Source organism: Pogona vitticeps, chromosome 7 (assembly GCF_051106095.1).
Source record: "Pogona vitticeps strain Pit_001003342236 chromosome 7, PviZW2.1, whole genome shotgun sequence".
Classification (NCBI taxonomy): domain Eukaryota; kingdom Metazoa; phylum Chordata; class Lepidosauria; order Squamata; family Agamidae; genus Pogona; species Pogona vitticeps.
The window spans coordinates 32,631,442-33,147,200 of NC_135789.1; the positions used below are offsets into that span (position 1 = coordinate 32,631,442).

Consider the following 515,759-nt stretch of genomic DNA (forward strand, 5'->3'; position numbering starts at 1 on the left):
AGCCTCCCCACCGGGAAAAAAAGGTCAGACCTCGAGATAAGCCTAGCGGTTTCCCAGAGAGTAGCCCTCTTCGGCTGCTGGAAGGAAGGAGCAAAGAGCTCTGTGTCCCCTGAAAAGCTTTCACATTTATGGCAACGTCACTTTTTGGGGCTTGCGGCCCATTTCATGGATGTGTCTCATAGATTGGGTGATACGCGCCCCCCCCACCAAAAAGCTCACGGTAAAATTTTAGGCTTGCATCCAAAGAAGTTGACCACGTGCCACAGAACTTCCGGCCGTTCCCAAACGGGCATCTTTTAAGACGCCACCGGACTGTTCTCCTGCTTGAACTCCCAAGGCTAAACTTTGGGGTTGAGCAGGTCCGGGATTGAGGAGATGGTTTCTCACTTCTCCCATTCCTCCCGTGATGTGATTAGTGGCACTTCCTTTAATGGATCCGTTCCGAGATTCAGGGCCCCTTCAGCTTACTTCTAAGGGTAGTTTTAAGAGGAAGAAGGAAACAGGAGAGAGGCGGCAATGGCGAACGGAGGGAAGCAAAAGCAGGCGCCAGGGCGCAGCGGCCTGGCCCTTTCCCCCTTGCTCTGAAAAGGCCAGAGCTGGTCAGCCAAAGAAAGGGCCAGCGATAAATAAATATTGCTTAGTCATTCAGGCAGGCCGACAGATCAACCCCGCACGGGAGGTGAAATGAGGGCAGGCTCCTTCGGCTTCTTCTTCGCGAGGAGACCGGGGGTCCTGGCTGGGTCTGAACGGGGTGCGAGAACTGTCCAGCGACCATCAGAGAAGGGGCATTTGATCCTTGAATGGTGCCAGAAAGACAGGGCAGTGGAGTTCAACGGCTAGAGCACAGATGTGGCATTCTTGGGGCCACCGGACGGCAACCTCAGAACCGCTGGCTACTCTGGTTACAGCTGGGGACCTGATGATCGTTGCCATCCAAGAACGCCTGGGAGGCCACCCACACATGAAAACGTTGGATCAAGACCCCCCCACACACACACACACACTCAGCTTTGAAGGTCATCGGCTTACCCCAGACTCGTCCCTCTCTCGGTCCTACCCTGCAGAGTTGTTCGGAAGACAAAACGGAGAGGAGGGCCGAGTAACCGTGGGAAAGGTCAGTCCCCTCGTGGAGAACCGTGGATGAGATGGAGGCTTCGCCAACCGCAGAGCGGAGCCCGGCATGGTTTCTGCCCCGCTTGATTTCAAGCGGTCTAATCCAGAACATAGGCTTAGATGAGCCACAAACCACGAGAGACGGAGCGTTTGCGTGAAGATTCAAAACAAACTTTCCCGTTTATGGGTGTTTTCCAAAATATTTACACCCTGGAGAGCGTCGCAGAACTCCAGAGAAAGCCTGTTGAGAAACAGTGTCCTAGATAAAGATTGCAACGTCATATTCCAAATGGATAGGACATCATTAATCATCATCAGCAGAAAGCGGGGAAAGGATGGGACTGGGGTTGGGCTCGCTCCAGAATATTTGGAAGTTCATTTAAATCCATAGAGGAGGAGGAGGAGGAGGAGGAGGAGGAGGCCGGCTTGGCTAAGCAATCAAGCCAAAAAAGAGCAAGGCAGGGAAACTCCCCCCCCCCCCCCCCGCTAAGGGACACCCTTCTGGCAAAAGAGATGAAAACAGAAGGAGAAGCAAGCAATAAGGGAAAAAAGAATAGGAGGAATGAATGCCTTGTCAAAAACATGGAAGGCCATTAATTAACATTTATTTAAATGCGGCAGAAACAGGGAAACCTGGCAGGAAAGCCATTAGGCCCCTGAGGGTGATCAGAAGTTGATAAACGAGGATAAGGAGATCCAACAGATTCTCTGCATCTGATTCTGCAGCTGACGAGAAGTGACGTTCCAGGCCTTATCGACAAATGAACGAGCTGCAGTGTATCTGGTTGAGGTGCCGTCCACAGGAGAGTTCTTAAACCTCCAGGCGGGGAACCCGCAGTCTTCATCTAAGAAACGGGCGCCGTGTGTTTCTGGAGCTGGCAGTGGGAAGCAGACGGTCTCACGGCAAAACCAGTGGAAACGGGGCACTGGGTTTCTTCAGTCTGGCTGAGGGAGACCGTCTTTTGGGTGGCGAGGAGAGCTAAGGCTGCAGGCCCCAGAAACACACCCCAGGGGTGTGGGATGGGGAAAATTCTGGCAGGAAGGGGAGAGTCATTTTGGCTCCTTTGCACCAAACCGAGCCAATTTGACGGCACAGTAAAGACGAATCCACTGTACTCCTGTGGGGGGAGCAATTCCCAAGTTCAGCGGACTTTCTGTCTGGTAACCACGGGTATAGGGGGAAGCCATGGTCAGTAGATTTTTTGGGGGGGGTGCAAGTCTGGTTTCCTACCCCCTCCTCTTTCCTTGTCCTCTTGCAGGGCAGCTCTGTAAGAAGACTGGTGTCTGGGGACTCCCGTTTCAAGGGAGCGGTGAATCCATTCCAGGTTTCAGCCTGTGCTTTATAAGAACTATCCTGGGTATTGAGCTCTCTTTAAAACCTGGAGTGGATTCACAGCACCTCCCAAATGGGAGTGAGTCCACCACGGTCATTTCCTGAACATTTAGCTTGGAGCCAAAGCAAAGCAGAACCTTTCCAGTAAGGTTTCCACTCAATTCTCTCCTGGGGTGCAGCATGGGGGGGGGCTCATTATGGGCAGGGGCTTCCTGTCATCCCCCTCCTTCCCAATTCTATCTTCAGGCCTAGGTGGCTTCAGCCTTTTGTAGAGGAATGGGAGGAATGGAAGGAAGACCAAGCCGAAGTGCCTCTGGGCATACACAGAATACACCTTCTGCCCGCCTACCCCAGACCTCCAGAATCTTTCCTCCTTCCCCCCTCTCTTTCCCAAAGAGGAGCTTGGAATCCAAAAGGCGCGCTCTGTGTATGCTCAGAGGCTTTGCCCTGCCCCTGCCAGGGGAGAGCAGAGACTGAAAAACCTTCCCCTCCCCAGCGCCGGGAGCCCGTTCCGGTCCTCTGGCTACCCTTCCGTCTCTACCCAGAGACAACCCCCTCCAGTCTGGCCTGCGCCCGATCCATCCCAGGGCCCGGGATCTTTTCAGCGCCCGAGCCCTTCTTTGCCTGCGCAGTGGCGTTCCTCCCTGGGGGGGGGTGGGGATCCGCCCCCTCCCCTGGGAAAGGGACCCACCAGGCGTCCTGCAGCCTCCAGGGCTCCTCTCCAGAAGGGACCCAGGCGTCCTGGGTTCCTTTTTCCCCTCCCTCCCGCTTTTGCGCGCTGGCTCCTCCTCCTCCATCCCCGGCGGGCAGGCAGGAGGGCCGGCCTTGCGCACCGCTCGGCCCGCCTGGCTTCCTGCAGGAGGCGGAGGCTCTGCCGCTCCGTGGTCGCCGCCTCCGCCTCCTCCTCCTCCTCCTGGCTCAGCCCTGCGAGGCGGCGGCGGCGGCGGCGGCAGGAGCCGGAAGGCAGGCGGGCGGGCGGGCCGGCCAGGCAGGGCGCACGGCGAAGGCGCAGGGCGAGGGCGCACGGCCCCGGCGGGCCCTCCGCCGCTTTCCCGGCCCGCTGCAAGGATGGCGCGCAAAGTGCCGCGGGCGGAGGTCTGCGCCGACTGCAGCGCCCCAGGTGAGTCCCTCCGGCCGCGGGGCCGAGCGCGGAAGGCGGGGCCGGGAAGGCGGGCGGGCAAGCAGGCAGGTAGGGCCGAGGAGGAGGAGGAGGAGAGGGGGCGGCCAGGGAGGGAGCAGGGCCTCGCCTTCCTCCTCCTCCTCCTCCTCCTCCAGCTGCAATGGGGGTGGGGGCGACGCTCCCCCCTCCCCTCCCCTCCCCTCCCCTCCCCTCCCCGGCGTCCGGCGACCCCCTTGAACCGCGCCTGGGCGCCAGTCCCTGGTCTCCTTTCCCCCCCCCTCCCCGGTTCCTTCCTCCCTCTTCCCGCCCCCTCCGGGGGGGAAAAGGACCCAGGCGTCCGGATGCACCCCCACCCCCACCCCACCTGACCCCAGAAAAGAGGACCCAGGCGTCCGGCAGCTCCCTTTCACCTTCTGGTTGCGGTGCCCCCCCCTTTCCACCCTTGCCAGCCAAGCTTCCTGCCCCTGCCCCCCCCTCCAAAGAGGACCTAGGGCCCCTCCCCCCCCGGATTCCCAAGACTCCCCCTCGGCTCCCTTTTGAGAGAGGGGACCCAGGCGTCCTGGTATCTCCTACCCCCCCCCCCACGCACACCCCCCCCTCCTTCCTTCCCTGCGGTTTCTTCCCGCAGGCTTCCTGCCTGCCCATTTTTCACCTCCCCCTCAGTTCTTCTGCTTTGCTTCCGTTTGGCCTTCTCTCCCCCTCCACACACATACTTTCTTCCCAAACCAGGAATCGAACCCAGGACCTTGGAGTTCTCTCCCATTCCATGGGTTCAGTCTCTGCCTGTCTGGGTAGTTTGGGGGCGAAGGGGGGGGAACCCTCAAACCATCTTGGCCTATGGGCCCACCCCTCTCCCGTCCTTTCCTCTTCTCCGCCCCCCCCGCCCCCATTCAGGAATAGAACCCAGGCAGCGTCCAAGCCCCACTCCTGGGGGTGTCCTCTGCTGGAACACCCCCTCGCCCACCTTGTGCTCCCCCTTCCTTCCCCTTTTGCCCCAGCGCCTCCCCTCCTCTGCTCTGGCAATTAGAACCCGGGTCTCCGGGCCCCCTCCCCGCACATGGCCTATGACATCACATCCCCCCCCCACCCCGTACATATTGCCTGCAAAAAGGCCTGGTGGTTGTGGGGGGAGGGAGAGCGATGGTAGGGGCCTTGGGGCAGAGCACTGTGTCCTCTCTGCCTGTATACCCGCCCACCCCCTTGTCATTTTTAAAGGGCCGGCTCCCTTGTTATATAAAATCAGAGGGTTTATGCTTTTATGTATTGCTGGTTCAGCACGAATTTAGCTCCTACGATTTCTCTTCTCAAAAGCCCCCCCCCCCGTGTTCTCTGTCTGCCTCCTGGGAGCCTCACATTTCCCCGTGGGAGGGGGAGGCAAGGGCTGTACGTCCTTCCAAATTCTTCCCCCCCCCTCCGGGGACACGGATCCCTGACAACCACTGTCACTTTTTATTTGGGCAGGAGAGATTTGACCCAGGGCTGGGTTTGTAAGCCTGATGGGTTTTGCTTTGGCGTCTGGCTAGTTTGAGTAGGGCTCTTGTTCTAAAGAAATAAAAAATCTGGGTTGCCACTCACGTATTGTGGCCTCCATGAATGTAGATTCTCTTCCTGCACTTCTTGCTTGGGCTTTCCTCTTGAGAATGTGGTTTGGCTCGCTTTCTCGAGGCGTCTGCCTCTGGGAATCGCCGGACGTCTCCATGGTTAAAAAGCAAGAGTGGGTTCCTGATGCGTATGATAAAAATAACCGGGTCTGAGGCCTCTAAATCCATTGAGGGCCCTTTGCTTGCCGGCGTGGAGGGACAAACGTGTGGAGCTCTGCCGTCCAGCTGGCAGGAGACATTTTGGATTCGTTTTCCTGTCCTACTGTTGTGGGATTTAAGACCGAAACTTACCAGTGCCGATGGGCAAAACAGAACCTCCATAGTCAGGAGTAGTCTATCCTCAATTGCTCTGCTTGCCGGTTCTCATGGCTAGGAAAGAACGTGCTGGAATAAACAGATACTGTATTACATTTGAGGCATGAGCAGCTGGGTGGGTCAGCTCAGGTGGCCAGCAGATCCAAGGGGGGGGTCCCTTAGCATTATTTCTGGAAAACCTGGAGGTGGGGGGGATGATCTCTTTCAAGGGTGCTCTGAGAGGCTGCCGCTTTGGATTATAATCTGTTCACCTCCTTAAATCTTGTGGACTCTCCCCAGGATGTTGGATCTTTTTGCAGCTGGCCCTAGACAGAACCCCCCCCCCCCCGAAGTGTGGATCTCTATTTGGGTGTGACATATCCTCAATATTTTGGGTGTCGGGTTTGCTTTCCAGGGGAAAGGATTCTACAACGGGACCGCCGGGTTTTGGAATCTACATAAATCCATTTATCCCCAAGATTTATTATTGTTTGAACTAGCTGTTTAAGAGTTAGGCCCTAATTATTTCTGTAGGCTTTTAAAGGCCAGCCATATCTTCTAGTTTGTTTCTATTGATTGAGTTGATGGTTTATTCTTACCTATGTGTCTGTCTACCTGTCTGTCTGTTGGTCGTTATCTGTATATATAGGTAAGTGGGTTACCTATATATACCATGATTATTTTAATTGTTTTCTATAAACATGTTAGTTGTCTCTGGCTCTTTGGGAATCAGGGCAGGATTTAGGGAGATGATTTGATGAGGATGGGTGAGACCTGGGTTCAAATCCTGCCCATGGCTGTGAACATCTCCAGCAGACTGTGGCCCTGCAAGGTAGGCCAGTGTTGGGAGGACAAAGCAGGAGAAGAAAGGATAGAAACTCATTGAAGACATAGAGATCAAACAGATTTATAAATCTGGGGGCGTCTTAATTTGTGCTGGAACAGAGCGTCTTCTGTTCCAACAGAAACTGGCGAGTTTTGTGTCATAAGAAGTAAGGTCTGAAGAAGGTTTGGGCACCCTTTTGTGGAGGAGAATTTCTTTTTAAAAAAAGGGGGAGGGTTGTACTAATTTTGCATTTGGCTGATACGAATTTGGTTGAAAGCTGATGGGGAGGTGGACTTAATTCTGCAGCTCCAGAGAGATCTGTGGCTCTTTCCTTTGGGAACGTTTATTTACTGTCGTTCTACATAGTTCAAGGTAGATCTCCCCCTCACCCCCAACAAGCATCATCATTTTGATGTATGAGAAAGGTCCCCCCCCAAAAAAAAAACCCTCAAGCTGTACGATGACCGCCCCCTGTCTGGAAGGAAATGCACTCTGCCTGTGCTCAGAGGTGCCCTTGTTATCTATTCCTCACGGCTGCCTAAAAATTCCTGGTGCCAACTCTGCTGGTCCTTGTGAAAATGAATATTTCCCAAACCCCACAAATATATTCCTCCGGGTTGAGAAATGAATCGCTTTCAGGGGGAAATAGTCTCTCGCTCCGTTCTCTGCTGCCGAAGGGGACGTGGTTTCCAGCAGCCGTGGTGGGTGATGCTCCGGGCTTTTGTTTCAGAGGTGGGAGGTCATATCTCAGAGAGAGAGAGAGAGAGAGAGCGAGAGCTTTGTGATTTCGAGGGGAAAGGATCCGGGGTGGCGAGGGGGGGGGGGAGAAGAGACCCTGCCAGTCTTTCCTCTGTTCTTCCCACCCGGTTTTCCGGCAGAGAGGTGAGGGGGGGAAGAACATTGGTACGGAAGGGCTTCCCTGAATGTGGGCGGGCCCGGGCCCGTGGGAAGCCGTTCCGGCCTGCCAGCGGCTCCTGTGGGCACCGGCAGCGGGCGCGTGCCAAGCCGACTCTGCATCGCCATCTGGGCCGGAGGGGCCCGTGTTCAGGCGTCCAAATTGGGAAGCTCGGAGAGAAGGGCACCCTGGTTTTCTGAAACGGATGCCGTTCCGGGAGGTTCTGGGCCTGCGCTTGTAAAGAAGACGTTTCCATTCCAAGCCCTGCACCTTCTGCCTAGGGTTACCAAAGCAACCAGGCACCTTCTAGATGTTTGGGACTCCGGCTCCCATTGTCCCCGGCTGTGGGCCGTGCCGGCAGGGGCTGATCTGATCTGTAGTCTTAAACGCTGAAAGAGAAAGGCAGCTAAATGTGATGTTCTAGGTGCCAGGCTCAAATCGGAAGTGGGAGGGGAGGTTCATTCCTGTGGCCCTCACCCTTTTCTCTCTGGTTGGGCAAGGCACCCACGTCGTCTTCCCCAGCGGCAGGTTGTAATCCAACTGGGGGCGAGGAGGGCTTTTGCCTGGAGCCCCGGACGGCCGCCGTTTCTGGTCATTGTAGGCCGCACTGCTCCGGGGTGACAGCAGATCCTAGCTTCGTTTCTAAGTCAGCTGCTTGTTCAGTCCCATCTTGCTTTTGACTCTTGAGGACTAGATTCCTGCTTTGCTGTAGTTTCGTGGGAGGAGACCGGCTGATCCCCAGTGTACCCAAGTCGTGCCAGGAAAAGATCCTTGTCTTGAACACCTTGGAGACGTAACCTTAGGTTTCATGAGCCTGAAATTCAACTCAATGCAAGACAAATTTCTATGTCCCGTTACTCGCCCCCTGCTTTTTCCTCAAGGTGAGATGGCTGGCATGCAAACCCAATACTACGATATATTGCTCGCTCCTGGGCGCTCCAGGGGGATTTCCGCCATGTATGGAGCCTCTCTGTTCAGGAAGAGTTTATCCCTGGAATGCCACATGTGGGAAACGTGGACTTATAAAACTAGAAATTTATCTCTTGTAATTTTTAAAGGACACAGTGGACCCTCCAGGCAGACATCAGGTTTAAAATGTGTGGCACTCGGAGAAGGGTTTCGGCAGGTATTTTAACAACCTGTCACATACCGTGGGAGTTTTGAGGACGGTACACGGCTCCCTCCCGTGGGAAGCCCGGCTGGCCTCTTCCCGGTTGTTCATTTGCCCGCAGGTGGAAAACTGATTTACTCCAGTGGACTTTGAAAAGGGAACAGATCTGTCGCGTTGTTCGTTCATAAGTCTTTCTTCCTGTCGTTCATTTTTCTTTTATGAATCAAGGTTTTGCTTTTCACCAGACCTAAATCAGCGGAAGAAGCCGGCCTCTGAATAAAACGGGCTAGTCTTTAAGACTGAGAGTGAAGGTGACATCAGGAACTGTACGGAAGGGGAACAAGGTTTGAATCCCCACTCGGCCACTGGACTGATGGCCGTGGTAAAGCCATGATTTGAACATCTCACCTCCTTGAAAATCCTGTTAGGGTTGTCTGTAAGTCCCCGTTAAGTCAGAAACGACAGCAGGGAAGGAACTCAGAATTTCAGGGTGTTTTTGAACTGTGGTCTGACCCCAGAGCTGGGAGCTCTAATCACGAGGTCTAAGCTCCCCCTCCGAATCTAACACCAGACCCCGCAGCAACACCATACAGGATGCGAAGCCACTCCTGCAGATGGAATGGCCCCCACCCCTCATTTCCTGCTTATCCCTGCCTGGACGCAGCTTTCCTGGCTTTCGGGGTGTGGCGAGCGAGGTTCAGATTGCGAGCGATGGAAAGAATGGACAGCTTTTCCCGCAACGCATTACAGCCAGCCCGACGGATGTACAGAATGGAGGGGATGTGGGAGCAGGTGGGAACAGAAAAGGGGGCAGGATCCAAGAGTCAAGTTTTCTACACCAGCCCTTGTGGGAATCGTCATCCTGTCAATGGATGTATTTGCTTGTTCCATCGGTACTCTTGTCTATTTCTGCTAAAAATAGCGCTGAAGCGCTATAGTGCTCAGATCCTTGCTAGGAACGCATGAAAACAAGCATTAAAATCCGAGGGGGGGGGATCAGGAAACCTGAAACCCATTCTAAAGGAGTTTAAAGAGGCCCTTGCACATTCTCTAGAAGCATTCTGCAATTTGGGACGTATCCTGCAATTCTGCAATTATCCTGCAAGAAGCGGATCTCCGGGAATCATGGAAGTTGTCAAGAATCCATGTTGGCGGGAATGGGGAACCGACCCGGGAATCCTGGGGAGGTTTTACTACTGTGGGTCTGCATGCATGCCACTGTAGAAAGCCCTGTGTTATAATTTCCCCGGTTGATTGGATGGGGAGCTGCTACAATGGGCGATTATTTCCCCTTCTTGTGGGTTGGGGACTGGTGGTGTGGTATGTGGGTGGCCACAGTTGGCACAGGGCTGTGAGATGACTTAGAAGCTGTACCCTCTGCTTGGCACTGCTTGGCCACACCCTAGGATTTCTTGACGACCAGGGACCCTGACCCGTCACTCAGCTGACTCCTCTGTGCTCTCGGAGTAGAGCTGTGTTTCTCACAACAGTTGCGGGCAAAATGGATTTTCCCAGGTTGGAAGCTTTCTTGTGGAAGTATTTTGAGGATGATTTCCTTTTGTATGGGCATTAAGAGCTGTTATCTTTACAAAAGACCTGCTCTCCATTCATTCATTCATTCATTCATTCATTCATTCATTCATTCATTCATTCATATAGGCTGATCCAGCTGCCTGCCTTTCAGGGTGGGTAGAACAGGGTCTGGAGACTGTCACGATGACCCCTCTTCCAACTTTTCCAGTAAGCCACTGGTCACGGCCCTGTGCTTCTCCAGCAACAGGATATGGCAAGACATGGCAGGGCTCTCTGTTCAGGAGCTAGAAACCCAACCCAGCTTCCATTCAATTCTCCCGAGATGTGTCTTTTCCACTATGACGTTCTCAGAGGGATAAAATGGGAAGGAGCAATGTGGTCCAATGGATAGAGCATCAACTTTGCATACAGAAGGTTCCAGCTCGAACCCACATCATTTGCTATTCCCAAAGGGGAACTGGCCTTGTGAAAACTTGGTGACAGAGACCTTGAAATTTTGCTGGCTGCCGGGCCTCTGACTTGCTGCTGGTTCATTTTCTTCCTGCTATTGTCCTTTGAACCCTGTTAAGTTTTACTGCTGCCTTTTTTTTTCCCTTCCGAAAGTCTGTTTGTGTTTTGTTCTATTTTTAGATATATTTGCATCCTGGCGTTATATCGCTAACACACCTAAGTAGTTACACATCAGTGGGGAAGTGTTAGAACGAAACTTGAGAACACCCACGCCCCAAAATCCAGAATGATAGAACAGCCAAGATTTAAAAAGATCTGGTGTGCTGGATAGAGGGAAAGGCTGAGACTCAGGAAACCTGAGTTCGAATCCCCGCTTGGTCATGAAAACTCATAGTGGGGGATAGAACTGGTGAAACCATTTCTTAAATATCTCACTAACTTCGAAAGCTCTGTTAGGCTCCCCGTCAGTCAGTCCCCACTTAGTGACACATAAGTGGCTGAAACAAGATTTGAAGAACAAGAAGGGGCTCTCCCCAAATGGAACAGCCCATGTGAACAACCAAAGAGCGGGCCTTTTGCAGAAGTAATGGCTCTTAATTGTTGCTCAAAATCAAACAGTTCGATGTACGTAGGTATTACCAATTCCAGCCCTGGATTTGGTACTGTTGCTCATCATGTGCACACACCTGTCTGTCTGTCTGTCTGTCTGTCTTTTTCAGTGTGTGATGGAACTGGAGAGGGTGGTCTCTGACACACTTGCATTTTTTCTCTCTCTCCAGAACAGAGCAGGAGTTTCATCCCAAACGGGGGAATCCTTCCACAGTTCGAGTTACTTGTTTGAATTCCTGAGCTTGCTTTTGGCCTACTGGATATGCTGGGAGCGCAGAGCCAGAAGCAGGGTGGATTCTCTCCCCCCCCTCCTCGGCCACCCCCCTTTGTTGTGGTTGATTTAATTCCCAGTCACTAACAATGGCCGGCCAGCTACCTTTCCCTGTTCTTTCCTTCCGTTTCTTTGAATTCTGGCTTGGTTAAGACCTGGCCTCATCTCATTTTATTTTTCCATTCCTGGAGTACATATTCATAGCATTTCCGATCTTCTGTGCCCGAGGCCCAGCAAATGCCGCCCCCCCCTCTTTTTTTTTTTGCTGCTTCTCAAAATGGGTGAGGACGGTGATCCTCACACCTTCGAACCCCGGCCTTCAAGCGTGTTGATCAAAGCAGGCGCAGAGGGATCAGAGCAGGCGGGCATGCTGGCGGGGCCGTCCTTTTCGAAAGCTACCTGGACCTCAGGCTGTACTGTACGTGGCATCGATCGGTCGATCAGTACAGAACCTTCATCGTCCCCTGTCGGTTTCACGCGTCAGTTTCACTGGCTTTCCTTAAAGGCGGGTGGCTCTTGGGGGGGGGTGAGTTTTCATAGCTTCTGTGACAATATTAAAGATCCATGGATAGTTTTGCTCTTTTAAGTTTTAGTTTGTAAACCCGTCCTCAGTTTTACAAACACAAAAAGGTCTTTGTTTGGGCTGCCACAGAATTCTTGGGTGGTTTTGCTCCATCTCAACGAGCCATTGTGGGCGAGGCCAAGGAGGGCGGGAGGGCCAAGTGGGGCCCTCTGGACGTCTTTGGACTACAGAGCCCATCAGCCCTGGCTAGCGGAGCCAAGGAGGGGGTGAAGGCTCGAAGGAGAAGAACAGAGGACAGTGGTGGCAGCTCTCGGTGCGGAAAGGGGCGAAGCTGAGTAAGCCGGTGGAGGCTGGCGGCTGCGTGCTTTCTTTCTCTCCCTCCGTCTCCTGCCTTCCTGCATCGTTTCTCTCTTGACCTTTTGGCTGTGCTCGGCTGCAAAACAAAGTCCCGTTTCTTTCCTCCCTGGCCCTGCTTTCCTCCTCCTCCTCCACAACTCGCGCAAAGGCTGAGGTGGCGAAGCTGGGAAGGGTCACAATTCCAGGGTTGGGACCCTGAGGAAGTTTCCCCATTTCACTCCTGGCCAGACCAGTTGGAAAAGCCCCCCCCCCCCCCCAGGATCCTGTGAAATGCCATGTTTTCCTGATAAATAATAGAAAACGTTCTCGATCCATTAGGTGCTTGTAGTTATGTGCGGTGACATAATTTCTGACTCACAGAGACCCTGTCCATTACTGGCCTCCAGGAGGCCTCCTCCTCAAAAGCCCTGGTTAAATTTCGCAAACGAAAAGTTGTGGTTTCCTTTACTGGGTCTGTCCCTCTCATCTTGGGTCTTCCTCTTTTCCTACTGCCTCCAACTTTAACCTTAAACACGGACATTTTTATTAAACTCTGATGACTAACAGTGTCCCGTAGACTCTCCCCAGCCTTAGTTTTTTTCTCTCTAGGTTTTCCAAAAGCCATGGCAACCTAGGGGCTGTTGAGCTTCCTCTTTGTAGCCAGGAGTTCCGTAGGCCCACTATGTGCCACCCGTTGGCTGGCATAAAACAGATGTCTTTCTTGCTTGAGGCTGGTTGTCTCTCCAGCCACACACACCCTGCCTCCTGGCCTTGTTTTCCACTGAATTCATAGTTCGGTGGAAAACAAAATGACTCTTTGTTTTATCCCAGTGTTGCTAAGATGCAGGGAGGAGAGGTGGTGGGGACAGCTTGGCCCCGCAGCTCAGCATGGGTGGGGGTCAAAGGGCGTGTCTAAGGCCTCCCCAGCCGAGAATCTCCAGAAGTCACCCACAGGCATTCAAGAACCCCCTTCGGCCAAAGAGTGAGGGGTGGGTGGGTGGAAAGGGCCCACCTCCATCCCGAAAAGGGGCCGTGGGGGGGAGGGGCTTTGACCTTTCCAAAAGTGGCCGGAACTGCTTGGAAAGGCCAAGCAGGAACTCTGCACGCGTCCCTAGCGACTCTCGTCAAGCGGGCACGGAGGCTGGGGGAACCGACAAATCGGGTGACGATCCTGAATGGAAACGAGGATGCCGGAAGGAGCGCTATGAATTTCGGCATCTCCTCTCAGAAGCAAGGCTGAGGATTTGGGGCTCAGAATAGCTCCCGATGTGGGAGGCTCTTCCTTCTGCTCTTTAAAAAAACATTGGCACCAGCAGCAGGAGGTGTAAAAAAAATGACAAGGGGCTTTAAAAACGGCTCTGTTCTTGTTTGGGGGCCTTGTGCTTCATTGGCCATATATATGTAATTAAGACAACCCACACTTTTCCAAAAAAGATGGAACAGGTTTAGGAAACAGGTTCAAGAATTCATAAGAATGGGGCTCTGAATATGTGAATGTGCGTGTGCGTGTGTTTTAATATATATATATGGTCCATTTGAGTCAAAAGGAGAGGCGTTAACCTGGGTGACGATTTCTAAAATAAGAGCAAGGGTGTTCCAGGATTTTCACCCTTGTTACGATCCAAAAACCCTTGACCCTTTTCAGAAGGTTTGCCGGGAGGCTGTGTTGCTGTTAATTGCCATTTTTCACACCGTAAAATATCCCAGCACCGATATTGATAAATTCAAGATATATCCCTTGCTTGCAAGTGTACAATTTGAAACAGCAGTAAAGGAAACATGGAAGTGGAGGGCAGAGGAAAACACCTGCGCTCCAGCCCAAGAAAAGAGAAGGGAAATCATCTTGGTGACTTGCTTTATTCCCCATTGCATTCCCCCCGCCCCCTCTGGTGAAAAAGCATCCATGGAGCCAAGGAGAGATTCTTGCAAAGGACTGGCTGGACTTCAGTGATGTCATGGCAAGGTCACGGACTGTTCCATCCGTCCAAGAAAGGTGGGGGGGGTGGATGGTCACCCGCAGGCACATTCCTGCACATTGTGGCTTTGAAAACGGAGCGGGGGGGGGCAGATTTTCACCTGCAGGTGTTTTTGCAGGGCAAAGATCGGGTGGAGACTTGTCTTTCCTCCCTGCCTGCCCATGGCTAATGGGGAGGCTTTCCTTAGCTATGGGGAAGAAACCCCCTCCCCGTTGCCGGTTGCTAGGGAAACCTTCAGGGTTTCCTTAGCAACCAGACAGGGACCTGAGGCGTGGCTTCTCTTTTAAGCATCTGCAGAGATGGTTCATCCGCGTGCCCCCCCCCCAATTCACTCCACACCCGGATCTTTCCTGTATTTGGCACAATTAAGAAATTTGGCTTTCTTTCTGCCGAGTTCTTTTCAATGATTATTGTAATTTTATTATCCGTTTATGTTCTGATTTTGTGGGTCAGCTAAAAATCCAAATAAATAAAAAAATTGAGAGAAGAAATGAAAGGCTTGTGGTGGGGCGCCCCTCAGCCTCCCCAAACATCATCGGGGCTCCGGCAAGAATTGTGTTCCTTAATTGGCACGCAGACTTTGTGCAAAAAACGTAAGAGAGGAAATGAAAGAAGGTGCAAGGTTCAGATTAAGGTAAATGCAGAGCAGACTTTGAAGTGGAACCAGGAACACAGCAATGGGAATCCACACACAACCTTCCCTTCCCCCCCCCCCCCAGCCGCGTGAATTTTTACGGCGTTGGCACCTTTGTTATCTGGGCTTCCCACCAAGAAGCTCAAGGGGGTGGGTAGGATAAGGCCTTTATCCTTCGCCCATCGCGGCGGCCCTGTGAGGTAGGCCAGCCTGAGAAAGAGAGAAGGAGGGACTGACTCATGGCCGCCCCATTGAGCCTCGGGGGGACAAGGCGGCATTCGATCCCAGGACTTCCTGATCCCAAGGCCAGGCTTGAAACTAGGGGCGGATAAGAGCTGGGGAGGGAGGGGGGAACAGGTGTGTTTGGACTACATATCCCATAGCATCCTGGCTGGAGCTGAGGGGAGTTGTGGGTGGGAGGGCACAGGAATACCCACCCTCGCTCAAATTCAGAGATGGAGTGTTCCCTTCCGCTGAAGGCCTGGATCTCAGGGTGGGAGGGGCCCATGGGCATGGGGGTGGGGCCAGAGGCAGAAGGGGCGGGGCTTAGGGGGACAGGGCGTGCCCCTCCAGGTGGGCTGGGTTCGGCCCGAGGGCTGAGGTTCCCCACCTGCTCTGAATAATCCGCCTCTCCTTCCAGACCCCGGCTGGGCGTCCATCAACCGCGGGGTGCTGGTGTGCGACGAGTGTTGCAGCGTCCACCGCAGCCTCGGCCGGCACATTTCCATCGTCAAGCACCTGCGGCACAGCCCCTGGTCGGCCACCTTGTTGCAGGTGGGTGCGGCAACCCTTCGGGCGGGACGAGAGGGGGTGGGTGGAAGGGTGAACATTTCCGAGGTGGAGGGCTGCCCGTGGGGCCTCCTGGTTCCCCTTAGAGAGGCCTTTTCGGGCAGGACCGTCTCAAACCCCACATGGAACGAGGGGGGTCTGCGGAAATACTCCCCTCCCGTTCGCCACGGGTGAGCAGAATGTTTCCCCAGGCGAGTGCACCATCGGAGGGTTTTTTTGCCTGCCATGGCTAAAAGAAAAAGAATCAGGCAGTCTATGGAGGTGTGCTCGCTTTTATATGGGTTTCTGGAAGGGAAAGGACCAGCCTCTCCTCCCCTCTTTAGCACAGACCTGGCGAGGGGAGTACAAATCTCCCCACCCCTTTGCCATTTCATGCACCCCCCGATAGAGGGAAAGTAAATCGGAAATGTTAACTGTCGACCAGAAATGATTCAGATTCTTTTTGAAAAGCATAACTCTTTCCATTATAAAATAGGAAAACAAGGGATGGCTTTTAAGCAAAGCGAGTGTAATGTCACTGACGACCTTTTCCAGCCTTTTGGGGACTGTAACTATGAATGGAATGATGACTGGGAACTGTAACTTTTTAAAAAAAGTTACCTTCTGACTTGAAACTTTACTTTCTGTCTTTTTTTTCCAGTTAGTGTCCTGAAATCATAGAAACCTAGACATGCTGAGTAGGGAGGGCTCCCCAGAGATCATCTAGCAGCAGAACCTTCTCCCTGCTGTTTTCCTGCTGGTGTGTGTCTCTCTCCCCCCCCCCCCATTTACTGGTTACCTCCCTCCGTTTCTCTGCCTTCAGATGGTTCATACCCTTGCGAGCAACGGAGCCAATTCCATTTGGGAACACTCACTGCTGGATCCGGCCCAGGTTCAGAGCGGGAGGCGCAAAGCGAACCCACAAGACAAAGTCCAGTGAGTCCCAGGCGAAAAGGGGGTGGCTGGGACGCGGCACAGGTCGGGACCAGTCGGGACCAGGCAGGGTGGAAGGCTCTCCCTTCCGCACGGATGGTTATTTTAAAGAAGGATCTCGCCTTCCTCGTGTTCGAGGGAACGGTTCCAAAGCTTGAGGGGGGAGGCATTACAGGTGTGGCTGGGCCATTTGAGTGGATTCTGGGAATTGTAGTCCAAAACGACATTGCTGAACTCTGATCATTAAAAAAAAAAGATTTTAAAGATAAGTGGTTAATGGTTTTGCCTCCCCTGTTTTGAATTGGATGCTTAAGAAGCAGGCAGGCCCAGTTCTTGAAGTGGGGAAGGGTAAAGGGGTGCCTCTGGCCATGTGCCGAGATTCCTGCCACCTTCAGGAGCCCACGTCGCACAAATAGAGGCAGAAATGGCTTCCAGGCAATGTCGCAAAGCTTTGCCAACAAATGTATGTTTTCCAGCTGGATCCGTAGATTCGGGGTTTTTTTTCTTCTCTCCAACGGCTTCTTCTCTGTTACCCGTTCCTTTTTATTTTGCACGCAGCCCCACCAAGTCTGAATTCATCCGTGCCAAATACCAGATGCTGGCCTTCGTCCACAAACTTCCGTGTCGGGATGATGATGGCGTGACCGCCAAGGACCTCAGCAAGGTGAGGGCAGGCATGACCCGGAGGGCGCTTGGCTCGGAAAGGCTGCCAAGCGCCATCGGCGAGCCCGGTGGCTGGCTGGGGACCCCCCAGGATGGAGTTCAAAATAGATTTCCAGGGTTGATAACCTTGCACTACCTGTTTTTCCCCCCCTTGCACAGCAACTACATTCGAGCGTCCGGACAGGGAACCTCGAAACCTGTTTGCGCCTCCTCTCTCTGGGAGCACAGGCCAACTTTTTCCACCCGGTAAGACCTGCCCCGACGCCCCCCCCCCCAAGGGCCAGCCCTCCCTTGGGTCTGGGGAAGCGATCAAACTTGGGGGGGGGGCCTAAAACCCTGATTCAACCAATGGCCATGACGGCTGGGGTGGGAAGCGCCAGGCCAGAGGTAGCAGAACAGAAGAGCCTATCATGACAAAATAGGCAGCATACAGCCCCTGTGCCCGTGAGATTCGTATCTGTGGTTTCACTTCTCCGTAGGCTGAAAATATTGAAAACATTAAAAGAAAAAACTTAGAAATACAAATTTGCAGAATGTCATTACCAGAACTGGCCCCTAGATGGGGTCAGACCCCATGATATGGATAGGGTTCGGTATAACCCAGGTTTCGGCATCTGCGGGAGGGCCTTGCTGTGTCGCTGAATTTGTACCAACGAAACCCCACATTCTTCCAGGAGAAAGGAACCACGCCTTTACACGTCGCCGCCAAGGCGGGCCAGATCCTCCAGGCTGAGCTGCTGGTGGTTTATGGAGCCGACCCCGGAGCCCCAGATGTGAACGGCCGGACCCCGATCGACTATGCCCGGTGAGACGTAGTGTTTGCTTCCAGCTGTGGCCGGCGGGTCCTTAGGAGGATAACATGGAATGGAGACCAGTTGTGCTCTGCCTTGAATTCACGGCGGCCAGACTCTCCTCCCAGGAGTCATTCCACCAAATGTCATCATTTCCAGAGCTTTTGGTTGGAGGGCTCTCTGAAATTTCCCTTGCTCAGGGTGTTGGTGTTCTCCCCTTGGGGGGGGGCACACACCGCCTCTCACCGTCCACTCTCTCTGCGCCTTGCAGGCAGGCGTCCCAACATGAGCTGGCCGAGCGCCTGGTGGAGTGTCAGTATGAGCTGACGGACCGGTTGGCTTTTTACCTCTGTGGACGGAAGCCGGGTAAGGCCAGCGGAGGCGTGGATCAGGTGCCGAAGGAGGAGCAGGTTCCGGGGGGACGGTTGGGATGTCAGAACGATGGATTCAGAATGGACGCTCATGCCGCTCGCTTGCAATGCAGCCTACTGACATGCATTAATGAATTAATTAACTAGCGTGCATGCATTTAAGCCTCATCTGGCAAACCTTCGGGATCTCAAACCCACTGGGAAACTGTTTTTAAAATTCCTAGAAAGAAAACTCAGAAAAATATTTCCCCTCGATTTTTCTTTGCCTTTTTTCCTTCTGGGGGGGGGTGTCTTTGCTTCTTTAGGGGAGTTTTTGGAAGCTGGCTCGGAATTTAGAAATATGAATTATTTTGTACTGTGGGTTTTGTTTTGGTTTGTTTTTTTTTTTTTTAAAATCTTGCCTTCCTTTTCTAATCCGTTGGTGGCTGGCTTTTTGCTGCAGCCCTGGGCGCTGATGAGCACCTGTCTCAGCAAGCAGCCCACGATATTTTCCTAGCACCTATTTTGGAGACGAGCATGCAATCTGGGTAAGGCGGGTGGTGGGAGAACGGCTGGATCCTGAGGGACGGAAAGGCCGGCTGGATTGCCTACCCGGGTTTTGTTTTGGGTTTGGAGTTGGATTTTTTTTCTCCTTCTTCTTTTCAGATCACAAGAATGGGCATTACATCATCCCACAAATGGCCGACAGGTGAGCCTTCCCCTCCCCCCCGACCAAAAAAATTCAGCCCTATTTTTAATTTTAGGGGATGTCAGTGCTGCCGCCTTGTGGACATTGTCTGCATTGCATGTGGCCCATTTCCTGTAGAGAGATTTGAAAGCCCACTTATAGGGAATCCCCCCCCCTTAATCTATGCTTAGAGTTTTTAATTCCTCAAGAAGCAAAATGGGGGTCTATTTTACATAAAAGTGCTTCTCTCTTTTTTCGCTGCCCCTCTGGTCTGTCATCGTCGAAAGCAATGAAAATATATTAAAAAGGTCTTTGCTGCATATGGTACTTTTGGGGGGGGAATCAATATTTCAGTGGGAAAAGCTGATCTGTACAAATTACATCAGTGCAAAGCTTATCTGTTTATAAGTCTAGAGTTCTCCAGGTGGTAAATGTTAACGTTACACACACACACACACACACACAAACACACACACACACAGAGTGCCAAGAGTAAAAAGATCACAGCATATAAAAACAAGGAATCAGGGATAATAAGCACAGGAAAGAAAAGGCTGTTAACTTTTTTAAAAGAACGTGCTGGTTCATACCCCCAAGATATTCAGAAATCTTTCCGTTCTTCCAAAAGAAACGTTCTCCAAACGCCGCGCACCCTTTCCCGTGTTGCTCTCGGCGCCTTTTTTTTCCAGGCGTGCTTTTCTTAACATCCTCTTTTGTCCTCTTTCCTCTCCCGCTGCCTCTCCGGAGTTCAGAGTGCATCCCAAATGCATGTCTCAAAGGTACCGAGGGGTCGGTTTTCTGCATGCTTCCCTTCCCCTCCCCTCCCGTCTCGGAGGGTCTCTCGTGTGCCTTTGGCTTGCTTTTCTGGAAGGGGTGTGTGAGGGATGGCTGAGAAGGGAGAGGGCGAAGTACTTTTGCAACGGGGGGATAAGTCCTGTTTGCATCTCCAATCTCCTCAAATTTCCCAGGCTTGGTAGGTACCTCAGGGCTGAGAAGTTATCCCCAGGGTACACTGGGATCAGCATTTAATTTTCTCGTGGTCCAGCGGGGCCGTGCTCCCATTCAGGGCTGTAGCTGGGGTGGGGCACCTGGGACTTTGCACGCATGCCCTGGGGGCCAAGTGGAGAGGGTGCTGTTCGCCCCAGAGGCAAAATAAAATAAAAGAACTCGTCAGGCTTCCGGTCCCCTCCTGCCCATCATAACCGAGAGGAGGGTTCTCCCAGGTTGGGTGGGTGGTCGTCCTAGAAAAGTCATGCACGCAGTCAAGAAGTTTTTCTGAGGCTGCAGAATCCTGTCGTGTGAAAATTTAACAGCACGGAAATGATATTTTGGAGTACAAAGCCCAGCATCCCCCCCCAGGCTGTCTGGGGGGTGTAGTCCAGGGAAAGGCGTGCTGGCGGACCTCAGAAAAAGAAATCTTTTTGAAAATATTTATATAGTTATCGAATCTTATTTTCCTTCTTCAACTTTTAGTCTTCGGCGCTTCCACTTCCCCCCCCCCGATCGGTCGGCTGGTTTTCCTCGTTACTTCCCCTCCCGCACCCCAAATATTTGTGTGGGGGGAGGTGGCTGCTTTTTTCGAGTAAAATAACCTGCAAATCTGATCGGAGACTTGCATGGGAGGGAGGGGCCCGTGGGGTAAAGAGTGCCAGAAACCCCTTCTCACCCCCCCCCCCCCCGTGTGATTCATCCTGAAATGGCAAGAATGGGGATGATGATTATTTTTCCTTCCCAAGCCTGGATCTGTCAGAGCTGGCAAAAGCAGCCAAGAAGAAGCTGCAGGCGGTAAGTAGGCTTCGGAGATGGATAGATTTAGGTTTTCTTTTTGTTTGTTTCGGCCAAAGGGTCACCCTCAGCCCCCCCCCCCCACAGCTGAAATCCCATGGATCGGAGTAAAATGTGTCCCTGATTCCTCACCCTGTTTGAGTGACAGACCCCATGGTCCCTGGCTCCTTCTAATGGCCAGGTTTGGGCAATGTTCTTTTCAGAAATATATATATATATTTCTAGGGTTTTTCTTTTAATGGTTTTTAATATATTCAGACCGTGGATAAGTGAATCCGCGGATACCGATCCTGTGGATGAGGGGGTCCCTACTGTAGAACATCCTGTTGCTGAATCTATTTTTTCCCCTCTCTCTCCACCCTGCCCACCTCGTCACCCCTCGTAGCTCAGCAACCGCCTCTTTGAGGAACTGGCCATGGATGTTTACGACGAAGTGGACCGCCGGGAAAATGACGCAGGTGAAGGAAGGCTTTGTTGGCGGGCTGGTTTGGGGGCGCGAGTGGGTCTCTGAGGGGGAGGACGTAGAGAATCTTTGGGTGAGGGAACCTGTGGGGAAGTCTCTATTGGACCCACAAACTTTGCCTGGGCCACTCGCTTCCTTTCTTTCAGTCTACCTGGCAGGGTTGTTGTTATTATAAACGGGGGGGGGGAACCACCCTTCTTTGCCTGCAAAAAAAGGTGGCTGCGGCAAATGGCCTGCAAGGGTTTTTAGAAGCCACAACACTCGGGGGGGGGGTTGCCAGCTTTCGTGATTCACAGAAAGCGAATCTTATGTGCCCGTCGTGCTCCGGTGCATGGCTTGGCTCGCGTTGCCTGGCGTTGGCTGGCTGACGGGCCGCCTGGGCCGATGCCCGGGGAAGAAGAAGGGGAAAAAAGGAGGAGGAGGAAGAGGAGGAGGTGGCAGGGAAGGCCCCCGGCTGACTCATGCCGAGGCAGATCTGGACACGAACAGTGAGATGTTTGCCAGAAGGAGGCGGCCGGGCTCTGCCGTGAGCTGGCATTCGTGGCATGGCTGGCCTGTGCCCACGGGCAGAGCTTGGCCTCCCACGGGGGGGCAGTTCACGGTTTTTCTCCCCCTCCCCCTCAAAAAAAGAAAGAGGGGAAGGGAAGCCCCTGGGGGGGAATCTGTGGGAAGGCAGCCCCTTTCTCTCTCTCTTTGGCCTCGCGCCCGGCCTCCGTGCTTACTTCCCCACCCGAAATCGCCTGGCCTGCCCCCTGCCTTCCCCCTTCATTCTTGGCTAGCCTTGCATCCGTTTTTTTCCGGCCAAACACTCTCCCCCCCCCCCGAACACAAACGCCTGCCCACGGGAGTTGGAGGGGGGAAGAAAGCATCCCTCACTCCCCGCTTGGCTTCTCCCTGGAAGCTGGAAGCGAGCAGCTGGCTGCACCGTGTTTGGTAAGGGGGGGCAGTTAGATTTTTTTGGGGGGGTTGGCCGCGACCTATGTCTGTGTAAAGTAAAGCTATCGGTGGCTGGTTTTGGGTGGGGCTGCCGAGTCCTGCCTAAAAATCATTTTCTTTGGCTTTTTTGAAGGCTCGGTGGGTGGCAGCTGAGAAGTTGCACCGAAACTTCCCTGCAGAGGCTCACTCTTGTCTGGGGTGGGGTGGGGGGGACCGTTCTCGCTCCACGAGGCCCCACGTAGGGCGAGGGAGACCCCCCCTCTCACCCCCCAAAAGGGGAAGCTGCTCTCTGTTCTGTCCTTTGCCAGCTTCGTGCTTTGGATTTTCAGCTCCGGGAGGGGTTTGAAAGTTTGTAGGGACCAGTTTCGGAGGGGCACCGATGGCAAGATGGGCTCGGGGGGGGTGAGAGTCGAGATGGGCACTTGCCAGCTATTTGGGGGAGTCGGGGAAGATATACAGGGAGTTTTTCTTTCTGGCTGAGTGGATCTACGGTTGATTGCACCCCAAAATAGCTTTTTTAAGTAGGGGGGGGAGTAAGAAAGAATTTAAAAGATGCTCAGCCCCAAGCGATGCTTGGATGTCAGGCGTCTGCGTTTGGAACCCTTCCTGCTTCAGTTCGTGGCCCCGGTTGGCCCTTCGGGGCTGCGAATTTGAGTGGCGAGTTTTGTCTGCCGTGTGCGGTTCTTCGGTAACGACAGCCTTGCCAGGTAGCGCACAGAAAGGGGGCTGATAACAGTCTGGCAGCGCAAAGACGAACAGGGCGGAGGGCCCTACCTGTGTGGGTCTGCACCCCCTTTTTGAGGGCTTTGTAAACTCTCGCCTCTCCCTCGCTTCTGGTCTGGAGCGCGCAGGATTGGGAATACAGATTTTGCTAACTGGTGCTTTCTGGTTGTTTCCTTCTGTTTCCCCCCCCCCCCCAAAAAACACCCCCAGTTTGGCTCACAACCCAGAACCACAGCACTTTGGTGACCGAACGCAGCGCGGTGCCCTTCCTTCCCGTCAACCCCGAATATTCTGCGACTCGCAATCAGGTAAAGGGAGGACGGCCCCCATCCGTGTTTACTCCCGCACCGCAGAGGCCTACCCGGCCAATAATGTTTGTGGGTTTTTTTTCTCTCTCTCCGTCCCTCGCAGGGGCGGCAGAAACTGGCTCGCTTCAACGCCCGGGAGTTTGCCACCCTGATTATCGATATTTTAAGTGAGGCGAAGCGTCGGCAGCAAGGCAAGGGGCTCACAAGTCCGACAGGTTTGTTCAATAATGGGAGAAAAGAGAGGGGCCGTTTCTAGCCTCCCAGATTTCTTAGCTGAGAAGTTTCCTGTGGTTTGAGCTTTTTTCCTTTCCTTTTACTTAGAATGATCAGCTGTAACAACCTACGCATTCCGCTTTCTGTCCAAATGCCCAAATTATTCCAGCTGTTTTGCTTCTTATGAGTGCTACGATTAGTTAGTTCATTTACGATTAGTTAGTTCATTTGCCAGAGAGGGCTCTATAGGAGATGATTCTTTTTGGGAGGGGGGTGGATTTGGAGAGGTGTGACAACCCCCCCCCCCAAGTTCAGGAAGAGGGGAAGATGGCTTTTGGACTTCTTAGACTTTTCTCCTGCCCGGATTGGTGCCGTCCTTTTAATCTCTCCCCCCTCCCTCACCCTCTGAAAAGAGGTGGCCGACCCCTCCCTCCACGGCCGGAGTGACGTGGACGACCAGCACGATTACGACAGCGTGGCTTCGGACGAAGACACGGACCAGGAGCCCCTGCGGAACGCCAACGCCGCGCGGAATAACCGTGCCCGGGTGAGCCCGCGTTAAAAAGCACGGAGAGCCGCTCCGTCCGGGTGTGAAACGGGTCTGGCGCTTCTGGGAATTCCCCAGGGAGTAACTTTTGTGTCATGCCTTGCAAAAAAGGAACTTCTCACAAAAGTCACTTTTTAAAAAGCTGTGCTGAGGGATCCACGTCATCGTGTCACAAAGCGGTGCGGCATCTTTTTGGCGATTTGCCGTAAAACAATGGTAGCTTTCACCGCTGTCCCTGTTTGGGTCCTTCTCAAGGGTCTGTGACTTTTCATCTTCCCTGGCCACAGCTTCCCCCACCAGTCAAAATTTGGAGGATTCTTCTGTGGGAAGGTCCTCGCCTCGGCACCAAAAGGCGTCCCCATGGCTCATGTCTCCTCCGCATGGGAGGGGAGGGGGCAGTCCTTGGTTGACCCTCCCACCACCAGCCCCGTCTCACAGGCTCTCTTTCGGCTTCGACCCCCCCACCCCCAGAGCATGGATTCCTCCGACCTCTCGGACGGCCCCATCACCCTGCAGGAGTACCTGGAGGTGAAGAAGGCCCTGGCCACCTCCGAAGCCAAAGTGCAGCAGCTGATGAAGGTCAACAACAGCCTGAGTGAGGAACTGCGGCGGCTCCAGAGGGAGGTAGGTGGGCAGGTGGGCGGAGCAACAAACCTCAGGCCCTCCTAGAATCCAAAATAGGCCCACACCCACTTCCACATTCTGGTAGTTTCCGACTCATACTCATACGGTAGAACCCCACCCGCGAGGGATTGGTTCCAAGCCCCCCCCATGGTGGATGCTGAAATCCACAGATAATAACAAATGCTGTACATAAAATTGTTAAAAAATTCCAGAAATTTTTGGATTTTTATTGTATTACTAAATCTGGCCACTAGGTGGAGACAGAGACTATGCTATGTATTCTTCAACAAGAATAGCATGGCCTCTGACTCCCTCTAGTGGCCAGTTCTGCTAAATACATCATGAAAATATTCATTTCTAGTGTTTTTCTTTAAATATTTTTAAACTGCCCGTAGTCGTCTAGATGGGCGGTATAAAAGCCAAATAAAGAAATATTTTCAGACTTCAGGTTAATGAAACTGTGGATACCGATCCCGCAGATTCAGGGTCCTACTGTATTTTTTTTCTCTCCTGTTCTAAAAGGCTGCACTCCATTTACAGAGATGCTGGCAGGAAGGGGTGGAAACAGAAATGGGCAGATGTCGGTGTGTATCAAAATGCAGGATTGGACCGGCTTTGCGTGATTTTGGAAACTTTCTTTCTGTGCAACCCTCAGATTCACAAACTGCAGGCAGAGAATGTGCAGATCCGGCAGCAGACGGGGCCGGCCCACCCAGCGGCCCCACCACCCAACGAGCGCTCCGACCACAGCCACATTGCCACCGCCGCGGCCACCGCCGGCGTCCACCGGCGGGACCGCCACGCTTTCTCCATGTACGAGCCGGGGGCCAGTGGCCTCAAACCCTTCGGGCAGCAGCCGGTGGATGATTTGGTGAGCCGACTGCAACCGTTCCACCCGGGGGTGAGTGACAGCGAGCGCAGGAGCACCCCCTCCGCGCGAGGCTAATTTGGGCGGGCTTGAATCAAGTTGCAAGCCCCCCCCCCATAGTCACCCCTTGGAATCAGTGGGACTCCATTCCAGAGGTTATAGGTGGTGTTCCCCGCGCGGAGTCGAGTTGCCTGGCATTAAAGATGGGGCGCTTCCCGGAAAAATAAACAGGAGGTAGTGACTGTAATCCAGGGCTGATAGTGACGTGAGGATTCGAACCCAGGCTTTGATAAAAAGTGATGCTCTCAAAGCCCGGCGAGGCAAATCTGCCCGTTTTACTTTCTGCCAGGGCTTGGCTTTTGCTGATTCCAAGCTCCTTTTGGTCAGGCGGAGGACGAAACTTCCAGATTCCTTGTGCAACTCTTTACTCTTTTGTTTCCATGTCACCAGGAGGTGGATGATGACGCCTTGTACACCATGCACAGCCAACCCAGCATCTACCGGGTAATGGGGGTGGGGGGGTGCGTGCGTGCATGTGTCTTCCCCACCCCCCGTGTGGATTACCAAACCGACAGAGACGGGGTGGGGCTTAGTCCATCTCCCCTGCTGGTTTTGCTTGGCTGCCCATTTCATCCAGCGGCTTTTTGGGGAGCCGTTGGGGGGGGGCTCCGGTCTGTGTTGCGTCTTTAACCCCCTCGCCCTTCTCCCCCTCTCCTGGCATTTCAGATCCGGAAGGGCGGCTCTGTGTCGTCAGTACCTTTCCCCCCGTGTTCTCCGCTCGCCCCGTGCCCGTTGGATAGCGGACGTCATATGGTGAATTCCCGTGTCGTCGTGGGGCCGTCTGGGGCGGGGGGGCAGAGGCGTGTGGGCCTTGGGGGGGGAACGGAGAAGGAGAGAACAGGGCCGAAACACCTGCCTCCCTGTCCTGTTGTCTTTTGCCTGCATGGGGGGAGGCGGTCAGCTGAAGGTCTCCAAAGGGGGCTTTAAAACCATAGGTTCCTCCCAACGAATCGTGGCCTTGCTCTAACGAGGGTTCCTTCGGTCCGCCACCTCCTCGAGATTTTAATTCTCTCGTGCTGCTGAGGTTGCACACTCCGTACTCTCTGGGCCTCGCTGGGAGCTTCCTTTCCGAACGGGAAGTAAGGAAGAGCTGGGCCTAGCGAGGCCTCGAGGGCTTTCCTGTCTCCCAGGTGAGCAACATTTAGGCTCCTGCCAGGTGGAACTCCCAGAACGGAGAATTACAGGCTGTGTAGCCCAAGTAATCCAGAAATCCCGTCCTTACAAGCAAATGCTTATGCTAATTTCTTAATTTGCAGCTGTTTTCCACCAAGATTTTATGCCACTTCTCTTACACACTGGGAAAACCACATTAGGACTTTTGCATGTCCATTGATTTTTAGAAGGAACTTTCTAAGCCATTCTCTGTTACCCTCGCTCTCTGTCTGTCTGTCTCCCACCTGACTTTTCTGTTTTTTTGCTTCTCCTTCCTCAGACGGGAAAACTCGACCGGCACGGCAGCGGTACAGACAGCGACTACGACAACACACAAGGAGGGGATCTGCCACTCAGGTGCGCATGGGGGGGGATTGGAGGGGGGTTTGGGGAACCGGGAGGGCCCTCCTGCCAACAGGCATTAAAATTCTGCTCCCAGAAAACTGCATTCTGCACCAAGAGACATTGGCCCTGGGAGTGCATTAAATTAATTAACTTCAGGGCTTGGAATTAAAGCATTGGATTTAGTGTGTTAACATAAAAATGGGTGCTTTTATGTTCAAAACTCATGTTCCATGTAGTTGTGATTTCTCTCCAGTCCTGGGGTCTCTGTGAGGAGATCCGGAACTGTTCAGAAGACTATTTTCAGCCTCTGGAAGTCATCTGGGGCCATCCCGTTGGCTGCTGAGATTTAAATGGACCATTTCTCAGACTTTTTTTTAAAAAGCCAGTCTTGAGGACTAGAAACTTAGCTTTGCTTCTCAGCATGCTAATGCACCTTGAGAGGTGTATAAAGGAGGGAGGAGGGCAGCGCCTCCTACCACCTTGCAGCCCAACCCCATCTCTGCCTGTTTTCTCCTCTCTCGTAGCATGGATGGGAAGCGCTTCCTCGATCTAAGCAAGGATGAGGACTCGCACCTGGAACCGGAACCTTTGGAAGGGGATCTGGATCCGGGCCTGCCCAGCACAGAGGACGTCATCCTCAAGACGGAACAGGTCACCAAGAATATTCAGGAACTCCTCCGAGCCGCCCAGGAGTTCAAGCATGACAGGTCTGGATGCATCTCTGGTGGCTGGCTAGGGGATTCTGGGAATTGTAGTCCCCCCCAAAAAAGGAGAATGTGCACAAGCTGTCCTAGGTAGTAGGTGTTCTGTGTGCAAGGTATGAGTACCATAATAGCAGAGGGATCCTAACCCTCTAGGCTTCAGATTGGTAGCAGTGAAGGTCTTGGGGAGGGGGGTGTCATTGGCTAAGAAGGAGAAAGCGTGATACCCATGCTCCCCCCACTGCAAGAATTAAACATGTACCTGTTGCACCTGTGCAGGGCTTGCTCTTATGCAGCCTCACTGAGTAAAACATCTCTATTGAGCTTTACCTTGCTACAAGGGCAAACAACAGGCATCACGTGGTGATCTCATGCTTTGCTTTTCCTTCTCCCTCATCCTCACTTTCTCCTTTTGTGCCATGTCTTTTTAAAATATATACATACATAGGCTAGAGAGCAGGGACCTTTTTTTTTTTTTTTTGGTCATTCCTTTTCACTGATCCGTAAGGCCCATTCTGAGACTCTGCCCAGGGTCAGGTGAGATAAAAATGCTAGAAATAAAAGGCAACGAAGTAAGGGACAATTCTCATTCCGGCTCCAAGACTCTGTATCTGGCCTCAATTTCTCTCTTTCCCCAGCAGCTTCGTCCCCTGCTCAGAGAAGATCCATGCTGCTGTCACGGAAATGGCCTCCCTTTTCCCAAAGGTAGGGCAGAGGTTGACTGTAACTTCACAGTTAATGAGTTCCTTGTAACTAATTCCTTCTTCCAATAGGAAAATTATAACTGCCTTGCATGACAAGTGTAACCTGACAAGGAATAATTTCATTCTTTTTGCGGTGTAAAATAACTACAAGGCCGTTAAGTAATTAAACCATTTGTGTAAAGCAACTTAGTTACTTTATAGTGATGAGGGCTAGCTTCGTTCAGTGGTAGAAGAGGAACGTCACACAGTTACAGTGCTAGCTTGCTGAGTCTTTTGTGCTGAATGGAACTTTTTGTAAAAGTAACTAAAAGTAACTGATATTTTTTTGAAAAGTAACTTGAAAGTAACAGACCACCTTTGAATGCTGCAGCGTTAATGCTCTTTCGGTTGGGTAGTCATGTTTCTCTCCTACCACCTCCTACCCTGTCCTCCCCCCCAGAAACCGTCACTGGAGACAGTCCGCAGCTCCTTGCGCCTGCTGAACGCCAGCGCCTACCGCCTGCAGAGCGAGTGCCGCAAGACAGTCCCGCCCGACCCAGGCGCCTCGGTGGACTACCAGCTCCTGACGCAGCAGGTCATCCAGTGTGCCTACGACATCGCCAAGGCGGCCAAGCAGCTCGTCACCATCACCACGCGCGAGAAGAAGCCGTGAGCGAGGGATGCCCGGCCTCTTCCACGCACACAACCCCCCGTGCGCATGTGCGAGCGCTCTCTCTCCTTCCGCCTCCCCTTGAAGTGCCCTTCGCCTGCTCGGAGGGGGCTGTGCAGGGACTCCCCCCCCCTCTGCCCCCCTCCTCCTCGTGGCACCTCGTGATTGTAAATAAATGTGGGGGGGCAGGCTCGGGTCCCCTGCACAAGGCGTCGGACGCCCACACAGGCAAAGAAAATGTGGTTCTGTAAATACTTCCGTCTCTCCTCCATGGGAGGAAAATAGTCCCTTCTCGGGAGGGGGTGTGTAAATCCGAACCCCCCCAGCCCCCCCGTCTTCCTTCCCCACTCCTCATTATATAGTGTGTGGAACAGTATGTATGTGAACCCTCAAACCCCCCCCCATGCATTATATCTATCTATATGGATAGATAGACAGATATACCCACACACATAACACTAAGTGTATTTATCTCTCCCAACCTTGTCCTTCAACTAGTGTTAACACTGGAATAGCAACATGGTAGGTGCTGCGGAGACTGGTGTAGCCACATACTCCCCCCCCAAGTGGTGCCACTTCCCTCTTTGCCCCCCCCCCCGCTCCCCAACGCCTTTAGCCTTCTGTTGTGCTACGAGGCTCACACAAATCCTAGCAGACACTTTGGGTGGGGTGGGTGGGTGGGGGAGAAACTGCACCGCCGCTCCGTGTTTTAGCCCGAACTTTCTCGGAGCCCCACTCCACCCTGCCAGGCATCGAACCCTGTCCTCTCAGAAACAGGTTCTGCGCCGTAGGCTTTTAAGTCCAAACGGGGGTTCCCCCAACGGGATGGGGGGGGAGACGACACCCGTCGGCAAAATCAGAGCAGCCCGCTCCCACTGCAACCCATTCACCCCCCTCCACCCCAAAAACTTCTAAGAGGGACGGCTGGGATGGAGGTGGGGTGCAGGGGGGAGAATGGCCAGGAAATGGGGGGGCGGCCGGAGTGTCGGACTGGGCACCGTGCTGGAATCTCGTTTGTTGTAAATTTGTAACAAATAATTAAAAAATGTGAGCATCTGTATGTCTGTCCCTTTTTTTTTTTTAAGGGGAAGACAAGATGGGGGGAAAACTGGCTGCTTACCTAGGAAAATAGATTTTTATTGAGTAGGAAAAGCAGATCCTGAAGTGGTGAGGAGCCCGCTCCTCGGAAAGCGTGTGTGTTCCCCTTATACAGAGGCGCAGTGGGAGTCAATGGTGCATCCGCACACCGTTGGCAAAGCTGGATCAGGCACGAGTGGGTCTCTTGCTCGCTCGATTTCCGTCACAAGGGTCTGGAATTTATTCAGAGCTGTCGCTGGATGTTTCCGACCAGAGAGGCCTCTGCGGGAGGGGCCGTGGCCGCTTCTTGCGCCGGGCCTGGGCCGAGAGGAGGCGGCGTTTGAGGACAGCTGCAAAGGAGGAAGTGGGTGGCAGCGATAAGCATGGAACGGGTGCTTTCTGTACAGTAGGACCCCTGTATCCATGGGGGGATTGGTTACAAGCCTCCCGTGGATACTGAAAATGGTGGATAACAGCAAACGTTACCCCCAGCCCCATAGCATAGGCTCTGGCTCCCTCTGGTGGCCAGTTCTGTTAAACGTAACATGAAAATGCCTCATTCTGAAACGGCACCCCCACCTTTGCCAGAGACATCAGCCGCTCCAAGGTTTATGCCCCACATAGTGTCGTGGGGCCCCCGGCGGCTCCCCCCGCCCACTGGGCGACTCACCAGCCACAGTGTCTTGCCCTTCCTCGCCGGCGGTCGTCCAGTAGAGGCTTCGGCCCCTGCGGCACTTCCGGTGGAGCCGGGTGTACAGGACGGCCAGCGTCAGCACCGCCAGCAGGAAGGCGAGGGCGCTGGCTGCCCAGGCGGCCTCTTCGGTGCGGGGGGTGGGGACGCGGGGGGCCCCCCGGCCGGGCAGCCCCTTCACTGCCTTCCCCAGCAGGCCGTGGGCTTTCCGGAGGTCTCCACCTGGACACGGACACCCCGTCGCGGGGGCCACCCTGTCTGCTTCCGTGGACAGAGCGGCGGGGGAGACTTGGGGGCCTGGGTGGGGCGGCGCACTCAGGCGCCCTTCGCCCTCGGGCCCGGATGGCTCCGGAACGTCCTTTTTTCCAGTCGGCAAGCTGGTGGCCGAGGTACGGTGAACCGACGTCGTGGCTGCTAGATTCCTGTTGCCACTCTGGGCTTTAGGGAACCATGCCGTCCGTCCCGGCCACAGAAAAGCCCGCCGGCGCCGTGGCTGCGGCTTTGATGGTTTTTTCTCCGCCTGCTTCCGGAAGAACCTCTGAAAAGCCTGCGGGGGGGGGGCAGAGAGGTGAGGCAAGGTCTTCATATATTTTATTTAATATATGGATCTACTGAGTCTCCATTATAACCTCTCCGTGCGGCCGGCCCCATCCCACCGCCTTATTCATCACAACGGTCCTGCAAGGCCGGCGGAGCACGAGAAAGTTAACTCATTTAGATTCCCCCCCCACAACTGGGGATGCTGGGATATGTAATCTAAAAAGAGAGAGAGAGAGAGAGAGAGAGAGAGAGAGAGAGAGAGAGAGAGAGAGAGAGAGAGAGAGAGAGAGAGAGTGTGTGTGTGTGTGTGTGTGTGTGTGTGTGTGTGTGTGTGTGTGTGTGTGTGTGTGTGACCGGCTCAGGGTTGCAATAAGTTTCCACCCAATTCAAATACCAGACGGGATTGACCCCCATTTGGTGATTTAAGCCAAGACTTCATAGCAGTTTTTCTCAAAATTAATTTCCTTTTTTAACCCAACCGACCGATACCTCACCTGCGCCCGGTGACTCCTGCAGACGGCTCTGATCTTGGCGAGCAGGGGCGCCAGCTCCCACACCGGGCGACCCTTCCGGCCTCCCTCCTCCGACTCGTTGGCACCCGGTTGCCTCGTGAGCTGCCGTGATCCGTCTCGGGCCAGTTCCACTTTGGGCCTCCGTCGAGCGATGTCCCACGACGCCAAGGCCGGGGGCTTCAGAATCGAAAGAGAGGCCGGCGGTGACAGCAAGAAGGGAACCCCCTTTCCTTCCCCCGGATCGGAGTGAGAAGAGTCTTGTGCATTTAGCTTTGAAACTCCCCACCCCCCCCACACACAGCCTCTCCCTTGGACAAGAGACGTGAAACACACACACACACACACACACACACACACAAAACCTCTCATGTATAGCCAAAAACTTATTTTTAAAATCAAGCTATAAAAAAGGGCAACTGTAAGTAAACAGAAGGGTATCGATCAGATCCAAAAATAACGAGTGGAAGCTCGAGTTTAACAAATACAGGCAATCACAGATTAAGCGAATGTCCCAAGAACAGGGAGGTTGATAAAGAGATCGGAGCTTTAGAAACAGTAACATTTTGGACTACATCCCCCAGAATCCCCAGGTTGGCTGTGGGGATACTGGGGGTTGGAGTCCAGAAAAATAGATTATTGCATTGGAGTTTAGAAACGTTCTAACAGAGGCGCTTGGTAATTAAATGCCCGAATTAAAAAAAAAATCTCACACATACACAGTCGCCCGTCCTAAAGCTAAGTGCTCCCACGTAGGAGGAGCAGCTGGTGGTTCACCAAGACTCAAACAACCTATCCGGTGCTTCTACTTCCAACAACAGCTTAAAAGATTTCGCAGCTTTAAAAATTCACCCCCAAAAATAAATAATTGTGCACATTTTTTTGGAGAATGAAAAAAAAGGAGAATCGTATTTAAACTGGCTGAAAGAGGGGTGAGTTTGTAGCCCACCTCTCTGCACCCCCCTCACTCACCTGCTCCCAAGGGAGGCTCCTGTGTGGGGTGAGCTGGATGTGGGGCCCACAGGCTCGGGCCAGCCGAATCAGCTGTCGGCGGAGGGATGGGTGAAGGCAGGGGTGATAGAAAAGGGCGACATCTTTATGCTGGGAAGAGAAAACAGAAGTATTTCGTCACGTCTGTATTTTAAGTAGGGAGGTGGGATAAACAAGACTTTATTCCTTTCTCTCATCCACCCCCCCCCCCAGAGAGGGGTAAAAATGGCTGAGTATTGTTTTGCGAATTCCATTTAGGGAAAGAGCCTTAAATGTCATTACGGGAAGCTCCTAAAGGGGTCCGCGTGTTATTCCAACCGTACCTGCAGACCGCGGAGAAACTTTTGAGGGGGGTGGAATCCCTCCCTTCTGTACGCTTCCCAGATTAGGTGACGTGATCCGCTGTGAGGGAGGAAAGACAACGGGAATATTCAGCTGATATCAGACCATGTTCTGCCCTCCCTTCATATCTCCTCCAGTGTAGAGTTAGGGCTCACAGAGCAGCACATCTGAAGGATTTGGCCCCGTAAGGTAAGCCCTGAACCAGGTAAGAATAAGAGTGTGCCAGCTTCCAGGTCTCACTGGGTGCCACCACTGGGGAAAGGAATAACATTTCCTGGTGAAGCACAGGGTGTGTCCCCTAGGGGCATGGAGTTTTTGTGCAGGACCCAAAAAGACACATCTCCACGATCTGTAGGGGGAGACGAAAACTCCCACCAGCCTGAGTCAGGGAAGCCAAGAGCCGGGGACGATAGGAGTCACAGTCCAACCGCATTCAGAGGGCGCCCTCCCCCTGCCGTTGCCAGATGCTCACCCGCGGTCAGGAATGCTGCTCTGATTACAGATTCGCTTGGCATCTCCGAACACATCCCGGCTCTCCTGGCAAAAGGAAAGAAGACCCTCTGAGCAACACAGCGGCCACTTTTCCCTCCCTCCCAGAAGCTCCGGAAACTCCCTCGTTAAGGGGCTCATAGCGTCATCTCTGGCTGGCAGGAAGGGCTCTGCACCCTTTCAAGCAAGGCTTCCGTTCCCTAGCCCTCGCCCCAGACGCAGCTGGATTAAACCTGGAATCTTCTACCTGCAAATCAGGTGAGCAACGTAAGTCAACCTAAAATCGTAGTCCTCATGGCTGGATTCTGAATCCAACCTAGGAGACTTCTTTGGGTCGGACCCTAAGGGCAGACCCTAGTCTCGGGGGTTTCAGGTCCAATCCTTTCCTAGCCTTACCCGGAAACCCTCACTATTGCCTTGATGGTCTGAGGACTGGCCAGGCCCAATCCTGCTCAGCGTCTGAAATCGGAGGGTCTGGCCTGTTCAGGGGAGCCAGGAGAGCTGATCTCCTGTTCACCCCTCGAGGTTCTTATGCACGAGAGGGACGCTCAGAACAAGGACCATAAAAAAAGAAAAACCCTATGGCCTTCTAGACATTGAACTACAACTCCCATCAAGTTTGCACTGGCTAAGGCTGATGGAAATTGAAGTCCCATAACCCCTGGAGGGCCACGTGCTTCACCATCCTCTGTTACTCTAAGACAGAAAATGAATAATTGCCTCAGCTTTCTCTGGTCTCCTTTTCCTTCCGTGGCTCATGCCAGAGGAAACAAGGAGGTCCCCCCCCCTTTTGTATTTAATTAAATACTTCCAAGTTAATCAATTGTTTAATCAACAGGCGAAATGGTAGGACGGCCGCTGTTTAATCTGGGCGTCCCTTCTTTTTAACTGTGCTGCCTCCTTCACGCTTAGCCCGCACCTCCGATTTGCTTTTGACTTTGACCCCTCAATTATTTTCATCATTACCCCTTTTTAACCAAAGGCCCCCGCTTTTCCAGGGTAGACAAGCGTCTGCTCCAAGAATGTGCCTCCAGGAAACGGGATGGAATTCGGCCAGAAGGTGGCCCAGGACCGGCGGCAGGGGGGGGTGTCATTCTGGCGTGCTCGGTATCTCTCTTCGTTATTTCCAAATCCCCCTGGGGGGGTTTTCCCTTCTTAAAATGGCCCAGGTGAGGTGAACACGGCCCTGGGTAGCTTCCGTAGGTCCCATCCCTGCCCCAGACCTGGGCCAATGTGGGTTGTGGTTAGATAATCCAGGAAGGGAAGGGAAGGGAAGGGAAGGGAAGGGAAGGGAAGGGAAGGGGGGGTTGGATTGGAAGGGCAAAGTGCCCCGCACTGCCACCTGGGCAGTTTCGGATTGGCTGAGAGAGCCCGGAGGGAGGCGCTCCGAGTTGGAGCAGGAACCGCCCAGCGGAGTCCTTTTTTCCCTGCCTTTCCCCCTCCCGCCTGTTATTTTGGAAATCAAAAAAGAGGGAGGAGGGGATCTTGTCTCGGGGAGGTCCTAGAAGGACAGGAGGGAGGAACCAGGGCGGGGCTCAGATTTGGGGGTAGGGACGTGGGGTTGGGGGCGCACGCATGCGCGTGGTGACCCTTCTCTCCCAGGCAGGTGTCCAAAAATAAAAATGACCAAGTTACAAACAGATTCTTGCCTGCGTTGGTTTCCATCGATAAAGACAAAAGGGAAGGTTAAAAAAAAATACAGGACTGATCTGACAAGCTGGGTTTTTGAAACATGCACACAGTTTTGGAATGTATTTCTGAAAGAGGTCAGAAGCCACAAGAGGATTTCTGTCTCTTCAGAATCTGCTTCTTTTCAACTACAACTCCCAGAATCCCCATTTAGCTGCTGGTAGTGTAAGCATCTGAACTGCTCTGGATGCAACTTAAAAAAAACAACAACGCTTGAATGTACCAGATGAGAGCCAGCCGGGACGGCTGAAGGGCCAGCCTCGTACCTGGAGGGGAGTCGGCCCGTATCCTCCACGGCAACAGGGACGCTCTCCGGGCGGAAGATCTTGCTGGAAATAGATCTACCCAAAAGAAAGCAAAAGGACCAGCCGGTCACTCATCTTCCCAGAACGTGCTTTCCTGCCTACAGTCCATGATGTTCCCACTTTACAAATTCCAGAAGAATCCCACAAGGAGAACAAGACAAGACCCATGAGTGTCAACAACAACAACAACAAGGCCCAGGGTCGCCCAAGCGGGCTCTACTCACAAGGAGGCCCAGTGGGGAAATCAAACTCCCTACCTCTGACTCTGCAGCTCAGAGACCTCAACCACGGAGCTCTTGTGAAACTGGTCTTTCTAAACCATCAATTCAACCAAATTGTTCTGGGAGGGGGGTAAAATGGTGCCTCAGTTTTCCCAGGTCATAAAATGGGTTTTTGGTTAAATCTCATTTTTTGGGGGTGGGGTGGGGAGTGATCTTTAAAACTTTTCCCCCTTTGGAGAGGAGGATCAAGACGATCAATGTCTGGAAAGCTAAGCCCGTTGATTTGATACTATATTTTTAAAACATCAATGCAGAGAAGGCATTGCCATTAAAACCATCTTTTAAAGAAACTTACGTGGATTGGCGTGTGTATACACACTCACACCAGACTCGTGATCTTGCACTGTAGTTTACAGGAAAATATAAAGGTGGTCTGCCCCAACCAGCTTACAAGTTCAATTTGATGTAAGTCACCTTTGTATACTCATTGTTTTCAGTTTTAAATGTTCCTTTTCATTATGTAAACTACCTTGGGATCCCTTTTAAAGAGAAAGGCAGGGTAAAAATAATGTAAACAAACAAATTAATAAATTTGACCAAGGGAGGCAAAAGGCAGGCTAGCTTTCCTTAGCTTTCCCTTCCCAGCGCAAATGGTAAAAACGTACAGCGCTGGAACCTCGGTAGGGCTGGGGCGGTTCAGGAGGCAAAGAAGGCCCCGATCCTTTCCCGAGGCTCGGTGGGAGGAGCGCAGAAGGTTGGATCACGGCCAGGCCAGAACACAAAGACAGAAGGAGAAGCAGAGAGCTCCTTTTCCAAAACCCTGGGGGGGGCCCAAAGACGGAAAGGGGAGGAACGCGCTGGGTGGCGGTCGCCGGCCCTACCCATTCCCTGTGGGTCTCGCTGCCCCTTGACCTCTCTCTCCTGGAAGGTGGGAAAGGTTGGAAAAAAATGGGTGCCACGATGCCCAAGATTTCCTCCCCTCCCGCCTGCTTCCTTTTTTCCCCAAACTCCGGGCGCTTCAGGACTCCTGACAAGCTGCCAAGAGGCCAGAAGTTTTTAACTTGGCCCAGAAGGGCGTTCCTTCTTCCTTTCTTGGTTTTAAATATACATTAAATATATCCTCTTGGGGCTTCCAAGGTTTCCGAGCTCAATCCTTAGGATGATAGGAAGGTGCAAAAGGGACATTATGGAGGTTCCCTCCCCAAACCCCAGGGCCCGCGTGGGGAGGGGGATTCTGGGCGTTGTAGTCCAAAACGCAAGGCCTGGTTCAAAACTAACTCTTGGGAGAATCTCTCCGAGATACATTTGACGGAAGCCCAGCCGGGCTGTTTGGGTCTCCCTTTTCCTGCGAAGGGTCTGTTTTGGTAACATCGGTTGGAAACATTTCCAAGCCCCTTTCAAATGTATACATGTATTTTAAAGGAAGGTCGGGAAAACCAGATGGGGCTCCTCCGAAGGGAACCAAGCCCCTGAGTAACACCCCCCCAAACTTCTTGCCGCCTGCAAAGCCCCTGAGAACGTGCAGAGCGCCTCCCCCCCCCCGCCCTGCCCACGGAGGTGAAAACAGCCCTTTAAAAAGGCCGACGCCTCCCTTCCTCCGGCCAGGGCTGTAACCCTTAGCAATCACAGCCTTGGCTACGGAAATCTCGGGGGCGGGAGGGGAGGGTTCTCCCGGCCTCTCCTTCGAAAGCGGGCGAGGGACCCAGGCGTCCTGGCGGGCCCGGCCCGGCTCCCCGCCGCGCGCAAAGGGGATGCGCCCCCGGGGACCCTCGTTGCCCTCGCCGCCTCACCTGCCCTCCGCCTCCCGGCGCGCCGCTCCCGGCCAGGCTGAGCAGGGCCAGCAGGATCGGGGCCCCCGGAGGCAGCGGCGGCGGCGGCTCCGCCATCCGGCTCCGGGGCTTCGAAGGGCTGGCGCGGCCTCGGCGGCGGCACCGCCTCCCCGGCGCCCGGAGCGCCCAAGCGCCCCGCCTGGTGGCCGTCGGAACCGCCGGCCGCCCTCCCCTCCCCTCCCCTCCCCCCGGGGCAGAGCGGGCGGGGGGGGGGCGAGAGGCGTTGCCTCTTCCCGGCTTCTCCTACTACGCCCTCCCGGCAAGGTAGGCTCTCGGGGGTGGCTTTTTGGAGGGAGGGGAGCCTCCCAGCGAAAACGCACGAAGACGCCCGCCCTCCTGCCTCGGATCTTACCCACTCCTTCAGCCCCCAGGCTGGCCGCCTTCCCCTCTCTCCCCCCCCTCTTGGCCGGGGATGGGGTGGGGTGGCAGCTTTCTGTCTCCACGGAGGGGGGGCGGTTCGACCTGGCGGCGTGGATGGTTCAGGGGCGTCCAGGAAAGGGGGGGGGCAAAAGGCCAGAGGTCGGCTGCTGGCTTCGTAGCCAAGCCAGGCCACCTGGGGGCTCTCCAGAGGCGAAGGGGGAGGAAATTAGGAAATACAGTATTTAAAAAGCAGCTTTTGGAGCCGCACCTGGGGAGCCACGTTATCTGGGCGGTGCCCGTGCTTTTGCCCGAGCGCGCAGGTGGGTGATGCGCGCAACAGCCCTGGAGACGGAGTCTGGCAACCAGCTTATCCTCGGCGCACGTGTTCGTGTTAAAACAGCACTAAGTTTGAAAGCCTTCAAAACACACACCAGTAGAGATGAGCTGTTCCCAGTCCGGCCAGTGCTCACCACTCTCTGTGGACGCAACCTTTGGTTTTCTTGACCTGCGGAGAAAGGAAGGGTCACCCCGTCTCCTCCTCTAAGCCACCAGCGAGCTAAACCCTGCCTGAGGCCTGGAGTCCGAAACGGGAGCGGCTCTGGCTCTTAAAAACAACCAACCAAGAGCTGAGGGCAAAAGGAGCATCATCCACCCACTGACCCTCGGGCTCCTTTTACTGTGTTTTTGTGTTAAATTTCCAAACAGTGACAGGAGGCAGGATGTGTTCCAGCTGGTTGGTGGCTCTCCAAGAACAGAGATTCACCCAGAGATGCAGTGTGTTGGGGCGCACTCAATTTCCACAGGGGGAACCTTCGGTTCCAGAGAACACATCGTCTTGTTTAGTTGCCGCCCCAAACTAAATTATCTCTCTGGGAAATTGCGAATTGTGGAAAGGTAGTGAAGTCCGTATAGTCAAAGCTATGGTTTTTCCTGTCGTGATGTATGGAAGTGAGAGGTGGGCCATAAAGAAGGCTGAAGAATGGATGCTTTTGAATTGTGGTGCTGGAGGAGACTCTTGAGAGTCCCCTGGACTGCAAGGAGAACAAACCTATAAATTCTGAAGGAAACCAACCCTAAGTGCTCCCTGGAAGGACAGATCCTGAAGCTGAGGCTCCAATACTTTGGCCATCTCATGAGAAGAGAAGACTCCCTGGAAAAGACCCTGATGTTGGGAAAGTGTGAAGGCAAGAGGAGAAGGGGGCGACAGAGGATGAGATGGATGGACAGGGTCATCGAAGCGACCAACATGAATTTGACCCAACTCCGGGAGGCAGTGGAAAATAGGAGGGCCTGGTGTAATCTGGTCCATGGGGTCACGAAGAGTCGGACACGACTTAATGGCTAAACAACAACAACAAAGTCAAGTTTTATTTAATTTGATACTGGCTACTTAAAAAAAAACTGTTACGTGGTTGTGTTGCGCATGTTTGGGGATTTCTGGGGAACCTTCTTTTTTGGGGGGGGAGAATGCCTTTTGCTGCTCACCCCAGGCAGCAGAAAGGCTTGGATCAGCCCGGCAAGGAAGAACCCCCTCTGGACGGACACTCTTTGCTGGCTCCCAGGGCAGGGCGCCAAGGAGAGGGCACACAAAGGGTTGCCAGATTGCTTCATCCTGACTTCGTAGGCGCAGGACAAAGAATGCGCCGCCGGGGCCCCTGTGTGCCAAACCAGCTGCTTTTGTTCCCTTGGGGCACAGGCGTGCACACACACACACACACACACACACACACACACAAAGATAAAAAAAACAAACCCCGGACTCGCTGGCTCGGGTAGCGAAGAAAGGAAGCCAAAGTGAACTCTAGCCCAGCCGCTGAAGCCCCGGTCTGGGCCTCTGGCAGGAAGCGGAAGAGTTAAACCGCCGGCAAAACAACAACACCCATTCCCTCGAGGAAAGCCCCCACCCCTGGACCCAGCCCTCGGCACCCACCCCAGCAACCTTCCGACAAATGACTTATTTGCTGAGTAACCAAGCACCGTTGACGGCACGGGTGGAATAACCAGCAGGGAGATCTGGAGAAGGCGCTCCGTGCTCGAACAATTTCCGATGAGGATCCCCCGGGCTCAAGGCAGAAGCCATGGGTCTGTGGATGCTGGGGTTTGCCATCCTTGGCCTCCTTGTGGCATGGGGGCTCAGAAAATGCCCTTGGATTGCCAGCAGGCCCCCCGGTGACAGGCGAGGGACCCCCGAGGAGGGTGCAGGTGGCTCCGGCACAGGGTCAAGGGGCCCCACCGTGGGCAGCTGCCAGCTGGTCGGCAAGCCCTCGGCTCTGGCCCAGGCATTGCTCAAGAACTTCGGCCAGCTGGCCTGTCTGGAAGCCGGCGGTTGGTCCTGGAAAGCTTGGCCGAATTTACAGACTGCGGTGCAGTTCCTGTGGCCACCGGATCGGCCGCTGGAATTTGCCCGAGATCACCTCCAGCTCTCGGACAAAGGCCTCGTCGCTCTGGATTGGGTGGTTGGGCCTCTTTCCGGCAAGGCCAAGGCGGCAGCTCCCGGGCTGGACGCAGCGGTGCTGGTGGTGGTCCCCAACGCCACCGGCAAGATCACCAGGAACCTCTGCCAGCTCTGCCAGCTGGCCCTCCGAGAAGGCTGCTACCCCGTGATCTTCAATCGGCGCGGGCACAACGGATGCCCGCTCACCACCTCAAAGCTGCAGCCTTTTGGCGACCCCGCAGACTTGAAGGAGGCCGTGGCGTACCTCCGCTTCCGTCACCCGGCCGCCGTGCTTTTCGCCATCAGCGAGGGCTCCGGATCGGGCCTCCTGCTCTCCTACCTGGGCGAATGTGGCTCCTCCAGCTACTTGAGAGGGGCGGCCTGCCTCTCCCCTTTGCTGAAGGCCCAGGAGTGGTTCGAGAGGGAAACCTCTTGGTGGTACCGCTGGAGCTGCCTCCTCTCCCAGAAAAGAGGGATCAGCAGGTGGGTGTTTTCAAAAATCGGGCCTTTCGGGGGGGGGTGCCGTGCTGAGGAACCCCGGAAGGCACCCTTCCTTCTCAGTGGGAACCTGTGCAGTGGAATCCCCTTCTTTCCTCTTGCTCAAACCTTCCCCAGGCAGGCAATCTCCAGATGAGTTTAACTCCCGTCCCCATCATCCCCCCTAGCACCCAGTAGAGGATTCTGGGCTGAGGAAGACCTGTTGCGAGGTAGCAATTCCTTATATCTAGGTACTTTTCAGGAGTAAGGAGGATGTGACAAAGCAGTTCCCAAGCAACGTCACCCGTCCTTTCTAGATGAGTAACCATCTCTAGTTGCTTTCCAAAGTTCCTTTTCAATGTGCATTTCAAGCCATTTTTCGTAAGGTGTTGCCCCCCCCCAAAAAAAATTCATGGCATCTTCTCATTATCCCATCCCACCTCCCCACCCCACCCTCTATATAGAACCAGAATATAACAAACAAGAAAATGAACTTCGAGACAAGTAATAGTGGTGGTTTGTTTATCAAGCGTTAGGGCAGGGAACATGGAACAAGTTACTTTTAAAAAGTAGCTGCCCAAGTAGTTTGCATTTTCCCTGATAAACCACCCACTAGGCGCGTTCTGGACCAGCTAGAAATGACCTTTTGCCTTCTCTGCTGGTGTCACCAAGGCACCAAACTGGCGTCAGAATGCTAGAAATGTCGGAAAACCTAAAGAGATCGCCTCTCCCACCCCCACCCGGCTCATAGAGGCTCCTGTCTTGAATCCTCTGATGCTGCTGCTGCTGCCATGGGAACCGGAGCGGTGATGATGGTACTTCTTCCTCAGATTTCCCCCCAGGTGGCTAGGACCCAATGACCACAATAGGGAGGGTGTGGAAATGGGTAGGAACAATATCCTTCCCTGCTTGGGGTTTTGGACCCTGGATCGGAAAACAGCAGGCCGGATTTCCCCAGATCGGACAATAAAAGAACCCCGAATCATATGGGGAAATCGGTTTCAGCTGTTCTTTCTTGGAGAGTCTAAGCCAGTGGTTCCCAATTTTAGGTCCCCAAATATTTGTGGACTACAATTCCCAGAAGCCTTCCCCGCTAGTTCTGCGAGTCAGGAACCCCTGATCTAACCCATGACCTTCTGGGCTTCTTTTATTTGGGGGGGGGGGTTCTATCTTGTTTCTTTTTTTTCCCCCTCCTTAGCTTTTGAAGCCCACCAGCCCCTTTCGGCTCTCCCCCCCCCCCCGCCGTCCTCTCGTCCGGTCTGGGGTAGGACCATCTTTGTTAAACTCCACCGCTTGGCCATCGTGTGTTAAAAGCTTAACCAGTTCCTCTTCCGGAGTTAGGCTTTTAGGCCACAAATACAAAATCCGTTGTTTTCACAGCGAGATGTCAAGAGCGTTCAGTTTTTTTTTTCAGTAAGGGTGGCAACTGCATGTGATTTTAACTGGTGGCCCGTCGGTGGGGGTAATTTTTGGTGTGGTTCTTCATTGGTTGGAAAGCTCAGTGGTTTAGGTCTCTGGCAGTGGAGCCAGAAGTTTGCAGTTTGATCCCCCCCCCAGTGTGTTTCCCCTGCCCCCCCCCAGGGAGAAGTGGCCCTGGGCAAGCGGCACAGTAGTCCCAGGGCACCCCCAGAAGAAAGGAAGGGTCAGCCACCTCCGAGGATTCTCTACCTGGAAAAAGGCGCCATAAGTCAGAATTGACTTGACGGCACATTATGATTTTTTTAAAAAAATAATTGTTAGCCCTTTCTGGTCATTTTAAGAGGTTTCCTAAACTAATGAGGAGCAAAGGCACAGATTAATTTTGTGTATCTTTCTTCACCTCCTGATATTGATATACCCCCCCCCCCCGCCGGAGAACCATCTAACCATTTTCGTGCCGACTCTTTGGCTTGCTGATATTTTAGACTCCCGAGCGCTCTTCATATGCCTGTTCTTCTAGGTACGTCAATGTTCTGAAAGAGGTCACAGAGGTCGACCAGGCCCTCCGTAGCCGTTCGCTCCGGGCCTTCGAGGAAGCCCTGTTCTGTCACGGAAAGGGCCGGAACATGACTTGGGAAGCCTACTGGGACCGCAACGACCCCCTGAGAGACGTGGACGAGGTGGCCGTGCCGGTCCTGTGCCTCTGCAGCGCGGACGACCCGATCCGGGGGCCTCCCGAGGACACCATCCCCTGGGAGCTCTTCCAGAGCAATCCGTATTTCTTCTTGCTGCTGAGTCCGTACGGGGGCCACTGCGGGTTTTTCGGGGAGGACGCCGGGACCTCCTGGGGCCACTCGGCCACCCTGGAGTACTTTCGCACCGTGGCGGAGTTTTTCCACACCGAAGAGAGGGTGCACCGGAGGAGTTTGTGTTTGCACCATCGGCGGCCACACCCGGAGGCCTCACCCCCGGCTCGCCTCCCTCTCCGGGAGACCTTCAGCTGGCAAAGATCCTACACTCGCTAAGACGCTTCTTGGTGCCCAAGCGAGCCGGGAATCCTGAAAACAGCAGGGCGGGACGAAGATGGGGAGAAATTCTTCTCTGTTAAAAGTGGTTAGATAGGAGTGCTTATTTTAGCCGGCTTTTCTGACCCTCGAATGAACGCAAGGTCATCGAGCCAAGCCAATGAGAGGCGTACAAAAGAAAAAGCGGAGTTTTCACACAGCGTAGAGCAAACCATTATCTCTGAAAGATGTCAGAATTAATCCTTCCGATAGCTGTTAAAGAGGGGGTTGTGAGCATTTCCGGAGGAACCATTAGTCGCCATGGTGAGATGTTGCCTCTCCTGCAATACCTCTACGCTGCCAGGCCTAGCCGTTTCAGTTTGCTGGGGGCCATGCGGATCTGGTCCTACTCTCTGGGCAGGCTTCCCAGCAGGGCTTCGGATCAGTCTCTGAGGACATCCGTCTCCTGTGGCCTTTGCTTCGACACAGAAGGGCATGTTCGATGCCTCCAGAACCATATTTTATTTTGAAAAGCCATATTCTTGCATTCAGCACATCAGAGCTTTGTTGACAAGAGTACAGAGGTCTGGAGAGGCAGTTGGGTCTCTCGTCAACGCCATGCTTCTTTTCCAGCGCAGAGATATTTTGCCAATCTGCCAAGTGCAGGAGAGGTTGGGAAGCAGGCTGTTTGCCGTAAGGTACGCAGATTTAGGAACACACGGCCCCTCACTTTTAACCACTGCCCATTTTGACGGCCTCAGATTGATGCTCGCTGGGGTGCTGGAGGCCCCGTGCTGCTCTGCAAAGATGCTGGATTTGATGCCAATGGAGGAACTTTCTGTTTAGGTGGTGCCTGCGTTTGCAAATCTGTAGTTTTGGAAAAGGTAGCCGTGCCAGTCTGTGCAAGCGTATCAGGCAAAATCCAAACAAGACAAGACAAGACAAAAACATGGGGTACCTTAAAGGCTATTATATTTTAATGTGAGCTTTTGTGGACACGTCCATGAAAGCTGACATTAAAATGCAGTAGTTAAGTCTTTAAGGGCCCCCATGTTTTTGTCTTGTTTCTTTGGATTTTGCCTGATGAGTTTGCAAATGCGCAAAAAGTCCGTGTTTGAAGGTGGACAGTCAGATGTGTCAGGCATCAACCACCGTGTCCATCAGGATAAAGATGCGGGGGACTTCAAATGAGAGTCTTCACATTTACTGTCTTCCCCAAATGTCCTAGACATGATGCTTTAGGGCTTGGGGGTGACAAGTCCCCCCCACACACACACACCGGTCCAGTGGGCTCATTTCCTGTCCAAACAATGCAACTTAAAGAGGTGGAGTTTTACATTTGGCACACCATCCTGGGATAAAAGTACAGTGGGGCCCCTGTATGAAAACAGGAGACACGGCATTAAGGGGTGCCCGGGGCAGGCAGAAGCCACTCATGGGTTCTGGGGAATGGCAGCTGCCCACAGTGGGTGACGTCCAACCCTTTGTGCCCTTGTAACAAATGAATGCCAACACGCCATCTACTAAAATTACTTTATTACAGCTCATTTTTTTAAACATTTCCTTTGCTATGATACAAAGGATACTTACAAACAAAATATTACATATGACCTCTTTTTTCTCTTTTTAATTCCCCACCCCACCCCGACAACTCGGTGACAGCTTTAAATGCACAATCTATACAATTAATACAAGTTATATATGAGAGCTAGTTATGTAGGTCTGCACCAGAAGGAATACCGGAATACTGACAATTTTTATCGTACAAAGAGGTGCCCGTACTGTGAGCACTGGCGCAGCCCGGGAGGGAGGGGGGGGAACGCAGAAATGTAGTGGTGGTCGGCAGGGGGGCTCATGTCCATGCTTAGCCCTGTCAAGCTGGCGTCTGGGAGAAAACTCTGTCCTGGCAGCCGAGAGCCTCCTGTTTTTTTCCTTCAAAATCTCTGCCCAAAACAGATCCGAGCATTTCTGGACCTGGTGAGATATAATCACACCTCCCTACCAACCAAGATGCATCATGTTTCCAAACCCTGGAGTGCACCGCTCGAGACTCGAAAACATTCCCGCCAGCTCTCTCTTGCAAAACCGAAAGCTCCTTTCCCGTTTCTTGGCCACAGCCGCGCACAGAGCGATCACCTCTCCCATCCCCAGTGCTTCGGGTGCTCGGCCCTTTACTTTCGGTCCACAGACACGTCTGGAGTGTAAAGTGGGTTCTTCCCAAAGGAGAAAAGGAAAACCCCTTACAACTTTGCGTAGCAAGCTGTAAACAGGGAACAAAACTAAAATGGCTTACAGAATTGTAGAATTACACTAAAATGCTATGGCATCCTTTTTGAATTTGTGCAAAATGGAAAAGCGTGGCTAGAGAGAAAGGTGGCAGCCGGATGCTAGAAAGCCAGGGGAGGGAGGGAGGTTAGTGTGACCAAAAAAAGAGTAATAAATAGAAGTTCCACCTGGCTGGTAAAATTAGCCAGCTAGGCTGATGGGACAGAACAAAAATAGATTATACATTCAAGATGCTTTTTTCTCTCTCTCTACCCCAAACAGGATAACCTTACATTGAAGCCTTGTTAATAGTTTGTTAGAAATCAAGTCTCGTCTTTAGTTCTTTTAAAATAATCTTCACGATAACAAGCAAGCTTTCAATTTACTTTTTTTCTTTAAAGTCAAATGTACACTATTCACATCTCCCGTTTGAGTCAGAGGGCTTTTGTTTAAAAAGAGGCTTGCCATGATGCCCCTCACATGGGGCTGGTTGGGAGGGTTCCCCTTTCTCTCTTCCCCCCCCAACCTGATGCCAAGACCAGGGAGAGCTGGGGGCCCTTCTTTGGGAAGAACAGGCCAAAGACTTTCAGCCACCGCCTGTTCGTTTTTTTTTCTCTCCCCAGAAGTGGAGGGAAGTTTTAGCCTTTTTTTTTTTTTAAACGCCTTCAATTTCATAAAGGTTACTTTTTTTTTCTGGAAGAAACCTCCCACCCCTAAGACTGTTGGAGATTCTTGGCTGCTCCTATGGGCCTCCCCACTGATCTGGAGGCCCTCCATATGTACAAGGAGGCTGCACACATCCTGACAGACCTTCCTGGGAGAGGATGATGGGAACTGTTCTCCACCCCATCTGGAAGGTCCACCAGGTTGGAGAGCATCTTACACCACCCTGGTCCTGCCCGCCAATTACGGTGGCCACTGCCACAGGGGCGATTTGGGCAGCGAAGGCCTTGGGCCAGGCTAAGAAAGCAGGCGTGGATGGAAATGCAAGCAAAGGGAGGGGGGGGGGTCTCTTGTTCGCTCGCTGGCTGTACCTGCTGCTAGGACCACACCGACCCACAAGTCTTAAAGACAGCCATGGGGGTGGGGGGAGACCTCCCGCCCTGTTTTCACATGGAGGTCTCTCAGAGAATCCCCACGGGGGCCTCTATCGCGACCCCTTGAAAATGGGAAAAGGGACGGGTGGGAGGAGGCTGCATTGGCCAAACGATGGTCCCTTTCCACGAAGGGAGTCGGGCCCCAGGAGGAACGAGGGCTACGGAAACCTTCCTCAGCCCCTGGATGCCAATGCTGGCCTGCATTTGGGCTCCTGGCACACACGGTACATTTTAATTAAAATTCTCAGAAAACAGGGAGTGGCAAGTTTCCAGATGCCACAGGCGCCCATCTTGGGCCCATTTGCTTGCTCGGCGCTGTTTTAAAAACCCAGCAGCCTGTTTACAGAGCACAGCAAATCTGCATTTCCCGACCAAGGGTCTCCAGGAATTAGGAAACGCAATTGGCTACGTTTTCCATAATTTTTGAAGGTGGCTGGGTGTAAAGGAAAAGGATCATTTTAAAAAGGCCGCTTCGAGCAGAGCCCTCAGACCGGAGGGAAGGGGGAGACGGACAGCTATGCCGCCGTCACCAAGAGGCCTCCGCGACGCGCCTTTGTTTGCTCGATCGGCACCTTTTCTGCCTTTGCTTTTTCCGTATATGCTGACGCGGCCTTTTCAACCTCCGAAGCGTGTGTTTACCCAGGGTTTAAGTAAAGGGCTCTCGAGGGTAGTTGGGCAGAGTGAACACACTAGGTTTGAGGAGGAGGACTTGGGGTTGCGAGCAAAGAGGCAGGAAAGAGGAGGGCTGGATTTTGTGCCCCCCCCCCGCTGCTGCACTGGACCGAATCACCCTTCCTGAAGACATCCACGTCCTTCACAAAGTTCGGACAGACAGCAAAAGCTGGGAAGATGACCCCTAGCTCAGGTGTTCCCGAATTCAAGTCACATGCCTGTTCTCCCCGCTCCTTGCTCTCCTGTAGACACGCAACATCAACGCAGACCTAAGCCTGCACTGCACCAAGCACGGCGGCTCTGCCATCCACCCAGGTCCTCTCGTTCCACTCAGATCAAAATGACTGGCACGCGTGTATCCGTGGCAAGGCTTCACGCACACAGAGACGCCCCCCCCCCCCGGTCTGAGCTAGCCTCCAACCTGCCTGCCTCGGACATGCCCCCACCGCCCTGCGACCCAGACCACCCACATACACACGGAGATCAAACATGTGAGCGGCTGAGCTGGGTGAAGCCTTGCAAGCCATTTCAGGGCCTGGCATGCCCTTGCTGGGCAAGGGGGAGTAGAGGCCCCTTGGAGATCAAGAAAGCCAGGACTGAAACTGGTGTCATGGGGAAGGGGAAGGTGATAGCCTCCCCCCCCCCCAAATCCTGGTGCAACTTCACTTCCCCCTGCTGTCCCTCTGTTCCAGGATGGTCTGAGGAGGAAACAGGGAAACAGCACTGCTTCCATCCCAGGGGTGGGGTGGGGTGGGTTGTGTGTAGGTAGGTACATCTATGGGAGCAGGGTGGAGAAAATGAGATTTTTCGGACGCTAGGTCCCACCTCTTCTCCAGCCGCTGCGAAAATCAGCGGGCAATTCAGAGACCTGTCAGGCACCTGGGGGGGGGGGCTTTCCTCCCAGGTCTTTGGGAGAAGCAGGAAAAGAGGCACACCCTCTCCCCACCGCCATTCCCAAAGCCCGGGTTTCTCGTCCCCCTCCACTCCCTCACTGTAAAAATAAATGGACGCAGCTAGTTCCAATTTCATGTCCATGGGACGGTGAGGCCGGACGGCGATGGCGTGGTATTCCAGGATGTCAAGCCAACGGAAGGTTCCCTTCGGACGCCTCTCCTCACACACACACCCCTTGGGGCACCAGAACCACCACGCCAAGCGAGGACGAGGACGGCCATGCCACAACAAGAACATCGTCCTCCTGAAATCTCCGTTTGGAGGAAGGCTGGCAAGCCTCTTTTGCTCCATGAGGTCTGACTGGCCAAAGAGCCGAAGGTCTGAGGGGGGAGTTCCTGGAAGTGATTTTTAAGTCTACCTAATTTTTTTTTCTTCTTCAAAAAAGGGCCACACTGAATTAAAAATGAAAACTTCAGCAGCAGTGTGACCCGTATCAAGAGTATCTGCTTATGTACACACACGCACACACACATATATATTACGTCTCATGGACTTAAGCGCATTTCGGGGGGGGGGGGGAAGACCCTGGCATTTTAGAGCCCTATAGATGTGTCTTAGAAGGCAAATCCTAGAAGTTAGTAGCTAGTGTCGGTTTCTTTTCCACTGTGCGAAGAAGTTTGCTGACAAAGAGCGCCCGGGGGAGCAGCCTGTAGGGAAAGTCACCTCTCTTGCTCCTTCTGAAGCACGGGCCAAACTGCGCTGAGCCCCCGACGGAGGCTGGCTGCTTTGGCAAAATCAAGGTTTCAAAGAACCTGAACCTCCACGGAAGCGGCAAGCTCCCTGTGGATCACGGCTCTTGATCGACCCCCTGGAATCCGGGCTGTTTGACACAACGCCCGTGGAAGCCAAGCCTGCTGGCTGGGTCATGTGCAAAGAAAAAAAGGCTTTCCGCCACAACGGCTGTGGTGCTGTGAGGAATCCACAGCCAACGGGATGGAGAGGAGAGGGGACCTTGTGCAAAGGGCAGAGATGCACCCGTGGCAACTTAAAACCCTCCGCACGGTTGGCGATGGCTTCACATGTAAACAAGGGAGGGGGTGGGAAAGGGTGCAGAGCCCGAGGAGGTAACGGACAAAACAAGCGGATCCTGGCAAATGTAGTGTTGAAAGGTGGGGGGGGGGGGAAACTAAAACAAAACAAAACTCCTTGTCTACTCATGGCATATTGTTTTTAACTTCATGGCATCTTATCCCCCCCCCCCCGCCCATGCCGACAATACTTTGTAAAGCTTGGGGGGGGGGCGGAGGGGAGCTGGCTGGCTGCAAGCTTTGAGCCTTTCCGAAGAATGGTGGGTGGGGGACAGGAGGGGGGAGCCGGGGAGGGTGTTCTGACACTTATCTAGAATGAGATGTCACAGTATCAAGCCAAAAAAGGGCACGTCTCTCTTCCCGCCCCTCGGCCCCCTCGCCTCTTCCCCTTCCACAACCACAGACACACACACACATACTCGGGCTCACCCATGCACCCCATAGCCGGTTGGGGCTGAACAGCCAACAGGGTCTGAGGGCAGGTGGCGCTTCACTAGTGCAGTTTCGTCCGAGTGACCGCGTGCACCCTAAACTCCGGAGGCGTCACCTCTTAGTGCAATAGAGAACGTAGGGGTGGGCCAGGGCGGGGGGGGGGCTGTGCAGAGCGGCGGCCGAGAGGAGCCTGCTTTCCCCCAAACACCCACCCACGGGCGGCCCTTTCTCTTCGGCGCTCCAGCAGAGAGACAGAGGGCAAGCGAGCTGGACAAAACAGCTGAAGAAAGGAAGGCCCCGATTCTTACCGCCGTCGCCACTCAAAGAGCTGCCTTCTAAAAATGCACCAGTAACTTTGCCGTGCCCCAAGCCCAACTAAATACTATGACATCTCAATTAGAAAAAAACCCAAACGGAACGCTTTCCCAAACAAACGCACACCAGCCGGTCGGTCGGTCGGTCAGTCGGGCGCCCAGAGTCCGTGCTGGGAGGGGCTGTCTGTCTGTCGGCCGTTCCTGTTGGCAGGCTGCTCCAGGGGAGACGCAACCCTCCACCACCACCACCACCACCACCCTTGGCGGTGGGGGGGGGCGGGCGGGCAGGCAGGCGGGGGCATTAGAGGCTTGGCTGCACGATTATGTGTAAGACATATGCGACCCATTGGAGATCTGCGAGGTGACGCTGGTGCTTCGGCTCATGCCCGGCTCCGTCCGCCCCCCTGAAGCCGTCCGCCTTAACGCCTGGGGGCTGTTGCGGACCCCGAGAGAGCCCCCCCGGGGCACCCCCTGCATGGGCGCCGAGGGGTGGCCCCACGGCTGGGGGCCGCCTTGCATCGGGTGGCCCCAGGCTTGGGGCGGGCCGCTCACGGGGTGACTCCCCCAGTGTGGCCCGGCCGCCCCGGAGGGATGATGGGACCAGCTGGAGGCACCCGGGTAGCTGTGGCTGAAGGCCTCCGGGGAGAGGTTCGAGAGGACCATGTTGCTGAAGCCCAGCCGCATGCTCTCCGAGTCGAAGGCCTCGATCTCCCGCGCCTGGCGCTCCAGCAGGCTCCGGATCCGCTCGGTGCGCTCGTTCTGCAAGGCGAGCATCTCTTCCTCGATCTGGCCAGGAAAGAAACAGGGGGAGGGCTTTAGAACCGGGGGGGGGGCAGAAAGGATGCGCGCTCGATTCCTGATCCTTCCTGATTCAAGACAGGAAGGAGCCAGTGAGGGTGTCAAAGTGGGGCCCACTGAGGTAGGGTTGCTTTTGCACAAACTCACAAGACCTACTCGTGACCCCCACCCACCCAAATTTTTTCCCCCTGGGGTGGGTGGGAAGGGAGTGTTATTCCGCTGCTCCCAGAAGCCTTCCAGAGCAGGGACTCGGCTTTCAAATAACCTGCAGGCCCCGCTCTACCATTTGATTCCCAAACCCACCAAGATTTTGAAACCAGAAGCAGATTGTAGGCCACTTCCAGTTTAATTGTTTTCCCTTGGGGGCATTTTTGACGGCCTGTGTGGGTCCCGGAGGATCCCAAGCCAGATAAACACTTCCTGCTCCAATTTAACCTACTTTGGCTCGACAAGAAACACACGAAGCCAAACTTTGAAATCCCCGCCAGCCCCCTCCTCCCCCGATTTAACAATTAAAAACGAAGGCCAACGTCTGGCCGGATGAGCAGAAAGCCGTTTCCGTCCTGCTGAGAAGAGGCGGCACCAGCTCTGCTCCCACCCTTGGCGAAGCAGAGGCCTCGGTCCGATGGGTCATTCTACCCACCCAGTGAGCGTTGGGGGTCATGGCACAAACCCCTCTGCTGCAGGATTTGCCCTTGGTCTTAGCACAAGGGCCCGCCTGGGCTGTCCATCTCAGAATGATGAACATTTTTTTTGAGGGGGGGGGGAAATGTTGGATCTCGGAATGGCCCCTCTTTATTTTCCCACTTGTCTTGCCAGGTGCAGGACAAGACAGGCCACTTTCTGCTCAACACCACACTTGGTTCCTCCGGAGGGCCGTTCACCCAAGTGGGACTGAGCGGGTGTTGTTATGGCCAGCTGCGCCAGGAGAGGCCAGCAGGGGGCAGCAGAGACTGCGCAGAGGCCGGGGAAGGAGAAACGACCCCCCCCCCAGGACTTTCGAGCTTTTGCTGCCTCAGCACAGAGGCAGCGACCAGGGGCTCCCGCTCTGGGGACAGGGGGCCCAGGGTGGCTCTGAAGGGTCAGGGGCGTGGGGTGCTGGGAGACGGGCACGGAACCTTTGCTGCAGGGGGTTTCCTCCCTAAATGCTGGCGCCTGCAGGGAGGGCGTTGGCAGGCTGGAGATCCAGGCAGATCGCAGCCCGGAAGACCCCAAGAGGACCCCTCTTTCAACGGACCCGGCAGAGCTTGGGGACATCACCACTTTTTCAGTGTGTGTGTGTGTGTGGAACCACCCCCCACTAAGGTCCCCCAGGCCACCTAGCTTTCTCAACCTCCAAGGAACCACCAGAGGGGGACCCCCAGGCCCTCATTCCTCACAGGGCTTGCTTGCCGCCAGCGGCCCTCTTTACACCTCCTTCCACCTGCCTTGCTGTTCGGCAAACCCAGAACTCTGCACAGCCGGCGCTTGTGAACAACACTGTGCGAAAAGGAGGGAGACCCCACACGAGGCAGGACCGAGGCCCATTTTGGAACCCTAACCCTAACCCTTCCCTCCCCTTCTTTCTTTCCTGTCCCGCTGCCCCTCCGCACCTTCTGCTCCAGGAGGGCCCTGCGCAGGGAGACGCGCTGCTCCAGTTCCCGCAGCTCCCGGTCGTGCTGGGCCTCCGCCTGCATCTTGATCTTGCTCTGGTAGGCATTCAGAAGCTCCAGTTCCTGCTGCAGCTGCATCTTCAGGACCTGGCACTCCGCTTCCTGCGCCTCGTCCAGCCGGAGCTGGATTGAAAACAAAATTAAAGAGGTCTCTCATCTCTGGCATAAGCGCCCCTCCTCCCCATGTTCCCCTCATGACGGCCCTGTGGGGTAAGACAGGGGGGGGGAGACAGAGATCGTCTGACCCTCGGGACGTGGCCGGGAGTGGGGTGGGGGACGAGGACCCGCCCAAGCAGGAGGTCTCATTCCAACCCCTGCCCCACACTGGTCCAGGGAGGCCCCCGGACGCTTGCCCTGGGCTTGCCCTTCACCCCAAGGGGAGGAGCGGTTTCCTAAAGCTGATCCCACCCCCTTAGAAGAAGAAAAAGCAGCCTAGAGGGTGCGAAGGGTGGGGGGTCTCTCTCTCTCTCTCGCTCTCACTGCTTGGGTGGAGAGCATCTCGTTGATGCTGTGGTCGTACTGCTCCGCCAAGATGGCCAGCTTGCGCGTCTGCTCCTCCTTGAGCCGCTTGAGGACCGCCTTGTGCTCGCTCTTGGGCGTGGTCTCCAGCAGGTGGTTCCGCAGCGCCTTGTACTGCCGGGTCTGGATCTTGCAGGTGTCCTGGAACTGCTTCTTGATCTGCAGCTCTTTGGACTAAGGAGGGAGAGCCGCCCCCCCAAGCCAACCGCGAAAGGACAAGGAGGTTAACATGGAGGGAGGGTGGGCGGGCTCCCCTTCTGCACCACCTCGGAAGCAAGCCCTCCCCGGGCGCAGACCTCAGCCTGTGGGCTGGCTCGGGTCGGCCACGGCTGCTGCCCTCCTTGTGTTTCAGAGAGAAAGGGACCGGGGTGTGTGTGTCTAACCATACACACCTCTGCCTCCCCCCAAAGGAGGATTTCTTTTAAAAATTCTCCCTCTTTTCCACTTCAGCCCTCTCTCCTTCCCTCGGCGTCTCTCCTGCTTCTCGCTGAGGAAGCTCCTCCCGCATGTTTCTGAAGGCTGCGTGAGGAAGGCCGAGACGCCACAGGTGTCCCCCCCTCCCTCCTCCGGGGGCCCTTCTGCGCAGCCCTCTGGCCCCTCCTCCCCCCCCCCGAAGGCTTAGAGGCGGGTGCCGGTCCTACCTTGAGGCTCTTGGGCTGCTGCCGGACCTCCATGACGTGCTTGCGCCTCAGCTCCCGCTCGCGCCGCTTGTTGTACTCCAGCTGGTTGGTGAGCTCCGTCTGGTGCTGGAGGCGGATCAGCTCGCAGCGCATCTTCTGGATGGTGCCCAGGTGCCGGAACTCCAGCTCCTGCATGGACTCGTGCTGGCGCAGCAGCATGGCGTGCTCCAGGTCCTTCTGCGTCTGGCGCTTGTTCAGCTCCTGCACCCAGGAGACACATGAGGGTAAGCAGTGGGGTGACGAGAAGAGCCTGCCGCCAGGGAGCAGGCTGCCCTGGAACACGCCGGGCCGGACTGGGCCTGCCGCCGGAGTGGGAAATGCATGGGGTGGGGTGGGGAGCCGCCTGGGTCCCTTCAGAGCACAACCAGAGTCCGCAGAGGGAGCTTTTCTGCTCTGGCAAACGCTTGCCTGTTCTTTGGAGGCAAACCGGACGCACCAGGGACAGGGAGACTTCAGGGCCCGCCCCAACCACGTCCAACCCTTGCTTCACAGAAGGCGAGGGAGGGCTCGGTGGCTGGAAACCCCTCCCTCTCCTCCTCCTTGCGCACCTCCCGGACCAGGTCCTGCTCCAAGTTGTGGCGGGCCAGCAGCATCCTCCTCTTGAAGCGCCGGCACTCCAGCTCCAGGTACTGCCGCTGGCGCCGGAGAAGGTTGGCCTCCTCCTCGGCCTGGAAGTGCTGGATGTTCTCCTTCTGCTTGGACAGCCACTCCTGCTTCTCCTTCTTGGGGGTGCTCTGGTTCTCGTTCAGCTCCTGGAAGGAGCAGAGGGAGACGGGTTTACAGCTGCCCCCACCACCACCGAGGGGGGGGGCTCCAGGGAACAAACCAGCCGGCTTGCTTGGCAGGCGGAGAGGGAGCAGAGGAGAGCCCCTCATGCACAGCACAAAGAGCCTCCCAACCTCCACAGGCTGCAGCAGATCCCAGCTCTACCCAGGAGGAAGCCACTTTGAGAACACAGCGTAGCAGGCACGAGCAGCACCGTTGTTTTGACGAAGAGAGGTAAAAAGGAGGAATGTAATAATTGAGTCTCAAAGGAGCAGAGCACCTTTGCTTACAGCCCCGAAGCCTTACCGGTCCTCCGGACATTCCAGACTTCAGACCCTGTCGTCCGCCCCAGACAACACGGCTGGTGGCCCATTGAAGACTGCAGGAGCTGCAGCTCAAGACACCTAAACCCGGGAGGCCCCTCACCCTCTTGCGCTGAGGAGACGGGCTTCTGGAGAGGCGCCCACGGGCCCTGAACTGAGCTCTCCCCCGCCCCCCCCCCCCCGCTTGGACCAGGAATGACCTCTTTGAGCTGCTCTTTCCGGAGCTTGTACTCGCGCTTCTGCGACTCCAGGAAGCTGTTCAGCTCTTTCTTCTGCTGGCCTTGAATGTGCTGCTGGAACTTCTTCTCCTCGTTGGCCATGACTTTTGCCTGCAATGCCAAGCCCGGGAGAGAAGAGCAAACATCAACATCATCATCTGCCTCATCCACACAGGCCTACCTCAAAGAATCCCCGCAGAGGCTGCAGGGACGCTCGTCCTTTTCGGCTTCCGCCGCAAAACCAGGACAAGAACAAGGACAGAAGCGATGCGGCACGTTGGAGACCGACTGGCTTTTCCTCGGCGAAACGGAAACGCGCCTGTTGGCTTTAACGATGTCACAAAGCTTTTGCCTTTGTTCCTGCGCTGGGATGTGGTGTTCTTTCCAATCCCATGCAGGAGGCCCAGTTGGGTTCTGGAGGGAGCGGATCAGAGACATCCCAGCACCCTCTCCTCACAGGCCAGCCCGCCCTGGGTGGCTCCCCAGCCGGCTGGGAGGAAGCGGCTCCCTCTTACCTCCTTCTCCGCGGCCGCCTGGTGCTTCTTGAGGAGCTTCTCCCTCTCGGCGGCAAAGCTGCTGCGCTGCGTCTCGAGGTCCTTGTCCAGCCGCAGACGGTGCTCGTCCATCTCGGCCTTGAGCTTGTTCTCCAGGGCCATGAGCTGCTTCTGGTGCTGCCGCCGCATGCGCTTGTAGCCGGACATCTGCTCGCGGAGCTCTGAGTCTTGCTCGTGTTCCTGCATCTGCCTCGTCACCTGCACGGAAAAGGAACGGGTTGGGTGGGCTCCGAAAAGACACCGTCTTTAAAGGGGGGGGCTCTCCCACCAAACTATGCCAGCGGGGAAGACGTTGTTCTGGAGATAGCGGGACGGGGCTCGCTTTCGCCTGGGACTTGCCTTCGTCACCCTTTGTGAAAGAAAATTCTGTCTGGCAACCCACCACCAGCTCAGATGGCGATTGCACTTACGACCCTTACACCTTTCGGAGGGGTTGACCTCTAACCTGTCCTGGAAGTAGCCAACCACAGAGCACCTACAGTTTTTTTGTTCTCCTGTTCATAACTGAGCAAGGACAACTAAAAGGGGGGGGGCTCGTTCCTGACATCTGGGCCCGAAGGACATCTCTGCACCTACAGAACCTGATCCATTTCCTTCGGGCCTCCTGGAGGCCTGGCTCAGACTTCCAGATGCCCAACCCGGCCTTGGACGACTCTGCGAAAGGGCAGGGGAGGGGAGGGCAGGGGAGGGAGGGGGAGGAAGAGGAAGACAAGAAGGGGGGGAGGGGGACCCACCAAGGACGCTGTGCGTATGGTAGCAAAGTGCTCCCGGTTACGGTAATGGGACCTGTGGCGAGACACTTGAGGTGGGCTCTGAGGCTCCGAAGCTCTCGACCGTGGGTCGGAATCCTCTCTGTAGTTTTCTTCCTCCTGGGGAGCAGAGGAAAGAGAAAGTTTCAAAGAAAGGAATCCTCTCTGCCTTTTTGCCTCCAAAGCCAGGTGGTGGTGGTGGTGGTGGTGGTGGCGCCACCGCCAGCTGGCCACCTGAGTTTACAGAGACTGCAAGGAAGGAGGAGCCTCCCACTAGAAGCAAGGTTGTTTCACATGCATTTCTCTGTTTCCAAGAAGGTCCATCTCTCGCAAGAGACCCGCTGCACCCAGCCCCTCTCCCCCGGGCTTCCCCAGTTGGATTACCGGCTTCAGGTGGATCACCGAGCTGTTTGACATCACCGTGTGGTCCCCTTCCATCATATCCAGCTCACTCTTGTCATCCGAGGCATCCGGAAGACTGTTCACGCTACTGCTTTGGCTGCTGGCACTGATGGACATGCTCGGGATGGACTGGCTGCTCCCGACGCTGTTCACTGTTCCCGTCCGGCCCACGCCGTGGTCTTGCTCCTAGGAGGAGGAGGAGGGGAGGCCACGAGGCTTAATCGTGGGAACCGCCGGCTGTTCGGATGTTAAAAGGGTCAGCTCCCTAGGCGGAGCGGGCCGCATTTGGGTCGGGGAGGGATCCAAATGGAGGGATCCTTTTCAGTGGGGGCAGCCCCCTCCCGCTCCTGGGCCATTACCTCGTCTTCTTCCTGGGCCTCCACAGCAGGGCCGTTGTGTGCCTCTTGGAACAGAAGCTTCTTCATTTTGCGGTACTGAAGATTGTCCAGTTCTCGGACCGCATCCTTGGTTCTCTGGATCAGCTCTATCAACACCGTCTCGGGCCGGTCCCGGATAACAAACACGTGCTAAAGCAGGAGACATGAGGCAACGTTGGGGTTGGGGCCCTGGGGGAGGCTCCAGAAAGCAGGGCAACCCCCTCCAAGCCTCTCACAGCTGCAAGCAAAGTAGGGGGCCCCCCACCTCGTATCTTTCTGTGGGAAGGAGGTGGGTGACCACCCCTAACGCTTCAGCAAAGCCTTCCATGAGGCCTGACCCAAGGAAACGCTTTGGCCGTTGAAAGCGCATGAAAGGAGGTGTGGGCAGAACGATGGAAGCTGTTGGCCTCGAAAGGCCTGCAGGCAGAGAGTTGCCCTTTGAAAACTGGAATGGGCCTTCTTTCAATCTCTAGGGCATCCAGACTTTGTGGCTGGCATGCTCTTAAAAGGCCTGAGGGGGAAGAAGCGTCAACCTGCTGCAAATTAGAACTCTACATCACACTGGAAAATGCACTGTGCCGCAGGATACTGTGAAGGTTTTTCAGGAAAACAAACAGAATGAACCCTTTCCAAAAGAAAGAATGAAGAGGTAAGGAGAGAAAGGAAAGAACAAAGGTCAGGGAGGCGGCATCGCTGGGCACCGCAACACACAAACGTGGCAAGATTTAGTTCACCCTGCAAACTGATTAGCAGGACCCTTGTTCGGGAGGAACGTTTCTTCTGAAGAAGAAAACCTCCTGCTGGATGACGAAATGGAAAACGAGCACTGCGACACAAGGTGGACAACAGCCACGAGACAGGCAGGTGGCCTAACAACCTCTGTGGACGACGGAAAGGAACACGGAGGTTTCTGAGGGAGGTGAAGGGGGGAGGAAAAGGCAGGAGGAGGAAAAGGCAACCATGTTCAAGCTGACCTTCAGGAGTTCCTCTGACGTTGGCCTATCTTGGGGGATTTTCTGGAGACAAGAATCTACAAAGTTCCGAAAATAGTCAGACCTATAAAGGGCAAGGGAGAAAAAGTCATTTCAGGACCGCACAGCCATAAACACCTTCTCAGAGGCCCGAGTTGAACATGGTGGCTGCAGTCACAGTCTGGAAAAATGTATTTTTATTTTAAATTTTTGGGGTTGGTTCACAAGACATTAGATGTGGAGGGAGGGAGGCAGCTCACTCTGGAACGCAGCGTCGCCCAAGGAATCATTCCCAAGCCTTATTCTTTAAGCACTCCTTTAAGGGGCTCCTAAGCCCACCAATTCAAAAGCTGCCCTGACGGAACCCAAACCGCCCCTGACGCGGCTACTCACTCACCATTCATTGGACTGGAGTGCAGGGGATTCATTCTGCGCGATGTGATATAAGGCACTCATTGCGTTCATATTAAACAACGGAGGCTTCCTCTCGGCTGCAGAGAAAGAGAAGGGGGCTGGCTTAACCGGGTGGAAGCTGAGGCCCTCTTCACCCATCATGCTCACCTCTGCAGGCGAGCATGATGGCAACTGACCTGGCCCATCTGGCCACCCGATTTACCAAAAAGATCCAAAACTCGGAAACGTTCCCTGGTTTTTTTTGTTTGTTTGTTTTTAGGGGGAAGGGGGTTTGCCATTCACAGGATCCTGGCAGAACTCTCCTGCGGCCTCTATAAATCAGCAGCTAGGCTACCAGGTGAGATCACTCCAGTGTAACCCCTGGAAGTACTCAAGAGGTCAAACAGCCGCCAGAGAGATCCTCAACCAAGAGGAGGCTCTGTAGGCATTCTCTTTAGCTCCCCGATCCTAGTTGTTGTTCTGGACTACCAAGCTGCTTCTGACTTACAGGGCCCCTAAGGTTGTCTCCGAGTTAGGGGTGGTGGTCCAGGGGAATGTTTTACTCTTGCCCCTTCTCGTTGTGCTCTTTTTAAAAAAAAAAGATAATTCAGCACAACTTTCCAGATGAGGAACAGATTTTCCAGGAATCAAATTACAGGAATCTTTTTCCTTCCGGCAGACAAAGGATATTGGCCTGGGGGTGGGGGGAGGAAGCATGCACTAACTAAACCATGCACACAAAACACATTTCCTCTGATGCAAAATCACTTGTTTGGATCGGGACCGGAAAGAGAAGACAAGTGGAATGTGGCAGACGGACAGACAGAGCTTACCTAATTCAATACATGTTATTCCAAGAGACCACACGTCCACCTTTCCATCGTACTGCCCTTCATCCATGGCTAAAATCACTTCTGGGGCCATCCTGGAAAGGAAAGCAAAGATGCTCAGCGGATCCGCCCGTAACTCTTTCTCCCAAAGGTCAGACTAGCCACGGAGAACGGAGGGGCGGTGGAGGTGGGATAACATGGGGAACGCATGCCCAGGAGCCGGGTTCCGAAGACGGCGACAAGGTGATGGGAGAGACCGTCGACAGTGCCGCAGGGGGACGGGATGTCCCACCCCACCCCGAAATCTCCTGAAAGGGCAAGGAGGGGCTGTTTGGGGGAGGCCAGCGTGGGGCGGCTGCTTTCTGATCCTTGGACCAGCTTGGAATCGCCCACGTGGGGCTGCTCTTCCGTCTCCCTGCTCATCACATTAAGGGACATCCGCTGACAACGCAGACAGACAACCAAACATCTGCCAAGCACTCTTCCGTGATCCCTGCGCGCAGAGGCAGCGCCTTACCAATATGGCGTCCCCACGAACGAATTGGCCGGCGACGCTATGGAGGCCGATCCAAAGTCCGCCAGCTTCACCTGGCCGGGCTCTGTCAACAGGATGTTTCCTGCCTTGATATCTCTGAGGGGTGAGAAGAAAAGTTGAAAGGCCCTAACCAGAAGCCAACGGGGCCTCTGATCCCTGGCCCTCTCCGGGGAGGAAACCCCCCTCAAGAGGGTCACCTCTCCCACCCGAGAGCTGCCTGCGTCAGGTTCAGTTCATCCAGCTTTGGCGGTGGAGAGGCCTCCCCTCTCCGGGCTCTGTTTATTCGTTACCGTTAATGAATGAATGAATCAATCAATCAATCCAATTTCTGCTCCAACTCAACCCCCTCGCAGACGCCCTCCTGCACCCAAAATACTATATATAGAACCCAAGGCAAGCGCTCTGGTGCAGGACCTCAACCCCCTTGTGCACGGAAAGGGACGTCTACCTGTGGATCATGTTGTGGGAATGCAAGTACGCCAAACCTTGGAGAGCACCGTGGGTGATTGCAGCAATTTCCACCTCTTGCAACGGCTTTTTATGGACTAGAGGAAAGAGAGAAAGCCTGAGGAATGGAACAGGCAGGGCCCGCGCACGCGCGCGCATGCACAGGGAAGGCTGCACAAAGGGGAGACGTGGTTTGGGTAGACAGTGTTTGGGGTCACTCAGAAATGACACGGTGGCCACGTTCTAAAAATCTCAGGGACACACCAAGGCCAGGATTGGAAGTTGCAGGATGCCAAGTCGGGCTCAACTCCCGGCTGCTGAAGGCCACAAGACAGCCCACTGAATGGTGGCTGGAGACACGTCAGTCCCATCATCCCCAGCCGGCACAGGCCAAGCATCCCCAGAGAGCAAATGACAAAACCTTTGGAGGGAGGCAGCCGGGGGTGGGGGTGGGGAGGCTGCTCCCTAAAGGAATTCTCTTTACCTCTTTCAGACTACAGTATCTGAGAATTTCTTTCCAGTCAAAGGCCCTTATTTGGGGGGCGGGGGTGGGCAGGAGGAGCACATACCTTCTAACAGATCCGATGCCGATCCTAAGCAGTATTCCATAACAAGCTGAAAAGGAAAGTTTTTTTTAAAAAAGGCAATGGTGACAGGAAGAACTAAAATAGGGACACCCTGCAAACTTATTCTTCAAAAGGAGGACAAAACCACACAGATCTCTTCGTGCATCTTGCTTTAAAAAAGCAAGATGCAGCGATGGACCTTAACCTGGCCAGCACCCAAATGGGGACATTCATGGCTATTGGTGGCAACTGGCCCTGATGTTTATACATGCCAGCCAGCCAGCCAACGAGGCAGCATGTTTCTTATTTCTCAGGAGCTGGGAAATGTGGAGTGCCTGGTAGGCCCCGGAGGAATAGGATGCTGAACTAGGCAGGGCCTTTGCTGGGAGCTCTCATTGGGCTCCTTGGCTATTCCTAAAGAAGGACAACTTGTCTTTGATTCCCAGTCTTGACAAAAATTGGAGCAAAGAGAACGCCTTCTCAAACATGTTGGGGGCTTAAGATTCCAGAGGAATCGGTGAATCTTGTGCTGAGCAGGGGAAAGGGGAGTGAGAACAAGAATCACGGCCAATTAGGACAAAGCGAACTTCAGCCACAGCTCTTTGGCTGATGAGGTCAAGGAAAAGCTGGGAGTTTGCTGGCCTTATTGATGTCACGGGGGATTTAGCCAACCACCTGGAAGGCTCACTGTGGGGCAGCCCCTTCCTACGCAGGTTAAGGTACAGCCAAATCCCACCGGCTTCAGCAGGATTTGCTTCCACGAGAGCAAGCTAAGGGACTACAGCCTGGAGGGGAGGGGAGGCTTGAAAGCCACTTCAGGGTTTGCTTTTTCACTTCTTTGTTTTTGCTTCTTGGGACGAAAGGAACTGAACAATCATTTTGGGCCAGATGCACTTGCATCTCAGGGAGCTACCAGGCCAGGCATGGCAGGGTCAGAACATGAAACAAGGGACCCCTGTTTCCATATCATGCCAAAATTTAGAAAATGAGAATTGGGAAAATGCAGGTCCATTATGGACTCAATGGGCTTTTTTCCCCCCATGATCTCCCTCCCAATTTACTTTTGCACCAAAAACATACAGAGAGAGAGAGAGAGAGAGAGAGAGAGAATGTTTTTACCCATGCTGTATGTTCCCGCAAATAGCAGCCCTTGTATTCTATACTGTTCGGATGTTTAATTCTCTGTAGGAACTTGACTTCTTTAACAATATCTTGCCATTTCTATGGGGGGAAAAAGAAGAAGGATGAATTTTACAAAGGAAGGGGAAGAATTAGGGAAGACGGGCAAGTGACCTCATGTAGACAAACACGGAAGCAAAAGGCTAAGGAGTGGCTACTCTGTTATCTGCTCGAATGCCTCTAACACTAAGAACAGAGGAAGTGGCCTCATTCTGAGTCACACCGCAGCAGACCCGCCACCTCGCTCAGCCTTATCCACCCTGAGCAGGAGCAGCACCCATTCCAGGCAGGATTCGTCCCTGCTTCAGAAACTCCAGGTTTTCCCTGGAGGTTTGCCATCCGAGTGGGGGGAGAAAGCTGTTTAAAAGGGAAGGAGGGTCCTTGTGAACACAAAATTCAAGAATAGAGGGAGTCGTTGCAACCCTAAAGCCTGCCCACCACGTCCTGGCCGTTCTGTCCCGGTTCCCACTCCCGCTTCTGAACTGTTTGGGTCGCTGGGTGAGCTTCCAGGAGCAAAAGAGTCACTTTTCTGACAGACGTTCCTCTGGGGTGGGGTGGAGGTTTTTTTTATTTTTTGGAGGAGGGGTCGGCGGCGGAAGGGACGTGCGGCCCCTAAGCTGGACCTCCCTCCCCTTGGCCTGGAGGGGTTAGGGTAACAGGAACAGAAGGGAGAGGAGCTGCTCAGGCCCCTTCCAGCCACCGGCCTCTTCGGCAGGGCCACGGAACAAACAAATAAGGAGGAGGCGTCGTTCTGCACGCCGGGTGATGCAGATGGAATGATTAATCATCACTGCAACATGAGCTGCCTCCTTTCTTGGTAATGGAACAGGAATGCAGAGTTTCTCACTGTATTTTTCTAAAACACACAGACACACACACACACGCATGCCACTGGAGAGAACCACACCCTCTTTCAGATGTGGGCACCATGTGCTTCCTTCGTAGGGACGAAGTATTTATAACTCAACAGTAATTAAATCAGCAAGATGAGGAGCAGGTAGAAATTAGACCTTCCTCACCCAACGGTTAAGCAAGATAACATTGGGCTCTGACAACAGAATAAAAGGCCGACGCGAGACAACAAGATCGGAGGTTTAATGAGGGGCTGCGGAGAAGCGAGACCTGCTCGCAGCTACCCAGACCTTGTGGCCGACCAAATCTTCTTGGAAAGGGCTTCGCCAGTGTTCCACCGACAAGATTTGGACTCCCTGCCACTGACACAACAGCTTTTAACTAACCCCACCCACCCACCTCGAATATATAAAACACACTGGCTGACACAGTCTTACAAACACCTCTTCTTGTTTCTCCAGCTCTCGCTAAACCTCAGAACAATCTCCCATTGTTGAGTGAACCATAAGTTAGAGGCACAAGGCCACAAAGTGGCTGCAGGGGGGCCCCCGTCTGCCTGGCCTGCTGCCCTCCTTAAGCCTCTCAAAGCAAACTGATGTCTAGCTTTCCACCCTTTCTTTTTCCATCCTGACAATATGTCTCATCCTTTGAGGAAGAGGAAATGTTCTAGCAGCAGTAACTGATCTTTGATATGTGTTCTTCGCCTCTTTGAGTCACGACTCCACCTTTACACTTATGTTGACACGGATATTGTCTGGTTTTCGAAGCTAAATAGCACTGGGCTTGTTCAGTATCTGGATGGGGGACCCTCAAAGAATCTCAGGGATCCTCAAGTAGATCTAGGAGAGAATCCTGCTCAAAACCCTGAAAAAAGGCTGCTGGTCAGAGTTGACAACACTGGGGTAGATGGATGCCAAACAGCTGATTCAGTTTAAGGCAGCTTTCCATGTTCCTCCTACACCATTGAATAAGACCCACTGGACTTTTCATGTAGAGAACTTTGGAATGGGAAGGAGGGAAGGAAGGAAGCCATGTTCTGCACTTGCTCGGCATCAAAAGAGCAGAGCGATTCTGGAAACACCCTGTCCGTCCCAGAAGTAAGAGCCTTCGGTTAGCTCTCTAGAGTCTGGGTGGATCTGGGGTTGCCAGGAGAAGGCATGACATTCCTAACCTCCGTGCCTCGCTCTTGCTGGTGGTGTTCAAAGCCGACCTTAATCTGCTAGGCCCCTGGAATGTTCCCACGCTCACACACCGCTACTGTTTCCCTGTATCCTTGTGAAGGTCCCCAGTATGATTTTGTTCAAGGGGAGGGGGGGGAAGGAGGGGGGGTTGAAAAAGGGGGCCATGCCTGATCTGCCTTTTATTAAATTTTGCAAGCCAGCCTTTTGTCTGATCCGACATCCTTGCCAGGCTCGTGTCTGTCATTCCTGGTAAGCTTTCTTTGGTTAGGCAGTGGCGAGGTGGTGTGTGTGTGTGTGTGTGTGTGTGTGTGTGTGTGTGTGTGTTTTAGAAAAAAGGGTTTAGAAAGGAATGCTGAAAGCTGAAGAGGAAAGCTAGCTTGCATTTAAGTCTGAATGCCAGGGCACTAAGTTTGTTTTACCCTCACCCTCCATCGCAGGCCTTTCCCTCTTTGTCTTCAAAGCAGTGAATCCGGCCTCAGCCTATAACACAGAACCTCCAACACCTCTCCTGGGATCTCTCTTTCTGGCGCCCTTGGTGGGGCCACCATTCAAGTGGGCAAGCGCTGTCGTCGTAAAAAGGATAATGCCTCGAAGCGGAGAAGATGGCCAAGATTTTATCGGTTTTCGATTTAAAGGCAAGCTCTCCTGGTCCCAAGGACTGAACTCATCTTTTAAACTCAAAGTTCTATTGCAGAACTTCTCCCCCACCGCCCGCAGGTCAGCAAACCAACGATCCTTGATAAAAGTCTTTTTTCCCTCTTGCCCAAAACCCTCAAACACCTCGTGGCACCTTAGATGTTTCTCCAGCAAGGGCTCGCACAGATTACAGGTGAGAGAGTGGGCCACCTACCTCGTTAGACTGCTTCCCACTATAAGACATTTTCTTGATGGCCACCACTTCATTGGTGCGCACGTCGCGCGCCTGCGAGACAAAAAACAAGCACACAGGGAGCAAAGAAGTTATGCCTTCCTTTTCCTAGCAAGAATGAATCTTCTTAAGTAAAAGAAACAAGTCACACAACAAAGCAAAGGAATTATGGCGCTTTTCAAAATACCACAAAGAGTCACAATGACAGATTACATTTTAAAGGACGCAAGGAGGGATGGGCACAAATTACTCTGGCCAGTTGACTTTGCTGGTCTACGCCACTCACTCTCGCATGGAGCTTGGGAAATACCTTCTTCTGGACTACATATCCCAGAAATTCCCATCTTCTGGGAGCTATTTCCAAAAAAGAATATGGGCTGGAATCCAGGTCGGACATACAGCTGCGGGGGGGGGGGAGCCCTCTCTGGAGCATAGGGGTGTTGATCAAAGGGCTCTCCTTCCTCCCAAATGGGGTGAGGAAGGTTCCTTGCAAGTCATCGGAGCCCCCGCAGGCTCGGCCAATGCCACGGAGGACACATTGCTGGAGCCGAGGAGGTGAGCCTTGCTTGGCTAGCCAGGCACCAAAAGGGAAGCCAGAGGGAAGGGGCTGGGCGCCCAGCACTGCACGATGGGAAGGGTTTCACGCAGCCTTACAGACAGCACTCGCACGAGGCCATTGCTCAACCAGACCACGTCTATAAGGAGACAGAGAACCAGAAGGGAAGAAAGGCAGGCAGTCAGGCAGAGGCCGGGTTTCTACCTTGGCAGGAGAAGAAAACTAGGCCAGCAAGAACTTGAATCGGGCACCAAAGAGCCCTCCCATCAAAATCTGAATGTGTCTGACTCCTCCTTGGGTCCCTCCCCCTCTCCCGTAATACCTGCAACACGGATACAGCCTGCTGAAAAGGAAAGCACCCACCTCCACTGGCACCCTCAACTGAGACCCGAATCTAGTTTGGAAGGGCTGTTTCTGCCCCAATACTACGGCTTTGGCATACAGTTCTCAGAGTTCCCGCAGAGAGTGTGGCCGCTGGTCTCGCTGGCTTCAGAGTTTCTAGGAGGGGTGAGCAAAACCCAGCCATGTCCCCCCCACCACCACCTCTGGGTCCAAACTGAGTCCACCTTTTGAAACCCTTCGCCACCTGGAAAGGGCCTCCCCAGCCCTGCTCCTTCACAGAGACCGTTTCGGGGGGCCCGTTCTCTCTCATTTCAAGGAAAGGGATCTAACAGTTCCTCCTCCACGCCCCAGACCTCGGAGGACAGTCCCAATGAGTAGGAAAGTAAACATTTAGAAGACAAAGGGAACATATTGTCATCACCTCTGAACTGCTCCCCTGCCCAGGGAAGAGTCAAAAGCTCAGGTTCTCTCCCCCCACGAATGCAAACCCCTGCACTCTCATCTTTGGCAGGTGCAAGTCGCTTGCAAGAAGGGATGCACACTCACCAGCCCCCAGCTGTGCCACACAACGTCAGGCAGACAATAGAGGCCAGTATGCAAAGTCTTTGTGAGCCTCTGCGTTTTCAACACAATAACTTGCTGTTGTCGAGCCTGCTATTGTTTCCGGCAGATTCTCCTCGTTCCTGACGAGGACACTGGAGCCAAGTACCAAGAGCCCCCGTGACCAAACCCCATGTCAGGGGCAACCAGCAGGAGAGAGAAAAGCCCTTTGCCCTCTCTCTCCCCAGGAAGCCTTGTTTTACACGGATCACCAGGAAGGCAGCCGCAACGGCTAAGGGCCTGGCAACTCAGCCCAGGAAGAAACGACGGAGGGAGCAGGCAGGCAGGCAGGCAGGCAGGCGGGCAGGAGGTCTGGCCTAGAGAAGCGCAGACTGAGGGGCTGGTAGGGAGGCAACCTTCAACTCCTCGCACAGGGAAGAGAAAGGAAGCTTGTTTCCTGTGGCTCCAGAGGGCAGGACCCAAAGGAAAGGATTGAAGTTATACAAAGAGAGAATCTGACTAAACGGAGAAAGGGCGTCTTTATGGGAAGAGCCGGTTGACCTCGGAGGAACACGGCTTGCCTCAGAAAGGGCTGGACCCTCCCTCCCTCCTTCCCTGGGGACTTTCAAGCAGAGCCCAGGCAGTCACCTGCCTGGGAGGCGCTGGCGATGATTTCCGGCTGCCTGGGTCAGGCTGGGCCAGAGAGGGCCCTCGGGGCCTCCTTGAGCTCAACCACCCTGGGATATTCTGGCTTTCGTCCTTCACCACAAAGGAGGCAAAGCATCCTTTTACTTCCCAACATCCACCTGCCGGGGGGAGGCCTTCTGGAGGTTCTGGGCAAAAAACAGTGGTTCTTAACCAGTGGTACAGGGTTGCCATAGCAACCACTCAGAATCCATTGCCTCTCCACCCTCAAGTCCTCCTACCTCCGTCCGCCAATCCTACCTGCAGTGTAATGTTTTTTGCGTGCCAGCAGGAATTCTGGACGCTCTGTGTTTCTTCTAATCCCTTCTTTCCATGACCACCACCACCACCACCCCAAATTTGTTGTAAATTACCAATTAAAAAAAAAAAGAAAGGAAGAAGAAGAATATTTCTAAAAACATAAATGAATTTCTGGAAAAACAGAGGACTTTTAGATTCTATCATGGTGGGGCTCAGGTTCTTCTGACCGAGTGACTGGCGGGACGTAAGGTGCCAACATCTGAGGATCATTAGGCTTCGCACCATCAGTACACTGGACACAAACAGTTCCACCTCCTGTTTCCACCTGCCACTTCGAGGGAGGAGGCTCAACCCAGTGGACCCTTGATCCAGACACCTTGGCAGGAAGGGAGGAAGTAACTGCTCTGCCTTCCTACTGGGGCCTGAGGGACAAAGCGGTCCCTTCAGGTGGACAAAAGGCCCTTGACCGACCTCAAGAGCATCTCCCCCTCCCCTTCAGCCCTGCCCCCTTACAAAGTAAACAGCTCCGAAGCTCCCATGGCCGATCTCTCGGAGGTCCGTGAAGAGCTTCTCTGGGTCCTCTTTGAAAAAGAGCTCGGCAATTTCTGGATCCTTCAGGCTGCCCGCTCGGCTCGTGGATGGCATCCTGCTTGGGCAGTGCGCCGACCGACTATCTGGGTTCGAAGGGTCACCTTGGCTCTAGGCTCATCTGCGAGAACGGAGCCTGGTCCGCATGGATCACTGCAGCAGTGGGAAAGACAAAGAGAGAGTGTGTTACGCCCAAAGGAAAGGCACAAGGCCAGTGACAGCAGACAGGGTCAAGACCCATCGTTCCCACCTCGGCCGGACTCTGTTCCCCCATTTACCAGCTAGCCTACACAATCCTGTGCATTTACAGTTGGTCCCTACAAAGCTTCTGTCCACCTAAGGATTTTGGAGCCTGTTTCTATCCTAGAAAGAAGATGCCTGATATTGAGGTGGAAAAGACTTTGACCCTAGGGAGAGGGGAAAGAGCTGAGCTATGGGAGTACAGACCAGGCTGGGCAAAGCAGACAGACCTCCTGAAACCATGAAAGAGAGGATGGTGGGTTCAGCTTCCATCAGACGGCTGTCTCCCGCCATGTTCGGCACCGGCACGATAAAATGATACCTCCTAAGAGCAGGTAGGCTTGGTTATGCAATTCCCCTTGTAGAGTCATGCCAGACCACCAGCCTTCCAATGGCATCCCCAACATCACACTGGAGAAGGGAGCAACTCCCGGTTTCTATAGCAATGAAGCTGGAACAGAAGAGATACTGCAGTCAAATCTGACAGAATGCCGAGGCCTCCAGTTCCTCTGAACCTTCCACCAAATGCAGATCCGCATCCCTTGATAAGAATCGAGTCAGAGTCAGAATCCATTTCAACAGAGGAAAGAACGCACAACACTGTTGGAAGAAGATGCCTGGCATAGAGCTGGGCTTTTGATCCATTTATCCCAAGGAGGGCCAGCAAAAGCTCTCCAAGGTTTTGGGCACAGTGGTTCCCCCCCCCGCCAAATCCTGAGCTGGAGATGCTGCTGAGAGGGATCCTGAGACTTCCAGCGTGGGAAGCCTACGCTCAGCTGCTGAACTGCAACCCCCTCTTCTGTACTTTCACGTACATTTCTTTTTCCTCCCCATCGCTCTACAGAGAGAAGAGATGCAGAATTAAAAGAAAGCCCCTGCATAAAGTATGCCTCCCGTCACTTCTAAGGGGTCCTCTTCCTACACAGCATTTGTGCTGGTTCCCCTGGAAAGCCCAAGCCTTTCTTTCAGCCAGAGGCCCACAAGTTGACACTCCGTCTCAATGAGAACAAACAATTTGGGAGTAATTCTTCACTAAGGGGATCCTTTTATTTTATTTAGTACATATCCCAGGTAAGTCTACGGCAGATACAGAATGAAAGGAAGGAAAGAGAGCTGAAAATTGCTGTTCTCTCAGTAAATATTAAACAATTAGAAATGTTTAATATTTACTGTGACAAATTTAAATATCATGTTTACCAACTAAGCTGATCTTAATGGTTTTACAGTTGATTTTTTTAATTTAAAAAATTCTTATGTTTGTAAGCTACTTATAACGCTGCTATGCAGTGAAAAGGTGGAGCCGAAGTGCAATTAATAAACAAAATAAAATATGCAATTTTTGAGATCACCTCTCCCTAACACTAGAGCAGCCCTGGCAGATTGGACCAAAGGCCTAGCTTAGACCCTCAGATAGATTTCACAAGTTTCATTTTGTGACATAATTTTAAGCAGCTTCCCAACAATTTCACCCTCAAAGGTTCTTCACTACTCTGATGAGCAAAAACCAAATCTAATTGGGGCTGGAGCACTGTGGTCAATCTCAACTTAATGCAGCACATTTTCTCGCTACCTTTTGTCATTAATTACGGAGCACTTGACCTACGGGTAGTTTTCCCTTTCACTTGACTTGGCTTTAAAAACAAGTACCTGCCCTGCTAAATTCTTACGAGGGCAGGAGGAGACACAGGGTGGGGCGTGGAATCTGAAAATCTGCACTGTGCAGAGAGGAAAGCCACGTTCCTCAAGCTGTCACCTGCTCACGTCTGCTGAAGTAGAGATCTCATAAGCCCCAGCTATCCAGGGCACTGGGCATGCTGGCTAGGGAGGCTAGGTGACAGGGTTGGGGGAAGTGGCCAAAAAGAGGACCTCGTTTCGGGCCTGATGCTACCTTTCGTTTTAGTAAACCTGCACATGTCAAGGAAAACATAGCAAGAACGTATTCTGATCAACTGTTTTCAATGATGAACCTAATTCTTAATTGCTTTTCGAAACACCCCAGTCCACTTCTGAAATGTTAATGACTGCCTGCCAAGCAGGGCCCAAGACTACCCTGTAATTATTTCCAAAACTGACACTTGTACACAACACTGTTCACCAATGCTGTTTTGCAAACTGGTTTGGAGTTTCTTCCCACAAGTACATCCTGTCCAAAGTAGTTTTACACACCCTTCGACAATCCTGAAATGAACAAAAGCTATGGTTCGTGACTTGTAATACACCGAGTTACATTTGGAAGGGCCCAAAATGTATGAGTTTGTTTGATGTCAAGGATATACAGCATGAGTGCGCCGTTCAACTCAACACCCTAAAAATTCAAATTTTCTCAAGACTGCAGCCTCTTAAATGGCCATAAACATGAAGGCACAAGATAAGCCAATTTAGGATATAGGAACGTTTCCCATGTATTTTGCTTCAGCAAGGCAAAAAAGGACCCTCCCAGACATTTTCAACATGGAAAAAGAAACCAGCTTTACTGAAATTGGGATGCTGCCTGTGCACATAAATCCTCACAAACCAACCCTCACCGGACGATTCAACTCAGCTCAGCAAGTTCTGTGCAAATTGGGACAGACGCTTATAGCTGCCTCGCTTGTTAATCTCATCACTGGGAACCCAAGCGCAACAACCTCACATGATTCAAAAAACATACGACGAGAGCATCAATGTGTCCAGAAAGGATGTGTGGACATCCTCAGAGCAAGCCTTCTGCCCCACAGTGGCTTGTCACTGCAACTCCCGTCCTTCCAAACTAGCTTGGCCGGGGCTTCTAGAAGGCACATGTGGATAGAGGTAGCGCGAGTGCCCTCCTGACCGCACTAGCTCTTTGTTTACAAAACAAAATGGCTCAAACGGGGGTTGCATAAAATTGTATTGTTTCCATTGGTTTAGTTTCTTAGGGTCACTCAACCCTAGGGAGTTTTAGACAACTTCCAGAAAGGGCCTGAATAACCACCCTCACCCTCTCGAATTGGCTACCATTTGGGGAAGTAGAATCTCAATCATCATCATCAACATGAGAATAAATATCTTGCTTGTGGATGAATACCACTTCAGTGATCCCTATCGTCATCAGGGCTTTGGGAACAATATAAAGAAATTTCACGCAGTATTATAAGCAGTTTCAGAAATGATACTATCAGACCTACAAAAAAAGCATTAGGAACAGCATACATACTGCACCGATATTTAACAGATACTTAGGTTTCTGGTTAAAACTTGTGTCTGTTATATAGAACCAGTCAATGCTTTTATAATTTTGATTGACAACAATAATAATAATAATAATTCACTACACAACATGGGCGTGAGATATGCTCTCCCCTCCCATCAACATGAATCCCATCCCCAGTGACTTCCCATCAAGTGTTCAGAAGGGTCTGCACGTACTGAGTCGAGTGTCTCCTCCTCCTCCTCCTCCTCGCCAGCCCTTCCCCCAATCCACCGCTCATCCCAAACTCCCAAGCCAGAGAGGGCTGTTTCCTATCTTGCTATTTGGGGAACCACAGGACCAGAGGCCCAGCTGAGCCACTCCTCAGAGTATGGGCTGGCCTGGAGGACAAAGAGCCTATTCTTGCAGGCAGGGATGGGCCACAAGGTCAAAGACGCTCTTGGCTGAATGGGGGGGGGACGGGGGCTGGATCCTGCCTTTGCAGGGTAGCCCCTGAGCCCCCCTCACACCCACATTCAAAACCTCCTGTTGTTCGTCCATGGGAGGAGGTCTCCTTCCTGGCAGGAGAGGCTGTTTCCCCCCCCCCCCCAAACCAGGGCAAGGGGGTAATGAGGTCAGATGGCATCCTCCATCCCAATTACAGAAGCCCCTTCCGTTGTCTTCCAGGCTCTGGTCAGAACACACCAATTTGTACCCGCTTTCAGAGGGAGAAGCCAGTGCCCCATCTGTCTTTAACCGCCAGTCGTTTGTGGTGGTGTTCTTCTAATTTAACAGGCATTTGTAATTTATGATTTTAGGTAACAACAATATTAAGAGTTAGCAAGAATAGGAGCAGCTGCTGCTTCCTGCTTTTGTGTACAGGCAGATAAACTGAGGGCCTCACTAGGCAGGCCATATTTGAAACCATGGTGCTTGAAAGCTCGGCGACAGCTGAAGGCAGGACCTCTTGCGCTGGACTCAGTTGATCCTCCAAGTCTGGATCTCCTGTCTGGAGTGAGAAGGATCTGGTCTGCCACAGCACCACCCCTAGGTATTCCAGGAAGTGGGTGTCGTCTTCTTTCAAAGGTACCTGTGGCCTCACCCAGTCACCACTCATTGAGGTTCGACCCCAAACGCCAGGAGATGGGACTCTTCCTAGTTGTTCAGGCTTTTAGCCCCAGAGAAAGCAAGGCAGGGAAGCCGTCTGAGGGCCAAAGCTATAGGAAGAGACCACACTTGGCCGGTCACTGTCTCTACATACATTATCAATGATCAAATAGACTGGTTTGGGGAAAAAGAGGAAGGAAAGCACAACCTCGCCCTTCCAAAATATCTCGAGGTGGGTTAGCCTCACCTGCACTGCCTGTCACCAGTGGCAAGGACCTGCGGCTTGCTGAAAGGAAATCTCGTGAGAAGTTGGTGGAGGTCAGCATCCACATAAGCATGACAGAGGTTCTAGGTCATTGGGTTGTCTTGAAAAATCTTGTCTGTTTTCTCATCCTCAGTGAAAAGGTGTTTCTCGACAGAGAGAAAATGGTGAGGTTTTTAATTCCTGCATGAGAGACTGAAGGACCACAGAACCTCCTGTCAGCCAGGTTAGCAAAAACGTTGCCTTTTTACAGGTTCAGCCCCCCAGTCCAAGGTTCCTCCCCCTCTCTACCTGAGACGCTCCTCCTCTGTGCGAGAGGGTGGCAGTGAGCGGCACACAGGGCCATTCCGTTACAGCACGATGTGACCGGAGGGCTCCTCAAAGGTGAGTTATAGTGCACCTAAAAGGTTTCTGGCTGTCAGGAGCCACGGCCTTTTAAAATGCTGCCTGGAGTTTACATCCAACAAAGATTAAGAAAGGGGGAGACGAGCAAAGACATAGGCGTTGTCACTGCACAAAGATGTGACATAAGACAGCAATTTGTTCTTGTTGTTGTTTAGTTGTTTAGTCGTGTCCGGCTCTTTGTGACCCCATGGACCAGAGCATGCCAGGCCCTCCTGTCTTCCACTGCCTCCAGGAGTTTGGTCAGATTCATGTTGGTCGCTTCGATGACACCGTCCAACCATCTCGTCCCCTGTTGCCTCCTTCTCCTCTTGCCTTCACACTTTCCTAACATCAGGGTTATTAGTTAAACTTCCCTTTAAAGCTGCTTGAGGTGAATGTTTGACTCTTCACAGTATCAAATCTCATTTTATTCTACCCCATCTTTCACACGAGTCATACTGCTTGTTGCATTTTGGAAAAAAATTCATTCATGATTTAAAAACAGAAGAGTCCAAGCTACATACAACCGAAGTGCTTTCAACAAAGCCGAACTTGGGAGGTCACACACCGTCTGAGCCATCAAGAGCAAACACTGAGTGAGTGACTTTTAATTCTACAGAGTCTGGCGTAAACAGTAGGAATGAATTTCACTCTCCTTTGCCTATCTTAACAGGCTGAGGAGGAAAAGGGTTTTCTGTTATGTTCCATGAGGTTACTTGGAATTCCAGGAAGCACAAGACGCACGGATTAGAAATCCTCTCAAACACACCATTAAATTCTTCCTGAATGGCTTTCGGCTGACAGCAAGAATTACTCGCTCTTTTATGAATTGGGAGGTAAATTGAGAGTCTAACCAAGTTCTTTCCTTGACTGTTCCTAAAATAATTATGCCTGAAAGCAGATTTAAATGGAAAATATGCTTGAGATACTGAACGGGCATACAGTTGCCTCTATCCATGTTAAGTGACAAATTGCGACTTTAGATTCAGCATACTAAGGCTACAGGGCACAAGCTACTCCAAGCTTGGCTGGCTGCCTGCTTCGGTAGCTCTTGTTCTTTTCAGTGGGACTCAGAGCATGACTTTTCTATCAACTGCACCATAACAATGATTTATTCAATCCTTTGTAAGGGACGTGTTACCGAAAACCCCTATCCAGGCTGCATAAAAGTGAGGATACCTGGAACATGGAGATTTACTTACACGCTGTAAATAACTGTTCTAATCATAGGGGGACCCAGTGAGCCTTTCACCTCTCTCCAAAGGCCTTCATACCTTCTTGACTTTATTTCAAGGGTCCAAAGCAGTCTTATGGTGACATCCTAGGCATCTTACTGGACTCAAATGAACCTACTTCAGCAACAATCCTAAACGGACTGTAGAATGGTAATGGCTGAGATTTAGGTAAGGTGAAAGCAGTGTTGTTTTCATAAAGTTCTTATTAGTCTCTCAAAGTTAGTCTGAGGGCTTATCTCTGGCTTTCAGGCAGGCCTCAGGACAGGCCTCTCTCCCTTCTGCAAACACCAAGGATGCCATTCATCTTCATGACAGTCGCAAGGACACCGTTCTCATGGATTTTGAAAGAACAAGATCAGATTCTCAGTTTCTCTCCCATACCCACAGAGACTGGGACCTACTTTAAAAGCTTTGCCTAGCAGCTGTAGCAGGGACAGCAGTATCCATTGGGTAGAAGGTTTGAGGCTTCTTATAGGACAAGGCAGTCCCACCCTTCTGTTTACCTCTCAAAAGCAGCATGCTGCCCCAGAATGCCAAATTAAATCCTTTCCATTCCTGACTTACATAGCTTATTCTGACTCACAAGTCTGAATTTGCTTTGGACACTACGCAACAGCCATCCATACCTTCAATGAATCAGAGAGAGAGAGAGAGAGAGAGAGAGAGAAATGAATGTAACATACAAGCACAGAGATACGTAGATAGATTCATTGAATGCATGGCTCTTACATTCTGTCAAAAGCACATTTGGAGTTTAGGTGCACTTTCAGATGCACTGCATGTACACAGTTGCAAACACTGCTGTACTTCAATTACACTTTCCACCCAAAACCCTACAGGCACTTTAGGGCTGCTGCCAAGGGTTTGCAAGGAGCAACTGCCTGACCCAAGGCCAGCTGTTGATATGAAAAACCGACAGCTAATGGCAAGAAAACAAAACAAAGCAGCAGTGTTACCCCTGCAATACTTCTCCCAAATGTTCAACTCTCCCCTGGAACACATGTGCTTCGCAACCATGCCACTCACTCTGTTATATGTTCCCAGTCCTTAGTCCAAGCAGGGCATGGGGAAGGTGGACCAACAGGGCAACCTTCTAGCAACTGAGTAAACGCAAGGCAAGTAAAAAAAAAAATCTGACCTGGGGATTTCCTGGCAGCTCACAACCCCTGGCTAGGTTGGGTGCGGCCTGATGGGAGCTGTGGTTACACTGTCCCCCCTGAAATAAACAAAGTTATAATGTCTAGCAAGAGAAGATTTACAGTAACGAAGCCATCTGCTTTGAGCTTTATCGCTAAAGTTCTGAAGAGTTCCAGGGGGCTTCTCTTCCTTCTCTTCTAATAAAGGGATGTTCACAGCATTGAGCTCTTTCTATTATTAGAAAAGAGCCACTCTCTGCCCAACGTGGAAGTCTCAGACTACCTGCCCCTGAGGTCATGTGACTCCAGCTGCAGAACCTCCAAGAGGACTTTAAAGAGCAGCAAATGTAAGATCCGCTGAAATCGGCAGTGAAGCCTCACAACTTGTGTCCTCTTAAGCTGACACACAGAAACAACATGGAGCAAGCCAGGGCTCCTTGAGGGTCTCGAACGGCAGAAAATGGCCACAGGGGCATTCCACCTCAGCTGGGGAGACAGAGAGAAACGTTGGTTCCTTTGAGCGTCTGTTCAGAAAAACCAATGACACTGCAATGGCTTTTAGCTAATGCAAAGACTACTGAAAAATGATTTCCACATCCCGACGGACACTTTCCAAAGTGAGCAGAGGAGTGGCGCAGGCATATGAGCTAAGCCACCACCACAACTGATGGAGCTCCAGCAGAAAACATCCAACCCCTTTGAAAACTAGGTGGTTTCACTCCACAGTATAACTAAATTGGACACTGTGGGTGTACAATCTAAGCAACAGCCGGTATGGGCAAAGGCTGAGGTGCAGATTTATGCTCGCCAGCAAAGCCATGATGGTGGGAGAGGACAGAACTGGAGGGCCACCCATTCTCCATTCCTCTTCTGCATTGGCAATTCTTGAAAGCTGAGGACCGCCACCCTGGCTTTAAATGACTCTTCAACCCCACCCCACTCTGCTCTCTCTCTGCGTTGCACACGGCTACCGCATTCATAATCCCCGGCCTAGCTGGTCTCCTGCTTGGTTCTTGCCCTAGACCTCCCGCTGGATGACACTCACTTCTTGGCCTCAGCCTTCCAACCCTAGTGGAGAAATCCTTGTCTGCATCAACCCCTGCTCAGAGCTTGCTGGTACAACCTCAACATTTTGGCAGGACTGTCCACAACTTAACTTGTCAGAGTTTAAATCTATGAAAGGCTGCCATGTCACTGAACAAGACCGCTGAGATTATAAGGCTACAAGGAGAGATTTTACACAGCAACAACACCCAAAAAGTCATTTATGGCAAATTCCCTTCAGGAAACAGACTGAACTAGTCAAGAGGAGCACCAGGGAAAAGAAGCTAGAACTTTTTCCAAAGACCAAGTATACTGCATCTTAAAAATAAAACTGGATTGCTAAATTAGCATTCTGTGTTACCTGGAAGCTGAAAGAGGACCCTGGAAGGGGTGAGACAAATGAGCATGTTTTGTTTGCCATTTGGGAAAGGCATGGTAATCTTTTTAAGGGTGGATTCACAAACACACAAGCACATACAAGCCCTATGTCATCCAAACTGTTATGTCCACAGAATCTCCATTTACTTCTAAGAGCCAAGACTGGGGGTTCCTCTCCTTCATCCCCCCCTACCCCACATCAAGTCTTTGATGAAAGGGGCAATGGTTAGACCCACAAATTAAGGGAAGAATATCATCATGAGGGGAATCTGTCCTGCACTGCCAGGATAGTTTCCTCTTTTTTTCATGACACATTGCAAGCCTCCAAACAGAACAAGCCCCAAACATTGCGATTTTATGCATTATTGACAAGAAGCACTCTATTCCAGCCATGGCTCCAGGGGAAAAAGCAACTGGTCCAGTTTCACCAAGCCAGCTAAAATCCAGTATTTATTCCTTTGTCCCTCACATGACTCAACAGAACAACTTGTTAAGGACTACTGGGGAGAGGGAGAGTCAAAAACACAAGCCCGGCCTTTGTTCTTTCTGTCTGCTGGGAGAGCGGTATCCCTAGTAAAGCCTGCGAACCAACCTTCCCCTATATCTTCCCATAAGGTAAAGGTTCCCTTTGATATTTAGTCCAGTCATGTTCGACTCTAGAGCGCAGTGCCCATTACCGTCTCCAAGCCGTAGAGGCAGGGTTTGTCTGTAGACAGTTTCCGTGGTCACGTGGCCTACACAACTAGACATGGAACACCATTACCTTCCCACCGTGGTGGTAGCTATTTATCTACTCGCATTTACATGCTTACATGCCAACTGCTAGGTTGGCAGGAGCTGGGACAAGTGACGGGAGCTGACTCTGTTGCGTGGATTCGATCTTACGATGGCTGGTCTTCTGACCTTGCAGCACAGAGGCTTCTGCAGTTTAACCCACAGCACCACCACATCCCTCTCTTCTCATAACCCTCCCACTAAACCCAGGATCACCCTTAGGGGCTGCTTAATATTTTTAAGATGACAACACCAGAAGTATCCTGCTAGACACCAGCTACAGTTTGAAGAAGTCAGCGCACAAAGGGCAAAACTCTTTTAAAAGCATGCACTCTGACCCTGCTACTTGTGTTTAGGCTGACGTTCACATGGGATGCTTGCGCCTTTTCTCTCTTGAACAAGAGGAAATGTGCATCCCGGCCATTAGATCTGTCTCAGCAATGAAGGCACAGCGATTAATCACCAGCATATCAAAAGAAAGGAAGGGAGAGGTGAAATCAGTGGCAACAGGAAAGTGAAGTTCCTAGAAAGACATGTGTCTGAACCGGATTATAAATACTCAGTGACAATGCCAGTTATCTAAGTAGGATGTGCCGTTTAGCTTCACAGGGCTACCCCTAGAGCGACTGACCAGGGCAGGGAGAAAAGAGCTTGGCCACAGGTGTCTGGTTGGAAAATAAGATGCTGGACTAGACAGGCAAGTCTTCTCATCCAGCCCATAGTTCCTCTTAGGTGGAACAACAAAAGAAAGAAAATGTTAAAAAAAGTTATTGGATGTAAAGATTAAAAACCACCTGCTTTCAGAACAGGTTTTGTTAAATGCTCTTTACTGACAATTACTAGCCTCAGCATGGGATATGCAGGTTCATTACTCAGTGACTGAGGCAGTTCTGCATCCAGTTTAAACCTGACCAGGGACCCAAGCAAGAAGTCAACAGGTAAAAGTTCTGAGTCCTGAAATGCTACTTTGGTGTAACTGCTTCACCCAGAGCAATGGTGAAGGGAGAACTTTCCTTCCAATCGCAACTCTCCAATAATTCTTCTGGATGCTGAACAAGTGGCAAGGAAGCTGCAGGCCAGGAAATTCTGACCTTAGCAATGGTTTGACTCTGAAACCACTCAAATCTGCCTTGTGGGTTGGTGTGATAGAAAGAGTGGCAAGGTCTGCTAACTTCGATGCCTCTATACGTGAGGTCGGCCCCTAGACACATGTGCCTCCCACCTCTGGTGACGCAGGCACAGGCAACTAAGTTATTCATTGGCTACAAGCTCAGACTATTACACAGTCAGTCCCCTTTCCTGGGATGGCTTTGTAGCCCTGAGACACTGCCAGTCATTTGCCAGGTTCACTTTGCCTTTCGTTCTCCATAAATCCAACCTCTCTAACAGATGGCAGACCGCTTGAAAGGGCATGATTCTCTTTCCCAGCTGCCAAGCACAACAGCCATCAGGATGGCCTTCATGGGAAGTAGGAAAAGGAGCAGCTCTGCTCCTCTCCTGTGACCCAAAAGCCAATTCTGCACTGAAGAAAACATTTTGCACAGAGGTTCTGATGGGAAACTACATCTGATCCCTGAGTGGTGCGAAAAAAATTTGGAGGCTCATTTTGATTGGGGCCGGGGGGGGGGCGAGAGAACAGGATGAAAATATAAATCAACAGAACTGTAATCTAATTCTGAGGCAAGACTGTTGTAAATTAATCCTTCATGCAGCAAATGAATCAAACCCCTGTGATCCGCTTAAGCACCACACTCCAAAACTCTGCAGAGTCTCGCAGATACGCTGCAGATTTGTTTTCTACTCTTTCTCTCATGATTCACCACGTTTCCCTTGCTGCACTTTCTCCTCACCTCACAAGCCCTCTTCTGCAGACTCGGGCAGCTACTCAGCAGGGGAACACGGAGCCTCGAATGGCACCTTGAGCACATCGGAGAAAAGGTGGTATATTCATGCGGTTCTCTTAAGTCATGGAGGCGCGATCACAGCTAGGCATTCCCCTGCCCTCTACGTATACATGGATTTGGGATCAGAATCGAGAACAGAAGCAGCCCTGGTCAGAAAGAGAGCATGCCCTCCGTGTCTTCCTCCTCAAGGGGAGAAGAAGCCTTTTTTGTGTGGTTCTGGCCTGCCACAACACCTTCGCACACAGTTTCTGAGATTCTACTCTGCTTCCATAGGTCACAGGCCATACATGCTACACCTTTGGCATCCCACTATACAAAAGTGAAAATGCATCCCGGGGCACGCCTGAGTGCGTGGTACAGCAGTAAGAGCGACCGGGCCTAGGACTCAGGAGACGTAGTCTAACCCCCCACTCGGCCATGAAACTCATACCGTGACCTTGAGCCTGTCACTGAGTTTCGGTTTAACCCCTTCACAGGGAGGAAGAGAAGCATGTACTGTATGCTGTACAGAGCTAACTGGAGAGAAAGAAAACTATAACTGCAATAAACACTCCCCTGTGGATGTATGCTGCAGAAGAAAATGAGGAGTGGAGGAGTCCATCAAGAAATCTCAGTAATGGCAGACAATCCAAAACAGAGTTCGACAACCACTGCTCTAGCGTATTTTCTCCAAAATCTAGACCACATTCTAGATCAAGTGTAATGCGCTTTAAAGAGAAAACAGGTGTGGTCCCTAGGCCATTTGGTCTTTGGGCAGAACAAAAGAAAACAAACAAAGCCTACGGGCAGCCTCTTTTCTGCCCAACATCAGGAAATTAACTGATCCAAAAACCCTACGTCAAAGCAATTCATACCATACCTCATCAGACAAAGCAACACGGTAAGCAGGCAGGATTCACACGCTGCATCAAATTTCAGTGCATCCAGACCGTTTTGGGACTGGGAGGCCTCTACCACATGCCAAAAAGAATAAGGCTGGATCATGTGGCTCAGAATTCCTCAGGCTGGAAAGCAAGTAGGGTCAAAAGAGCAGCCAAATCCTGTGAGAAAGGGGGAAGCCCTCTAGGGAAGGTCCTAGCTTGAGTGGGAGCAGAATCCACAGTCCAAGGAGCCAGAGAACTAGTGGCACCACAGCAATCTGGGGGCAGCAAAGTATAGGAGATCCAAGCCACCACAACCTTTTGGGGAGCCGGGCAAAGCAGCCGCCGCTGGAAAGGGCTTTACCAGAAGCGTTCATGGGGACAGGAAGACAGCTTAAGGAATGCCAGGTATTTCTAAATGAAAGCAAACAGTATTCTAACCCCCCCCCCAACTGCAAAATCACCTTCCTTTGAAAACAGATCATACTTCCTGGTTTCACTTCAAATATGAACATTCCAGATATGTGCAGAGAAACTGCAAAGAAGTCATGGCATGATGAGACTCCAACGAACCATGAAGCAAGAGACAAAAATATAAGCACGGTGGCACCTTTCAAACTAACAAACGTAGCTCTGGGTAAGCTTATGTAGAGTGCTATCCATCCCTTAAGATAAACCAAGAAGTGGATCAAAATCCACGAAACCTCACACTGAATTTAGTGTGATAGTCTGAAAAATGCCACAATATTTCTGTTGATGTTGCAGAAACAGACCAATTCAGCTACTTCTCGGGAGTGGGGAGAGGAATGAGGCAATAAAAATAATACTACTAATAATGTACCACCTCAAATTCCAAATGATCTTGGTCCCTGTCTTTCCACCACAATCCTTCCTGAACACCTCTCCTCTGCATTTTGAATTCCTACTCAGAATTATTAGAAAGGCGGTTTATTGCAGCAATCAAGTGTTTCCAAGAGAAAGGGATATTATTATTATTATTATTATTATTATTATTATTATTATTATTATTATTATTAGTAGTAGTAGTAGTAGTAGTAGTAGTAGTAGTAGTAGTAGTACAGTATTAGTATTAGTATTAGTATTAGTATTAGTATTAGTATTAGTATTAGTATTAGTAGTATTAGTATTAGTATTAGTAGTATTAGTATTAGTATTATTATTATTATTATTATTATTATTATTATTATTATTATTATTATTATTAGTAGTAGTAGTAGTAGTAGTAGTAGTAGTAGTAGTAGTAGTAGTAGTAGTAGTAGTAGTACAGTATTAGTAGTATTAGTAGTATTAGTAGTATTAGTAGTAGCAGCAGCTTGATTTACATGCTGCATTTTTCCCAACAAGGGACCCAAAGCAGCTCATAACAGAGTAGCTGTACATAACTTCCAGCACGTCACAGAGCTAACCCAATGCATGGATGACAGCCCACTCTGGTGGATGAAAGAAGAGGTTATCAGGGCTGCCAATCCACATGCGTACACAGGAGTGTACCAAGGAGGCATCTGCATATGAGATGGCCCAAGGGCCACAAAACCCAAGGCATTAACATAAAGTGGGTGGCACCTTAATCTGGATAAAATGGTGGAAGAAGATAAATGGCAGCAGGATGGCAGCATTTGCCCACTTTGAAGGGTGTGACCCAAGGAAGCAGAGCAAGGTCAGAAAGAGACAAGACAAAAATTCTGTCTATCCAAAAAACAAACCAACAAACAAAAACTTCTAAGCTAAGCCCAAGACAAATTCCACATGAGCATTCAAAAAAAAAAAAACCTGAGTATTTCGCATCAGAAAACTACTGAGAGCAAACGGTCAAGTCCAAGATCCTTTGCCAGCATCCTCACCAGGCTAGCCAGTGGCCTTAAGCAAAAATAGCAACAGCAGCATAAGCTGAATGGATTGTGCAAAACCTTCAAGCAAAACAATGGAGAAATTGAACCAAGGGCCTCATTCTGTACTCCGTATATTAAAAAAACATGGAACACCTGCCCAACCATGAGAGTTATAAAGCAAGGGCCAGCTGAAAACTAGAGATGATAAAAACTGCAGACCCCCCCCCACTTCAGAGCCTAAGGGTTTCCTTTCCTCCTCCCCCCCCATTTCCTTCTACAGAATAATTATTCTCTAAAAGGAGATGGCTTCCTCTAGTTCTAACAGGGTTTTTAACTCCTTGGTTTCTCAAGAATGCCTGCCATACATCGCAGTGGACAATATGACTAGTGTTTCCATACATTGGTGTGCAAACAGATACAAAGCGAAGAATCCAGCAGAATGTCCCAACCATGAGCCTGCATCACTCTTATGTCCCCTCCAACTTCATGTTTCTTATGCAGGAGTTACAAATGGCAAAATATTAACTCAAACAGGGTTGGGGTGATTCAAAAAGGATGGAGGAATACTGACACACTGTTTCATAGAAAAAGCGATACAAACGTCCCCTTTTGAAGTCAGTCTAGATGTCATGAATGTAACAGACTATTTGGCCCGTGGTTTGCAGTCTGTAAGGAAACAATGTATTTCAAATCAAATAGTAAACATTTTCTTTCACAGAAAATTAAAGCTATGAGAGAGCACCCGGTCTCTGAATAGGACAGAATAAAACGGAGATCAGAGGTAATGGCCCTGTCGATCGGGAAGACAGGAGAAACACCAGGGAGAGCCAGTAGCACAACGCTGCAAAGAATTCAACCTGGAAGGTCATCTTGACTGCCAGCCCTACTTGTCCTTGGACAGAAGTAGCAAAGCGAGTTTGCAGGGCAGATTACGAACACGAAGGAGTCCCAAGCGCCAGTTTTATTACAAGACAAAGTACATTTCTAGCAGCAAACACTGCTCAAGAAACCAGAAAACATCCATTCCAACTCCTACATAGGACCACGATGGCTTTACTCTCTGCACGTGGAAAGGGCAGACTTACAGAAGGGTGTGCAGGTACGAACACACAAGAGGAGTTTTGCTGATGCACAACTAGCTCACCCGCTTATGGAAGAAGCCATGAGGGGCCAAAACAAAAAGACAGAGGCTTGAGGGGCTTTCCTTAAAGCCTCTTCAGAGGACGTAAGGAATAAATGGGTGGACGCTCCCGAGGGCGAACTACAGGGGCTTGGTGAGAGTTTCTGTTATCCTTACTTTCCAGAACTCTGCAATGTTTCTCCTCAAACACCTTCAAAGGTGATCAACCTTGATGCAAAGGCTCACTCCCAGAAGCAAGAGTGCACACATCTGATGAACAGCATGAATGCATAAGAGCACAATGCGCACACCCACACATGGAGCCATGAGTGAAAGGTACAGCTTGCTCAATTTAAGAACAGCTATTTAATGAACTTAACCCCTAAAAATACCACATAATCAAAGATGATCTGTCATGATAAATGGAACAGAAAGGCTGAGTGCTTTCCTCTTGGCTATAGAAACAACCATATTTAAAAACAACAACTCTAAAGATTAGTCATGGTATTTGTCAATAGAGCCAAGTAATGAACATATCACACATGACAAAGTGATGTTAAATTTCATCCAGTTCCTTGTACCACTACCCCCACCCCCACAAAGATACCCAAGTCCTTGTGTGCATCTGGAGATAACTGTGAATATTTACAGTCAATGTTCTGAACAGCAATGAAAAAAAGTACTCAAACAATCAGGTCTCGCATGGCAAAAAACCCTGAAGTTCTGATGTGTAGATTCGGATGAACACCTTGATTTGGGTGCCTTATATTTTGCAGTCACCCACAGTCAGTTCTGAAGGGAATTGGCACAAGATATTTTTTATACAGATCACTTTTATCCATTAGCAGTGGGAGCACGACAGGGAAAAGAGGCTTCGTACAAAAACACTCCTCATGCCCCTCTGAAAGTGAGCTTCCTACACAAGAGGAGACTGGATAAAAATGAAAATCTGGAAAAGGCATAGCATGTATTTAAAGCAAATGAATAAACAGCCAATACCAAAAACAACCCACCCATGAGAAGAAAATATTACGGCTTTTATTAAACCTTTCGCTGAAACACAAACCCATGACAGCCTACTGATGCCTCCCTTGCCCCCACCCTGCCTGCGCCATGGCAGGTGTATTTGGGAAACAAGACATCAGATAGGGGCCTTGGGCCAGTAAATAAACTCCCAGGCCAAAGGCCATTACAGCTCTCCATGCTCCCTCCCTCCCTCCCTCTGGCTGAATCTGTGAATCCTGCAGAAAGCAGGAGCCGGGGAGGACAGGGGTATGATGTCTGGTTGTCCCCCCTCCTCTCGACTCCGACTCCCTCCCAAGAGGCACTGTTGCCTGTCACCATAAAATCAGGCCTTTGTTAGCATACAATCACCCCTGGCCACTGTGGACGACTGACTGACCATGGCTTGCCCTGCCTTGGGGAGGAGGCCTCCAGTCCTCAGAAGGAAAAAGCTTCTCCCCCAACCCAGTTCTGTAGCCACTCTCAGCAGGAGACCCCTCTCAATCCCTGGCCAAAGGAGAAATCTGTTCCCAGCAGGCCAGAGCATCCTTTTGTCCTGCCAACTCTTATAGCCCAAGGAAACCCTAACCTGTAACAGAAGGGGTGGGGTGGGGCCTGAACATCCGGCCTTTACAGCAAGGACCTTCCCCCCCCCCGGCTCCCGGCCAGGCTGGGCCATCCTATGACAGATGCTTGTGGCTGTCTTGCCAAGGTTTACTCTTATCAGACCCAGGCCTGCTACAATCTCCTTTTCTCGTCTGTCAAGAGATGGGATGCAGTTCAAAACAGACCCACAGAACACATCATATGCCACTGCCCCCCACACACGTTATTGCTGCTGCTGTTTTCTATTCACATCAGAAACAGCAAGTATAACTGTTTAACGTATTGCCAACTATTAGACCACACTTACTTTAAAAAGAAGAGACCCCACAGTTTACCCACCCACCCTGATCCCTTCTCCACCTCCACACGCACATCCCTCACCAGCTCCAACCAATGCCTCCCAGCTTAAGAATGATACAAAAGACATTAGCAGTCCAGGGTGCCACACCACCACCTCCCATTAAGGTGGGGGTGGAAGAGGGAAAGAAAAACAGCTAATATAACATCCTAGCCTCCAACTTTATCCTTTTCTTTTGTAAGCCAAGGCTGAGCTGTTGGCATTCATGGAAAGGCAGGAGAGAAATGAAAGACAAATCACAGGCCAGCCCTCCCTCAAAAGCATCCTGCGATTGGCTAGGAGTGTCCTGACCTCCTCTTGATCCCCAGTAAGGATGTGTTCCTCTTCCCACCCCTATGAAACCTCTCCTGCCAATAGCACCCCCTCCTGCGTTAAAGGTGAAAGGATCCAACCTTACACAAGAGCTGCCAGCTTCCCCCGTCTTAAACCAGGTCCTTCATAAGACAGAATCCCACTCCCACACTATTTGAAAGAAAGATGACCCCTCTCGCGTTCCCTAACAAAACCTGATTTCTTCCCATAAGTGGGACGATGAGAGAGGAGAGTGTTGCAGCTGCTTAGTCACTACTCCCCCCCCACTTTCCTTCCCCCAATATATTTCTCTGGCAAGAAACCACCACCCTGTATTATTTCTGAAGAGTGATGAGGAAAACAAAAGCCCACACTCCCCATAACAGACCCTTGCATGACACCCAATTGGGACAGTGACCTGGGGGGGGGGGGAGAGAGAAGAAAGTCACCTTGTGATCGCTACTGCTTCCCCTCCATACATACACTGGTGCCACCCCATAAGAAACCCATACCCACCCCGTGTTATTTTTGAAAGGGGGAGGGGCATAATAAGCCCCTCCCATCAAGGGATTCCATCTCCCCCCCCCACCATTTAAGGCGCACGTTGTGTAGGTGAGTTTGTCCGATGAGGGACGGAAGGGGGCATTTCACTGCTTCTTTACCCCAAGGACTCCCCTCTCCATACCTGAAGGGGGGGGAGAGCCCCCTCCCCACGGGATGCCCAAGCCACGCCCCCCCGTGTGGTTCCCCAAAGGGGCGGCCAGGAGGGGGGGAAGGAGAGGGGCCCCTCCCTCCGATACATCCTCCCCTCCGTCCCTCCCTCTTTTCCCAGTTGGGCGTGTGGAAGCATGGGCGTTGTTGTCACCCTCCACACACCCCCCCCAAAAAAACACAACCCGGTCAAAAGGCTTCACGAAGGTGGGGGGTGGAAAGCCTCTTAACCCTTTCCCCGCCAGGGCCCAAAGCAGCGCCTGCCTTCCTCTCCTTGTCCTCTTCCTCCCTCCATCCCTTCTTCACTCACCCACCTCCTCCTCCTCTTCTTCCTCCTCCTCCTCCTTCTCCCCCGGTGCCGTTTCTCCTGCCGGGGCGGCTCCCCCAGGCCTCCTCCTCCTTCTCCTCCTCCCAGAGCCTCAGCCAAGCGCCGGGCCTTGCCCTGCCCGCCCGCCCGTCGGCTGGGAAGGCTGCGGTGGGGCGGGAGCGGCGGCTCTGAGGGAAAGTCGGGGGCGGGCGGGCAGGCCGAGGGCCGCGGCGGCGGGCGGGGTCGTCCCTCAGTCGACGACACCCCCTTCTCCCGGGCTCCTTCTTCTTCTTCTTCCTCCTCCTCCTCCGGGGGCTTTCTTTCCCCTCAGCGTCGGCCGCTCCGCCGGCCTTCCGCCTCCCCCTTCTTCGCCGCCGCCGCCTCAGATTCTCGTCAGCCGCCTCCGCCCGCCCTTCCTCCTCCTCCTCCTCCCCCCCCCGCCGCCCACCGCGCGCCCCTTCTCGCGAGACTCCGCGCGCCGCGAGACTAGAGGGAGCCCGAGGAGCCTCGCTCGCGCTTGACTGACGGGAGGGAGGGGCGGGGCCTAGGGGAGCGCCTGAGAGAATAACACACAGCGCCCCGCCCTCTTCGCGCGGCGGCGGCGGCGGCGGCGGCGGCCGCCCTTGCGTCGCGCCTGCGCCCGGAGGCGAGGTCGTCTCGGGTGCGGAGGAGGAGCCTACGGGAAGGGTCCGCCTTTAAGCCCCGCCCCTTGGTCGCCTCGCGCGGCCTTCTTCCATTCTGCGCAGGCGCTTTACAGAGTGGGAGCGTGTGAGGGGGGAAATCGGCGCTCGCCAGGGGGCGCATGCGCGTCTGAAACGCTGAGGGAGGGTAATTTGGGGAGAGTGGGATGTGCCAAAGGAAGGGAAGAAGCGGGGGAGAGACAAGTGGAGTGTACCAAAAAAGGGAAAGGGAGGAGAAGGGAAGCGTACAAAGTGGGAAAAGGAAAGTGAAGTAGACCAAGGGGAGCCTATCATGGGGGAGGAGGAGTGTACTAAAGTTTGATACTGGGGGGGGGAAAGAGAGTGGAATGTACCAAGGAAAGGAAGTCACAGGTAACAGAGAAGGGACCGTGGGGTGGACCAAAGGCGCAGTTGGGGGGGCGTAAGCGTGGGTTGTACCAAGGAGACTAGATAATAGGGGGGAAAGGAAAGTTTACAAATAGGGCAAAGGAGGATACCAATCAGGGGACCACGGGGGGGGGTGCACAAGACTGGAGTGCACCAAGGTGATAGGAAGGGATAGTGCGGGAGAGGGGTTCCCCCTTCACGGGTGGAGGGCGGGGTTTTTCTTTTCCACCTCCCCCCTCAGACCAAACCAGAAGGTCACCCACCCCAGAAAGTCACTGAGAGTTTGCCAAAAAAACAAAAACAAAGGAATTTAAGAGCTTGTTGGGGGATTCTGGGAATTGTCGTCCAAATTTGGACTCTAAATTGCATTTTATTTTATTGCAAAATATATATAAGATTGGTTGTTGTAAGTTTTTCGGGCTGTCTGGCCATATTGTTGATATAAATAAGATTCCCAAGCTCTGGTGGTGAGCTCTTTGAGTTAAGCCCCCCCCCAGGAGTTTATTTTTGCCCTCGGATTGGACTCCAGGCTCCCCTGAGATTCTAGTCCTCATTATTTCCCCCTCAAAGTCTGCCTTTGAACCCGGTGTCTCCCAGCCCTATAAGGCTTTCGGGAAGGAAAGAGTCTCTAGGTTTCCTTAAAAGAAGGAAAAATGCACCATGGCCACCCCCACCCCCCAGTTGTTATTCTGGTGCTTGCTAATCTTCAGGAAAGCCCTGAGTTAAATGTTAATTATGCAACAGAGAAGCCTGGATTAGCCCGGGCTCTCTGGAAACCCGTGACTTGCTTCAATCCGGGGAGAATGAGCAGGCAGGGCGCTGCGGTCGGCCCTTGAGAACCACAGGCTTCATGTGGTGCCTGTTGGGGATCACTGCCTTTAGAACGAAGAATGCGGGTGCCCGTTCTGAGTTGATTGCTTGATGGCTCCGTCTATCTATCTGTTTACTCTGAGAGATGATTGAGAGAGAAGTGCCACCCTCCGGGCACTGACTTTGGACTCCAGTTCCCCATGTTCTTCTCTCCTGGCCACGCTGGCTGGAAATGGATGGGAGTTGTTGTCCAACAGCCTCTGAAACAGTCCATTTTGCCCATGGAGAAAAGCACTCAGTGTAACTTATGAATCAGTGAGAAAGATGTGACACGATCACTGCTTCTGACACAACACAAGAGGAAAGAGGGAGGAGGAGGGCAGAGGAAAACGAAAACATCTGATACATGAGTACTTTGTGCAACAAGACTCCTCAGTAGATCTGTGAAGATTCTCACTCCTCCGGGTGAGGTTATCCGGAAGCTGAGTCGTGGCCACTAGACTTCTTTCTTGTTTGGTTGAAGCATGTCACCTCTCATCCAAGCCCCTTCTTCGGCCTTTGCCCGTGTCTGAGAGTCAGCTTAGTGAGGATAGTGCCATATTAAATGTTAGGAGATCAGGGTCCAAGCACCTCCCTTGACCCGAAGCCATGATACTCACTGGTTATCTCCCCTTCTCTCCTGTCCTGGGTTTCTCCAGAAGCTCCGTAAGCAGCAGCTTGGAGCCTCCAAAAGCCCATTAAAAAATCAAGCCACTGTATATTTAAAAACAAAACATTGTCAAAATAAAAACATGTTTATTGGATGGAGTGGTGTTTGGGGGGGGGGGTCTTACAGAGCTGACCATCGCTTGTGGCCCTTAAGGGCTTATATGAGAGATGAAGTTCAAGGAGGGGCTGGAACAAGACCAAAAGGCCGGTGCTCGGGGTCAAAGCCAGCCTAAATGCTCCCTAGAGGCTAAAGGGATGCAATTGGGGCTATAAAAAGGCAAGCCTCGCTAGAAAAGAAAAGACCAAGGCAGGGAGACATTGGAAGGTAGTAGAAGAGGAAGGCTGAATATGAGACGGACGGATTCAGTAAAGGAAGCCCCAGCCTTGCGTTTGCAAGAGCCCGGTGGGGATTTTAACAACAGGGTCATCATGGGGACGGTCATTCGCTCATCACGTCGATGTTAGTCGGAATGGGCTTCATCTCAAGCCGGCCTACCTCGAAGGGCAAAATTAGGTGGGGAGGACAGCGATGGACGAGAACCAGAGCTGATTAGAGGAAGGGGAGGATGGAGGTAGAAGAGAACAAAGCCTCTTCCCAGGTGGGGGCTTATAGGGAGCTTCCTTTGGAAAGCAGGGGGCCCCCCTGCAGTGTTCTCTGTGGGGCAGCACAGCGCCAGCCTCAAGCGCTTCCTTTCCCCCCCCATGCATTTTCCCCGGTCCCCCCCAGGTTTGTGGGGGCTGTGCTTCCCTCCCTCCCGCTGTTCAGCCCTGCATGTGTTGGGGAGCATCTCTCCTGGAAGGAAGGAGAGCCAGCTTTTCAAACCCGCCAGCTGCATCCTGGAACGCTCTTTCGCTCCTGCTGCTGCTGCTGCAGCAAAATGACTCACCCGGGGAGGGTGCTGATCCTGGCGCTGCTGTAGTTCTCCGCTGGGCTGACCTTACAGAAATTGCAGCAGCCCAGTTTCTCTCTCTCATTTTTTTTTCTTTTTTGGGGAGGGTGGAGAACATGGCAAGGGCCTGGCGCTGAAAGCCCAGCAGGCCTTGCTCGTCCGATCCTCGTGACCCTTGCATCTTTTGAAACAAACCCGCCTGCCTTCTGGAAAGCTTGGACTCTGCAACCCATGCTCAGAAAAAGAGATTTCTGGTTCCCTTGAGAGTTGTATGTTTTTAAAAAATATCCCCCCCCCCAAATGCAAGGGGGGGGGAATGGGCATTTTTTTTGCCCCAGATGCTGGAAAGGGTTCTTGGTCTGGATTTTAAAGCCGCCCCCCCCCCCACGCTGTGCCATGCATTGGAGAAGACACTCTGTCTCTTCCTCTCTCTCCCCCCCCCCTTGATGTTGTGAGAACTGGCTGGCTTCAGAGGAGGAGAGGATGATGCATGCGAATCGCAAGCCCACAGGATTGGGCCCCAAAGGGAGCCCCACCTGAGAAACAAAGAGAGAGGAGGAAACAGGGGTCCCTCCTTGAGCTGGGGGCCTGGTGGGGGGGGAGAGAAGGACGAGATCGGCACGAAATGGACCGAGAGACTTTAGGTCCGGATGGGCTTTTCTCGGTCGGTCCTACCTCAAAGGGTAGGCAGTCCATACATTGCACTTTGGAGGCACCTCGGCGCTTAAAGCGGGAAATAAATATCCAATAAAGCAAAGAGGGAGGAACGTGATCGTCCAAGATTGGGGAGAGTTGCCGATGGTTAGAAATAATCCCAGGCGTGGGTAAAAGCCGCACAGTAAACACACCCACCGACACCCCTCTAAATTATCCGGGTTGGTGTGCAGACATACCCCCCTGACGTCAACCACCACCTTGGGACACTTAGATCAGGATGGAGGACACCTCCCATCGTCCACAGACATGCAGACGAAAGGATTTGGATGGCAGCCAGATGTGTGTGTGTATCTAATGTGTGTGTGTCTGGGGGGAGCGTTCTTTACCTTGGGTTCCCCTCTCCACTGCCCCGCCCAGCCAGCCAAGGGTTCATTCCCCCCCCCACTTCCACTCCATCTCTCCCTGGGTGGGGGGCGCTACCTGGTTTCCTATTGGCTCGGAGCTCCTGCGCCCACCAGCCAGGCCGGTCCCTCGTTTCCTAGAGAACAGGAAGCCGGAGGAAACCAAGAGAGCGGCAGGTGGGCATAGAAAGGGGAAGGGGAGGCTAAGAAACCTCTTGCTTGGTTAGTTGGTTGGTTGGTGGGAGGGAATTCCACAGGCTGCAAGAACAGGGGGAGGCCTAAGGTGGCCCACAGCTGCAACAAAGCACTGGAACAGCCAGCATCGCATCTTGGCTTTTCCAATAATAATAATAATAATAATAATAATAATAATAATAATAATAATAATAATAATAATAATGATAATGATAATGATAATGATAATGATAGTGACTAAGACAGGTACTGCAAAGTGCAGGGACTGCCCTTGAAGACTCTGCAAGAAAGGGGATGGAGGGCAGCCTTGTGTGGCCCAGGGGACCGAGACGGATTCTGCCTCGCCTGGCCCAACCATCCAACGGGCCACAGAAGCCCTGACCTGCTTCCCACCGGATGTATTATGGGATGTCCAGATCTGCTCCAGCCCCTGAAAAGCTTCCCCTGCTGATTCTCACATCTCAAGCCCCCCTCCCCTTTCAAGCACAACCCAAGCTCTAAAGTGGAGCCACCCATCATCTACCCCCTCCTTCGAAGCAGGGAGGACACTTAAGGCTTCTTAAGGCTTGACATATTAGTTGAAGACGTTTCCATCTAAAGGTGGTCCTGAAGCATGGTCAGCAAAGAGGAACTTCCACATCTAGGAGAAGTCTACCTCAACATTTTTGCCGGCCAGAAGCTTTTGACTTTCTCAGTGCTCAGCTGCTGTCATTAGGGTGATGGAGGTGGTGATGTTCTTGGTGGATTAATTAAGGATTCATTACCACACTTCTCTCCCTCCCCCGCATCCCTTCCACCCATGAATGCATGGGATACTGCAACAGGCTAGAGCAAAGCTTGGAAAAGCTGATGTCCTGGAAATAACTCCCAGAATCCCCCAGCCAGTATTGCCACTGGCCCTGCTGGCTTCTGGGGAATTCTGGGAGTTGTAGTCCAAGTCAGGGGAAGGAGAGTTTCCCTATGAAGACCCGACCAAAGTTTGCTGGGGCTCAGGATGGATGCGGACCACTGTGCGACTGTGCCCTCCAGTGGTCAAATGTAGGAACTGCGCATCTTCACTGCTGGGGTATGGGTGTTTTGCTGCTGCCCTTTGGCTGTGGGAAGAACTCAAAAAAGTTACTTTTTTTCAACTACAAAACATCTGTGCTTTAAAAAAATGGGGGGAGGGAGTGAACAGACCTGGGATAACATTAGCAGACTAAGAGCAAAGCTTGGGGGAAAACTACAAGACCCCCAAATCCCCAGACAACATCCTGGGAATTGTTTAACATTACTTTTACAGTAAAAGCTGCCAGTTAGATCATTCGCAGGTGTGAACCTGGGGTGTGCGAGGCTATGATGTGCCAACAGTGGATGTGGCCGATGCAAGCTGTGGGTGGAGTTTACACCCCCACCCCTATTTCTGCTTCTCTCCCCCTCTCTGATTGCTGGAGGGCATGGGGGAGGGGGTTCTGATACCTCAAGCACCAAAATGTTTTGCACTAGCCATACATTTAAGATTTAGAGCCATGGGTTCTGGGAAAGCGGTTTGTTCAAATGTTGAATGAAATCTTCCAGAAGCCCCAACCATTGACTTGGGATTTTGGGAGTTGCAGTCCTTCCCAGCCTGACCAAGCTTCCTTGCAGGGTTGTGGTGAAGGGGAAAAGGCACGTATTCTGCCTGGACTAGGTCAGAGCATATGGCAAATGAATGAATACATACACGGAGGTGACGTAACTGAGTCAAGAAATGGAGAGTTCTGGGATTCGGAGTCTAGAAAACCTGAAGGGCACATCCCAGTCTCTCTCGGTTTGATCTACTTTGCAGGGTTGTTGTGTAGATCATGCGGGGGGGGGAGAAGAGAGACCTTGAGCTCACCAGACAGACAGCGGGAGGCAAATGTCACTGTGTCAACCAGCTCAATTATACATCAGAAAGAACAACTGCAATGAACCTCCAGGGCAGTCCTATTGTGCTTCCTCCAGGGAAACGTGCGCCGGATCGCAGCCACCTGGGGCCTCCCAGTGTGACAAGGTCGCTGTCGAGAGCGTGAAAAAACCGTCTGCATGCTTTTGCAAACGTGGCTAAGGAGAGCTTGCAGGTCAAGCGGGGTCATAAGGTGAGAACCGCCTGAAAACATCCTCCTTCTGCAGATCTGCTACATTTCTTGGTTGTTGTTTTCCTTCCTTCCGATTTATGTATCTCTCTCGGCCTCTTTCATCCTTCCCCTGAAAATGCATTGGCCTCTAGAATCTAGATAATAATTCCAGAGGTTTTTTTTTGGGGGGGGGGTGGCCTGAGAAAAGTTACTACAGTATTTCAGTCCGGAGCCACTCCCCAAATTCTGGAGGTGATAGCTCTCCTCTCCTGAAAAAAAAAAGTTACTTTTCCGAGTTGACTTCCTAATACTGTATTTCCGGGAAACAATGTATACTATGGGTGAGGCTGGGAGAGGGCGGAGGGGCGGTGGCCGGGTGCTTGGCCATTTCCACTTGGTGGACTACATATCCCAGTATTCCCTGGCGTGGCTGTCCTAAGGATTCTGGGAATTTCAGAAGTCTCTCTCTCTCTCTCTCTCTCCCCGTCCCCCAATGGGCAATAAAGAGACCCATTTCTCCAAGCCCTGGTGGCGCCTCCGGCGAGGAAAACGCCGCCAGCCAGGGGCGCGGGGTCAGCCTAGATAACCTCGGGGGACCGTCTCCCATCCCCGCGCCTCCTTCCCCAAAGGTCCCGGGGCGGGCGCGGAGGAGGCGGGCCACGTGTCTTCCCGGAAACCGCCTCCCTCATCCTCCTCCCCGGTAGTGAAGTCACGCCTTGGATTTAGGCAGCAATCCCAGAGAGCCGCCCCTTCCTTGGGCGGGGGGGGGGCGGGCACGACACCAGTGGATCGCTCCCCTCCCCCCGCCCGGGAGAAATCTTGTGTCCGACGTTGGGTAGATTTTTTTTTGAGGGGTGGAATTCCCATTTCCTCCTCCCCTCTTTTTTTTGGACTATTAAAAAAACCCAACCACCATCGCCAAGGTTTGAAACTGGGGTGGGAGGTCTGCGCTTTCTCCTCCGCGCAAAAGGCGCGCGGCTTGATCCTGTCTCTGCCCCCTCCGCGGCAGAGGGTGAAGCGAAAGCAAAGGAAGGGGGGAAATAATTAATGATGATGCTATGACTCTCCCGCCACTCCAAAGACACCCTCTTCCTTCTCTCTCTCAATCCCTGGCTGGCTGGCTGGCCCTGCTGTTTGTTATATTCTTCAGGATCATCACAGCCGGATAAAGCAGCAAAACCACGTGGAACGGCGCCTTGCGATCCACGGAAGCGCGCACGTGGGAATAATTCGGGGAATCTCAAGGACGCGACGCCGCTGTCGCTTCCCCTCCTCCCCGCCCCCCGAAAGTCATACAACAACAACAATAATAATAAAAGGAATAATCAGAACAGCCACGTTAATATACATTCAGCAGGAAAAAATCCTCCCTCCCGGCAGGCCCCCCCTCCCCAATTTTGCTGGGGGATTCTGGGAAGCGTCGTCCAAACGGCGTGACGGGTACGGGAGCCTGGGCTTTGTAGTCCGCGTCCGCTTCCTCGGGAGTCAAGGCTTGCGCGGGAGAGCTCGCCGTCCCGGGCACTTCCTTGCGCCAGATCCACGGCGCGCGCGCGAGTCAGCAAGGAGGGAGGCCGGCAGGGAGGGAGGGATCGGGGCCCGCGGCGCCGCGCCTGGGGACGACAACCCCCATCATCCTCGGCCACGGCGGTCCCGGGGAAGATTGGGAGCGGCAGTCCGGCCCCGCGGGCAGCGCCGGGAGGGACCCGTCTCCTCGAGCCCCCTTAGGATGGCGGGGCGCCGGGAGGCCCTTCCTCGGGATGGATGGCGGGGCGCGCCCGGCGAAGCCCCGAAGGTTCCCGAACGGCCGCTGCGGGTGGAGGGAGGGCAGGCTCGGCCCGACCCGGCCCCGTCCGCTCCCAGCTTTCCACGTCTTCTCTCTCGGGTGGAGGGGAAGGGGGACGGGGAGGCGCGCCCTCGCCTGCCTGCGCGGGAGCGCGCCCGGCCCTCCTCGCTTTTCTTTTGAATTGGTTGGCCAAGCCCGGAGGAGGGAGGGAGGGGGGGAGGGCTCCCCGGCCCCCTTCCAGCCCCGGGCCGGCGGGGGGGGGAGGACAGCGGGGCCGGCCGGCCGGCGCCCGATCGGGGGGGGTGTGTGTGAGCAGCCAGGAAGGAAGGCGGGCAGCCCGGAGAGGGGGCGGCGGCGGCGGCCGGGGACTCGCGCGCGCGCACGGGGGGGGCAAGGCCAGGAGGCGAGCAGGCGGCGAACGGGGGGGAGGAGGAGGAGGGGAGCGCGCGCGCGCGCCCGGTGCGGAGGCGGAGCGCCAGCCGCTGGGAAGCGTCGTGATTGCAGGAGGCGAGCTGTCCGTCTTGCCGGGCTCGCCCTGCCGCCGCCGCCGCCGCCGCCTCCTCCTCCGCTACCCCACCCCACCCCACCGCACCCCCCCCCCACCCCCGGTCTCCAGGCGGGTTGGCTGGCTGGCTGGCTGGCTGGTGCGCGCCCCGTCCCCCGCCGGGTCCTTCCCTGGACGGAGAGCGTGCGCGCCCGGGAGAAGCCAGGCAGGCAGGCAGGCAGGCAGGCAGGAGCCGGGGAGGGAGCCACCGCAAGGCAGACGCGCAAACACACACACAGGGAAGAAGGAGGAGGAGGAGGGGGAGAGAGATCGCCGCCTCCTCCTTCTTTCCTTTCCTTTCCTTCCCCCCCCTTTGGTGCACCGAGGAAGGGCCGGAGGACGAGGAGCAGCCGGAGGAGGAGGCCAGCGGGCGTTGGAGAGGGAAGGATCCGGGGCCCCGGAAGGAGGAGGACGGGGAGGACGAAGGGGCCGCCGCCGCCGCCGGCGCTGTCTCCAAGGGCCGTGGCTTTTCAATGGAGGAGCACCCCGGGCAGCAGCAGCAGCAGCAGCAGCAACAGCCGCCCCACCACCACCAGCACCACCAGCAGCAACCGGCGCCGGCGCCGCCTTCCTCTTCCTCGTCTCCTGGCCAGCCGCCCCAGCACCATCATCATCACCACCACCACCATCACTACTACTACTACAACCACAACCGCCACCAGCACCACCAGCAGTACCTGGGCGAAGGCGGCGGCGGCAAGGCCCAGCACCCGCACAGCCCGGCGCCCCAGCAGCCGCCCACCAAAGGGCCCCTCCAAGCCCTGAAACATGAGCCCCCCAAGCACGGAGGGGGAGGAGGAGGAGGAGGGGGCCTCCCGCCGCAACAGGAAGCGCCCAGGAAGAAAACAGGTCGGGGCTCGGGATGGGGGGGGCGCAAAACGCGCGCGCAAAAACGCCCCGGGGCGCACGGCGGGGGGGGAGGGGAGGGTGGCCTTTAGGGTTCTTGGATCGGGACCGGGCCGAAGGGGGAGGGCTGGGCAAGAAGGGATCGGGCCCCAGGGCTGGGCCACCCTCCCTCCCTCGCTCTCCCCCCCCCCGAAGCCCAGGGCGATCCAGAAGTGGGGGGGGGAAGGAGAGGATGTTGGGCGCAGGCAAGGGCGCGCCGGGGGAGATCCGGGAGGTACCCTAGGTGGCAGGAGGGGAGGGCGGCTGAAAAAAGTGGGGGGGGGCGCCCGACGAGTGGGGAAGAGGAAGGATCTCGCTTGGGGTCCCCCACCCCCGGGCCTGGACCCAGGAAGGCGAGATATTGGGGGGGGGGGAAGAGACTGGCCTTTCCGTGCGTGGGGCTTGGAAGGGGGCGACCCTTTTCCCCTCCGGGGTGCGGGAAAGGAGGGGGAAGAGTTGGCAAAAAGGGCCCATGGTGGGGGGGGGGGAAGAAGTGGAATTAGGCAAGTGGGGGGGGAACCCTGGGGCCGCGGGGCGGGTGCTGGGGACTCCCAAGGCGCAAGGTCTTTATATTTTTGTGTGTGGGGGGGGGTTTCCTGGGGACTCCCCACCTGTTTGCACGGAGTCCGGCAGGCTCATGATTTTTGGGCTTGGGGGCCCCCCCGCGAATTAATAGGGGACACAGGCTTTTCTTTCCCGGGCGGGGAGGATCCAGAACAAAACCAGGGCTGGATGGAGGGGGCCCCGCTTGTCGCCGCCGCCTTCCCCCCCCCTTTTGGGGAATTGGAGGGGGTGTCCGGGGGTCCCCAAGGCTTGGGCTCCAGAGCCAACCCAGGACACGTGTCTATAGGGGATAGGGAGGAGGAAGAGAGAGACAGGGTTACTTCCCCCCCCCGCCCGTTCCGCCACCCCACCCTGCCCCAATCGACGGGGGCCCAGCCGCCGTGACCTTCCCGGCTTCCACGGAGGCTCGGGCGGGGCTCCTCCCTACGCGAGGCCGGGGCTTGAGGTCTACCGGGCGGCCGGGCCTCCGTCGCCGCCGCCTTCCTTCCTGCCTTCCTTCCTCCCTCCCTCCTCCGGCCTCGGCTGGAAGCTTCTCCCGGGCAGCCGCCATGTTGGGCGGGAGGCGAAGCAGGGCCGCCGCCGGGGCCTACCTCGGCCCGCCAACGCCCCGGCCTGGCCTGGCCCGGCCTCCCCCACCCGGGGGCGGCTTCCCTTCCAGGCCTGGCGGGGGTTGGGAATTTCTCCCCTTTGGGAGTCAGGCCTGATGTTTGGGGGGAGGAGGGAAGAGAGGCTCTTATTTTGGGGGTGGGTGGGAAATGGGGCATCTTGGGGGGGGTTCCCCTCTTTGGCTTCTCTGCCTGACCCCCAGTAGGGTAAAATTGGGGTGCAGGTTTGGTCGGGGGGAGGAAGGGGCTGAACGTGGGGCTTGAAGGGGAGAGGGTTCTCTCTAGGTATATTTGGGGTCTCTTGCAGGCTTTAAGGTTCTTTTTTTGACCCCCCCACCTCCACGGGGTAAAAATTGGGCTTTTTCTCTCTCCCCCCCAATGGGTTTGCTTCCCCCCACACACACCCACTTCTGTAGAGTTGGCTTCCCCAGTGAGTTATGGGGGGCTTCTTTCCTTTCTGTGGGGCTGTTTGTCCCTCCTCTCCGTCCCCACAAAGGCTGATGATGCAGGCGTCTTTCCCCTCCTGCTCTCCATCTGCCTGGGGACTTTTAGGTCCCCTTCAGGCTGCTTTGAGGTTCTTTCCTCTCCTTTTTCACTTGAGATGGTTCTTTTCCTCTGGGCGGGGGGGGGGGGTGTCGGTTAAGGTTTATTCTGCCATTTCCTCCACCTATGGGGTAGCTCCCTTTGTCCATAGGCTCCCACCCTCCTCCTGTGTAGGAGCCCTGAGCAACCCTTTGGGGGTTTTTTAAGAGTCAGAGCTGAGTAACAGATAGAAGCCATTACTTCAGCTACTTACCTGCATGCATTGTATTTATATCCCACTTTTCTTTTGTTGGGGTCAAAGTGACAAATAAAGTTGTTCTTCCCTGTCTCCCCCACTTTTGCCCTTGCAACCACACCCCTGCGAGGTAGTCTAGGCCAAGAGAAAGGCTGCCCATTCCAAACTGATCCAGAGCACGCCAAGACCGTGTGTGTGTGTGTGTGTGTGTGTGTTCTTTGAACCCAGGTCTCCCTTGCCGTACACCGCGGGTCTTCACTCAGTTGTAACTATTAGTTGCTCTTCTTATTTTTGTCTAGTCCATTCTCAGTTGTGTGTGTGTGCATCTCTACAAAATTTTGTGAGTAGGTAGATTGAGAGGAAACAGCCGCCCCAGAATCACATCTTCATTTATTATTTATTTATTTATTTATTTATTTATTTATTTATTTATTTATTTATTTATTTGATTTATATCCCGCCCGTCTAGTATAATTATACCACTCTGAGCGGTCTTCATGGTTGAGATGTTGGAGAGATTCACACTCTGTACTTCCCAGGATTTCCGCCATTATTTAGTGCGTCCCACCCCCACCCTCCAGCTTTATTCAAGGTGCTATAAACGTACACATTCTGGTTTTATCCTCAAAACCCTTTGAAGCAGGGGTCGTGCGTGTCAGGAGAACCATGATAATCTTGAGCAACTGCAGGACAAGGGATTTGAACCCCGATCTTCCCAGTTCTAACCCTACATGCGAACTCCAATAGTCTCTTTAACCCATAGAAGACGGAGATGGGGAGAAGCTCTGAGGGGTGTTGTTAGGGAGGAAAGGGTTTAAGCTTTCTTAAGGAGTTAAACTTGGGGGGGGGGGTTTGCAAGGGCCTAGGGACTGGTGGGGGTATCCTTTTGAGTCTCTCCCCCGCCCCTCAAATGGGGCATCCAGGTCTGACGGTCTGAGGCACAGAACGAAGACAGTCTGGGCCACAATGTTTGGCAAGATGCATTGAATTACTTTGGGTCCCTGGCTGAGCAATAAGGTTCCTGGGATTAGTATTGTGTCTGTTTTAAGGTGCAGTTGTTCACTGGTGTTAGGTTTTGGGGGGGGACCCTTAAAACAGAAGGTGGGAGCGAGCAATGGATTTGAAACAAAGCAAAAGGAAAGAAGGGGTGTGCCTCTAAAACCTTGGCCAGTTTTTGTTGACCAGATGTGTGTGGCCAGGAGTGCTGAGGTACAAGAAAATGTGTGTGTGGGGGGGGGGTGCGTGGCTGTGCTTGAATGGGATGCCTCCCAGCAAATTCCACTGCAGCTACTGTACGTTTGAGAAGCCACACGCTTGGGAATGATGGGCATTGCAATACCCTGAGCCGTGGGCTCCCCCCCCAGCTCTCCCTTCCTGTTTTTCACCCACTCCCCAGTTTAGCTGGACTCAATTTGAGGGTATGTTTAGGACCCTTTTAAAAAATCTTGGTTTCGATCAGGGGGATCCCAGCTAGAAGTGGGCGATGAGTGTGGTCTAATGTGTGGGTCTGTTTTCCTCGCACCCTTTCTCTGACCTGGTGCTTTTGAGGCTGTTAGATTACGATTCCCATCGCCCCCGGTGGACATGACCTTGGATGCCAGTGGGGTGAGATGGGAACTGGAGCACAGAGCCTCTGGAGGATGCCGGGCTGGGAAAGTCTATTTTGGAGAGAGCCCTGATACTCTGTTGATTTGGTAACAGGCGTGTGTGTGTGCGTGCGCGCGCATGTGTGGAGACCACCTTGAAGCGCTAATTGCCTTAATGAGCAGAAACGCAAGACTAGATGAAGCCAGGTTTTGACCCGGTTAGAGCAAATAACTTCCTCTGATCACCCCAAAACGTGTTGTTTCTGCCTTTTCTGAGGATGGAGCCTCTTCTCCGAAGGATTTCTGTATAATTTGCAGAGAATGCTCTAAAACCATCCCCATTGTGATGTGGCTCCTTTTTCCTCAGATTTAAAAATGCAGGTTGCGAGCGTGGATCATTTCTTATTAAAGATGAAGTGGGCGGCTGGGTCATGGGTGACCTACTTGTTTGCCCCATAAATTAGTGGGAAAAAGAAAGAGAGAGAGAAATAAAGAGAGCATGGGAAAATAAAAGCACAAATCTCTCCTTCCTCAGCTTGTTCTTTACGCAGGGGAAACACATTTTTGAGGAGGGTGGAAATGGCCATCTATCAAAACTCAAGCAGGGTTTCCAAGCCAGAGATGGCCCCCGGTTGGCTGAGCTCCGATTTGACCTTGCAGATTTGCAGAGGGGGAAATCCCCACGTTTCTCCCACAACCACCCCCATTTGGTTTGCATGCGCAAGGCTCCAGAAGTGGCCCCAGCGGAGCGACACGTGCGGCTTGGCTTTGGACCCTCTTGTGTTGGTGTTTTACCCGAGGGGCTCCAAGGTTGGATGTGCAATCTCTCACTCCGTTCTCAGTGGTTACCCTTAGCGGTTTGCTTTTCTTGGCACGGAGAGGCCAGGAGGTGACTCTGCACGGAGCGCGTTTAGTGTGCCTGTCTGTCCGAACTTCCTTGGCCTCAGTTTCCCACACAGAAAAGATGCTCCGCTTCGCACTGCATCCGAGTGGGGAAGTTCCCCTTTGTCACTCTTTTAATTCACCTTCTCGAATATTCTGCAGGGATTAGAGAGATGTCTCCAGGTAGGAGACAGGAAGGTGCCCCATCTTCCAATTGCCGCAAGCCGCACACACCTTAGCTTTGGATGTGACCCGCTTGTGGTCCTTTTCATGCTTACAGGGTTGAGTGGGCAACCCTTATCCGTCGTGTCAAAAGACAGGTGTTGGGAGTGATCTCCTTTGCCTTCTCCAGCTTTTGTGATATGAGCCCCTGTGCTTCCCCGGATCCTTGGGAATTGGCCCCCGGGACTGGCTCTTGGAGGTGAGGGGCGGAGGGGGAGAGGACACCGATCCTAGCGTGTGGACCACCTTTTTTGTGAGCCATGGCTGCCTCACAAAGCCTTGAGTCAAAACCGGGTCCGTCCAGAGCCTGCAACGGTGTCCCACCTGTACTGTTCTGGCTGGCCACCTCTTGCAGGTGGACTTCACGGAGATTAAACGTGGCATTTTCTGTTTGCCGGGGGGGGGGGGAGAGAAAAGCGTTTTCTGTGGCTGAGCCAAAAACCCTGACCCAGGAAGGTCACCGTTGCAATCCTGTGATGTCAAGCTCTAAAGAAACTTGGCCAATACATAGAAAGCAAGCATCCTTTCTGGGCTGACCTCGATGCTTTGGCTGTTCTGACTTATTTGACTTAATGCGTGTCAAACAGAACTTTGTAAATTCCTCACAGCCTGTTCAGATTTGAATTACGTTGAGTGGGAGTCTTGAGCGCAGCTAAAGCCTGATTTTCAGACAAATGTGAAGCTGTAGGGTGAAGATACTTGGGTTAAAAGTTGTTGTCTCTTAAAGTTTTTTTTTCTACCTGTCTCCTTCTGGGAGAATCTTTGGTTTCTTCCACTTCCGCGATGGGGTGTGGAGAGGCTTCCGTTTTTTGCCCCCACCTGTATCTTTGATTGCTCAGGTCAGATCTGAGCTACCGTATGTCGGGCACCGATTCTTTCTCATTTGTAACCCTGAAAAATCAAGGGTTGGTTCCAATATCAGGAGCTCTGTTGAAAATCATGGTATGTCTGTGAGTTTTGATGTATCCTCCGTGATTTAATAGTGGCCCCGCTCTGACGGACATAGAATTAGGGCCACAAAGTTTTGGGCAAATTTCTTTGGAGAAATGGGAAATTTTAATCAGAAGCATTAGAAAAAGTTTCGGAAATGTGATGGTTGTTGTGGATTTTTTGGGCTCCTTGGCCGTGTTCTGAAGGTGGTTCTTCCTTACGTTTCGCCAATCTCTGTGGCCGGCAAGGTGGTGGGGAGGGGAGAAATAAACCATGACCGTTTCTCTCAGGTGGGGTTAGGGATTAGCTCCCTGCTAGCATGTGTGAAACCATTTCTGTTCTTAATGGGGTGGGAAAGATACGTATCTCTGGGCAGCTCCTTATGTGGAATCCAGAGGGATCTGAGAATGGATTGGGGCTTAATGGATTGGCCCTTCTTTGAATAAATGATTGGCTCTTGACCCTTCGCAATGTCCAGTCTTGACGCTGTTGTATTTCTTTCGCAGGCTACGGCGAACTCAATGGCAACGTGGTAGACCGGGACTCCTCTTCGCTGAGAGTTTTGGGTGCTGGCGAGATGTCCAGCCTCCTTTCCAGAGTTCCCAACGGCAGCCAGGCCCCTGGAGAGGCTAACTTGACCATCAAGCCGAGTGTGAAGGGCGGCCCGTTTGGGAAACTGGGACCGAAGCCGAAGAGCTTCGTACCGAAAGGCGGAACGGACAAAAAAGCCGACAAAGGTTACGAAAGCAAAAGAGAGTCTTTGGACAAGCCCGAGGGGCTCTTTATCCCCAACGGCGTAGTCGCCCACAGCTCCGGCTACATCACCAACGGTTATGTCGGCAAAGGGGCGGACAACGATGGGAGCGGGTCTGAGAGCGGCTACACGACCCCCAAGAAGCGCAAGGGCCGCCGGAACAGCGCCAAGGGCTGCGAGAACTTGAACTTGGTACAGGAGAAGATCGCGGCGCATGAGCCTCCCCTCGCCCCTGCTGCCCCGGCCTTAAAACAGGAGCCAGAAGGTTTCAGTCCCGAGTGCGGGGAGGGGAAGGTGGCAGGAGTTGGCCGAGCGGACAGCCTGAAGCCGGCGTGGAAGTGTGAGCCGGGGGGCTTGGGAGCGGCCCGGGGGAAGCCGGGTGTCGCGGGAGAGGTGCTGCGGAAGAACTCGGATGCCAAGGTTGGGGTGGCCGGCAAGACGTTCGAGGAGCGGCCCAAGGGGAAGCCTGTGGCCTCCGCCTCGAAAGAGGACTCGTGGACCCTCTTCAAGCCGCCCCCGGTCTTCCCAGTGGACAACAGCAGTGCGAAAATAGTGCCGAAGATCAGCTACGCGAGCAAAGTGAAGGAGAACTTGAACAAGGCGGCTCAGAGCCCCACCCTGTCCCTCTCCTCCTCCTCAGCCTCATCCTCCTCCTCCTCCTCTTCCTCCTCCTCCTCCTCCTCCTCCTCTTTATGTTTGTCATCGGCCACAGACGCCCACGCCCAGCCCTCCACCCGCCTCTCCCAGGTCCCCATGTCTGCCATGAAATCGGTCACCTCCGCAAACTTTGTGAACGGCCCGGTCCTGGCGGTGGGCGACCGCGGGGCCTGCCCGGCGGGGACTCAGTCTCTGCTCGTGCCAGCGGCTGGCAGCGTGCTTTTAGCGCCTTCTGACTTGGCTTCCCAGGACGGAAACCCGACCTCGGCAGCGGCGGAGCTGCCGAAGTCCAGCCTTTTTATTTACCCGACCCATATGCAAGCGCTTCTCAACGCTGACGCCAACGCCGCCCCAGCCGAACCGGCCTTCCAGGCCAGCCAGCAGAGCCTGGGGGACATTTTTCAGAACCAGTGGGGATTATCGTTTATCAACGAGCCCAGCGCCGGACCCGAGACGGGCGGGGGAAAGCCCGCGGACGCTCAAACCGCGGAGGAGGCGCCGCTCGAGGGGGACTGCCCGGCTGCTTCGGCCTCCCGGCGGGCCGAGACGGTTCCTCCGGCAGGGCCTGAGCACCCGGCGTTCCCTAAGGCTTACGAGCTGGACAAGCGGACTAGCCCGCAGCTGCTGTGTGGCATCCTAAAGCTGGGGGGCGCCAGCGAGGGGGGGCGGCGGCGGCGGCTTTATGCTGGATCCGCAGCCGCCCTTGCCGGGTGGGCCCCGGCAGGCTTCTGAGCCGAGCGGCGGCCCGGGGGCCTTTGTGTTCCTCGCCAAGGACTCTCACGGAGCCGAGAGCCACCTGGCTTCCCCTACGAACAGTCTCTTAGCCCCCGCCAAAGAACAGAGGTCCCCGGGAGGCCTAGAAAGGAAGGAAAGCTGGGGTGGCTTTGACCTGCAGGCTGCCGTTCTGTATCACACTCAAGGTAAAGCCTGAACCCTTTTGCGGGGGGGGGTGGCAGGGTGGAGGACTGTTCCGGGGACCCTTCCCTTCCTGTATGTGATGTTGCCCTATGTTGGTAGCTGGCGTTTGACTTCCCCAAAGCACTAGGGAGTTGTGCAGATATGCTTGGGGGGGGGGAGGAAATGTTTTTAAAAGCCTCTCTAGGTTCGAGCAACAGCTTACGGCCTCCTTGTTTGAGTTGGTCCCGGTGGGGATGACTGTGCTTTTCTACCCCACCCCACCCCCTGGGAGGGTCTAGAAAGAAAAGGACTTCCTAGGCTGATGGTGGCTGGCAGAGGATCAGAAAGGAGGCGGCTTGCCAGAGAAGCATCAGACGTTTTAATGTATGTGCCTGGAGAGAGAGAGAGAGAGAGAGAGAGAGAGAGAGAGAGAGAGAGAGAGAGAGAGAGAGAGAGAGAAATATGTGTATATATAGTTATGGGGTGGGCTTTCGGGATTGGTTTCCAAGAAATAACTTCTCCGGGCCCTGTGCTGGGCCAGAGCGTGCCTTGGTGTACGCAGCCAACTGCTGGGAACTGTAGTTGGATCTTGGCCGGGATGGGGGGGGCAGCGAAAGTCATAAGATTGTTGTTCGGGGGGCGGGGGCTTGGAGAGCAGAGGCGCCGGGCTCGGAAGAGACAATATGCTCCTTTCTGGCCATCCGCTTCCTCGAGTCGTGTTGTGCCTTCTCAGGTGGGCCACAGCACTTCCTTCCCTTGTTACCCGTCCACTTCTGCTCCCAGGCGCAAGGGTGCTGGGTTTAGGAGCGCTGGGGGGCAGAGCTGGGGAAAGGTTTGGTTTGAGGGGAGCCGGCTATGCAAAGTTGCTGCCGCTCCTACCTCTGATGCCTAGTTTCTCTCCAAAGAAGCAGACCTTTCCCTGAGAATCCCCCAATAAATCTCCAGCAGCATCTCAGATTGCTGTCGGGGGAAACGGGTGCTTCTTTCTGGGGGGGGGGGCACTCTTCAGCCAGGATCAGGAGGCTCTGTGAGTTGGCATGGGGCTGGACTAGATGACACTTCGGGTCCCTTCCTCTCCTGCTGTTCTGTGACCCGAAGCCCTGCGGTCTTCAGGCCGATGGCATCCTTCAGAGAAGAGGATCTGGGTGAGGTTTTCCTGGCCACCGGGAATGGTTCCCCGTGCCTTTAGGTTGTCTCTCGGGAAGGGAGAGCGGAGACGTTTCTGTCTCCACCGAGAAGTTCTGGAAGCGCCTGGCGGCCTCTCCAGCCGAGCGAGGCTGACGGGTTTTCCCTCCGGGCTGTTCTGGCGAAGTGGGTTCCTCCTCCTGCCTTGGTTCTCTCCTCCTTCCCGTCTCTGCTGGTGCTTCTCGTGAGCCCCCCCCAGCTCAGCGCCGTCCACAAACGTCAGCTGTGCTTCAGTAGCCAACTGGGTCAGAAGGAAGAGACAAGTTGTGAATTCAGCGCTTTTGGGCATGTGTGTGTTGTGTGTGTGTGTAGGAGCAGCTGCAGGTGGGTGCCTTTGCCCACCCTTCGCCCTCTGTGTGAATTTTCCGGCCCCTCCCAGCCTTTGGCTGCAGGGCACGACTTGTGAGTCCAACTACGAGCCTCCTACGCCTTTTTTTTTTGTCTGGGGCGTGGGTCGCTTGTGGAATGACCTAGTTCCGTTTAGCGGGCGGAGGTGGGATACCCTCCACATCTATGGCATGGAGGTTGCTGGTGGCGCAAGTGGGAAGCCTTGCGTCCCGGGTCTGGATCTGGCCCTCTTCCTGGGATCCCGTCTGGCCCCTTCTCTATGGAACCTTCCTCGGATGGCTTTTCCACCTTGCATAAGGGGTTCCTCCCAGTTCTCAAAGGCCAAAGGATGTCCTGAAGCCTTAATTCCTGTCAGAAAGATTGTCATCTTCAAATATAGCTGGGGTTTTTTTGGGGGGGGGTACCCCCTTTTCCCATATAGGTGCTCCTGAAAGCTTCATCGAAATTTTATTTTTGCAGGAATGCTTTGAATGTGGGCTCAGAAATTCGGGAAACTGATCCCCATCGTTTTCAGAGCAGAAAACCAGTATTTGATATTTAAGGGTTTGTACAGTGTGATGTAAATATTTACTCCTCTCTCTCTCTCTTTTTCCCCACAGAAATGGAATCTATTTGTAATTTACAAAAGCAAGGTAAGGATTTGGCATCTTCACCGCGTTGTTTCCTGGCAAGAAATTCAGGCCTTGGTGGGTGTAAAAGTGGAGCCTATCAATTTTTTAATCTTTACGGTGTAGATAAGATGAGGCAGGGACTGCCCCCCCCCGGGTGAGTTTCATGGCTGGGACTGGATTGGACCCAAGCCTTCCTCAGTCCCTGGCAATCACGGCTTTGCAGTTCGTGTGGTGGCCGTGGAGAGGAGGCTGAGACGTTGAGCGTAGGAGCCCTCCCTCGCCTGGGTGTCTTGAAGGCCCCTGCACGTCGTCTGCGGGGCTTTGTCTGCGGTCCCGGGTTGCCTGGGCCCCCCAAGACCAGGACGTGTAAAAGCGTGGGAGAGGGAGCGGCGCCTCCCGAGCCCGATCGGGGTCCCAGGCCCCCCGCTGGAGAGCTTCGGGGAACAGTGGAGGCCCATGAAGAAGGGGTTCCCTTGTTCGGGGTTCCCGGCAGCTCCTGAAATTGCCCCATATTTCCTGTGCAGGAGAGTATCAAAAAGTTCCTTTATCCGATTTACAGTTTCCAAAACCGGAATCTGGAGAATCAAAGCCTCCCAAAATAACAGGAAGAGTCAAGTCGTCTTCCAAACCTGGGGAAAAACCATAGCATCGTAGAGATTTTGCGTGGGTTTGGGCTTCTGCGCTCTGCTACGCTAGCTCCAACCCCGCAAGGGTAACTAAAAGCCGTTTTGTACAAGGGGAAAAAGGGGCCATCCCCGCCGTTCTGGGTCTCCTTTGCAAGGGAGGTCCCAAAAGTTGCTTCAAGAGGCTGTTGTCTATCCAACTCTTTACGAAAGCATGGTTCAGGAGGTAGATGGGGACTCAAACTAGAGTCCCCACAAGGCTTTATTATTCATTTCAACTGGGCAGGAGGTTTACTCACCCATTGGCTCAACCCCTCCCCGCATAGTGTGAATGTCCAAATGGGGGGGGGGGGGACTCAAGTCTCTGTTGCTTTCTTCTTTTCCAGATCCCAAAAGGATAATCACTTACGATGAAGCCATGGATCGCCTGAACCAATGAGAGAAAAGCCGGCGGTTCCGCCTGGCAGCGCCTGAGGGTAACAGCGACCCCACGCCCCCTCCCTGGAAGGTGTGGTGTTCTGTCGGCAGTGGCAGCAGATCTGGTGTTCCCGGCATAATCTGAGCTACAACTGCAAGATGGCATATATATATATATATATGCATATATAGAGAGAGAGATATACACACATACACATGGATCCATGTGAATGTATATATATATATATATGTATATTATTTTATATATATGAATGAGTTATTTTAGAAATGGAAAAGGCCCCCGAGCGCGCTGATGAGACTTTACAAAAGAATGGGCAGAGACATTACGCGATTATTTAAACTTCAGTTCTGAATTTTTACTTTCCACCTTCACCCCCGTTGCTTGCCTGCTGGTGCTTTCTTTGTTTTTGGGGTATACTATATATACGATATCTATGTAATTATATATATATCTATATCTATAGGTATATATATGTAATTACATATATATAATTTGTTCCGTGCTCCATACAACCAGCTGAGGCTACAGACTCTGCCGGCCGCCCTAGTGTTCTGGACATCAATAGGAGGTGGAGTTTAAAGGGGGTCCAGCTGCCAACCCCCCACCCAACAGGACTGCGCAGCCGTCGGTAACACACACTAACTTGAGGAAAACGGACATCGTCCTCCTATCTCTTGCACCCCCCCGCAACCCCCCCCCCCCCCAGTTCTCTTCTCTTCCCACACTTTCCTGCGTCCCTTTGGGCTTTGCTGGAACCTTGCACCCAGGAAGAGCCGAGCCCAGTGGGTCAGGGCCCTTGTCTTTCCTCCTGACCCCCCCTCCACTTCTTCCTTCCTCCCCTCCCCTCCCTCTTCTCCCCCCCCCCCACAAGCAGGGAGCGAAGGCGGTGATGGGGGACATGTGTCTTAAAACATAACTCTGTGTGTGCATGTGTGTGTCTCTGTGTGTGAATGTATTGTCTTCTCCCCCCCCCCCACATCCCCCATGGGAAACCACCACGACGCTCCCTGCCCTCCGTGGGGGGGGGGGGGAGTCCACATTGTCGCAGCAGCAGTGTTTGGGTTCTGCTTTTGGGGAAGAATGGGGTGCTTCTGAGTACTGTTGTCGAAAACGACAGGAAAATCTTTGGGTCTAGAGCACCCCTTCCCAACCTTTGGGCCCCTGGATGGTTCTGGACAACAACTCCCAGAAATCCCAGCCAGCAAAGCAAGAGATGAAGGTTTCTGGGAACTGCAGTCCAAGGACGCCTGGGTCACTGGAAAGCACTGGTCTAGGCGCTTGATAATTGTGTGTGTGTGTGTGTGTGTTGGTTTTACAGAGATTTTTGGTGTGTGTCTGTGCGTGCGGGCATGTGCCTCGGGGCCCGCACGGAACGAAGAAGAAAAATCCCATTTCTTGCACTTCATTTTGTATCTCTGGGAGGAGGAGAAGGAGGCCTTGGAACATCACCGAGGAGAGAAACGGGGAACTTGTGCTTTTGCTGACTTTATATGTAGTGTGGGTCTTAACAAGCCCGTCCTGCAACTTTTATTTTGTATGGGAATTTGATTTTTAAAACCGGGGGGGGGGGAGGGGGAATATGTCTGCCTTATTTTTCTTCTGATTCCTCCTCTCTTTCCCCTACCCAAAATTTCCTTTTTTATGCTTTTAATGAGTCCTTTTCTGGTCTTGCCACTTAAAAAAAGAAGAAAAAAAAACAAGCTCTCCCAGGGCTATGGGATAGTTCTCATCTATGCATTTGTTTTGTGCATACGACAATTCAGTAGCACCACCGGAGCAAAAAAACCGAGTGGGGCGCTAGGGTTTTAACAAGGGAAAATGGTTTGCCTCTCTCTCTCTTCCCCCCCCCCCGGCTCCCCTTCCGTTTGCAGCCCTGAAACCTGGGGGCTCGGCTGGAGAGGCGACCGGCCTTCCGTCAAGCATCCTAAAGCCGAAGGCTCTCCAGGGAGTTAAAAAATAAACTCCTGCAGGGCTTTTTCAAGGCGGCCCCCTGATTTCTTCTCCGCTGTGGTGTCTTTTCCGTTGCCTGTGCCAGGCTTGATCCCCCCCACCCCCCAAAATCTGGTGCCCCTTTCTCCTTGTCTGCCTGGGCCCCCAGATCTCTGAGCCCGATTAATTTGCTGCCTGGTGGAGTGGGGGGGGGCATCTCTTCTTCATGGGTGCGTTCTTGTTTTGAGCCACCAACCCCATGACTTCTGTGGGTCGAGACCCTCTCTTCTCAAAGTTATTTTGCAGTCCCTTCTTGCGCCCTTTGGAAACATAAATTATTTCTCCCCTGTGTTTCTGCGCGTGCATGTGTGTGTGTGTGTAAATTTCTCAAGGGGCAGGAGTTTAGCGGATCAGTGACTGATGGAGCACATGGGAATACTGCTCAAGTTTAGAACTGGGATGAGCATTAAAAAAAACTTTGGCCTTTGGAGGTGATCTGGGGCTGCTGACCCCACAGCCCCTCCCCATCATTGGCCGTGCTTGTCAGGGCACTAAATAAATTGTTTGGCAGGTTGTGTCAAGTTTTGGTCGGATGCCCCTTGGCCAGCTTGTCCTATTTATTATTGTTTGCCTTTTCTCTTAGGAGCTAGTTATCTTGGGGCCTCTGACACCCCTTCGGATGTGAATCTGTCATCCCTCCACACAAATGAGTGTGAGGAGGGCTTTCCCCCCACCTATAAAATACAGATTTGGAGATTCTGTATCCCCCGCGTTGTTTCAGGAGTGGGAACTAATCCCCACCCTTTTGCTACGGGAGAGCAAACAAGAAGCTGAGGCTCAAAAGATTTACTACCCAGAGATTTTCTCCATGGATGCTTGTGACCCTAGTCTAAGAGGCAGTTTCCTTGAATTCCTGAGATTTTTAGTATGGCTCTAAGACAAAGCCAGTTTTTTGCCTGGGGCATTGCACCTTTTCCCCCCAGCTACAGCCTGCCCGTTTAAGGTAATTCGGTCTTTCTCTTGCATTATGGTGGGTCATCTGCCCATCCCTCAAGTTTGTGTCCAGGGGGGGTGGCGGGAGCTAGTTGGGCTTTTAATAGAACTTTGCCCAAGAGGCTAAAGTAGGCCCAAGAAATTAAGCTTAGCTGGCCTTGTTTCATGTATTCTGGATTGTCGCTTTTTTCCCCTCCCTCTTTCTCAGTTGGGTTTCGGCCAAAGAGCTGCTGGGCCATCTCCTAATTTGTTTAGACTCCCCAAAGCTGGTGAAACTCTGTGGCGGACATTTGCAGCTTTTTGGGGGTGGAAGTCCGTCTATGTTTTGGCTCCAAAGGGGGAGAGGAGTGTCAGGACCGAGAAAGATGCACAGCACTTTAGAATTCCCGACTCATTCAAGGGTGTTGAGCCTTCTCCTGCTCGCGAATGGGCCTCCCCATCCCGGTCGAGGGTTGTCCCTTTATGCATTTTTAAATTGTAGCCCTAGTTGGTTTCTAGTTTGCTCGCCTGTCTTGGCTGCTTTGGTTTTTTTGAGAGGGGTGGCCTCTGTCCTCCTCCATGTATGCCTGTAGATCACTGCGTGGAGCCTTCCCGTGTCGTTCTAGGAGACACTGTCTCCGTTACGGTGAGATGCCAGTTTGGAAATGATGGAAAAGCCACACCGTTTAGCTTGCCACAGAGGGCTGCCTCCAAGTTGAAATGCGGAGTATAACGTCCGGGCATGTTTGTGTTAATTTATTTGGTCAGGGATTCTCCCTTTCAACTTTTCTGAAGTTGTCAGCAGGACTCTTGTATTGAAAATGAAGTCTGGAGGGATTCTGGTGCCAGCACCCCCCCTTCCCCACCCCTGAACTCATGGAATTAAATAAATAAGGGATTCACAACCGTACAACTTTGGGATTCTGTGGCTTCCCAGTGTGTGTGTGTGTGTGTGTGAGCGAGCATCTGTGCTCCTGCCACTTTGTGTCTGTGCGCGTGTGCCCTTTGTGTGCTTTTATTTTTCTAGAAGCCTTTTTGCGCCCTGGGGTGTCTCCAAAGTTACCTTGAGTGAGTGGGGAAACGCTCAGCTCTTAAAACAGACCGAGGGGGTGGTCTGTTGGTGTTGCATTCCTTGAAGTGACCTTAAGTCAAATCCAGTGTTCATTTACTTGAAGAGATCAACCCTATGAGCTCAAGGGGGCTCCCTCCCTAGCAAATGTCTTTGCCTGTGGTTAGGCTCTGAAGCTTCTGTGTATTACTTCGGAGAAGTGCGTGCCTGTGTGTCTGGGTAAGAGAGAAGATAAAATCTTGGATCCTTCTCTGTGCTGAGGTTTGCTCACCACCCACCCTATCCCTGATCAGAGTCTTTTTTTGGAGTTTTTGTTGTTGTTGTTATTATTATTATTATTATTTGTAATGTCATAAGGTCAGCTTCCTTAAGAAAAGAAAGGCTTGGAGGCTGATTTTGTCACAAGGTGCTCGCTCTGATGTTTCCTTTCCTTCTCCTCCTCCTCCATCACAACTGGATTCTTGCATCCTAAATTCAGCCCTGGAGATGGTTTTCCAGGTCCACCTGGGACGTACTGTACCGGGAGGAGGTGAGCGACGGACATTCTGTGTGTCCCATCTTACAGATCTAAAATGCGCCCCTGGACGTGCAAACACTCATTGCTCCCCTTCGAGCGACCATATGCTCCTGAAGGCTTGAATTCTAGAAAGCCCTAGGTCTTAGAACTCTGGTTTGGCATCTTCCTTTTCTGCTAGCGTTTCCTGGGCTGTCGAATTTTCTGCCTCTTTGCCTCAGACAGCCTAGTCCAAAACTTGAAGGAGAGATCCAAGTTGATTGGGGGGGGGAGAGACACGGTGGGAGCTGGGCATCTGCTCCGTTTCCCTCCTGGGATCTCTTCCAAAAGCTGTCTTAATGCCCGCGAGGCTTGTGGATGGGTGGATAAAACGATCTCGGGTGGCTCCCCTGTCATATTCTATCCTAACCAAGATATGTGTTTCAGTTCCAGGGTGTCCCCTCTTTGCTCCCTTCCGTACATACGGAGGGAGGGGGAGTCTTTTTCTTCTCCCATGTCGAATGTGGCTCCTTGTGCTTGGGAAATCTAGGGACACTCAACCTGATCCTTTAAGAGAGAAGGCCAGGTGGGGACTTCTCTACTCCTTTCTCTGGTTTAAACCTTCCTCTGTGAGCCTGAAACCTCGCTCAAGCTTGCCAGCGTGCCCCACGTAGGTTCGCTTTGCTGGTTTGGCTTTGATTCTCTGACTTCGTTTCTTGTGCTGCCATCCTGCCTTCTCCCTCCCACCCCTGGCAATCAGCCCCTGGGTGACACATGGTTCCCCTGTTCCACCAGGGCGTGTTCAGACAGACAGACACACTGCTGGGGGTCGTTTCAGAGGGCCTTGGATGGCTAGAGGGGGGGCCTGGAGCCTAGGGGCTGCTCCGTCCCACACTTAACGGTCTAAAACTTAACTCTAAACCTCTCGATCCAGGGTGAGATGGTTTGGCTTCACACTCAAAACAGGGGAGCCGAAGAATCCTTCATGGCTGGATGAGCAGCTTGGCCATTTTGCTTTTCAGTCTGCAGGATTCTCCACCTGACATCTTGCAGGAGATGTGAATAGGCTCAAATGGGTGGTTGTTTTCTGGTCCTGGAGAAATTGTCTGTGTGTGTGTGTGTGCATGCGTGCGCGCATGGGAGTGTGTATGTAGAGGGAGAGTCCGATGAAAGCATCGGAGACCGTCCAACCGTTCAGCTCTGTCAAAGTGTTTGGGCTGAGTTGGGGGTTAGTTTTGTCAACTACGGAAGCCAAATCTCACCTTTGTAGTTAATTACTTTCATGTTGAATTCTGTACCACCACAGTTCTTAAATATTTTAAGTTCCCCATCCCATCCAAAATCTATTTTATATTTTAATGAAGAAGATGATGATGAAAAAGAAAATAAAAAAAACTAAAAATGGAGAGATGTGTGTAGAACAAAATAAATTAAAGATGCTACATGATGTAAATTGTTAAATAAACATTTAAGTTTCCATGTGTCTGCCTGGTGGTGTGTGTGTGTGTGTGTTATATATATGTATATATACCTAATAGTGTCGCTTTTTCCTGATGATTTCTGGTGGGCTTAGGCTAGTAAATAAATGATAAGTGTGGAATATAGAATTCTTACGCACCTTGTCATGAAAGCACCCCCTGTGCTGCCTAATTTGAGGGCCCAAATTGGTCTTCCTGACCTCTTCCTGAATAGCTGCTGCTTGGCTGCCTTCCATCCATGCTTCCTCCTGCTCTGTTCTTGCTCCTGAAAAGATCAGGCTCCCCACCCAAGGGTGTCCTTAGTTCTGTGCAGCTGGAATAATTGCTCATTTTTGCCAGTCAGGCATAGATCTCGGTAGCTTTGTGTGTGTGTTTTCCTGTGGGAATAAAACAATGCAGTCTGAAGGGAATGATGGCAGAGTTGGCCTTTCCACTTTTTTCTTTTTGACCCTTTCAAGTTTCTATCCCTCAACAGCCAGTGCGTTTTGCAGCCGCAGTGGGGAGCTCAGTTCTGGGGGCTCAGAGGCACATTTTGGTATCCCTTGGCGGGAGCATATGAAGAACAAAAACCCACCGTACTGTATGGTGCTTGGTTTGCTTTCCCTGCCCAGAAAGTTGAAGCAGTACCTCTGCAGGCAAATTTGGGATCAGAGGTTTTAAGAGGGGAAGCTTCCCTGTCCTCTTTGATGCCTGAAGCGGTTTGCATCTCTCTAGTGTAGCTGGGTGTTTTGCGAACGTGCTGGCCGTTAAAAAAAAGCCCGTACAAATGGCTGCCTGAGACACATGTTTCCTTCCAAGATGTTTTATTCATTTCTGTGGCAGCCAGGAGGGGATCCTGGCGAGAAGAACTTTCAACCAGCCCAGGATCCCCGAGGACTTTCAGGGCCTGCGCATCACGGAGCAGGAAGAACGGAGAGGAAATCTTTCAGCTTCGGCCACCGGCAGCGGACTTTCCGTCCTCGAGCCGGCCTACTGCTGGACACGCCGGATGGACTGGACCTGGAAAGTCTGGGCGTGGGAGCCCCACTCTCGCCAGTGCTTGTAGTCTCCGCCGTGGTGGTCAGCCTCCAGGATGTACTGGTAGCCACGGTAGCCTGGATACTGGTAGCAAACCCACCTGCAACAGAGCAGCAGGGAGAGGAGAGACTGAGTCGGCAGGCTCTTAATTGACTCTCTAGTTAGTTAGATATCTATCTACCCTTGGCATTACCTGGTGTGAAAAGGGCCAGACACACACACACACCAGCAACCTCCCAATTTGTGTTTTCTTGGGGCGCAGAATGGGACATCTAGTCTGACCTCGCAGTAAGTGGTTTCCTTGTGTTCTACCAAGTGGACTGTGGGGGGCGCTTTAGGCTTTCATTTCCTCTGCTGGGAAGAGTGTTTTGGTTCAAGGAGGCAGCAGAGGCAGCCTAACGAAAGCCCTTGATCAGGGGCTGCTTGGACTGAGGTGCTTTTGTGCTACAAAGCCATCATACTTTTTATTTTATTTTTAAATTTAAAATAGCTTTATGCCACCTTCCTCTTTAAAATCCCACAGCCAGCACCACCCGGACCAACTCCATTACTGAGTTTATATTACAGTACCTCTTTGCAGGAGGTGGGTGGGAGAGATACTAAAGCGTAACTAAGTCACATTTCAGCAATAATGTAACAGATTATCTTATTTAAGGAACATTTTCTATTTACTTTCTGGTTATTTTTCCAAAGGATGTTTTGAAAGCCGCCTGACACAGTTTCCACACACACACTCACACAAAAAAAACTTTCTGCCATTATTTTGTCTCTCCTGAGTTGTTTCTGTTGTTGCACAAACGGCAACAACAACAAAACAGCCCGGAAGGTACCAGCTGGCTCCTCGGGAGGCGCCGTTCTGTGTCCAAAAAGTTTGCCGGGAGACAGCTTTAAAAGAAGGGGATGTCTCTGGCCGGGACTTACGCTCCGCTGTGGACCTTCATGGAGCCCACCTCGTTGTTCCCCCAGCCCATGGCCTGCAGGGAAGGGTAGTCATCGTGAACCTCCCACTGCTGGCCCATGAAGTTCTCTTTCTCGAAAAGGGTGACCTTGGATTCCTTGTGGTTCTGCAGGTGGGGAGAAGGAGGCAAAAGGAGAGGGTCAGGACGAGGCTTCACGAGCTGGCTCAGCTGCGGAAGCAGCCAAGCGCTTAGACAGCCGGCAAAAACCCGGACCCCTTGCCCACGAGACTGAGGACAAGCTGGACACGATCGAGGGGGGGAGGACTGCCAAACCTGGCTGAGGGCACCCGGCTGGCTTAGGCTCTGACCCCCCACCCCACCCCATGTCTGACCCCCCGAGGCCTGCCCTCCTTTTCCAAATGGCACCCACCCACTTTAAATTTCCCCCAGAGTTGTCACGTTTAATTACACTTTCCCCTCAAGCTCTGGAGATGAACTATTTCCTAGGGGGGAAAAACACAACTAGGGATATATTTTTCTGCCTCCAAAGTATCCGTTGCAGAGCCCTTTTTAAACATGGTGTCTTAAGGAATTGCTCTAAGAAATTTGTCCGTTTCAAGAGGCAAGCTTTCAGAGTTCACAGAAATTTTTTTTTCTGGACGGGCTTATCCTAACAATGGCCGAAAAACAAACAAACAAACAACAACCAAACCAGGTACTTAAAGAAGAAACTAGAATTAAAATATGGGTTCCATTTAAAAATACTGTATCGGAATACTGTGAAAGAACCGAAATCCCATTGTGGTAGAAATGATAAGCCAGTTTATCTTTTTTTTTCTGAAAAGGGCTTCTAGATGTTTACATTAATATGATTATTGTATTTCTCGATTACAGTACATTTTAAGGACGTTAAATGTTGGTATTATTGTTGAGAGAAAGCCCAAATAAACAAAACTATTGCCAAGATAACAACGTGCCTTGTCACGCCTTAAACACTAATAGATTTTCTTCAGCGTAAGCTTTTTGTGGACTAAAGCCCGCTTTTTAAAAAGATGTATGCGAAGAAGTTAAGCCCAACAAATCTGGTTCGTCTTTAATGTTCCAGAAGAAAGAAAGAAAAACTGGAAAATCTCTTAATAGTTGAAGACAGGAAGAATTTGGTCACTAATAACTGGCAGTTTGCTGCGAAAACCCTGCGATCCTGAGGAGGTGACCTTCTGCGTCCCTCCGGTGGAAGGTGCTCAGCGGGACCAGAACTCGCTGCAGCCACCACGGAAAGACTCACCGCCGAGCAGATGGGACGGAAGGACATCAGGCGCTCAACGTGGTAAGCGTTGCTGCCGCTCCAAGCCTCCCACCGGGGGTATTCGCCACGCTCCAGAATGAACTGCTGGCCACAAAAATTGGTGTGCTCGTAGCCGAACCAGCTGTAAGAAAGAGGAGTCGGCAGGAGTCAGCCATGGAGGGGGGGAAGGGGGGGTCTTCTGGAGGGCCCGTGCCCTCATGAAGGTGAGGAGGGTCAAGTTCACCCCCTGCCCAGGCCAAGCCTCAGTGGCCTTACTGGTCTGCCGGGCCGAGGGATGGAGGAGGCCGTGAGCTCCTGACGACATCCCCCCCCCCCTCGAGGAGGTAGTAATCCTGTTCTCGTGATGGAATCTAGACATAACCTCGTGGCTCCTGGGCGAGTCCTGGAACAAAGTCCTCGGCCTGCCCTGTTTGGCCAAGAGCTGCTGGCTGAATGTTTCTGGAACACCTCCCTGGTGCCACGGGGGGGGGACACGTTTCAGCTGCCCTCTCGAGGCGTGGCGTCCTGCCTTTTTCACTCTTCCTGCAGTACCGATATTCTTCTCAGTTCCCTGAGAGACCCAGTTGTGACCTACCGGCTAGCTCAGCCTTGGAGACCTGAGAGGGGAGAGAAAGGAGGCCTTTCCCTCATTCTTCCTACTGGGAGTCAGGTTGGGTGAGAACGCGCCAGGGCTGGCCTTTCTCTGGGGGGGGGGAGTTGCCCCCAGCCTTCTGAGCTCCTTGCTCAGGGAAGCCAGGCTGGCTCCTTCTGCAATGGTTTCCTGAACATGGCAGGCTAAACCCTTTCTGTTCAGGGAGGCCTTGGGCAAGCGGCTGCCTGATAACAAAAGGGGATTTATCGGATACTGCTTAATTTCTAATTATCATTCTTATTACTAGAACTGAGGTACTTTAAACATTGTTTAGCTTCATAGTACTTAAAGATTATAATTGGGTTAATCATGTCTTTGTGGCTTATTGTGTTTTCCTTGGCAATGGTGCTTAATAAAACTGCAGGCTGCTTTGCGCAGGTCCCCGTTTCTGTGAGAGAAGCGGGTTATCCATCAAACACATCTAATCATTATAAAGCTATTCTGTTTTTTTCCTCTAGTCAAAACGGCTCCCAGATCTGCTTGCAAAGATAAGGAGGGTGGGCAGGCCCTGTCCTTAAAAGTTGGGATGCCATCTTACAGAAGCAGCAAACAAAGAAGAAGGATGAAGAAGGGAGGGAAAGATGGAAAGACAGTTTTCATAATAATAAGGCCAGTCAGGTGGAATACCTCTCCTCCCCCCCCCCCCCCGTCACACACACACTTGTTTGCTTGCTTAAAATGTCAGAAGCTTCTACTGCCCTGACTGGGTTTCAAGAGGCCTTGAAGGGCATGCTGAGGTACTCACGCGCCACTTTCCACTTTGAAGGAGCGGACGTTGTCAAAGCTGCACTCCATGATGTTGGGGCAGGAGGCAGTGAATTCCATCCGTTTGCCCTGGTAGTTTTCTTGGTCATAGATGGTGACCTGGAAGGGTGCAAGGCCGTCAAGTGTGGAACTCTCCTCCGACAAGGCAGTGACCATGCCGCGGAGTGTGTGTGTGTGTGTGTGTGCACGTATGGTGGGTGGGTGGGTGGGGGAGCATCTGTTAAGCCTCCAGCAACTGATCTGGCTGCCTTTAAAACAGGTGTAGGAAAGATGTGGATAGTGGAGGAACACAACCCCCTCCCCACTCTAGCCAGCTGTGATGGCCCTCCAGCAACATCTGGTGTGCTCTGAGTTGCTCGCTCCTGCTTTACGGTCATCCTAATTCTGCCCACCTGGAGTGCAGGTCTGGAGTGCAGACCTCAATTCTGCCACACTATCGGTCATGCCAGGAGGCAGCACTCATGACCGATGGTGTGGGTTGAGGTCTGCCCTTCTCTCTACCCTTCCTGCTCTTCCTATCTGGGGGCTCAGAGTCATTCAGTCCTAAAAGCAAGGTGTATTTAAAACCATGTTCAGTCTGGCTCCTCCCAACCTGGTCCCCTCCAGGTGACTACAATGGCAACCATTCCCAGTTCTTATGGCCACTAAAAAGTTGGGAGCGGTTGACTCACGGTCCAGCCCATCTAGAAGGTTCTGAAAGACTGCCGTATTCTATGAAGCTTCCTAGCCATCCCTCTGCCCCACTCAAAACACACACACAAAAATCCCCTGAACTGCCAGCTATCATTTAAATGTCCTATTATACAAACCTCACATGCCAGCGCACTAGAGATATTGATTGACTACAAACCCCATCAGCCCCAGCCAGCACAGACATGAGGAGGGATGATGGGAATCATGGTGCAATCATATTTTCCAGGGGAAGAAGGAGCACATGTGGTCTGTGAGAAGTGGGATAGTGCTCCATGGCCTCTATGTTGACCTGCCTTTTCGACCCTTCAGGATCTTACCTTCCATGGTCCAAGCTGTCCTGGCTGGGGGTTGGTTTGAGCCATCTTGGCGGCAGGGATGAATTCTACAGAGGGAGAGAGAGAGAGCAAGAGAGGACGACAATCCACCACACTTCCTAAAGCCTGACCCCCACCGGCGCGGCTGTGGAACCTGGCGTGGTCCTTTGGGGACACTAGTTGCCCTTTGGGGACACAGGCCTCTGGCTGCCAAGAGAATCCTGCCTGCTACTCAGAAACCATGGGCTGACTCCTTGGAGATAAAGGAGGAGACGTGGTTTTTTTCCCTTACAGGCTTGAGATACTCTGACTTCTCCATGGCTTCCTCCACTTTTCTGACAGGTCAGATTTGTGAACCAAAAATGGCTCATCGTCCTCACACACAAAATCTTGACACTTGTTCCAGAGTATACCTCTCTGTGACTTTTTGACAGTTATAATTCCGTCAAAAAGTCACAGAGACTTCTGTTAGAATTAGGAAGATCCCAGCATAGTTAGTGCAGGTTGGAGGATTCTGGCACATTTTCCCCATCTCGTGTCTACTACACCTGAACAGACATGCGAAAGGGAAGGGCACAGTTGACTGACCAAAGCCACCGGTTAACATCCGGATCCAAACATGGATCTCTAATTCGAAATTACAAGATTGTGGAAATATCCTGGATCTCAGGTTTCAGCTCTTCTCCATCTGCAGCCCAAGGAAAAAGGAATCGTTTGCCATGCAAACATGCCAAGGCACAAATGCGAAGCTGGAGAAGTTTCTCTGGGGCTTTTCAGAATGTAGTTCAGAGATGGAGGCAGGGGCTGGAGTTCTAAAGGTCCAACCCAGTTCCCGATAACAAACGCAAAGGTAGGCAGTGCATCCCCAGAAGGCTGCCTACGTTTGGTTTGTAGGCTTTTTGTTTTTGTTTTTGTTTTTTGGCAAGGAAAAGCCCACCACCTGAAAAACCACTAGGGCCATCTCACCCTTTCAGTCAAAATCTGCCCCCTTGTTACCTAAACCCACCTACTCTCAGCTTGCCCCCTCTGGGATGCCCCCCCCTCTTCTTGGTGGCTGCTCTTGCAGCAGGGCAGGGGACCCCTCCACCCTCTGGCCCTTTTCCGGCCACTGGCCTGTAATCCGGGGGGGGGGGGAGGCAGGGCAACCTGTAGCCCTCCCACCCTCTTTGCTGTCTTGGGACTTCCAGTCAATTTTTTTCCGCCCTTGTTGTGAGCTTTCTAGGGTGGCCACCCTCTGTATTTGGTAGCATGTGGATGATGATTCTGACCTACTTTGCAGGGGTGTTGTTAAAAAAAAATGGAAGGTCTAAATGGGTTTCTGTGTGTGAGAGAGGAGCTCTTGGTTTACGAAGGAAACAAAATACATAAAAACAAATATTTCATTTTGGCTTACAGAAAAGGGGATGAAGCCTGAAGTAAAATCTGGTACGACCCTACCCCCCCTCCAATTGGCTGTACAAGTTTGCAATTCTCTGTCCTGGAGCGTTACTTTTAACCCCAGATCCTGTTCAATCTTTGGACGAAACGCAGCTCCTGTGCAGCCTCTAGTCCAGGGGTTGTTGGCCTTTCCTGATTCTGCCCTCACCTTAAGCTCTGCAAAGCCCATCCAAAGGAAGAGCCCTTATCAGGACCAAAAGCTTGCCGCAGAGTTATATTTTTATATCTTTTTTATCCACCCCCGATTTTCCATACGGACTTTAAGTACACATGTGTACAGATGTGCGTTTATAGTCCATAGGCAAAACCAGATCCTCAAACGCTGCAAGTCCTAGCCAGATAAACCCTATCCGAGAAGAGCCGTACGACCGTAAGGTGTGCCTCTTTCTGTCCAGGGATGCTTTCCGAAGGATGTAGTCATTTGTTTAATCAAGGTAGGAACTGGGTCAGTCTACAGAATAAATCTACAACGAAAACTAAACGCAAGATCTTCTACATCACGAGGAAAAACAAACACCCTTGGAGGAATTAAAAACATTCAATGCAATAAAATCAGAGAAATATAAAGCACCCTTTTAAAAAGCAAGCAAGCAAGGAAGCAAGCAAGTCCGTGGAAGAAGGAGCCTGCCTGCCTGAGAGAGGCCAGAGAGGGAGAGCTAGTCTGTCCTTGACGCCCAGGGGGGCCAGGGGTACTCCACGCATCCCTATCTGGCAGGCCCACCCGCTGAGACCCAGGCAGCGGGGCTGAGTAAAAGGGGAACCCGTGAAGGCAGTGACATTTTGGCCATCTTCTTTCTGCACAAGCAGCTCAGCTCTCACCTCGCTCGCTGAATGCTGACAGTTCCTCCATGGGCCGCTGGCTCCCAGGACTGGCTCCCTGGGCTTATATAGTGCCCCTGTCCAGACAAGCCCTGGGCAGCGTTTGAGCTGGAGTCAGCACGATGCATTCTCTGCCATTGTGTCCCTCTTGATCCCAGGAGATTTCAGTTCCTCGCCTCTACGGTCCAAGTCACATTCTTGGCTGAGAATGAATCCAAATCGCCCCTCTCAGCCCCCCCGCCCGCTGTGGGTGGGGGTGGGCCTGCAGGCAGGAATGTGGGGTGGCTCCCCTACCGCCCGACAGTCTAGGGACGAGGGGAAAGGGAGGACTGCTTCTGCACACACACAGACACAGACACAGACACACACACACACACACACACACGCCTCCGACGTACATCACCCCTGCCCTTTGCAAATCCTGGGGATGGTGGTGAAGTGTCCAGTTTGATATAGCTCAAATAGGACTGCTGGGAAACTAGTGGGATCCCCAGAAAGTCCAACCAGATGCCAAAACGGGAAGACCCCGGGGAGATGATGAGAGCCACCACACCTTCCTGGTCATGTTCCCCAGTAACTGATACTCAGAGACCCACTGCCACCAGGAACATTTTGACAAAACCACCCCTTCTTCCATGAACTTGCCTAAACTCCTGTTCAGGTCCGAGGGGTCTTGCCCCTTCCGGTGGGTGGGTTGGGTTGAGTGATGGAGCCTCTGACGGAGGACTTCCTCTGACCTGGAGGTGCTGAAAGGTCCTCCTTCAAACAACCGAGGGGACCTGCGGACCTTTCGCGGCTAACATGCTTTATGGCACACAAACCTGCACGGGCTGTCACCCCACGTCTTCAGAGACAGCATCTGCAGACAGATGTTTCTGCATACATGGCAGGAGGAGGGGAAGAAAAGTGAGAAAAGTCACAGGAATGTGAAGGGTTCAGTGGAGAGTCACTCTGTGGCTGGTGAGGGTAATTCACAGGCCTTTGGGGGGTGAAGTAACTGATAGGGATCTTAAGCTTTGAACCATCCACTCAAAGGTCAGGAACATAACTGGTTGGCAAACTCCTTCACCTCAGAGGATGACCACGCAGGTCAATATTAAAAGGGGAAAAAAACTTCCATCTTCTGCCCCATGACCTTGGATCACGTCTCTCTCTCTCTCTCTCTCTCTCTCACACTCACACACACACACAAACGCATTGCAACACCTGGTTGTTTTTACAGCTTCTCCTCACCCCATCCACAAAGCCCTATTCTGCCCCATCACCCTGGTGTGACCATTTCCCTGGACTCCAAAAGGCCAGGCCAGCAGTGACCGATGCAGCCTAGCTGGTAAAGCTTCCCCCCAATGCCCCAGAGGGTGGGCTGCAATTTGTCCCTTTGAGGCCCAACTTAGCCCAGTATAGAATCCCTCCTCATAAGGAAGATGATTGTCAGGTGACTTATTGCTCGAAATGACTATGAACACGCCAGCAACAGCAGCAGTGAGAGCACAGCAGCCATCTCTGTCGGGAGGAAGGGTGGATACCTGCCCAAATGGACCTTCAAAGTGTTCAAGGCAGAAACTGCCCTGAAGTTTGTAACTGTGTGTGTGTGTGGGGGGGCTTCTCCAGGTTGTGGCAGTCCTTAACTCTCTGGGCCTGGGGAATCATTCCTGTTTGTGTTCGGCTGGGGGGGAGATGGTGTGAAGGGATCTTGCTGCTTCTACAACTGCTTTCTGGGATGCAACTTCTGCTGGATGGTGGAGGGCCTGTTGGCGTAACTCTGCCCAGGGAAGTTGGGGGGAGGAAGAACAGTTCCCCTGAAATAGGGGTAGTTCGATAGGTCCACGGAGGTCCAGGCCGCACTTCCTGCTCTGCTGTTAATGGGATGGCAACGACAGGGTCGGTGGTGACACGGCCTGCCGGCTGCCGGCTCAGCACTTTCCCCGGTGGTCTGAGTGACTCTTTTGTTTTTTGCAAATGAGCAATGGGAAATTCAGCAAAGCGGCCCAACTGTTTCTGTCACCTCGGCCTGGACCCAACTGGAGTGTGTGTGTGTGTGTGTGTGTGTCACTCAGGGCCGGCTCGTCTATGAGATAACGTGAGGCAATGGCCCCCAACAGCAGGCGCCAGGGCCAAGGGGCAGATCTCTGGCTGCTGCTCTCTCTTGGAGGGCAGAACGGTGCACAAGACACTTCCCACCCCGTGTCCTCTAAACCAGTGGTTCTTAACCTTTGTTACTCAGGTGTTTTTGAACTGCAGCTCCCAGAAACCCCAGCCAGCAGAGCTGATGGTGAAGGCTTCTGGGAGTTGCAGTCCAAAAAACATCTGAGTAACAAAGGTTAAGAACCAGTGCTCTAAACCATGCTCTAGTATGGTAGAGGATGCTCTCGTGTCAGCAGCCAGATTCCAGACCCTCACATAGAACCTTTCAGACAAACAGACCAACTACAGCACAATATTCTGTGGATACACAGAGCATCTCCTCAGACGCACAGAGTGCATTTTGGGGGCTTCAGACGACATACCTCTCCTCAGCGCGTACGGTGTGGGATGGTGGGATGGCGGGCAGTGGAGTGGGAGCCCTTTATTATTATAGAAGGATTTGCATTTACGTTTACTCTCACTCCACTGCCTATATCTCACCCCCAAGCACATGGACTGTCTAAATACAAGTTAGCCATTTGACTCCTAGACAGAAAGGCCTGTTTAAACTGGGACTCTGCCTGGGCAAAACAGTTTTTCTTAGCTCCAATGTGTTTTGATATGTTCTTTAGTGTTCCCAGTGGCTCTGGGCTTTGTTCCATGGGGCTGGCTCCTGATTTGGTCACGCAGTTCTGCTCTTGCAGAGGGCTTAGAAAATATATATTTTGGAGGGACAATTATCATCTAGAATATATCCTAGTCTGGGTGGGGGTGATTCTGTTTTTTTTTTTATTTAAAGAAAACAGTAAAACAAAAATATACAAACCTAAAAACATCTAGCAGCACAAAAGAATGAAAGCAATTATACAAATCATGTGCCCCCACCAATGCCTAGGACCATTTATAGATATAATCTTTTCCTCCCTCTATGGAACACCATTCATTCCCTTTCCAAAATTGGATAGACTCTCACAAAGGTACACATCCCTTCCTATTTTATTAATACAAAAATCAGTACATTCTCCTCAAGTATCTATAAACATTTTCTTACTTATCAGCCCCTTCTCTACTCTAATGTCACATGTTGACTTGTCATAAACAGCTATATCCCCAACAATGTGTCTGTCTTCCTTTGGGTGGGACATGGGCTACTACAGTGATTATGGGATGGTGACCTGGGTGCTGAGAGGCCTGGAAAACAAGGAATGGCTGAACGAGCAGTGTGTGTTCAAGCTGGGAGTTGCGATAGCAGTCCTACATACCTGAAGAGCTGCCATGCAGAAGGCGGGGGTGGGCTGCTCTCTTGTTTTTCTCAAGGACAGAACTGGAACCACTGAGTGGAAATTTCAGGGGAAAGGACTTCTGGCACAAGATGGGGAGGAACCTCCTGCAAGGGAAGCCGCTCTGCAGTGGGACAGCCTCGCCTTGGCGTGGCCGTGGGCTCTCTTTGGCAGGAGGCGCTGAAGCAGAACACGGGGCAGTTTGGAAAATGCTTTGGGTCACAGAAGCTCAGAAATTGGAATCAGACTCCCGAGTGGTTGTGTGGAAAGGCTCTCTCCGACTTCTACTCACCTGTCCACTTTTCCCACCCCACTTCTGGATGACCGCATGGCTGCAAGAGCTGGTGGGGAAAGTGTCGGGGAAATTAAGGGGGGAGACACCGCAGAGGCTCCCGCTTTTGACTCCATCACAGGCCACAACGTCTCGTATAAATAAGATCACACAACTAGACTGTGGTGTCTGGAACACAACAACACAAAGTGTAAGGAAGACAAAAAAGAAAGAAAGAAAAAGAATCAAGGCACCCGCCATGGAGTGTCACCAGGCAATGAAATTAGCAAAAAAAATTGGCACATGAAAGACAAGCAGAGGAGCAGAAGTACATGGCAGCCTTTTGAAATCTACAAGCCTCTAGACGTTCTGGACTATAATTCCTCTACTAATGCAAACAGTGATGAGGAATGCTGGGAGATGTCCTCCGGAAATCTGGGAAGGCATCCTGCTCAGAAAGCCTGGTCCATGTGATCAGCCAAAGCAGAAGTAATCAGTAAAATGAAATTCTTCTTTATATGCACCAATCATAAGCAAAATTCTGGGGGAAAAAGAAGAAAAACTCAGTGATTTTGGAATATCAGATCCAAAGAGACTCGATAAAAGTAAAGTGTCCAATTTCAAAACTAATGCTGTTTTTGTGCCCCCCCCAGTAGATTCCCCTGCCAAAACAATATGGTTTCCATAGTGTATTAAAAAAGACAAATTGCGAAAAAAGTAAAGTCTTCAGGAGTGCTAATTCACCTTTTAAAAAGGCTGCAGTCCCTCTTTCCTGCAGTGTTTAACAGAAAAAATAAATTTTTTCAAAAACATAATTAAACTTCCATCCACTTTCAGTTCTGCATTCCCCCCACCCCCTTTTTTAATGTAGAGGGATTTTATTTTCTTTAGAGTTTTTGGTGGTCTCCCTTGGAGAATGTCAGGGACAGAGAATTGTACCCAGATCCTCCAAACAGATCTGTATCTCTGTCTCTGGATGTGTTTATTGCCTGGCCAAAATAAAGGCTGATGTGGCTTTTGAACCAGAGGCCGCAAGAGGGCAGAAATGCTCTTTAAATGAGTGGTTCTTACATCCAGCCGTCCATAGATCGCAAAAGGGGTCCAAGCTAAGATACAACATTTTCTTTATAATTACTGGTTAAATATTGACAACAACAAGATTGCAGTTTCCATCAACCATCATGGACGTTCTGTTCTTTATTTGTGATAATTTTGCAGGTTTTGTGTCGTTAAAACTTACTGCAAAAAACAAACAAACAAAAAACACCCTAAAACCTTCCAATAAATACAGTAACAGAATGCATCTAAGTCTTTTTAGTACACTTGTTTCTAGAGGGGCAGGGTATAAATTTAATAAATAAATTAATAAAATATTTTTTTTTGTTTCTGGCAGGACCCGGATTCTTTGATGGAAGGATGGAGTCCACCTTTGGTGGAACAGTGATTTAAATAACTATTTTAAGGAGCTTCTCCTTTGTCTTAGATGAATAAAAGCAAGCACATCAGCCCCCTTACTCTTCTTCAGCATTTAGAACAAAAGAGAAACAAAAGGGTTTTGTGAGCCTCCTAAATCCTAATTGGAGTGGGAACAAAAGCGAGGATGATCCTGCTAGGACAGAAAAAAAAACCCGATTGCAATTTTACACTAAGCATATACCTTTATTATTATTTTGTGCCCAAACAGCACAAAAGGTATACAAAAGCGCGCACAATGGTGCCAGTTTTCCAGAGAACACCCTCTTCATCGGGGAGCCTCACTAGAGTCATTTATACAAAGCGCATAAATGGTCACAATTCAACCAGCTGCTTTTGACCTTTTTAAGGCCAAAACACACACAAAACAGACACATACAAGTTGGCAAGCGTTGCCCTGTCTGCTGGAATGCCACCCCCATCATCCCTCACTGCTGGCAAGGGTGGCTATGGCTCATGGGACTTGTAGTCTTTCAACCCCTCGAGAGGATTGTAAGTCACATTTTCTCCCCAAAATAAAGGAAATGCCAAGACAGGTTGGCTTTGCTGGTGGGCTGGGCCCAGGGGCGGTTTGGCCCTTTCCTCAGAGGCTGTTCACCTGGCTGCCACCTTTATTTAGCTTTATAAAAAAATGGCAACCTCCAGTTCTTGCCTGCTTGTGGTCCTCTTCCCTCCCTGTCCTTTGCCCTCCTGTTTGCAGGTCCTGTGTTGCTTAAAAAGAAGAAGCACCTTTGTATCATGTGAGGGGTAATCCTAATAATGATAATGAGTAAGGAAAAGAAGGCTCTTAGGCCAGGCTACCTGAAAGACTGCTTAGTGGTGGACTTCCTGTACTGACTGGTCAGCGGGGGGTGGACTAGATGACCCTTGGGCACCCCTTCCAGCTCCCTCAGGCAAGGCTTCTTCGACACTGTTTCCTAACCCCTGAGGCCTCCTCTTGTCCAAAATCCTGCTCGAAAGCAAAAATGAAAAAAGAAAGTTGGCCAGAGGTATCCTCTTTTGCAGAGTCGCTTAGGAACGGAGCCGTGCTTCCGGCTGAGGCCGAAAAGGGCCACGAATGGTGGAGGAGCAGGGAAACCCTGCTCACCAAATCATGATATAAACATGCAATATAAAGCAGAGACATGAACACCACCACCCCCAACTTTTGCTAGTACTAACTCCAGATTGCAGAAGCGGTGCCAAATAAAATCAGAAACGTATTTAAAGGAAAGGCTAACTAGGGCACTCGGAATATGAGTTCCAAGGAGCACTGTGGGCTTTCCTTGAGAAGAGCCGGCATGTCTATTTTATTTATTTACTTATTTATTATTTATTAGATTTTTATCCCGCCCATCTAGACCAAAGGTCTATTCTGGGAGGTCTAGAAGAGATAAGAGGAGGTTACTTTTGGCAGGTAACATCAACAGCAGCACCTGTAAGCTTGTGTGTGTGTGTGTGTGTGTGTGTGTGTGTGTGTGTGTGTGTGTGTGTGTGTGTGTGTGTGTGTGTGTGTGTGTGTGTGTGTGTGTGTGTGTGTGTGTGTGTGTGTGTGTGTAAATACTAGAGCTTGGAAATGTTAGTTTTTGGAGTAACGTCTGGAGGGTTCTGGGATTTGTAGTCCAAAACCAGTATCATTTCTGAGCTCTGGAGAATAGGAACTAACTTTTTCCTTCAAAGAAAGATATGGGGACGTTTTCCCTGAGGACAAAATCAGTTGGGGAATCTAATAGTGCTTAAAATCTCACTACATGGTAGCAACAAGCAGTACTCTTAGCAATACAGTACATACTAAGAGAAATCTCTGAAGATGAGAGTAATTACAACTTTTTATATACATAGGAGAAAGAGTCATGGTGTCCAATGGAGTGTATTTCAACAAGAAGCACAAAATAAAACAAAAGTAAGATGAGGTGTTGTTTCAGGCACTTCGGAGCTGTGGGGTTTATAGTACTATACTCCTAGTAACAGCAATAACAGCATGAGTCTTCTCTGAAGGTCAGAACAATGAGCTTTTTTTTAAAAAGGGAAAGTGAGTCAAAGTGTCTAATAGGGCTTGCTTTTCAATACATGGTGTCGGTTGTAGTACTGTTATTAGTAACAGTACTAATATTGATCTCTGAGGTTCACGACAATGGCAGTGTTTTCTGACAGGAAAGTGAGTTGGGTCATTTCATGGTACTCCTGAGGTCTATGGTGGCAGCAGTAGCAGCAGCATTAATTACTACCAGCAGTAGTGGTAAGAGTAACCGTCTCTGAAGGTCCGAGTACTCCCATATTTTCAGAAGGGAGTGAGTGAAGGCGTGACTTCAGAGAGTACAGTACCTGGTGACTGGGGTGGACGGTACCTCTTACTAGAAGTGGCAACACAGTAATAATAACCCTTTGAAGGTCAGAACAGTACCAAAATATTTTCTGAGGGAAAAGCAACTCAGGGCTTCTACTAGGGCTCGCTTCCAAGTATGTACAGTACTAGCGACAATAACAGTACAGTATTACTGAATAACAACAGTACTCTTTGAGGGCCAGAACAACAACTTGTTTCCTGAGGGGAAAGCCAGTCACAGCATCTATGTGGTGGTAATAGTATTAATACTACCAGGCCCATGGCTTATCTCTGAAGGTTGCCCAAGGACTCATCTTTTCTGAGGGGAAAAATGAGTCAGGGCTTTTACTAGCCCGAGCTTCCAAGTGCCGTATGGACCAGCAGCCCCGCAACAGTTTTACTTATGATGATCCTTATTGGAAAATCAGAATAATGCGTTTTCTGAGGGGAAAGCCAGTCAGGGCCTGTATTAGGACCCACGGCCAAGTCTGTGGTGGTCAAGCTAGGGCGGCCATAACCACGACTAATCTCTGAAGGCAGCACCACCACCACCACGTTTTCTGAGGGAAAAGTAAGCCGGGGCTTTTACTACAGCGGAACTCCCAAGTGGGTGGCGATGGTAGTAATATTACTCCCCCTAATTACTCTGTGGAGGGGCGGCAGGGCGGAGGAGCAAGAAGACCCCCCCCCGCGCTCAGCCTCTCCGACGGACTCCCCCCCTCAGGAGCCGCTCCCGCCAAAAAACCTCCCTCCTCGTTCCCTGAGGAGGAGAGGCGGCGGAGAGGGCGCCCCTCTCTGGATTCTGGGATTTGTAGTCCCTCCCTCTTTTTTTTTTTTTAAAGGAGAACCAGCGAGAGCGACGTTGGCCCAGAGTCGAGGCCAACTCTTTTGACTCCTGAAGGGATGGAAGAGATTCGTGTCCGGCACGAAGGGCGGCGCCCCCTCCCCTCCACAGGTCATTTCGTATCGTGAGAAGCGCGGCCCTGTGAGAGACGCGTGTTTGTTTGTTTTTTTGGGAGGGGTTCGTGGGTTCGTCTTTTCCCTCACGGTTCGTTTCCGTGAGGGGAGTTGGAGGGGTGGAGAGCCTGGGACGGCCGCCCCTTTACACTACACGCTGGGAGGCCCATGGGCAGAAGGAAGGCGGGAGGGAAAGAGGGAGGGAAGAGAAGCCCGGCCTCCTCCCCTCCGCCGCGGCCTCGGCCCGAGCGAGGCTCCGCTTTCCCCGCCCTGTTGCCCGCCTCCGGGCCCGCCTCCCTCCCTCGCCCGCTTCCCTCGCCCGATGCCGGCCCGGGAGCGGCCGAAGAGGCGCAGGAGCCGCGGCGGCCCCGGAGGGAGCAAGGCCGGGCCTCCCCGGAGCCCAAAGTGAGGAGAAGGAGCGAAGGGAACGAGGGAGGGAATGACGGAGGGAGGCAGGCGGGAAAGGAAAGGCCGAGGGCGAGAGCCCGTCGCCACCGCCATCCTCCTCCTCCTCCTCCTCCTCCTCCTCGGGAGCCGGGCCCGAGGAAGAGGAGGAAGAAGGCCTTTGGGGGTAACGGGGAGGGAGGGAAGGTGGGAGGCTGGGCCAGGGGTGAGGGGAGGAGAGGCGGAAGCCCCAGTTTGTTTGTGTGTGTGTGTGTGTGTGTGTGTGTGTGTGTGTGTGTGTTGTGGGGGTGTATCGTCTGAACGCAGCCCCGTGTCAGCAGGGCGTGTCACGAGGACGTGCCCGCGGGGAAAGAGGGATGGTGTGTGTGTGCAATTTTGGGGGGTTTTTTTGGAGGGGAAGGTGGGAGGACGCGTGTCCCTTTGCTCCTGTTTTCTGTCATTCACACGTACGCGGAGGCGGAGGCCTCTTGTTTGTGGGTGGCAGACCTCGCGTGTCTTTCTTTCATCTTTTTTTTTTTTTACACGGGTTCCGCTCTCCCTCCGTCCCGGTCGGGCTTTTGCACGGGTGCAGAAGCGGGGTGTGTGTGTCCGTGTCCCAGGTCGTGTGCACACAACATTCGGTGTTGGGTTGGGCAAAAGAGGCGGGAGGGCGAGGTGGGAAGGCTGGTGTGAAAAGGGCCAAATCTTTGATTCTCCTGATGCAGGATGCCTTTATTTATTATTGATTTAATAATGCATCCTCTCTTGAAAACAGGCCAGGTTGTGAGGGAGAGGGGAGGAAGATTCCAGGTGGATCCTGAGGTGCTTTTGTGCAAAAGGGAGGATTGGGGTGTGAGCCAGGGTGAGAGAGGGCAGGGAGGCTGGCACTGCCTTCCTTGCACATGGGATGCACGCATGCATGCTGAGCCCAGACCACCTGCATGTCTGTCTTCCCAGACAGGTACAGTACTTCCTGGGTGTGAGCAAAAAGGGAGATTTTGGATGCAGAGGACTTACTGTGTGGCACAATGCAGGGGGAGGGAGGCATGATAAGTACATCCTGTGTGCATGTTCAGAGCCCCTCAGCACGTATGTGTGTGCAAGTGTGCCCTTAGTGCAATAGCAGGTCCTCAAACCCACATGCCTACCCGCCTGCAGGAATGCAGTACAGTACACTTCAGTATGTTTTGTGGGAAGGTCCTGTGTTTAAGGTTGCATTAGTCTCTGCTGTGATGGATGGGGTGTGTGGGGGACCAAGGTTCGTTTCATTCAGGGAGTCATTCATTAAACATCTCTTTCATGTGCTTTTGCTCCAATTTCATTCCCAGTCTCTCTAGAGCAGACTCGGCTATGTTGGGCGCCTCAAGAGGTGTATTTATACATGTTGTCCCCCAGGTGGCGTCCTCTGGACATTTTGGATCACAACTCCCATCATTCCCAGCCGGCTGGTTGAGAACAGAAGCATTGTCCAGTATATTTGTAGAGCACCAGGGTAGAGGAAACTGTTGCATAGAGAGATGGAACCTTGTGCTGGATGTTCTCTTTTTCATTCTTTAAATATTCATCTATCTGAAGGGTGTGGCTGAGTAGCAAGTCCTGGGATGAAAGGTGTGTTCTTGTGTGTAAATATGTTCAGCAAAGGACTTGGTTCACCCTTTCTGCTGTGTGTGTCCATGGGTCAGCTACACCCAGAAGCTGAGGGGTGATTTCTGTGTAAGTCTGGCATGCTTGTACTCTTTATGTGATGATCGGCATAATATAGGTTTTGGAAGGGTGTGGCAGGTATGTGTAGCTATTTGTTGAGACAATATGGGAGAAATAGTGCTTACTTTATGTACAAATTATTTTAAATTGTTTTTATCTTCTATGTTGTGAGCCGCCCAGAGTAGACTATGCCTAGATGGGCGGCATATAAATGCAATAAATAAATAAAATAAATAAATACAAATGGTAAGGAATAAAGTATATTTCTCTTCCTCCTGCCTTGCTCCACCCTAGGGTGGTTTGGCATTATGGTAATTTTCAGGATTGTATTTCTTTTTCCTGATCTGGCATCTATTCTTTTAACGCTACATGCCAAGGAGCAATGGAAACGCCCAAACCCTTTTTTTATAGGCAGATGGCAGCAAGAAGGAACAACTTCACCTGTTGAATGCACAGCCTGGAATTGTGCTTTTTCCTGGGGATTCTGTGCCTCCTATAAAAACCAGCCTGGTGGACCATGTTCTGCTGCTACCTCTTAATCTGCTGTTTGTTGGCCCTTTGCTACCTAGTTTTTGTTTCAGGGAATTAGTAGCTGGCTGGTACTTGGCAAGCACTTGGCATTTTGTGGGCACAATGATTATGCTCTGAGTGGTGTTTTGGTGAGTGGGGTGGGAGAAGAAGATTGTAAACCTACAATTGAAGAGAAATCAAAGTAGTAGAGTGTCTTTCCTCAGCGTCTTGGACCTTTCAGCTCTCCTTCTGCTGTAGTTTGCCTGTATTCAGGAGTGGGTGTATTAAATGGCTTTTCCTATGCATTTCCAGCATCTTAAACATTACTCTTAGAGCCATAAGTGATACCTTTGCAAATACTGGGCTGTGTGATGCTAGTTATTTTGTTTTGTTTTGATTTCTGTTTTACTGGTGGACATTGTCAACATCTTAAGAGCCGCTTGGTATGTTATACTTCCAAATTGTGAATGCTGAAAATGTAATTTATCAGGAAAAGCAGGAGTGTGCCTTTTTTCAGTGGGACACACAGGTAGAGGGGCAGTGTCCATGAAACAGACGGGGCTTAATTGGCTGCGTTTCCTGTTGAGTGCACCCACCTTTCAGCAGGTTCTTGTCCATGAAATATAAAGTGGCACCACCCTCATGCTTTTTGTTTGGCTGAGACTTAGAAACACTTTGATGATGAATGCCTCTTGTGGCAGCCACGAACTCTGTAACATTCACTTCATTTTTGTGGATCCATCCTTCGAAATATGAGAAGTCTGTGGGAAAAGCTGTAATGTGGGAGGAACTATTTATAAAGCATCTTGGAGCCATATATGACATTAGATGCTTGCTTGCCTTCTGTTACAGAGAATTCACACAAGCAAAGCGGAGTGGATGTTATGTTATCCTCTAATAATAATTTGGGAAGGTGTGTTTTCCCTTCTCTGCTATTTGTATAAGATTTGCAAAAAGGTGTGTATAGGGTAGCACAGGAAAGCTTCAATTCAGCAAAAACAGGTATGGTCAGTTTCATTTATCTGGTTTTGTCATAGGAGGGTATGAGGTAGCTTCCCTTCATAAAATATAAAACCTCTCAGTTTTAAAAGGATTAGATAGCAGGCGGTACAAGAATCCTTTCTCTGCCTGCCACCCTGGAGAGCTGCTGGAGAGCTCAGGGGTTTAGGTCTCTGGCTGCAGAGTCAGAGGTTGCCAATTCCCAACTGGGTCTGGACTTGATGATCCATAGGGTCCCTTCCAGTTCTGCAGTTCTAAGAGGATGAGGATGAGGATGATGGACATCTCAGGGGTGTTAGGTCTCTAGCTGCAGAGACAAAGGTTGGAGTTTGATTCCCCACTGGGCCATCTTGACGGGCTGGACATGATGATCCATAGGGTCCCTTCCAGCATTGCGGTTCTAAGATGCTGAGGTGGATGATGACTAGGGAAGACAGTTGTATACTGATCTGTGGTATAAGGCAGTATTTTAGGATACCTGTGGCTTCTGTACCACTTTTTACTAGCAGCTGCTCCAGTCTCGAATTGCGTTGTTTAGCTGAATAATTATATTTCTGGTGGGAGGCAGAGAAGCTATATGAAGGAGAACATGCAGCATCCTTCTTTAATGCAGAGATAGCAGTATGGAGCAGAGTTTGTATTTCTGCTCTTCCTTTCTGTGTCAGACTCCTCTGTTCTCACGAACACGATGGCTGCTAATGAGCATTGATGGCTGTTAAAAGTATGACAATGAAACAGAAGTAACTGTGTGAAGGAGGTCTCGCTTTGGCTGTCTAATGAGTCATCTCATCTGCGAAACAGCATCTGCCCCTTCCCAAATGAAATTCCACCCATTTATGGAAGGGTGCCCTTGCCAGTCAGCAAACCCTCACGTATGGAATTGCGTCAGGCTCATTCTAGAAGGCTTCACGAACACCCACAAATTGTGCTCAGGGAGCAGGTAGAGTTGACAGGCTGACCAGCTGCCTTCTGTTCTGTCACAAGACACAGGTGTGCCTTTGCTGACGTGGTCCGGTTACTATATCATTACCACTGTTTCTCCCGTCTGCTCCTCCTCCTTAAGCCTTGACCTCCGAAGCGCTGTGATTTAGTCCGTGTCAGGTGGGAAGTAAGCAGGTTCTTCCTATCTTTCCTCGTCTGTTTGCTTCTGCTGGACGGGCCTCCCTTTCTTGCTCCTGCTGAGTCATAACATACTTGGTGTGTTTGTTCATCAGGTGGGCAGGGGCGTGACCCAGGTCCTTGAATGAAGGAAAGCCAGTTCTGGGCGCTCGCTGTGAGGTGGTGAAAGTGGCTCTTGCAACCTGCCCTTGCCATTTCTTTCCCTCCTCCCCTGCAGCTTCTCTTTTGGGTGGCTTCAGCAAAGCAGGAAGGCAGTGCCCTTGCTGAACCAGTACAGGTATTGCAGGCTAAGCTCAGGGAGAGTAGCAGCCAGTCAGGGTGCAGCCTTGTCTGGGCCTCCTCGGAGAGGGTGGCGCCCCGGTGTGCAAACTGTCTGTCAGTCCCCTAGAATTGTTCCCCTGGCTCAGAGAGTGGAGGACGTTTCCCCCCCTCCCTGAGTGGGTTGCCTTTGCTTTTTTTATCCTCTGTAGCCAGGGGTTTATTGGGAACATGGTATCAAATCCCATCCCAGTTTGGTTGGTGAGGCCTTTTATGGGAACCAAGGCTTAAGATGGTGGATGAAATCTGGATTAGAATTTCATAGCTTTAGGATTCTCTCTGAACCTCTCCTAATTACACACTGTTCTCATGAGGCAGCATCTGACCTTGCTCTGGTTCTGGGCAAGACAGGGTGCTTGTCCGTGTCAACATGTATGCATGCCAGTTGCTCTGTGTGCTTTACTGAGGGGGCTCCATGTGCTGGAAGGAGGCCTTGAACTGTTACGTTGCTGAACAAAGAATCTGGGGGGGGGGAGAAGAAGAACTCGTAAGTAAAGCCCACAGTAAACATTAATGCAGTCCTGCTGGGTTAGCTCAAAGGTCTGTGGCCCCCAGCTAAAGAGAGACAATATTCATCCATGATCACAACAGCTATCTTGCCCCCCCCCCATTTTTTTACTTCTATCTCTGTTGCTTAGGGGCTTTGTGTTAGTGATCTACCAGAACTTGGTGAATTTATTGAATGTACATCTGTACCATCAGCTATTAGCCTTGACAGTTATGGAACCTCCATATCTAGTGGCAGTGTATCTCTCAGTACCAGATGCTGGTAACAGATGGCAGGGGAGGTTGTTACCCTTTACCATGGCCTGCCTATAATCTCTCAAGAGAGACCTGCTAAATTTGCTCTGACTGGATTTTTTTTTTTGAAGTAGAAGGAAGGAGCCTTTCCTTTGTCCTGGAAGCCTTCAGATTCAACCTGACATCTGTGTTGCACCTAGCAAGCTAATCTAATTAAGTCTGCCTAACACCTCTTGTACTACATCTTAAGCCTGTTTGGGAGGTATGGACTTAAGGACTGGATTCCCTACTTTTTACTCTGAAGGGGAATTCTAGAGAACCTGAAGCCATGGGCACAATCAGTTATGCTTTCAGTTGGCCATAATCAAGTCGTACGGATTATTCCTGACATTTTGGGGGTTCTTCAAGGCATGTATGCAGGCATTAACCTTAAAGATAAATTAGATTACAAGCAATTCATGTTTGATTTATAATGATATCATCACTGAGAGGAAAAGACCAAGATCTTGGTCCCTCATGGAACTGATAGGATGTGTAAAGTGAGTTAGTAACTCAGTTGGAGGCCTTGGGGGGGTGTAGCTGGAACTAAAGTGAGCTGCTAACTTATGCTAGGGTGTGTATGTGTGGAGCAGATGTGGCTCCTTTGTCTGTCCTGGACCTCCAGCTACCTTCTGCCTTGACTGGCGGGAGGCTGATGGTGGACAGAGTTCAGAAACAGCCAGTGCGTTGTTGTGTAGCAGTTAAGAGAGTTCTGCTGCACTCTGGCCCAGAAAACACACTGGGTGACCTTGAACCACTCATTCTCACTCAGCCTGACCTGCCTCACAGGGTTGTGGATTGTGAGGATAAAGTTGGAGGTGAAGGAGAGACATAGAGAGGGGAGAGACACACAATTGAAAGGCAGGATGTAGCTAAGAAACAAACACACAAATAACAGGTGGAAAGCTAGAGGTTCATCACCTTTGGTTTAAACAAAGGGCCCTAGTCGCAGTTCTCAGGCTGCCCACCCTGTTGTCGAGGGTCTCTGGGTTTCTAGGTGCAAATGGTTTCAAGGCAGAATCTTAACAGGATTGCTGGATGTTGGTCCTGCCTGCTTCCCCCCCCCCCCCCGCCTCCTAGCACACGAGGTTCTCAGTTCTTACTGTTGCAAAAATACAAGCATTTGACAGAGCCTCTGTTTCTCTTATCATGGGATGTGCCTCCTCATCTGCCCCAACAAATCTGCTTATGGTATAACTAAAACAACAAACAAGCAGACTCTTCCTGACCTGGCCTACACTTCCGTAGCTCCAGTAGCTCCGATCCCCCTCCCTTTAGCACGGCAAGCCAAGGCACTCCCAGGCGCAAAAGAGAGGGAGAGTTTATTCTAGCTAACAAACCCAGGAGGAGTAAGGTTTCCCCTGTGTTCTCAGAGGAGCTTCTGTTTTTCCAACAAGCCCCGTTGTCAGCAAGCAAGAGGTAGAGTTCTACGAATAGCTCGCTTTGAGGAAGGCCCTTTGACTTGAAAGTTTGCCATGTTTGTAAATTTATGTGCCTTCAAGTCCCAACTGACTTTTAGTGACCTCAGAGGGCTTTCAAGGTAAGTGAGATATTTAAGGAGTGGTTTTACCAGTTCCAATCCCCCCCCCCCAGTGAGTTTCCATGGCTGAACGGGGATTTGAACCCACGTCTCCTAAATCCTAGTCTGTTACTGTATTCACTACACTAGGGTATCCTGGGTATCCTGTAAATTTATAGTGATATATCTTTCAGTTTGTCTGTTAAAAAAAAAGTCAGTGTTACAAATACCCACCAACCTGGTTCCCTGTGGTAAGTTTAAAAAAAGAAGAAGCCTCCAAGTGACTAGGCAGAAGACCTTTGCTGTTAACATTAAAATACATTAGGTTTTTCTTTTTTTTCTTCTGATGTCACGAATGGCTGATATGGTTGTGTGCGGGCAAGTGTGCTGTACATACACGTATGTGTGTGAGAGTAGCTTTGTGGGCTTGTTTTCAGTGCTCCAGATTTGCTCAAAATTATCTGTCTCTTTGTGTGCTTGCCTTTTGATTGCAGGGAGGCAGACGAGATCGAGAGCTTGGCACTGCTGTTGGCCCAGAGCTAGCCACTGTTGATCCTGAGTGTCCTCCCCACCTCCCCAGGACTGTCTTCCACCATGTTCCACTTGATGAAAAAGGACAGAGATGGCTCCAGAAGGGAGAAGAAAGAGAAAAAGGAGAAAAAAGAGCGAATGTCAGCTGCTGAGCTGAAAAGTCTGGAGGAGATGAGCCTGCGCCGGGGTTTTTTCAACCTCAACCGGTCTTCCAAGAAGGACTCGAAGAGCCGCTTGGAGATCTCCAACCCCATCCCCATTAAGGTGGCCAGCGGCTCTGACCTCCACCTGACCGATATCGACTCAGACAGCAACCGGGGGAGCATGATCCTGGATTCCGGGCACCTCAGCACAGCCAGCTCCAGCGATGACCTCAAGGTGGACGATACCAACTTCAAAGGGTCTGTCCTTCAGCGGGCAGCGAAGTTTGGCTCGCTGGCCAAACAGAACTCCCAGATGATTGTTAAGAGGTTTTCCTTCTCGCAGAAAAGCCGGGATGAAAGTACCTCGGAGACCTCCACGCCCTCTGAGCACTCGGCCGCCCCATCACCGCAGGTGGAAACCCGGACGCTGGAAATACAGCTAACTAGGCAAGGTGTGATGCCCGGAGCCCCCTTGTCCTCACGAATCAGACTTCCTGAGGTGGTTAGCAAGAGGTTCCCTGCGGACCTGAAGCTCCCTATGGTGGTGCCCCCTCAGCCTCCCGTCCCCAGGCAGCTGGAACTGCAGCGGCGCAATACAGGCGACTTCGGCTTTTCCCTGCGCCGCACCACCATGCTGGACAGGGGTGCCGATGGGCAGGTGTACAGGCGGGTGGTGCATTTTGCTGAGCCTGGCGCTGGGACCAAAGACTTGGCTCTTGGCTTGGTGCCGGGCGACCGCTTGGTGGAGATCAACGGGCGCAATGTGGAAAATAAATCCCGGGATGAGATTGTAGAGATGATCCGGCAATCGGGGGACACGGTGCGCCTCAAAGTGCAGCCCATCTTGGAGCTGAGCGAGCTGAGCCGCTGCTGGTTGAGGAGTGGAGACGGCCTTCATCAAGCAGCCTTTGACGTAAGTCCTTCCTCAGCTTGGGAATGTCAGTGGTTGGGTGGGTGGGTGGGTGAAGGAACCTTTCCTTATAGGCATCTATTTCAGCCACCAGATCTGAAAGCTTCTGGCGTTCTGGATGCTGAAGGCAACTGGAGCTGTTCTGAAAGGGTGTCAAGAGTCTGGGATGATCCAGCCATCCCGCCTAGAGTGATCTTTTAGACGAGATGGGTGGGGTATAAATCAAATAAATAAATAAATAAATTCAGAATTTGGGAAAGTGACTCTTTGAAGTCTGGTTCCCATAATCCCCCAGTCCTCATGGTCCTTGGTAGGTTTGATTCTTGGATCTCTTTTCCAAGCTCTGATCATGGTCCGGGTCAGCTTTGGAGGTCAATCCCATCTTGTTTATTATGCACGGATGAAGAAAGGGCAGCGAGAGCTTTAAGTGCTGCAGGTCTGCAGAGAAACAGTCATTCCCCACCCCACCCCACCCACTGTGGTTGAGCCATGAGCAGGATGGATTCAGGACTGAATTGAGAGATGATTATGAAAGGAAGAACAACTTCATCAGGCATTAGAAAAGATAGGGCCAGAAGTGAAAGAGGTCCTTGCATAACTGGTTCTTTCTTACATTCCTAAAAATGCTGCATTTGTTCCTGGAAACTTCATTTTGGATTTGAAATGGGTATTAAAACTATATTTCAGCTTTGAATACATTGCTGATGATTTTAAAAGACCAGCGTTGTGAGAACTTAAATCTCAAAGTGACTTGTCTACAAGCAGCAGGTAGCTAAAATTGTCAGTTTTGTTCTTTGATATTTCTAGTTGGTGGAGAGAGCTGTGAGGAAGACAAAGAAAAATCTCTCTGTGTATGGGCTGTGGGTTTGGACAGGAAATGCTGGGGTGAAAATTAGCCCTGAAGGAACTCTTCTGAAATCCCAGCACTCAGATCCATCTTATTTGGCCTGGGTTAGCAAGTGAGGTTTGAGAAAAAGGAATAGGAGCAAGCTCTTGATGCTTGGAGCACTCCACATCTGCTCTGTCGTTGCGACTGGTAAAAAAAAAGCTTAGTGTTCAGTTCAAACAGGTTTGCATATAATAGTTCTTAAAGCCCCTGTTTTATTCACAAGAGTGGCTGATTGCACATGGACTAATCTGTGGCTCCTGAAGTACGCCTGAAGCCAGGGACATCCTTGCAAGTGGTGGTGCATTGTTTACATTGTTGTTTTATATATCTTCTCCGCAGCCCAAATAGTTTAAAGAACATTGGTTTTGCCAAACATTTCTTTTCCCCTTCCAGGGAACTGTTTTGGGAAGAAGGGAGACTGGAACTTAATTCTGTTCAAAACAGATGAAATTTTTATGTCTCAAATTGATCAGGACTTCTAATGCTGGGGCTAGAGACCAAGTTGTAGGGTGACAGTTTTCATGAGACTGTGGTGCTTGTACATTCTCTGTCACCCTTAACTTGTTTGCCTTTTTGCTGGGGTGGGGGCTGGGTGGGCTTGAAGAATGTGATGCTGTACCTTCATTTTCATTTGGAATTTCTATTCTGTAGAGCATGTAATGCATGGTTAGTACCAGACAGGGGTTAAGCAATGTACAGTTCGTATACTCTCCCTTTTGTTCAGACCAGACTCTGCTTTTTCCCCCCTTGTGAAAGTGTTCTTCAGGGTAGAGATTTTTCTGCCTGAGCCTGTCTGTTCCCAGGGCATTAGGTTCTGTCTTCCTGCTATAGGTTTCAGTTATCCTTTCCAAAATGGAAAGCAGCGGTCTGGCCATACCTAGATTGTTGATCCTTCCTGTGAAATGATGTGCTTGAAAGGAGCTTTATCCCACAATCATATGGCTGGGGCAAGCCATAAAGACTTTAAGAGTACCTGCAAAGAGGTATAAAAGTAGCAGCATAATAGGCAGGTGACCCATATTCTCCTGGCTGGCACAGCACCTTCTATTAGCGATAATTGGAGCGTGCTTGAGTGCGTGTTTCGTACCATTGGGATCATTTTAAATCTCGTCAACATTCTCAGAGATTCCTGAGAAAGTTGCCTCTACCTCGTGGCATGGAGAAAGCCTCCACCCAGCTACCTCTAGCGCGGGAATGAATGTGCCCTGTTTTTAAGTGGAAAGGAAACACACGTGTTTACAGCTCTTGAGTCAAGCATGCAGACAGGGCTGTTAAAAATCAGATGCCAGCTAAGCTGACAGCAGGACTTGTGGTGCAGGTGTTGTGGAAGGAAGCAGTATGGAAGTGTGAGGCGCAAGTGGAAACTGGCAGAACCTTAGACGGTTTCTTAAGTGGAGAGGAAGGCTTCCTTGAAATTGCTGAGAGTAGATGCCAAATGCGCCAGGAACATAGCTACAGCCAGGGCAGCAGGCATAGTATGGGTAGCTAGCCTTCAGGTGTCCTGTTCTCCTACTTTGGTGGGTTCTGGGTGGTCCTTTCAGTCTGCCCTGCGCTAGGACTTTGTGTGTGTGTGTGTGTGTGTGTGTGTGTGTGTGTGTGTGTGTGTCTGCACGAGTGTGGGTTTTCAGCATGGAATTTAGCATCCTGTGAATGTCTTGGCTTTTTTTAAATCCTCAGTGGAAATTCCTGAAATGCCACTTCTGCCTTTTTGCTCACAGGAAACTGTCAAGCTTTATGGCCTGTGGAAGTGTTCTCTAAGATGTTTCCTGGGAGTATACTGTTTATTTATCAGATTTATATCCTGATTTCCTCCCCATACTGAGATTCAAGGCAGCTCCCAGAAAGATTAAAAGTGGGCACAAATAAGAACAACAGGAGCAACAAAATTGTTGAAACACTTTTAAATGTGATTCAAGATCTCTAGACTTGCAGGCTGTCACCTCGTTTCAAGCTGGATCCATCAGTGTGTTGCTATCTATTTCTCAGTTACCCTGTGAAAGGAGTTAAAAGATAATTAGGGTTCTAAATGGAGTAGTTTGAGAACCCTAGGCCCAAATTTCCATCTCTTTCCCTTTCATGAAATGTAGATGTCAGTGTCACCCAGACTGGCATTCAAGCCCCTGAAAGAGCATTGAAGGCACCTGGTGGGGGTGGGGTAGGGGGTGGGGAGTGGGCCAAGGCACATGTGAAAGCAAACCTTGGGAGGGTCAGTGCAAAATTCAAAACACAACTGTAGATTCTTGGAAAAGGAGTTTGGTTTGTGTTTGTAGCAACTTCTCCCCATCTTGCTGGGGTGGTTTTGTTAGCTTCCTACCATTCTCTGGTGGAGCACCTCTGACTACAGGAGCTTTCAAAACAGTGGCTGCTCCTCCGAAGTTACAGACAGCCACTTTCCTGTTCCTCTGTGGTGAGCGGAAATGACTTCCAAGCAGCCACACCAGAAAACGTCCCTAAAGGGTCTATCTTTCCAGCTCTGCCTACAGGCAGGCAGGAGATGAATTAAAAAGAAGTAGACATTCATATGTGGATCAGTGGCTTTTGCAGATTTATTTGTAGGGCAGTTTAAATCTCTTCTTTAGCAGGAGGTTTACAAGCCTTTCCTCAAACACCTTGCTTTTCCCGCCCAATGAAACCCGTGCACTTTTTTTTAAAATAAGCTTTGTGTTCCCACTTACCATGGCTAGATTTTTTACCCATTATGTAAGCCTTGTGCTTTTGCTGTGCTGTAAGGGCATACTAGTCTGTCAAGAGCTTATTAAACTAAATGGTTTGTGTGAACGTGTCCTTTTCAGACAAGCAGTGGCTCTGATTCCCATGGGCTCCTTACTTATCCTGTCTTCAGAGAAAAACAGCTGCTAGCCCCCTGCTTTTTTTTTTTCATGGTTTCCACACACTCATTCTTCTTTCCTTCTCCCTGGCCTTTCCCTACAAGCTGTCATCTGCTCTATGCTTCAGAGCTTCCATCACAAGAAAAGTATATTCCTGAGTTTGTCAAACAGGAAAATTCCACCAGTCACCCCCCCCCCCAGGCAGGAAGAGCTGAGACCTCCCAGCTGTATTTGTTTGCTAATACCCAGGTTTGCAGAAGCAGCTCAAGACATTATAATCTAATCTTTATGATCTTCTGTAGAACATTTGAAGCTGGGCCCCTGTTATAAGTATGCAGCTTCTGGGCAGTTCAGAAGGCTTGCAAAATTGCTCTAAGATGGTTCAGTGTGCTCCTTCCTTAAACAGAGTCTTAAGGGATTGTTTTCCTTTTAATTGTTTTTTAATATGTAACTTTTGCAACCCAACAAGCTATACATTTAAGAGGTCAGTGGGCAAACACTTAAGATATACACATCTGATTTTACTAAGCTTCTCTTGGCCATCCCAGTTGTTGCTCCAAGGCTGGGGTGAAATTTCCTTTCTGCTCCTTTCTTTTTTCTTTTCCTTTTCCATGCCATTCCATGCCACAGGCTATGTGGGTTAGGCATGATGCATTTTTCGTCTAGTGTTTGGAGGGCTGCACTAGGATGTTTGATCCAGGTTCAAAGCACTCAGTGAAATGCAAAAGTAATCCTTGACTCAGTTGCTCTTGTCTCCCCCGACCTACCTCACTGGGTTATTGTGCGAACCAAGTGGAATTGAGGAGAAGCACGCCTATCCTCCCAACAAAGCACCTGGCCCTGGCCATCATGGGAGAAAAGGCAGGACAGATCTCTAACTAGCTAGTGCACAAATAAGTGATGGGAAACATGATCCATATTTGGGGAACAGTGTGTTGAGGATGGCTGATGTGAGGAATGCAATAGATCTTCTACATGATTACTTTGGTTTGGGTAGAATATCGGCCAGCTCGGTTACAGGACGTAGGCTGCATGGGAGCTGCTGCTAAGGTCGATGCACAGACTGAACAAACTGCCTTTGGGACAAGAGGGTAGGGGTGAGGCTTCGCTGGCTTGCTTGAGTCATCGGGAGAGAGTTATCCTGCCAAGCATCTTTTTACCATGTTGGGCTAATGAGCCACTACCTGCTCTTTGCCCTCTTTAAGCGGGATTTGTGATGTTGCAACTCTACTGTTGGATTATCACAATAGGGTGTACACATAGCTGACCTTGAAGACTGTTCCAAAGCTCCAAATGGTGCAGAACCCAGCAGCCCACTTTGGGGTATTTTTACAGCCTAAAGAAAGATTATATCACTAATTGGTTTTTCTAACTGGGTGGGTCAGAATCTTTTCAGCGCAGCATTAGCCGCGTGGAACTTGGTTACACAAGATCCATTAGCACTGTCTGGTTCCATCTTGTTACTTCATCTTTTACTGCTGCTGCTGCTGTGTCCTTTGCTTTCCCCCCTCTTTTTGGCGTCTGCTTCTTTATCAACCTGCTTAGGCTTCAAAATTTATTATTACAGAGACAGTGCTTTCTGTACCATTACTGTATGACAAAAGGCAGGATCTTCCCTGTGGTGGCTTCATCTGTAGCTGCTATATGTATTCTTTGTAGAGATCCACTTGATTTGCTCCTTGTTGCTTTGCAAAAATGAATTTATTCAAGCAGGTTTCTGATGGTTGAACTGCCCTTTTCCTTTTGGGTGAGGATACTCGTTTCTGTTAAATAATAATTACAATAATATTGAACACAGAGGAAAGTTTTCCGTCATTCTCCTTTGTCGCCTCTGCTTGCGCCTTGTAATGGGTTGCCTCATAAAACCTGGACCCAAAGTTTTTGTGGTTATTGGTTCTCACTTGTTTAGGAATCTCAAGACTTGAAGGCTTTGGGAGAAAGATAAGGATTTGCCTCTTTCTGGGTGTTGCTCCATCTGCAGCACTCATAAAATTTCATGCAGGCCTTGTATTAAATTTATACCCTGCCTCTCTAGACCATGTCTCCTCGGGGCAGCTTAAAACATAAAATATATCAATATAAAATATATATAATCATAAAAAATACAATTACTATATTAGTTAAAAGAATTAATTTAAGAAAGGTTTACCAAGATGGGGTAGGATAAGGAAAGAAGAAATAATAATATTTTATAGTTGCAGCTGATCTGGGACGTGTGTATACGGTTGTGGGAGGTAGTTGTGATGGGCTTTATTTTTTTAGGTCCTGTCTGTTTTTCTTTTCTAGAGGGTGGCAGCTGGCAATTGACAGCAGCTACCTTTACAGAGAGCCTGATGAGGTCAGCTGCCATTGAACAATGCCCTGCACTTGTGAGCGTGAGCACAGGAGCACCCTGGCTAACAAAGCTATTCTAGTGTGGAGGACACAGGCCCTCGTTGTGCTGAGTGACGGAGGAGGAGGAGGAGGAGTTGCAGAGAAGCACCCCATGCCAGACTGGGAGACAGCCTTGTGGGGGAGGGCACGCCAGCCCCTCCTTCCCCATTACCTTCCAGCTGACTGAGGCGTGGCATAACCAGAGGCAACAGGCGTCCCTTTGTCCTGGCCAAGGGCAGGCTCTCCGAAAGGAGACGCTGGTAGTTTTTCCATCTCGTCATTGTATTGACCTCATTGACAGTTCAGCTAGGCTGATTTTGTCGTGTGGCAAACCATCACAGGATGTAGCACATGCTGCCTTTTAACAAGTGGGCATTAAACAAACAAACAAACAAGCAAACAAAAAAACAAAAACCTTGCCAAATAGAATAATAAGTATGCTCAGAGGCAAGTTGTGCTAATGCAACAAAGGGTCCCATGGCACCTTTTATGGCTACTAATACATTTATAAATGAGCTCATCTTTCATGTACCATGGGATTCTTCATTGGTTTTTCTGCAGCAGGCAAACCTAGCCGCTCTTTCAGGCACAATTGCCTCTGCTTGAAATCTGGCTGTAAGAATAATCTGTCTGTACAGAGTTGGGTGGTGGAGGATGAATTACTCTTGAGAACAATTGAGAACGATGCTGGCTGCCGTTGGGCGAGGTGGGGAGGGGATCCCAGGAGCTGGAGCAAAAAAGAATATGGCTTCCAAGGTTGCCAGGCTTTGGACTTGAGAACAGTCCCTCTTGACCACTGAAAACCCCTGCTGGTTGCCTCCCAAGCCTTAGAGTAATTTTGGACTCCAGCCTCTGCCAACTCCTCCCTTTTGTCAAATGTCAAGGAATGGCAAGTCAGAAGCACCTCTGAGTTCTTGAGTGACTTACTCACCATTGCGGGGGGGGGGGGCTGGTTTCTAATCAGGGAAACCCACAGTGGCTTCCTGGCTTCTGCCCAGCTCTTCTCTTATTGAATTTGTGGCTGTGCCTAATGATCGGAAATGAGTCCCCCTTCCTGGGGGGCAGATTAGGAAGCCAACTTCAGCCAGAGGGTTAACTGGCAGGTGTTAAATGTGCAAATGTGTTCAAGAGTCCCCACTAATCCCTGGAGCATTGAGATACGGGAAATGAGCAATTTTTTGTCAGTCTCTCAATTGCTTACAAGTCGGGCAGTACTGATTATGAGAGCACATCTTCATTTTGTGCATGCATTTATTATCCAAGTCAGATTTCACTTTTTTCTCAAGAGTGAGGATCTAGATGGGTTCACAACAAAATTAAGGCTGAAATAAAAAACAGAGATGTTGTTCTCTGCCATCAAGTCACTTCTGAAAGCCTAATACAATTTTCAAATGACGTGAGAGGTTGAAGGAGTGGTTCATCATTGCCATCCTCAGTATGTTTCCATGACTGAGTGGGAGTTTAAACCCAAGTCTTCTGAGGCCTGGTCTGAACTAGAGCACATTGACAAAAAGAAAAGAAAAGAAAAAGAAAAAGAAAAATGGAAGAAAGGAAAAAAAAAATAAGAAGAAAAATTATTCTAAACCACAGTTGAATGATTTAGTGGTTTAAACACTATTGAGTTAGAAAGCCATTGGAAAATACATTTTAAAAAATTGTAGCAGCAACACCATAAAAAGTCTCTTTTTTAGCTGCTGGTCCGTTGATGAAAGTCCACTAGAATAATAAATATCTTCCACCAGAAGGGCTCTAGGGAGTGGGGGTGGCGGGAGTACATCTTCCATTGGCAGGGAGTTCCACAGTTTGGGAATGGCTACTGAGAAGGGTCTGGGTCTGTCCTAAAATGCCTAGAAGCCACACCTACCCAGCATGGGTAATGGCAAGGGATTGTGGGAATTGTAGTCTGAAATATCTGGAGTACCAAAGTCTCTCCGGCCCTCAACTACAAATTGAACAGTACCATCCATGCTTTACCAGACACTGCTGTTCTGCTTTAAATTTACAAGTGGAGCTAAAATCTTTGAACAAGAGTTTACCAGCTTAGCTCTGAGTAAACATGTTTAGGTTGTTGCCCTGTCCTTCTGTGGATGTCCTGCCTCTTGTCTAATCCCTTTCACAGTAGATCTCCTAAGTCAACTCAGTCTAGTCATTTCACAACCAACTAGAAAACCTTTGACTCCCTGCCTTGCTTGCTTGTAGTATTCTGCCAGGGCACAATTGTGAAAGGCTAATTTTTGAAAAGGCGTTCCCCGGTCTGGAGGACTGTCTCCAGAACCCATACAGATTTTTCTCAGAGATAAGCCATACTGGCCTGGAGGATTGCAACCTTTACGGTATTATAGCCAGAAACTTCCGTATCTGTACTGGGAAGTGAGCACTGCTGCTTTCAGTATAAACTACTAATTAAATAGCTAATTGAAGCTTGTGGGTTGAGGAAACCTCATTCCAGGAAGTAATTAATTAGCTGATAGTTCAGTGGGAAAGGCTTGTGGTGCAGGGTGAGCTCTAAAGGTGGAAAAGCAGCAGAGAAATAAGGGGGCAGTTGCATCGTTTTATTTATCTCCCCTAAGAGACAACTTCCCGTGTGGTTCGGACTCAGATGTGCATTTTTCTGTCCCCATCTGCAAAAGGCTGTGCCATTCAAAGGAATTTGCTTTTCCTACCTCAACCCACAGGGGCCCCTAAAGCAATTCATAGCTCTGTGCTTGGTTGAGCCAGGAAAGAGTTGGTAGGGACTTCTCTTCAGCCTGCTATCCAATAAAGGGATCAAGTGACTGCAGTTGCCAGGGTCAACTGAAAGGGTTGCCCTCCCTCTCTCCCTGCCGTGTCCACCTGGCAGCAGGTCATCGCCTGTCCTCTGCTCGGCATAATGGGCTCTGGCTTGTATTTTTATTCTGCACCTCCCCACCTTTCAGGCAGTCTTTTTCATTCTTCTTGAGAGAGGATTTTAAGCATAAGAGCTTTGAGGTGGCAGGGCTGTTGGTCATCTGTACCTTCCTGGGAGGACTCTTCTTGTTGGATTTGCCTGCTACTCCTTCTTTTGCTCAAACAGGAATTATGACCTTTTAGGTCAGAAGTTCTTATTTCCAACCTTTCAGCTCCACCGTTTTCTCCGGAGGAGCAAATCTTGTACGTAAACTGGCCTGGCTGCGGGTAGAATCGGACGCAGCAGCGGTTCGCTCTTGGTCCGTTGTATTGCTTGTCTTTCTGGAGCAGGAAGCGGCTATGGCAGGCTCTCTGGAGAGAGCGGTTTCCACTTTTGCTGCTGGAGAAGCTGAGAAGGTACCTGGGACTCCTCCTGGAAGTCGAACTGCTTTCTGCCACAGCACTAGCCATTTGGCGGCCGGGTCCTTGGATGGCCGGCTGCAACGCCTCGCTGTGAACGTGGAACGGCTCACCAAAGAGTTTGCGGCTCAGGGGGTGCGCCTTTCTGTCCTCGAGGGGCAAATGACCTCCCTGGAAGACACATCAGAGAAGCTTTTGAGTACAGAGAGAGAAGTCTCTTGGCAGATACGTGATCTGCGGACTTGATAGCTGGTGGGAAGGGCATTACCATGAAGAATCCTTGCTGTGGTTAGGAATCATTTTCCATCATTGAAAGATTTTTGATAAATCCTCCTGGCTCAGGTACTGCTTCAAAAGCTATGGTTTGCTCAGGTAGGAGGGTTTGGAGACGCTCATCTTCTTTTCTGTGTCGGAAGACTCCCCTGCATAGACCTGGTTGCTTTTTCTTCTAAGGAAGACGACCGTTGGAAACATTTAAAGGAAGCAGATTTTATCCTGAACAATCAAGCAGTAGTAATGCAGTGATGGAGAGAACAAGCCTTGTTTGGAGAAAAACCCTTGCTTGCTAAGCAGGAATGCTTCACTAGAAAGAAAGTCCCCCCCCTTTTCTGTATTTTGAGGGTGATACTCCTTGTCTTCAGGCTTGCAGTGGCTGACAATGAAAGTAACTTTTCATAGATGAAAGCCCAGCTCTAAGAAGCAGAATAAGGATGCAAAGAATCGTGCAAACAGATGCAGTTTGTTCTGAGCACAGTGTTTTCAGTGGTGTTTGTGCCTTTTATCTTTAAAAGGAAAATATCTTTGTCAGAAAAATCAGAACACTGGGAAAGTGGTAGTATTGTCTGCATAGGAGCAGCCTGGGCTCTCCAGTCTGACATTAGAGTCCAGAAACAGAGAGAGTTGCTGAGAAGAAAGGTGGCACACCTCTATGTTTGTCTGTTTGTCCTTGTCAAGCTGAAATCAGAGACCAAGGAGGCAAATATTGGGGACAAAAATAATAAATTAAAAAAATCTCTCCAGAGCAGGGAAACGCAGGTTAGAACAAATAACCAAATATTAATGTTAGCTGTGCAGAGGGTCTGATCCACTTTGGAAGATGTCATGTGATCTTTTGGTTCGTAGTTCCCAGCTGGTCAGGGCCTGGGAAATAATTTCAGACTGGACAATTTTGTTTTGGATATGGATGGGCCTGTTTTCTCCCAGGGCTAGAAGAATTTTGCCTCATTGGTGGGATCGAGCAGAGCAGGCTGCATCTTCCTCCTATGACTGGGGGGTGAACCTCGCCTTGGAGGCAGGGGCCTTTCTTTTGCTCCTGGGCTTGAGCAAAGCACAATGTCTTGGGAAATCAGGAGGCAGGTGAAGGTGAATATTGCTGACAGGTAATAAATCAGTCTAGACAAAGTTCTCATGTGTCAGCATGGATTCTCTGGGGAGGGGTTGATGAGGAAGGAGGGCAGGTGTCACTGTAATTCCTTTGAGGGGAGGAGGCACCTTCCAAGAGTGCATGGAAGCACCGCCTGCTCTTAACTGTTGAAGGGCAGGCACATTGTCTTTCTTCCCATGTTCCCATTCTGCAGCTCTGGAATGCCTTGAATGCTGATTTAAATTAAAAATGCCCCCCTTGCTTTTTTAAAAAAAAACAGGAAATGATCTACATATTTTGGAACATGGCTTGGAATCATGTCCTTTTCTCGAATGTGGGAAAAGCATGCCTGTGAACATGGAGGTTAATGCATCCGGTTTCCCAGCCCCTTGATTTAAGACATAGGTGAGGGAACAACAGTGGAATGAAGGCATTTCATCTTAACTATAATGGGTTGGTGCAGGCTGGGGAGGGGGTCAGGGATCCGAAGTCCTCAACATGTCCTTTCTGCTGGGTGGTGAAAAATAAAGGTTTACTCAAGCACTGCTACTTTCCTTGTTGCTGTTCTTGTCAGAGAGAAAGGTCCTAATTACTGTAGTTTGTTGCAGATATACTTGTAAAGCGTAACAGGAAAGAGATGCTGGTTAAAATTATTACTGTAACTGCCAAGTAGGTAAAGGTGAGTGCCTGGGAAAATTACTTAACCTGTGATTTGTGTGTGTGCGTATGTGTATGTTTGTTTGTGTGTGTGTGTTTGTCATGCTGGCAGTGGAATTCTGATATTTGCCATACCAAAAAGGTAACTTCCCAGGCGCCATTGAAGGAAAGACGTCTCGCCCCTAGTTTCCTGAAAGGAGTAGAAGCGAAGTTGTGCAGGTAAAAGAATCTGGGCTTTAGGATCCTTGTGAGATGTAGGAAAGACTCTTGGCAGTGATCGCCCAAGAGTTAGTTCCCTAGAAGGTTTCCTTTTGTCTGAAAGCTTTGGCAGAACAGAAGTCTTTGTGTTCCTCTCATTCTGTGTCTAATCACAGCATGGCATTAATAGCAACAGTTATGTCAGTCCCCCCCCCCCAGTGGCTGCTGCAAAAATTGAATCAACAATTAAATACTCATGAAATCTGAAATTAAAAAAGGAGAAAATGAATTTGTAACATTAAAACATGCAAACAAAAGACATGGAAATAACAACCTTGACCATTGTCACCATGTTGACAATCTTTAAGAATGCTTTCAGGTAGACTGGCCAAATGGAGCCTTTAAACTCTGGACAGAGAGTTTCAGATATGAAATTATGACTGTCTCAGAGTTGCTTAATGTGCATCTCAGTTCAAAACAGAGATGTTAACTTTTTTTGAACTGTAGCTCCCAACGTGGCCCCTGGGAATTGCAGTCCAGAAAAACCATGTTTCCAAAGTCTGGTTTAAACCTGATAGGGCAATTTGTTGCAAAACCTTCGTCTTGTTCCAGTAAACGGTGTGAGGTTAATGTATTGGCAAGCGAACAAATCACAGAGAAGATCTCTCACAGAGTCTGTTCTGCATGAAGTTAATGGTAGTTCTCCAAGCGTATGATTTCCAATTCCCACGGTATGCCAGCTGCGCAGTCACTTCTAGATTCTGCATGGCAATACCAGAGGCACAACCAGGTAGCAAAAGGGAATGATTGGTTACCCTGGTGCTGTGTATATTGTGTTGGATCCAGATTAAATGGGGTTTAATGCGGTTCAGAAAATGTTTTAAGTCGACAGAGAAAGGGGTATTCCATTATTTCAATCTCATGTGGTTTTCTTAACATACAAGAGAAAGTTGAACACCCTATAGTGTCTTAACCATGTATACAATATTTAAAATGTGTTCATTGAGCATGGGGTGCTAGCAGCTGTTTACCTTTCCCCAGAGGTGTGTAGGCCACACAAGTCCAGAGGTTTGTCCATGGTCTTCGATGGTGTAGTGGTCCTGGGACATAGCTGATGCCCAGAGCTGTTGAATTTTGTGACAAGGAGGAGTTTGCAAAGGCAGGAAAAAGTCTCTGGGCTCAGACCGCAAATCCTCCTTCTGGTAGAGTTTTGGAGTAGGAATGAGTGGAATCTGGTGGCAGAGCACAAACACACTCCAGCTGCCAGTAAGCCAGATGTTTGTGGGGGAGCTGTGTAGAAGGAACCGGATTCCTGAGGCTCAGCAGGGCAGCTGAGGGGAGCTGTGATTCCTTGACATGCAGCCACCTTCCAGCAACCAGGCCTCTCCTGCCCCCATCCGTCCCCACACCAGACATGTTATAAGCAATGTTTGCAATGTACAGACCTAGCTGGAGGCAGGGCTGTGTGTCAGGCTATCTGCGCCCTGGGATTTGAAGGGGATTGTCCGTCTCTGGGGAGCCGTCCAGGCTCGTGGCTTAGTGGCAGCAGACATACTCTGCATGCAGATGATCTCAGGGTGGTGGGGTTGGCAAGACGCTCCTCTGAAACCTCAGAGCAGAACTGCTCAGAACAGGCAGCGCTGGGATAAACAATGAGCGGACTTCTGCCTCTCTGCTTCCTTGCCCCCACCTGCCCTCTTGATACCATTGGCTGGTTTTCAGTCTCTCCACGACCATCTGATTACACAAATGTGTGGTATTTACAGGAATGACTGCCAGCTTTCTGCTGTGGATCATTACAGAGATCTTCTTGCTTGGCTTGGCCAGCCGTTCTTTTTCAGTAACTCCTTTGAGGAGAGAGATGTTGAGTGCACTGCCTGGTTGTTGTTTTTTTGCACACTGCAAATGGATCAGAGCTGAGGGCAAAGCAGGAGAGGGCAGTCAGAATACCTGGGGTGGCAGAGGTTGGGAAGCTGCACTTTTCCCTGAGAAAAAGCTGGAACATGTACGTTTTTTTTGGGGGGGGGGAGTAATTAAGGCGGGGGCTTAATGATAAATCTTTATAAAATATGCTCTGTGTTGACAAGGTGAAAGATAGGAAACAGAGTTTTGGAAGGTTACTCTCCATGCAAGCTCATGGGTTCTAGACATTGTAGTCCAAAATGTTTATTTTCCAGTTTCCAAAAGACAGCCAGTCTTTCTCCTCCATTCCTCCTCTGCTAAAATTGATGTGGGTGTTGAGTGCTGTGGCAGGAGGACTGAATGACCCAACAAGTGGACCCACCACCAGTGCTAGAGAAGGGCTTTATCCCAGTCTCGGGCAGATGCTGTCCTCAAAAATCACCTTGTGGAGAATTAGTTGTCTGTGGCTCTTCATATCCCATATGGGGCAGGCAAGAACCATCTGCCCGACTGACGTGTTCCCCGATGCGAGGACTGCGTATCTCTCTCTCTTTCATTCCTGTTTGGTGACTTTGTCCAGAAGGGCACAGTGGGGTGTGTGTTTCGGGGTGAGAAATTGATTGTTCCTCAGCTGATTGGGCCTGTCCCTCCGGCTCAGATCAGCCAGGCTGATCCATAGCAGCTCTGGCTGTCACCGGAAGGCTGCCTTCTGTTGTAAACATTGCTGCCAGGAGTGCAGAGATCCCAGCATGCAGTGCAACCTGGGAGGCACAAGTCATGCTGGGAGATGTAGGCCACCTAATTTCCCAGCTTCTTGTAACAGCCACCCTTGAAAAGGGTGTTCTTGAAAAGGATGAGGTGAGACAGGAAGCACGCCTGCCAGCTACGTCTGCATGCTGCGTGTGTGCAGCCCTGCTCTCATAATATGCTGATGGATAGGGGAAGACCTGGGGAAAATGGTGTTTTTTGGGGGTGGGTGAGTGGAAGGACAGCTCCCAGAATCCTCTAGCTGATTTGGGGTTTATTTCTGGAGTCACTGTCCCAGATCTAAACTTTGTTGTTGGGCTTGGGTTCATATAGGGGGTTTCTAGGAATGCCTAGGGATTCAGGCTCAGCAGTTGCCTTGTGGAGGGGAAGAGATGTGGAAAAATCTGTACCTGGAGCATCTTGTAAAAATCCCACGGGGTTGGGGCTGTCCTGAAGGGAAGACGAAAACTTAAGGGCAGCTTCTGATCCTTGATGGTTGTCAGTAAGGCAGAACAGGGTGACTCTTCCTGTTACACAAGGCCAAGACGGCTTACCTATACTGTACTGCCACATGCCCAATGCATCCCATCTTGTCTGATTTTGGAAGCTAAGCAGGATCAAGCTCAGAGATGTAAGGCTTTTGGAAATTTTGAAGTCATGAAGACAAGCTCGGCCAGGGAAATACCATTTGGGGAGAAATCGGAATAAGTGTGAAATTTACTTTTTTATCAAACATAAAACCATTTTTGCTCTACTGCCAACATTATTATTGTTCTCTGGTTGCATAGACTGTCCAACATAGACCTGTTCCTACTGTGCAGCTTTTGGCCTTTTGAGCGAGAAGAAACTTGCCTTTTAAAAAAATACACTCATTTCAAAAGGGAATATATTTCATCAGACTCTTCTAGTTTTCCAAAGTTTCCGTTCTCCTTTTTTACATTAGGAAACCTGAAAATTTGTCCTGGGGATGGGGGGGGGGGCGGAACTTTTTTCCCCCTAGGCTGTCAAACCTCTCCTCAGTTGAATGAGAGACCACCAGGGGTCTCCAGGTAGAGACCTGAAGCACAGGGCAGCCAGTGCTGCCAGCCAGAGCTAACCACACTGAGCTAGATGGATCAAAGATCTGACTCACTGTGAGTCTGCTTTCTGTGTTCTTCTTTATGGGAATGCTGAAATCTTTCCCCGTACCTGGTATCTGACTTTAGTGAGCTTTCTTGCCTGGTAGAGTTGCCTGCCTTGCACTGCTCTGAGGCGCAACACCCAGTTCTCCTTCATTGGCTCATGACAGGAAACATCACCAGCCCTATTTAGCAGAGGCTGGTTTATATGGCTTGGGAGGCTTGTGGGCAGAAAAGTGGCTAGTAAGCCCATCTGAATATGCTGCCGGTGGACTTGCAGTGTGAGAGAATCCTTGTGCGTACGATCTGCCTGCCTGGTAAGTGAATGTGGGCCTCGCTTGTCGAAAACATATCCGGGTCAAAAGGAGGTAGCTGGAACATGAAACATCCTCTGTCTGCTTCTCATTAGCTATGGATAACAAATTCCTTGTTCATAGCAGCTGTCGCCAAATCCCTGAACAACACAGGCCAGTTTTCACTCATGCTATAGAAAACCTGTTCAGTCATACAGATGCCACGTACCTCTTTTATTATTTTGCAGTTTTTACACACTCTTCCGTCTGGGATATTTCTGCTTCTCTGGTGGCTATGGCTGGTTTTGACTTATCCTTTTAACCTGATGGGCCTAAACTCCCAAGGCTACTCTTTCCCAGCCCTTGTCTCTTCTTCACTGCTTTCATTCTGACATTGCACGTTTAACTGAGAAGGTCAGGAGCAGTACAAGGGGTTTTTTGTTTGTTTATCTGAAAGCACCACTTGTTCTGCTTTGAAAGAGCCAATTGAAAGTGCCGTTTCTCCTCGCCCCTCAAATCTGGCTCTCCAGAAGTCCAGCGATCATTTCCAGGGAGAGCTTCTCATTCATTTGCCATATGGGAGACACTTGCTTTGGGTAGTTAGTTATGACTTTGTTTATACCCAGCATCTCTCTTAAAACAGTTAAGTGCCTTATGGTAAAAAGTGAAAAAAAATATAACACCACACATTAAACCAATGAAATGCTACATCTGTTTAAACAAATCAACAACTGAAGTTAAAACATCAGAAGGCAATCACACTTAAAGGTCCAACAAAAACATAGTAAAAGACGCCATTTTTTAAATGAAATCTTAGCTTTGAGTGTAAAAAAAAAGTACTCATCATGTATTGCAAGGCAGGAAGAGAGGGAAGCTAGCAGTTCGCTACTTGGATGGGATTCCGAGTATTGGTAAATCAGAGAGTCGCCACTCTGTCTACACGTGTCCGACTCCTGGCTTAGAACAGCCCTGCCAGTTCTCTGTGTGCGTGTGCAGCTAAGAAGGTAAACCCAAGTGGGCCTTTCTCTCTCTTTCTCTCTCTTTCGTCTTCTCCTCGGACTCCATTCTTTCCCCAGAGGCCCCTCAGAGAGCATGTTTGCGACATAAATCCACGCCAGGGACAGGAAACCGGAGACTGCTTGGGGCTCAGATCCTGCTATGCCAAGTTTCCTCTGCAGAGCAATCTCTGTGTGCTGGTATGCAAGATAAACAGGAAAGCTGGATGTGATGCTGAGTCGCCTCTGGGAGATGCTCTGGAGCCGGGCCTGTCCTTCTTAGGACCTGTCTCTTCTCCACCGCCCCAGACCTTTTTTCCAGGAAACATCCTTACAGGTTTATTCTTCTAGAACTCTGGAGCTTGCAGGGTATCCAAAGCTGAGTGGAAACAAGAAGCTAAAAAAAATAGGGAAGGGATACCTTGGGGGCAACAGAGTGAATGATTTTTAGTGGCATTCAGTCGCCCTGTTGTTATGCTCTATGAAAATGCCAGTACTACCCCCTTTTTGACCTTTCCCCCCTCTTCCTCCTTGGAGCACATGTCACAGTATCGCAGGGGCATCTTGTTTTGTCCATACAGCAGCCCGTTGTTTGAGGGAGAGGTTCAGCCGAGGAACTCTGCTAGTTAGGCTTCACTATGGCAGAGCCGAGATTTGAACTCCTAGTCTGAGCTGCCCACGTTCTGTCCTCTGCAACCACACAGGCCGACCTGCAAAAACAACTACTGTATGTGAAAATTATTTTCCTGGCTGCACATGCCTATCCTTTCTTGTGGGAGCCTATCAAAGCAACGGCTCTCCGGTGCTTATTCATACAATCTCTTATGTGGTTCTCAAGTGATCTGTTTTTTGTAGCTGGGACCCTGAAAAGCACCCTTATGCCATGTGGTGGAAAACTGGACTTGGATGGCTTTGTGTTCTGCAGTCATCTCTGGTCATTCCATGGAAAGTGGAGCTCATGGCCTCTACGCTCAATTTCCTGAGCTCTAAGCCATGGGATAGTATAAACTTTTAAACCTGTTCTCTGCTGAGAAATGCATGAATATTTCTGTTCAGTTTCTCTGCTCCCATGACTGTCCGGGAGGTGGCGCCAGTAGATCGCCGCTTTTCTGGTTTTAAGTCCCTCAAAGTGGGATAATGTTCTTGACACTCCTGTCATCCAGCATTCTGTCCCACTGGCGTGACCAAGGAGGATCACTCTGGGTGGGATATGCCTTTAGGGAGAAGAATTGATTCATAATAGCTGTTGTGAATAGGGCAATGACAGAAGACAGGGGGAGCCAGAAGGGGAGCATGTTTTCCTAACCCATAGGAAACACAGAGATTGTAGAAGAAGAGTAGGACTGGAAGGGACCACTGGGGTCTTCAAGGCCATCCCAAGGCTAAAGCCTCTCTGACAGGTGGTCACCTGATGTATGTTTAGCCCCTCCAGTGTTGGGAAAAAAACAACAACAACCTACTACCCGAGGAGGCAGTCCATTCCCTTATCAGAACAGCTCTTACAGCTAGGAGGGCTGTAGACAGCTCACTGTGAGTGTGAAATGGCCTCACTCATACCTAGTCAGAGGTTTAATTATGGAAACACTGACTGGGAGTTTTCCCCCTCTACATAATTGTGTAATGGAGATACGCTCTGCTTTGTGTGCTCTGTGCCATCAAGTCAGGACCAACTAATGGAGCTTTCAAGGGAAGTGAGATATTTTTAAGGAGAAGTTTTGCCAGTTCCACACTCCCATTGAATTTTCATGGCTGAGCAGGGATTCAAACCCTGTTCTCCAGAGTCCTATCCACTACACCACACCGGGAATCCCACACTCAACTTTCAACCCCACTTTTTCTCATTGTCTATGGAGTAGAGAGATCTTTCAGAGCTCACTTGACTGAAAGATCTGAATTGTAGCTGATCTCTTCGGGGCTCCTGAGGAAAAGGGAGAGGCAGGGAAAGATCACTCTAACATTGTCGCAGGTGATGTATTTATTATGCCCTCAGCAAATGTGCACGAGCCTCTTCTTTAGATACTGAGGCTCAGCTGAGTTGGGGAAGAGAGGGAAGGCTCTGCTTGGCTAGGAGAAGACGCTATTCTGACTGCTCCCACCGAGCTCTTGAGTGGCTTTCTTCTCCCTACAGCCCTTTCTGGATTCCCTGTGCCTATTTATAGCAGTTTCTGTCAGCGTGTGGGGCGTATGGGAGCAGAGGCATTCCCTTTTGCCAAGGGAAATATGACTTTATACAGGCCCCTTGCAGAGACACGTGGGCGGAGTGGGAAGAGCATGCACGGGGCAGTTTGTCAGATTGCCTTCTCAGAGAAGAGAGAGAACTAGCAAAAGGTCTCCAATTTGAGAAATGTAGGCTTCACTTTCCAGGACTGCATCTGATTCAGGGATCGTCCCTGGAAAACCCAGAAGCCTTCCTGTCTCTGATACTCCTTGGTATCTATCCTCCCTGAGCTCTTGGCTGCTAAAACGGGGTTCACAACGTGACCCCCTTCCACCTGCAAGCTTTCCACCTTTACAGGCATCATGACCCTCCCCTGCCAGTTCCCCACCAGTTCCTTACAGGTCATTCCTGTTGGGGTTACTGAGAGTCCTTCGGTCTCTGCCTCATGTGTGTACCTTCCTCTTCTGCCCAGAGGGTGGTTCATCTGCCATTGTCCCCCAGACCGGCGTTCCTAGGGGTGTTGCACCCTAAGGACACAGGAGGTCCAGCTTAGCATGTGCTGTGTGTTTTCAGTTCACCCTCTTCCCCAGTGAAGGGGGTGGAAGCCCTCAATAGAAACATCTTTTTGTCTATTCTTGGTGTAACGTGTGTGGGTTGCCATGGAAATGGTGGCACATTTGCCATGTGGCTCAGTAGCAGGGAGCAGGGTTCTATCAAAGTGAGTCCTGGAACGGAGCCAGTCAGCCATCTCGACCAACATCCCCCAGCTCAAAGGCTGGATGCCACTCAATTAAATCATCGCTGAAGATTTCTTCCCTAGATTTCCGCCTTTGACAGTGCCGGGAGGACTCAAAAACTGCCACCAGGGGACATGTGACGTGATTGTTCCCTCTGTAGGAGCTGTTATAGGTTTTGTTTTCTTTGTTACAGCCATATCTTGCATTTCTAGCGAGGAGCTCAAGGTGGTATACGTGGCATACATGGTTTTGTTCCCTACTTTTGTCCTCTTTAATAACTTTGTGAGGTAGTCTGTGTGTTTATGTGTGTGTGTCTGAGAATGTTTGTGTGTCTGAGAATGAGTAAGAGAGACTGAGAGAGGGAGAAAGAGGTCGAATGCCACTCACAGCGGTTTGTAGCCAAGTGGGGATTTGAACCTAGGTCTCCCCAGCCTATGTTCAGCATTCAAACCATTGGTTCTCATAAAAACGCTTTGCTTCAGCTGTCAGGGTGAAACAAAGCACCGTCTTTCCCTGGTGCCTCAGCAGGGTGAAAGCTAATTTGGCAATCCTGAGCTCCTCACAGTGCAAGCCAAACAGCAACAACCATCAAGGGAAACTGAAGACATAACCACAAAATGTTGAGAATTGTATTGAAGTAGCTGAGCAGTGAAGAAGGAAAGATTTCCCTGCTGAAGTTTAGTCTGGAAAGCAAATTGTGAGTAATATTTATACCATTAGTGTGTCTGGTTATTGCCAGTCTGTCTTGTGTTGGAGGTTGGCCAGTCTGCTGCAAGTTAACACACACTCAACGCAAGCAAGCGACAGCCTTGAGCTCTTGCTCTCTGGCTGCCCCCTTGCTCTTTAGCTTTGCATCCAGAGCCCCCAGATTGAGGTTGCGGGCAAGATGCCGGCCAGATTGAGGTGACTCGGAGAGCAAAAGCTTCCTGCTGTGTTTGCAGGAGCGCTAACGGTTTGGCTGCCAGGCCATCACATCACTTCCTCTCCTCTGGCAAGACTTTCTAGTGTCTTCTTCCTTCTCGCACCACCCCCACCAAATGTGGCCTTCTCCGTGAGGGGATCGTAGAAGCTCTGCTTGTTTGTGGCGGCTGAGACCAGGAGGGGCAGCTGGGCAGCAGCAGCAGCAGCAGCAGCAGTACAAAAGCCCCCTCTCAACCTCCCCCCACCCGCCCGCCTTCTCCAGCCTTACATTCTTGGTCTATTTTTAGGCAGACCCTATCAGCTCAGCTGTTCCTCTGCCCCTGCCTCGGCCGCTGCCACCGCCTGCGTAGCGAAGGGACACTTGGATTACCTATCGCGTTTCGCTCCCTCACTCTTTTTTCCAACGGAAGCCCTGCCGGGGCTGCCTGCCTCCTCTGATTCTCTCGTGGCCGCTCTGGCCTCTCCCAGCGCTCGGTAAGATTGCTCGCCCCCACTGTGCGTACTCTGGTAATGCTAATCTGGCTCTTGTGGTGATGGGGGGGGGGGGTTCACGCAGTTTGGGAGAGGGAAGGTGGCATGGTGAGGGGCACATTGCCACTTAGGAATATCCAGAGTGGGCAGGCACAAGCCGGCCACCATTGTTACCCCCGTCCTATTTATAGTTCCTTCGGTCCGAGCGGAGAGTTGGCTAAGCCTCCTCAGCGGAGGTTTCCCGGTGGTTTAATTTCAGTTTCTATGTCCTGTCCATGAAGGCTGATGAATCCCTGGGAGGTACTGAATGTGACAGGTGTGGGGGGGGGGCAGGAGGGGGCCTTTCCCCCCATTGCTCTGAATGCTGTGTGGAGAGTGTGGTTTCCTCATGGTCTGGGCGTGGGGGTGGTGGAGAACCTAACCAGCCCCAGAACGTCTAACCTCAACTTGCTTATAACCTCTAGTAGAGCCTCTAAAAACTCATTTGTTTTCCCCCGCCCTCCCGGCTAGTCTCTTGCAAAGGCTTGGAGTGACTATTTGGAAACCTCCTCCCTCCAAGAGTCCGATGGGGAAGGGGGGCTGCCTAGCACCGAGTGTCAGACCCCTTTTGGGGTGGAGGAAAGGCAGAGTGGAGCAGCTGGCCATGACAGGGCGTGTGCGCTCTTCTTTGTAGGACCACCAGTTTCCCCTTTGGGACCAACAGGGATGAACTCTTGCAGCCAAGCTCGAGGAACGCTTTTCTAAGAGCGATAGAGCTGGGCATCCTCTTCGTACGCAGTCAAAACACTCGGTGGCCTTGTAGGGCCCGAGAAACACAAACTGAGCTTCCTTTCTTTCATTCTTTCTTGACAAAGCCAGGGAGGTAGTTGGGAAAATAGGTGGGCAGAAACTATAGATGAAATCAGGGCTTTTCAGTGTTCTGAACGGGAGGATTAAGATCAACCCCCCCCCCGAGCTTCGGGTTCTCCCGTGCCCCATCCCAGAGTTAGCAGGTCAGTAGCTGTTTGACGCTTGGAACCCAAAGTTCATCTATTCTGCATGATGAGTCAGGAGGCTAGGGCGGGACTCTGGGCTTGGAAAATCTACTCATTCCAGCTGTAGCTCCCAGAATCCATCTCTCTCCCCCCCCACCCCAAACCTGTATGGGTGCTAGCCAGGCGGGATGAGGCCTCCTGTGACTTTCAACCCAGAAGAGAGCAAGCAGAAAGAAAAACAAAGGCACACTCTGCTCAGCTGTGGGGAGACAGCTGTATTTTATCTCTTGGGGTGGCTTGTCTCCCAGCTTCTGTCTGAAGCCCAAAGGCTGTGAGAGTGAGGGAAGTGGGGGCTGAGTCAGCCGCCCCCCTCGTCTCCCCATTAAGGCTGCCTAGGCGAGGCCGGCAGGGCCCTTCGGCCAGGCCAACCCTGGGCACCTGATATGGAATCAGCCCCTCAGAATAACTGCTGACTAAAAGAAGGCTCTGCCTGCGCGGAGTGAGGTGTGAAGGAAGGAATGTGCTGTTTCCAAACGAGGCTCCCCTGGTGTTTGGGATTCATGGCCCAAGAATGGTCCCCCGAGAGTCCTATTGTTGCCACCATGCTTTCTGCCACACTTTCTCACTCTCCTGGGGAGCAGGAAGGCTACTTTTACTTTCAGAGTCACCTCGGCCTTTGTGCCTGAGGATCGTGGCGGCAGTGGCAGAGTCTTCGTTGACAGAGACGTTAACTGTGGCAAAGCCCATTAGCTGATGGTGAGGAAAGAGGTCCGTGAAATGAGCTTTAGCATGGGGATTTGGGTGTAGCCCACAGCACCCCAGAGATGGAAAGAAGCCAAGCCTCCCCTCTTCCTGTGTTCCTGGGGGGTGGAAGGTGCTCTTTACAAGTGCTTGGCTGCTCTGCGTGGTGGTGAGGGGCTCAGCCAGACCCTAGCGGGCTGTTGGGCGGCTTGCCGTTAACCTTGAGCAGCCCTGAGGCTGTTGGCTTGTGGGCCACGTGGAGACTCAGTCAGTGAGGGCAATCACCGGAGAGCCGGGAATTGTGCCACGTTGCCTCTCGTCAAATGTCATCCCAAACGTCCTGGGTGTCTCTGTCCCCATCTGCAAAACCTTTGGGGCAATCACGAAGGTTTGGCATGTTATTCAGTCCCTTTCTCTTTCCCTGGGAAAGGAGGCCTGAGGCTGCTGGAGTCGTCCTCTGAGCAGCTTCCAAGAGGCACACCTGGCGCAGAGGGCTGAGGTGGCTTGTTTCCTCGTGGCTGTCTTCCTCCCACCCCCGCCCCCCAGGTTTTACAAGTTTCTGCCACAGCAAGTGTCATATAATGGGCAGATCTACCCAAGACACCCTCTGTGGTCTCTGCCGGTCACTCGCCTTTTAGAGTTTTTTCTCCCGTTCACTCAAAGCCACAGGCAAAGAGGGGCCGATGTGTTCTCCCGCTTCTTGCTTAGCTTTTTCCACTGCAAAGGTGGCGATGGCTGCCTTTGAGGACCCCAGTTGTTCTCATGATCAGTTCAGGACCACCTGTGCCTTTATGGCTCAAACCGTCTTTCAACTTTAAGTAGGACTGAGTGGCTTACTCTTCTTTAACTGGAAAGAGGAGAATTAAACAAATAGAAAGAAATAACTTTGCCACACATTTCAGTGCCCTTTTAATGTTGTTCCTTTAACATTAAAAAAAGAATTCTGCCAGGGAGGATACTGGGTGATGTGTTAACTGGAGCTGACACAAGAGTCTTAATTAAAAGCTGAGGCAACTGGAATTACAAAGAGCCAAGTTAATTTTGTCATAACTAGAACGAGTGTTTCGACACTGCAGGAAGGTGGGTCGCATTGGCCTCAAAGGGGCCTCTTAGAGTTGCTGTCGCAAGGCTGCTGGTAAACACGGCCTCACGCTGCCTGTAAAACCAGTGCTGCAGAGGCATGTTTAATGGGGGAGAAACTGCCTGCAAAATTAGAGGGTGAGTACTTTTAGTATCTTGAGGTTCAAAGCATTAAGTCTATATCTGACTGGAATTTGGTGACGGATGACCTGTGAATTTCTGGGCTCTGCTTCCTTCCAGGGTTGTGGTTCCCGGCTGGGCTCATCTCGCCTGAGATTGTGAGCCTGGGACCCAGAGCCTTTGCCCCCGCAGGCTCTTTGATCTCTGCCGCTGCCATCTTACTGTTGCCTTTCTCTCTCTTTTCTGTCCCCTTTTCGCTCTCAGTCAGGGCTTGAGGCTTCCAGCTCAGTGGTGCAGTTGCAGTCATGGCCTTTTCATCACGGTTTGCATTCTGGGAGCAAAAGGGAAGTCTCTTTGCTGTTGTGGTTGTTAGTCTCCCCACCCCCCCACCCCCACCTCCACAGCTTCTTCTTTGCCTCCTCAACTGGGCACTTTGCTTATGAGACACAACAGCATGTTCATGAGAAACTGGCCCTGGGTTTTTGCCCAGCCCTTGCCGAGGAGGGAGTTGGCTCCAGAATGCCCCCTGCCATGCTGGAGATCTGTCGTGTTTCTGTCCTGAGCCAGACAGAGTGCCACTGGTCAGCCTTGGGCCTCTCCTGGGCTAGAGCAAAGAGCAGACAGAGGTCACTGGGAGAAAAGAACGTCCCCTCTCCCCAGACGACTGAGCAAACTGGCAGCCACTTCCTCCCAGTCCTTTGCATAGTCAGCGCTTGGGAAATTTACTTTTATTGGACTTTGAGCCCCAGAACACTCAAGCCAGTGAAAAAGTAACTTCTCCCAAGCTCTGTGCATTGAACTTTTTCACTATAACTTGCCTGAAAAGTAACTTGATTACTAACCTCCCGTTTATTCAAATTCTGGGTGTTGCAGATACTGTCAGCCTGGGTTTTCCATCAGGATGGCGCTTAGTGATGCAGTGTTTTGGGGCTATCCAGTGCCTGGTTTCCATGCGCCCACTCGGCTCCTCTTCCAAGTAGATGCTGTTTGAGGGCAAGACCTTGGACTTAACGGTTGACCTTTAAAAGCCATTTTTAGGGTTTGATGGGAATTTTTTTCAAATTCTATGCCATGGTCACCCTCATCCTGTAATTCCCTCTCCCCAAATAACCAACAGAAATGAACAGCACAACCAGAAATGCAAGTTGTTTTTCATAATAGCCCAACAAGTAGCACCCAAGAATTACTTTCAATATTTAAACTGTTCAAGCGTCAATTTTAAGGATCTTCAGGACTCTCACAAGAAGCCATGGTTGTGTTTTCCGAGGAGTCCGGTTGTCACCTCGAGGAACAGCAAAGGGCTTGAGGAGCCAAGCGTCCAGAAACCCAGGTTTACAGTCTCTTTGTGTGTGATTTTGGGACTAGTTTTTGCTACTACACTCCCCACCCTCACTTGGTCTCACTGCATGTCTGGCGTGACCTGGGAACTAATGGATCCAGTTCCTCCCCTTACATAGCAAGCACCTCCCGTGTCCTTCCGAATGGCCAATTGCAACAATGTCTTTGCCGTGTCTGTTCCCAGTCCAGGTCTGGGGCGCTAGCTGCGGTGCCACGGACCTGCCCTGGAACATGGTGCCCTCTCCTTTCGCATCCTATCCTGTCGCGGCTCTGCCTCAAACCTTAAAGGTTTTATTTCCAAAGTTGCGGTTGCAGCCCATCTCCTTCCCTCACTGAGCTTGATGCTCGCTCACAAGTCTCTGGCTAGATTAGGAAACAACCATGCGAAAGAGGCTAAGGAGCAAAGGATGAGATTAGGATTTCCCTCCAGCCCGGTGGTTCTCAACTGGGTGCTGTTGCTGCTCCCTTTCCCCAGAATAACGCCTTTGGAAAAAGTGGCAATTCTTTCTTTGGTGCCTTTGGAATGACTTTTCCCTTCCCTTCCCTTCCCTCCCTGGTGTGTTCTGCACAGAAAGGATGCATCCTCATTGCACTGCCTTGTTGGGGTTCTCTCCAGGGGCCTGCAGGCAGCCTCCTGACCTCGGTCAGTGCTGGTGACAACCTCTGTGCTCCTGGAGGTGGACAAGGGCCTGGCATGGCCTCACCCAAAAGTGTTTGTGTGGTGTGTGCCTAATCTTGTGTGAATGAAAAATGTCCTTTCTCTACTTGCCTTCCTCAGGTTAAGGACGAAGACAAACCTCTGGGGGTGAAAAAGAATGACAAGGAGGAAGGGGCTGTAAGTGCCCTTTGAATCTGAGTGTGCCGTGCTCTTCTTTGCTTGCGCTAACCACAAGGCCAGGACAAGTCTCTGTGTGTTTCTGGCGGGGAGGGGGCAGGTCTGGCTGGGAGCCAGATTGCACAGGGCCTTGCTCTTCCCTCTGACGGGGTGGATTTTGTTAAAAAGTGGAGCAAGTCTTAAGAATTCAGCGGCCCTTCCTGCCATGAGATGGCAGGTGGAGGCAGCCCGCTGGGTCAGGGCTGGATCTGGGCCAGGTGGACTTTCTTTTCTTACAGTCCCTGCTCCACCTTGTGGTCAGGATGGAGACATGACTCTTAGGGCACCCATGGGGGACCTACAAGGGTTGCTGGTGAGGTTTTGCTGCCTCACGAGGTTGCGGTTAGAAGAAGGCATCGTAGTTGGACAGGAAAGGACAGGGCAGGGCTTGGAAAAGCACCGTTTTTGGACTGCCGTTCCGAGAATCCCCAGCCCACGCCACCCGCGGCTATGCTAGCTAGAGGGAATGCTGTGAGCCCTATTCCCCAAGTGGACTGTTTCCAGTCCATCGTGCAGAGGAAGGCAAGGCCCGTCCTCTTGACAGGGAACAGATGTGCTCTTTCTCTTCAAGTGAGCCAGGGGCTTCTGTCTCGTGCCTTGGGCATGCTGCCTGGGCATCAGCTTGTCCTGGTCTTCTTGCATGTCTAGAACCAAAACTAACGCTCTTGAGACAGGGTTGTTCTTAATGTGGGTAGGTCAGCCTGGAAAGACTTCAGTCCTCTTGTTGTCTGAAGGCAAGTTCCAGACTGGGTGGGGGTGGTTGGGGGGCAGGGAGGAGAATTGGCCTGGTGTTCCAGGCAGGTAGGGCTGGTGACCAAGTCCCTCGAACCTGCCTCAATTGTGGGATGGGCAACGTTGGCAGGGCTGCTGACCAGGTTTCTGCCCAGAGCAACCTCTGAAGGTGGTGCCAGCCCAGGAATGCTGAAAAATGGCGAATGCAATATAGGAAATAACCAGGTGCTTTGTGGGAGGGTGGGTGGGTGGGTGAGTGTGGGTGGGTAGGGAGGCTTGGGAAGGTTGCACTAGGCCTGGAAATGCTGAGAAATAACTGGAACTGAGGGTCATTATGTGCTCCCCAGAATTCAAACTACCCTTCCTGGAAATCTCTGGGAAAAGAAGCCACTTTTTATGGTTAAAAGAAAAAGGCGCTTGGAGGCTTTGGGGCATATTTGGCCCCTGGGCTGTGGTTTGCCAATCCCTGTCTTAATTTTGGAGTGGGGACCTCCTTTTGTTTTTGGTGAAACCTTGGTAGATGCTTGAATATATACATTTGTGACTATAGTCAGATGCTGTGAGTGCGGGAAAGGAAGAGCCCCGGAACCTTCAGAGCCCAGAGCCCCCCGAGCGCCCTGGAAGGGTGAAGAGCCCGGAGCCGCCACTGCTCAACGGGGACGCCCAGCATTCCGGCCAAGCCATGAATGGCCAGGAGGGAGGGGCTCCAGGGCCTCAGTCCGAGTCTGTCGGCGAGGATGCCCAGGGCCTCTCACGTAAAAGGGTGGTCAGGGTGGTGCGGAAAGTGGTGCGGAAAGTCCTTCCCGGGGAGGAGACGCCGAGAGACCTCAAATCCCCAGAGCCGAGCAAAAAGGAGGAGAAGCCTCCCACCAAGGCGCCCTCGCCACCCACACGCATGCTGTCTCCATCCCCTCGGCCGCCCTCTTTGGTCTCCTCCAAGCCTGAGCCCAAGCAGTCGGCTCCCAAGGATGACCTCTCGACGGGGCTGAAGAACCTGATGTCCAGAGGCAGAAGCAAAGAGCACAGGCCCCGATCCCGGCTGTCGGAGAGGAAGGAGGAGGCAAAACCCCTCGAAAAGACAAAGAGTCCCCCGCCTGCTGCAGAAGGGGTCACAGTGAACAAAGGAACCACCCGGGAGCCCAAGGGGCCGCCGTCGGCAGAGCTAGCCAAGCTGTCAACAGCCAAAGCAGGCACAGACGAAGACAAGGTAGTCTTAGGGCATCGAGGCCATGGCCATTTGGCGCATGAGGCTGAAGTGCACAGGGGGCTGTGTTGTTCACCTTGGAAGGGATGCCTAGCTGGTTGCAGTTGGTGAAGGCCTGATGCTCAGTGCATGGAGTGTCTGTGTGTGTCTGTGTGCGCGTGTGTGCATGCGCGCTGTGGATTTTATCACACCAAGGTGCTTCTCCTCACAAGGGTCTCTCCCTCAGCTTGGTGCATGTGTTGTCCATTTTATTCTCCTCCTGGGGCGGTCCATATGCTTCTGCAATCACAGAAAATAGCTGTGACCGTCCTCCACTTTCTTAACAAAACAGCAGTGCAACGCTGCTAGTTGTGATGGCTGCATTGAGCAGGCCAGTCCAGGTGAAATTGGAGAATCTGCCAGACCAGGGGAGTTGGATCTGTAGCTTGGTTTGGGAAGTCTGGCCCAGGAAACGGGGTTCCCCCAAGCAGAGCAGCGAGGACTGACTGCCACAAACCCGCGTGCGGAAGGGCCGTTACTAAAGTAGGCCAAGCTGTATTGGCACGTGGGATGAGAAACCACACAAAAATGCCTCCCCTTCGGTGGTCATCGTGGTCGATGAGCTTTAATACTAACTTGGCTCTCTTGCCCAAGGCAGGTGTCTCACTCTGTCCCATGGTAGAGCCAGCCCTGTTGTTCAGAGGCAGCCTGAGTGGGCCTTGAATACTACTTTTTCCTCTTTGCTGGGGGGAACTAGAATGGATTGGACGAAAGATAATCTGCTGTTTGTTCAGGCTGAGTTCAGAATTAGAGATGGGAAGTTTTTGTTTTTCAGTCCTGTAAGCTGTGGAGTGTTCCCTCTTTACCGTGCATGCCTGACTGGGCGGGAGTATAGCCCTGCTTTCTGGCTTGAGAACTGATACTAACTTCCTGGTTTGGAGGTGGAGGTTGGAGCATGGCCTTCTCTCATTTCCTGCCATCATACAATGCAACTGACTCGGCTCATCTGCCCCTCTAATTTTTCCACTTTGCCTTGAAGCTTATCTCACTTAACTAGAAAATGCTAACATTGTCTGGTGTGAAATGCTTGATTAAGCATGGGCATCGTGGGCATAATGTCTTGAGAGAAGACGAGACTTCAGAGCAGGGGGGTGGGGAAGTCCCGTTTTTAGGCTAAAACCCCCAGAACGAGCCAAACTGGCTGGTGGATTCTGGGAATTCTGGTCTAAAAAAGGAACTTTGGGTCTCTGCTAAGCTGAAGTAAGGGGCACCTGTCCCAGCTAACTGAATGCGGCCTTGTCTTTAGCCATCCTTTTTTCCAGTCTCTTAGATGGATTGCCTGTCTTTGTTAATTTTTAAAAGTGCTGTACAGATTGTTATACATTTCCAAAGTAATTAATTGTGGAGGTCAAGGGGGTTTCTTGGTGACATCACTTGGAGCCCAGCTGGTATCTGCTTGAGATTTATGGAATGATTTCTACCCAAAGTTCATCTCTGGAGAAGAAGAGAGACATTTGGCCGGGACGTAGTGTGGGCTCGTCTACAATATCACGATGACTCAAAACATGTCTTTTCCCCCACCCTAACCTTCATGCCATTCCCACGTGGGACAAGCCTAGTGTGCAGCCTGGGGCTTTGGGTGCATTTTTGAAGGGAGGGAACATGCGTTGTTGCATTTCTGAAACATCTTCTGACCGTGTCTTCTTGCGTCTGTCATCCTGGCTCCTTCGAAGGAGAAGTGCCAGCTGACTGAGGCTCCTGAGAAGCCGCGGCCTTTCTTGACCCCTGGAAAGGAACCCACCCATCAGGTGTGTCTTGAGCTGGAGGCGGACAAAAGTGTGCTTTTGTGCAGAGTGGTGGAGAGGGTTACCAAAACTTTGCAGAAACTTCTAGCTTTGTGAGAAGTAGCTGGGGGTTCTCTCTGTCTATGTGTGACTAATGCACAGCTGTGGAGCAGCCATGGGTGTCTTGTAAGCTGCCCTGGAAGGAAGGGCAGCAGAACATCTGCCTCCTTGTTCTCTATAAACTCTTTCCTTGAGCAAGCAACAGCCTAAGCAGAGTGCTGAGCTGTGAGGCAACGGGTATGCCATTGTTTCCTTCCTGTCTCTTCTACCCAATCTAGCTGGTGTATAGGGTACCCCTGTACCTCCCTGAAAATGCTTGAGCCTCTCCTGATTTTGGATGCTAAATTGGGTTGCAGTGGGTTTGCCCTTGAATGGAAGACCACCAGGAAGGCTTGGTTAAAAAAAAAAAAGACCTTGCCTGGAATACAGGAGAGCCACGGCTGCCAGTCAGAGTTGGCCGTATTGGGGTGGATGGACCAATGTCCTGACCCATTCTTAAGCAGCTTCTTATCTTCCCAACACACAGGGCAGCACTGGCAAGAACTGCAAATCCTTGTAGTTTCCAGAGAGAAAATTTATCTCTTAAAATCCTGCCCACCTTCCTCACCAAAGGTTCCTCTCCAGTGTCTCTGGGAAGAAAGCCCATTTGGCGTTCTTCGAAATGGAAAAATCTGACTGCCTCGATTTGTGTAGTCAAAGACAATATGCATGATGCTCTCCTTTTGTTTATAGTTCTGATTTCCTACTCCCAAAGGTCTTTTCACGTCATGGCTCTGGTACAGTTACAGGGTTTCAGCTCTAATGACAGCTGACCTGTAACTTATCGTTTGGCCTTTCGAGGAGCTGGACGCAGGAATGGACATTAGGCTGATGCTGAGAAGCTTGCACTTTTGTGGTATCCCCTGGACCCCGGTGTGTGTCTGTGTGTGCCACAGTATTTGGCCACAGCTGTTGTCTGTCTTTTTCTCAATATCATGTTGCCAAATATTAATTTAAAAAATGTAATAATTCCTGTCCTGGATGTTGGCGGAAGATCTCGTTGGGTCAGGAATTGAGGGTCATTAGCCCTTTTGAAACGAAGGAACCAATCAAGAAACAGTTTCATTAAGTTGGTTTGAAAGCTTTGTGGTTGTGCAGGTTTTCCTGGTGTTACAGACTCCAGTGTCGGCTCCCTTTTACTGAGCCTTCTATATTGGTCAGGCTAGCAAACTGATGAGCGTTTGACTGGACAACTCTGCCTGTATGCCCCAGTCTTTCAGAGCCAGTAGTTCTTTTCTGTCACCACATTTCAAGACATTTGGGTGGGCCTGGAGTGCGGGAAGTCCGGGTGTGGGTGTCCCTGCAGCCGCTAGGGAACAGGACACTTGGGAGAAATTTACTCTCTGATTTTTCCCCCCTCTTCCTACTGGTTTCTTAAAAATTTTGTGGATGCATGCTACCCTTTCCTTTTGCTGCCTGTTCTTCTGACTCACTACAGTACTTACTGGTACCTCTCTTTTTTCTTTTTCTTTTTCTTTTCTGTTCCTTCCCTTTTTCTCTTCTTCCTCTTCTCTTTCCTTCCTCTTCTCTTCTCTCTCACCTTGCTGCATTAGCCGGAGCCTGTGACCGCCACGGCTGCCCCAAGCCAGGTACTGTACCCCAGTGCGCCAGACCTCCCTCCACCTCCCGTCTGCCTTTGGGTTGATGTCTGTGCTCGCGCCACATGTTGGAGTGTAAGGCTTTTTTCACCTTTTGTGTCCAGCCCAATCCCCCCCCCCCCCAATCCCACTTTGGAGTCTGCTGGAGGGCCGGTAGGGGCCTTGGGGGAGGGAGAGAGGGAGAGGACAGTGAATGCCTTCATTTCATGCTCCTGATTCATTGCTGGCCGTACTGAGAACGTGCAGCTTGCTGTGTAGGGGGAGAAAATGGATCTGCCTTTTATTCCCCCACCCCTCTGAACACACCCTTCCACTGAAATCAGAATACCGGGCCCCAGTGATTGCATGTGTGGGTTGGGGTGGGGTGTGAGACCCCTGCTCATAAGAACCAAGAGTCTTTCCTTTACTTTAAAGATCCAGCACCATTTATTTGGCCTAAGCTTTCTTGTCTTCTGAAGGCAAAGGGAAACAAATCCCCAAGATCAATATTCAGTCAGACGGAGACAAGGGGATTCATTCCCAGCTGATGATTATTCAGCCCCTGAGAGTGCTTTTTGAAAGCAGCATTTCTGTGCAGCATTTAAACGTTGTAATTAATTTTTGTGTACAGCAGCTCGAGAATAATTTGCAGATTAAAAGTGGACCTGGATCATGCTGTGGTAGTGGTGGATGATTCTGACGACAGGACCTACAGGCAGTGGGTTTGGTTAGGCTCAAGGTTACAGATGATCTGCCTCAGCTCACAACAGTGAGCCGGGAGAGGGAGCAGTTTCTCTTTTTATGTTGAAGTGCTCCTCCGCTGTCTTACTGAGATGCATGTGCTCAGCAGAGCTCAAGAGATTTACCTTTTTTTTTTTTCATTTTCTTGGAAGTGGCTGACAGGTGTGTGCGTGTGTTGAGGGTGTGTGTGGGTAGCCCAAAGAAGAAACTTTTCCCAGGCCTGGTGTTGGGAAGTGGTCAGAACCCTCCTTCAGAGTGGCACTGTTCATGTGGGGGACTGTAGCAGTGATGTGCTTTCTCTTATTCCACCCCCTCTGACACCTCCCCCCCCCCGGGATTTGCATGGCAGGCCAAAACGGAGGAACAGGTTGCAGCTGAAGAGGCCTGGTATGAGACAGATAAAGTCTGGCTGGTCCACAAGGATGGCTTCTCCTTAGGTAAGTGAGCGGCCGCCGTGTGTAGCGTGGCCTGTGCAGTGTGGGGCTTCCTTTTAACATCTTTGCTTAGGGCCATGGGGAGGCTCTCGCCCCTCCGGGTTGCTTCTTGAAGAGGGGTCAGCGCAGGGGTAGGCCAGAGGGCAGCATCCATGATCTCTGGGTCCCTGGAGGCTGACCCTCCCTGGTTTCCTGCTCTGCGGGAGTGGGCTGGGTTGGATATAATGACAGTGTGTGGTTGAATGCCATAATAGATAGTGTGGAAGGACTTTGGAAAACCTGGCAGCTGTGAATGGCCACTTAGAGAAAGTATCCCAGGTATTTGCGGGGGGGGGGGCCTCAGTAGTTCCCCCCCCCCGCGCCATCTTGCAGAGCTTGGAAAGGTTACTTCTTCTGGATTGCAAGTCTCTGAATCTCCATGGAGATTTGGCCATGCTGGCTGAGGGCTGTAGCCCAGATAGGAGAAGTCCCAAGTTCTGTGATGAGGAAGAATGAATGCTTAGCTTTCCAAAGGCTGTCGGCATCAGTTTGCTTGTTTGTCTCACTTAGAGTAGGCCCAGTGAATCCGTGGAACTTAATGCATCAAGTTCTGAAGATTTCAGTGAGCCTGCTCTCGTTGGAACGGATAGTGGGATTTAGATCTGGGGCTTCTCTTGGTGGGCTCGCTGGTGTTGGGTTTGGTGGGGCCACTAGGTGGCAGTGTCACTCTGGCTCTGGAGGTAGAGGGATCCTTGGGTCTCTGTGTGTGTCTGGAGGTCTTTTGTCCTGCCAACGTTTGAACCTCGGTCTGACCTTTCCCCACAGCCAGCCAGCTGAAGACGGATGCAGTGGCCGGGCTGCTACCCGAGGGGAAGGTCAAGGTGAAGCTGGACTACGATGGAGCCCTACTGGAGGTCGATGAAGATGATGTGGAGAAGGTCAGGAGCCAGGCAGGGATGGTTGGATCCTGCCTGGAGTGGGGAATGGGCTTCTCCTAGTTTTACTGTGCATTTCGTCTTGCCTTGATATCCTGGCAAGGCAGGGCTGTCTTCCTTTCCCCTTTATTCTCTAAACAACCTTGTGAGGTAGGCCTGGCCTAGAGAGTGCGACCAGCCTGAGTTGACGGCATTTCTCCCTCAAATCCTCCCCCCCCCCGCAACTTCTCCCTCTCTCTTTCTTCCCCAGGCCAATCCGCCGTCCTGTGACCGCGCAGAGGACCTGGCCAGCCTCGTCTATCTCAACGAGTCCAGCGTCCTGCACACGCTGCGCCAGCGCTACGGGGGGAACCTCATCCACACCTACGCTGGGCCCAACCTGGTCGTCATTAATCCTCTCAGCTCGCCCTCGATGTACTCGGAGAAGGTGAGCGGTGCCACTGAGGGCAGGCGGGCGCGTGGGTCTGGGGAGTGGCCCATTCCTTGAAATTGGCCCCCAGAGGGATCCTGGGGAAGGCAGCTTTCCCAAGCCCTGGGGGAGCCTCCTTCCCTGCTCACCGTGCTGCTGCTCCCTCCCCTCGCACCAGGTGATGCACATGTTCAAGGGGTGCCGCAAGGAGGACACCTCCCCCCACATCTACGCCGTGGCCCAGGCCGCCTACCGGAACATGCTGATGAGCCGCCAGGACCAGTCCATCGTGCTCCTGGGTGGCAGCGGCAGCGGCAAGACCACCAACTGCCAGCATCTGGTGCAGTACCTGGCCACCGTGGCTGGCAGCTCTGGGAAGGTCTTCTCAGGTGGGTGGGGACCTCGCGGGTTTCTTCCAGAGTTCATGTCGGTTGGGCTGAGTGGTGGCGGACGGAATAAAAAGAAAATGCTGGCCCTGCTAGCTCTCCGTCTGCTGACGTCTGTGCACGGTTTCAGCCTTCTTCCTGCTCCCTCCCACCACTCCCAGGTGCCAGCTTTCCTCCTTCCCTTCCTAGGCAAGAGGCTTGTCTGGGTTTCGCCGCACGCCTTCCCAATATTCTGCCCCTTTGACCTCCCTGGCACAACCTTCACAGGGTTTGCTGCCTGCCTCTAGCTGTTTTGCACCCTTCACAGCCCACTCTTAGAGTTCAGGCCTTTGCATGTCGCAGAACCACAATCCAACCTGTAGCTCTGTGTGTGTGTGTGTGTGTGTTTGAGAGAGAGAACCCACAGGCTCTATGGCCAGAGGGGGGCATGGTCCGTGTGGGCATGGGGTGCCACCGGTTCCATCCTTGCACGCGTCTCCTTGCTTGTGCCTTGGCAGTGGAAAAGTGGCAGGCGCTCTATACAGTCCTGGAGGCCTTTGGCAACAGCGGCACAAGCTTGAACAGCAACGCCACCCGCTTCTCCCAGATCATCTCCCTGGACTTCGACCAGGCCGGGCAGGTGGCCTCTGCCTCTGTACAGGTGAGGTCAAGAGAGGGGTGAGGGGCAAAGGTGTTCCTTGTTGCCCTTCCGTATCTCATCGCAAATGCTCGTCTGTCTCTCTGTTGGTCGAGGCCTCAGAGGGTTCCCTCCAGCCCTGCCTGTAAATGCCTTTTCATGCCACTCTCCCTTGTCGTCCTCCTCAGACGATGCTGCTTGAGAAGCTCAGGGTTGCCAAGCGCCCCGTGAACGAGGCAACGTTCAACGTATTCTACTACCTGCTGGCGTGTCCGGACAGCACCCTCCGGTAAGGATGCCTGTGTGCCGTCGGCATGAGCCGGAGGCGGTCCTGCCATCTGGGTAGGGGGAGCCACTGCCGACCGAACACCTAGCCAGCAAGGGGATGCCCACTGAGAGGGTGCGGAAGGAGGTGTGACAAGGGCTGCCTCTGGCGCTCCTCACCGTCAGCCCTCATGTGGGCCTTTTGGTCGGTGATCTCGGAAAGGTTTCCAGGATCTCCTAGCCAGACAGAGCTTTAATCCCCCAAAGGAACTTTCCTCCGCTCTGGATTTGGTTTGAGCAGAAACCACCAGCGGCCTTTCTGGAGCAGGGGAGAGCAAAGGAGGACGTCCGGCACCCACCGGGCAGGGCCCTCTGACATCTCCTTCCGCTGCTCCTCCTTTTCTCCTTCCCAGGACGGAGCTCCATTTCAACCACTTGGCCGAAAACAACGTCTTTGGGACCATCCCTCTCTCAAAGGTAACCTCTCAGCATTGAAGGGTGGGGTTTTAATTTTTGCCCCCCTTTTGTCCAATTGCTGTTCCTGCTGCAGGTTCTTTTTTTTGGGGGGTGGGGGTTGCCAGCAAACCCTGGCAAGGCCTTGAGGGGTGTCTAGAAGTCTTGGTGAAAGCCCCCTCCCTTCCATATAATTGGGGAGGGGAGAGAAGCAGTTGTTTTCAGCCTGGCCTGTCTGGACAGAATGTTCGTTCCACGATGGGATACGGTGCAGAACCATCGAACTTTGCGGAACAGAGATGAAGGGAGGGAGATTAGAAAAACTTTCCTTCGTTGTGGGGGAGGGAGAGATGTCAGCTAGCAGGGTCTTCCAGTCAAACGTGGCCTCTAGTTCATCCTCCCAAAGGGAACCTCTGTGAAGCATCCCAGGTGTGTGTGTGTGTGTGGGGGGGGGCAGGCAAAGAGACGATGAGGCCGCAGGGCGCCCTCTTGGGCAGCAGGGTTGGGTGGGTGAGGCCTCACAAGGGCCTGGCAGTCTGGCTCTCAGCCCTCTTTAAAGGCTAGCAGGAAAGGGCAGAACTGCCACATCCCTCTTGACCCGGCTGCTGACAGACGGCATTTATGGAGTGGCGATAAAAAAGGCGTTCTGTTTTTTTAGCACCGGCCAATTGGTCGTATTCTTTATTTCCTCCCCTTTTTGGCTGCAGCCGGAGGAGAAGCAGAAGGCAGCCCAGCAGTTCAGCAAGCTCCAGGCAGCCATGAAAGTGATGGGCCTTTCCAGCGATGAGCAGAAGGCCTGCTGGCTCATCCTGGGCGCCATTTATCACTTGGGGGCAGCAGGAGCCACCAAAGGTAACGAGCGGAGTTGATTTAGCACCCTGCCGGAGAGAGAGCGGAGAGTGTCTCTGGAGCAGCTTCTGTCTCTGTCCATGTGCGTGCGGGTGTGTCTGGGTGTTTGTGTGTCTGTGTCTGTGTGCCTTGGGCTCTTTAAGAGGGTAGGGTAACCATTCTTCCTACAGTTCAGGGAGCATGGATCCCTCTGCCCCCCCTTCACAAATTCCAGACCTTGCCCTGAGCCTGGTTCTTGGAGCAGGCGGATGGAGAGGGACTTTTCCTCAGCCCCCCTCCCTTTTGTACCTTTTCTAAGAGTCAGATCTGACCACTTCCAGAGCAAGCTGGAGGGTCCAGTGTCTCTCCAGCTGCTGTTGTGCTCCAGCTGCCATTAGCCCTGACCGTTCCAGAGATGGGGAAAGGGTTTGCTTCGGTGATCCGCAACTCCCATGCTTCCTGAGCCCACATGGCCCCTGGCCGTACTGCCTATTCAGTGGTGGGGCTTACAGGGTCCGACCCCCTCTCAGAGGTTCTCCATTTCTGAATCCTTCCTCACCCTGGTTGAAGGTGTGACAGGTCTTGTCCAACAAAGCCTGTTACACCTTCTCCACCCCTGCAGAACTCCAGGCTTTGTTTTTTTTGTGTGTGTGTGTGGGGGGGGAAGGGGTGTGTGTACGTGACAAAAAGAAGAATAATGAATGAAAGGAAGCTCTTAAAGATGGATAATTTCATCATGGCGGGTTGCCCCTTTAGCACCTGTTCCAGGTGTAGTTATTGGCTGCAGCAAATTCAGCACCAGGTGGTCGTTCTGGTGGAGAAGCATCTTGCAGCCAGCTGGGCTGAGGGTTGGACGACATGGCACACAACACCCCTTTAGGGCTGTATTCCAAGCTCTCAGCGGCAGAACCTGCCAGGGTCGGCCTTCCACCGATAGATCCTTGGAGAGGCCGGGCGGCTTGGTGGCATCGCAGGCCTTCAGCTGGTCACGGCGTGCCATCTGGAGTGGGCTGCTGCTCCATATGGGCAGAAATGACACTCCGCCGGTACGGATGCCACCAAGATGTTGACTCCGAAGAGGGGGAAAGGGTTGGTTTGTTTTCATTCCTCTGCCCCAGCCTCATGAACTAAAAAATGGTCCACCTGTCTGTGCCTGGAGCCTGCAGCCTGCAGACGGCAGCCCTTGTTCAGACGCTACCGAAAGGGGGCAACCTGGCAGCCGTGTTCAGCACATGCGCAGGGGCTGCCATGTAGAGCAAATTGTGTCAGCGGGCTTGTGGTGATCCTTGGTATGTGTTGATGTTGCGTGGCCTGCAGCAACTTGCAGCAACATGTTGCTGGCCCATGTTTTTTTCAGGAGAAGGGTGTGTGCATGATCTAATACTCTGTGTAGGAGTGGTGTGTGTGTTTGTGTGCGAGGGAGAAAGAAGGAGAGAGGGAAAGAGTGTGTTTTGTCCTTGTGGTGGCCCTTCCTCTGTGGGTCGGGGAGAATGTGACCCTCTCTTGCAAAGCAGGGGCTACATTAAACCACACCTTTGGCCCTTGACCTTTGAGACTTCTGCTCCCAACCAGCAAGCCTAGCCGAATGGTTGGGTTGTGGGAGTGGAAGCCCAGCACAGAACTGGAGAGCCAAAGGTTAAGTGTCATGGCGTAGATCACTTAACGACTCATCTTTATCAGCACCCAGGTTATAAACGCTTTTAAGAAACAGCAACGTTAAGACTCTGTTAGAGGCGAGTGAAGGTTCCTTCCCTTCCCACACACAGGAAAGTCTGGAGGAACACCCCTCAAGCCATTGAGGCCAAAGGCTGCAGTGCACTCTGGTCTCCTTTCCCCTGAGGTGCCCCTTTATGCTCCTGCCACCCCAACTTGGAATGTGTCAGTTTAGTATATGTGTATATGCGTGTGTGTGGATTGTGCACCTCTGTCTCACCCAGAGTCTCTGCAAGAAGCTTGGCCATCACGGCTGTGTTCTAACTCCCTCTTTTTGTGTTTGCATGGTGCATGCTGTTTCCCTTTGCAATCCAGACGGCGATGAAGGTAAACCTCCTGCTCCCCCTCTCCCGAAATGCCTTTCTCTCTGACTTTGCCTGCCTCCTGGGCCTGGCCTCTTCCACTTCTTCACACTTCTGTCTGTTGCATTTTGTGGCATGCCTATGGTTAGCTCATCCTCGTCCCATTTGTGGGGTTCCCATGATCAGCTCCTTACCTCCCTGACCCCAAAAGCTGACTCCCATTGGGCAGGGAGTCCCACAGGATCGTGATCTTGGGCTCACTCTTTTTGCCTGGATCTTTGGCCCCACAAACTGAGGATTGTTTCCAGGGCTTCCTCTTGGGGTCACTCCTTGGAGTGATTCCCAGCAAGGGCTTGCCAGGGGGTGTGGACAGCCACAGCCGCCGCCGTGTGGATGGTTCCCAGCAGGGGAAAGGTTGGTGTTCTCGGGCGTCCTGCAAAGCAGCTGCCCAGAAATGGCTGAAAGAGCAGCTCTCCAGCTGTCGTCTTCCCCTCTTGTGTTGCTAATCTTGGAAGGTTAGGAACAGAGAACTGAGTATTCCGTTCATCTTGCAGCCTGTCAGGGTCGAAGGGAAAGTGGCGCTCTGCTCTAAGGGGAAAAAAATCATTGCGCCTCCTTGCCACCCTCTGGAATCCTCTTCTGCTTTGTCTTTTTGCTGTCTCGCATCTCCCACCTCTCCCCTCACGCCCCATTTCTAGTCTCTTTTCCTGCAAAGGAGGAGAGGGTTTCCTTTCTCCCATTCACCTCAGACTCTCCCCACCTCCCACCATAGCTCACTGCCACCATTAGCCCAGCTGAAGTATGAGACTGTTGACCTCCAATCTCCCCTTATCAAATTCCTAAATACATTTTCATTATGTCTCTCGCTCAGCCACCTCTCAGCCTCCCTCCCTCCCTCCTTCCTTTTCTTCCTTCTGGCTGTTTAGTTCCACACTGTGTGAAAAATGACAAGGCCAGGCGGCAGGGTCTCGTGGAGCCCCCCCCCCCCAAAGCGCAGCCCCTCGCCTAATGAAATTTTCTTTCCTGCCTCCGCTTCCATGGGCCAGAAATTGGACACTTCCCCTGTCCCTGGGAGGTGGGGCGAGGGAGGCTTCTTCGTTAATCAGGAGGACAGGAAGATGGACTTGCTGATGATGCTGTGCCTCCCTCTGTGGGAAGAACCGTCAGGGTCTCCTCTGGCAATGACTTCCTGTCCTCACTGGGCCGGCCACAGGGGTGTGGGTGGTGGTGGGGCAGCAGCAGGGGGAGAGTCTCCCCTCCGGTATCAGGTGAGACACCCTCTTTCTCTCCTCTTTGCAGCCGGGAGGAAGCAGTTTGCCCGCCACGAGTGGGCTCAGAAGGCGGCCTACTTGCTGGGCTGCACCCTGGAGGAGCTCTCCTCTGCCATCTTCAAGCATCAGCCCAAAGGGACGGCGCTGCAGAGGTCCACCTCCTTCCGCCAGGGACCAGAGGATGCGGCGCTGGCGGATGGCTCAGGTGTGTAGGGCATGGTGGTTCTTCCTCTTCTGCTCTTTTCTTAAGAACATTTGCCCTTTTGGACGATGCAGAACCGTGGGAAGTCTCGTAATGAGCCAAAGGGACGTTTTACACACACACCTCTCCCACAAGTGACCTCAAGCAAATCTAACAGGGGGAAAATGTGAGGAGATTTGAGAGTGCTGAAGCAACCGTCTAAATGGGCTTCTAAGGAAAGGGGAGCCCAGGGTAGATCCAAACAGAAGCAAAGCATCAGAGAAGATTTGTTTGGCTGTTGGTGTTTCCACTCTTTTAGATTTTTTCCTTTTAAAAGAAGTGTTCCCTTCAAGTGGGGAGTTAGATTCAAAGGGCTGGATGTTTCTTCTGTTCTCCCTGACGACGTCTTTTACTTTGTCTCCCTGCCTGGCGCTTCTCCGGCTTCGCTATGGCAACCTGATAGCGAAGGTGGATTCTCGCTTTTCCCTCTGAACCCGAACGGGGCTGAAGTGGGAGAAAACAGCCTACTTTGCGGAGGGCTCTTTTGAGGCAGATGCTCCCCCCCTCTAATGCCGCTCTAAAGAAGAAGCCAGGCATGAGTGCAAAGGGGGGTTGGTTCTGGTGGGGGAAGGGACGCCCACCTACCTCTTTACTTCTGCTTTCTCTTTCTCCCTCTCCTCCTCCCCCCCCCCCAATGGCTCCCCAGGTCCGAAAGCGTCTGCTCTGGAGTGTTTGGAGGCCTTCACCTCAAGCTTGTACTCTGAACTCTTCACGCTCCTCATCTCCCTCCTCAACAGGTACAAGGAGCGCCTGCATGGTGCATTATTGCCCCCATGCGTTAACCCATCCGTGGCTTCATCCATTCCGAGTCTCTGTTGTTCCAACATGAAAAGATCTGAGGAGAATGGAAGCCCTTTCATCTGTTCCATAACGATTTTCAAGGGGGCAGAAGCAGAGCAGGCGCCTGGCTTCTCCCTCCCCTAGAGGCTCTCCCTCCCCCCTGCCTCAACTGCTCTGGCGAAGGGGCTCTGAGACCGGGGGCTCCTTTTGAGCAGGCCATGGCTCCCTGGATCAGAATCGGTGGGAAAGCTGGAGGCTTGCAGGTTTTAAACTCCCCTCTCTCCTCCCAGAAGTCTGAAACAGAGCAGAGCGTATTGCGGAAGAGAGGGGGAGCAGCACGTGAGGTCTGCAGACTTTCCCAGTTGAAATGGGATTTTTTTTTCTTCCCCAAACTGCACTAGGCAAAAACGTCGCTCCATTATTGCAGATGGTGCTAAAAGACAATGCTGTAACCCAGGTTCAGTTTTTCTTTCTGTCAGCTCCTGCTGATTGCCACTTTCTCGCTTGCAAAAGCCTTCTCCTCTTCCTGCTCCCGGGTTCTGACGACCTTGTTGCATATTCATGCGTTTGGCGCAAGTGCCTTGTCGATGAACCTTCTCAGACCCCGGAGTCCATTAGCTGAGCTAATGGCGGGGAAAGGCTTTCTGCACCCAGGAGAACTTGCCCATTAGATCCACGTTGCAGAGTTGGGAGCAAGAAAGCCCTCCCCCACCCCCACTTTGGGCCACCAAGCCAGCAGGGCATAGCCTCGGAGTGGGCGCCTTTCCCTTCCCTCCAGATGGCAGCCCTCTTCAGTAGGATGGAGTGGACTGGCCAGCCCGTGAAAGAGGTGTGGGGGCTCGGCTCTTTTGTGCTTTGAGCAGCGGGGGAGAAGGAGCCGCACAGGACCCCACAATTCCTTCTGCCCCGCTGGCCGGGCCAAGTTGTTTCTGCTTGCAGAGTATAATTTGGGGGCAAAGACTGCCCCTCGGCAGTTGATCCCCTCGCTTTGCATGCCCCGTCTGTGTTTTTTTGTTTTTTTTAATTTTTTTAATTAAAGGTCTCTTTCAGTATTAGAAACCAGCAAGGTCAGTTACTAAAGCGGGATAATGGAAGGTTCACAGTTTAACTTTCTGTGCTGCAGAAAGCTAAACTGTGGAACTCGCTGCCATAGGATGTCATGACAGCTTCCAGCTCGGATTGAGAGAGATTTGTGGGGGTGGAGGCTGCAGGGGCTGTCGGTCATGAAGGTTACATGTTCCTACTGGTTGGTGATTGTCTACCAGTTCTTGGGGGGGGGGGAAATGAGAGGAAGTGGGTGATCTTGAGGAAGCCCAGGAGGGGGTTGGTTGGTCCGTGGCTGAGTGGGATATGAAGACACTAGCCTTTGATGTGATTGTTTTTCAAGGTCCTTTTAATATTCCTCTGTTCGTAAGAGAGGAGGAAGGTCCCTCCATGCCTGAGATCGTGGGGAGCCCTTGCCGCGTAGAGTAGAAAAGAATGTGTGAGAAGAGCCAGCATCGTCTTCTTGACTCAGGAAAACTAGGCACAAATCCCCAGGTGATCTGGGCTCAGTGGCAGACTCCCAGCCTGGCCCACCCCACTGTCTTGTTGAAAGGGTAAAAACGGGAGGAAAAAAGCCGCCTATGTTGCTTTGGTTTCCCTGGAGGAGAGGAAAGAGAGAGGTGTAGCTAACAAGTAAAATAAATAAATTTGGTGTTTGGCATAGAAATGAGTCCATCTTGTTACAAGGCAGTTTCCTTTGTTCAGCCAACCACGTGATGGATGAAATAGAGAGAGAAAGAGAGGGGGGGGGGGCTTCCTGCCTCAAAGTGCCAGGACCCTGGGACCCCCCCCCCTTCTCCCCCCTCAGCCTTTCCACCTTCCTTCCTTTCTCCTTCCGCACAGGGCTCTCAAATCCAGCCAGCGTTCTCTGTGCTCCATGATGATCGTGGACACCCCAGGCTTCCAGAACCCTGAGATGGGCGGCCAGAGCCGAGGGGCCACCTTTGAGGAGCTGTGCCACAACTACGCCCAGGAGCGCCTGCAGACCCTCTTCCACGAGCGGACTTTTGTGCAGGAGCTGGAGCGGTACAAGGAGGTAACCGTGTCTTGGTTTGACGGTCGCAGGGAGAGAGTTGTGTGACTCCCACCGGGCAAAAGCAACAACCTCGTCTTTGGTCCACAGCAGTGCCGGCGTCCGTTGTCTGCTGCAGCCGTGAGGAACCAGAGGGGTGGGTGGGGGGTTATGTGGAGCGCCCAGGTAGTGCACAGGGACCCCTTTCTCTCCTCCAGCTAATCCTTTTTCTGCGCTGCCGTTCTAATGAAGACCCTGTAGACTAGAGCTGATTTGAAGCCAAAGAGGGAGAGAAGCTTTGTTTTAGATGCCCTTATTAACCCTAATCAGTTGCTTTCTGATCTGCCACCTCCCTAGAAAGCAAGGTATTGTTGGTTATTTTTTTTAATGGGGATGGGGTTCTCAATCATTCCTCTGCACCTCTTCTTAAAATTGGGCTGGAGGTATCTCAGCAAAACTCGACTGACACAGAGGCCCATCAGAAGACTTTCTCCCCCTCTCCAGTAAATGCAGAGCTCAGAAGCTACCTTTTTTTGGTCTCTCTCCCATACATGGGGGGGGGGCGGAGTTGCCATTACATGACCTGGGTGAAGACGGACTTTCCCCAATTAATCTGGAACGCCCCCCTGCCCCCGACCCCCACTTTTTCAAATAACTCTGGATGATATCCGTGTTGGTTTATTTCAAATATTTTGTGCAGATGACCCAGGCAGAGTGGGATGACTAAAGCTAGCAAGAACGGAGAGAGATCATGGTTGATATTTTCCAAGTTTTTCCCACTTACCCCTGAGAACCAGGAACTTGCTTCCTTTAAACAGAGAGATCGGATTTTTTGCAGGAGGCCCAGTTCTCAAACTCTTTGGCAGATCCCTAGGGCCTGCGTGGAGAGGGAGACAGCTTACTGCCCCAGAGCTGTGAGGTGGCCAACCCTGCCTTTCCCCAGGGGTGAACCGTTTCCTCACTGGTGGCCCCCTGAGTCTGCATCCCCTCCACACACACCCCTATTGGTATTCGTAGCAGGAAAAGTTCCTTTCCTCCAGGGAGGTGTGCATTTTTCTCATCTGGAGCTATGGACGCAGCACAAGGGGGTTCTCCAGGGAAGCCCCTGCTGTGGGTGTGATTCTGGCCTGTAGATTTTCGTCTGACTAATGCAACTGACCCCCATCTCTCTTTCTCTCTCTCTCTGAGTGCCTTTTAACGGTAATCTGTAGCCCCTTGGGCCACTAATCACGCCTCCTCTGTCCATCCTCTCTAGGAAAACATAGAGCTTTCCTTAGATGCCTTAGAACCCAATACCTCTGGTTCTGTAGCCACAGTGGACCAAGCGTCCCACCAGGCACTGGTAAGCTGCATGAAAGGGCTCCTCGGGGGAAAGGTGGCCGCTCTCGTCCCTCCCTTCCCTGCCTGTGCCGCCAAAGCATGCTGCCCCTGCTGCTTGGTTGTGGGTTCTGCGTCTCGTGCAGTACTGCTGAGGCTGAAGTGTTGTGAGTGTGGGTGTGTGAAAGAAAGAGAGAGCGACCGAGAGCAAGATCTGGTTCAGTCCTTCTCTCTCGCTCTCGCTCTCGCTCTCTTTCTCTCAATCTTCCTTTTTTTCCTTTGCTCCCCGAGGAGTAAGACCATTTGGTCACAAGCAGGCCTCTCGGCTCCTCGAGGCTCAAAAGGCAAAGGGTTTTGGATCTGCTGCTGCAAGGAAGTCAGGAGCCAAAAAGCATGCGAGGGTCTGGAAGTGTTGCAGGGTTGGGAGGCCAGAGGGGGGTTCTGAAGGGAATCAAGGGTGGGTGTGTCCAGGGGGATCCCCCTGCTTGGCCTGCAGAAGAGCCCAGATTCCACCTCTGGCCTCTCCAGGTCGGGCAATCGGAGCTGGCCATGTAGGGATAGATGGAGACGTGCTTAGGGTCTGGCCCCTCCCTGTGCACCTAACTTGCTCTGGATGAGCGGGCAGTGCCCACAGGAGTCTGTTGGTTTGGTTTTGGCAGAGGGAGTCTGCTTTGAGCTCCTTTCCTTGCAGAATGCGTGGCCAAAACCCGCAAGCCTTGCCTCGCTGCATTGCACTTCGTCCTGGGTTCAGTTTGCAACATCAGCCCCCTGGGTTCCTCTAAGAAGCCCAGATGGGCCGCAGAGAAACCTTGCCATGGCGGCTTGGCCTCTGAGGTCAGCAGCCCCTTGGCTGAAGCTGGGATGTGTGTGTGTGTGGGGGGGGGGGAGCCTCACCCTGCCGAGGAGGCCTGACTGGCCCTCCACCACCTTCCCCGGCCCTGGCCGCCTGTGCCATTTGGAGGCTCTCTTTGGCTGTTTCAGCTGTCAGGATCTCCACTGCTCTTCCATTCGCTTGAGTCACCCTGAGTGTTTCTCGCGAGGTGCATATTATGGTCTGGAGCGCAGAGTTTAAACACCGGGGCCGGTGGAGGCAGGAAAGAGTGCGTGTGGACATGCCGTAACCCTACAGGAATGGACCAGGGGGCCCTTTGTTGGTCCGGGCTCAGGACCGGAGTCTCCTGGCGTGTCTCCTGTCAGCTTGAGCAGCCTGCTTGCACTCCTCAGGTTTGCCCACCTGTGCTGAGGGGTCTGCGTGGGGGCGGGGTGTGTGTGTGCCGCTCTCGGGCTGGTAGGGGAGGAAGGGAGAAAAGGATGGGCCTCTCTTTGGACACCTCGCCGCCCATACGGACGGACGGGGCAGACCTTCCTTGCGCGGGAGCCCTGCTCTGGCAGAGTGTTTATCCTTCCAATTAGCTTCCACTTCAGCTGGGGAGACAGCTGTCAGGGTTAGTTAAGGCTTTGCTCAGGTCTGGGCAGGTCTGGTGAACGAACCGAGGTGCAGTGCAGGGCGGCATGCCTCTCTCTCTCTCTCTCTCTCTCTAAGGCCAGGCTGGAGCCACATTTGGGGGCCGTACTAATCAGGAGGGTGACAGTTTTGAGGTGTCCAGAATGCGAAACTGGTGCACTGGGTAGAAAGGATGTGTGCGCATGTGCATGAGCCCGTGGGGGTGAGAAAGCTGAGGGGAGGAGACGTGTGTAGCAAAAGGCAGAGCAAGGCCCAAACGTGTTGTTCCCTGAGAGGCCAACGTGAGCTCGGCACCCGCCTTGCCCTACATGCAAGCACCCACTAGACAGAGAGTCGCATACTTACGCCCGTGGCTTTAAAAAAGTATTTCTGCCATTTGCAGGTTTGGAACAGTTTCAGGATACTGGTGGATTTAAAATGAGTTTTTTAAACCTGCCCCTTCCTCTGATGGTTGCTGTTTTGGCCTGGAAGAGAATTCCCCTCTCCTTCTCCTCCCTCTCGTTTGCCTTCAATAACTAAAATGGTAGAGGACAGGTCAGGAGGCAGGAAAACAGCCTCGTGTATGCTCGTTGTTTGAAATAGTTTGCCCTGCCGTTCAGGTGAGGCTGGGAGCTGGAATTCTGCTGGCTGGCTCTTTCACGTGCCCGGCCACCCAGTCAGGCGTGCGCACACAGGCGCCCCCTTGCCACTGTGCCCATAGCCTTGTTACCTTCCTTGAAGCTCACCCACAGGGCCCATCTGTTCTTGGCACCGGGGGAGTTGCCCCTTGCGGGAGCTCTTGCTAGGCCTCCAGAAATCCGTTGGGCAGAACGGGAGGCGGCTGCCACCGCCGCTGTTTGACTGTCGCCCCTGGAGCCCATCATTTCCTTTTTCCATTAGGGTTCAGACCAATAAAGAAGCAGGGAGGGGGCCTGGCTGGAAAGGCCCGGCTGTCACTTGTCATCCTAATGGAGGAGACCTGCCAGCTTGCTGAGGTTCCTCCCCCCTCTACGAATTCCAGCAGTCTGTGTGCCGTGTGAAGAGGAGGCGGCGGAGAGGAGCCATTGTGCATCCCCCTTGGCTTATGCTCTTGGCCACTGACTGCTCGGGAAGGAAGGAGGTTTTCCCGAACATTGGGAAGCAGCGGCCTGCTCTAACACCCTCCCTCCCTAGGAGCCTTCTTTTGCAGACAGAGGATGCTGTCTCCCAAGTGGGGGGGGGCAAGGGCAAGGTCCTGGGCCAGTTATGACTTAGCCGCTTGGCCTGTGTAGAAGGCCCAGCGTTTATTCCTCCTCCGCAGCGTCTTTGCAGAGGGCTGGGAAGGGATCCAGCCTGAACCTCTCAGGGAAGGGAAGGGAGAGCTGACAGTGCTGGGCGAAATGGACCCAGAGCCGTTTCCTGAGCACCCCACAACCTCGAGGCTTTATTCAAGGTGCTTCATTTTTAAAAAGAAAAGAAAATCTCCCGAGATGGAGACAGGCACACGCTTCCTAGTTCCGAATCACCAGACACCAAAGTGATGGAGAACAGCCACGATAGGTATTGATGGTGGAAACACATCAAAGCCAAGCCCGTTCGGAAAGGAGGTAGCGATGATGCCGAGGGTAAAGAGTGGGACGATGCTGGATTTACGCAGAGGCTGAAGAAGTTGTAGCTCAAGAGTCTCCACTCATGGCAAGCCTCTGAATACAAAATATGCAGGTTTAATGGTCAGAATGGCCTAAATGAGAAGCATTGACTTATGTTCAAGTATTTTCTTTCAGAATGCAAGAAAACACCAAAAGACAGTGATAACAAGTCAACACACAGGAGTTTTTAAATCAGATGCGGGGCATTTTCATCTGTATACTTCAGTCTCAAGAAAGTCAACTTCTACAGAGTCTGGCAGGGAAATGATGGAGGGAGACCTTTTTCTGGCTCCTCTTGAGAGGCCACCAGACTCAGCAGCTAAAGAGACTGCCGGAGCCTGGAGGGGGAAAGGAGGTTTTACTCCAGGGAACTGAACAAGGTGGTGGTGGTGGTGGTGGGGTTTCCAGAGAGCCAGCGATGGGAAGAATCACCTCTCAGAACCTTCCCGGCCTCATCTGTGAAGCATTGCTTGTCTGAGTGCAGGTGAGCCGGGGCCGGTCCAGAAGAGGCAGGCGCTGGATCCACAGGAAGGGTCTCCTTCTCCTGAGCTGTCTGCAGTTACTCTCTCAGACTCTGGCAAGAAAAGACCTTCCACACCTTTTGCTGTCTGGTCCTCTCTCTCTCTCTCTCTGTGTGTGTGTGCAGCAAGTGCTTCCCTCCCCCCCATCAGGATTTGCAAATGGAGAAATCTTGGGGTGCTCACATGCCCCCTAAGGAGGAGAAGCCCCTTGGGAGAGGGCCTCCAGCACCACAACACTTGGGATTTGCTTTCGTTTTGCTTGCTCTGGTTAGCTTGCAAGGACCGGGGCCCTCGCCCTCTGCCGTGAGGGCAGCAGTAGCAGCAGTAGCAGCAAAGGCAGTGTGAAAGTTAGGGGTGTGTGTGTGTGTGTGTGTTTTGAGAGCAGCGGCTGCTCCAATGGTTCCCCACTGAGTTGCAAAGAGTAATTTGGGCTGCTTAAACCTCCAGATTGAATTTCTACCGAGTAAACGTCTCGTGTTGGAACATTTTACTAGACAATGTGTGTTTCTCCCTGTTGCTGGTATTAAGTATTGATTCTGCCCTGGTAGAAGCCTCGTCTCTTTAAGTCGGAGAAGCAGGGAGCGAGGCTGGCCCTGCGCTGCCGGTGAGGGCTCTCCACTTTTTACTGCTCCTGGGGCTGGGCTGTCCGTGGCCGGTTTGTGGCTTGCGCGTGGCTGCATGGAGAAAAGGAGGAAGGGAACCCCAAGTGGGCCACAGGGCCTTCCTTGAGCGTCGCCGTACGTCTTGGGTGAGATGCATGCCTTCCCCTCGTCCTTTCTCCTCTCCTTCCCCCGCTGGGCATCTTGGCTTTTCAAAAGGGCGTTTAGGAGTTTTAATAACGCCAGGACTGTGGGGCACCCTCCCTCCCTCCCTCCTTCCAGGTACGCTCTCTTTCCCGGACAGATGAGGCTCGTGGCCTTCTGTGGCTTTTGGAAGAGGAGTCGCTTCAGCCCGGAGGAAATGAGGAGACCCTTCTGGAAAGACTGTTCACCTACTACGGCCCACAGGATGGAGACAAAAAAGGTCAGCGGGGGAAAAGAAGGCCCTTTGGTGTGAGCCCCGGAAGGCCAGGCTGGGCTCAGGGAGCGGCATTCCACTTCATGTCTCATGCGCCACTTTTTCTGCCAGTTTCCGGGATTGCTATGGGCAATCTTATGGCTTCTTAAGGTTTTATCCACACACAGCACACACACACCCCTTGGTTTCTTCCCCCCCCCTTGCAGGCCAGAATCCACTGCTCCGCAGCAATAAGCCGAAGCACTTCTACCTGGGCCACAGCTACGGCACCAACTGGGTGGAGTATGACACCACAGGCTGGCTGAGCTACGTCAGGCAGAACCCAGCCTCCCAGAACGCCCTGCCTCGCTTGCAGGAGTCCCAGAAGTAAGTGGTGTCCCAAAGTGTGTGTGTGCGTGTGCGTGTGTGTGTGCGTGTGCGCGCGCGCGCAGGTGGAAGCCCTCTGCCCATGGGAGTCTCCGACTGCAGCAGGGATATGCCCACTCACTGTCTGGGGTTTAAAACTCAGCATTTCACCCTTTCATGCCTTGGAAGTCCAGTGGCTGCGGCTTGACTCTGGATTTTTTAAAAAGTGTGTTGCCCTGTTTTCAGTTGTTTTATAATTCATGTCACTTTTGGGTCAGCGTCTCTCCCGCCACCTTTAAATAAGAGGCCAGGAAGTAAAGAGGTCAGGAAGGCACAACAACGGTTGTATTTTCTAAGGATTCTTAGAAAGCAACAATTGACTGAGAGTTTGTTAATCACCTTCTATCGGAGTTCGATTGAGAGCATATTATCCTACTGTCTCTGTGTATGGTTCACGAGCTGCACAGTGGCAGAGAAAAAGGCAATTCAAGGGGTGATCAAGACGGCCCAAAACATCATTGGCTGTTCACTCCCCTCTTTGGAAGAATTGTATAAGAACAGATGTAAGAGGAAGATATCTAACATACTGAAAGACTCCTCTCATCCGGGATATCAGCTCTTTAAACTATTACCATCAGGAAGGAGATTCAGGGTATTGAAAGCAAGGACGAGCAGATTCAAGAACAGTTTTTACCCAAGTGCAGTATTGAGTTTAAATGCGGGGCCATAAGTTTTTGGTGGACTTTTTAATTGCTGAGAGAAAACGGGGTATCTATATTTGGATGGTGAAAGTTGTGTATATTTTAACTTTTTTTTTTGTAGTGTTGTCCAGTTTTACCTTGGGGAAGAGCACCTCATTTCGTTGCACCCACTTGTGAGCGCAATGACAAATAAATTTCTTATGTCTTATGTCTTATGTCTTATGTCTTAAATCTTCAACGCCACCAAATAAAACGTGGAATCGTTGGCCAATGCCTGGAGAGGGAGACCAATGGCAATAATTCTTTCTCTCTCTCTCTTTCTGTCCCTGTGCCTCTTCTTCTCTTTCCTGCTGCCGGCCTTTCTCAGGAAAATCATCAGCAACCTCTTTGCGGGTCGGGCCGGGACCGCCGTGGTGTTGTCTGGCTCAGTAGCTGGGCTGGAGGGGGGCTCTCAGCTGGCCTTGCGCAGGGCCACCAGCATGCGGAAGACCTTCACCACCGGGGTGGGGGCTGTGAAAAAGAAGTCCCTCTGCGTCCAGATCAAGCTCCAGGTGGTGAGTCTCCTGGCGTCTCCGGGGCGGAGCGGCGGGAGAGGAGATGCGCTCCCGATGTGCCCAGAGGAAGCGGGGGGGAGCCTCCCGTTTTGCTTTTGGGGGTTCGCCGTGGACGCGACCCTGAAAAGTTGCCTTTGCACCACCAAAGGCGTCCGTAAGGACAGGGAAGGGGGATCCACAGGGTGCGTGGGCGTCTCTACACCACAGACGGTCGAGTCTGATGGTTTGTGATAACTTTGGAAAAGGAACTTAGCGATTGGGTCTTAACGCTAATGGTAACTAGTTACTTTGGGGTCTTGATAAGAACAGCCAATAATTTTCTAAAAGGCACTTTCCAAACCCTGCTTCAACTCCATCCGCCAGTAACGACTCTCTTGCAGCAGGAGAGCCCCTATTTAGAAGCACCCGACCGAGCCTTGCCCCAGCCGTGCTGGCAGCGAATTAATTGTTTTGGAGATATAACTGCAACCTCTTCCTTCCTAAAAGCGACCTGCCAAACTCTGGGCCCTTGGTCCTGGGACGAAGGGGGTCTGAGGCCGGTGCCTCCCTCTTTCCCTTGGCTGAGCCCTCTTTCCCTTGCCTCCCCCCCCACCCCCCAGGATGCCCTCATCGACACCCTGAAGAAGTCCAAGCTCCACTTTGTCCACTGCTTCCTGCCCAAAGTGGACGGCTGGAGTGGAGACCTCCGGGGGCCTGGCGGCCGGCGGGTGAGCACTAGCGAGCTGGACCTGCACGGGGAGCACTGTGAGGCCGGTCTCATGCAGCTGGACGTCCCTCTGCTGAGGGCCCAGATCCGGGGCTCTCGCCTCCTGGACGCTCTCCGGATGTACCGCCAAGGTGAGCGCCTTTCCTGGCTGGAGACCGCGCCGTTTCCCTCACCTCCCAGGATGATTGTGCCCCCATCTTCGGTCCTCCTTCAGCCTTCTGTTCCTTCCTTCTTGGCAGGAAATGGATGGGGAGGCAGAATGGGATGGCAGAGTTTAGGAGAAACACGGGGGGGGGGTGTTCCAAGAGATCTCCAGGCCGAGGAGGCCCAGGGGGATGGCCGGAGACGGCGTGTGCCGCTTGCAGGAGACCCGGCTGGCGAAGGAGGGAGAGCGAGTTCTGAGCCTTGGGTTCAGATCGCTCACGTGCCACCTCAACTCCCTTCTCTGTGTCACCAGCAGCTTGAGAACCACGGCTCTCAATGAGAGACTCCCAATACATTGCTTGTCATTCTGGCGGAGGGGAAAGGCTTCCCAGAAACACCAGAACAATCATCGCCTCTTCCCACTTGATTGGCACTGTCCTGCCTTGTCGCTTTGGCGGCATCATCTCCCCACCCCACCCCCGTTGCTCCTTCCAGCTTCTCCTATCAAATGGGTGTGAGATTCCACCTCCTCTGGGATCCCATAGCAAAGAGGGTAATTCTGCATTCGGTGTTTGTGACACCCTCAGCTGCAGCAGTGGGAGTAAATAAGTTTTTTTCACAGGGGGTGGGGGTATGTGTATGAAAACAGTCCTGCAGAAACTGGGTTCATGAAAAGTCAGTCAGTTTAGCCCTTAATGTGTGGGTCTGCCTTCCTTCCTCCCCGTCTCCTCTCTCTCTCTTCCTCCAACAGCGATGACAGTTTGCGTTAGTAATTCCCCCTCTGCCTCTCGGCTCCCTCGCCCCACTTTGCGAGCGAGCTCCCTCCTGCCTCCGTCCTTCCGAAAGATGCATGGTGGAATTGGGTGTTTATTATTTCCAAACCAGGTTGTTAGTGCTCTGAAGCACGATCAATGCGGCGCGCAGAACCCCGGATCGATGGTCCAGCAGGAGAGGGGAGAAAGGGGGGGCTGGTTTGAAACGCAGTACCCGGTCGATGGTGCTGATGATTAATTAAGACCTGAAGAATCAACACCGCTATCTTTCCCCATAAATTTAATTGCAATCCGTATATACAGTCAATAGCAGAATATGTCTCCTGTTTCTTCTGCCTGCGGGCTGCAGGGACACAGGGTTGCCGTGCTTTGCCTCCAGAGTGTGCCTTTGTATCCCCCTCCCTGCTTTTTTTCACGAGGAAGGCAGACCCCCCCCCTTCGAAGGATCCTGTGCTGTCCCTCCTGCTTCCCCAGCTGTTCCATAACACCTCAAAAACAACAACAAAAATGCCAGAAAGTGGGACAAAACTACGGGCCGTTTGTTTGACACCATCTCTTTTCTGTAAGGGGGAATTAAGAAACCCCCTTAATTTTTTTCGGTCCAAGGATTTGAAGGCCATTTGGAAACAAAGAAAAAAAGGGTGGGTAGAGATCTTTGTAGACTCTTTCATCTCTAGTCAACAAAGGCAGCTTCAAAAGCCCACCGAAAAAGCGTTCTATTAACCGTCACGGCAGTGAGGAAAAAGGCACATGTGTGAACTCGGTGGGAAGCGAAACCTCTTCCAAACCGCTTTTTAGCCATCTCAGAAAGGCTATTCAGCCACCAGCTGTTTCCCCCATTGGCTTTTGGCCAGGCGGAGGGGGAAAGCTGCCCAGAAGCGTCCGGCGTGGGTCCATCTTTCTGGAGAGGCTGGTGGGATGAAGGGTGACTTCCGGGCTGTTGTGGATCTCGGTGGTGGTGGTGGTGGTGGGAGTTAAGGAGCTCAGTGCAGGGAAGTCCTAGAATAATCAGGGCCCGAAGAGCAGGAAAGAGAGCCCGCCTATTTATTTGCTTCCTGGTGTTTATAAAGGGCCCAGATGTCGTCATGGCCCACCAGCTGTTCGGGGCTCTTCTGCAGCATTTAAGGCGTGATTTTTAGAACAAGGCATTTGTGGAGATGTTTCCCGTTCGATGCGTCCTCGGGCGCTTGTCCTCTCCTGCCCTCTGCCTGTTTGCCTCCTTCCACGCCGGCCTCACCGTTTTTCAAAGGTCAGCTCATCCCCTGGGCCAAGCCTTCCTCCTCCTGAGCGCAGAATTGCCTCGCTCAGGCTCTGCCTGGGCGACCAAAGATGGCACAGAAGTGCGGAAACACCCCCCCCCCTTTGTGTGGCGAGGCCTTCGGGGAGGTTGTTTGTCTGCTCCGCATCTCCCCCCCCCCGCGCACTCTCGTTGCTGCAGCCAAGTTTTGCGCGGAGGAGGAGGAGGTCTCGCCTCTTCTCCCTCCGTTTGGCCATATTTGGAATTCAGGCCTCAGAGGGGTGGGGGAGACCCAGCTCTGGGGGGGCAGCAGGCGAGGGAAGATCAGGCAGTTCCATCTTGGTATCTGTGTTTGTGTTTTAATGGCTCCAGCATTTCTTACTGTGGTAGAACATTTCTTTAAATGGACAGGGGGCCTTTCTCCCCTGCATCCAAAGCAAGTTTCCCCTGGCATCATGAGCTACTGGGAATGTACCCATCTTTAAAAAAAAAGAAGAAAGGAAAAAAAAAGCAGGACGTTCCTCTTGCCCTTATCTTGACAATTCTCCTCTCAAAACCCTTTTCCTTCCCTCCCGTCATTTTTGTCCTCTTTCCAACAAAAGAACAAAGACCCTCTTTAAACCAGGCTTCAAGGGAATAAGCTGGCAGGAGAGCTCAGTGGTTTGGGCCTCTGGCTGGGGAGCCAGAGGTTGGGAGCGCGGTTCCCCCACGGTGCGTGTCCTGGGAGAAGAGCCAGCCTGGGTGGCCCTGGGGCCAAAGCGGCTCGGTGGTCGCAGGGCGCCCCCAGAAGAAGGGAAGCCCCCCCCCCCCACTACTGAGTCCTCTCTCCCTGGAAAACCCTGAAGAGTCAGAGCCTGGGGTTCTGCCTCACGCCATATTTGACTTGACGGCACACTGTTTGTTTAATGGAAGGAAGCTTGCGGAAGTTACTAACCTCAGCTTGCTTTGCCAAGAGCATTCCAGCGCAGGCTGGTCAGCAGCTGGTTAGGAAAGTGATGGAAAGCAGGGATGGACTTGATGCTCTCTGGAGTTCCCTTCTCCCTGCGATCTTGCGCTGTCCAGAGGGTGCCTCAGGCAGTGTGGGCATCATAATTTGCAAGGACGCCAGGATCATCGCTCCTGGCACGCCATCTTCCTGGAAACGCCAGGCGTTGCTCCCCTCTTCTGCCCCGACTGCCTCCCTCCTTCCCTCCCATCCCATTGCTGTTCCCCCCCCCCCTTCCCAGGTTCTCCTCTGTTCACACTCCTCTCTTCCTGTGTGTGATGCTCCAGGTTACCCCGATCACATGGTCTTTGCGGAGTTCCGGCGGCGCTTCGATGTCCTGGCCCCTCACCTCACCAAGAAGCACGGACGCAACTATATCGTCACCGATGAGAAGCGGGTGCGCCGAGGGCTCCAGAGGGGGAGAAGTGCTGCCCCTCTTGCCCTCCCCTCCCCACCTGTGTGATGATGGCCAGAGAGGCAGAGGGGAAAGGGGAGTCTGGGGAGGGGGAGCCCCAAAGGTGGTCTCCCAGGAACATCAGCGTGGCTTTCTAGGGGAGCCCCAGAAGGCTGGTTGGAGCCCCGAGCCTGAAGACTTCCCCCCCTCACACTTCCCTGCCACAGCCCTTCCCCTTTGGCCAGCGGAGGGGTCACCCGTGCAGCCCCCACCCCCATTTCCTGACCTCCCTTCAGCGGACATGCCCACCAGCCCCTAACGCTCTTCCCTCCCTGCTCTCCTTCCAGGCGGTGGAGGAACTGCTGGAATCCCTGGAGCTCGAGAAGAGCAGCTTCCACATGGGCCTCAGCCGGGTAAGGCCGGCCTGCCTGCCTGCCTGCGTGTGTGCGTGTGTGTGTGTGTGTGTTGCACAACAGCAGACGCTTCACACTAACCTCTTCACATGCAACAACTTGCCAATGAGGTTTATGTGAACTGTGTGACGCCAGCAGGTGTAACCAACATGACTTTGGTCAGGATCTTTTATCAATGGAAACACGGACCCCCTTGCATAGCAGGATCCCACAGCCGGCCCTTGTCTTCTGTCCCTCCCTCCCCACCCATCCCTGCCATTCCTGCAGGGTCAGCAGCCCTGCTTTCGGCTGACCTCCCTTTAGGATCGGGGCTGGTGCGTTTGGGCGCCTCGCTGGGTGGGAGCCTCCGACTGCCATGTGTCGGAGGGTGCAGCTGCTCCTTTGGGCAGCCAGGAGAAGGCCTCTCTGCTTCCTCTCTCCTCTTCCGCTGGAGCCACGTTGCCAGGGGCTAATGCGAGGGGACATCTTCACTCCTAGCAGAAAGGGAGGAGGCAGGGAAGGGCTGTCACAACCATTCTGCACACTCCAGGAGTCTGTGGATTCAGAGTGGACAGGGGACCGGCTCAGCTGAGCTCTGTGTGTGTGTGTGTGTGCATGTGCGTGTGCGTACACACACACGCACAGACACACTTTCTCTCTCCTCCTCACCCATCCCTCTGCAAGTCCTCCCGTATTAAATGGGGCTGGTGGCACACGTGGGACCCAGATCTCGACCGGGAGTGGTGTCAGTGGCCCTGAGGCCCTGGCAGACACTGTAGGGTGGGTGTCCGCTGCCTTGTTCTGAGAGGCCTCTGAGAAATTTCCATCCACGGAAGCCATCACACGTCTCAGGCTTGCTGATGGGAGGAAGCCTCTCCAGCCATAAGCAGCCTGGCTCCCCTCTTCGGCACCCGGCCTCTCAAACCTGTAGCGCCTTTGCCTCCCACAGCAGCCTCAGCGGTTGGGTTTTTCTTTTCCGTGTGGGCTGCCACGCGGTCGGTTCGAGGAGAAGCAGCTGCTTTTGGCTCTGCCGCACCTTCCCCCTTTTTCCACGCTGGGAGCCCTGTGGTACAGGGGGTCACAAAAGCAGCTAGTGTTCTCCTGGGCCAGCTCCTCCAGCAAGCAGAGGATGGGGCGAGCACGGAGGACCTGATTTGCCCACCTGGCGGTGGATGATGGTAAAGATAGCGTTCTCCTTTGGCGCTGCAAAAGTTTCACTGGCACCTTTCATGGATCTCTGCTTGCCTTCCCCCCTTTCGGAGCCTACTCCAGGCTGTATCGGGAGAGCAGGGAAGAGATCCCTTTCTTCACCCCCTTCCTCCTCTGCTCTCTCCTCCCCGAAGGTGTTTTTCCGGGCAGGAACGTTGGCCAAACTCGAGGAGCAGCGAGATAAACAGATGAGCAGAAACATCACCCTGTTCCAGGCGGCCTGCCGAGGATTCCTTGCCCGACAGCAGTTCAAGAAAAGGAAGGTAGGCTGGGACGGAGGGGAGGGGGAGGGAGGGAGGCGTGCGTCACCCTTCTCCCAATTCTTCCCCCCCCCGCAAGATTCCCTCCCCTCCGCCCTTCTTAGGTTTACATCTCCCATGACATTTAGCCTAAAATGGGCAGCTCTCCCTCCCACAAAGGCTGGGCAGAGGCCCAGGATTGCCGGCTGCACAGGGAGAGCGGCAGCCAGGACTCCCTTGAACCAGGGAGACAGCTCTTCCCCTTCCCCACAGGTATGGAGGGGTGTGTGCTTGTGTGTGGACAGGAGGCCAGGGAAGGGGTTGGGGGGGTCAAAGGTGTCTCCTTCATCTCTGTGAACAGGTGGGGGTGGAGGGACACTTGAAGTGTGCGCGTGGTCGGTCGGGGGGGCATGCATGGCAAGGCACCGGGAGCCTTGAGAGGAAGGTAGGGCGGGGCTCTGAAGCCGCCCCCCCCCGGTGGGTTTCTGTGCCTCCTGCGGAGCTTTGCTGGCGGGTGCACATGGGCCACAGGTGGGAGACGTGTCATGCCCTCCAGCTGTGGATGGAAGGCCGTTCCCATCGTCCCTCCCTCTTGGCCGAACGGGTGGGGGACTTGATGGGAGTTGTAGTCCAGCACCCTCTGAAGGGCTGTATGCGCTCCCTGTGGGGACGTCTTCACCTCCTCTCCCGACCCTGTGCTTTTGAGAGGGGTTGATCACCTCCCCTGCCTTCATGTGGCCACCTATGAAGCGTGATGATGGGAAATGTCATGCCACTCACCTGAAGGGACACCAGGGAGTGGGGGTTGGGTCTTCTCTAAACCACAGAGATGCTCCCCTCTCTTTGGGCTTTCTGGAAGGCCGCCTTGAGAGCCGCCTATCCTCCATCTGCCTCTCTTCCTCCCTTCTCCAAGGCCATTCCCCCCCCCCCGAGCTTCCTTGGCTTCTACTGTTCTGTTTTGTTCTCATGGCCCGGCTCGGTGTGTGCTTTGTCCCATATTCTGGCTCCATATTTATTATGTTCACCTGGCCCATGGCTGCTGCAGAATAAGAAATAAATAATCGTTGTCCCCAGGAAGCAGGTGGAGAAGGCCAAGCCTTTTACTTCCTACTTGGGGAAGGAGCAAAGGCATTGCAGGGCCCCGTTTCCTACCAGGCACCCTTAGGCTTGGTCGGAGAAGGGGCACACGAGCGAGGGTTCACCCCTCGGCCCACTTTGGAGGTTGGATGGCCTACGTAGACCTGCCATGCCCCTAGAAAAAGGTGCTCAATCAACTCTGTGGGTTTTTGGTTCTTTGTTTCCTTCCCCTGCCCCCTTTCCAAACCAAAGAGTCGATGGCATAACCCCAGGGTGGATGGGCAGGCGGGGGGCAGGAGCAGCTGGTATTGCAGACAGACCAGGCCTGACCCCAGACTTTCCAGGGAGATTGGTTCGAGGGGCCTCCCCCTGAGCATCTGGCCCACAGAGAGAGAAAGAGAGAGGCCGTGGATTCCTGTCCTCCTGGCTGGCTTTCTCTCCCTGCTCGGTCTCTTTCACGCTGCGCTGGGGTTTATGGGGTGGGAGCCGGGCTGGGGCTGCTCTCTGCAGCAGGGCGGGTGGAGACTGTTACGCGAAGATTAAAGAGCTGTGTCAGCTACTCCGTTTATGATGGAGAGCATAAACCAGAGAAGTGAGGAGGGAGGCCCCCCCTGTTTTCGGCAAGATTAGGCTTTACGGTTGGGTTCTGGAGAAGGTGTTTTGCAAATGGCAAATGATAATAAAATTTAAAAACAGCCAAAATGTTGGAGGCCTCCTCGACCTTTGCATTTTGGAGCCTTCCCACCGTCCCGCCTGGTCCTGTCATGTTTCAGGAGAGTAGAAGACCACCCTCAGGCCCTGTCCGTGTTGACTCCAGGGCTCTCACTGCCCCGCACAAACCTGGAGGGTGCTCTTAATGGGATTCTCTTCCCTCCTCTCTCTCTCCCCCCCCCCGTCTTCTTTCCCCTCCCTCCAAATTGCACAGATTCAGGACCTGGCCATCCGTTGCGTCCAGAAGAACATCAAGAAGAACAAAGGGGTGAAGGACTGGCCCTGGTGGAAGCTCTTCACTACCGTCCGGCCTCTCATTGAGGTCCAGCTCACGGAAGACCAGATCCGGGGGAAAGATGTACGTAGGGTCCCCGGGTGGAAGGGGGAAGGATGGTGAACCTTGATCCCTGGGGGCGGAGTGGGCCTTTCTACAGCTGCAAGCGGGTTGTCTGTCCTTGTGTTCCTCATGGAACGGTCGCGGGGGTGGCTTCCTCGCTTGAGTGGCTTTGCTCCTGAAGACTTTTCTTGCAAAGCTGCACCAGTGCTGGGTAACATCGTCACCAGGAAGAAACCTTTCCATGCGCTGGTGCAGGTTGTCTGGAAACGTTGCAGCTCCTCCCGCTGAGCCAGGTCTTCACTGAGATTCTGGACAACCACTGTTGCCTGGAGGTTTCCCTTCCCATTCTTTGCTCCTCGGAAGTCCTCCTTTTAAGAGAGAATCCACCGCCCAAGCTCGGACGCCACCTTCTCTCCCTGGAGAGTCACCCCTCCGGCTCCCAGTTCTGAGGTAGAATTACTAGGTGGATCCCTCGTGGGAGACCTTCGACCTGACCTTGGCCTTTCCCTCCTGGACAGGAAGAGATCCAGCAGCTGAAGAGCCGGCTTGAGAAGGTGGAGAAAGAGCGGAACGAGCTGCGGCTGAACAGCGACCGCTTGGAAAGCAAGGTGGGTTTCTACAGCTGCCAGCATCCCTTTTGGGGTGGGGTGGAGGTGGGGGTGGGGAGGATCATTCTGGTTGTCCTTGTCGTGAAAAAGGAAGTGTCCCCAAGCTCTGTCTGTGGGTCATCCCTGCTCCTGCTTCTTTGGCTGACTTTTGCTCCTCTCCGTCGCCTTCCTGTCCCCCAGATTACAGAGCTGACCTCCGAGCTGACCGACGAGAGGAACACGGGCGAGTCGGCCTCCCAACTCCTGGACGCAGAGACGGCCGAGCGGCTGAGAGCGGAGAAAGAGATGAAGGACCTTCAGGTCAGCCCAGTGGGCCAGAAGCAGTGAGGAGGCAGGGGAAATAGGCAGAGGGGCGGCAGAGCGCAGAGAGTTTCAAAGAACTGCCCCCCACCCCCCCACCTGCCCGGTTCTAGGCCAGTGTGCCCCCACGAGGCTGTTCCGTGGGGGCACATTGGTTTCCGCCGGCCGTCGGGAACGGAGCCTCCATCAGTTCGGTTTACAAGTAGCACTAAAGGACGCTGAGCCGGCATCCTAACCCCCCTCCCTTCAAAGCTTGCTTTATAATCTCCAAAAGCTGGTGGGTGCCTGATAGACCAGGGGCCCCTCCCGTGCCCTGCTGACCGTTCATGGGGTGCCCAGTCCAAGAGCTGCAGTCCGATCGAAGGCCTTTTCTGAGTCTGTGGCCCCTAAACCCCTCCCCTCTTTCTCCAGGCCAAGTACGACGCGCTCAAGAAGCAGATGGAATCCATGGAGATGGAGGTGATGGAGGCCCGCCTCATCCGGGCTGCCGAGCTCAACGGCGAGATGGATGATGATGACTCGGGTTGGTCTTCCCTGGCCTCTCTTTCTTTCCCCGTCTGAAACTCCAGGGCTGGCCGAATGCTGGAAAAGACAAATGGGTGGTTCACGGGGGGGGGGGAGGGGGACTGTGGCTCGAGGCTTTCAGCCCTGGCTCTCGTTCACTAACGACTGTTTTCCTCAGCCATGGGATGCGGACCTGGGAGTGGAGCCTTTAGGAACCCCAGCCTGCCTTCTCCCTGGGTCACCTCTGAGTTGCTGCTCTCTGACTGCGCAGGTCCTCCTTTCTGTCTCTCTCTCCTTGCCCCCCCGACCTTGTCCCGCAGGTGGCGAGTGGCGGCTCAAGTACGAGCGGGCGGTGCGCGAGATCGACTTCACCCAGAAGCGCTTGCGGCAGGAGTTCGAAGACAAGCTGGAGGTGGAGCAGCAAGGCAAGAGGCAGCTGGAGAGAAAGGTAGCGGCTCCTTCCCTCTGGAAGTGTCAACTCAGTCTCTTCGTGTCACACACAAACACACCACCTCACACAAACACGCAACTCCCGTTCTCGAGCTGAAGCTTATCCTCTGCCGGGCCTCTCTGGTTCCCAGCAGACCCTTCTGTTCCTCGGAGCTCAGAGATGTTATTTTTCTGCAGGACGGGGCCGGCCGCCCGACTGGCCGGAGGGTTCAGTCGCAGAGGAAAAGCCCGACTCCCAGCCTCTTCCTTGGTGCCAGCCTGCCTCTGGCCCTGCGCAGCCCTTTGTCCGGCTCTTTGGGTGGACCTGCCCAGTCCTGTGACCTGTAGCAGGGCAACTCCTCTGTGTTTGCCCTGGTGCTGTTTTCTCTCTTCCTCAACGGCTTCTGTTTTACTTTCCCATCCTACTTAAAAGGCAGCCTTTCACGATGCCTTGGTGATACATTCCTGGCCTGTTTGGCTGGCTTTTATCAGTGCCTGCTTTCCCATGTGGACACCTGAGACTCACAGGTTGCTTGGTGGTGGCATGCTTTCAGTCAGGGACGGGACATCTCAGGCCCTGACCCCGTCCGGGTCTTCCTGCAGCCCTAGCCTGGCCCTCTGGGTTTTCTCTTTCCCTGTGACACCATCCTTGAGCTGTTTCTCAGCTTGTGAATGGCTGTATTCACCCCTCTTCCTGATTTTAGATAACTGATCTGCCCTCTTATTGCTTCAGTAGTGGCATTAAGAATTTTAAGCTCACAGGTGGAGCGTTTTCCTTTTGGCCCTTCCTGGCATCAGAAGGTGACTCTTGGAGACTTCTCTGACATCCAGTTTGGTCCTTGGAATGAACAAGATTCTTTGCCTTAACGCTTGCTTGAGAGTGAAGTTTCATGGGTGGGTTTGGGGTTTCTCTCGTGTGTGTGTGTGTGTGTGTGTGTGAGAGAGAGAGAGAGAGAGAGAGGGAGAGAGAGAGAGAGAGAGAGAGAGAGGCGAAAGGTAGATAGCCTGACGTGCCTGCCCTCTCAGAGGCCATGGCCCACAGATTCCCTTCTCCCCTTCCCAGCTGGCTGACTTGCAGGTGGACACCGAGGAGAACCAGCGAGCCCTGCAGACGCTGAAGAAGAAGTGCCAGCGCCTGACGGCTGAGCTGCAGGACACCAAGCGGCACCTGGAGGGCCAGCAGGGCCGCAACCACGAACTGGAGAAGAAGCAGCGCAGGTGAGGGGGTGGGGGGTGGGAAAGATGGGGACAGGTGGGAACCCTCTGGACCATGGAAGCAGGCCGAGGCCGGTCCTGGTGATTTGGGGGCTGTCGCTTCTAGCTGGGCGGGCTGAGGGGCTGGGGGGAAGAATTATGGGTGTGGCTGTTCAGAAAATAACTTGGCCAGTCCCTGTGTGGAATCTTCTCTCTTCTTTTTAAACCAAAATGTTTTGAGACCACCGTCCTCCCTGGACGGCTTGCTTGAAAGGCTGGGAACAAGAAGCATAACTCACTTTCGGAGGCTGGCCAGCAAAGAAGGCCCCTGTCCCCAACCTGAAAGTGGAGGCGGGCTGGTAGAGAGGAAGAGGCGGGCTGGCCCTTCAGCCGACTCAGGGTTTGAAAGACGAACGCCCCCTCTTCAGAAAAGATGGGCAGTGATATCCGCCCACCCACCCCCAACCTCCGGTCAGCTACAGGGATCAGCAGGGAATGAGCGGCACTGAAGATGTTTGGCCTTCCGTTCAAAGCTGTCCTTGTGAGCCCCTCGGAATCGCTGAAGCGCCCTGGCCGGTACCTTCACCGGAAGCCTTAAATGCCTCCACCGGGCGGGAGACCCCCCTCAACCCCTCTAAGTGTAGATTAAGCCGGCATGCGCTCTCCGGTTTCCACCCTGGCCTGGCGGCAAACAGCCGTATCGTTGGCCCGTTTATTTAGTGACCCGTGCTAAGCGTCCAGCCGACTAATCCCCCTTCTTCTTTGCAGTGGGTAATAAATAGCGGCATTAACATGGGCTCTGCTCTTCGGAAATTGAAATTAATTAGGTTGATTCTCTCACTTGCTGGGTCTCTCTCGTTTTCCCCCATCCCCCCCCCCTTTTCCCCTTCCTTTTTCGCCTTGTGATCATTACCATAATGAGATGAAAGCATTTCCACTGCTTAATAACATTTTTTAAAAAGCAAGGAGAGTCTCGTAATGGAAGAGGAGACTCCGAAGCAGCAAGCGGAGGGTGGAGGAGCGGAGGGCGCCACCCGCCCGGGGCCCGGCTTTAATGCTAACGGTTCTCTGGACAACTCCTCAGTTCCTTAATTGCTCATCATTAGATGGAAACGAGCACAGTCAGAAAGGCAGCCTTTTTGGTGCTGAGTCCTTCCCCATCCACCCAGAGAGGAATTACCAGGATGGGACGCAGATGAACGGAGCCACTGAATGTGATGGGGTGGATGGTCACAGGCCCGAAGCGCTTCCCTGGTGTTTCTTTCTTTCTTTCTTTCTTTTTTTTTTAAGAAACAGAGTCCCAAATGAGGGAAGAGGGCAGCCCAGGGCAGAGGAAGAGCACAGAGGCTCAGGGCAGGCAGTGAAAGCCCCAATCATGTCAGCTTCGCCGGCAACTCCTCTTCCTGGGGAAAAGGTCCCTGGGCCAGTCCTTGCACACCCAGTCATCGCTGGATGGGAGAGGGGGGGGCGAAACGGCTTGGGCTGAGGAGCACCTGACGTTGGGCCAAGCCTCCCCCAGTGGCCAGGGCTAGTGGCTGGGGTGTCCTGGGAGTCTGTGTCTCCAAAAACCGACGGTTTGAGGCTCTAGTTGGGGTGGTGGCAGCCCTTGTCCAAGGCCAGGAGGGGGAGAGAAAGAGGGAACTGTTGCAGGGAGCGATGGTCCTTCTGGCCTTTGCTCCCAGCCTCTCCTCAACATCCTTCTCTTCTCTTCTTCCACTCTGGCTTCTTCATGGAGGGCTGTGCTGCCTTGCCTCGGCCGGTCTCTCCCCTCCTTCCTGCCGTATATTCCAGCCATCGTGCCTCCCTCCTCCTCCTCCTCCTCCTCCTCCTCCTGGTGTCCTTCATGCCTCTCTTCCCTCTCCCCTCCTCCCCAGGCATGCAGGCAGGATTCTCTCTCCCTCTCTCTTAGCAATTCAGGAAAAGGCGCCTGGAAGATGCTCGGCAATTTGCTCTCTGCTTGGGCTCTTCTGGTGGAAATTAAAGGCTTGTAAACAGTGGTGTTCTGAGAGGCCCCCAGCTGAGAGCCGGTTAAAGATAAAGGGGTTGGGTGGGAGGAGTATGGGGGGGGGCTAAGCTCTTGGCAAGCGACCAGGCTTCCTGGGTGGCAGTGGAGATTTCAAGAGGCAAACTTGGAGGGAAGAGGAGGAGGAGGAGGTGAAAGGCCTCTCTTACAGTTCACAGCCGGGGGAGGGGGAAGGGGCTGTTGCTTCTCTTCCTTGCCAGGTGCCCCTTGATGAAAATTGGGGGGGGGGGAGAGAGAAGAGCTTCCTCTTCACCCAGAGCAGGACGAACGCTCTGCTTTCTCCACTGCCCCTTGCCCACTTCGGCATGGGGAGTGAGTAGAGGCTTCAAGATTGGTCAGATAACCCCCTGCAGCAGCAGCAGCAGCAACCTCCCTGTGAGGGAGGTCAGGCTGGTTGAGAGAGAGAGTGTGTGTCCATGGTGGCCCAGGGAGCTTCATGGTTTGAAGCGGACACTAACTGGGCTGCCCCATTCCCCCCCCATGGGTGACATCACATGCCTGGCGCTTTGCACTGCACGGGCCGGATTTCTCATCCCAGAGCCTGAGGTGGGCTTCAGGATGAGACCAACCAGGAAGGTCTTGGGCCTCAGCTTTCTCTTCAGCAAGCCCCTCTTTGAGCAAGGGCCCTGTCCTGCTGGGGGTTGGGTGCCCCGGTGATGAGGTCTTTCCTTCTGCCTGTCCCTGCCTCTCCGGTGCTCATCATGCTCAGGGAGAGGGACCCTGTTTGATCTTGCAAGAGAGCAGGAAGAGTTTCTTCCCTCCTGTTCACGCGAGCCATGGTGGGGAGGATGAGGGACAGGGCCTCCCTCCTGTTGGCACCCGGGGACTCTCTCGGGCCCCGTTCTCTCCCAGCCATCAGCCAGAGGGTCAAGACGGTAGGCTTTCAACACGCAGTCCGTGTCGGACTGTCTCCAGAGTTGGGTTGATGGTGCTATTGTTTTGTTAACTCGGTTGTTTGTTTTTAATTTGATTTTCTCCTCGGTGTTTTTATTGAGTTTGCAATCTGTTTTGTGGGTGTCCCGTGCGGACCCAAACAGCAGGGTATAAATATTCATATTAAACCAGACGCACAGCAGATGGGGTTTGTCTCGGGAGCGGGAGGCAGCTGGCTACTCGTGGTGCCTTCCGCGTGGGTGACGGCGTGGCAGGGGGTGGGCACGCTGTTCCTCCTCAGCCAGCAGAGCCAAGCCTGGTCCCTCTTTGCCCGGTCGCAGGTTTGACAGTGAGCTCTCCCAGGCCCACGAGGAAGCCCAGCGGGAGAAGTTGGCACGGGAGAAGCTGAGCCGGGAGAAGGACATGCTCATCTCCGAGGTCTTCAGCCTCAAGCAGCAGCTCGAGGTGGGTGGTGAGGCGCTCTCGGTCCACGGGGATGGATCTGGCCCCGTGGGATTCCCCCCCCGGCTGCCACGGCCCCTTTTATTTTATTTATTTATTTTATTTATTTCATTTATATCCCGCCTATCTGGTCGTGTCAGGACCACTCTAGGCGGCTAACAACAATTAAAAGATAATACAATAAATATACGTATAAACAATTTTACATAACAGAAATACTTAACAGAATGGGAGAGCTGAAGGAAAGGGAGAGGAGAAAAAAAACAACAACACCGTTGTCAAGGGGCCTCCCGACTGTGGAACGCAGGATCTGACCCGTTCTGAAAGAGTAAAAATGAGTCTTCTAAAAGAAATTCTAAAAGAAGAGCTTGGGGCTAAAATCCACGACCGTTTTGTCTTTGCTTTAGCCTTGGGAACTGCCTGCCACTTGGAGAACTTCTCTGAGGTTGAGCTCCCTCCTGGGGCTAAAAGAATTGTCCATGGTCACCTTCCTCGACCTTAATGCCCTCCAGATTCTGCATCCCCCAGAATCTCCCAGGCAAGGGAGGGGAGCTGAAAGGGTGCTGTAGCGTCTACACCCAAGCCTCCCTCCTCCTCCTCCTCCTCCTCCTCCTCCTCCTCCCAGTGAGGTCCCGTCTGTGGAGTTCTCTCCAAGCTGTGGCGGGGCTTCTGGCGGCACCCGCCTCTCCTGCTTGGTCGTGTCAAGGAAGGCACCTTCTTCTCTCCTTCAGTAATTAGCAGCCTCAGCGAATGCAGTACATGCCGTTTATATACCGCCCACCCACTAAAATGCTGTGGGTGTCATACAGCCTGTTAAAAATATATATTAAAAAGTGTTACAATAAAACAATGCCAAAAGAAGCCGACTGCAGAATAAACAGAGTGGCTCCATGAAATGGGAGGGGTCTGGCTGAGGCGGTTTCGGCAGGTGTGCCTGCCCTGACCAGATCTACCTGCTGAAATTTCCCCTCTTCTGCACCCGTATTAAAGGGACGGGAGCCCTCCGTTCGGCGCTTCCTGTAGCCTCCCTGAGAGGCGGAACCAGCGTCAGGGAGCCCAAAGGGTTCCAGTCCGTAAAGCAGAATGAGAACGGTTGTTGGCGGGCGAAAAGGGCAGAGGTGTTAAAAGCTTCGGGGCCTGGCTCTGAATGGAGGGGAGAGCCGTTCCGGTCTGCTGATTCCTTTGGCCCCCATCCTCCTCCTCTGCTTCTTCTTCTTCTTTGGCAGGAGAAGGATTCGAACCTGGCCGCCCTGACGCAGAAGGCGGAGGCCCTGGAGGCCGAGCTGCAGGACCTCTCTTCCCAGGAGTCCAAAGACGAGGCTTCCCTCGCCAAAGTCAGGAAGCAGCTCCGGGACCTGGAGGCCAAGGCCAAGGACCAGGAGGAGGAGCTGGACGAGCAGGCGGGCACTATCCAGATGTTGGAGCAGGTAAGACGGGGGCGGAGCCTGCCACTCCCTCTCTCCCTCCCTCTCTCTCTGGCTCCCTGGCTCTCTCTCTCTGGCTCTGCCGGTTTTCTGGGCGTGCCGGTATCATGGGGGCGTGCGCCTTCTCATCCTCTGGCTTTATGTACCCGGGTTGCCGCTGTGACTTCTCCCAGAGGAAGGAAGCGACAGCTCTCGTTCGGCAGGTTCGAACCCAGGCCAGCGCCGGCCCCGGGTGCGGGCGAGGCAGGCTCCTGTCGCGTTTCTCCAGAGGCGCCGGCTGGAAAACGCAGGCATGCGGGCGTCGGAAATGGCCGCGGCCAGGCGAGTAAGTAACCACCTTTTGGAGCCTGTGGATCCAGACACCGGCCCTCGGGTGAGGAGCCCCCGGACCGTCCTCACTCTGGGCGTTGGTCTGCTGGTGGTTTAGAATATTGCTTGGCCCTGCCTGAGCCAGGGGGCAGAAAGCTGGCCCCCTCTCCACCTGCCTGCCTGTCTGCCTGCTTGCCTACCTGCCTCCTTGCTTCTTGGGTGGGGGCGTTTTTGAATCCAGCTCCAGGACCCCCTGGTTGGAACATAGGTCCCAGCTTCCTCCCTCTGGCCAGGCTGGCTGGGAGGTCCTTGGGGTTGTCGTTCAAAAGGAGGAGCTGTTGCCCGTTCTGGGAAGGTTTCGAGGGATGGGCCTGGATGTGTCTCCACAGCCGGGGAGCCACAGGGCTCAGTGGGTGAAGTGTCAGAGTGCAGGTGGGCAAGAAGGACTAGAAAGAGCAGAGCCAGACCACGAGGTCGTCCGATTAGTCAGAAGGCTCCGGAAGGAGCTGTGCTCTGGACCAAAGTCACAAAGACCAAAGTCAGCCTCAGAAAGTGGAGCTTCTGCTTTCCTGGAGGACCAAGTCGAGAAAGAGAGAGAGAGAGAGAGAGAGAGAGAGAGAGAGAGGAAGGACCCCTGTGGCTGGCCAGTCCTCTTGCCACAGAGTTGTTTTTTCTCTCCTCCACCTTGGCCTCTTCATTTATTCTGGGAGAGAGGCAGCCTGTAAATAAAACCAATTAATCAATGGCTGTTACCATCCGTGGTGCTGGCCGCCATCTCTTTCCCAGACCTCTCATTTGTCCCCAGAGCTGGCTGACGTTCGGTTGCCAGCCAGTCAATTTATAAGTCAGTGAGCCGCACGATTAAGGAGCAATGGGACGGCGACACAGATGGAGGGGAGGGAGATTGCGAGGTGTCGGAAGGGAGCCTTGGCGGGCGAGGCAGGTGGTCAGAGAGGTCAGTCTGCGAGCAGAGCCCTCCTGTCTGGACAGCCTTTCTCCATTGTGAGCCCCCGGAGTGAGCACCGAGTCAGGGATTCCCTAGGATAGATTCCTCTTCTTTCTCTTGAAAAGCTATACCCTGCCTCCTTCAAGGAACTGAAGGCAGAGGACTTGGTCCTCTCTCTCTCTCTGTCTCACACACACACACACACACACAGACGCACGGACACAGGCACACACTCCATTGTAATCTCCAACACAGCCTTGTGAGGTTTCTCAGGCTGTGAAGGAGAGAGGGGCGTGTGTACCTGGGCTGCTCTGAAGCTCAGAACCAAGCAGATCTCATGGGAGAAGGGAACAGGCAAAGCCTGCCAGAGCTCTCTGGGTGTGAAAGGTCAGGCTGCTGGAAGCCGGGGAGAAGAGAGAGCAGGTGTCCGGAGGAGAGCCCAGAGCTGAGCTGAAGGCCCCGGGCGCCGTCCCACCCGAGGGCCTCCGGGGAGTTGGAGAAGGCGAGAGTCCTGCCGGAAGCTGCTGGAGAGCCACGAGTGCCGCTGCCCTGCAGATGCAGGTGGCACCAGGCTGAGTGGGTTGAGGGTCTGATGGGGCAGGAGGCGCCTTCCTGGGTTCCCAGCGGAAGCCCCGCCGGGCGTGACCTCACAGCTCCTTCTCTCCCATTTAGGCCAAGCTCCGGCTGGAGATGGAGATGGAGCGGCTGCGTCAGACACACTCCAAAGAAGTGGAGAGCCGGGATGAAGAGGTGGAAGAGACTCGGCAGTCCTGCCAGAAGAAGGTGAGGAAGGAAACACAACCCCTCGGGAAGCGGGCCGTTCCAAGCCAACAAACACTGGGCCTGGGTCAAGGCCTGGCTCGCACCTTGGGTTCTCCTGATTCCCCTTCCTCTGCTGCCGGGAAGCCCTTCCCACCTCCTCCTGCTCCTCCTTCCCAAGAAAGCCTTCTCCTTCCTTGCATCCTGTGAGCTGAGGGATCAGGTGGTTCCAGACGCCCACGTGCTATGTCTTAATTAGCAGGACGGGAGCCTGGCCCTGGGCTGGCTGGGAGCAGGAAAAGTGATGTGTTTCCTTCCTTCCTTTGTCATGCCACTTAATCTCTGCCCTTCCTCATAGAACAACACACGAGTCACACACCGGGGAAAACAATAACACGTACAGTCACCGTCCTTGGCATCTGTCTGTGTGGCACTTCCTGTGGGTGTCGTCGTCGCTCAGAAGGTCCCAAGGGCCACCGTTGCCCTGAATGGCTTTGCCTTCAGACGACGCTCCTGCAAGCAGGGAACGAGGGCGAAGGGAGGCAGAGCTGGAGAGCCTCCTTGCCTGGAGGAAGGAGCTTGGCTGGGGACTCCCGGGTGTCGCTTCTCCTCAGATTAATAAATAATAAGCGTGACATTTCACAATCAATTAAGAAGTCAATACTGGCTAATGCTCACCTCCCGGGTGAAGCAGAAAGCTCTCCTGGAAGAAACACAAACCCTGCCTGGCTGGAAACCTCGAGGGCAATCTGTAACGAGGCTCGGCAAGGGAAGGCCGCTCTCAAGCGGCTGGGGGGCCCGGATCCGGGCCGTCCCGGTGCCCTGAATGGGACTGGGCTGCAGCAGAGCACGGGAGCCTGGGCAGGGATGTCAGAGCAGCGGGAGGGCCGCCGGGTTGGACAGAGAGGCTGGCCACCCCAGAGGCTTGGCGGGGCAGCCCCTGTGCACGCGGACTCGGAAGGAAGCCCCATGCGGGCCCCGGAGGGGGGGCTTCCTCCCCAAGGAGGGAGGGTGTGTACAGGGTGGCTGCGGTAACTGCACCCGGGTTCCAAAGCCTGGTTGAGGACGGGACTTCTTGGAGATTGCTCCTTCCTGGGGTCAGCGTGAGTGGGAGGCCATGTGGCGGCACGTGGGCAACGTGTGCGTTTTTCTGAACCCTGACCATTCCCGCCTGCTCAACGGTAAAGGGATGTCATGCTTCCTTTGGTAACTCTAAAAGGCAAATGTATTTAATTTTAATAGATGAATTAATCAGCTGAAATGCATGTGATTAGCCACCTAAAAAGTTCCCTAATCAGCCGGCAGCTGGAATAGAATGGCTTTATTATTTATCTGCACCGTTCATTCAATTAATATAAAAATTATTTTGAAAAATCTGGGTCCTCTCTTTATCAAAAATCTTGTAGGGCTCTTATATGAAGCCCTTTTGCTCCCTCGGAGGAACCTTTTGAGCCCCAAAAACGGAATCTCCCTTAAAATGTGATAAAATAAATCGGAGCAGGATTTCTGAAACAGCCCCCTCTGGGAACTAGAAGGGGCTCATCTCTTGGGATCGGGAAGCCTGGTTGGGGCTGCGGGGGGGGGCGGGCTTGGCAGAGAGCAAAACCTGAACCCAGAACAGGTCCTCGGGCAAATTCCATTCGATCCACATGCCGAGGAACACGCCAAGTCCTGAATGGAGCAGGTGTCTTGGTCCACATGCAGTCTTCCGGTCCGGAGTCCCAAGACCCAAGCCTGAGTCCCTGTTATAACCAAGGGAAAAAAAGCGAGGGAGTTGGGTGGGTTTTGAGTCTGAGTCATGTGGGGGGGGGAACCCAAGTGGATCCGAGTCGAGTTCCTAGTGGGACTTAAGTTCGATTTGACAGCAAGTCTTGTGACTCAAGTCCCCATCCTTGGCAGGGTGCGGTGCCATGACAAGGGGCTTGAGGACACCCTCTGCTTCCGTATGCCCAACGCTCCTTCTCATCCCCCCCTGCCCACAGCTGAGGTCTTGGTAGACCAGGTAGAAGCAGGGCTTTGGGGTCCCTGGGCCATCCCCCGGCTTCCCTACAGCCTTGGTAGCCCCCCCCCCGGGCGTGTTGGTCTCGGAGCTGTGAAAGAATTAGATGTTCAAGGGGCGTATTCTTTGTGAACCGGACGCGGTCCCCCAGCTGGGAGCGGGTATCCCCTCTTCCCCAGGGCTGACGTGTCCTTTGCTGACCCCCTTTGCTTGCCGGTGGCTCCCAACAGCTGAAGCAGATGGAGATGCAGCTGGAGGAGGAGTATGAGGAGAAGCAGAAGGTGCTGCGAGAGAAGAGGGACCTGGAGGCGAGGCTGGCGGCTGTCAGCGACCAGGTAGGGGAGAGAGAGCTCTCCTGAGGGCTGGCGGGGGTGGGGGTGGGAGGCTACTGCAGGGAGACTCCGCCGATGGAGGAGGAGCAGATCCCTGCTCTCACCCAGCTTTCCTCCTCAGGTCAACCAGCGGGACTTTGAGACGGAGAAGCGACTCCGGAAGGACCTGAAGCGCACCAAGGCCCTCCTGGCCGACGCACAGGTCATGCTGGACCACCTGAAGAACAACGCGCCCAGCAAGCGGGAGATCGCACAGCTCAAGAACCAGGTGTGCTGCCCGTTGGAGCCCCTCCCTCTGGCGGCCCAGGGGTGCCTCCGAAGGGAGGGGTGGGGTCGTGCTGGTTGAGCCGCCTGCCACGTGGAGGGCCCACCCAGGTGGGCCTGGTTGGCAGGAGGCCCTCCGGGGGGGGGAGGTTGTGGACCACGTGTCCCAGAGGGGCAAGAGGGCCTTTGGTGCTCAAGCTTTCTTGGGCAAGGCCTTGGCGGCGCTTTGCCTGAGGCAGAAGCCAGACTGGGTTCCTGGACAAAGGGAAGCAGCAAGGTTTGGTGGTAGGGAGGGGTCGGAGCGTCTGCAAGAGAAGTCGGCCCTCCTAACTCTTGCTTGTCCCCCGGGATGGGGCGTGGGCTCTCTCAACAGCTGGAAGAGTCAGAGTTCACCTGTGCAGCTGCAGTCAAAGCTCGCAAGTCCATGGAGGTGGAGATTGAGGACCTTCACCTGCAGATTGATGATCTCTCCAAGGCCAAGGCAGGGGTAGGTCCCTCCGTCCTCCCTGCTTTCGCCCCCACCGATCTCCGATCTCCCCCCCCATGAAAGATGTGGGGGACCCTCCACGGAGTGGCAGCCCTCACAAGGTCTGGCCCCCTGGGCGCTCTTTCCATGTTGATGCTTTCATGTATACTACCCTGTCCACTCAACTGGAGACGGAGGTTCCCCAAGACGTCCCAGGCGCTAGCCAATGGGTGTGGTTGACTCGCAGCTGCCCTTTTTGGAGCTTGGCTGGTCCACAGCGCCTGTAGCCAGGCTGTGTGTCTGGGTCGAGTGGCAGCGGGGGCCTTGGGCCTTGGACAGGAAGAGGACTCTCCCGTCCTGTCCGGCGAGGTCTTTGAAAGAACTGGGTTTAACCCACCTTCCCTCCTCGAGCAGCTGGAAGAGCAGTTGAGCCGCCTGCAGCGGGAGAAGAACGAGGTGCAGAGCCGGCTGGAGGAAGACCAAGAGGACATGAACGAGCTCATGAAGAAGCACAAGGCGGCCGTCGCTCAAGTGAGCGAGCCCCTCCTCCCCGGCCTGTCCCGGCCTCTCTCGCTTGGCCCAAGTCCCGTCCTGGGGGAGGCTCCCTTTGGGGCAGGGGGTGGGATGGCAGAGTCTCTCTCCTCACACCGAGGGCAGCCCGATCCATCCGGAGGGTGGGTGGGCGGGCGGCTGCAGAGCAGGGTCTGGCAGGCGTCTCCCGTCCTTGGCTCGCCAAAGGCTCTGCCCGGCTGCGCCTCCGCCTGCGCTCCCCCCAAATCCCACTTCCTCTCCTCCAGGCCTCCCGAGACTTGGCCCAGATCAACGATCTCCAGTCGCAGCTGGAAGAGGCCAGCAAGGAGAAGCAGGAGCTGCAGGAGAAGGTCGGTGGAGGGGAGTTGTGTGTCTGTGTGTGTGTTGGGGGTTGGGGAGGCACCCTGCTGCTTTTCTGCCTGCGGGGGGGGGAGGGCTGCTCCACCCATCCCATGAGTGACAGCGGACCCCCTTCCTGCCCCCTGTCTCCTCAGCTGCAAGGCCTCCAGAGCCAGCTGGAGTTTGTGGAGCAGTCCATGGTGGACAAATCGTTGGTCAGCCGGCAGGAGGCCAAGATCCGTGAGCTGGAGACGCGGCTGGAATTTGAGAGGACTCAGGTCAAGCGCCTGGAGGTGAGGGGCCGTGCGCCGTTTCAGGGTCTGCAGGTGGAAACCTTGCCCCTTTTCTTTCAGACTCCTGCTCTTGGTGATGCTGGGTGGGTGCGTCTGGAAGAAGCTCCTGAAACTTCTCCGGGGGGGGGGGCAGGCGCCTGGGGAGCTCTGGGGCTGCGTGGGGTGGGAGCCCATCTGGGGGGGGACCCCAGCAGCTTGGCTTCCCTGGTGCCATGGCCCGGCCCTGCCCCCTTTTCTCCGCTGCCTTCTTCTCCCACCCGGGTCCTTGGTCGGCCAAAGCAGAGCCGAAGGGGCTCCACCTCAGAGCTGTGGAGGAACAACAGAAGGCGGTGGTGTTCCTCGCCATTCCTTCGAAAGCTGGAATAATGTTTCTCAGGTCCCCAAAGCTGAAAAAGAAAAGAACCAGCCTCGGGCAAATTCTGAGAGATGTCACAGAACACTTTTCAAGGACTAGGAGCTCCCCCCCGCCCCCCAGTTGTGTTGGGCTGCGACTCCCCTTATCCCTTAACCAGGCCGCTGCCTGCGTGAGCCTGTCTTTTCCCTCGCGGATCAGTGCCTGTGACGCCACAGGACGTGCCTTGGTATTTGAACACCTGGGCTGCAGGATTCCACCTTTTTTCCAAATCCTGATGGGAAAACCATGCAGGAGGACAAAGCAAAGTCACCTTCAGCAGCCGTGGGCTTAATTTCAAGCAGCCCCCAGCCTCTTCCGAAAAGCCCTCTGCAAGCCGTTAAGGGATCTTCCCAGAAGTCTGGATTATTCCCACCCTCAGTCACTGGCAGCCTGTTGGATAAGGAGGAAGGGAAGGAAAGAGAGAGAGGAAAGAGGGTGTCAGAATAAGAAAGAAAGAAAGAAAGAAAGAAAGAAAGAGCGGACTCTCCCCCCCCGGGGGGGGTTGTTTCTCCATAAATTGCATAGGCTCTCTTACCAAAATAGGTCTCTAGTCCTCATGATCCTATTGAAAAAGGCTCAATGCGAATAGCAACAGAGGGAGTAGAGGTATAAAAAGAGGGATGGCTTCACTCATAGCCAGCAGGCACCTCGTGACAGGCTACCTCCCAAGAGAACATGAAAAGAAAAGCTCATTCGGGGTGCTTTTTCATGTGGGGCCAGGGAACAAGAGGGGCCACACAGGAAGTGCATATGGGATGCGTGCGTGCATGCATAGATTCTGAACGTTTGCGGTATGTGGCAGGTGGGCGAGCGAAAGACAAGAAAGGGGCTTGTGTGGTTCTGTCAATTACAAATAAATAGCTTCCCCACACACACACACACAACCGCCCTTTGCTCTTCTGTCTCCGTACTGCTCTGCCTGGTGTAAGAACCCCAGTCCAGCCCGGCACGTTGTGGAAACGAGGGCCCTTCCCCGTCTCCCGCAGCTGCACCTGTCAAATGCCCGGCCTGCTTGATATTCTGCTGTCGCTGCTCCTCCTTCCGCCGAGGGAACCGAGAAGCTTTAGAGCTCCCTCTTAATATTTCCGTGCCATTATTCGCTTCCCCCCCCTTCTTGCCCCACCAGCACCATAAATATGCAGGGGACGGCGCTCAGCTGCCGCGAAAGGATGGAATCTATTTTTCTCCCTACATTACATGCTGTAATTACTTCACACAAAGTTAAATCTATTTTTCCAATTCACCAAAGCCCCCCTGATTATTCTGCCCACCACCCGGCGGGCGGGGAGTGGGCTGAGGGCGCAGGCAAAGGAGGGAAAAGTTCCTTTTCCCCGAGGCTCAACTCGGCAGCCACCCTCCCCACTCCCCCCCCCTCGAGCTCCCTCCGCTGCCTGCCACCCCCTCATGTAAATTCATAGCGCTGGGTTCGTTTGTTCCATTAACGCTCGGCGGGGAACGATTGGACCACGCTCATTCCCGGGCTCTGTCCCCTGTAATTGCCGTTGTCTGCTACCATTATGTGCAGGAGATGAATATTGATGCTCCGGTCCCTGTGCTCTCCTGCCATCTCCTCTTCACCTGCTGTGGCTCGGGGCCAGGGGGTGGGCGGAGGTGGAGGGGAGGGCTGGCTGAGCACACACACCCCCGGTCAGAGGCGGTGAAACCCGGTGCTGTCCGGATCTTGCCACCTAAAAGCCAAGGCCAACCTCTTTCTTATTTATTTATTTATTTAGTTAGTTGATTAGCTAGTTAGTATTTCTTGGTTCTCTCTCATGTCCGGGGTCCCTTCTGATGGGTGAAGGGAGCATGTCCCTTTGCGAGGGTGAATGTTTCTCGATTTCATTTTCTGCTGTATTCTAGATTTTTTTTAACAGTCTCTGTCTCCCCCCCCCCCAACAAGCCCCCAGTGTCTAGAGTATAATGCTGATGTGCTGGATAGAATTAGATTTTACTAACCTCTTACCCAATATGACCTGAAAGGAAATTCTCTCCTGCTGGCCTTGGTCAAACTGAACTGTTGTGGAAGAGAGAGGACCCCGTGGCATCTCTCTGCTGTGGAGAGGTTAAGGAGGGGGGAAACGTCAGAAGAAACAAGAGGGGTCGGGAAGCACTCAAAAGCCCAAAGCCCGGGGGGGGGCGGGAAGGGGGGAAAGAACCTGTAGCTTTTACTTCCTCCCACATTCTGGTTTCCAAAATGTGGTGGAATTGGAAGGGGGGTTAAATTCAATTCTTGCTTGCAAATTCCAGGATGCTTTCTTTCCGGGTGGGTTCTGTTAAAGTTGCCCCTCATTTGTTCAGATCCAGAGCTAAACTTAAAGGGGGGTCAATGCTTTTATGGGGCGCTCTATGGTTGTGTTGGGTCCAGATTTAGGTCCCTTTCCTCAAGTCTGGGCTCAGGGAGAGGGTGTCAGCTTCAGGGCACCTGGAGCCACGTGTGGGACCCGGGAGGGTTCCTGGCTTCACCCACCCGCTGCTGCCTCTTGTGGGTCTCTTCAGGGCTTGGGATCCTCACTTTTTGGCTGACGGGGTCTCCTAGAATCCCCTAGCTGGCCTGGCCCCACAGGAAGGTTTCCAAGCTCTGGGCCTCTGCCCCACCTCGAAAGCTACTTGCTGGAGCAAGGCCCCTCCGGCAGCCACCTGCCAAGGCCGACCTGGTTCTCCATATTGTCTGTGTGAGGTGCAGGGGGCGCTTTCGGCAAAAGGCGACCGCCTTCCGGGTTTGGCCCCTTGGGCGAGTGACCGAATTCAAAGGCCAGATTGCCAAGCGGCAAACGAAACAGCCATTTTGCAAATTGTGCTCGGCTTGTGAAATCAGGAAGCCAAGATTCCCTCTACCCCAGGAGTGGCCAGCCAGCGGCTGCCTGGGTGCCCATCAGCCCCACCCAGCAGAGCCATGGGCAAGGAGCCGTAGGGGGCTGTCACTCGAAATATCCAGGGAGCCACTCAGTGCCCACCCCCGGGGATCTAGGACTTCAGAAGGGAGCCTTTCCAGCTGCAGAGACGCCCCTGACCATGGCTGAGGGTAGCCTCTCACACCCACCCCTCCGTCTCTCCTCCCTTTTGCCCTTCTCCGCTTAGAGCTTGGCCACCCGACTGAAGGAGAACATGGAGAAACTGACCGAAGAGCGGGACCAGCGCACGGCGGCCGAGAACCGGGAGAAAGAGCAGAACAAGCGCCTCCAGCGCCAGCTGCGGGACTCCAAGGAGGAGATGGCCGAGCTGGCCAAGAAGGAAGCCGAGGCCAGCCGGAAGAAGCACGAACTGGTACGGAGGGGAGCAAGCAGCGGCCCCTTCCCGGTCCCTCCTCCTCTTCCCCTCCCGCCTGCCCCCTCTGCACATTAGTAGGGGTTGGGGGGGGTGTGGAATCCCAAATCTTGCAAAGTCAGGAAACCTTGTACATCTGCAGAATACCCAGAGGGTCTTCCTGCTCCCTCCCTCCCTTTCACTCGCAACCCCCCCCCCCAATATTAAGGCACACCTCGCCCACGGTCAGCTATCCGTTTGGGGAGCTGCGTTTTTTGCAGCAGCAACAGGGGGAGCTCAGCGTGGCGGGTGCGGGTGCGGGGCATGGCGCATCCGTCGGTGAGGGTCCGGAGGTCCCGTTGCCCGGACAAAACTGTTTCCTTCTCTTTTTCTCAACCCCCTCCCCTGCCCCCCAGGAGATGGATCTGGAGAGCCTGGAAGCCGCCAACCAGAGCTTGCAGTCGGACCTGAAGCTGGCCTTCAAGCGGATCGGGGACCTGCAGGCGGCCATCGAGGACGAGATGGAGAGCGACGACAACGAGGACCTCATCAACAGGTGTGGGTGGAGGGGTGGGTGGATGCTGGTGGGGGGGGGAGACTCGCACTGAGGGAGCAGCATTGCCCTGTTCCATCATCCCACTCTCTGTGGCTCATTCCTCGACTTGCTGAAGGACACACCGGCCACCCACCGGGGCCCCCCACCCCTCCAGACCCTCACAGGCAAGACAGGGCGGCAGCGACCAGCACCCTCTTCCTGCAGACGGGGCCTGCCTTTGGAGACAGAGTCTCCATTAACCTCCCCCCCCCCAAACCTTGGGGCCTTCTAGACCCTGCTGGAGGTCAGCTCCTGGGAGGCCCAGCTAGCACAGCAAGCGAAGGGCCAGGGCCGAATGATCTGGAAGGCTGATGCTTCCTTCCATTGGACTCTCAAGGCTAGTGGCCGTGGAGGTAACGCCTCCTCCTCCTCAAAGCCTTGGCCGCCCGCTCCTTGGCCTTCCCTTCAGCCTGCTGGAGCTCCAGACCCTGACCCCGACCTCCTGGCGCCCCTCCTCCTCCTGCTCCCCCTTCCGCCCTCCCTGCCTCGTCTTCACCAAGGCCATCCCGGGCAGCCTCCCCTTCCATCTTTAGCTTTCAGTTGCCCCTTTGCCCCCTCCCCCCTTCTCATCTCAGATTTATTTCCTCCCCTGCCACTTTTTGTATGTTTTATATTATTTTGCTTGGTCTCCCGGCCCCCCCTCCCTTGTCTCTCCCCCCCCCCCTTCCCCGTACTCCAGTTTGCAGGACATGGTGGCAAAGTACCAGAGGCGCAGAAATAAGCTGTGAGGATAAGTGTCTCTCCTTGGTTGCTAGTAACATCTGGTTACTCCTAACCTCAAGCATGCCCTGGAGAGGGGAGGAGAGCCCCCCGCGGTGTCCCCTCTCCCCAGTATTAGTTGCATGCTGCCCCCCCCCGCATGTGCACTGATCTTGAAGCTCTAACCAGTGACTCCAAGCTCTTTGTGGCACAACCCCTGTGGGATGTGAAACTGACCACCGAATTCGGGGAAGGGACAGAGGTGTGGATGCCAGGCCATTAGACTGAGGGAGGGCGCCGGAGGGGAAGGAGAGAAAAAAGCGGGTAATGCTTTGGGATGGAGAAGCCACTAGACCTTGCCCTTCCTCGCTGACCCTTTGGAATAACAACCCCTGCATCGTGCACCCCACTCCGTCTGCATGACAGGCAGGTTGGCTGAAACTCACGTTGAGCCTCCGTCCTGCCTCTTTCCAGGTCTCTGCCTCTGTGTGTGTGCGTGCGTGCGTGCGCTACCTAAATTGGAGTGGAGCCTGCTGTGGTGCCTTGTAAGGACGCAGGGGCTCCCAGAGCAGCCCGTTTGTGGCATGCGAGGGCCCTGGATTTCTCCTCTTGGCCCGCGAAGGAGTGCCGGGCGTGTGAGGTTCTCTTGGCCTCCAACTGAAAACACCTTGTGTGAATGCCACGGAGTGTTTCCAAACCCGAGTCCCACAAGGGGAGTCCTCGGCAATGTGTACTGGTTTCTCGGGAGATCCATGCAATAGGAATAAGTTCAGTCAAGGAACTCTCTGGCCCCTCGCTGAGGGTTCCTTCAGGGGAGCCTCCCTGTAATGTGTGAAATCCTGAGCATGGAATGACAAGCCTGCCGCCGGGGCTGCCTGGAAGCAGCTAGAAACGAGCCTTAGCGAGGAAGGCTGATTCAGCGCTCTGGGTACGCTGGGAGCAGGGAGAGCTAGGCTAGCCTGTTCACCAAATTCAGTTTCAGCATTTTGCAGGAGAGGCAAAGAGTAACGCCCTGCCCCCAAGGGTGGGGTGGTGGTGGTGGTGGAGGGAAAGGGACCAGCTGGGGAGCCTTTGGAGGGCCAACTTCGGACCCCGGGAAGAACCAGATCTGGCTCTGGCGCTTGGGCTCCCTCGCGCCTGTTTTAATGAATCCCCTCACAATGTAGCCCCTTCTTTAACAGACCCTGCACGAGGTGCGTGTGTGTGCGTTGTGTTGTGTGTGTGACCAACACCAGAATAGCAAACCAGACCCAAACCCAACCATGCATAGGGAGGGGAAAAGCAGCCCCCCCCCCCGTCCCCATTCTCCGGAGCCCAGCATCTGCCCTCCAAACCCGGAAACCCAGCTTGCTTGCGGATGATGATGCTGAGAGCGGCAGGTGCCGCTCTCCTCCCTCCCTCCCTCCTGCCAAGCCCGGGCTGGCAATGGGCCTGGCTGGGGCCTGGCAAGTTCTGCAGGGGCTAATGATAAATGTAATTGTGTGCAGCAGTGATAGAAGGCCGAGGGAGCCTCGTTGTCACACACAATTAATGTCCCCCATCGTCCTGTCTGCGTCGCTCGGTTCCCCCCCCCCCCGGGATTTGGGTCCCAGTTAACTAATGGCACGTGAGCCTGGACATAAATTGCCTTTGACAGGAGGTTTAATTCTGACCATTTGAAATCTCAGCGGCCCCCAGAGTTTGTTTACGGGGCTCGCTTCAGCCTCTTTTTTCCCCCCTCCTCAAGCAGGAGAGGAAAAAATAAAATTAACAAACTGCCTCCTGGCATTTATTCACAGAGAGGGGGATGTGTGGGTTGATCAAGGGAGCTTGGGTGTTTTGAATTTAACAAGAGCCATTTGGATTCAGAGGAGAGGCTGTCCACCGTGTGCGGCTCCGCGACGAGAGAATAAGCCCGCGGTGAGATGGAGTGAGCGAGAGTGCTCCTTTAACATTGCGTTAAACGTATTTGTTAAGGGGTCTGTGGAGGAGGGGTGTGTGTGTGCGTGCGTGCGTGTGTGGGGGGGGTTTCCATTGCCCCTCTTTCCACTTAGCACCGTAGGAAGCTGAGCAGAGAGTTATTTAGCCTGTCGAGGCAGGAAGAGAAATAATGCTCCGATTTGCTCGTAGATACCGTTCTTACTGCCATAATCCTAATGAAAGTGGTAAACAGCCTGGTATTAGCGGGGGCAGATTTATACGAGAGCCCCCTTCCACGTACAAGGATAGGTTGTTCTGCTCTCCCCCCCCCTTCCTGGCTCCACTCCCGTGCATAACGGTGTTTGCGTGCTCCAGGCAATCAATACCGTTATGAATGCCGCTTATAAATTTGGAGGCGTTAAGCCGGATGGGGCCGCCTTTGCACATACATATAAATCAGGCCGCCCGTTACCGGCTGCGCAAAGAGGTTCGCTCGCTCGGGGCTGTAAATCCTGGTGCCACCGGGCTGCTCCCGCGCGTGGCCTGCTCAAGCGCCGCTTTGCCGAGGGACGGGGGATCGCTCTCCCCTGCTGTTGCCTTAACAGGGCACTCTGTAAAATGGAGCCCCTTTCCCTTTTATTCCCTTGACCCCCCCCGCCCGTCTTTGGGAGCTGCTCCAGACCCCTTTTCTTCCCGCACCTGCTTCATCGTCGCTCCACCATCCGTCCGTCCGTTCTGTATTCAGGTCCACAACTATGGAGAGAAGTCTTAGCTTCTGTTTACAACAAAGGGAAAAAAGAGAGGGATTGATGGGTGTGTGTGTGTGTGTGTGTGTGTATATATATATATATATATATATATATATATATATATATATATATATATATATATATATATATATATATATATATATATATATATATATATATATATATAAATATATATATATAAATGAGCTGAGCCCATCACATCGGAAGCCGGAAGGTTAGCTTTTAATTCCAAAGAGCACAGCTGGTCCCTGGAGGGTTTGAGAGTTTAATGGGGTTTTCCACTCACTGTTGTGTATCTCAGCAGTCTTTCATCTTGAGGGATCTCTCCCTCTCTCTACTTCATCCTTTTCTTTTTAAATATATATTTATCTCTTTCTCTCCTCTCTGCATTGTTCCCCCCTTTGCCCCCGTGTCTCTGAGGTCTGCCCCTCCTTGGAAGAGAAACTTGCCTTGTGCTTATTATACCAATTTAATGATTTGACTTTTTCCCCTCTGAAGGACTGGAATTTAGTACAGCTGTTGAGAATTTTCTGCCGCCGACATCCAGCCCTGTAGAGATCTGAAGATGTGCTTTTTTCTTTCAGGAGTTTAAAAAAAAAGAGAGAAAAAGAGAGAGAGAGAAAAAAAATTCTTGCCACCCTCGCCAAATGGCAAGAAGTCTTTATTTACTCAGGGGGTAGTGGAGGACCTCCAAGTTAAATGACTGTGAAATAAATACAAATAATTGCCTTGGAGTTCACTTGGCTAGCTCAGTAGAAAAGTTTGTGCTTTGCCTGCACAAGTTGTCTGTTGTGTGGGTTACGAGAAAGCTTGTGGCCTGAAACCTTACAAAGCCATTGCTGCCGGCCAGTGCAGGCAGTATGAAGCTAGATGGATAAAAACAGGCTAACTGAGCAATTGACTGCAGCTTCCAGTGTTTTCCCTTTGATTTAGTCCTTTTTTCAGGACCCGGAGGACCAGAGTTCTACTCTCTTGTTCAGGGGAGGATTTTTTTTTGGCGGGTTTCGCAGATGCCCTGCGGTGCCTTTAAGGCACACAACAGTAAATGGAGCCTCAAGGACAGGAGCCCCTTGTGGGCACTGGGAGCCTCGTGGTGGTGGTGACGATGAGCGATGGCTTACAAAATTAGGCTGGGGCCGATGGTTCGGGCAGCTCGAGAGAGCCTTCTGGAAGGCAGCTCGGCCATCCCGCACCGCAGGGCTGGCGGAGGCAGGCGGGGCCAGCTTCCCTCTTTGGGGCAGAGAGACCGGTCCCCATAAGTTCTTGGTGCTCAGGGAGCAAACGGCGAGGTGACCCCTAGCAGGTTTTGCTTCCTCTTTGGGGAGCAAAGGATGTGTGTGCCCTTGTCCCTTCACTCCCCTCTCTTTCCTCTCTTGGTTTTTTTTTCTTCTTGCTTAAAAAAATATCATTTCGACCAGAGTGGCGGCACTGGCTAACTAAGAGACACGTGAGCTACACCGTAGAGCAGATCTGTTTCCCCGACTCCTCCGTTTGTTCTGTGGCCTGGAAGAATGATTTGCGTTGTGGGTCAAGGCGGTTCAGACCGTTTCACCCCTTTGTTACAGGGGTGGGGAAATGGGTGGTCCTCCAGAGGTGGTTGGACGGCAGTTCCCATCATCCCATGGAAGTGGTGGTGGACGAGGAGGATGGGAGCCGTAGTCCAGCAGCCTCCGAAGGGTTCTGCCGCTTCAGGCCGAGCTCTAGCAGCAGGACGGGGGTGGGGGGTTCTTTCTTGAGCCCTCGAGCGCTGGCTGGCTCTTCCCTCGTCGGACCTTCTCTAAGCACTGCTGCATGCGCTCCTGGCCTGATGCTTGCCCACTCCTCTCTCTTCCCCCCCCCACTCCTGGCCTCAAGGAGGCCTCTCTCTGGTGGTCCCTCCGTGGCGCTCCCCCCTCACAAACACCCCCTTCTGCTCCTTCCAGCGATGGAGACTCAGATGCCGACTCGGAGCTCGAGGACCGGGTGGACGGCGTGAAGTCGTGGCTGTCCAAGAACAAGACTCCCTCCAAGACGGTCTCGGAAGACGGCAGCTTGAAGAGCAGCAGGTCGGTCGGTCGGCTGGGCCAGGCTGGGTGTGGGCTTCCCGGGAAGGGCCGGGGTGGTGGTGGTGGTGGTGGGGGTTCGGTGGGTCCTTGCTTCTCAGTTCCACATAGGCCCCGCCATCTTGGAGGATGCAACGGGGCGCGAAACAGCAGACCGGGTGCTGCCGTTCGGAGGCCTCTCTTTCCTGACCCTGCCGAGGCTCCCGCCAACCCCCTGGGGGGCTTGGGCATTAAATGGGTGCCCGCTGCCCACCCCCAGCTCCTCTCTTGGGGCTGAGCTTGCCCGAGAGATGGGCTTCGGTTTCTCAGCTCCGGCTGAGCTGTTGCATCCAGTCCAGAGACAGGGCGGTTTTCTCTTTGAGGTGGCAGCTTCCTGAATGGCAAGGCAATGGCGGGATTCTGGGAACGATGGTTTCCTCCTCCTGGGTGCCGATGGGTCCCTGTGCAGGAAAGGGGTCCCCTTGCTCCTGAAGATGTCGGGGCTGCCGGGTCTGGTTGTTTCCAGGAAGGGGCAAGAGAGGCTGTTGGGTTGAAGACTCCGGGGGGGGGGGACGTGGGGCATTTCTCCGCCAGGTGCCCAAGAGGCTTTGTGTCTGCCCATCACCCCACCTGCCTTTTTCATTGACACCTGTGCAGGCTCTCTGGGGAAGGAAAGCGAGCAGGTACGGACGAACCAGGGTCTGGGAAGAGCAAAAGGCTGGAGGTCATGCCCTCCCTGCCACCTTGGCTCTTGAGGAGGCCCGGCTGGAGATTCAAGCGAGACGATGCAAACAAGGCTGGACCAAAATCTTTCGCTGCCTGAGTGAGGATGGGGGAAGAGGCGCCCCTTGACTCAGCCGCTCAAGCCCAGGGTCACGATGCTCAAAGCCAGCCAGGCTTCCTTCCTTCCTTCCAAGTCCCAATCCTTGAGAGCACAACGGGAAGGTCCGCTGCCCCGGCTGCCTGTTCTGCGCATCCCCTCCGTCTGTTTTCTGGCAGGGGGTCCAAGGGAAGAAGGGGCCGGAGAAGGGATCCCACAGAGGGACCCGTCACCCAGTGGCCGACCCTTGCCTCCTCCTTCTCCTCCCTCTCTTCCTCCCCGGTCTTTGGAAGTGACCAGGAACCAGCCGGGTCTATTTATAGGACACCTGTTGCCATGGCAACCAGTGGTACGGCAGCGGCGCGTGGCAAGGCTGATGCCGATGGCGCTGAGCCAGCCCGCCCGCCTGCCCGCTCCTTGCAAGCGCCTTTCCTGCTCCTCCTCTTGGAGGTGGCAGAGGCCGAGGGGGGGGGGCTGCTTGGTGTGTCTTGAAATGGTACCCGCCCGGCCCTGCCACCTTGACCAAGCTGGTGCCTGAAGGGGCCAAGGGAACCGAGCCGGCTGGCCTCCTTCCCCCTTTCTCCCTTCTCCCCGGCCTGGCTCCCTCCGGCTGGCCCCTTGACCTCCTCAGTGAGGAGAGGTTTGGTTCCGTATCCAGCCCCATTTCCCGCTTGGAGGGCGGCTTAGGAGCCTTCCTTTCTTTCTGCCTCTCTTCTCGCCTCCTGCCGCTTCCCCAGAGCCACCACTGTTCACACAACTGCTAAGCGGGGGGGGAAGATCTGAGGCACACTCTTAATTGGTTTAATTTATTCTTTGGCATGGATGTAAAACATTTTGTTATGGAAGATAACACTTCCCCCTCAGCCCCTTTCTTCTCTGCCCCTCCCCATTTCCCTTTCCTTTTTCGGTGCCAATGCTGAGAATCAGTCGTTTATGCGCTGCCCGTGTTTTCTAGGTAGTTGATAACAAAATAAATTGGAATCAATGGCAGCTTCTCTCCCCCCCCCCCCTTTTTTGGTGGAAAAGGGGAAGAGAAGCAGCGATGTAGAACAATAGCTTAAATTGCAGCGGGCTTCCTGAGTCATTCTGCCTTTACGCACACCATCCCTGTTTCTTTGGGCCTTCTCTGGCTCTCATGCTTGCCCCCGGGGAGGCTCCCAGGCTCTTCCCTAGAATTCACCCTCCCTCTTTCTCTCTCTCTCTCTCTCTCCCCGCTGCCCCCTCGTCCTGTCATGTCCCTGTCAGGCCCAAAGAGGCCAAGGAGGCGGACGAGAGGCCCGTGTCCGTCATGAGTTCTCTGAGCTACAGGAAGCGGGCTAACCTCAAGGACTCCATCGGGGGCCAAGGGGACGAGGAGACCCTCTTCTCCACCCTGAGCGAGCGCCCGGCCTCTCCAGACCGCTCCTTCCGCAAGGCCAAGCGCAACTCGGCAGCAGCAGCAGCAGCGGGAGGTCTGGAGGAAGGCAGCGGCTCCGTCGCCTCGTGGAAGAAGGCCACCGGAGGTGGGGCGGATGAGCTGGACGGGAGGAGCTCCGTCCTCTCTCAGCCCTTCTCCGAGAGCAGCACCGCCGGCACTGGCACCAGCCACCTTCGGAAGGAGCTGGAGAAACGCTGGCCGGCCTCCGCGGCCGAGTTGGACAAGGCCTCCCTCCTTTCCACCCCGGTCAGTCGCGGGGGAGCGTCTTGGTGTGGTGGCCTGGAGAGCCGGGAGGACGACGCAAGGTCCTCGCTCAGTTTTGCCCTCTCCAGCCCGGGCAGCTTGCGGCGGAGCACCTCCCGCCTGGACAACCTCGGCTCTTCCGGCAGCCGGCCGAGCTCGCGCCTCTCCTTGGGCCGCGCTCCGGCCGACGAGGCCGCCGGCGTGGACCCGAGCGACACCTTCTCCCTCTACAGCCACCCCTCGCTCCCCCGCAGCCTCTCGGTGCCCCCACGGCCCCGAGCCTCGGCTTCAGAGGAGCTGCGGGCGGAGGACCTGGATCTCCGGCCCGTCGGCCACCGCAGCTACCTCGACCCCGACCTGGAGGCTGCCATCCACGAGGTGCTGAACTACAAGCCCGTCCAGTTCAAGCGCTCCAGCCTGGATCCCGACTCCGAAGACGATGACCGGAAGAGCGTCCGGAGCTCCAGGAGCCTCGCTTTGCAGGAGAGGACGGAGTGCCCGGCCGGCAGCAGCCTGCGCCGGTCGGCCTCGGCCTTGGATTTCTCCCGGCCTCCCGGCATCAAGGCCAAGGGCCGAAAGAGGAGCGACAGTTCGCCCAGCGACTCTTCCTCCTCCTCCTCCTCGCCTTCTCCCGAGCGACAACGGAGGAGCTCCCGGAAGCATGCCAGGAAGTCCAAGAAGAAATCCAAGAAGAAGCAGAAGTCGCGTTCGCGCTCTGGGTCTTCCTCGGAGTCCTCCTCCTCCTCCTCGGGCTCCACCGTCTCGTACCGCAGCAACTCCAGCGTGAAAAAGGGGCCCCGGCGGGAAGAGGGCGACTCGGGGGCGGCCAAGGAGGGGCAGGAGGCCGGCAAGTCGAACAAGCAGCTCAAGAAGGAGGAGAAGCAGCGCAAGAAGCAGGTGGACAGCCTGATGATGAAGTACCTCTACCGGCCGGAGAGCGACTAAGGCAGGTGGCGGCAGTGGTGGCATGGAGTGTGTGAGCACGAGCTTCCCGACTAACTTCTAACCGGGGATGGGGAAAGAGGGAAGGGGAGGGAGGGGCGGCCGGGTGGTCTTTTTGTCTGCTGGACTGATGGCACGTCCACTAATCAAACTGGAAAAAGTGTGTTTTCCCGCATGATGGTAAACGGAAGGACGATGACTCCTGTCGCCCCGTGGTTTTGCAGACCGCCCGGAAGTGTGGCCTTGTGTGTCTTAATCTTCCTGGGCTCTTCGTTGTGGCTCCTTTTTTCCACACTGGTGTCAAGGATTTCCAGCGACATAGAAGCTGGAGTGGTGGTTCCTGGGAAGGAGAGAGTCAGGTTTTGAACCCGGGCCCTTCTCGTTTGATTGGAGCTGAGCTGCCTGAGCTTAGAGGCCCTTCCTGTGCTAGAAAGCTTGTGGCTTCCTCGTGGCAGGCGAGGAGAGGATGGAAGGCACGAAGGATCCACCCAGGGCATGTGGCGGATGTGGAGAGCTCATGGTTTTGAACCTTGCCCGCTTCCTTTTCCCTGCGAGCATCTTCTGCCCGAGAGCCGTGTCTGCTCCAACCGAAGGGCCCTCTCTAGTCCCCCGTCTTCTCTCCGCTGGCTCCCCCAAGGATTAGCTACAGAAGGAAACGGGATGCCAGGAAGCATTAATCCTCTCTCTGCCCTTTCAGGAATTGGCAGTATTTATTTCTCATGCAATTAACGAGCTTGGGAGTCATTCTATCCCCCTCCCACGTGCCGCTGGGAAGATTAGTCGCTGTGTTGCAGAGAAATGGCTGTTTACATTCCTGTTCTCCCCCCCCCTCTTCAAAATAATAATGTGGTGTGGCAGGAGAAGCATTGCAAATCCGTGAAGGTGCCTGCTTCATTCTCAGATACTTTCCCCCTCTCCTTTGATCTTCTTTGGAAGCAGCTCTCAAGGCGGGAGGCAATCTCTCCGGTGACCCTCTTTAGCTGCGTCAAGGAGCAGGGGGCCCTGTGGCCGAGGCCCTTGCCTTCCCTCGGGTTCTTTGTCGGACATCAGAGGCCGGCCGGCCGGCCAGCCAGCAAGGTGCCGGGGTTGTGTGCAGGGCGGCTCTTGCTTGCCCACACCTTGCCATCCTCGGACCAGAACATGAGACGGCTGCAGAACTGTCCACTTTCGCTGAGAATCTCCCTCTTCTCCCCCTCTTGGCCCCATCTCGGGGGCGGCGATGGCTTGAAAAATGCGTTTATTGTGTCTGGGAGGCCTCAGAAGCCAGCCAAGAGAGGCGGCAGCAGCGGTGCCATTAAAGGAGATTTTCCTTAGGCTACCAAAATGCGAGAAAAGGGAACGTGAGGGCTTTTGCGTTTTCCCAAACTGCTCCATCAGGCCTGTATCGGTTTGAGACGTGGACGGTAAGAGGAAGCACAAGCATTCAGATCCTCTAGCCCTGGTGTGTTGCCGTGTCTCTCCGCCGCTGGAAGACACCCAAGGCCGGCGTGTCGGTTTCGCCGCTTGTCTGGATGCCCAGTTAGCGTTTTCTCTCCGAGGACGCCTCTCTGAGGACGTTCCACTGCCCAGTGTCTTGGTTTTTGGGGGAGACACCCAGGGCTTCCGCCTCACCTCCAAGCAGAATCACATCTAGCGGGGATCAGACTCCGGTCAGTCCCCGTGAATGCCCTTCCCGCAGCCGGTCTCGTCTGAGCGGTCCCCGGTTCCAACCTGTCATTTGATTGAAGGCGTGACTCTGCGGCCTCTCAGGGCCCCCCCCCCCAGATCGGATAATACTCCTGTGCTGTGGGTTTCCCAAAGCGACGCTCTGCCTCCGTGAACGACTAGTTTGGAGGGTCACGGTCTCGCAGGTGGGAACAAAGGGGGGGGGACCCATTGGGGCAGGAGGAAAGATGCCCCCCCTCCACCCGGTGGCACCCCGGCTCCTCTCGGCTGCGTTCTTTCCCTTCTCTCCCTTGATCTGCCCACGGCGGGTTGTTCAGATCAACGTTACACACCACAGGGAAACACCAGGAAAGTATCGGCCTGGCTGGGTTTGAGAAGCCCAGAAAGAAGAGGCCGGTGGGGTGGGGTGGGGGTGGGGACATAGCTGCCTCCCCATCCCTTTCTTCCTCTCACGGGGTACCCTCCCCGGTGAGGCACGTTTGTGTTTGTTCGTTCGTTCCTTTGTTCATTCGGCTACTGTTCACGCCTGCGGCCAGGATCCTTTTGTTTGCCTGCCTGGGAGATGTGACAAGAGAGAGTCGGGTGACGGGAGCATTTCGGAGGGGTGGGCCTGGTGGCAGGCACAAGACAAGCGAGCGCTGCCAAAGCAAGAAGGGTGCGGGCGCGTTGACTTCGCCTCTCCCCTCCCCACCCCACCCCCACCCTGCAACAAATTATTTGTGTAATAAATTGTTTCCAACAGCTTTGAATGGGAGAATTATCTGGAAAGGACAGAGCGGGGTTGCTGACGGCTGTTGCTTCTTGTTTTCTGTGTTGTGGTGGTGTGCGCGCCCGCTTTTTATTTTTTTTTAAAAGCAATTTATTTTTAAACCATTCAATTGCCATCGCCTTCTCCTGCAGCTGGGAGAGCGTTGCGCTTTGGATTTCTTAATGCACTTAATGCTCCTGCTGACATAACAGAAATGGAGCTGTGAGGGGTGGCCTTGGGTTAGGGCGCACGCAGAGGGGGAGGTGGCGGCAGCAACCCAGTCCGGGGTGCAGGGCAGTGGGGGGGCCGGGGAGCCGGGAGCCCCTTTCCACTGTGCAGCAGGGGGGCAGAATTGCATACAGCGAGAAGGAGCCCCCACCCGGAGAGAGGTGGTTTCGTGAGCCTTGGCGCGCCTCTTCTCCTCCCCCCCCCGTGTGCGCGCGCACGTATGTAAAGGAGGGAGAGGGGCTCAGAAAATATGGCTGAAAGAGGATGCATTCTGAGAGCAGAATTTTAAAAATCTGGATGATTTCCCTGAGAGGAGGAGAGGTTGCTTGCACTCCAGGGTGGCCTTGGTGACGGAGCTTGGAAGGAAAGGATTTTTTTTATTCTGGCTGCTGCCATCCAATCGACCGATTCTGGGTGTCCCAAGAAGCAAGCCAGTGGGACCCAAAGAAAGGGCACAATCAGGAGGAGCTTTGGCCCCGTTTTGGGTCTGGAGCCAGAGTGGAGGCCTGGTTGGAGGGTGTCCGAGGAATGATGCGCCTCCCGGAGCTGATCAAAGACAGGAGGAGACGGCCTGGCTCATTCATCCCCAGCCTTTATGTGAGCCTGAAGTCCCTGAGGGGAGGAGGTCCCGTTGGTGTCCCCTAGTTGAGGAGGACAGTTCCTCCTTCCAGCCCAGGATGGACCCTGGGACTGGCAGCAGCGTCTGTCAAGAGTCTTTGACTCGGCCAAGGACACCATCCTTTTAAATTAGGGATGGAGATGAAAGAATTTGAACCAGGGCTCCAAGGGCTCTGCCGCAATTAGGATCCTTCTCCAAAACTGTCAAGGTTCTAGTCCTCAGGAGGTTAAGCAAAAGGCTAAACAGAAAATGCTTTGCTCTGCTGGACCGGTGCGTCCACAGACGTGGGAAGGAGAAGAACATGAAATGTTAAAGGCAGACAGTCCAGCTGGGGGGGTGGGAGGGTTAATCAGCAGTCGTTAATGGACCTTAACGGTCTTTAGGGGTTGGAGACGGTCCTTAGGGGTGGGAGACTGAGATCTTCCTGGGCCTCCACCTTTCATGAGTCAATCCGATTCTCTGCCCATGGACGATGCTGCCACCACACCCGCCCATAATAACCGAAAAGCGTCTTCACAGCCTCCCCGCCACCCTCCCCGGGGGCCGCCCAACTTTGCTGTCCTTCCCTGTCTCCGGCCTGGAGAGGCTTCGGGTTGGGCTGCCCCTTCCTGGCAGGGGAACCCGGATGGTCTACCCACCCCTAAGCGATCTGGCCCCTCCGCTGGAGGCCTGCCAGAGTCCCAGCCGTGCGTGCATTTCACAGTTTATAAAGGGTCTGCCTTTGCATAAGATGTGCGGAGTGCCTTGTTGTGATGCTGCAACAAGGTATGTAAGTGACTAAGGAAAGGGCTCTCTCTCTCTCTCTCTCTCTCTCTCTCTCTCTCTCTCTCTCTCTCTCTCTCTCTCTCTCTCTCTCTGTGTGTGTGTGTGTGTGTGTGTGTGTGTGTGTGTGTGTGTGTGTGTGTGTGTGTGTGTGTGTGTGTGTGTGTGTGTGTGTGTGTTTTGCTCAGTTGCAAAGGGTTCCGGTAATGAATCCCTCCTCTCTAGCAGATTCTTCTTGCCGGAAGGGGAATTTGCAAACAGGCTCCACATAATGAGCCTGTTTGCGAGGTTTCTCCTTTTCTTCCCTTTCCCTCTTTTCTCCGAGAGCATGGCTTGTGACAGATAGGGGTGAAATTTCCAACAAATGCCTGATTTGCCACAGATTATTTGCTTAGCTCTGCTAACGACGGGGGAGGCTCAGTCACCACGGAAATGCCCTGGAAATGTCTGGGGGGCGGTGCGGGGGGGGGCTGTGTGGAGAGAAGGGAAAAAATCCGAAATAATAAAGATGAATAATGGGTTTTCCTTGAAAGCGAGCTGGCGGCGGCGGAAGGGTTTGCTGAGGTGGGTTGGGAATCGGGAGAGAAGGCAGGGCCCCCTCTAAGAGCCGGCCAGAACCAGGGGTACTGCCACCCCCCTTTCAAAAGCAACACAGCCCCACCGTCCGTGCCTTCTTACACAAGTGGTGGCTTCAGATTCTGGCGCTCCAGATACTCTTAGTCACTATGGCCATGTAAGCTTAGAAATGGATAACAGGCCTAGAACTCAGCAGCCAGAAATTCCTTCCTTCCTTCCTTCCTTCCTTCCTTCCCTCCCTTAAGCTTTGGGTGTGCTGTGCGCGGGAGTGGCAGTAAAATTTCAAACCAGAGGGCCCTCAGAGTCTAGGTGTCTGTTGGGGGTTGTCACTCCAGGCCCTTAAATAGCCTCTTTCTGTCAGCCAGAGGGAGCAGCATAAATTATGTAAAACCAGCAGATTTATATGGGTGTCCCTGCATAATTGATGCACCCTGCAGAAGCCAGGGTGTAAGCATGTATTTCTGGCAACTGGGCGTATGTCACTCTGACTCAGAGGTTCTCCCCTTCTCCAAATGCCCGACCCTCTTCCCTTCCCCTTCCTTGGCCAGGTGGGCAGGCCCGTGAGCGGGTGGGACTACAAGCCCCATAATCTTATTTTGGCTTTGGGATGGCGGGAGTTTCAGCCCCACACATTTTGAGTGGAACCGGGTGGCCATGAATTGCTCTCTGACTTTGTCCCTCGTCCGGATTGGGACTGGCTTCTCAAGTAACACGGGCAGCTCAGGGGTTTCCCATCTTACGCCCTCCACCCCCGTTTTTGCACTCTTGGGGGCCTCAGGTCAGCTTTCAGAACCGGCTGCTGCAGATCTTTTTTTAAAGGGTGGTTGCAGGGCCAGGCTAACGAGCAAAGCCCTGCCCTCCCCTGCCAAAAGAAGCTCGCTTCTTCCTGTCCGCCCCTGCATGTAGTTTGTGGTGCCGCGATGCGGGTGCTGTGAAGGTAGGATAAAGGTGGTGAACAAAGGCTGGTCTCAATGCATCGAGAAATGCTCCTCCTGCCCAGGGCTGGTGGAGGCTTGACCGGGAGAGAACCGCTAGCGGGCTTGCAAAGAGGCCTGCCTGCCTGCCTCCCCTTGCGAGCCGCCCCTTGTAAGTGACTCTCGGTCCTCTTTGTTTCCCTCCTGCAGCCCTCCAGGCTATCGGAAGTCCTTTACCTACGACAGATCGGACGAGGAGAGAGACCTCTTTGAAGGCGGCGCGCCCAGGCCCAAGCACTCTTCCCGGAGCTACCTGAGCGACAGTGACTCGGAGAGCAAGCCTGCGGAAACCACCGCATAGCCCAAGGCTGGAGGCAGCGGCAGGGGACACCGTTGTTCATCCGGGCCTCCTCCCCTCTTGCTCCGTGGACAGATGTGCCAGGCGCCGGGCAGGTGTGATTTCCCTTGGATCCGGGCCTTGGCTGAAGGACACCGCTGGGGGCTCTCTCTCTCTCTGCCTCAGTCTCTCTTCCTCGATCTCTCTGTCCCCCCCCCATCTCTCTGTCTCCTTCCCTCCCTCTGTCTGGGTGGGAGTGCTGTGTGACTGCCCTCCTTTTCTGTAGCGGAGGGAGGTATGGAGGACCCAGAGGGATGCTTTGGCACTCTTGGGGGTGGGGGAGAGGAGAGTGGGGAGGGAAAGCCTGTCCCCCCCAGCCCCCCACCCCAAACCAGCTGGGGTGACCTGTAGGTGCCGGCAGAGGTGTGCACTCCTGCCAAGGCTGCCTCTTCCTGGCTCTGTTTGTGGTCGCACGCCTGTTTGGTGGATCGCAGGAGGAAGCCGGCCTCCTCGTGGGATTGTCCGTGTGGATGTGTGTCTGCATGTGTTGGAGGGTGTCTTTCTTTTAGCAGTGCCTGTCCCCCCCCACCCATCCCCCACTCCTGAGTAGCATAACTTATGTCCCTTCAGACCTGGGCGAGGGGCCTGCCCAGTTGTCTCCCCTCTCAAAGCATCTTTTTTTGTCGCTCCCTATAGAGCGCCTGCCTGTGCGCAGAAGAAAACTCTCTGCACCTACTTGCACACACACACACAAACACACACGGCTCGCTCTCACCTCCGTTCATCTTCCCGGTGGGGGAGAAGGGCTGATGCGGGTGGATCCGTGAGCCCCCCCCCTCAAGCCCATGCACCCTTGGCCTTCTGAGTCGCTGAGCACGGCCTGTGCATCGGACGCTTGCGCACGATGCCCCCCCACACACACTTCTCTTCCCTTTCCACCTTTTTCTTGCCCTGTGAGGCGCCACACGTCCACATCCACAATTTATCCCCTCCCCCCCCGTCATCTTTTAAAAGAGCCTGGGAGCAAAATACACAACCTCCTGCCTTCTGCCAACACCACGCGCACGCTGCCACCACGCTTTTGCTCGGCGGAGGGTGGGGTGGGGGTTGGAGGTTGGAGATCCAATAAGGGTCCCAATCCGTCTCCTTTCCTGTTGCTCCCGGGATGGTCCAGCAACTGGAACAGCTGAATCGGTTCAGGCCCAGTTGCTTTATTTTAACGTTTCTTTTTCCTTTGCAAGCTCTCCCTTTGCTGCTTGTTCCCAAAGGAGTCCAGGCGCCATTCCTCACCCGACGACGCCCCACCCACTCACCCCAGGAAAAAATCCACTTCCCGAAACCCGTTCTAAGTTATATGTCGCTGGACTCGGCAAGCAGGGCAGAAGGGGAAGTGGGGGGGGGAACTGGAGGCTTTCCCTACTGCCCTGCTCCCCTTTGGTCTGAGTTTGGTTTATACTTCTATACATATACGTATACATATATATATATATATTTTGCACTACTTCAGTTGTGCGTTTGATTTTTATTTGATTCCCTCCCCCCTCCCAACTTTACATAAGAAAATAAATGTCATTTACAGCTGCCGAAAGGCCCCGGTCGTCCTTGTACTCTTCTCTGGGAGCAAGTTGGTTTCTTTTTACGTGTCCTACATCTGTGAGAGAAGGGTAATGGCCTTTCGCTTTTAGGCAGGATGGTCAGCGACCAGGAACGTGTTTACGTAGAGCAGGGCAGGCAGGATGGCCGAAAGGGCCTGGAAACCGAGCCCCGTGAGGAGCTGCTGAGGACACCGAGGGGGGTTCGTTTGGAGAAGAGAAGAGGGCAAAGTATTATGTGAGAACTGTCCTCGAGGATCTTCAGGATGGTCACGAGGAAAATGGGGCAGACTCGGTTTTTGCCACTCGAGAGGGTAGGTCTCCAACCGACAGATCCAGATGGAGGACATGAAGATTCTTGACTATAAATGCGAAGAAGAATTGATGTCAAGAGTGGTGGGATTGTGGAACATGGGTTACGCTGAAAGGCGGTGCGCTCGCTTGTTGGAGAAAAGAGGCAGGGCGGCCGGCTGTCGGGGAGGCTTTCCTGCGCTGGCTGCAAGTCGGACTACATGGCCCCTGAGTCCCTTGCCTGCTCTACCACGCCGCGATTCTTTCCTCCCCCCCCCCCCGTCTGCAAGTAGGAGCCCACCTCGTTCATGCCCTCCAGAAGGTTGGTTTCTAAAGTGTGAACAAGTACAGATGGCTTGCTTGCCTTCAGAGCTGCCCGGCGTGTTGCGTTCCTACAGGAGCCAGGCTCTCAGAAAACAGGGGTCGTCGTCTGGAGAGGCTCCACCAAGCCTGGAGGAATTCCGTCTACGGGCCTCCCTGCCGGGGCCACAGCCATTGGCTGGCTGGAGGAAGGAACCCAAGGAGCCACGGGCCTTAAAAACCTTGCATTGTTCCAAATCGTGCTTCTGATGGCAAGACAGTTCTATCGCCTGTCCCTTTGAGGAGAGGTGGGGCCATCTCGTTGCATCCCATGCCAGACGGGCTTAAGGATCCCTGTCATTTTGGCAGAAATGTGAAGTTGCAGAAAACCTGCGGGGGTGGCATGCTGCAGAGAGCAGAGCGTCTCCCCACCCTGCCCGATTTCATCGCCTCACCCACCGCCTCTCAAAAGTTGTGGAGTGGGAATATGATTTGCAGGCAGGGGGCCAGTACTTTTCCTTCTGCACTGCTCGCTCGCTCAGTGGACAACCCTCTGTCCCCACCCGGTAATATCGCCCCATTCCAAAGAGTGGAGCAAGGGAGAGGCAGAAGGTCGCCGAGGCAGAAGGTTGCCATCTGCACGAGGGGCGGTTCTCTTAAAGTTTCAGCCATGGAGGCTCACACCCCCCCCCGTCCCCACCTGTGCAAAACAGGAGAGGCTGCCCCCCCCTCCAATCCTGCAGCACTTCTGAAAACATAACCCAGCCTTAAGTGGGTGCTTGGAGATCACAGGAGCCGTTAATTGCGGTTAATTGATTTCTGATGGCATGCTCTTGGGTCTCAGCAGGCAAACGTGCAGCATAGGAAGGGAATGTCAACACAGTTATTCAGTCGTGTGTGATCTCCACCTGCCCCCTCCCAATCTTTTTCGACTACACCTCCCAGTATCCCCAAAGTGGGGAGGCAACTGAGCTTGAGTGAAGAGCCGCTTTGCGAAGATGAAGGGGAGATTGGGTGTGGAGAATCGCCTCTGCCATTCCAGATGTTGAAGACCTTATATCAGCTCAACTCATGGGCCAGACTGGCCGGGCCTGTTGGATGGGACTCGGAGTGGAAGGAACCAAGGAAGGACACCTTCTTCCTGAGCCTTGCCATCTAGCCAACTGCAAGGCGGAGCATGAGATGGGTCCCTCTTCTACAAACTCACGCAGAAACGGGGCCTCTCTGGCAGCCAGCTTTGCTGCTGAGACAAAGTCCACCTCTTCTTGCCTTCTGTGCTGTGGCAAGAGCCCAGCTTTTTTGGAAACCCCGGCTCCTTCCCTCGCCCGCTGGGGCCATCAGACCGCCTCTCGCTTTGGGCTTGTCTGGCAGTGGCTGAAATGGCAGGCCTGGCAGCCCCCGTGCAGCGAGCGAATTGCACTAAGTCGGCATGGCGGGTTCCCGCCTCCAGCGGCTTCCTGTTTTCAGCTTGTGAATGGTTTTGACTTAAGCGACCTGGAATACATCCTGATTTTAAAAAAAATATAAAATCATCAGCTGCTTTCTGGTTGTCACGCTAACCAATTGGACCTTTGGACGCTGTTAAGCTGCTGCCCTCGGGGATTCTGGCCTCCAGGAACCTCTCGGGGAAGTTTCCCTGGGAGCTCAACTCCCCCACTGGTGCATACTTGAGCCGAAGTACAGCAGCCTCCTTTGCCCATGGCGGCCTGATCCACCCACGCTCGTGTGTGCAGCGAGAGACTTTGCATGCCGACCGAGGGCTGTCCCTGGGTGTTTCGCTCTGAGCCCCCAGACTCTGCAGCTGGGAATAACCGACTGCTTTTTGTGCCAACAGCCTCCTTGATGAGGTGAACAAGAAGCCATGTTGGCTCCTCAAACAAGCAAAGAGACAGAGACAGACCAACAGCGTTTCATGAGAAGCAGCAGGCACCCAGCCTTCATCCCAATGCACATTCCCAGCCCTCTGGAACAGAGAGACAACGGTGCCTCTGAGACTGTGCAGAATATATATAAAAAAGGGAAGGTCCAGAGTGTGTGCGCAGGAGAGCAGTCTTATATTTCTCTTCCATCCTGGTTTTATCTTCAGCCAGCTAACCAGTTCTAGGCCTCACACCAGGTGTTCTCAGCTCCTCCAGGTATGGCCGGACTACAGCTCTCATGATCCTTCACCATGCCCTTTGGCAATGCTAGGAATCACAGCCCAACAGCATCCAGAGGGCCACATCCCGCCAGCCTTGGCTCTGAGCCCCCCCCAACTGATTCCGTTCCAGGGATGCGCCCAAAAATCCTGTGCCAATTTTTTTATCAGCACCGGTGGGCCTTGGCGTCGCTCTGATGGTTATGGAATAGAAGGATCCCAGCGGTGGCTTCCGCAGACCATCCTTTTAAAGAAGGCTGCTTTTTGAAATCTGATTTTAATACAGAAAGATCCTTTCTGTTGTTGTTTTTTTCTTCCTTCCCTAGGAATGAACATCAGAATAGTTGCCCTCCACAGGCCTGGAAATTCCTTTCCCGAGCAGAGCTCATTCCGGAGGCAGCTTGCTGCCTTTCAGTGCCTCTTAACCTTTGATCCACCAGATGCTTAACCCTTGAATTTCCAGAACACCTAACCGGTCATCCCTGCCGGGTGGCCAGCCAGCCGGGATTTCCCGGAATGGAAGGAGGGAGCTTGAGAATCACAGGCCTGGAGAACCCTCTGGATCCGGCTGGGGCAAGGCGGCCCACAGCTCTCCTCCACCAAGGTGAAGGCACAACCCTCCAGGAGTTCTTGGACTGCGAGTCCCCACAAGAGGCAGGAACGATGAGAGTTGTAGTCCACAAAATAAACCGCCAAACTCTAAAGGGCTATCCATTCCCCAGTTTGATTTTTCCTCGTCCATTCTCTCTTCCACCTAACCTGCAGTCCTCCTGCCAGAGCAGGCCACCTCTGCCTTTTCGTTTCCCTCCACGGGAGTCTCTCTCACTTTGGCCATGGAGGCAGACAGGACTGGCTTGCGTTGGGAGTGGGGTGGGGTGGGGTGGGTGGAATGAAGGAGCCCAATGTAGGCCACAAATCCTGGCTTGTTTGGAACAGATGGTACAGACGGGAGAGCTCGGGTGCCGTCGGCTCTCCCACCTGCTTTTGCTGTGCGGCGTAATCCTCTCCAGAGCCAGGGCGAGCTGTAAACAACGTATTTACAAAGAGAGCTGCCTGCCCCGGGAAGCTGCTGCTTGCGGGGGGGGGGGGGGGCTGGGTGAAGGCGGAGGGATGGGGTTGCTCAACACGGCAGGTGCAGAGAGAGAACATCTTGAGAGCACCTGAGGGGCCCCTTTCAGGAGCCCAGAAAGCAGCAACACGCCTGCAGTGTCTCTGAACATGTGGAGAGCGTTGCTATGCCGAGCCAGCCTAACAGCTCCACCCACTGAGCCCTTTCCATCACCGGTGAGAGGCTGGTTTCTCACAGAGGTGAGGTAGATGAAGTAGAGATTGTCATTTACGACTGTCCTTCCTCAAATCGGCCAGACTTCCTGGCACCCCGCTGGATTCTGGGAATTGTAGTGCAAAAGTGTGGCTTCATGCTGAGTCGAAGGAACTGGCAGCCCTTCCACCTGAGAAGAACCGCTTTGTGAGGGACAGCTTTTGTGCAACGTACTAGCCGTTGATTTTTTAATCTATATATTTTAGGCATGGGAAAATACGTTTTCGTTCTCTCCTGCATCTACATGTTTGAGACCTCTGCTTTTCCCCATTGCAAACGTGACCAAATGGCCTGTACAGTGGTGCCCCGCAAGACGATGTTAATTTGTTCCATTGAAATTGCTGTCTTGTGAAAACATCGTCTTGCGAAAAGCGTTTCCCCATTGGAATGCATTGAAATGTGTTTAATGCATTCCAATGGGGAAAAAAGTCGTCATTCTGCGAAAATCACCCATACGGAAGCCATTTTGCGAAGCACCAATCAGCTGTTAAAACCGTTGTCTTGCTAAGCATTGGTCCCGAAAACACCCATTTTGCAAAGCGCTGATCAGCTTAAAATCGTCGTCTTGCGAAAAATGGTCTGTGAAACACGAACCCAAACATCGTCCAGTGAAAATTGCCCATAGGAAACACTGTTTTGCGAAGCACTATAGTGATCGCAAAAACTCATCGTCATGCGGATTCATCATTTTGCGAGGTCTTCGTCTAGCGGGGCACCACTGTATTGGGTTAATTCTTCAAAGATGAACAGTCCCCCTTTTGCCTTGGAGAAGGCCATGTTGTTCCGGCTGCCGTACGAACATTAAAGATGAACACATTTAAGAGGGGGGAAAAGACTTGGCCTCTCTAACTGGACATAGACGTGTTGGAAAATGCAGGAATTCAAGACTTGAAACAGTGCCAGACCCCAGCATGGATGGCTCATACCATATTTGGTTTCTTTCACAATTTCCAACCTCGTATGAAGAAATGTAAAGGTTTGGGCAGCAAATCTTAAACGAAAGTGAACCCAACAGGATCTGAAATTCCCACTTGGCCATTTGACCAGCTTGGAGCAGATCAAAGAGTTCAGAGTCGCCTTAATGCAAGAGCAGGCAACGGAAGCCCCTCCAGAGGTGGCTGGATTCCAGCTCCCATGATCCCTTACTGTTTCCCATCGGGGCTGGTGGGCCAACAGCGGCCCACGCCTGCTGGAATATTAAACAGCCACGCAACGTGGACTTCACACATGGCCTGGGAGCAAACTGGAGCTTGGCCACAGAGCGGGCAGCTGGAAGAGTGAAGAGGAGCCAACCCCGGCCTCTGGAGTTGCCTGCCTTCGCCTTTTGAAAAGCTCCTCTTTCTGGCTTTCACATTTCCCAGTTCTGGTGTCTCTTTCAGTAGATCTGAAGCCACGCTCCAGCGTTTACCCCTCTAAGGGGCAGGAAAAAAATAAATAAATCTACAATGGTGTGAAAAGGTCTTGAGAAAACTGTAAGACTGGCTTTTAAGAAACCCCTGTTCTCACTTTACGTTTATAGCATCTCCTGGAATTAACTAATTTCGGCTGTCAGCTATGGGCAAAAATAGCAGCTGCTGCTTTGTAGACCTTCGCACTGTTATTTGCTAATTGAAAAAATGCAGCGTTTTGAGACCAGGATTTTCGGTGGGAAAGGAAAAGACAAGAAAAACCCATTTTGGAATTTCTGTTGGCTCACAACCCACCTGTTTTATTTCACCCGCCTTTACCCCACTGGGGAAAAAACTCAGAGAAGTTAAAAAGCCAAAGCCGCCTCACGTAAGGGCTGGCCCTCCCGTGAGGTTAACGCAGGAGTCGGGAACAGGTGGCGGTTCAGATGTTGCTATACCTCAACTCCCATCCTCCCTGGCATGGCCACAGGCGAGGCATGATGGGAGTTGTAGTCCAGCCCTGCTTGCAGGGCCTCGTGTACCCTGTACTCGGAGGAAGGGGAGCAGCTGCCCCAGGCGTTGCCTTCAGGGTGTGCAGCAGGCGGTCCTCCAGCAGCTGTGGGACTTCCAACGCCCATCCGCCCCAGCCAGCATGGCCACTGAGGAGAAAGTACAGTAACTGGGCGTTTTGACCCAAAACAGGCGGAAGGTCCAAGCTTCCCCCTCGACCGTCCTGCCCTCATGGTTTGGAGCGAACGGGGTGGTTCCAACCACAATGGGCAACGAGTGGCCCTCTGGATGTTATTGATGAGGGTGAGGCATGATGGGAGTTGTAGTGCAAGCCCATCAGAAGGATCATATGTCCCTTGTCCCTCTTCTGGAAGTACTATTGGGTTTACCATAGCCACTGGTCCCGTCTTGTCTTGGGAGAGGCAGAGGAGCTGCCAGTTGTGTGTGTGTGTCTTTGTGTGTGTTTGTGTTTTGGGAAAGGAGGGAGAGAGCTGCCTTCTTCCCCCCCCCCATGACTCGGTGATAACAAGATGTGGGTTATGCAAATGAACAGCCTCCTTGCCATTACCATAACTTTCAATAATTAATGAGAACGGCTCGAGGGCTCCCGATTCCCTGCTCTTCATCTGCATATTTATTAAGGCCTATAAATGATTCAGAGCCCCCTCCCCTCCGGAAAGGGCCTCGGACACACGTCCCACCCTCCCCTCCCAAGTCACCAGATGGCGCGCGGAAGTGGCGGAGGGCGATGGCGGCTTGGGGGGGGGCAGCGCCCAGTCTTTGGCCCATGGCTTTTGCTTCAAGGGGCCGGGGTGGAGAAGAGAGGGCCAGAGCAAAGGAAAGGGGGTCCCTGGCGAAGGAGAGCCCTCTCCCCCTTCGCTCCGCCGGATCACGCAGGTTTGTGCGCTGCGTCTGTGTATTTTTCCTCTGCGCCCACAATTGGCCTCTAATGTTGCTTTAATTGACACTCGGAGGCGAAAGGGGAGGGCGCAAAACTCAGCAATCAGGCTCGTCTTCGTTAATGGCTTTTGTCGTCCTCTCCCTCAAAATAAATCAGTTTGTTAAAGAAAGGGACGCGAGGCTGGGTGTGTTTTTGGGTCAGAAAGGGAGAGAGTGCGGGCGAGTTTGCACGCAATAAGCGTGAATGCCAGCCTTGGTGCGCAGTGGTACGGTTTCTTTGTGAGTGAGTCGTGTGAGGATGGCACAAGCTTGTGTGCACCTAGTTGTGTGAGAAAGTGCAGAATGTTTGGGAGTGTCTGTGGGGTGTGAGGGGGCCCTTCAATGCGGGATTGGCTGATATTCACGTGGTCCGTCGCCTGCAGGTGCTGCACTTGTGCACAATTGCACAAACAGAGGTGCAAAGGTGCCTCCGATTGTGTTGCTCCCACAGGCCGTGGCGGCCGCCCCGATGTTTCACAAGCATTGCTCACCTCCTCACCCCTTTGGCGAGGGGCTCCGGTCTCATCGCCTCCCCCCCCCCTCCGCCACCATCACTGCTTCGGCCCAGAGCCATAAAGCCGCATGACGGTAATGCGCCTCTATTAAGCTAAGCTATCTAATGATAATAAAATGGCACATTTAACTTTAAAACATTTCGCTTGACTCCGTGAAGTGTGCATTGGAGGGGTGGGGTGGCCGAGGGGGGCATCCAGCCGCCTCTTTCCCTCTCTGCTTAATGAATCCTAAGGTTTAAATGACTTTTTGGGAAGTTTATTACGTACATGCTTTCAGCGGAAGTAATTGGCTGGAGGGGAGCGTTCAGAGGAGGAGGAGGGAAAGGCCCCGACTCCCCCGGTGCGATCAGACAAACAACTCTCAGCACCTAGGTTGCGAAGAACCCTAAGCGGCTTGCCCATTGTCGTCTTTCCCCCTCCTCCAATTTCACAAGAGAAAGATGAGAGAACAACCCAGAACCTTTCAAAGAGAAGACCCCTTCGGGTGAAGTTCCACAAATCCAGGGTCATGGCGGGATAAAGGTCTCATCCAGACACCCCGTGGGGTTCTGCCTGTTAGGAGCGTTGGTATGGTTGGCCTGGGCTGTGTCACAGGGGCTAGGGCCTTTAAAGAAGGGGAAATTTGGAGGGATGGTGGGATGTCTTTTCAGAGAACTTGGAAAGCGGCTTTATAAAAAGAGATTGGGGCCCAGCCGAGGTCGGCAGCTGACAGCCCACAAGGGCGCCTTGGACTACAATGTACATCATGCTCACCCTCGGCACTTTTGGCCAAGGGCAGAGGGAGGTCACAGTCCTCCCACCCTAAAGGATCCGTGACCCTTCTAGTGCTTGTAATGCTTTAAAAGAAGGGATGGTTTGTTGTTTCTGCCAAATCTTTATTTTGGTTGCTGTGGGTTTTTCGGGCTCTTTGTCCGTGTTCTGAAGGTGGTTCTTCCTAACGTTTCGCCAGTCTCTGTAGCCGGCATCTTCAGAGGATAGCACTCTGTGCTCTCAGTGCTGTCCTCTGAAGATGCCCATGGCTACAGAGACTGGCGAAACGTTAGGAAGAACCACCTCCAGAACACGTCCAAAGAGCCCGAAAAACCCACAACAACCATTAGATCCTGGCCGTGAAAGCCTTTGCAAATACATTGAATCTTTATTTTGTTACTCATACTGTAGCTTTTAATAAAAACAGCAACAGACTTTTACAAGCTGTGGGTGTCGCTAGTCAAGACAACAATGCTGTCGGTCAGGGCTAAAGAGTGTGGCTGCGCTTGGCCCTTCTCGCGGCCGGGGTGGTGGTGGTGATGATGGTGAGCTCAAGGCGCTGAGCCAGTTCGCAAGGTCACCAATTTGTATTTGTTTGTTTTTTAAGGCAAGGCGCGGCCTCCGCGCCTCTTTCTTGGCCGGTCGTAGTCAGCTTGAGAGAGGTTCACAGAGAGGCTTTCGTCAGGCCTGGGAAACGGCTTATCCGGAACGGCGCCAGGTTGTAAGAGGGCTCCTGGCCCAGGCACAGCTGGCCAAGGACCTTCCCGATGACGGGGGCAAACTTGAACCCGTGGCCTGTGAAATAGAAAGAGAGAAGAAAAGCGAGAGGATCCCAGTCCAGCTCTCCTTCTGCCTCCTGCTGTGGAGGAAAGAGCCCAAAAAGAACCAGCCAGGTAAAGGTGGAGCGTCTGTATCCCTGGGGCTGGATCCAGCCCTCCTGTGTTCCCAGTAGAAGAGACTTCCGGGGTCTCTCCAAAGCCCGCGTCCCCTTCCCTGTTGGGGATGAAGAGACCTGTTTGCATTATGGAGCTGCCCAGGGTCTTGCGAAAATATGACACATTGGGGGTGGGTGGGGTGGGATTGTTGTAACGCTGTTGCAGGGAAATGAAATAATTCCTAAAGACCGAAAAGAAATTCTGCTGGGTTGAACATAAGGCCTGACTGGTCTAAAGTCCTGGATCCCTCGGTGGACAACCCGATGCCTCTGGGAAAGCCTGCCGGCCGGCCATGAGAGTTGCCATCATCACCAGCTCAGAGGTCAGTTTCTCCTGGGTCTGGAAATCCCCTCCCTCTGCCCCCCCCCGAGAGAGAATTGTGGCTCCTGTCCATCCATGGAGGTCTCACACATTAATGGCCAGTCCTTTCTTACTCTGAGAAATCCTCCCTTTTCTAAGAAGTGGGAGTTCAGCCAACACAAGGATGGGCGTCATCGGAGAGCCTCGAAAGACCCAACCAAGGACTCGTGGGTTGTCCTGGAGTGTGGGAGGATGGGCGCTGCCCCCTAAAAAAACCCAGAGAACCTTACCTGAAAACCCAGCTGCGATGACAATATTCCTAAAACGCGGGTGCCGATCTATCACAAAATCCTTGTCTGGGGTGTTCTGAGGCATTGGGGGGGGGGGGGAGAGAAAACAAGATGTGCAGTTCAGGCAGGCTTGTTTCCAGCTCTCGCTGGGTTGGTGCTGAGCATCAGCCTTGGAACCTTTAGGTGCCCTAAAAAGCTGTCTGTGAGTTGCCCCCCCACCCTTCCCAGTAAGAAAAGCAAGACAGGGCAGCTTTCAGCCAGGTGGGACAGCCCTCCTCCCAGACCCCTTTGGGATTTGGGGGCTAGAACACCCATCGCCCCCCTTTCCAGCACAACTTGTTCACCCACACTGTCAGCTCCTCAAAGATAGACCTCTTTCTGAATAGGGAGGTCCTGTTTCAGCTAGTGGAGAGGATCACAGCAGCCGATCCCCATCTTTTCTCCTCTCTCTTTCCACTTGTATCGAAAGAAATTATCCCCTGTTCCTGGGAGCACACTTGGATCGTGGCAATCACTCCGTCCTGTGGACACAAGGCCTGTCAGTTTATCAGGCCTCCTTTGGAGAAGGGCTTCTGTCACCAGCCCAGCCACGGCTAAAATTGCACCTCAGCCGACATTCCTTGTTCCGACCCCTCAAAAGCAGCGCAGGGATTCACTCCTAATGCCTGGCCTGTCTGCTTGTCCCCAGGCATCCTGACGGCTTCTTACCGTGTATAGACAGCGTTCTTGTACAGCGGGTTCAGGATCAAGGCTTGGCAGGTACTTGCTCACAAAATCTTGTAGGATCTGAACATCAGGAACGGGGTTTGGAGAGGCCTGGCTCAGCTGGTCGGGGGTGTCTGGATCCACCGGTGTACCATGATGATAGCAAATCTGGAGAAGGCCTAGTAGTTAGAGCCCCCCCCCCCATTGGCCCCTTGTACCCCCATGTACAGCTGTGAAGGACCTTTCTCTCAAAAATCTTTCCAGATCCAAGGTTTTATTTCCTCCCCCCACCTGTTGTGCAGGCTGCCCCAGGGCCCCGTCTCCCAGCATCTGCCCCTGGGCCACCCCTCTTGTTCCGGCTCCTGGTAGGGCTGGCCCGACTGTTTCTATGAAGATGGCAGCCACTCCGGTGTTTTTTTAAATAGGCCATCAGCCCCCACCCACACCCTCTCCACGGCTAACCAGCCGGGCTCCCTGCCCCTCTCTCACCTTGACTAGACCCGGGTACTCGTTGGCTGGCAAGCCGTAAATGTGGTGCTGGCTCCCGTTGAGGCAAATGCCAAGGAAACAAGGCATGGCTTCCAGGGTGGCCGGCGGTTTTGCCCGCCAATAGCAGACGCTGATCCGGAGGGGCTGGTGGGAGGAAAACGGAGGAAGGAAGGGGCTAAGCCGGTGGGCACGCCCAGGCGGAACGAAGTGTCACTGATGGATTTGCCCACTGCTTTCCCCCAGAGAAGTGTGCCCAAAACGGTTCACAATGTCGTGGATGCATAGGGCTAAACGTTGCCCTTTAGAAACAGTCGGAGGAAGAGTGGTAAACAACTCTTCCGTCAGTCAGGAAACATGGGAAGAAAACATCCGTCTGTACACAAAGAAAAGGACCTAAACCCATTCGCTTAAAAATAAACAGGGAAAGAGAGAACGGATTAAGAATATATGGCTCTCCAAGAACCTCTGCTCAACCAAGGCAACCTGGGAGTTCTCCACCAGTTAACCTTTGGATCTTGGCCGGCCAAGTCATCTGATCCTCCACAGTCCCGACTAGCTCGTGCACTGGCATCGCTCCTTGACGGTGAGTGGGAAGCCAAATCGAAAAAAGCCTTGCACACTTATCACTCAATACTCTACATCTGTTGGATTTCTGCCTGTTCTCTCCGAAGGTGGAGAGCAGGAAATGCTGGATCATGCACTTTTTGGGGCCATCCTTATAGCTCCCACCTCCCCGCCAGGCAGTCCAAAAAACACTGAAGCCAAGGTGGACGCCTTGAGAAACGCATGCCGACTGTTCCTGGCTCTGTCAGGAGCAGGCCTTTTGCAAGGATAACAGCTCTTGGGGGCTCATTCGAGACCTAAGTGGCAGTAGGCAAAATCCAGCTGGTCAGAAGGCTGGTTCCTCAGCTTGAGGGAATAAGAAAGCCCAGGTGGTGGTAAGCAGGTAGCGTCACCGTCTGACAATCAGCATCCCACCTCCAACGCCAGTCTTTCTGGCCCCTGTGCCACCTTGCTTGCCCCTTACCTGGAGAGGCAGGTGCAGGCCTAGGGAGGCCAACAGTGGACCCGTCCACGCTCCGGCAGTGACCACTAGGCTTCTAGCCCGGTGCTCCCCTAGGCTGGTTATTACGGTGACCACGGCCCCTGGGATGATGCTGAGCACTTTCTCACCATCACGCACGGTCCCTCCATCACGTCGGAATTGATCCTAAGAGAGAGGGAGGAGGGCAGAGAAGAGTGATCAGCCGGTGCGGTTCCAGGCTCTGCCGGGAGATTTCTTATTTAAAGCCAAATCTGTATTTAGAACTCTTGAGGACTAGAAATTTGGTTTGACCTGGCTTCGTGACAACGTACTGACCTCATGCACAGACGTTTCTAGACACAATCTCACCAGGTGTGTGAGATACAGTATCTATCGCCATCTTCAGTGACTTTCGAGGGCTGATTCGAACCCGGGTCTCCCTAATCACACTCTCTCCACAACACTTCGCTGACTGCTCCAAGGAGTTGCATAGCAATGATTTTTGGCTTTTTGTGGCCTTGGGATGAGGTGTTAAAAGTCATTTCTCAAGCTCTGAGCAATTTCTCCGAGCCAGGGGAAAAAAAGGGGGGAAATTCAGCCTTGCTTCCCTTAAAGGCTGCGGAAATCCTTTTTAAGGGCTTTCCATCAAGCCGTAAATGTGGTTTATTTCTCCGAGACCCTTTGGTCTCCAGCGATGTCTGCTCTTCGGTTTATATTGCTGCATTTTGTTTGAGGAAATGTTTTCTTGCTCCGCTTTTCATTTTTGAAAAACACAAGCCAACATCTTTGTTGTTTTATGGCAGTGTTTTGGAGTTGCCTTGTTTTTATGCCATCGGTAGCTTTTGATGGCCTTCAAGCAAGAGGAAGGGGGAAAAAACACTCAGCGTATAAAGCAGAAATAGAATAAAATGGGAGGTCTGCAGCCGTTCCCCGTGGCAAAGAGAGCCAGAAGTTGGGGGGGGGGTGCAAGACAGGGGGAAAGGGGCTCCCCAGGCATGAAAAAATGGCCTCCAAAGGTGCTTCGTTCATTATTGCCAGCCGACCGGGAAGTCTCTTCCTGCCTGTGTGGTGGTTGGTTGGCTTTGCTTGAATCCATTTTATGGCGTGTCAGGGAGTTTGACAGGATGACGAGATTGCAATACGATTGTGATGGAGCAGGATCATACCTGCTTTTCGTGTTGCAAATGTATCTGTGTTTTAGTTGCAGGAATAGCTGCACTCAAGCGACTCAGAAGTACGGTACGTAACTGGGAAGGAGAAGGCAAGAATCCCCAGGGCCCGGCCTGTCTCGGCCACCCTTTCCCCTTCCTCTCTTGGCCAGCCCTTTGGCTTCTCTCTGCCCCTTCCTGCCACCCCACCCTTCTCAAGCAGCCACCCTCTCTCTGCATGTCTCCCTTCTCCTTTTTACAGCTCCCCATCCCACCCCACCCCATTGCTGCCTCTTTCTCTCTCTCTCTGGCTCCTCTTTTCTCTCTGGGAGGGGGTCCCATTTATCTCTCTCTCTCTGCTACCCCCTCATTCTCTTTTTTTTAAATCTCAGCCACCCTTCCTCTCTCTCTTTCGGCACTCTCTTTTTTCTCTGTGTTAAACCCCTCCCCTCTTCCCAGCTACCATTTCCTTCCTTCCCTCCCTCCCTCTCTCTCCCCCCCTCTCTCTGTGTGCTGTCTTTCCTCCCCCGTGCCAGCCAATGAGAGCGAGGGACAGAGGTCGGGAATGAGATCAGAGGCGAGAGTAACAGAAATGAAGAAAGGAGAGCTGCAGAGATTTAGGAGTAAACCTCCATTTCTCTCTCTCTCCCTCCCCCCCCCAATTAAGCCTACCCTCCTTACCTGGACAGCTTTAAGTGCCTTGTCGGCGTACAAGACCCCAGCTGTGTGGTCGGATATGGCCATCTCTCCGCCACGCAGGTGGATCTCCGGGAACCTTTGGGCCAAAGCTTCGGGAGTTAAAGTTTCTCTCGGGATACGGTGGTGTTCCATGGCCTGACAGTAGCTTTGGAACTCAGGATCCTCCTGGCGCCCCAAAATCAGTGCCGTAGTTGGTCTGTGGAAGAAGGTATGAGTTTTGGGGTGCAACAGACCTGGGGAAAGGTTGACCTTTTTGACCTTGAGCAAGTCAAATGATCAGCCTCTAGAAAAGTTCCTTGGGGAGTCATAGTTCAGTGGGAGGGTCTTGCTTTGCTCACACAATGCTCCAGGTTGGACCCCCAGGCGAGGCTGACAGCCCTGGAAAACTCTGGCAGCCGTTCAGGGTTGGAAATAGGAAGCTACAGTAGTTGACAAAGGCTCCTTCCTTCCTTCCTTCCTTCCTTCCTTCCTTCCTTCCTTCCTTCCTTCCTTCCTTCCTTCCTTTTTAAATTAAACTTTTCTCCAACAGCATGAGAACTAGAAACTTATTTTGCCTTAGCTTGATTGTAGAGCATCTGTCTAGCCTTCAGAAAAGGTGCTGGGTTCCGATCCCAACATCTCCACTTACAAAAGGCTCCTGTGGCTGGTAAGGGAGAAGCAGGCAAAGCTTGAGGGTTGGGGGGGGGGATTAAAGTTCAAGCCTGATCTAAAGCAGCTCTCTAATTTTCCCCCCAAAAAGGCCGCCCGCCAGCAGGCTCAAAGAGGGTGTCGGCGCCGCACTGGACTGAGCGACAGGCCTCCCCTGAGCTCCTTGTCGCTAATAAGACGGATGGGTCTATTACAGCTGACCCTGGCGAGATGAAAAATCATTTAGATGTGCATTTCCTTAATGGCGCTTCTTTTATAGAGTCCCATAAATTATAGGGCGAATCTGTCTCGGCTGGCTGGCAGTGGGGCAGGGAGCGTGTCCATGGGGGCGGGTGGGGAAGTAGGAGAGCCAGATGGAAGGAGGGGGCGGGTGGGCAGGCCCTGAAACACAGGGAAGGCCTCCTGGAAGGAGAAGCAAGGTCCTCCTTTGAGAAGGGGCCGCAGGGCTCAATGGGTAGAGCAGCTGCCCTACGGAGAGCATTAACCTTTTGGCACCTCCAGGGGAAAATGGGCCCCCGAGTCAGTGGTGGGGAAGGTCTCTGCCTTCAGTGGATTGCTCAGAGTGGCGTTGCAGGGCAGAGGAGAGGAGCTGGATCGAGATGGACAGAGTCTGGCTTGCAAGGGGAAAGGTGCCCGGGTTTTCTTACCAGGCCAGGCATTTTTTTCCCTTTGATGAGGTCCCCAGGGCTTGTGTTCCAGTGGCAAGCAGGTCCAGAGGCACAAAGGGGGCTGGGCCAGAAATTCCAGGCTGTTTCATGGCTAAAAGGCTCCTTCCGCCTTTCAGGACATGGGGTGGAAGACGGCGTGGAAAACCTGGGAGAGCAGCCGAACCGCCTCCGGGTGCCTCAAGGAGGTGGCCGTCTGGGTAGCCTCAGAGCATCAGATCCAGGCCTTGTTGGATTGTGGGTATTCTTGGCCAAAACAACCTAACTTTCTGGGACCCGTATTGCCAAAAAAATACCCCACACTTTTTTCTGACCTCAAGCTTTAACGCTCCAGATGTAATGATTGAAAGGGGCTTTAGACCAGATCTCCCCCCTCCTTCCACCAAGGACTGTCCAAGACACGCAGGGTGTGACTTGCGATGTTCTGTGAGGGTGCTTTGCCGTACCACCCCCACCCCATCGTCCATTGGGCCAGCTCTCCCCCCCCCCCAGCCACCTCCAGCCCAGCAGCCTCTCTCTCACCTGTAGAGCTTGGTGCCAGTTTCGGTCTCCAGCTCCGCCCAGAGGCGGTGGGCCTCTGGCATCATAGCCACATAATGGGCCTCCGGGTAGGCGCTGCGGATGATCCGGCTCTGTCCGTGGGAGCTCCCTCGGGTGTGAGGGAGAGGGAACTAGAGGGAGGGGAGAGGAAGAGGAAGGAAAGGGTCACCCTAGCACCCGGAATGAGGTCGCCTCTGATTTGGAAGCAAAGCAGGGTTAGGCCTGCTTGGTCCTCCTGCAATGGGGAATTTATTCGGTTCACCGATGGGTCTCCAGGGGGGCTAGGAGAACCAGCCTTGTTCGGGAGGCAGGGCCCAGATTTTAGCCCATTGGCAAGGGAACAGAAAAGGTGGGGAGGCTGAGGCCCTGCCGATACCTGCTCCAGTAACAGGGTCTTCTGCCCTCTCTTGGCCAGGTGGTAAGCCGCCCAGGCGCCCTGGATGCCCGCACCCACAACAAGGGCATCGTAGAGGGTGCCGGTTTTCCCTCGGGTGGCCATGGCTGTCCCTTCCCAGTCGTGCCTTTCCTCTTTCGTGGTCTGCCTCTGCAGGCTCCGGCGAGGGGACTTTGGAACGTGGACTTTGCTTCCCGATCCCACCCCTCGAGGAGAAGAGGGACACCTTGTGCCAGGTCCTGCTTTTGCTGGCATCCGAGAAAGAGCTTTGGACTGGGTGCCCGCTCCAGGCTCTGAGAAGCCTCTGCGCCTCTCCTCTGGGCTGGCCTTCTGCCTTCTCTCTTCGCTTTCCCCCAAACTCTGGATTCTCTTGAGAGTTTCTCTTGAATCGAGACCACAGTCCAGCCTCGCTTCCCCAGCAAGGGAAGAGAGGCAAGCCAAGCTTTCCAGAAGAAATATCTCAGACAAGGACCTTCTAAGGCTTAACCATCCTCCCAGTGTGGGAGGGAGGTCAGTTGAGGAGTGTGTGCAACCACGTTGCTATCCTTCTTCCTTTCTCTCCCTGCCTCATTTTCATTCTTAAGAGGCACAGGGACACTTTCCTCACTCTTGTTGGCAAAGCACAGCCCTGTTGATGCAAAAAAACGCCTCAATCTTCAGAGGCCTTGCTGGCTCATTGTTTTGGACCTTTCCTGGCATCCCAAAACCTTCACAGAGTTGCTTTGTTTCTCATTTAGTTAAAAACAGAGAGGGAGGGAGAGGCTAGTCCCTGCTTTCAGCCTGGCCATCTAAAAGAGGGTGAACGGAAGACATGGCATGAAAAGAAAAAAGGAAGGGGAGGGTAGAAGAAAACAAAAGCGATTCAGGCCACGAGTTCAGAAGGTCTTCAGCCTCTCAACTCTGGGGGAACGGCTGCCAGGTGGCTGTTGGAAAAAAGACAAGACTTAATGGAGCTGGCTCTCGAGGAGGGCGGATAGGGGCCCCTGCTTTCCTCCTCTCCGCCTTCTACTCCAACCTGGAATCTGGAACCGAGAAGCCTCCCCCAGATTTATGTCTGGTTGTAGCACCGAAATCACGTGAGCCTCGTTGGTCCTGAAGAGGTGCTCAGAGGAGATGATGGATGAGAGCTGCTGCACGTTTCTCCTCCCCCCCCAGCCCCCATTCCCCCTCCTCCTGTGCCCCGTCAGCTCTCCTCCCCCTGCCCCCCTCCACCCCAGCTCAGCAGCTCCATCTGTTAATACCTCCTTGTTCCAGCTCCAGGGACTGCATTTCCCTCCCGAGCCAGGGAAATGCTTTGCCAAACAATAGCTGCTTGGGAGAGACGCCAAGGCAAAGTAGGGCAAGCAGAAGCTTTTAAAAAAGAAAGAAAGAAAAAGCCCCAAATTCAGCTCTGGGCAAGAGATGGAGACCCAGATGCGCCGCTGCCAGAGGGCCCTGGACGGCTGGTGGCCGCTGGAGGGGAGGGCCTGGCCCTCCTCGTTGCCCTCCCTGTCTTCTAGTCCCAGAATGGGTGGAGCTTATGGATACCAGGAGAGGGTGGCACCACGCAAGCCGCTGTTCCACGCGCTTTGGGAAGCCCTGGTTAACTCACTGGTTTCGGAATCAACAACCAAGTCTCAAAATCGGCCACAAGGCTTCATGTCTGCCCCGGACCTTCTCTGACGCATCAGGGTCAGGCCCCCTGACTCATTTGATGGGAATGGTCATTATGTGCCTGTCACGTTGGTTCCAATTTTATGGACTGACCACCTTCGAAAGTCTCGTCCTTAAGGACAAGAAAGTGGAGCCCAACAAAATGTTGCCGGGGGGGGGGGACACCCGGATGGTGGGTGCTAACAGCAAATCTGTTCCGTCCAGGGGTTAGATTTGATGAGCTTTGAGATGCTTTCCAACTCCACACATCTGTGATTTTATAAGTGTACTTCAGTGATCAGGAACTCCAGTTTTCATTTGGATAATTGAAAAGCAATGTGACACCAGGGAAGGAGTTTTGAAATATGTAGAGATGAATGAAAGGGAAAAAAAACCCAGCCTGGGTGGGATTCAAATTTGAGATAACGATTTGTTATCCGTGAAAATAGATTGTCGCCGAACACTCAACGAGATGCATGGATTAAAAATATAAAAATAAATTGATGCCCTGGATGTCAAAGTGGAAGTGTTAGAGGCCGATTTGCATAACGAGAAAGCGACAAATAACTAACGAAGCGCCAGAGACGGAAAATGGAAATAGAAGGGCGTCCATTTCAATGACTTAGAGAATGTTAAATCTGAGAGAAATGATGTAAGGGCACCACAATATGCCACTCATTTGGGCTGCTGGAGGAACGGGAAAATAAAGTGCGAATTTCAGCTGTGAATTTTCAGTAGCTCAAAGTAGCTTTAAAAGGAATGGAAAATTTCCAGTTCTTGAAGGAGAAATGAGGATGTTCCTCTCTTCCAAGAGATTTCTTCTCTAATCTGTGTTATTTGAAAAAAATATATAGATCTAAGGAAGATGTTCATTTCTGGGGCCAGACCAGGCAGCGTCAGTTCCACTTCTTGATTTTGGAGAAGGGCGAACAGTATAGGTTGATTAAGGTTGATTAAGTTTCTGTGATTTTTGTCCTTGTGTGGCCTTAATTACAGTTGAGATCCATTGTACGATTCTTTTTTAAAAAAATTTAAAAACCCCATTCTGATGAATTTCGAGATGATTATAGGAGATGATTTCAATGGAATAATGGGGGGAAACATTTTTTTTAAAGAAAGGATAGCTGAGCAGCTTGATTAGAGATCACACCAAAGTTCAGAAGCAGGGGCACTTGTAAAGGTTTCCCCGTGAAATTCAACTTTCTCCCAGTCTCATTTCCAACAGAGCTGAAATCCCATCAAAGTCCAATCCTAGCGGATAATGAGTTCACCTTTTCTGGTCACCCCTTTTCTCACCCATACCGAAATACTCAACAGCGCTGACCCCGAAGGCTGCCTTGCAAGGTCTCCTTAGCTGCAGGGAGGCAAAAACAGCACCATCTTGGCTGCAGGGGGCGGGGGGGAGTGTCCTTTCTTAGGGGTCCTGAGGGTTTAGGTCACTGCAGAAGCTCCCTGTGTGCAAGAGGTCCAAGACCTGAGTTAGAAAAAGTTACTTCTGGTGGTTCTAGTACCAAAATAAACGAATAATCTAGACTTGGTTTGGGACATGTAGTTTGAGCGGCATCTAGTATCCTTTCTAACTATTCCCACACCCTGATTAATTTAAATTTAGGGTTGAGGAAGCCAGTGTTTCTCGGCAGAGACCTTGGAACTGAATCTGTCCTTTGGCGCACTTTGTGGGGCTGGCTGATACCAATTTCTTTGACCACCTGTGCCTCTCCTCCTGCACAGGATCCCCTGCGTTTTGGCACCTCACACAGCTGCCTATGCAGGCAGGAGCCCATAGAAAGCGGCTCTAGGGGTTCCAGTCAATAAGCTTAGGGATCTTTTCGTCCTGCACAATCCGTAAACAGATTTCCTGACCAGATAAAGTGGTAGGTTTCCTTCCTTTTTTTTAACCGAACACTCCTCTCCGGATGGATTCTTCCGATGCAGGAGTGAGAACCACCGCACTCGGTCCCTCCATTCTGCCTATAAAATTATTTAATTAACTTTGATGGCCTTGTCTTCTCTCTTGGAACGAAGTGGTCCTCATCTCATTTTTACTGGAAACATTAATGGTGTGGGGGAAAATAGACCAACACACTTACTTGTTATGCTGGTGGTGGTGGTGGTGGTCGGGGAGGCCCGCCGTGGTGCCAAGAAGAAAGGTAAGGTAAAGGTAAAGGTTCCCCTTGACAATTTTTGTCCAGTCGTGTTCGACTCTAGGGGGCGGTGCTCATCCCCGTTTCCAAGCCATAGAGCCAGCGTTTTTGTCCGAAGACAATCTCCCGTGGTCACATGGCCAGTGCGACTTAGACACGGAACGCTGTTACCTTCCCACCGAAGTGGTCCCTATTTATCTACTTGCATTTGCATGCTTTCGAACCGCTAGGTTGGCGGGAGCTGGGACAAGCGACAGGCACTCACTCCGTCGCGTGGATTCAATCTTACGACTGCTTGGTCTTCTGACCCTGCAGCACAGGCTTCTGCGGTTTAGCCCGCAGCGCCACCACGTCCCTTTAGCACAGGGTAAGAAGAAAGACAAGCCTGGAATTACTCCACGGGCCAAATCCTTATCTGCCCACCATTTTTTGAGTTTCTCTCATGTTTGGTTTGTGGCCACGACAGAAAACAGTCCTTTTCCTCGTGTGGCTCTAATTTCTCCTCTCGCTTTTACATCCTTTGGACCTGGCTTTCAATCAGAATAATAAGAATAATGGGGATAATGATGAGGGGGGAGCCGACAGCTGCACCTTGTCTTGTGGGCAATTTGTCTGCCTGTAGCCGGAGGCAGAGAACTGGGGCAGGAGAAAAGCGGGTGGAGGCAGGGATGCAAGGAATTTGGGGGGGGGGATTTGGAAGAAAAGAGAGGGGCGATCAGGTCTCTCTGGTCCCTGGGAAGTAATAAAAATAAAACCAGTGAAATCTCTGAATTTCACAGGACGGCACACATGCCGAAAGTTCTTCCATAGAGCTAATGAGGATGGATGGATCTCGGGGGCTGCAGCGGAGGGGGCGCCTGTGTCGAAAGAGGAAGGAGGCATCCGTGCTGGGTTTGGGTACGGGAGGAGCGTTTTGTTCATTTCCAAGCAGCGTCAGAAGGACAGAAAAGGCATCTGTCGCTGGCAGCCTTGAGCTCCTTCCCAGCAATTCCATGGGGAGGCCAGAGAAGAGTCGGGGGTGGTTGGCTGCCGTTGTGTTTTATGGCTGTAGGCAGAACAGGAATGTGGAAATCTGTCAGTCTTGTTGCCGTTTGCGGTCTTCAGACTCTCTTTCCAGGCTGTGATTCTCCATTTCCCTCGTGGCTCCTACTGTGTTTACGTACGTTTTCCAAACATTTGTACATTTCTGGCCATGCACTTTTTTTGCATCCCAATGCAGGCCTGGTTCTGTGCTGCTTCCCCACCCCACCCCCCACTTTCCCCAAGCTGAAATCATGTTAAAGACAACGTCCCCGCAGACCCTCAGGGTGGAGGATTCAGACTGACTAGCGAAGCCCATGGGGACCTCCAGGGCACCAGTCCGAAAGCAGAGCAAACTGCAAGCATGTGCAGGGTTCCTCTGTGAGAATTAGATGTCTTTCCAGACTTAAAGAATCTCTGCCTCTAGTGACGTGCTCTCTATAATGCCTCCTAAATTCAGTCCCAGGGGTCAGAAGCCAAGAAATGAGCAGATGACGATTCTGGGAATTACCGTCTCAAAAGCCCACATTTTCCACATCCTCTTGCCGCTGGAGTGAAGGGTTAAGCCAAAGGCTTTGGCGTGAAATTGGCTTTTTGAGGAAGAATTTCGGCTGGAGAAAGACAGGTACAGATCTGTTTGCAAAGGAACAATGGCCCTCGAATGCCAACATGTATCTTTACAAATGTTATCCTTTCCATTAGCTGCATATATGCCAGGCAGAAATTCAACAGATGGGGTCTCTTTGCCTGTCAGTGCTTGGAAGAAAGAGGAGGGGGGGAGTAAAAAATTAAAATTCAAGCCAAACTTGTTGAATTCCTGCCACTTGCACAGCTGTGTAAGGCACGCGCGACATCTGTGGGAGGCGAAGGAGCGATGTCTTCGTTAGGCACAGAACACAGAAATATTGCAGCGTGACATTCTTGGTGTATCTTTATGCATCGCCTTGGGTGTTGACGTCTTTTTTCCTCTCTCTCTCTCTCTCTCCCCCACTTTGTTTTCCTCCCCCCTAGAACGCTGGCCAATAAATCCTAACTGTAATTTTACAGAAACGTGGGATCATGATAAATATGCTTTGTAGCGATAGGTAAGGCGGCTTTCGGATGAGTTATTTTTGCAGTGTGTGCCTGTCTCTCTCTCTCTCTCTCTCTCTCTTTCTGTGAATGCACAGTTCTCTCCCCAATAGTTCCACATGCATTTGGCAACAATGACAGGGGCAGCCTGGGAAGTGCTCGTTTTTGGACCCTGAGCCTGTCAAATCTCGCAGCCTCATGGGGGGGGGGAGCCTCATTCCTTCCCCCAATTTTAAGACCTCCTGGTTCGCTCTCTCTCTCTCTCTCCCAACAGAGCCAAGAGGAAAGGATGAAGGGCATTGTAGGCTGAGAACATCTGGGGATGGCCCTATTCTTAGCAGTGACCTACAGCCAGATGATGCTGCCCATCTAGAAATAGGGGGGCACACAGAATCTTCTAGGCCATTGGTTCCCAGCCTGAGGTTCCCAGATGTTTTTGGACTACAACTCCCAAAAATCCTGGCCGGCAAAGCGAGTGGTGAAGGCTTCTGGGCGTTTTAGTCCAAGAACATCTGGGGACCCCCAGGTTGTTGCCCAGCAATGCTCTGTGGTCTCAGGTAGGAGAATCTTCTTCGCTCCCAGGTCCTTTTAAAACTGGTGGTTGTGTTTTTTTCCACAACAAAAGGATAGTAATCTGCAACAAGATGTCTAGAAAACAGATGAAGATTTTTTCAGTAAATGTAAATGGCCTAAACTCTCCCCAGAAGCGGAAAAAGATCTTTCTACAATTGCAGAAACAGAAATCTGATATTATATGCATCCAAGAAACTCATATGAGAAGAAAAGACTTGAAACTGTTAGAATGGCCAAGGTTAGAAAAATTATTTGCAGCCTCTGACGTGGGTAAAAAGATGAAAGGTGTCGCCATCTATATTAAGAAAGAATTGGAATAAAACTGGCGATTGTGGGAAAGAAACCTGGGAGTTGTAGTCCAGAGAAAATCCATTTTGGCACCAACACATTCCTTGCTGGCCTCCTCCTCCTGTGTCCTACCAGGTCTGCTTCTCTCTCTTTCTCTCCCCCCCCCCCCAAAGCCAGGCCATCCCTCCCCTGCCTCCCGGCCTCCTCCACAAGGGCAGGACCTGGGCGTCCAGCAAAGGGGGGGGGGGCTGGCCTGGCCTCTTCAGCACCATGGACAGCAGCCCAATTATTTCTGTGGGCAGATGTCACCGCATGGCAGGGAGGTTGGTCCCTGGCAGACTTAAGAGGCTCAGCAAATTTCTCTACTCCTCTCTCTCCCCCTTTTCTTTTTTATCGTTAAGAAATGTAACCGACCATGTCAGCAAAATAAAGTACAATAAATCCCGGCTTCGCCAGGGATGCCAAGAAAGGGTACGTGCGACCGCCTAGGGCACCCCAGTCCCTGTTTTTTTGTTATCCCCTGGCTGCATTCCCTGCCAGGGAGGGCGGCAGAAGGGAAGCGGCTTCTCGGTCTGTGGCCAGCGCTGGCGGCTTCGGCTGCTGTCAGCCGGGCAGCAGGAACCAGGCCCACGTCTCCTGATCCTCGGCATCTCCTCCGACTTTTTAAAATTTTCATCAAAGAGAGTGCCGAGTGCGGGCGAGAAGGGGATCAAAGCCAAGCAGGGGGCCAGATGAAACGGTGGTGGCTGAGCTTTTCTGGAGCCCCTTGGGTTCATCTGGTGAGAAAGCACACACGCACAGAGAGAGAGAGAAAGAGAGAGAGAGAGGAGATGTTCCGGTTTGACAACCAGAACCCACATCTTTTAGACATGGCTGCGCCAAGATGGGGAATGTAGTAGAATGAAGTGATTTTCCAGATTTGGGGAGGGGGTTGCTGAGGAGCAAGACCACCGTTTCGCATGCAGAGCATGGCAGGGTCCCCCAGGCTTCCTGGTTACGGCTGGGGAGTGTTCGGGAAACCCAGGCCGGCACCCTCTGCCCAGGGCCTCATGCGCTGACAGGTCTCTCCAGCACCTGGCCCTTGATTGTTTTTCTAACTACAGATGCCTCAGTTTGAAGATGTGACTTCCCGCAAGCAAGGCAGCGGCTGTTCCCCACAGAGTTAGCACAGAACCAGTTAAGTTTCTAGTCCTCATGGGTTGAAAAGAAGCTTTGGTTTCATTAGGAACAAAAAGGTGTGCCTTTGATCCCGAATCACAGGGTGGTTGTCTATTTAAACCTCTGATTGCCCACACTGACCACCCGTCGGGGCTATGTAATATTTCAGACAGGGGGGTCTTGCCCAGCCCTTCATGGACAGGCTGAATGAATGAATTAATGAATGAATGTGCTTTATTACAGTCACTGACGAGCAGATACTGTATATCTAAATGTAACTATAACACAAAAATACCATGAAAAGTAGCGTAAGTTAGCAATAATAATATCACGTGGACAGGCTTGGTGGTTTGAACCCAGACCCTTTTGAATGCAAAGTAAGGTCTGCACCATAAAGAAGCATTAATGATTAAATGTGTATCCAAAGGATACCAGGATTACCAACGGCACAATTCCTAAACATGGTATACATGTAAGACTCGGGTGTGGAAAAGTGAGTGCATGTATGCCTTTTGGAGGCATATACTGTATTCAGATGCATCTGCAGCGGTGGATTCTGGGATCTGTAGTCTTGGAGGTGGAGGGGAAAAGGAACTTTGCTGAGCTCTCAGCTGGATTTCTGAACCGAGGATTTTAATAGCAGGCTTGTTCAGGAGCTGAGGCAGAGAATAGCAAGGAGTTATGAGGAACCTCTGCCCTGCTTCAGCAAAACAATGTGATTTATTTAGATTCCCCCGATACTCCCTGCCATATTTATAAAAACCGACGCAGAAAATTAAACAGCCCAGTCTCTCACTCTTGGCCACCAAGATGCCCCCGACCCACGAGAGCTGATAAAAGTTCTTTTTCCTACTCCTTCTTCTCCTTTTTGATTTATAAACCGCTGATAAGATCAAGTGCAGAGAAATCTCTCTCTCTCTTGCTGCAGGAAGGGTGGGGGGGGGAAAGGAAAAATTAAAACCAGCCCTTCTGGATCTCCCACTGATATGGGAGGGGAGAGATTTATGGGGGGAAAGCCGGGGTTGCTACATGCAGAAGCACACTTCCCTGACCCAGGAAACACTGAGTGGTGGAGACGGGAGTGGGTGGGTGGGTTCTAAATTAAGGCGGACACGGCGCGTGCTAAGAGCCCTGAGGGTTATGCATCTCTAGAGAACGGGGTGTGTTTCTGTCACACCCGCTGTCCTTGGGTTTAGGGAGACGGAGCAGCCCTGCGGCTCTGGCTGGCAGCTGTCATGTCGACCGAACAGGGGATCCGACCTGGGTTTTACTTTGAACTTTTAAAAGGAGCTATTCGATGTGCTGGGCGTCTTCTGGCAATAGGGTTCAGCTCCTTGGATGGCTCATGCCAATCTTGGCCAGAATCCGGAGCGGATTGACTCTGCCACCAACTTGTGGCGACCCCTACGAGTGAGTGACTGCCAACAGCCCTGCTCAGCTCTTGCAAACCCAACCTTGTGGCTTCCTTCACGGAGTCAGCCCATTGCATGTTCAGGCCTCCTCTTCTCCTGCTGCCTCCTGCTTTTCCCAGCAATACCATTTTTCCCAACGAGTCTGCCTTCTTGTGATATAGCAATGCTCCTCTAGATTCCTGAGTGGTTGATTCAGCCTTTTCCTTTCTTCCCAAACTTTGCACACCTATCTTCACCTCCATAAGGACTAGGAGCTTGAGTCCATTTGTTTGTTTCTTTTAAAGCTGGGATTCTCAGGAATCCTGTCCCTCCCTGTGGCCATGCTCGGTCTTGGAGAGAGAGAGAGAGAGGGAGGGAGCACAGGGCCCGCCAGGCCTCCACACTTGGCAATAACGCCACTCAGCGTTGTTACTGGCCCCTGAGCCTTGATGTTGCCACTGGCAGAAGGGCTGGGACGGCTTTTATTAGGAAACTTAATGAGAAGCAGAGAGAAAGCGAAGGAGGCAGACAAAAAACCTTTTTGAACCTGCTCCCTCGCTTCCCCCTTCCTCTCGTTTCCCCGGAAAGGCGAGTAATAAGGCTTTGTGCAAAGTGTTACAGGCAAGAGAGAGAGAGAGAGAGAGAGAGAGAGAAGGTGTATTAGCAGGAAGGAATGATAATCAGATAAATGAGAGACCTGGAGGTGAGACCGGGCTGCCAGGACTCATGCGGCGCCGCCGTTGTGAGGTGTTAATTTGCCTCCGTTCTGGCTGCAGTGGCTTCTTCTTCTCCCGCCTGCCCTCCAGTCCAGGGTCGTGAAGGGAGAGGAGGCCGCGGCTGTGCAGGGAAAGGACGTTTTCCTCTCTGGCCTTTCTCTGGAGCCTCGAAAGCAGGGAGGGCCCCTTGCAACCCCTCCCTGGGATGGTGGGACTGGAGTTCCCCTCCGAGCCTCCCTGGGGATTTTTTCCTTGACTGCGGGCGGTTGAGGAACTGTCTTCACAGCCCACCTTCCAGGGAGCTCGCAGGGGGCTCAAGTGGCTCTCCTCCTCCCTTTCTCCTCACAACAGTCCTACGAGGTAGGGATATTGTTATTGCATGGCTGTCCCAAGCTCCCTCGGGGGCCTTTGTGTCTCTTTTGGGACTCGAACCCAGATTACTCAAGTCCCAGCACTCTCACGATGACAGCATGCTGCCAGAGGGCGACATTGCTGCCTGCCTGTGATGTAAAAGAGCCTGGAGTCGGTCTCTTACCCGTTCCTACAACCGCTTGCACCTCTGGGGGATGCGGCGCTGAAGGCCACCCCCTTCCGGCTATCACTCGGCCAGAAGTGTTCGTGGTCCGTGGCAGAGGTTGTCCTGATTGCGCTTGCACCGAGGAGCTCTCTTTGGTGTTCTGAGGAAGTGGGCGCAGCCCTCCGGGGAAGGATGGGATGTTTGTGGAGATCTGAACTCCAGAGGGATCATCTTTGGGCCCCAGGCCCTGTGGTCCCCCCCCCACACACACACCCTTCCATGGATGATAGAAATAAGGGGAAGCAGTCAACGGAGTTGACATGAACTGCAATACGTAAATACATTATTCTTTATGGAATTTTAAAGAGCACGTTGGTTCTTGGAATGAAGGACTGGATCCCAGGAATGTGAGAAGCCAGAGAAGCAGAGAAGAACGTTTCAAGGGATGCTTCCTCGGCCGGCCGCCACCCCTGGTTAAACAGGTCTGGTAGGTTGTTTGTTTGTTTAGTCGTTTAGTCGTGTCCGACTCTTCGTGACCCCATGGACCAGAGCACGCCAGGCCCTCCTGTCTTCTACTGCCTCCCGGAGTTGTGTCAGGTTCATGTTGGTTGCTTCGCAGACACTGTCCAGCCATCTGGTAGGTTATTATCGGCATAAACTGTTTCAAACCTCTCTCTCTCTCTCTCTCTCTCTCTCTCTCTCTCTCTCTCTCTCTCTCTCTCTGTGTGTGTGTGTGTGTGTGTGTGTGTGTGTGTGTGTGTGTGTGTGTGTGTGTGACAATATTCACCAGTTGTTGCAAAATGTACAATGCCCCCTGTCCTAGAAAATGAGATGACGCCAAACCGACTAATATCGAAGCAATGGCCACTCTCCAGTCCTGTATTAAGATTCCCTCCCTCGTCTCTCTTCCACACAGACTGCAGAAAATGGTGTTTTATTCCTCTCTTTATTTAGATGTACAACGTACCTCACTCACAAATATTTTAAATTACAAGCACAAATAAAAGAAGGAAAAAGGGGAGTATTAGAACACAGTGAAACAAACGACTATATTGAAATACGATGGAAGTAAAATTCGTTCAGAAGCGCCCCCCGTTTAAAAAACAACAACGCATAATAAAAGAGCTGTGGCTGAGGGCATCGTGCTTGGGAGACGCTAAGAACCACTTTACAATCATTCATTAAAATTTAAACATCACAATAAAAAAAGATTTTTGTAAAACACAAGAGCTGACTTAAGGGAGAGAAAAAACAAGGTTTTTAAACACAGAGTGATCTTGCTCCCACTTCTCATCCCGACGAGGCAGGTCAAAGAAGCCTGCTGGAATGAGAAGCTTTTCCCTGTGTGGCGGGGCCGGCCCTGCCGCCGAACAGATGGAGACGGCGGCCTCGGTGCCAGGGGGGGGGCAGAGTGACACGTGATGAGCTGCCTGTTCTCCGGTGCAGCAAGAGCCAGTCGGCCTGACCCATTTCATCGTTGGCACCACAATCACACCGGTGTGGTTTTTATCACTGGCCTCAGGCAGTGAACCCTCTGGAGTGGGCCTTGTGAGAGGAAGGACAGTTCCAGCCGAAGGACAAAGACAAGATTCCTCTTGATCATCAGGGTGGAACATTTGAATCCTCTTCTCCGGACTTGGATTTATTGGCCAAACCACGGAAGAGATCTGCAAGGCAGGCCTTCCAAGGACTTTGTCACCGGAATGAGTTGCAAACGGTGGCCCACCTGTCAGACACGAGGCCCAAACAAAAAAATGTAAAAATGGGCCCAATCGGCCTCTTCTTTGTTGCTCTTGCTTCTCCCCCCCCCCCCGGGATCCTAGAACTCAGCTCCATGAAAGCGAGGGACAGAATGAAGGCTGAGATGGTGTCCTTCCTGTACGTCAGTGGGTTGGTTCCATCCAGCCTAACACTGCTGGCTCTGACCGGCAGCCCCCTTCTGGTCCTTCACATAGAGGAACGCTGTAGCCTGAAGCGGGGATGCTGGGATTTGAGGGGTTTTGTGGCCCAGTTATGCTCTGCGGTGAGACTGAGGACGGAGTCCTTTGTGGTCACCGTGAGGCGTGCTGTCGGGGCGGCTTCTATGGGCACAGAAACAGGGATTGGGTTTTTCCCCCCTTCCCTGCTTCCTGTCCTCCTTTGAGTCCTTTGGGCTGGTTTGAAGAATTTCTCGTGGAATGGGGCAGGAAAAGCCCATTGGGTGGCTTGCCCTGCTCTGCCCCGGCAGGGAAAAGGAGACAGACAGACGGGACCGACTCAAGCCCCCTGCCCTGCTTGTTTCGGAGCAAGGCCCAGCTTTCCCCATCTCTGCTTCCCCATCACCTCTGCAGATCCAGAGGCCCTGGAGGGAAAGGCGGAAATCTGCTCTCTCTCTCTCTCCACTCCTCTCCCTCCTGTGGCAACCCTTCCCCATCATGTGCTGTCGCCTTCAATGTCTCGCTGGCTTCCTCTCCCCCATGGCACCACCATGCTGGCTTCCCAGTTGGCAGGCAGCTGTGTATATTTTTAGCACCCCTGAGGTGCTCCCTGCGCTTGGGGACGATGGGGCATACGTGCCGAGTGGCGCCCCGCCTGACTCAGTGGGGCTCTGGGAAGTCCGAAGGATCCGGGACCGTCTCGGCTCAGCACCGATTCCCTGAGGACATGCATGGAGGGTGGAGAAGGGAACCTCCTCGGGAGGCTGCTTTTAGGAACTGCAAAACTCCGGCTGTAAGGAGGAGAACCACCCGCATTTGAGCCTCTCGGCTCAGGGCCATCCAAGGGTCCCTGCTTTGAGCTCTTTGGGGTTTTGAGACATTTAATGGGGCTACACTGTTCTCTTAGTTGTCGGCTGTGTCCTGTGGAACTCGCTGCCTAAGGAAGAGTGTGGGAATAATCTCAGTCTTTCGCTCTTTCTCACTATGTTGTTTGAAGTGAGACCCACTTTCCTGTGTGCGTGTTTTTTTCTTTAAACCTTTACGGCTGTGCCCCAGTTTCTCAGTACATTACTCGGCTGATGTTTACTCCTTTTTCTGATCTGTTAACGGATCATGCCGGCTGTAATGGCATGCGCTAATTGGGTGGTTTTAATTGCTCCATTTTAATGGAATGCTTTTAATGGGCAGAGCTGCTTAATCGTATTTGTGTCAGCTCCTTTGGGGATGTGACCAGGCCGAAAAAGAGGGCTGGGAATTAAAGCCAGGAAACCAAGCACTCTGCACATGCTTTTTAAACCTCTCCCCCCCACACACACACATTTTAAGACTATGCTGTGCTATATCTGTATACAGAATCTACTCTGCTGTTAAGATATGGCACATGTGAATCCCTGTGCATCAACTTCTCAAAAGGAAAGGTGATCTAGTCTAACTCCCTGGGATTTTGGACGCTTCTTTCGAAGCCCCACCAGAAATTGAACCCAGCGCCTCTTGTGTGCAAAACAGGCACTCTGCAACGGAGTGTTGCTCCTTCCCGTAAAAAGAAGGTCAAGGTTCCAGTGCTCATGGTGAGCGATAAGAGAGGCAAGTGACCTTTTGCCCTGTCAGACCAGACTTGTCGCTAGCCAACAAGGCAGGCCGATTTCTCCTCTTCAGATGCCAAGCCAAGGTGCTGGGTTGTGGCAGTTGTTGTTCAAAAGGCACCCGGGTGTCGGAACCTTCTTTGTTTTATGGACAGCGTGTCCGAGCCCTTTCTGGAGACACTGTGGGTCCGGCTGGGGACTGTCCACGGGCACCACCTCCTGCGCCACCTTTCTAACTTCAAAATTTCTCCTCCTCCTCCTCCCGATCATGATCACAAGAGTCTTCCTTTCTCCTCGCTTGGAAGATAATACCCCTCCCGCCACACACACACTTACCCGTCTTCCTTGTCCTTCCTCGAGACCTTCTCGTTTTTCTCTCCCTCTGGAGCATTTGCCTTTCTGGAGGAGGATGGTGCAAAATACTAATGGATAGAAACACTGCCATTACGAATGCGTGGATCTCGTCGCTAACCCCCCACCCCCACCCCCGTCTTTGCCTCCTTGAGGCCTGGTATCCTAGCCTTCAGGCTTGGCTCTCCTGTCCAGGCCCAGGAGGGGCGGAAAAGGGTTTTCCGAACTTTGAAACCTGGGTCAGATGGTGAGAAGAATCGGTGGTGGGAGGGGGGGAGGGAGGGTGGATGAGCCAGGAACCGGTGGCCCACATGGGCCATGCAAGTGACCCCAGTCCATTGGCTCCTTGCCCCTCCTCACTCGCCGCCACGTCGTCTTGTCCACTGACTCGTTAGGCGCCTTCGGAGAGGCCGCTTGTAATGCTCCCATTTTTATCTCCAGAAGCACATTTGTCTGGAGGAGATTGGGAAGCTGGTGCCATTTGTTTTAAAGAAAGGGGGGGACCCACGCTCTCACAACATTCCTCATCTGCCACCACTCCCCAGGGCCTCCCCCCGAAAGATTCCCCATCCCCATCTTTTCATAGCAATTTACTATGTCCACAAAGGATTTCGCAGCCGGTTCTCTCTTCTCCCGCCCCCAGCATCCCAGCTGCCCCCAGTACCCCTCCAGCCCTCAGCCAGCACCAGGCAGCAGCCGGATGACTGGAAGCTTGCTTTCGAGATCTGAAGCAAACCCTGTGTGTTTGTAGACGACTTCCAAGGCTCTCTCTCTCACACACACACACAAACACATCCCTGCCTCAGCTCCCTTCATCCGTGCAAACGAAGAAAAAAGGATGAAACCCCTAACTCGATTTAATTTTGTAGACATGTTAATCCCCGGGAGATGCTCTGTGCGTTTGTCTCTGTTGTGTGTTTTTTGTTGTCTTTTTGATTTCTTAAAATTATTATACTTCCACCACTGCTGTCTTTCCACCCCCCAAAAAAGAAGTTCTCCCCATAGATTGCATCTCATTGGTGGAATGAATAATACATTTAAACATTTCACAAACTGTGTTTGATCCCAACTCAGCTTCAGCTGCTGGCAAAGGGATTTTTCTCCCTTTTTTCCCCCTCCACTTTGAGCTGTCAACCATCTTCTTTTGGGAGAGGTTTGATTGATTAGCCCCCGTTTCTTTTCATATACAAATAGGATTTTTTTTTAAAAAAAAATTTGCCAAACAGGATAATTCAAGCTTGATTGCACTTTGCTGGGCCGAAAAGAAAAGTAAAGAAAAGGTTCTGGTCTCCTTCGAGCAGAGGAGCCACCAGCGACAGACTGTGCCGTGGTCTGTACTGCATTTTGGAGTTGTGTCCCTCGAGGTTGTGCGAATTAGCTTTGAGGAGAAATTGCCCCTGGGGGTGTTTGGATCTGTTGCACTCTCTTCTGCATTCAGATGTTTCTCATCTAAAGCTTTCTGTGGCTGAGGATGGTGTGTTATCTGTGCCTTTCCTATAGGAGATGAGGAGCCGTCTAGGAAAAAAATATATGGCAACACTAAATTAGCATCCCAAACCTGGCTGAAATCACTGTGATTTTAAAGCCAGGCTTTTCAGCACTAAGCAGTCTAAGCCTTTCTCAGAAAGAAGTCGATCTGTCCATTTTGCTTCCTCCACAATTCCTAGTTGTTGAGGTTTTTAAATTTCAAATGCATTCATTTGGATTAGCACAGAAACTCTGGAAAGCTCTGATGGGCAAAAGCAAAGCGAAGCAAATCCTCCCCATTCTGTCCTGGAGACAGATTCCAACAGAGAGTTACGGTATGGCCAGCGCGGAGAAGCCCACGCTCTGCCTGCTTGCCACAGAGCGGTTAAAAGACAAGGAGCATGTCAGAAAAATAAGGTTGATGATGATCCTAAATCGGCACCGCAGGCCTGGCTGAAAAAAATGCCCAAAGCCCGGCTTTGAAGGACAAGCCCTTCTTTGCAATGAGGGGCCAAATTCGCTGTTTGATTTTTCTCCGACATGGCAATGGTTAAGATGCTCCACAGGAAGGCAGCCACTGATTCGGCTCCACATCCCTTTCTGTGCGTTCGTCGGGCGCCTTCCTGGCCTGTTTCCTCAGGTTTATTTCATTATCACTCTCGTTATAGCCCTCGTGAATCTCTCAGTCCGTCTCCAAAGGCCACCCGTGTCAAATGAGTGACTTGTAAGACATGGACCTTTTGACCACCATTAAGGGCCTTGATTGAATTTCTTCATTTAAAAAGGAGGAGGAGGAGGAGAATAATTGGACTTTCATTAGCCCCTCCATTTGGTTCTGAATGGCTTTCCCATTGCCAGTGGAGTCTGCTTCTCTTCTGGCGGTGCTTCTGCCTTCTAAAACACCTCTGTAGCCTTCGATGTGGTGCCGGGACGCAAGGTCACAGATCTAGTCATTTCCCCGCAAGGCCCCAATCTGTTTTTAATTTCACTCTTGTTTCAGGGTAACTCTGAGCCCAGAGTCCAATGATCAAGTCTCTTCAGGGCCAAACCAAATGCATATTTCTGGCTCTTGAAACATTTCCCTCCCTGATACATGATGCCCTCAAAACTCCATTCCTAAGCCATCAAATGTGCAAATAAAGTCCTTATATTTCACCTCCCTGGGAATAGTTAAGGTAACCGAGGCTCTGGCTGGATCGCTATTTGGTCGTCTAACCTTCCCCATTATCCCATTTTCCTCCCCTCCCCTCACATACAACCCCCCCCCCCGATTCTCCTATCCATCTGTCTAGATCACCTGACCAGCTGCATTTAATTTAGGACTGGTGAGCCCTTTCACTGGATCCCTAAAAAGAGACCACTTTCCAATGCTCTTCTTGGGGCATAGATGCAATAAAATTTCTGTAAATTTGGACAAAAAGTCAACAAAAACTTGGGGGAAAAACATTTTAAACTGGGAAAATCAGTGGCCCTCTAGCCGTGGGGCTGATAGGAGTTGAATTCTGTGTCCCTGGTTTAAATATTTGCAATATAATACATGAATCAGGGTTCCCCCTTCTCCAGGGAGGCTTAAAAGCGTAACCAAAGAGGAGTCTTAAAACGAAGAAAGGGGAGCTCATCAGCAAACTTGGAGGTCAAATAATTTCCCCAAACGAAGGTGCGTTTCTTCCACTTCCCGGCGTTTCCCCCATCTTTGTGCAGGCAGCGTTTGGGGCTCAGCCCTGCTGACTCTGCGCAGCCGCTGCCTGCCACCATAATTCTTGGGTGACTTAAACGGTGGCTGGATTTAAGACATTTCATTACTCACCAGGGATAAGCCCCATCGCAGCTTCGCCTCGCACTGTCAGATATTTATGCCTCTTGCCTGAGCTGTTCCATTAAAGCAGGGCGGTGTGTCTGTGTGAGCCAGCATTGCTATGGGACAAACACCATCTCTCTGCTCCCATCGCTGTTTTTCTTGCTAAGCCCAGGCACCGCCTGTGGGTTCATATGCCAATTCTGGCCGGTCTGCGCCGTTTTGCACTTAAAGGACCCCCAGAGAACGCTCCTGGCCTCTTGTCTCGGCTGCCAGCAGGCGCAACGGGGATGCCCGACCCTTGGGCCGTGTCGGCTGGCACTGCCACAGCTTGTAAGAGGCGTTTCTCCGTGCTTAGGAGCCAAGCCACAGAAGACACACCCTTCCTTCCCTGAGTTTCCACCGTGCCCAGAACTTCTTTCTTCTCCATCTCAGTAGATGTCCCTGTTCTTTTGCTCGGGTGCGAGGAGGGAGAAAACCAAAGCTTTGGAGGAAAAGAAGATGCAGAGAAGATTTTAACTTGATTCTGCAATATTTTGAATTGCTTGGAGGCAGAAGGTCCAGATAAACCCACGAGTGAGAGGAAACCCATGAAAACCCATAGAAGTTTTGTTGAAAATCAAAATGAAGAAAGGAGCAAAAGGGAAGGGGAGGATTTAAAGGTGAAAGGATGTGATGATTCTCTTAGTCATGGACATCCTCTGTTGCTGTCGCAAGGCCTAAAGATTGCAGAGTTAGGCCTAACACAGATGGATGAAACATGGCGGTGGTGAGCTCTCACAAGCCTCAAGAGAGACACAGAGAATCCCAGATAAATTCCAACCAGGGTGGAAATACCAAAGTAAAAGGAAGTGAAGAATTATGTTAGATAAAACACATTTCTCTCTGTTCTGTCCTTTTCCAAACCTGAGCATTCAGGAAAAGCAGGAGGAAACAAACATCTGCCTGTCCTTTTTGGGAGCGCCTCTTCCCGTGCCAACAGCAGCGCTGTAGGGAAGCCTCTCCTGACCTCGCCGACCTCAGCTGCATTTGCCGCCATCAGCGCTCAGAAAGGCCTGTGCCATGCCCCCCCCAGAGGCGCATCCGCCCTGCGTCGAGTGCATCCCTCCTCCGTTGTCGGGCGATGAGCAATGTGCTTGTCAGAGAGGCCTCTGAAAGCTAAATTTTGGGGGGAGCGTGTGTGTGTCTTTGTGTGTGTCTGTGGTTTTTTCCCCCCCCAGGAGGGAGAAGGTGGTGGGGAGAACCTTCCAAGCGATCAAACCTTGAAGCTTGCTGAGCTGTAATTAAAAGCTTTAGAGGGAAGGTAAAGGAGCGATGGCTGTAGGTTGCCAAAGAATTAATTTATGAACTGAACCTGTCATGGGTTATATCAGGATGGGCTCTTTCCAGCTGCTGGGTCTATGTATTTCATGAAATGGAGCTGCTTGGTTTCTCTCCTCCGCTCTCTCTCTCTCTCTCTCTCTCTCTCTCTCTCTCTCTCCTTCCTCCTTTCCCTTTGTGTTAAAGTCCATCGGCTCAACGGTAAACCCAGCAAAGCCTCTGAGCCAGGAAGACCGCTAGGGAGGCCACACGAAATCCCATACAAGGGACCACCACCACAGGGATGCCCTCAGCGGTCTCGCCATAAGGACCCCCTTGCCTGAACTGGGACAAAACTGGGTGTCCCCCCCTCGAAAAACCTTCCACATTCAAATCACCCCATCCCTTGGACGACACCTTGTCCCGGAAGCCCCCATTCTGAAAGACCCCCTAGATCCATCATCCCCAGCCCCAGGCAGAGAAGCAAGAAAGCCATGCACACAGACCCCATCAGAGACGTGGGGGTTGTTAGACTTTCTGCACATGAGAAGGAGGAGACGCATGGATGCCTCGGCTGCCGTTTGGGGCTCAACCGAATGGCCCCCTGAAGGAAAACCCGGCCAGTCTGTTGTGACCTTTCTTTTATTAATAATATTTTTTTCCTCCCATGATCCCGTGTCAGTTCTCATGCCAGCTGATGGGAGTCGTAGTCCAAAAACAGCATAATCTCTTTTGTTCCATAGACAGAAAACCTTGGGTGTTAAAACATTTTAGATTTTTTAAATGCAGTGCCACGTTCCAGCGAAGGAATCAACTTTTGAATCAATGGGATTTCTCATAAGTGCGGACTTTCTTTTGAGCAGACCTTACGAGAAATCTGCTGTGCCCGGGGCTGGCAACTGGATGTAGACCTACCACATAACCTGTTTTTAGGCCTGCTCCACTGATTGCTGAGATGAGTTCTGAGGGTTGCATGGACATTTCTTGAAGCACGACCCAACCCTCCCAACCTGCATTTGTGAACATTTCCATGGGGGTCCACACCTCCCTCCTTTTTTTCTCGCTTTGATGCTTGACAGCTAATTAGGACGACTAATTTACTTTTGCCTTTTGTGTTACGGGGAAAAAATAACCCTAGAAGACGACATTATTTAGCAACTAATTGTTGTTATTACAAAATGTTAAATATCATAATTTATTTCTCTGCCCTTGAACGGCTAATCTGCTGGTAATTTATTAAGTAGTGAGATGAGCCTTAATCACATCTTCTTCTTTTCCCTTTTCTCTCGCTGTTTCTCCCTCCCCTTTTCTGCCAGTACCCCCCCCCCCCAAAAAAAATCCAGTGGAAAAGTTGAGCATCATGAAGGGGAAAGTATCAGTGATTTAAAAAGAAAAAGGGGGAGAGAGAAAAAATAACTCAGATGGGTTGCAAGAGAGGGCGGACGGGTGTGGAGCTGGAGGGGAAAGTCTAATTTGTACGAGATGCTGGAGGGTGGGAGCGTGCGATGGAGATAAGATAAAATTAAAAAGAGAACAAGATGGGGGAAAATGTGGAAGTAATTAGAGACAGTGTCTGGCTCCAGATTACAGCTGGTTGCTGCGTTGGGGCCGCCCCTACCCTTGGGCGGCTTGTTTGTTGACATGCATCCGGTGGAGCTTCAGCGACAGTAGCTGGTGCTGCCAGTTAGCTTTCTAAGACGCGACCCGCCGTTGTTGTCTTTGTGTCTGTGTGTGCGGAGGGCGACAGGGTGAGGGCAGGTGGGCTGGCTACCACCACACACACGCACCCTCCCCCAAACACACCCAGATTGCCTGATTCCTAAGGTCAAGCAAGGTCATGTTGGGTGAGGCGTCGGAAGGGAGATGATGAGACCACCAGCTTCCGGTTGGCCCCTAAATGGGAGAGTCGGTTGCAGTCAAGCCAAGAATGTCTGAGCTGATCCCTTCGAGCTTCTCATGGCCATGTCCTCTCCTGGAGGAGAGGGTTGAGGTCCACAAAAATGGGTGCCACCCTCCTACACCTGAGCTTTGATGTTTCCACATTAACTCTTGGCTGGATGTGATGCTTATGCCAGTCCTCTGTCCAAGGCTGTTTGCCGCCATGGCTAAACTGAGCCTCTGCTCTTAGGAGCAGTCTACCACTGAATCCGACATCCTGCGAACCGAGCAACCAAAAGAGCTTGAGGCCCGTCGTTTGGGTTTAAAATTTTGCATCAAAAATGCCATTTTTAGTGGTATCCTCCCTTCTCTGCTGCCATGCACAGAATATTCTGAAGGCCCGCTGAAGCAGGAGGAAGGGGAGGAAATCCATCCACTGCTTAAGTGGCAACTTAATTAAAGCCACTGGTGGGCCTTCGCCTTGGGAGCGCCTCATCACCAAAGAAATTAAACTGAAGGAATTAAATAGCATCTCAGAGGCTAGGAGAATGCCGGCTTTGATGGCGATCGGAGATATGATAATACCCCCAACACAGATTTGGGAAAAGGAGGATTGCTAGAAAATCTGGGGTGAGCGCTCCGTGGCTCCCCCAAAGGATCTGGGGCAGGCTGATGATCTCCTCTTCCCCCTAGGTTGGCAACGGCCTCCCGGGGGATTTCCTTGTCGGGGACGGAGGAAGCCTCAGTCTTTGGCGCCGGCTTTAAAACAGGCCTTGCAAATCCCCAAGGCAAATGCCCTCGGAAGCGCTTTGGCGGTAAAGCGGCTCCTGCCCCGTCTGGCGTCAAGCTCGGTAAGTAGAGCCAAACCGAAACGCACGCCAGCAGCCTCTGTTTTGAAAGAAGGTGGTTATTACGAGCATTTTTGCTGCTGCTGCTGCTTTTATGGTGCTTGGAGGGTCACAAAAGCAATACATGGATAGTTTTGTAAACAGATACAAATAAAGAGGTTCTTGTATCAATATTTATGCAAGAGTGAGAAGCGAGGAAATGCTCCTTCCTTCCATTAGGCCAAGCAGACAGAAATGTCTGCTGGTTCCCCTTGGGCAGATTTTGGGGTACAATTAAATTGGGGTCTGGGTTCCATTTTTCATTAGTCAGTCCTGCTCTTTCTATCCTGTTTTTCCTCCTGTAAGCTCAAGGCGGCAGGCATGGCTTGGCCCTCCTAACTTTATCCTTCACTACAACCTTGTAAAGTAGGCCTGCCCAAGACAATGTGAATGCCCAAGTGTGAATGCCGTGATCCCACAGCTATAAATATCAACTATCCAAAGAAACTGCACCAGAGCACAGACAGAGTTCTGACTCCTGTCCTCTGAAGATACCAGAGACTGGTAAAATGTTAGGAAGAACAACCTTCAGAACACGGCCAAAGAGCCCGAAAAACACACAATAGCCATCAGATCCTGGCCGTGAAAGCCTTCGAGAATACATTGATGTTTGTTATTGCTCCCTGGAAGTAACTGGTTACAGATAACTATCTTACTTGTGCCTCCCTAATTCCAAGCTCTTGAGTCCTATCCTTAGGAATGATTACTTAGCAGGTCACTAATTAGACTTCTTTCACAAAATGCTTGTTCTGTTGTATGTCGTGTTTCCTGCCAGTCACCTCAGATAAAAGGGAGAAGGTTCTACGTATTCTAAATTTCTGTGAGGAGTCAAAACAGCCCTGTAAGGTAGGCTCCTTGTTATTATCTCCCCAGACCAGGAAGAAGGTCCAGCGCCCATGACCGTCTTCGTTGAACATGTAAGGCATCTCTTAAATCTGGTGAGTACATAGAGAGCTAGTACATATCATAGATATACTGTATACATATTTAAATGTGCATGTTGGTTATGCAGAACTTCAATTGCAGTAGGAGGGGATTTGTGAAATTTGAGGGGGTGGGCAGCCTCTGTCCAACAGGCAGGTGTAGCTGTCGGGCAGGTGTTTGGGCCAGGAAGCAACATTTTGCAAATCCAGGCTCCCCCCCCCTTCCCCTTCTGTCAGATTTCTGGCAAAGCAAGGAAATTAACTAGGATGCTGTCAGGCAGGCCTGCTCCTGACACCTGTAAGGGGGTCATCTGCGTCATCTTCTCCTTCCCTCCCCCCCCGGCTCCATTTTTTAATTTTCTGAGCGCCGTGCCCTTCGACAGTTGCGTCCCGAGAGCCTTCTCAAAGGCATGATTTGGCTGGTGTGCCAGAAGAACCGGTGGTGGCTGCAGCCGGGTGGTGCCGGGGAAGAGAGAGTGTTTTCAATTACTGGCCAGGGTTCTCATGTCTGCACAATCTCAGTCTGTGCTGACAGTGCCATTACGCTGCACCGCTGATGCGACACCTTTTTTTCATTCCCTTTGTGCGATTATATGTAAGGGCACCGCAACACAGTCCTGGAGAAGGGGGAGAAAGAAGGAGAGAGGAGGGTTGGCGCATGCGGTTGAGCAGCTCCTCTGGAGCCCCTGGTTTCAGGAGTGGGCGATTTATTTATTTTTTTCACAGCCCAGAAGGGGTCGCTTAGTTTTGCAGGAGAAGGTGAATAAATGTGTGGGATCGGAGGGCTGACTCAGGCAGATGGGGTCAAGAAAGCAGCATGTGTGAATGTGCTGCAAACAGGTTGAGCCGCAACAGAGTGGAGTTTGAGATTCATTCCCCGTAATGTCATGGAGAAGGTTGATCCATGTGCCAAGAGGGAGAACCAGCCACAAGGAGCTAAATCATGCTTGTGTGTGTTGTGAAAGCAAATTCACAGTCTCCAATCTTTTTTTTCCCCAATGATTCATTTACGGTTTGCAAGACTACAAGGGAACCAGGCTTATTTTTGAATTACATGCAGATAAATCTGCAGTATGAAATACTAGTCGTCTTTGAAGGAGACGGCCTTTTGTGGAGCTAACAGCCCTTGATGGCCTAGCCATCAAAAACACACCTCAGACGCTTGCAGCCGATCCCAGAGGGAACCAGTAAGCCGGGGAAAAGTGGCGGTGCCTTTAGGAAGCTTCTCACTTTCTCCGCCAGCAGTTTGTGCTACTCAAGGCACACTGCTTTTGAATCTGGACGTTCTGCCACCTTGTTTCAGGCACGAAACTGGCTGGGAAACCATGGGCCAGTCGTAGGCGCTTAGGCTGGCCTGCTGTGCAGGATTGTTGTGACCGCGAAGTCAGAGGAGGGAAGCCGTCTGTGCCAGCTGGCGCTTATCGAAGGAAAAGCAGGACATAAATGCCCCTGAACAAATAAATAAGCCAGGGGATGGATAATTCTGCTGCCTCCTTAGATGGGTTGAAGGCCGACACTTTTGGTTTCCTGGCTGAGTTACATATGAAGCTCCTCGGGGCACGCACGCGCACACACATTCTGCCACCCCAGGGATTAGGGATTGCAGTAAACCTTCATGAGATTAACTTTGCATTTTGCTGTTCGATCCCCTCCCCAATTGGCCATTATGTCGCGCGCGCTGATGCCTCCCCCGGGCCCACTTTAATTTCCTTGTAGTGTCTAACTGGGGTAATGTATCGGCACACGTTTCCTCCACCGGATCTGTTCATTTTTAATTTCCTGGCGGGCGTGTTGCATAGGAACCGCAGGCAGGGGGTCTCCTCCGTGCTTTACCTCACTCCAGACCCACCGACCGGCCGCCCCAGAGACCCAGCCAGACAGACTGGTGTAAGGAGTGACCCCCCCCTCGGGGTTCAACATCCGTCCTTTTCTTCTCAGCCACTCCTAGCTTTGCCGCTTCGGGTGGGATCTCCCAAGAGAGGAGCTTGGAAAAAGTGCGTGCAGCATGAACTTGATTTCCACAACTGACTAGGGATCGTCCATGACAGGATGGTCTGCGGGAGATTTGCTTCCCCCCCCCCCCAAGCTCTTTCACAGCGCCTGGATCTACTCCAGTTCCCAAACACTGGAGATATTTATCAGAAAAAAAAAAGCTTAAAAAAAAAAGAAACGGTTTTCAGAACCCTCTGACCAACACGTCTAGCAGACCCGCTGACTGTGGTTTTTGTGGAGTCTGAAAAACAACCTTTCTGAACTCGGATTAGAATATACAAATGCAGATGGGACCCCACTACCCAAACTATATACCCATCAGCCAATTTTTTTTAAAACAGGGTTGTTGTTTTTTTTAGCATGCACTTCCCACTCCTGTCATGGCTTTGAAGAGCTGGCCCCTACCTTGGCTTTTAACTGCAAGACGAGGAGGAAGAATTAATTATCCATGAAACTTTAAATGGCCAAATGAACTTAGCTGCCACTCAACGCAGCATCACAGAGGCAACGGGGGGGGGGGGGAGCGACTCTGTGAGAAGGTGCCAGTGAGGTGAGGTGGAGACTTTCCTGGCCAGCAGAACTCCTGACATGCACAGGAACTGCTTTTTCTCCCCCGAGATGTCCGGTGAGGGAAATCCTGGAGAGGAGTCCTCCTCCTAAGTCTCTCTGTTTCTGTCTGTCTCTCGCTCTCTCCCCCTTCTCTGAGTGCTCCGTCTGTTGCCTCGCTTCTTGTGGGTCTGAAGGTTGGAGGCTTTTGGACCGTGCGGAGGGGGGGGGCTTCCAGCACCTCCTGCCTTCAGGAGTAAGTAATGCAGGAGCAGACGGCGAGCAGCTGCCTTTGCAGAGACGGCTCATTTGTTCCTGTCATCCTCCTCCCGACAGGTGAGGGCTGCTCCACAGGCCACGTTTCCCTCCCTTGGAGGGACGTGGCTGGTGAGGACGTGTGCAGGACTCCGCTCTTGGACTCCTGAAGGTGTGGATTCAAGAGTATCTCCTCCTCCTCTGCCTCCCCCCCCCAAGCAGTGAAAGCCACGCGTGGTTTCAGCGAGAGGCCCCCTCGCCTCCCCAACCCTGTGGCCTCCCCCTCCTCGTTTTGTTCTCCTTCCCTTGCTGGAGAGACGGGTCTCCTCGGGCGTCCTGTTTGCAGAGACAGAAAACCGCACTGATTCTCCATCCCTCGAAGGTCTCCCCTGATCCCGTCGCATCTCACGCTGGCATTTCCTGCCTGCCCTCTTCATTTTAGGATTGAGTTCGTTGGGAAAGCTGGCAACCACAACATCTGGTGAGACTTATTTCATTTCATTTCATGTCTTGACCTCTTCCTTTATTTCTAACGGGGTTGAAGAAGCGTTCTGAAGATCCCTGAAGCTTTCACGCTTTCGTGGCAAGACTCTGGGCTCTGTGGCCTTTCTCCTTGATCAATGTTGCTTTTATTTGAATCTCAAGAGGTCAGTGGAGAGTTTGTAGAGGTGATGACCTGGGATCTCCCCGCCGCTCATTACAGGCATGGCTGCCACCCACACCCTCTCCCTCAAGCTTCCTTCTTCCCTTGGAGGGTCGTCTCAGCAGCTGACTTGACCGAGGAAAGCATTGCTAACAGCAACCGTCTATCCTAGTCAGCTCTCTCCCTATTGTCGCTTGGACAGTCGTTTGGGTAGCTTTGAATCAAAGGGAGCAATCAAGATCCATTCGGTTTACAAAAGACCCCCCCCCCCCCGCAGCGCAAGGGCGATAGAAAGGGCTAGAATGGGTTTGTTGATACAGGTCTGGATTTTTTGAAGGTGTGTGCGCTGCCTATGTGGACTGCTGTGATGATTGTGTGAATATCAAAATCACTGCCTTCGACGCCTGGAGTTGCCAAGGGATTCACGTGGGGTGTTGGGGTGCTTCCAAAGGGGGGGAGGGGGGCTGTGAAATGTTCTCTCCCCCCCCCCCCGGCAACCAAAGCACAGTCGGAGGTCTGTCTTCAGCAAACGAATTCCACGTTCCCTGGAAAGGCTTCAGGAGAGCCATAAAAACGTATTATGCAAAAGTCAGTTAAATGTATGCAAATGAGGATAAATTACTCTCCGCGCCAAATTGGGTTTTCCTCGGAGCTGATGAATCACGACTTCACGGTGCTTTGTTTCGTTTCTAATTCGCCGGGAGGGTGGCTGGGGCGGCCCAAGGTATTGCACCACCTGAGGCGGAGAAAACGAGAGCCTCCCCCCCCTTCATTCCCACCCCCTGCTCCGGGAACGGGTTAGACTGGGAAGCCAGCCTGGCCTCTGGCTCTGAGACGCAGGCAGGGCCACCCTATCTGGAGGACGGCCCCCTCTCCTGCCAGGGGACAGAAAGGGCAAGCTGCTGCCGACGCCGTCCCCCAAGCATTTGCCGCCTGAGGCATCAGCCTCACTCTGCCTCCTGGCCTGACCGGCCCTTTTGGGCCGAGTGCTGGAAATGGAAATCGAAGGCCGCTGAGTTTCTCTCTCCTCTTTTCCTCGTTCTCTCTTTCTCCCCAGAACACGTTCCCCAACTAGCGGGCTGTTTCCACGTCTGCCACATTTTGATGCCAGACTCCTGGGTGTCACGGCTGGCAGACAGGATTTACGGCCGGGCGATGAGGCGGCCTGCGCTGGCAGGCTCCCTCCCTATTGATCCGTCCCTCTGCAGCCCCAGTGGATGGTGGGGTGGGGTGGGGTGGGTTGGGGGGAGAAATGTCAGCAGTACCCGGCTGTCATAATTGTGTCTCTGCTGGGGAGCCGAAAGACAAAGACAGCGATCTGGATAATTAATCCCTCGGCCCAGAAGGAGTCAGATGCCTGTCTGGATGGCGCCTGCCTCTCTGCCTGTCATTGTCGCCCCTCCCGCTCGCTGGTTCCTTTTCTCTCGGGTCCCCCAAAGACGAGCTCAAGAAACGAACAGACGTGACCACGAAAGGAAGAACCGACACGGAGATCCCCTCCTCCGCCCCCCCCCCAGGCCACCCAGACCCTGATAACTGAAAGGGTTGCCAGTAAGGTTTCTCTCCAGCAGGATTTGGTCCCAACAGAAGTAGGATCAACACTTCAACAGAAGGAGTGATAATGGCAGGCAGGCAGGCAGGAGCTGATGGAAGGAAGGGAGGGAGGGAGGGAGGGAGGGAGGGAGGGAGGAAGGAAGGAAGGAAGGAAGGAAGGAAGGAAGGAAGGAAGGAAGGAAGGAAGGAGCTGATGCTGGATGCAAAGAAGGAAGGAAGGAAAATGGGGAGGAGACTCTGTGCCCAATAAATAGTTCTAATTTGCATCCTGAGGAAAGAAAAGAGGAGAAAAGCTCTACATGGGATGGTTCATAGATTGAGCAAGGGGCTGCCTCACCCCAACATTTCTAGGATCAAGCTTCCCAGTTCTAGTTGTGAACAGCCTATGCCCCCCCATTGACCTTCCCAAATTGGGTCCCTCAAGGACTTCTCTCTCCCTCTCCCCGGAAAAGGCCAGCCGCTGCCCCTCGCGGTCTGAGCTGGTGCCTGAATGTCTTTGCTTTCCTCTGCCCTCCTCATCTTTTCCTTTTGTGTCAAATCTTTCCTCTCTCTCTCTCTCTCTTTCTCTCTCTCTCTTAGGTTCCAGACTTAAGGGCGAGGATGGTGTGGTGTTGCATTTGATGGTTCTGGCATCTGCCTCTTTCCAGCTGTGCTACCTTTCCAAGGTATCAATTCTGGAATAAATGAATAATCCTGTTGCTGGTCATTGTGGAACATACCAGGCTAGAACTACGTAAAAATTAGGCTCAAGAAAGGGCAGATTCCAGGCGTCCCTATTTTCTCAATGAGGGGGGCTAGGATAAAAGTATAGAGAGGAGTTGACCCCATTAACTCCTTTTTTTGAACTGCCAAATCCCACAGCAACCTGGATCTGTCTCGGAACTGAAATAAGGTGTGTCAGTTCCCTGTATGATGAAGAGCAGAAGTAAAGAAAAATGTGAAGGTTGTTGGTTATTATTAGCCATGCTTGGCAATGATTTTTGGTGGTGCTGCCCACAGAAGCTTAAGCAGGGCGGTCTAACCTGGTGGTGGGCGGGCCTCTTCAAAGAGTGACATCCTTCCCTCTTGTGGGGTTAGTCCTGCCATCTCAGGGACCATCGGAACCGCCTGCCACCAGGCAGGAGAGTTCTAGCGAGGAGGGAATAGGAAGCCGGTTCTGGGTATTCTCTGCCTGAGAAACCCTGCAAGGAGTCGCCGAGAAGTTGGAATTGAAATCAACTTGGTGGCAGGCGATGCTGGTTCTGTGTGTGCTGCATTCTGGCATAAATACACAGAGACGCACAGACGCTCAGCGTCCTACACACCACGGAGCTTGGAAGTTCCCAAAACAACCACCACCACCCATGTTGAGAGTGAGAAAGAGGGAGGCCCTGAAGTTCCTTGGGCCCCCAGGTCACTTCCCCCCCCCCTCCAGGCTGGCACGGGGCAAAAAAAGGGCCTTTTGTTTGAAATCCTGACTGCCTTTCGTCTTCCTCTTTTTCTTTCTTTTCCTGGCAGAAAAAGGGAGGAGGGGGGGGAAAAACACATTTATTTCACACACACACACACTCACTCCCCGCACACACGTACGTACGTGCCAGTCTCCCTCCCTTTTCAAGATCAAGGCATTTTTGCAAAGAGCTCCCCCCTGGCAGAGGAGGCGAGGAAACAAACAAACGAGGGAGCCGGCCGAGTCCCAGCTCTGGAAGAAAGAGGACCCCAAGGGCCGCCTGTTGGTTTTGGAGAGCCTCTGAAGAAGCCATTGAAGAGGCGAGGGGGAAGAGCTCGGAGCGCCTCTGCCCCCCCTCCTGTTTGAGCCACACACATCCAGACATTTCCAAGCTGGGGGGCCCTTAGGGAAGCCCACCACCCGCCTCCTTGTCAGTCCTTGCCCTAATGTTAAGAGGTAGGCTTTCCTGCTTATTTATTTCTTTAAAACCTTTCTACCCTGCCTTTCTCCTTAAGAAGGATCCAAGGCAGCTTACATCATCCAAGAACAGCATTTAAAGCTAAAGCCAATAGCTATGCAAATACTAAAAAGAAACAAACAAATGCCACAGTAAAAGATGATCAAAACACATTCAAGGCACATTTGAGAACCCCACTTGGGCAGCCAGTCATTATGGGAAAACTCATTTGAAGAGAAAGGTGTGTCTGCAGGAGGACAACCAAGAGGGGACCAGCCTGGCCTCCAGTAGCAGGGAGTTCCAAAGTCTGGGAGTAGCCACAGGGGAGGCCCCCTCCTGTGCCCCCACCAAAGACCCCTGTGAGGGTGGTGGGACTGAGAAAAAGGCTTCTCCTGTTCATGTGAACGCCCGAGTAGGCTCAGAAAGGGAGAGGCGGTCCTTGAGATAACTTGAACCCAAGCCGTTTAGGGCTTTACCAGTTAGAACCATGATGGGTTTGAATTGTGCTGGAAACGGATCAGCAGCCCGTGGGGTTCTGTGATCCCTGCAGCAAAGCGAGGTTCTGTTTAGTTCATGCTTGCACCGGTCCTGACCGTCTGGGGACCTGTCCATGCAGCAGGGCGCTCTTCTGATTGCAAAAATGTTTCCTCTCCATCCAGAATGGGCCAAAATGGACTCGCAGGGCTCAGAGGAGGTTTTGGGGTGATGGAAGGTCAGCAGCACGGGCCCAGCCCTGAAAACGATCCCCTCCCGGTGCCATCGGTCTGGTGGTGAGCTCGAAAACAAAGCGATGCCTTTTTCACCACCCCCTGCTCAGCAATTTGTTCCAGCCTTCTGGAACCCACATCTTCCCGCATGCAGAGCAGGTACTCTAGCACTGAGGTTTTGCGAATTCAAGTTTCTAGTCCTCGTGGTTCTAATTAAAGGTTTTGTTTTAAACAGGAACTTAGAAAGTTGGCCTATACCAAGTCAGAGCTTTGGTCTAGCTAGGTTAAGGTTGTCAGTAATGTTTTGAAGGAACTTGGGATTTATTTCATGTCTATCTTCTTCCTTTCCCCAGTTCCTCCTTCCCTCCCTCCCTCCCTCTTTCTCTCTTTTCCTGCCTTTCTTACTTCCTCCTCTCTCTTTTCCTTCTTTCCTTCGTTCCTTCCTAGGCGCGCTTCACTTCCTAGCCACCCCTCGCTCCATAAATCCAGGCGCAAAGAGAGCTGAAGGAGATGGCAGACAAATTCCATAGCCCCCCCCCCTCGTGTCACCCCTGCCGTGTTATCCTCGACCCAGGTTTAAATTAATGCCCGGGGGCCTCTGTGGCAGTCAGAAATCAGTTTCTGAAGGAAGCTAGTGAGGGTCGGGGGATCCTGCCACGGCAGCCTGGTAAAAATGAAATACAGCCCGTCTCGGTGTCGGCAAGATTGATGTGGCTACAGCTGGCCAAGGCAGGCAGGGTCAGGCTAGTCATGGGGAGAGAGCTGGGGGACGGGGGGGGGTTGATTTGTGTCGTGTGTGCGGCTCACCTTTTGAGAGTCAAAAATTGGACCGTTAAATCAGCAGGTTAATTGGTTAAATTGCTTGTTGATAGATCACGCTGGGCCTCTTTGGAAAGGGCAGAATAATCGATGCTCCTTGATTCTTTCGGCTTATGTCTTCCTTTTGCTTGTTCTTCCTCCAAGGAGCTCAAGGGCCCTGATTGCGGGGGGGGGGGTTCTCTTCTCCCCCTCCGCAGTACTGTATTTTAACCTCATAAAAACTGCTCTGCAAGGTAGGCCTGGTGGTGAGGGAACAATCAGGCCAGTGCCTGCGAATTTACAGGGCTGTCCTTCCAATGTTCCGTGTTGCTTTTTTTTACTGCCAAGTCAGGGCATCCTGAAAAACATCCATTACCCATGATTTAATCATGGATGAAAACCCCATATAAGAGAAGCAGGGGTGGCTACAGGAAATCTCTCCTGTTTCTCTCTACTGGGGTACACAACGCAGCGCGAACACTTAAGAGGACAGGACCAAGCTGTTGATCGGCAAGAGGTGGCCAACAATATTGTGTAATATTTGTATGGAGGAAGGAGGGATTCCTGTAAGCCTTCCTCCGCCGAGCCCATGCAGGGAGCAAAGGCGGCCTGTTTGGAGTGCTGAGATGGTTTCGTGCCAAGAAACCGCTTTTCCTCGCCTGCACAAAGAAAGGATGTCGAGTTTTAAAGCAAAGAGGAAGACGGTGATCTTTGACAGCCCGGATAATTGCCCACCAGCCTGGCTGCCCCAAGAGATGGGTTTTCTCCATCGCTCGAAATCCAAGCCTGCTCCGCTCGGGGCAAAGGGCTTCCTACGCACAATTGACAGAGAATCAGCGCCAGGAGGAACGGTGTGTATGCACGCCTCCAGTTTCTAGTAAAGGGTTCACCTCTCTAGGGCTTATATCCTGCTCAGAGTGCAAGGAAAATGGCCTGTGTTTTCTCCCTGTTCCTCCTCCCCTCCCTTCCACCTTGCGCCCGGTCACACAACTGGCTGGGCCGACAGGCTCACAAGCAGTCCCAAACCAAGCCCACAAAGGGAGCCTGCAAGAGGCAACGGAGATGGTTGCCCTTCTCGAGTCACACGTCATCCAGCAGGAGTGTGGCCCAGGTCCCCACCCACCCCCACCCCAGCTGTTGTGAAGCTTGGAGTCTTTGAAGTGCTTTTGTTTCAGGTGCCAGGGCAAAGGGTGGGCACGTGGCACCCGTCCACGGTCCCACCCCCACGGGTGTGAGTGGGCGAGCTTGCCCGGCCTTTGTCCATCCCTCTGTGCTTTCTGGTTTGTTACATCGCTTTCGGACTTGCTTCAGGATGCGCTTGTGCGGCTGACGGAGCTCATTCCTGCCCCTTTCTCTGTCCGGGCGCGCTCTGCGGCTCGACACCAAAAATCAGATCCTCCTTGTTCCCGGAAGGCTTGCTTCATTTCCGTCAGCAGTTTGCGAAAGGGCTCGCTCAAGAGGATGCTGGGGGTTACTTGCGCTGGGCTTTGGCTAAGGAAGGTGCTGTCAAAATGGCTTCCCTTTGCAGTTTGGGGTTCCCCCCCCCAAATTTATTTTTAAGAGGCGCAAAACTCAAGGTGAACAACCAAAATCTCTTTGCCTTCCTCAGGAGGAAACACACGTCTAGTGCAGCAAGAGGTTAACACAGAAAGATCCAGGTGGTGGAGGGCAGGGTTGAAGCAAAGTGCTTATCTAACTAGGTCATCAATGCGCAGAAAAGGGAAGGGGGGGGAAGAGATTCTGTGCAGGTGGGTGTTGCTAATTCTAGGCACACTGGGGCCGGGCTACGTGCCTAGAATTATAAACACCCCCCTTACCCGAGAGTGAGGCACTCTTTGACTGCGTGGGAGTGCTTTATCGCACAACAAAAGTACTTGAATGCCTGGGTTTGCTGTGTTTTCCTCTGCCATCCTCACCTCTGTTTTCCTTTCGTGCTGTCTCCTTGAGGTCTTGTTTTCAACCTGTGTGCCATGCTGGGTACAACTGAATTGAAAAGGTATAGCATCAGCAATCATGACAATCAAGCAAGATCAGGGCCTCTCCCCCCCCCCATCTGATTTCAGCCACAGCAGTTGTCCCAGAATCCTTGGTTCATGCGGGAACGGGCGTTCCCAACATGGAGCTGATCCTGTTGCTTCTGCTTGGTGTGTATCTGTTGAAAATGACGGGCTTGTCACGTGAGAAGGAAGTTGCTATCCTAAATCCTCACTAGCAGCCACGCTGAAGGGCTCCAGGCAGCTCTGGCCCTCCCAGTAGAATTTGCCGGCTCCAGTTCCATGGGGGCAATGAACCCGCTCCAGGTTTTGGGGACAGCGGTGAATGCCTCCCCAGGACCATCTCACAACAACCCCATTGGGAAAATCAGGCCAGTTGATTTCTTGATAGCAGACTGTCTCTTTCCACCAAGCTGGGCAATTTCCTGTCTGTTTCCCCCCCCCTCCCCAAGCTGTTTACCAACCTAGCTGTACAGTAAGCCCAGGTTAATCATCCTCCCTCCCTCCCCGCTTCCTTCCCCCACCAGGCCCACACTCCCTTCCAATCAAAGCCAACTCATCCCCTCGTTTCCGAAATTAAAAGCAGACTGCTGCCCTTTGTGCCCGGGTGTCGCTCTAAATAAGACGGATCTCTCACCGCCCGCTGGAGTGTCAGGGCGCCGCTGCCGATTTAAATGGATCGGTCTGGATGGCGAGGAGCTCCCGTCTGTCTTGGAAGTGGGGCTTGTCTTTCTTTTTCTCCTTCTCCCGATCGATCCGGCGAAGACTTTAATTCACCGGGGGGCCTATTGATGTCTCTTCCCCCCTGCCGTGGAAGATCATTGGGCTCAATATTAATTATAATAATGAACCAAGGATAAACAGAAGGTGCTCGGCTTCCAGCCTGGGGTTGCTTTGGGTCCTGCAATGGAGGCAGGCAAGGAGGAAAGGAAAGGAGGTTGTGTGGCTTTGAAATAAAGGGGGGACTTCCTGGCCCCCTTGAGGCAAGGCACGCGCCTGGTTTGTACCTGAGCCCACGTAAGGCCAGGCAGGGTGCCACGCCGGCGTTTACAGAGGCACCCCTAGGAAGACCGCACCATCAGCGCAAAGCCCTCTGGCCGTTGGCCGCCAGCGGAAAAGCCCAGCACGTTGGCATTTATTGTCATGTGTTGCGTCGCAAACATGGCGCATGGCAGTGCACCCCTAGGCTGACCCCTTGACTCAACAGCGGTTCACAATGGAGGATTCCCTCTGTTGCATTACCTGCTGGCGTCCAGATGCAGTTGGATTAGGGCCACTTTTGATTTTATTCTTTCAACTTCGCGCCTTTAACCAAGCTGGAAAGAGAATGCTTTGTAGCTAACAGGAGGAAGACCGTGTTCAGAGTTCGTTCCCAAACCACCTGCCAAGCTGCTGGTGATAGTGGCGGGTGAGCGAGAGGGACCCTTGGTCATCATCCCCAAACAGGACGTGGGAGACCCTGAGAGGTCCGGGCAGAACCTCTTTCGGCTGAGTTTAGTGCCCATCCCACCAGCTCCTCCATGGCTGGGGTGGCTTTTCCAGGACTTTGAAGAGGAAATGTTTCCCCTAACCCTGATCTACAGCTGTGTTTGAACATCTGCAGGCCCATTTGGGACTGTACGGCCAAGCTTTGGCAAAGCCGGTTTTCAGTCCTCGTGACTGTGGAAGAAACCTGGATTCAGACCCATAACCAAGGCACACCAGGCGGCTTTAAACTCTTCTGCTTCCCTAAAGTCAGCACGGACCAACTTCCCAGCGTTTCTGCTGAGGATTTTCTCCCAGGCTTACCTGTAGATATCAGTGGATCGAACTCCAGAACGTTTCAGGTGAAAACCAGATGCTTGGCTCCTGAGCAGGCAGGAATCCACCTGGTGGAGTCTTCCCCCTTGCCTTGATTTGAGATGCTTCTCTGTTGAATTTCTGCCGGTTTTATGATCAGAGCAGCATCTTTGGCTGTGACCGGCCATGGATAGAGCAGAGGAGACGTCAAAGGCTCTTTGTCTGAAGTAATGGCCTAGTTTGAGATCCCGTAAAATGGGTGGTAAACTCACCAAGGTCTGTGGAGGTGGCACCAGGTAGTGGACAAATCAATTAGGATTGGGAATCCGTCCCCCTGTCCCCCCCCCCATCTCCCGTGCCGTTGTGGCCGTTTTTCTTGTTGCTGCTGCTTCTGTTTATAAGTGCCTTTAGATGTTTATCCTTCTGGTGGATGGGAGAGTTGATTGGGGATGACATGAAGTCTGGCTCGCAGGCAGGCAGGCAGGCAGCATTGCCAAAATAGAGATATATCCAGGCGCAGACCTGCCCCGTAAAAAGCGAGGAGAAAGAGCGTGCACATTGTCAGCTGGAGTGCCAGCGCCAGGTCTGGATGGCTCTCGATTATCCAGCCTCCCGGATCAGAAGGGAAGAGGCGCAGCTGGCAGAACGACACAGCGCTGGCCTTGTCAACACCATTGGAGCACCAGGCTGCTGCCGGTTAAAACTGGAGTCAGGAGCCTCCGGCCTTCGGGCCGAATCCAGCCCTCCTGGAATTGCTGTCTTGCCCTCTGCGGTCTCGTGACTGGTCTCCCAGTTTTGTATGGTTCTCCCTCTGAGCCCCCATCCTGAAAGGCTCAAAGCCTCTCCTTAAACCTAAAACAGGGATTCCTTGGCCCCACCTCTTTTGCCTTTGGCTCTTCTCACAACCAGAGTGTGGCCCTCAAGAGCCTCTCTGAAATTCCAAGGGGGCCCTTTTAGTTGAATGACCTTTATCTTAGGCCCAGGGATTTATGCACTTAACTCTTAAAACTTTGCGCTTAAATAGGAAACTTATAAGAACTATTTGGGATGCTTTCAAGACTGAAGGCAGAGAACTGAATGGGACTGCAACCGTTTTCCTCCTTTTGTATTTTCTAGATCTACATGTAGAATGGTACTCTTAAGCCCCCGGTCTTCCTCTTTGGAGACCATTCCCTTTTCTGCTCAGACAAGCTCTGTCTGTTTTGATTTAAAAGAGAATTCTCACATTTCTTCCCGTTTGGAATAGAAAGGAATCTGTCAGTTGGAATATATTATAATCAAAAAAATGAACTCAAATGAGAAATTTCACACGTCCCTCGGCCCGATAGCTTGCGGAAGCAAATCCCAACCTGTCAGCCCCCGGAAGGCGGCTGCACCCGATGTTCAGATGTCAAACGAGAAGAGGCGCGATGGTTGCCAAATGAGAGGAGAAAGAAAAGCTGTCAAGATGCGTCGTGACGTCGGCAGGGAGGCATTCGGAAAAAGACATGGTCCGTGGCTCCATCTTGTAATTACCTCGGAGAGGGCCCAGATTCTAAAAAGCCTGTCAGGACGGCTTTTGGGCAGGTACTTATTATCGCTGCAAGACACAACGCCGTGGCTGTATTTTTGAGGCAGCCGGCAAACCAGACAGTCGCGCTTCCTCCTGCCACGTCCCTGCGGGCTTTAAAAGCAGCTGCCCCGATATTTTCCCCGAAGGAGGCCTGCAAATCTTTTTGGTCCCACACTGTTCCACGTTGGGGTCCTTTGAGAGGTGGTGATTTCCTTTCCCGACGCACAAAAGGACCGGCAAAGAGGTGCCCCACTGGGCTGCGCTTGCAGTATGGGACGATTAGAGTTGGCCCCAGCCGCCACCACGACAATCACAACGGCAACGACAAAGCCCAGAAGCAGGAAGGCACCCTTTTGACCCATGGAGGGTTGCAGAAAGTGGCCAAAAAAAGAAAAAAAGAAAGAAAAAGTCTGGGGTTGTTTCGCTAAAATGAATGCCTAGAGCTGGATGTTGGGTTTGAGGCAGTGGAGGCTTCTGGGTGTTGTAGTCCAAGAAAAAAAAACTCTTTGAAGCTCTGGGCAGGCTTCGTTCTCTTTCCAGAGTCAGCCATTGGTCCCTGGTACCGTAGCAAGACGCTGGAGAGCAGAAAGGAGCAGAACCAGGAACACGGGCTCGGTTCCCGGTTTTTCTGTAGCATCCTGTGCTCCACTTTCCCGGCGGCCTGACGTTCTTTGCTGCCCAAGTGCGGCAGAAGGAATTCCTGTGGGGGCTCATTAACGGGCCTCCCCAGACAGGCTTTTGGACGCTTGCAAGGAGCTTCTAGCAAACTGCCTCCAGAAAAGATGCCGTCCCCCGCCCTCCTTGCTGAGGTGGGATGCCGGATGCCCGCCTGTGGGGCAGAGAATGTGGCCTTCCTATGCGGCCCAGGGAAGAAAGGGGAGAGGCAGGTCCAAGATCTGTGGCCAGTTTTGGGGGCTGAGAGGTGGAGTTCCTGTTTGCTCAAGGAGAGAGGGCTCTGGACGTTATGGCGGATGGTGCAGAAAAGGCCCGGAGTGTATTGGATACATGTCAAGCAACGCGTCCTTGGCTTCAGGAGAAGGAACAAAGAGCAGATACTGCAAACAAAGCTAGGAGATCTTTCTATGAGCCACAAACCTTCGTAAGAGAGAAGGAAGGAGCGATAACTGCAAATCTCATTGCACGTAGCAGGTCGGGTCTTGGTGAAGCTTAGAATCTGGGTTTGATTTAGATTTTTTGAGGATTCTTAACTGTCTCACACAAGCAAGCAAAAACTTTCCAGGGCCACCTTTGCTTTGCTAGCTCTGGGTCCGAGGGTGCGATCGGATGCCGGCGAAGACGCATGCCTGACCCCACCAGAAAGGGTGGCTTTAATGGTAGCGATCTCCCTTCCATCTGCCATGAATCGCTCCAGCCCAGCCCTCAAAAGTAGAAACCCTGCAGCTGGACCAAAAAGATCCTGTGTGGGCACGGATCGGAGTCCGGCTGGGAGACATGTCCCCGCACGCCATGTGGCCGCTGGGAAAGAGATGGCACCGAACCGCCCCAACAGGCCCAAATGGCGATCTGTTTCTCCGTGTGATCACTCCCTCAGTGCGGGAGCAGATGTGGCGATCACTTCTGAGCCTATCCGGAGCATCTTGTCCACACCTGCCTCCTCTCTGGGCCCACCTGTTCATTGGGATGGAGGTCCTTTTAAGCAGTATTTTGTCCTACTTCTCGAGGAGAAACATAACCCCCCAGAGAATAGCACTCTTGGGTTCTGCCTAATAACAGAAGTGCTGAAGTCTTCCATTTCCCCTCTGTCTTTAATCTTATTTCCACGCCTTCCTCCTTTCCCCCACATCTCGAGGTGCAGAAGGCTGGCCTGGATAAGCATTCGGGACAAGGAGAGGATTAAGTCTCCCGGGCTAATGAAACCCAGGTCTCCCGATGAGCCTTCAAAGGGGTGTTTGGGCTGCCGTCGTGTTTTAACCCCGTTATCTCTGTGGCACCATCCGTGTCGGTAACGGGAATGAGACCCGATTGCTTTGGCGGATGAGGCCGGGATTGAGGTCAGGGAGCTCAGCAGTGCCGGCCGCATCCTTCCTAGTCTGAGCTGTACAAAAAGATGAGAGAGGGAGAGAGGCTTGGGAAAGGCTGGTGAGGCTTTTGCGGGGCGTGTGTGTGTACGTGGAGGTGGGAAGACAAGCGACAGCCGCACCTTTTCTGGTGTGTAAGGGAAATGTCAGGAGAAGGGAAGGCACCAGGATCATCCAATTACCTGTTGGAGAGACTTCCAGTCATGAAGGTGCTTCTAATGATGACCCGAAGGGGGAAGGAAGGGGCTCGGGATGAGACGCAGAGACTGGCTTTCCTACCCTTCTTCACAAAAAGCCACTTGGAAGGAACGGCCGCGTCTCTCTGAACCATTCTGTGGACTTTGTGCTCCGAGTTTTGGCCCGACCCTGTGCGTGCCGGCGGGGGCCACGAACCAGGCCTCCGTGTGGGGCTTGCTTGCAGCCCGACGGAGGAGTGGGGAAAGTTCCAGAGCCACGTCTTTCCAGCCACCCTTTTGATGATCCTTTTAGGGGCCCTGAAGCCTTGGGCTGGTGGCGTGTTCTGGCACTAATTCCTTCCCACATGATCCCTGAACCACAACCCTGCAAGGTAGCAGCACCTCACCAACCCTGAGATGGCCACCCGGCCGGCTCTTGGAAGGCAGCAGGGTCTCCAGCCTGTGTCGTACTTGTGTGCAGGGGAAGCGGGAAATTCGGGTGGCGTGCGAAGGAAGGACCGTAGGGCCCCAGCTCCCGTCGCTGGCCAGGCAGGGCTGGAAAAGAACCCCTGTCTGAAGCCCCCCCCCCAGCTGCTGCTGCCCGTCAGAGTTGGGCCTATTGAGGTGGATGGGGGCCAACTGAGGTCTGACTCGGGCGCTTTCTCAGCGACCCCGTGAGTCAGGCATGGAGAGAGAGAGAAGAGGGACCTGCCTGGCAAACGTTGTGGCTGAACGCGCCACCCTGACTCTTGTGAAAAGACACCAAAGAGCATGAGGAAACCAGCCCTGCCAGGTAGACTGGCCTAAGCAAGAGTCGGTGCCCGGCCCGCGAACCCCCAGGGCGCTTTACCCCTGAACCGCTTATGACTTGACAGGAAACAGCTTTGCCCGCCTCAACGATTTTCCGCCGCTCCTCAGCAAGAGGGAAGCCCGGGACCTTTCCCTTTTTGCTGGTTCTTCCGGCGCCTGGATCTCTTTGTGCCCGGGAAATTTAGCCTGACACGAAATCTATAGCCTCTTCCTTTCAGCTCGGCCTCCCCGCTCCCCCCCCCAGCTCCTAACCCTGCTTCTCGTCTCGGGGATGACAGGCGGGCATTGATTAGCATGCCGTTTATCGCGGCCGTTTGCATATATCCGAGAGCGGTAAGCAGGCTGCATCCCGGCGATGATCTTTCCTGACAGTCCTTTAATGCAGAAATCTTTATCATCTTTAGCTTCTCTCCGCACGGGGGATTTGCAGGGTGGGGGGGACCCAGAAGCGGCCGTTCGATGGGTCTTGATCAGGGTGATGCTGTTTTATGAGTTTGCTGCCGCCGTCGCAGATTCATGTGACAGGGGAAAGGGACCCCGAGACGGTGGCCCTGATCCTGGCCCACACGGAGGAGGCTCCCCCTTCCCAGAGGCCTCAGGAGAATTCCGGGGCTTGGGAGAGAAGGGGGTCAAGATGGGGCCTCCGCACCTGGGAGCGGGGCCTCTTCCTCACGGAGCTTCTTAGGGCCAGTTGAAGGGCAGTGGGATAGAGTGGTCAGCGCATTGTGCTGGGCCTGGGAATGTTGAGGGCTCATCCCCACACAGCCAGTTTAGGGGGCTGGCCATCCTCAGCCTGACCTCCTTGTCATGAAGTGGAAAGCCAGCCAGGCCACCCTTTGCTCAGTGAAGGAAGAGCAAGGGATAGATATGGTGAACTGATTGATTGATTGATTGGTTGATTGATTGATTGATTGATTGAGATGGTGTTGTCCTGTCCCCGCTCTTTCCCACCTGCCTCTTGTTTTTCCTTCCCATCCCACGCATGGATTCAAACCCTCCACCTGCCTTCCTCTCTGTCAGATTCGTTTCAGATCCTCTCCCACCCAAACAAATCCCTTTTCTATTAGGATTCTGTTTTGTTTCCTTTTCTAGTTGTTCCCAACACACAGCACACTCTGCTTGCTGTGCCAAATCTGCTGAGCTCGTTGGCTGGCCTTTGTGAGGCCAGTCCAGTTCGGTTCCACAAGGAAGCCCCTCGCCCCCCCTTCTTCGCCCCCTTCGCCTTGTCAGAGAGGCCACGTTCGTTCTTGTCTCGCCCAGTCTGGGTGCTCTGTTTTGGCAGTGGTGGTTCTGGCTGCAGCCTGCCACAGGCGCCCTCCTCTCCCGTTGAGGGGCATGCCGCCTTGTGGTGCTGATATTGACGGGAGCGTTCAAGGGCAAGCGGCCGCGTGACGTGGCAGGAGGGCCCGCCTCCTTCCCAGCTGGGCATTGGGAACAAAGCGTTAATTAATTCAGGGCAGCCTTTACCAGATTACCACCGACTGAAGACCTTTCGGAAAGATCTGGGACAGGATGTGGGAAAAGTTCAAGGCATCCTCAGCGGGCCAGGCAGCCCAGGGGATCCTGGCAGCAGTCGTTGAAGAAAAAAGGAACTTCTCCAAGTTCTTAGCCAGGGTAGCTTGGGGAGGGGGATCTGGGGCTTGTGCTGTAAAAAGTAACTTCGCCAGGCTGAGGGAGCCGTGAGGGGAAAGGCAGGAGAAAAACACTTGCCCCCTTGGGGAGACTCATCTGTCTTCGTTGATGCTTCTGCTGATGATGGGCCGAGGGAGAACGAGACGCGCTTCCCAATTAAGCCTTCTTGTCAGGCGGCTGCACACATCCGATCCCCTCCGATGCACCAGGGCGCTAAAGCGCAGAAGCGCTAAAGCGCAAGCAGGCTCACGTCCGCCTGGAAGGGGAACGCATGGCCGCCCAGAAACCTCACTGTTTCCTTCCTCCTTCGGATGTGTTTGGCCTCTTTTGTTTGCCTAACATGGTTCAGCTGCATCCCGCCCCCACGTCTTTAATTTTTCCTCCCCAACCCCCCACCCCAACCCTGCCTGGCGCCTTTGGAGGAGCCCGCCCTACCTTGCCAATCCTTGGTTGCTTTTTTCAAAATAAATCAAATCAAAATCTGTTTAAAGAGAGGCTCCCTCGTTGGTGCCTCCCTCCTGCTTTTGTCTCGCCCTGCTTCATTAGGAATCTGCCAACACGCTCCCCGACGTGCCAGCGCGATTAAAGCCCATTTGAATAGCATGATATTAGAAAGTTCAATTTTACCGACAAAATGCACCGCTTCTGCTCCTTCCTCCGCTCACAGTCCCCCCTCCCTTTCCCCTCCTTCCTTCCTACGTTGCTTTATTGCATTAAACATTTATGGAGCAGTGAAGGATTAAAGAAGCCAAATTTAGCCAGGGAAGGGTCTTGCGGTTATGTGGCCGTCAAGGGAAGGTCTCACCTCAAAGAAAGGAACTGGGAAGGGGATGGAAGGCTCTTCAGAGAATCCACACACACACGCACACACCTCCAGCAAAAGAAAACGAGGGCCACCCCATTTCTGACCTTGTATTTTTGCCTCCTCATAGGTGTCCTTCATCTGCGTGATTTCTTTGTTCATTTGGGTTGGCAACATGCAGCCTGCGGGCTGTTTTTTGGCCCACCCAGTGCTGATTCCCTTCTAAAGACTTAGAAAGCTGTTTTTAAAAGCAGTTTGTTCCTGTTTGAGTACCAAGGCCCTACACAGAGTGAATTAATCACTATCATTTCAGTTGCTCAACAGCCACTAAAGCAACTAAAAGCACCTTAGTACTACAAGCCTGTATGGGGTGGATTCCTCTTCAGTGACGGGGAAAGCTCCTATCATCAGCCATTACGGTTTGGACTATCCAATATTCCTCTTCCGCCGTTGATGGAGGCTACCGCTCTTCAGTATAAAACTAACATACAGAAAAAGTTACTTTTCCATCACAAGAGGAGTCCCAGTCATAAAAGAACACATGGCTTGCCGAGATGGGCAAAAGACTTTTCCCACTTCATCAACATTTGGCAGAAATGAAAGCAGGATTTAGCCATGTTTCCAGTCCAGGCTGAACTGCTGGAAAGGACATCTTTAAAGCCACTTGTCCTTAAGAAATCTTTGGAAATTATTGGGGAGGAAAATAGTTAAACGTGTACTTCCCTGCTTCAATTTGACTTCTGCAGTGAATGTGTTTTATTATTGTTATTTTAATATTTATTTATTTATTACAAATATTTAAAATGTTTGCAACCTGACTAAAAGAATCCGGCAGGATGTTTCTATGCGAGAAATAAACTTCCTATCGGAAGGACCCCAGCGTTAAAACTCTTGCCCGGTGTCAAAGCCAGGAACAATCTCCGCCAGTGCACAAACGCCATCATGGAAAAGCCAGGAAAAAGACACGGATCCTGGCAGGATTAGTTTTACGTCACAGGGTAGAGTTGGAAGAGGGGGAAAAGATTACCAGTGTTTGGCAGCACGGGGGCAAAATCTGTGGGAGCCAGTCCCCTCGCATTATATTGTAATATTTTGGAAGCTTGGGCTGTGAAAAAACATTCCCCTAGATAAAAACTGGTCTCTGGTTTGTTGAATTTGCAGTCACAGAATGTGGGATGGTTACCCCTGCAGAGAGATTTCAGGAGGGAACGAATCTGGGACACAAAAACACCCTTTCTCAGGTGGTGCTCACTTGCCAGAGGAAAAGGTCTCTTTGGAGCTGGAGAATCAAGGGGGCTGGGCAGGTGAGATTTTTGGATAAAGGCAGTCCCACAGACTGGGATTTGTGGATTTGGGTTGTGGACTGGATGCAAAGTGTTTGCTGCTGGGCCCTCAGCATCTTCTGTTCTTTATCCTTGCTGTTTTGCTGTCCGCTGATACACTGCTCCTGAAACCGGAGGTTTTACCATCTCAAGGAATTTTAGAAAACAAAATCTATCTTTCCTGCCTCCCCTGCTCCCACCTGTTTGCTTCTTGAAAGCCATATCTTCTCAAATTCTGGGTGGCAGAGAGGGTGGAAGAGAGACTGAGGAAGGGCAGGCGGGGGGAATAATCCAACAGGCAAGCAGGCTGACAAGGACTTCCTACTAAAAATAACAACAGCAGCCCCAGTCTGGTTGGACTGTTTCAGCGTGCTTTGTAGTTGTAAGAGCCCTGTGATGTTGCTTTTTCTCCCTGCTCTCTCTCTCTCTCTCCATCTCTCCCTCTCTTTTTTGCTTGCTTCACACCCAGAACTGGGATTGTGTTATCAAAGAACGGAGCGGCCCGTCCAGCCCCCCCCCACAGCCTGACACTAAGCGCTTCTGGCGCTGTGGCCTGATGGTTTCCGCCTCGGGCCAGCCCTGCGAGGGAGCTGTTCAGTGACAGAAGAGCCCCTCGGAGCGGCCTTAGAAGTGCGGACTGTTTCCGAGGCCTTGACGGTGGTCGGTCGCCCGACGGCTGTGGCCGGGTCCCTCCTCCCTGCCCGGCCTGGCTGGCGCGGCCTCTTGATCCTGGAGCAGAGCCGGAGGGCGGAGGGCTTTCCCAGGCTGGAGAGGGGAGGGGAAAGCAGAGTCTTGACTCTAGTAAGGATGAGGGTGACAAAAAAAGGAGGATTCGATTAAAATTAGGTGGAAGGAAATTCTGGGTAAACACAGGAAGAAACCGGTAAGAGTGGTTTAGTGATAGAATGGAAGAAGGTCGGTGCCCCTTTTTGTAGAGGTGTTTAAACCGAGTGTGAGTGCTCTGTTCCTCTGTGCTCCCTGGGGGACAGACTAGATGACCCTTTGAGGTCCCTTCCGGCTCTGCAGTCCTATGATTCTGACAAGACTCCGACAGAAGTGATCTGGACTCATTCCTTTCCATTACTATGGTCACTAGTTTTTTACGGCGTATGCTCTTGTCCATGCGCAGAGTGCCTTGGGGAGAACCAAAGGAGAGATTCCTGTCCTGGTGGGCTGGACGGAGGTCCAAGGTTAGCTTCTCGTAAAGCCATGGAGCTCCCTGGGTGATCAGTGCTTTCTCTCTTTCTCTCTTTCTCTCTCTCTCTCTCTCTCTCTCAGCCTGACCCACCTCACAGGGCTGCCATAGGACCCGGTGAAGAGTCGGAGGAGGATGGTGTAAACTGCCTTGATCTCACTGGAAGGAAAGGTAGGATACAAGGAGCCATAGCTAATAAATGAATAAATAGCCATTGTTTCTTCCGGGATGTAACATCAGCCGCAGTTCTGTATCCTTTGAAAGCTGTCCTCTTCTGCGGAGGTCGATCTCTCCATTAAATTTAGCACTCTTTGGGGAAATTGGAACAAATCCACCTTCTTTAAGGTCACGTGAATGACGCCTACAGAGACCCGGTGGGTCTGCTTCCTTCCTGCTGCCTGCCATACATCCCGAAAGCCCACCTGGATTTTTTCCTAATATCATACAGAACATTTCAAAATAAGCAGCCTGTTTCTTCTAAACTTCCAGTTCTCCCAGCAAATGCCCAGAGATCTGCTTGGATTATTCTTACATTTCCCCAAATGCCATCTGCTTGCTCCGAGGAGAAACTCTGCATTCTCTCCGTCTCAGTAGGAGGCTAAAATTCAATTTAAAGTAATTTTTTGTTGTGTTCTCTGGTTTTTCTTTCTTTCTTTTTTTTTTTAAAGTTTTAAAAAATGAGTCAGGGCACAAGAGCAGACTTCTGGAAGCTGCTTCAATCCATTAGCGGTATTAAATGAAAAAGATTGGTGCTTGGATTTAATTGTGCGTGATATCCGCCCCAGAAGGATGCCAGGCCGAGATATACGGCATGGTTTGGAAGAGTCAATAAGGTTCTCTCACGTTGGGAAATTATAATAATTCTTAAAAGCTGGCGGATGCGTCGGGGTCTGTTGACGCACGCTGCTCGGTGGCAGAGACAGGCACCGAAAAGCAGCAGGAATTCTGTGTCTCCAGGCTAATCGGAGAAATTGCAAAAAGAATTATGACCGCAGGACTGATTCAGCAAATGCAGGGCGGTCGGTTTGGAGTAGCGCTTCCCAGTCCTGGGTCCCCAGCATCTGTGGAACAACCGTTTCCAGAATCCTCGGCTTTTGGTTGAGGCTTCCCAGAGCTGGAGTCCACCGACATTTTCAGACCCAATCCAAGGGGAGCCTTGGAAGCCGGAGAGAAAAGGACAAAGTGAGTTCAGAGTAGTGGCTTATCTGCTCCACACTTCACCACCACAGCCCTGTGAGGTAGCTCTGCCTGAGAAAGAGAGCAAGAAAGGGACTGGCCTAAATCCACCCACTGAGTTTCGTGGCTCAGTGGGACTAATGATGTCCCAAGCCCGACCTCCCCCCCCCACTGCTACCCTACTTAAGCAGTTTAAGGGCAGAACTGCCCACCCCAGGTGGAGCCAAAGAGTCCTGTTGAGGTCCCAAGCTGGCACTGATGGCTGCTGAGTCAACCGTTTAAACCTGAGGTTTTAACTTGAGCCTCCGGCCTCGAAGAGCTCTCCAAGGTGCTGGATGGAATTGGGTCTTTGCCTTCCAAAAACCAGCCCTTCTGGCCTGCTCGGTTGGGGCCTCCACCTGGATTGAGGCCCCGACCCCAAGGACAGTCTCCACGGGGGACCATGCGACCCTAGACCGGAAGGCAACGGTGTGCCTCCCCCACCCATCCTGTTCCCCCTCCCGCGCCAGAAGACGCAGGAAGGAGAGGAGGAAAAATGTCTAATTTTCACCTAGAGAGGTGGTATCACTTCAGCCTGGAGACACAGATATAGGGTGGGTGGAAGTTTTGTGCGTGTGCGCAGGCAGGCGGGAGGAAGGAAGGAAGGGACGGTGTTTCTCATCTCCTGCCAGGTTCATCAAGTCGTTGGAAGCCAAGGGAATGTAAAACCGTAACCCTGGGGGCCTCATCCTTCCCGGCCAGCCTTCACGCTTGATGGGACTTATCTCGATGCTCACACCGGCAATGCTCCCTGCCTTTTTTTCCACCAAGGCCTTGAGGTCTTTCAGGTGCCCCCAGCTTTTTCCAGTGACATAATGATAATTAAGCCCTATCGCTCCCTCCTTCCCCTCCCTCCCTCCCTCACCCCACTTCTCCTGGAAGCCTGGGGGCGGGGGGGCTGGCTTTTTTCTTTTTTCTTTTTTTCTGGCTCCGGCTGCTGATGCAGGCTCCCTTGCAGCCTCGGCACTTATTGAACACAGAGTCATAATTTATTGTCCTTTGTACGCTCAAAAGCCATCTTCATTATCTTGTGAATTTGAGATGCCGAAGGAATAGATGGGGAATCTTTGGATCAGCGTTTTGGGTTGGGTTTTTTTTTTTCCTTTCCCAAAGAGTGATGAGAGATTGGCTGGGAGGTGGAGCAGGTAGGGCCGAGAGGGAGAGAGAAAATGGGCAACCCACTTCCAGAAAGGCTTTCTCTCCAGACCCCTCCTTGGCCAGGAGATATCTGGCATTCTGATCCCATCCTGCATTTCCTCACCATATAATCTTGTTTCCTTATTATTTTTCCCCTCACTTGTAAGGGAGCAAACAGAAGCCCTTTAGAAGCCGATCCAAGCCCGGCAGGGTGTGTGTGTGTGGGGGGGGGGAGAGATGGCTGTAGAAGACTTTATTTTCCTGGGTTGACTTTTCCTTTTAAGAACATGGGATATTGCTGGCTTAGAGACCCCTAATTACGGGGGGGGGGGGGAGAGAAGAGAGAGAGAAATTAGCAGAAGTAGGTGAATGGCATGGAAGGGGAGGTTTGCCTTCCAAAATCTGGGATGGTGGCATCGGGAGAGGAGAGGAAGACATCGGTGGGGCATCTCTCCTTGCTGATCCTCTTCCTTGCACAGCATGGGATGAGGAAGCCCCGGGGTGGGGGAGGGTGGCTTTGAGGGTGGCTATTCATTTTATTTTTATTAGTTTATGTATTGGATTTCTATCCCGCCCATCTAGACCAAAGGTCTACTCTAGAGATCTCTCCTCCCCCCCAAAAAAGAGACACAGGAGGATACTTGGGGAGGGGGGGGAAAGGGGTCGTCTTCCTTGTGTTCGGAAGGGGCCAGGCGGGGAGGGCTCGGCCTGCCAGGGACCCCAAACATAAAGGAAGAGGAAGAGGGAAGGCCAGCGGCAAGGGGGTCGACTCGAAAGGCCGGTCCTGGGTGCCCTCCTTGCTTTCTGAACTTGGGAAGGGGCGATGCGGGCGGCTGTTGCCTTCGAGGGATCCCAGAGAGATTGAGAGAGGGAGAGAGAGAGAGGGAGGGGGGGCTTTTCTCTGCCTGCCACGCAGCGGAGGCTCCACCTCGCCCCCTCCCCAAAAGCGGACCCTCCTCGAGGCCCCGCCGCCCACGCCGTGGCAGGGGGGCGGGGGGGGCTTGGCCGCTGCCGCGGGCGGGAGATCGCCGCCCCTCTCCCTCCCCCGGGGGGGGGGAATTGGCCGGGGCGGCTCTACTCGGAGGCTTACGGTAGCGGCGGCGGCGGCGGCGCTGCTGTCCTTTCAGCACCGAGCGGGGGGCGCCGCGGCGGCGGCGGCAACAAGGCGGGCGAGGCGCTGTCCGTGGTGCTGAAGGCGGGCGGGCGGTGCGCGGCTCCTCCTCCTCCTCCTGCTCTCCGCGGGAGGATCGTGGCCAGACCGGGCTGGGAAAGCCAGCGTGAGAGAGACCCTCCCTCTCTCCCCCCCCCAACCCATCCCCGGAGGGCTTGGCTGCCAGGCGAGGAGGAGGAGGAGGAGGCTGCGATCCCCCCCCCTGCCGCCGCCGCCGCCGCCGCCGCCGCACCTGCGCCGGGTCTCCTCGCCCAGGGAAGCAGCGGCGATGAAGGCTTCGTCCGCGCTCGGGCTCCGGCTCCTCCGGCTCTGGCTCGCAGCAGCGCTCCTGGTCGGGAGCCCCGCGGAAGGTAAGTCCTGGAGGGGGCCACGCAAGACCCTCTTTTCCTTCTTCCTGAAGGGGGGGGGGAACAGTCGGGGTGCCCTGCTGCCCTGGGCGAAGAGGAGCCGAGAAGCCAGTTTCCTGGGTCCTCCCCCTTCCAATGAATTAAATTAATTTTTTAAATATAAAAAAGTGGTTTTCCTAGTCTTCTGCTTGTTGCTTAAATTGCTTTTTAAACACCCCTCCTCTTCTCCCCCCCCCCCCAATGCCTCTTCCTTCCCCGCTTCCCACCCACTCCTAGCTTTCCCACAGCCCAGGAGATCCGGAGCCCATAACCCTGGATTGGGGGGGGGTCCCTTTGCAAGCCCCTCCCCCAGTGTCTTGATAATGATGTTATTTTTTCTTCTAATGACTATTTTTTTTTTGTTATTCTATAAGCAACACTTTCTTTCTTTGGCTTGCACGAGGGCTCTCCCACAGCCCTGGATGGGGTTCAGCCCCTTTGAAAAGCATGGATCCAGCTCTCCTCCTTTAAAAAAAATCAAAATAGCACAGACAGGCGAAGGGAAGGAACTCGCAGCTGGGTTAATTCGGCAGCGGGAGGCGGCGGGTGTGCAGCTGTAAATGTCGGGTGGGGGCCTCTTTTCACAAGCCTTCAGCCCAAAGCCCACCATCTCTCCCCCCCTCCAGGTTCTTGGAGCTTCTTTCCCAAACGCTTGCAGCTTTATCCTGGTCTCCTGGTCTCTTTAAAACCTTGAGAGTGTTGCTCCTCCTTGGATCAAACTTCTCCAAGTTTTTCTCCCAAAGACTTTCTCTCCCTTTTTTGAGGGGGGGGGGAATCTGGTTTGGGGTCGAGCAGGAAGGAATCCACCCCTGGTTCTCTGGAGATCTCTGACCCAGAAAGTTCCACCTTCCCTCCTTTTCTTGGATTTCCTCCCTCCCCACCTCTTCCTTTTCTTTCTTACTCTCTGTTTACTTTGGGCGCCTTGACCTTCCCCGGCCAACTTCTGAACTGGTTTAATCCCAGAGGAGCTGGCCTGGACAGGCATGGCTTCGTCGTCTCCGGATCAAATGTAGTTCGCTGATGAACAAAGCACGGGGGGGGGGTCTTTTGTGTGGAGGTGGGTGAGCGGGTTGAGGGGGGGTCTCCCACGGCTTTGCAGGCTGTTCCATGGGTTTTGAAACGATAACAGCCTTTTGGCAAAGATCGATATCAGATTCGTCATAATATTTCCGTTTATTATTGTTCTTGTTATTATTACTATTATCGTTGTTGTTATTTAATCCTGCTTTCTCAACATTGCTGAGAAAGCAGGATTCCGTATCAAGCCTCAAAAATCAAAAGTACTCACAATTATTTTTGTTGTCGTTAGCATCATGGTTGTCATCATCAATTTTCCCCATGAAGGAAAATATTCACTCGTTGTGGTTGGTAGCTTATGAATTTTGACGCTCAGGATGGCTCGGAGTTTTTACAAGGCACTTCCAGTATTTGTTTATTTAATCTCTCTCGCTAAATCGCTATCAATCTGGCATGCCGTCAGGAAGCTCAAAGTGTGTGTGTGTGTGTGTGTGTGTGTGTGTGTGTGTGTGTGTGTGTGTGTGTGTGTGTGTGTGTGTGTGTTCCTAGCAGCAAACATAGATCTTTCGAAAGTCTAGTTAAAGCAGCTTTTGAGAAGTACCCCAAAATGTGTGATTTAAGGAAAATATGTTATTTCCTTCAGTTTATGTGGATGATTTAGAAAGCAGAAGGTGTGTGATAGACACCTAACCTGCTTACCTGCTTCTTCCACTTTTTTCAAGGGATCGTGGCCCAGTCTGGCTCCAGTTCAGCTCCTGGAGGCTTGGGGGTTCAAGCCCTCTCTGAGCACAGCAAGAGTTACTTTGGGGTGAATAGCATGGCCCTTGTGAGGCTCTCTGTTGCACGGGACACCATTTGTATAGACCAGAAACCGCCTGTGGGATTCTTAGGGTGGCTTTTGGGAAGAGGAATGATGTAGAAAGAGAAAGAGAGGAACAGTTATGCATTGAACCCAGTGTGTGTGTGTGTGTCTGTGTCTGTGTGTCTGTGTGTATCTGTGTGCGCTCGTGTGGCGCTCGCTCTAAGCATCCATATTTTTATAAAATATCCGTCTGAAGCCGGGTTGACGTTTTGAAAATGACAGCCGACATAACCTCCGTAGGCTGTGGGTTATTCTATAAATAAATATGCAGATTCCCCCCCCCCAAGATCTTTCTTTTTTTGGTCCCTCAAGTAATTATTTCTCTCTTGTTCACTCCCTCCCTTTTATTCCTCTCCTTCCATCCCTCTCTCTCACACACTCACCCACCCACTGCATGCTGTGGTTAGAAATACTGTACAAGCGCAATACTTTCCATAAAGATAATTCAGCCAACCCCGATGTTCTGGATTTATTGGCTCCAGCACACTTTGAAATGGCATCTTCCCCAAGAGAAACTGGGGTCTTGTACGTTTTGCTGGTTGGTTGCAGCAGCGTGTACATTTCAAAAGCCTGTTCCCAGGTATAGGTCACAATTACGTTTTTCTGGAAGCGCATGGCAGAAGCTTTGGTGTCCTTCCTTCCTTCCTTCCTTCCTTCCTTCCTTCCTTCCTTCAGCAACTTATGGTAGCCGGCAGCATCAGTCCAAAACCCTTTGCCCCCCCCCGCCCCGAGGCTGAGCTGAAAGTGCCTCCCCCAGCCAATTTATGGCGAAAATCATATCTAAAGCCAAGCCATTAATTTTGGCACAAGGACTATAAAATGTAAAAGTGTTTTTCCCCATCGCTGGCAGTACAAATGCAAGAATTAAAATTGAATAACTAACCCTTGGCTGTGTAGGGTGGCCATTCCAGCCTCCCTGATGCTAAGGCCGGCTCTAGTCACCAGAGATAAGTAGAAAGCGGGATGAAGCAATTATTGCTCCTTCTTTAAGAGGAGGCCCTGTCTGATCACGAGCCACTTTGGTACAGAATCTATCTGGCATTCACCAACTGCCCTAAACAGGAAATCACAAATTGCATAATTTCTTAATGGATTTTAAAGCTGTGGGTTTCCCTCCCCTCCCCCTTCCTTTCTTAAAATAGAAATAACAAAGAGTAAATGGAAGCTTTTCTTTCAAGGAGCCAACCTAGCTTTGGGGCCGAGCAAGCTTCGAAAGCCCACGGAGGTTCTAAAAATACTTGCATTGCTCCCTGGCGCACGGGCATTAATTGCTCCAGAAAGTAATCCTCGTTTTGTGCTGGGCAGGCAGAAAAGCTGATTAGAATCCCACCCTTCCTTTCCCGTCTGGATCTGCAAAGGTTTTTAAAAAACAAACAAACCCACAAGGTGTCACCTGGGCAGCCAATGGGGGTCGTTCAGAGAGCTGGTGCCAGAGCATGAGAACCGGTCTTGAGTCCTTGAGCACGGCAGGCCGTGTCTTTCTCGAATCCAAGGCCGCCATACTGGGGAGGTGGACGTTTCTGTGTGCTTCACAAAGATCTGTTGCAGGGGGCATCGTCCGGGCCGGTCCTACCATAAGGCCGAGGGGGCAGATGATGCCGGGCACAGAATGAGTTGAGCAAGACACCCCTGATGGTTTGCTAGAAACCTTTCCTTTTCCCTCTGGGCCTTCTTACAGTTGTTGTGATAAGATTTGACTGGCTCCCCCCACATCCCTAGGCTTGTTTTTTTCTATAGGGAGAAATCAGGTATATGTGTGTGTGTCCTTTGTCTCAGGCGGCAGCAGGTTTGGGGACAGCTTTGCCCATGGGATCTCCTCTTGTGTGGAGAAGTCCCAAAAGATGGAGAGGCGCGTTTGGGGTGGGGTCGGTGGAAGGCTTCCCTCTTTATGCTCAGGAAAGAGGAGCTGAGCCACCCCTGGTCCCAACCAGAGGCCCAGTTTCGTGGCACATGGGCTTAGTCAAGAGCCATTTTGGTGGCAGTGGGGGCTTTCTCTCGTGTAGCCTTATGTGGATGTGTTTAATGGTAGCACATTACCTGCTTCCCCGAGAAGAGGGTGGAAAGGTGCATGAAGTGGAAAGCCAGCCAGACGACAGCCGGCCGGCCAGCCTGGAATCCTGTGTGTGGCTCTTCCACCAGCCTCGCTATCGCTCTGTCACGGTGGCTTACAGCAAATCCCTTCCTGTGGATACCCTAAAGACAGATCCCTCTTGGCTGGCATCGGCCCAAGGCTCAGTGTCCCCTTTGGGCCTGTTCTCTAGAGCCACACACGCGCCCCCACCCCAATCAACGGGGGCATATCACGAGAGAGACCCTCGCCCACCGAAGAGGAAGAAGGGTCCCATGGGGCAAAGCTCTCCAACTCTCCGGCTTGCTTCTAATTTGGAAAGCTTCCTGGATTAACCGGCTCTCCTCTCTTCATCGCAGCCGCTTAGGCCGTGATCCTCCTTCTTGGTCATTAATTGAGGGTGGCCGGACAGCTCAGTGGTCGGAAAGGGCAAACAAGCGGGAGAATCAGACTTCGAGATTTGTTTCAAATCCGTTATTTGATCCCACGAATCGCTCGGATATTAAGCTCCCATGCTGGGGACGGTCGCGCCAGATTGCCTGATTGACTCGGAGGCTGCGGGAGTTAATCATGTGCGGAAAGACAAGGATGGTGAAGAGAAGGTGTTAATTCTTCCGGGGAGTTACTCAGATAGGCTTCGCATCTCTTTCTCTTCTAAGAGCAGTCGGGGAGGGAAAGGGGGAAAAAAAGATGATAGTTGCTGTGGGGAGGCCTGACAGGCACATCTTTTGTTCTTGAAAACAGGCGATGTGAGCCAGGAGTTCAAGGATTCAGCATTCAGCCACCAGGACAAAAGGATCCCACCTTTGACGTAGCACAGAAGGCACTTTGAGGGGTGGTAGAATTCTTCTAGCCATTTTCCATGAGAGCCGAGTAGGAAGCCGACAGCAGGCAGGGTGGGATGGGGAGCAGGCCTGGGTCTGAAACAGCCTAGAACGTCCTCCATGGATCTGTACCTCCGCAACCCAGAGAGCTTTGCTCCTGAAGGTAACCACACCGGCCAGGTTTCTGACAAATGTCATCCCTCGGCAAAGTGGCCGTTGGGTTGACTCGGAAGAGCATTGCTCGAGGCAGTAAAAAAAAATGTTTGCCTGGTGTAGATTTCTTCTTCGTTGTCTTTGTCGTCTTCTTCATCATCATCTTCTTGTTACTACTACTATATTATTTGCCCAGGAGAGAAAAATCAACAAGGTGGCCAAGAGAGGGTGAATTAATCTCTCCTTAAAACCCTTCAAATTTTGCCCAACAGGGTTGAACTGCAGGAGATTGGGGGGTTGAGTCACATGTTAAGGGAAATGCATATTCCCCACTCCTTCAGTCTTTTCCCTTCAGGCACACAGTTCCTTCAGATTTCCATGTCATAGCCATGAGGCTTGCAAACGAAGCTGGTGTTTCCCCTCTGATGATGAGTCACAAAAGGAAAGCAACCTGATTTTTCAGCCTGCAGATTATGGGATGCCCAAGCTGAGATAAACGGATGGATTTTACTGCTCTGTGAGATGGTGATGCCTAACTTGATGTTGGGTGAGGCTGTACACGTGCGGGATGGGTATCTGGATGCTGTAATGGGCTGGATAGGAGCAACAGTTGTTTTCCCAGCCCCTGCCTCTGCCATGCCCCACAGAACTCACCACCACCTCTGTGGCTCCTGTATATCCAGACTTGAGAATGTCCCTAGGAAATGTTCTAAGGTGGAAAGGGGCACAGTGGCATCACAACAGCCAGGTCTGCCTCTGTTAAAAGAATACCTTTAGGATTCTGTGCAGCCCAGTTCAGCGCCTCGAAGACAACCTTGTCTGCACCCGAGGATTTCAAGAGCAGCTTCTTCAAGATCCAGGAGTGGGTTGCACTTGACATTCAGAGTTTCTCACTCTAGCTGCTTCGATACGTGCAAGTCTTGTGCATGCACACATGCGTTAGTGACACAGAAGCCTGACTCACTCCTTCACCCACTCCTTGTTTCCCTGCCAGCCGCCTTCCATGTGGTTTTCTTGTTTTCCCTCCTTCCTTTCTTGCTCTTAGGTGAAATTAGTCAGCTACTATACCGAGGCATGTGTAGGAAGGTGCCCTTGGCTTCGTGCTGGCGGTCGTGTTCTGTGCTGGGGTGTGGGTGTCAAGATGCGAAATCTTATCCGTACGAGTGTTAAAATAATTGAGAGAGGTGTACAAAAAGCAGCCCTGAAAATGAAAGTGCTTTTAGAATTCAGGCTTGAACAATAGTTTACTATAGTGGTTGCAAAACAGTTAGCTGGCTCTCCAGCTGAGCAAGGTCACCGTTCCATAATGTTCATGACAACTGAATGTTTATGTGGAAATGTTTAAATATGGAGGTGGAATTTGCAGATCCTATAGCTATGATATTCTGGTATTCCAGGATCTTGGTGTTCCTGTATCCTGGTGCATCAAATGCTTTATGCTAAGGAGCGTTATTACTCTAGGATTTTCCAAATTTTAGTCAAGACAGTAACATTTTTGTCATAGGGGCACCTTGACCAATTTTCAGTTGCAAAGCTGTGGAGTAAAAACAAGAACAATAGAGTTTCCCTTTAAAAATGTTTTTCTTGAATCTCCAGATCCCTGGAGAAAGGACTGTTTATAGCTGGAAGGGAAAGAAACACAACTCCGCCTAGAGTGGTCCTCACCCGACCAGATAGGCGGGATATAAATAAAATAAATTATAAATACAGGGAGATAACACATCACATCATTGCAACGCCACACCACTCTGGGCATCACAGACCAACAATCATGTAGCCACACAGCAGCAACAATAATCACCATGGATTTTCCTCCAAATTGACACAAGGCTTGCTTGGCTAGACCAGAACATTATTTCATAATGTTACTTGGCCTGCGGTGTAGATGTTTGTATTTTTAGTGGGGGACTTTTAGTGGGTGGGGAGTGTTTGGGAATTTTATGTGTGTGCATGTGTCTGGTCTCTGGGTGTCTGTGAATTTCATTGTATGTGTATATACTTACAATGACAATAAATTATTATTATTATTATGTGTCTATATTAAAGGCCAAGAAAGTAATTTTCTTTAACCTCCTTTGATTCTTAAGGACGTGGGGTGTTTTAGAGATGTATTCTCTGCCTTTGGGTGTTTCAATGTGCCTCTTTTAGGCTATAAACCCCTTTATGTTTCGACTCAAAGATGGTTTAAGGTCCTGTCCATGGCTTTTACAGCTAAAAGCTGACAATTGAAATGCATTTTTCTGATTTAGTTTTTGCCTACAATTTTGTTTTTGAATGTACCTTGTTTCTTAAGCATTTTTGGATGGCAAACACAGCTGCAGCTTTCCACAAGTAGCAAGGAATGAGCTTTGTTTCAGCGTTTTCGCTTACATTTGCCCCCATAGCTGCAAGACTTCTGGGTGTTTTCAAATATTTGAAGTATTTGTGTGTGTGTGTGTGTTTATGGAACCTAGAAGCAATGTAGATAAGTAAGATAAACAAGGTAAAGCTTGTAGAATTGCCTGGAATCATTGCAACAATGAAAAGACTTACACCTTGACACTGGAAGGAGTTTTGATAGAATTGGAAATGATTTTTATATGATTTAATGTAGTGCTTTCTTCTTTTAGAATTGTCTATTTTCGTTGTCTTATATTATTTTTATGGTTGTTAGCCGCCTAGAGTGGTCCTTTCGGACCAGATAGGTGGGGTATAAATCAAATAAATAAATAAATAAATGAATGAATGAATGAATGAATGAATGAATGAATGAATGAATGAATGAATGAATGAATAAATAAATAAATAAATAAATAAATAAATAAGATTGTCTGGTTTCATTCTGGAAATAACCCTACATGGGATAAATGCCAGCTGCGACAAACACAGGGTTCTGATTTTCTCTCTCTCTCCCCCCCCCCCCCGAGGTCTATAAAATTCTGTAGGGCTCTTGGAGGGAGGTTCAGGCACCAGAATCTTAGGTGAGGTTAGTCGGCTGCTTTACAGGAACACGAATAAGAAGGCGCTGGTGGTGGCTTCCCCCTCCCTTCTGTGTCAGGGTGTGGTTTCTAGGTGTCTTCCCTCCAGCAGCAGAGAAGCCCTCAGGTTTCCCTGTGCCCTCACTTGCACACACACACACACACACACTCACACAAACACACTCCGAGGGCAGGTAGTTCTCCCAGAGGGTGCCTCAGGGCAGCAGAAAGGGGGGGGGGTGTCTTGGGGGCAGGGCTCACATTGCCATCACATCTGGTCAGCTGGGAGGGAGAGCCCCCAGGGGACCCGAGAGGCATCCCGCATCTCCTGAGGCCATGGGGCGGGACGAACATAAGCTTTTAAGCGTCAAAGCAAGTAGCGTTCTCTCTCTCTTCCTCTCTCTCTCTCTCTCTCTCTCTGTGTTTTTGTGTTTATTTTTTAACCAGATCACTGGTGCATGTCTGGAGCTCCTGAATAAGAGATGTCTTGAAATTAAGATCCTTGAGTTTCACAGAGACAGGCAGAGAAAAAGAATTCATTGAAGTCTGGCTGTTTGCGTCCAACAGGCGCTGGCAATTCCAGTTTAGCTCTAGGCTTCTTAGCACAGGAGGTCTCCAGGGGCTTGACATTTACCCATAAAATAAGTTCTGCACCTTGGGCACCTTGTTTAAAGTTCAGAGTAAAACACAGTGTGGATTTGCTGCTCTCAGAACTGGAGTCACCAGGCTCCGCGCGGTGCTTTCCCTCTGCGTTCCGTTGGCTATTTGCAACGTTTTCCCTCCGGGCACTCAAATCCTTCACTGTTCCATGCTGGAGCTGTCAGACTTGCTAACGAAGCCCGGTTTTTGCATCCCAGGGATCAACCACCAAACAAACAAACAAAAAAGGGAAGCTAAATGACAACAGGCAGTGTGAGGCAAGCGTGTGTTGAGATAAAGGGACATCTTCTGCTTTTAAGCATAGCCTGATACTGATGATATACTCCCTGCATGGTCTAGGATTGCTCTCAGACTTCTGTCCTACCTCACAAGGCTGTGCGGTGAGGATTAGCCTTGAGCGAATCATCTTAGAAGTAGAAGGCCTTTTCCGTGCCTATTACAGCTGTCTCCATTTATGAGATGAAAGGTTTTAGATCACTTATCATTCTTAATGTTACTTCCCTAGCGTCTTCTGCTGGATAGCCACTGCCCCTGCCTCTCTGCTTCCCCAACCAGGTTTGGCTATCATGACCCGTTTCTATCGGATAGCTCTGTCGGGCAAGGAGAAGCATGAGGATCCACCTGAAACTGAGCCAGGCCAACACTCCCAGCTCCATCGGGCAGCAACAGCTCTTCAAGGACCTCGGCCGAGGCAGCCCTTCCCAGCCCTTGGTGTAGATCCCACAGATGGGAAGGGGCCCCTTCTTTGTACACAGCATCTAATCTATAAGAGAATGCAGGCCTTTAAAACTAAAGTTTCTAGTCCTCCCTGTTCAGCCTAAGGGGCTGTCTTAAATAGAAAAGCAAGATGCTGCCTCAAACAGAGGGTTGGTCCCCCCAAGCCCGAGGGCCCAGTCCAGCCCACCATTGTGTACACGCAGCAGGGTCAGACACCTGAGGCCATGTTGCCAAATCTGGCCCTCTGCTTTCTTCTCTGCAAAGCTACACTCCCTGCCGCCCCCAGCGCCCCATCCTTCAGTAGTCATTTCCCAGGTTTCATCCAAGTCCCCCCCCCCATTCCGAAAATGTTTCTTAAGGCTTGGTTATTACCTGTCGGAGCTGTGAGATGATTTATGCCAGGGCTTTCTGTCTTGCTCTGTCACCTTTAGTGGCAAGGAGTTCGCCAGAGGAGAACTTCTCTGCAATGAAGATTGCCCCCCCCCATGTTCTGGATGGGCTCCCCCACCTCTCTTTCGATCAACCTTGACCAGCAGAAGGGTGCCCTTTTGGGCTCTGGAGATGCTGGGGCGTGGAATGGGGGAGGGCTTTGGACGTGCACAAACCCACTTGGTTGAGTCCCTTCCTTGTGAGCTGGACCCTTGATGGGAGGGACGCAGCTTCCGAGGTGCCAGCCTCATGTGTGAATGCATACACGCAGGCAGAGGAAATCCAGCTGCCTGCCACACGCACACACACACACACACACACACACCGGCTTCCCTTCCCTCGGTAGCCGCCTCTGTCCAGAGGAAACACAGCTCACCCTGTTTTTTGCAATAAGCGCAAAGGGGTCCCTTGTGAAACGAAACGTTCATTTTAGAAGCTGGGAAGCCAATTTTAAAAAGGAAAGGGAGGCGTGAGGTCTCTCTGAATCCCTTGCTTTGAAAGCAAGGGGAAGACAGTCAGTCGATCCCCACTCAAGACTTCATATTACCGGGCCGGGGGGAGGGGGGGAGTCATACTGGGAATATCCAAGATCCTTACCCAGTGACTGGGAGGGTTGCAGCCGAGCTTGGAGTGGCTTGGGAAGTCTGGAGGGAGGGTGGTGGCACATGGTGTCTGTTGTTCCCTCTGACTGAGAGACCCTAGTGCCCAGGCCCTAGGATCTGCACCCCCGCTAGACGGATATCCACCATAAGTTTTTAGTCCGCTGCTAAACATCCCACCGCACCTCATTCGAAGAGCGGTGGGTGGCGGTGGCGCCAGGGGAGTGCTCAGCACCAAGTGGGCAAGGCTCCTCGTTCACTCCAAGTGCCTGAAAACTGCAGCTTTCCAGAGATATCTGTATTTTTAGCTTGGGCTGTGCGTGAGTCATAATTAAGCTTGGTACGGGGATCAGGGAGGGTGCGTTTCTCCTTTCTCCCTAAGAGCGCTTAAGAGTGTTTTGCTTTTCTGACACAGCTCCTTAGGGAGAGAGGTAGATGGGAAAGTGGATAGATGGAATGATGGATAGATGGGATGATGGATGGATAGACAGACAGACAGACGGACAGACAGAGATAGACAGACAAGAGAGCTCTATCAGGGACACCTCCAGACAAAGGGGTACGTTTTGGGTGCCTTTGAAAAAGAGGGAATGGTTGCTTGCTGGATTTTTAATCACTGTACTTTTCCGGCTAGCCATGTTGGGAGGTGGGACAGGCCCTGGAATACTTAGCGCTGTGGTTGATCTGGGTTGGGCCGGGCGCTGTCTAGTTTTGGTACCACTCTACCTCTGTAGTGAAGCTTTCTCTGCACTCTCTACTTCCTTAGGGGAGATATATCAACACACCTCAACCGAGGTGGGATTTCGGTTCATAGAGACAGAATGATGGATGGTGTTTTCTAGAGGCCTGCAAATCTGTGTTTTTAGAGGCTTGTTGGAATTATTCTGGGAGAGAAATGCTGCACATGCTCAGGAATACACTTGACTTTATTGTTCCTTCTTGTTTTTATCATGGTCAAATTCTGGCATTTGGAAGGAATGGAGTCTCTCTTCGGTTCTGCGAGCGCTCAGCAGTGGTGTCCTGTGGGACTCCAACCCCCAGCATCCACCACACAGCCCAGCCATTAGCTTTTGTCCTAGAAACAGAAAGGACACGGTTTGATCTTTGCTTAGGCGGCAGAGGCTCGATGGTCAGCCCATCTAGGGAGGTTGTTCAACAAATGTCCATCAGAGCTTTTAAAAGTCCCTCTCTTTTTTTGCTCTCCAAGTCCTGGAACCCCTTCAAGGGAGAGGGTGGCAGGCCCTCCTGGTGGTGATACCCGGCCGCTGGACTTTAAACATCTGCAGAAACACACACACTCTGTTTATTTAGATCTTCTCCAGCTGAGGATGATCATTCTGTGTTTGGAATCGTGCTTGGGGTGTTCTGATGCCTTTTATTCTTGCCAGGCTGTGGGAAACCGCTCGGCGTTATCTTTTGATTGCCTTAGACGTGCACCTTAGAGATTTTATGAGGTCAAGCATCAGAGAAGTTCTGTAAATACGCATGTGAAACATTAAAGGGAAGGAGTGGGTGGGATTCGCCAGCTTATTCCACCATGAAAGCGGGGCTTGGAGAGACGTCGCAAGGCGCCAAATTCCCTCTCACGCCCGCCGCCCTTTGCGTCGAGCAGGCCTCTCTGGAGAACCACTCGGTCTCCTCTGGCTGAAGGGTTCTGTGTCTAGTCGCGTGAGGTTCGGCCGCCGGTCTTTGTTCTTTCCTCCACGTTTCTGGGGAGGGCAAGGAAGGACATGGGGCGCTGCTTGCTCACTCGGGCTCTCTCCTCCCAGGAGTGGCAGGCAGCTGAAGCAAAGCGGGTTATGGTTAATAGAGGTCAGGCGACATGAAATCCGGGGGGGGGGGGCAGGCGGAGGAGGACGGAGCTGGTTTCCGTCCTTCCTTGAAGGTGCTTTCGTTCGCCTCCACTGGTGCTGAAGGAGGCAGCTTTCTCTGCTCTTTTTTACCTTGAATGCATTTTCTGAAATGAGAGAGAGAGAGAGAGAGAGAGAGAGAAGCCCAGGTTCTCTCCAGGATATGGGGAGTTTGATGAGAGGGGGGCGTAATTCTGCCCTGTTGGCTCTTCGTGTGTGTGTGTGTGTGTGTGTGTGTGTGTGTGTGTGTGTGTGTGTGTGTGTGTGTGTGTGTGTGTGTGTGTGTGTGTGTGTGTGTGTGTGTGTGTGTGTGTGTGTGTCGGGCAGGTTTAAAACAGGTCCAAAGCTTTGCCACACTTCAGGGTCTCAGTGGAGGGACATCCAAATGTTCATTTGGCTAAAGCACTTCAGTTGTAATTTTGGAGGGGTCGTTTCTCTTTCTGGGGATTGGAGGAGGTCAGCGACTCCAGGGTTGGTGGGGCAGTGGATCCGCTCCAGGTTTTACTTGGAATGTCCCAAGAGCCATCCACGGGTGCCAATTCCCTTCTCTGAAAATGGGTTCAGCATCTTGGAGAGTTCTTCTAGCAAAACCAAACACTGCGTTTGGGCACGGCCCCACAGACATGGTCCACTGCTAAAAACTCCACTGTTCCTTAAATTGCTGGGCCATAAATCCCACATTCTGTATGTGTTTGTAACTAAGAGAGAGAGAAGGGGGTAGCCATTGTTTCTTGAGCCTTCATCGCTTCATGTCTGTCTGCGCACGGTGTGCCTCTCCGTTTCCCTTTGGCTAGCCTGTCCTTAAGCTTGGATTCATCGTCCTCTGGCTGGGGATGACGGGTGTTGTGGTCTGCTTCTTTGGAGCCCAGGCTCGAGACGGCTGCTTTCTGGAAGGGCTTCTTCTTCGGGAGGCCCGTGGCGAGCTCATGACATGAGCCTGCTTGAGGTTGTGCGGCGATGGCGCCCGAGAGGCTGTTACATAAAACGCCATATGTCGCCGGCAGGGATAATCCCAGTGTTGTAAGCAATGCGAAAGACGTCAAGGCAGGCTGGTGGGGTCTGGAAGAGATGCAACAACACCTGGGCGTCTGTGTTTGTCCTCCCTTTGCCATAGGATTAGGTGGTGTGGCTTTCTGCCAAGGGCCGTAGAGGCCACTGGAGTGAATTTAAACAGAAGGTCACTCCGTTTTCTCTAGAATAGTCAGCTAGTTGCTGGGAAAACAAAGACCCTAAAACAGGCCACGTCTTGAATGGATGAAACTACTCAATTTTGCATGAGACCTTTTCAGCCAACCAAGTCCCCGTCCGATTCCTCTCCAGGATCTAACCAAACAGGTCACTGGAATTCAGACTTGTAGACATTCTGTCTATTCCAAAAATGATGGAAAGAGAAAGGCCTGGGTTCTCTGGGTGATTCCCACCTCAAGTTAGACCCCTTGAATCAAGGGGATGTATGTAAATGTTCAGCAATTGATTTAATGGGTCAACGGGTTGAAAAAAAATACCAGTTGGGTTTGGGCTGAAGAACAACCAGGAAGGGAGCTCAAAGGCCTTGAAGACCGTTCTTCTTTCTTAGTAGCACAGGTCACCTGGCCACTGTCTGCTACTCAGGTGAGACATACTGAAATTATTTTTAAGGCCAGAAACAGACATTATAGACAACCCACTATTAGCAAAGAAAAATGCTTAACTAATGAAAACATCTGAGTGCTAGAACCAGCACTTCTGTCATCTCTAGGAATATTCATGGTTTTATTTTGAAGTCTGTTACTTCGCAAACTCAAGAGTCTGCCTCAGTCCATTGTTTCCAATACTAAAGTGCACATTTCATCCACTTTTCACTCTGAAGGCCTAGGTTCAAATCCTGACACATGAGTGAAACTGCCTTGATCACCCTCAGGCCACCCCCCAATGCCTCAGCCTGCCCCTACCTCACAGGGTTGATGTTGTGAGGATAAAATGGTGGAGGAGGCAAGCCAGGTACTCCAACCTGAATGCATGTGGAGGGAAAATCAGGCAAAGTGCAAGAAACAAGTATTTTATCAGAACACCAATGGCTTGTGTATTCATCACAAAAGGACAACGCGGCTAGACAAAGTGTGTCTCCTGTGTCCAGTTTGAGTCACATCGCAACTCCAAGGAATTGCGGAGAGCCCCTACCCTCCCCCAGCTGCTTGAAAGATAATAAAAATAAGGTTTTTCTAATTGGAGAGCGAGAACAGAGGGTGAAACCCCCCCACCTTTGGGATCTGCGCCTCCCTCTTCCTGGGTATGGTCGAGACCTGATAAGGCGGAACGGGGAACGCGGCTGTATTAGCTTAATCTGGAGATTAATTTCTGAAACGAGGCAACCGGGGTAGAGTATGTTCCATTTCAATTTGGGCCGTATCAGGTGTAGCCTGCCGGGAATGACGCCGGCCTCTCCTTGGCTGAGCGCCTTGTGTCTCCAATGATAGAAGAGGTTTTCCCCCCATATCTCTTCCTCAACATCTCCTTTTTTTAGCTGCTTCCTCCACTCCAAACCTCCCTCCTGCCCAGATCTCCTGGGTGCTTAATTCACTGCTTCATTTACCCCGTTCTTCCTGCCACGGCTACTCTCAAGTTCCTAGACGTGAGTGAGGCTTTCACCTTTCTTCTTCCTTTTTTCAGACCATGATCTATCTTAGCCTTTTCTTCTTTCCCTTGCTTCCAGCCATGGCCACCAAGTTCCCTGACAGAGTGTCAAACTAGACATTACAGAGAGCATGTCATTAGAAGAGGGAATTCCTTAACTGTTGGTGGCATCTGAGTGCCATAGGAAGAACTCTGCACCCCTCCCTTGGTTCGTCAGCAAGGTCACTTTGTCTGATTGGCCTCTGGGATGTAAACATGGGCTTCATTTGTAAATCTAATTCTTTGGGCATGAAAGGCGGCTGGAATCATGTCTCTTAAACACTGTTGTGATGTCAGTCAGAATGATGGGTTGTCTGTCATGCACCATTCAGCTGCTGAGCCCCACAACAGACTAGTTGGCGCTGTCACCAGTACCTAAGGGTGAGCAAAGTCACTGTGCTCATGCTCAGAGGTTACAATTCCAAAGGACTGAGGATTTGAAATGAATCATGGGAGTTGTAGTCCAGGCTTTTAACACCCATAGCCCAAATATAGCGGGAAGGCTTCGGAAGCCAACGTCTTAGCAAGCTGGCTGGGGAGGTTGGCACAAATAAACATAGCTACAGCCTTTATAAAAGCTGAACAGGCCTGGAGAGCCCTCCCACAGGGCCCTGCTCCTGGGCTTAGCAGCATGCAAATGCAGGCTATTTGCATAATTTATGCAGCTTGCAGAATCTGGGCTTTCTGGAGCGGAATTTAGAGGAACTCTGTGTGGAGTCATCAAAGACCCCAAAATAACAGTCCAACCTAATGCCTTTCCTCCTGTGCATTCTTCAGTTTCTCCCAAGAAGGGGACATTTCCTCACATGCTCCCCCCTCTCTTTCCTCCTTCCCCGCCCCCACCACCATAAAAGCAGTCAGAGTACATGAATCTGCTTGTCAGTCTCCAGGTGGTGCGAATGCCGTGACAAGCAAGCCGCCCCTGTTCCAGCTGCCTAGCCAGCCGTGGTGGCGCTTGTCCCGCTCTCTCTCCCTTGGCGGGCGAGCGCCGTCCGCGCACTCACAGCACATGGCGCCTCCTACCTGAGAGTTGTGTCGGCAACCAGCTTCAGGTGGGGTAAATCCGGCCGGCATCCCCCCCCCCCCGACCAAGCCGAGGACATTTGCATTCCTTGGAAAAGCGGGGAGGTAGGCCCGTTTGAAGCCTGCTGCGCCCGTTTAATGATTTTTAATGAGCAATTACCTTTAGTCATTCCCCTAATTTCTGAATATCAATAAAGTTAATTAAACTCGGCATGCGTCATTCCTCGGGTGCAGGCAGTGGATTAAAAGGCGGGGAGACTCTCCAGCGAGAGATGCCAGCAGGCGCAAGGTGGGGGAACTGGCTGAGGTTTGTTCTACAAAGGCTGGCAGAGAAAAAGATGTGAACATGATTGTAAGGGAGCAAAATTGAATGCCCCACCCGTCTCGCTGAAGTCCTTGGGAATACAGATCTGTTTCCAAAATAATTCACCATGTCGGAGGGGATCAGGCGACGAGGGTTTCCGTGTGGCAGGCAACCTGCTCATCTGTCCTGTTCAGTTGCTGGTGTTTCTGAGAATGGGAAAGGCAAGACGGAAACTGCCCCACGGATGCAGGAGTCTCACCTCCAGATGGCTAGGAAGGCCCAGGCGATGTATCAACCACTTGATATAAAGTGAGTTGTGACATTTCCCTTTAAACTGCACTTTTATGTAGAAGCATGAGGACTAGAATCTTTATTTTAAAGGATGGTTGCAGCCAAGTGGGGGAGCCCTTGCTTTGAACACAGAAGGTCCTTGTTTTAATCAGCTTAGAAAGGTCAGATAGTAAATGATGGGAGGGTCCCTCTTCTCTGCCTGGAAAGCAGCTGCCAGTCAGAGCAGGAGAAGCTAAACTCTGTGGCCCAACTTTGCCTTCTCAATGTGAGGTGTTGTTGTTGTTGTTTCCCATTAGAAGCACTGCAGAGCTTTTTTCTTTTTGACAACAACTCCCATAATCAGTTCAGGACAATATCTAATTTATCTGTTATTTTCAATTGTATTAATGTTTTTGTTTTATTTTTATTTATTTATTCTTGTGTGTTGTTAGCTGCCCAGAGTAGACTTTGGTCTAGATGGGTGGGATATAAATTAAATAAATAAATAGATAGATAATATGTGGGGGATGATGGGAGTTGTAATTCAAGAAATGACATTGCCAAGCTCTGGAGCGGAAGCCGAACGAAGGCGCTGTTTGCGGCAAGGGTGAGTGAGGCGGAAGATGCCAGCCACCGGAAAGAGTTTGGGTGTCAACCCCGGTTGCCTCCTCTCCTCCTGGGTGGATGATAGCATCACCTTCACCAGTGCAGCTATGCATTCCCCCCCCCCGCTTGAAGCTGAAGCCCCTGCATCTCTATTTTTACTCCACCCACCCACCCAGGACTGCACACTGCCCGATCCCGGTGGATCTCAAGAGGCAGAGGCTGATGCAAGATGCTGGCTAGGATGCCTTCAAACCCTTCTCTTTTACTGTTCCCGCAGCCATTATCTGAGGACGTAGCACTTTGAAAGCACGGTGCTGTTTTATTTTAAAGAGCTGGTGTTAAGTGCATTTAATTTCCTGAAATGAACCACAGAGAGAGAGAGAGAGAGAGAAAAGGGGAGAGAGGGGGAGAGAGAGAGAGATGGAGAAAGAGAGGAAAATTAACCCCAGAGAGCCATATCCTCGTCAGCTGGCAGTAAATCTGTGGGCTGTTGATAGACTATTCAGATTGGAAGGCATCCTGGAGAGGCCGGCTCTACCAGATCCTCCTCTCCCGGGGAATTTTTCCCATTAGCAGCTTTGTTCATTGTGGCTACCTTTTTGCCGGTTTTAAAGCCAAGCGATTGAGAGTCTCCCAGGGAATGGAGTCTGCGTGGAAAGAGGGCCGAGAGAATGTGTTCAAGCAGCAGGGAGGGCAGCCGGCTCCAGGCTGGAGAGGAGGGGGGCCCCATCTCAGCCAAGCCAGCAGTTGGACCCGTTCGGTTTCTCTCTCCACGAAGTTTGCCATCCTGGTGGCTCACCGCCCTGAACCGAGAGCTGCCAGAACGGAAATTGCTCCAGCCCTGACAAAGGCAGCGAGCGTCCAAGGTAAACCTGGAAGGGTTCAGGACCACGGAGAGCTCCCAGTGGCAGACGGTGCCTGGCAAAGGAATGACCCCCTCCCTCCCTCCCGCAAGAGCCTGGCAGGGCAGCCTCAGGGCTCCTAAAGCAGGCCAGGGTTGACGGGTTGGTTGAAAAAGCACCGGCTAACCCGTCCAGAGGGTCTGGTTTCTACGGATCCCCGCCACAAAGCGGCAGCAATCGTGGTTTAGCGCAAGCGATTCCTGCGCGGCCTGCTTTTGGCAAAGACCCAACCTCAGCCTGGAGAGCCAGGAAAAAGAATCTCGGACAGGGAAGCGCAAATGTTCCTTGTTTTGCTACACATGGAAGCAAGTGACAATTTACGAAGCTGGGCTCGTCAGGCCGAGAGGAACCTCTGGGTGGGCTGGGCCCTGCACGACTGCCGCGGGGGGGTTAGCCCTCCAGTCTAGACCGGGTCTGCCCTGAGTCAGGCCGGCTGGGAGTCCCGTCCCCCCACCCGCCCGGCAGGAGTCTGGCCAGCCCCCGGCAGCTGGGAAGGACCTCTAAATGCCCGAGCGGATGTGCTGTCTCTCCTCGCGCGAAGAAAGGGTAATTTGGCCTCCAATCAATTCTTTAAACACGCCCGATTGAAAGATTGCCGTTTGAAACGCTGCCCATAAACAGCCCCGTAATAGGTTCAGCTCGAGAAATAACAGGCGGCTGAATAAACCCATCTAACGAGGCTCCCGCGTGGCTTTGGTGGGTGGAATGGGGGAAGATACGTGTTGTGTGTGTGTGTGTGTGTATATGGCAGGGGGTAGCAACCTTTTTTGTTCTTGCTCTGAATCTTCCTCTGTGGCCCTTCTCGGCATCCTCTCTTGAGGATATCTGGCTGCTGCTCCCATCATCTCAAGCCCAACAGGGCTGATAGGCCTCTGAGTCCAAGAGCCTCCACGAAACCAGATTTGGGGGAGGCTGCTTTACGGCAGCAGAGCCTTTCAGCGCCTGGTTGGTCCCTAAAGCTGCCTCTGCAGAACCAAACCGAGAAGAACCGTTCTTAAAAGGATGTAGCTGTTGGACGTGGTGGATTCGTCTTGGCAAAACTGGCACCTCCTTAGGAGCTGAGCCTCCAGGTTGAGGAGCAGTCCACCTTGGGAGTGCTGATGGCTGGGGAAAACAGCAGGAAGACTTTCTTTCTTTTATTATTTGGCGGGTGTCTGTGTTTGCATTTGACGACGGAAATTACATAAGCCTCCCGGATAAACTCTGTTTGAAGGGTATTGGTTATAAATAAACCTCGCTTTCCACGCTGCTGGGAACAGGAGGCCAGGCAGCGCAGAGAGACCTTTGATCTGAGCTGATGCGACTTATATTTGATTTGCATCGGCAAAGGATGCAAAAATCTGTCACAGAACGGCACAGAGCCCGCCAACGTACATACAGCCCCTGGCTGCTGGGGGGGTGTGGAGAAAGCAAAAGGCTGACCCCCTTCCTACCTGCAAATCATCCCCAGACCCCTGGGCCCCACACCCCGCCACGGGAACCCAGAACCCGCTGTTCCCTCTTTGCTGCCTCTGCTCAGCACGGCAGAGCGATCCAAAAGGCGGCGCGGCATCTCCTGAATTTGCTGCAGAGCCACAGCGGAGAGGTTTACACGCTCCGAATCCCACCGGGCACCGTGGCATATATAATTCAAATCCGGTAACAAGATGTGCCAGGGGGTTAAAATATTAATCAGCTCAGAGGACTCCAACTCCGACCCAGGGAGATATTTAAAAAATAGAAGAAGGTGCTTGAAAAATTCAAGATCGGCTGTTGCTCAGGTGACCGCTTGCACCACGGCAGGTGGCTCCTCGCCCGCTTGCCCCTCCGTCACAGTGTCCATTTCCGGCATCTGGCCTCTTGATCCCGGTCGTGGTGAGGAAGGTGTCTCTGAAGTGCTTGATTTAGCTTGAAGAGAGGTCCACGAGTCTAACTTCATGACTGGACTACAGTAATGCGCTCTGCGTGGGGCAGTCCTTGCAGCCAGTCCTGGAGAGCAGAGCATGTTTACTTGCTGTATACAGTTGCAGGGGATAAATCATCTGCTGATGGTTGTTCTGTGCCTTCAGGCCTTCTCCAACTTATGATGACCCCATGAATGAGCCATCTCCACCATGCCCGGTCCTTAACCGCTCAGCTCTGACAAACCGGGGCCTGTGGTTTCCTTGGGGGAGTCTGCCAGTCTCATATTTGGTCTTCCTCTTCTCCTGCTGCCTTCCACTTTTCCTAGCATTATTGTCTTTTCTACAGAGCCTTTGTCTTCTCATCAGTGCCGAACAGCTTGAGTGTTGTCATTTTTGCTTCTCAAGGAAGTTCCAGCTTAAGGCCACGAAAAAGACTGCAGTTCCAGAATGGGGAATCTTTAGTCTCTTCAGATGCTGTGGACTTCCAGAAGCCCCAGACGACGCAAGAGTTGAAGTTCTTCAAAGATCTGGAGGACTCACATTCTCTCCGCTCTGCCGAAAAGAAAAGGGCCCCATGAGTTTTACTGGCACTTGTTTGCAGAGGAGTTTTCCTGTCGCTCCCCAGTCTGACTTCCAGTTCTGGACGTAGCTCCTTGCCCACCAGGAGTAAATGTTGAGATATTCCCTGAGGCTGCTTCTGAGTAGATGTATTCTGGATCGATCTGTAAGGATCCTGAGGCTGGATCCAAGCTTCACCGCTCTTCCAGGCCTCCATGGAAGCAGAGGGAAAGAGGAAAACACCCATCCACCCACATGCAGAGGCAGCGGATCCATTGGAAAGAAATAGACCTTTATATATTTTTAAAATATTCATCACACCGTAATCAAGATTGCGGCTACACGATTGTGAGGTCAGAGTTATTCCGAGACCTCATTTGTTGTCGCTTTCTAAAAGACTTTAAACGGCACGGCATTTGTTATATATATTGTTGCAGATCATTAATGCAAAGAGGGCTTTTGGTGATTAACGGGAAGCACTTTGGATGCAAAAGGGGCCAAACAAACATCGATCCATCTAACAACAGGTCCAGATGAAATCGTGGCGCTCGCACGAGGCCGGGCATCCACCTGTATCGACACTTGAAGCAGAAATGGGCCTGAGAAATGAGAGCAGAGACCAGACCAGAGCGTGACTCGGTCAGACCCTCCTTTCCCCAGGGAAACCGTCTGTCTGCGTGACGGACGTTCCCGAGCAAATAAGCAGGGTGCAGAGAAGCGTCATTTAAGGGGATGTTCAAGGGGAAGCACGTCTGGCCTTGGGTCAACGGAAAGCGTATGGAGAAAGTGGTAGGCTCCATCCTTCTCAAAACATGATCTGGTTCTTAAAAATACAGATATTTTGGGGTGCGACCAAAGGTCAGGGATTATGGGGGCCGGGGGTCTGAAACCCTGTCATGCCATCAGTAGAGGCCTCCTTGAGTGGGGATGAGGCATGTCCCCCCAAACCCAAAACGAGGCAAGGATTTCTGGATCCAGTGGGTCTTGGAGCCTTCAAAATCTGGGAGGCCAGATCCCCAGATGATGGTGGATTCGGGGGGGGGGGGGGGAGAGGCTGGAGCCTTGATTTGATGGTGATTCTGTAGCTCTGTCGGACATGGCCAGACCCCTTCCCGGCCCATAGGCTGCAAACAGGAGCCTCGAGATAAAACACACAAGACAACGTGCTGGAAAAGTCTTAGGTTTTCTCAGAAGTCAGGGTCTGCCTCCAGGTCCCTTATACCTGCTTTTCTCTTACACTCTGGGAAGCCCTACCGTTTGCAGGCCCCGGAGACTCACTTCACCTCACCTCCAGAGGAGGTCAAACAACTGGAGACCCAGAGTTTTCTCCAGCCCTGAATTAGATTATTTTTGCTTATCCTGTTTTTCTCTCACTTTTTGGATAAAAACGGCACCGACTATGTCTCCGAACATCAATAAAAACGGTTGGAAACAACAGACCATTTAAAATCATTATGACAGATTGCATTTAGAGCACGTGGTTAGAAACCTGGGTTCTCAGAAGATGGTAAAGAGGAGAGGTGATCCACTAAGGCACGCCGGGTGATCAGAAAAACAGCTGGGGGCTGGCCAGCAAAACCCGGGTTCGAGGTTTGCTTTAAGACAGGGGTTGTGGGCAGGGGGGGGAGGGAACCCTCTTGCTGTGAACCCAATCTTTTGGGTCTCCCTTGCGTTTGTTCCTCCCACGGTGCACGCTTTCAATTTTAAAACATTTGAAGAGTCACACCAATCAAAGGGACGTGGCAGATCTGTGGCAGCTGGCGTGGGGGGATTTCTTCCCCCCTTCCTCTCTCTTGTTTCGCCCGTCTGTGCAACTGACAGACAGACCAGCTGCCAGCGTGGAGACAAGCCAAGCCGAAGCGCGACGAGAAAGGTGACCGGTTAGGGAAGGCGTGATAGCGCTGTGCCGCGCTTTCCCGCCTCCTTCGCATCCAGTAGGTGGCTGTTCTCAAACCAGCTTGCTGAAGAGAATCGCGGGCCAGGAATATGGGGCCTTAACGAACAATCGTGCTTTATCTGGGTGGCAAAAACAACCACCCAGTATTTTCAGTGAAGTGGAACTCAGTGGCTTTCATTGAGTGATGACACAGAAATCATTACCTTGTTGATTGTTTTTATAGCCAACGGAGCTTCCAGGTTCAGGAATAGTCAATCTTGGAATAACAGACAGTTGGAGAATTAGTAGCAAGGGAGGACATCTCTCTTCTTTTTCCCATCCAGGAGGGTTGCCAGGATGAGCTTCATGCTCCGAGCTGGCACTAACCGCCCCCGTGGGAACGCATGGAAAGGCAGGTGTGTGGGATGTCAGGTTGCGGAATTTGGGTTGCAGAATTTTGATTCCTTTCTGGGATTCCGCCACCTGAAACCCTGGGACCCGACCGAGAGAAATAGTGCAGGAGTCTTTCAGTCCTCTTCTCCTTCAGGCTTTTCCTCACATAGCTTGCAAGGTCAAACGGGCTTGGTTTCCATCTTTCTCTCTTTCTCTCTCTCTTCCCCCCCCCCCTCTTCTGCCACCCCCTCTCTGAATAGCTCGCTTATCTCAAGCGCACACAACTGCACAGGGACCAACGTCTGCTCTCGGAGAGCTGGCGAAGAACAAAACCGCGCAGGCCAATGCAAAAACGCTCTCCCCCCCCCATCTTCCCCACGACGCGCAGGCTGAGAGGCCATCGGCTTCCGCAACTCAAGAATGGAGCTGCTGTGGGGTGCAGGCCACGTGCGGGGGCGGGCGAAGGGGAGCAAACTCTGTTTTCCGGCCCCACAGGGGACAAACACAATCTCTCAGCAGCTTGCGATAAACCTCGAAGGGGGGGAGGAAGGAAGAAACTGGGGAGGGCACCTTGTTTTCTGATTCCACTCCGAGCAGCAGGGAAGCTGTTTTCATGGAGATGCGGATATGAAGTGTAACCGAGGGTCCCGGGGGAGATAGAATCCAGACCAGCATCCCGTGAGCTCTTGAAGAGTTGGACTACAACACCCACTGCCTCCAGGATAATGGGAGTTGTAGCCAGGCCACGGGGTCAGTTTCCAGGTGGCAAGTAAAGGCATTTGCGGGGGGGGGGGGGCGGACACTGCGTAATGTTGGAGGACGACTGCCTGCCACACTAAAGGGTGGGGAAACCAAGCTCCAGCAGGAGTGGTGGAGGACGCTGGGGTCTCTTTCTTCTGCCTGGAGAGACGGAAGCTGCCTTTCCAATGACTGAAGGGCTGCCACCTTTCCTGCGGCTCTAAGTCATGGGTTCCAATTTACAAGACAGGAGATGGTGACTCAACCTGAGGAAGAATTTTATGTGGCTAAAAGCTGCTCCACTGTTGAAGGGGCTCCTTCGAGAGGGGGTGGGCTTTCCTTTGTTGGAGGTTTTTAAACAGAGGTTGGATAGGTGTCTGTCTGGGATGCCAGACTGTGGATTTCCTCTGTGGGTCAGGCTAGATGACCTCTGGCATTTCCATCTAACTCGATAGCCAGAGTCCTCTGGGTGAGTTGCTCTGGCCTAAGGGCAGTGGTGTAAATCGCAGCACCCAAGTGCCTCCGTTAATCCTGTGTTGCTTGTTGTGTCCCTTGCGGTGTGCCGTCTTGTACAAAGTCACAAGGAACAGGGCTGGAAGAGACACACACACACACACACCCAAAAGATCATCTCGTCCAGCCAGAACTGGGTTGTGAGGAGGGATAAAAACTGCCATTCCCCAGCCCTACCTGTGTTCTGGGTTGTCATGTCTGGCTGCTGCCAAGCCACAGTGACTTGTGCGTGCGGATAGGTGTGTTTTTGAGTGCCAACACACACACCCAAGCCCGGCGAGGGCTTTGTTCTCCTCATCCCCTCCGCCCTTCGCTCCGATTGTCTGGCTGTCCTTCCTCTTTGCTTTTCTTGTGTGGTTTGAATGAGCCCCTTTCAGGCAGGCCAGGGAATTTAGACTCCTGAGTAATTTCGCTTCAAAAGGATCCTGTCGTTTCAGGAGCGGGATGTAATTATTATTTCCCCTTCCCTCCCCTTATCTCTGGCTCTTTCTCCCCTCGTTCTTTCTTTCTTTCTTTCTCACCAGCAGAGGCGAACAAAAAAAAAGAGAGAGAGAGAGAGAGAGCTTAAAGCTGTGGCTGCTGTGGTGGAGGAGAGGGATTGCTTTCAAGGTGGCGAGGGGGCCCTTCACCTCCCCGGAAGAGCAGGAGAAAATAATCCCTGAAAGGAACCTGAATCAGGATCCAGGCAGAAGAATCGGGTGCCTCACCCCCCCTTTAGAGTTTATCAGGGTTGTATCCTATTTCTTCCCGTTACGGGCTGTCAAATCGTGTGTGGCTTATGCCAATCCCACAAAGGGATGAATCTCCTTTATGGAGCCCGTCCATCTCACACTCAGCCTTCCTCTCTTCCTGTTCCCTTCCAAAGATTTTTCCCCAGCATAAACGTTTGTGTTCTAGTCTTCTCAGGATGTGCCCAAACTATGAGTGCCTCGATTTACTTATCTCAGGCTTGATTTACCTTTGTTTCTCTTTCTGGCCATCTGTGGTATCCATCAAGCTCTCCCCCCCCCCGCCTCTTCCAAATCAATAATTTTATCTCCCCTCCGCTTTTGTCTTTCTCCAGCGCTACATCTACATCTCACGATTAGGAGGATCCTAATTGTCTTGGTCTCCCACCGACAACCTCCTTCCTGCAACCTCAATTTCCATCCCGTTTGTTAGTTTGTCTTCCTTTCTGTCTTAGTTGTCGTTCTGGTGACGTGTTTGAGTTCTCTCCTCTTTCTTTCTCTTTAACTGCATCCGTGCATTTCTGAAGATGACCCTCCTTATTCAGTGGAGAAAGCTCTTTCCCTTATGGCACTCGGAAAGCGTAAACCTTGGGGGGGGGCAAAGGCCAGGTCGAGAGGGAAAAAAATCTGGCTCTCTGAGGAAGAGCCTCACCCTGATCCTAGAGCAGTAAAAATAAAATAAAAGTCTCCGTCTTGAGTCTGCAGCATTTCTGCCTTTGTTTCCCTTCTGTCTTTTGTAACAGGCTGTGAGATTTTGGGAGTTTTCCCCCTCCTTCCTATGTTGAGATTTCTGCCCAATTGTGAGCATTTTCTCGATTCACACATTCTACCGAAATTATTTCTCTCTTCCTGTAGCCGCAAACTCCACAAAACTGGAAACGATCTTTACAACCCTACGTATTTTAGCCATTCATATTTTAAAACCAGGGTGGATCTTTGCTGGGTGTCCCTTGTTTTATGCCCGCTTCGTTTCGCTTCTTTTGCAAAATCATTCGAATGCGACCGAACGTTGTTTCCATCTTTAAATTGTTCCCTCTTCCTCCTTTTTCCGCTTCCTCTTCCTTTTCCCACCTCCCCGCAACATGCCAGCAACACCCACCCACCCCAAACCTTTTTGCTGGCCTTCGTGGTCTGGAACGTGAGCGGTTTCCCCAGAGAGCCTTTAGGCCCCACTTCTCAGATTCCAGGCATCAAGTAGGATTGGCAGCCGGCTAGCTTGGGCGACGCTGGACAATTAAGAAGTGATCCCCCCGGGCTTACGGGTGAATGGCGAAGGAGCCGGCTTTATCCTGATAGGAGATCCGGCTGATAATGCTTGCTGCATGAGAGGTGGCCATTAGTGGTTCCCCCTGGGGATGAGGGTGGCCGGGGAGGGGAAATGTTCTTCCCCTGCGCTCAGAAGAGGCCTGGGAAGAAGTCTCATCTTGGTGTGGGTGGTGGAAGGTCTACGAGCGAAGGGTGCATCGGAAGGGGGAAATGGGAAGATCCGATCCCGGGTGGGCGACCCCGAGAGGACCCATCCCATGCCTCGGCGTTGATGTCTCACCGATTATTTGACTGGGGAGCCCAGCCCCACTGCGACCGGAACAAAAAGCCAGCTTTCCTCCTCCTCCCTTCCAGCCATTCTGTTGTGATGATGGGGATGATCCACCTTCACAGATCTCCTAGCTGCTGAACTCCCTCTTCCCAGGTGAAGCCCTGCAGCGTCAAGAACTGCTGGGGGGCAGGGTTTGAGGTCTCTGGCTGCAGAGCCAGAGGTTGGGAGCTCGATTCCCACCCCCACCCCCACTGGGCCTTCCTGACCAGGGCTGGACTGGATGATCTCAGAGGGTCCCTTCCAGCCTTGCAGTTCTAAGATGAGGATGATAATGAATTTCTGGAGGCCGTTGGTGGCCCACCTCGCGTACTAACGGCGCAGCCCACCTGGAGCCAGGAAGAGGGCCCAAGGGGAGCCATGCCTGCCCCTCTTCCTGCTATCCAAGCCGTGGGGCAGGAATCAGTGGGGCTGGAAGCAGCCTGAGCAGCTGAACGCCTGGGCTGTCGTTTCCGCTGTTCCGTGGAAATGGCTGTACAAATGCCTCTGCTCGGCAGGGGAGGGAAAGCCGTTGAATTGGAATTACGCGGCTGGCTGGGAAAGAGGAGGAGGAGGAGGCCGAGGGGGGGGGGGAAGGAGACCCTCTGAAGCTGCCAGTACCTGGGTGAGGGGAGGGCTCGGCTGCTGCTCTTTGCTCAGCCTCCCTTGTCATGGGGGGGCAAGGGGGGGTGAGAGAGAGGGAGAGACTCTGTTTCCCCCAGATACCTGTCCCGTCCTTCCCCCACCCCCAAAGAAATGCAATGTGGTCACCCCAGGGGCACATGGGATCTCTCAGACCAAAAGGGAGGCCGGGTGTGGTGTTGACGGTTTTGCATTTTCTTGGTTTGGTCATTAACAGTAAGACAAATCCGTCAAAGAAAATGAGAGACCCCGCTCACTTGACAGATCCAGACCACAAGACTTTTCTGCTTGCTTTCCTCTCGATCTGCTTCGCTCAGGAATGACCGAGGCATCTCACAATAAGGTTCTGTGAGCAAGTGGCCTTCCTGGCCATAACCCCACACCTGGCTATTACGCACCCATCGTACAGGTTTAGGAGGAAGACTTGAGCGATGGCACCCCTTAACCGAACGGGGGCTTCTCCTGCTCCTTCCTGCCCCCCCCCCGGAGTCATAACCAGGCTCATTGTTTCTGTGCTGAGTTCGAAAACTCTCCACTCCCACCCCAGATCGTTTTTCATGCTTAGCAACGGCTGAACAGCAGAGAAATGAAATTTAGCCGGTGTGGCTTTTCCAAGCAGAAGGAGAGGAAGTGAACCAGTCCCTGTGGATAGGTTTCACAAGAGGAGGGTCAGGGAGGTGGTTGATCAGTTCAAGAAGAGCAGAAGGGGGGGGGTAAGCAATGCTTCCCCCCCCCTTTTCAAATCCAGGTTTTCTACCAAACTAACAGAGGTTGCATTTTCCAGACTAATATTCTGAATTATTTTGGGTGGCTGCTGTTATCTTTGGGATACAGAGAGGTGCAGTGCAGCTTTTAGGCCCCGGAGCGACATGCCAAAATGTCTAAATTCAAGAACAGTGCGTACAAAGAGGTTTATATCAAGGGAGAGATGACTTACAAAAATGTGTGTTTTAGATGAAGAGGGATATGCAGAAAAATATGGGTGTTAAGAGAAAGATGCCTGCCAAAATGCATGCAAAAAGGGAAAATATGCACCAAAATGTCCATTATGGGGGGGGGGGGATGCATGGAAAATGAATATCCTTGGGACATTCATGCATCAAAACAAAAGCAAGATGTTCTGCAGGTTTTTTAAAAAGGTCCAAGACGAGGCAGAAATCGGAGAGGAAAAAATGTATGGTTCCATGGGTGCAAAACCTGGCTTGGGTGGCCTGCCAACTGATCTCTGTCGCCTGGCCTCGTGGCACCCTCCCCTCCGGGTCTCGCACGCTGGATCTGTGCATGCCCGGTTGTTAACTGTACTAATGTCAGGAGTCCCACAAAGCCCATAAACAAGATTCAATGGGTTGTAAAAAAAAAAACACCAGTGTCTAATTAATGCGAAAGCAAGGAGGCCATGCCGTAGCCACCTGGCTAAAATTATGGACATCTGGCAGTGAGAGGAACCCGGCTGGTTGCTTTACGGGGGGGGGGGGGAAGCATTTGGGGAGGGGGCTAGCAAGGAGTAAGGGGGCCAAATCTTCTGGGTTCAGTGCCTTCGACTGTCAGGGCAAATGGTATCGCTCGGTCGTCTAGGGCGATGCTCTTTTAACCCCTATATCGCTCTCCAGCTGCTGCTGCTGCTGCTGCACAAGGAGAGCTTAGACCCGCCCCAGGCAGGGGGCAGAGCTGTGAAATGGGTGCAACTTGGATGGCTTCGGCAAAGTTTGGAGGAAAATCCAGAACGGATTCACTGCCCCCTCCCTCCCTCCCACGAGGCTGCAGCCACAGGTCACCTGGTTCCCCGAAAGGGCTCTGTTTCATTCGAACCTCTTCTAGAGATCGGACATCAGTATCGCAGCTTTCCCCCAACCAGCATCCTCCCTCGGGGATCAGATCACAGCCCCCATCATCTCCGCCGACCCTGGCAGAAACTCGGCCGACAAAGAACAGAGAGTTATAATCTCCTTTTCTGGTGGCTTGAAATAAAAGGCAGGAGGGATGTTTGCCCAGCCACCGTTCTGTGAACCTGCTGGTGGGTTTTTCCTTCCCTCTTGCCTGGGGACCCCAAGCATGGGAGGTCACCCAATTAAATTGATTGACAGGCGGCCGGTTTTTGGGACAGTCAGAAAAAGGCAGCCCTTTGCACAAGAGGCCACGGACATAATGGCGTTTGGCACGGAGAGGTGAGGCTGGCTGCTTTTAAAAGAAAGATTTCATATGTTCACAAGAGGTAGGTGGTTTTTGCGGAAGCAATCAGTTGTGCCAGCTGAGGAGAACCTCCATGGACAAGGGAAGCCTATCTGTCATTGCATGTAGAAGGAAATAAGGAGGCAACCGGGCCTCTCACCTCCTTGCCCTGTTTTTCAGCCATGAAAGGTGAGCTCCTTGCCATTTGGAGCGCCCGTGGCTGTCCTGGATGCTGGGGGATGCTGGGGAATGTAGTCCCCGAAAAAGAGCTGTTTTTCCAAGGGTCTCCCTGTTCTTATGTTTTCTCTGCCAGAAATCTGGGGAAGGGATGTGATCCTGGAGCCGCCTGCCATTTGGGTAGCTTCTCATAGCAGCCTTCTCCACACCTCAGCACCGCCCCCTGCAGGAGGAGTCAGACTACCAACCCCATCATCCCCCACGTGACTGACCATTGATGGGTATTGTAGTTCGGCGCTTGGCATTTTAGAGCTTTCTGTTTTTATTACTGGGTTTTCAAATGAGTTATATTTTCCCCCCTGAAACAACAGTTTTTTAGTCTTTTTTTAAAAAGGAGAATGATTTTGGTTCTGGGGGTTATTGCTTCAGAGGGCCCATTTTGCTTGCTTGAAACATTTATAGCCCCCCCCCCGCAATATTGCAGGATCTCAGGACGGTCGACTATGCTGTATAAAATGACTTTAAAAAATGAGAGGTTTAAAACAATGTGAAATCAAACACAGAATTTAGACATTAAAACATTAAAGCCAGGGAACGAGGAAAGCCCCCCCTTCTTTCTGCTTTTCTTAGCCCCCACCCCACCCCGTTATGGTTATCGGAGACCCCACAGCCCTGCCGATGGCCGGCTATGGCCCGCCAGGCTCCCCGTGTGAGGGCTTCCATTACAAGGACATGCCTGTGATTTCAAAAGGCTGTGTTTAATTTGCACCCCCCCCCCTTGACGGTCCTTTGTCATTTCTGCCTACATGCGCGCGCACACACACACATACACACACTGATGGTCGAGGGAGCTAATGGAGGCTCATGTGACAAGTGTCGGCGGGCGCCTGGTGGTTCGATTCAAGGAGAGGCGCGCGGCCCCCAAGGTCAAAACGCTTCCTGGAGCACCGGCGCATGAATATTAATCCGTCCTGGGCTGGGGAGGGCTGCCGTTTTGGAAGGGGGGGGGCGGTTCGGAGCTTCGCAAAGCTGGGAAGACAAGAAGCCTGGGGGGGGAAGCTGGCACGAATGTCTGATCCAAGAGGGTGCCCCCCCCCCGCTGCAAACAGGCTGCGGAGGTGATTTGGCATCCGTCTTGGGAACCCGGCTCGTTTGGGGACTGGGATCTGGTTATTTTTTCTCCCCACAATGGGATGATCTCGACCTTTTCCCCCTGGATCTGTTTTTAGAGTGATGTGTCTGTCTGTCTAAAACCCTGGAGAGCGGCGGCTGCCGGTCGGTGTTGGCAACAGTGAGCATGGTGGGCCACAAGTTGGTATAAGGCTGCTTTTAAAGTTCCTAATTAAGTCAGACCTGTATCTGGATCCATGAGGATCCTAGAGTCTTATTTGGCTAGAGTGGTCCAGAAGCAGGGGGTCTGTTTTGCCTACGTTATGTCCCGGGTTCAAATCCTGCCATCTCTGGTTGCAAAAAGGCCCGTTCGTCCAGCATATAATTGTGTGTGTGTGTGTGTGTGAATCCCTTTTTTTTGTCTCCAATTACACAAGTGCGACTCCATGGTTGAATTGAATTGGGGGTTGGTGTGCGTCCCCAGGGAGCAACTTTTAGTTAGCCACAATGGAGACGATCATCCTTTGGACGTAGAGGTAATGAGAGGCTACCACAGAGATAATCCACCTTAGGGTGTAGACTGCTTCTGAATGAAGAGGCTCTATCCTCAGCTCTTCTTGCCATTGGCTCTAGAGAGACGGTCCTCCACCCAGCATGAATTTAGGCTCTGCTTTCTTTTCTGAAAAGTGGCGTTTTCTGAGCGCTCCGGGTAATGCCTCTCCACTCGGCAAGGGCTAACAAGCCGGCTTGTTTAGATTCATGGTCGAAAAACCCCACTTGATGGAGCGAACGAGGGCAGGCCGCTGTCAGCTTCGGTTGTCTCGGAATCGCAGGCTTAACTCATAAAACCACTTCCCGGCGTGTGAGGAGAATGGCAAAGGCCCCCCAGTCGGGCTCTCTAGAGCCGCCGGCGAGTTTCCCTCGGCAGGTCCTGCGACGCCCCTGCTGGCTTGCACCCGGCGAGGAGATGGTCAGGTGCCCGAGGCTGATAGAGCCAGGACTGTACCACTCCCAGCTAGGGCTGCGCAGAACCTCCTCCTTTGTCTCCATCTCCCTCTTGATGATCAGGGACTGCAAAATCAGCAGGAGGGTCCTTGTCCCCCAGGCGGGGTGAGGTATTCTGTGGTCCTCTCCGCTGCAGAAATCAAGGGATGAACATGGAGAGAGAGAGAGAGAGAGTTGTGCATGCCTGCTGAGCAAAATGTATCCCAGATTGAGCAAAAGGGTGATGCCTGTTGCTTGGTTGTGTACTTAGTAGCACTGGATGGGGTGCTCGTGTCTTTTCAAACCATCAGCCTGCCCGTCTGGGCTTTTTCCTCCCTCTGTGTGTGATTTGCAGGCTGCCGGCATGATCCAGAATGATACTGGCTTTGCACAGAGATTGCATGTGCAAATGACAGAGACCTTGATTTGGCCCGGCAGGGGGGGGGGGGGAACCAGTGAGCAAACAATCTCTCTGGAAAATTCCTTGATTGAAGTCTCTCGTCAGGCCAAGACATCTTCTTTATGGCTGTGTTTCAGACAGTGGTTCCTGGAAAAGGGTGGCCTGTCCTTTCTCCTCACTGCCACCGCCATGTCATCCGTTCTGCCTGCCACCATCCAAGCGCAGTTATTGCCAAGCCCATGTGTCTGGGTCTCCAGGCATACACGTGGCAGGGGGAGGCAGACGTGTGTGGAGAGTGGCAGAATGAATGCTCAGCTCCTGCCAGTTCCATCCGTCTGCGAACTGGGTTCTCTCCCCGGCTGGGCAGGCACAGACGGAGAGCGATCATTTGCAGAAACTTTAATTAGGGATTAACCAGGGAGTGGGTTTTCATGGTCTTTCGATGTGTTTCAGGGAGATAAGGCGGCAATTTGCAGTCGGCCGATGTGGGGTGGGGGAAACCTGCACAGCGGAAACTCTGCCTCTGATTTTGGGCCGGTGGGGCACGGGTGGAAAGGGCTGACCTTTTCCGGGGGGGCGGGTGATATTTAAGGGGGTGAGTCCAGCACTTCAGAAAGGCCATGGAAAGCTCGGAGTAAAACCCAGAGCGGGCTTGAACGGTTTCCAACACCCTGTTTCTAGCAGGGAAAAATATATCTATGACTTTGCTTTCTGTCCCGGCCCATCCTACCTTGCAAGGTTCTTGTTCTGAGAATAAAGTGAAGCAGAGAGCTGAGTAAGGAACTTGGAAAAAATTTATTTTTCCGGCAAACAGTCCCCTAAAGCTGGTACATGCCTGTGATTTTGCAGGATTATGAGAGCTGTCAAAACTCTCTGCCCCCCCCACCAAAAAAAAACCAAAAAACTTTTCTATGTTATACAGAAGCAGCGCCCCCTGGCCTTCAATGGAGGGAGTTCAGAATACCGAAGTAATTAATACATTGCAAATTAAAGGTAACATTGATGGGGGGGTGGATGGGGTCCTCCCATGACCCCCGTCTCTCCCCTTTCCCAGCTCAGAACCCCACTTTCTCCTTCCTTGCGCATCCTTGCGCACGTATCGGCTCAACGCAGCCCACCTGCTCTGTCGTCCGAGCTGCCGTTTGGCAGCCGAAGTGACATTTAATCTCCTCCATTGCCTCAGCAAAGCACGACTTTCTCTCCTTTTTTTAAAAAAAGCACATCCTTTTGATACCTGGAAGCTGCCAACAACGGGCTGTGATTTCAACGGTTTAAAGGTGCGGCGTAAATGTCAGCCTGCAGCTCCGTCGTCCAGGGTTGAGGGGCTGGTGGTGAGAGAAAGAGAGGCCGGCTGGGAAGAGGATCAGGGGTGCAGGAAAAGGAGCCCCCAAGGAAGAGATCGGCGGGCGTCTGGCAAAGAGGGCCGGCCCGACGGTCAAGTGTAGCCCCGGGGGAGGGCCTCAGGCGGCAACGAGCCGTCGGAAGGAAGAGGTGCCCGTCGAGCCGCTTGCCAGGACATCCCGGAGGCTCCCCTGCTGCCCTCGGAGGGATTACTCCAAGGGGGGATGCTGTCCCACAGCTAGTGTGAAGGACGCCTCCCTGAACGTGCCTGATTCCATCCCCTGCTGGAAACTGAGCGGGCGGCTTCTCCCGTTAGGGCTAGGAAAGGAAAATCCTGCCTCAGGCCCTTGTGAACGGTGGCTGCCAGCCAGAGCCAGCAACACTGGCCTCCATGGACGAAGGGGCCGATTCGGTTACAAAGCAGCTTCTCGAGTTTGTTGAAAAGATTTGCTGGCCTGCCTGGGATAGGGAATGGCAGGTCATGTTCTTTTGCCCCTGGGCCTCAGGCGGAAGACGGTTGTGAGTCAGCCCTGCCTCCCTGGGCTCTCTCAACGAACCCACGCCAGCCGTTCAGCAGCCTGAGGGGCCCCAGGGCCAGACAGAGGAATCCTCTGGTGCAAAGGCAGCTCAGCAGGCACCTCCTCCTGTTTGTAATTCGAAGAGGTCGCGACTCGCGCAGAGACACAACGGTGAGCCTCTCGTTCTGCTTAGGGCCAGAAGCAGGGCGGAATTTATCCCGCGCAATCCCAACTGCGCCCTCTCAGCAGCCCCGCGGAGGGGCCGGGTCTGTTTGCATCCCAATTTAAAACCTAATCGTGTTTTGCTAGAGCCGAGCTGGGCCGGCGAACATGAGTAATGACCCCGTCAAGGAGCCTTGTCTCTTTCCATTAACCTCCCGGCAGCGCCCGGGCTCTCTGCAAACCGCCGTGGCCGGCCCGCCTCTGCGCTCTGCGCCTCCTGAGCGGCTTTGGGCAGGTTTCCTTCGGAGAGCCTTGGCTTCAAAACAAGGAAACAAATCCCCAGACCTGGAAGCACGCTGATCACGCAAGCGAACCGGGCCAGAGCCGGGGGGGGGGATTCGGGGGATCATGGGACCCCATCCCTCTTTTCCTGCTCCCCAAAGTGTCGGAAGCCGGGAACAGGACAGGGTTTTGCTTGGTTGTCAGCAAGAGGGTCCAATTCTGCCTCTTTTGGGATTCGGCGCCTTGTCCCCCAAAATCCCACAGGGCATATTTTGCCGAATCCAGAATTCAGGAGACCTCATGCTTGCCTTGAAAAGATAGGAAGGACGAGAAAACTGTCAGATTTTTTATTTTTAAGGCTCTACCTTCCTTTGTTTTAAACCGTAGCTTAAAATGAATACTGTGCAAAAGAATGCATCTATTTAAACACACACACAGAGACAACTCTGCACAGATTCTGTCGTGAGAAGGAAATACAACATCTCTCACAACCAGATGTGAATTGAGAATGGCCACCAGCAAGCTCTAATGGGGCAGAGAACAGAGAGATCCCTGCCCCTAGATCTGAAGATAAAATTGGTAAATGTTCCCCTCTTTGCAGGCAAACTCTTAAACTTGCTGGCGGAGTTGATTCTGGATTCCTTTATCACCCCCAAAACTTGTTTTCCTCTAATACCCGAATCTTGTAACGCTCTCGCCTAACACAGAAAAGTGAAAGCCAAGAATGTAATCTTCCTTGAACCCCATTTTGTAGAAAAATAAACCCCAACCCCATCGTATCCGTGGCCTTTCAAAAGACACCGCCTTCGAGTACGTCTGCCCTTTTCCTTCTCTCTGTGTTTTTTTCCTGGCCTGGGTTGCACGATCAATGTCTTGTCCATATTTCTTTAATCCATTCCTTTCTTATCCCTCTGGTCGCTATCGATTTTTGCAAGGGAGGCCTTCCCCCCCCCGTGTTTTCACACATGCACACAGACTCTCCCCACCCACAAAAAATGCACCGTCTCACGGCTACAGACAAAAGACAAGGATTATTCCTGCCGGCGAGAAGACGCGCCTGTTTCCTTAACAGACCCCAGGATCGGTAACCGTGCGGCCTTCCCTAGCCATTTTTCTTTATTCCAACTGATACGATTTTTATTCAGTAGTGTGGTGGCTTCTTTGCTTTTTTAAATATTGGCCACCCACTCAATTGCATTTTCCCTTTGGGGGCCATAATAAATAAATAAATAAATATCAAAATTAAGAAATTCACCATCCGAAAAGGAACAGTACTGCTTCTTATAAGTTTGTTGGGAAAGCTTTCCGTAATTTTCAAATGCTGGACAGCTCTGACCGTTTTGCTTTCTCCTAACTCTGAAATTTCATGGATATATATATATATATTTGCTCAAATGTATGACCTGTATTTGAAACTTAACACTGAGTTGAATCGAGCTGCTTGGCTGGGGACATGAGGGATTTGGCAGTTTAAAAAAAATATGAAATCTGTTTCACTTTTTACCGCATTTAAATTTTGCTGCTCTAAAGTTCTTTCTACTGATCATACTTACACACATGAGGAAATCCTCCAAAGAGCACACCAGAAAGATGGTCAAATCTCTGCCGTGGCCAAATTTGGTATTCTCTCCTGAAGAAGGCCTCTGGTTTGTTTTTGTTTTTTTTAAAAAAGCCCTCAAAGCATTAAGTTAAATCAGCCGAGCCTCCATGTTTCAGAGGAGACTATCTCAAGTCTGTCAGCTGTCAACAGAGCAAAGCATCAGGATGGCGGGAGTGAATCCTTTCATTGAAGTTTTCAAACAGAGGCTGGCTGACTGGTGGATCCACTCTTACCGGGGGGGGGGGCTGGACTAGATAACCTCCAAGATCCCATCCAACTCTACAATTCTGCAATCTTTCATCGCGAGCTCTTCCCAGGGGAGCGGCCAGCGAGCCAGAACCCTTCGGCCACCATGTTTTAAAGAACACGGAGGGGGCCTCCTATTTTCAGGCCGACTCAGGCGGACCATCTTCGCATCCACCTTGGGCTTCCTGCAGATCGCAGGGCGGGTGTCGTTCACTCCCCACACACACACACCTTCCGTTTCAAAGCCGCTGTTTTGGCTGCCGCTGTCTTCGCTCATCCGGGTCACGGCACCGCGTTCTCTTGATGGGGCCGTTATTATTATTTCAATCTATTTACTCATTTTGCTGGGAGGTAAGTGCCCATTCGGTAGTTCTGTCTCATTATCGGCGTCATCAAGGGAACAGCAGGAAAAGAGTTATAGCGGCCAGATATGACCGGGGAAGAGACAACGGGAGAAGGGGATTCGTGAAGGAAAGGATGCGTTGAATGCAGAAGCTTGGCGGAAGCTGGAAAAGTTACTTCTTTTAACTGCAAGACCCATAACCCCCCCCTCCCAGCTGTCATGTTCATTGTTAAGGAAGAGAAGAAACCCGAACCCTCCGGAAAATTATTCAGCCTTATAGACCTGACCGGACAGCTCATGCGCCTTCCTTTGTGAAGCAAAGAGAGCACAGATGCCCGTCTGCACCCTTGGAGCAAGCGTGGAAAGACTGGCCGAAGGGCCAAAACGATGCAGAGATGCGCCCAGCGGGTGCTTTGGGTGCTTTTACAAGCCCCTGACAGCAGCTGGCAACCTTTTGCGTGGAGGGGGCCTTTGGTGTGTGGCTTTCCTTATTTCAGGCTTTTGGGGCCGACCGCTGCACCTCTGTGGGGGCCGTGGTCCGAAGAAAACCCCCAAACCTGTAAAGGATTTCAAAGCCCTGATTTGTGCCCTGCACGGGGCATGCGGAAGACTGGGCCAAGATCCTTTTCACAGACACAGGAAGGCTGGTTTTCCTTTCTCCGGACTGGAAACAAAATTAGCAAGGATTTATGCTCCTACTCCTGGGTACAGGATTATGGGAGTTGTAGTTGTCAACCTCTGGAGCCTCAAAAGGGCCTCCAGCTCTGGATTGGGCCTTCTGGCGAGTTTCTTAGGAGCAGTGAGTGGGTGAGGATGATGCGCTAGGGAAGGGAAAGAAGGCATAAGGGAGCAAACACACAGGGAGGCGGGACACACACACACACACACACACACACACACACACACACACACACACACACACACACACACACACACACACACACACACACACACGGACATTGCAGCAACGGAATTGGCTCCGGAGTCTGGGACGCCGCGCTAATCCCCTATTAAAACCTAAAAGGAACCCTGGCGCCTTTCCGTATAAACTCATTAACTTTTATGGCGTAATAAATGGATTCTATTAAAACATAATTCCCTCCATGCTGGGGGCAAGTTAACCTCTTTAAGCAGCAGCAGCAGCAGATTCGATTCCGCCACGCTCCGCGTCAAAGGAGCGTGCACCCTCCCCACCCCCCGACGTGGGCACCTTCCCGGGATGCCAAAGCAAGGGAGGGAGCAGCCTCTGCCAACCGGAAGCCGCCCGCCTGGCACCCACATAGCCACGGTCTTTCCCAACCACCCTTTTTCTTTCTTTCTTTCTCCACCATCATCATCCTGGCTTTGCTTTGGGGTCTCAGGCCGGCCAATGGGGGGCGCCCTGGAATCGGTACCCAGGAGGCGGTCTGGTCTGAGATGGAGAGCCGTCCCGGGGGGACTGGGCTGCCCGAGGCCAATCAGGGTTCCAGATTTGTGCCAAACCAATCAGGGCTACAACCCCGGGCTCATTTTACGCCTAGGCCAGAAGGTGAGCTATTTCGGATGCCGTGAAGAGCCAGAAGGGAGAGAAATCAGGTTTGGATCTGTAGACCCCTCGGGGCAGGGAACTGCCTTTCCAAGACACCACCCAGCAGGCCTTGTGATGCTGCCCTGGATGCTGGCGAAGCCCGTGTCTGGGGTTGGAAGGAGCAGAGGGGGAAGAAGCTCATCTCTTTTTGAAGTACATGGCCCAGGATCCCCCAGCCAGCATGAGCGATGGGACTTGTAGTGCTTTTAAAAAATTTATCTGTTTCCAAGAGAGAAGGGGGGGAAGAGAGAGAAAGCGCACCACGTGGCCCCTCTGGATGCCCCCCCTCCCCGGAAGCAGGCCGGCCCACCAGGGAGGCATTTCCGATGGCTCATTACAGGCTAATGAAAGCATTGTACCATTAAGCCTAACAGCCTCTAAATGGCTCCGGGTGCACACAGCTTATTTAGAAGATAATGCGCGGGGATGACGGCAAGCCAGCCACACGGGGGAATGCCTCCTTAAACCAGTCTGTGCCTGGAGCGTGTCAAATTGAACTCTGGGTCTTAGCTGTACCGCTGAGCCCCATCCTCTTGGGAGGGGGGTCTCTCTCTCTCTCCCCCCCTTTTAAAAAAAAGTCTTAAAAATATATTTATAAATAGGTTTTGGAGGCATGGGCAGAGCGATTTCTCCTTCCCCCCCCCAATCTCTCTCATTTTAGAGGCAAGCCTAAACCCACCCACTCTTTTCTCCAGTAGCATCTCGAAAGAAGTCGGCCCGCCTCGCAGGGTTGTCTGCTGAGGCTCCTCCTTTATTTGGTATCATCGTCTCTTGCCTCCATTTAAATCCCACCTAATCCTTCCAGAAAGTCAAGGCTGTGTACCTCATTGACTCCTCGCATCCTGCTTTAACCTGACAAGAGCTCGGTGATAATATTAGTAATTATTTCCTGGGAATGTGTTGATTTCCCCCCCCCCCCCATCCTGCCTTAAAGCAAGCAAACAAACAAAAAACAAGATTTTCCTCCCAGTGCCGTTCGTTTCTTGTAGGCTGGCTTGTTTGCTTTTTCATGGCTATGCTCGTTTCCGTTCACGCTGCAGACGGACGGACGGACAAAACCCGTCGTCGAGCGGGCTGCTCTTGGTGCAGGGCGGATTGGCTCCGGGTTTCAGTCCGACCGTTACGGGAGCTTCCTGGCAGGTGGGGGGGGGGGGCTGGGTGTAGATTTCAGCACCTCCACAGTGGGAACTAATTGGATTTTCTCTCATGCCCCACCTCAGGGGCCCCCAAGAGAAGAGCCTGGGCTTTTTCTATCTGATTGTAAATATTGAGCTGCGGAAGTTTAAAAAAAGGAGAAATAGCAGTGGAATTATTTATTGACTCTCCGCGTTGACTGGCTAGTTACGTGCAAAACTTGCCACTGGTGCATTTTATCAGGGGACGGTTCCCATCTGCCTTTTGGCACGCAACCCTCTCTCTTTCGTGTGGTTTCTGGACCAGTTGCAAATTTCCCCCTCCAATCCGCTGGTCTCGAGTTGTCCCAAGCAGAAGACAGTCTGCTTAAAAAGACTTTAAGCCAAGTTTTTTTAAAGGATCCCTGCAGCGTAGCTGGGTCCCTTCGTTGAGCTGAGTTTGTCTTCAGAGCATAGGTCCAGTGGCGGGGGGGTCCAAAGGCCGACAAGACCAAGAGAGGAAAGATGGGCTTTAACCCCAGGTTTTTAAAAATTTAACTAAGATAAATAGTTATAGGATGATTACTGGGGAAAAATACTCAAATACAGAAAAATTGTTTATGATTTAGGAACTGCTGTTATTATTTGTATGTGTAGTTACTTTCTGGGTCTACAAGTTCATGGAGAGGCCTTGGCTGAAACCAAAAGCTGACGTGCTGTAGCCATGAAGCCGGAGGGCAGCCAGCCTCCCTTTCTCTCAACGGGGGTTTCCTCTTAATATTTAGGGCCAAAATGACTTATCACACAGTTTGTTAAGCACAGAGCCTGGGAAGAGTTCCATTTTGGGGAGGGGAGACTACGAGTCCCAAAATCCCCCATCCAGCTGCAGAATTCTGGGACACGTAGTCCGCCAACAAGGGAATTTCCCCCAAATCTGCTTTAGCGCGAGGCTCCTGCCCCACTGACCTCTCAGTCTCTCTCGTTTTTCCTGTCCTTCGCTTCCAGGCCTCACCTCCCGGGATCCAGAGAGACCGGGCGGCTCGGAGGGGACCCCCACGGTGCCCCCCACGCCTGAACAGCTCGAGCACGACACCCGCTTTGTCACCACGGCGCCCACCCTGAAACTCCTCAACCACCACCCTCTCCTGGAAGATTTCCTCCACGAAACGCTGCTGAAAAAAGACTACCTGCGCCAGATTCCCTTCCTGGCTGCCGGCTTGGTTGGCCCGGGCCCAGTACTGCCCGGCGCTGACCTCGGCCCGGTGACCACGAACCGCCCACCCGAGCCAGGCCGGCGGCCGACTCTCCCCGAGGCCACCACCCCACCCATGACACCGACGCCGGTCCCCACGTTCCCCAGGGACGACAAAATGGACGAGGCGGATTCGGCGAGGGCCCCCGAAATGGCCAAACCAGCTTTCACCGCCAACCTGCTGACCACAGCCGTGGGGCGCCTGGTGCCGTGGTCCAAGCCGGGCCAGGACGCTCCAAAGAGCCGTCTCGTCTCCGGTCAGATGCAGATGCCGATCACCCCCGTCCCGGGGAGCCTTCCCAAATCAGATCGCGCTGCCTCCGTCTCGTTATCCGGAGATACCCCGACTGCCCCCACGGGACAGCCGGAGGTGGCCACCATCCACACCATCTCTGGGGAGGAGGATGAGACTACCACGACCACCATCACCACCACCACGGTTGTGACCACGTCACCGGCAGCAGGTACGGGACAGCTTTCGGGGGGGGGTGTTTGGGCGCAGAACCCCTTCTGCTCCTTCCTTCCTTCCTTCCTTCCTTCCTTCCTCCTTCCATAAGTCCTTTTTTCCCCCTTTAGGTCCGTGCAGCTGGAACCTCACCGGCCCCCAAGGGTCCCTGGCTTCTCCCCTGCCATCGACCATCCCTTACGAGGGAGGGGTCCTCGACTGCTCCTACAGCATCTCCGTCTACCCTGGTTATGGAGTTGAGATCCGGGTAAGTGATCGGCAGAAACGGGGCGCCGTGAAAGGGAAAAGGGGTTTGGGGGGGGCATGGCACTGAGCACAACAGATACCATCTCGTCATCGGAGTGAAAATCAAAGTCAATGTTGAGAGACGTAATTCAGGCAGGCTTTCAGGATGGAGGAAAGTGATGCACAGATGCCGCTGCCTGCGGAAGTGGAAGGAAGCGTTTGCCCGCCAACAAAGATGGAACGGAGAGGGTGGTGGTTGAGGAGTTTCAGCGTGGGCGCCGTGGTGAGAAACCCCGGTCACGGGGTGGGAGAGTGTGGTAAAGGGCTGGTTACGTCCCCCATTGCTTGCCAGATTCGGAGCACAGAGCAGGTGGAGATTTATCGTATTGTAGACATGCCCTGCTTTCTCCCTGCCTGCCCAGAAGAGATACAGGAGGGAGAAAAGGCGAACAAGGCGGTTGCGCAGAAGCCTCAAGGCTGCCTGAGCTCATCATCGGAAGCCGTAATATGTAATTACATCTAAGAGCAATCAGAAAGAGTTGAGGGTGTCAGGCACGTGTTTCGGGGGGGGGAGGCTGTGGGTGTAATGAGAGCTCAAGAGAATAAGCAAACTTATTTGGAAACAGAGCCCCCAAAGCTGCGATCCGAGGCATCCTCACCTTGCGCAGGCTTCTGCTGCCTGGGAGGTAGATTTGCTCTGAGGAAGACCCGGGTGGCAGTGGTATATTTTTCACACAGGGGCTCCTCACAACACCCTCCCCAGGCAGGCCACTCACCCTTCCCTAGAAAGTCCAAATAATAAGAATTTTATTATTTTTATTATAAGATGCTTTCACCTTACCAGGAGTGGGTCTTTTGTAAAGATAATAGCTCTTAATGGCCCGTTTGAGTCCAAGCCCATCCTTCCAAATAATTTTCTTTGCAACAGAGAGAAGTCACGACTGTGTCTCCTTGCCGGGGAAGTGAATGCGCGCACAACGGTTAAGGCTCTGTGCTAACAAATTTCTTCTGGATGCAGAATACGTTGAGGAAAAAGGAGCTACAGCGAATTTCCTCCTTTATGGGGTCCAAGGGATCATCTGCTGGATATTTTTAACGAATGGACAGCCTCAAAATAATTGTCCCCCCCAAAATTATTAAATATAGCTTGGAAACCTCTCTGGAGTCAGGGTTGTGGCTCTTGAGTTTCCAGACCAGAGTCCAAAACCATTTCGTGCAGATGCTATAACCGCTGGAGTGCGGCCTCAGGAGGTTGTAGCCGGAGAAAAATAATCCAGGGATTCTGGGTCTTGTAGTCCGAAAAGAGTGGACGGATGCTGTGATTGCTAGTCACCAACAGCTAAAGCTGCCAAGCCATAAGCAAAGATATCTGAGTTGAGGGTGGGGAGAGGAGCCTTCACGCACCCCAAATGCCGCCAACCCCCCCCCCCCCGGTCTATTCGATCCAAAGCGAGCGGGCTGCATTTTAATAAAAAGCTGGAGATACAGACATCTCCTTTTCAGGGAGGCAGCCAGCCAGCCTTACAGGATCTGAGAGACACGGAAGCAAATGTCAAATCAATATTCGTGGCATTTGGCCGACATTTCAACAGCGCCTCTCTCTCCCCCCCCCGCCCCGATCTCCTCTGCCCCCCCCTCCATCACGCTGTCCACCCCAAGGGTGTTCATTAGGCCGCGTGGAAAAAGGCCGGCGCTCACCAGCCGCGAGAGGTGGGCCTTGGGAGAGAGGGCAGGCCTGCCGGGGTGCCGCCTCTGGGCCTGGGGGGGCCCCCCACCAGCGAGGCTCCCTCCCCGGAGTCACATTAGCGGAGGACATTGCTGGCAGATCTGGCTGCACCCTGGGAGTGATCTGTTGTGTCCAAAAAAGGAAACGTATTCCCGAGAGACTGTGTTTGAAATTCAGCCTTTGCGGGAGAAAGAAAGAGATGTTTTATATCTCTGTCTCCGGTTGGCTGCTCGTCCTTCTCCATTTCATCCTCTGAAGCGGCTCAGGGGAATAAAACGTTCCTGTGATGCAGGACAGGGACTGTACGGCTGTTTGTAACATTTGCCACTTCCTGGGAGGCAGCTACAGACTAACGCTGCAGCTCCGACTCTGGGAAAGAGAACAATCCTGCTCTGGCGACGGGTATTTAGGCCAGAAAAAGAGAGGGACACTTACTATTTCTACTCTAAAGAGAGGGAAACGATGCATGGATAGGGCAGGAGGAAAGATAGCTAAGCTTATTTATGGAATCCCCTAGAGCGAGCTTCTGTGTGTTGCATGCCTACCCGGCAGCAGTTTTATAGACCCTAGGTGCTGCCTGCTTTTCTCTAACTCGAAAAAACCAAAAATCTGGATCTTGGAGGAAGAAGGAGGAAGGAAGTCAGGCTGGGAGTACCAATCCGAACATAGTTCTAAAACAGACTGGGGGGGGGAAGAGGCGGCCGGGCCCATCTCACTGTCTGCTGGTCTGTGGTTCAGATAACACAGCAAGGCGTCGATGCGCTAAAACCGAATGGGACTGATCCTGCTTGGAACAAAGGAAAATATTGTTCAGGGCCTGCCCTGTCCTTGGGGAGAGTGAAGCAGTCCCCTCGGGTGGCGGAGATTCGGAGAATAGCCTCAGCGCTTTGGAGGGGAAAGGCTTGGGTGCCCCACCACCAGCAATCCAAAGCTTCCCAGCAGTTTCCTACAAATAGCAAACTATTTTTTGCAGCTGTTAAAAACTAATTTTCATAGTTCCAGAAAGCCCAAGTCCAGGGGCTTGAAGCAGTCAGATTTTGCTTTTTCATTCATTTTTAAAAGCCACCGTTTTAATTACTCTTGAATAACAAGGAGGAGAAGTGTTGCCTTTTTAAAACATGGTCACTGCAAGAGTAATGAGTTCAATCTGGGGGGCCTTTGGACTGCAACTGTAACTAATTACTTTCTAGATGTAACTTTCCCAACTCTGGAAGGGAAGGTCTCCTAGTGACCTTTCTGTGTTTCACAAGCAAGCTCGGGCGGCCATGCGTGGCTTCCTCCCCTTGTTCGGCTCTGCCATCCCATAAATCATTACCGAATCCCAGCAGGCCCACGGAGCGAGATCTCCCCACCGGGTTGGCCGTCACCCTTCCTCCCCCCCCCAAACATTTCCTCCCCCCCCCAAACATCTCTGGTACCTTTTGGTGTCATTAGTGCAGAAGCTGGCGACTGCTTTTCGCCATTCATCACTGAACAGCGCCATTTAATTACTGTAATTAATATACAATCACCGCTTTAATGAGAGATGGCAAGAGGGGCTCGTTTATCACTGTGAGTTATGCGGCCGGTGCTGCAAGAGGACAGGGCGGGTTGCTGGCTCCGAGGAAGCAGAACTGGTGGAGATCCTTTGTTCCCAGAACCTGCAGATCTGTAACCAGTGCCTCTGAGCATGTGCAGAATAACAGAAGACAAAGAGAGGGAATTGTGGAGCCAGAAAGGCTGCTTTTCCGGGATTCTCTGGGCACGTTTCAAAGTGCAATGGGAACCTGGAGGGGCACCTCCTTACAATGCGTCTTGACAGCGCCTTTTCTCTGCCCCGAATCTCTCCTCCATGCAGGTCCAAAACATCAGCCTGAGAGAAGGCGAGACCGTCACTGTGGAGACGCTGGGCGGCCTGGAGCCGGTCGCCCTGGCCAACGAATCCTTCCTCATGAGGGGCCAAGTGATCCGTGGGCCGACGAATCAGGTGGTGGTGCGCTTCCAGAGCCCTGCGCCCGCCAACCCGGGAAGCTTCCACTTCCACTTTGAAGGTAAAGCTTCCCATGGTGGTCTTTTCATATACATGTAATCCCTTTTGCCACCACTTGGGGGGGACATTCAGCTCTGTTTGGTGGCTGTGCGTCAAGGCGAAAAGCCTCTTTAAAGCAGTTTCGTATGAGTGGCCCAGTGAGCCGGGGGAGGCCGCGGGGGCGGTTGGCTGCGTACCGGAGCCATTGCTGCATCATCTCGGGCGATTTCCGTTTTTGGTCTTGAAAGCCCAGAATCCCCTGGCCAGAAAACATGGAGGCGATGCCCCAAACACCCCAACCTCCAGCTACACACATAGACACCCCCGTCGCAGCCTGTGCAGGCGGCAAGCTTCCCTCCACCCCCTGTGCAGCTGCAGCGCAATTAGCTAATTGGGAGCTCCACTAATCGCTGCCGGAGCTAATCGCCGACGTCGCCAGGTTCAGGCGGGCACCCACCGAAGAGAGCTTAATGGGGAGATAATTGGTCCCAGCAATTAACGGAATTTGCACAGAGCACGGGCCGGCTGTCTCTCTCTCCCCCCACCCCCATCCTCGTCTCTGCCAAGGAGATGCCCTGCCTAAAAACAGCCATGCCCGCTTCCGCCCCACACCCCGATGACATTGCTCCACGTGGCTGCTGCTCGGTGCAGACAGAACGGAATGAACACACTTATTATTCATAAATGAACTGATAGCGAACTTATGAATAATGAACTTCAGCATCGCCAAGGCGGTGGAGGGTGCTGCGCTGCCCATATATAACAGTCGGACCACCTTGACTCTCTCCTCCAGATTCCTAGCGGTGTGTGTGGGGGATTTTGGTTTTGCCAGATCCAGGGGATCCGCTGCGGGATTTAGTCCGAGCTTTAGATGAGCAATTTGAGGCATTGCATGTGGTTTATTTCAGCCCATGTGCCCCTTCCCTGAACAACAGCACAGAGTTCTCATTTCCTCCCCACACTACAAAGCCCAGCATTCCTTAGGGTGGCGGAGCTGTGACAGTTAACCCAGCTCTGAAAGGGAGGGAATTGCCTGTTACATACAGCACTGATGTTACCTGTCTGTCATGGGTTTGGAGGGAAAGTTCCATCCTATGGGGAGTGGAAGGCGGGACATCAGGAGGAGGGGCTGTACTGTATAAATATGTGATGCCTGTGTGGTGGAACACACACTGAGAGAGATGCTGTGAGAAGCTAAGCAGACGAAGCAGCAGCTGGGAAGAAGGAGCTGTTGTGGGAGTCTGTGTGTCAGACAGGGTACTACTGTGTGTCAGAGTACCAACCTGATAGGTTCAGGTGTCTGTTGGTTAGCCAGAACTGATAGGTTCAGGGTCTGTGCTTTAAGTTAAGGTTCTGGGTGAACCAAACTGTATGTATGTCTGAGTGAATCTAAGCCACGTTACTTTATCTGATTCACCTGATTGTTTTATTTACCCTGTTTGTATTTAAATAAACCTTATTCTTTTTATTGTTTGAAAATCCATCCCTGGTCTGTGTGACTTCTTAAAGGGAATGGTTGGTGGCAGCTTAGTGTAACTGTGTGACATATCCCGGTAGGTCTGGGTTTGTCACATTGATTGGTGTCCAGCGTGTGGGATACGACTGGTCCAGTTGTCCAGTGGTCCAGCAAAGCCTTGGCAAGTGTGCCCAGAGCAAGGGGGGTCTAGTCAGGGACAGTCTGAGGCGCGTAGGTAATCTTCTAGGTGTACCTCACGGGGAGGTGCGCTAGTAGAAGAACGTGCCAACTGGGGAGACTTAGATTAAGGTGCTCTGAGGCAGCCTAGTTTTGGCGGGAAAAAGCTGAGGCAAAACTGCGTAGCAACAGTGATCTAGCTTGCCAGCTGAGAGGCCCAGCAGAGGGGGGTAGGCTCTGACTCGATACTGTTGCAAGTTTAGTGCTGAAGAACAGCAGCAATCTCTAGGGAGAGCTGGTTCTGAGGCAAGAAGGAAAAAAGTGGTCGTTTTATTTTGAGGCTTGACTTTTTAAAGCAGCCTGTTCTGAGGGGGGGATTATGCCCTTGACTCGAAGCCAAGTAGCAGACATGAGTGAAGTGAAAGACCCCCAGATTGACCAAGGTTCTGAGGAGGAATTTGGCTCAGTGCAAGGTGACAGCACAGGAGAGCAAGACCCAGAACTTAGAAAATTGCTCATAGCCCAACAGCATGAACTGAGGATGAGGCAATTTGAAGTGGAGGAAAGGGAAAGGGAAAGGCAGAGGCAATTTGAAATAGAGAGAGAGAGAATGGAAATGGAGAGGGAGAGAGAGAAAATTGCTCTGGAAAAAGAAAGGATGGCGTATGAATTAAGAAAACTGGAAATGATGAACCAGAATAATAATAACAATAGGGATTCTGAGGGAGGCCAACTGTCTAAAGCTGACCTGAAGAAATTCCCTGTGTACCACAAGGGAGATTGTCCTGAGGTGTTCTTTTCCTTAGTGGAAAGAGCGTTTGTGGACTTCTCAGTGAGGGAAACTGAGAAGATGACCATCATGCGATCTTTAATCAGTGGTAGCCTGGCTGAGGTTTATGCCGAGATGCCTGAGGAACTGATGAAAGATTTTGCAGAGTTTAAAAAACTGGTGTTTGCCAGACATGGGATAAATGCAGAGCAGCTGAGACAAAGATTCAGGTCCCTAACCAAGAAGCCAGAACAGACTTTTACCCAAGTGGGGGCCCAATTGGTGAGGCTGCTTGAGAAATGGCTGTCGCAGGAGGGGACAGAGACCTATGAGCAGCTTAAAGACTTGATAGCCCTGGAACAGTTCTATTCAGTCCTGCATGGGGAATTGAAATTCCAGGTGAGGGAAAGGAAACCGAAATCTGTGGCAGCAGCCGCAGAGATCGCAGATTTTATCTCCCAAATAAGAAAGCCCTTGGGTGAGGGGAAATCTGTAGGTAAACCCAAAGAAACCTACAGCAAGTACTCTCAGGGACCAGGGAAAAGCCAGCAAGGGGGAGGGGCCCATGGTGAAGGGAAGCCCTCAGACATGAAACCAAGACCTCAGATTTTGGAGGGAAAACCAAAACAAGATGAGAGAGAATCAAAATACACCAGAAAATGTTATTTCTGTCAGGGAAAGGGTCATCTAATCTCAGAGTGTGAGAAATTAAAGCAGCTAAAAGGAATGGTGCCTCAGAATTCTAGTGGGACCAAGCCAAAAGCTGTGTTCTGTGTCCAGAAAGAGCAAGGCTCAGTGTCACAGAGGGAGCCTGTTGCCATGACTACTCAGTCTGGAACAGCTACCTCTGCTGATCAGGCTGAGGAAAATGGTCCTCTTATAGAGGTAAAGCGCTGCTTGCTGGTGAAAACAGATTCTCAGTTGTTTGAGACAGCTGGGGTGGACGTAGGAATACTTGACCGTCAGTATAGGGGGCTGCGGGACACTTGTTCCCAGGTAACCCTGTGCCATCCAGATATTATTCCTCGGGAGTATATAATCCCAAATGAGACCATGAAGGTGGCAGGGATTGAGGGGCAGGTAATCTCTCTGCCAGTAGCAGAGGTACCTGTCAACTTTCAAGGCTGGAGGGGAGTTTGGAGGCTAGCGATTTCATCGACTCTGCCAGCAGCCGTGCTCGTGGGAAATGACCTGGCTGAACATGTGAAGCGGGTGCTAGTGATTACACGCTCACAAGCCACCACGGGGACAGTTCAGGGGGGTAATGATGAGCCAGAGACGGAAGCAGAGGGGAGTTCAGAAGCTGTGGTGGAAACCTTAACCACAGACAGCAGATTTGGACAGGAGCAAAAGGCAGACGCCACTCTCCAAAAGTGTTTTGAACAGGTGACTGACGCCCAGCTAACACCTGAAACCCCAGTGAGATTTCTGGAGAAAAAGGGGATTTTATATAGAGAAACCCTGAGGAATATCTCAAAAGGGGGAGATGGGATCAGAAGTCAGCTGGTGGTACCTGAAAAGTATCGCCCCATGATCTTAAAAAGGGGGCACTCTGACATGTTTGCTGCACACTTAGGAGTGAACAAGACACAGCAGAGAATCACACAGAATTTCTACTGGCCTGACATAGGGAAGCAGATCAGGGAGTTCTGTAAACAATGTGATGTGTGTCAAAGGCAGGGGAATAACCGCGACAGGACCAAAGCAAAGTTGTGCCCTTTGCCTGTGATTGACACTCCGTTCAAATGCATAGGGGTGGATATTGTGGGACCTTTGCCCAAGGCCACAAAGAGGGGGAACAGGTTCATTCTAACAATTGTGGACCATGCCACAAGGTATCCTGAAGCCATACCCTTGACTAACATTGAAACTAACACAGTGGCCGATGCTTTGGTGGGGTATATGTCCAGGATGGGATTTGCCTCAGAGATAATCACAGATTTGGGAGCATCGTTCACATCAAAGCTCATGAAACGCTTATGGCAAATCTGTGGAATTAAGCACAAGGAAACCACTGCCTATCATCCGGAAAGTAATGGGTTAACTGAGAAGTTCAATGGGACTCTAATGCGCATGATTAGGGCTTACTTGGCAGAGAATCCAAACAATTGGGACCAGAAGCTGCAATCCCTTTTGTTTGCTTATCGATCAGTGCCACAAGCCAGTACCGGGTTCAGTCCATTTGAACTTTTATTCGGGAGAAGGGTGAAAGGGCCCCTTGATTTGATCAAACAAAATTGGGAGCAGATCACCCAGGATGACCCACAAGACGTTGTGACATACATAGACACCTTGATGAATGACCTAAAGAGAAATCTAGAGCTGGCAGCAGAAAACCTGCAAGCTCAGAAGGTCAGACAGAAAACATGGTATGACCACAAAGCTAGAGAGAGGCACTTTGACCCGGGGGAGGAAGTGCTGTGGCTTAGGCCCTGCAGAGAGAATAAACTGCAGCTCAAATGGGCAGGACCATATAGGGTCATTTCCAAGATGTCAGACCTGAACTACCTAATAGAGCAGGAGGAGAACCAAGCAAGGAGGGTGGTTCATGTGAATGCCCTAAAACCCTACTACCGAGGGGAACAGAGGGTTTTATTCGCAATAAAAGCAGCTGAGAGTGAGGAAGCTGAATTACCCTTCTGGGAGGGTAGAGGGGAAGTAAAATACAACCCAGAGGAGGTAAAGATTAGTCCTGCACTCACCCAAGACCAGCAGCAAGAACTAAAAATGCTGCTTAGTAAATATCAACAGGTGTTTTCCAACAAGCCGGGGATAGTGAAGGGAGTGATGCATCGGATCCACACAGGGGATGCACCCCCGCAGGCAGTATCCCCATACCGAGTAACGGGACCCTATAGGGACAAGGTGCGGAAGGAGCTGGACGAGATGCTGAGGGAGAACATAATCGTCCCCTCTTCTAGCCCTTGGTCCTCTCCGATAGTCCTTGTGGACAAGCCTGATGGGAGCATTAGGTTTTGTGTCGATTACAGGAAATTAAACCGTGTAACCACTCCTGATGCCTACCCAATGCCCAGGCTAGACAACCTGATTGAAACCATAGGGGGTTGTCGGTTCATCTCATCATTGGACCTGGTAAAGGGATATTGGCAATTAAGAATTGATCCCAGGGATCAAGAAAAGACTGCCTTTTGCAGCCCTTTTGGTCTCTATGAGTTTCGAGTCCTGAGCTTTGGTCTCAGAAATGCACCAGCCACATTCCAAAGGCTGATGGACCAGACCTTGGCAGGGCTCAGTGACTTTACAGTGGCCTACATTGACGACATAGGGATCTTCAGTAATACCTGGGAAGATCACCTGATACACCTGGAGTTAGTGCTGCAGAGGTTAAGTGCAGCAGGGCTAACAGTAAAGGCCAGCAAGTGTCAGCTGGGTAGCCCAGAGATAAAATACTTGGGTCACATGGTAGGGGGAGGAATGATAAAACCCCTGGAGGCCAAAATAGAAGCAGTTCGTGATTGGCCTAGACCCAACACCAAGAAAAAGGTCAAATCATTTCTTGGGTTGGTGGGCTACTACAGAAAGTTCATCCCGAGGTTTAGCGAGATTGCGGCTCCGCTGACCGATCTGACGAGGAAGAAGGCTGATGACCGCATCCCGTGGACCAGCGACTGTGAGGCGGCGTTCCAGAGGTTGAAGGAGGCGTTAATCAACTATCCTGTCCTGCGTGCTCCAGACTTCGACCGGGAGTTCATCATCTACACCGATGCGTCTAACAGCGGGGTAGGAGCAGTTCTGTGCCAGGAGGATGAGAATGGTGACCAGCATCCAGTGTCCTACCTGAGTAGGAAACTTCAAAAAGGTGAGAGACATTTGGCAACCGTGGAGAAGGAGTGTTTGGCCATAGTCTACGCGATCCAGAAGGCCAAGCCTTACATCTGGGGAAGACATTTTATTCTGTGTACTGACCATTCACCATTGCAATGGTTAAAGACAATGAAAACCCACAATAGCAAACTTATGAGGTGGGCTTTAAACCTACAGGACTATGACTTTGAAGTGAAGGTGGTCAGAGGGTCAGTGAACTGTGTTGCTGACGCCTTATCAAGAAGACCTGAAGAATGAAGACGGCGAAAGAACATGGACTATGTGTATATAATGCTGATAAAAAGTAAAATGTACCTGGTTTTGAATTTGGTTTGTATTAATAAAGGTAAATTGATGTACTGTATATGGTAAAATGTTTAAATGCATATTTGCTATGGTTTAACTTAGAGTGTAAGGATAAGTAAGTATTATATGGTATGTATAACTGTTTTTGTATGTATTTTATTCAGGTTGTTTTTTGGTGAAAAGCACTTTTAGCTTTCCCCCTACAAAACAACTTTTAAAGAGGGGAGGTGTTACATACAGCACTGATGTTACCTGTCTGTCATGGGTTTGGAGGGAAAGTTCCATCCTATGGGGAGTGGAAGGCGGGACATCAGGAGGAGGGGCTGTACTGTATAAATATGTGATGCCTGTGTGGTGGAACACACACTGAGAGAGATGCTGTGAGAAGCTAAGCAGACGAAGCAGCAGCTGGGAAGAAGGAGCTGTTGTGGGAGTCTGTGTGTCAGACAGGGTACTACTGTGTGTCAGAGTACCAACCTGATAGGTTCAGGTGTCTGTTGGTTAGCCAGAACTGATAGGTTCAGGGTCTGTGCTTTAAGTTAAGGTTCTGGGTGAACCAAACTGTATGTATGTCTGAGTGAATCTAAGCCACGTTACTTTATCTGATTCACCTGATTGTTTTATTTACCCTGTTTGTATTTAAATAAACCTTATTCTTTTTATTGTTTGAAAATCCATCCCTGGTCTGTGTGACTTCTTAAAGGGAATGGTTGGTGGCAGCTTAGTGTAACTGTGTGACATATCCCGGTAGGTCTGGGTTTGTCACATTGCCCGAGACAGAGGACCTCTGCTTTGAATGTGAATGGATGACAAGTCGAACTTTTCCCAGCTAAGCGATCAACTCTCTCTACCTGGATGGGCAGATCCGTTCTTTTCCCTTCCTCGGATTCCAGCTTCTTAAAATCTCGAGCTCAAACTGATGGATTTAATAATGAATTATTTCAAAATAAACTGGTGGGTTTCCTCGCCATTCCTAACGCCTGCCCCTTTCCCCTTTTCCTAGCGTACCTGCTGAGCTGCGTCTTCCCGGCGCGGCCCGCCTACGGAGACCTCTCCGTCACCAGCGTGCACCCAGGTGGCCATGCCTGCTTCTCCTGTGCCACCGGCTACCAGCTGGTGGGCCAGCACTGCCTCGCCTGCCTCAACGGCACCCACCCCTTCTGGAGCGCCCGGGAGCCCACGTGCGCAGGTGAGTGGGGCCGAGGGCGGCGGCGGTTTCATCCGGGGAGGGAAGGCTAGCCCCTCCGTTCTGGGTTTTGATCCAAACTGTAGAAGCACCCGCAGAGGCTGCCGAGCCCTCTCCAAGAAGAGGATTCAGCACCTCGGAGAGTTCCCTTAAAGCTGGGTCATCCTCGGTGTTGGGTGAGTTTCCAAAGAGCGCTTTTGGCCCCGCCTGGATTGACACACACTCACGCGCACACACACACGCTCACACACACACTGATCCCGTTGAATCCTTCTTGTGACAGCGGCCTGTGGCGGGGTGATCCGCAATGCCACCACCGGGCGCCTCGTGTCCCCGGGCTTTCCTGCCAACTACAGCAACAACCTGACCTGCCACTGGCTTCTGGAAGCCCCACCTGGGCAGCGCCTCCACCTCCATTTCGAGAAGGTCTCGCTAGCCGAGGATGATGACAGGTGGGCCTTTTTTTTCTGGTGGGGGGGCGGCCGATGGGAATGGAGGGGGCGCAGTCCTTGGAGAAAGTGGGCTGAGCTTTCCCTGAATGACTTGGTCCCCCCCCGCGAGGTGGGCCTGCCTAGACATGATTTCGATCATGGCTCTGCCACTTCTTGCCTCCCCCCCCCCCGGTCTTGTTTTTGGCTTCTTTATGCCTCTGTGTCCCTGAAATCTTTTGTACTGGACTCCCATCCTCCACAGCTAGCAGGCCAGTGATGGGATTTGTAGTTCTACACACCCACGAGGCTGTTTGGGAATATCTTCCTTCCCCCAATATTGCTTCGGATGTTCTCGATATCCCTCCCCCCCCCCAATTCCTGCACCCTCAGCCCCATCCTAGATCTCGGCCACTTATCCACCCCTTCTGCTCTGGAGTGAGAAGGGGAGGCGGCCTTTCCCGCTCCAAAGGTGGAAATCCAGACCGTCCTTCTAGATTAGGAGCTGAAAACTTTTCCAGACCTCAGCGCTGGGAATCTGGACGGTGTCTTTCCCTACCCCAAACCTGAAACTCGAAATGGGCCCTTCTTGCTCTGACGCTCCTTCCGGCCCCACCCGTCCAGCCCCCTTGCTTCGGACCCCCAGGGGCTGAGCCTCTGGCTAGTTTTTCCAGCCCCGATCAGGATACGCGTCCCGTCCTCTGCGCAGGCTCATCATCCGGAACGGGAACCACATCGAGGCCCCCCCGGTGTACGACTCCTACGAAGTAGAATACCTCCCCATCGAGGGGCTGGTCAGCACGGCACGAGGCTTCTTCGTCGAGCTGACCACGGACAGCAGCGGCGTGGCGGCCGGCGTGGCTCTGCGCTACGAGGGTGAGTAGTCCCACCGGGGTGGCGCTTGGGGAAGAACACGCGCCCAGCCACCTGGAGCCTGGGAGAGGAGGGAGGCTGGCCTGGTCGGATCCGGTCTCGCCCTGGGGACAGGACTTTCGGTCCTGAGTCCCAGCTACAGTAGACCCGTTGGGACAGAAGTGCTGGCACTCCATCGAGCCATTTCTAGTTCTGAAGACCAATGAGATTTAGGCTCCCGTTGTCTGTTCTGTAATTTTGACGCATTTTCCCAAGACGTCATATGCATGGTGCAGAACTGGCAGTAAAACCAGGGTTTGGAAATGTTCCATTTTTGGACTCAAGTCCCATCATTCCCCAGCTTGCATGGCCAGTAGACTACATCTCCCATCATGCTTTTGAACCTACTTTTTTTCATGCTAACTCTGAATCCACCTGATGCACGCCCACTTTCCCCCAACTACCACCCCGCTGTGCACACTGGTGGATTCTTGGTTTTGTATTCCGATAAAAGGAACTTTTCTTAAGTTTCTTCCCCTCCTCCTCCTCCTCCTCCCCCCCCCCCGGGCAGCCTTCGAACCCGGGCACTGCTACGAACCCTTCGTCAAGTATGGGAACTTTACCACCAGCGACGCCACCTACGCCGTGGGCACCACCGTGGAGTTCGCCTGCGAGGCTGGCTACACTCTGGAGCAAGGGTCGGTCATCATCGAGTGCGTTGACCCTGACAATCCCCAGTGGAATGAGACAGAGCCAGCCTGCCGAGGTGAGCGATGGGTGGTGTGATCCCAAGAGGAGACTCTTGTTCTGTGTTAGGGGAGGAGGGGGCAAGGGGAAAGAAACCAGCCTGTCCAAGTTGAGCACTAAAGAGGCATTGGGGGAGGAGCACGGCTTTGAACATTTCACTCTCTTTCCTTGGACTACAAGTCCTAGAATCTTGAATTGTGGGAGTTGTAGTCCAAAAAAAGCCATGCATTCCTGGGTCTGGGTTAGGGTTTGCTGGAAAAAGGAATGCAAAGGGACACCCCGTATGAATCCAGAGGATTGAGTGTCAAGCTGGTAAACCCTCTCTGTCTTCTTGGGTTCCAGTGGAACTCCCTGCTACTAGCCTGCCTTCTCTTCCTGCTTTCTTGTTCCTCCCACATCGTTCTTTTTCTCTGTCATGTGGGATCCCCCCCCACAACAAGCGGCGCCCAACCTGGCTACCCACCAGCCGTGTGCCCCCCATGAAATCTCTGTTTTCCCCTCTTTCTCACCCCACCCACCGCTCCCTCCCCACAGCGGTCTGCAGCGGGGAGATCACCGACTCGGCAGGTGTGGTTTTGTCCCCCAACTGGCCGGAGCCCTACGGAAAAGGTCAGGACTGCATCTGGGGCCTGCACGTTGAAGAAGACAAGCGGATCATGCTGGACATTCACGTGTGAGTGTGTGTGTGCGTGCGTGTGGGGGGTCTCACCCCCTTTATAACAACCAAGGCCTTTTGTCCTCCCCACATCCTAGGACAGAAAAAGAGAAGGGGGCAGAAACCCGTAATTGCTTACTAATTAATAGCATCGATTTGGTGGCATGCATTTTTGCCAGTAATCGGTTTATTTCAAACCCCCTTTTCTTTCACCAACCGATGAAAGGGTCGGTCCATTTCTTAAAAGCCAGTTCTCCATTTAAAACAAAGTATGTCTTCCCCTCTGAATCAAGGTACATCCTTTATTTTGTTTTGGGGCTTTGCGTGCCTCTGCGCGGCTCTGTCATACCCAGAGGCATACTTCAGAGGAGACGGACTACAAGGGCCATCATGCCATGAGCAGCCAAGAGCGGATGAGCACTGTAGTCAAGGGTGACCGGAAGGCCCTCTCTCTCCCCCCCCCCATCCTGCCCCATCTTGTTCCAGATTACGCCTTGGCCAGGGAGACATGCTCACTTTCTATGATGGGGACGACTTGACGGCCCGCATCCTGGGTCAGTACTCGGGCCCTCACCGGCGATTCAAGCTGTACACCTCCATGGCGGACGTCACCATCCAGTTCCAGTCCGATCCTGGGAGCAGCGCCCTCGGTTATCAGCAGGGTTTTATCATCCACTTTGCTGGTAAGGACACGAGCCTCCTGCGTTCCCGGGGTCAAACTGTACCGTGCAGTTTGCACATTGTTAGAAGCCGGAGTTCCTTCAATGCTAAAAAGCATTCAATTGGCACGCTGGGAGACTTTCGGGCCTCCTGCAGCTTGCAAATGAGCCTTTTAAACAATGTTCAGGGGTGGGTCTTGAGAGAGAAAAGCAGACTTTGCTTGCAAGTATCGCTGCCCAGATGGGAATGGGATTCTATCAGAATTAGAAGGTCATCAACTCTTCCTCTTATAAAAACATCTTGTCTGTAATGTATACATTGACCCCCAATGTTTTAAAGACAACCTTGGCGTGAAAAAAATTCCTCCTCTTCCCTCATTCTTTCTCCACTCCCACCACCACTCCTGAAGGGAAGAAAGTTGTGGGAGAAATTTTAAAACAAATGTATTTACTCGGCATAGAGAAATTGCACCATTGAGGGGGGGAAAGACAAGTCGCTAGTCCTCATTTTGCTGCAGTTAGCAAATTTATTTGCTGTATAGCAAACGTAGGATCAGTTTGTTCCAGATCTGGGGGGCATGTCACTGGGCTGGTGCAAATGGGATTTGCAAACGCCACTCCCCTAGCTGCCCCCCCCCCAGGACCAAGAGAAATGGGACACGGAGGGACCTGTTGAGTGGGGTCATCCGTGCAGCGGGGAGGGCCAGACGATACCGCGGCAGTTTGTATGTTTTTTATTTTGCTGTGGCCCAAGAGCAAACTTGTGCCAAAAAAAAACCTGCACGGGTTTCCACTCTCCCCTGCTAGAATGGAGCCAGGGAGGGGTTCAGTTTCCCACCCCCTCTGTCCTTGCGGCCTTTCTCTTTCTCTCCTCCACAGAGGTGCCCCGGAACGACACCTGTCCGGAACTCCCGGAAATCCCCAACGGCTGGAAAACCACATCCCACCCGGAGCTGATCCACGGCACGGTGGTGACCTACCACTGCTACCCCGGCTACGAGCTGGTGGGCACCGAGCTGCTGATGTGCCACTGGGACCTGATGTGGAGCGGAGACCTGCCGTCCTGCCAGAGAAGTGAGCACGGAAAGCTCCAGAGAGGAGCCGGATCCGCTGGGAAAGCTTTCCTCGGGGTCTTCAGGGGAGAAAACAGGCTCCCCTCCAAGGAGGAGGGAAAGGAGGGGAGGGCATCCAGTTAGAACTCTGGCCACTGGAGGGAGATTGTCCCCTTTTGACTGGGCGAAGGCTGCCCCCTGCTGGCCACTCCAGGACAGTTCTTGCAGGCAAATTGGATGCGTTAAGGGGATGATCCGGGCTGGACCCATGGACTCAAAAGCCAGCCCCGCCAAATTCAGTGGGACTGACTCCTAGGAAAGTGCGCATTGGATTTCAGGCACAGACAGGGAATTCATCACTGCTGGTGGTGTGTGTGTGTGTGTGAGAGAGAGTGTGGAAAGCGCGCACAGTGGTGGGAGGCCCACTTCCCAGTCCCTTTGCTTGCTCTGACATTTGCTTGCAATCATATGCTTTGTTTGTTTTCTGTATTTACAAAATGTGCCTTCACGCAACCGATCTGGAGGCTTAGGAAGAGCAAACACAGGCTGCGAATTATTTAAACACCGAAGCAGGACAGGAAAACCGTAACATGCACCATGTCGTGGGTTTTACACAGCTTTAAAAGTCTTTTTTTAAAAAGTCATTTTTGACTCCTTTCTATGGTTGTAAGGTTGGTAAACTCACCCTGAGATCTTTCGAGATAAAGTGAAGTACAAACGATTTAACAAATAAAGGATATGTAAACATGGAACAGAAAGAGGAAACTAACCATGCAAGCCAGCCAGCCAGCCAGCCAGAGGCTTCCCCACACAGCGGGAAAGGACAGGACATAAGTATATATAGTTGTATATTTACGTTCGTGGAAGGCATATCTGTGTGCCTGAGAAACTAAAAGCCTCTTAATCTGACCAAGAAGTTTCCTGCTCGAGGTTTTTTTGTTTTGTCTTTTGAATTTTCTGTGCAAAAGCGAATCTCCTGCTAAATTGTGTTCTGAGTATTAAAGAGACAGTCTATACATTAGATGCAGGCTATCCCTAAAAACTATCCTAAGGGATGTGGTGGCACTTACGGGTTAAACCGCAGAAGCCTCTGTGCTGCAGGGTCAGAAGACCAGCAGTCATAAGATCGAATCCACGCGACGGAGTGAGCGCCTGTCGCTTGTCCCAGCTCCCGCCAACCTAGCGGTTCGAAAGCATACAAATGCGAGTAGATAAATAGGGACCACCTCGGTGGGAAGGTAACAGCGTTCCGTGTCTAAGTCGCACTGGCCATGTGACCACGGAAGATTGTCTTCGGACAAAACGCTGGCTCTATGGCTTGGAAACGGGGATGAGCACCGCCCCCTAGAGTCGAACACGACTGGACAAAAATTGTCAAGGGGAACCTTTATCTTTACCTTTATCCCTAAAAACTGAAATGCGCGGCATGTTCCAGAGGTGAGCCAGGGTGGGGCTGGTGGCTCCAGCTTCAGCAGGGCAGTGAATATACCCTGGATTTTACCCTGAACTTAACAAGAACTGTTGAAGAATAGCTTTAAAGTTTGGACAGGATCCCCACTAAATGCCCCCCCACTGATGTTTTCCCTGCCAGCCTGCCCCCTAAGGTGTGATTTATGGGTTTCATAAATAAGCAACCATCCTTGAAAATTAAGCCTCTGTTTATCTCCCAAAGATCAATTGCAAACCCAACAAGTTAGGATGCAGACTTCACAAAGTACAACAAATATATGTGGTAACAATCAGATGTCTCTCAGCAGCTGATGAATTTTGTCTTCTAATGACGGGTCATCTGTAATGTGTAGTTTGGAGAACCAAGAACAGGCCACATCTCAGAGGGATGAGCTGCTATGTGCTCTTCTCTTATCAGTCCACTTTGTTTATTCTCTTCCCCTCGCCTGCCTCAGTGACCACATGTCAGGACCCGGGCAACGTGGAACACAGCCGGCGCATAGTCTCTGCCAGCAACTTCCCCGTCGGCTCTACAGTCCAGTTTATATGTGACAAAGGATACGCCCTGGCAGGGAGCACTGAGATGGTCTGCCATGACCGGCAAGCCGGGGGCCCCAAATGGAGCGACCGCCTCCCCAAATGCATACGTAAGCTGAAAGTGGATGGCAGAAAACGCAGAGCGGGGAGAGACGTGGGGTTTCTTCTTCTCCGTCACAGCCTTGTGGGTGGGGGCCAGCTGCCGGAGGAGAGGGGATCCCGGTTCCCTGGACATCCCTAAACACAGCTGTTGTTTTGTCACGGAAATGAGCGAGACGTGGCCGTTTGAAGTTTTGGCCTTCTCCTTCTTTCAGCCGAGGTCTATGAACCCTGTCGCAATCCAGGCGTCCCCGATCATGGCGCGCAGAACCCCGAAAGGCGGGTGTACCAGGCAGGGGCCACGCTGCGTTTCTCTTGCCTGGCCGGCTACGTCCTCCTGGGCGACGCCGTCCTGCGCTGTGTGCCAGGGCACCCTTCACAGTGGAGTGGCCCCCCGCCGATCTGCAAGGCCGGTGAGTCCTCCTCTCGACTCGATTTAGGGAGGCCCTGCCGCATCGGGGCCACCCTTTCCTCAGTCACAGATGGGGGCACCCGGGGGCCTGGCAGGCCTGCAGGGATGAGAAACCTAGGGGCCTCCAGAGAGGGTCAGACGGCAGCCTCCAGCCCCCTTCACTAGGGGCCGACCTCGCAGGGCTCCTGGGAGGAGGACGGATGCAAAGGTACAAAACGGAGGGAGTCAAGGAAGCAGGGGAGTCCAGGACCAGACCTGAGTGCCACCCCTGCCCCCCTCAGCAGCAGCCTGCGATCCAGACCCATGACCTGCCTTCTCTTCTCTTCCCCTCCCGGACCCCCTTGCCCCGTTTCCAGCTTCCCGTGATGAGTTTTACACCAACCGCAACCTGGACGGTAAGGCCAAGGAACGTGTCTCAGGTCACTGGTGGCAGGAAGAAGAAAGGGGGGGCATCCCTCCTCTCGCCCCTGCCACTGACTCCTCTGGCAGGGGGGGGTGTCCTTTGTGGGAGGTGGGCTCTGCAACCCCCCCCCCCCTGCTCTGTGGATCCCTCCTTTCCCTGAGCCCCTTTTCAGAGCCTTCACCTTCCTTTCCTCCTCCCTCAAGCAGTGGCCAAAGTGGCACAGGCGAAAAACCCTCTGCAAGGCACCAACGTGGCATTTGCCATCTTCCTACCCGTGGCTGCCGTGGCACTCCTGTTAGGGGTGGTCTACCTCTTCATCTCACGGTAAGTCCCTGCGAACAGGGGTTACCCGCGGAAGGAACCCAGAGGGGGCCAGAGATGGAGGGGGGCTTTTCAGCGTGCAGTCAGAGACTCCAAAAGGGCAGGACCTCGACCTCAACGCCAGCTCCTCAGCTGCCCAGAGAGAGAACCTTGACTGGCATCTTGATGCCAAAACACGGAGCAGAAGGAAAATCTCATAAGCATCCACTGGCTCCCTGTTGTATGATCAGCATTTTCTGTTTCTAGAACTACAAGCCCCATAATTCTCTACTCTGAGAGATCTACCTAACAGGCTGACACCGTACAGACCCCTCAGTGTGGCTCACCTGGGAGAAAGGCCTTAACAGGAAGTCTTAGAGGCCTAGCTTGGCCTAGTCCTGCCCAAGCTTCCTGTTCCTGCCCCAGTGCAAGCTGGGAGCCTTTCTTTTTAAACGGGAACCTAGAGGTAGCTCTCTGCCTAGCTAAGCTGCTAAGCCTTCCTCTGGAGGCCCTGCCTCCCAGGCGAGCCACGTTTAGGCATCTGTAAGGTGTCTGTCTATCTGTCTAGCATTACCTGAAAGGAGAATGATAATATTTGTAGCCCAAGATATTCAAAACTCCCATCTCTGGTGACTAGTCTGACAGCCACACAGCGCTGGGAAAAGATCCGAAGTCTCCTATCGGACCTGCTTCCTTTAAGAGACGGATGTGGGCCTGGGGCGCCTCCTCACCCCCTTCCGGCACCTGTCACCCCTTGTGTCTTCTCCCTAGGCATCAAGCCAAGCCGTCGCTCCAGCTGCCCCTCTCCAGCTCACCCCCCTACAACCACATCACGGTCGATTCGGCGTTTGATAACCCCACCTATGAGACCGGAGTAAGTCCCGACTCTCTCTTCTCTTGGGGGGGGGGGTTGCATAGCTGGCCTTTGGGGTATTTATTAAAGGTGGCCAAGGGTCCCCCAGGCTGGCAAACCTCGGAGCCGGGGAGTCTAACAGGGCTGGGGGTCTCCAGGCGGGTGGCGCTGGGAGGTTGCACGGGTGGGTTCAGTGGTTGTCGCCCCCACACGTCCAAGCAACCAACCCTCTGCAGGCTTTTTTCTCTTCAGGAGATGCGGGAGTATGAAGTTTCCATCTAGGGCGGGTGCCGCCCTCCGGCGGGGGTGATTGGAGGGGGAGCCCCCCCGCTTCCGAAAACTGTCACCAGCCTCCGACGGATCCCCTTTCCTCCCGGTGAACAACCAAGTGACTCTCTCTCTCTCTCGGCTGGCTGACCCCCTCCGTCCACCTCCACAGCAGAGAAGGACCTGTAAATACGATTGCTCCTCCCCTCAAGATGGACTTTGGGGTGTGTTTTTGGGGGGGGGAAAGAGAATTATCAGAACAATTAGCCATGGGCGGCTTGCACGCGTCTGCTCTCTCTTTCTCTCCTCCCTTCCTTCTTGAAGGTTTCCCTTATCCTCTGTCTGGGCCTCTCCCTGGAAGCTCTGCTCTGCCTGGCATGGAGTAGCACTCCCCCTCTTGAATCCCCCCCCCATCTCATGCTATCATCTTCCCTGTTGTGGCCTTCCCATGACACCTTCTGGAAAGATCGGGATCCGGCCCATCTCTCGATTCCTGCTCACAGCGAGTAGAAGCATAGTTTCCTTGAGGCCTCTTGGCAGCCTTTCTGAGCTGAACACCCTGCCGAGAAACCTCCGAGCCTGGGGTGAGGGGTGGGGTGGGGAGGGGGGGTTCCAGAAGGCACTCTCTCTGCCCCGCTTCCACCTCCTGCCCCCCCCCCCATAAAAACATTCTTCGAATCAGTGTCTTCATCCCCCGGAAGAGAAAGAAGAGGAGCGTTAGAAGGGAGCTGTCCAGGCAGAAGTGCTGAAGCAGAGAGAGAGACGTTGCTCTAGCCATCGGACGGACCGAGCTGCTTTATACAGGATGCTCCAAACCACCCATCACCCTCTTTTACTTGGTCTTAAGGCCCTGATCCAGAGCATGCTTGTCCCTCAAGAGTAGAAACTCCTGTCTCTTGGTCTTTCTCATGAGTAGACAAACTCGGTCTCTGGGCTTCTGCATAGACGCAACTGCCACTTTCCTTCTGCCGGGTGGTGTGTGTGTGTGTGGTTTTTTGGGGGGGGAAGAGGTGGGGCAGTTCCTCAGGTGCAGGTGTTCTTGGGGGTGGGGTGGGGTGTTGCTTCTAGTGATGGCTGCAGTTTCCCATCCGGCCCACCCCAGGCAATGGCAGGAGCCCTTTTTCCTTCTCTGTGGTTTTCTCCAGTTTTGAGGTTGTCCTGCTGGGGAGCGTAGTGGGGTCAGCTGTGCTTCTTTGGAGCCACCCATGGCTATTCCATGGGCAACATCGGCCCCTTTTCATCTGAAACACAGGGCAGGTTGGATTCCCTGGTCACGTCACAGAGGAATCTCCAGGGAAGCTGGTTGGGGGGGGGGGAGGGTAGTCTTGGGCCAGGGAGGATTTCCGTAGGGTTGGGGTCAAACCCTCCACATCCCGCATGCGATGCCTTCTTTTCTGCCTCGTTGTGAGTCATCCTTTGCTCCTAAGCACTCCCCCCCCTCGCCCCCATGGGTGGAAAATATCAAGGGAAGGAAACAGGATCCGTGTCACCCTTTGGAGGAGCTGCTAAGAAAAAGGGGCAAATCCTGCATTCCAGGACCAGCGACTGGTATGCCGGAGGGTCCCACACCAGTACTCCTCAAGCCGATGCCCTCCGGATGTCCTGGACTCTGTAGCCCATCATCCCCCAAATGACAGAGATGAAATCCACAACACCGGGAGCACGATCGCGTGGGAAAATGTGGTCTTGACCTCGGCGTGTTTTAAGGACCGCCAGCGGAAAAGGGGGAATGCTGTTTTTATTTTATGTATTTATTTAGTTAGAATGAGAAGTCCCAGGATTGGGGTGGGGGGTGTTAGCATAAGAGTCGTGATCTGTGGGGGCGGAGGGGGGAAGTAACTTACCTTTGAAACAAAAAGGCTTTGTTTCTGATGTTGCTTCTTTAAATAAGTGTCTTTTATGTTATGCCATGATTCTCCTGCTTGCTTAAATAGCACATTTCTTGATTTCCTGGGCACATTGGGGCAGGGAGGGGGCTGAGCCTGTGACCACACACAAAATGGGTGGCTAAAATCAGTTGTGTGTGTGTGTGGGGGGGGGAAACAGGTGTTCTCAAAGCTGTGTGGGGAAGAGAGGAGAGTGACCTGGGGACATGCCGTGGCCCTGATCCTGATCCCTCCCTGTCACCGGCCGCATCCATGGCACCTTTGGCAGGTGCAGCCGCCCTTCCCTCGGGGCCACTTTTCAACCTTGGGGTGAGTGCAGGCGGCTGATTGCATCTCTTAAAAGTGGCGCCTCCAGGCTCGGGCCGGCCGTGGCAGACTCCCTCCCTCAGCCCACAAGTGTGGTCTGCAAAACAGACCTTTTTACAAAAAGGTGGTTCAAACCACCCCTTGGCTGCTTGGCCACCATCAAGCACGCACCCCTCCTGGGGTGGTGGTGAGAAGAGCATAAAGCGGGTGTGTGGCTCGGCCCAGAACCCTCCCCCTGTGGGTTTCCTCCATTGGCACCGGGGGGTCAGTCTAGATGACCTCGGAGGCCCTATTGAGCTCAGCAAGCCTACCGTTCTAGGATCGCCTTCCTGAAGGCTTCCAGGGCTGGTAGTTTTTCAGGGGTGTATGTGTGTGCCACAAGGCCCTCCTGAAGCCATTGCCCCCCCCCCAAACTAGCAATCATAATTCACCTGGATTTTGCCCCTTACTCTGTTTTTAACCCTTTCCTGGCATGTTGTGACCTGCAGGGGAGGCCAGGGCAAAAAACGCTGCCCCGCCTGTGCTTTGAAAGGGGGGGGGGAAAGAAAATCTTCCCCCTGTGCTCTCTCTCTCCCCCCCCCCCAGTCTAGAGGATTGGCGCAGCCCCTTCTTTCCTCCTTCCCTTCCATATGTGTGTCTGTTGGGGGGGGCTGTCTCTTGGCCACCCACATCGTACCGCTGGGCTCTCTTCTCTGTGAGAAGCTGCAGCCCCAGCCAAGCTGTCGGGGTTGGGTGGGGGGCTGTGTTTAGGGGGGGAGGAAGCAAGTCTGTTGCACCCCCCCCGAGAACCCCAAGAATTCTGGGAGGGCTTTTTATTTGTAGAGAGTGCAGTTAAAAGGCGAGAGAGAGAGAGAGCGCGCATAGAGCCCTTATAGCCCTTATACCAGGGGTGGGGGGTGAAGGGGGGGCCGGGGAGCAGGAATGTGAGCCGACCTTTTGGATTGTTTCATGAATAAAACCAGTGTTTTAGAAGAACTTGCTAGCCGGAGTTTTCATTCATTGCACTCTTTCTAAGTCCTGCCAAAGGGGGAAAGGCAGGAGGTCTGGCCGGCACAAAGCCCGAAGGAGTAGCCCCACAAAGGAGCAGCCCCCCCCCCGAGAGACCGAAGGATTCTCCGGGGGGGGTGGGAACCTCCGGGGTCCGGTGCTACCGGCAGCCACATCTGGAGCACCGAATGGATCCCCGTTGGTGGAGATGAAGGCAGGTTATGGTGTGGGGGGGGGGGACGGACTTCCCTACATGGCAGGCGGGCTGCTGCCAAGCCCTGTCCCTGGGGCCGCCCTGGAAGAGGACCCGGAAAGCCATCCGTGAGCGTCTGAGGGGGCCCAAAGGTCGGGGGGGGGGAGAGAGGAGGAGGAGAGGGGGGGCGCCCTTCCCAAGGCAAAAAGGGGGGGGTCTCGCGCTCCCAGCCCCCCCCCGAAGTAAAGCCCAGGGGGCCGGTCTGGATTAATTCAGCACACACCCCGCCCCGGGGGCGGCTCACGTTCAGGATGCCCCCGGGGAGGGTGGGGGCTGAAATCGATGACCGGCAAGGCGGGGGGCGCCGCCCTCTTCCTCCCCGCCGAGGGGGGGCCTGCCTCGCAAGGCGGTTGTGAAGAGGAGGTCGGGGGGGGGAAAGAGGGAAGCTGTGGGTGCCTTTCCTGGGACCTCCGGGGGCGTTGCCTGCACGGCAAGGCGGGCGTTCAGATCACCGCCTCGCCTCCGGGGCAGCTCTCGGAGCCTGCCTCTGTTTGGATCACAACGCCCAGAATCCCCTCCTGGGCCTTGTAGTCCAAATAAAGGAAAATTTCATACATCCACACTGGATTCTTTTTTTTTTTTAAGGCAGGAGGACAGAATAAAAAACACAGGATTAATAACGACAATTCCGACATGTTCGAACTACAGCCGGAAATGCTCCCTCGCGAACAAAAGAACTGCTCCACCAGAATCACTCCGCTCCAGTGCGCATGTGCGAGGCCTCGTCTTTTTTTAAAAAAATCTCCTCCCCCCTCTCCCCCCTCCCGGATGCCTTATGCGCACGCGCAAGAGGCGGGCCGCCCAGTTCAGGAGAGAACGTCGGCCGCTCTCTCTCCAGCTCGTCGGCGTCTCCGACAAATAACGCTGCGCGCGCGCAATAGGGCCGCGCCAGGGTGGAACGCGCCTGCGCAGAAGCGTTCTTGACGGGTGATAGGGAGAAAGGAAGAGGGGGAAAAAGAGGGAACAGTGTGATTACGCATAATGGAGGAAGAAACATCAGATTGTGATTTTAACAAGAATTAATATGTATACTGTAATTGGTTTATTAGTACCGAACCTGCTATTTTAGGCTTTCATGAAATGGTGAATAGCGGGAAAGAGTATGGAGCGGGCGCTGCGCTTGCGCACAAGACTAGAGAGTACCATCTAAAAAAAATTGGAGTCCCTATTGCGCATGCGTGAAGGAAGAGACGGAGAACTAGCAGAGACCGAGCATGGGCAGAAACGGGAGAGTGGGGCTTGCGCATGCGTATCAAAGGGAGGGAAAAGAACGGGGCGGGGCGGCGAGGAGAAGGAAAGACAGGGCGAAGGGAAGGGGGGGAAATATGGGAATGCGCCTGCGCAGGAAGGCAGACGTGAGACGTGCGCAAGCGCAGAAAAAGGGAGGAGGAAGGTTGCGCATGCGCACGGGGAAAGAAAGCGGGAGGGGCTCGGAGCCCCCCCAAGCCACTGATTTCGGAGGCCCTTCCCCCCCGCGTCTCCTAGCCCCCCTTCCTCCCGCGCCTGCGCCTCAGCCTCTCGCCTGGCCGCGCATGCTCCCGGGGCGACGGGGAGGGCGCCGAGTGCGCCTGCGCGGCGGAGGCTGTGGCGGGGCCCTTTCTGCGCGTCTCTGGCCGTGAGGCGGCCGCTCTCCCCCTTCCCCTCACGCGCGGCGGCGGCGGCGGCGGCGGCAGCGGGAGGAGGCGGGGCTTCAGCCAGGGCCCCGCCCCCTGTCATGGCAGCCGGCCCCCCCTCCTCCGCCGCCGTCGTCTCCCGGAGGCCGCCTCCCCTCTTCCCCCTCCTCCGCCTCCTCCTGCTGCTGCCCCGGGCGGCGGCGGTGGCACCGGCGGCGGTAGCGGTAGCAGCGGTAGCCCCGGCCAGGCCCGTCGGGTAGGCCCAGAAGGCGGAGGAAGAGGAGGAGGAGGAAGGCCCCCCCCTCTCTCTCTCCCCTCCCTCTCGCGCCCCCCCTCGTTTCGGCCTCGAGGGCCCGGAGGGGGCCCCCCCTCGTCCCCCCCTCGTCCCTCCCGCCCCCGCCGAGCCCTTGGCCAGACCGGCCGCCCCGCCGTGGATGTGGGAGAGGATGGAAGCCAAGACGGTGGTCTACGACCTCGACACCTCGGGGGGCCTCATGGAGGTGAGGGGGAGGGGAGAAGGGAGGAGGGGGGCGGGGAGGGGTCGCCTCTGCTCCCCCATCATCCTCATCATCCACACACACACAAACACACCCACCCCTCTCTCTCTCTCTCTCTCTCTCTCTTTTTAATTTCCTTCCCCCCCTTTTTTTTTCCCTCTCTGGCAGCAAATCCAGGCCCTGCTGGCGCCCCCCCGGAGCGACGACGCCGGAGGAGGAGGAGGAGGAGGAACCGGAGGCCCGGCGACGGAGAAGCGGAGCCGCCGGACGGACCGCGGAGGAGGAGGAGGAGGAGGGGGAGGAGACCACCACCAGCAGCATCACCACCAGCATCATCATCACCACCACCACCACCCGCCGCCCCCGCCGCACCACCACCACCACCCCGGGCACCCCCAGCACCACCACCCCGGCGGCGGCGGCGGCGGCGGCCACCCTCCGCACCCCCCTCCTGGCTGCGGGGGCAGTGGGGGCGCGCACCCCCCGGGAGGGTCCCCGGGTTCGGTCCCCTCTCGGCGGAGCGGGCGCGCCACCAACCACGACAGCTGCGACAGCTGCAAGGAAGGCGGAGACCTCCTCTGCTGCGACCACTGCCCGGCCGCCTTCCACCTCCAGTGCTGGTGAGTCTCCGTTCCCCTCCGGCCGGAGTCCCTCGCTCGGGGGGTGGGGGGGGGTGGAGGGGGGGTCGGTTTCCCTGCCTCCTCTTCCGCCGACCCCGGCTTCTCCCAGACCTCCTCCGCCTCCTCCTTCTTCTTTTCTCTCCCCCCCCTCCATACAACACATTCCCTTTTGATTCCGGCCCCTCCGGAGCGAGTCCGGATTCAGGTTCCAATCCTCCCCCTCCTCCTCCTCCTCTTTATGGGGCTTTCTTCTTCTCCTTCTTCTTCTTCTTCTTTGCCGCCGACTTGCCCTCCTCGTCTCTCTTCTTCCCCCCTCCCTTCCTCTTGCACTGAATTCGGAGCCGCTCCGGATCGCAGCGCTTCCCGCTTCCCCGCCGCCGCCGGCGCCGAGGTCCCGTTATTCTCCGCCCTGGGGAGCCGCCGCTCCTCCCGGGCCGGTGGCGGGCGCCTCCCCTTCCAGCCTCCTCCCCGGGCGCTCCGGATCCGCTCCTGCCCGCGACGCCCGGAGGAGGAGGAGGAAGAGGCGGCTTTGCCCTCGGGAAGGAAGGGAAGGAAGGGAAGGGAAGGGAGGGAAGCGGCGGCGGGGGGGGGGGGTCTGCTCCGGCTGTGGCTCCAGCTGACAACATGGCGACCTGCCTGGAGGGATGCTCCATTTCCCTCCCTCCCCCCCCCCACTCTGCCACCGCCGCTGCCGCCTGCCCAGCGCCATTTTGCCCCTCGGGCCTGCTGGGGACCGCCTTCCCCCCCCCCAACACACGGGAGACTATCTTTTGGGGGTGTTCCTTGCGGGCTGTCTCCAACCCCCCCTCCCCCGGGAAGGGGGCCAGGCTGGGGAAGGCCTGCCGAGGAGATGGGGCCTCTGGGCAGCTCCTCCTCCTCCTCCTGCTGTCACTTGGGGGGGCAGCCTGCTTGCCCACCTCCCCTCGGCGTGGGGGTCCCTCCCCTCCCCTCCCCTGCTTCCCCCCTCTTTTGTTTCTCTGTATTTGTTTGTTTCCGGCTCCTTCGCCTCCTCTTCCTTCAGGTTTCCGGGAGCCCTGGCCCCAGCCCTCCTTCGGGGAGCCTTTCCCCTCCCCTCCCCTCCTCCCTCTCTTGCTGACCCCGGGGGTTAGTGGGGGTGGGGGGGTCCCTTGCAGTCACCCAGGAGAACCCCAACTGTCCTGCTGGCTTTGGGGAGGGAGGGAGGGAGGTGGGCTTCTGTGCAGGCAGGCTGGGCTGCCCCAGAGGAGGCCCACAAGCAAGCTAATCTCTCTCGCTTTCTCTCTCTGTGTGTGTGTGTGTGTGTATGCGTGCGTGCGTGCATACGCTTGTGTTTATAAGGCATCAGGAAAGGGAAGTGGGTGTCTATCAAAGGAAGGCCCTTGGATTGGATAGGCTCCCGTTGCTCTGCCAAAAACCTAGATGCTGTGTGGGCAGGACCTGGAGGGTTTTGGAGACCCCCAAGCATTGGGGTCACAAGGTGGGGGGGGAGTTTATCCCCTTGTTCTGTTGGATTTTTTTTTAATGTCACTTGGTTCAAGTTGCTTCCTCGGTCAGAGGTCACCGGCTGGGTTCAGAACGGAATGACGTGCCCATAAACATCTCTGTTTTAGTCATGGAACAACCCACTGGTTTCATGAGTTGGACGTGGCAGATTTGTGTGTGTGTGTGTGTGTGTGTTTTGCCTCAAGTTCCTTAAATGAGAGGGAAGCTGTGACCTTATCCAGGACGGGGATTACTGAGAAGAGAGAGTGTGGTTTTGCTTCCATTTGTCTTCAGTTGCGTTGCCTGTGTGTAATAAACACCACACACTCTGACCTATAATTGGGGGGTGTGTGTGTGGAAGGGGAGGAGGTGGTAGCGCTGGCAGAAGGTGGGGAAGCGGGCTTGTCCGTGTAGCCGGGAGCCACCTGGGCTGCTCCTTAGGAGATGCTCCTCGTGGACCAGCCACAAGTCTCCACATGTCGTTGGACTACAGCTCCCATGATCCCTCGCCATGTGAATTCTTCCCCCCCCCCATCTTGGAATGCGTCCATGATCACAAGGAAATGTCTGTTTACATATATATAAATGCACATTTGTCCACTCGTAGACTTCAGGCAGCCTTCATCGTTGGTGGAGGTTCTGCCAGATTTTTGCAGACCTGTGAAATCGGCCGTTTTGCCTCCCAGCGAGTGGAGGTTCTCCGGGGGAATCTGTGCTCGTATCGGCTTGCATGTCGCGGCCACCCCTCCGGGTGCCAGTGTTGAAAGAAGGCAGGGAGTGTTTGCGGCTGCTGGCGTGTGGCTCTTTCCTTGGCGGTGGTTTATGAATATACGTATACATTTATTAAGTTTGGTCTTTAGTATCTGTGGCTTTAGTTTAAATTTCGGGCGACGAGGTGTACTTACATCACGGAGAGGAATTCTTGGCCTTCTGACGATGCTCGTTTTCCCCTTTGCTGAGCCCAAAGAGGGAAAAGGGTTGGTTTGTTTTTTTCTCTTACATTTTCTAACGGCAGATTCAAGCAAAGGCTTTGCCTTGAAAGCACACATGCACACACACACAAAATTAAACCACAGTAATTAATGCCTGTGGTTCCTTTCGGCACCCTCCTATGAAAGCTGAGTGGAGAGAGCCGGGAGCAAGCAGATTCCAGGCCTGTAGGATCTGTTTTGTGTTTTCTGTTTTGGGATCTGATACAAAAAGCATACCCTTGGAATGAAAGACTTTACGGGCCCACAGATTTGCTTTCAGGAGGAGCCGTGAAGAGCGCCTTTGGTCCTTCTGCTGAAAGATCTGCTCCTGGGGGGCCCAACCTTTCTTTCTTCCAGCAGTACCGTTTAGGGTAGCGCGAGATGGGGGGGAGGCGATGCGTTTATCTTGTGAAACAACTGGGCGTTGAGAAATAAATCCCCATGGGTCTGCTCCGGATCCCCCAGTAGCTTCAGCTGCTGTCCCTCCCGGGTGGTGGGTAGCTGGACTCAGGATCGAGCCCACGTTTGGGGAGGGTGATGAGGCAATGCCAGCTCGGAGTCGGTCTGCCTGTTGTCCTCGTATGGATCCTTCCCTCCACTTCCTGTCTCCGAAGGAAGTCGGGTGCCGGATGACACTTTTCCAGGCAGGAGGAGGCCAGACGTAGGGAAAGCTTTTGCAGCAGAGAGGGTGTTGGCTTCAAAAAGGCGAGCATGTGGTTCCCCCCCCCCCCCCGTTTGGCCTGAGAGCCCGCCTGGTCCCTACCCAAGGTCTATGCAGCACGGCAGGCCGTTGGCCTCTGCTCCTGTTGGCTGCCTCTGGCCCAAATTCGCCTCCCTTCGGCCCTTGCGACTTCATGCCACCGGGATGAGCCGTCTGGTTTGCCCGCTGTGGGATAATTCACAATTAATTAGGAAGTCACCCCTTTAGTTGCTCCAACTGAAGACGGCGTGTTTTGTTTGTTTTGCTGGAAAAGTTTACATGCTGTTGAGCTGGCAGGACCGTCAAGAGCGGTTTAAAAATATGAAACAACACAGCCAGTTAAAAAGTTACATATGTTAAAGTGACTATAAGCTAGTCAAAGAGAGCGTTGCAATATTTGAGGTTGAAAAGGCATCGCGCACACAGACAAGTGTAAGAACGGAGACGGCAATACCTATCAGGGCCGAACGCTCTCTGGCCGAGGAGCCCGGCCCTCTAAATGTTATCAGGGAAGGCGCCAGGCAGGTCTCTCCTGGGAGAGCTTCTGGAGTTTGTGACTTCTTTTAAAAATAAATCCAAACCTCAGTTTATTGCTTCTTTTCCCTTGCTCACCAGGTAGGAAGAGTGGGGGCTTAATTTGTGACATAATTGAGGCTTTCGAGAGAGAGCTGGCTTGCCTTCATTTTTGAACCCGTGACTCTCACCTGACTGTGGGCTGTTCGGGTGCCTTCTGCCCTTAGCAGGGATGGGCCAGAGCCCTTCCGTCCTTTGAGAGGCTTGAACGATTGACGTATAAGCTTTCTGGGCCCGAATGAGCCCCCCGGGCTTTCCGTGGCAAAATAGTTCCATCATTGGGAAGCCTTGTTCTTTCCAGTCCCCCCCCCCTCCGTGCTTATGCCTCTCTCGCTTGGACCGTCTCCTTTCTACAGAGAGAGAGAGAGTTCCCCGCCCCGGCAGGCAGGCAGGCAGGCAGCCACTCACTCTCTGCCTGTCCTCCTCTGTTCGCAAGGTGAACTTATAATCTTGTGGGTGAGCTCAGCCCACCGGAGGAGGGAGGCCCTGTCCCTCTCGTCAGAGGGAGGCCATGAGAGCCACTTCACCCAGGAATTGGAAGAATGTGACTGGGGGGGGGGGGGAAGAGGCGTACGCGGTGCAGAAGCAGGTAACTTGCAGAATAAATAAATCAGTGGTCAGGGCTGGATGCAGAGCAGGTGAACTGGCTCTTTTCCAGGCTGCAAAAGTCTTCTCTGAACTTAGCCAACCGTTCCATCTATCTAGGTCAAATCCCATTTATAGCTTCCTGTTTGGCTATCAGAGTTTGGGTCACTCCAGCAACAGGCGGCATAAGAGGAGGAGCAAAGGTAACTTTATGAGGAGGAAGGAAGAGAGCGCGTCGGTGTCCGCACCCACGTTTCCCCCACCCACCCGGTGGTTTTCTGTGACTTTTCCTGGGGCCTGGCCTCCCCTTGGTCTGGGTTTTTTCTTCTTCTTTCCCCCTATTGTTCTGTCGTTCAAAGGGCTGTTTCAGCGCTTCGGGCAAAAGATGGTGTGTTTCTCCCCGAGGCTGCCTCCGTTTGAAATGTCACCCCCTTCCCATCCGCTGGGAACTCGATTTGCTGCTTGTGCTGCCGTTCTTTATGGGCATCTCATGCTCTCTGTCCCAAAGCTGGCCTTTGCCCCGGCGTTCCAGAAGTCTGGCAATTGGCTCTGGTTCCTGGCCCAGGGGCGGTGGACGTCGCCTTTATTCTCTCGGCCCATTCCGCAGACTCACGACGTGGCTGCCTTAGCGGCAGGCGGATCTCTCAGAGGGCGTGTTGGCTTGGTGGCCAGTCCAGGTTTGCATTGGGTCCCAGGCTCGTTCCGGTGGGTCTCTCTCAAGCGGATTTCAAGGGTGGGCGTATGAGCTGCGTTGCCTGCATGAGACCTGGGAAGGCGGCCGGCTCTCCCGAGTCCTTATTCCAGGAGCGAATGGACCCACGGTCTGTGAGGCTGAAAGGCAGGCCTGCCTCTGAAGGTGTTCTCTCTGCCGCCTGCTTATCCAGGCACCTTTCATGCGGCAGCTGGGCAGCCGTGGGCAGGGATGGGGGGGGAGCTCCTTGACATTGCCGCGCTTGCAGTGGGGGCCCGGTGGGATCCCTTCCCAAGGGGTTAGGAGGGGCCCGAGTTCCCCAGGTAGGAGGACGGCAGGCCGGGACCTTCCCTTTATGGCTGGAAAGCGTGAGTCCACCTTGATCACCCCGTGCAAAAGTTCTCTGGAACTCCAACCGGGTAACACCTGGACACCTTAATCAGAGTGATGCCCCGTATCCTGAACTTGTCATGAGTTAACAGAGGAGCCCTGTGTGAATGGTGCCCTTGTTTATTTTTGCATGCTGTAGGCCTGTTTCCTGTGTTTCCCTCCTTCCTCCCCCCCCCCCCCCGCGCTCATTTTCAAGACTTTGAGGCCCTCGAAGTTCTGGCTGATTAAGCAGGTCCAGGGCGGGTAACATCCAAATGGGTTCTGAAGCCTCATTTTATTTTTGTTCTGTTCTGTTCTGTTTTTGTTTTTTTAAAGAGGAAAAAGGGGTTCCCTCCACCCGTCTCACGGCCAGGTCAGTGCAAGAGAGAGAAACTGGACTGTCTTTTAGAGTTGCATCGTTTTGAACGATTAAAAAGAGGAATGTGTCACTTCAGAAATCCTTTACAGGGTTTTCCAGAAGCCAAACTCTGCACAAAAAACGCCTTGTCTAAAAACTGGGCATTTGTTTGTTTGTTTTTTAAAAAACACACACACACACCAAACCCAAAAACGCCCCCCCCAGCCTATTTTTTTTCTTCCTTTGATGGTGCTGATGTGCACCTTGGACCTCTGGAAACGAGTGGTTGTAATTAAAAATCCAGGCTGACTGTAACTTGAGCCCGGCTTTCTCTGTGCGGGGCTGCCTTTGTTGCCAGAGAGGGCAGGATTCCAACAGGCCTGGTGTGCAGCTAGCATGGTGGGGTTCAAGCTTTCCACTGGAAGCTCTCGGGGGAGTTCGAAGGCCTCTCTTTGCCGGCTGTGCTCCCTCAAAATGAGTCCAAAGCAGGTACGGGAGGGCATTTATTTTTTTGGGGGGGGGAGAAGGGCTCTGAGATCAGGTGAGACAGGATGTAGGGTCAGGGCCTAAGCTTTTGGCTTCCGTCTGGGCAGTGAAAAGATACCGAGGATTGCTAAGGGCCCAGCCTGGGTGGCTAAATCAGGTTTGCGCCATTTCCAGGGGTCAGAAAGGGGCCTGGCGTCTCCGGAGCCCGCCAGAGCGTCGTGTCCTCTCCGTCAGACTGTGGCCGGTTCAGCTGCAGCTCTCCGTGGTGGCCCCAAAGGCCACTCTCAGAGATGCCGGAGGAAGAGGAGAGTGGCCTCCTGCACCAGAGAGTCCAGAGCAAGGCAGGGCATTTCCAGAAAGGGAAGAACGGAAGGGTTTTGGTCTGGTTGCTTGGCCTTCCGCCTGCAGAGATGGCTTGATTTCTGTCCACGTTTGCTGAGGGTCCCTGTAACCTGAAGATCGTTCACCACCTGGAGGCTGATGGCCACCAATGGCTTCCAGAGGGCCCGGGCCCATCTCCCAAGGGCCGCCCTGGTGAGCAGTCCCGCGGAACCGCGGCCGTTGGGAGCTCGCCCGGCGCCGGCTGGACGTGGCCGAGTCTCCTCTCTGACTTTGCAGGCCTTGGCTGCCGGCCTGCAGCACCTCCCGTGCAAGGAAGCGGAGAGGTGGTGGGACGCAGGTGGAGGGAACCTCATCTGGAATCCAGTCAAGCGTGAGTTCGAGCTCGTTCCTGAGATGGCTCCATCGGGGAGGCGGAGGGAAGGGAGCCGGGTTTTTTCTCCTTCATGGCTCTGCCCTTGGTCACCCGAGCTTCTCTCTCGGCAACTTGTGCGGCCTTTAACGTTCTGGCCCCATGTGAAGCCTCACAGAGCCCACATTCTGAGGGTTACTCTGAGAGCAGCGTTGCTCACACACACACACACACACCGGCTCAACAGCCCCCCCTCGGTCCTCCTCGGTCTTGCGCTCTGTCCCTTATTATATTTAGCAGAGATATCGTGTCCCCTTTATGATTTGGAAATCCATTTTATATGTGAGTATTTGTGGGTTATAATTATCCACTTCTTCAGACCCCCCCACACACACACACACCCTTAAGAAAAGAGACAAATCGGCCCGAGAGCTCTTCCCACGCCCAGAGCACGTGAGGGTTTTCTGCTCAGCCCTCTGGGGTTTGTGGCTTCCTTCCTTCCGTGGCTCTCTGGCGGCCTTTCTTTCCTAGCCCTGCCTGGAGATCCCAGGCCTGACCCGGATCCCAGCTTCTGGGATGGGAACAGACCGGGATCCTTTCAGGGTGGTACGGCCACGTAGCCGTCCAGAGACGGGAGTGCCGTGTCCTCGGCGTGCCGGCGATGGGTGTCGCTCAGGCCTCTTCCTTTCCATCGCGCCCAGGTGAGGCAGGAAATGCGCTTCCGGATTTGGGGTCGGATCCGGTCCTTAATCCGTAGCCCTTTGGCGGTAAGACGGAGGTGCTAAAGCAGAGCCCTTCGCAGAAGCGTTGCTCAGCCTGCTTGAGATCAGCGATCAGGTGTGGGGGTCCCTTGGAGGAAGACAGGTCAGCCTCCGTTTGTAGGAAACGTGGCGGCCCAGATACTGGCAGGCGCGAGGCCCTTCCTGCTTGCAGGGTTGGTGGGGCTGGTGGGTGGCTCTCTTCCTATCTGGTGGTGGAATCCCGTTCTCCCAGGAGACCTGCCTGCTTGGATCAGGTCCTTTTTGACTTTCTCCCTGGCTTTCCAACGTGCTGGATGTATTTCACAGCCTGGCTTGTTTTAAGTGGGTTTGAAACTCTGTGGAATTCTTTCTTTTTTTTCCTTTTTTAACAGTGCCTGTAGTATTTGTCACCTGCTATATTTTGGTTTCTGTTGGCTTTAACTTCTTTGTTCCATTTTGCTGTCTGTCTTCCCTTTTTGGGACCGGGCGGGCATGGCTCAGAGAGTCTTCTAGGAGGGCTAACAAATTGAAGAAGGCAGTCCTTGCCCTGAGGCTTTTGCAGTTTAAAAAGCATGAGGAGGGGGGGAGGGAAAGAGGAAAAAGAGGGCTGGGAGGAGGGGGGGGGAAGCAAAACCCCGGCTGTATTTGCAAAGTTCTGGAGCTGGAAGTCAGTGCAGTTTAAGGAGACAGGACACCGCAAGATCGAGTCTCCTCTCTCCTGCTCGTCCGATGATGCCGTCCTGCTTCGCCTTTGTGGCCCCTGAGGAAACGTCCCTGGCAGAACGAGGGTGGAGAGGAAGGAGGAATCCGATGGCAGAGCCCGTGCGGAGGGACCCCTTCCGCCAGACAGAGAGAGCAAGAGCGGGACAAGTTCAGTCCTGTGCGGAAGGAGCAGGGCCTTGTGGGGGAGAAGGCATGGGGAAGGCAGGCCGTGGCTCTGAATGGCTGGCTGGGCTTGGCCTTCTCTCTCTCTCCCCTTTCCGTCAAACCCATGACACATAGGAAAGCCAGGATCAGGCCTGCCCAAAGGCGGGGGCCCCATTCAGAGCAGAACCCCAGAACGATCTTCCTCTCTAGATGAACGTCTTGCCACGTTGCGCGCCAGAATGGGGGCTTGCCAGCTCCTCCCGGCTCTTGCTCTTTCTGCCTGCCGATCCCTCGGTGCCATTTGTGCCCTTTCCTCTGTTGTTCTCCCCGACGCGCCCCCCCCCCCACTTCCGCCTCCTGTAACCAGCAGAGGCAGCCGCTTAGCAGACTGGGAGGCAGAAGGAAAGATCTGCTCAGGAGAGGTGGCCTTTATTTATTTTAATTTTTTTTCTTTAGCAGCCGAGTGATCAGTGTGCGGTGTGTGTGTGTGTGTGTGTGTGTGCGCGCCTTTCTTTCCCACAACTGTGCAAACAAGGCTGTGTGTAAAGAGTTTGTCCAAGGTGGAGGAAGAGAAAACCGAGGGCCTCCCTGGGAAGTGTTCCGTGTGCTAAGTCTCGAGCAGGCCATTAAAGAAAGGAGAAGGAAAAGCCGATCCTTCCGCAGCAGGCAGGCTGGGAGGAAGCCTTGGATCCTGCCCTGACTCAGATCCGCTTCCCCTACTTGGAAAGGTTTCACTGCAAGGGTTGGATTCAGCCGTGGCCCGAGGGCACCACGGCACAGGCCGCACCTGTCCCGCCGCCACCCTCGCCCCTCCCTGGATGGTCCCGGCAAGCAGTGTCCTGCTCTTCTTCGGGAGAGCGGCAGAACGGGGCGCTTTGATCTCGACCGTGGGGTGGTGTCGAGCGGAGGAATTCATCATCCGGCAGGCTCCTCGTAGCTGGAGGGGAGGAGCACCGGGTTGAAGGAAAAACTCCCTGCCCGACTTGAGGAGATTTAGAGGAGGCAGGAAAAAAAGCCCGGATGTTGTGCTTTCAGGAAGGCCGTCTTCGTCTTCGCTCCCTCCCTCCCTCTCCCTTCCCGCCTCTCACCGCTGGGCACCGAAGCAGGAAAAGGCCAGGGAGCTCTTGATGGGCTCTGCGAGAGCCGGAGAGCCTCGCCCAGCCGCCCTCCCGGTTTCTGCAAGCGTGCCTGCAAGGTTTGTGGTTTTGTCCCGGCTGTGGTGCCCAGCGTTGCCTCGGAGTATCGCCTTTCCTCCCCAAAGGATTTTGGATCTGCTCGCAGCCTATATATAGCCGTTGGAGCGTGGCCATATCGAGGGGCGAAGCGCAGCCTCGCCGGGCTCCCAGGAACGCCCCCGCCGAGGCCCAGGTCACCCGAGTCCCACCTTGAGTCCAGCAAGTGCCCAGAAGGCGCCCGGACGTTCCCTGAAACGAGGCGGGGAGGCTCGGTTGGCCCTCCTGCCTTCCCCATGCCAGCCAGTGCTTGGTTCCGGCGGTCTCTCTCTCTCTCTCTCTCTCTCTCTCTCTCTCTTTTCCTTCTTCTGCTCTTGCGTCTCCGTCCAGGAAAAGCAAGCCAGCAAGCCTGTGTGCCTTGATTTCGGGAGGCTCCCTCCTCTTGGGCCTTGCTTCAAAAGGGCAGGTGGCCTTTTCCGTGCTCGCTGGCGGGGCCTCCCCCGACCGCCTGGGCTCTGACAAAGGGCACCCCTGTGCCCAGAGGAAGGAAGGCCGTTTCCCAGTCATCCCTCTGCGTCTCGGGGAAGATGCTCCAGTTCCGTGGCTCTGGTTCCTGCCAGCAGCAGCAGTGAGCAGCGGGTGGGAAAAGTCTTGGCCAGGAGTAGCCATCGACCGATGGGGCTTCTTCATGGCCGCGTTGTGGCAGCTCTCCTGGAGGGACCCGCGGAGGCTGCCTGCCTCTTTTGTGGACGCAGCAGGGAGCGAGCTGCCACGGGGGAGGGCTTGCTCTCCTCCTCCTCCTCCTGCGTGGGTCCCGGCTCTACGAGAGGCCCCGGGAGCCACACTCAGAGGACCGGCATGGCTTTGCAGGGTCAAGAAGGCCGATGGCCAGTGTCTCCAGGGGCAGGTCTGGCATCCTTCAGTGGGGCGGCCGGCCAGGGCCCGGCTAGCGCCAGAGAGCAACCCTGCCTGCAAAACTGGGCCCCCGTGAGCAGGGACCCCAAAGCATGGGGGGCCTCCGGGCTCTCCGCGCGCCGCCTTTGGAGGGTGAGCTTGCCTGCCTCGTGACCGACAGCTTAGAGGTCAGGATAGTAGCCGCGTGCGTAGGCCTGCGCCGCGTGTCTCATGTGTCGTGTGTCATGTGTGTGTGTCTGTAGCAGCGGGGCCAGGTGTGTGTTGACGTGGGCGCCTCCTTGCTTCCTCCTGCAAGTCGGGTCCTGTTCCCCCCTTGGCCGCGCTCGGGTTCCTTGTGCTCCAGAGTGCCAGGGCCCCGGCTTCCTAGAGGGGACCCGTCCGTCCCGCAACCCCTTCCCTTCCCCTTCTTGGGTTCCTGCCAGTTTGCCTGAAGCGGCTTGAGGGTGTGTGATAAAGGAGCAAATAGGTTGCCAACTGAGATCATTCCAGCCACCCTGGTGGGGTTTTTTAAGAGAGAAAGAGAGGAAAAAAGAAAACCTGGCTCCCCCCCCACACACACACAGTGTTTCAAAACTCCTGCAGCTTTCAGGTGTGTGTGCGTGCGGGGGGGGGGTTCCATTGTGCCTTCCCCACCACCACCACCACCGCCACCACCTGAAGCCTCGCCCCTGAGAAGGGAGGTGGCCGGCCTGAGTGGCTTCTCCCTCCGTCTGCCGGCTCTGCAGCCTCTCCGCAGATGGTGACCCAGGGAGGCCAGAGATCCTGCCTGGCGCACCCGGGGAGGGGAGGGATGGGCTTGGGTCCTGGGGGGGGGGTTCAGGAGCCCAAGGGCCCTCAGCCTGCCCCACACGGATGTCTCAACGTGGCTTGGTGCTCTCCAGGAAGAGCAGAAGGCTCCTTGTTTGTCCTGCAGCTGCAGACGCCTCCCGTGTCAGGGAGCAGAGTAAGGGAAAGGGAATGATCCGGAATACTTGCAAGGCGCTGCGCAGGGTCCTCTGGGCACTGATCACAAGCGGTGAAACATGGCAAGCTTGCCTCAAGTTTTGGAGAAACTGGCTGAGCCTCTTATGGATCAAGGGCCACAGGCAGAGTGGGTGGCCTCACTCGTGGGGCAGCCCACGGGTGGCCCGTTCACCGTCCTCAGGTGTGGCTGGGTGGCCTCTGTCGCTTGGCATCCCCTTTAGGCCTTCCAGCCACTGCTGCCCCGTCTGCCAGGCAGCAAATCTGCCACCTTCAGGCCATTCTGGAGCGCTTGGCCACGTCCCGCCCTTCCAAGCAGGGGACCACGTCCTTGGAGGACACGTCGTCGGTGGGGTTGGGCTGCCTCTCGGAGCTCAGGGTGCGCTCGCCCTCCTCCGAGGGTGTCTCTCCCGGCCGTTCGGGATCTTTGCAGGAAACTCCTGAATTCCTGTGACGTGAACGTCTCTTTCCACAGCAACCCTCCGCTGAGCGAGGAGATGCTGCCTCCGGGGGAGTGGATGTGCCACCGCTGCACCGTTCGCCGAAAGGTAAGGAAAGAGAGAAGTGTGCCGCGACCCCCCCCCCGTGCCGTTTCTGGATGAGGCCGCCTGGGAAGGAATCCCTCGCCTGCCTTTCTCTCTGCAAACCCTGGAACGGGATCCAAACGGCTGTGTGTGTGTGGGGGGGAGGAATGCATAGGGGTGGGAAGCACAGCTGGCAGGCCGGCTCTGGCATTCCTTCATTCCCCCCCCCCCCACGACCATTGCTTTGAAGGCCCCGGTTTCTCAAGGAGGGTGGGAAGGCGTTGCAAATGGAAGGAACGGCTCCCTGGATGAATTTCTTCCTGAGAGGAGCTGCCAGCACGGCCGGTCCCATGCGAAGAACACGCCCCGTGTGGGCTGCCAGGCTCGGCTGAGCCGGTCTCCTTTCCTCCCGAGGGCAAAGCCGCGGAGAAGGGCCAGACCCTCTCCCTCTTTCGGGCTGGACGCCCGACCTCGCCAAGCCTCCCAGTTCCTTCCGGCTCGCGCGCGCACAAAGAATGGAATGAGCTCACCCCCCTCGCGGTTGGCCGTTGCCATAGCAGCCGGGACCGTGGCAGGATTGGGGGGGGCGGGCGGCGTGGAGACAGATGATGTGCTACGCTTGCCGGCCGGCCGGCCAGCCTGCCTCGCTCAGCCTCTCACTCGTTTCATGGGAAACCGGGGTGAGGGAAGGGTTTGGGCTGGCCTCCAGCTGGTCATCAGAGAGGCCTGGCCTTTCCTGCCTGCGCCGGCCGGCCCATCTGGAGGCTCAGATTGACTCCTGGGCCGTGGGGAGGCGGGGGGGGGCAGGCCGGATCCTAGGCAGTTGTCCTCCTCCCACCCCCCGAAAAGAAGACCGCCTTCACCAGCTTTCCTACCAAGGGCCGGCTGAAGATGGGGAGATGGCCTTGTTTAGGAGTGGGGGGAGCAGAAGGTCCCGGGGTTCAGAGCCCCCGGATGCCTCCTGTGAAAACGGGGCAGGCGATGGGGAAAGCCCGGGACTCTGGAGCGCCTCGGAGGCCTGTCCCGGGAGGCAGAGGTGAGTCCGGCGGAAGAAGGGGAGCCTTGTTTTCAGTGTGTTCTGAAGGCCCCTCTCTGTGCCTGGCTCGATGGAGTGTGCGGGGCGGTCGAGGGACCTTTCCCCTGCCCCCCCCTCTTTCTCGTGTGGGTGTGTGTGCGCTCGGTCCCTGGGCCAGCTGGAAGCTTTGAGCCCCCCCCGGGATGCAGCTGCTCCTTGCCTCTCCTTGAGGCCGAGAGGCGATCTGCGGCCCAGTCTTTGAAAGGCACCCGATCTTGGCGGCCCCTCGGTGCCTCCCGCCACCGCTGACGTCTCCTCTCTCCCAGCCTCTGCCCTGCACCCCTCCTGCGTGTGTTCGGGGCCAGGCGGCTGGACAGGAACCTCCCGCGGGTTGCCTTCAACTCCGGATCCCTTTCTTGCTTGGAGCTCAGCGTCTCCGCTTGAGTCTCCCTTTGCTGCTCCTTCCCTCTGCAAGGTCGCAGGGAATGGCTGCCTCCCCCTTCCTGGCCGTTCCTAAGAGGGAAGGAGGCCTCTGTGGTTAAGGCCGGGGACCTGCGTTGGAGGCGAAGGCGCTCGGTCCCTTCCCCTGCCCCTCTCGGCGTCACGTCTTCCAGGCACTTACTTGGTCTTAATTCCGCATCCTTCCCCCTTCACCTCCTTCAGCCCGGAGCCCCGAATCGAATCGCCTTCCGGCCTCAGCCCCAGAACTGCCAGGGAGACGGTCACTAGCCAGCTTTCCCCTTGAATCTGGACCTCCCCCCCACACACACACACACACTGTCTCAGCTCAGCCTTACTTATGCTTTGTGTGTTCTGTGTGTCGGGCGCCCTTCTCAGAAGGGGCAAAACCTGCTCCTGGTTTGAAACGCGACTCCGAGGATTGTGAGGGTGGTTGGCCATCCTGACCCAGATCCACCTCGACGTAGCTCAGGATGCTGCCTCGCTTAAAGTGCCTTGAAAGCTCGAAGACCAGCGTAGCTCCAGAACCACCTCTTGGCTCTCCTGTGTCTGTGTGTGTGTGTGTGGGGGGGGTGTCAGTGAGTGGGTGCATTTGTGGTGCCCTTGAGTTTGAGGCAGCTCCCCAAGAGGGGCCAGTCGGCCCGACCCCGTCTCTGGTCCTTTTTCATGAGTCGTTCGGCTTAGGCTGGCTGAATTCCAGCCGCTCCTCCACCAGGGGCCACGCCTGCTCCGAGAGAGTTTTCTTTTTGCCGGCGATGGTCGGCCGAAGTGAGGCGTAACCCGTCTGAGTCTCTCCTTTTGCAGAAGCGGGAGCAGAAAAAAGAGCTGGGCCACGTGAACGGCCTGGTGGACAAGGCTGGGAGAAGGACCACGTCCCCCACCAGCGATGCGGACTACTTGGAGCGGGCGGGGGCCGGCGGAAGCCTCCGGACCCTTTCCCACGCTCGGCTCCTGGAGCGGAGAGCCAGCCGGCCCGGCACCCCGACGTCCAACGCCAGCACCGAGACCCCGAACTCGGAGCAGAACGACGTGGACGAGGACATCATTGACGTGGACGACTACTCGGCCCCCGCCACGGGGGAGGCAGAGGGCGGGCAGCCCCTCCTGAAGCGACCCTTTGAGCTGCTGATTGCGGCCGCCATGGAGAGGAACCCCACCCAGTTCCAGCTGCCCAACGAACTGACCTGTACCACAGCACTTCCAGGTAGGCCATTCGGGGGGGGCGGCCGGGGGGGTCCCTCCTCCCTTCTGTCTGTGGTGGAAAGGGGGGCCTTGTATCGTAAAACGTTCTCGGACCTCCAACGACGGACCGAGAGGCGGGTCTGTGTGTCATGGGGCACTCTCGGGAGAGGCTGCTCTGCCCCAGAGAGAGCGAGGCAGCAAAGGAGGGGACCGACCGGGGGCCGCTTCTCTCTCCTTCCCGCAACCCCAGGTACGAGCAAGAGGCGGCGGAAAGAGGAGACCACGGGGAAGAACGTCAAGAGGGCGCAGCACGAGCTGGACCACAACGGCCTGGTCCCCTTGCCTGTCAAAGTTTGCTTCACCTGCGGCAGGTATTCTTGGGTGCCTTGGCCCTCCGGGGGGGGAGGGGAGGAAGGGATTAGGGCTGGGCTTTTGTCCCCCTGGGTGGGGCAGGAGGGGCTCCCGGCAGCGAAGGCTGACTCTGCTGGTGAGAGGAGGTCCCCGTAAGCCCTCGGAGGAGAACGCCAGTCCCTCGGTTCTCTTCTGTGTCATCCCTCCCAAGGCGCCGGAGAAAACACACCCGCAGAGAGAGAGACAACTCCAAAGTGAGATCAGCCGTCTTAAGTGGGCAGCGGTCGCTCCCACAGGATTTGCCATTGGGGGGGGAGACGTGGCCCCCTTCCTGGTCCTGCCGGTCCAAGCAGGCCATTGTCGGTGAGCGGGAAAAGCCTCTGGAGAGGGCAGCCTCGCCTAAGCCTGCCTTCCTCTTCCTCCCTACTGGTGACATTCCCTTCTCTCTCTCTCTCTCTCTCTCTCTCTGCCTTCCCTTCAGGAGTTGCCGTGTCGCCCCGCTCATCCAGTGCGATTACTGCCCGCTCCTCTTCCACATGGACTGCCTGGACCCTCCTCTCACGGCGATGCCGCTGGGCCGGTGGATGTGTCCGAACCACATTGAGCACGTGGTGGTGAGTCAGGTTGGGGGGTTCCTCCCTCTGCCCCAGCCCCCAAAGCCAGCCCCTTCTTCCCCTTGGGCTCTCCGGCTGCCTCCTCACAAGGTGCTCCGTCTCTTCTCGTTTGCAGCTGAACCAGAAAAACATGACCCTCAGCAACCGGTGCCGGGTGTTCGACCGCTTTCAGGACACCATTTCCCAGCACGTGGTCAAGGTGGATTTCCTGAACCGGATCCACAAGAAACACCCTCCCAACCGCCGCGTGGTGCAGTCGATGAAGAGGAAGGGGTTGAAGGTGGGTCGGGGGACGAGAGCAAAGCCACGGTTTGTTTCATGGGCAGGAAAATAATTCTGGATTGCCTCCTCCACCCTTCCTTGACCCTCCGACGAGGGAGGAACCAGAGGGGTGGTTGCCAAACTGAAGGGACACATAAAACAAATAAATAAAAATAAACACACTGCCTTCCTGGTGGATCTGCATTGCCAGCATCGACCAGGAGGTGGCAGCCTCTGCCCAGTGAAGCCTCAAACTGGCCACCTTTGCCTTGACAATGAACCCAGGAAGAGGACAGAAAGGTCCAACTCGGCTCTCCTCCTCCTCCTCCTCCTCCTCCTCCTCCTCCCTTTCTCTTTGCAGGTTCCGGATGCGGTCAAGTCCCAGTATCGTGTCCCGCCCCCACTGCTGCCGCCTGCGGCCATCCGGGACGGGGAGCTGATCGGCAACGGGTTTTCGGAGGAGCTCTCCTGTACGCGACTCTGCAGCCCGGAGCGCTTCGCCCCCCAGTCGGAGCAGCACGAGGTAAAAACAGGCCAAAGGGTGAGAGGGGAGGGGGCCCTCCCCGGCCGTGTCTCCGGGACGGATTCGAGGGGTGCGGCTTGTCGGGCAAAGGGGGGCCTTGTGGGACCTCGAGGAGGGGTTGAGAGCATCGCGGAGGGGTTTTGGCTTCAAGAGGGTGGCAGATGGTGCCGGCAGAGGCGTGAGCCAGAGAGCGGAGGCCTTCCACTGCGAGCGCTCCTCTCCTTCCCTCCTCCGGTGCTTTGGCTGGGACCTGCCGGCTTTTCTCTCCTGATTCTCAAGCGTGGCTCTTGCCTGCTTTTCCTCCTCCTCCTCCTCTCAGTGGTTGCGTAGCGTCATCGCTCTTCAGTGCAGCATCTTGAAACACTTGTCTGCTAAGCAGATGCCGTCGCTGTGGGACTCCGAGCAGGCGGAAAAGGCCGACGTGAAGCCGGCGGTTGTGAGCGACGGGTCCCTGGCCGGCCCCTACCAGGCAGCGGACAAGGCCGGCGCTCCTCCCCTTTACTCGCCCTCCTGCGTCGCCCAAAACTCGCTGCAGGAGGAGGGCCCCTACCCTGCGTGTCCAGACAGGCCCAAGAAAGCGTCTCCCTGCGGGACCGCCAACGGCCCCAGCGCCGCCGCGGAGGTGAAAATCAACGGGCCCCATTTCTATGGGGAGGCCTCCGTGCACTTGACTGACTCCCCCCGGCTGAGCGGGCATGGGGGCGCCTTCCCGGTGGCCTCCCTCCGGCAGCAGCCATGGCCTCGGCCCTCCGCTCCCCCCGCCCCCTGCCGGCTCCTCAATCACACGGCCGGGATCAAGACTGAGAACGCGGCGGACCCTGTCTCCTGCACGCACCGGGGCTCCGTGCCGATGGCGGGCGTGGCGGCTCCCGTCCCCGGTTCGTGCGCCACCCTGGAAGCGGCCGGCGCCTTGCCAAGGAAGAGCACACCGCCAGCCCCTGTCGGGCCCCTCCTGGCCGCCGATCTCGGGACGATGGAGTCTCCGCTGACGGCCACTCGGGCGCTCACCCCACCCCAGGCGGCGGCCACCGCGGGGGCGGCCCATGGCTTCTGCTTGCCGGCACCGCCTCCAGGTGAGTGCCTGAGGCCGGCGGAAGGGTCCCGCCGCCTGAGAGAGCGCCGCTGCCTCACTTCCCCGGAGGCCGGGCGTCCTCAGCCCAACGCTGAAAAATGAAGTTGCTAACCTAGAGAGCTGGAGAAAGCAAAGAATCATTTCTTAAAAAGTCAAACTGTTCTCATCCTGCCTTGAAAAGGCTTTGTGCCCTATGGGCATAGTTGCGCAACCTTTATTTGGACAGCAGGAGAGGGTTAGGGTGGCTGGGTTTGTTGAAGTTCTGGCTTCCTCCCGTGGTTTTTCCGGAGGAGTCCCACGGCTGGTTTTTCTTCCCATTGACCATTCTTGCTTGTGGCCGTCATCTGACGGTAAACGGTTGCGAGGCTCGACTGCAGATCATTCTAGGAGTCAGCACAAAGTGGGGAAATGGGGCTGCCGGGCGGCGATGGTGGGGCAGCCGTGGGCCTCCTGACGGGGCCGTTCTCTTTCTTTCCTCCTCCAGACGAGAAGATCAGCCCCAGCGCCTTGTCCCTGGGGAGCGTTTTATCAGCCCCCTCCCTGCTCTCTTCCAACTCTTCATCTGCGCTGGAGCTCACCAGCTCCCTGAAAGCATTAATGGATGGCGGCGGAGGTGAGGGGCCCCCCTTCCTCTCTTCTCCCCCTTGGATCGCAAGGCGGGTGGGCGAGCGGGGAAGCCCTCTCTCTGCCTGGCCGCCTCGGCCCTCTGAGACCTGGGGCCGGTTGAGGTGGCCGACCCTCTTGGGCCTGCTCAGTCCCACGGGAATGGGCCACGCAGTGGTAAGAAGGGGCGTCATGTCTTTTTTGGGAGGCCCTGGAAGCGTTCTCCCCCCCCCCCCACCAGACTTCCCCCGCGTGTTCCTTTGCTCAACGGCCATCTCTCTCTCTCTCTCTCTCTCTCTCTCTCTCTCACCCACAGAGATTGAGATCAACATGCTGGATGAGAAGCTGATCAAGTTCCTGGCCTTGCAGAGAATACACCAGCTGTTCACTTCCAAAACCCAGCCCTACACGGGCAGCGCCAGTGCCCGGCAACCCAGCCCCACGTCCCACCCTGCTGAAGGTGGGTACAGGGCAGACCCCCACATAGCCCTCCCCGTTCCCTCTTTTTCGGATGCAGGAGTCGATGGTTCCTGCCGCCTGTCCGCTCTGCGGATCCCATGCTTAAAACATCCTCCGGGGTGGAGGATGTGAGGCAGAATTGGAGCTAGAGACCGGGTCGAGCCTTTTCCATCCAAGGGAGGGGGTCTCTGAAACTGTTCCCCTCTCTCTCTCTCTTTTGCAGGGCAGGGGAAGGAGGTGCAGGCCCGAGCCGTCTTCTACCCTCTGCTGGGGATGGGCAGCGCTGTGAACATGTGTTACAGAACCCTCTACATCGGGACAGGTAAAGGGCCCAGCCTTGGCAAGCCCGGCACGGGGATTCAGGGTGGGGGCAGAGGGAGCCTAAAGCTGGGCTGGGCTTAGAGGCCTCCCTGATGGGAACCGGCAGCCCCCCCCGCCCCCACCTCTGGCAGGTTTTTCTAGGCTGGAGGGTTAGGTTTAGGGTGAGGGGTGGAACCGGAGGCCTGACCGGCCCTTCTGGGAGGGCAGGTGTGCTTTGGCTGGCCGCCCACCCTGAGCGACCCTGCGGGTGGCCTTTCTCCTCCGGGTTGGGATTCGTGGGGATGGCCAGCCTGGGCGAGAGCTGGGAGCGTGTGGGGATGCTGACCCCGTCTCCTCCTCCTCCTCTTCTCCCTCCCGGCAGGGGCGGATATGGACGTGTGCCTTACGAACTACGGTCACTGCAACTACGTCTCGGGCAAGCACGCCTGCATCTTCTTTGACGAGGTGACTCCCAGGCCACGGGGAGGGAAGGGTTGATACAGATGTGTGTGCACGTGCATGCGCGCTTCCTTCCAGGGAGGAGAAAGGATCAGCAGGATCCCCCTTGAACTTCCTTCTTTGCGTGTGCGTGCGTGTGCGTGCGTGCGTGGGGGGGGGGAGAATCCCCTGCCCACCCTCTGTGCTTTGCATCTCTCACAATGTAGCTGGAGAGGGGCTGCACTTCACGGCCTGAAGAAAGCAGCACCTCCGTCCAGTGGGGCAGGGAAGACGCCTCCCTCCCCCCCCCAGATTACCCTTGGGGAGTTGGGGCGGCCGGTCGGTGTTGACCACCCTGGGCTCAAGAGGTCTCTCAGCGGGGCCTGACCGCGGGTGCAGGAAGCTTCCCTTGGGTTCTTAGGGGTTTCTTTCTCCTCTTCCCCCCCCCAGAACACCAAGCATTACGAGCTGCTCAACTACAGCGAGCACGGGACGACGGTAGACAACGTCCTGTATTCGTGCGACTTCTCCGAGAAGACTGCCCTCGTGCCCCCCAGCAGCATGGTTGCCAAAGTGCAGAGCGTGATCAGTACGTTCCTTTTAAGCTGGCTTGTTTGGTTGGCCCCACCCTAGCCCCAGAACCTGCCTCTTGCCCCCCCCCCCATCCATGCTCCACAGCGATTGCAGCTCAAGATGCGGCTGTCCAAGGGAATCCCCAAGACGGGCCCTTTTGAGGGGGTGTAACGGAAGGTAGCCAGGAGCGACCTCTCCATCTGGGCTCAGGCGGGATCCAGAACGGCCCGGGGGCAGCTCCAGCCGGCCCAGCTCCCAGGGTCTCTTCCTCCTCCTCCCTGGCCTGCTGAGAGGGCTTGCTTTCTGCGGTCCCCTGTCCCTGAGGCGCTGTCCCCTCGCACCCGGTCCTGTGGGGAGCCTCGGACATGTTTGGATGGATGCCAGGCCACCCCTTGACCCAGCACATACATTAACACACGTCCCGCGTGGCTTCAGAAGGCAAGGTGGTCTCAAGCAGTTTTCCTTGCTCCCGTTATTTCTTTTGTATATATCTTTTTATTTTGGAAACCAAAGGAGGACTGTCTTGGGTCTCCACACACACACACCCCCTTTATGTCGAAAGTACAAACCGTGACCTTTGAGAGGTTTTTCTTCCCGTCCCCTTGGCAGGCGAGGTCCTAAGAGGGTGAGTGCCGTGGGTCTCCCTGCTCTGGCGGTTTCTTGGGGTCCCTCCCTTCACCACCACCCCCTTGCCTTCTGTCTCTCCAGAGCGGCACAAGAGCCGAAAGACGCAGCAGCAGCAGCAGCCGCAGCAGCAACAAGAGGAGGACGGACGGCCCAGCGAAGAGGGGGGCGCCCGTGCCGCGTCCCCTGCCGCGGAGGCAATGCGGGCCCAGGCCCAAGGGCCGGCCCCGAGGCCCTGCAACTGCAAAGCCAGCAGCTCCAGCCTGATCGGGGGCAGCGGGGCCGGCTGGGAGGGGACCGCCCTGCTGCACCACGGCAGTTACATTAAGCTGGGCTGCCTGCAGTTCGTCTTCAGCGTCACGGAGTTTGCGACCAAACCGCCCAAGGGGGAGGCCTCAGCCTTCGGACAGGACGCGGACTTGGAAGAGAAGGTCTCGGCTCTGAAGGCCCACCAGGTCCCCGTGCTGCGCTCGAACTCGGTGCCCTAGGGGCGGCCAGCGGACAGGCAGAGGAAGGAGACCGGAGGCGGCTCAAGAGGAGGGGCAGCCGCCCTTCAGAGAGAGAGAGAGAGAGAGAGAGAAAGTGAGGAGGGACGGTGCGATGTACATGAAACCACGCGTCTGTCTGGATTATGTCCCCCAACCACCCACCCCACCCAGGCACACACGGACGGGCGACAGACTGTTGGTGCCCTTTGCATGAAATGAAGAACTCTTAATTTTTTTTTCTTCTTTTTTTATCGTTTGCTCAAGTTTTAGGGCATTTGCACATATATTTGTACTATACATTTCATTTTAAAGAAAAAGAAAAAAACAAAAAGGAAAGAGGAAAACTGCAGCGCGAAGGGGGGGGGAATGCCCAGGGCAGGAGCGGGTGAAAAGAGGCCGGCTCATGGAGGTTGCCCCCCCCCCGGCCCCAGCGCTCTCCCCCCCCCCACTCCCTGCAGTTGTAAAATAATCAAAAACCTGCTCTATTTTGTGCCAGTGACAATAGTTTTTATATTAAAGAAGAAAAAAAAGAGAAAATACAGTTTTCATACAGCAAAATCTATACAATTATCATTGTTTTATTTAATGTAAAAATCTGTGCTACCTTCATGCTGGTTTCTTATTTCATCCCGACTTCTCTCCTGCCCTTCCCGGCCCCTTCCTCCCTCTTCCTCCTGCTGCTCCATCACTCCGGTGTATCAGCGGCAGGGAGAAAGGGTGGGTTTTCTTTTTAAAATTTTTCTGGTCTCCATCCTGTTTTTTGGATAACGAGAAGTATTTGGGGTTCTGTGTAAATACATCGACTGACGGCCTTTTTCCCTCCCGTGTTTTTTAAGCTGTGTACAGTGCTCCCTGTGGTATGAACGTGGGCTCCGGTTTGTCTGTTGTAGCAAAAGCGTTTCTTTGTCGTAACCTCTGTTTTTCCGTCCTTCTGTTCCAAAACGCCGTCCCTCTTCTCCCCCCCCTCCCGCCCCACATCCTGCCCCCCCAACCCCCCCTCTCTCCAGTCCTCTTCTCTCAGCAGTTGAGTTTCTGATGTACAGAAGTAATGGCAATGTTTTAGGCTTTACAGAAATCCTTTTTTTCTTCTCTCTCCTGTATTCTGTATATAAAACAACAAAATACGACACTCGGTTGGTGTCTGCCTGTCTGTCGAGACCCCAGGAGCTCTCTCTGTCTCTCTCTCTCTCCCCCCCCTTCTATGGCACAAGCACCCCAAGCCGTGGGGGGGGGGAGGTCAGCTTGTAGAGAGATGTCTTTGCTGCACCCCCCCCCCCGTCATTCTGCACCTCCAGTTTCCAGAACTGCCCCTTTTCTGTGCCAGCCTCCGGACAGAAAAAAAAAACCAGTTGTATCTCCTTCACTGTGTGAAGACTGTGCTAACCTTGTGGTCTCGGGAGGAAAGGATCCCTCTTCCCCTTCCTTCCTCGTTCCCCCCCCCATCTTTTTCTGCTCCACGGGACAGGGTATGCTGCGAATTGTGGGGAAGGAACAACTGCCCCTCTCGGAGGCCCCCCCCGGATGGGGTGGAGGGGTGAGGAGGCTACGAAGGGACCCCTCTGACTCTTTTTAGCCTCCGACCCCCTCTTGCCCTCCACCCGGGAGGGGAGGGGAGGGGAGAACTGCTGCCACTGCTGCTGCTGCGTTCTTAAATCTTTTTAATGCTCATTTTTGATCAGGCAATTCCTGCCCTTTCCTTTTGTATAAAAGCTGGACGTTTTCATGTTCCAATGGCATTAAGTCTGTATTAATAAACCCTCATATGGCTATTAAAAGAAAGAAAGAAAGAAATCATCAGGCAGCGCTAGGCCTGCACCTTCCTTCTTATTTTGCTTTGCTTTGGAGCCGTGGAGTCCGGCGGCTTCTTCGGGGAAACGCCACGCCCTCGGTTCCCCGGCCACCGGATCCAGGGAGCCAGAGGCTGGCCACCCACCCACCGTGGCCGCAACGGGCCATCCGCCGGGACAGGAGCCACCACGCTTCCGTCTTGGGCCCGAAGGTGGACCAGAGGCAAGAAGGCAGGTGCGTGGCTCCGTCCACCCTCCTCCTTCCAGGTGACCCGACCGCTCTCTCTGTTCCTCCTCGCCTCGGACGCTGAACGGGGGGAGTCCCCTGGAGGTCCTGTACCGGACTGACCCACGTACGAAATCTAGGAAGGAGATGCCGCCTAAAGGCCAGGAGCTTTCTGGCAAGCGAAACAGATCGTCTCCCCAAAGGTGCCGGGCTCTCCTCCTCTGAAGGCCCGTGATCCGGCTTAGGGCAGCGGCCTGCTCGCGGGGCCTTTTACGGGAGAGTCGATCAGCTGTTCCAGTGAGCCGAGGGGCTGGTGGGCTCAAGGGAGGTGGCTCTGGGGCAGGCCAAGCGCGGTCCCTTCTGTCGGCTTAGGTAGGAGATGCACGGGAGGGGACGGCTTGGCTCCTGTTTGTGTTTCCTAGCCATGCGGGAGGAGGAGGAGGAGGAGGACTCCGGGGGAGCGGGGATTTGGGGGGGGGTCTCCTTCAGATGCCCCATCTCCGCTGGCTGATGGTTTCTTTTTCTTTGGCGTGCACCCAACAGGTTGATCGCACTGTAAAAACACAACTGGAGGGACAGAGATTTGTGTCGGGACTCTTCCCCCCCCCCTCGGTTCTTCCTCTCGGGCTTAAACTTCGAAGCTTCGCCCGCCCGCCTGCTGGGACGGACCTTTCTCGAGCTTTTTCCATGCCGGCCGAGACCTTTCTGCGGGAGGAGGCTTTCCACCCCCGGCCAGGCTTCTTCTTCCTCCTCTCTAGCTCTCCCCGGAGATCCTCCTCGGCCACTCCGTCCTGGCTTCGTTCCCCGGTCCCCTCCGAAAGCACAGCGCCGGCCTTTCCCGGCGAGAAAAGACCCCTGGGAGAACTTCAGAAGGAAAGAAGGGCATCGCCGTCCTCGGTGGTTTTGAGGTCTGCAGCCAAAGAGTCTTCGTCCTCCACTTGAGAGAGAGAGACCCACCGCGGGCCGCCTCTTCGGAAGGGGCTCCGAGGGCCAAACTCCTTTGCCCTGCCAGTCTTGATCCGAGGGACCCTCGGCGAGATCCGCGGGGCGCCCGGCCTCTTGCTGCAAAAGATCCCCCCCGCCGCGCGCGCTAGCAGCCCCCCCCCGCGCAGAGCGTTCTTGGGGGTCGGCTTTCCTGGCGCACCCCCGGCACCTTCTCCCAACCGGCCATCCCCCCCAGGCCCCCCCCTCCCCAGGGCCCTCCCTCCCTCCCTCCCTGATGGGGCTCCCGCGCCTCGCCCCTGGGGGGCAGCGGGTGCCACCCTTGTCATTCTGCAGCCCGTGGAGGCGGGCGGCCCCTGGGGGGGGGAGTGGGGGGGGAAGAGGGCCCTTCCGGGACCTCCTCTGGGCAGGGACGAAGCCCTCTGCCCTCCCGTCCCGCCCCGTCCCGCCAGCCTCCCACCCGTCCTCTTCCGCCCAGGGGGGCCCCGAGGACGACCTTTCCTTCCGCGGCTGGAAATCCCCCGGGGAGGCGGGGAGAAGGGAGCCCCGTGCAGGAGGACGAGGAGGAGGAGCGGCAAGGGCGGCGACAGCAGCAAGCAGCCCCCGCCGTGCGCGCTTTGGAGAGGCCCCGCCGGGCGCGAAGGCCGGGCCGCCTCTTCCGCGGGGGGGGGTGGTGGTGGTGGTGGTGCGGGTCGCCCCTTCTCCGGCCCCCGCCTCCTCTCTCTCCCCGACCCTTGCTCTCCCGATGGCGGTCGGGCCGGGGGCCGAGGCGGTGGCGGCGGGGCTGGCGGTGGCGCTGCTCCTCTACGCGCTCCTCTACCACAACTGCCTCCGGGGGACCCGGTGCCGGAACGCCGCCAGCCTCCGGGGCAAGACGGTGCTCCTGACCGGTAAGGGGGGCGCCCCGGGGGCGGGCAGGCAGGCAGGCAGGCGGGAAGGGGGGCGTGGAGGCTCCGGGCGGCCCCCCACCCACCCACCCCCCGGGCTCGCTCTTTCCTTCCTTCCTTCCTTCCTTCCAGGAGGGAACCGCGGGATCGGGAAGGCGACCGCCCTCGACCTGGCCCGGCGGGGAGCCCGCGTCGTCCTGGCCTGCCGGGACCCGGCGCGGGGAGAGGCGGCGGCCGCCGAACTCCGGCGGGTAAGTCGGTCCGGGGAAGGGAAGGGAGGGAGGGAGGCTGGGGGCCCCGGCCTGGCCCCGGGTGGGGGGGGGGGAGGCGGGATCCTCGGGGCGGCGGGGGGGGAGCTTGCGCCCGCGGGGGCCCCTCGACCCGCTCCAGGCTCTCCTCCTCCTCCTCCTCCTCCTCGGGGCCACCTTCTCCTTCTCTCCCGTCCGCAGGCGAGCGGGGGCGGCCAAGTGCGCTGCATGAGCCTCGACCTGGCCAGCCTGCGCTCGGTGCGCGCCTTCGCCCGGGCCTTCCTGAGCTCCGAGCCGCGCCTCGACGTCCTCATCAACAACGCCGGTGAGCGGCCCCGGGGCGGAGATTTTGGGGGGTGGGGGTGGTGGTGGTGGGGTCCCCCGCCCCCCCTCCTCCTCCTCTGGCTTGTGGGGGGGGGGGCTGATCCAGAGGCCGGGGCTTCTCTCCCAACCCTTCCGTCCACCCACCCCCGCTCCCCCTCCCGGCAGGCCTGAGCGCCGAGGGAGCCAGCCCGGACGGCCTGAACCTGACTTTCCAGGTGAACCACCTGGGCCCCTTCCTGCTGACCCTCCTCCTCCTGGAGCGGCTCAAGCGCTGCGCCCCCAGCCGGGTGGTGGTGGTGGCCTCGCGGGCCCACCGGTCGGGGAAAGTGGACGTCGAGAACATCCACAAGCCCGTGGCCGGAGCCCGGCGGACCTTCCTCTCCTACTGCGACAGCAAGCTGGCCAACATCCTCTTCGTCCGCGAGCTGGCCAGCCGCCTGGAAGGGACCCGCGTCACCTGCTACGCCCTCCACCCAGGTCTGCAGGGGGGGGGACTCTCCGGGGTGGGGGGTGGGGTGGTCTTTGGGGACGGAAGGGGCTTGGGGCCTTTGGCCGGTGACAAATCGCAGGGTGACCAGGTGGGCAGAAGGCTAGCTCCAAACTGGAGGTGGGGGACGGCCAGTCCTTCCCTCCCCCCCCCGTTAGGGTCCAAAGGCAGCTGCCCAGCACCCCCAAACAACCCAGCTGGACCAGAGAGTCCCGGGAACCCCTTATGTCCTCTCCCTCGCCTCCCCCTTCACCTCTAACTAAGCAAGGGCCATTGCTGGTTTTTTTGGGCTTCTAGGGGTTGTGAATACGGACCTCTTTCGCCACATCCCGGCCTGGCTGAAGCCCTTCTTCCTCCCCGTCGCGTGGCTCTTCTTCCGAGACGCTGTGGACGGAGCGCAGACGTCCATCTACTGTTCCACCCAGGAAGGCATCGAGGCGTTCAGCGGGCGCTACTTTGCCGACTGCCAGGTCCAAGAACCCAGACCGCACGCCCGGGATGACGCGGCGGCCAAGAAGCTCTGGGAACTCAGTGAGAGATTAGTAGGGCTGGCCGCTTAAGTCTCTGGGGCATTCGGGTCCGGACGGCTCCTCCTCGGGCTAGTCCCGGGGTGGTCTGGGAGCAGAACTTCTGCTACATCCGTGCCACAGAAAGCAAGTTTTGGGGGAATATCGGCACCAAATGCAGGGAGCTCAGGGGAAAACGAGAGCAGAGACTTCGACTTTCGTAAACACAAAATTTGGGGACCATTGAATGGTATCTGGCGACACACCGGGCATTTTCTTCTGCTTTTCCGCTAGATCCAAAAGATACCTTTTAAAAGATGCTTTCTTGAACCTGAAAAATGCTTGAATTTTCTGGGCTTTGCAGATTCTTTGCTTGCTGGGTTTTATCTGCTATGGGTCTTTGAGGTTTCTGCAGCACAGAGAACTGGGACCAAGGACAGAATTTGGTAATAAACCCTATGATAACCCTCCATCTGCCTCCTCCGTGCCTAACCAATTTTTGTGTGAACGTAAGTTATTTCTAGAAGGAATCTTCTCCTTCCCAGCTGCACTCAGAAATACATGTGGAAGATGATGGTGCTTTGTTGATGAGGTGCATGGAGAGAAGCTATCGGATACGGCAATGGAAACCTCTATGGGGGAAGCGTCTTTATAACCATAGCTTTCATTTTGGACAGAGAGGCGCACCCAGTGGGTAAAAACGCTGGCTGCTTTCTCCAGAAATGGGGGTGCCATCGTTAAAAAAAGGAACAAACAAAGAAACAGGAATAAGAGCAGTATGGGATGGGATTTAGACTTTTGCCCGTCGTGGGCAGGGAATCCCATGATCTACCCCTTCCTATTTCGGAGACGGTTCTCTCTCCTGGAGGAAAACACAACTTGGAGGAGTTTTGCCTTTTTTTCGGACCGTACAATATCTTCCAGAAATCTGCCCACCACAATCCACGGAGGCTCATCAATCTGCATCCTTCTGACATCTAGGGAGATAGGGGATTGACGGAATAGATAAGACGGGACGTCACGATTTAAGTAAAAATAAGGATAACAGGGCCTCAGATGAGGTTGCCACTTTTTAAAAAATTGATCCAATAAAGTTGTTGATGCAGTCCCAAACTTGGCTGCTCCTGACAGTCGGACTGCGTGACTCCTTGGGGTTTGCAAACAACCCCACCGTGGCTGGAGGGGGCGCGTTTTGAACCCAAGATCGTGGCCCGCGTTGGTTGACTGGCTCTGCCTTTTTCCCTTTTCACCTTTTTCTTCCTTTGCTTTGGAAATCATTCCAATTTTTTACTTGAATTATTCTGCCGAATAATCCAGCTTTCCTTTGGCTTCGTTTGTGTCACCTCACAGCCCAGTCGGGGACATGGCCGGTTTTCCTTTCCGTTTTTTAAATGTATTTAATGTTTCCCAATAATAATGATGAGACGTGAAAAATCGAAGGGCGGAGGGCAATCGTCCTGCAGTTCTGTTGTATTTGTGGGTGTTTTAGTTCGTGCCTCACATACGCAACCTGAGGTGGCTGCCCTCCGTTTTTCTATTTTCATATATACTTGGGTTTGTACACCATGATCATCATCCTCGTTACCCACAATAATGCAACCAAGAATTTCATTGGCTGGGTTTCTTCATCAAAAATAAAATAAATCTATGATGGACTTGATCCAGGAAAGCTCACATGAAAACATAGTAGCCTTTAAGGAAACACCATGTTTATTTTTAATTCTTTCTCGCTGTGTGTGAGAGTGTAGAGAAGAGGGTTCCCCCCCCCCCCGGCTCCATCTGTGGGAGCCTCTCAGGCCGAAGAGAAAAGAAGCCTGAAGAAAAAAGAGAAAAACCCAGTGGCGCCTTATTTTATATTTTATTTTACAGTACATATTTGTGGCCTGATGGGCATGGATGTCTTTGGTATTCCACTTCCACTCCTCCTCAGGGAACTCGTTGTTTTCATCATCATCATCACAGCAGCCCAGGCCCCTCAAGTGGGGTTATGTAGTGGGGGAGGAAGCGGAAAGCTATTCTCTTAATCCCTTCTTTCCTTCCTTTATGAGTTTTCCTTTTGTTTTGGGCCCCTTCTATCTCGTCTTATTCCACAGCTTCCTGAGGTAAACGACTTTAAAAAAAAAAATGCCAGGAATTGCAATAACAGGAGGGAGGGAGCGCCATGATATATATGTGTGTGTGTATGTGTGCTCTTTCTCCTCATTACAGTATTTTTAATTGGGGGGGGGAGAGGCTGCGGGCCCCCCCAGCCCAAGATGGCGGCCTGAGGGGCGGAGGCGCCCCTTCCCCGTTTTGTTTCGTTTCCGCGCCTTTTTGGCCCCTCCTTCGCCTTCGACGCGCTTCCCGTGGGCGCGGCCGCGGAGGAGGATTAGAAGGCGGGGGGGGGAAGGATCCGGATCCCTTTAATCCGGATTAGAGGGACGGAGGAGGAGAAAGCGAGAAGGAGCGAGTCCAGGGAGAAGCCCAGCCCGGCCTCGCCAACCGCCTCCCGCCGCCATGGGCAACTGCCACACGGTGGGGCCCAACGAGGCGCTCGTCGTCTCAGGTAAACAAACTGAAGGGGGGGGGGTTGGGGAGGGGCGTCTCTCTCTCCCCCCCCCCCCCAGATAATAAGGATAATACTGTAATTAAAACGGGAAGGACAGGAAGAGGCGTCTCTTCCTCCTGAGGAGGCTTGGCCTTCCCTTCCACCCCCTCCCCCCCCGGGGTCCCCTTTTTTCCTTCTTGGGGGGGTCTGGGGTCGGTGGGGGGTGAGTGAAGGGTTGATGCTCTTTCTCTTCCCCCCCCGCCGCCGCCGTGAGAAAAAAGGGAGGGCGGGGGAAGAAGGGGGGGCTTTATGGACGGGGGGGGTCTTTCCCCAGGAAAGAGAGGCCATCATACACACACACACACACAACACAGAGAAAGAGACACGCCAGTGTGTGTCTTCTGCTGGGCGTCCCACCGACCCCCCCCCCCCGGTGGTGTTTGGGGGGTGGTGGATGTGTGTCTTTATTTTATCCCTCCCTCCATCCGTGCAGGTGTACACTCAACCTCTTGGGCTTCCTGGGCGTTTCTCTGGTGCCCCTGTCATACACACACACAATGGGCGTACGTGTGTGTAACATAGGCATGCACACATGGAAATACACACAGATCTATATTTCTTGGGTGCTCCTCCTGTGTGTGTGTGTGTGTGCGCGCGCACATAGGCATGCATACACACAAACACACATTTTATGTATCTGTAATGCCTAGGGATGCACATGCACCCTATCCAGCCAACGATGGATGTAGATCTGCTGAGTCCCAGGAGAAAGAGAGAGAGAGAACTGCATCGCTCGGTGTGTGCATTGTATAAAGCAATGCACACTGAGCTCTTCAGCCATCTCTCTGCAGAAACAGAGTGTGCATCACTGTGTATACTCTACATAAAAGGTGTACGTGTGTGCATGCATGTGTGTGCATGCAAACACATTGAGATATACTGTATATGATATACATATATAAGAGGGCAGTTTGCTCATGTATGGTTTGCAAATTGCCCTCTTATATATGGTTAGTAAAAGAGGGCATTTTGCCCACCATACATGAGAATCTCTTTTTTTAAAAAAAGAAGGCCTTGCTTAGTTGTGATCTTTATTTGAAGCAAATAATTACACAAACCCTGGCCATCGTATGTACTGTGTCTTCATGCAGCCTGGGGGCTGCACCCCAGTTCCAGCCTGGGGTGTCAGGGGCTGGAAACCCACTAACAGCAGCTCAACGCCAAGAGGTCAGGGTAATATGAAAGCTGTAGGACAGGGTTTCCTCTGAACATGTTCAGAGTGCTTTTATCCAGAGAGATCGCTGATGACAGCTATGGATCTGAGTTGGAGAAATGTCCCTAAAGCCCATGCTTTGAAGTCTGGCTTCCTTTTGTTGAGGTGTGCATACCGCTGTCACCCTGTTGTAAGTTGTTTTGAACGGGAAAAGGCTAATTCAGGGCATAAATCCTGCACGCGCACTCTCTGTGTGTTTCTCTCTGTGTGTGTGTTTTCACATAGGAGTCTAAATTCTCTTCTCCCTTTAATAATAGTCCTGTGCCGTCATGTCAGTTCTGACTTGTGGCGACTCTTTATGGGGGTTTTCTAGGTAGAAAATACAAAGACGCACCTAAATAATGCTCTGTTTTAGCGGGCGATAGATAGCCTCTAGGGAACAACCACACCCTCCTGCCGCACTTGCTGTTTCAAATGGAAATCGCTGTGAGCCACAGCGCTTTAGCCAGAGATCTAAAAATAAGGAATAGCAGACAGGATCGCCAGTGGGTAGCGCTATATTGTGTGTGTTTTTTTTTTAGAAGAGAGCCTTTGTGTGGTTGAACACACCTTTGATAATGGCAAATGTTTTTGGCTTTTGAGTTCCGGCGCAGTCTTGATTTTAGCTTTCTGTGCACCGTTGTTGTAGAGGGTTTGTTCCGTTACAAACGCCCGAGGGTCTTTTCTGACAAGAGAGTGAATTTTCTGCCTTAGAAGGGGAAAGGAAGCGTTCGTCACGTTGGATTTGTGAGTCAAACTCTCGGTCCACTTCACCCAGTTCCTGAGTTTGTGAGGGCTCCTTGGGGGGGTGGGGGTGGGGGGACGGCAAGATCTCACAGACTGCCCATGCAGACTGCGAGCTGGTGACTCTTGGGGTTTGGGGTCCAAAGCAGTGGCTTTTCCGCGCTCCCAAGAAAAGGTTCTGGTGCTGGCGTTGCGGTTCAAAGGGACCACAGACCAGGTGGTAAGAAAGACCCTTCCGTGCCCGAAACCTTGAGAACCAGGGCTGGCTGGAGCAGACGATACCGGGCTGAGTGGAGAGAAACCGTCTGGCTGAGTTCTCACGCTTTCCTCTCCCGGGATGTCCCTCCTCAAATGAGGAAGCAGGCTTAACAGGCAAAAGATGGACGGTGGCAGCGCTCATCTTTGGCACGGTCCTTTTGTGCGGCCTCCCTGCAAGAGGTTTGCTCTTCCCTTCAGGTTCCCAGGCAGCCTCTCTTGGGACGCCGGCCGGCCAAGCCCAGAGGCCCTTCCTGGCCGAAAGCAGCCTTCCGCCGCTTGCCCTCACCGGAGGACAAGCAAAGACCTCGTGTGACACCCCCACCCCCCTCTGGAAGGTCCCAAGTTGTATGTTGCAAGGCTTGCATCCTTATTAAAACTTGGGAGAGAAAAGACAGATCGGGGGCTGCGGTGCCTGTGCTGGGTGTTTCTGGGGCACTTTTGGGTTGGTCTTTGGAAGGGAGATGGTTTTCAGGCGGGCAGGGTTGGGTCCGTGGCCTGCCTTGAACGTGGAAGGTCTTCCGGAGCATTGGGAGATCCGGGACTTGTCCCATAACTCTGGCTTGCCACTTAAATTTGGTGCAAGGGCTCAACCCCCACCCACCCCCTGCCCGGAGAATATCCCTCCGAGGAGTGCCTCAGACCTTCGCAGAGCGCATTTCCTTCAGGGGTAAGAAACCATCGCCCATTGCTCTGTGCCTTGGATAAAAGCCCCACAGCTTCCGCCACTGGAGTCTCATTTCCAGCTAGAGCTCTGGAATATATTTTCTTAGAAATGGACCAGTCTCTCTCTCTCTCTCTCTCTCCCTCTCCCTCTCTCAACATCCCTGAGCAGAGTTCCCATCCAGGCAGTTGTGCAGCTACAGAGACCCGTTCATTCCTGGTCCAAATTGACATTTATATTTCCATCGGCCCTCCCAACCTGTCATCTTCCGTATGTGTGGACTGTAGCTTGGCTGTACAGGGCTGGGGATGATGGGAGTGGTGTGTTTGAGCACTTTGGACCTCAAACACTCGTTTTCTCTTACCTAAATCGCCCATAGTTGCCCCGTTATTCTGTGCTTTTAGAACGTTGTGTTGAAACACCCCGCTCATCTGCTCCACCCTTCACCCTTGTTTTGTGTGGCAAGCTCTGATTTCAGCAGTGGGTCCCTACTGTTGATTTGTGCAGTAATCTGCACGTTTCTGTGTCCTCTGATCAAACATTATAAAGACAAGTCGTTCAGAAGTCATAGGAGTTTTCCTAGAAGTTTGTCTCTGACTGGCTTTGTTTACATAGAAATAACAATTTTAACTCAGTGGATACCAAACATCTGCTAAAGTTTTCACCCCCTCTTTCTTCTCCCGTCAACATGGCTGTTTTCTTCTCCAAACGAAGAGTACCAAACCATTGTTTGTGTTTACCCTACAAACCAGAACTGGAAACCTGCTTGAAACGGCTGTATTCCCAGCGCAAGTACGCTTACAAAAAAAAGAAGCAGCAGCAGCATCGAGTTTAAGTAACAAACCCATGACTTGTCATCTGATCCCAGTAAGACACTTGCAGTCCAGACCACTTTCCACAGTCTGTTCCCCCCCCCCAATGTGATGGGATAGATTGCTCTCCTTCTGCCCACCTAGCATGTCCATGCGAGGGCTGGGGGGCCAGCAGGGCCAGACCCTCTGTGCAGATCACCCGGCTGGAGCGTGCATGAAGGCAGGACCTGGGAATTCTTTGTCATTCTGTGTCCCTGGAATGCGGCAAAGCCCCTTGCAGAGTTCCCTGTTATTTGGCCGTCGTACCAGGAAAGGCCTGTTGTGAAACCACCTTCTCCAGAGAGGCAACCTCCTCCTTCACCCAGTCGCTATCATTTCTGGAAACGGGGATTTCCTGTGCCAAGGTTTAGCGAGCAGGGAGGGGCGGCTGCGGAGTTTCCTCCGCCTGCTCTTCTTGCTTGTCTTGCCCCTTGTGAATCTTTCCAGTGGCGCCCGAGGCGCTCGTGTCATTTTGAACCCTTGCTCAGTATTGGGGTGGTCAGGCTTCCCAGGAGGCCTGGTGGTCAGCGGAGGAGGGGGGCAGTTCTAACTCGGGAGAGAAAAACACAGACTGCCCGGTTGCTGGATCCATCCCCCCAGTCTTCCCTTTCCAGCGTGAGCGGGCTTTCGGTCCTTGGGCAGCCAGGGTTGGCCCTACCACTAGGCAGACCGAGGCAACTGCCTCTGGGAGTGTATGCAGGGTGTCATGGAATAGCAACCGCTTGCAATTTGCCATTGTTCCATTAATGTGCTGGATTCAACCATTCCGTTTATTTACCACATTCCATTTATTTATTGCCAGGGGTAGCGTGGGGACCTTGTGGAATGTTGTTTCTCATGGGTGGCCAAATAATTTGCTGGTCTTGGAGGCAGATGGTGCTCCCTGACTTGGAGGGGGTGGCTTGAGCTCTTACAGCAGTGGTCCCCAACCTTGGGCCTCCAGATGTTCTTGGACTTCAACTCCCAGAAATCCTGGCCAGCAGAGGTGGTAGTGAAGGCTTCTGGGAATTGCAGTCCAAGAACATCTGGAGGCCCAAGGTTGGGGACCACTGTCTTACAGGATATGCTGCCAAAGGATAGGGTGAGGGGGATCAGGGAAGAGGGATCAGGGAAGAGGCCATCTCTCCACTGTCTCTTATATAGAGGGCCTCCTGATTCAGCAGAAGGGTCTTCAGGGTGCCAAGGGAGAGGATTGGCTGAGATTCCTGTAATAGGAAGCAGATGAATTTATGGATGGAGATTGTGCAATCCTGGCCCCCCAGGCAGAACCTTTGTGGGATCAGGGAAGAGGCCGTCTCTCGGCTGTCCTGGTTCAGCAGAAGGGTCTTCAGGGTGCCAGTGGTGCCCTCGGTGGGTGGAGGGGCAAAGGTGAGTGAGGAGTGGCAGAAAAAGCCTGCCTCCTACCCCTGAGGAGCCCCAGGGGAGGAGGAGGAATGGGAAAGGGCTGTTGCCTGCACCCCGGAAGCAAAACGTACAGGGAAGCTGTGGGTCTTACCTGCGGCTGGACTTGGCTGAGCAAGGAGGTCCAAGCCACGGCCCCTCCCCGCCAGCCTTGCCGTGCGCTTTTGCAAGGCTCGTCTAGAGTCTAGGTTGTCCCACTTGCTATCTTGCTTCCGCCAAAGCCTGCTGGGCGGGAGGAGAGCTTTCTCTCCAACGGAGCAACCGCTGAGGAGACCGTCGGCAGGAAGGCAGGAGCAGCAGCAGCAGCCGGGTGGGGATGGTGCATGACTTCATGCGCCTCCAGGCCCGTCCTCCCCGGGTGTCCCTTGTCCTCTTTCCCAAAGCCTCCCCACCCCAGGGAGCTTTTCCTGTCTGCCTCAGAGAGGGCTGCAGCTCACCTCGCCAGTCTTGCGCTCAGAGGAGTGCCCTGTTGCTTTCTGCTGCGACTCACCCCTGCGGATAATTTGCAGCCAAAGCAGAGCTAGTCCGGCCAAACCCGGCCCCTTCAGTCTTAGGAACCTGATTGCCTTTGTGAGGGAGATCCTTTGGCGGACAGACCAAGGTGTTTGCCTCCGCTGTGAAGCTTGCGGTGCAGGAAGAAGGGGCTGCCGCTTTTTCTTGACCTGGCAAGCCCTGTCTTCTGGCACCCTAAAGATGAACAGATTTATTTCGGCGGGAGTTTCCATATCTGACGCTTCTCTTCCTCAAACGCATCTGCCTCTTTGTTTTTGTTGCAAGCCGTTCTTCTCCACCCGGGCCCTCTGGGAAGGAATGCAATAGAAAGAAGAGCGGTGAATGTGTGTCTGTTGTGTGCTCTGCTTTGCAGCACTTAGCTGGGATCCGGGCAGCTTGCAGAAGGCAGTGTCCTGCAAAACTAATTGCCAGGCGTGGCGGCTGGGGAAAATTGCAGGCAGGGATCTCATGCTGCCAGGAAATGGGCGCTTAGCCCAGCTCCCTAGTGCCGGAGAGCTTCACCGGAGGTCAGCCAGTGGCTATCTCTTGGCTTCCCGTTTAGCTCAGGTTCAATATTATCTGAGGCTGTGCGCTTCTAGTCGAAAGTTGCCTTTCACCCTGGAGGCAGTGGTTAACAGGAAAACCCAGCTCCTGGCTCTCCCTCACTTCCCGTCTGTCAAAGGGAGAGAAAGTCACTCTGAGTGTAACCGAGCAAATCTGAGCCTTTCCCAGGCCGGCTCCTGTAGGACGTTCATGGCTCCGCAGCCCTGGTGTAGCTGCGTCGCATTCTCGCCCTCCACTGATAGCAGAGTCGTTTGTGGGCATCCTTGCCATTTCCCCACCGTGGCGTTGGTCATGGGCATCATTCAAGTGTTTGGGACACACCTCTGCGCTCAGGGATCCTCTCTGGCTTCTCTTTCACAAAAGAAAGTGCTGTGGCGCTTTGCTTTTCAGCCCGGGAGAGGAAAAGGGGAGTCCATAGCGCACAGTGCCTGAATGGGATCCCGCCCATGGTTCAGCCATTCTGGGTCTCGAACCCCATTCCGGAAATGACGTGCCCCTCTGGCTTTTCCCCTTGCAGGCGGCTGCTGTGGCTCTGACAACAAGCAGTACATCTACGGAGGCTGGGCCTGGGCCTGGTGGTGTATTTCTGACACCCAGAGGTAAGACGGGGCGCTCTCCGAACCCTCTCCGTTTGGACGGGTGGAGGGGGAAGCTCGCGAGGAGTGTGGCAGGCACGCCGATTTCTTTGCACACGTTGTTGGCTCTTCGCAAGCAAGGCTGGGCTGGAGCGGGAGAGGGCCTTCCTTCCTTGCTTCCCCCCTTTCATGGCAAAAAGGAGCACCCGGGAGGAGAGCTGGCATAGACCGGATCACTGAGGGCCTCCCCCCTGGGCCTGTGACTCCGACCCCCTGCTTCGCCTCCAGCTGGTGCCCAGCCTTGGAAGGGGGGCTGAAGAAGCGTCGCTGGCACAGGCCACTGCAAGGTGGTGAGAAAGGGGGGGGGAGGGTCGTTAGCAACACCCCTACCTGGGTGCTCTTTTGGCTGTCAAAGTCAGGTAGGCGCCCCTGGTTAGCTGTGCCTAGGACAGACCCACAGGCAGGGGGCCCTTCCCATCTTTTTCCAAAAGGTGCTTTTTGCCAAGTTTACCCAAACGTGACCCCACCCCGGTGCCTGTGGACGTACCGCTACATGGTTGTCATTGAGCAGGAAAAAGGCCACCAGAAGCACTTCTTGGAATGGGGAGCCATTCCACCTGCCCACCTGCTCCTCACCTGCCCCTAGCGAGGGAGGAAGAAAAGAGCAGCCTTTCCCGTCCTTGCAGGGGCTCCCTCTTCGCCTTCAGCAGTGGGGAATCGATCCCTCTAGAAGGGCAGCGCAAAAGGGTCTTGGCGTTGGTTAAGCAGGCCTTCGGATCCCGCTTTGTAACCTTGCCATGACCGCAGTCATTCTGTCCAGAGGGCATCACACGGGCTGTCGAGAAAGAACGCCGTCTAAACACGGTGAACCAGGAGCGCTGTCTGACGGAGGCGGCTGGTGCCCACCGCCCCTCTGCGGGAGTCCCTGTTCTGGACTCCTCCACTATTCCAGATAGCAGGGCCCTTTCGTGGCTCCTGGGGCAAGGATGTTTCTGGTGACAACCCAGAGACAGGTGCTGCCCTGTGGCTGGGCTCAGATCACCAGCACAAGCAGGCACGTGGGTAGTGGAGTGCCACGTGCGCTTTCTTGCGCTTTGTGGCCGCTTTGGGACCGCCTCTGCTTTTCTTAGTCCCAGAAGGAAGCTTGCCTGAGCTGTCAGGGCTGGGGTGGAGGGGCAATGCTGGGTTGTGGGTCTCGCCACCAGCTGGTTGGCTTTTGTTTTCTCCCCCAGTCCAGGAGAAAAGGGCGGTTGATGCTGGTCGGGTGGCCAGCGCAGGGGTCCTGTGCTCTGCAGGGCCAGTAGAGGATGCAGAGGGCATGCCCCCCTGGGCCAGCTTGGGGGGTGGGTGGGGAAGAATAGTCTTTGTCTGCTTCTCTGGGTAGGTGACATCAGATTCCATGAAGCAGACTGGCCTCCACCCATGTAGGTTAGATGTCTCTGCCAGCCCTTTTCCTGGGGTGGGGTCTCCTCCTCCTCCTCCCCCACCCCCTCCACTTCCCCTCTTTCTCCGTGTGCTTTCTCTTGTAGCTGTGGGCCCGTGGCTTGTTGTGTGTGTGTGTGTCTCTCTCTCTCTCTGGGCAGCCTCTACTAACCCCTTCCTGTGACGGTGATGCTGCTGTGGCGCCTGCTTTCCCTGTAGTGCGTTGTGTTGTCTTTGCAGGGTCCTGCTGGGGACCGGAGGCGCTGGCAGTGGGTGGGTGGGAGGCGCACCCGTTTCAGAGTCACCCTAACACCCTTGCGGGGGGGGGGCTCTCCCTCCCCCTCCCTTTTGTTAATCACTAACAAAGAAAGGAAAAAAGACGTGACTCTGTGGGTTGGCGGCGAGAGGAACCGAGAACCACAGCCAAGAAAAAATGGGTCACCCCCACTCAAAGGCGGAGGAGCCCCACTGCTGAGGGAGCTGCCTGCAGTTTGGTCTGGAGGGGGAGGGGGGCAGGACTGAAAGGACACGTCGCTGGGTGGGAGATAACCGCTGTGGTATAAAATATTCCAAAGGTATTTGGCCACCCTTTGCAAAAAAAATAAGGAACCCTAGGCGTGCTACTTCTTCCTCATTCCGAGGGATAAGGTGGAACTCTTGCAAAAACGTGCACATTTCACAGCATCGTAGACTCGGAAGAGCCCCTGCAGCAAATCCGAAGCTGGAAATCCGCCCGCGTCCTAGGCAATCAGTCGTTCTGCTGGGGTCCATCTCTGACCCTCTCACGGTGCTCCGTAATCATTGGTAGGGATCGCCTCTCTCGGCGTGGGAGACCGGCTCTACTTTTAGTAGCAGCCGAAAGCCCATTTTCTTCCCTGTCCCCTGGGAGCAGATACCTGAAGGTGGCAGGGAGGCCACCTCTCCACCCTCCTCTTCTCCAGGCTCAGCACGCCCGTCCCCTCAGCTGCTCCTGACATTCTTTGTTTTTTCAGACCCTTTACCACCTTGTTGAACCTCTGGCAGACACATTTCCCTACCCTTGTTAAACTTCTTACGGCCAGCACTTAAACTGGATGTTCTGTGCATCCGACTGTCATGTGTGGTCAGCCGGGGGTCTTGTGTTCTCCGTGAGCCCCACCTTTAATTGGGTGTGTTTGATGGAGAGGAAGTTCAGCCACGGTGGCTTGGGGTGTCCTCGTTCTTTGGGGGTAAAGGACAGGCGTGCCCCTCCTTCTTCCACTGACAGATTCTCCAGTATTGCTTTCTCTGTGAGTGAATGCAAGAATAATGGAAAACAAAAGCCCACATAATTAAAACGAAGTAGGTGCGAGATTTAAAGCAAACTGTCAATAGCGAAGCAGAGTCAAGGCATTTTTTCCACCTAACTAAGAGACCAAGAAACCTTTTTGTGGCTGGGCAAGAGATTCCCTTCCTGGTGCCTGTCCTGCTTTCTTTCGCCTGGTCTCTCGGGCTGTGGTTCCCTCCATCCCCAGCCAGCATTCGATAGTGACGCTTTGTGGCTGAAGAGGACAGGAGTTCTCGCTCCGCGTGCCCCCAGGGGACGTGAGGCACCTGGAGCGCGATTTGTGGCCACGGCTAGTGGCCCACAAGGCTGGCCCTTCCCTCCGAAAAGGCACTGCCAGTCCCCTTGTTCCGAGAAGTGCTCCATAAACCCAAAAAGTCCCGTCTTTTCTCCTCCTCGGCGAGTGAGTGGGGTCGTGTTGCTCTCTGGTAACCACCTTGTGTGTTTGCTACCCTTATTTATCGCTGCTCAGACTGTCTTTGGAGGTTATGACCATCCTTTGTCGCTGTGAGAATATTGAGACGTCGGAGGGGGTCCCACTGTACGTAACGGGGGTCGCACAGGTAATAATCCAGCTGCTTCTAACCTCTGGTCCTTAACCCTTCTCCGTCTCTTCATTCTGTTCCTCGCAGCAGCAGCAGCAGCAACGGCGGTGGCGGCGGCAACATCAGCAAGAGGATATAATTGCTTGCTCTTCCTTCTAGTGGGCCAGGGTCTCGGCACCGACTCTGTTTCTCTCTTTCCTTTGCCTCCTCTCCCCCCCCCCCACTCCCGGCTGCTGGCTCTTGCTCCCTGCTGTGGCACTCCGGGGTAATGTAGAAAGACGCATGCAGAATTCTTCAGTGCTCCGGGGGTGTGGGGGTGCGTGTGTGTGTCTGGACCTCAAGGAAGTGAATGTCACTGGGGCACCTCTTGGCCCTCCCCTGACGGCCACACATGCCTGTTTCACCAGCCTGGCTCAGCAGCAAGAAAGCTACAGAATCCCCCCGCCCCAAACTTTGGAGTATGGAGGAAAGGGTGGCATAGCTCTCCATAGGTACCGCTCAATAATCGGGCCTTCCACGTGACGGCAGGCTGCTGCGCCTGGAAATAGCGGTAGGGTTGGATTTCAAAAGCGGTTCTAAATCAGGACACGGGGACGGAGTCCTCGCCTGTCTAGCCAGGTGTTGCTGTTTTGGATTGGCAGGCCAGTGGGTTCTCAACTTTGGGATCTCCCCAGAGGTTCTTAGACTACAGCTCACATGTGCCTTGACCACCAGCTGTGCTGGCAAGAATTTCTGGGAAAACTCAGGCCACTGGCTTTTAGATTTCCTTTCTCTCTGTTTCGCTAAAGTTCTGCGTAGTTCCCCAACTGGTTGAAACCGAGATTCGTTTAGCGCCATAAATGTCGATGTTTTTGTAATATTTGTCCGCAAGGGTTGGAAATGTCGTGTCTTTCCAATCGGTGGGACCCGAGAACCACAGAGAACATGGAGGTTTCCTTCTTGAATGTCCTGCAGTCACTAATCATTTCACCGTCTGCCTCTTCGTTGTTGTTCCCTTGCAGTACGCGAGGGCTGGGTCAGGCAGTTTCTAAGAGTCCCCAGAGACTCTTTCTCCCCTCTCCTGCATTCACAGATGCGTACACAGATTCACATACACAGATGCACGCATGCACACATACACATTGCCACCCAGCCCCAGGCATGCCAGGAAGAATATTGCTTCCCGAGGTGCAAACGTCCCCATCAGAAATGCATCTGGAAAGCGAGGCGAAGAGCCGGCTTAACTGTGGACGGTTGGAAAGGCAAGCGTGTTAAAAGATGGAGTGATGGAGCCAATGGCCCCAGATCCAGATCGGCTTCTGAAAGGACACCTCTGGATCTCACCTGAGGCAGCTTCCGTGGTCAGCCTTGTGCGTGTGGTTTCCTGCACGCCTTTCAAGCTGGACCAGGCCTTGTTAAGTCCCTCAGGTGGGAAGGAGAGAGCCAGAACTCTCAGGGAAGGGTTGGGGGCTCAGAGAGAGGCGAGCCTGGACTCCACTCTTCCTTCCCTTGAGGTTTCCAGGCTCCCCCCCCCCGTGGGCTTTCCAAGCAGCCACCTTCCTTTTTGGGGAAGGAAGAAGCCGGGTGGGAAAAGCCAGTCCCCATCCCCCCAGTCGCTCAAGGCAAGCGTCGTGTGTGTCTGCATTACCTCGGAGGTATGGAGGCAGCAGGTGAGCCCCCTCCGAGCAAGCCAGGAGGAGGGGGGGGAATGGAGGTGAGCCTGTTGCTGGAAACGTGCCAACCTCTTGCGTTTTTTGGCAGGATTTCCCTAGAGATAATGACGTTACAGCCCAGGTGTGAGGACGTAGAGACGGCGGAGGGGGTAGCTTTAACTGTCACAGGTGTGGCCCAGGTACAGTAACTCGAAATGCCTCCTCTGAGGAATGCATGGCTCTTAACCCTTCTTTCCGGTCTCTCCTCCCCTCACCCGCGAGGCTGCTTGAGCTCTGTTGGAGGGGGGGAAGCCCCCTCTGCTCCAAGCAGGCCCTCCTGCCCTCAAAGCGGCTTCATTCTCCACCTCCGTTCAGGCGCCTCGGCCTCCCTCGGGTGGCAAGCGAGGCTGTTCTCTTTCCTGTCTGCCACGAGGCCGTCGCTTCTACACTACCTGGGCAGCAGAGGGCGCCGCGGCTGCCTTGAACCCGAGACACAGCCGCCTCCTGCTAGCCTCCTTCCTTCTACCTCCATCTCAGTGTGCCAAGCGTCTCTCATAGCGGTGGTGTTCTTCCTTCTGGACTCATTGAGGATATTCCCAAATCCTTCTCCATGGTGTCTTCACATTCAGCAACTCGGGGACTCCTCAGAGTATGGCACCCCCTGAATCCATGCTTGACCGCTGATTTTCCTCGAGGGCCACATTGAAACGGGGGGTGAGGTGGGGTGGGGTGGGGTGGGGGGGTTGAGCCTTCTCCCTCAGTCTGCTCCCCAGTTTGTCCTAGGAGGTTTTCCCTCTGCAAGCCTCTCTTGCCTCTGAGCCCCCCCCTCCCTCATTGGTATGGTCTTTGTAGTCCTGATTTAACCCAGAGTCCCCCCAGCTGCTGTCCCTGCAGTTTACAAGGAAAGGGGCTCATCCTGCCTGGAAAAAGCTCCTCGTAGCACACGGCAGCTTTCTGTCTGTGGTTAGAAAGATGCACGCCCACTATCCTTTCCTTCCTCCTCCAGCGCCCGTCGACTGGACTTCCAGGTATGTGAAGTGACCACAAAACAGTAACTTCTTCCTTGTTTGTTTGCGGTAATTGGTTTTAATCAGGCTTTCTTTTTCTTTTTTTTAAATCAAGCAGAGGTTGAGTCACAGTGGGAACAGGAGAGGAATGCTTACCGCATATGTAATTTTTTGGCCCGTTCACCTTTTTTCATTTTGCCTGATTATGCTTTTTTTAAAAAAAACAACAACATATTTTTCTGGACTTGGGGGGGGGACTCTGCAGTACCCTTTTGAATCCAATTTTCACTGCTGAGCCGGGTAATCCATGGCATTATGAAAATCAAGAGAACCAAAGAAATCCTAAAGAGGAGGGGTGTAGAGAAAAGGGAGCTTGAATGAGCTGGGGGGAGATCCTCAGCCCCCCCAGCCCTTTTCATGGACAGCCATACAGTGCAGCCCCAACTTCTTCCCCTTGCTCTCCCCCCACCCCCATTTTTGCTGTTAGTGGTGCATTACTTTGTCCAGCCAGCGTGCTGCTGCTGCCAGCAGCAGACCGTCTGAATCGAGTGGCCGCTTCCACACCCAAAGGGCAAATCTGGCTGTGCCAGGGGTTGGCTGACTTCTCGTGAGCTGCAGCATCCGGCAACGCTAGTGAGATGTTCGGGGAAACAGAAGGGCCCAAAGGAGCTGCATGGGCCGCCTGCCGAAGGAAGGAGTTTTTGCAGCTCCGAAGGGGGTGGCAGGTAGAAAGAGCAGGGGGAAAGGTGGGTCCTTCTACGCCGCACGTTCCTTCTCTGGACCTGACCAACAGGCCTTGGTGATTCTGGAAGTGGGCTCTGGTCTGTGGGCCCCCCGAGCCTGCCTTGTGTTGAAAAAACCTGGGCCCCACACATTAACCCTCCCCCTCTGCTGCCTTGCCTGGTCAAGGCCTGGGAACAGCCACCCCGGGGAAGGAGAGGGCCTGGTTTCCTTTTTTTCCCTTCTCCTCCTTCCAGTGTGCCTCTAGGGACAGAAGCAGCCGCGAACAGTTTAAAGTGCTGGCCCCAGAATCTGCGGCTGTGCCTGTTTGTGTTGGGAGGCTTATTTTGGGGAGTGATGGGGAGCAGTTCCTTTTATGCCTGCCGATAGCTCCCCCAAATCCTGGCCGTGCCACTGGAAGGCTACGAGAATGGTTGTTCCCCCCCCAAAAGCAGGTTTTTTGTTTGTTTGTTTTTTCATTTTTTCCACGTGCGTCATATATTATGTTCCTTTGCTTCCCCGTATCGGGATGGCTTTCGGACGGGACCAGAGAGGGGGTTTCTGTGGACTTTCCCTCTGACAGAACACCAAAAATCATGGGCCTGCATCTGTCCTTGGGGGAGGTGGGCAGGCGGTTCTGGAACTCAGGCTTTCCCCAAGGGCAGGGGGCTTTGGAAACCAAAAGACACCCCCCCACCCCACCCCTGGCTCCCCTTCCGTTGCTGATTCAAAACATGATCCTACCCTTTGGGCCTTCAGAGCCTCACTTGAAGTGACTTCTTCCTCTTTCTTTTCTTTTTTTCAACCTGCAGGTGAAAATCATGACAGAGAAGGAACTTCTAGCGGTGGCCTGCGAGCAGTTTCTGGGCAAGAACGTTCAAGACATTAAGAACGTGGTCCTTCAGACGCTGGAGGGGCACCTCCGCTCCATCTTAGGTGGGGGGAGTAGCCCAGTGGGGAGAGTAGCCCAGTGGGGGTGGGTGGGCCCTCATTTATAGCAAATCTAGGACGCCAATTTGTGCCGCCTGGCTGGATCCATCCTGTATATTCCAGATTCTTTTTTCTTTCTTTGCAAACTTTTCGCAAAGGGTTATTGCAGCATTAGGATAATTTTTTTATCAGGTTTTAGATTTATAGGAGGTGGGTGGATGGGCTATCACCTTAAATGACTTCTTTCGTATTGTGAAGCACTTTTAAAAGAAGTTCCTTGAATATTTTCAAGCCCACCTCTTCCACGGTGGTGGCCCTGGCCGACTCTCTTTCCCCTCTTTGTTTCTCTTTCCCGGCAGGCACCTTAACCGTAGAACAGATCTACCAGGACAGGGACCAGTTTGCCAAGCTGGTGCGTGAGGTGGCCGCCCCGGATGTCGGCCGGATGGGCATCGAAATCCTCAGCTTCACGATCAAGGTACAAACAAGTGGTGCCGCTGGACGAAAGAGCAAAGCTGCCTGTGAACAAAGACTTTGTCGGGTCATCCCTGTGACCCAGGGTGGGGTCACTGCCCGCTTTTGTGGGTGGGCTGAGGCTTCATCGTCTGGAGAAGGGAAGAGCGCGTGGATGGCTGCACCGGGCGAATCTTCCTACGGCTTGCAGATGCCAAAGGGGGCAAAGCTTGAGGGATCCCCTGAATGTCTGGGATGGCTTCTGTGAGAGTTCTCTCTGTGGGGCAGGCAGGCAGGCAGGCAGGCCGGGGGGGGGGGGGGTTGCTGCCCCGAAGGCTGTGATTTCGCTGTCTCTGCTTTTGCCTCCCAGGATGTCTACGACAAAGTCAGTTACTTGAGCTCCCTGGGGAAGACCCAGACGGCTGTGGTTCAGCGAGACGCCGATATTGGAGTGGCAGAGGCTGAGAGAGACGCTGGCATCCGGGTAGGTGAAGGAGGCCTCTGGCATGTGAGAGCCCTCCCTCCCTCCGCTCTGTCCTGCAGCCTGGGCCGGGCTCTCCAGACTCCTGGGCTGAGAGACACGATTTCTTCTCCTGCTTCAGGAAGCTGAGTGTAAGAAGGAGATGCTGGATGTGAAGTTCCTGGCAGACACCAAGGTGGCCGACTCCAAGCGTGCCTTCGAAATGCAGAAAGCGGCCTTCAGCCAGGAGATCAACGTGAAGGTGGGTGGTGGTCTTTTGGGGCGAGGGAGGTGGTGGAAAGAGGCTCTGCGATGCAAGGAAGGGCTGGCGGTACGTGATAAAGAGGGTCTGCCCCGGGAGCCCTGCTTCGTTCCTTTTGAAGGTCTGAACGAGTGGGTGGAGGGATAAATTGTTCGGAAAGGGGTGTTCCCTGGCAGCAGGGCAGTTCGGAGTTTTGAGAAAGCTTCACAGCAGATTCTGTGCGGTGGAGGAGAAGGAGATAACAGGGCATGCATGATGCCGGCCGGCCGGGTGGGTAGGAGGAAGAAAGCTGGGAACCGTGGCCGGCACCCCAGGAAAAGCACCCAAAGGGGGCCTTCCCTTCCCTCCCAGACGGCAGAGGCTCAGCTGGCTTATGAACTGCAAGGCGCCAAAGAGCAGCAGAAGATTCGCCAGGAAGAGATCGAGATCGAGGTGGTCCAACGCCGGAGGCAGATCGACGTGGAGGAGAAGGAGGTCATCCGGATGGACAAGGAGCTGACCGCCATGGTCAAGCTGCCGGCCGAGGCCGAGGCGCACCGGCTGCAGCAGATTGCGGAGGGGGAGAAGTGAGTGTGGGGGGGGCCCCCCGCAGAGTCCGCACGGAGAGGGGAACCACGGAGCGTTTCACAGAGAAAGCCCTCGCCCGAGCCAGCCTGTCCTGGGATTAGGAGGTTCATGCGGGGAAAAGACCCCACCCCACCCCACCCCCAGGGGTGTTCCCCTTGGGGCCTGAGGGTCCCTCTCAAGGCCCGTCTGTCCCCTTTTCAAGGGTGAAGCAGGTGCTGGTGGCTCGGGCCGAGGGAGAGAAGATCCGGAAGATCGGAGAGGCCGAAGCCTTGGTCATTGAGGCCATCGGCAAGGCGGAGGCGGAGAAGATGAAGCTCAAGGCGGAGGCCTACCAGCAGTACGGGGAGGCGGCCAAGATGGCGCTGGTGCTGGACGCCCTGCCGCGGGTGAGACGGGGCGGCGGGGTTTGGGGGCAGAGGAGGGCAGCCGCCTGTCCCTGCCGCCGTTGGGGAACCCGTCCCAACCGCTGTGTCCGATCTCTCTCTCTCTCCCCCCACCCAATCCCTCGCTCAGATTGCTGCCAAGGTGTCGGCTCCTCTGTCCAAAGTGGACGAAATTGTCATCCTCAGCGGAGAGAACAACAAGATGACGTCGGACGTGAACCGACTCCTGGCCGAACTTCCGGCCTCCGTGCATGCCCTCACCGGCGTTGATCTCTCCAAGGTGGGCCAAAGAGACCAGAACTCAGGGGGCCTTTCATTTGACTTGTTGTTTTTTATTATCTTATTTGTATCTTTTGAGCGCCAAAGCGGACAACAGGTGTTGGCAATCCGAGCTGAGGAGGGCTTTGCTGACTGACACCGCCTGGATTTGGCTCGCGTTGTTCCTACTCGCTCAGTTCTCCCTTTCCCCCCCCCCTCCCTTTCTCTCTCACAGATCCCACTCATCCAGAAAGCGACCGGAGGCCAAGCCTGAGACGAGACGAGACAGGCTGGTGGAGAGCAACCCACCCACCCCCTTCCCGCCCACCCCCACCAATGGCCTTCCACACTGGGAGCTCATCTTTCATCCGTGGAGACAGTGGGGGGGGGGGCAGCTACACTCGGGTGCCTTATTATCTCCTGAGGGCCAGCGGCCTCCACAGGCCGGTCCTTGCGTTTCCATGAGAGGTCTCCTTTTTTTTGTAACTCTGCGTCCTGCTAGCCGGCCCGCTGTTCCTCTGTCGTTCTCCTCCACCCTCGCAATGCTCTTGTGCCTTGACTGACCACTACACCAACCCCCACCCTGGTCCACCTCCGTAGGGTCACAGATTTGGAGGGGGGGCGATTGGAGGGGTCCCTCACCCTTCCTGCTCCTCCAGACGGGTTGGGTTTGAGCCAATGTCCTTTCCTCTTTGGGCATCGGCACCAGGAGAGGGAGGTGGCGTGGCGGGCGTCTGAGGGACCACAAGGGGCGCCCCGTCCTCTGCTGCTTCGCTCGCCCGTCCTATAGACCCTCTCGGGACCTCAGGCCAAAGGGAGTTCCTGGACCTCAGTAGGATCCGTGCCACGTCTGCTTCTCCCGCGCTGCTCGAGAAGCCTCTCCTGCTTGGTTTCGCAGGTACAGAACGGGGCCTCCCTCTTGAGGCTCCCCGGGGCCTGTCCTGCATGGACTGGCTTCTCAAACAAGGAGGCAGAAGAAAAAAAAAACTCCGAGCCAGTTGGTCACCGTGCCTTTGGCTTCCTGTGCTAAGAGGCGGCCAGAGGTGTCACTGCCACCCCATCGGCCCCCGTGCATGCCTCTTTCCGCCACCGTCCTAAAAACCTGCATGCTAAAAACCTCCCTCCCTCCCTCCCTTCCTCAGCATGTCTCTGGTGCACGGAAGAGGAATGGGGGGGTAGGAACGGCCTCACCTGGGGTTGAGTCCTGAGCGCTCTGCCCGGTTGACGGGGCTCGGGGCGTGGCTTGGAGCACGGCAGCCGTGTGTGTGCCTCTCGGTCTTCATTGCTGGGCGAGAGCTTACCCTTCCCGCTGCTCTGTGCCAAGGAGTGGGAAAGCTGGGGCACCTTCCCCCTTTTTTTATCACAACAATGACCCTCTTCTCTCTCCTGCTAAATGTGCAGTGTTTCTGTCGCATTAAATGGGGGAAGCGACACAGCCCCAGACGCTCTGTCTCTGTCTTTAAGACGCACGCACGCACGCATGCTTTGTGACTTGGGTATCGACCCGCGGTGCATGACCAGAAGAGCCAAGGAGCCCCGGGCCCCCTTCCCTGCGTGGCCATCCTCCTCCTGTCGCTTGGCTCGCCCTGGCTTTGCCCCCCCCCGCATCGTGTACTGTGAAAAAGAGGAAGGAGGAGGTGAGGCACCACGCTCCAGTTTCAGCAGCAGCAGCCGGTCAGGACAGGGTGGGCGTCCCTCCCTGGGGGGAGGCAGGACTGATGGGCCCCTGGCCCTTTGCTCTTGGCTGGCTTTAGGGGGGAGAAGAGGTGCTATTGGGGGGTCAAGCAATGGGGGGGTTCCAAGGGAGGAGTTGAAGCTGCTGTGCCTTCCTCTCCAGGCCTTGAGGAGGGGATAATGGGTGGGTGGAGATGCTGCTAGATGCCACCACCCAAGAGGAGAAAGCCAGCTCTCCCTCCTCCCCTGACATGTCCCTTTGCTTCATGCCCTGCCCTTCCCCCCCCCAAACACACACACACACACACACACACACACACACACACACACACACACACACACACACACTCCTACATGCCTGCATGGATGTGGTGCGTGGCCACCTGGGCCAAGGGGTCGCCACAGACCTCGTGTATATCCAAGTGTGAAATATTGTACAATAAACTCGTTGTGATCTTGCCACGCGGCCTTGCCCTGGTCTCTGGGGGGTGGGGGCTGTTTCGACAGCCACCTGGGGGGCTCATGGCCGGAGAGCTTGACCTCGTGGGTGGCGCAGCTCTTCCTCCAGAGGAGGGCTGTTCCTTCTCCCCGAGGGGACTGGGTCTCCCAGAGGTGGCCGGAGCCCGGGAGATAGGAGGGGGTGGGGCCCAGAGCAGGACCGGCTGGGAGGGTTTCTTATCTCCCAACACCAGCTGGTCCCGCCTGGTGTGCGCACACGTGTGTGTGTGTGCTCCGGACCAAGGGAAAAGGGCCTGCACCAAGGAGAGCCCTCCACAGAGGAACCGCTCGCTCTGCAGTGCCGGCCTCCTGCTAGGAAGGTCATCTTCCTCTAACCGGCCCCTGTTCGAGATGTCTTGGACTACAGTTCCCATTACCCACAACACTCCCCTATCCTTGTAAGTGCAAAATAAACTCCCAGCGTACTTGGCAAGGGAGCTGGAACAAGCAAGTTACTCTGGAATAAACTGATATCCCTTACAGGGTTGGAGACCCTCTTAATCTTTGTACGAGGAGGGCAAGATGGAAGGAAGGTTGCTCATCCCTTTTTGCGTCCCAAGCTGACCCCGCAGCTGGTTTGGGGATCCTGGACGTGGTATTCCCCCCCCCCAAAAGAACTTCTCCACGCTCTGTGCCTGGCCGTTTTGCACCATCGGTGCGGGAAGACATTAAAAGAGACCCGAACAGGGGTGTCTTTCCTGGGGAAAAGAAAATGCCAGCTTTTGTGGCCACCACGGGAATAGTCCCGCCGTCCTCATTCATGGAGGCTCGCCGGTCAAGGTCAAGCCTCCCCCAAAATGCTGCAACGTGCGTTGCTAATGTTCATTGCAGACCCTCGAGTCCCATTCTGGCCGAAGGCGGTCCTTTCCAGGGTTTTCTAGCTAGAGAACATGCAGGAGGGATGCCTCATTCCTTTATCCTGGGGAGGGGGGGCGCCCTGGGGCTGCGCAGCTTGAAAAATAGGAAAATACAGAATGGCGTTGGCCTGACTCTAAATCTTGCTGGAAATGAGGGCGCCTCTGACCTCCATGCCAGCCTTTGTGAGCGTGGCTCAACCTGTGCAACCAGCTTGGCTGCAGGGCCAGCCAGCCCAGAAGCCTTGAAAACTTTTTATTCGGCTATTAAAAGTGCATCATGATGATCTCCCGCAGTTCCATTTAGAGCTCAACTATCCTCCCATGAGCTCAAGGCAGCGTGGACATGCTCCTTCCTGCTTTCTCTTCACAACAGCCCTACCAGGTAGGCCATCAGCTCAAGCTCTGTGCAACCTGCGTTGCTCAACACCTAGACCAGCCGTGACACAACAATATGAACGTGTATAAAATATGTTTATCTTGAGACGTTTGGACAACTGAATAATTTAGTTTTGCCGTTGGGAAAGCCGAAGGTGCAGGATACATCCGGGAGGTAAGGCTTTGAGGACAGGAGGATGACAAGTAGCACCCCCCCACACACCCTTTATCCACATGAAATGAGTCGGATTAGTTAATTAGATTAATTATTTAATGCTGCAGCTTCTATGTCCAGCCAAGATTATTTTTTCTGTAATGTTTCTCTCACCCAGCCTCCCATCCCTTATAAGCCTTTGCAATTCTTACTTCTACAGCTTAGTTCTATAGGACTTTGAAAAGTTCGCCTACTTTAACTGATATTTCAGTGGGGCATCAAAGGCGGTTGACCCACTCCTGACGCTAAGGTAATTAACCATTTCTCTGCACAAGGAGAAGGCGAGACAAAGAAGCTGTGGGGGGGGGGGAGGAACCAACCCATCAGGTCCTAATTTTCCTGGCTGGGTTGGGCCCTGATAAGGGGGCCTGGGTGTATCTCTCTGGCACCGGCTGTTATCAGCACCAGTCAGGCCAGATCTTCGGAGAACTGTAACATCCTGCAGACAAACACCATGCAATTGGGGGGGGGGGAATTACTCTTCCCCCCCCCAACCATCTCCAACCTAAAAGCCCTCCAGCAAACCACCCTCTGATTATGGAAGTCACCCAGTAAACCCAGTCCTGCACCCCAAATAAGGCTTGCTGGGATCCTCAGCCCTTGAACTGGTTTCTCATTGCCGGCACTTGGTCCTAAACTAGTTCACGCTCCCGACACTTAGCCCTGGACGTCTGTGCCATAGGGTGACAACAAGGGTAAGTTTGAGCACGTGCAGAGTTTTGCTGCTCGAACCCCCTACCCTTCCATACCTGGAGGACTCCCCTTTTACTCCAGATGTCAGGCTGGGGGTTTAGAGGCACAGATTAAAAAAAGGAGGAGATCCTTTCTCTTCCCCCATTTTAATCCTTCCCAGCATGGAAAAAGGCGCCCGAGATTCATGGGTGTGATTCACAAATATTTAATAACCAGCTTATATTTATAAACGGCTTACATCTACAGATTTCAAAGCATCATGAGGCAGCAACTGTAAAAAAAATACGATTAAACAACACACCAACGCAGCAGAAAACCTGGAGAACTTTTTACTTTGAACTATAAAGTACTTTGACTAGCTGTGGATTCTGGGATTTGTAGTGCAAAATAAGCACTTGTTCCTAGCCCTGGATGAGGTGCATACCTTTCAAGCCAGAGGACTGTGTTTATTACAGGGAAGGTACTTTCTGCGTGTGATTATTTTAAAAAGTCATCCCCACTGTCCATAAAATCACTTATATTTAGGCTTCCAAAGGGAACCGGCATTCAAACAGCTAAACAATCAAATGCAAATTTGAAAAACAACAACGCATGCCGTTAAAAACAGACGGATTTAAAGGTGGCCTGAAAAGCAAGTGAATAAAAATAAGAAGCCACGCTCTCCTGTAAAAAGACAGCTGAAGCTCGGAAGACTGAATCAGGATGGTGAAATACGGTGGACAAGCTTCTGGCCTTTCCACTTCAGGCGCCCGGGGTTGTGGGGGGGAAGGCCTTCTGCACAAGCTCAAAGGCGCTCATTTTGAAGGCCACAAGGTGAGCTCTTTCAACATGGCCTGGGTCATGAGTGTCTCCTCGGTTGGCATTTTCAGGTGTGCATGTGTGTAGTTTGGCTGCTTTTTGTTTCTCGAGGGATCCGCTTGGTCCTCCTGAAGGAGTTCCCCCCTTTCTCTAAAAATACCCTCTCTGGACAAGAGGGATCCAGAAAGAGGTTTCCCTGGAAGAAGAAAAGCCGGATTTCCAGCAGAAGTTTCCCTCAAATTGCATTTTGCAAATTAACCTCCTCCCTTTTTAAAAAGAAACAGTGCCCCAACGGAGACAGTATGGCTTCATTTATACCTTTGCTGACTCCGGCAGGTAAGGCTGAAAGATTTACCTTGTCTGCCCTCCTGACTCCTCTGGGGCTTGCAAGCCACAGTTGGGAATGAACCCCTGAGCATGCACAAAGTGTCTTTTCCACCTCAAAGAGCATCTACAGTCCATCCTCCCAAGCTTCCAGAAAAGCTCCCATATAAAGGAAGGGGGGGTGAGAGAGTGATTGCGCTGGAGGGGGTTTGGGGAACGGGTGGTGGGGGCCCCCCGCACCTCCCAGTCTCTCCCAGTCTGACTCCCGCCTTGATGTGCCTTCAGAGGAATTCTCATTTCTTGGCATCTCCTGGTCTTGCCATCCTGGGTACGTGATGGGGTGGAAAGGGGGGGGAGAGGGGCTGGGTCCTGGAGGGGCGCCAAGCTTCAGGGCGGGGAGGGTGAAAGAGGGAGGTGGAGGTGACAGAGATAGAGATGCAAATGAAGTCGTGGATATATAAAGGGTTCCCTCGGGAGGGCCTGAGCTTTCCCGGCTGAAGCCCAAGAGGGTAAGTGCATGCGGGCAGGGATGGGGCAGGATCCAGAGCCACTGCCTGCCACGGGGCACCTACCCGCAGGCTGGGTGGGTCGGCGGTTGCTGCTTCTCCAGAAACAGCTCCCACACGTCTTGGGGCATGACAAGGGATCTGGGGGGGGGGAGGCTGTCTGTGATGGGCTGGTGTTTCTTTCCCTCCCTCTCTCCGGCTCAAGACCTCTTGCTCCCTGCTCTGTACCCTTTTTGACAGGCACCCGTCTGCCCCCCCCCGGGCCGCAGGGTTTGCAGGCTCTTAAAGACAGGGAGCAACTCTGGAAAGAGGGTGGCGGACGGCTGAGCCCTGGTCCCTGGCTTATTTTACAGGGTTTGCAAAAAGGGACTCTAGATTTCTAGAGCCTTCTTGCATTTCCACCGAGCGGCCCTCGCAGCAAAATATTAAAAGCTCAAACACGATATTTGTCTAGTTTGATTGATTTGCTTTAAAATGCATTGCATTTAAAATATTTGCACCCCCCGCCTTTCTCCTTAAAAGGATCCAAGGCGGCTCAATGTCCACGCCTCTTTTTTAAAAAAGAAACTTTTCTATTGGAAGCGTGTCTAGTAGCTTCGTAATCTGCCTAATATTTCCTTTCTCTGCTTTTATTTCCCAGGTCTTTCCCCCACAGAACGGTCTGCAGGACTGGCCCAAAACGGCTACAGCCCCAGGCGGGATATCATCGTATACTGTAAGTTGGAATGAGACACTACAGTATAGATGATGTACTACCTTGAGCTCCGTCTTGCCTCTGAACACCTGGCAGCCCTCGATCCGAAGAAGGCCGGCAAGAAAACAGATGGGTTCTTAAAAAGATCCTTCCACCTGCAGAGGCTCTGGGTTGGCATCACCGGGGGGGGGGGGGAACAGCCTAGGCAGAAACAAAGGGGCCTTTTGGGTTAGTGCTGGCGCGCCGGTTGTGGTTTATGCCGTGGTGGTGGAGGCGAGAGAGAACACCGATATTCTTCTTTAGAGGGGACTTTGAGGGCTCAAGGGGGGTTTTCTCACCATCCAGGGCTCACAGAGGCTGGCAAAAAAACCCCAAAGATGGCAGTAGAAGCCGCTGGAAGACCTTTTTCACTTTAGCACCGAGGGGCTGTGCCCGAGGTAGGAGGTGAATTGCTATTTCTGGAGGCTCTTTGCGGAAAATAAAGGGGCCCCAGGGAAGGACAGGGAAGCCGCAAAAACCGGGAGCTCCATCCAGGTTGTCCCAGAGCGACACATGAAGCTGGGCTAGCTTTGCCTCTTCTGCCTGGTATTAACAGCTGTCCAAAGCCACAGGCTGAGAGAGAGAAGCGTCAGTCTGGATGCTCCGTGCAAATTATCTAGCGAATGTATATTTTGGTGCTCCAGTTTGTGCTGAGGAGAGGGCCAGGGGAGCGGGCAGGAAGCAGCCACCAGGGATTTCCCCCCCACCCACCCTCAAAAAAACCCACACCCTTCCACAGGATTCTGCAGCCAAGCCTGGAAGATAAACCCCACGGTGTGTCGGCTAAACCGTTACCATTACTGAGTTTAGTAATGGTAATGGTTCTTCTGCCACGCCGGCCAGCATCGAAGTTCGCCAAGGAAGGAAGAGCAAGCCCCGTCGTCCTCCGGCAAACCTCTGATCAGGCCACGGGCCTCCCTGTAAGAAATAAATGTCATTGCCCAGATATTTCGTTCTCTCTCTGCGTGTGTTTGTGGTTCCCTTTTTCATTTTTTTTTTTTGTGTGTTTTGAATTTACAGCAATGGGCAGAAACCCCAGCTTGTTCTGTTAGCAGCCGGTGGGGCGGGAAAGAAAGCAGCTGAGCATTCACACACACACACACACACCACACACACCTGGATACAAGAGGCCATTCACACAGGCATTCATTTTGACCCGGGCTCACCTCCACCCTTTCCTTCCATTCTTCTCACCTTAGGAATGAGTCACTCCAGAAGGGTCCTGTCCTTTATAGCTCTGGTCGGAAAGCCTTGCGAACTCCAGACTTGTGGTTTCCTTGAAGGAGTCTGTCCATCACACATTTGCTTTTCTTCCTTTCCTGCCGCTTCCCACTTTCCGCTGCATTATTGTCTATGATAGAATAATACTTCTAAAGACGGGTTTCTCTCGGAGGGCAGGAGAATGGGGGAGGGTCTGAAACAGCAGCAGCAACAGCAATTAGTTTATTCTTATGAAAATATAGCGGCAAATGTGCAGAACAACAACTGTTGTGAACGGGCCTGTTCTTCATCAGATTTCGAAAGGGAAGAATCCTCTACCCGAGAGGAGCCTCTGTCTTGCTGGCAGCTTTTGCTCCTTGCCTCTCTTTCTGACGCAGCAAGGCTGCTGTTTCTTCTCCCCCCCCCCCCAAAACTAAGCTGGGATGATGATGGTGGTGGTCGAGGGAGCCGTCCTTCCCCCCCGCCCGTGTTTTGATAGATTCCCCCCTTAAGACAGGGATTAGCAGCACGCTGCCTCCTTCAAGCTCCTCATAATTAATTATGCTACCCATAAAAGGCAGACACACTGTGTATGCTCAGAGGCACTGAAATCAACAAAGAAGCTATTTTTTTAAAAAAATCAGAAAACATATTTTACAGAGATGGAATTTAAAGGCTTTGTGAGGTTTGGGGGACCATTTTTAAAAAAAAAATCAAGAATCTGCTCAGAGAGGCAGTCTGCACATGGTCAGAGGCACCCGTTCTTTTACCTACAGGGAAAGCCATCTTTTTCTCCAGCTGGGCCTTGTATGTTCTGCAAAGCCCACAGACTCCGCGAGTTTATTAGACTCCGGCCCCCCCTCCGGGGGTTTGGGGGTCCATTATAAATCAAAAGCAGCTGGGTCCTGCCACTCAGAGGGGAGGACACTCTGCACATGCTCAAGGGCGCCGCGCCTTTAGGTCCCTAGGCTATAAGAGTGGAGGGCGCTATGACGCATTCTGACTACGCTTGAGAAAAGCGAGTATGGAAAAGGCACTCTGCACATGCTCAAGAGGCAGGCTTTACAAGGCAGCCTCCAAAACCCGCTTGGCCCCGCCCTCTTGTAATCCTCCGCGACCCACAATGCTCCGCGCGGCTCCTCGCCGCCGCTCTGGCCGCCGCCTCGCCTTCCATTCTACGGTTCCTCTCCTCCAGCCAATAAGGAGCAGGGCTTCCCTGGCTCCTCCTTCCCCCACAATGCTTTGCGCAGCCCGTCTCGGGACAAAATGGCGGCGCCCGCGAGGCGAGGCGCTGCTTGAGGGTCCCCGAGGGTTGCCATGGCAGCGGCGGCGGCTTGGGGCCTAGCCCGGCGTGTCTCCCGGGTCTGGGGCCTGGCGGAGCTTCGGGCCTGGAGAGCCAGAGGGAAAGCGCCGGGCGTCCGCTCAGGTGCCGTCCCCGGGGAGCAGAGGCGAAGCAGGGCAGGGCTTCGTCCTGGGAGACGGGCGCGGTGGAAGGGGGGGAGGGCAAATGAGGCGCTAATTAGCTGGTCGTGATGAATTCTTAATTGTAAGGACCTCCAGTTTTTCCGTAAGAAAGGCCAAGGTGGCTTTTTTTTTTTTGTCCTCACAACCACCACCCTGTGAGGTAGGACAGATCCAAGGTTTCCTCCATAAGGACTAGCGCCCTGAAGGCTAAAGCCTCCCTCCCCTCCCCCCCCCATCGCGACCTCTGGAGCCACGACGTCGCTTGGCTTGCCTTATTTCAATGAATCACCGAGGAAGCTAATTAATCTTTTAATTAGTAGTGTTTGGAGTTGTCACTGATTTATTTATTCCCTTGATTTATAGACCGCCCCAGGAGTGCGGGTGGTTTACAATAGTAAATAAAACCTATATCAATAAACTACAATAAGTAATAAAATTATAAAAATTATTGTTATTGTTAAGAGGAAGAGGAACTGTTGGTGGAACTGTTAAGGAAGTGGGGGCAAAATGCAACCCTTGGGCCCCAATCCACCTTCTCTGGTATTAAGCCTCTTATGTTTTATCACCTCTTGACTTTTTATATTACCCTTTTGTTGCAGGGTGTGTATATATATATGTGTGTGTGTGTGTGTGTGTATATATATGTATATATGTATGTGTGTGTGTATATATATCTCTCTATATATAGCTATATCTATCTATATATATAGATATAATGAGTTAGTTATAAAAAAAAATTTAATCCTATTCCAGTGCTCTGGCCAGGATGACGCCTGGCTATTAGCTATTCTTATGTACTGTTTTTCTCCCTGGTTTTAGGTCTTGGCGCCGGTTTCCTGAACAAGGCCTTGGAGCGGCCCGTCTTTCTCCCTGCCTGCTTGTACAAAAGTGACTCTGCCTTGGGTCACATCCTTGGGTTCCTGAAGGAGCAGGAGAAGCCCTGTGTGGGTCAGCACGCTCCGCCTGTCAGCGCCTTTCAAGGTGGGTCTCGGATTCTCCACCTCGCTTCATAAAGTGCTCGGCCGAAACCCCCAAGGAGAGCAGAAGAAGGTTTTCCAGTCTCTTTCGAAGCGTACCTGGGCGCTTGTTCAAGTAGTGAAAGTGAGGGTGACCCAGGAAGACTGAAATTCTGAACATGGTCACAGGGTTGTTCTCATGTATATAAAATTGCAACAGGGAGTGGTTTCTCTAGATGGCTTAGTGAGTTTGAGCACCTCGCTGGGCAGCCAGGGGTTTGAATTTCAATCTCCAGTGTGTTTTGTGGGAGAACAGCCAGCCTGTGTAGCCTCCGGTAAGCTGTACCATCCCAGAACACTCCCCCCAAAAAGGGAATAATGTGATCCACTTTTAAGTATCTTATACCCCTTGGCAAGGATTGCTATGAGTCAGAATGGGCATGCCTTATGAGTGGCCTCTTTCTAGAATAGAAAAAGCTCAAGGGGGTCCAGGAAGGATCTCTTTTGTTGTTTTTTTTGGAGGGGGGAGGGAGAGAGACCTTAATGCTCATTGGATTTCTCCACTCCAAAAGTTGGTTTTCCAAGCTTTGGGGGTGGGGGGCTGTGTTCCTTTTAGCATTATACAGGGAGTGAACCATCTCCTCTGCTCAAAGGAAAGGATGAGGTAGGATTTGGGCTAGAGATCTTTGGAGGAGTTAGTTTATCTCCACTTCTCTGTTAGATGCTTGTTCAAGTTGGATGCCCTCGCTGTTGGGATGAGCTGAGCTAGAGCGCTACAGGTCTCGTGATCTGCCGCCATCTTGTGCTTGAGCCGGGTCTGAGGTCAGTGGCACAATTTGTGCTTTTCTTACCTGGCAGAGGAGCACGAGGAAGTACTAGAGCAGCACCCGGATCAGCCGGACAACCCCAAGGTCTTGAAAATCGCCATTATCGGGGCTCCAAATGCCGGGAAGTCGACTTTGTCGAATCAGCTCCTGGGGCGGAAGGTGAGAAGGCTGCACAGTTCCGTTTCCCTCCTTGGTGGATGGATGGGGGTTGGGGGGGCAGGTTTGCAGTGTCCGCTTACTGTACGAAAACTGGCCGATTTCCTTGGCAGGTTTTCCCCGTCTCCCAGAAGGTGCATACGACAAGACAGAATGCCCTGGGGGTCATTACGAAGGAGGACACCCAGCTGGTGAGTACGAAGGAGCACCTTTTCTGCATCAGATTGTTGGTTGGTGGAAGAGAGGCTTACACACACACACACACCAGTCTGGCGGTTTGCCGGCATCCCCTGTCAGCTGGAGTGAAACTGCCTGAATGTGGAGACGCTGTGACTGACAGCTACAGAGAGGCCCACATATACGTCTTCTCAGGAGCAGGAAAGTGAAGAAACCACAGCCTACAATAACCATCAAAGACCTTGGGAGCCGCCCTTTAGGCAGCTAGATGAACAAGTAACAGAAGCAGGGCTTTTACAGTGGTGGGCTCTCCATTGTGGAACTCCCTCCTGGTTGGTTCCAAACCCATTAAATGTGCCAGTAAATGAATATTTTGCTCCACAGCCTTTCAGCAGGACCATGTGCTCCTTCTGTTTGGTCTGCAAACGGACAACGCGTTTCCTCAAGTGATTTCCAACACAACACACCCCAAGTCAGCCTTCTGACAGCCAGCCTTTACTCAGGCATGAACCTTGGGAGAAGCAGAGGAAGAGTTTTAAAATATTTGACTCTCTCTTTTTTACCCACCCCCTCCCACTAGATTATCTTGGACACCCCGGGTCTCACCACCCCATTCAAACGCAAAAGGTATGAAAACCACATCGGGTTTGGAAAGAGAAAGAGACACGCTTTGCTGGGTCGACTCCGGAATCGTGCCAGACTCACTGTGCGGTTGTTTGGCTTTTCTCTTCCAGGCACCATCTGGAGGACTCCCTGCTCTATGACCCTTTCAGGAGCTTGAAGGAGGCAGATTTAGGTGGGAGTGAATTTTCAGCCACGTAACTGCATTAATCTCTTTCAGCAGATGTAGCAAAATCCGAGCATAAACAGCATGTTAAAAACCAACTGATTCATGCCATTAGGCCCATTTAATGCATTACCGTCCACTTCCTCAGATTCTCAGACATCTTGTCATCCACAAAATCTCTACAGAACTTTAAGGTGTCACCCTGTCTTTGCTTTACCTTTGCCTGGATTATTCTTCCTGGCTTCCTGCCCTTTGCCAAGAATTCCTGATTCTTGGGAATTGAGAGGTTAGACCGGGTTGCCTGCTGTCCGTGGTGTATTCCATCTTTCTCTTAAGAGCCGTTTTAATATTGCTTTAAAATCTAGTTGTATTTGTGGTTTCTTGACCACAGCCGTGCTACTTGGGGAATGTTTAGATTCTGTCATCCACAAACATAAAACTTCCCACTTCAGATGAAAATGGGTCAATACCCTTTGGAAAGCAGAAGCAGGGGAAGTCTTCCCTGACCAAACTGGTGTTATGGGATATTTCCTGAATTTTATTTATTTAATTTTATTTCTCTGTAGTGGTGGTTGTGGTGGACGTGTCGGATACCTTCACGCAGAACCGCCTCCACCCACAGGTGCTCAAAGCCCTCCATTCGGTTCCAGAGATCCCGAGCATTCTGGTTTTGAACAAGGTAGGCTTCCTTCCTTCCAGCTCCTCCCCCCCCCAGGCATCTCTTGGGGGGGAACCTCTAAGATGTGTGACCCTCCCCTTATTCACAAGTTGCAAAAGGCACCTTCCAGCGAAGTCCTAGACCTTTTGCCAGGCTGACTCACAAAGGGTGGAAGTCCAGGCTGTCAGAGGGTGGGTCCAGGGATCCACCACCCAAGCCCCAAGTTATCTCTTGACGTTTTTACTTCTGCTTCCCTCCATTTCAGCACCATGTCCTCTTTTCGGGGTGGCGCAGTGACTGGGCCTCGGAACTTGCCCAGGACTAAATGTGGGGTAGTTTTTCTTGTGAGGTGTGTGCAGGATGTAGTAAGGAGAAAACAGTTAGCAAATACAAGAGGGGGAAAATCTTTTTGTTTTGTTTCTTTTCCCCACTTTCCTCTGGTAATAAATCCAGTAGAAAGAGGCTTTGGGTTTGTTTGGGGGTTTCCCAGACCTTGGAACAGCTCAGAAATTCTGGCGAGGAGGTCCAGGTTTCCCTGAAAAGCCCAGCAGGGGAAATAGAAGACAGAAGGGTGCTCTAAAGCAGTCTCCAGGCCAGGCTGGGGATGAGCTATCAAGGGTCTTGAGTTACCATGTTTTGCATTGTTTATGTTCACCACAACCTGGAGGACTTGCTGCTTTTGGCTCACCTTGGAAGACTCCCCCACCTCTCCTACTCCTGGTGTTCCCATTACAGGTGGATTTGCTGAAGAAGCGCCAGCATCTTCTGCACTTGGTCACAAAACTCACCGAAGGAATGGTCCATGGCAAGGCCGTGCCCATCACATCAAGGCTGAAGGCCAGGTCCTCTCCTCCCGCTGATGATGAGACACCCAAAGATTCCCAGGCGTTGGAAACCTACACGAATGGGATGGAAAAGCCTAGAGATGCCGAGGCGTCTCACAAACCCCAGACAGACTCTATTTCAGACCCACAGGCTGCCAGCGTTGTTGAAGAGGGGGACACGGCCAAGGCAAAGGGCCCCCCAAAAGGGCAGAAGAAAAAGGCCCAGATAGGCTGGCCACACTTCAAAGAGGTCTTCATGCTGGCTGCCGTGTACGGAGAGGAGGTGGAGACGCTGAAAGTAAGCAGCCTGTAGTGCATCTCTACACTGGAACAATTAAAAAGGGGGCGCAGGTTTGAGATGACATGACCGTTGATCTCAGGAAGGAGGTATGGAGTGAAGTTCTTTTGGCTGGAAAGCTGCTGCCAGCTGGAGCAGATCATGCGGCCTCAATGGCGCAGGAGTTATACTAATAATAAGTCCCAGATCCGCAGAGCTGGGAGGGGCCGTATGGGCTCTGGCGTTGCAGCCGGAGAGGTACCCTGCAGTCCCACTTTGGTACAAGGTAGTGCTTGGTGGGGGTGGGAGGGGTGTCAGAACCCTGGGGAGGGGTGGGCCTCACCTGCTTATTTGCCAGCTCCTCACCCCTTCACCCACCCTGGCGTGTGTGGGCCGCCCTCTCCCGCCCTGACGCGCGCTCCCTCTGCCTAACAGAGGTACCTCCTCCAGCAAGCCAGGCTGGGGCCCTGGAGGTTCCACAGCGAGGTCCTGACCGACCAGTCTCCCCAAGAAGTCTGCAACAACGTCATCCGGGAGAAGCTGCTGGAGTATCTGCCGAAGGAGGTGCCCTACTCGGTGGTGCAGGTGAGCCCTTTGGGGGTGGGAGGGGCTGGTTCCCCCCCCCCACCTCTCTATCCCTGCTGTCACTTGTTGCAGATGCCCAACACACACACATACACGACTGCATTTTCCTTTGCAGGAGCAGGAAGTGTGGAGTGAGGGGCCCAGTGGAGAACTGGTCATCGTGCAGAATTTGGTGGTCCAGAAGAAAAGTCACCTGGTACGCCTGTCCTGGGGGAGGGCGCTGTGACGCGAAGCACACTTTGCACTCTTGACCAACTGCACCGCCTTCTCCCTAAGAAGAGCAGGTGGCTGCGTGGCCCCTCCCTCTAGGCTTTGGTGGGTTCCCCCCACCTCTCGGGGCCTCTTGGTGTGTCCCTCTAAAGAAGCAGACGGTCACCCCACAGAAAGCCTCTTCGGAATAAAAACAGGGTAGTCTTCGAGGGGCCACCAAGCTCTTGGTTGGAACTGGTGTAGCTACCCTGCCAGAAGTGAACACATCTCTTTGAAAGACTGAAAAGATTCCTCCGAGGAACAGCCTTTTGTGGGGTGAGGGAGTGGACTGTTGGTCTCCAGAGTTTGGGGATGTTGTTTATTGAACTAGAAATCAGTGCTGGTGGTTTTAGTAACCCCAAAAAAGTAACTCCTGCAAACTCTGGTCTCGTCCTCCCTCACCCCTTTGGGGCAGGGATGCTGGGTTTGGGTGTTCCGGTATTTACATCGATCTATTTCAGAAGAAGCCCTGCTGAGTTCAATGGGATTTCCTTCCAGGGAAGCAAGACCAGGAGGGGAGCTTAGCTGGAGATGGGTGCAGAGGGACTGGGCTGATCTTGGACTGCTGCTTCCATCATCCCCCACTTCCAGCTCGGTTGTCTGGGGTAGATAGGAGTTTCAGCCCGATACGTTCAGCCCGATACGGCTCGTTCCCTGCCTGGCTCCTCCATCCTGTAGCCTTGGAAGTAGACAAGTGTAAATCCTGGACTCAAAGCTTGGGGGTGTGGGATCCTAGATATGGCTTGTCTGCTATTGCAAAATCATGCTTTTGTCATCTCTTCCCCCCCCCCCCCAAAATCTGGCAGAAAATGTTGCTCGGCCACGAGGGCGAACTCCTCAACAGAGTGGTCCGGGAGGCAGGCCACGACTTGATGAACACCTTTCTGTGTGACGTGCATCTGAAGCTGAGCGTGAAGCTGCAGAAGTGAGACCGGCAGAACTCCCTCCAGGAGGACAGGGACGTCCGCAAAGGGATCTCCTCCTGCAAGCTGTATCACCCCCACCACTGGCCAGGACTTGTTCTCATGGAGCCTTCCTCGAGATTCGGGTGGGCCACGGGATTCTTCGCACCCAAAAGACGGGGGCTGAAGATTGGCTTTCACTCCCCAGTCCCTTCTCTTTGAGGAGATGTAGGAGACCTCTCCGCTTCCGGACAGACTTTGAGCAGAACTGTGGACTGAGGTCTGGACAGGGAGGGCAGCGTGCCCACCCTGATTGGTCATGGCGCAACGTTGCCCTTCCCTTTTAAAATGCAAGGAAGTGCTTCTGGCCGCGTCTGTATTCTTTGCCGGATTCCTCCTCCATGGCTGGCCTCGCACAGGCCCTGTGCGTTAGTTGTTCCACCCGCTCCGGAATACTCTGGCGTCCGCCTCGAAAGCTTGTGTTGATTAGGCACCCTGCGCTTATCGGAGGAGAAGACGCAAGGAGGTTTCAGAAGGAACAGTGGGGATCTCTGCAGAGGTACCAGCTAAGTGCGAGAGAGGTCCCCAGCCCCCAAACCTCTAGGTAGAGAATGTACTTCGCATTCTCATGTGACTGTAATGTTTGGGGGAAAGAGTAGGTTGGAAGGTTTGCAATAAAACAAGTCTGCTTTTTGGGCAGTCGGGTTGTGTTTCATTTTTTCCTCCCATTGGTTCTACCTTATCAGCAGTTTCTTGCAAAGACTGTTAAAAACTATTCCAACTTTTAAAATGGCATTTATGGACTGCGTGGCCAGGAAGGGGCCTGTTAGGGGTGGAGGCAGAAATCCCTTTCCTGGGAATCCCCCAGGACTCCAATTAATATATTTATTTGGGGATTTTCTGGCTTTTTGGGGTTGGGGAGAGAAGGCAACCCCGCCTCCCCTTTCCCCGCAATCTGTTCTGAAAGTTAGCCTTGGTGCGGCTGCCAAACAGAACACGGAAGTGCGGGGCGCGTGCTAAAGAGAGCCGCCTCTAGACCCCGTTTAAGGCTATTGGCTGTGGCTTGGGTGGGAGGCGGGGAAAGAAGAAAAAAGGCAGCGCGGAGTCTGCGCCTGCTCAAGGGAGAACGTCAGGAGGCGGAGCCTAACGCCCCGAATGCTCGGTCAGGTCGGCGGAAGGCCATGGGGATAAGTCAAGGTGGCGCGTGACACAAGGTTCCGGTTCCCATTCGGCCCACCATCCTTGGAGAGGGGGTCAGGTTCCGGGGGGCCTAAAAAGCCCTGAAGATGCGGGCCTTGAACTCGCATCGCGGTTCATATTTTGTAACGAGCAACTTTTCCACCTCCACCCCGGTAGATGTGCAGGAAAAAAAACGCACCCTCACCCTCAGGGGAACCGGACGTGTAGGCGAGCCCCTCTCTTTCTCTTTGCGCACCCACCTGACTCCTGCCCTTCCTTCCTCCCTCTCGGGGAAGGGGGCGGGGCCGAGCCGGGAGTCGCGGCGCCTGCGCAGAAGGGGGGGAGCGGCCGAGCCGGCTCGGAAGGGGGCAAAGAGGAGGCGGCGGCGGCGGCGCCATGAGGGCCGGGCGGGGGCTCCCACGGTGAGCGCGGCGGGGGGGTGGGGGGTGGCGAGGTGGGGGGGTTGAGGTGGAGTGGGGGGAGAGTCTCTCTCTGTGGGAGGGGCCACGGAGGCCCCCCCCGCGTCGTGAGGGGCCCAGCGCCCCTCCCCCACCCGGGGCCCGTTTTTTGGGGGGAGGGGCGACGGGCCTACCTGAGGGGGGGGAAGGGGGAGCACCACCAAAGGATTCCCCCCCCACACACACTCCTCTCTTTGGGGGGGCCATTGGGAGGAGGGGGAGAATGGGGGGTTTCTTGGGGGGAGGGGAAGGAAAGAGAGAGAGACCCCCCACACACACACACACACGCACCTGAACTAGGTGACCTATAAGCACGGGGGGGGGGGTTGTTGTCTCCTTCCCTCCCCCAATGCCAGCTTGGGGAAAGGGGGGGCTTCTCTTGCTTCCCCCTTTCCCCTCCCCCCACTTCCTCCTCCTCCTGCTCGCCCCACAGTCTCCATTGGGGGCCTTTAAGGGAGGGCAGGCCACCCCCTCCCCCCCCCAAAAAAAGGGCCCCCCTCCTTCCAGACCAGGGCTCCCTCCCTTCCCCCTTCCACCCCACCCCCCACTTCCTTCCTTCCTGGTCCTTCTTCCGCCCCCTCCCACCACCCAGACCTGCCCCCCCCATCTCTCTCCTTCTCTCTGTGTGTGTGTGCGTGTGTGTGTGTCTCCGTCTCTCTCCCCCCCCGCTTTTGCCCCCTCTCCCCCCCCTTCACCTGCTGCTCTTTCCATTTCCTGGGAGGGTTTTTTTTTGCCCCAGATCTCTGGGTTGCTCTCCCCTCCCCCCATCATCCCCATTTTTATCATCCCCCCCTCTGCACCCTGACCCTAAAGGCCCCACACCCCCCCCCCAAGCAAGGCAGCCTTGGCTCCGCTGGGGCGGGGGGGGTCTCTCCCGGTGCCCCCAAACCCAGCCCCACTCGGTGGCCGCTTTGCATCGGCCCACCTGCTTTCCCCTATTGCCCGTGTCCCCCTCTTTCCTGACCCTCCCTGGGGGTCCCTCTCTTTCCAGCAGGAGCTTCCCACCCCCACCCCACCCCACCCCGGATTTTGTATCCTCTCAGCCCCCCCTCCCCCGTGGGTGGGAGAGGGTGTAACAGGGCCAGGCCCCTGGACCCCTTTCCCTTCCCGAGAGGGAAAACCAGGGCGGGCGGTTGGGGGCGGCTTCTTGTGGGTGGGGGGCCCTTTCCAGCCTTGCTTGAATCTCTATCCCAATCTGTGGGACCAAGTTGGGGGATTGGGCCCTCTTGCCAAGCCAGCCTGGCTCCGAAATCCAGCCCACCTCTTTATATTCTCTCCATTCCTTAGCTGGATCTGGGCTAACCGTTCCTGAGAAGAGAGGGGAAGGTCTCCTTAGAGCCTCAGGGGGGGCCGGGGAGTCCTTCAAGCCAGCCCCCCCCCATCAAACCCCACACTGGCTAAGAAGGTCATGGAGAGGGACCCGCGCTCTCGGTCACCCTTTCCTCTTCCGGGTTCCCAATTTTGCAAGGCTGCCTCGTCAGGAGGGGGGGCGGGGGGGGGACGACGACAGGACTCACGGGGCCTTTCTCTCTTTTTCCGGCCAAGGGCACCCCATTGTGGGGGGGGGGAGGAGGACATTTCCATAGGGGTGGCCCCATAATGCCCTCTCTTGCACACCCATCCTGGCTCAGTCCTTCCAGCTAAAGGGTCCCCTGGATCTGGGGTTGGAGAAGAATCTTTGGGGGGGGGGAAGAGAGAGATTTTTGACCTCTGGGTCTTTGTCAGAGAGAGGGAGGGAGGGAGGGAGGGGAGAGAAAGAAAGGGGCAGCTGGGCCCTGTTCTTTATGGCAACGCAAACCTTGTTTGTGGGTTTTGTTTTCTGCCTGGGTGGGTGCAGGAATTGGCTCATGGCCCTAAATGCAACAAGGAGGGGGGGGGGAATGGATTCTGTCTTCCTCCCACTACCCCTCTAAAAAGCAGCCTTTGCTACCGTATTCCCCCCCCCCCCGTGCCTGCCCATCCCTCTGTTTGTTCGCCTGGGGCTTGATCCTGTCACAGAGGAGAGCTGAGGTTGCTTTTTTTTTTATCCGACTGCAGCTTCCATTTTCGGCTTTGCTCGGAGGCCTGGCTCGTGTCTGGCTTGAAAAGCCAGTTCTGGCTCTCTGATTTCCTCTCTGGGCCGTAGACGAAACCTCTTCCTTCCTCCAGCGACAGACCAGGCTGCCAGAGGCGGGGCAGACAAGGAAAAAGAGGAATAATCCTGGTGCTGGGCCCGTTGAGGTTATCCTCTGTAAAGGATTCCAGGTGGGACTCTGTTGATGAGTCTACCCTAAGATGGTCTGCCTCAGATTGGTAGCTTCTCCAGCTATTGGGCTGCATGCCCCATCATCCCTTGGCATGCAGTCAAATAGGTTGATGGGCCTTGTAGTTTGTCAGGATCTGGAGACCACGGCTCTCCCTCTCCTGGGCTCCCTCCCCTTCTATCCAGAGATGTCCCCAACCGAATCCAAGACTTCCGAAATCCTGATCATTAATGCAAATTACTTATTATCAATTGCGTGTGCGTCCTACTTTTAACCTCGCCAGTTCAACGCCGTGTCCATCCTCATTGCTGCTGTATTCTTACAACCGTCTTGTAAGGTAGGACAGGCTGAAACGCCCAGAGAGCGCGTGTAGGTTCCAGAGCACAGGAAGGAGCGCTGATAAAATCCCTTATCTTTGGTCAGAGACACTACATGGGGTGCGCGCTTCCCCACCACCACCACCATGGGGCAGCTTCTGATGCCATCACTCTTAACTTTAGCGCACCGAGGATTGATAGTGCTTGATGGTCCTCGGAGTGCCTTCACGTCTTGGGTAGAATCTGGGGATAATCCTGTAAAGGCAGCTGCTTTAGCTGTGTCCTTCGCAGACCCCAGATATGCAGCTGCGTGCTGTAATCGTTCGCTGGATGGTCTTCCAGCTCACGAACCTTCGTCCCACCGACTTTCTGCTTCTTTGCGTGTTTATTCACTGAAGCATCGTTCCTTGCGTCTGGGTGCCGTGCGATTAGATTTTAATCCCCGAACCCTGTTCAAGAAGTCACTTTCTGACTATGAAAGGAGTGCTGGCTACTCAGATCCCGCTGGAAAACCTCGGTGTTTTCATTTTCTTGGGTCTGATCATATCGTCGTCGTCTTCCTGGGGAGAGTTCCTCGGCCTCCCTCGAGTTGTTATGTCCATCCTTATAGGAAATGCTTTAGTGTAGGAGGTTGGCCGTGCGCTGTAGGGAAGGTTTCGGTTCAGGGCTGGTCTAAAATCAGCCGTTCACTGTGCAAACACAACCCGGCCGGGGGGGGGGAGGATCGAGTGACTCGGATGAGGGCCCTCCAGCCTCAAGGAGGTGAGTCCGAGGCAGTTGTCTTGGAAAAGCAAGGTTGTTGGGTTTGGTTTGGTTTTTAATTTTCATATAGATACCCACCACCCTTCTGGTAAATATTTTGTGATGACCTTTGATTTTTGAGCACGTAATGAAGCCAGAAACGGCTCTGATAAATGTCACTGGAGAAAATATGAGATGCGAGTGAAATGATCTTTCGTTTTTTAACTCCTCCTCTGAATCTTTTTCTCCTCCTCTCTGGAGTCAAGCAATCTACTTGAAGCCCAGGAAGATTTTGCCCCAGATTTCATTTTTTTCACGTGCGTGAACCAGTAACGTCTCGGATTAAGATAATTTACGCTTTCCCCCCTCTCCCTTAATCACCTCGTTGGCCACATGTTTTCTCAGAGGTAAGCACCGGTTTTGCTTGATGGTATTTGATTCTCTGGAACGACGCAGTGCCGTTCAGCATGGCCAGCTGTCCACAACTAACCGAGGGCCACCGTTTATGAAACCGTCATGAGACTGTACGTTTTTCAAAATCACCTCTTTATTCCCTTTGGGAGAGTTTTGTCTGAAACCATTGGAAGGATTTCCCTCACCCTAATCCAGAAGCCAGGAGAACATGGCACTCCAGATCTTTTCTGGACTACAGCTCCCATGAGGATGCATTCTGCTGGCGAAGGCTGATGGGTGTTGTGGTCCAGCAAGCTTTTGGAGAGCCATCGCTGCTGTCTGTCCGGGCTACCGAAAAATGAGACCCTCCTTTTGCAAAACGTTGGTTCTTATTTAAATCATAGGGAAAGGACGGCTGGGTTATTAGACTGTGTGCTTCACAAGGGATGTTTTTAATCAATGCTGGTGATGAAACACAGTTCAAAAAAAGTTTTTTTGAAAAAGTTACAGGAGCGAACAACATGCTCTCCTCCACGTTTACTCAGAGTTCAACATGGCTTCCTTTGAAGGGAACACAGATGGGGTGACAGCCTGAGGGAGTAAACTTGATTGAACTCAAGGGTGAAATTTGCTTCTGAGTAAACATGATAAGGATCAGGTTTGTCAGAGAGGCCCGGATTGGTTAAATAAGTTTGAAATCGAGAGATAAAGCCAGCGGTCTTGTGAAACCCACAGCTGGGAAGTCAAACTTGATTGTTCCGGGGGATTAATTGAGCAAGCCGGAGTTACGAAAGCCTGGAGTATATCTAAATGGCATGTATTTATTTTTTTTGCATGAGAGAAGTAGGCATTTGGTTTTCTTGGAGAGGGGGTCACCTCGCAAGTGTCTGTGGCTTCAAGAATACAGAGACAGCTGGTCTCAACTGCACAAAAACTATGCTTTTATCAGGGAAAGGGTTGGCTTGTGGAAGAAAATAGGTTCTGTAGTTCTGTATACCCCAGAGAGTTTGTCTTATTTTAAACTTTCCATAAAAGGGTAGTGCTCCAAATGAAGATAGCTGGCAACTCCCCATCAGCCTTCGCTGGCAGAGCCATGGCTAAGGATTCTGGCAGTTGTAGTCCAAACACATCTAGAAGGCGGCAGTTTTGTCTATCCCAGCTTTTGAAGTTTAGATCCTCCGCCTCTCGCTTTCTGGAAACCAAATCAGAGAGAAGGGTCAAAGTGGCTCGGAAATGGCCAGGGGAATTGAGCAAGAGAGAAACTGGCCTCCCGTTTCCCAAAGCTAAACCTTCTAAAGCAGCTTTCTGGATTTTTAAATATGGAACGGATAGCGTGAAAAAGAAGAAGGGTATCTTCAAAGCCGTAGAAGCCCAGATCTTTGACGCAATGCCCACCGAACAGTCTTTACCTAGCAGTAAAAGGGTAACAGATAGGGGCAGGGTAACTGACTCCCAGTGGCCTCACTGTTGAAGATTCTGGGAGTTGTAGTCCAAAAAAGGCCTCTGTTGAGATTATCCACATACCAGGAGGGACAAGAGGCCGTGAAATGATTTGTGGATGGTGATAATTTAGCATCTGTTCGGAAAACCGAAAGTGTGGTGTATAAATTCAGCCTCTGGCTGTGGAACATGGGGCGTAAACCAGGGCCCTCCAGGTGTTTTTGGACTGCAGTTCCCGTCATCCCCAAAGATGAGGGATGGAAGCAGTTGCAAGGAGGTCACGTGATCCAAAGGGTCACGCTTGGCTCAGTTGTGCAACGGAAGTTCAGATTGCGAGCCAGGATGTGTGTTTTTCACTTTTTGGATGTTGAACCAGGGGCGCTTTTAGCAAATCGGACTAAGAGGGGAGCTTGGGGACAGAAGAAGGAGAAATAACCTCTTCTGTGTTTCCCCCGAAAATAAGACAGGGTCTTACATTACTTTTTGCTCAAAAAAACGCATTAGGGTTTATTTTCAGGAGTTTTTTATTTTACATTCCTGTCCTCTTCTTCTGGTCGCTGCACAGGGGTGGAGGGCAGAGGTTTCACTTAACTGGGGCTTATTTTGGGGGTAGGGCTTATATTATGAGCATCCTGAAAAATCCTACTAGGGCTTATTTCCTGGTTAGGTCTTATTTCTGGGGAAACAGGGTAAATATCCTTCTCCTGCCTCTCTTGAGGGTGCAAGAGGGGCACAGTGTTGTGAATCCAGGAAAATAAAAGAAAGTGGTGCATGGAGACCATTGCCTCCAAACCTCCTTAACCGGAATGATTTAATCTCCGACGATTTCGGTCTGCAGATCTGAAGGGGGAGGATCATGCAGCTCAGATGCCAGTCATTGCGAAGCTACGGAAAGGCAAGGCCGAAAGGAAAGAAACCGCGGCATGGATGCCCTTTGGGGAGATTCGCCCTGGTTTGTAGAGAAGGGCAGGATGCGTGCTTGAAAATATATATAAATATATGTCTAAAAAGACAAATTATTTAGAACCGTCATCTTTAAACCTGATGAATGACAAAGCCCATGGTCCCAATTTTTTCCCTGTGTAGGCCACTACAGACCTCTAAACGTGGCTGTTCTGCATTTTTCAGCGCTACCCCCTCGTCTTGGTCTCCTGGGCTGGGATTCCACTTGCCACAGGCGATCAGGCAGATCAAGAATCATGATGTAATCTTGCTGGAGGTGAAACTGTCTGCTGTGGAGGCAGAAAGTAGGAGGAAGTAATTCTTTATGTCCCCACCTAGTGTCGGAGAGGAGAGAAATCAGTGGCTCTTCTTCCCATGACGGACTTTGGAGGCCTGCGTTCTGCTCAAACCTGGCAGAAAGTTTACACCTTCCCTTGCTTTTAAATCTCGGGGTTTTGTGGTGTTTGTTGACCTAAAAAAAACAAAAGAGAGAGAGCTCGTTCCGGCCACGGGTTCTTCCTGTGTTGGCTTTAATCTTCTTTTTTAATGGACATTCTGTGCCTGCCCGGCATCTGTGATCCTTGATTTATGAAGAACTTGTAGTCATGCAAGAAGTCAATGAGAGCCTCAGTCGCCTTTGTGAAAGAGGTGATCAAACTCTCGCTTTATTTATTCCGTGGCTTCTCTGGAGGCAAAGAGGGGCACAGAAGCGGGTTCAGTGCAAAACAGGGAATGCTTTAAGGGTCTTCCGATAACTCCATTCCTCGTCTCCCATGAAAGGTTGTTTTGCTGTTTCTAACTCTTCTGAGCTTGGGAAAATTAGCTTTTTTTTTTGCTCTTTCTTCTTCATTTTTTAAAAGAGTTTCTCCAGGGTGCAAATACAGGCAGAGTGGAAATCACAGGTGCCAGGAGGGAGAACGGGCGGGTTTTCCAGTAATCAGGAGGTTCGGCTAATCTGTTCATGTTATCTAGATCCTGTCCTTGGCATTCTCTGTCCTCGTCTCCGTGCCAAAAAGAATGAGGCCTCGAGAACAGCCGCAAGGTTCTGCTCCAGGCAAGGTGGCGGCCGGGGCGCATCTCGGAAAAAGGGGCAGCGATTCTTTCCCCAAATTTAGGTTTGCTAGGCGTGGGATGGTGTTTTTGTGTGCCTGTTTTAATGCTGGCCTGTCTTGCAGAGGATGTCCAATAGCAAGGAAGAGCCACCGTAGGCTTCTAAACACAGGGCAGTAACGAATGCTGCTTCGTCATTTTTTTAATCCTGGAGATGGTCGTTTGCAGGCTTGCTTCCTGGGGAGAAGGCCAGGGTTGGCTTGGGGGCTTCCGGACATTCACGGTGGTGAAGGTTTGAGGATTTTATTTTTTTTTTTTACTCTCCAAGCCACTGAAGTTAGCATGTGGCTGGAGGAGCGCACACCATATTGAGAGCCTGTGGTACTCATCTCTCTCTCTCTCTTTTTTTTTTCTTCTGCTTTTCCATACTTCATCACTGCAGCGATTAAGAAATAAATCAATACCTTCTCGCTCGCTAGGCTGAGCGTGTCCGTCCAGTCACGGAGTTTTTCTGCATGGGGGGAATGACCGACACACAAACGCAACTCCGAGAGCCGGAGCACAAACCTCTTCGCTTCTCTTTAGAACAGCGATTATTCCCAGTTCCTTACAAAATGTGGCACAGTCAAGGACAAATATAAATAACAAACATCTCTTGAACAATGAATTATGGTACCCTTGAAGTAACTGGAGAGCCTTGTTTGTATATGGAAAGAGAGAGAAAGGAGGGTTTGTTTTAATGTTTCTTTCCCAGAGTAAGCAAAGAATATCAAGTTTAATATAAACAAATAAATAAATGAATGAATCCTGGCCTTCTGTCAGGCATGGAGCTGTCTCTGGGGGCCGCCTCCCTCTTCGCTCTCCTTCCTCTTCTGGTGAAAGCAATGTTGTTGTTGTTGTTGTTTTTTAAAAAAAAGCCCCACAGGGTGACTCTCAAGCGTACATGGAAGAGCGGAGATCTATGGCTCTTGGTGAACGGTGGGGAGGAGCTGCGGCCGCTTTTTAAAAGCCTTTTAAAACAAAAACAAAAATCAATCCCTGTGTTATAAATGGCAACCATCCAAGCCACAAAGACCGACAGGTCCTTAGAAAGCAGGTATCATGGGGTCAGTTTTGCTATTCAGAAGGGGAGGGAGGGAGAGAGAACCAAAGGGTTTTTTTCCCCTCTACAGAAAACACAGGTGGAAACGCCATTCCGTTTCCCCTTCTAAATAGGCCGCCTGGCATCCCGGACGGGGTGCTCTGCCAAGGGGGCTTGATTTTGGAGGCAGACGGATCGGGGGCCCCCCGAGAGAAGGTGGTGGTGGGGGTTTCAGGTCTCTCGGAAGGCGTCGTCCGGCTTAGCCTCAAGGGCCCCGGTTCTCCAGAAGCATCCCGTCAAGGGTGGTGGTGAGATTCTCCTGCGGGCCTTGGCTTTCTTCGCCCCTTGCTTGGAATGTCAAGAACGCCGGTTTGTTTTCCCAAGTCTCAAGAGCAGCCTCTCCCTCCTGCCCGGGTGGACGGTTCTCCGGCCGGTCCTTCTGGTCCACTTTGGGTGGTTGGGAACGGCTTCCTCCCTCCCCTCCGGATGTCCCGGGAAATGCAGGCTATTTTCTTTTTCTGCATGTGCCGCAAGCAACGGAGGAGTTGTTCAGGGGAGTTGTTTGCAGAGAAGGCCGAAGCTCCTTGGCAGTTCTGGTGGTGCTCGGCTTTATAACCCCCATGGGATAGGGAATTGATTTGGACATAATTTACAACAGGCCTTCGGTAAACGTCTCATTTCCCCAGAAGCCTTTCCCTTCTCTTCTCCAGCCTGGTTTTATCCATGTAGCCAAGGCTGGTCAACAGGGACCTGTCCTCAAATAGGCTTCAGCTTGACCTGGGCCTAAGACTTGCTTTCACATGAGCATTCCTGCTTTGGAGATGTTTTCTTCCGAAAAGAGAGAGAGAGAGAGAGAGAGAGAGAGAGAGGCATTTGTAAGCTCTTTACTTCATTGCTGGCAATGCTGTTCTGTTTCCTAGAGCCCTGAAATGATTATATATTTATTTTTTAAAAAAAATACAAGAGGAAGTTGAGGTGGCTGTGAAGCTCTGAAAGGTCCCGGGTTGGGTTTTGTGTGTGTGTGTGTGTTGAGATTTGTGTAAATGTGCCTCCTTGAAGGGACCGTGAATAACCAGTTGGAAGGGAGGTGGAGGGAACCCATCAAGCATGACTCCTTTCAATCTGTGGTGGTGTCTCTTGTTGCCCACGGCTGGGGTGGGTGTGTGGGTGGACCTTCCGGATGATCTCGTGGGGGGTCTCACTGGGCATTTGGTGTGTCTCCTTTCAGCGCGCAGAGGACGGAGGGCTCCGGCAGCACCGCCACCTGCTAGCCATTGCCCGTCATGCTGGCCTGCCTGCCGGGACCCGGCGAACTCTCCTTCCCGCTGCTCTCTTACCCGCAGATGAACACTGGACTTCAGAAATGTAAGTCGCCCTGTGAACGGCGTCGGCGGCAGGCCCGCTCGTGCCCGGAGGAGGGGAATTGGGGCCCTTAATCCGGCCTCTCTTTTTTGCATTCTGGGGGGGGGGGCAGTGGTGGTGGCGGCACAGGAATGTAGGTGCCTTTGGCGGAGGAGCAACAGCGCCCGCCTGGGCCGATGGCCGTAGGCGCAGCAAAAGCTGCCTTATGCAGGATCAGAGCAGGATTGCTCACCTACTTCAGTATCGCCTGCACGGACCAGCAGCTGCTCTCCAATGAGGTTTCTTTTTTGGGGGGGCGGAGGGGGTGGCAGAGATTTTCCCGAATTCTGAGCGTTCCAGAGGGCCTGAGAAATAGGATGAGTTGGCAGGGTCTTCTACGAACCCCCCCCACGCACGCACACACACGCACATCAGGAGGGAGGTGGCTGCGCCCCTATATGCCTGCTCTGTTCTTGCTTCACCCCCTTTTCCAAACCATTCCGTACGGGATGGGCCACTTTGCTCTGCTGCTTAGGTGGGACTTGACCTTGGGGGGGGGAGTGTTCTGGTCAGCAACCTCTCCTGGAAACCAGCTGGTCTGCCCTGAAGGGAGGCTCCCCGTGGCCCTCGGTGTGAGTCCTTGTCCTGCTCTGTCAAGCGAGGAGCTGAGCTTTTGAAACTGTTTCCTTTCAACCCCTCACTCTTTGCTGGATGGGAAGAGTAGCTGATGGACTGGATAGTTAAAGGGCCGCTCTGCTGTAGCATTTCCAGGAAGAGAGACTTCCTAGAGTCCCCTTTGGCCACGTAGCGTTTGGCTTCGGCTACTACGCGGGTTAATGAGTTTGAGGGCCAGATCGTCTCTCAGAGAGAGAACCGGTCCCTCTTTCTCTCTGATCGGCCCAGGACAGGGAGAAAGGAAATACGCGTAACCATCTCGTAGAATTTGCTGGTGCTGAGATGATAGAGCTCTTTCAGGGCTTCAAAGCCGGGGGGAAGGCATTGGACCCCTTTGGGATGGCCGGACGCCCCACGGCCACGCTGTGGGTCACGGTTTCCCTTGCTGGCGAAGGATCTCGTGGGCCGTTAAGGCTGGCGATCTCTCAGGAGCAGCCTCCGAGCCTCCACGGATTTTCAGTTAGCGAGTAGACATAAAACACGGCAGTGCAACCGCTCAGATCCGTTGGACTGCAGTTCCCATCACTAGCCAGGGAGGGCACGATGGGAATGAGAGTCCGATACACCTGGAAGGCAACCGGGCAGGAGGCTGAACTGGGTCAAGAGGCCATCTGTTTTTGGGGAAACGAAGGCGGAAAGGTTGCTGCTGATCATGCCCTGCTTGCAAATTTTCCGGGAGCGTCAAGCTTCCAGGTCGGACTGAAATCCAGACGATTCCTATGTTCTTACAAGACAGCACTGGCTGTTGGTTGAGTCAGTGTTGATGGCTTCTCTCTCTCTCTCTCTCTCTCTCTCTTTCATATTCTTTCTCTCTCTGAATCTCTCTTCCTGTACCTCCGACTTTCTCTCCTCCCTCCTCCTCCTCCTTCTAATCCTCCCTCCTCCCTCCCTCCTTCCTCCCCCAACCAGGGGACACTACACAGAAAATGAGAAGCGCACAGCACCCTACTCCCGCCGAGTTGGACGCGTACGCTAAGAAGGTGGCCAACCATCCTCTGACTATCAAAATTTTCCCCAACAGCGTCAAGGTCCCCCAGCGGAAACACATTCGCCGCACGGTGAACGGGCTGGATACGTCCGGGCAGCGGTACAGCCCTTACCCCTCCTCCTCCTCTTCCTCCTCCTCCTCCTCCTCCTCCCAGGCCACCCTGAAAGCCGGCCTCCTGGCTATTGTCCGGCCCCCGGCGAAAGGGATTGTCAAGGAGTTTGACGGGACGCGGACGCGCCTGCGGCCGGAAGCCATGATGAACCCTCCGTCCGCCCCATACCCGGCGGCACCCAGCACTTTAAGCCACTCGCAGGCGTTGGCCCGCCAGCAGGCCCTCCAGCACGCCCAGGGCGTGGGCCCGCCCCCTCCTCCTCCTCCTCCTCCGGGCCTCGGCCACCCGGGCCTGCCACCCCCGGGCAACCACGTGCTGCAGCCGCTAGCCCAGCCCCAGCTGCCCCCGGGGGCCGGCGTGCACGGGGGGCGGAAGATGGCGGACGCCGACGCCCCGCCCAACGTGACTGTCTCTACCTCAACCATCCCCCTCTCCATGGCCGCCACCCTCCAGCAGCACCCACCCCCGGACCTGAGCACCATCGTCCACCAGATCAACCAGTTCTGCCAGGCCCGGGCGGGCGTCAGCGCTACCTCAGTCTGCGAGGGACAGATCGCCAACCCCAGCCCCATCAGCCGCAACCTCCTGATCAGCGCGAGCAGCCGGGTCTCGGCCCACCACGCCCCAGGACCCCTCCTGCCCTCCTGCCTGCAGGCCAACCCGGGTGAACACGGCGGGCCGCCGGCGGGACCTGCGCTGGGCGTCCACCTGGGCAACGCGGCCGGCCGGGGCCCCTCCGCCTACCAAAGCGACATGAAGCAGGTGGCCGCCGCCTGGAGCCAGCACCAGCTCGCCCACCTCCAGCGGATGTGCGGCGAGGCCGTCGGACCCTCGGGGATGATGGCCAAGCCGGCCGCCGGCCGAGACCTCCCCGGGCAGGCCTTCCCCGGCGGCAAAGGCTACGGCCTGGAACTCTGCCCGGGCCAGCCCTTCAGCGTCAAGCCCCCGCTGGAGAAGCCCACCCCGTCGCCCCCCGTCAACGGCCTCCCGGGCCCGCTCCCTTACACCAACGGGTCCTACTTCCAGCCGTTGTGGAACAACATCCTCCCCACGCCGAACAGCGACAGTTCCGGCTCCCAGGACCTGGCGATGCCCTTCCACACGGCCGCAGCGGGACAGCCCCCGCCGCCCATGGGGGGCCCGGCCTTGGAGTGCGCAGGCGGCCCTCCTCCCTACCGGGGCGGGGCAGGTGGGGGGCCCCCGGGCCAAGGCGGCCTGATGCCCCCCATGGAGTATCTGAGCGGGGACCTCCAGGCCTCCTGCCTCCGAGAGCAGGGCGGGGGGGTGCTGGGCAAAGCCCCCCGCCCCTCCATGAACCGAGCGCCGGAGCCCGTCCTGGATAGCCGAAGCCTTCATATTCAGCACCCGGGGTATAGATAAGGCTGCTTGTCACTTTCGCTGAGTTGAAAGGAGAAGAATTTTTAAAAGAAAAAAGAAAAAAAAGAAGTGATTTAGCATTAGTCTTAATTTGAATTGATCAACAAGGTAAGCGGCTGCGGGTTCTCAAAGATTTCCTTTTTTTTTCAATTCACAAACTTCTGTCTGTGATCATTACTGTAAGTGGCTAAAGAAAGCAAAGACGCAAGCCGTCTCCCTCCGTGTAAGAAACTTAGAAGAGCGATTTGCAGGCAGAAGTATTTAAAAAAACCATTCTTAATAAGTGGATATCTGTTTGGGGGGGGGGATTAGCATATATATATATATATATATATATATATATATATATATATATATATATATATATATATATATATATATATATATATATATATATATATATATATATATATATATATATATATATATATATATATATATATAAAATCGTGGCTAAAATCCTGTTAAGAAATGCCACGTGTGGCAGGGCAGTTACACAGCGGGGTTTTTTTTTGCTGTCCGTCCTAGGGCAGAGGTGGGGGGCCCTGGCAAATCAGGTCATTGGGGTGGGGGGCTTCCTGGCACAGTTGCCGACAAGATGCCATCCAAGGGGGTGCCTGGGGGAGTGTGTTTCCCCCCACACACACACCCTTGACTGACCCACAACCCCATTGCCTAAGCCTGGTGGGAGCCGTAGTCTTGAAACCGTGGTGGGCCTGACAGCCAGGAACCTAAGCGATGGAGCCGAGAGGGTGGAGAACATTTTCCCTCTTCCTCTAACGGGTATTTAAGACTTCTGGCTTATTTTTGGCAAACAAGTTTCGAGCGGCAGAGGCCGGTGGGGGCCACCCTCTCCGTTCCCGGGCCGGCTTCAGCCAGGTAGGAATGCCAGTTTCTTTGCCCATAAGCTTGGCTGACACCCCCCCCCCCCCAAAATACCTTCCATACCCGAATGCATAATGATCACAGAGAAGTTTGGGTTTTAAAAAAAAGGAAATGAAAAAGCAGGACAGCTGCCTTAAAAGAAAAAAAAATTCTTTCTCTCTACACTGGCTAAAGCGAGTGCTGTACACTGTAGATGCGAAGGTGTAATATTTCTGTGTGAATGTGAGCTGATAGCACGGGGGGGCTGAGTAGCACTGTTTCTGGGGCGGGGGGGCAGAGTGAACCCCCTTGCCTTTTCTCCCTCTTCCTGGCCCTCTCCTCCCCTTTCCCCACAACCTTGTGGGGGGGACATAATGACTAATAAAGCCTTAACACGTTGCCCTCCACCTTTTCCTTCCCCAGCCGGGGTGGACCCTTCGAAAGCTATCAGGCAGAAAAAGAAAAAAAAAAAAAAAACAGAAACACATTAAAATAATAGGAATAACATTTTTTAAAGGAAACAGAAAATCCACAAAGGTTAAAAAGGACGTCTTAGGTCAATGGAAGAGCTTTTAGGAAAGACGGGAATCAGTTCTTTTTTTATTTTATTTTGGCGTGTAGCTTTTTTCGGGGGGGGGGGAGCTATAGGAATCCTGACTCCCATCCCTGGGCGCGTTGCTCCCTTCGCCTACTCTCCAACAGGATGCTTAGCACCCTCTCGGTTATTTTAAATTCTTCCGAGAGTGTTAGAACAGCCACCTTTTTTTAAAAAAAGAGAGAGACAGCATCCTCGCACGCTCCCTGTCTCTCTCGTTAGATGGACAATTAGCAGATCTGAATTCCACCTCCTTTGGGGGGGGGGATTGAAATAATTTATGTGTCAGCTTGCATGGCCTTATCAGGATTCCTGACTGGTTGCACCGAATCCCAGCAGCTCACGAGCCCTAATTTATTAATCCAGACTAATTCCCCTGCCCCTCCCCCCCGTTCCCTCTCTTTGGGTGGGGTTGGGGGGGGATGGAGGGTTGGGGGGGAGGAGAGGGTCTTGGGACCTTCGCTTCCACCTTTGGGAGGGTTTTCCTGCCATAGATGTCTCCTCCCCCCCCCCGAAAGCTGTTGGTCTTTTAACAACAATGAAAAAGCAAAATAACAATAATAACAACCCCAAAAATGTGCTCACGCCTTTTCTTCTAAGATTTCCTGTAAAATGTTTTGGTACCCGGACACGTTGACTCAATAAAATCTTTTGGCTGTCCTGTGTCACCTTTTCCCCACGACCGAGCGAAACCTTGTGATGATTGTTCATTCGGCTCTTTTGCTTAAGTGCCTTGCACCCCCTTCCTGCCTGCCCACCCTGGCCCTCGAGGCGGGGTTTGGAGAAGGCAAGCAGCACCCAGCGCTGAGCCCGGCCTGGCCCTCCCGCCTGGCCCTTTGCCCTCACGGCGATGCAGCAAAACAAGAAGAATAAAGCTTTCCAAAAATGGCAAGCAGAGGGTGGGATGGGTGGGTGGGTTTGAGGACGGCGGGCTTGCATTTACAGTATATTTGGAAAGCCAGGCCTTCGGCCTGCAAAACAAGAGTCCGGCAAGGCCAGATTCGGGGTTACAGGTTGGGGGGGAGTTTTGGGTGCCTTGCAGGACTTTTTGGGTATGCCAGGATCCCCCCACCCCACCCCAAGCAGGGTGAAACCTGCCCATTCTTTCCCTTGACCTGAAGGGTGGGCCAGGCCAGAAGTAGACCTCTGGCCTCCCTCCAGAGACAATCAGTCGGAAGGGGTTCCCGTGGGGTCATCTAGTCTGACCCCTCTCCGTACAAGAAGGCCACACCTAAAGAGAATCGAGAATCTATACCTTTTTTGGGGGATGGGGTTCCTCCTCTTTCCCTCTTGGAAAGCAAAGCCAGAACTGAAACGTGCAGGCTTGTCCTGGGGGGGGAGGGGGGGCAGGCTCAGGCAGCCCTTCCCCTCTCCCCCCCCCCAAGCTCGCGTCTCTTCTGGTTCCATGTGGGTGGGAAGGTGCGCCTGCAGGGGGACCCCAGTGAGATTGGATCTCTCCGGAGAGGGCGGGTGGCCGGGCCGCTTCCCCAAAGCTCCAGCCGAGCAGCAGACGCGTCCGGCCCAGGGAACGCCAGAGAGACTTGCGGTGCTTTAAAATACGGCATGCTCCGTTGGATTGGCGTCGCTTTTTGGCGGCTTTCAACTTACATCTGCGGCTGCCCCTGGAGAAGCCATCCAGAGCGTCTCCCCCCTAAGAAAGCACGCCATCCTTCAGGGTCCCACCGGACTCTTCCTGTTTCTGGTCTGAACTTGCAGCCTCCTTCGGGTTCCCCGTCTTATGCAGAGCAAGTGGAGAAGATGCACAGCGTGGAAAGGCTCCCTGCAGTTCTGGGGATCCTCCACTGGAGGGCAGCCCAGCCCCAGTTTGGGGGTCACTTTTGAAGAAATGGGGGGGTGTAAGTGGGATGCGGGGAGACCCTGCCGGGCCATGGGGTGGGCTGGCAAAACGAATATATCCCTAGCCAGCCCGCCCTGATCCATCTGCAGAAGGGGAGCTTCCCTGGAGAGAGGCTGGCGTCGAGCTCCCATCCTCCCCAGGCGGCTGGGGACGATGGGATCAAGGTGGCCTTCTAAATTAGGCTTTGCTGACACGGGGAAGCTTGGCACGGGTGGCACTACTTTCGTTATTTTATTTTGATATTTTGTTTCATTTTAAAGGCGGGCAGGCGATCCTTTTAAGAGGAAGCCAAAGGCAAGTTGGAGAGGTGGGCTTGCCTTAAAAGATGGATTTGGGATGGGGGGTTTCATAAGACCCCTTCCTCTCTCTCACACACACACAGACACACAGATCCATTCCAGCTTGATCTTCTGCACTGTTTAAACTGCTAAGGGATCCCGCTGCCCCTTTAATAGGATTCCAAGCCAAGATTAGCTCAGCGCCGAAGCTGCTGTTCTGGATTTCTGCTGCCGCCTTTTGCCATATTTACCATCAGGGGCGTGTGTGTGCGTGTGCGTGTGTGTGTGTCGCCAGGGGCCTGAGATGCCCGGGTCCTCCACGTGGCCGAGCCTCCTGTGAGAGCCTGGAAACCGCTGGAACAGAGCCCAAAAATAAAGCCTGCCTGCCTCCCCCGGGCGCTGGAGCGTCTTGAGAGAGATGGCTGGGCCGCTCAGAGCCATAACCAAGATCATTTAAGGTCTCCCTCTCCCTCTCTCTCTCTCCCTCTCTTCCCCTCTCCTGACTCCAGGCTGGAGGAGTTTCCAGTCTTTCATTTAAAACACATCAGCTTCTGTGTCACACAGAGTTCTTCTTTGGTGCCTGTTCGGAGAAAGGAAGCTGGGTTTGGGCCAAAGCTGCGAGGCCTGCAGGACTGGGGCGAGCCAAACAAGCCCCAAATTAGGATCCCCACATCCTCTGTGCGGCCCTTTCGCTTTCAGAGAGAAGAGTGCTGTGTGATTCCAAAGCTTGCACACAATGCCTTAAATCCCAGGATCCCCACAGAAAAGAGAGGGTTTTTTCCTCCCCCTGTTTATTTCTCTGTGTGTGTTCCCTCCCACCCACCTTTCAGTAAGACCTGTGGGGGAGAAGAGGAGACCACGCCGCTCAGCCCCTGGGCTCAAATCGCCTTCGGGCCACTGACCAGGAGATGATGACTGGAGGTACGTGGCATGCTCGTCTTTTCACTGGGCATCCACCCCGGGGCTCCGGCTGTGTTTCTGCAACCATGAGGTCTAGCCGCTTGGCCTAAGAAACCCAGCAACCCACCACCCAGGAGCGCCTCGCACCCCCTCCCCCTTCTTGGCGGCCTTGAGCGCAGGAGTGTCGTTCCAGATCTGCCTGCAACCTCTAGTGAGGCTGTTTTTGTTTTTGTTTTATTGGGGGGGGGGGAAGGGGGAGCAGGCTGCGGATAACTTTTTGGCCTGCCAGGTGGAATTACCGCGGAGGCAGGATCCGGCGCTGATCGAGGGCGACAGCCTGCCAGCTGGGGTAGAAGTCAAACCCGCCACCTCAGCGGAGAGGAAAGGGGGTCTTGGCACGACACAAAGTTCTCTCCTCTGAGGATGCTCCTGCCGTGTGGCCCCCGGAAAGCTGGGCTGGGAGAACCCCCCCCCTTGCCCCTCGAGGAGACCCCCCCCTGCCCAGTTGGGGGCTCCGGGTACGTCCGCCGAGGCCTCGGCCGAGCAGCAGCGGTGCAGCCCATTATCAATCTTCCTACTTTATTCTCCCTTCTCTGACCTCCCAGACATGGACGTGGGTGCCTGCGAAGGAGTCCAGCCGCCGGCCTGAACCTCGAGCCAGAGCCTTCCCGTCTGTCTCCCTGCCTGCCTGCCTGCCTGCCTGTCTAGGGCCCGCGTGCTCTCCTCTGACCGGCAGCTGTCTTTTTTTTCTCCCAGAGATTTGGGCAGGACCAGTTTCCGGGCTCTTCCTTGTAGGCTAACTGGATCTGACCCAGCTTAGCTTCCAAGATCAGAAGGCGAGACCAGATGTATTTGGGCTGAAACAATGGTATTTACACAGAAGAAATGGACGAAGCATACCCAGCATCCAAAGGGGTGGGCGGTTATTCTACCAAAGCCCAGTGCTGGGTGCTTGGAAAGCAGGCCAGCCCGGCTGGCGTGTCACGACTCACACCTCCGGTTACGCGCTCTACTTCCTTACCAAAACAGACCCCAAACTACACCTAAGTGTGTGTGTGTTTTTGGGCTGGGGAACTGGCCAGAGGTAAAAAGAGTGGTATTCTGGGTTTCTTGGGGAGAGCTGGCCAACAATGAGCGCTGCTTCAAAACCCGCTTTTATGACCGAGATGCGACCAGAAGAAAGGAATCCTGTGGGATCTGAAGGACAGCGCGTTTCTACAGGCAGAGTGTTCACAGCTTCTCGGAAGCAGGCCTCCCCTTGCTCCGTTTTTGAATTTTCCTAAATCTGGAGGGAATAACTCCAGGTTTTGGATAAACGGCAACAAGCAGTCTTAGTGGGGGGGGCCGATGGGGTGTGCAGCCTGGGAAGATCGGAAGGCTAGCACTTTGACCGCATTTTATGGAAACTGAGGTCCTGAAATGGTTCATATAGCAACTTTTTTGAAGCTCAGGATGTAACCAGCGCTCCTTACCAGCTCACCTAATGTTGCTTCTGGGCGTGATGCCCAAGAAGGAGGAGCCCCTTTCTGCCGCCCCGTGCCTTTCCCTTTTCCTGCAGCCCTCCAAAGACCAGCTTCCTCATCGCCGTCTGCCTCCAGCAGCAAGCCTGCAAAGTCCTGGAACTGGGGGCCCCGGGGGGAACCAGGCCGAAAACACCGTTGCATCCCCCCCATCCCGTCTCCCTCCTCTGGCTTTGCCCAGAGGACGGCCTGCTTTGACATCACTCTGCCTGGGTGCTTCGTCGTGAAGCGAGGGGCTAAAAATAGGCCTCGTGATGGGATGATGCTAATCAGGCTGGAGAGCCCGCTTGGCGGGCTTTCCACCCAGGAAGACCTCAATCTCCTCGGCTGGGCCAAGCGAGGAGCCTCTGCTCCTCTGTCATCTGGTTTTGCACGTTTTAATTAGGGAGGGACCCCAAAACGATCCAGAAGGTGGAAGGTGCAGGGAGCCGGGAGCACTTTTCGAACACAGGATCCCCCAGGAAAGAGAGCTGCATTTGCAACCAGCAGTGGCCTAGTGGTTAAAAGCAAGACATGGTCCTGACATCATAGGCGGTGACATCACAGACACTCTGTGACATCACAGCAGCCCTGCCAATGGGCCGCTTTACGGTAGAAGCACACAGACCAGCAAGGGCCTTTCCTGGTTCTCTTATCCGAAGTGCAGGCCTTAGAAGAGTTATGGGGGATTCTGGGTGTTGTAGTCCAAGAAAAGTCATTTCCCCCCCCCCCCCGGTGGAAAACGAAGCACCAGTGCCTTGAATTTTGTGGGGGGGGGGGGAGTTGCACTCAGCAACCAGGGGTGTGTGTGTGAGAGAGGGAAGAAAAAAAGTGGTGTCATTTTGTGGGCAAGGTAACCCAGACGGAGTGGCCTTGCGCCCGGGATCAAGGGGTAATCGGTCTGAGCCGGGACAGCTGCGAGGCCCCCTCGGAGGAGAAGATTAGCTGGAGGCAAAGCCGAGGGGCTCAGACAGATTTTGGGGGGTGGGCAACGGGGGTCGCTGCCAAGCAAGGAGCGGTTCGGATGCCAAGCAGGAGGGGCGACGTCCAGGCGTGGCATTTTTTGGGGCTCAGCCAGACTGACCTCCCGAGGAGGCTCGAGAACCAAGCAGGGCTCCTCCTCCTCCCCCACCCCCAAAATACAGCCCCAATAATTTCCTCGCCTCCTGTTTTTCTTCCACACCTCCATCTGTCGTGAGTTAGCACCCATAAGTAAAATTGCACCTTAATTACAGATCAGGCTAATGAGGTGCTGGGCAGCTGCTGCTCCGGGGAGGCGATGCTTTCAGAAGAAGGAGGCGGAGGGTGCAGAGAGGGGGGGGAGCGCTCAGGAGACGGCCGGCTCTCTTTGTGTGTGTGTTGGGGGGGGGGTTAAGGATTTTGAGGGGCGGTAGCTGGCTGGAGAACTCCATGGTTTAGGTCTCCGGCTGTGGAGGTTCGGGGGTTCGATTCCCGAGTGTCGTGATCCTGGAAAAGAGATTAAATCCAGCCCTGCGGAGTGACTTGACTGGCATCCAGACGGCAGACAGTCCAGGGCAGCTCAGAAATCTGGATTTCTATGGATGGATGGACGGCACTGTTCCTTTTTAGCTTTCTGCACAAGGCGGGGGGGTGGGGGGTCACCTTGCCAGCTCTCCAGATACAGCTGGGTCTATCAAAGCCCCTCCACCCCCCTGCCCCCCCCCCCGGCGAGACGTCTTCCAGGTTTCATCCTGCTCAGGGCCGGCGTCCTTTCTCTGCTCCCCCTTCCTGCGAATACACGTCCAAAGCTCCAAAAGGCAATTCCGCCTCTCTCCTCCCCCCCAATATGTAGGGAAAGAGGGAAGTCCCCCAAGTCTCTCCCCACAGATTGAATTAGCAACATTCTCTCTGACCTAAGCCTCCGTCTGGGCCCGTATGTGGGTCACCAATTCAATCCCAGCCTTGTGCCCCAGTTTGCATCTAGGGCTGCCAGAAGGTAGTGGGGAGGGGTGTGTGTGTATATACAGTACAGTATGTATGGAATGGGCCCTCCCCCCGTCCTTCTCCCCCCCTCCCCAATTCTCCAGGCATCGCACAACAACCTCGTCTCCTTTTTCTAGGGCGCCGTCCCACCAAGGTTAACTTTCTCCCCGCTTTGAAAATGGGAGGAAAATCAATTAAGATTGAAATGGAGCTTCGGGCTAAAATATTTTCTGACTCCTAGTTTATCACCCTTGGGTTGGCCCCCAAAAGCGTCTCTGGAATTGATTTAGAGCAAGGCCAGAGATGCCAGGGGGCAGAGAAGGCACGGGCCCTCCGGGAAGGGCTGGCCCACAAGGCCCATCAGCCTTCGCTCGCAGAGACGACAGTGCAGGACGATGGGGTTTGGAGTCCAGCAAAGTCAGGAAGGTGAACTTGCAAGATTTCTGGACATCCTTTCAGATATATTTTTTGTGGGGGCCTCCCTCGTGCTGGGAGAAAAACAACAACAGGCCTTCTTATCCATCCGAGTCTGGATTCTTTACAGGCTGCTTGCCCTTGGCTTTTCCCGGGGCAAAATCTGGGCTGACGGAGCAGACCGTCTTTTTCTCCATAATCCGAATTGACACCCATTTTTTAAAAGCAATGCAAACCTAAGTCATTTTGAGCAGAGCGTACCGGGTCGTTTTTTTCGTACCCTGTGAGCCACAAGGAAGCCGGCGCACGCCAAACGGGACCCCACCCTTGGCTGGTGACGCACTCCGCCTGCCTCCAGCTCCTGACTCAGAGGTAAGGCATCTGGAACAAGGCGGACGGGATGGATCCTGACCCTCTGTTCCCAGAGGCAGAGGGAGGCAGGCAAGGGGAGAGCCCCATAGCATCTGAGTGCCTGGCTTGGGAGACCCTCCCGGATCCTGGCCTGGCAAACTGGCTGGAGGTCAACAGTAAAGCTGTGTTAGTCCAATGGAAGGGAGGAGAGGAGACAGACAGGCAGAACCTGTTTGGATGCCGGGCTTGGAACAGGTCCACGAGGTTATCTCCTGGCACGCTCTTATCTTGTGTCTCTGGACTTGGACCCCAAACACAGACAAGCCACTGGGCTTCTCGGGTGAACGGGAGGCTCCTCTTGTGAAAGGCGTCCCTCGAGCCCTGACTGGCGCCAGGCTCTGACTGGCAGCTACAGTGCACCAGCCTTTTGGGCAAAAAAAAAAGAGACTTTTTCCCAGTTGCTCCTCTGTTCCACGGAAGAGGTGAAAGCAAGCGCTGGGACCTCCGTGCAAAGTGAAAGCTCCACCGCCAGGCTATGGCAACGCATGTTTCCAGTCCTCAGGTTGTTCGGGAAAGCCTTGATTTAAACAGGAGCACAAGGCGGCACTTAGGAGGTCTCCAGCTGAGAAAGGCCATCCCCATGTTTCCTGGAGCTTGTCCTAACTGGAGACACCAGAACTTGAACCCAGGACTTTCTGCACACAGCACCGCTAATCTATGGCCTGGCTCCCTCCTGCGCCATTCTGTGCTAAGGAAAGCTGGCCTCAAAAAGGGTGCGATACGGCCTAAAAACGGACCCAGTTAATTTCAAGTTGGTGGTAGTTCCACAGGGCTCAGGCCACCTCCATTAGCTCACTGGTCCTTACAGCAGCCCCGTATGTCAGCACAGTGCTCTCAGGGCTGCACATTCCTGTCAGAAGCTGAGAAGACAAACTGTTTTCCAAAATGGCTCCTTGAAAAGGGTGAAGAGCTGAAATGAATTTCCAAACCCTCCGCTTCCAAGCGCTCCGTCCAGGGTGGGTTAAATACTCCCACGAGAAGCCAAAGGGATAATTAAGACCCTCCGGGAACAGGCCTCCAGACGAGACCTCTCCGGAGCACATAAAACCCACAGGCGGTGGCAGCCACTCCTTGGGGATATATTTGGAGCAAAAACAACAAAAAAGGGTTTTCCAGAATGAGGAAGGAAAAATCAAAGTCTCCAACCACATCTCAGACGTCAAGGCTGCGAGGGACAGAAAAAGAAGCAAATTAGAAGGCCGAGGATGGTTTGAGCAGGTCGCCAAACGAGCGGCCCGGCCCAGCCGACCACAGGGCGCGAGAGCTACGCAGCTGCAAAGCGGCCAAGTGCCCAGTGCCGCCTGGAAGGTGGCAGGGTTTATTCTAGCCCGAGTGTTCGTGGGCTGAGGATTTGGAGTCCTTTGGCAACAAGCTCTTTTCTTGCCAGCCGGCCCGTTCTCCTTCTTCCTTTGCACGGAAGGCAGTCACCAACCCTGTTCCCCAAGAATCCAGCCTGGTTAATAAATACAGGAAATGGTTTATTTAATTAAAAAACAACAACGACAACCATAGAAGAGAGAGGCGGGGCGGCGTAGAGACAGCCCCCCCCCCCGGCTGCTCCCACACCCCCTGCGAGCAGAAGAAAAATCAACAAAGACAGGCGGGAGCTGCGTCTTCCCAACAAGAAAGAAAGGAGGAGGAGCTTCCCCCCCTCCAAGATTTGGGGATTGGGGGGGCTCACCGTACAAAATATGGCTCTTTGGAAAAGGGGTGGACCAACTTCCCCCACCCGACCCTCCCTTGAACAGGAGGGGCCAACCCATGGAAAGGGGAGGACGAGCGGAAGAGGAGGATGGAGGATATTCTGGGCCCTGGAAGGAAGATTTCCAGGCTGGAAAACTGGCTCGGGGATCAAGATGGGCTGGGGGGGGGGTGATGGGGGGGCAGGACTCCTCCAGGTCCTGTCTGGCACATTCAGGAGCTGCAAGGGGTGCGCGGTTGCATCCTAAGCCCCCCACCCAAAAAAAACACAGCCCAAAGGTCACGCACACCCCACTTTCCACCTTCCAGGATCTGGAGGGGGGGGGGAAAGAGAGTCCCGATAGCACCAAATGGCCAAGATCCGTCCTCTGCAGACCCAAACCCACCCACCTCATTGCACAACGGCTGCGCAGTCAACCACGTCGCCCACAGCCACATCCCTTCCCCGCACGGCCCGCTTCTTCTGAGTTTTCACAGGGTTCCTCCTTGCAAGATTGGGACGAGACGCTCGGGGCTGGAGGGGGGGAGGGCAGAGAGAAGGAGGGGGGGAGAAAGAAGCAGCCCAGCTGCTCCGGGGAAGACAGAGAGGGTCACGATCCAGGCTGGAGTCTGTCCCTGACTTGTAGGACTTTAGCACCACGAGGAAAGAGTAGCCAGGAGAGAGGACTCAGCCCAGATGTGCCGAGAGGGCGGTGGTTTCATTGGCCAAAGTATTTCGAAAAGAGAAGCTCAGATCCGTATCCCCCAATGCAACCCAAAAGATTAATCCAGATGGCTGGGCTTTTTTGTGCCCCCCCTTTTTTTCTCTAGGGTTGGGGCGATCCTGTACACCCCCACCCCCACCCGAAAGGGCAGCCATGCAGGCAGGACCGCCTGGTTCACGAGATGATTTTCTGGGGGATCTCCACCGAGGCCTTGATGAAGACGGCGTTGTCTCGCACGTAGTTGCGCTTCTTGATGTCCTCGTGGGAGATGAACTTGGGGTACCCGAAGCCCAGCAGGCTCTCGTCCAGGGAGGCGCGGCCGGATCCGGGCTTCTGGAAGTTCTTCCAGTTGGGGTCTGGCAGGAAGGTCTCGGTGATGTGCTGAGGCTTGGAGAGGGAGGGGTCGCTCTGGTCCAGGAGCGAGAAGGTGACGCGGTAGGTGAAGGGCCACTCCAGGAGGTTGTCGTACTGGCCGGGGAGGACCCGGATGTAGACCGAGAGGTGGCTGCCTTCGCCGCTGCCGTTGCCGTTCAGGAAGGCCGAGACCTGGAGCTTGTAGCCGTACCGGTGGGTGTAGAAAGCGGGGCTGAAGGACTCGTAGTTGCTCCGGGATTTGGCCTCCTGCAGCTTGCGGGCGTAGTCTGGGATCTTCCAGATCAGCACGCCCTCGCTGCCGACCGCCAGCTCCTCCACCTCGCGGCGCAGCTCCGCCAGCTCCTGGCGCTGCCGGGCCACCAAGGCCCCCATCAGCCCCAGGTGGAGCTTGGCGCTCTCCTCCAGGTGGCGGCTCATGGCCAGTTTGGGGCCCTGCGGAGGCGGGAGAGGGCGAGCCGGAGCGCCGTTAGAATGTCGCTCTCCTGCGTTCCTCCCTCCGGCCACGAAGGAGCCGGGCACCAGGCTCACGGGGCAGAGAAGGCCCACCCGCTGTGCCGGGCTGGCCGGCTGAGGGCCTGTGGGGCGTCCCCGTCCAGACCGCAGACACCTCCTTCCCCAAAGCCCGTCCCAAGGGACGGGTGCCCAGCGACACCGCACGAGAGACACCCCCTCCTTACCCGGTGTTTGCAGCCGGCCTCCTTGAAGGGGCAGAGCGCCAGTGCCGTGGTGCAGTTCTCCTTCAGGTGCCCGCTCAGATCCTCCCGGGCAATGCTGGGCACCCCGCACTGGTTGGGGCAGGACACCGGGAAACGGGGACACTGGTACTCATGGTTCTGGGGAGGAGGAGAGGAGAAGGCGCTGGGGGCCGGAGGGGTCTTCCAAAGAACAACCCAACTGGTCTCCTGGAGGGGCTGGTGTGGACTGACCCAAGCGAATACCGGGGGTAGGTATTTCCACGGGAGGAAGGGTGCTTTTCTGGACTACAATGCCCAGAATCCCCCTACCAGGATGGCTCCAAAATCCCCTGCTATTTCTGGGCCTTCTCATGCAAGCGAGCGCTCTAAGAGTCCAGTGGCAGACAGATTTTCATGCAGTCGAAAGAAGGGCCTCTGCGTTTTCACAGCCACAAGAAGTCCTACGTAGAAATGACTTTTGGGGGCCACCACAGGGCGCCGAAAGGGCTCGGCTCTACCAACTGACCGGCGTCACCAAGCCGCCAGATCGAGGCACACCCACCCCCCTCTTGTGTGTCTTGTGGGGTGGCCCCAGCGTCTCACCTGGATGGTGTCGTAGAGAAACTCCTTGGCGCAGTGAGGGCAAGGCTGGGTGCGCTTTGGACACTCGGCCAGCATGTGCTGGGAGAGCAGCCGGCGCATCATGCGGGCCCCGCACTTGTTCTCGCAGTAGACACTCTCCTGCGGGCAGACGCCTTCATGGTTCTGTGGCCAGGAGGGACGAAAACGGAAGGGGTGGGTGCCCAAAACCAGGCCAGGAGGAACATGGTTTTTTTTTGGGGGGGGGAGATGAGATCCAGAGGGGACACCTCCTCCCCCAAATAATGCCAGACCCCCCCCCCCCCTCCGATGCCAAAGGATGGCCCCCTTGTGAACCCCACCGTGGCCAACCTGCAGCTTCCCAGACCCCTTACGGGCTGGGATCCGTCTCACTTCTATCTTCCCTTTCCAGCCGGTCTCTCGACTTCACATCCAAAACAGAGGACAAAACACACCAATAACAACCTCCCCCCAAAGCGGTAGCCTTTTAACGAGAAGCAAGGTCGTTAAAACGTTGCCCACTCCCTTGTTTGCCCTCTCGCGACTGTGCTGGCCTTTCTCCGAACCCTCGCCCGGCAGGACGGAAATGGGAGCCCGGCTGCTCTCCGGTTGTGCCACCCCAGAAAAGCTGCTGTTTGAGAGCTGCAAACGTCAGAATTTGGGTTGGAACAAAATCCGGGACGCGCTTGGCCAAAAAGAAAGAAAGAAAGAAAGAAAGAAAGAAAGAAAGAAAGAGAGGAGGAGCCCCTCCCTGTTCTCTCCGTGTCCTGCACGGCCCTTTGGACATGCTCGGAGGCTACCTGTTTTCTTACCTCATAGGCTTCTCCCGTAAAGTCGGCTCCACAAAACTCGCACTTGAGCTGGCGCTGGGGGCAGCCGTGCTGGAGGTGAGAGGAGAGGTCCCGGCGGCTCAGTTTGGCCCCGCAGCGGTTGGGGCAGGGGACCACGTTGTAGCTGCAGGTGCCGAGGTGGGCCTGGCAGGAGGGGAGCCAGACCGGCCAGCCGGCCCGGCAGGACAGACGAGGAGAAAAGAGAGGCAGTGAGTCGCGAGGAAGGGAAGGGACACCACCCTGCCCACCGAAACAGGGAAGCGGACGTTTCGACGACAAATCCCAGCAGGAGGGAGGTGGGGGGACGACGATGGGACGTCTGTTCTCACCTGCAGCTGCCGGACGGTCCCGCTCCAGCGGCACCCTTCCTCGCTGTGGATGCACCGGATGGTCAGGCTGAGAACCTGGGCCTCGAGTTCGGGATCCGGGTAGATCTGGAGAGGGCACAAAGAGAGAGAGAGAGAGAGGCGTCCCGCTCAGGACTGCTCCCAGCACGGGCGGAAAGGAGAGTGGGAGGACACTCCATCCCTGTGGGCTTCCACCAGAGGTGCCTGGCAGTGTAAAGAGAGACCTGGACTAAAGAGTCATTTGGCCTGATCCTTCACCCATTTCAAAGCTGCCTTTCCCTTGTAAACAACTCCAAAGCCGTTTCCGGAAGAAAAGAAGATGACACATAATCAATAAAACAGCCTTTGAAATTTCCATGGGGGGCTGTCAGTTGTCCTATTAATCCGATGCAGGGGGAAAAGAAGGGTCAGAAAGAGTGGCACAGTTCTGGATTTTTAAAGAGGCCCAGAAGAATACAGAATCGTCTGCCCGGTGCTGGACAGATCCTGAAATAGGAATCCGAGGGAGTAAAGTTTTTTTTTAAAGAGAACAGATTCCTGACTCATAAAGCCTGGCTTCTAAATGTCAAGTGGGATGGAGGGAGGCGAGGAAAAAGGTTGGAGGCCACTGGAGAGCTACAGCCTGCTAGACCTCACGCCCCCCCCTCCATGGGTGTTATAACAGAGCTGTGGCTTGGAAAGTTGAATTAAAGAGTCATAAACCTGGAAGGGTTGCCCAAAAGGTCATCTAGTCCAGCTGCCAAGGGCTCCCATATCACCCTCAATCTTCCTCAGGGTAAGCACGCTTGACTCCTGGAGCCAATCCTCATACTAAATCTTTGGAACCAATCCCCTTCCAGGTATTTTGCAGGCAATTTGGACTTGAATAAGCAATTAAGAGTCATTAACTTTACAAAAGACCTGCTCCCGGGGAAGAAAATGGGTTGCTAATTTGGATCTAGCTCTTAAAACCATTTCCCCCCACTGATCTCATTAAAGTGTTCACCAAGCAGACAGGGGAAATGTTGTATGTGTGTTTTATACAGGGGGGCAGGATGGCTCACCTTGGCATAATCGAGAGGAAGCTGGTCTTCTGGACACTTGAAGACGCCTTCACTGCAAGAAGAAATGGAGAAGACGGGTAAGTAAGATGACCCTTTACTTTTTCTTTAAACTGCCTGTCGCTCTAGCACGCCAGAGAAGCAGAGACTGTACTTTAGCAAATCCCTAAGAAAAGTTAGCAAACGGCACAGAAACCAGCTCAAAGCGACAAGGCCACCCGCTGTCAAGAAGGCCGAGGAATAAAATCATGCAACAGGAGGAGAAAACAGGTGTGTGCCTTTTATTAGCCCAGTGGCTACTGGTTTGGGTATTTGGCAACCGGTTGGATTCCAAGGGACGATCCCGGCCGCAGGTTAGTCCACCTTTCTATGACACTGTTTGGATTCAAGATGAAGCCCCATGCAGAATAAAAAAAAAAAAAAAAAGGAATTATGAAGCCAACAAGGCCCAGAATCCCCAAGCTACTGTCACTGAGGGATGATGGGATTTGTGGTCCAATCGGATGACCATTCCCAGCGCCCCGCCTGCTTGCCACTCCTCCAAGGCCGTCTCTGTGTCTCCTCTCTGTGTTATGTATGTGGTGGTGTTGCCATTTTTAAAATCAAGGGATTAAAACTGCAATTAACACGTTCCGAATGCAAGGAGACCTTCTGGATCCAGCTTCAGTGGGGGCTGGAACCTGCCGCCCGGCAGCCATCGGATCAGATTCCCCCATTTTTAAGATAACTGTGCCTTCTTTTGTGCTTTTGAGAGGCCCCCCCTCCCCAAACCGCAAAGAAACCCATGCATTCCATTCCATCTTCGGAAGGCGGCCGAGCATTATAGGTTTGTGAGTTTTGCAAACAAAGGCATGCATCCAATAAAAGGGGGTTGCGGGGGGGGGGGGGGGAGGAATTACTTCCACAGATCCAGGAAACTCAAAACTTGAAGCAGCTGCTGGGAGCAGCAGGAGAGCAAAGTCGGAAGCAGCTGTGGCCGTCCAGACCGGCTGGAGGCTTTCTCCCGGCTGAAATGCACTCTCTTCTGTTTTTATTCCGTTCAGTTTGCCCAAAGCAAGAGAGCCGGACGGGGGTGGCGGGGGGGGGGCGGCAGACCCTCATGATTGCAAGCAGACTTTTGCCACATGCTTCACGCGCCCCAAACGGCACAAGCTTGTCCCCAAAACTAGCCAACCAGAGAACCAAAAAATGAAGCCGACGAACGAGGCCCTCAGCGACGACCCTGCTGTTCTGCAGACCGTCTTCCGAGATAGACTGCCACTCCGTCTGGAGGCTCCAGAGCGCCACTGTAAACTTAGCCCAACATGGGAGAGATTTCTGTTCTGGGAATTTCTCTGCTCAGTTTGCTGGCCTTAATTTGAGATACCCCCGGATTAAGTAGAGGTCATGGCCTTCCCTGGGACAGATTCTGAAGGTGGTTTACCCGTACCAACTGAGCGCCTTGTAAAGACCCGAACTGTCTCCTCCCTCGATTCCATATGCTGCTCGGGATCTCTAAAACCCACAACAACTTACGCCCCTACTATCTGGAAAATTGCACCCTCCCCGCTGTACAAGTGGACTTCTGAGCCCTTCTGGGCTGTGGAACTCCCTTCCACATGACACTCGGTTGGTTGGCTGCCTCCCTGCTGCTGGCAATCAATGCTGCTTTCGTTGAAACAGAGGTTGGCTGTCAATCAGGACTTGGTACCGGCCGCCGTTTATTTGCTGTGGATGTTGGTTTTAAAGGGTTCAACCTGGTTTGCCACTGTATCCATGGTGTGTGTTTGTTTTAATCTGATAAGCTATTTAAACAAAACAAGCACGGCAGTCCTCTTTCCTCTTTCTTACACAATGTGTTTCGTCCCCCGACCGAAACCGGCAGGGTTTCCCCACCTGGCACAAACAAGGTGCCCGGCCGGCCAAAGGTCGGCCTCTGCTTTCTGCCCCGTGGGGACGAGAGTTCGAGGCATGCCTCGGCCCCTGGGTCACTCTTGTTCGCTCGCTCGCCCACCGTCGCGCCACCTCTGACTTTTGCCCCCAAAGATGCCACACAGTGGGCACCCTCTCCCCCGGGTGCTGGGAACGGGCGCAGGGGCTGCCTCTTCGTCCCCGGAGCTCCTTCCCGGGGGAGGAAGACAAAGACGTTATTCTCGAGCTGGTCTTTCTAGGCCGAAGGGGAAAGAAAAATGCCACCAGCCCCTGCGCTTCCCTTGCAGGCTAAGCGTTCCCGGTGCCCGAGCGGAAGCCGCAGCAAGAATACATGTTATTCTGCCACTCTGGCAGACCTTCCCAGGCAACGCGGTTGCTCCGAAGCTCCGTGCCGGCTGAAGGCTATGATCCTTAGCAGCGGGGAGGGGTTGACCGTGGAGGCACGAGGCCAGCACGACCTGGGAAAAAAAATCCCATGGGCATCGGTCTGGAAAGACACGCGGCCGAGGGCAGCGCTGGAGCGGGCAAAATGGTGCAGATTTCCATTGTAGGGCCATGGAAAAAGCCGCCACCCCCCCCCCAAACTCATTTGGACAAGCATTGCAACAGTGCAAACGGAGAAACACCCTGGGGGGGGGGCTTGCTTGATGTGTGAATACCACTTCACACAGCTGCCTTGGGAAATTTGAAACGGTTCTGGATTTAGGACTACCGTTCCCAAAATCCACTCAGCGGGGGGGGGGAGGTTTCCCCACGGTCATGCCAGGCCCAGATCCCATCCCTAAGGGGAGCTTGGAAGAACCACAGCCACGCTGGCTGCAGGGGGTGTGTGAGCTTCCACGAAGGGTAAAAGCTAAAAAGGAATGTTTCCAAGCACCCTTCCCTGGGAAGCCTTGTGGAAATCAGGACAGCTCCAGCCCAGTTGAACTTCTGCCCAAGCGATCTCGCTCGGAACAGCAGGAAGGCTTCTCCGGGCGGGCTTTTAAAAAGAGCATTTTGCATCTGCTCTTAGGAGGTGTTTTTCATCCGCTGTGCAGGGCTTTGTTTACAGGCCTTTAATCTGTTTTTAACCGTTTTTATCTGCCTTATTGCCCAACACTTCGAGCCCCCCCCCCCCGGTGGGCCCGGCGCCAGTGAACAAATGTCCCTCGTCTGTCCACCCACAAGAGGGTTTCTCCTGGCCAGTCCTGAAGGCTAAAATCCTCACTGAATCAGGGCTCCCCATCTCCACCCCAGGCCCCGGCCGGGGGCCCTTCTTTTTGCATCCCTGCAAAGGTTCAGATTTAAGCAGGGGCTCATCTCTCCCACATCCCAAGACCCGGAAGAAAGCAAGGCTGTTTTTTCTGACAAGTGCATACAAATACCATTAAAAACAACAACACAGCATTGCCCATAACCCCACTGCTAGCCCATGATCTGATGGCAATTCTTCCCCCCCCCCCAAGGCTAGGGGGAAACTGAACTGCCCAATAGCATTGATCATCCTTCCAGGCCAGCTGGGTGAGCTGCCAAATGTTTGGAAAGAGAAGACCTTAAATTTTCCCAAAAGTCTGTGTGGCATTTTTCCTGAGCCATGTTACTGCCGTGTATTCATAACCTCTCAATGCAATCCTTAGGGTTGTTATGACTGGCAGGGTTGTGGGATGATTAGAGGAGGCCTTGATTTGCTGTTTCGTGCCACCGTTTTCTCCCACCCGGCCAATGCTATGCTCTCAATGGGCAAAAGAAAACTTAACTCCTACTAGGAATTAGCCTCTACGGCGAGGAGGAGAGGCGTAGCATTCACTGGACGTCTGGGGCGGGCAGCCCATCCCGATCCCCAAAGCCGGGCTCCACGAGACGTCAAGGAATCGGCACCAGAGCAGCCTCTGAACATAGGAAGAGTGCTTTTCCCCAGTCTGCATTTTAGCAGGGAGCTCAAAGAGGGAGAGCCTCTGGAGGGATGACGAGGCTTTCAAGCTAAGAGGACGGAAGGGCATCGTCTTTAATCCTGGGAAACCAGCCCCCTTTCAAGGGTGGGGGCAGGAGGAAAAGTTCTCTACCCCCCCCCCAAGCTTGGCCTTGCAGGTTTTTAGTCTACTCTGAGAAACGGGGGGGGGGGGGGAGGGGACGACAACGCCCAGAACAGCTGGGGATTTTGGAAATGAACATCCAAAATATAACGCCAAGGTCTGTACCTCTGACCTGGAGTGGAAAAAGTCCCAGATTTTGGAGTTTTGCTTTTTCCAGCAGCATCATCGAGGTGTTCTCACGGCCTGGGACGTCGGTGGCTTTCTCAAGGGATGACCCCCAAGACGGGGATGTGGGGCAGGGGAGAGCAGAGCCATCCTCCCCCCCCCCTTTGGAGCAAGCCTGCATGCACACACACCCTCCCTCCCACCCACCTAGCTCGTTTTCACCCCCTGGAAGGAGGTCAGGCTTGGCCAAACTCGGCTGGAAAGCCCGAAGGGAATCTCAGGGGTTAAAACAAGGGGCGGGGGTGTGAATTCCCAAGGCTGGGGTGGGGAGGGAGGCGCAAATTAATCCCCCCCTCCCTCCCACCCACCCCCAAGCCTGCCTGGCCCTTCTCATGCTTGGCTGGGCTGGGAATGTGCCGAAGCAGCAAGCGAGAGAGGGAGGAGGCCACCCACCCAACGGGGGCCTTGCCTCCAACCTTCCGGCTGCGCTGCCCGAAAGAAGGCCCGGCTGCTGCCCCAGAACCCGGCTGGGGGGGGGGATCTGCAGCTCATGGACCCACGGAGGGGGGGGCAAGTCACCCACCCCCTCATACACAGGAGGCAAATCTGGAGATGTCGCCAGCTCAAGCCGCTTGCCCCAAAGCATCTGGGAAAGTGGATTGCGGTGCTTCTGGGCAGCAGGGTGGGGAAAGCACTCTGCGCATGCACAGAGGCCTTCCTGTAGCTGCCTCTATGCATCCCCTGCAGAGGGCTGGAGGCAGACCTTTGGGGGATTCAGCCAGGTGGGGGGAAAAAAACCTTTAAAAGACAGGTACCCCTCGGGAAAGGTTTTCTCACAGAACTCACTCCCTTTGGCACCCAGACTCTGAAGCAACCCCCCCCAAAAAAACAACAACAAGCATGCACAACTCTCAGTGTGAAACACCACGAAAAAGCATTTTTTAGTTGAAGGCCTGGAATCCCCTTTAATTTCAAGCCGTTCTTTTAGTTTTCCCCTTCTATCGCAGGCCACGAAGCCGAGATCATTTGCTTTTTCTCCTTGGGGCAGAAGGGCCCCCCCCCCGGAATGAAGAAGGGAGGGGCTGCCCCACAAGGGGGGGCGGGTGGGTGTGAAGCGGGGCTTTAAGAAAATAAAAACCCACCTTAACTGCATTCCTAGAAGTACAAAAAAACCTTTTATAACTTCAGCTCACCACCTGGGAGCGAGTCAGACTCTCCGGTCAGGCTCCTCCTTCACTGCCACCCTTACCATTCAGTCTGAGAATGCCAGAGACCCGGGTTCAAATCCCACCTGCTCGCCCCCAGCCACAGACCTCGCTGGGCGGCCCTGCATCCGGCTTCTTTTCTCAGCCTGATCGACCTCACAGGGTTGGTGTGGGAGAGAATAAAGCGTGCGGGGGGGGGGGAGAGAGAGAGAGAGAGGGAAGCCCCACATACAAGACCGCAAGCTTGCAGGAAGAAAGACAACAGCCCAGAGGAATAAATAAACCGATAAATAGTATATAAACAGCCACAGGAAAACACAGAAAACCAGAGCCAGCTCAGAAATGTCCCACTTGAAGGTGGCTTCATTTTTGCACGTGACCCATGAGGCTTACACTATTTTCTGGCAACAGAGGGACCCGCTTGAACGCCTCTGGAAATTATTTTTACACCCACACGCCCACGGTTCTTGAAGGAAGGCTGAGCAGTCAACCCATCGATCCGCCCTGCAGGCTTTTTTTTTTCCTGCTTGGCAAACAGCTCATTATCAGAAACACACAATCCTGCCGCCACCCACCCCTAGAGACATCGGCCTTGCCTTTCCAGCCCACAAAGAAGAGTGCAGTGGCACCCTGGGGTTTGCACAGGCCTGCTCACCCCACATCCAGGGGTGGGAAAAGACCGAGGTTGAACCACCGTCTGCATTTCAACCAAGAGCCGAGGATGAGTCTTCCTTGACCCCTCAAACACAAGCTGGAAAAGTTACTTCAGGTGCCAGCTTCCACTGGGCGCACTGGCTGACAGATTCCAGCCCCCCCCCCAAAAGTTCCTTTCCAAGCTCTGCTTTCACGGACCTCTGCATCAAGGACCCCAATCTTCCCACCCGCCTGTCAAGAGGCAGCTGGTGGGGGCCACCACCTCCCCTTCTCTTCTGCCCCAAATCCTTCCTTAATGCCAGACGTCCCCCCCCATATTATTAATGCATTAAAACACTGCAGGAATGCACAAGGTTGTCCCCCCCCAGTCCCCTGAGGTCACGCTGGGCAGCCATTCTATTGATGGGGATTCAGAAAAAGAAGATGAAGACATACCGACGAGAGATTCATGCTTTCCTTTCCACCTGCAGAGTGCAAACAGGCCTACCTTGCAGGGTTCCTTGGGAAGCTTACAAAAAAAAGCCATCTGGATGCCAAGGGGTGGGAAATTCTACTCTACAAAAAAAACCTCACAAGCCCACACACCTCCAGTAGCTGTGCTCAGTCCTTTCCCCAGCTGGACAAAGAAAGCCACCCCTTAAACCTCTCCAAAGCCCCTGGGCAAACCCCCCCTCCCGTTAACAGAACTTTGTGGAAGAGACACAACGGGCTTAAATGAATCCGGCAGGGCAGGACGTGGGACCTCGCTGTTGTTTTAAAGGTTTGCTAGCTCAACAGATCTTATTACAGGAAGAGGCAGCTGCAGGAAGAGACGGTGGCCAAGCCTGGCATTTGGGGGAACGGGGGTGGGGGTGAGGGGGCTGCATGGCTGGCTTGAGCCCCAAACAGGCCACATGAGGCCTCGGGCCTTTCCTATCCCAAAGAAGGTTTAAGGTTCTAGTCCCTCGGGGTCAGGAGGGGCACTCTGATCGAAGCAGGTGTTCCCAACCAGAAGGGATGTTACTGCAGGGGGTCCCCAAAAATGCATCTCCAAACAACGCAGGCTGCGTGGGGGGGAGGGAATGGTTTGGCAAAGGGTTACCAAATATCTTGGGGTTCAAAAACATGGGTCCCCCCCCCAGCCTCTGGTCTGAGGGGCACTGGAGAAAAATGAAATCAATCTCTCTTCATTTAGGGCTCTTGAGAAGAGGATTCTTCCTCCTTGACCTGCATCAGCCCAGCTGACCTCTGGGCTCAATAGTGCCAGCACTGTCCAGCAGCCCCTCCCTGGCTTGTCTCTCATGGCCGACATCAGTGTCATGAACCCCCCTCCCCGCCATGGCCTTGAGAAAAGAGGAACAGGGAAGGACAAGGTACAAATTAATGGAATGAATAAACAACATGCCTGGGGAGATGCCAGCAACCGAACCTGCCCCCTTCTAAATGAAAGCTGGTGCTCTGCTGCTGAAGACCCGGTGGAAGAATTAAGAGCCTAGTCCTCAAACTTTGGTACAAAGTCTGATTTAAATAGGAACAGGGGAGGCCACGATCCATAGGTCAAACGCAAGGTCCACCTAGGCTAGTTTTCTAGACAGGGGCTGGCAGTAGCTCTCTAGGACTCTAGACAGGGCTATCAAGGGATGCTTGGGATTTGAACCCAGGACCTGGACACAAACGTTTTCTACAAAAAAAGGCTCAGCCCTCAGAAATATTCAGTTTCTGGGCACAAGGGACTATAATCCCCACCCAAGCTCACAATTTCAATTAGGGAATGATTTGGAGCACCTGGCGGCTTCTCTGCCACCCGCTCCCTCCAGAAAAGAAAAGAAGCCTCCAGTCCAACTTTTTCCAAACCTTACTCAGCAAGAGCTCCAAACTGGGGACCTTTCTTTCGGGGTAGACTGCACCTGAACAAGGGAGCTCTATCCTAGCCGTCACGAGGAGGCGGAAACACCAAGGGTCCCTCGGGAGGTTGCCACGGGGGGGGGCACCAGAGCCCGGAAGAGACACCCGCCCGCCCGGCTTCCTCACCACCACCGTTCCCGACGGACAGCGCTCCCCACCCGGTCCAAAGGGCAGCGGGGCGTGAAGCTGCTTCCTCCCGCCTCTCTCCGCCCAAAAGGTTCGGCGATCGTGTGTCTTGGGGGAGGGCGAGGGGGGGCAGACTTGCCCTGCCGGGCTGCGCGCTCTGTCCATGCCCAGAGGAGAGGCGCGCCCCGCCAGCTCTCCCTTCCTCCTCCTCCTCCTCCGGATCGAGCCCGCTTTGGCCCAGGGGAAGGGAGGGGGCCAAAGGGACGCCCCGGAGAGAACGAAGGGCGGGCGGCCGGGGGTCTTCAAGCCCTGCCTGGAAAGAAGGCGGCGGAACAATGGGATCGGGAGGCGCCGTGCGCCCTGGGCGCGCCGAGGGCTCTCCAAGCGCCTTTTGGAGAGGGCGGCTCCCCGGCCAGCCCGGCGGCTCCGGGGGATCGGGGGCCGGCCGCCGTGTCCTCCCTCCCTCTCTCTTGCCCGGCCTCACCTGAGGAACTCCTGGAGGCAGGTGTCGCAGAAGCGGTGGCCGCAGGTAGAGACGCGCACCGGCTCCCGCATGGCCTTGGCGCACAGCGGGCACAGCAGGCGCCGCTTGGGCTTCTCCAGGAACTTGTAGTCGAAGCCCGGCATGGCGGGGCGCGCTCCCGGCCGGGGAATCGGGCCCGGCGGCCTTCCTCCTCCTCTTCCTCCTCCCCCCAGGGGGGCTGGCGCGATCCCGCAGCCCAGGCCCGCCGGCCCCAGCCTCGCTGGCTGCTCCCGCCGGCTCCGCCGAGCGCTCCCGGGCGCCCCCTCGCCTATTGTCTGGGGCTCGGCGGCGGCGGAGACACGGCCAGGCGGACGCCACGCCTCCCCTTCGTCGCCCCCTTCTCCTTCTCCTCCTCCTCCTTCTTCCAGGGAAGGTTGCCAACGTCGCTCCTCCGCCCGGCGTCTCTGCTCCTTTTGGAAGGGCTTCTACTAAGCGGAGCTGGAACCGTCTGGGTTCCTCTACGCCAGCCCCCCGCCCCCAGTCGCCGTCCTGATGGCTCCCATTTCCAAACTCCAGACTTAGCCCAAGGAACCCCTTGCCACAAGATGTGAGGACTGCGAGGTTTTTAAATTCAATTTAATCTGGGTTTGTTCGTTTGTTTTAAACTTCCTGCTGTGTTTTATCAGTGGTTGTTTTTCACACGGATGGGGATGTGGGGCTTCCAGGGCCAGTGGCTGGCTGCCCCTCAATCAATGGGTGGCAGGTTTCCTAATCCAGGTCTTCCGGAGGTACCTGGGGGCCACTACATTTTTTTTAAAAAGGTATTTCGACAAAACAGACCCTTCAGGATGTGATCCAGGAGGGCTTTTCTTATGTGGGTGCTTCTGAGCATACACAGAGAGCAAGATAAGAGAACTGCCTTGCTGGATCCAACCTTTTTTTTTTAGTGCATCATCAGATTGCATCGGGTTTCCACCTGGGGTCAGCAGCCGGAGGCTACAAGCTAGCTCTCCAGAGAGCTGCCGCAGATCTAAGCCCTGGGTTCGAGAGACATCCGTTTCCTAATCTACCTCCTCACTGCCTCTGAAAATCCCTGCCCATCCTGATACACAGCATGGCGAAAGCAGGGTGTGGGGTAATTTCCTTTTTTTTTTTTTTTTGTCTGAGTAACTCAGGGTCAGTCACAGACATCAAAAGGTAGGAAATTCAGGCAGGAGGAGGGAGAAGCTTTTTTTGGCATGGCATGGAGTTTAGCTGTGGAACTCACTGCCACAAGATCTACAATGGCTGCCAACACAGAGAAGTCCTGGATGAGGCAGTTCAAGTTGCTCCTTTCCACCTTCCAACACCCTCCAGAGCTGGGGGTGACGGTGATTCTCCCTGCCGTGGGACGGAGCGAAGGGCCCCCTTCCTTCTCACCCCACTTTCATCTACCCCGCGGGGCCACCAGTTACTCAGAACCACTACATTTCCTCCCAGCCCGTTCTCAGTATGACTCACCATCCAAAAACAGATTTCAGGGGAGACAGGTGGGGGAGAGGGGCCGGGACGGAGCATCTTCAGTCCCTTCTTGCTGCACCCCAACCCTGCGGGGGTCGGGGGGCGACTTTAGAGGCAAGGGATCGGCTGCTTTTTCCACTGCGCTTCAAAATGTCGGCAGCCCCCAGCCCTGCCGCTCTGCCCGGCCTTCTCTCACGATCTTTCTCTCTCTCTCTCTCTCTTTCTGTGTCTTCTTCACTAGGGTGGTTTCCGTGGGTGGTTTTCTGCAGCTGTGCGCAACGGTCTCTTCTAGCCATGAACAATGCCAGTCTGGGGGGGGGGGGAAACCAGTGCAGGCCTCTGGGTGACGCAGGATGATGCATTCCAAGCTGGGGTGCGTTTCGTACGTGGCTGAGCCTGGAGGTTGCACCGGGTTCTTGTAGCGAGGGAGGGCCTCTTCCCAGCCTGGACCTTTCATCCACCCAGCTCCAAAGGGGGGGGGACCCCACCGATCCCAAACACACAAACGACAGGTGGAATGTGCTTCCGTGGGCTCTGTGACGTGGCACGTGCCAGGGCTCCGTGCCTCTCCACCCATGGCAGAAGGCTAACCATGCCAGGAGTGAACAGAAGCACTGAACCGCAGAGATAAGGCCTGGAAAAGGGGGAAGACCTGCCAGGCCCTCGTGGCACGCACCCCCCCCCATGTGCTTTCTTGTGAGAAATCACTTAAAATAAAAGCCCCTTTGGGCTTCCTTCGCCGCGGTGCCCATTCAAACCAGGTGCCCTCACATCCGGCTGGTCCGGTTCCCCGTGCGGCTGCCGAGGCTAACTATGCAAGCTTGCCAGCTGTGCTGGGCGCCTGTCTGAGAACAGCGCCTCGCCACTTGGGTGCCTGGACGAACCCTGGCCCCCTCTGCGCCTTTTGTGGCATCTTCAACTGATGTCTCCCCATTGCCCAGATGGGGCCACTCCAGGAAAATCCCTCCCCCCCACGCGCGCTACGTGCGGAAGGAAAAATAGCACACTGAGCTCCTGTTTCTTTGGGGGACGAAGGCAGGAGGAGGACGGGCTCCCTTCTCTTTGGCAGAGACCAAAGCAACCGACGCAGAGTTCATTTTGTGGCTTCCCTGACGGAGTACAGCGATCTCACTTCTCTTTGGCCTTCCTCTTTTCCTGCTGCCTTCCGCTTTCCTCAACCTTACAGTCTTTTTCTCCCTTTGCTTTCTCACAATTGGCCCAAGAAGGGCAGCTTCCTTAGAAGAGCACCTCCCTTTAACGCCACATTTCCCATTCTTGAACGGTGACCCCTTCTCCTTGTTACTTCCTGACATGCTCCTGCAGGAAGAGACCTGTAGATCTCCAAAGCTTGCAAGCATTTATACACAGGGTGCATCTGGGAGTTCATGGTAAATTTAGTGATTTATATATAAAAAAAAAACACCCTCCAGAATGTGGGGGACAAGATGCAGGCAGCCGGAGCCCTGCCTTTAGGATGCTTTGCCGAGCTTCCGGACGGGGCAAGGTTGTCCTGCTCGCCGCCCCCCCCCATGATGCTGTAGCCGTGGGGCACGATTCCTCAGTGGGTTTCCCTGGCAGCCGAGACAAAGCAAGGCAGACAGCCCAGCCCTTGCAGAGGTGGGGGGGGGGGAGGAGGGTGGTTTCTGCCCCAGGGATTGGGGACGTGCCTGGGCTTGTAGATCAAACATTCCTCCTTGATCCGCGGCGGTCTTTGTGTGCAGGGATTCTCCTTTGGCTGTTGATTCTGACAAACACCCAGGCCCTGATTCCTGGTCACCTGGCTGGAGGGTCTTGCCGGGGCAGGCAGGGGGGGACGACACCGGGGAGACTCAGACCCCAGTCCCCAGCCCTCAGCAATTTGGGGATCGGAAGCAAACCCGGTCTGGATGGGGCGGCTCCGCCTTGAACAAGTCTGCTCCCTATGTCTTGCTCGACCTCCATCCAGGGTCCGGCTTGCCTCCTTTCTGGGCAAGAGAGTGCCAAAAGCTATGGAGAAACAAAAGCTGGAATCCGTAGGTTAGAGCAGTTAAAGGGGGATCTTATTTGAAAAAGGAGCACAACAACAGTCGCCAAACCTAGGCATTGTTCGGAGGGGAGAGCGGAAAGCAGAAAGCGGAAGCTGCCTATCCAGTTTTGTAAAAAGGCCCGAGACCTGGAGCTTGTTGGTTCTCCTGATGAGGGCCGGCCCTTTGATGCAATTTGCAGGGAAGGGTAACCCACCATTCAAGGGGGACGTGTCCCCGTGGAGAAGAAGGTGAAATCCGTTTGTTTGTTTGCATAAAACATTCGTCCGCCAGAGAGCCCAACGCAGCTAGGCTTTGGGAGAGGAAAAGGGTTTCAAACTCCATCTGAAAATACGAAAAGAGTCCGTCGGAGGTCATGGGGATGCAGTTCCAGGGACGGTGGTGCCACCAGTTAGAAGGCCCCGCTCCTTTTATTTCCTCCTCAAATTCCCAGTCAGAAGAGGCGACGCACATCCAGAAGCGGCTTTTCTCCCCCCCCCTTCCTATAGATTTCTCTCTGCTCCAGTTGGCAGCCACCCTGGGGAACACACGTTGCAGTGGGAGCGGCTCATTGTGGATGATGGGCACTGTAGTACCAGCCATCCAGAGGGTAGGCCCTTCTACCTTTGATGCGGGAGCCGAAGCTTGGTAGCGTCCTTTGTCCAAACTTCAGTCATCATGTGCCTCCCTCAGTGAAAAGGTAGGATTCATAAGATCAGGCTTGGGAAAGGTACAGTAATTTATGTTGAAAAAGCAAATGAAAAAAAAAAGATTATATGTTCACCTGTTTGAGTTCCTGTTGGATTCTTTAAAGGTGCCCAAACGTAACTTTTCAACACTCCAGAGGGTGGGCCTTTGGGTACCCCCCCACCTGTGTTTGCAAGCTGAGGGGCCAAGTTCCAGCTGAGCAAACGAACTGCAAGCCCACTCATTGAGCAAAGAGCATTTCAGGAAAGGACACACGTTGTTTGTTCACCAAGTTGACTGTTTGTCAACGGTACGATTTTGAGGAGGCCCTCAGAATGGGTTTTTTCCTCCCGCCTCCTTTGAACCAAATTTAAAACTCCACAAATGTTTCTGACACCGTTGCCGGCCTGGAATCTGACCCATACTCGAAAGACGGAGGGGAGCGTGCGAAGGCACGTCTTCCTGCCCAAGGAAACATGCGCGCGGGGAAACAAGAGGGGCACGCTCTCCAGGACCAGAAGGAAGGACGGTCGCTCTTCTACCAGGGAAAACAAGGGTCTTTTTCTCTTTTAATCCTATCTGGTGAGCTCCAAAGGTTTCAGAAGAAGTTTCTGTCCAGAAATCAGAGTCCGAGAGTCGGAATCCAAAGCTATTCCAAGCTTTTGCGCGAACCATGAAGGGGTTTCTGGCCTCCCACACTGGGGCAACACAACATATTAGCCACGAGGAGAATCTTCACAAGGTTGATTCCATCCTGAGGAACTGATGGGGCTTCCTTTTTGGATTCACCGCCTTTCAACACTGAGATCCTGACTCCCCGAGAATGGAGCCAGCTTGTCTCTCTCCCTCTCCCTCTCTCTCTTCCTGGCAGAAGCATCATCCTTCTCTCCACTTGGCCCAGGGAGGGACGTTAGCATCACTCAGCCTCCGCTCCGGACCCGCTCGGGGAGTTCTCTTTCCTGGGCAAGACAGATGGAACCGGGACGAAGGTTAAAGCCGCACAATCTGGGCAGAGACGCTGAGGTGGAGGCTCAGATTTCAAGCCAGCCAGGAAGAGTCACCCGATCTTTTAAGAGGCAAGGGGCCAAGGGACGAGGAGGAGGCTGGAACCCCCAACATGGTTATTTTATGCCATTTTCTTCAGGCCTGTTTGGCTAAAAGCGCACCTTTCCACACCCAGTTCCCCTCACTGTCCACCAGATATGCTGGGCTTGAGACTCCGCTGTCCATAATCCTTTGACATTGGCCGTGCTTGGCCGGGGCTAATGGGATTTGCAGTACAAGCCCTTCTGAAGGCTGAAAAGCCACCCATTTCTGGTAGAAGCCACAATCTGGCTTACAGGTCTTGAGACTGTGGCAGGAGACCAAGACTTTACGGTTCGATACGGCCTTTAACAGTGGCTTTGTGATTTCTTCTCTACCTGTTCTTCAAGACTGCTGGCTTTTTTTAAAGGGAGTTTTAAAAATAGGTTTTGATCTGCTTTTAAAGGACTTTTCCACCCATGTTGCTTCGGAATGGTTAACTGTCAGAAAAATCAAAGCACATAAATTCTCTTCCTCTTCATTCCCCTGTCTCTCCTCTTAGTTTAAAAAACAATTATAAGAGAGCGGCACTCTTGAATGATAAACACACGAAGGCTACCGTCTTGACCCAAAGCTTCTCCTGGAACATGCACGCACACAGGAGCGGCATCGTTCACCTTCTGAACAGGGGCCAGAGGCAAACCATGAAACCTTGCAAGGGAAAGATGGAAGCAAGCTGATCCATTGCATGGCCGTTTATTTTATATTCACGGGGTTTCCACCTCGCCTTCCCTGCTCTTACAGGGCGTCCTCAAGCTGGGGAACAATGAAGGGGGGAAAAAAACCACACACCCAGGAAAAAATACAAGACTGGAATCGCAATAATATGTTACGATTTAAGGCACCAATGTAGAAGGAAGACAGAGTTCCCGACCTCTGCTGGCTGCAGGAGATCCAAGAGTGTTTATTAACCTGGCTTCGGTTTGCTGGCAGCCTTCTCAAAACCCCTTTGAGTCGGACTTCCCTCGGACTGCAAACAGTGTTTCCACCCCTTGGATGGAGCCTCTCGCCGCCCCTTCCTCCTGGAAGGAGATCCGAGGGCACTCAGAATACCCTCCTCTCTCTTGCGAACGAACGGGTTCCAAGCCGGAGGTGCCCAGGCCTGTGTGTTTGGACTCCCGCTCCCATCGGCCTTGTGGATTCAGGGAATTCAGCGCCCACCCAAGGAACCCACCCAGAGCTCCTTCCCGTTTTTTCCTTCCCAGCCGACTCTCTTGCCGGCAGGAACCCTTCCGAGCAAGGCTGGCGGATGTCAGCCTGATCCGCTGTTGGCAGGCCCCGAAATGTTTGGCCTGAGCAGGGGTGGCGCTTAGGAAAACGGAAGGGAGCTCTATGGTCAAAGCGACACCTTTCTGGATGTTCAATAAAAAGAAAATGAAAAAAAATTAAGCAAAATAGGTGGGTAGGAAAGGAAAGGGGAGGTGAGGAAGAGGCGGTCAGTCGTCCTCTTGAAAAGGCAGCAACTTTTGACCTCCTGTTTTTGTCAGGGGAGGGGGGGCAGTATTGACTTTTAAAGCACACCTGTTGGGGTGGGGGGTGGGTTGGCTGGCGAAGAGGTGATCTGGGAGCCAGGCAAAGCCTGCCCCCCCCCCGGTCCCCCACCTTGCCTCGGCAGGGAGAGACCTTTCAGGTGCAAGGAGTTCAACGTTCACGATGAATCAAGGGTCAGATCCTTGGAAAGAGAGGAGGACGGAAGTGGGGAACAGAGGCACTCCGGCTGCTGTGAAAGGGCAGCAGGCGCCACATCACCCCCTGGGAGCACCTGAGGCGGGAGCCGGCCTCTGCCACGGCCCCAGAGCCCGCGTGGCGCCTCCGTCTCCGAGTCAGCTTGCAAAAGGGGCAAAGGGGGAGCTCTGAGAGGCCAGCCACGACCCTCCCCTCCTTGGTCCCCTGGCTCGTCCCTGCTTGCACAGAGAGAGGGTGGGCGGCAGCCCCTTCCCCCCAGATCCTGCTCTCACCGAAGGAACGAAAGAACGGCTATGCCAGGCCGCCGCCTTTCTCCTCGGGAGCAAGGGAGAGCCATGATGAGTGGCAAAGGCTGGCAGGGAGGGGCAGAGTCCTCGCTGGAAAACCTCAGGATGGGGGGGGGTCCCCATGGGGGCTCCTGCCCAGAAGAGGCCGGTTCTCCTCCCGGCTGGAAGGATGAACCACCCCCGGCCGGGGGCGCCTGGGCTCCCTTCCTTCCCCGGGGGGGGGCCCTCCCTCACTGCGGGCCAGGGTCTTCCGCTGCAGCAGCTGAAACACAGGAAACACACAAGAGTCATATGTATATCTGTATGTGTGTGTGTGTGTGTGTGAGAGAGAGAGAGAGAGAGAGAGATCTTGGCCAAGAGGACTGGGCAGCCCAGAGGGAAGAAAGGAAGACCCTTTTGGGGCTGCCAGGTTTCCTTCCTCTTTTTACGAGCCCCTTTCTGCCGGCATTCGGGGGGGGGCGCATCTGAAACGGTCCTGGCACGCAAACAGTGGTTGGCAGAAGCCACCGAAGGGACCGACCACAGAGAGAGTTTTGTCTCCAACCTGGAAGCTAAACCGTTCTTTTGCCTGCTTCCTTTGCTCCTTTCCTGGTTCCTTTTCATCCTTTTTTCTGCCTCCCCTGCGCGCACACACTCATGCTTTGCACACACGCGGACAGGCGCACGCACCCCATTCCTTGGGCAGGCCCCGAGCCCAGCCAACGCCCCCCCCCCGCCAACTACCCTATTCATGCCCTGGTAAGTGAGCTGTCTTTGGACCCAGCGCCGGCTGGGGTTTCTCTTGGAAGATGCTGGCCAGCCCGTTTGGGGGGGGGCTGCATCGGAGGGAGAAGATTTATAGGAGAGGGAAAGGAAGTGGTGGGGGGGGGCAGGGAGACAGAAAGGCTGCAGAACACAAAGACGCCTCGTCCCAAAGGCTGCAGAGAGTGGGAAAATTCTCTTTTTGAGCAACCACCCACAGGAACCTCCCAGCCGGTATGGCTGATTTCAGAAGCAGTGGTTCATGAAAATGCTTTTTTCCACCCTCTGCTTCTCAAATTCCTCTCGCAAGACAGACTGGCCAGCTCCTGAATCCAGAGCCTATCATCCCCCGCAAAGGGTTGCCCACATCCTGATCAAAGGCCAACCTTCCTTCCTGCCTGCCTGCCTGGAGGAAAGAGGTCCCCACAGAGCCCAGGATCAGGAACCAAGCAAGAGAGAGGCCTCGGGTGGCTCTCCGAGATCCGATCGCCCGGGAGAGAACCCCCTTTCACCACACCTGACAGGACGGGCGACTGGAAGGGGGGAGAGGGGCTCAAAAGTGGCAAATAAAAGCCGTTCCTCAAGATGGCAGCTCACCTCGAGCCACAAGGAAGTGCTGGAAAGGTGCCCCCACCTCGGCTTGCTTGGTTTAACCAGCCACCCGCCAGCCGGCCACCACCACCACCACCACCACCGTGGGCGACCTCTTCCTGCTTCCCCGCGGGGCTTCCCAGACAGAAAGACCTCCCAAGCTTTCCTGGAAAACCTGCCTCCCTGCAGCACACGGGCTGGGGAGTGAGGTGGGGGGGCTGGAAGGAAGCCTGCCGGCTCCCATCACGAGCTCCGCTTGTGGGCAGGAGGGCAGCAGGTACGGGGGGGGGCTGGTGGGGGGGAGAGGAGGTGGAAGAGGAGAGATGTCATCAGCCCTTCTGACTCAGCCTACCAGCTGGCGGCAAGGAGGACACGAGCGAGGCGTGCCTTGCCGAAACCCGCCGGCACACACACACACACACACTTACGTTTCACCACCAGCAGGGTGTTCCCGTGGCAACAGGAGACGGAGGCCACCAGGATGGGGTGTGATTCTGCCAGGTGTACAGGCCTCGGGTTGCGGGCCTCTTCGTCCTTCCTCCCTAAGCGCCCCCGGGCACTTTTCCCCCAGGTGTACACCTCGCCATCTGCAAGGAGGACGGTATCGGGGACTCAGTGGGGCGAGTCACGGGCGCTGGCCAATCCACCCCATGCGGCACAGCCAGTGCGCAGGGGGTAGCCCGATGTGACCCCCTCCCCACCATGCCACCCACTCACCTGCCCCCACGATGACAGTGAAGGCATCTCCGCAGCCCACCCTGGAGACCCGGATGGCCTGGAGACCCTCGACCAGGTAGGGCGCCCGGCTGGCCCGGCACGAGATGGGGCCCACCTGGCCGTGCTGGTTGCTGCCGATGGTGTAGCACTTCCCCGAGGCTGGCCGTAGAAAAGGCAGAGAAGCCCGTGACGATCGGATCTGTGGCTGCCTGGGACTCCTCAGGAGTTGTCTCCTCCCCCCCCGTCACAAAGACCCTCTTCACACAGCAGCCCCTGGGTCCCCATCAGCTAGAAAAGCTGGTCCACCTCCAGGCCCGGAGGGTCCCAAATCCAGGCCAGAGGACGTTCCGGGGGCACCAGAGGCACCCCTGCCATCTCTCATAAATGCCAACGGGTCAGCCAGTCGAGGGCAATCCGAGTTACCGGACTGCGGGAACAAGAAGTTTCCTTAAGGAAGCTATGTGGTTGCTGGTGTGTTACTGCCACAGCAAACACGGGACAAAAAAAAGAGGCTAAATTAAAATATCACTTTCCCTTCTAATAACGAGGGGTCCCTTTGATCACACTGGGAGTGTGGAGGGGTGTTTCCAAAACGACCATCAAAATTTGAGGGAGGCATTTCCGCTAAGATGGTGATTCATTCTCACCAGAGTGCCATTATTTCCCATTTTGTTCTCAAGGCCATCTGATCCCAGGGCCCAGGTAATTGATTAATCAGAAGAAGGGCTGGTTCGTTAACTCAGACCATCCGGCTGGCAGCCAAACCTGGCTATGGGGCCTGCTTTCTCCCTGCGAGGGTGAAGCTGTCAGGATGTTTTGGCTGAAGCTGTTTTGCTAGCAACGTCCCTCCGTCTGCTTACAACTCTTGGACCGTAAGACCGATGGGACTTAGGCTTCCTGTAGACGATTCCTCCCAGCCTTCCGGGGTGGGGATGGGGGGGGGAGAGACCGCGGTGCCCCTGGAGGCTGCCCTGACCCAGGGGTGAGGCAACACCTTCGCCCCTTGCCTGGAGGCGCCTTTTCCACACCAGCTCCAGGAGACAACGGCACCCTTCCCTCCGCCTCCTGGGCCGGGCCTCACCTGTGATGGCTGCCGAGTGGCCGGTGCCGATGTCGGCCCAGAGGATGTCCTCTTCGCTCAAGGGGGCCGAGCGGGCTGGGCTGAAGAGGAGGGCTTCCTCCACCTGGTGGGTGGTGAGGGGCTCCTCTGGAGGCGGAAGGCCATCCAGGCCTAGCTTGTTATACCTGGAGGAAGAAGTGGGGAGCAGAGAGAAAGAGAGAGAGAGACCGGGTGGAGGATGGCCTCCACGTGACAGGACACCAGCTCCCCACAAACCTCAGAGTCCAGCCCAGCACGCCCAGGCCTCGGATCCCCTCCTTCCCTGGACAAGGGGCCCCCTCCTTCTCTCACTCAACCCCAGGTCCTCTGCCTTGGTCACTACAACCACCGTTGCAGTGCTCTGAGCTTCTCCATCCGTCACCGTAATGAGCCCATGGACTCCTTTCCTGAGACCAGAAACCAGCCAGGCCCGAGAGGTAACACCACCTCTCCCTGGGGAGTCTTACCGGTTGCTCCCGCAAGCCAGGATCCGATTCTTGGTGGTCAGGATCATGGAGGCATCGATGCCGCAAAGGACTTTCTGGGCCTCGTGGTCGGGCGGGATGGGGACCGCTTGCGGAGAGCTGTGGGACTCCTGCGTCCCCAGCCCCAGGCGCCCTGAGAGAGAGAGAGAGAGAGAGAGAGAGAGAGAGAGAGAGAGAGAGAAAGGAAGTGTCCCCAGTGGCTCCCCACCGAGGAGACCGTGCAGGCATCCACGTGGGCAGAGAATCCAACAGCACAGAAGGGGAAAAGCCAAAAGAGATTTAGGGGGCCAAAAAGCAGCCTGCGTCCCCCCTCCCAACCGCTCACCATTGTCCCCCCGGCCCCAGGAGAAGACTTCTCCTTCGTTGGAAACGGCCAGGATGTGTGAAGCACCGCAAGCCACCTGCATGATCTCGTAGCCCAACAAAGCCTCGACGATTTTGGGCTGTGGGGAGAGAGAGAGAGAAGCGGCTTTCTCAGGGGAGGCCGATAGAGGCTGCCGTGAAGCCAGGAGGGCCGCTCAGGACACCGGATGAACGGCCTCCCAGCAAAGAGAGGACCGCCGGCTTCCTAAGCGCCCAGCTGTGCAGAAGACGTCTCTGCAGCCAGCCGAGCGGGGAAAGAGGGGCAGAGCAAGACCAATGTGTGTGGGGGGGGGGCAGAACAACCAGAACAACACCCACCCACACACACACAGGCCTTGCAGCCACCCAACCTGGCGGCGCCCTGTCCAGCCTCTGCCCCGGCCCTTCCCAAGGAGGCTCCGCGCTCTGCCACGGAGGGAATGGCGGCCACAGCGTGAGATCACAGCCTCCGCAGCCACGAAGGAGGGCTCCTAAGCCCAGGAGGAGACCGTCCAGGGCCACCCACCTGGCTCACGTCCACCAGCGTCTCGTGCCCCAAACAGCCACTGCTGCCGCTCCCGAAGGTCAAGACAATCCCTCTGTCTTTGGGGGGGTGGGGAGGAAAGAGGGTCACAAGCTTTAGCAGATCAGGATCCATCAAATGCTGGCCCCACACAGGTGCCCCCCCCAACCCAATAGGATGGTTTAAAGGGCAGGGAAGGTGAGTCGCTGGTTGGCTAAGGGGCAGTTTGGAGTGAATATCTGTCTGAAATATTTCCCCAGGTCTTCTCTGCCACAATGAGAACTAGGCGCTTGGTTTTCACAGGAAAGCCAAAGCACCTGGGAAAACCCTGGAGAAAGAGGAATGGAACACAGAGAGCCGGGGTGGGGGGTGGGTTTTCCCTCCCAAGTTAAGTGGGTGCGTGGCACCCTCCCTCGTGGCCCTCCTCCAACGCTTCCCTCTCCCTTGGTTCTTCCTCCTACCTGTCAAGCAAGCGGTGAAGAGGTCCCCGCAGGCCACGTTCTTGATGGTCACCCCGGACTGGCCCTCCAGGAACCGGCAGACAAACTGGGGCTGCAGCTGCTCCGTGGCCCCCGGGAGGATGAGCCCTCCAGACGTGCCCATGGGGGGTGGCTGGAAGAGGCAGGAAAACCACCCGGAGGGCTTGTGTGTGGCATGAAACCAATGCCTTCTTTACGGGCAGCAGACGAGTGGGGGGGGGGGGGGGAAGGTTCCATCAGGAATAAAACACACAAAAAGGAAAAGGCAAAAGGGCATCCTTGAGCATGCGCAGAATGCCTTAGCACAGGACGGAGAAAGGGCTGGACTCCTCTGGGGGACTTCCCCTCGCTGACTTACTTCCCACATGATCAGCCGGCCAGATTTGGTCACGCCTGCCTTCTGGGTCCGGCCGGTGGACACCTGCACCACCTCTGCGTTGAGCATGGGGAGGGGGAGGGGGACCGTGATCCCACCTCCCCAGGTGTAGACGGAAGACGGGGCGGGCGGGAGGCCAGGCCTGGCCGAGCTGGCATGGGAGCCTGAGTCCAAGAGAAAGCTGGCGGTGAGAGGGGCGCCCGCAGGGCCAAGGGAGGAAAAGGGGGACACCCACCCACCCGCCCCCCCACCCTCGGAGGTCCAGCCTCACCTCTGGCTCTCGAACCGCCGGGTCTCCCGCCAGCCCTGCCGTGCGACACGGGCGGCACCGTAGCTAGCGGCTTCTCAGGCCTGCCAGAAAAACAGAGCACCCTCTCGTCAGCTATTCTAGAGGGGTTTCAGGAGAGAAGCCAAAGAGGCGGCCACAGCCGGGGCGAGGGCTCCAGAGGGCCCAAGGCGCTCGCCTTCTCATCCCGACACTGCCGACATCGGTGTAGAGGTTCAGCAAAGGGCGGGCGCAGATGGCTTCAGCCATGATCTCGTTCAGCTGGGGCCGCTTGGAGGGGTCCAGGTTGAGCAGGCCGAGGATCAACTGGCGCAGCTCGGGGCTGTAGCGGTCGGAGATGGGGGCGAAGGTCCCACTCATGATCTTCAGCACCAGGGCTGGCAGGTTCTGTGGATGGGGGGGGGCGGAGAGGTCAGAAGGAGGTGTGTGTGTGTGTCACAGGCAAGCAGTCCTCAAAGCCACAGGCAGCGCTCCCAGAGCCTTCCGGCTGGCCCGTGTCGGAGGCAGGATGAAGCCCTCTTGCTGCCAGGAAATGCTTCTTTTGGGCTTCAGCTCTGAGTGGAGTTGTGATCGGGGTTGGGGGGGGGATAGCACGGAAGCCCTCCCTCCCTTTCTCCCCCCCCCACACCCAATCCTGCCACCCCAGCTCCTCACCGCAGCTTCGAACGCCCTCTTGAGGCTGGCGAGTTCGTACAAGACGCACCCCAGGGCCCAGATGTCGCTCTTCTGGTTGTAAGGCTTGCCCTCGCACAGCTCTGGGGAGATGTAACAGGGGGTGCCCACCACCTGGGGGAGGGGGGGGAGAAAAGAGGCATATGGGGGGGGGTGGTCAGGGAAGGGTGGCTGAGAAGCCCCATGTGTTCCACAGCTCTGGCCCAGAGCAGGATTGGGACCTCCTCCTTGCCACCCACGAGGGACGCTCACCACCTTCAGCGGGGGGCAGAGGACTGTTTGGCATCCTGCAGAAGAGAGACCCAAGCGTCTCAAGGAAGCGAGTCAAGCAAGAAGCCAAGAGGGACGGCTCCCACACAACCGTCCTCCCCACCTTCCCCTCGAGGGCAATGCCAGGGTGCCGGCGGCAGGAGAGGCACCAGCCCAGGAGCTTCTGCTGGGGGAAACAGGGCTAAACGCTTCCCAAACCAACCCAAATCACAGCTTCCCACCCACCTCCTGCAGACCTCTTGGGAGGGGCTCCTGCCCCCAGGAGCAGCTACAGAGGCCATGGAGCGGGATTCGAATCCTGGGCTACCAGAAGTGCTCCCCATATCAGTGTCCTCAAGATCAGCAGCTAGAGCGGCGAGGCCGAAGGAGATCTGACAGGCAACATTTATGCCACAGGTGGGGTGGGGACATCTCAGGGCCAGGCCCCAATTCAGGAAAGGCCTTGCGGGGGGTCGGGGGTGTGTGAAGCTAAGGATCTGGAGCAGATGGGCCAAGGCAAAGGGTGGGAGCCTCCCAGGTTCCTGACTAACGTGGGCATTTCCCCCACATCCAGCTGAGTTCTACCCAGGCAGGATCAAATCCCAAGGCAACCGGGTTCCTGGCAGCCAAGCAGGACTCCGCTCCATCCAGCCTCATTATCTCCAGCCATCAGAGACGTGAAGGAAGCTGCAGATGGGCCAGGAACCCCTGCGGGCCAGGCCACTCCCTTCCCTGGCTTGTACTCGGCTGGGCCAATCCTGCCTGCAGGGCTGCCCACGAACGGCAGGCATGAATGCCAGAGTCCCTGAGCCTCTCCTGCTCTGTCTGGAGGGCTCTGCAGCTGTTGGGGTGTGTGTGTGTGTGAGGGGGGGATTCCAGAGACCCCACCCTCTCACCCACCCACCCACCCACCGTGTAGGCTTTACTCTTGCTGCTGAGGATCTTGGAGATGCCGAAGTCGCCGATCTTGACCATCATGTGGTGCTTGTCCAGGAGGATGTTCTGGGTCTTGAGGTCCCGGTGGAGGATTTGCTTTGTGTGGACGTGGTGGAGGGCCAGCACAATCTGGACAAAGAAGTGGAGGATGGTCTCCTCGTCCAGCAGGGAGTTGCCACGCTTGTGGATGAACTCGGCCAAGGTGCCACCTGTGGGGGGGGTAGGGGGGCAGCCGAGAAGGGGAAACAAGGCTCAGGACTCCTGGCGGGTCTTGAACCCGGTGGCAACGAGAAGGAGCCTGAGAAAGCGTCTCCCCGGTGTGCCTGTGTGCGTGCACGTGTGATGGCTCAGGACATGCCTTTCTACCCCAGCAGTAACGTTTCAACCGTGGAGGTGTGCGTGTGTGTGTGTTTGGGAAAACAAGCAAGGAAACACCACATATATTTCTCACATGAACACAACCATCTTTCTAGGACCGAGGGCAGGGGTCTGATTGTAAAACAGGCAACTTTTCTTTCCAGAAGAAAATCTATAAATGTCACAGAGGTGGGAAAAAGACAAATGGGCATGACCGATTTCCCTTTCCTGGTGGCCACCGTCCTGCATCAAAGAAACAGAGAATGGGCCGATGCAGGGTTTCTACCATTTTTGCTCCCCACTCCACCCCCATTATACACCCAGCTCCATTCCACCCACCCACACACACACACACACACACAGCAGGAGTGTGCAGCAGAGTGCCAAGACATGCTACCGTTTTTGGGATGGGTCGCTGGCTGACAGCAAAAACAAGAGTGGGGGGGGGGGAGAGAGGGAAGGAGCCTCGTTAAAAGGCGAGGGTGGAGAAGGAATCCCTCCTCAGCTGCCGCTGCAGGTCAGAGAGAGGCGCCTCTCAAGGAATGCTGTGCCTCGAAGGAGGAAGGAGGCAGGCCAACTCCTCGCTCCCTCCCAAGGAGTGGGGTGGGGAAGAGAAAGCCCTCTTTGAAGGCAAACAAGACCAACCTGTTCTGGATTCCTCCAACGCACGCATGCACGCATGCACGCGTGCACACACACACACTCCCCCCCCCCGCTGCTGCCAAAAGAAGCCCCACCAACCCTCTGCTGTCTCATTTCCAAAGCACTCAAGAGTCTTGGGATCCTACACTGACACTGGGTGCCTTCTCCCCTACTCTCCCCCCCCCTTACTTAGAAACCAGAAACCCAGGCTGAAAGAGGAGCCACTGGCTGGGGAATTGGGCTCAACCTGAAGGTGACCCAGGAGGAGGAGGAGGAGGAGGGTGGGTGGGAAGGAATGCCCCTAGCCCCGGAAAAACAATGGCAGGACGGCGCTGTCTTGGCGTCTGCCCCTGTGCCAGGCCCCCAGGTGTGGCTAGGAAGCTGCACGTACCGCACACACAGCGTCCTTGGCCAAAATGTTCTTTCCAGGGGGGTTACTTAGGGGACTATCCCTCCATGTTCTCTCTAAAACAGGGCATTCCTCAACCCCCAAGAAGAGGGGGAGAAAGGACACACAAATAGGTTCGGGAGGGCCTGCCTTTCACAGGCTAGCTAGCTCCCTACAGAATCTACATTCAATGTGGGCTCACCCTCTGGCAATAAAATTCAGCGGGGTCTTCCCAGAGGTGGGGAGGGAGACTTGCCCTGGGCTAGAGGCCGCTGGGTCCAGCCTACAACCTGGAAAAGTTACCTTTTTTTAAAACAACATTTACAAAGCTCTGGGGTCACTTAGGAGGGTCAACAAGAGAAGGTATCCTGGGGTTCAATCCAGTCCTCCTGGGGCTCCCGGGGGGGGCTGTCCTTTTCTCTTCGTGGATAAATCTTTAGGATAAAATACACTCGCATTCGGGCCCCTTACCCTCTCCAAAAAACCTGGCCCGCTCACCACGCCTTTCCTTGCGAAATTGGAAGAGGTGCTTCGCCTTTCGCCTCCACAAAACTGGGACGTGCTTCTCCAGGATATCAGAGTATCAGGTGGGGCAAAAACCAGGAGCCCCCCATAGACCGCAGCCTCTGAGCTTTGCAGAGCCTCTCCCCCCCCCCCCCCCCGGCCTCTCCAAACACTCCCCGTTTGCATCTCCTAGACTTATCAACATTAAAACCTTGCAACGATTAGCAGCACGGGAAGGAATTCTGCCCTGTCCCCCCCCCCTCCCCAAGTGGACCAAAGTCGGTGGAAGGGGCCACCATCGGCCCGTGGACCAAGTTTTGCCTGTGATTCACCAAAAACTGGAATAAATGAGAGTAATCGTCCATGTTTCACGGAGGGTCGGGCCGCAGCCTCTCAGCCCCAGGGGAGGCCTTGGGAGAGCCCATTGGCTGCCTCTCACCTGGCGCGTACTCCATGGCGATCATCAGGGCCTTGTCCTCCAGGAAGTTCTCGTAATATTCGATGACGTGAGGGTGGTGGAGGAGCTTGAGGACCTGGCATTCGTTCTGGGCCGCCAGCCGCTCGTCCTTGGTCATCTGGTCCACCGGGATCTGCTTGAGGATGACCAGCTTCTGGTCCACCTTGCAGAGGCAGAGGTGGACGATCCTGCAGGGAGGGAGGGAGAGAGAGAGAGAGAGAGAGAGAGAGAGAGAGAGAGAGAGAGAGAGAGAGAGAGAGAGAGAGAGAGAGAGAGAGAGAGAGAGAGAGAGAGAGAGAGAGAGAGAGAGAGAGAGAGAGAGAGGGCTGCTCAGTCAGGGTTTACAAAACGGACCCTTTCGGACCTCAGGGGGACCCCCCCTTTCCCCCCCAATCTCTCCCTGGTCCAGAAGGTTCTGGAAACGGGCATCTCCAAAAGTGGACGCCCCCCCCCTCCGAGGGTTTCAAGACCCCGAAGGAACTTGGTCAAAGCGTCTTCAGAAGAGCCACTGGGGTACTGTATCTGTGTGTGTGTGTGTGTGTGTGTGTGTGTGTGTGTGTGTGTGTGTGTGTGTGTGTGTGTGTGTGTGTGTAAAATATACGGTATATCCCTAACGACCCTGTAAAGTAGGCTCTTTTCTGTCCCCCCCCCGAGACCCTCCGCTTTCCCACACGACACCCCTGTAAGGTAGGCTAAGTGGCAAAGGAAGGGAACCCTAACCATGCTTCCCATTCTGTCAGCGCCCTGGACTACAACACCCATGGTCCTCCCTCATGTCAATCATTCCAAGTGACAGAGCACCCCCGCCCCCCCCCCAAAATGTCACTTTCGAGCTAGCCATTCCCCCTCCGGGTTCAAAGTCACTTCTCCAAGCTCTGCTGGGATAACTCAGATCGGGCTCCAATTTCCCGAAATGGTTTTGAAACTCGAGAGAGTCCGACTAAGGACAGGGACATAATTTGCATACGCTTTCGCTAATATATGCAAATTTATGCACGGGAGCACTGCTTTTGCGTTACCTCGCAAAGCCCCCAGTCTCGGCATAGGGAAAAATGGGAGGGGGGGGGTCAATTCGTGCCTAGGGCGCCCCTTCCTCTAAGGAGAGAGTCTAGGGACCCCCAAGATCCTGATTGGCTGGAGAGAGGGCCCGCCCCTCCCGTCCCCATGGCAACCAGGTAAGCAACAACCGGCCAGCCCGGAAGGAAGAAGCGACGGCGGGCCTTCGCCCTCTCTCCCTGCCTCCCTCTGCCCCGTCCGGTCTCTCGCCGGTTCTCACCCGAAGGCCCCCCTCCCGACCACTCGGATCCGCTCGTATTTCTCCATCAGGCTCCTCCGGACCCTACTAGGCCGCAGTCCCCGGCGGTCCCGTCGCCATGGAGATACCTCCGGGCGGGGCTACGGCGGCCGCCCAGGGCCAAGGGTCATCGCGCCGCGTAACGCGCTCAGTCCTTTCGAGCGGGCGAGGAACTCGCTCCGCCCACCGGCGGGGAAAGGGTTAAGGAAAGGTCGACGTGGCCCTTAAAGGAACAGTCGCCTTTTTTCCACGGAGATGGAGGAAAACATCCGCCCGCCAATGAGCATCGTTACGTAAAAGCAAAGGAAGCGGGGGGGGGGAAGGGGAGGCTAATTTTTTTATTGCTTCCTCTTTCGAAGCAGGTCTTGCAAAAAAAAAAAAAAAAAAAAAAACCCAATAAAACCCCAGCAAAGTTGTGACTGAAAGAAAAAAAGAGACGGAGATTCTAGAACAAAAGAAAGAAAGAAAGAAAAATAAAGCAATGAACATTTTATTGCAATGGCAATAGCCATTATATGTGATATATGAATATATATTATTGTTTTCATTGCTAAAGCCCTGCTTGTTTTTGCAAATTTTTTTTTGTTAAAATACTGCTTGTTTTTGCATTTTTCCCCTTTTTTTCTCCTTGGGAAGATGTCCCGTGTGGGCTGGACCCTGGTGTCACATCCTCCCTCCCCCCCCCCAGCCTCTGAAATGAGATCCGATGGCATTCCACAGGATTCTTAGATCCTCCACTTTGTCAGCATCAGTCAACTCTACACACAAACACCCACAACTCCACCTCAAAACACAACACAGTTGGGGGTCTCTTCCACCCCACCGAATTGCCCCCATGTCCCACTGGGGCAATCCAGTTATGGGGGGAAAAAACAGCCGGGAAGGCGGGTTTTATTCCAGACAAAACGAACAGACAGGATGCTAAATCAGAGAGGTGCTGGTGTTGGTCTTGGCTGTCCAGAAACACACCTCGTACATCTGGAATTTCGACCGGAGCGTGCAGTCTTCGCAGCTTAACAGAGCTCCTCAGCGAGAAGAAATGGAATAGATTGTCAAACAAATGTGAAATCGACCAGATTAAGGATGGAATAATACTGGCTTTTTTTAAAAAGCATCTCAGCATGAATATTAACACCCCCTTATTTTTAATCTGGTAAACTGAGATACATTCTGCGTAAGCACGGGTGTTCTATTAGCTATCTTCCTAGTTTAAACATGGATGAATGCACGGAATCTTTTTTTTTTAAGTTTATGAATCAAGTCATTGTAAGTGAACAGCTGCCTACAGTTACAAGCAGCTAAGAAGCATGCGTTTTATTGGATGTTAAACTGGAAAAACTAGCTCCGTTCAATGCTTTGTTGCTGAACACGCAAATAAACGACCAGGAGTATTTTATACACAAAGCATTCCACATTTGGGAGGTGGGAATAACCAAATGAAATTGAGTAATAATGTGATTTACGCATATGTGATCTGGATTCAGACCCGTTTCTCTCCATTCTCTGGGCCAAGGTGAATGTTGGGGGGGGGGTTTCCACTGTATAGGTTTCACATCAGGTTTCCAGGGGATGATTTGGCGATACGATGCCCTGCCAGGCCCCGTCACGGATGGCTAGAAAAAGCAAACAATTACCCTTGACTCACCTTGAGAGGAAAGGGTGACACCAGCAGAGGTACAAAAGCAGGCATGATCTCCCTCCAATATTCATTTATTTATCTATTGCATTGTGTTGTAATAGCGCTGCATTTCTGTGCCCCCTTCCTCCTGCCAGCGGGACGCAGCGGGCAGCGTCTCACCCATCATGACAAAATGATGCCTAAAAACAGCAATTGAAAAATTGTGAAATAAGGAATGAGTAACATATAAAAACAAGCTAAGGAATACAGTACTAAAACATTTTTAAAAGGCAGCAAATGTAGCAATGTTAAAACTGGATATCAAACACCAAACGCCTGTTAAACTAGCTCAGATACTAATAGGAGTTGACATATAAACAGTGAGTGATGGAAGACAGAACACCATCGGCTAAAATGCAGTTATTTATTAATTGTGAAAGGCCTGTTGGAATGGAAACGTTTTGGCTTTCGGGAATTAGCGGTTTAGAAGCACCAAATTCTGTATACATTAATAAAGGCATATTCCCACGATCTTAAAGCTAGGGGACTGTAGTCCCCAAACCCCAAACATTCTGCACAAAATGCAGAAACTCTCCAAGACAAACAAGTTACGGGCCTCTCCAGATTCCTGTTGGGATTTAATGGCGCCCTTGGGGTCGGCTTTGTTATTGTTGCCTGCTGCACTCCCCCCAGGGTGCAATCCTGGCAAAGGGGATGCCTTGCCTGACTTCTCCACCCTAACCCCAGTCACCGTCTCCTCCTCCTCCTCGGTCATCACAGTTCGGACATTCTTGGGATAACTCCACACAAAAGGGAGTGACCGCTGTTGTGTGGAGCCTTCTTTTCCTCCACACTCTTGGGAGACTTAAACTTTAAAGATCGCTTTCAGATCGCAAGAGAAAGGAGCCATTTTCTCCCGTCTTTCTTGGTCTTTTGTGCTTTGTTGACAAGCGCTGGAGACAGAGTGCAAAATCTGATCAGCTCTGGTGCTTTTCTTGAGCCCCCACGGGGCCCGTCTCCCAGGGCGCTCAAATAGCAGCTGTTCCTGACAGGGTAAATCTCGTTAATTAGCCCGTCGTCTGCTCACCTCTGGGTAGCTTTTACCTCTGTGTTCCCAAGCAACACAAGAGCGGTTCAAATGACACATTTGGGTCCGGTGGCGGCAGCGTGCTGATGCCGCCACCAAGTGTCAACATGAAGGGAGAGACCTATCCTTTCCCACACGTCGGTCTCACCCAAAGCATGTGTTTCTGTGCAGATGAACCCTTGAGACGATGCCAAATATATATATATTTGTCTATGTTTATTATCAGGATTGTCTATACGCGTCCCACAGATGCAAGCTTTGGAGCTTTACAGAATTCTTCATCTGTCTACTTTAGCAGCTGTTAACTGTGGCGGTGCCGTGGCCCCCATTTCCTCCAGTAGCTGCACAGACTGCCGGAAATGTCCATCATGGAAAATAATAACCTGGAAGTGGCTAGAAATCCACTTCCATTTTTGTTTAAGGAGGAAAAATAGGGTTGTTTTAGGATTCAGCAATGTAGGGAAAGGCCTGCAACCTGTTTCAGGAGTTTTCAAAGACGGAGCCAGCATGGACGACTCAGGCAAAATAAAACCAGAGATATGGTGGGCCCAAACTAATTAAGATGATCACATTTTTAAGAATCGGAGTGCGTGCAGGAGTCCGATCATGCAGGAATTCTTCTGCAAAGAAAGGATCTAGGGTGGTGGAAAAAATAAAGAACATTTTTTGGGGGGAAGAAACCCTCCTGCAAAGCTCACTCTACCTATTATAATTTGCCAGGAAGGAGAACCCAAAACGGAGAAGAGCGGCCTGAACAGATGGTAGCAATTTATATAACTTTCCTTATTTTCTGTGATGAAAGCGTTCCGATTTTTCCATTCAGGGTCTTTAGAACGCACGCAATCAGACCACCCCTGCGCTGAAAAACACATGGTGGGATTAAATGCACATGTTTTCTCAAACAAACAAACAATTAATATTCTCCTCTTGCCTCCCAGGGTTATCTTGCTGACTGTAAGCTCTGTGCGGGCAGAGACCTGACTCGCCCTGTCCTGGGCCCGTTTTTAAAGTACTTGGGGGGAGGAAAAAACGCATCCTGTTTGAACCAAAATGGAACTTCAGTCGAAGATGACAAAGTTTAGTGGCAAAAGCTTGCTTTTCAGAGTTTGGTGCGTGTGCGTGCGTGCGTGCGTGCGTGCGTGCGTGTGTGTGTGTGTGTGTCTTCCTTTTTAACTACAAAGCCCAGCATTCCCCAGCTAGACTCCAAAGTTTTGTGCCCAAAGAGACTTGCTTTCAAGAATGCGGATGAACGCTTCTCTAATGTTACTTTATTATGCAGATGTATATTTTTGGGCTACAAGTTTGGCTGCCTGCCTTTCTTTCTTTTTTCTTTTTTTTTTCTTTCTTTGGACTACAACGCCCAGAATTCCCCAGCTGCCTGGGGGATTCTGGGTGTTGTAATAATAATAATAATTTTAAAAAAATGCATGCGCCCCAAACTGTTTGGAAAAGATTGAGCATATCTTGGCTATATACAAGGGGAAAAAACGTCAAAAATTCTTAAAAGGGAAAATAACAACGGGCCCCCCCCTCCCAGTCGGTGACGTCCCCGTGGGGGGCGGGGCGTGTGTCCCGGCGTGGGCGTGTCCCCGGCTCGGCCCCGCCCCTTCCCCCTCCTCCTCCTCCCGCTGCTGCTGCTGCTGCTGCCTGCCCGCGGGAGCGCACGTGGCTGGCCCGGGAGGGAGGGGAGGAGGGAGGCGCGCCGAAGAGGGGGCGGGCGGGGGGGGGGAGTCGCCCAGCCTGGCTCGGCTCGGCTCGGCTCCGCTCGGCTCGTCGGGGCTCGGGGCTGGTCTCGATGGGCCCGTGGCTGCTGCTGCGCTCGGCGGGGCTGGTGGCCGGCTCGACGGCGGCCTTCGCGGGGCTGCGGTGGGCGCTGCGGGGTCTTCCGCTGCCGGCCCACGTGCGCCGCGACGCCACCCGCACCTGGCGCTGGAGGAACCTGCTGGTCTCCTTCGTCCACTCCGTCGTGGCCGGGATCTGGGCCGTCGTGGGGTGAGCGCCCCGGCCGGAGGGAAGGAGGGAGGGAGGGACCGACCGACCTCTGGGCATGGGCAGAGCGCAGCGCCCCCCCTCCCCCCTCCCCCTCCCTCCCGCCATCGGGTCCCCTTCCCGCCACCCGGCGGCCGGACAGACGGCGAGGGCGCCCCTGAGCATACGCAGAGGGCACCCCGCCCAGGGCGCTCCAGAGAGGGAGGCTGAAGAGAAGGGATTTCCACCCCCCCCCTCTGCCACCCCCACCCCCACCCAAAAAATACCCACCGCTTTCCTTCCTTCCTCCTTCCCCCCCCCGTCCCAGTTTCCCCAACCTGCAAACCCTCTTCCCCCCCCCCAGTTGTTTCCCCAGTTCCCCGGCCCAAACCGGTTGGGCTTCTCGGCGGCGGAGGAAGGAGGGAAGGAAGGAGGGAAGGAAGGAGGCGGCTCATCCTGGCCGGGGCTCCTCTTCCTCGGGGGCCGGCAGCCTCTTCTCGCCCAGCAGGTTCGGCCAAAGCCGGCCAGGGAGGCGCCGGGGGGGCCCGCAGGAGGAGGAGGAGGAGGAGGAAGGCGAGAGGGACGTGGGGGGGGGTTAGGGTTGCAAAGAGAGAGAGAGGAGGGGGGGGTGGAGGGATCCGGAAGGCGGCTTCTTCTTCTGCTTCTTCTTCTCTCCCCCCTCCCCCCCCCCCCGGTCGCGCCCCAGGTCTGGATCGGGGCCTTCCTTTGGGGTGGGTGCAAGCGCCCCCCCCCCCCACTTCCTGGATGATGATTCCTCCTTGCAACCCCTCAAGAGGATTGTTTCCAAAGACAAAACGTTTTGCTTTAAGAAGCTTTTTGTCTCCCTGTTTAATGTTTGGAAACCAAGCCAAATAAACTCGGGGATCCATTCCCTCCTCCTCCCCCCCCAGGAAAAAAAGGAGAGGGGGGGTTGTTCCGATTTGAGTTTGGGATCTTCTTCCCTCCTTTGATTAGCAGATGCTTCTGGGGGAGGGGGATCTCTCTGTTTGCCTCCAGGGTTTCTTTTCTAGCTGGGCTCACTTGCGAGAGCCACCTGTTCAGAAGCTCCTTGGAGAAATTCGCCTTGTCTCACTTGCACGATGCCACGGGGATTTGAGGTTTCGTGGATTCACCAGGAAGGGGGACTGGACCAGAACAGAGGAGAGGGGCAGGCATCCCCCCCCCAATGATGTTGGACTCCAAGTTCCATCATCCTGTAGGGAAGCATGATGGGAGTCTCAACCCAGAAGGCCGTCTCCTAGCCTTTTGTCAAATGTGCTGTTTTGGACGTCTTGAAATGTATGGTTAAAGCCTCTCTTTTTTTTTTTCCCCTACACTTTCTTGCTTCCCTGCAAACCAGGGTGTGGCGGATGCCTGGGGCCTTTGCGGATCTGGTCCATGCCACCTCTCCTTCGGGGCATTTGCTACTCTGCGTTTCAACAGGTAAGGAAAGCCCCGGGGTGGCCCATGCCCTGTTATTGCAAGTGGGGACGATGGAACACATAGCCCCAAACACCAGCAGGGCCGCATCCGATAACATACTAAGAACTACGTCTTCCCTGCCCTCGTGAAAAAAATGTGCTGAAAAACGAATGCCCTCCCGACTGAGATTCGTCTGGCGCCGATGCTGATGACATTTCGGCGCCAGGTCAAAACCTTCCTGCTCCGGAAGGCTTTTAATTGAAATAATATTACCTGTGGGTCTGATGGCAATTTTTATATATATTTTAATTGTATTATAATTGTTCTGAATTTTTATTGTATTTTAAATGTTGTAAGCCGCCCAGAGACCTTTGGGTAGTGTGGGCGGCATATAAATTAAATTAAATAAAATAAATTAATTCATAAATTTGAAACATGGAGACTATGTGGCATCTCCCTTGTTTCCTTCCTAGGGTATTTCATCCATGACTCACTCGACATCATTGTATGCCGACAGTCACGGGCTTCCTGGGAATACTTGGTCCATCACGCCATGGTAAGCGGGACTGCTGTGGGGATGATGGGGTTTGTAATCTGATGAGATCCATGGGCACACCAGGAGAGCGGGGAAGCTGGTATCGCAAACTCAGGGATGAGACTGCGCCCGTGGAGATGGACATTTATACTCATCTGTGACGCTTAATGCGGGCACGTTGTCTCTCTCAGGCTGACCTACTCTGCAGGGTCGTTGTGAAGATAAAGAAGCTGGAGGGGGTTATGTTGTGGGTGAAGCCGTACACGTCGGGCGAAGCTCTTCGAAGGCTGGGTCATCTCTGCCCGCAGCTTTCGAAAAGTTATATTCTTCATATTCTGGGATCCGTAGGCAAAAAATTTAACTTTTTCTAAGCTATGAAAGACTTTGCCGCGCAGGTAGACCACGTGAAATATTGTGTAAGTTACGAAGCCCCTTTGAATGGTTTTTCCCTTGGAGTATTCCTAACTGTTGAGGGAGCAGCCATTTGGGCCAAAACAAGCCTCATCTTTGTGGGTTTGGGGGTTTTCGTGGGACCGTTCACACCCCCATTTTATTCCTAGAAAAGACATTATTTTGCAGATTATTTTTTTTCCAGTGGGAAACATGAGGGATTGTGTTTTGCTCAGCCCTGGTGCGTAAGCAACGCTGAAACGGATGAACTTAACAGCTGGACTAGATATCTTACGTGCCTTTTTGTGCAAAATTATCTGAAACAGTCAGGGTTTACGTAACATCAGAATATACTATCCTTTGCCCCGTTCGTGTACTGTTATTTGTCGCTCTTTGATGGCCGTCACCCGCAGCAGCCTGCAGAAGTACAGACTGCGCGCAACAGCAAAGATTGACCCGAATACAAAAACAGTATGTTAAAGTAAGAAAAATGCTCAACGACCACTACGTTCAAAAAGCCCTCATTGTCAGAGCAGATTAAAATCAGCGGTCACGGGAATGTGGCCGGCACAGCCCAACAATTAAAATGTTTAAAAATGTGGTGCGGGCCTCGCTGTCGCGCACTGTTAATGTATGTCACGTAGACGTCGGGGGGGGGAAGGCGCATTGATTTATTGATTTAACGGGTATCCCAGCCTTATCTGTCAGGAGCTTGAGGCAGTTTATATGGCAGTCTTCCTCTCCGCTTTTCCTTGGGACAATAACCTTTGGAGGTAGGCCGCCCGGACAAGAAATAAACATTTTGGTTCAGTGGATGCGCGGTTAAAAACAAAGCCCCTCCAAATAAAGTCTTGCTTTGGGTCCCAGCCGTGAGCGTCCAGTCTTTTTTTTTTTTCCCCACAGAGAAATCAACGGCTGCATTTCTCACCCCCCCTTTTAAAATGGATTTTCTTCAGAAGCCCAGGGTTTATTTTTTGGGGATGGGAGAGAAGCCTCTTCTGTTTGGTTCGTCGTCATCCGTTAAGCTATCGAGAGACAGAATCTGAGGATTGACCGGGAAGGGTTCTTAAGCCATTCCTGTGACTGTGAGGGTGGCCTTTTCTCCCTTTTCTGGTCCAGAAATGTGCATCGGAAAGGTCGATTAGGACAGTACAGTTGAGGAAGGTGGGGTTCATGTTGCTGATCTCTGGAAAGAACCCATTCCTTGCAATCTGAAATGAAATGGCTTTTTAAAATTCAGTGTTCTGGGCCATCAGATTGCCTCTAACGCTGACTCTTGATTGCGGCTCCCATGAATTAGTCAGCGCGATGTTCAGAGAGCTCAGGGCCTGTCACGCGGCGGGTGGAGCGCGCACTTGCAAGAAGGGAACTCCAGCGTCTGTTTTTATTTCTTGACCTATTTATTTGGTTGATGGCCCACATACCTCTTTGAACCGGGACCTGAAGGAGAAGACGGCAAGACTTTTTAAAAAAAAGGCAGGTAGAGATAAAAAAACATGGGGAAGTTTTCCCATTGAAAGCAGGGCTTCCTGGGAAAAGACCGTGAGGATGGGTTACGTGGAAATTGAGCAGGAAATGAGAAGGAAACAGCTACGTGCCGAGAGAGCCCTTCGGCAGGGGAGCAGGACCGATTCGGGCAAAGGAGGTCTCTCGCCCCCATCCCACCCGCCTCGCGTCTGGGTACCTAAACACAGGCTGGGCACTCCCCTGTCTGGGGTCCCGTCATTGCATTTTGGAGCCCGTCCTGGGCCAGACTAGAGGACCTCTGGGGGTCCCCTTGCCACTCTCTTTGGTTCTGCGGCCCTTGAGGTCGCTGCCCACGGCTCTCAACTGCTGCAAAAACAATAGAAAATTACCTTTTTCTCTCTTTCAGGCCGTTTCGGGCTTGTTCTCGGGGATCTATTTCAACCGGTTTGTCGCCGCCGGCCTGGTGACCCTCTTTGTGGAGGTGAGCAACATCTTCCTGACCCTGAGGATGATGATGCGCCTGGGCCAGCTGCCCTTCACCACCGCCTACGAGGTCAACAAGTACGTCAACCTGGTGGTGTACTTCCTCTTCCGCCTCTTCCCCCAAGCCTACCTGACGTGGTACTTTGTCCGCTTCGTGGAGATGCGGGGCCAGGGGGCTTTCCTGATGGTCAACCTGGTGCTTCTCGACGGCATGATCCTGGTGTACTTCTCGCGCCTGCTGCGCTCCGACTTCTGCCCGGACGCCCGGAAGCCGGGGCCCGAGAACGAGAAGAAGTTCCTCAATGACTAACGTGCCTTCGGGGAGACCCTGGCGACGAGGGTCGGAGAGCGAGCGAGCGAGCGAGGAGGGCTGGCCCTGCAGTGAGAACCGCCGTCCGGTTCCGCCGCCGCCGCCTGCGTGCCTTAATGACCGATGAGTCCGCATCACTGTGTTGTCCCTTCATGCCATTTTCCTCCCTTGCTCGGCACCCGCCGAGGTGTGGAGCTGACCCCACCGCTCGGCCGGCCCGCTTCCGACAAGGCTGGCCCTGCCAACAGCCAGTTCTGGGTTCGAGTCCCAGCGGGAAGCAAGCGTGGAGGCTTCTGACAACTGGAGGGTTTGAGGTTGGGGGGGTAGAGCTTGTCTCATGTTGTTTTTTGGGGGGAGCTTGGAAGTTTTAGGGGGAAAGGCGGGGAGGGGCGTTCTGTGCATTAAAATCTGTTTGCCATGCAAAAGTCCACTTATCCTGGTGTGTTTTTTTGGGGTGGAAAGTGGGTGTTTCTGCACACATGGGTTTTGAACCGCAGGCTGGGCTGAAATGGGGAAAGAACAACCCCCAGACTTTAGATGCGGGCCCATTATTCCAGGCTGCGGCTCAGATCACAGGCAGCCTATTTTTAAAAATCCGATGGATCGCTTTGGGGTCTCCTCCTCACAAACGGAGCCCGAGTCCGCTGGCCATCAAAGAGCGGAGATTCCGTGGAAACGAACCAGAGGGTCAAAGAAAATTTAACAAGCAATTTGAAAGCACAGGAGAAAAACAGGTTCCGAGGTCCCCTCGGCATCATGTTCAGGGGGCCTCCCGTTGGGGAGGACGGGCGGAGAGAGCAAAACAGCCTCTCGCTAAAGAAGCCGGTGTTCTCTTGTGTTGCTTTTCCCCCCCCCCCCCCCATTCTTCTCATTCTCCGAAGGGAGCCGAGAGGGAGGGAGGGAGGGAGAGGAGCCAGTCCCTAGACTACATGGCATGGAAAACAGGCTGGAAGGCTCCCACTGGACCCGCTGCTGCTGCTCTCTGGGCACACTCTGAGCCGCTGGGCCGCCTGCCCCCTCACCTGAGCCGCTGCTCCAATCCCAGGCTCGGAAAGCCGGAGGGGTGGCCTCCGGAGAGGAGCCCCAGCTGGCACCAGCCAAAAAGGGCGCCCTGGATTTTGGGAAGGGCTTGGCTGAATGTAACGCAGGGTGACCTCCTTCCCCCCCTTGCCGCTGCTGAAACTAGCTGTGAGGACCAAGAGCAGGGCTTGGTGGAAAGGATTCAGCCCACCCCGAAGGGGAGGAAGGCAAAGGAGGAGGTTTTGCACCTTGTCGCCAGGTAAGTCGACCCAGGCAGGAGCGAGTCCCACCTTCCCTCGGCCCGAAAAGAGAACAGTTGCAAAAAAAGAGTTCTATGTTCTAAGTTTTAAAAACAAAAAACTCATTTCTCCCTGTAGTGCACAGGATGCTGTGTGTGCCCCACCTTCCTTGCTGGCCGAGAGGGAGGCATCAGGACATGGGCGACACTCCAATGGCTCAAGGTGGCCTCTCCAAGGGAGCCTTGCAAGGCCGGCTGGATAAATCCCGTGCAGCCGCTGAGAAATGTGGAAACAAAAGACAGCCCCCCCCAACGGGGTGCTTGGACGGTCTAAACCAGAGAGATCCTGGTGGACCTGAGAAAATGGTCTTTAAGAAGCGCTGTGCAGGATTTACAGATGCTCAGAAAACTATGCCGCTCATCACGGTGGGCCCATCAATGTGGAGAGCTGCAAGACTCCCAAGTGCCACCTGCTCTAGCGGGGCAAAGGATGATGGGGACTATAGTCCCACTGCAATGGGAAGGGCATGGGCTTTCCCACCTCTGTCCTAACTACGAGACCCCCAAGTGCTTCTTCCTCTCCAAAACTCCGGAGGAGACACACCCTCCCTCCACTTGCAGCCAAAGTGCGGGACCACTCAAGAGAAAAGGAGAGCCCTCGTGTCTCAGGGCACGGGCACAAGTGGGCTCTCATCCTGGGCCCTTGGAGGGAAGAGGGTGGCTGTGTGCCAGCTCCCACCTCTCCTGGCAAAAGGGGGCGGCTGTTTTTCTCCCTGCTGACCCCCCCCCCATGGCATCAGCTGCCACGTGATGACGTTCAAGTCTCAGCCCAAATCCAGAAGAGGTGGAAAGCTTGAGGTCACAATTAGCCACTGATCCTCAAATAGAGCAGGGACTTCCTTTTTCTCCAAAATGACACGGCAGGCTCCTTTCTTTCACCAAACAAGCAGAAATCTGGGGGTGTCCCCGGGGCTCCCCAACGTGGTCCACCTCTCCCTCACAATGCTGCTGTGCAGAAGTTCCCAGTTTCGTTCCCAGTTCGAAGGCTGCCCTGCTGCAATCGTTCTACTTCGGAACGGCCACGAAAATGTGGTCCCATGCTACGTATCTTATCTCAGAAAGGACAGCTTTCCGAGTTCCCGGAACTGCTTTGAGTTTTGTTCCGTTCCCTTTACATTTATACGAATGTATTCATTTGGCCCAAGATGCTCAAGGCTGCCCTGCTTGGTCTTTTCCCAATTTTGATCGTCAACAACCCTGTGAGGTGGGTCACCGCCTGACTTGTTCGAGGCTACCGTGTGCGCTCGACAGATGAGATCTGAACCCAGGTCTCCCCAACTCTGTCCTGCCCACTCTGAAACCAGAACGAATCCTTGGTTCTTGCTTTCTAGCCGCTTGAAATAACTCTTTGTTTGGCACACCCTTCCCTGGAGAGCTCGCTTGAAACCTTTTCCCCACTCGTGCTAGAAGACAGAAGGGCTGCCCTCCATAACTAACACTAAAACCACTCTGGAATTCCATGCATGCCTTCCAGCACTGCTTTTGCGAAAGAAGGGAGCACATTTCACCATCAAATCCACTGGTAACTCAATTTCTGGTGGATTAAAAAAAAAAACAATCCCAGGTCCTCAAGAGCACTTAATGTGCAGCCTCAAGAGCTAAGAGGCATCACAGGTATTTTTTAGGGGTGGGGAAAATATATATATATATATTGGGTAGCATGGAACAGCACAGAGTAGCCAGCTAAGGAGAGAAGGCAGCCACACGTTAGCCAGGGTATCAGGAAAGCCTGCAAACTATTTGTTGTTGTTTAGTCATATGTGACTCTTCGTGACCCCTTTATGGACCAGAGCACGCCAGGCCCTCCTGTACTCCACTGCCTCCCGAAGTTGGGTCAAATTCATATTGGTAATTTCGATGACACTGTCCAAACTATTTATACAGGTGGTTTAATTCAACTATTAGTCATGGTGCGGTTGGACCATTCCAATCAGACCAGGTGAAAAGAATGCTGCAAAGAACATCTGGAGTTTGGCCTTGGCTGGGGAGGTCCAAGCTGTGGCCCCTGGAAAACCACGCCTTTCCACCAGGCTCTCTCCGTCGCGCTGACGGCAGATCATCACACAAAGAAGGGAACCCTCGAAGCCCTGGCTTTATGTGGGAAGTCCTGTGTTAAATTCCAGGAGTCTCCCATTTTCAAAAAAAGGGGGGGAGGCCCCCGCTACTCAATGATGAAAATCATAGCCCAGCTGGAGAAGCAGTTTAGTCTAGAACTTGCTATTTACACCAGCCCTTCCTTCAAACTCATGAGGACTAGAATGCCGATTTCAATTTTGTCCCAATCCTGTTTTTCTTCCCCAACTCAGAAACTCAAGGTCGCTTACGAACCGGATCGCAGCTTCACGGCAGAACACACTTTCTTGCCCCACGCCGGCCTTGTGGTTCCAACCTCTTGTCGGAGGACAGAACGGGTCTGATGGCAATAGGTGAGCCTCCCCTATAACACAGGACTACTGAACGGCCGGGGGGGGGGGAAGAGGAGAGAAGGGAACCAGATGAAGAGGGGCAGGTTTAATTTCTTTCCCTAGACGTAAGCTGTGGGCACTTTTCCCTTGGGGGGGTGTCACCTGTCGTCTTTTGAACGGTGGGCAAGAGAACAGGAAACTGGGGGGGGGGGGTCTCCCGCTGGAGCAAGCAGGCGCTCTTTCCTCTTCAGGGTTTCCACCAACCAGCTACTCTGGGCCACAGAACTGGGAACCATCACGCCTCCGCTTAGGGGTCAGGCTCTATCTTCCTTTTCAGAATGCTAAACTCCCTGACGCTTGTTTGCAAGGAGGGACCCCGTGGTTTTTCCTTTCATCACTTTGTTCCAAAGCCTGCTGCAGTGAATCGGCGCCTCCAGGAGGGAGCAGCAGCGCAAACCAAATGTCGAATTGGAAAAAAAACAAAAAACGCCAGCAGGGGTTGGAGGATCTGCTCCTTCGCCACCAGAATCCAGCCAATCAGGGTTCCCAGACGGAGAACAGGGCTCATTAGATTTGCTTATGCAACCATGGTCCCAAAGACTGAAGCCGAATTCCCCCTGAATCTCCCTGAACCTGAATCACTGTCAAGAGTGGACCCACTACAAAACCCAGGCAACCAGGCGGGGGGCGGGGGAGAGAGAGAGAGGAGAGAGAGAATCCGTTTCTGGGCCCAGGAATATTTTAAGCCGCCACAGCCTTGAAAAACAGAGAACGCTCTGTCTCCCACTTGGATTGTGCCTGCCCCAGAAAGAGTCAAGCTAAAAATCTCCCTTTACAATCAAACACTCCCATTTCCAACCAGGTCTGGTTTCAGCTGAAAACACACCTGGAATAACAGTGGTGTCAAAAAAAACCAACCCAAAAGTATTATCTTTTTTAATTGTGAAAATCTCGCACAAATATATTTGCACCCTTCAGCAGGTCCATTGGTGTAATAGCTGGCGTTCTGTACAATTGTGACCCGACGTGGCCTTTAGATGATCCCAATCTGGAAAAGAAACCAGAGGTGGTGGGCTTCGGATGAGCGTGAAGACATGGAATTAGCCAGCTCTGGACACCCCAGGAGCTCCCCTCCTGGGAATCAGAAGGCCACCACGTGCTGCCAGAAATGCCCCAGAGACCCACACTTCCTGGGGCATCGAGGCCTCACAGAGCGTGGAAGGTTGCTTTCTATCCCCATCGCGTGCCAGAAGGCAAAACCAGCCCAGAACCTCACGGCAGCTTAGAAGAAATGGCCGGTGCTTCCGTGGAGGTTTTAGGGCTGCCACTTCATGGATGTTCTGCTGTTTTTCTGCAGCTGTCCCCCCCCCCCCCATTCTGCGTTTCAGATTTTATGCTGCAAAAAGCAGCTTAGACCACTCTGTGAAGAAGATCGAGGACAACACCCTGGTCTTGCAGTGTGAATGTGGAAATTTTCCTTGGACAGAACACCCAGGATGCATTTCCTTACATGAAGGGAGGAGCTGAAACCAGGTAGGCCATGGTGGCCCTTCCCAACTCTCAGAAGCCCCCCATGAACAGAGCCGATGGGAGTTGTAGTCTAATAAGATCTAGAAGGCCACATTCCCCACTCCTGAGAACAACCCAGCTGATATGCGGCTGAGAACAAGACAGGAACAGCACTAGACCTTCCTGACGTTTCAGCCTACATCTCTCAAGACCCTTCCCAGAGCGGGCGGTCATAAGAGAGACTATTACGGGGGACGATGGCCGGAAACCCTCTGGGGGACAAAAAGCCTCCGACCCCTTTCAGGTGGACCAGCCAGCCCACACCATGTCCAGCAGCTGCAAACACCCAAACGCCAGCTCTTGCTAAAGAAACCGAGCACGTCCAAAAATGTTTCCCACCTTGTTGGCGACATCTAGGGCGTCGTAATCTGGAGCGAGGCGGACGTAGGCCTTTTTCTCACCATCGGGCCTGGAAGGAGAAAGAGGGCTTTGGAAATCATGAGGGAGCACTTCCCCACTTCTAGGCCTTGGTTTTCTAAAACTCAGAACCCAAACCCTATTCTCTTCCTTGCACCCTGTACAATTATTTTTTAAAAAAATAGACTACTTAGGAAATTCTTTTTTTTTAAGGATTGCTTGTAGCTCAGCCGTGAAACAGGCATTCTAAGAGAAGAAGGTTTCACCTTAAGGTACGCAGCATTTCCGGGAAGGAAGCAATGGTAGGTAACAGGTGAGGCGAGAAGGAGATGCCTCAGACTCATCTGACCTTGGATAAGCGCGCTTAATGCTCCTGCTAGGCTTACGCTCTTCTGATGTGAGCAAAGAGCATAACTTTCTGCATTTTCCTTACTTCTGTGCCGATGGGTTTATATTCCCCATTTGTGATTCTTATTTCCAAAATAGCCTACCCACCCAAAAAAAATGCTGAAGATGAAACCATTTCTAGCATTGGGAGATTTTGCAATCCGCTGTCTTGATTTTTTAAAAAAACCAATTTTTAATACATATCCAGTACACAACATTCCCTCTGCTTTCATGAAAATGGCAGCCTAAGTTCAGAATTGATCAAATTTAGCATCATGGATAAATATGTTCCACCCCAACCCTTCCAGAGCTATTATGAGCTTTCTCACATTTTCCAGGAAGCTTTGGTGCATCAGTGGTTCCTTTGAAAACATCACTCTGCTCAGGTGAAAATTGTTTCCATCATCTGCACCATGTAACCTTCCCACCCCGGCGGCCACTCACCTGATCAGGGTGTTGACCTTTGCCACGTCAATGTCGTACAGCTTTTTCACAGCCTGTTTGATCTGGTGCTTGTTGGCTTTCACGTCCACAATGAAGACCAGAGTGTTGTTGTCTTCGATCTTCTTCATGGCCGATTCGGTGGTCAGGGGGAATTTGATGATGGCATAATGGTCCAGCCTGAAACACAGAAGGAGCGGGGGGGGGATGTTCAGGACCGCCGCAGGAGTAGCAGGCAGGAGTACACAGAAGCTTCTGCTAAATCACACTAGTTCGTTCTTAAAGGGTCAGCTACAGATTGCCTTGTGCTTCGGGGAGATGTGTGAATGGTGTCAGGAGTGTCCTCTGAGGGCCTCAAGCTGTCCTCTCAATGCAACGTATTTCCAGATACATGGAAGAGGTTTTCCCCAAAGGAAAGACAAGGAGAAAGATTAAAGAACAGGAAAGCGGAGAGAGAAGCGAGTGAAGGAGGCAAGGATCAAGGTGAAAGCAAGAACTTAAGACTGAATTCCCAGGTTGAATTCCTCATCACCAGAAGGAAGGACTGGCTATAAGGCTCCTGCCTATCAAGGTGAGTGGGAGGGACAAGGCAATTGCAAGGATGCCTTCCTCTCTCCCCCTCCCCCCCATTTGTAGGAAAAAGGGGTCTCTGGCCACGGGACACGCCAGGAATGGGGCGTGAAAGTCCCCCAAACAAGCCTCCCCTTCTGGATTGTGGTGCATCAGTCACTACTAGCTTCATCACAGCTCATTCAGGCTTTGGTCGCTAGTCATCATCACACGCACCCTGGATCCTTGCCCAAGGAATCCACCCACAGCAGCCCCCATACCACTGAAGGGGCCTAGGTGTCAAGAGGGGGAAAAATGGGGAGCGAGGAAAAGGTTGTGCATTTTAAGAACCTATCAGAAAAGAAGATTAAATACGGCCGTGTGGGGGTACCAGACAGGCTGAGGAAGGCAAGTACGGGATCACAAATGAGGGAGGAGAACCCTGAGCGCAGCTCACAAGGCCAAACAAGCTTCATACAGCACATGGGGCGATCCCTTAAAAGAGATTCAGTGTCCACTGAACCCTGGGAACAGCGGCTTAGTCGACTTCAAAGAAGGGGGCAATTTGCCTGCAGCTATAGTGGCTGTGGAAGCAAAGAGCAAACCCTCCACATTTAGAAGCAGTGTACCTTTGGCATTTGGCTGGGGAGAACCTCAGAGAGAGCGCTATTTTATTTACTTGTCAGTTTCATCTACACCTCTCTCTTGGCCTTTTCCACAAGAAGCTTCAAGATGCTTCTGTGGTTCTCCTTCCTCCACAGCACCTGAGCAACGTCCCTGCAAGGCAAGTTGGGAGTGACGGACGGGTCCAAAGTCGCTCAAGACTCGCCCGTGTCACAGACTCCCCAGAGCTGCAGGATGCCGTGTCAAACAAAGCGGGACCAAAAGGTGGTGGCGCTTCCAGTATGGCCGCATGGCAGTGGACATACTTGTTCCTTCGCGGGGCGCTCTTCCGAGGGTACTTGGGCTGCCTCCTTAGCCTCAGGGTTTTCGGCCTTCGGAAGGTGGGGGATGTCCGGATCTTCTTCTTTTTGTGACTGTGGACGCCTTTCAAGACGGCCTTTTTCGCTTTAAGCGCTTTGGATTTCGCCTCAGTCTTAGCCGGGACGGCTGCAAAACAGAGAAGGAAAAACGAGCTCAGACAGATCTTTTCACATCAAACAAAGAATGAAAGAGCTACGTAGGTCTGTGGCTCGCTCCCAACACTGGTGCAATTCCCTCCTCGGCAATTTAAATAATAAATGCTGAATGGCATGATTGTACATTATTGATTTTACTGAGATGCACTCTAGTCCAGAGTGCAATATCAATACATTATTTTAGTCCAGAGTGCAGTATCAATAAATACATTATTATCACTGCAGAGAAAGGGGATGATGTTGAGTCCTTGGTTTTATCCCAAGACCGCCAGGTCCCTGGCTGGTAGGTCAGGACTTAAAGAATGCAATTTACAGTACAGTGGACCCTTGACTTACAGACGGCTTGACTTACAGACTTTTTGAGTTACAGACTTCTCTGGCCGCAAAATTTAGGTTTGACTTGCAGACTGAGATTTGACTTACAGACCAGAAAAAAAACCAAAATGGAACAAAAACGGCCTGTTACGGGATTAATCGGTTTTCAATGCACTGTAGGTCAGTGGAGACTTGACTTACAGACTTTTTGACTTGAGAACCGCCTTCCAATACGGATTAAGTTCTCAAGTCAAGACCCCACTGTATAACCGAAAGCAGATTCCAGATGCTAAACCACCAGGATATGTACATATGATATAAAAGTAAGAAGCAGGCCTCGAAATAACTGCCTGGTTAAAGGTGCACTGAACAACAATTAAATATATAACAGCAGATTAAAGATGGCTTATTTTGACCCCAAAAAGGGTGAGAAAAAAATCTGCTCAGAAGAACAAGGAAACATAACATCAGGGCACAGGGTGCTGTCCTCTGAAGATGCCCATGGCCACAGAGACTGGCAAAACGTTAGGAAGAACAACCTTCAGAACACGTCCAAGGAGCCCGAAAAACCCAGAACAACCAAAACATAGCATCAGCTCAAAAAAAAAAAAACAAAACAAAACAAACAAACAAAAAAAAAAAAACGACACGGCAGACCAAAGCAGGTGACAGATTCATTTGGACACACAAGACCATGTAAATCAGGGCTGTAATATCATCATTGCCATAATCTAAGAACTCCTCCATCCCCGTATTGGGGGAAAGATTCCACTATAGTTCAAAAAGAAGGGGAGAAACACAAACGCCCTGATTCATTCTAACTAGAGGTGTGCAGGTAGACGTTTATGGACTACAACCCCCCAGAATTCCCCTAGTGGCACATGTCTAATGCAAACCACGTGCATTGCTTCTCAGCTATGAGCCTTCTCTTTACCAGCATGAGAAATGTCTTCTGTAAAGTCACAGAATCACAGAAGTACAGGTCTGGAAAGTACCCGAAAGGTTATGGAGTTGAATTCCCTGGTAAAGCAGGAAATCTACTCCTGAGGCATCCACGACCGGCAGCCACCCAGCCTGTTTAAAAGCCTCCCAAAGAGGAGAGTCTGCCACCGTAGATCAAACCACAGGGACCAGCACTAGTCCCACACTACCTCGCAGGAGCTCCCCTTGGTTTTCTGACAGAGACATTTTCTTAGCCATCCCGTAGAAACGGGATCTGGCAAAGCAAGACCGTAGTCCTCATGGTCCTGATTTAACAGGTACTCGCTTCATGCAGAAGGACCTAACTGGACACACAAATTAGAAAATAGGAGAGGGAGAAATCCTGTCCCGGAGGGTCGGGTGTCACTTCTTCTCCACAATATGGAAATCGCCCCCCCCTTTTAACCCCTCACTGGTAGGGTGGGCGTTTAGGGAACAGATACTTCCCCCAAAATGAGCTTTCTCCTCCTCTTCCTTCGCCCTTCTTCTCATTATGCCTCATCCGCTCTGTTCTAGCCGCCTTCCCACGTGGGAGGAAAAGGCAGAAATCCACAGAGGGGGAATCACCCCCACGACACCCCCCCAAAAAACAGGCAAACCATTCCCAGAAGTCGTTCTCATACATGCATGAGCCTCCCCTCACCCTTAAGAAAACCTCCAGACCCCCTTCCCTTATTTCCCTATTTCTGCCGGGGGGGGGGGAGGTCCTGTATGAAACTTGGCTGCTAACCTCCTTCATCCTTTCCCCCCTCATTGGGGGAGGGGGGCCCCTTTAAGACAAGCTCACCCACCCCAAATTCCGATTGGGAGGGAAACTTCTTCCCCCCTCTGCTTATCTTTGGTGGTGGGGGGTTATTCCTATTTCAATTTTTTTTAAGTAACAATATAGATGCAGATCTGTGAATTATTTTTTTTTGGGGGGGGAGAGCTTTCTGTCTCCTCCCCACTGGAAAACTGGGGAGGGGGCACCCAACCCCCTTGCTAAGTGGGGGCCGTAGGGGGAAAATAAGGGAGGCGGCCAAGCAGGGCCTCCCCCGGGCCAGAAATAAGCCAGAGCCTCCCCAGGGGTGGTTCCCCCCACACACACCTATAGGGAGGCCTCCATGATCAGCCCCCTTTTTGCCTCCCCCCCATTTTAACCAAATCCCCCCATATTGTGGGTGGGAGGGGCAGCTCCCCCCTCTGCCCCCTTAAGAGGGGGGCTCCCCTCCCAGCCCCACTGCCCCCCCAATTGGGGGGGACCCATAAACCCTCCTCCTCCTCCTTCCCCCCCCCCCGTCCCCGAGCGAGCCTCACCCTCCTTCTTGACTTTCGGCGCCATCTTGGGCGAGAGGCAAAAAGGAGAGAGAGAGGCGGCCACGTGAGTCTCGCCGGGGGTTATAGCGCCAAATCTCGCGAGGCGTGGGCGCCCAACCCTCGCGAGAGGCGGCGCGCCGAGAGGCACGCCGGGAAAGTCGGGGAGGCCCAGAAGCGCTTCGGCCCCCCCGCCCCGCAGGCGGCCATCCCCCTGCGGAGCATGCGCAGGACGGACGCGCGGCTGGGATCTCGCACACGGCGGGCGCCAACATCGCATGCGCAGAAGCAAAAAGGTTCGCCTGGGCTCCCGCAATGCATCATGAGAGTTGTAGTTTCTCCCCCCTCCCCGCACAGAGTCTACAGTAAACCTAAACAGTTTCCTGATGGGAAACAAGAGGGGCTTTTAATTGTCAAACGTGTTTCCCTTCAAATCAAATAAATTAATAAACAAACACAGCCGACTGCTTTGTTTACTGGCTTATCAGCAACTGGAGTCCAAACAAACTCTTTTCCCAGCACATTAAATCCCCTCATTGTAAGCTCTTTGCGGGCAGAGACCTGACCAGTTTTGACAACCGGCTTGTTTACATTCTCAGCATTTAGAGAACTTTAAAAAGACTGATATCCTTGCATTATTGCTACTATTCCCCCCCCCAAAAAAAACATTATGGTTATACTAGCTGCCCTATTAATACTACTGCTATTGTTATTATTCAGGGGCAAATTTATGGCTCCTTCATAAACCTTTTTTTCAACTTGACAGAAAGTTTCCTGGACTTTAGCCCATGTGTGGGGCTGTATTTTTTTTTTAAAGGCACAGTCCTCGTCAGAGCTTGTGCCAAATCAAATCGTTAAGACTTCCTGGTCACACTGGGCTCTTTCGGTTTTGCTGCACAACAGGTTAACAGCTCCAGGGTAGAGACCCAGCTTTGCCTACAAAGGGCCCCAGGCATTTCCTCTTTTAAACAGGATCCGGTAGCAGCAGATAAAAGGCCTTGACCTAGGTGGAAGAATGTGTCTTCATCCCGCTCAAGGTAAATTTATCCTACCATTTGTGTTTCTCAAATAAAAAACATAGTCTGACCTTCTGATAAGGGGGCACCTTCATTTTTCACCTGGAGGATGAAAAAGGGCTGCCTGTATCCCATTCAGGATCTTTTCCGACCTTAAAACGCAAAGCAATTTGAATTGTGGGTTGCCAGCTGGGACTGGCATCCGGTGGGCTTATAGGGACCTTTGTTTACTTTCACGCAGACCCCCCCCATCCCAGGATGGTCCACCATTGTAGGATGCTATAATCCCCCTCCCAAATCTTATTCCCTATAACCGTCCCTCGGGGTATCATGTCTTCTGCTTTGGGGGTCCAAAGGGATGGAGGGGGAACCTCGTGCCTTGAGCCGTGCAAGTCGGAAGCTGTTTTCCCCTAGCCCAACTGGGCCGAATCCTGAATCCCCATCACCTAACCAACAGAGGCACACCCTGTAATTAAAAAAAAAACCTCTTAGTCCAGATTCAAGCCCCAGAGAACTGAACTTCTCAGCCGGTGACAATTCAGTCATTCTTTCCTGAACAAAACGATTCTGCCATCTGGAAATTAAGTGATTAAGCAATTAACAGCCAGCTGTCTTTAAGGGACAAACGCCACGGATCACACCAGTTTAGCAGAGTTTGGGGAGTCCCAGCTAGAAGGGGAAATATTTCCCCACCATCTGTTCAGACTTGATCCTTTTTTTGAACTGGGGTTTGATCCAGGAATGTTCGGTGGATAAAGCAGGGGGTCCTGCTTCATTCTCCCTCCAGGGTCTTTGGGGGGGGGTGTATGGAAAAAGGGCTGCCCCTCCCCCAGAAACGTAGGAGAGCTTTCTGTACAGGCAGTGTGCTCTAGTGGTTAAGGAAAACCATTGGAAGAGGCTCGGGGCCCTTCTCCTCGAGTCCAAAAGCACCCTTCCCCATAAAAAGGCCGAGCCAGTGTGACCGGGTCTGGGGAGATCCGAGTTCAAATCCCTGCTTGGCGGTGGAAATTCACTGCAAGTGGGTGGCCATGGCAAAACTAAGTCCTTAAATATCTCATATATATATATATATGTCACAAAAGTTTGTCCTCAGCCTGAAGTCACTTGAGGGCACGGAAGAAGAAAGCAGAAAAGCAGATCTTGCGAATTTATTCGGAGGAAACGAGATTCAGAAGAAAGCTGCAGAAATCAGGTGGGAGAGATCATCGGAGTTATCTGCCCAGCGGCAGGAGGAATTGAAAAAGCAGGCAAGCAAGCAGAGGGTCCTCTCAGCTTCTCTCCAGCGCTACAGCCCGGTGGTGGTGGTGGTCCCTGCAAAGGTCAAGTGGAGGGAGCGTCTGGGCGTGTGCAGAGTGCACCCCCCCCTCTTCCAGCCATCCAGGGTCCCCCGCTTTGCCAAGCCCAGGCAAAATGTTAGGCGGGGCGGAGAGGTTCGGGGGCTCTCGTGCCGGGAGGGGGGGGGAAGGCAGGAGATGCAGGGTGCCTCCCCCCCCCAATCCTCGGGCGCTGCGGAAAGGGAGGAGGGCTCAGCCCGTCCGGGAGTCTCTGAGTCACTTAATCCGGAGCAGATGCTGCGCCGGCTGGAAGGCGTCTGGCCCCGTTGCGCGCCTGCAGACGGTCAGGAGGTGGTGCCCGGGGAGGGGGGGACGGGCGATCCTGGATGGGACACACACACACACACACCCCTCCGGTCGAGGGCCCACCGTGCCATAAGGAGGGGGCTGGGGGTACCTTTTGTCCCCCCCTCCCAATTCCAAGCCTCCCCCTCTCCTTCCTTCCCGGCGCAGCCCTGGTTTGGGTTCGCCCCGTCGAGGCGGCCGCGGCAGCAGCAGGAGGAGGAGGAGGAGGAGGAGGGCTCCCGGGCCACCCTGAGCCCCGGCATCGCCTTCGGAGCTGCGCGCCCTCCTGCGCCGGAGCTTGCCTTGCGCGCCACGCGCAAAAGCCCCGGCTGGCTCTCTCCCCCCCCCCGGCGCCTCCTCCTTGGGCTTTTGCCGGCTCCTGCCCTGGAATTTCCGGGGATCGGGTTACAGGGCGGCCGCCCTCCTCCTCCTCCTCCTCCTTCTTCCCAAAACTTCCAGCCAGCGGGTACAGAGGAGACCAGACGCCCCGGGCGCGCGCAGGCAGGCGGGCAGGCGGGCTCAGGGGTGCGCCCGCCAACTCCAAGCGCCCGGGCGGGAGATCGTCGCAGGGTGAGTTCTTCCCCCCCCCGAACCCCCTTCCTGGATCGGGAGCCCCCCTGACCCCTCCACTCCCCTCCCTCGGCTGGGCTGCTGGAAGCCCCACCCAGAAGGGCTGAGGCGCGTCCCCAAAACTTTGGGCGCTTTGCTGGGCGAGGGAGCCGTCTGGAAGTGGGGAGCCCCCCCACCCCAAAAAAAGGAACTTCTGCAAGATTTCCTCGACCTCCTCTCCCCCCCCACCAGAGCATCCTCTGACCCCTGGGGTTTTGGGGTCTCCGGGGGGGGGGAGAGCTGGGGTGCAGGAGGTCCGAAGGATGCCCTGGTGTGGCGGGTCAGTGGCCTTTTCAGAGTCACCGCCATCCCCCCCCCCCCAGGGGTTTTCCAGCCGAGGAATGGGATGGGGGAGAATGCCAGATTTGCAATGTGTGAGGATTGCTAGTTTACAAGGCGTGGGTTGTTGTACTGCTGAGACTCAAGGTTCATAAAGAGCATCATCCTCCCACTCCCACAGACCAAGGGAAGCCGCCACGAGGGTAACGTCCGTGGCCTCTACTTTTACTCTCACATCTTATAAATAAAACCTTAGAAATAACAGCGCAGCTTGCCAGGAATTCCTGGAGAGAAGGCAGATCTGCAGACTCCTCTTGGGGTGGAAAGGCGTTTGGGTTTATGTGGGGGGGTTAAACCTTGTCTCACGCACATCATCATCACCCTAAATGAGAGGGGAGTGTTATTCTGTCTTTCTTTGGTTTAAACCAGTGCGGAAGTGGAGGCAAGAATATTTTCTCTTGGGGGGGGGGTCATGTTAATTCCCTCTTCAAGAAATCTGTTTATGTGCTTCCAGGTGTCAAGACGTAGCCCTTCGGGGGGGGGACCCCCACGTTTGAAGGATGAACATTCTGGCCCCTGTACGAAGGGACCGGGTCATTGCTGAACTGCCACAGGTAAAAATAAAAGGGGGGGGGAAACAGGCACTGGCCTTCTAGAAACCTTGCCTTGGTGTCCTTTCCTCTGGAAGCCACCCCTGGCATTCCGGAGGGGGGGGCATTATGTGGGCACCTTTGAGCTCTCCCGAGAAGCCCAGCGCAGAGGCCCTTGCGGGAACGAAGCAATGGCTGTTTACAGAAAAAGAGACCCAAGAAAATCAGAAGCTGCGTCCTGGCTGGTCCTGGGCGTAGGAGAGCGCAGGCCAATGTTTAATCCTTCTGCGGGCAAACCTGGAAGCCCCCCTCCCTCTGCGGTGCCTCCTACGATCTCTCCTTCGGTGGTCTGTTTCTCTCCCTGTTCCATTTCGTCAACCTCGGTTGTTTTCTTCTTTAAAACAAACACTGTCTCTCTCTCTCTCTCTCTCTTGCAATGTCCCCCCCCCCCCCGCCTGCTCGAGCTGTTTTCTCTGCTTCCTTTGGAACATCTTAGAGCCCCCCCAAACCTTGAAATGTATTTTCGGGCAGGGTTTGGGTAGACTCTCGTGAACGGCAGCCTCCCACACCCGGTGGGCAGGAGGTGACTGGTGTCTTTCTGGCTGTTTTCCTTGCAGTGCTTTACCAAAGAGGCGGCCTTACATCCCCGGACCTCCTTTCACCCCAAAGTGGTGGGGATGTGCCAGGCCCAGCGCACGGGGACCGTCGGGTGAGTCACACACCCGCCTCTTCCAGGTTGGAGAAAGGGGGAGGGCGGGCGGAGCAAGATGCCGAAATAACTTGGCAACACCCGGTTGCTGGAAGCAAAACTTGGAAAACTTACCAAATGTTTGGGCCCCCGAGCCTAACCTGCTAGGAGAATTTTCAAGTTACAAGCTTCAAAATGTAACTTTTCTGCATTCTGCCTGTAATTTAAAGGAGGCAAACCTCCTGGCAGTCAAAACACAACCAGCCACTTGTATACTTCCTGGAAACCTGGACAAAAATAGTTATCTTAAAAAAAAAACTCAAGTTCTCGAACACCATTGTGTTTGCACAAAAAGGTCTAGAAACTTGATCGTCCGGGTTTGTTCTTTGGTTGCAATGGTTGAGCTGTTGATCGGAGAGGAGGGGGGAGGAGGTGTTCCTGCAAACCACAGTCCCCCCCCCCCCAAGGTCACTTTCTCCCCAAGTTCTCCCGGGAAACGTCACCCTCTGAGCTTTCCAGCCGCTGTTCTGGTCTGATCTGGACGCTCGGCCATGTTTCGCTCCCTAAGCTTTCCCCTTTCCCCCCCCCTCTGGAGCCTGCAGATGCCTCTCCTAAATTGGGGGCGCATGTCTGCTGGAGCGTGTCCGGAGAGTTTGGTCACGGTGCAGGAATGCGGCTGGAGCCGACGGAAGGGGGGGGGAAAAACCTGCCCCTGATGCCCAGGATCCCAGACTCATAACCCGTGCAGAGTGGTTTGGCATTTTTAGGGTCAAAAAAGGCACGGCAGAAAAGGAAAAGGGGAGTGGAGGGGAGAGGAAAATTCAAGCACAAATTCTTAATGTTTTTAGAGTTCTCTCCTGGAGAAATGGCTGCTGTGGGAGAGACAAAACCTGAAGGAACTGAGGGTCACTAAGGGCTGTGATTTCTGTTTTCTCTGGTCATTTCTGGGGCTGCCTTCGGCACCTTATTCAACCCATTTCTGTCCTATAGGTTCAAAATCTCCAAGATCATTGTGGTCGGGGACCTGTCGGTGGGGAAGACTTGCTTAATTAATCGGTAACTCTTGGGAGATTCCGGGAAGGGAATCATGCATGAAAACTGCTTTAAGAAATCCAGTAGGTTCCCATTCTGTTGTCTCTGGAGGGAGTCAGCTGTAGGGGGACCCAAGCGTGCTGCATTGCGAACGCTTGGAAAAGGGATTCCCCCCCCCTGGAAAACAAATCCCAAATGCTCCTGGTTTGCATTGGGGATTCTGGTCATTGTAGTCCCCCAGAGGGACACTTCTCAGCTCTGCAAGTGAGCGAGACCAGCTTGAGAGTCAGCAAAAACAAACAAAGCACCCCCCCAAAAAAGAAAAAAAAATCCCAACCAAATGAAGAAGAGTATTTTGGGAGAAGACCCGGCAGTAAAGCGCAATTTGGAACATCAGTCTCAGGCGGTTAACCACATACTATGAATTAAGGACCAGGGAAGGAGCATTTGGGGTGGGGGTGGAAATATTTTAGGCCAGGACCTTGTGAGCCCTACCGGAATCAAGTTCACGAGTCTCATGCAAAAAAACAAACAAACAAACAAAAACCCACAAGCATTCCCGGTCCTGTTTTTCCCCTTTTCAATTTTGTTTTTTAACAGCAACTTAATTTTATTTAGGGCGAGGGAACTTGTTAGTTACAGCAGCTGTTAAGAGCCGTAAATCCTCTCCGATTTACTGGCAGTCACATAAAAAGCTACGAGGAGAATGTAGTTCTGCCCAAAACTTGGAAGAGTTCCTCTTTTTGGGGGGCTGATTCTCAGGCCATAAAAGGTTGACTTTTCCTGTTTCTGCCTATATTTTGGGGAGGAAGTATTTTTCTCATGGTTCCAGCATTTGGGGTGGGGTGTGGGGTTCATCATCCTTTTTTCGAACGCATGAGATCAAAATCTTGGCCGCTTTTGATAGATCAGTTTTTCCCAAACGTTCCCAAACGCTGCCACTTTTAAAACCCATCTCCAGAAAGGCACATTTTTGTGGGATCCAGAGGACTAGAAACTTGGTCCTTTGGGGCTTTTCTTGATCAAGGAGGAGAGAGAGAAAGAGCAAAGGATCTTGGAAGGCAAAACGGTTCCATCACCCCCTCTTCGTTCTTCCGCCAGGTTTTGCAAAGATACTTTCGACAAGAACTACAAAGCCACCATCGGGGTGGATTTCGAAATGGAGCGCTTTGAAGTCCTGGGCGTCCCCTTCAGCTTGCAGCTGTAAGTGCCAGGGTCCCGATCCACGGGGCGCACCTCCTTCTCCTGGCACTGGGGCTCCTCTCTGCCATCCCTTGCTTTGGGGAGACAAATCCCCTCCGGGGGCTTCTGGTCGGCCGTCACCTCACTGCCCCCCCCTTTGCCCCCCCCAGGTGGGACACCGCCGGCCAGGAACGGTTCAAATGCATCGCCTCCACCTACTACCGAGGAGCTCAAGGTGAGGCCATGGAGGCAAAAGGATATTATTTGTTGGGCCAGATGGCAAATAAGGGGCAATCCCTCTTTCCAGGAGGGATTGCCCCGTATTTCCCAAAGTCTCCTCTCCCTGACTCAACCCCCCCCCCCAATTCTCCTTCTGTTTTCACAGCCATCATTATTGTCTTTGACATGAACGATGTGGCCTCTCTCGACCACACCAGGTGAGCGGCGGAGATTGTCCGGGGTGGGGGGGGAGGGATTTGTGGGCCCGTGCGTGCGCGTTTGGGAGCACCCAGGAGGACGACTTTGGCTCCACTGACGGGCCAGAGATGGAATTCATCTCCTTCGCGTGGAGCTGATTTTGCCTTCTGCCTTTTACTGCTCATCTTCCCTGGCGTCGGTTTTGGACCACAACACCTATCATGTCCTTAGCCCTCGGGTGTTGGGACTGGGGCTGCTGGGAGCCGTAATCCAAAACCACGTGAACGGGACCAATTAGGGGAGACTCGTCTACCGGAGCCTAATTTCCCCCCTTCCCGTTTTAAACAACGCCAATAAAAATGGTTGGGGGGGGGGAACCCGATGAACAACATGGCAGGAGGAAAAGCAGCCCTGGGTGAGGGGAGGAAGTGTGGAAAGGGTTGCCTGATCCAGCTTGGTAGTCTTCCAGGTGTCACAGAACACTTGGGCTGCTCCCTTTAGGACCTCTTTTTGGGACTGTGGCTTGCACATTTCAGCGGAAGTGCGTGGGGGTTTCCTATGCCCCCACCCCACCGATCCTCTCTGCTTTCCAGGCAGTGGCTGTCGGACGCTCTGAAGGAGAACGATCCGTCTAACGTCATCCTTTTCCTGGTTGGGACCAAGAAGGATCTCTGTGTGAGTAGAAAAGGGGCCCCATTGACTCAGAAGCCGAGCGCTGCTTTTCACCCTGTCTGACAACTCTCTCCTCTCTCTTTCCTGCCTTCCTGAAACCTTCCTCTTTGGCCCTCAGACCCCTGCGCAGTACACGCCTGCGGAGAAGGACGCTTTGAAAATAGCCAAAGAAATGCAGGCCGAATTCTGGGCCGTTTCGTCGCTCACAGGTAAGCCTGCTGAGCCGAGTCCCCTTCTCTCTGACAGAGACCTGACCTGACGCGCATGTAAGGCAGCTTTTTTCTGTTGCTCTTTGGAGCAGAAACCCTCGCCCCAACCTTGAGGACTAGAAACTTGCCTCTTTCCATTCCAGGTGAAAATGTGAGAGAGTTTTTCTTCCGAGTTGCAGCGCTGACGTTTGAGTGCAGCGTGATGGCGGAACTGGAGAAAAGCAACGCGCGCCGGATTGGGGACATTGTGCGTAAGTACCCATGCCGGCGGGGAACCACCAGCCTTATGATGTGGGCAGGTGGCTAAGAATCTAAATTTTGTCCATATTGGGGGGATGGGGACTTTTTTTTGTATTGGCACAAATTATGCAAGATCCGTGTCTCTCCATCCATGTTTCCTCTGCTGGAAACTCGGGCACCCTCTTCCTGCCATGTTATTGAGGCTTCCAGGATTTCCCGGTGCCTTAATGAGAGCTAGAAACTTTGAGGTTTTTTTAAAAGGGCGAAACTGAGATTTTTGCAGGGACCCACACTTTTGCACAGCCCTGAGGCGTCCACGGGTCACTCTCAGATTTAGCCCAGGGGATCCGGGCACAGGGCTTCATGCTCGTGAGCCTCTACAGCTGGCGCTCCTTTTTCCAGGGATCCACGGTGACGAGCGGGATTTGTACCTGACGGAGAAGCGGCACAAGGCCAAATGCTGCCCGTGACGACTCGGGCGCACAGGGAGGGCCTCCCCCGCCTGCCCGCCTGAACATTTGCACTGAATTTGTCTGGAGCCCAAAGACGCGCCCCTCCCTCTCCTCTCCTCTCCCCTCCGAAGGGAGACCTGCGATGGGGACCCCCAGGCCCCGGAGGGATCACCCCTTCCCACCACCCGAGGTCCTGCTGCCGATCCGGAGTGTTCCTTCCTCGCGGAACATCGCTTCCGAACCAGCAAAACCAAAGACGTCCCTGGACGACCCTTAAGCTCTGGCGTTCGGAGTTCTGCTCCAGTTTGCCGTACCCGTCTTGAGTCTCCCTTCCCTTCTTCCGGATTGTGCCGGATCAAAACCACATTCCTTGGTACGGAGCCAGCTTTGCATCCTAAAATGGTACGAGCACATGAGCGCCCACGTTCTGGCATCACAACCCACGAGCTGGCCACGAGCTGTGAGTGCGAATCCTGCTGGGGCGTTTCCCCGGCTTCAGCCCTGGTTGTTCATAATAAAGTTGGTATTCTTGCTTTTCCCCCCTCTTCTTCCCCATTTTGCTAACCAGATATTTGTTTGTGTCTGTGTCTGTGTCTGTGTGTGGCTGGCTGGTTGTTTGGCGAGGTGAAGTGTGGACTACATCTCCCATAATCCCCTGTCCTGAGTGTGGCCACCAGGAGTTATATTCTAACCAAGTAAAATTTCCATGCATCAGCTTTCTCCTTCCGGGCAAGATCCGAATGGGTCAGACAACACCTCCCATCTTCCCTATTTTGGCCACGCAGACTGGGGATAATGGGAGTTCATGTCCTCACCCTCTTCACCAAGAAGAGCGTTTTATGCCCCCCAAAACTTTTGGTAGGATAAATCTAGATATTGTCTTTTAAATTTGCCTCGAGATTTTGGGCTCCTTTTGAGGGTGACGCCGAGAGAGAGAGAGAAATCACAACAAGCCGGAAAAAAAGATCGTCTGTGGGCCAGTAGATTTATTCATTGCCGGGTTAAGGATCCTAAGTTGCTTTCTGGTGGTGGCAGAGCTTTGAGGCAGGCCGATGCTCAACAGGTCGGGATATTAAATATTCTCTGGAGCCGCGGCTCCAGAGAAATGTCGAGTCCAGCCAACGGGCCGCCAAGGCCACGGAGGGTCTGCACGCATGGCGCAAGAGCGTGGGCTCCCTGCTTGCCGTCTCCTGGCTATGGCAGGCCCTGCCCGGGCTCGAAGGCCTTGAAGGAGTCCAGGCGGTGAGCGTTGAACTGGGCCATCAGATGAGGGGGAACGCAGTGGCTCCATTTATAGCGGTCCTTCAGCCACCGCCCGCCTTCGCTGTCTTCAATGCAGATGGCAGCAATGCCTAGCGGTCAGGGGAATATGCGGTGGGTCCTAAAGCCACAGACCCTCTCTGGTTACTGATTTTCAGAGCCCTAATCCACTGGGGTAGACTGTGACCAAACGTGGAGGCTCTGCCCCTTAGCCCCATGGGTGACTCGATCAAAAGGACCCAGGCGGGTGGGGTCCAGATGTTGGGGAAAGTTATCTTGGGATTCTGGAAATTCTCTTTCCACAAAGTAACTCTGGCTGACTCAATAAAAAAAGTTTCCCCAATGCAGCATCCTGTTATGACCCCAGGTTCCCCTGGGAAGCCTACGAGCAAAAGAGGAAAGCAATACCCACCTCCCTCCCTTTCTTAAAATCACCTCCTCTGCAGGAAATGGGACTGAAAGGCAGACTGCTCCTGAGCCTGGAGGCTCGTCAGGGACAGCCAGCTAAAGACAGGGTTCCTGTCCACTTACCTGCCACGACCCCACCTTGACGCTCGACCAGTTGGGCGGCGGCTTGCATGGTTCCCCCTGTCTCGACCCACTGGTCCACCAGTAAGACTCGGAGGCCTGGGGGTGTGTGTGGGGAAAACAGGGACGTAAGAAAAGGGGCCCCCACGTGGACCAGGGACTATGTATTCCAATCTCCAGCCCTGATTTTCAACATGGGCACTTTAAACCAGATTTTGGGGGGCAGGAAGGATTCTGGGGTTTGTAGTCCAGGAAACAAAACTTCCCCAAGCTCAGGCAGGCCACGTTTCTTCAACTGGGGTGACCAAACATGTTAACAGCTTGGGATGATTTTTCCAGCACCCATTTAGCCCCCACAATGAGCCGTCGCCAGTATTTTGGAGAAGAAACGGACAACCTGGACGATCATGCAAGAAACTATAACTTGTGCATCGAATCCCACGCAGAGTTTTCTAAAGCCAGATAAATAAACGGCAGCTTCTATAAACGCAATGCTAGGAAAGCTGTACGCTTAGGAGAACCTTCTGAGATATTTGGCAGGCCTGGAAGGAAGTCTGCAATCAGAAATCCAGTAGTAATCCAACAAGGAAGGAATAAAATGGAATCGTTTTGGGTAGGTTGATCTGGAAGGGCTTTAGATCTGGGGGGCAAACCTTCCATCATTGGGGCAGTGGGGGGGGAGAGGATTGTCAAGGGAATCGGGTGCATCAGGATCGGGTCCCTCTCTTTGGGCTTGGCGTGGCAGGTAAGGGCAGGCGGCGTCTCACCTGGGGTGATGGCGTCTGTCCGCATCTCCATCACCTTGTCCCGGCCCGAGTAGTCCCTGTAAGGCTGGGTGAGGGTCTCCACGCAGAGGTGGCCTGCTTTACGGATGGCCACGAAGCTCTTCTGGAGGGTGTTGGCGATGGCTGAGCCTGAGGGCGAGGGGAAGACCTTAGCGTGACAGAAGAGGCTACGGAGTCGGCTCCCTCCACAGCTTGTGTTCTGCACTTTCCTGTTTTGATGTCACAAAAGCCCAGTAAGGTAGGTCTAGTGGAACAGAACCACCGAACTCAAGGAAGGGTACTGTCTGAGCGGAGATTCGAACCCGGGTCTTTACAGTCCCAACCCAACATTCTAATCCAAGGGAAGGTACGGGCCATTAGATAGGGTTCAACTGAGCTCGACTGTCGGAACCGGACACCAAAATCAAGGTAAGGCACCTGGTGTGGAGGAGCCCCCAAAGGCAACCACCCAGGACACTGACCAAGAATGAAGCCCATGGCATCAATCCCGGCAACCTGGTCAATGGGATCCCCTCGAAACGGTTGGATCAAGTCTTCCACACAATCCTGGAAGCCCTGCGGAGATTGGAAAGGAGAAGGCGGAAAGAGGGACACCCTCAAGAGGGATTGCTAGATCAAGCGGCAGAGGTTCGCTGATAGGCTAAGACATTCGCTAGTAGGATCGCCGATAGGTTAAGACATCCACTTAATAACTGCGCTGATAGACTGCGACATTTTGCTGAACGGGTTCGCTGATAGGTTAGGACATTCACTTCTGGGTTTGCTGACAACCTGAGACATTTGCTAGCTCTCAACTCTCGTACGGTTTACTCACCTGCATTATTTTGGATGTCCTCTATTCCCACATTTATAAACCCCCCCACTTTTGGGATCTCAGACCATCGATACAAAATTTAAGACAAATTTAAGAAACAATGCAATAAAAGCCAGAGAGTGCTGAATGATTATCATCGTCATTTGCTCTTCCTGAGAATAACCAAAAAAAGATAGCTTTTTTTTGTAGTTTTACTTATACTGTACATGGCCTTGAGTCTTGCTGGTTTGTTTTGGAAAAAGGAAATCTTAAGGATTTTGTTTTCGGAAGATGAAGAACAGCCCTCTTGGACTGGTTGCGCAATGCTCCTTTTGCCCCACAGCGTTGGCAGAGGAAGCGGCCAGCCCAGCCCAGCCCCGTCTTGTGGGGGTCGGCCCTCCTTACCTGCTGGTGGCAGTAAAGGCGAGAGGGATCCAACCAAGCGTAAGTGGGGCCCTTGATATTGGGGGCCATCAGCGCCAAATACCAGCCTCGCTCCCGGGTGCTGGGGACATGCTTGAGGTCCATTGGCATAGGGGCAGCAGACACGAAGGATAGACTGCTGAGGGAATAAACAGCTTGGAAAGTTCCTTTGCCGAAGGGAATCACAGCTCCTAGTTCCTGTTCCTTTCCCCTGTCGGTAGTTACATGGCTGAAAACAACTCATAAAACTCAACAATGTTTTCCCACCCACCCACAAGGGCAACTTCAAGAAACACCCAGGAGCTAATTACTCTGAAAAAGGAGTGACATCCCCCAGCATGGGATAATTCAAATGTAACTTCGTAGTGCCTTAGTTACTGCCAAAGAGGAACTGATTAGAACTCATTTCTTTGCAACTAGTTACATCCAGCCTTGTAAATAAGCATGAAAGTAAGCGTACAAAGCTCAACGGCAGCCTTCAAAGCCTGTTTTTCTATGCCCGAGACAGAGGGAGATCCTGCAGAATTCTTCCAGTGTAACTAAAACTGTGACAAGTCCCTTTTTTGGGAACCTTAACCCCCCCAATTAAACAGCTTTATTTTTCATCAATAAAGCTGTATGCTGGTAAATCTCCCACCCTCGCCTGCTCTTCCTTCCCCCTCTGCCATTCCATGTCATGGGGCCGATCCAGACCGAGCTCAGAAGATTCCCATTCTGGATCACAAACCCCAGAATCCCCTCTCTACAGGGGAGATTTGGTCACTGTCGTCCCACGCTTTTCTGAGGTCTCTTTCCAGGCGTTCATGGCTCCTTCTCCCCATGTGACTGCCGTCTGCCATCATTCCCAGGGAGGGAACGGCATGCCAGCGAAGTCATGCCACTGTTTAAAATCGGCACAGCTATTCTTTTGATTAGCGTGGCTGTGGTTGAAATAAAGAAAGACACCCACAGTTCTAGATAATGAGCCGCCCCGGGGACTTTTTCATGCTTTCCTATAAGCCTCCCCACTCCCCGGGGAGGGAAACCCCCAAGCCCACTTTTTCTCAGGGGGAGGGGAAAAACTGCACACTTTCCTAGCGCTTGATCCCCACCGGACGGGCCAGTACCTGGAGCACGAGACAGCCGCCCGGCCGAACCAGGCTCCTTGCACCAGGGGCAGAGCACCTGCTGCTCCTTCCGAAGGCCTCCTCTGAAAGCCACAGGCGGCTGGACTTTGGTAGGGTCTACGCTGTGCAAGCCAAGGAGGGGAGAGGGAGGGGAAAGAGGCTTGGCTGGAGGCAGGCAGTGACAGCTGAGAGGGGAGCCTGGCCTGTCCCTCTTCTGAGGAGAGCCAAGCCAAGCCCACCGGTTCCAACAGAGAGTGATTCACCATTTATCCAACCAGCCAAAGCCGGGAATAGAGAGAGAGAGAGAGAGGAGGGGAGAAAAGGCCGGGAGGGCAATCAGCGGAGGACTTTGTGAAAAGAAGCTCTCCGAAGCAAGCCACCTCCTTTGAAGCCCGTAAGGCTCCAGTCCTCAGGGTGGACGTGTTGCCTGTCTTGGCCACCTTAGAGGGTTGTGAGAAGCCACAATCCAAACCCAAAGGAACGTCCCTGCGTGCCGGAAAGGACGTAATGAGCGTTCCCACTCATTCTTGATCATGGTTTTGTTTGTGCAAGCTTGGCTAGGATTTTTGTTGTTGATATGAGGAGTTGCCCAGTTGTTTCCTGGTTTTCGGAGACCTTAATAGGGTTTCCAAAGTGTTATTGGTGGGTTCCATTCGTGCGGGAAGGGGGCTGTGAATTTTCCCCGGCCGTTTGCTCCAGAAGCTTTGGGGTCAGGGCAGAAAAGCCGGCTTTGAGTCCTCTCTGAATTGGAGAAGCATCAAGAAACCGGTGGAAGGATGTGGTCTTTGGAAGTGGACGATGCCCGCTCCAGCGGCCTCCTCCAGTTAAAAGAAATGGGCAGCCCTGGGTGACCACCGTCCATCTCTCTCTGCCTGAGGTCGTGGCGAGGTGTCGCCGGACTGAGATGAGGATGCTCATGGCCTGACCGAATTCCGGGAACAATAACTCCCATTTTTTCATTAGGATTCTGGAGAACAGCTACTGCCAGTCCGAGCAAGCAGTATAGG

At 53.5% G+C, this 515,759-nt stretch overlaps 20 protein-coding genes, 6 long non-coding RNA genes and 2 other non-coding genes across 65 annotated transcripts; 14 read left to right on the forward strand and 14 right to left on the reverse strand.

Annotated features, from left to right (window-relative positions):
* Positions 1 to 1,667: 1,667 nt before the first annotated feature.
* LOC140701769 (uncharacterized) lies at positions 1,668 to 3,210 on the reverse strand. The gene is made up of 2 exons (XR_012080747.2): positions 3,138 to 3,210; positions 1,668 to 2,231 (listed from the first exon to the last, which is right to left on the reverse strand). It is a non-coding gene; the product is annotated as an uncharacterized LOC140701769 (long non-coding RNA).
* A 155-nt stretch (positions 3,211 to 3,365) lies between these two features.
* On the forward strand, positions 3,366 to 29,956 carry GIT1 (GIT ArfGAP 1). 6 transcript variants are annotated; one of them, XM_072978662.2, is made up of 22 exons: positions 3,368 to 3,566; positions 15,266 to 15,399; positions 16,217 to 16,329; positions 16,885 to 16,990; positions 17,149 to 17,235; positions 17,664 to 17,794; positions 18,052 to 18,146; positions 18,797 to 18,839; positions 19,571 to 19,597; positions 20,555 to 20,603; positions 20,989 to 21,061; positions 22,936 to 23,033; positions 23,137 to 23,248; positions 23,660 to 23,793; positions 24,265 to 24,417; positions 25,073 to 25,318; positions 25,736 to 25,789; positions 26,012 to 26,098; positions 26,778 to 26,854; positions 27,367 to 27,549; positions 28,182 to 28,248; positions 28,687 to 29,956. In XM_072978662.2, exons 1-22 carry the CDS (start codon positions 3,515 to 3,517, stop codon positions 28,897 to 28,899), a joined length of 2,334 nt encoding a protein of 777 aa, XP_072834763.2. In that variant the 5' UTR covers positions 3,368 to 3,514; the 3' UTR covers positions 28,900 to 29,956. The 6 variants fall into 6 exon arrangements, with proteins under 6 accessions (XP_072834768.2, XP_072834763.2, XP_078235309.1 ...); XM_072978663.2 differs by having other exon boundaries at positions 3,371 to 3,566; positions 28,185 to 28,248; XM_072978667.2 differs by lacking the exon at positions 26,012 to 26,098 and having other exon boundaries at positions 3,366 to 3,566.
* Positions 29,957 to 30,012: 56 nt separating this feature from the next.
* TP53I13 (tumor protein p53 inducible protein 13) lies at positions 30,013 to 37,701 on the reverse strand. Of its 2 annotated transcripts, XM_078379188.1 has the most exons (9): positions 37,540 to 37,701; positions 35,490 to 35,564; positions 33,518 to 33,582; positions 33,027 to 33,105; positions 32,686 to 32,814; positions 31,699 to 31,893; positions 30,644 to 31,211; positions 30,204 to 30,323; positions 30,013 to 30,144 (listed from the first exon to the last, which is right to left on the reverse strand). In XM_078379188.1, the coding sequence occupies exons 1-8, from the start codon at positions 37,633 to 37,635 to the stop codon at positions 30,214 to 30,216; spliced, it is 1,317 nt and encodes a 438-aa protein (XP_078235314.1). In that variant the 5' UTR covers positions 37,636 to 37,701; the 3' UTR covers positions 30,013 to 30,144; positions 30,204 to 30,213. The 2 variants fall into 2 exon arrangements, with proteins under 2 accessions (XP_078235314.1, XP_072834769.2); XM_072978668.2 differs by having other exon boundaries at positions 30,013 to 30,323.
* A 75-nt stretch (positions 37,702 to 37,776) lies between these two features.
* Positions 37,777 to 45,130, forward strand: ABHD15 (abhydrolase domain containing 15). Its single transcript, XM_020803451.3, has 2 exons — positions 37,777 to 40,855; positions 42,789 to 45,130. Exons 1-2 carry the CDS (start codon positions 40,017 to 40,019, stop codon positions 43,291 to 43,293), a joined length of 1,344 nt encoding a protein of 447 aa, XP_020659110.3. The 5' UTR covers positions 37,777 to 40,016; the 3' UTR covers positions 43,294 to 45,130.
* On the reverse strand, positions 44,794 to 87,042 carry TAOK1 (TAO kinase 1). Of its 2 annotated transcripts, none has more exons than XM_078379182.1 (20): positions 86,589 to 87,042; positions 67,790 to 68,017; positions 64,876 to 64,947; positions 61,933 to 62,034; positions 60,817 to 60,862; positions 60,249 to 60,345; positions 59,783 to 59,896; positions 59,269 to 59,360; positions 58,440 to 58,533; positions 58,046 to 58,127; positions 57,054 to 57,221; positions 56,677 to 56,880; positions 56,278 to 56,412; positions 55,505 to 55,741; positions 54,972 to 55,100; positions 54,232 to 54,435; positions 53,645 to 53,884; positions 52,965 to 53,177; positions 52,425 to 52,607; positions 44,794 to 50,820 (listed from the first exon to the last, which is right to left on the reverse strand). In XM_078379182.1, exons 2-20 carry the CDS (start codon positions 67,919 to 67,921, stop codon positions 50,356 to 50,358), a joined length of 3,009 nt encoding a protein of 1,002 aa, XP_078235308.1. In that variant the 5' UTR covers positions 67,922 to 68,017; positions 86,589 to 87,042; the 3' UTR covers positions 44,794 to 50,355. The 2 variants fall into 2 exon arrangements, with proteins under 2 accessions (XP_078235308.1, XP_020659169.2); XM_020803510.3 differs by having other exon boundaries at positions 86,585 to 87,042.
* Positions 87,043 to 95,113: 8,071 nt separating this feature from the next.
* Positions 95,114 to 113,620, forward strand: NUFIP2 (nuclear FMR1 interacting protein 2). Its single transcript, XM_072978669.2, is given in 6 exon segments — positions 95,114 to 95,200; positions 96,041 to 96,563; positions 102,673 to 104,243; positions 104,245 to 104,497; positions 106,607 to 106,639; positions 107,628 to 113,620. Coding segments are annotated over 6 exon segments (2,520 nt in total). The 3' UTR covers positions 107,681 to 113,620.
* A 787-nt stretch (positions 113,621 to 114,407) lies between these two features.
* Positions 114,408 to 121,646, reverse strand: CRYBA1 (crystallin beta A1). The gene is made up of 6 exons (XM_020803447.3): positions 121,503 to 121,646; positions 119,250 to 119,314; positions 118,220 to 118,338; positions 116,823 to 116,964; positions 115,560 to 115,702; positions 114,408 to 114,738 (listed from the first exon to the last, which is right to left on the reverse strand). The coding sequence occupies exons 1-6, from the start codon at positions 121,531 to 121,533 to the stop codon at positions 114,591 to 114,593; spliced, it is 648 nt and encodes a 215-aa protein (XP_020659106.1). The 5' UTR covers positions 121,534 to 121,646; the 3' UTR covers positions 114,408 to 114,590.
* Positions 121,647 to 124,604: 2,958 nt separating this feature from the next.
* On the reverse strand, positions 124,605 to 129,629 carry LOC110084243 (uncharacterized). Of its 2 annotated transcripts, none has more exons than XR_002301458.3 (3): positions 128,955 to 129,629; positions 127,452 to 127,599; positions 124,605 to 125,718 (listed from the first exon to the last, which is right to left on the reverse strand). It is a non-coding gene; the product is annotated as an uncharacterized LOC110084243 (long non-coding RNA). The 2 variants fall into 2 exon arrangements; XR_013538039.1 differs by having other exon boundaries at positions 124,605 to 127,361.
* Positions 129,630 to 129,793: 164 nt separating this feature from the next.
* Positions 129,794 to 231,940, forward strand: MYO18A (myosin XVIIIA). Of its 12 annotated transcripts, none has more exons than XM_078379164.1 (46): positions 129,794 to 129,940; positions 137,740 to 138,832; positions 164,796 to 164,852; positions 166,174 to 166,830; positions 168,540 to 168,614; positions 170,243 to 170,362; positions 171,357 to 171,444; positions 172,246 to 172,358; positions 172,606 to 172,782; positions 172,943 to 173,153; positions 173,648 to 173,790; positions 173,955 to 174,055; positions 174,444 to 174,507; positions 175,191 to 175,335; positions 178,626 to 178,802; positions 179,485 to 179,575; positions 181,506 to 181,698; positions 182,930 to 183,016; positions 187,466 to 187,607; positions 187,808 to 187,967; positions 189,015 to 189,201; positions 189,801 to 190,038; positions 193,334 to 193,443; positions 193,788 to 193,853; positions 195,176 to 195,304; positions 197,283 to 197,426; positions 197,924 to 198,013; positions 198,194 to 198,313; positions 198,725 to 198,836; positions 199,138 to 199,265; positions 200,310 to 200,464; positions 203,678 to 203,801; positions 205,025 to 205,225; positions 207,150 to 207,260; positions 209,466 to 209,570; positions 209,689 to 209,835; positions 210,205 to 210,318; positions 210,712 to 210,828; positions 211,095 to 211,178; positions 211,323 to 211,460; positions 214,933 to 215,118; positions 215,514 to 215,653; positions 216,372 to 216,416; positions 220,983 to 221,105; positions 223,147 to 224,507; positions 230,226 to 230,365. In XM_078379164.1, the coding sequence occupies exons 2-45, from the start codon at positions 137,840 to 137,842 to the stop codon at positions 224,504 to 224,506; spliced, it is 8,268 nt and encodes a 2,755-aa protein (XP_078235290.1). In that variant the 5' UTR covers positions 129,794 to 129,940; positions 137,740 to 137,839; the 3' UTR covers position 224,507; positions 230,226 to 230,365. The 12 variants fall into 12 exon arrangements, with proteins under 12 accessions (XP_078235290.1, XP_072834772.2, XP_078235292.1 ...); XM_072978671.2 differs by lacking the exon at positions 129,794 to 129,940 and adding an exon at positions 130,097 to 130,317; XM_078379166.1 differs by lacking the exon at positions 129,794 to 129,940 and adding an exon at positions 130,097 to 130,317 and having other exon boundaries at positions 170,243 to 170,278.
* Positions 208,456 to 210,717, reverse strand: LOC144584038 (uncharacterized). Its single transcript, XR_013538040.1, has 2 exons — positions 210,484 to 210,717; positions 208,456 to 208,978 (listed from the first exon to the last, which is right to left on the reverse strand). It is a non-coding gene; the product is annotated as an uncharacterized LOC144584038 (long non-coding RNA).
* Positions 231,941 to 240,482: 8,542 nt separating the features above from the next.
* On the reverse strand, positions 240,483 to 249,088 carry PIPOX (pipecolic acid and sarcosine oxidase). The gene is made up of 8 exons (XM_020803542.3): positions 247,915 to 249,088; positions 247,521 to 247,669; positions 245,668 to 245,881; positions 243,842 to 244,024; positions 242,815 to 242,958; positions 242,329 to 242,493; positions 241,621 to 241,696; positions 240,483 to 240,890 (listed from the first exon to the last, which is right to left on the reverse strand). Exons 1-8 carry the CDS (start codon positions 248,185 to 248,187, stop codon positions 240,760 to 240,762), a joined length of 1,335 nt encoding a protein of 444 aa, XP_020659201.3. The 5' UTR covers positions 248,188 to 249,088; the 3' UTR covers positions 240,483 to 240,759.
* On the forward strand, positions 240,884 to 242,580 carry LOC144584039 (uncharacterized). The gene is made up of 2 exons (XR_013538041.1): positions 240,884 to 241,352; positions 242,309 to 242,580. It is a non-coding gene; the product is annotated as an uncharacterized LOC144584039 (long non-coding RNA).
* Positions 249,089 to 258,808: 9,720 nt separating the features above from the next.
* Positions 258,809 to 360,216, forward strand: SEZ6 (seizure related 6 homolog). 6 transcript variants are annotated; one of them, XM_072978676.2, is made up of 20 exons: positions 258,809 to 258,929; positions 269,425 to 269,582; positions 270,492 to 270,556; positions 292,307 to 292,394; positions 335,946 to 336,656; positions 336,769 to 336,905; positions 340,447 to 340,639; positions 348,154 to 348,339; positions 348,620 to 348,788; positions 349,474 to 349,640; positions 350,188 to 350,382; positions 350,898 to 351,036; positions 351,505 to 351,701; positions 352,557 to 352,751; positions 354,634 to 354,825; positions 355,030 to 355,227; positions 355,583 to 355,621; positions 355,833 to 355,953; positions 356,701 to 356,803; positions 357,019 to 360,216. In XM_072978676.2, the coding sequence occupies exons 3-20, from the start codon at positions 270,515 to 270,517 to the stop codon at positions 357,049 to 357,051; spliced, it is 3,105 nt and encodes a 1,034-aa protein (XP_072834777.2). In that variant the 5' UTR covers positions 258,809 to 258,929; positions 269,425 to 269,582; positions 270,492 to 270,514; the 3' UTR covers positions 357,052 to 360,216. The 6 variants fall into 6 exon arrangements, with proteins under 6 accessions (XP_072834777.2, XP_072834779.2, XP_072834778.2 ...); XM_072978678.2 differs by having other exon boundaries at positions 357,035 to 360,216; XM_072978677.2 differs by having other exon boundaries at positions 355,836 to 355,953.
* LOC140701803 (uncharacterized) lies at positions 259,370 to 265,019 on the reverse strand. The gene is made up of 2 exons (XR_012080783.2): positions 262,278 to 265,019; positions 259,370 to 260,168 (listed from the first exon to the last, which is right to left on the reverse strand). It is a non-coding gene; the product is annotated as an uncharacterized LOC140701803 (long non-coding RNA).
* A 1,799-nt stretch (positions 360,217 to 362,015) lies between the features above and the next one.
* Positions 362,016 to 386,027, forward strand: PHF12 (PHD finger protein 12). Of its 2 annotated transcripts, none has more exons than XM_072978682.2 (15): positions 362,016 to 362,594; positions 362,760 to 363,211; positions 375,226 to 375,298; positions 377,553 to 377,952; positions 378,181 to 378,301; positions 378,763 to 378,895; positions 379,011 to 379,175; positions 379,518 to 379,679; positions 380,059 to 380,752; positions 381,236 to 381,364; positions 381,671 to 381,814; positions 382,037 to 382,135; positions 382,496 to 382,578; positions 383,002 to 383,140; positions 383,833 to 386,027. In XM_072978682.2, exons 1-15 carry the CDS (start codon positions 362,529 to 362,531, stop codon positions 384,234 to 384,236), a joined length of 3,264 nt encoding a protein of 1,087 aa, XP_072834783.2. In that variant the 5' UTR covers positions 362,016 to 362,528; the 3' UTR covers positions 384,237 to 386,027. The 2 variants fall into 2 exon arrangements, with proteins under 2 accessions (XP_072834783.2, XP_072834782.2); XM_072978681.2 differs by having other exon boundaries at positions 362,018 to 362,594; positions 379,999 to 380,752.
* A 1,629-nt stretch (positions 386,028 to 387,656) lies between these two features.
* On the forward strand, positions 387,657 to 390,113 carry DHRS13 (dehydrogenase/reductase 13). 2 transcript variants are annotated; one of them, XM_072978687.2, is made up of 5 exons: positions 387,657 to 388,081; positions 388,211 to 388,329; positions 388,528 to 388,651; positions 388,866 to 389,127; positions 389,435 to 390,113. In XM_072978687.2, exons 1-5 carry the CDS (start codon positions 387,937 to 387,939, stop codon positions 389,637 to 389,639), a joined length of 855 nt encoding a protein of 284 aa, XP_072834788.2. In that variant the 5' UTR covers positions 387,657 to 387,936; the 3' UTR covers positions 389,640 to 390,113. The 2 variants fall into 2 exon arrangements, with proteins under 2 accessions (XP_072834788.2, XP_072834789.2); XM_072978688.2 differs by having other exon boundaries at positions 387,665 to 388,081; positions 388,816 to 389,127.
* Positions 390,114 to 392,013: 1,900 nt separating this feature from the next.
* FLOT2 (flotillin 2) lies at positions 392,014 to 411,043 on the forward strand. 4 transcript variants are annotated; one of them, XM_072978684.2, is made up of 11 exons: positions 392,014 to 392,188; positions 398,911 to 398,992; positions 402,166 to 402,256; positions 406,409 to 406,532; positions 406,886 to 407,004; positions 407,350 to 407,463; positions 407,582 to 407,701; positions 408,053 to 408,267; positions 408,471 to 408,654; positions 408,782 to 408,931; positions 409,145 to 411,043. In XM_072978684.2, exons 1-11 carry the CDS (start codon positions 392,140 to 392,142, stop codon positions 409,181 to 409,183), a joined length of 1,287 nt encoding a protein of 428 aa, XP_072834785.1. In that variant the 5' UTR covers positions 392,014 to 392,139; the 3' UTR covers positions 409,184 to 411,043. The 4 variants fall into 4 exon arrangements, with proteins under 4 accessions (XP_072834785.1, XP_072834784.1, XP_072834787.1 ...); XM_072978683.2 differs by lacking the exon at positions 402,166 to 402,256 and adding an exon at positions 403,979 to 404,069 and having other exon boundaries at positions 392,016 to 392,188; XM_072978686.2 differs by lacking the exons at positions 392,014 to 392,188; positions 402,166 to 402,256 and having other exon boundaries at positions 398,940 to 398,992.
* Positions 411,044 to 414,798: 3,755 nt separating this feature from the next.
* LOC110084297 (uncharacterized) lies at positions 414,799 to 416,529 on the forward strand. The gene is made up of 2 exons (XR_012080749.2): positions 414,799 to 414,851; positions 415,489 to 416,529. It is a non-coding gene; the product is annotated as an uncharacterized LOC110084297 (long non-coding RNA).
* Positions 416,530 to 418,015: 1,486 nt separating this feature from the next.
* ERAL1 (Era like 12S mitochondrial rRNA chaperone 1) lies at positions 418,016 to 425,342 on the forward strand. The gene is made up of 11 exons (XM_020803497.3): positions 418,016 to 418,207; positions 419,065 to 419,226; positions 420,060 to 420,187; positions 420,298 to 420,375; positions 420,942 to 420,988; positions 421,096 to 421,157; positions 421,715 to 421,827; positions 422,542 to 422,928; positions 423,343 to 423,492; positions 423,608 to 423,688; positions 424,548 to 425,342. Exons 1-11 carry the CDS (start codon positions 418,099 to 418,101, stop codon positions 424,668 to 424,670), a joined length of 1,440 nt encoding a protein of 479 aa, XP_020659156.3. The 5' UTR covers positions 418,016 to 418,098; the 3' UTR covers positions 424,671 to 425,342.
* Positions 425,343 to 425,477: 135 nt separating this feature from the next.
* FAM222B (family with sequence similarity 222 member B) lies at positions 425,478 to 439,049 on the forward strand. 4 transcript variants are annotated; one of them, XM_072978691.2, is made up of 3 exons: positions 425,478 to 425,840; positions 435,716 to 435,852; positions 437,413 to 439,049. In XM_072978691.2, exons 2-3 carry the CDS (start codon positions 435,771 to 435,773, stop codon positions 438,981 to 438,983), a joined length of 1,653 nt encoding a protein of 550 aa, XP_072834792.1. In that variant the 5' UTR covers positions 425,478 to 425,840; positions 435,716 to 435,770; the 3' UTR covers positions 438,984 to 439,049. The 4 variants fall into 4 exon arrangements, with proteins under 4 accessions (XP_072834792.1, XP_072834793.1, XP_072834790.1 ...); XM_072978692.2 differs by lacking the exon at positions 425,478 to 425,840 and adding an exon at positions 426,132 to 426,244 and having other exon boundaries at positions 437,525 to 439,049; XM_072978689.2 differs by lacking the exon at positions 425,478 to 425,840 and adding an exon at positions 426,151 to 426,244.
* Positions 439,050 to 449,200: 10,151 nt separating this feature from the next.
* TRAF4 (TNF receptor associated factor 4) lies at positions 449,201 to 462,817 on the reverse strand. The gene is made up of 7 exons (XM_020803498.3): positions 462,456 to 462,817; positions 454,018 to 454,069; positions 452,957 to 453,061; positions 452,610 to 452,771; positions 451,801 to 451,962; positions 451,201 to 451,356; positions 449,201 to 450,955 (listed from the first exon to the last, which is right to left on the reverse strand). The coding sequence occupies exons 1-7, from the start codon at positions 462,596 to 462,598 to the stop codon at positions 450,323 to 450,325; spliced, it is 1,413 nt and encodes a 470-aa protein (XP_020659157.1). The 5' UTR covers positions 462,599 to 462,817; the 3' UTR covers positions 449,201 to 450,322.
* A 5,570-nt stretch (positions 462,818 to 468,387) lies between these two features.
* On the reverse strand, positions 468,388 to 481,075 carry NEK8 (NIMA related kinase 8). The gene is made up of 15 exons (XM_020803494.3): positions 480,801 to 481,075; positions 479,507 to 479,712; positions 477,153 to 477,385; positions 475,974 to 476,105; positions 475,498 to 475,706; positions 475,305 to 475,384; positions 475,016 to 475,197; positions 474,640 to 474,790; positions 474,182 to 474,258; positions 473,639 to 473,756; positions 473,296 to 473,446; positions 472,811 to 472,974; positions 471,730 to 471,888; positions 471,441 to 471,599; positions 468,388 to 469,942 (listed from the first exon to the last, which is right to left on the reverse strand). Exons 1-15 carry the CDS (start codon positions 480,845 to 480,847, stop codon positions 469,911 to 469,913), a joined length of 2,100 nt encoding a protein of 699 aa, XP_020659153.3. The 5' UTR covers positions 480,848 to 481,075; the 3' UTR covers positions 468,388 to 469,910.
* Positions 481,076 to 485,251: 4,176 nt separating this feature from the next.
* Positions 485,252 to 490,245, forward strand: TLCD1 (TLC domain containing 1). Its single transcript, XM_020803505.3, has 4 exons — positions 485,252 to 485,515; positions 486,852 to 486,934; positions 487,387 to 487,469; positions 489,712 to 490,245. Exons 1-4 carry the CDS (start codon positions 485,319 to 485,321, stop codon positions 490,096 to 490,098), a joined length of 750 nt encoding a protein of 249 aa, XP_020659164.2. The 5' UTR covers positions 485,252 to 485,318; the 3' UTR covers positions 490,099 to 490,245.
* Positions 490,246 to 494,742: 4,497 nt separating this feature from the next.
* Positions 494,743 to 501,015, reverse strand: RPL23A (ribosomal protein L23a). The gene is made up of 5 exons (XM_020803507.3): positions 500,856 to 501,015; positions 498,054 to 498,234; positions 496,579 to 496,755; positions 495,730 to 495,799; positions 494,743 to 494,869 (listed from the first exon to the last, which is right to left on the reverse strand). The coding sequence occupies exons 1-5, from the start codon at positions 500,878 to 500,880 to the stop codon at positions 494,855 to 494,857; spliced, it is 468 nt and encodes a 155-aa protein (XP_020659166.1). The 5' UTR covers positions 500,881 to 501,015; the 3' UTR covers positions 494,743 to 494,854.
* On the reverse strand, positions 496,482 to 496,546 carry LOC140701811 (small nucleolar RNA SNORD42). Its single transcript, XR_012080791.1, has one exon. It is a non-coding gene; the product is annotated as a small nucleolar RNA SNORD42 (small nucleolar RNA).
* On the reverse strand, positions 497,292 to 497,362 carry LOC140701812 (small nucleolar RNA Z17). The gene has a single exon (XR_012080792.1). It is a non-coding gene; the product is annotated as a small nucleolar RNA Z17 (small nucleolar RNA).
* A 2,864-nt stretch (positions 501,016 to 503,879) lies between the features above and the next one.
* RAB34 (RAB34, member RAS oncogene family) lies at positions 503,880 to 510,394 on the forward strand. Its single transcript, XM_072978693.2, has 11 exons — positions 503,880 to 504,057; positions 504,890 to 504,989; positions 505,583 to 505,674; positions 506,644 to 506,709; positions 507,787 to 507,888; positions 508,038 to 508,102; positions 508,253 to 508,304; positions 508,878 to 508,959; positions 509,075 to 509,165; positions 509,309 to 509,416; positions 509,808 to 510,394. The coding sequence occupies exons 2-11, from the start codon at positions 504,936 to 504,938 to the stop codon at positions 509,873 to 509,875; spliced, it is 780 nt and encodes a 259-aa protein (XP_072834794.2). The 5' UTR covers positions 503,880 to 504,057; positions 504,890 to 504,935; the 3' UTR covers positions 509,876 to 510,394.
* A 429-nt stretch (positions 510,395 to 510,823) lies between these two features.
* On the reverse strand, positions 510,824 to 515,186 carry LOC110084291 (adenine phosphoribosyltransferase). Of its 6 annotated transcripts, none has more exons than XM_072978695.2 (7): positions 514,753 to 514,844; positions 514,421 to 514,566; positions 513,629 to 513,782; positions 512,892 to 512,985; positions 512,413 to 512,559; positions 511,649 to 511,744; positions 510,824 to 511,209 (listed from the first exon to the last, which is right to left on the reverse strand). In XM_072978695.2, exons 2-7 carry the CDS (start codon positions 514,486 to 514,488, stop codon positions 511,052 to 511,054), a joined length of 717 nt encoding a protein of 238 aa, XP_072834796.1. In that variant the 5' UTR covers positions 514,489 to 514,566; positions 514,753 to 514,844; the 3' UTR covers positions 510,824 to 511,051. The 6 variants fall into 6 exon arrangements, with proteins under 6 accessions (XP_072834796.1, XP_072834795.1, XP_020659162.2 ...); XM_072978694.2 differs by having other exon boundaries at positions 513,629 to 513,785; XM_020803503.3 differs by lacking the exon at positions 514,421 to 514,566 and having other exon boundaries at positions 514,753 to 515,033.
* Positions 515,187 to 515,759: the final 573 nt, after the last annotated feature.

What these genes read in the sequence shown, in the direction of transcription:
- GIT1 (XM_072978662.2), top strand. Translation starts at nt 3,515, where the DNA reads ATGGCGCGCAAAGTGCCGCGGGCGGAGGTCTGCGCCGACTGCAGCGCC. An exon ending in AACCCACAAGACAAAGTCCA is followed by an intron (nt 16,330 to 16,884) that starts GTGAGTCCCAGG and finishes TTTTGCACGCAG; the next exon opens with CCCCACCAAGTCTGAATTCA. An exon ending in GGAGGGGATCTGCCACTCAG is followed by an intron (nt 26,855 to 27,366) that starts GTGCGCATGGGG and finishes CCTCTCTCGTAG; the next exon opens with CATGGATGGGAAGCGCTTCC.
- TP53I13 (XM_078379188.1), bottom strand. Translation starts at nt 37,635, where the DNA reads ATGGCGGAGCCGCCGCCGCCGCTGCCTCCGGGGGCCCCGATCCTGCTG. An exon ending in AGCAGCATTCCTGACCGCGG is followed by an intron (nt 33,106 to 33,517) that starts GTGAGCATCTGG and finishes CCTCCCTCACAG; the next exon opens with CGGATCACGTCACCTAATCT. An exon ending in GGAGCCTCCCTTGGGAGCAG is followed by an intron (nt 31,894 to 32,685) that starts GTGAGTGAGGGG and finishes TCGATTCTGAAG; the next exon opens with CCCCCGGCCTTGGCGTCGTG.
- ABHD15 (XM_020803451.3), top strand. Translation starts at nt 40,017, where the DNA reads ATGGGTCTGTGGATGCTGGGGTTTGCCATCCTTGGCCTCCTTGTGGCA. An exon ending in CAGAAAAGAGGGATCAGCAG is followed by an intron (nt 40,856 to 42,788) that starts GTGGGTGTTTTC and finishes CTGTTCTTCTAG; the next exon opens with GTACGTCAATGTTCTGAAAG.
- TAOK1 (XM_078379182.1), bottom strand. Translation starts at nt 67,921, where the DNA reads ATGCCATCCACGAGCCGAGCGGGCAGCCTGAAGGATCCAGAAATTGCC. An exon ending in GCTTCGGAGCTGTTTACTTT is followed by an intron (nt 64,948 to 67,789) that starts GTAAGGGGGCAG and finishes TTTGTCTCGCAG; the next exon opens with GCGCGCGACGTGCGCACCAA. An exon ending in CGTCAGAGGAACTCCTGAAG is followed by an intron (nt 57,222 to 58,045) that starts GTCAGCTTGAAC and finishes CTCCTGCTTTAG; the next exon opens with CACGTGTTTGTTATCCGGGA.
- CRYBA1 (XM_020803447.3), bottom strand. Translation starts at nt 121,533, where the DNA reads ATGGAGGAACTGTCAGCATTCAGCGAGCGAG. An exon ending in GACAGCTTGGACCATGGAAG is followed by an intron (nt 118,339 to 119,249) that starts GTAAGATCCTGA and finishes GCACCCTTCCAG; the next exon opens with GTCACCATCTATGACCAAGA. An exon ending in TCCGTCCCATCTGCTCGGCG is followed by an intron (nt 115,703 to 116,822) that starts GTGAGTCTTTCC and finishes CCCCACCTGCAG; the next exon opens with AACCACAAGGAATCCAAGGT.
- MYO18A (XM_078379164.1), top strand. Translation starts at nt 137,840, where the DNA reads ATGTTCCACTTGATGAAAAAGGACAGAGATGGCTCCAGAAGGGAGAAG. An exon ending in CCTCGATGTACTCGGAGAAG is followed by an intron (nt 172,783 to 172,942) that starts GTGAGCGGTGCC and finishes CCCTCGCACCAG; the next exon opens with GTGATGCACATGTTCAAGGG. An exon ending in CTCAGGTCAAGCGCCTGGAG is followed by an intron (nt 211,461 to 214,932) that starts GTGAGGGGCCGT and finishes TTCTCCGCTTAG; the next exon opens with AGCTTGGCCACCCGACTGAA.
- PIPOX (XM_020803542.3), bottom strand. Translation starts at nt 248,187, where the DNA reads ATGCCAGCAAAAGCAGGACCTGGCACAAGGTGTCCCTCTTCTCCTCGA. An exon ending in ACTGGCACCAAGCTCTACAG is followed by an intron (nt 245,882 to 247,520) that starts GTGAGAGAGAGG and finishes CTTCTTCCACAG; the next exon opens with ACCAACTACGGCACTGATTT. An exon ending in CATCGCAGCTGGGTTTTCAG is followed by an intron (nt 240,891 to 241,620) that starts GTAAGGTTCTCT and finishes TCTATTTCACAG; the next exon opens with GCCACGGGTTCAAGTTTGCC.
- SEZ6 (XM_072978676.2), top strand. Translation starts at nt 270,515, where the DNA reads ATGACCGTCTTCGTTGAACATGTAAGGCATCTCTTAAATCTG. An exon ending in GACCACGTCACCGGCAGCAG is followed by an intron (nt 336,657 to 336,768) that starts GTACGGGACAGC and finishes TTCCCCCTTTAG; the next exon opens with GTCCGTGCAGCTGGAACCTC. An exon ending in TTTTATCATCCACTTTGCTG is followed by an intron (nt 351,702 to 352,556) that starts GTAAGGACACGA and finishes TCTCCTCCACAG; the next exon opens with AGGTGCCCCGGAACGACACC.
- PHF12 (XM_072978681.2), top strand. Translation starts at nt 362,529, where the DNA reads ATGTGGGAGAGGATGGAAGCCAAGACGGTGGTCTACGACCTCGACACC. An exon ending in GCCTTCCACCTCCAGTGCTG is followed by an intron (nt 363,212 to 375,225) that starts GTGAGTCTCCGT and finishes CTCTTTCCACAG; the next exon opens with CAACCCTCCGCTGAGCGAGG. An exon ending in ATTAATGGATGGCGGCGGAG is followed by an intron (nt 381,365 to 381,670) that starts GTGAGGGGCCCC and finishes TCTCACCCACAG; the next exon opens with AGATTGAGATCAACATGCTG.
- DHRS13 (XM_072978688.2), top strand. Translation starts at nt 387,937, where the DNA reads ATGGCGGTCGGGCCGGGGGCCGAGGCGGTGGCGGCGGGGCTGGCGGTG. An exon ending in CGGCCGCCGAACTCCGGCGG is followed by an intron (nt 388,330 to 388,527) that starts GTAAGTCGGTCC and finishes TCCCGTCCGCAG; the next exon opens with GCGAGCGGGGGCGGCCAAGT. An exon ending in CTGCTACGCCCTCCACCCAG is followed by an intron (nt 389,128 to 389,434) that starts GTCTGCAGGGGG and finishes TTGGGCTTCTAG; the next exon opens with GGGTTGTGAATACGGACCTC.
- FLOT2 (XM_072978684.2), top strand. Translation starts at nt 392,140, where the DNA reads ATGGGCAACTGCCACACGGTGGGGCCCAACGAGGCGCTCGTCGTCTCA. An exon ending in TCCTCAGCTTCACGATCAAG is followed by an intron (nt 407,005 to 407,349) that starts GTACAAACAAGT and finishes TTTGCCTCCCAG; the next exon opens with GATGTCTACGACAAAGTCAG. An exon ending in CCGGCGTTGATCTCTCCAAG is followed by an intron (nt 408,932 to 409,144) that starts GTGGGCCAAAGA and finishes TCTCTCTCACAG; the next exon opens with ATCCCACTCATCCAGAAAGC.
- ERAL1 (XM_020803497.3), top strand. Translation starts at nt 418,099, where the DNA reads ATGGCAGCGGCGGCGGCTTGGGGCCTAGCCCGGCGTGTCTCCCGGGTC. An exon ending in ATCAGCTCCTGGGGCGGAAG is followed by an intron (nt 420,188 to 420,297) that starts GTGAGAAGGCTG and finishes TTTCCTTGGCAG; the next exon opens with GTTTTCCCCGTCTCCCAGAA. An exon ending in TGCCCTACTCGGTGGTGCAG is followed by an intron (nt 423,493 to 423,607) that starts GTGAGCCCTTTG and finishes TTTCCTTTGCAG; the next exon opens with GAGCAGGAAGTGTGGAGTGA.
- FAM222B (XM_072978691.2), top strand. Translation starts at nt 435,771, where the DNA reads ATGCTGGCCTGCCTGCCGGGACCCGGCGAACTCTCCTTCCCGCTGCTC. An exon ending in GAACACTGGACTTCAGAAAT is followed by an intron (nt 435,853 to 437,412) that starts GTAAGTCGCCCT and finishes TCCCCCAACCAG; the next exon opens with GGGACACTACACAGAAAATG.
- TRAF4 (XM_020803498.3), bottom strand. Translation starts at nt 462,598, where the DNA reads ATGCCGGGCTTCGACTACAAGTTCCTGGAGAAGCCCAAGCGGCGCCTG. An exon ending in GGACCGTCCGGCAGCTGCAG is followed by an intron (nt 452,772 to 452,956) that starts GTGAGAACAGAC and finishes CCCTCCTGCCAG; the next exon opens with GCCCACCTCGGCACCTGCAG. An exon ending in TTCTCTACGACACCATCCAG is followed by an intron (nt 451,357 to 451,800) that starts GTGAGACGCTGG and finishes CCTCCTCCCCAG; the next exon opens with AACCATGAGTACCAGTGTCC.
- NEK8 (XM_020803494.3), bottom strand. Translation starts at nt 480,847, where the DNA reads ATGGAGAAATACGAGCGGATCCGAGTGGTCGGGAGGGGGGCCTTCGG. An exon ending in CTTCACCGCTTGCTTGACAG is followed by an intron (nt 474,259 to 474,639) that starts GTAGGAGGAAGA and finishes ACCCCCCCAAAG; the next exon opens with ACAGAGGGATTGTCTTGACC. An exon ending in CCACTCGGCAGCCATCACAG is followed by an intron (nt 471,889 to 472,810) that starts GTGAGGCCCGGC and finishes TTCTACGGCCAG; the next exon opens with CCTCGGGGAAGTGCTACACC.
- TLCD1 (XM_020803505.3), top strand. Translation starts at nt 485,319, where the DNA reads ATGGGCCCGTGGCTGCTGCTGCGCTCGGCGGGGCTGGTGGCCGGCTCG. An exon ending in GGGATCTGGGCCGTCGTGGG is followed by an intron (nt 485,516 to 486,851) that starts GTGAGCGCCCCG and finishes CCTGCAAACCAG; the next exon opens with GGTGTGGCGGATGCCTGGGG. An exon ending in GCTACTCTGCGTTTCAACAG is followed by an intron (nt 486,935 to 487,386) that starts GTAAGGAAAGCC and finishes TTTCCTTCCTAG; the next exon opens with GGTATTTCATCCATGACTCA.
- RPL23A (XM_020803507.3), bottom strand. Translation starts at nt 500,880, where the DNA reads ATGGCGCCGAAAGTCAAGAAGGAGG. An exon ending in GCCGAAAGTCAAGAAGGAGG is followed by an intron (nt 498,235 to 500,855) that starts GTGAGGCTCGCT and finishes TCTGTTTTGCAG; the next exon opens with CCGTCCCGGCTAAGACTGAG. An exon ending in AAGGTCAACACCCTGATCAG is followed by an intron (nt 495,800 to 496,578) that starts GTGAGTGGCCGC and finishes TTCTCCTTCCAG; the next exon opens with GCCCGATGGTGAGAAAAAGG.
- RAB34 (XM_072978693.2), top strand. Translation starts at nt 504,936, where the DNA reads ATGAACATTCTGGCCCCTGTACGAAGGGACCGGGTCATTGCTGAACTG. An exon ending in TCATTGCTGAACTGCCACAG is followed by an intron (nt 504,990 to 505,582) that starts GTAAAAATAAAA and finishes TTTTCCTTGCAG; the next exon opens with TGCTTTACCAAAGAGGCGGC. An exon ending in AAGACTTGCTTAATTAATCG is followed by an intron (nt 506,710 to 507,786) that starts GTAACTCTTGGG and finishes TTCTTCCGCCAG; the next exon opens with GTTTTGCAAAGATACTTTCG.
- LOC110084291 (XM_020803504.3), bottom strand. Translation starts at nt 515,018, where the DNA reads ATGGTGAATCACTCTCTGTTGGAACCGGTGGGCTTGGCTTGGCTCTCC. An exon ending in TGCCATGGGCTTCATTCTTG is followed by an intron (nt 512,560 to 512,891) that starts GTCAGTGTCCTG and finishes CCTCGCCCTCAG; the next exon opens with GCTCAGCCATCGCCAACACC. An exon ending in TCAAGGTGGGGTCGTGGCAG is followed by an intron (nt 511,210 to 511,648) that starts GTAAGTGGACAG and finishes CCTGACCGCTAG; the next exon opens with GCATTGCTGCCATCTGCATT.